We start from the raw sequence: 508,625 nt of genomic DNA on the forward strand, positions 1-508,625 counted from the left end.
GCAACAGCAGAAGACAATGGAGCAATGCCTTTAAATTTTAAAAGAAAATAATTCAACAGAAAATTTTCTACCCAGCTAAGCTATCAGTAAAGTGTCATAATAGAGCTGTAAGTTAGCTTTTGCTGGGAAAAACAAATCACCCCAAAATTTATTGGCTTAAAATTTGTCATAATTCTATGGATCAACAGGATGGTTCTTTTGCTGGCCTCATGAATCTTTGCAGCCAAGCATCAGTTCACCAGGGGTTAGATATCTAGGATTGCTTCATACACATCCTGCAGGCTAGCAGGTCTAGAGCAGAAGGAAGAGAGGCCCTCAGTTGAAACAGCTTTTCTCTGTTCCACACAGTCTCTCATCCTCCAGCAGACTAGTCCATCTTCTTCCCATAGTGATTCCAGGCTTCCAAAAACAGAAAGAGACAACACATCCAATGCACAGGCATTTCCCAATTCTGTTTACTTTATGTTTGATATTGTCCCATTGACCAAAGCCCAGACTCAGTAAGGCTTGGGATTACCCAATGGAATGAATACAGTGTGGGGAATTATTGCGGCTATTTGGTAAACAAATATCACAGATAGACTAAAAACATTTTTTATGGGCATGGTCCCCCAAATTTATGTCCCATGCAGCATTTTGCAGAAGTTGTTGGATAAAGTGCTCTACCTAAATAGGGAAATAAATTAAGAAAAAAGTAAAATCTGGAATCCAGAAATCAGGGATCTATCACAAAAAGAAACTCCCCCCCAAATATTCTTGGGTAGTCCCATGAGGACAGATCTGTGGCAGATCGCGAAAGCAATCAGTTCAAATTGAGGTAGATCAAAAAAGACTCTAAAAAAGACTTTTTCAAAAAGGTGCATTTGATGGCACACCTTATTATTTCAACATACGAAGAGGATTTACCAATTGGGGAAAATGGCTGGGGTTGAATTTGTGATGTGTAAATAGAAACATAAGCAAACCAAAAAATGAAAGTTTTACCAGTTTTAGGAAAAACAAAGCATTGTGCAAGAAGGGAAAAAACACTTTGTATTTGCCACTATTATAGGACAAGTCAACTCTGTTTTGCATTTATTTTGTACCAGTGTATTGAGGAAGGAAAATTTCAAATCATTGGCAATCCAACAAAAAAAAATTAATCACTGTTTTCATTCACACTCTGTCAGATCTTCCTTCCCTGATAGGAAATCCTTTAACACCTCAGGCAGGTCCCATAACTTTCTAGCTATTTCCAGTTGTTAAAACTCCTGTTAACATGTCTGGACTCATATTTGATTCAAAACACACCCTCTCCCTCATTGCAAGTCAGGCATTTGGCTTGAAGGACTTGGAGCAGGAAGGAAGACATTCTTTCACGGCTGCACCTCCTCCATCCGCAGATTCTAGACCCTTGGGGATGGGAACAGGGAAGGGAGATGGGGGGAGAGGTACTGGTGGTATCGCCTTCCTTCTCTCTCTGGCCCCCCTTGACTGGTCGGTAAGGCTAGGCACTTGGGGCAGGTGCCCAAAGCTGGCCCTTTTGTGGGGCTCACTAGTGTGTTAATGGTGGTGTCACAGGATCCTGCTCAGTCCATGGTTCAGGATCCTGCTCAGTCATGGTTCATCCTCCCAACTCCTGGCACGAGTGGTCCATCCAGCCGCCCCTTAGTAATAGGGCACCCTCATCCTGTGAGCAGCCCTCTTATGAGGAGTATTGGCAAAAAGACTCAAGGCCAACCACCCTCTGCAGAGAACGCTCAATCCCCTAGAGACTCACGGCCCCTCCCCGGTTAGGGCTCATGCAGGCTGTGGAATCGTTGTCTTTTCCGTGTCTCAGGCACCCAGAGGCAGATCAGCAAGTCGGATGCTTGGGGTAGGGGATGCCAGTCTCCCCCTACCTGGCAGTAGGCACATCAGAGCTGTACAAATGATTGTCTGAGGGGTCCCTTCATTCAATATTGGGGAAGGAAAAGCAATCCCTGTGCTCCCCCGGGAGGGCAGCAAGGCCTGCTTCCCATGAGCACTGCACTCCCCGAAAGGCTAGGGACCTAAATTCCAGACTTGTTATGTAAACAACCACCACCACCACCACCCCAGCTTGTCATCTTTGGCATGGTGGCAGGTCATGGCAGGAAGCTCTACTCTACTCTGCCCCTTATAACTGACCCCCCTCTGCCCCTGCTTAAGAAGTAGGGTCCTTGAGCCTCTTTCTTTCTTTCTCTTTATTTTCTTTTTTTTTTTTTTTTTTTTTTGGTCTTTTTGCCTTTTCTAGGGCCACTCCCGCGGCATATGGAGGTTCCCAGGCTAGGGGTCTAATCGGAGCTGTAGCCGCCAGCCTACACCAGAGCCACAGCAACGTGGGATCCAAGCCACATCTTCAGCCTACACCACAGCTCACAGCAATGCCAGATCCTTAACCCGCTGAGCAAGACCAGGGATCGAACTCACAACCTTATGGTTTCTAGTCGGATTCGTTAACCACTACACCACGATGGGAACTCCCAAGCCTCTTTATTTCTGTTCGGGGTTTTAGTCACAGTTCTGGGACAGCCTGCTATTATGTCTGTTCCTATACCTGTTGCTCTGACTACACTGTGGGCTCCTTAAAGACAGATGCTATAGCTTATTCCTCAGTGTATCACAGCCCCTAGCATAGGACCAGGGAAGCAACAGGACCTCAGTAAATGTAGATTGAATGAAATGGGAATGGAAGAATAAATTAACAGACAGATAAAGATAGGTAGGTGGGTAGTAGGTAGAGAGATGGATAGATAGACAGATGCTAGAAAGATGATAGATAGATAGATAGATAGATAGATAGATGATAAGTAGATAGAAAAAACCTCTTTCCAGCTTCCACTGATACTAACAAAGAATAAACCACTACTTGTCTTGTGTGTTCATCTCAGCCCGAGACTAGCAAGGGCACAACAATGAGAATTTCATTTTGGAGCCCTCTGGAATTGATGGTTTTAGGCTCTCTTTTTTTAAATTATAGTTGATTTACAAGGTTCTGTCAGTTTCTGCTGTACAGCAAAGTGACCCAGTGATACATATATATACACATTCTTTTTCTCACATTATCCTCCATCCTGTTCCATCGCTAGTGACTGGATAGAGTTCCCTGGGCTCTAGAGCAGGATCTCATTGCTTATCCACTCCAAAAGCAATAGTTGGCATCTACCAACCCCAAACAATGGTTTTAGGCTCAATTTTCATCCTCTTTTACTCCTTTTCTTTCCCCTTCTCTCAGGCTTTATTAATCTTGGAAACAAGGGTATTTTTGCTATATTAAGAAGGAGAAAAACAAAAATACTCTCATCTAAAATAACTGGATGAGAAAATTTTTAAATATCCCCGGTATTTTTAAGAATTAGGGCTTTTTCAGATACCACTTCACCACTACATGACTGTAATTAAAAAAAAAAAAAACCACAGGGAGTTCCCATCATGGCTCAGCAGTTAATGAACCTGACTAGCATTCATGAGGACATGGATTCAATCCCCGGCATTGCTGTAATCTGTGGTGTAGGTCGCAGACACAAGCTTGGATCCTGCATTGCTGTGGCTCTGGTGTAGGCCAGCGGCTACAGCTCCAATTGGACCCCTAGCCTGGGAACCTCCATATGCCGTGGGTGCAGGCCTAAAAAGACAAAAAGCCAAAAAAAAAATTAAAAACAGAGAATAACAAGTGTGGGTGATGAAATTGGATGCCCTCATATATTGGTAGTAAGAAAGTAAAATGGTGCAGCTGCTCTGGAAAAAAAAAAAAAAAAAGAATCAAGGCTTTTAAATTTTTCCACAATTCTACAATGGTAGAAAATAACCCTTAATAACTATCAGAATTCCACCTTGAAAATGCTTCCTAGAGGTCAAATCTGGAGAGGATAAAAACAAAAAGCCTGGTTTGCCCATTGCTAGGACTCTTCATTTACTTCTTCTTAAAGATCCACCATCCCAGGAACACAGTTCGTCAGCATTTCTGAGAATCTGAGCCACGAAGAAAGACCAGATATCAGAGTTCCCACCATGGCTCAGTGGAAATAAATCTGACTAGCATCCATGAGGATGGAGGTTCAGTCCTTGGTCTCACTCAGTGGGTTAAGGATCTGGAATTGTCCTAAGCTGTATTATTAGTTGCAGATTCGGCTCAGATCTGGCATCGCTATAGGCCAATGGCTGCAGATTCCACCCTAGCCTGGGAACCTCTATGTGCTGAGAGTGTGGCCCTAAAAAGAAAAAAAAGAAAAGGAAAGACCAGATATCAAGAATCACGAAGTGAACTTTCATTCAAATGATACATGTGCCCCAATGTTCTTTGCAGCACTATTCACAATAGCCAAGACATGGGAACAACCTAAACGTCCATCAACAGATGAATGGATTAAGAAGATGTGGTACATATGTACAATGGAATACTACTCAGCCATAAAAAGGAACAAAAAATAATGCCATCTGCAGCAACATGGTTGCAACTAGAGATTCTCATACTGAGTGACATAGTCAGAAAACGAAAGACAAACATCAAATGACATCACTTATATGTGGAATCTAAGATATGGCACAAATGAGGGAGTTCCCATTGTGGCACAGGGGAAATAAATCCAACTAGTGTATCCATGAGGATGCAGGTTTGATTCCTGGCACCTCTCAGTGGGTTAAGGATCTGGCATTGGCATGAGCTGTGGTGGAGGTCGAAGACGCAGTTTGAATCTGGTGTTGCTGTGGCTGTGGTGCTGGCTGTGTGCCAGCAGCTGCAGTTCCAACTGGATCCCTAGCCTGGGAACTTTCATATGCTACAGGCGTGGTGGTATAGATGGCAGATGCGGCTCGGATCCTGTGTTGCTGTGGCTGTGGCATAGGCCAGCAGCTGTACCTCCAATTTAACCCCTAGCCCGGGAACTTCCATATGCTGTGGGTGCGGCCCTAAAAATAAAACATACATACATACGTACATAAAATAAAACAAAACATGGCACAAATGAACCCATTTACAAAACAGAAGCAGACTCACAGACATGGAAAATAGACTTATGGTTGTCGAGGGGAGGGGGAGGAAGTAGGATGGACTGGGAGTTTGGGGTTAGTAGATACCAACTATTCCATTTAGAGTGGAAAAGCAATGAGATCCTACTGTACAGCACAGGGAACTATATCCAGTCTCTTGGGATAGGCCGTATGGAAGAGAGTATGAGAAAAAGAATGGATATGTGTGTATGACTGGGTCACTATGCTGTACAGCAGCAATTGGTACAACATTGTAAAGCAGCTGTACTCTAGTTTGTAAAAGAAAATAAAAGAATCCATGGAGTGCACGCATGACCATCCCACCAGCCTCCCATAAACGAGTAATTCCATTTGGTTTCCTCACCTGTGAAGAGAGGAAGTTGAAACTCATGAATCTTAAAATGCTGCCCCCCTTAAAATTCTATAATTTGGGAGTTCCCATTGTGGTGCAGGGGAAACAAATCCCACTAGGATCCATGAGGACGCCGGTTGGATCCCTGGCCTCACTCAGTGGGCTAAGGATCCAGCATTGCCATGAGCTGTGGTGTAGGTTGAAGGTGCAACTCGGATCTGGCGTGGCTGTGGCTGTGGCTGTGGTGTAGGCTGGCAGCAGCAGCTCCCATTAGACCCCTAGTCTGGGCACTTCCATATGCCATGGGTACTGCCCTAAAAAGAAGAAGAAAAAAAAACACATCCTTGCCCACATGGTCACTTCAACCTTGTGATGCCCAGAGCAGAGAAGCCACCTGCAGCAGGATGCACCCAGCCTCCTGACCCACAGAAACGGTGGCATCATAAATTTGACATGTAAAGTTTTACATTCACGGCAATTTTCTATGGCGACAAGAGCAAATTAGTACACCAAGTATACCTGTAACATCTTTGCCCTGAATTTTCTCCTTGTTTCTCAAGAGAAAAAAAGAGAGAGAGAGAGAGAGAGAAGAAAAAACTATGTTCTCCCATCTTCTAGAGAATAGAAACTCCCCAGGCCTCAGCTTTTCTGCTTTTAGTTAACTGTGTATTAATTACGTATAAACATCATCCATGCTGTTTCCCCCTTTTGAGTATTTCTTGTCCCAAGTTGTTGATGTTACTGTTCTGCAATCAGTCTTTAGGTTAGGAAACTTTAATTAAATTACGTTACAGCAAAAGGAAGGAGGTTTTAAGCTTTTCCAACCTCTTTGTCTCTGGGCTTCAATGTTGTGCCTTAATAAGAAGGAAGAGGAGGAGGAAAAAGTTCCTTTATCATTTTGGCAGCCTTCATGCTACTCTCATTAAGAAACTTGTAGCATCTGTATTAGAACTTCCTGAGGCCCAAGAATTACGCCTCCGTAAACCGATTACATGACATCGCTCCCTCTGCAGTGCAGGGATTCTTCCTTACAGAGCCAGGACAGTGGGCAGTCACTACACAAAGTATTCGACCTGTATGTTTCATACTATGGGTCACAACTCATTGATGGATTGTGAAATTGATTTCGTGGCTATGATTAGGGATTTTTTTAAAAAAATATGCGATAGAATGGAACAGAAAACATCAGGAAGGGTAACTATTGTTTCATGAAATTTTTGTGAAAGTTATTTGCCTCTTTCTGGAGATTTGGGTACACTATCTAGCAGGGCCAACACTGTATTTCCTGCTGCAGAGTATAGTTGAAAATTGAAAACACTTCTGAATCATCATTGCATTTAATCTTCACAACTGCATGTAAGTAGGTAGAGTTATGATCCTCTGTTCGAAGGTAAGAGACTGAACAGGGTTGAGCAACACGCTTGAGATCAAATGGATAATCAGTAACAGATGTGGGCGTTCCCACCGGGGCTCAGCGGGTTAAGAACCCCACATAGTGTCTGAGAGGATGCTGGTTGGATCCCTGGCCTCGCTCGGTGGGTTAAGGATCCAGCGTTCCCGTGGCTGTGGTGCAGGCCTGCAGTTGCAGCTCCTCTTTGACCCTTAGCCTGGGAAGCTCCACATGCTGCACGTGTGACTGTAAAGGGAAAAAAATCATAGATGTGGGATTCAAATGTAGATGTGTTGATTCAGGTCCACTCTCTACCATGCGCTGTCTCCCTCCCTCTCAGGATCAGGACACAAAACAAGAGGCCACGTTCAAAGCTACATTCACACCTTTCCATAAACAGCCTAATCCAAAGGGAATAGACATGGATTTCCTAGACGAAGCGTCTGCTTGCACAGATCAGCTCTGCTTTCTGCCCTGTGGAAACATGGGTGGTGTTTAGGATGAAGCCAGGTTGGTGATGGTTACTGCAATTGACATGCCAAAGCGACCGCAAAGGCAACGAATTCGCCACATTCATTCTAGGGGCAACGCTTCCCCGCTGTTGCGCTCCGCACTTCACAGGGAGGTAGGATCTGCGTCAGAGCCTCCTTGGGGTTTTCCATGAATCACGCACGCATTTCGAAAGAGCACGGGGTTCTCTGATACTCCTCTCTCTGTCCTGTCTCCCCAGGGTGCTTCTGGCCACTGACTTCATGAAGGCATCGGGGAGCGCATCAAACACAGAAAGCCATCTGGAGTTCCTGCTGCGGTGCAGTGGGATTGGCGGCATCTCTGCAGTGGCAGAACGCAGGTTCGATCCCTGGCCCTGCACTGTGGAAGGAATGGGAACTCCATGTGCCACTAGACAGCCCCCCAAAAAGGAAAAAAAACTACCCAAAGCCATCAAGCCACAATTGCATTTCTTCCTCCTATTTTCTATGATTGGCATTGGAAACACAGGTAGGAAAAATGTCTTAAAGGAATGTGATTTATCTTTTCTGATATTACCTTCTTCTCTTTCCTACACATTTGTGCAGAGAACGGGTGAACACTTTATAAAGACACTCCTGAGAATCACTTGAAACTATCCAGTCTCAGCTGGCGAATGAGACGGTTTTTCTACAGAAGTGAAAACCCGTTTCTTCCCGTGTTCCATGTGGCAGGTTGAACGGCTTGCTGGCCTTTTGTATGGTTTTGCAGATCTGACCCAAACATACAAAAATGACTGTAAGTTTCTGATTCACTTCATGCTCCAACATGAGTTCTGACACTTGGCAAAGATTTAAGAAAAAAACTGCAAATTTACTGTGGCAACCAGGGCTTGCGTGACCCCTCCACCAACACCCTGTGAAAACCCGCACAGGAATAAAATCAGACGACTCCAGGTGCAGCCTTTGGCCCTCAAATTCTGTGGCTCTTAAAGGGGTGTCATGTGTTCCTTTCAATTATATTACATTAAATAAGCCCCTGGCTTCTCAAGCCTTCCCATGCAGGCTTGCTGGGGAATAAGTGAACCCCTTGTGTGTAAACTGAGGAAGTCTTTATTCAAAGCCAGAGACCAGCGTAGACCCACTCAGGTCCAAAAAGGCCCGAGTGACTCCAGGGTCACCAGCCGGGATGCCAGATTTCATCGCGTCCCCGTCCCTCCAGAGCCTTAGAGCGGCAGTGAACGCTCGCCATAAAAAACATCCTCGAATCATGAAAAATCCTCACATGCTTCCACCCTGAGCCAAATGGATCCAGTCCTCATGCAGAAGGCCCCAACCGCGCCGGGTGGGGAGGGGGGCCTCTTTCTGGGGCTCAGAGCTGTCAGTCACAAGCCCCCCCCGGGAATGATCGGATGTGACCTTCAGGCTGTGTCTTGACTGAGGCAAACTGGGTTCTTTGGCCAAGGACAAATCACCACCTCTGATGTCCCCATTGATTGGGAAGCTCAACCAGATGAACAGCATCCCGTTGAGAGCAAAGATACCGCCTTGTCGGGATTCACACGGATAACAGACATCTCAGATACGGAAAACACACAGGTTTCCGATTAAAAAAAGAAAAAAAAACTGGGACGTTTCTGGTAGCCAGACAGCCCATAACCACCAGCCTCAGGAACAGCAACTGCTTCAAGTGTTGAGCCAGGGGATTCCTTGGGCCACGCGTTTTAGCGGAGCTGCCACCCCCGAGGTACTGACTGTTCTATGACCTCACCCTCCAGCTGCCTGGACCACGTCATTTGTTAAAAATACCCCAGGACGCTCCTAATTTCCGAACAAGCAGCGCCGTTGTAGCCAAGGTGGATGTGGCAGAAGAAGCCAGCCAATGAGGCCACACCGATTCCGGTCCAGCCACGCAACCAGCTAGGAGAGCCTTCTGCCCCTGGAAAGACTCTCTGAACCCGAGTCCTCAGGACATGGGCTACGCCTCAGAGGCTCTGTGGGACCATCCAGCCTCTTGGTAGCAACATGCTTCAAAAATGGAAACACAAAATGCAGATACATATAAAGAGCATCGTCCCTCTAATGCGCTGCCCTCTTCCCACCACCACCCTTCTCACGTGCTGATGAAAACCAGAAACAGACATTTTCTTCAAGACAGAACTGAAGCTCTGGTTTGACCCATCCCGTAACATCTGAACACTACCCTAATTCTTCCAGAAAGAAAGTGAGAGAGTTGACTCTGCCAGCGGACAATTTTACCCGCCCCTGACCTTGGCAACACTGAAAGGTCACTGCTTTCCCACTGATCCAGTCGGTGCTATTTGAATAATTACTCTAGATAATCACAGCAAATAAACTGTCTCTCTATAATAGTAGCTATTCCATTTCTGGCTTAAACGTTATTCACCATCTTCCAAATAAACATCATTTCCCAATGCCTGGAAAGTTCCCCATCGTCTTCCAAATTTACATCTTACTTTTCCATTATCTCAGGGCAGCAATAATAATAATAATAATAATAACAGTTATAACATCTTCCTTCTCCTAGAAGAATCCTGGCCACTTCTCGCACTTTGCTGGTTTGGAAGTCTCTAAGGAGCTTTTCTTTCTCTCTTTCTTTCTTTCTTTCTCCTCCTCCTCCTCAGTGGAAAATGTTACTTCTAGCTGCTGGATTTAATTTAATTTAATTTAATTATGGTATTTTCCACCCATGCCCACAGGCTCTTGGTAATAGTTGCATTTTTAATAAATCTAATCTATAATAATGACTTTGTTTTTTCATTTTCCACTGAGAGCTGGATCCTGAGTTGAATATGGAGCTCCAGACAGGGGCGTCTGTTTCACTTCGTGTGGTTGGGTTTCGGGGAATCACAAAGATCCTAGCTGGAAAACGGTTGTGCCTTCAGCCTCTCTCCACACACCTGCGTTTCACGCCCTCAGCAAACATCCCATAGGAGGCTAAATGACCAGTTGTTCCAGTCAAAATCGACCAGACAAACGGGTGGTGGAGACCTTCCTCGGCCGGACGGCCAAAGGAAAAGGAAGGTGTGCAGAGGGTGCCGGCCAAGACGGGGACACAAAGAGATTTTTGTGGACAGCCCCCTCTGGTGGTGGCCTTTGCCAAGGGCTCTGCCAAGGTCTGCCCGGAGCCACAAGTCCCTGGGGCCACAGAGAGTGAAAATTAAAGGCAGTCCCGTCGAAAGAGAAAATCCCATGAGCATTGATTTCTCCTCGACAAGGACCATCCTATAACCATCGTCACTGTCCACTGATGCCCAGCTGCACGACAGCCTGTGCACGTTCAGTTGATTCAACTGCCTGGTAAATTAAGAAAGCTCGTGTTTTTTCCCCTTGTCTTTCTCCTCTGTCCCAAGTCCTCGCTAGAAAGCTCAGCACTGGGATTCCCATCCTGGCTCCAACTATTATCCATGAGGACACAGGCTCAGATCCCTGGCCTCACTCAATGGGTTAAGGATCTGGCGTTGCCATGAGCTGTGGTGCAGGTTGCAGATGTGGCTCGGGTCTGGCGTTGCTGTGGCTGTGGTGTAGGCTGGCAGCTGTAGCTTTGATTCCACCTCTAGCCTGGGGACTTCCATATGCCGAGGGTATGGCCCTAAAAAAAAGAAAAAAGGAAGCTCAGCATCACAGAATGTGCTCAATGGTACCTCAGGCCCCACTTTCAGCCTGCGGCCTGCACGGTCTCACACGAGTCCCCGTGCTACTGTCCCCAGTCTATCGGTGAGGAATGGAGACCTGCAGAGGGGAGACAACCTACTCAAGTCCACCCTGCTAGCCCAGCGCCCAGACAGCCAGGGACAGAATCTAAGCCACTGACCACTAGGCTCTGCTTACCAGCGAAACCTCAGGGCAGCAAAATCTGCAGAAAAGCACCTCAAAAAGTGCCCTCCCACCTTACAAAGTGGGTGTCCCCTGGGGTCAAGGGTAACAGAAGGCCAAAGCTCTCCCAGCCAATCCCTGCCCAGAGGGAAACGTCGCCGTGGATTCCGAGCAGCTGTACAAAAACCAGGTGAGCAGGACAAGCCCGAGCTTCCCTATGGAGCCGGAGTCCCTGCTCTGGCCTTTCTCACTCAACCATCACAGGGGCAGCGCCTTCCAAAGGATGGCCCGGGGCAATGGCTCCACCATGCGCCTTGGCGACCTTCCTCGTTTCCACATAGGCCACGTAGGGAAGGCTTGAAGCTCAGCTCCTCTTCAAAGACCACGAGAGCCTGGGAGGCCTGGGGGAGCAGGCAACAGGCCCCAGCCCCCACCCCCCCTGTCCGCCCCGGGAGGCTATGCAGAGATGGTTCTGATGGCCTCCCAGGTTCTGAGGCCTGAAGCTTCTCGGCCTGCCTCCCTCAAGGCAGAAACGCCTAGGATAAATCCACTGAGCTGAGTCCTTGACAGTGGACCCATATCCTGTGTTGTCCTGGCCCAGCCCCCTTTTTCCCCAGGGGGGAAGCTTTCTAGTGTGTGGGAAGAGGGCCACAGGAAGCTCCCTTTGCTGTATAGATAAGGAATAAATGGTTTGAATCTAAAAATGACTTTTTTTTTTTTTTTTTTGCTTTTTGCTTTTTGCTTTTTAGGGCTGCACCCAAGGCACGTAAAAGCTCCCAGGCGAGGGGTCAAATCAGAGCTACAGCTGCCGGCCTACACCTCAGCCACAGCCACGCCAGATCCAAGCTGTGTCTGCAACCACAGGTCATGGCAATGCCAGATCCTTAACCCACTGAGCAGGGCCAGGGATTGAACACGCATCCTCATGGATACTAGTCAGGTTCGCTTCCACTGACCCACGACTTGTTCTGTCTTCATCAGCCTCATTAGTCAGGCTTACATTGCATCTTGTGTGTCTTAACAAACTGTCCCAGCCAGGCCATCACCTACTCAGACCACGTAAGGGACATCAGCCAAAGGGATGTTTAAATGAGAGCCCTGTCATTTCAGCTCAACTGATACTGCTGCCAAATGTACATGTATTTACATCTATTTCTCACACACAACACACACACACACACACACACACACACACACACACACACACACATGCTTCTGTTGAAAGCATCCCTGAGAAAAACAGAAAAGTCCCTCATCCAGGAGCATATTGGCCTCTACTTGCCTTGGGTTAGACAAGCTGATGGTAATTTGGGAAAATCAATGCAAATGCATTCAGTTTAACAAAATTAATATGTATTTTTCTATAAACAAACTCAGCAGAATTCTCAGCGGGCACATATTTCCACATCAGAATTTTAAATTAAGTATGAATCCTGACTTTCAGAATCTGGGTGACTCCAAATCCGAAGACCGTGTGTGAGAATGGATCCCATTGTCTCCTCTGGGCCATAACAATAAAAAGAAGGTAGGGAACTCCCTGTCCCCTGGCAGGGCTTGAGAATGGACTGTTCTGGTGAATAAAGACACAGATGGCCAACTTTCAAATCGCAGTGTTCAAAGAATATGTGGAAATGGGTTAACACTAAAAGTACCACGAACTTATTTTAAACCACGTTCGATGATTTCAGTCACTTACGAGACAGAGTAAGTGAGTGATTGTTAAGTGATCTAATTACTGTAGAATACTAAATATATATATATTACTAAATATATTAAAGTAGAGGAGACAATTTTGTGTCCAAAACCCAGACAATCTGTAGGAGAGGCAAGATTTTTTTGCGCGTGTGCGGTTTTTAGGGCCGCACCTGCAGCATATGGAGGTTCCCAGGCTAGGGGTCCAATCGGAGCTGTAGCTGCCGCCGACACCACAGCCACAGCTACACCAGATCTGAGTCGAGTCTGCAACCTACACCCCAGCTCACGGCAACGCCAGGTCCCCAATGCACTGAGAGAGGTCAGGGATGGAACCTGCGTCCTTATGGGTCGTAGTCGGGTTGGTCGACCACTGAGCCACAACGGGAACTCCCAAGATTTTCATGCCTCTCACTAGAGAACAAAGTAAGGGCCTCGGGGGCCTGAGAATTAACCTCTAGAAAAATCGATTCTGCGCTATCAGATCGGCAGCGGCAGTTGCAGCTCATTGAAGGAAAGGCTGACAAACAACCACATTTTCACGTTGTGATTTTTTCACATGTTTCTCTCTTTCTCTTGGCCAATCAGCCACTATAAATCCCAGGTACGACGAGCCTCGCAGACATCACAGCCAAAGGGAAGTTGAATTCCGCCCTTCGGCGAAGTCTGAGTGTGCCTGACACGCCCAGTCTCATTGGGATACTCGCACACACACACACGTTACTACAAAGCCATCTGTCTTTCCAGCTGGACTCCTGAACTCTCTTTTTATTAAGAATGATGTCATGCGCTACTCCTTAGCTCACTCTTAAAATTTTTTTTTTCACATTTCTTTCCCTCTAGAAGCATCTATCCATAAAAGCCAGTCTACAGACCCCAGTCATTTGAAGGTCATCCAGTAGTTTCCACAGACAGGAGGGAGACGAGCAGAGGGGTGGGCAGGGGCCGCTGGCCCAGGTGGTCCTAACCAGAACTCTCATTTACAAAGCCCTTCAGCAGGAAGGTGCTCTGGTAAACCCGGAACCAGCAGCTCATTTCATCCTCCCATCAAGCCCAAGGGCTAGATTTGGTTATATCCCTTCAGTGATTGGGAAGCTGGCGCTTGAGTGGTCGAGGAACTGACCCAGGACCAAAACATCTCACCGCAGGTCGGTCCATGTCCCTCGCCCTGGTTCCTGCCTCTGCAGCTGGTACCCAGAACCCAGTGAGAAAGCTCTGGAAGGCAGGTGGAGCCCAGGCTTTCCAGTCAGGTGGTCAACAGCTCTGAGCTCCTAACTCTCCTGGCAGGACGAGCCCCACCCCACCCCACCCCACCCCGCAGTGGGGAGAGACCAGGCTCAGAGAGACCTCAGCTGCTGCAGTGGCTCCCATGGTCTTTGCTTTTGCTGAACTGTCAACCCTTTAAGGACAGAGCACCTACTCCATCATCATCCCCCCAGGTCCTAGGATGCTGCTCTGTGCACGGGAGACGTTAAATAAACTTTGCCGAACTGAACGTCACGGTTCCTTCTGCTTATGCAACAAGTTTGCATGGAAAACAATTGGCTGTCACCAAAGCACAGCTTGATTTTTGTCCCCACTGGCCTCTTCAAGCCCAGCGGTGACCAGGTCCTTGCTCTGTCCTCACATGAAACCTTGATCAGACCCCAGGGCTTTCCTAAGCCCTCCTAGATGCTGTAAAATCATGAGTCAACCATCACCCAAGACCAGTCCAGACAGAGACTATACTGGAAATGCCCCACAGTGGGGATCTTGTCCCCCCGGTCCCCAGCCCCCAGCCCAGGACCCCTCTGTCTCTTGACGCTGGTGCTCCCCCAGAGACCCCGGCCATGGTGCAGCCTGCCTCTCCTCTTGGGAGAGTCAAGTTCAGAGCAAAGTACCTCAGGTTAAGAAAGCAGTCTGGGTAGCAGGAGGGAAAGTTAGGCCACCTTAAAGAGTTTCAGGGAGTTCCCCCTGTGGCGCAGCAGGTTAATGATCCCACTTGTCTCTGTTGGAGGTGCCGGTGAGACTCCTGGACCAGAACAGTGGGTTAAGGATCCGGCGTTGCTGCAGCTGTAGTGGAGGTCCCAGTTCCAGCTCAGATTCGATATTCCCTGACCCGGGAATATCCATATGCCACGGGGGTGGCCGAAAAAGAAAAAAAGAAAGAAAGAAAAAATAAAAGCTTCAAATTATGTAAACTGCCGTTCACAGAGAGTCAGTGAAAGGCCAGGAAGTGACACTGTGAGATCTGCATCTTCTCCTCCAGAGACAGAATAGTGGGAATGAAGTAAGGGAACCTGAAGAGAGTGAAGCTAGAGCCTCTGTGTTCAGGTGTAAGGGCTCGGTAAGCGACACTTTTCCAAACTGTCCAATCAAATGCCCATTTTGGGGGTGGGGGTCCCCGTTCATTTAGCTCTACGAATGCTAGAATCTGCAGAACAGATTCAACTGGTCAGGACTAAATTAAGACCGTCTCTGAATTGGTTAGACCAGCAATTTTGCCTTTGTTGAGATTATTCCCAAGTGTTGTATGTGAATCTCTTGAAGGCATCAATACACAGCCCAGAAAGAGAACCCTTTAATGAGTTTAGATCTTGGCAAATCCTTTCTTTGCTGTTCTCAATATGGTGAAAAAAGAATTTTTAATTACTTGCTTACTACAGTACCTAATATACCTTTATATTAGTATAAAGATTTGGTCCAGGAAGTTCACCCTGGCTTGCATTTATTTCATCACCTTCCATAGGAACTGATTTAGGGAATCATTTTATTCAGTGGTAGACATGACAAGACGTGCACAGGCCAGAAAATTCAAACCCCATCCATCAACAAGCAGTTGGTTTACAGGATGCAAATGTCTCAGCAGGCATCTCCCTGGAAATTATTTTCCCCTCTCCACTTTGAACTAGCCCTTTGGAGATTTACAACTTTAAAATCAGAAGTTTCCTTTTACCAAAGGTCAGCCCTGGAAAAAGCACTCCCTACCCTGCAGAGCAACCTCCCTTTCGGGATTCTCAAGCTGAAGTTGATTTCCTGAATTTACCAAATGCTTTTTCTCATTACTGTTTTATGTCCTTTAATTGAGAACATTCTCTCTTTCCAAAGGCGTAACTGTTCCCAACAAGATCCCACTGCTTCTCCACGAGACGCGCGCCAGGAAAATCACTGCTATATGTTTCAGTCCTCGCTGATTTCTGCCAGCTGAAGGAACTGCCCCAACATCATCCCCTCTCTCAATCAAGTTTTATTTATTTCCCAATGTATCACAGGAACTAACAGAGAATAACCTGCCGACTCCCTTGAAGCAAGAGGCGTGCAAGCCAAAGTTTTAAATTACCGTTCTTCTTTGTGTTATAAGGCATCTCCGCAATTACGCCTCTGTCCTCACCTACCCAATTAAAAAAACTGACTTCAAGCCAAGGGTTAGAGGTGGGGGTGGAGGAGTCGGGGAGGAAAGCGTTGTAAAAAACACCAAAAACCAAAGCAGTCAATCTGAAGACAGAAGAACATGTCTGCTGTTGGAATCATTGCAACAACTCTTATTATCTCTGAAGATCTGTGTAGAACACGCACCAGGCTTAGAAAAGGAAAGAAAAGCTCAGAGAATTAAAATGACCTACCCCCAGTCACGTAATTCGAAAATACCACATTATGCATCTAGAGTCTTCTCGTCTCGGGACGGCTGGCCCCGCACCCCAAGTCTCCCCAGTATGTCTGTCATATCAGAAGGAGTGAAACGTTCTCGTAAGATCTGATTGGAGCCATAGATACATGACAAGATACGGCCTTTAATAATTAGTGCTATTAAACTACTGTATATAAAATACATAAGTAACAGAGACCTACTGTACAGCACAGGGAAACGCACTCAATATTCTCTAGGAACCTACATGGGAGTAGAATCTGAAAAGGAGTGGATATTTGTGTATGTAGAGCAAATCACGTTGCTGTTCACCTGAAACTAATACAACTTTGTATGTCAACAACACTTCAATAAAATTAAAAAAAAATAATTAGTGCCATTAAATTATATAAACCCCAGATTTATAAAAAACCATCTCAGCCATTATACATGATACTTTACTACTTCCCAAATAAGTTCTTCCTGAACTGAAATGTAGTCCTTCTGTAGCACAATTTCTACATTCAAAAAAGCTCAAATAAACAAGCTAACTTTACAACTAAAACAGCTCAAGAGAGGAAAACAGACAAGACCTAAAGTTAGTAGAAGGAAAGAAATCATACAGATCAGAGCAGAAATCAGTGAAATAAAAACGAAGAAAACCATAGAAAAGATCAATGAAACGAAAAGCTTGTTCTTTGAAAAGATCAACAAAATTGATAAAGCCTTACCCAGACTTATCGAGAAAAAAAGAGAGAGGACGCAAGTCGATGTCTGTATTTAGATAATTTTACTAATATCCTATTATCAAACGTCGAAGTTCAAATTCCTTGGTGGTTACCAAAACCCTCATCTTGAAACAGGGACATTTGGCTCTGAACCCCTATGGGTTCTTCCAGTGCTCTAAGCTGGAGAAGGTCAGGGCCAGTCAGAGGACAGGTTTAAGCAACCTGCTTTATTACTGCTGACGCTTAAAGATAAGTCTCTTCTGTCTACTTTTGGTATATTTGAAATTTTACCATAATAAAAAGTTAGTCTTTTTTTTTTTTCCCTTTTAAGGCTGAACCTGTGGCATATGGAAATTATCAGGCTAGGGATCAAATCAGAGCTTCAGCTGCCAGCCAATGCCACAGCTACAGCAACACCAGATCCCAGCCGCATCTGCAACCTACACCACTGCTAGAAGCAACAATGAATTCTTAACCCACTGAGCGAGGCCAGAGATAGAACCCGAATCTTCATGGGCTCTATGCCGGGTTCTTAACCCACTGAGCCACAATGGAAACTCCATAAAAAGTACTACACACTAATAGCATATATTTTCCAAATTTAAGGATTCATGTAGCACCTTTCTAATTTGGGCCATTTCTTCAGTATTATTTTTAAAATATCATATACTCACACATAATATTTTTCTTTGTTTTAACTTTAAACTGATCATCTGTCTAACAGGACTTGTGTTAATAATAATACACATGAAATCACAGGCTTAATATGCTAGTGATAGCATCTTCTAATATACATTAAAATCAATATATAACTAATTATATATTTTATATCTAATTATATCTAATTATCTAATTAATATACATTAAAGTCAATATATAACTATCAAATATCAAATATATATCAAATTATATCAAATCAAAATATAAATATATATAAATATATCTATATATAAATGTATATCAAATTATAGCAAATCAAGATATAAATATATAATATATATGATTGCATATTTATATGACTATATAATAATTATATAATTAATATACATTAAAAGCAATATACAACTATCAAAATAAAAATATTTCTACATGTGCCATCTACAACAATCATTCATGCCAACAAACGTACATACAGATCCTACTTCGGGAAAAACCAACAGGAGAAAACCTATGGAGATTTGGCTTTATCAAGAAAAACAAATCATCCAGTTACACTGAAACAAAAGCAATGTTGAAGAAAAGAATAAATATAGCCTTTGTAAAGTTTGAATGAGGCCAAACTGAGAAAGACTTTGAATGCCAAGCTAAAGAGCTTGGGTATTCACTGGGGAAATTCCACTACTGAAGAAATGGAATTATCAGTCAAAGAAATGCAATGATCAGAGCTGAACTTCGGGAAAGCTAATCCAACTGCAACGCGTAATTATTCATTACATTTCTGGTCTTCCCCATCCCCTAAGCCTCTTCTTTCACAGTTTCCCCAACCGGGTAAATGATATTCTCCCTGTCATTCAGGCTAACTCGTGGCACATTTTTTTCCCCCAATCCATCCATCAACAAATCCTTGTGTTCAGTCATTTCTCACTATTTCCACAGCTATCCTTCGTCAAAGCCTTGTTGGTCTCTTTCTTGAATTACTTAAATCACTTTCTAAGGGCTTTCTGCTCCCATCTCATCCCCTCCACCATCTCTTCTCCACAAAGCAAAGAAGAATCGTTTTTTGCACTAAAGTCTTTAGCATGTATTTTGTAAGAACATCATGCTCTTACCTAACTACAGTGTCATTATCAAGACACAGTACTATTACCCTGTCCACAGTCTGTATTCACATTGTATCAACTGTCCCCTTAAAGTCCTTTAGTAGCTGTTTGTGCCTTTCCTGTGCCGGATTGACTCTTACATCACACGCTGCGTTCGGTTTTCATGCTGCTTCACTCCCTTTAACCTGAAACAATGCCCGTGCCTTGTGTATGTCTCACCACCAAGCCGTTTGTGAAAAACATAAGCCCCTTTGTTTGGAGAAGTCCTCTGAATTTGAGTTTGGCTGATATTTCCCCAGCATTTGCTTGCATCTTGGTGGCAGGAGAAGCACTGAAAGTGATGTGGTGCCAGGAAAATGCATCAATTCCAGGAGCCTGTGACAGTGGTTTGTCCAGTCTGGGTGACGTTAACGTTGATCCCTCACAGACGTCTGCCAGGTTTCTTCACCATTTCTTCACTCACTTTGTAGGCAAATACTTTGAAACTAGCTAACCACACTGTTCCTCGAGAAACTTTCAATCCCTAGTTTCAGGATCCACTGCTGATTCTGTCATTATTCCTCCTTCATTTATTAGTTGGCAATTAGAAGGTAAGGAAGAGCTTTCCAATGTTCCCAATTAATGTATTTATTCATTCATTTATTCACACGAGTACAAGTTCTTAAATCTTAACTGAATTTGTTGGCTTATGATCAAATTTAGATGCTCGAATTGGCCCATATTTGGCCAGAGGGAGTCTTTTCAAGCTAATTGTTATGTTTCCTAAAAAAAAAAAAGAAAAACCACACAGAAACACACACACACACTTCTGGAGTTCCCACTGTGGCTCAGTGTGTTATGAACCTGACTAGTATCTATGAGGATGCAGGTTCCATCCCTGGCCTCGCTCAGTGGGTTAAGGATCCAGGGTTGTGTGAATTGAGACGAAGGTCACAGATGCGGCTCAGATCTGTTGTTGCTGTGACTGTGGCGTAGCAGCAGCTGCAGCTCCGATTCAACCCCTAGACTGGGAACTTCCTCAGGTGTGGCTGTAAAAAGAAAAAGAAAAAGAAAAAAAAAAAGAAAAAGAAAGAAAGAAAGAATAAGCTATGGATATACACAATGACATGGATTAATCTCACAGACATAAAAAAAAAAAACAACCCTACATTACATAATTTAATTTCCCTGTAACTCAATCTCCTTTCCTTTAAAACAGAGAAGGTAATACCTGTACTACAGGGCTATTTTGAGGGTCAAATAAGAGAAAGTGAGAGTTCTTTCAAAACTTTTTAAGTGATACACAGACATACAGCTTTAGTCCTATTGGTGCTGCTCTAGCATTATCTTCTAAGTTCCTTTTGCATTCTAAAATCACGGCTCTGAAGACTCAAAATGAATTAATAACTACTATTTGTGATACTGCCATGACCCTTCCACAGACTTTTATCAATTCTTCCTTGAAATGGGATCTCAGAATAAATAAACCAAAATCAGCCTCAACAGCCACCTCTGCCTTAATGAAAAAATGGTCTGTGTGTCAGATCGGCTTGGAGTCCCTTGAAGCCATGTAAGTCCCAAACTGTCCACCAGGGGGCGAGATGTTTAAAAGTTACACCTCGTAGAAGGAAGAGCACATGAAATATAAACATTTGGGAAACTCCATAAGCCTCAGGTGCGGCCCTAAAAAGACAAAAAAAAAAAAAAAAAAAAAAAAAGAAAGAAAGATATACACCCAACTAAGTGCTAGAATTTGAGTGTGGGAATATTCTGAATGTGTTGTCTTTAAAGGTATTGAAACTTGTCGATTGTTTTTCATACTTGCAGAGCTTAAGGTCCCCAGTCAGTATTCCTGCTTTTAAATTTTAGGGAGTGATAGATAATGTTCCTATAGTGGTGGTTTCACAGGTGTGGGATTTGTCAAAACCCATCAAATCGTGCCCTTTAAATATGTGCCATTTATTTTTTGCCACTCAAATCTCTATACAGGAGTTTTTGAAGGACTCTGTGTTGTTCACAAGGTTATGAGACCTTCTCAGAGTCATATGGTTAGTAAATCTGTGAAAGACCTAGAAAAATCACTCGATATGTAGTAGATGTTCAATCAATGTTTGCTGTTCCTGTCACTGTGATTCGACAATGTTGGGTTTCAATCACAGATTTTTTTTTTTTTTTTAATGGCTGCACCTGCAGCATATGGAAGTTTCCAGGCCAGGAACTGAATCTGAGCCACAGCTGCCACCTGTGCTGCTGCTGTGGTGATGCCGTATCCCTAACCTACTGTCCTGGGCCAGGGATCAAACCTATTCCTTCACAGAGACCCAAGCCACTGCACTCAGGTTCTTAATCCACTGAGCCGCAGTGGGAACTCCTCTTTTAAATTTTTTAAGTTGAAGTATAGTTGATGTACATATATATGAATGACAGGGTCACTATGCTGCACAGCAGAAATTGGCACAACGTTGTAAATCAACCTTAATTTAAAAAAAAACAAGGCTTAGTTCAGATCACACAAAATTCATACTCAGACGGTTTTTAATTCTTATTTGGAGGTAATGTGTACTTTTTCTCTCTACTTTCAGAAGCAGACCAAAAAGGTTCATGCTAATAAATAATGCATGGTTAATTTTTCTAATTACATTCTTTCAGGATAGTGATGGAATTGGAAGAAATAATATTGAGGGGTGAGGAGGGTTGGAAGAAAGAAATGATGAGGAAAAAGTATGTAAGTTCAGTTTGAGACAAAATCATACCTTTTTTTAAATTTTTTTTATTTTTTTATTTTTTTGTCTTTTTAGGGCCGCACCCGAAGATATGGAAGTTCTCAGGCTAGGGATAGAGTCAGAGCTGTAGCTGCTGGCCTACACCACAGCCACAGCAACACTAGATCCTTAACCCACCGAGTGAGGCCAGGGATCGAACCTGCGTCCTCGTGGATACTAGTCAGATTTGTTTCTGCTGAGCCACAACGGGAACTCCCAAAATCATGTTTTTTAATAACTGTGAGAAGACATACCAATCACTGCATTACATTCCACATCCCTGAGATTCTAATTTTACAACTACGTAAGTGTTTGAAAGTTAGGTAGTTTGGGGCTTTGTGGAATCAAAGGGAATATATATTTGAGGGGCTTTTTTATATTTTGTTTTTTAATTGCAAAGCATTAGAAATAAAAATCTTCCTAAAATAATAATTACAATAAACGTAGAAATCTTCAGTAGACTTCTTAACAACAAATGCTATCCTAAAATATTTTTTAAAGTCCCCTGTATTCGGCTTTCTATGCAACAAGGATAAATAAATATTATGATTTACGAGGTACTTAAGAGAATATGATTTGACTCAGATCTTTGAGATCCTTTGTCAAGATATCGACTCTATCTTTTAAATCAGTGCAGAATTTAGTCCTTTAAACAACATTAACTTGGATTGCAGATGAGTCTTAAGCAATGTATATTTTTCCCTGTGGGGGCAATTTTTGTAGAAAAATAAATCCACATTTTCTATTTCCTATCCATTTTCAAATGCTAGAAACAAGTTTTAATCTATGCAAAAGTGTCCAAAATGCAGGACAGGTGCGCGTTCTTTCTGTAAGCGCAATAACAGACACATCCCAAGATAGATGGCAGGTGAGGGCTAGGAGTATGGAAGAGCCTGATAAATCCTTCTTCCCTCCAGAACAGTGATGATGGGGGAGGAAATCAAGGCACACAGCTCAAAGTACGTGATCTGGGGAGGGAGTCCCCATTCCCGCCTCTAATGTCCTCAAATATCAGCGCTGTGCTTTCTGCTCCGTGGCTGCTACTGTCCCCCGAAAATCAACAAGGCTACGCCCAACACTCATGTACGGGTCTCAAAAAAGAAAAATATAGCCCCATTTCTTTCTCTTTTGTCCGGGAAAGGGGGATGCATTTGTTCATTTGTTTGTTTGGAATTTTCACAGTTCAACCGAGAAATGAACCTGGACAGGTTACTGTAATTGAAGCTACCAAGCAGCCCGTATTTTCATTTTAGCATTCAGCAAAAGTCAATCAGAATTTTCTTCCCCTTGCTTCCAGGCAACCTCAGAAGCCACCCCTCTGACCACAGGAAGGCTTCCATCCTGCATCCTTTCCACTGGTCCTACATCCTACAGCCATGCATTCCTTTCCGCGGGTCCCCCACGGCCACAAGGAGGCTCCCAGGAAATGGAAAGCTCCCCTCCACTGACGTGGGCCTTTGGAGATGAGCCACAGAAAACAGTGGTCTCAGGAACAGAGGCTGGGTTTGCAGGCTGCGTTCCACCAGTTGCCAGCAACTCTGAATGCCTGGGCACTCAGGACACCCCTCTTCAGATCGGCTCAGCTGCACACAGTTTTGTTTTGTTTTTTAGGACACTGTTTGTTTACAGGTGGCTCTTTGAAAATACTTGAGGGTCATCAGACAAAAGAAAAAAGACAAGAATTATGTCCCATTTCTCTGTCCCTTCTCCCTCAGTATCCCAGGCTTAACTCTTCCTTCCCTGGGGAATGGCTTTGCAGGAGCATGTTAAGCTGAGTGAACGGACTGCCAGATTCTATTTCCTGGGTAATTCCAATTCAGCACCCTTTTTAATGATTTTTATTCTTTCCATTATGGTTGATTTACAGTGTTCTATCAGTTTCTACGGTAGAGCAAAGTGACCCAGTCATATATATATACTATTTTTCTAACATTATCCTCCATCATGTTCCATCATAAGTGACTAGATATAGTTCCCTGTTCTATACAGCAGGATCTCATGCTTATACATTCCAAATACAATAGTTTGCATCTATTAACCCCAAGCTCCCAATCCATCCCACTCCCTCCTCTACCCCTTGGCAACCACAGGTCTGTTCTCCACGTCCATGAGTTTCTTTTCATTTGTACCATCTATTAGAGTCCAGGTATAAGTGATTGTCACATGGTATTTGTGTTTCTCTTTCTGATTTACTTCAATTAGTATGAGGGTCTCTAATTCCATCCATATTGCTGCAAATGGCCTTATTTTGTCCTTTTTTAGGACTGTGTAGTATTTCATTGTGTGTATATACCACATCTTCTTCATCCATTCATTTGTCAATGGACAGTTAAGTTGCTTCCATGTCTTGGCTATTGTGAAGAGGGCTGCAAGGGACATATGGGTGCATATAGTTTTTCAATGAAAGTTTTATCTGGATATATGCCTAAGAGTGGGACTGCTGGGTCATTTGGTAGTTCTATACTTGCTTTTCTGAGATACCTCCATACTGTTCTCCATAGTGGTTGTACCAATTTACATTCCTATCAACAGTGCAGGAGGGTTCCCTTTTCTCCACACCCTCTCCAGCTTTTGTTATTTGTGGACTTATTAATGATGGCCATTCTGACTGGTGTGAGGTGGTATCTCATAGCAGTTTTGATTTGCATTTCTCTAACAATCAGGGATGTGGAGCACTTTTTCATGTGCTTGTTGGCCATCTGTGTTATCTTCTTTGGAGAAGTGTCTTTTCAGGTCTGTTGCCCATTTTTCAGCTGGGTTGTTGGTTTTTTTGCTATTGAGTTGTTTGTATATTTTAGAGATTAAGCCCTTGTCTGTTGCATCATTTGAAATTATTTTCTCTCATTCTATATGTTGTCTTTTTGGTTTTGGTTTTGGTTTTGGTTTTTATGGTTTCCTTTGCTGTGCAAAGGCTTGTCAGTTTGATTAGGTCCCATTGGTTTATTTTTGCTTTTATCTCTGTTGCTTTGGTGGACTGACCTGAGAAAACATATGTAAAGTTGGTATCAGAGAATGTTTTGCCTCTGTTCCCTTCTAGGAGTTTAATGGTGTCTTGTCTTACATTTAAGTCTTTAAGCCATTTTGAGTTTATTTTTGTGCATGGTGTGAGGTGCATGGGATTTTTGTGCATTTTGTTCCAGTGTCATTGATTTACATGTGGCTGTCCAGGTTTCCCAGCACCACTTGCTAAAAACCATCTTTTTCCCATTTTATATTCTTGCCTCCTTTGTCAAAGATTAATTGACCGTAGGTATCTGGGTTTATTTCTGGGTTCTTTATTCTGTTCCATTGGTCTGTCTGTCTGTTTTGGTACCAGTACCACACTGTCTTGATGACTGTGGCTTTGTCATATTGCCTGAAGTCTGGGAGTGTTATGCCTCCTGCTTGGTTTTTGTTCCTCAGGCAATTCTGGGCCTTTTTTGGTTCCATATACATTTTTGGATTGTTGGTTGTAGTTCTGTGGAAAATGTCATGCGTAACTTGATAGGGATTGTGTTGAATCTGTGGACTGCTCAATTCAACACCTTTTTAACGGGACTCTTATCGCGCTGGAATCTCACATTCGAGGTCACCGAGTCTGACTGTGATTATCCCCAGTATTTGCTTTGGCAAAGCCTTGGTTGTGAGGTTCACTTAGTAATGTATCATCAAAGGAGTTGTGTGTTTATTTATTTATTTAATCAAGCAAAGCTGGCTTCACGCTTCACAGTAAAGATCATAAGCCCTGTCATATCCACGAAGGCTGGACCCGGGGTTCGGATATCTCTGCGTCACCCCCACACACCCCACCACCACCTCCAGGACACAGCACAGTATTTTTCAGAGTCAGGTACTCAGTTAATGAGAGATTGAATCAATGCGTCTCTGTTTATAATGAAAAGGAACAATTCATATCATATCGTCATCGTAGTTGTTTAATAAGCAGATAAAAGTCCAGAGTAAATCTGTGTCCTACAGGTGGGCTGGTGCAGGTTACCTGGAACGCTGCCTTAAGAGGGTTTTTTGTTTGGTTTTGGCGTTTTGTGTGGTTTTTTGTTTTTTGGTTTTGGTTTTGGTTTTTGCTTTTTTTTTTTAGGGCTGTACCTGCAGCATATGGAAGTTCCCTGGCTAGGGGTCGAATCAGAGCTATAGCTGCCGGCGTCCACCACAGCCACAGCAACGCAGGATCCGAGCCGCATCTAGTATGTACACCACAGCTCATGGAAACGCTGGATCCTTAACCCACTGAGCGAGGTCAGGGATCAAACCTGCATCCTCATGGATACCAATCGGGCTCTTAACCCATTGAGCCACAGTGGGAACTCCCTATCATAATGCTTCTTATAAAAATGATAGGAAGTTGTTTTCTAATATGGCATTAAATTATTTTTTTCTCTGACTTATGTAGAAATAGAAAATAAGGAACTTGCAAGGCAGCCGTCACTGCTGTTAATCAAGCACCTTCGAATATGACACAGATTTATTACGCATAGCGAGATTTCTTCCACGATGAGTTGTAGCCAGTTCTTAAAGGAATTTGCTAGACTCTGATCCTTGAGACTTTTCTATTAGTCTATAGTTGATTTACTATATTGTATAAATATTACAGCAAAGTGATTCAGTTATACCATATGTTTTTTACAATTTTTTACAATTGTTTTTTACAATTATAGGATATTACAAAGTATTGAGTATAGCTCTCTGTGCTGTGTAGTAAAGCTTGTAGTTTACCTATTTTATATATAGTAGCGGGTATCTGTTAATTCCATACTCCTAATTTATCCCTAATTTATTCCATGCTCCTAATTAATCCCATACTCTTAATTTATCTCACAGGATAACTTAGGAGTATGGATTTTAACTCCTGATAAATGCAATGATGAAGATGTCCCAGTTATACCAAAATGAAATAAAAATCCTAAATCCGGTATAAACCGAGTTTCCTGATTTAAAGCAAAGACATAAGTGAATTTAAGCTCTTGGTTTTTATCAAGATCATTCTCTCTCTGGCCCTGTCTTCTTGCCCAGCTACAGTTAAAAGGTTTCTGGGTTTCTGATTTTGTTAAAACCAGGAAAGCTTGAGGTATGGAAGAAAAATAAAAGCCAACAAAACACAATTACATGGAAAAAGGGGGGGGGGTTCCCCGTCGTGGCTCAGTGGTTAACAAACCCAACTAGCATCCATGAGGACGTGGGTTCGCTCCCTGGCCTTGATCAGTGGGTTAAGGATCCCAAGTTGCCGTGAGCTGTGGTGTAGGTCAGGACACAGCCCGGATCCTGTGTGGCTGTAGGGTAGGCCAGCAGTTGTAGCTCCAATTCGACCCCTAGCCTGGGAACCTCCATGTGCTGCAGGTGCAGCCCTCAAAAGAGAAAAGATAAAATAATAAAACAAGTCAATAATTAAAAAGTATCGGTATGAATTCTAAGGGCTGCAGAACATGAGGCAGCGCTTCCTCCCTGTCCTAAACCCCGCAAGGCCTGACAGTGCCGCATTTCAGAAGGCCAGCTGCTGGAGGCTAAGGGCTGAAATCTGGTCACGTTCGGGGCATTGGCGGTGTTGGGCTCTGGAAGCAGCCGTGTTTGCTCCGTGGAGGTTAATATTAAACCCGACGCTCTCAGGAGATGCCTTCTCTAATCTGCTTACGTCCACTTTATCTCAGAGAAAAAGGCAGCAGTTTGAAATGTGAAGGATAATGACTGCTGGAAATGACCGCACAAGCTGAAAGACTATCCAGACAGAGATAACCTCACCACTCGGCAGGTTCTTTATTTTTTTATGAGACTAGTGCCATTGTTATATAACTTTATTATTTTATGGTCCTTTGAACCCCAAGACCTCCCCCTCCCTTCTTACATGAACCCATTAAACCCTGCCAACATCACTGAATCGGTGGCAAGCTTTCTTTCTGTTTTTTTTTCATTGTGCACTTGTGATCGATTGGGCGAAACTGCTTATTCACCGGTGGTCACTGAGTTCACTGGGGAAATGGACTGGGTGGCAACTAAGTCATGTAATATCTAGAAATCTAGGAATGGCAGGCACCAGGAAAAAAAAAAAAAAGCCACTCCCTGTTAACTGGGTCAGGACTAGAGCAAGGCAAGAAAGGCATTGAGCGGGTGTCTGGTGGGGTCGGGGGGGATGTGCAGAACTTAAAGAGGAATCCAAAACTTAGAAATCAAGAGAGACACTATTTTGATGCGATTTTTAAAATTACACCAGAAATTAATGCAAAAAAAAAAAAAATCCATGGTAAGCACACCGTCGATAAGGTACACACAGAATTGAAGCCTACACTTAACAATTCAGCCCCATCTCGCCCTAACCCTGGCGTTTCTGTACTGACTCAGTGACCCCAGAAATTCCACACTTCAGGAGCCCCCCTTTTTACAGCACTATCTACAATTAAAAAGCAAATCTCCCAGAGGGAGCCGCATATTAAATCTCAGCAAATATGTCCTACTGTTAATTAGTCTACTGCAATGCCTTCCAAAAAACAGACGGGGGAGGCTGGAAAGAAAACCAAACACAACCACTGTTGGGTCCTCAGCAGACGGTAAGTGGGACAGCAGTGAGTGAAAGGCAATTCTGCTGCTGATAGTCCAAGACTAAAGCCAACAGGAGCAGTTTTTGACTTGAGGTTTAGATCTCGTTTGTTGTGTATTCTAGATCCTGGACATCAGGGGGCGCTGCAAAGCCATAGACGAAGGCTCGGAGTTCATTTCTACTTGCAAAATTCGCCAGGATCTGCTGCAGCCCAGAGGAGAAAAGAAAAAATTTTTCTCAACAGACACATCCGGCATTGATAGATTGTGCAGCTACTGTGCGTTATCTAACTACAGGGGATTTGTAAAAACTCCTTCAATTCAAGAAGACCTGTAGAAACTTTCTTTGGGCCGCAGAGTAAATACTATGCAAAGCTAGAATAAAAATATTGGATAATAACAATAATAAAGCTATGAATTTTCTCCATCACAGCCATCATTTGCAAACAATGTAGTGTTAAGATTAGATTCAGTATGTTATGTAAATCTGAACTCCCTTAAAATTTTAAAAGTGCTTATTTTTAGTTAGATACTCAATAGACTTCCTTAACCAACAGTAGATAGTATCTCTGGCCGCCGATGCCAAAAATGTACAACAAATAAGAAATTCGTCAAAACAGCTTCAGCGAGATTCCCCCTCTACTTCTAGATACATATTCTCCCTCCAAACAAAGTGATTGTTTATTTTATTTATTTTTGACTAAGTCCAATAAAACAAGTCTATATTTTAAAATATCAAATAACCTCTTCATTGCATCTGTGGGGATTTTTCTCCTTTTCAAAGTGTCTAGAGATGAAAGAACAAGGGATTCACTTCTCAGCCTTTTCTCTTTTCATTTTGCCCAGTCCTACCCCCCACCACCACCCCAAACCAAACGCAAATGTACAAAGAATATATAAAATGTAGATATTTGAAAACCAAAGACTAATTTTAAAGCTGTGATGCTTAAATGGAAGGGGGGGGCATTTTCCTGGAAGAGCTTAAAATGGTTAAATCAGCGCTGGGAAGCTCATGGACTGTCTCTGCAGTGAGAGAAATGGGTAGAAGCAGTTAATCCCAAGAGGAATACAATCCACAGTGGTAATGAAGAAAGCAGAGAACTTAACCTGCACATTTATAATCTTATAAAACTAACCTTTAGACACAGTGTGGTGTGTGCATAAAATAAGGCTTCACATCAGAAAGTTGCAAAATATGAGCACAAGTTCAGAGGAAAAAGAGTCAGTTTCTTCCGTAGTGAGAGAAATTAACTTCCGTGTCTATGTTTTCTCTCTAGTTGGCTTAAGGAATTGGAGGCAAAATGTGTGCATAATATACAGTTTTCCCTGGGTTATAAGTTGTGTGAACCTCAGCTAATGAAAATGAAAATAAGGTACTTAACAAAATATTAACAAGTGTAATACTCTAAGAGGTAAACTGGTTTAAGCATAGGTTATCAAACTTTCAGAAAAATAATTTCTTAGAAAATAATTTCATGGGAGCAGGAGAGACATCATTAAATTTAAAATTTGAGAAAAACTTAAACAGTTTTTAATGTTGATTACTGAATCACCTCTTCTGCTTTCCTTATTCTAGAAACTTCACTGGTCTCATATTGCTGCATACTACACTTTATCCATATCAGAAAAATTACTAAACTCTAATGCTTTTATCCAAATGTTTTTCTCTTTGTTTTTACACTATGTGTTGATAAACATGAAGGAATTTCTGAACAAATTCGAGCTCTATGTAGATGCATAAAATATAGCCTATTCCTTTGAGCATCAACCTTAGAAATCCTGATTTGGCTTTGAATAAATTTCTTGACAAACCTGTAAAATGAGAAGCTGACCCTCAGTTCACACACAGGACTAACTTCCAGCCTGAGCTTTAGAGATCTACAATCCCTGTGTGGGTGATTTCATTACACGGTAGGCTCTTCGAAATTATCATCTGCATCAATCTTTCCCAGAATTTTTTCTCTACATTTTACTTACAAGGTTCTAGTGCCATTATTTAAAAAAAAAAAAAATCCATTCACTACATGCTGGAGTTTGAAAAATTAGCATTTGATATTAGAGAGTCTTTTTTTTCCTTTACAGTTTAAAAAAGATTAAGTCCTTGTGAGTGGATCAATTAATATACTAAGGCATCAGATTACAAACTTGTCATCATAACTGTTACAAACAAAACTGTAATCAGACCAGAAAGATTATTTATTTACGAAATTATCACATAACTCCAGATTCTTTTTCCAAAGAAAAGCAAAGGGAACAGTATTGAGGAGATATAAATGGGAATTGTACTTTAACCAGTGAGGTAAGCTGATGAGTCGTTCACAGTTCAAAATGTTGAGCTGTTTGATTATAATTAACTGTAAAATCATTTTTCTTCCACCAGGACTTTTTCAAAACAAAACCAAAGACAGCCCTGTTATTCAACTCAAAAACATTAAATGAGAAAAATGTCGAAAGTGCTCAAAAACTTTTTAGAGCTCCATCAAGTGTATAAATAAAAATTAAATATAAATACATTTCAGGAAAAAGATAAAACCTACACAGAGAATTACACTAAAAAGCAAATGGAAAGGTACTGATACCTTTATTTCATCAAGCCTATTATAACTGACCATTCCTGAATTAGAGGAGAATTACTTTTAAGGATTAAAAGTGTTTAGTTTTTAATCCATGCTAAACTATTCTAGATGACATCAGAGCTCTCATAGGCAATACTAAATTCTTAAGAAAATAATCAAAATATTTAGGAAGAAAATATTCAAATTCTTTGTTTCTAATCCATTTCATATATATATATGAAAAGCTATTGCACTCACAAATTTCATCTTCATGCTAGTTTGATGTAAGGTTACCATGGTGCAGGATATAAAAACTGATATTAAGATAATAAATATATGTGCACAAGTTATGTTATACTTTGTAACATTCTTATTATAACCAAGGGTGTGACCCACTCTACAGAGAAAAATCAATCAGTGACAAGCAAATTGAAAGTTTAGCAATCAAGCGAATGTGTCATTTTGAAAATATTTCAAATGTGAAACTAGTGTATCATATTTATCATTGTATATCAAAAATTGCCTTTTTATAATACTTGGCTTCCTGGCAACCTTGGATAAACTAAAGGTTTAAGAAATGAAATGAGATTATGGTCAGCCAAAGAAATTCAGAAGTAAAAAGCTCATTTGCCTAATGTAACACTCTTACAAGCCACTAATAGTATAATTATTTATTTTCCCTTTGCCACTGAATCAAAATGTTTGATTAGCGATTCACCCTGCCAATCAAAAGTAAATATCTAAATAGCATGACATTTATGTCAGTTCTTTTTTTTTTTTTTTTTTTTGTCTTTTTGCCATTTCTTGGGCTACTCCCTCAGGGCACATGGAGATTCCCGGGCTAGGGGTCTAATCAGAGCTGTAGCCACTGGCCTACACCAGAGCCACAGCAACTCGGGATCTGAGCCACATCTGCAACCTACACCACAGCTCACAGCAACACCAGATCCTTAACTCACTGAGCAAGGCCAGGGATCAAACCCGCAACCTCATGGTTCCTAGCCGGATTCATGAACCACTGAGCCACGACGGGAACTCCATATATCAGTTCTTTTATTTTGCAACAAATAAACAGATACAGTGAATTCATTTTTTCTAGTATAATAAAATGCATATCTTATTTATAATAGTTGCAATTTGGAGGTTTTTTTTAATGATATCTGCATCTTTACATTGCTGAGTGAATTAAATTATGTAACACAAACATTCGATTTGTCCAGGAACTAGTTAACGCTGGAAATTATCTATATTCTGAAGCAGTAGGAGACCTTCATACCCAGGATTTTGGTCTGTCACTTGAAGCCTTTCTGTAGTCTTTTTAGAATAAAACTAACAAATTTATTCCATCCACACCTGAAAATTCTTTTTAGCCATTGCTCTCTGCTTATCTTCGACAGAATTTCAAAAAGACATTAATCAAAAAATGCAGCCTCATCACTCATGCAGCAAAAAGTGAGGTGCATGAAATTTGTGTCCTTCGTATGCTTTTTTTTTGGGGGGGGAGATGTTGATTTCCTCTGTATCTAATATCAGTTTTTTATTTGACTTGTTACATGCATCTTTCTGTGTGTATTTATAGTATATAAAACTGCTAAAAGACACAGATAATAACCCCATATTTAAGTTGTAGAAAGCTGCAAGCAGTTTACTGGTACTATCATCTATGTTCTTTCTACCCCCTTGGGAATAAAGATGATTAGGAAGACTCAGCAATAAATGTTCTAACTTTTTTCCAAACAACAGTTTATGAGAGCAGAGTCTTCAGTTGATATTTGCAGATAAACAGTGTGTGGTATACTTGCTACCGACTTTTGAGAGGGAGGGGGAGAGGGGAGGGCTGGAGCCAGACTTCCTGGGTCCAGATCGTGGATTTAGCACTTCCTGGCTGGATGAATTTAGGCAAATTACTTCATTTTTCTACGCCCAGCTGTCCTCATCTGAGGAATGAATGGCAGGGGAATGAATGATAATGATAATGATTTGCTTCATTGAATCATGGAGGCACTGAGGGAATAAATGTGTTTCCATAGTGAACAGCTTAAGACAGGCTGTAACTGGCATTTTAAATGATTGCATGCTTTTCATGAATCTGCATTTAATCTCATCAGAGGGGTAGTTTTATTTTCCCAATTTTTCAAAGACTGAGCATAACTCTGCCTTTGTTATCATTTATCTTTCAGAACCTCGTGGCTGAAGGCAGCAACTGGGGGGTTCACCTTTTATTTCAGATCTTTCCCCTTTCCTTTGTAACTGGTTCACCTAGTTAATAAGTCTTTCTGTAAAAAATAACAAGTACGGAATCCCTTGTGCTTTTACATGTCTGTCAGCTGGACTGGAGATAAGATGACTAGCAATTTGTGATTTTAAAAAAATGCTTGATTCTAACATCCCATTAACAAATGTGGTTCTTGCTAAGGGGTGTGAATTTTTATGTTATCTTATTCATATGTTATAAAAAATTCCAGTTTAGGATTAGGGTTCTTCAAAGCATAAGATGTCTGTCAGTAAACTGTCAAAATGAAAAGTGTATTCCCCTGTCTAATAATATGCCAAAATTATGTTTATTTGAAAAGTCTCACATGGGAATGAAAGGTTCATTCATTTGTTCATTCAAAAAATATGTAGTGGTGATTTATTATTTGCTAGAATAAACTAGAATTCAAAGCAAGCCCTACGGGAGTGGTGAAAATTTATTATAGTATCTAGGAGCAATTTTGTGAACCCAGATTAAACCTCTTCTTTCTCTCCAAGGAGTTAACCTTCAAGTCTGCAAAAATAACCTTCAGTACAGCAAAAATTAATATAACATTGGAAATCAACAATACCCCAGTAAAATTTTAAAATTAAAAAAAACCCTTCGGTTTGTTTTCAACCCAATAAAGTTACCACAAGACTATAAAAGCAGCTATGGCTCCTGCACCAAAGAGTCTACCTTGCTAAAGAAGCCAAGAGTAGGAATATATACATAACAGGGTAAGAAAAATGTCCTGGTCAACTTCACACAGACTGCATCATCTAGCTGCTCAGGTTTGTTTTTGTTTTTTCCGAATAAAATATAGTTGATTTATAGTATTAAATTGGCTCCAGGTGTACAGCATAGTAATTCACTATTTTTATAAAATATACTTATTTAAAGTTATTACAAAATAACAGCTCTATGTCCCTGTGCTGTAAAAATCTCCTTGTTGCTTATTTATTTTACAGATAGCAGTTTGTACCTCTTAATCTCATACCCATACTGGTCTCTCCTCCCTTCTCTCTTCCCACTGGTAACCCTTAGTTTGTTCTCCGTAGCCGTGGGTCTGTTTGTGTTTTGTTATATACATTCATCTGTGTTATTTTTCTATTCCATGTGTAAGTGATAACAGAGTATTTGTATTTCTCTGTCTGACTTATTTCACTGAGCATAATACTCTCTAGGTCCATCCACATTGTTGCAAATGGCAGAAGTTCATTCTTTTTATGGCTGAGTAATATTCCATTGTGTGAGTGCATGTATATGTACCCATATGTTATACATATAATATCCATATATATTGTTCACAATATTCCAATGGTATATATACACACACACACATATATATCACATATTATATATAATATATCCTTATATTATATTCCAATGATATATATATATATATTTTATGTATATGTACCATTCTCTCTCTGTATATATGTATATGTCATTGGAATATTATATATACACACACATACCATATAGCTGGTCATGTTTTTAATATCTTCTGCCATCTCAGTGAAATAAACACATTTTTTTCAGTCTAATTCACACGGAAAAGGGATGAATATCTTGAAAATCTGTAGTTTCAATGCAAAATCACACCAAGTTTCTTTAAGAATCACAGTGCGTGTTCCCTGTCTTCCTGAACTAAAGCAAGGCCGCCTTGGGAAGCAGTTGAAAACCAGGATTCTGCTTCTACGTTGCTCAGTTGCCCGGGCAGCTGAAGCTTTCTCAGCCAAGACTCTGAAGAGTCCCTCAAAAGCACTCTTTTTAGCCAGGATGGGAACAGTTCTTTTGAGTCATACTATTAACTCCTCTGTACAAGCAGAGGTCTGGTTAGTGCTCAGGGAACGAAGAAAAGAAACAAAGTTCCTCTTTATTCCAGGGGAAAAAAAGAGAGAGAGAGAAATTTTAAAAAACTACACCAGTATGTTTTAGTGTTGCGTGATAGTCAGACTCTATCCTAAAGAAGCTTGGTGGAATTGTGATGCACAATGACAGATCTGCAAGACACCCATCCGGTTCCCATGCGTGTTTCCTTAGAGGAAAAAAAGTGCATCAACCACACTGATCTATAGTAAGAGAGGCTTTGCTAGAGTTGATACATGTAAAGTGCCTCTCGTATCATAAGCACTCAATTAATATAAATTATGACCTTTCACTCAAGTCCCACACAGTAAGCTGCAAGCACTCAAGCCTCAGTCCAGCAGGCGCGCCAGCCTACTGGGAGCGGAATCTCAACTTCCTCAGGAGAACAGGAACGGAATCCTAACCAGGCTTTTTGCATAAAGTCAGGGGCCAGCTTCGCACACACAAGACTGAAGGCTACATTTACCACTGGAAAGAAGCTGCTCTCTTGGAAAACAAAGACACACCTACCACCAGGTCCTGCTCACTGGCTCCTGGGGCTGGGATTCTAACTTCCCCCAACCTGCTTCTCAACTGACCTCACCTCCATCATCATTTTCTCCTTCCTGCTGCGTTATTGCCATCCACGTATTAAGTATAAGCATCGCTCCATATACATACACACACATGTATTTATGGCTGCAACTGCCGCATATGGACGTTCCTGGGCCAGGGATTGAATCCCACCTGCAGTAGCAACCTAGGCAACAGCTGCAGCCACCTCAGACCCTTTAACCCACTGCACCGGGGTGGGGATGGAATCCTCCCCCCTCCACAGCAACCCAAGCTGAAGCAGTGGGATTCTTAACCCACCGCACCACAGTAGGAACTCCACTTAATATTTTGTATAGGTTTTTTTTTCACCTTTATGAAGATACAGCTGACATGCAACATTGTGTAAGTTTAGGGTATACAACGGGTTAATCTGAACAACACATATTGCAAAACAATTACCGCCATAGCATTTCCAACACCTTCCACTCATCACATAGTTTTCTTTTTTGTGGTGAGAACATTTAAGATCTACTCTCTCGGCAACTTTCAAGTATATAGCAACTAAAATTACCACGCTGTAAAATCGATCACCAAAACCTGTGCATCGTATAACTGAAAGTCTGTACCCTCCCACAAACATCTCCCCATTTCCCCATCCCCACCTCAGGCAACCACTATTCTGTTCTTATTTCTTTGGCGATGTTTTATTAGGTTCCACATACAAGGGATGTCATACAGTATGTGCGTCTCCATCTGACTTATTTCACTTGGCACAATGCCTTCCGGGTCCATCTATGTTGTCTCGAGTGGCAGAATTTTCTTCTTTTTTGAGACTGAATAAAATTCCACTGTATATACATACATATATGTATGTATGATATACATCTCTCACCTTTTCTTTATTCCTGTACCAGTGGACACTTAGGTTGTTTCCATGTGTTGGCTATTATAAATAATACTGCAGTGAACATGGGTGTGCAGAAATCTCTTCGAGATAGTGATCTTGTTTCCTTTGGACATACACCAAGAAGTGGACTTGCTGGATCGCATGGTAATTCTATTGTTACTCTTTTGAGGAACCTCCATACCCTTCATCAGAGTCGCTGCACCAGTTTACGTTCCGGCCAACCGTGCACAGTGGTTCGCTTTTCTCCACATCCCCTCCAATCTCATTATCTCCTATCATTTTGGTGATAACCATTCTAACAGGTGTGATTTGGCATCTCCTTGTGGTTTCATTCCCCTGATGATAAGTGAAGTTAAGCCCCTTTCCTGTACCTGCTGGCCATCTGTATCGCTTCTTTGGAAAAGTGTCTATTCAGATCCCCTGTCCATTTTTTCATTAGATTTTGTTTGGGATGTTTTGCTGTTGAGTTGTATGAATTCTTTATATATTTTGGATATTAACCCCTTATCAGAGAGATGATTGAAAATATTTTCTTCCATTTCATACGTTGCCATTTCATTTTGTTGACTGTTTCTTTCCTTCTGTGAAAGCTTTTTAGATTCCTATATCCCCACTTCCATATATCTCACAAAAAGGAGTAATAGACTAGCACATAAGCCAGAAGAACATCTTCAGAATAAAGTACAGAAAGATAAAGAGACGGCAAATAGATAACAGGACAAGAGGTATATTGGATACAGGGAGAAGATTTAACATATGAATACTTGGAGAAGAAAAGGAGGAGAGGAAAGAAAGCAATCTTTGAGATATTAGCTGATGAAAAACTGCAAATGGCATGAACTCCAAATAGAAAAAATAAAAAGAAATTCACACGGGGTTTTATTACTATAAAAAGTAATTATAAGTTCATTATAAGCTGATGAACATTAAAGACAATGAGAATATTTCAAGAGGCATTTTTGAGGATAAAAGGAAAAGGGAAGGGGAAAAAGGAAAGATTGTCTTCAAAAAATGTAGGACAATAGCTGACATTTCAACAGAAACAACAAAAAGCAAGATGGCAACAGAATACTATAGTTACATTCGAAGAGAAAATGACTGCCAACCAAGAATTGTATCCCTGCTATAAAGACTTATGAGGCTACAGCACTTACAAGGGTGGTACTAATCCCAGAATAAACAAATGACCAACGTAAGAGGACAGAATCCTGGAACAGACCTATGTGCCCTTGGGCCCTTGACGTATCACCAGGGTGATACTACAGAGCAGCAGAGGATCTATTCAAGGAATGGTACAGCGTCAGTCCATGAGGCATATAGAAAAAAAATAAAACTTAGCCCCAACTCCACACTATATGTATATATAAATTCCAGGATAACCATATATCTCGGTGTGAACTGTGAAACAACATTTTTTGAAAATGCCATAGGAGAGTCTGTGCTCTTGAGGTAGAAAAAGCCACTTGAAGAGCACGCAGTAAACACCAACTGTATAAAAGGGGAAAAACTGATCAACTAAATGGCATTAAAATTGAGAGCCACTTGGGGAGTTCCCATCATGGCTCAGTGGTTAACGGATCCGACTAGGAACCATGAGGTTGTGGGTTTGATCCCCGGCCTCGAGCGATGGGTTAGGGATTCGGTGCTGCTGTGAGCTGTGGTATAGGTTGCAGATGCTGGCATTGCTGTGGCTGTGGCGTAGGCCTGTGGCCACAGCTCTGATTAGACCCCTAGCCTGGGACCCCCCCGCCCATGCCACAGGTGTGGCCCTAGGAAAAAAAAATAATGATAAAATAAAATTGAGAACTACTTGGAGTTCCCATTGTGGCTCAGCCAGTTAGGGACCCAGCCTCTGAGGATGCAGGTTCAATCCCTGGCCTCACTCAATGGGTTAAGGATCAGGTATTAGTGAAAACTGTGGTGTGGTTTGCAGATGTGGCTTGGATCCCGTATTGCCGTAGCTGTGGGGTGGGCCTCAGCTGTAACTCCCATTCAGCACGTAGCCCGGGAACTTCCACATGCTGCAGGTGAGGCCGTTAAAAAGAGAGCGACAGAGAGAAGTCCTATTGTTACCCAAAGACATGAACAATTAAGAGAGTGGAAAAGCGAGCACCAGACGGGAAGAGATACCCTCCCCGCATGCGATTAGAATGCCTGTAGTTGTCGATTGAAAACGGTCACATCTGTCTACTGCCCCCTGTGGCCCAGCCCTCACATCTGCACTCTGGCCAGCCAGGGGGGTGAATCTGCACATTTTTCTGGCTCCCCATTCCTACCTGACCCTGCTTTTTAACGTAAATGCAGCCTTCCCTCCTGGTCCTCCCCCTGCTTCTCCGCTTCAGAGCAGCTGTGCCAATGTTCACGCCTGTCCTTCAGCCTCGCCTCATGGTGCAGCTTCTGCTTGGAAATCCCTCCTCTTCCCAATGAGTTCTAGACCATCCCACAGGGACTCACTCGGCCTCCCGTGTCCCGGCTAACCATTCACCTGCCTCTCGACCTCCCTTCTCCTCCTCCTGGCCTCAGGATGCCCTTCCTCCGAGACAAAGGGACACTCTTGTTCCTGCTTCACATACAAGGAAAGCTGAGCTGAAGTCACTTGCTCAGTGTCACCACCACAAATCTGCTGAGGAGCTGTTAGAGGGACTCGGGTCTGACTGATAGCAGGTGTCAGCCAGGGAGGTAGAAAACAAGGAGCAAGAAAATAAAGAGCCCTCCTTGACAGGTTCTGCTCAGATTATGGAAGCAACATAAATGCACGTGCTTAAGTTCCCACGACATGAGAGCTCGGATTGCTGGAGCGCCTTGATGGGTCGGAGATCAAAAAGAAGAGGTCATTTGGAGGAGTTTTGCTTTTAACATGTTGAGTTTGAGGGGTTGATAAGACTTTAGCTGGGTGTGTTTAATAGACTATTAACCACAGCGTTCTCGAGCTTAGGAAAATAATGAAGTGTGCGGATACGATTTGGAGCCAATCGCGAAGCGGAAACCATGACCCCATCAAGTGAAAACAGGCACTAAAAGAAGGAAAGAAGGCAGAGTTTAGGAAAGCAGGAGAAAAAAGAGATGCCGGTGAAGGAAACAGAGGACAGGTAACCAGGAAGCCTGGAGCCGCAGCTCAGAAGCCAAGGAAAGAGTTTAACTCATCGGTGACCCAGAGGTAGGTCCCTGAATTTCTCTGTAACTCTTTCCCAGATGCAAAAGGTTAATAATAACTTCTGACACTGTAACGACTTGCCTTGTGTGCATGAGGCCACATGCCATTAAGTTACACTCTATCCAGACTGCTTTGCAAACTACAAAGTTCTATTTAGATTCACTCTTATCATCAATGGAGGTCCCACAAAGTTGTCTTAAAAAATTCTAGAGTGTTCCAGTCTCCTAAATGGGACTAGTTTCATTATGTTAACGTCCTAAAGTGAAAAACACTCAGTGATCAATTAATACCAACTTAGAATGTGCCATCACTTGACTTGAGCTGAGCTAAGGGCCACCTCTGCATTAGCGTTGGAGGGGTCACTTAACACATAGTTAAAAATAATAATAATAATAACAACCAACTTTACCATTGCCATTCTTACCCTGTATTCAACAACTGGCTAAAGTCACCCCATCCATGAAGTTTTCATCTGTTATTTTAGCACAAAACTCCCCCTTCTGCCTCTAAAATGAGAACAACATTTGTACCATTCATTTGACAAAACATCCCGCTCTGGAACCCGCAGACTCAATGGACTCCGATCAGTTGCCATTTGGACAAGCCAAAAATGAGACAAAAGTATTTTTGACAAATGAAGGAAGGAAGAAACCAAATGCCCATTTTGTTCGTGGAAAAATCAAAGTTTCAGGGACTTCCCCAAAGTCTTCCAAGGACGAGGTGTCAGAGGTGGGATCCAAGGCCCTCTGGAGGGGCTCCTGAGCTCTTTCCACACACCCCCTTGCCTCCTGAGTCTCCAGCCAAAGAATAAAGTATCTGACAAAGACAACTTTAACATTCTGTACATCGTGACATCTACAGAACGGGATTCATTAAACATATATTTACTGAGGAAAGAGTTGGGAATATTGAAACAGCGGGGGAAGAGCTTAGTTACCCAGGAACTTGGCTGAAGGGACGAAAGAGGATCATCCGATCAAAGACGACACCTAAGTTATTTTCACCTTTACTCTTTCTTTTGCTTCCTCAAAATTACATGTCAGTTTGAACTTTGCATCCTATTCAAAGAAGTTTCAAAATGTATTGAAACTGAAGCCTGATCATGAGATTACACAGTTAAGAGTTATGACTTATGCAGTTTTCTAACGATTTCGCAGCTAGTGGAGGACTGGATGTTAGAACTCTTACTGTGATGATTTGTTATGCTTAATAAATTAATTTAATAGAGCGATATAAGCACACCCAGGCAAAACTTGTCTTAGCTTATACCTGGCTTGCTAATTTCTTTTGAAAAGACTTTTCTAAGTTTACTACTGACTACCTATAATTTAGCCATGTTCTCTGACTCAGTTCATAAGTTTTTTTTTTTTTAAATCACAGATCCTTTGAGAACCTGATCCATGAGAGCTATGGATTATCCCTGCAGAAAGTTTACAGAGAACATACATGTCAAGCTACCCTGGGAAAACCCACCTGTGGACCCCCTAAGAAGCCCCAGGTGAAAGTGTCTGCTCTGCTCTAGTTTTTCCTTAGCCTCTGGAGCATATCTCTCTCTCTCTCTCTCACACACACACACACACACACACACACACACACACACACACACCCCTACCTAAGCTCCATCAAAAATTTATTTTGCAGCAGCAACATGGATGTGACTCAAGATTTTCATACTAAGTGAAGTCAGTCAGAAAGAGAAAGACAAACACCATATGACATCATTTACATGTAGAATCTAAAATATGGCACAAACGATCCTATCTATGAAACAGAAACAGATTCACAGACATAGAGAACAGACTTGTGGTTGCCAAGGGGGAGGGAGAGAGGGAAGGATGGCCTGGGAGTTGGGGTTGGGAGATGCTACATTTGGAATGGATGAGCAAGGAGCTCCTGCTGTACAGCGCAGGGAACTACATCCAGTCTCTTTGGATAGAACATGAGGGAAGATAATATAAGAAAGGGACTGTGTATATATGTATGTCTGGGTCGCTATGCTAGAGAGCAGAAATTGGCACAACACTGAAAATCAACTATACTTTAATTTAAAAAAAGAAAAGAAAAAATTCTTTTGTATCTCCTTGAATGTGGGCAGGTGCACAGGGGAGGTACTTAAAACTCATGCTATAATGGAAAAATATAATGAAATCGTGTGTTAATATTTTGAATTGCTCCTTGTTTTTCTTCCTATGATGTTCACCAGCTTTCCCTCAAGTTACTGAGATTGGATTTTGTGTTGACATAAATACGTAGCTAAACAAACAGTTCTTCAGGAGTCACTGAGGCTTAAATTGGCCAGCAGAATCTCACACTCTCCCAGCTCCTAAACCATTTTGGAATTAAGCTTTAGGGAGGAGATAGAGAAGGCTCATGAAATTGAGAAGGGAAAAATGACCTGGTGTCCGATCAGAAGACGTGGACCTGTATTCTAGGGCATTTCACTGTTTTCAGAACACTTTCACATATATTATCTTAGGCAATAATCCCCAACTGAGACCTAAAAAGCAGATATCTTTACCCCTACTTTATTGATAAGAAACACAGGTCCAGAAGGGCCTCATTCATTCCTCAAGGTCACGCAGCCGTCTTAAATGTAAAAGCAGAGAGCCGAATTAGAGCTTTGGAGCCAGAGTCTGCCTTTCCCTGCATTCCAGGAGAAATCAAGGAGAATGAAGTATTAAAGAAAAAGGCACATACATTCCTGAGGGAAGAGAGAGAGCTTGGAAAAAGCCCTTTCGACCAAAATGCATGAAGCGTCCCTTTCAGTTATTCTATCTGGGTGGACGGCTATTTTCAAAATGCTTAGCAAATCAATCTTTTTCCTTAAAATGCAACTCCCTTGTCTTAGTCATAGAAGTTTAATCATTTGTGAGGAATAAAATGGCCCTATCTTTACCAAATGCCAGTAAAATCACTTGGGTAAATAGTCTGGAGCCATTTGTATTATTCCTTACAGGATAATGGGTTCAAAGTTGTAAAATCTAGAAATATTTTACCACGAGAATGCTGCTATAGGCAGTTCCCACTGAGAACCTCAGCCGTCCCTGCCCACAATCGCACAGCGCCGGCCAAGAACTTCGCTTTCTGAAGACACATGTAGTGAACCAACTAAATCTGAAGCTACCTGACAAGGGCCTGGAATGGAGTCGCGAGGGGTCACCTCCATCTCCCACTCCCCTCTCTTCTGATGGAGACAGCAGCCCTCTTCCATCAGCCCAGCTCCACTGAAGAATGTACGCTCTTCAGAGTTCCCACTGTGGCTCAGTGGGTTGAGAACCCAACAGAGTCTCCGTAAGGATGTGGGTGCAATTCCTGGCCTTGCTCAGCGGGTTAAGGATCCAGCATTCCTGTGTTGATGCAGCTTGGATCCAGTGTTGGTGTGGCTGTGGCGTAGGCCTGCAGTTGCCCCTCTGATTCGACCCCTGGCCTGAGAACTTCCATACGCCGCTGGTGCAGCTCTAAAAAGAAAGAAGAATGTACTTCTTTCCCGGCTACGGCTACCCTGCACCCCGTGTCCTTGCCAGTGGGGAGTGTGGCCTCAGTGAAATTCACCAGGCTGCCCTGTGTTGGTCGCTGGCAGGGAGCCGGTGAGAGGGGCCTTTCCTTAGGGCACTTGGGCATCAAAGATGTCAAGCTGCCAATGAAGAGGGGTCAGCAAAGTGGAAGACACCTGTGTGTGCTTTTAACAGACACTTATGATGTATCGAGAGCTGTTACTTTGTCTAATCTTCTTAATATTCACTGATCTTAATGGGGTTTTTTTTTTTTTTTTGGTTTTTGGGTTTTTTTTTTTTTTTTTTTGTCTTTTTGCCTTTTCTAGGGCTGCTCCATGGCACATGGAGGTTCCCAGGCTAGGGGTCTAATCAGAGCTGTAGCCACTGGTCTACACCAGAGTCACAGCAACACGGGATCTGAGCCGCGTCTGCAACCTACATCACAGCTCACGGCAACGCCGGATCTTTAACCCACTGAGCAAGGCCAGAGCCGAACCCGCAACCTCATGGTTCCTAGTCGGATTCATTAACCACTGTGCCACAGAGGGAACTCCCTGATCTTGATGTTTTATGGGTGAAAAAAAGAAAACTGAGGTTCACAGAGAGGAAAGGAAATTAAGATGTGTTAAAAACTGGCTTTCTGCACAGTGGGTTAGGGATCTGGCTTTATCACTGCGGTGGCTTGGGTCACTGCTGTGCCACGGGTTCGATTCCTGGCCTGGCAACATCTATGTGCCGTGGGCACAGCCCCCTCCCCATTTTTTTTTAATTTATGAAAACTTATCGTATGATGTGTACTTTATATTCCCTCCAATGTTTTAATAGAAGTTAAGGGATGTGTCTAGAAACACACAATTGATCAATAACCAATCCAGCGCTTGAGGTTTGTCTGACGTCAAAGCCCTTGTGATTTCCGTCAAGGTGGTACTTTCCAAGCATCAGTCATTCAAAACCACCTGCATGACTTTTGCCAAAATCTTGGGCCATTTACTCTCTCTATTATTTTCCTAGAGACAGTATGGTTTAGTGGTTAGAACAGTTCTGAATTCAGCCTGCCTAAGTTCCAATCTTGATGCTAACTTTTACTAACTTTGTGACTTGGGGCACCTAGCATGACCTCTGCCTCTCTCCTCACATTTAAAACAGAAGTGAGGGCGTTCTCTTTGTGGCTCAGTGGTGAACGAACCCGACTAGGATCCATGAGGACGTGGGTTCGATCCTTGGCCTCGTTCTCTTTGTGGCTCAGTGGTGAACGAACCCGACTAGGATCCGTGAGGATGTGGGTTCGATCCCTGGCCTCGCTCAGTGGGTTAAGGATCCATCGTTGCCATGAGCTGTGGTGTAGGTTGCAGACTCGGCTTATATCCCACATTGCTGTGGCTGTGGTATAGGCCGGCAGCTGCTGCTCCAATTTGATCCCCTAGCCTGGGAACTTCCATATGCTGCAGGTGTAGCCCTAAAAAGATTTTAAAAAAGAAAAGGAAATCCATAAAGAGAATATAGAAGCTTTTAAAGCTTAAAGATGATCACAGAGAAAGTTTTTGGCTTCCTTCATCTAGAGGAATAAGATAAAGGAGAGAAAACCAAAAGCTAGAGCTGGAATATAATAGAGCAGATGCCAAAACCATCTAGCAAAGGAATGAAAAAACTTTTGCAAGGCTTTTTGTTCTCTTTTTAGGGCCACACCTGTAGCATATGGAGGTTCCCAGGCTAGGGGTGAATCTTAGCTGCAGCTGCCGGCCTACACCACGGCCGCAGCAACGCCGGATCTGAGCCGCATCTACCATCTATCTGGCAACGCCAAATCCTCAACCCACTGAGTGAGGCCAGCGATGGAACTCACATCCTCATGGCTATTAGTTGGCTTCTTAACTGCTGAAACACACGGGAACTCCCTGCAAGACTTTTATTTCCCTGGATCCAGCTGTGAGGAAGACATTCTGAAAGAACACAAGCGGAAGAACACAGAACTCAGGCCAATCTCCTGATGCTCCAGTCAGAAAGACCTCCTGTGTGAGGGAGCGACAAGGGGGAAAGAAGCCCGAGAGAATTCAGTGCAAGAACATAAGGGAGAAGGATGGAAACGGAGCTGGAGAATGGGGGGTGGGGGATGGGAACGGGAGGGGGGATGGGGGATGGGGCGCTAAAGGGAAATAAAGTTAGCCAAGAAAGAACGGAAACCTTCATCGTGGGCCACAGGTGTACAAGCAGAGGAGACATCAAAGCAAAGTAGCAAGAAGTACTTAAGATGCCCAAGAATAAGAAAAGAAGAGTTTCCTGGTGGCCTAGCAGGTTAAGGACCCAGCATTGTCACCTCTGGCTCTGGTTCCATTCCCTGGCCCAAGAACTTCCCCATGCCACAAAAAAAAAAAAAAAAAGACAAACTGAAGCATGAACCATGAGACCCTAGAATAGATGTGCTGAAGGGGCCCTGGAGATTCGCCCGACTCCCTCCTTTACAGAGGAGAAAAGAAGGCCGGATGCGGGGGGAGATTTGCCCAAGACTCAGAAGCCCAGCCCAGGAGTTCCTGTCCCCAAGGTCAGATCCAACATCCAAAATGCAACAGCAAGGAGTTCCCGTTGGGGCTCAGTGTGTTATGAACCTGACTAGTACCCATGTGGACGTGGGTCCGATCCCTGGCCCCAAACAGTGGTTGAGGATCCGGTGTTGCCGTGAGCTGTGGTGTAGGTCACAGGCGCGGCTCGGATCTGGGGTTGCTGTGGCTGTGGTGGAGGCCGGCAGATGCAGCTCCCATTCCATCCCTAGCCTGGGAACTTCCACATGCCGCAGGTGCGGCCCTAAAAAGAAAAAAGAAACATAAAATAAAAGAATTTGTAGTTAAGGACGGATTACTGTATCTGTAACATATTAAAGATGCTTATAAAGGAAAACATCCCAGAGAAAGAGGAAAGACCACAACGAGCCTGCAAGACACGACGTATTTCCAGAGGCCTGGGCGAGGTCACTGTGCAGTGGGGTTAAGCAGCACATTCAAAAAGGTTACAAAGGCCGGAGTTTCTGGGTTCCCAGCCCTGCCCAACGCAGGCCCTCTTTTCTGACACGGCGACTATGAATTGTCACCAACAACTGTTAGATAAGACGGTTGCCTCAGAGGTGCCCCCACACGCCAACGTCCACGGCCAGGGCTCTGCGGCTGTCACCCTCTCTGAGCTTCTGAGCTTCACCCCCTGTCCTCCGCACGTGTTTTTCCAGAAGCCACATCACCCTTCCCCCCGTCGCCTTTGCTCCTTCCTCGTTGTGACCTCTCAGGTCCAACATGCTGAAGAGAACACGGTCGCCGATTCCATGAAGAGAGGACGTTTCAGCGGAGCCGAGGAGGTCAGGTGTCATTTGCAGACTGATCTCGAGGAGACGGGCGCGGGTGTCCCGGCCGGGGCTGGGCTTGGGGGAAGGAACTGCCCGCCGTCCTCTAGGCCCACAAGGTGTAACTGCACATGCATGGAGGGTCCCCCCCTCTGCCAGCAGTGGATTCCAAGGCAGGGGACAGCGCAGGGCCGAGACGTGAAGAGACCTTGGTTCTCGTCCCGGCTCCGCTGCAGCTGAGCTGAGCAAATCCTTTCAACTCTCCGGGTTTTATTTGCTTCACAAGGAAAAGAGAGAACTGGGTTTTGTGACAATTAAATGAGCTCGTCTATACACGTTAAGTACCTGGAAGGTGGAGGTGCTGAGCCGGTGTTATTATTAATATTGAAGGGCAGTCCACGTTGTCAAGGAGCAACTGTTTCTTTGAAGAGGTGAGACACGAAATCAAAAATTAGTGAAAGGGGAGTTCCCACTGCGGCTCGGTAGGTTAAGAACCTAACTAGTATCCATGAGGATGCGGGTTCAATTCCTGGCCTTGCTCAGTGAGTTAAGCATCCGGTATTGCCTTGAGCTGTGAAGCAGGTCACAGACCCAGCTCAGGTCTGGCGTTGCCGTGGCTGGGGTGTAGGCTGGCAGCTGCAGCTCCAATTCAGCCTCTAGCCTGGGAACCTCCATATGCCACAGGTGCGGTCCCTAAAATTTTTAAAAATCAATCAATCAATAGCAAGTGGGTGGAAGAACCAAATGCATACGTAGGAAATGACTATTTTATTAAGCCTGCTCTCCTCTGAGGTATGGAATTATTTCAAACACTATACATGTCTGTACTATTTTGTTTAGTCCTGATTTAATTTTAAATTTAATTTAATAACTTTAAAATAGTTCTAAGAAAAGCAAAAAGCACACGAAAAGGGAGGTGGCACAGGCATAAAGAACCCTAAAATAACAGAAGTCACCACCTTGGCACACGCGCAGTGGGGATCAACCACCTGCTTCGAAAGTGAAGGCCTGGAACGGGTGCGGGCGTGGCGCCAGGTCAGGCCACTGTAAGAGGGAGATAGAGGCCAACATTGTTGGCTCCTGGAAACCACAACTGCTATCTCACCCAGAGCAACCTTTGCATGGAGCGCTGAAGTGACTTGTCAGCTGTTCCCCAGAACCTCCTTTGAATGCTGGTGTCCAAGCACAAAGAAAACCCCTGCTTGAGAGCCTGTGCGGTGAGAGGCGACCCATGCTTGACCGCTGACAGGCCTTCGTTCCATCGTGGACTGATGACTGACAGATAGCTGGGTATTCAGGTAACAGTCTGGCCACTCACAAGATGGGGTGGCCTCCTGTCGCCCACACACACCAGGCAGATGCTCTCTGGCCTTTCTTGTTTGTCACCATTGTGTTGGGAACAGCGGTAGCATGGTGGCAGTGACGTGAGAGAATTTCCCAGGAACAAGTACAAAGGAAGAGATAAGCTTAGGCCTTTGGCAAGTCTTTGCATCATTTTTTTTTTCCTTTTTTTTCTTTTTCTCTCTTTTTTTTCCTTTTTTGTCTTTTTAGGGCCGTACCCGCGGCATATGGAGGTTCCCAGGCTAGGGGTCGAATCGGAGCTGTAGCCACCGGCCTACACCCCAGCCACAGCCACTCGGGATCCGAGCTGTGTCTGCGACCTACACCACAGCTCACGGCAACACCGGATCCTTCACCCACGGAGTGAGGCCAGGGATCGAACCTGTATCTTCATGGTTCCTAGTCGGATTTTTTTTCCCACTCAGCCACGATGGGAACTCCCCCAAGTCTCTAATCTTGGTAATGAAAGGATTTTTTAAAATAGTGCCCAAGATACAAGGCAATAAAATGAGGCAGAAGGAGCGAGTGCCTTTGATTCATGTCTGAAAATGAGCCAGTCCTGGAGGCAGATATATACAGAGGGGCTCCCTTCAAAAAGAGCTGACATTTTAAAACCACTGACTCTCTGCCAGGAACAGGTGTGAGCTCATGGCGTTTCCACGACATCCCTAAGAGCAGGTATCAGTCACACTGCAGCGAGAAAGGATGGAGGAGCCTGACACGCCAAGAGGGGAAGTAACCCGCCCAGCTTCGCACAGCTTCTAAGTGACCTTCTACCCAGGATTTTTTTTCTTTTCAGGGCCACACTTGCAGTATATGGAGGTTCCTAGGATAGGGGTCAAATGGGAGCTGCACCTGCCAGCCTACACCACAGCCACAGCAATGCGGGATCCGAGCTGCATTACAGCCTACACTGCAACTCCCAGCAACACTGGATCCTTAACCCACCAAGTGAGGCCAGGGATCAAACCCGCATCCTCATGGATCCTAGTCGGGTTCATTACCACTGAGCCACAGCGGGAACTCCCATACACAGGAAGTGCTCATAAACCTGCTTCGTGAACATGTACAAATAGAGTAAGTACTGAAAACATGAAAAAGAGACAAGCAGGTCCCCTGACATCTGGAAAGTGACACAGCTCGGCCTTGGTGTGACTAGGATTGGCCTGGCACCCGCGGCTAAGCCAGTGTCCTGCTGAACGTTATCTCTCAGGACACCAGCACCAGACAAGAGGCCACTCTGCGTGCTTCTCTAAGCTCAGATAAAAGCAGGAGCTTTCTGGGAGTTCCCTGGTGGCCTAGTGGGTAAGGATCTGGTGTGGTCACTGCTGTGGCTTGTATCCCAGCTGTAGTGTGGGGGTTTTGTTTGGTTTTGTTTTTCAGGGCCACATATGGAAGTTCCCAGGCTAAGGGTTGAATCAGAGCTGCAGCCACCAGACTACACCACAGCCACAGCCACATCAAATCCAAGCCGCTTCTGGGACTACACCACAGCTCACGGTAACACTGGATCTTTAACCCACTGAGCAAGGCCAGGGATTGAACCTGCGTCCTCATGGATACTGGTCAGATTCATTACCACTGGGCCACAACGGCAACTCCTGCGGTGTGGGTTGGATCCCTGGCCTGGGAATTTCTGCATGCCACGAGCATGCCCCCCCCAAACAAAAACAAGAGCATTCTTCCAGCTGTAGAAACGCCAGACATCCCCCTGCCTGGCCAATGTGAGTGGCTTCTGTTCTTCCCCGAAGCTGAGGCCTCGCTTCGCCCCCACCCCCGTTATGCGGAGGATTCGTACAGACCCCCGCCCTGGCATCCCCCGACTCGCTGGCAGCGTCTAATCAGGGCATAGCCTGCTGCATTGAATCTTCCGCCAGGTCACCTAACACAGCAAATGCTCTGCTAAGATGCTGCCTGGTTCTTGGGATGGACCCTGCCCCCTTCGGCGTTGAGCATTAAACCCGTTTCTTCTATGATTTATCCACAGGTGTGTCTGGGGAGGCGGGTGGTCTGTGGCTGAAATGCAGTGACAGGCGTGGAACTGAAGCCCTCACCTCTGATGGCCGGAACCCGGACCCAGGAGCCTTCCGTACTATTCCTGTTGGAGACGCGCCCGAGCTTGGGGGGTGAGGTCCTGACTCTGGGCCCTGGTGTTCCGCTGAAGCCCCTCCGTGTTGGGTCAATTTTGCTTTCCTCCAAATGAGGCACCTTGGGATTTCTTGGTCATGTGATGAAGTCTGTATCATTCTTTGGTGAAATATTGGAACATGGCCTTTGCCCTCGAGGTGTTTAAAATCTGAGTTCCCGTTATGGCTCAGCAGATGAAGAACCCGACATGATGTCTATGAGGGTATAGGTTCCATCCCTGGGCTTGCTCAGTGGGTTAAGGATCCTGCGTTGCTGTGGCTGAGACGTAGCCCAGCAGCTGCAGCTCCCATTCGATCCCTAGCCTGGAAACTTCCATATGCTGCAGGAGCAGCCCTAAAAAGCAAAAAATAAAATAAAATAAAATCTAATAGGGCACTGACACTCGGGTTGGTCTACACTGTACGTTCTGACACTTCCACTCTGTGTAGTGAGTTCAAATAGGACTGTATCTTGCAATCTTACTTGCTAACGCTGGTAGTTTAAAGAAGGCCTAGCTTTCCTAAGAGCATCTGTAGACCTGGTCCCCGAGCTGGGCACTCCCCGGGGGCATCCCCTTTAACCTTCCCAACAGTCTCCTGAGACAGGAATTATGACTTTCTGCACCTGTACAGATGGTTAAAAGGAGGCTGTTTTTGTATTAACAGACCATGAGGTCCAGCTGCTGGTGGAACTGGGATCGGACAGCAGGCAGCCTCCAGAGTCAGAAGGCTTAAGCCCCAAGTTATACTTAGTTGCACATTTTTGTTTGTTTTGTTTTCTCTTTTTAGGGCCACACCCACTGCATACATATGGAGGTTCCCAGGCTAGGGGTCGAATCGGAGCTATAGCTGCTGGCCTACACCACAGCCACAGCAATGCCAGATCTGAGCGCCTTCTGCGACCTACACCACAGCTCATGGTAATGCCAGATCCTTAACCCACTCAGAGAGGCCAGGGATTGAACCTGTGTCCTCATTGATACCAGATGGGTTTTTAACCCACTGAGCCACAATGGGAACTCTGTATATGTTAATTTCTAGAATAAAATCTTTCTGGAAAGCCCTTTTCTGTAACCTGGGTTTGGTCAGGCCACGGGCCAAGTCACAGCTCCCCACTTAGAAAGTGCTCTGAAGTCCAAATTTTGACAATAGAAACCAAAAGCTATAAAGCAAAGCCTCAAGCCTCACTCCTTCTCAAAGTGTCACATTTGGGCTTTTTTCTGAACACCTTTGCACACCAGATCACAGCCGCACACTCACAGCCCAGCATGGGTCCCGGTTTTCTGAGACAGATAGGGGACCTGGTTATTATCGTCGCTGCTGCAAGCTCATATCAACAGCGGCCACTCAGAGAATTTTCTCTTCCCCTTCCCCCTCCCCTAAGAAAATGCAGGCAAAAAAACCACATGGCCCTGTGGTTATGAATCCCACCAAAATTATGCCTGCAAGTCCATGCCTAGAAGAAGCGATGTGATCAGCCCGTCTTTGGGCTCTCTATTGGGGCCACCTCCCGGACCACATGGTACAAGTGTGAGACAAAGAGAGGCTGCCCTCCTTTGCCCCGCAAAAGACCAACGAGATCGCAGCTCTATTTCCCCACCCAGAATTACATTCACAGCCCTGAATCAGGACACCAGGGCTGGAAGGGTGGCAGCCTGTCGTCCACATGGAATCACCTTTGGGGCAAAGGGACATACTCACAGAGAAAAGGATGGAATTGGGACAGAGAGAGAGAGAAACCAGAAAGGAAATCACTTGGTACCTCCAATTCCAAACGCAAAAAAATAAAATGTCTTTAGGATAAAAGGCATAGGCTACTGCACAATAGTCACTCCCCAAATCATGAGAAAACTCAGTTGACGCAGGGATCCACCCCTACGCAGGCTCATGTTCCAGCTTCCCTCGTTATCCTGGCACTCCTCTGTCTGCTGGAGGAGATAAAGCTTGCCGGGGGGCCCAGCGGATGGAGGGGGCTTTGGTGACAGGCTGAGGAGTTTGTCCTTCTCCGGCAGCAGAGGGAAGCAAGAGGGTTGATGGGAAGTTCAAGGTGCCAGGACACTGGTCAGGAGCCTTCTGTACCCGCATTGGTGTGAGGTGATAAAGCTAAACCCAAGAAACAGACAGGCATAGAAAAGGGGGGGCAGGAGTGCCCACTGGGGCTCAGCCGGTTTAGAACCCGACAGAGTGTCCCTGAGGTGCAGGTTTGATCCCTGGCTTCGCTCAGAGAGTTAAACGTCCGGTGTTGCTGCAAGCTTTAGTGCAAGTTGAAGATGTGGCTCAGATCCCGAGTTGCAGACCTCAGCTGCAGCTCCGATTCAACCCCTAGCCTGGGAACCACCATGTGCCACAGGTGCAACCATTAGAAACAAAGAAAGAAAGAAGAAGAAAAGGAGGGGCTGACATCAGGAGTTCTTTGAATGCACTGTTGGTGGGAACGTAAGTTGGTGCAACCACTATGGACAACAAACAGTACGGAGGTTCCCAAAAAACTAAAACTAGCATTGCCATATGATTCAACAATATCACTTCTGGGCATGGATCCAGACAAAACTGTAATTCAAAAAGATACATGCACCCCTATGTTCATTGCAGCACTATTCACAACAGCCAAGACATGGAAACAACCTAAATGTCCATCGACAGATGACTGGATAAAGATGTGATATATATACACAATGGAATACTACTCAGCCATAAAAAAGAATGAAATAATGCCATTTGCAGGAACATGGATGGACCTAGAGATTATCGTACTAAGTGAAGTAAATCAGAAAAAAGACAAATACCATATGATAACAGAGGTGGAATCTAAAATATGACACAAAAGTACCTATCTATGAAACAGAAACAAGACTCAGACACAGAGAACAGACTCATGGTTGCCAAGGGGGTGGGAGGGAGTAATGGATTGGTAGTTTGGGATTAGCAGAAGCAAACTATTACATATAAGATGGATAAACAACGAGGTCCTACTGTATAATACAAGGAACTTTATTCAATACCCTGTAATAAACCATAATAGAAAAGAATATAAGGAGTTTCCTTGTGGCACAGTAGGTTAAGGATCCAGCATTGTCACTGCATGGGTTTGGGTCACTGCTGTGGCACGGATTCAATACTTGGCTCAGGAACTTTCACATTCTGCAAGGGTGGACCCCAAAAAAAATACAAAAAAAAAAGAATATATATATATATATATATATATATATATATATATATACACACATATATATATATGTATGTATAACTGAATCACTTTGCTATATAGCAGAAATTAACACAACATTGTGAACCAACTATACTTCAAAAAATTTTTTAAAAAAGAGTCCTTTGAAGAGAACATGAATCGAGAGTGAAGACTAGTTAGACACCGGATGAGAATGAAGTTAGCATTAAATGTGGTGCCAAGTGTCCAGCTGGTTTGGCAGGAGGAGCAGGGAGGGAATGTGGCCAGAATGCTTCCACTGAAACCAACAGAAGATCACCACCACAGAATGCTGATTTTATTTTTTTGTCTTTTTATTTTTTTTCTTTTTAGGGCTGCAATTGCCACATATGGCGGTTCCCAGGTTAGGGGTCAAATCGGAGCTGCAGTTGCCAGTCTATGCCGGAGCCACAACAACACCAAATCTGAGCCGCATTTTATACCTACACCACAGTTCATGGCAACGTTGGATCCTTAACCCACTGAGCAAGGCCAGGGATTGAACCTGCGTCCTCATGGTTACCAGTCAGATTCGTTTCCAGAGCCACAGTGGGAACTCCATGGAACACTGGTTTCCTTATCAGGATCAACTCCCGGTGAATTTCGAGTGTCTGCAGCCTCCTGGAGGACACGCCCAGTGAGTCCTTAGCCACAGCTCAGGAGGTCAAGGTCGTGGGCAGGACCAGAGATGACCGGCAGGTCCTCCGAACAGTGAACGCAGAACAGCGTAGAGGCTGGTGGGAACGTGTCCCCCCAGCTGTTCCTGGCATTGCCCAGCCTGCCCCCTCCACCCCTTCTACCTGCCTCCTGCAGAAGCTCCGGGTCAGCCGCCCAGAGGATGAAATCTCCGCTCTCCAGCGGCGTTATCCTTTCCACCTCGGTCCACCCACGGACCTACTCCAAGGCCGGTTTCAAGGGGAGGTCTTGGGTGCCACTGCCCAGGTCCCTTCTCCCCTCTCCACTCCCACCCATGTCGACTGCACCGTGTTTAGCATCATCTAGCTTTCAGTGGTGTTTAACAAACAAAACGGGATTACAGAGATGAGAGGAGACAGGCTAAGAACAGGAAGCGTGTGAACCCCGGACGGAAAGCCTAAGAGAACAAAATCCATTGACATTTCACTCTTCTGTCACCTGTCTGATCTCCTAGGGTTCTGACAACAACCCCGCAAGGCAGGTAACACAGGCTTTCATCATTAACCACCTCTATAGATTAGAAAACTGAAGTGCAGTGAAGGTACAGGATTTGTCCAAAGCCTCCAGCCAGTAACCTACTCATTCACTCATTCACTCATTCATTCATTTATTCACGCATCTGCCAGATACTATGGCACTATTCCAAACACTGTGATAGAGGCCGAAGAACCCAGTGGAGATGGTACAAAGCCTTATTCTAGCTGGAGAGACAGGAAATGAACAAATGGGTCATATGATGTTACCAAGTGACAGTGCTGTGAAGAAACATCAGCCAGGGTGAGACACAGAGCGAGACAGGGTTCATTCCTTTTGTTTGTTTGTTTGTTTGTTTGCCTTTTTTTAAGGCTGCACCCGCATCATATGGAGGTTCCCAGGCTAGGAGTCAAATTGGAGCTGTAGCCGCCAGCCTGCACCAGAGCCACAGCAACTCGGGATCTGAGCCACATCTGCAACCTACACCACAGCTCATGGCAATGCTGGACCCTTAACCCACTGAGCGAGGTCAGGGATCGAACCTGCATCCTCATGGATACTACTCGGATTCATTTCCGCTGAGCCAAGATGGGAACTCTGAGACAGGGTTCTCTTTTAAACAGAGTAGTCAGAGATTCTGTAGCTTAAGCCCTAGAGTACTAAGGACTCTAAGCTCTGCTCCCTACCGCAGACTCTTAAGTGCTAAAGGAGACTGATGTCATGAAATGTTATATAACCCTCTCCTCTTACAGGTGCTAACCAGGGCTTTGAACATGCACACTGGAGCATCAGAACACATCCAGCACAAGCTCTCCATGCCCCGGCCATCCGGGCTATGGGAAGCTGTCTTTAAAGTCCCACCAAGACATGGAAACAGCCTAAATGTCCCCTGACCTATGAATGGGTAAAGAAGATGGGGCACATATATACAACAGAATACTACTCAGCCATAAAAAAGAATAAAATCATGCCATTTGCAGCAACATGGATGGACCTAGAGGTTATCATACTAAGTGAAGTCAGACAAAGACAATTATTATATGATATCATTTATATGTGGAATCTAAAAAAATCATACAAATGAACTTATTTACAAAACAGAAATGGATACACAGGGAGAAGAAACAAACTTAGGATTCCCAAAGGGGAAGGGGAGGGATAAATTAGGAGTATGGAATTAACAGATACTACCATATATAAAATTGATAAACACCAAGGATTTACTGCATTGCCCTGGGAACTATATTCAATCTCTTATAAAAACTTATACAGGAAAGCAATCTGAAAAAGAATAGATATATATGCACATGTAAAACTGAATCACTTTGCTGTATACAATGAAACGAATGTAACATTGTAAATTAAATGTAAATTAAATTGTAAATTAAATTAAAAATTATTGCAGGAGTTCCCATTGTGGCTCAGCAGGTCAAGAACCTGACTAGTGTCTGTGAAGGACGCATGTTCAATCCCTGGCAGTGCTCAGAGAGTTAAGGATCCAGGTTGCTGCAGCGTAGGTTGCAGATGCAGCTCGGATCCAGTGTTGCTGTGGCTGTGGTGTAGGCCTGCAATTGCAGCTCTGATTCAACCCCTAGCCCAGGAGCTTCCATATGCCACAGATGCAGCCCTAAAAAGAAAAAAAAAAAATGCATTTAAAAAGAAGATTAAGGAGTTCCCACTGTGGCTCAGCAGGTTAAGAACCTGACAAGTCTCTGCAAGGATGCAGGTTTAACCCCTGGCCTCGCTCAGTGGGTTAAGGATCTGGCGGTGCCATGGGCTGTGGTATAGGCCGGCAGCTGCAGCTCCAATTTGACCCCTAGCCTGGGAACTTCCATATGCCAGTAGGTTTGACCCTAAAAAGCAAAAAAAAAAAAAAAAAAAAAAGCCTTGTCTAACAGAATGGATGGACAAGGTCCTACTCTATGGCATAGGGAACTATATTCAGTATCTTCGAATAAATCGTAATGGAAAAGAAACAAAAACCCAAAAAGAGCCTGGCTTCTCTCCACTCCCTCCATCCCTAGAGCCTTCCTCCTACACAAACCCAGGGCCAAAGAGAGCCCTCTAGAAAACCTGGTCAGTCCAGATCATGGTAGGCAGGGGATAGCCAGGACAATCGGTGACATTTCTGCCAAGAGTGGAGACTGGCAGAGGGGTATGAGGAAGAGCAGCAAAATGGAGACAGAGAACGCGGCCCAAATTATTAAAATCCTGAGCGATTAAACTGACGAAAGCAGGCAACAAAGGCAAAACACGCTCAGCTACTTTGAGTGATCAGTTTAATTTTCACCAGCATATCTCGGATCTTCCGTTTAAAAACTTTTTATTGACAGCACCATTGAACATCTTTCACTTCACAGCCATATGCATCCATGCACACATCGACGGGGGGAACCCACATGCAATTAGGAATGAATTATTGGAACTTCGTATCTTAGCGTTTTAAGAATTCCCCCGAATGTGACAATTATACTTTGGCAAAATCGCCTGTGACGACAGAAGGAAGGCTTCAAGCAACAAAACTCCACGGTACTGTAACATCATTTCAGACCTCTGGGAAGGGGTCACGCTCCCTCGAAAATCATTGTCCTTTCCAGATTCTTGCCATTAGAATTCGGAGCAGGTTCAGTGTCTCTGGCTTGGCCTTGGACCAGGAGGAAACCACTGACCCAACTAGCAATATTCAAGAAAGTTCCATGTAAACAGAAAGTCCAGAATGAAACACCTGAAAAGAAAAGCTCTAGAAAAAAACAAACATATTTTCATGAGCCAAACCCCAAATTCATGAGGACATTTAGATTACAGGAGGACTAGGGTCTGATGTGAGTTCCATTTGAGCAGCTAGTTTCCTGAACCCCTAACTTCATTCCTGCTTTATTCTTGCGGCGAAACATGTGCAAATACACACAGAAGCATGAATAGGTGACAGTTTATCAAGGGAACAACAGGCGTATACAATAAGTAGCCTTGCTCAGTCCACACTAGAAACCCCAATTAGTCATCTTTCCTTATTTTTTTGAAACCAGTCTTTCTTTGCAGACTTTAATTGCAAGAGTGTGAAGATACATTAAACACGGGATAATTTAAGAGCAAGAACTGTATTTTGTCCTCTTGGAAAAAGAAATGAATATAATTTGGCAAAGGATTGGGTTAAACATAAACAAGACAGAATTTTTTTTAATATCTGAAGTTATTAGCACTAAGATGAGCTGCTTTTCAGAAACCAATAACAAGAAATACGATCAAGTTCCAAATCAGTAGAAAATTAAACTCCTTAACTCAAAGAATCGATTGTGCTGATGTAACCCTTTCTCATTTAGCAGTGGATTCATCAAACTGAGGCTATTTATGAGTTGAAGAGGGTCACAGAATAGTAAGAACAAATGCATTGTTTTTTTGGTTGCATTCGCTGTTACATGACTGATCTGCATAATCTGGTTTGTAAGGGCCTTATTTTTTCCCAATTACGTTTTTCTTTAAATGTCCAAGTTCCTATGTAAAGATGACAGTATTCTTTGTAAATAGTTTGACACCACCTTTAAACGTATTTTTTTAAAGAGCAAATTTGGTTGGTTATATTAAAAGGAGTATTGGGCCCTGGAAAGGCTTTCGTCAACAACACCCCGAGTACTCTCAGATTAAGTCAGTGGCTCAGAACTAGGAGCTATTCTGCTCCTCAGGGGACCTGTGACAATGTCACACCTTGGGGGGATGCTGCTGGGCATCTAGCAGGTCGAGGCCAAAGGGTGCTCCTAAAAACCTACAATGAGCAGGACAGCCCCACACCACAAGGAGTTATGCAGCCCAGTATGTAAATAACGCCTGAGACTGAAAGAGCATAACAAACGCTCTTGCTACCTCAAAAGGCAGCTGCCTTATTATAATCCAAAATCTACCCCAGTGGTTTTTTGATGTTCAAAGCACCCATCCTGACAGTACTTCGCAAGCTCCTGACTGACCCCGTCTAGGGTTTGGCCCGCTAGTGGTCAAAAAAGAAAAAAGAGAAGACAACTAATATGGAGACTCTTCCAAATTCTTCCTCAGTGTCTCCCGTTATTATTGATGGTTTATCAAAAACTTGAAAGGATGATTTTTTTTGGTCAGCAATGGAGACGGATAGCCCTGTGGATATTCGCAATGGCCAAATATCATGGGGGGGAAAGTACCTTCTATTTTCAAAAGCAGAGTTGGAAGTTGGAAAGTAAAAGCGGACACAGTATTTCCTATAGTTGGTGTTGAAAGAGAGCAGAAAGGACTCTTGGCACAGAAACAGGTGATAGTAAGGGCTGCCCTCTGTGTGCCCGATCCTGCCCCTCCACATGGAGGATCGCCCAGACTTTTAAAAAATTGTTTTCAGTTCTTAGAAAAAAGAGAGAGAATTTTCTAGAAGGAACCTAAGCACACAGGAATGCTAAACTGAGTACGTTTCCAATCTCAACAAAAAAGGCAGTGTTGTTTAAACTCGCTGTCCATCAGGCACCACTGCCACATCACAGGGCTGCTTCAAAGGGAAAAAGACAATCCTTGCCTTTCCTTGGGAGAACTGAAATGCAGAACAACTGAAGGGAGAGTAAAACCCAAGCGAAAATACCATACAGCAGGCATCATGGTGCCGGAGACGGCAGATGCCAGCACCTAACCCGAAACAAAAATATTGCACTTAATTAGCTTGTTTGGACATTATTAAACACACAGGGCCAAACTACCTTCAAAAGATATTCTTTCACATTGACTATACTTCATAATCTGGTATGTTCATAAATGTCCATCAAGATAACTTTGTGAGGTTAGATTTAATTATACTGGAATTAAGGGCCTTTTACTTGCCAGAAAAAATACTTTAGAGATTAATGAAAGCACCTTATTTGAACGCAAAGTAATATGCATTCCTTTAGCCAGTGGCACTAAAACTGTAAAATTGTATTTTTTTTCCCTTTTCATAAAAGCAGAGTGATTTGAAATCAAATTAGACCTTCAAATCTGGAAGAAAGAGATTTCTCCTTTGGCTCCAATCAATGCATCTCAACCAACAATTACATGAGAGAATTTGGTCCACGTATCACTGTGATGAGTTTCATAGAGAATCCTCTGTTTTGTGTGGGTACATGTCATACTTTTAATATCAAAAATAAAAACTAAAATGTCTTCTATTTACCCCTGTTTTTAGCTATTAAGTATATACACACGATATCATATACTATAAAATACTGAGTATATATGCTCAATAAACTCCTAGGGATAAAACATATTCAGGCATTTTCCTATTTACCTAATTCACAGCCAATTTAAACCCAGAGAATACATTTTCAAAGAATAAAAAAACTGCCCATCCTACTGATCACAGCTGCTTCCTTATTTCAGCCTTACAACGGAAAACCAAGACATGGTGTCTTAAATGGAGTTTGTGCTGAAAAGCGTGGGTGTTTTGCTGTTCCCGGGGCCACATTTCTGAGGAGTCCTGTACAAATGCTAAACAGGATTCCATGCTTAGCGCCTCAGAGATTGTCATTTTCAGACCATTTGCAATCTATCAAAGAATCTAGCTCTTTAGAAAGGCACTTCCCATTTGGAGACTGTTCTGGTTTAACTACGGCTGCCTAAACACGTTAAATACCGATGTTTCTCCAATACTAATACAGGTCAGTTATGGAACCAAATCAGATTCTAATACATTTATTTGAATTTGGCAATATGAGTCAGAGATATGAAAGTGTAAGCTCCTCAAAGCACATTCAAGGCAGCAATGTAATTAATTCTCATTTCTCCCTTGGATATCTACTTTTCCATCAAATTACCAGTTGGCAACGATAATCAATACTTAAAAGCTGTCTAAAAGCAAGTCAATCTAGCTGCTGCTTCTTCTTTTTTTTTTTTTTTTGGCAAGAACGCATCTTCAATGCCATATGTTTTTCTATCCCAGGAATACTCATTTACTCCTGGTAAATGCTGCATAGATGAATGTGATCATATAAAAGAAGACTCGGAAATTTAGGCAGGTAGGCAAATCATTAATAAGCAAGAAATGAAAACCATCCCAACTGGACCGACTCTCAAAGAGGACCGTGTCACACGTTAAGAAGTAGAAATGTTCCCATGCTTCCAAGGGGTTAAAACAAAAACAAACAAACAAAAAACCATCTTCTATATTTAAACATTTGAAACATCCTATCACTGTAGTTCAGTTCACAGCAGAAAGCGCTTTTCTCTCTAACCCCCCCAATGAAGACATGGTCAGCATGCATTTTGTTCCTGCCTTTCCCCACCCCCAACAAGCTCGACTTCCTCTAATGTTCAGAGAATGCGTTCCACTTTACCAGGTATGCACTTTACATTTATTCAAAAATGAGTCAAAGAAAAAAATTTTCTGCAGGACCACCTAACTTTCCTTTTTTGTGATCTTCTAGCAGAATGGAAAAGAAGTCTGCTAGAAAGAATTACAGTTCGAGCTATTCTATCATGGTTCGGAAGGGTTTTCCGAGTACTTGGTATGACCTCACCTGAGAGTCAGCTAGAAGGTCGAATCAATTTGAAAAACAAACTACTGTGAATCCTGTGCCCACAGCCATTGAGTCCCACGGCCTTCGACGTCCCTGATGGGGCGACCTAGTGCATGTACTTCAGAAAATAGGTGTTCAAACGGAAGGGCTGGAGAGCGCCGTGAAACACCCAGGATGGTGTGAAGGGTTCTCAGCCACACAGCAATCAACCACCACCCCCAAGAGCCAACCCCTTAGTGAACACGGAGCTTGCACACTCAGGGCTGATTGGTGCCCACAACCCACAAAGCTCGTGCCACAAGCCAGGCTAGTGGTTCCAAAGTGCCTTATCTCTACAGTCTTACTTGTGCAGGCACCAGATTAAAAATGCGTGCTGTTGACGCAATGCGAGTTCTCCTGAGTTTTGCTAAGAGCTTGTCCATAGCCACTTAGACAACCTCCCAAAGGTACTTCAACAGCCACGTCTGCTGTTTCTCGTCGACCGAGGCCATCCACGGGCACCATGTCCAGTGGGGGACCGCCGTTGTGCTCTGCGCAGCCGTTGACGTGGGCCAGTGGCAGTGCCCCTGGGGGACAGCACAGCTGCTTGGCACAGCCCTTGGAGATGCAGGGCGAGCTGCAGAGCACCTGCAGGTCCTTGTGCTCCAGGGCCTCCTTCAGGTCCACCTTCTCCAACTGGATGGTCACGCTGTGGATTCCCACGTTGTGGAAGATTTCTCGAATCTTTCTAGTGGCATCCTGATCGCCCCTGTCCTGCTGACACTTGATGTGCAGAGTGGCAATGATCTTCCCACTTATAAGTTCCCAGATGTGGACTTCGTGAACACTGCTGATTCCAGGCACCGCAGACAGTTTACTCACTAGAACAGGGAAGAGCAAGCGATACCCAAGGTGAGGGCTTCACCTGAAACACGGAGCCACCAGGGGACGGATATGGCCCCTTTAAGCATTCTCACCGGAATGATGCAGTTACTAAGAATAACAGGAAAAAGTAGCTGGACTTATATGGGCACACTGTCCCACAGCCCTCCCCCTGCTCTCTGAATTCCTCTATCAGGCATTGTTAGCCCCTAAAAGGCAATTCCAGCAGGTTCCCTTGCGGTGCAGATTAAGGACATCGCGTTGTCACTGCTGCGGCTCGGGTCACTTCCATGGTGTGTGTTCGATCCTTGGCCCAGGAACATCCATAGGTCAAAAAGCAGGGAAAAAAAAAAAATGCCCAGGGTTGTTGAGTTTACAAGGGATTGGAAGCTCTGGTGGACTGGATGGAAATAGAAGCTAGGGATGCCTTTTTTCAAGAGGATTTGGCAATATGGATCCAAAACCTTTACTAGCAATTCTAATAATTGAAAGGAAATAAATAACCAAATATTTATGTACAAGAATGGTTTGGACAATGCTTTTATATTAATGAAAAAAATAGAAACAATAAGGAAATCATTAAATCACTTATGTGAGAGAATATGATATAGCTGTGAAAAAAGTTGCATATTTAAGGATATGAGAAAAGGTAAATAAGGTATTTTGGGGGCAAAAAAGCAAATGGTGAGACTATATATACGGCATGATCTTTTTTCCTTTTTTTTTTTTTAACATCAATGTGTATACATGCAAAAAAAAACGTTTTGTTTTATGGAATACCTGATACAAAAACATGACGAGTGGTCATTGCTGGGTGGTAGGATTATGAGAGATTTCTGCATTCTTATTCAGGCTCTTCTCCATTTTCCATACTTTCTAAAATAAGTATGTATTTAGAAAGATGCTATTGAATGGTAATCATGAGCAACGTGTAGCCAGCTAGAGCTTGAATCCCCATTTAGTCATTTACCACGTGCATGACCGTGGGTAATTCGCTCAGTCCCTCTGTGCCTCAATTTCATCTATAAATTAGGAATGATCAATAGTGATCATGATTATTTTAATCCTATGAGTTAATATAAGGAAAGCACTTGGAACGATATTACCTTGCATGGAATAAGAGCCACAGCAGTTACTATTGTTATTACAATTTAATTTTTCTTTCTTTCTTTCTTTTTTGCTTTTTAGGGCCACACCTGCAGCATATGAAAGTTCCCAGGCTGGAGGCTGAATCAGCGCTGCAGCTGCCGGCCTACGCCACAGCCACAGCAACAACGGATCCAAGCCGCATCTGTGACTTCAGCTCACACATCTCAGCTCACAGCAACACAGGATGCTTAACCCACTGAGCCAGGCCAGGGATTGAACCTGTGTCCTCATGGATACTAGTCAGATTTGTTTCTGCTGAGCCACGACAGGAACTCCACAATTTAATTTTTTCAACATTTGCTTTTCACATTGCCTGTGAACAGGCAGCATAAGCCCATATATATCGCTGATTGTGGTGTATATGTTTATTTTGTTTTTTCCATAGGGAAACTAGTCCCTGGAAGGAAAACAATGCTGTATATCGGAGCCTCCTTCACCTCTGTCCTCCTCTGCCCAGAGCATGGGGCAGAGATGGGCTCTGCAGGACAGTCCCGCAGTAAATCCTGCCTCTGAGGAGAAAGCCTAGTGATGGCCGTGCAAGGCGTTCAGATCCATCAAATCTCATTTCAGCTACTGGTCATGAAATCACGTCTCCCAACTCTCAGCTGCAGAGGGGACCTGGGCTCTAGTTTGTATTTGCCAGCTCACGGGTGAAGCAATGATGGAGAGAAAAAGAGCCAATCTGCACAGAAACTGTCTTCTTTTAAACACCCCATCTCCATCCAGAAACACGAGGAATAAAGGTGCATGTTGGGTTTCTCGCCAGTATGCGGAGCGCCCCATTTAGACATTTTACAATGTCTCTAAAATTTGTATCCTCAGATACACATAAATTCGAGTTTGACCTGTTGGAGCAAAGCAAACAGATTCCCTCCTGAATGAGGTCATGAATCATCTGAATTTACACATGGTCCATGCAGGTCCCTGGAGGCCTAGCGTTCAGGATCTGGTGGTGTCACTGCTGTGGCTCGGGTTCGATCCCTATCCTGGGAACTTTCACATGCCATGGGCGTGGCCGAAAAACCCAAACATGGTCCACTTTACTGTGTTACTAAGACACACGGTGACTTACGTGCCCAGAAAAGTCAGTTAACTAGAAAGCAGGATCTAGAATACAAATGAGTAACTCGTGTTTTCAAAATAGGGGGAATAAAAATCAAGTTCGGGGCAGAGTGGCCTTATCTGAGCTAAAATAAATCTCTGACGTGAACAGGTAAACAGATGGCTCAGGAATAGGTGGTACCCTGGCACATCGGCAGTCGAGTCGGAGAACCATGGGCTATAAAGGACCTTCCATTCCTGGAGCTGTGAGTCATCTTACTAGGCAACAGAAAGCTGGATGAACATCTCCATTGCCTGGGGCTTAGTGTATCTCAGGACACACACACCCAGCACGGCTCTCAAACAATGCTGGCCCTTTGGCCTGAAGAACATTAAGTGGGCAAGAGTTCCAGGTCAGGGTCGCCTGACTTACTCAGCTCCTCCATGTTGACACCTTTAGGGACCATCTGCAGCAGAATGGCAGCGGTCTCCTTGATGAGCGGGAAGGCGGAGGACAAAATGATGATGACCATGACGACAGTCAGGCTGGGGTCGATGTAGCACTGCCAGTTACACGGGTCCTCCTGTTTCAGGGGAAGCACGTAGAATATGATGGCTGTGATCACCACAACCACTGACCCCAGTGCGTCTCCCATCACGTGCAAAAGCACCCCTGTCGGGAAGAAAGATAGGAAAATGGATAAATCCCAGATCTGGGTTTGGGAGCCACGTGGCACTGGGGGACTTGGGTTCCCAAGTGTTTTAACACCCATCGCTATCCGTTGTCTCTTTGGTTAGAACAGCAGGCTGGATTGGAACGCAAAAGCAATGGCCACTGCTTCTCAGAAAGCAAAACCTCCGTCCATCGTCCCAGGACCCGGAGAACCTGGAACAGCTTGGGAAGGTTCTGCGCTGAGTCTGAAGAGGGATTGTGCCCGTTCATGGTGCCACATCGCTGCCACCCACTGCCCATCAAAGGGCACCAAGCCGGAAAACAGACGCTGTGCAACTGGTTTTGTTTTTTTCTTCAAGACAGGTGTCTGCTTTAAATTGCTTCAGACATTTTTGAGAAGAAAGGGAACTAAGAGATAACCAAGAGTGGTTCTTTTTATGCTTTGTCTTCCCTCTACAAAGGAGGTGTAGATCCATTTTCCTGGATTTATGGGAGATGTATGGGAGATTTTGATCCATTTTCCTCCTCCCTAAATGCTTTTACCTATTCTCACTTAGTCTGTAGTCACTGAAGTTGCATTTGGTTTCAGAGGTCCTCCGGAACTGTGACTCCAGCAACATTCCCACTAAATAAAGAGCCCTTGGTCACAATAAAATGACATTGAAATTCTACAGATAAAAATCACAAAAACTGTGGATGCCTTTACCTATGGGACCCACATCGAAAGTTTCGATTATGATACAGAAAACATGTCATCCTAGCAAAGTAGATCTCCGAGTTCAGCTGTTTGTTAGACGGAGATGAAACTGGGATTTAGTGAATGAGGTGGAGATGCGTCAGAAGGATTATAAATGATGAGCACCAAGTATTTTTTCCCACAGGAAGCAACATCAGAATCTTGCTCGTCAGTGCATGGTTGGCAAAACAACAGCTTCCGCATCACCCAGAAGCTGGTGAGAAATGCAGAATCTTAAGCCCCACCTCCGACCTGTTGAATCTGATTCTGCATTTTAATAAGATCCCCAGGTGATTCAAATGCAAAAAAAAAAAAAGGTGCCAAAGCACCGCTCTAGAAGAAAGCCTATAGATTAAGATCTGTTTCTCCAAATATCCCAGATTCACCTGGTAGAATTCACATAGCCTCACTTAGAACAGGCTAATTTTTCCTCTTGGCAACAGTTTTAGGATTCTGAGTAGCATCATAGGCAAAATGGCATTTTGTAAACACTCTGAATATAACTCATGGCAACTTTTCCCCAAAAAAATACAAGAATAAAAAGAATCCCCATATTTCCTTCTGACTGAATGTTTATGGTACTAGGATCCTGATTCAATAAACACATTAAATAGCCCCCTTTTCAAATTCCATGCCCCCTGCTGCCCACCTCACCCCCAGAGGAGCTCCTTCTGCCTCAGTCCCACCTCGACCACAAACAGAAACTCAAAACAGTCCCAAGAGTTGGTCTCTATACCTTGTTCGTCCAGGAGGAACTGAAAACTCAAACTTTAAGCTTTTCCAGGGCAGCATACAAATATGAAGACCTGGAGTTCCCCCTGTGGTATAGTGGGTTAAGGATTCCCAGTTCTCTGTGTGATGAAGGTCACAGCTGCTGCTCGGATTTGATCCTGGTTCTGGGAACTTCCATGTGCCACAGGTGCAGCCAAAAAAAAAAAAAAAAAAAAAGAAGGCTAAATATTACCCATGTGTACTCAACACTCAACATCATTTTTACTGCCTGAGATTGTCTGTTTTGGGGTTTTTTTTTCCATGAACTCTTTTTCAGTAATCTCTGTCTTTTAGTTAATACTCCTAACTGTAATGCAAGCCAACACATAGGCGCTGGGCACGTGTGCATGGCATGTGCATACGCAGCATGTATTTACACAGTAAGTCCTCTTAAGGTCTTTCTGAGATGGTTACTCTCTTCATTTTACAAATGAGGAAACTGAGGCACAGAGTAACTAAGTAACTTATCCAAGATCACACAGCTAGAAAGCGTTTGAGTGGGGACAGAAGTCTGGCTAGCCTGACCAAAGAACCACTGTGCCTCCTAAGTCCTAAATTCTAGTTTCAGCTTCCACTTCTGAAAAATATCTCACTCTTAGCCCCTGTGAATTACACGAAAGGGTGTTCAAACTTACTGTTCACATAATCCACAGTAAGAATCATATTTTGCACCCCAGCCCATGCACAAACATACCCCGAAACACAGGTTTTGTGAAAAAACAAGACTTGACCTTACAGATGATTTATTACTGTTTTCTATTCTATTTCATTTAATTCTAGTTAATTTCTTTTTTTTTGTCTTTTTTAGGTACTAGAACCCAAGGCATATGCAGGTTCCCAGGCTAGGGGTCAAATCAGAACTGCAGCTGCTAGCCTACACCACAGCCACAGCAATGCCAGATCCGAGCCATGTCTGCAACCTACACCACCGCTCACAGCAAACACGGGATCCAAGGCACATCTGTGACCTGCACCACAGCTCACAGCAAACACAGGATCCTTAACCCACTAAGCGGGGCCAGGGATCGAACCTGCGTTCTCATGGATGCTAGTTGGATTGGTTTCCACTGAGCCACGACGGGAACTCCAATTCTAGTTAATTTTCTAAATGCTGATCCTACGCTACTAAATTGATTTTATGACCCAAACTACTGTGATCTTTAGTTTGAAAAACTGCTTATGGCATCGTTTCACTAAATTCCTGAGATTGGTTATTGCAGTGTGTTTTCTGGCCTCCTGTGCAAATATGCTCTTTATCTTCGGGGGACCACAGTCCACTGGCAGGATTGTGAGATAAGTGTGTCAGTAACTTCTAGAGGGAAGATCATTCCCTGGGAAGGAAAATCTCAGGAAAGGCTTCTCCAGATACAGCTTGGATCTGATGTTGCTGTGGCTGTGGTGTAGGCCAGTGTCTGTAGCTCCAATTCGACCCCTAGCCTGGGAACCTCCATATGCCGCAGGTGCGGCCCTAGAAAGACAAAAAAAAAAAAAAAAAAAAAAATGATACGAAAGAACTTATTTATAAAACAGAAACAAATACACAGATTTCAAAGTAAAACTTATGGTTATAAGAGGAAACCACGGGGGGGAGGGATAAATTAGGAGAATGGGATTAATATATACACACTATTATATATAAAATAGATAACTGGAGCTCCCTGGTGGCACAGCAGGGTAAGAAGCTGGTGTTGTCCCTGCAGCGGCTCAGGAAAATTGAACCAGTGCAGGTTCAATCCCTGGCCTGAGAACTTCTGTGTACCTTGGGCTTGGCCAAAATTTTTTAAAAAAATTAGGCATTCCCATTGTGGCTCAGCAGGTTACAAACCTGACTAGTATCCATGGGGATGCAGATGTGATCCCTGGCCCAGGACTTGAACCAGACCTGCCGGACTAAGCCCTGCTCACCCCTCGATAAGTTGCCTTAAATGGTGGGGGGCAGGGAGACAGTTGAGGGATCGAGGTGAGCCAGGGAAGGGGTGAAGAGAAGGACAGAAACATCCAGAAAGGAGTGTTCACTCCGGACCAGCGAGTCCTTCAAGTGTGAGGACAGGATGAGCCACACTGGGAACTCTGGAACGTGTTTGTTAGAAGGCATTTTTTTTTATTCCATTGGCATGAAAGAAACAGTAAAGGAAAATGAAGAAATGATTTTTGTTCACAAGAATTCCCGTAACGATTTATTCCCTGAAGGTCTGGGGCACAGTCCTGCTCTCTAAAGCCGTGGCTAAAATGTCCCAAAGGTAGCCATTCACCGGTCTGTGGGCACTGAGAAGCCAGCCATCCTGCATGGGCACCGGGGTATCCTGAGAGAAAGCGCCAGACATGTGAAGGAGGAGCCCAGGACACCAGTCCTGTCTCCACCGCTAGCCGGGTGAGCTGGGTAGTCCCCAGACCCGCTGGTCCCTTTTTCTCATCTAGAGGGAAGGGCTGGGAGTCCAGTTTCCCTGGGGCCTTTCCAGCTTTAAGACACTGTGCTCCTCCTCCGAGTCGTGGCTTCCAGATGAGGACCCGGGACCCAAGGTAAGGCCAGCCTTCCCCTTGGCCAGAAATATGGAAAGGCTCGCGCCGGTCACCGCTAGGGCCCTGCGCTTCCCTGTCCTGAAGCACCCTAGGCTGGAGCCCAGCAATTCTACTCACCACGAGACGATCAAGAGGACCCACCTCACAAAAAAAGCTGTTACAAGGGCAAAGCGACCCATTCGTGAACGGTGTCTGGCCCCGAGCATGCAGGCCATAAAGATGGTAGCTGGGTTTCCTCCCAGGTGCCTGAGCCCTTTTCACAACAACCCCATGAAGAGGGTACTATGAGTCTCCTCATTTTAAAGATGAGGGACACGGAGGCTTAGAGAGGTTCAATAACTCGCCCACAGTCACACTGTTCTCAAGTGGCAGAGCTGGGACCCAAACCCAGGCAGCTGGAACCCAAAGCCCAATCATTCCGACACTGAATTGTTTACCTCCATCAGAAGCTAGAGGTACATGGGTCCCTGTGGACCACAAGGCTCAGCTAGGTAGGCCAAGGCACCTTTCCACTGTGACGTCTTTCTACCGGGGGATTCCAGCAGCTGTGGGCTAAAAATTAGCAAGATCAGAGTTCCCGTCATGGCACAGCAGAAACAAATCTGACTGGTACCCATGAGGATGAGGGTTCGATCCCTGGCCTCGCTCAGGGGGTTAAGGATCCAGCGTTGCCATGAGCTGTGGTGTAGGTGGCAGACGTGGCCGGGATCCCACGTTACTGTGGCTGTGGTGTAGGCCGGCAGCTGCAGCCCAGATTCGACCCCCAGCCTGGGAACTTCCATATGCCGCAGGTGTGGCCCCAAAAAGCAAAAAATAAATAAATTTAAGAAAACGAAAATAAAAATTAGCAAGATCAACTTTCCAAACATGGTCCCAACATCTACTGGGGCCTACTCTTCACTCTTTGCTTCTTTCTATCTACCTGGTCTCTTTCTCTGTAATGGAAGAGAAGGAATAATCAATCATTTCACTTGTATGTGAATCTTAAAAAAAAAAAAAGCTCACGGAGACAGAGAACAGGTTGGTGGCTGACGAGGGGGCGGCCGGGGGCGGGGGGTCAGGTGAATGGAGCCAAAAGGTACAAGTTTCTAGTTATAGGAGAAATAATACATGGAAATGCAACATATGTCATGGTAACTATAATTGATAATACTGAATCATATATTGCAAAGTTGCCAAGAGAGTAGATCTTAAAAGTTCTCATTACATGCAAAAAAAAAGCTATGTATGACAGTGGATGCTAATAGACATTGTGGTGATGGGTTCACTATATATACAAAGATCAAATCATTATGTTGTACACCCGAAATTAACATGCTATACGCCAATTACTTCTCAATTTAAAAAGAACAAAAAATTAACAGAATGTGCTTTGAAAAGATAAAGTGCTATGATGGAAAACTCTATCTTAAAAACCTATTATATGTATATGGATGTATATGTAAGCTGAATCTAAAAAAAAAGGAAGGATAAATTAAAGAATTATGAGTTTTCATCAGAGAGTCTCTTCCCCAAAAGACTCACCACCACACCTTTTAGGAATTCCCATGTTGCAGTTAAAATTTTTTAAGCTAACTCATTTACAAATTTTTGGAGCTCGTGTGTTGCTGCTGTTTCCTGACTCTCCCTCCAAACCCATTCTGGGTACCACTTTGTCGAGGAGATGTGAGTCTCAGACATGAAGGCATCATTGGCTGTTCTTTGTACTATTTCCCTCTAAGTCACGAGACAGGCTTCCCCAAACACGCAGAGGTAATGATCTTTGCATAATCTCTGCTGACATTTTCCATCAGACTGGAGACTGACCCTCAGGATTCCTTCTGCAGCAAACTTGTGCTGGAAAGCAAACCTGTGCCCAAGGCGCTGGAAAGGGGACATGTGGTGCACCTGTTGGTGTCTGGTGAGTAAGGCACACCTGAACTCCCTGGGCTGAACTTCACCCTGGGCTTGTGACCCTGAGCACAGGGCAGGAGGAGCGCTAGTGATGTGCTTTCCACGTGGCACCCCAGAACCCCCACTGTGGGCCTGGAGGTGGAGTGTCAAGAGAGCCCTCAGCCCCACCCAGGAGCAGCTTTCAGGCTGAAGCCACAAGGGGACAATCAGGGTCATTCAGCAGGGTCCTCAGGACATAACCTGAGAGGGCAGCCCCTCTACTCTCTCCCAACCTTTATCAAAACGATATTCAATTCAAATCAGCTGCATTGTATGTTAGCAATATCCACAAGCAGACAAAGTCAAGCAGCAGCATGCCACGGATGCGTGAGGCCCTGGAGCAGGCAGCAAGAGCAGAGCCTAAGCAGAGCAAGGATAAATCATTAGCAGCTCTGTTTCCCTTAGAATCGATGCCCTGATTAGGCAAGAGACCAAGGTCATAGTCTCGGCATGTCACGGCCTACTTTCTAACACACCTGTGACAAGGCACACAGAAAGGAAGCACACAGCCCAGTCCACAAGTAACACTGCAAAGGATTTCAGCCCGGCCCCCAATCAATCCTACCTCTGATATTCAGGGCTTCGGACTTTTTCTCCTTTTTCATCATCTCTTCCGGTTCATTCTGGGTGTTCAGGGAATCACCTGCATTCAAAGAAGAAACCTTGTGTTGTGTATAAGTTCTACAAACAAAAAGAACCAAGGGACTCAAAAACAAGTTCCGTTATTTTCAATTCCAACTAGCTTATCAGACCCCCCCCCCCCGCCCGCCCTTCCAAATCACCCAGCCCAGAGCAGCACAGGTGGCCTTGGAAAAGCCTAGGGATTCACCTTTGAACTTCATTCACACTTCCATTCAAGTTAAAACAAAGAGGCGGTTCGAACCCACCCCCAAACCCAATAACCCCCGAGGGGATGGAAAGACAGGCGGAGGGGGAGGGAGAAAAACAAAGTTCAGGTAGCATCTAAAGAAGAGGCGAGGGTTGGGAGGGCTCTCTGTTGCCCAATAGCAATAACTGATTTCCCAGAAAATCAATACTCCTTTGCAGAGGGGGTGGGGGAGGGGAAAGAGGCAAAGGGGACCGAAGGATCCAGAAGGGGGGAAAATCGTGGGTAATATGTTCAGTTAACGGCAGAGACTTAAAGCCGGATTGCAGAGAAAATCGATTTAAAAAAAAAAAAAAAAAAGCAGACAAGCAAAAAAGAGGGCGTGGGGCGAGGAGGAATGGAGTGTATGCCGGAGGGAAAGGCCACGCGGACCGGAGGATGCAACCGAAAGGCACCTGCTACGTTTGAGAACACGGTCGCCCCCTTCTCGACCTTCCTGTCCAGCGAGGCCGCGCGGAGGGTCACGGCCGAGTCTCGGCCGGGGCCGGCGGGGCGGCGGCTGGCCAGCGGCCCTCGGCGCCCGGAGGATCCCCGAAAGCGCAGGGGATGCCGCCCCCGGCCGGCCGCTGCTGCTGCTGCTGCTGCTGCTGAAGCTGTGGGCGGCGGCGGCGGCGGCCGCAGCCGGCGAACCAGGCGGCGCAGTCCTGGAAGATGAGCAGCCCCAGCACGTTGACCGCCAGCCCCAGGGCGCCGACGATGAGCACCAGCTCCGGGTCATCGATGCGCTCGGGCCGGGCCAGGCGCAGCACGGCCTCCACGAAGATGGTGAAGCAGAGCGCGGTGAGGAAGACGGCGTTGCTGAGCGCGCCCACCACCTCGGCGCGGCCGTAGCCGTAGGTGGCGCCCAGGCCCCCGCGGGGGCGCCGCGCGATGTAGCCGGCGCTCAGGCCCACGCACAGCGAGATCAGGTCGGACAGCATGTTGAAAGAGTCCGACAGCAGCGCGATGGAGTTGCCCAGGTAGCCCGACACCAGCTCGGCCACGAAGAAGGCGACGGTGAGCACGAGCATGAAGAGCAGCCGGCACGTCTTGCCCGAGTAGCGGCCCATCTCCCTGCGCGACCGATGGCTCGGCGCCGCCGCGACAGGTGGGGCGCGGCGCCCGTGACTCCGCGGTGGCCTGGTCCCGCCTCTCGGCCGCCCTGCCTGCGGGCGCTGGGGCTTCTTATAAGGCGAAGGCGGAGGCGGAGGCAGAGTGGCCCGGGTACCCGCACGTCCAGAGTCTAAAGGAGGGGCCGCGCGGCCGTATCTCAGGGACCTCTCGCCGCCTCCCGGGCCCCTGCCCCTCCCTCGCGGCCCGGCCTTACTTGTCTGGCACGCGGCCACCGGCCAGCGTGTGTCTTCCCGAGGGCCGGGCCGGAGCGAGCAGAGAATGGAGCTGCCGAAAGAGGGGGCGTGCCTGGATGGCACCCGTCACCCCTAAGCATAGGAGGGGTTCACCCGTCCGCCCCGCTTCTCCGGTCCCTCTGATCACCCGGGCCGTGACTGTGGACTCTTAGTGATAAGGACCTTGACTGCCGCGGGGTGTGTTCGCCGTGGCGGACGTGAACGCCTTCGCGTACCTGCCCACACTGGGTTTTATGACAGAGTCCCTTTAACCCCGAGCACCAACCCTGCCCTTCCCAACGCTTCCTGGCCCACGCACGATCCGTGCAGTTTGGGCTGATTCCACCCTCAGCAGCCGCACTCCCCCCCCCCCCCCCCCCGCTATTTCATCCTTTCTTCTCGCTCACAGCCTTCATTGCTTCCGTCGCCCCTCCGGGGTACAGCATCACCTCTCTCCCCTTTTGGAAGCTTCGCTCACAAAGCCACCTTCCAGGGAGCCCTGGAGGAGCGCGCAGGTCCCACTTGTGTGAGCCTGACACTCCCGCCCAGCGGCCAGAAACGCACTTTCTCCGTGGTAGGCGCAAGCCAGGGGCGTTCTCCTCTGTGCACCTGACTCCTTCTCCATTGGAGAAAATACTCTGCTCACCCCGTGGGCCCCTGGTAGCATAACCGGATACTCAGAGTTCAGTGACTGACCTACATGCAGGCCTAGTCCAAATAGAGCCTTTCTGTTGACACTGAGCCCTGTTCCAAGTTACCAAGAAGAGGCCCGTCTCAGGGATTCCGGCAGAAACCAAGGACCCGTGTGGGCCCTTGAAGAGGGGTGCTCGCCCGTGGTCAGTTCGGGGACGGAGGTGAGGAGACCCTTGCAGGTTTCCTTACTGGCTTGTTTCAGATTTACACTCCTGTCTCATTCTGAAAAAGACCCAAGGGTGAAGGCTGATGACCTCGCTAATCGCTGCCCCATCCCCAACCGCTGAACTTTAACCATTCCTAAAAAAAAAAAAAAAAAATGCAAAAACACATCTGCTTTTGGCTTGGACATGAATAAAAATGCCTCACTCCAAAAAAGCCACAGAAGCCATTAGCACAATCTTCTAATTCAAGTCCCATAAAACCTGACCTTGTCTTTCAACAACCCCTGAGGGTCCTTAGCAAGCAGGCGAAAACCTCCTGGATCTGAGGGCTCCCCCTTATACCAGATGAGCCCCCCAATTCAGAGAGCCTGTTATGCACTCCATGCCCACCTCCAGGAAGGAAGGGGACTGTCCTACACTGAGAACCTGAGGAAATCCATCACTGAACGTCTCCTCTATGAATTCGTATTACAATGACCAAGAACTTAAAGCAAGGAGATACAGGCTGTTGAAAGTTTTGAAGCTGTGTGGGTTTGCAAGCCAGTCCTAATCGTCAGAGCCAGTTTTCACTACTGTGAAAAAGTAATAATATTTTAGTGCCCCCTCATAGGGTTGGGAGAGCTAAATGGCTTAGTAGGTGTAAAGTGATTATAACAGTGCTCTTATTATACAGATCATCACAGCAAGCACTCAATAAATGTCAGCTTTTTTTTTTTTCTTTTTTGGCTGCCCCATGGCATTTGGAGTTCCCAGGCCAGGGATCAGATCCGAGCCGCACCTGTGACCTAGGCCACAGCTGCGGCAACAATGCCTTCAACCCACTGTGCTGAGCCAGGGATCGAACCTGCAACCCAGCACTGCAGAAACGCTGCCAATACTGTCATGTGTCACAGCAGGAACTCCAGCTGTTTATTTATTTAGGAAAAAAAAAAAAAAGTTCCCCCTTTGGCTCTGTGGAAATGAACTCACCTAGTATCCATGGGAATGCAGGTTCAATCCCTGGCCTCACTCAGTGGGTTAAGGATCCAGCATTGCCATGAACCATGGCGTAGGTTGCAGATGTGGCTTGGATCCCACATGGCTGTGGCTGTGGTGTAGGCTGGCAGCTGCTGCTCCAATTTGATCCCCTAGCCTGGGAAGCTCCATATGCCGTGGGCGCAGCCCTAAAAAAAAAAGACAAAAAAAAAAGACAGGAAGAAAAAGAAGGTGTGGGGTGAGGAAGAAGAGACTAGGGGAGGGGAGTAAGACGGAAGTGGCCCAGAGGAGCACCTATTAGCCAGGCTAGTAGATGAGTGTTAATACAGAATGTTAGTATATAATCTACTAATACTGATTGGTACTAGTATTAATTATGAAGCACATGTGTAACAGAATTAGTATGGAGCCTCAGACAACACGCTCTAAGAGAAGAAGAGCGGTGCCATGCCAGAGCCCCAGACTATGAAACCTCTGGGACCTGGGACCTATGGATAGCAAGCCAAACAGTCCCAATAAGAGAGGGGCCTTTTGGAGATCATGCGACAGCACGAACACAATCCCTGCTGGCTGCCTTTCTTGGTTATTCACAACTACAAGAAAACCTGAGAGCAACAGAAAGAGATCCCCTGTGCCTGTTGCCCAGCCGTTCTCCTAACCCAGGCAGATAAGAACCACATCACAGCCCTGGAGAAGGCAGTGATGGATCTAGAAAGCCAGTGGCTGAGGAAGCCTGGGTGCGAGCTGTACTGCCCAGTTCCTGCCTTGAAGAAAGACTCAGGGTGTCAACCAAATATACCGAAGGATAACATTCTGACTAATATCTAACTATAATTATATATATAGTCGGGTGTGTGTGTGTATATATATGCACACATATAGGTTATACGTATATAATCTAAGTTAATTGTCCAAAACTTAAATGGCATCTATGGTTACTATAAATCATGAGGTTTCGTAGCTTCTGTTTATTGAGCTCTGACTCTCTTCCCAGCCCTGAGTCGAGTGCCTCATTGTCTCATTTCATCCGCACGACAGCCCCCTTAAGTACAGACAGAGTTCAGCGATATTGTGGGTTCGGTTCCAGACAACCTCAATAAAGCAAATGTAGCAATAAAGTGAGTCACATGAAGTTTTTGATTTCTCGGGGCACACAATGGTGATGCTGGCATTCCCATCGTGACTCAGTGGTCACGAACCCAACTAGTATCCATGAGGATGCGGGTTCAATCCCTGGCCTCGCTCAGTGGTTAAGGATCCAGCGTTGCCCTGAGCTGTGGTGTAGGTTGCAGATGTGGCTCGGATCTGGTGGTGTTGTGGCTGTGGTGTAGGCTGGCAGCTGTAATCCTTCTTTTATTCTAAACACATGAAAGGACTTAGAAGTTCACTCTTTCCTGGAACAGAATGGCATGTGCTACAATTTAGACAGTCAGATGATGACCCTCAAAATTCTTTTTACATTGTGTTTACATTGACCCAGAAACTAGCAACCCATTATTTTCTCTTTTTTTTAGAAATTGAAAAAGCAGCTATTTTTGTTTTCTTTTTTTAGCTCAACGTGACAAGAGATGGCCCTCCTTTCAGAGAAAAGAATGGACATCTTGTCCAAGGCCATATTCTATTTTTTTTAATTGACTTACAATGTTGGGATCATTTCTGCTGTACAGCAAAGTGATTCAGTTCTACATGGACACACGTCCATTCTCTTTCAGATTCTTTTCCCACATGGATGATCTCAGAATACTGGGTAGAGTTCCCTGTGCTAGACAGCACGTCCCTGTTGGGTAGACATTCCATTTACCACAGTGCATATATGTCCAAAGCCATACGCTTACTCAAAAGAAGAGGTACGGAGTTCTCATCATGGCTCAGTGATTAACGAATCTGACTAGGAACCATAAGGTTGAGGGTTCGATCCCTGGCCTCGCTCAGTGGGTTGAGGATCTGGTGTTGCCATGAGCTGTGGTGTAGGTTGCAGACTTGGCTTGGATCTGGCATTGCTGTGGTTCTGGGGTAGGCTGGCAGCTACAGCTCCAATTAGACCCCTAGCCTGGGAACTTCCATATGCTGCGAGTGCAGCCATTGAAAAAACAAAAGGACCAAAAAAAAGAGGTAGTCTTTTTCCCCACTGCACCTGTCTCCAGATTGTAAACATATCATCAGAGGATGGTGCTGTCTCATCATTAGCTCAGCTCCGAACATGCAGAGCACCAGACAACAGGATGACTTTCCAGAAGGAAACTGCTTCTCCAGGTAGCTGAGGACTCTTGCGTACAAATCAGTTTCACATCCATGAATTTTGTAAAATGTGTATACTTGTAACACTTTGTAACACAAAGATATTTTTGTGCCTCAATTTTTTTTTTTTTTTTTTTTTTTTGCTTTTTAGGGCTGTACCCATGGCATATGGAGGTTCCCAGGCTAGGGGTTCAATAGGAGCTGCAGCTGCCGGCCTACACCACAGCCACAGCAGCACCAGATCCAAGCAGCACAATGCCAGATCCTTAACCCACTGAGAGGGGCCAGGCAGCAAACCCACAACCTCATCATTCCTAGTCGGATTCATTTCCGCTGCGCCACAACAGGAACTCCTGCCTCAAAGATTTTTAGAATACACTAAATTTAAGAAATGCTTTAATTGCGATGATAACTATTCTTCTTTTTTTTTTTTTGCTTTTTTTAGGGCCACACATGCAGCATATGAAAGTTCCCAGGCTAGAGTTTGAATTGGAGCTGCAGCTGCCAGCCTATGCCACAGCCCCAGCACCACAGGATCCTTAACCCACTGAGCGAGGCCAGGGATCAAACCCACATCCTCATGGATACTAGTTGGGATCGTAACCCACTGAACCATAATGGGAACTCCTGAAATAACTATTCTTTTTTTAATAATAAAGTCACAAGATTTGGAAAAGATAAAAGCTCGGTAGTGTTCCACACCACTTCAGGTGGGCTATTGACAGAAATATGATCCACATAGGAGTGGCAGCCCAGGAGAAGGAGGCAGCTCTAATATGAATTCCGAGCTGTGCCCTCAGCCTGCCAGGTAGCATCTCCATAGTTTCACCAAAGGTCAAGTGTTCCTGCCTCAAAGCGGGCCATGTGCTAGCCTAGGGACTGGTGAGACCACAAATCCTACCACGAAACATCAAACAATACAATCTTTGTGCTGAGAAAAGACTGGCCTCTGGGTGTTTTTAATTTTGCACTCACTTTAAGAAAACGTGAATGGCAGGCAGTGCAGAAGTGAGTAAGTGGAGCTTTGGAGTCAGACAGACTTAGAACCAGAGCCTAGCTTTGTGACGCACACACTGGCCTTGGGGCAAGTTTCTTAGACCTTCTCTTTCTATAATAATAATTATATTATTATTAATTGAATAATAACGGTATCTACCTCATGGAGTTATCAGGAGACCTAAGTGAGAAACAGTATGTAAATTACTTAGTATAATGCAAACTACTGCATGTGGACTGGAAAAGCAATGAGAATCTGCTGTGCAGCACAGGGAACGATATCCAGTCTCTTATGATGGAACATGATGGAAGATAACGTGAGAAATAGAATATATATATATATATAAACTGGGTCACTTTGCTGTACAGCAGAAAATTGACAGAACTTTGTAAATCAACTATAATTTTTTTTTTAAGTACTTAGCATAGTGTCAGGTTTTACAAGAAGGCCTCAGTACATGTTAACAAAAAATAACCACCGCTTTGATTTTTTAAACCCAAGTTTAGGGAAGGAGAAATAGTTCCCATCACCAAAGGATGCACAGAGGGGTTACTTCTTAAAGAAAAACAGACACTTACGAATTGGTTTGCCACTCAATCTAAGGAGCAGTGAAACTTACACAGATGTTAAGATAAAACATTTTAAGCTCTTTGTTTATTATTTTTTTATTTTTATTTGTCTTTTTGCCTTTTCTAGGGCCACACCTGCAGCATAAGGGGGTTCCCAAGCTAGGGGTCTAACCGGAGCTGTAGCCGCCGGCCTACACCACAGCCACAGCAACGCTGGATCAGAGCCATGTCTGCGACCTACACCACAGCTCACGGCAACTCCAGATCCTTAACCCACTGAGCAAGGCCAGGGATCAAACCCGCAAACTTGTGGTTCCTAGTCGGATTCCTTAACCACTGAGCTAAGATGGGAACTCCCATTTTAAGCTTTTTAAATGGAAGGTCTGCATGTTTGTGTCCCTGCCCCATCCCCAGATGTTTCTGGCTGCTGAATGCGTGGGTGTAGAAGGATGACGGGGGTTCTTATATGGCACCGGGGTGACGGGTTTGGGCTGCTGGATACCTTTGGCCCTAATGATCCTGGGTTCTTCCGGCTCAGCCTGTGAGCTCTGGTCCACGTGCCTCCGACCACCTGCGGCTCACAAGGGCACACCCAGACATGCACTCATGGGGAAACCCTGTGTGTGAGGTGTGGAGAGTAAGTGAGAACAAGCTAGAGGGGATATGGCTAGAGGGGGGAGGAAGTCGGTGGGGGGGGTAGGGAGGGAGATGCCAGGTAGTGATAAAGGCTCTTTTAAAAACAAATCATCAGAGTTCCTATTGTGGCTCGGGGTAATGAGCCCAACTAGTATCCATGAGGATGTGGGTTTGATCCCTGGCAGGGCTGGGGGGTTAGACTCCTGCATTGCCATGAGCTGTGGTTTAGGTCACAGACCCACCTCGAATTTGGTGTTGCTGTGGCTGTGATGTATGCCGGCAGCTGTAGCTCCAATTCGACCCCTAGCCTGGGAATGTCCATATGCTGTGGGTGTGGTCATAAAAAGGAAAAAGTAAATAAAAATAAATCATCTGCGGCAGTGGCTTTCAAACTGTTTTGTTCTATAGAATAGCTATGGAAATACTTTAGGTGGGAAGGTTGTGGAAGTCCTCTCCAAAGAGGTGAAAACTGAGCCGGGACCAACGTGACAGAAGCCAGCCAGGAGAAGAGCCAGGAAGGGTGTTCCGGGCAGAGTCCACAAGTGCAAAGTCCCAGCAGAGAGAAGCTACTGAGATGCTCGGGGGGAATAAAACGTGGCAGGGTGGCTAGAAGTCAGTAAGGTGGGCGCGCAGTGGAGGGGGGGGGACGCGGAAATCAGAGCAGCAAAAGAAGATGTTCCGTGGAGTTGTGTCTTTCTCAAAAAAAGACATGAAAGCAAAGAAAGCCATGCCATGGAAAAACTTGTCTTAAGCCTGGCCTGCTTTTACTCTTTCGTACAGCTGCCTGGCCCCGGAGGCATTTGAGTTTCCAATGCATGGCTAAACTTTTTTTTTTTTTTTTGGCTTTTATCCTTTTAGGGCCGCACCAGTGACACATGGAGGGTCCCCGGCTAGGGGTCCAATCCCAGCTGCAGCCGCTGGCCTACACCACAGCCACAACAATGTCAGATCCACCCAAGCTGCGTCTGCGACCTATACCACAGCTCACGGCAACACTGGATCCCCAACCCACTGAGCGAGGCCAGGGATTGAACCCGCAACCTCATGGTTCCTAGGTGGATTCGTTTCCACTGCGCCATGACGGGAACTCCTAAACTTTTTTTAAAGTAGACTGTTTTTTTGTTTTTTGTTTTCTCTTTTCAGGGCCGCACCTGCGGCATATGGAACTTCTGGGCTAGGGGTGGAATTGGAGCTGCAGCTGTGGGCCTCCACCACAGCCACGGCAACACCAGATCCGAGATGCATCCGTGACCTGCACCGAAGCGTGCAGAGCCTTAATCCACTTTGCCAGGGATGGAACCCACGTCCTTATGAACGCTAGTCGGGTTCTTAACTCGCTGAGCCACAGTGAGAATAAAGTAAGTAGACTTTATTTTTCAAAACAGTTTCAGGTTCACAGCAAAACTGAGCACAAAGGACGGAATTCCCACATAACCTACTCCGACCCAAGTTCAGCCTCCCCCATCATCCACGGCCAGCACCAGAGTGGTTTGTACACTGGTTGTATTCGATGAAACTACACTGACACGTCATGGTCACCCATTCTCCACAGTTTACACTGGGGCTCACTCTGGGTCTCGTATGTTCTATGAATTTGGACACATGTTTAATGACATGTCTCCACCATTAAAGGACCTCACAGACTAGTTCCACGGCCCTAAGAATTTTCTGTGCATCCCCTGTTCAGCCCACCCTCCTCCCTGACCCCTGCCATCCGGTCATCATTTTTCCTGCCCCCATATGTTTGCCTTTTCCAGAATGTCATAGAGATGGGATCATGCCAATGACTACACTTTTTAAAACACGAGGTAATAAGCAAAGCTCTCAGAACAAACTAAGTTCTTTCCTGCAGTGGAAATTATGTGCAATAGTGCAGCAGCCTGGATGCAGCTAGAGATTCTCATACTAAGTGAAGTCAGTCAGAAAGAGAAAGATAAATACTGTGTGATATCAATTATACAATATCAATTATATTATAAATATATATAGTCTTTTTGTTGCCATTTATAAATGAACAAAACTTTAGTGGGTATTAAATTCTTAGGTTCATGTTTTGTTTTCTCTCTCAGGACTCTGTAAACATGGGTTCATGGTATCTTGCCTTGCATGTTACTATAAAGAAATGTCAATCCAGCCTGATATTTGCTCCTTGTAGATGAGTTTGTTTTCTGCCTGGATGCCTATGAGATTCTTTCTTTTGCTTGGTAGTCAGAACGTTTTCCAGAATGTAGGCATGTCAATTTTTTGTTTTTATTTGCAGATGTTTTTATCTTCCTTTAGTTCAGAATAAATTCTTCTATTTTATCTTTGAGTACTTTTTTCTGATGCACTTGTCTGCTTTCTACTTCAGGAACACCTGGTAGGTATGAGAAGGGCTACCTACCATCTTCGTCCTAAGTGCTTTAAATTGCTTGGTCTCCTTGTCATGCCTGCCTTCCACACCGTCCCCTGGTTTTCCATAGCGCTGCTTCTATGTCTCACTGCTTCCAATGCGGTTTTCATTTCTGTACTGTTTCATTATCCTCCACTTTCCCCCCCCGAGTTCTGGTAGTCCAAGTTCAGTGGTTTAGCTGAAAACGTCTTCTGTCACCCGGGTTGATCATTATTCATCCATGTACTTTTCATCTGCCTTTCTTGCTTGTCCCTTTTTAACTTGTTCTCTGCAGTATATCGGTGTGGTTTCCACACTGGATCTTTGCTACTTATTACTCGTCTTCGAGTGGGTGCTCAGCTCCAAGTCAGCTGATAGTGCAGAAGGGGGGAGGGGAGGGATCCCCGCGCGGATATCTGGGGACTTCAGATGGGACCTCTCAGAATTCTTTACCAAGTGTGCTTCTTCCCATCAAGATAAACAGGTCACCCGCAGGTGGTCTACAGGGTGGAGCCCCCCAGCTCACACTTTTTTCTTTGTGTTAAGGAGACCCTCTGTTCCCTGAGCTTCACAATCCCTCGAGGCCTCTGCAGAGTCCTAAGATTCCCACCCTCTCTCTGTCGCTTGCCTGCCTTTTCCTGGGGAGGTGGGGGGGTGCCTGCTCGGGTTAGTAAGCACGGGAGAAAGCCTGGAGCATGTTCAGATAACCTTTTCTGGCCTGTCTTTTTCCTTTTTTTTATTTTTTGCTTTGTAGAGCCACACCCGTGGCATATGGAGGTTCCCAGGCTAGGGGTCTAATCGGAGCTGTAGCCCGCGGCCTACATCACAGCCACAGCCACGCGGAATCTGAGCTGCGTCTGCGACCTCCACCACAGCTCACGGCAGGACCGGATCCTTAACCCACTGAGCGAGGCCAGGGATCGAACCTGCATCCTTATGGTTCCTAGTCAGATTCGTTTCTGCTGAGCCACTGCAGGAACTTCTGGCCTTTTGCAGATTTGCCTTCCCACAGAGACCTGCAATCCTGGTCTGTGTGGACGTGAGGGAAACGAGTTGGGACAGGATCTGGGACTGGGGTGGGGAGGAGTCTGGGACTCAGTGCGTGAGTGTAATTCTGGGCTGCACTATTCAAAAGCTCTTTGCTGCTACACATCTATGCCATGTGCTGTAATATGTCTATAATAAAGCTGACAGTATGTTCAATTATCATCTGTGTCTTATCTACCCCAAACCTAGGGGAAAATGAAAGGGGTATTATTTATTAGTCCCTAAAGCCCTTAACAAACTGGTGAGTTGGCAGGAACCTTGAGAAGGATAAAGGTGAGACTCTAGAGGCCAAAGGAACACGTGGAGATTGAGGCTTCTGGGGAGGCAGAGCCGGTGCTGTTAGGTGTTAAGGCTCTAGTAAGTGTGAACTAGGTGGGATTTTGACCTTGACAGCTCAAAGCAGCTTATTGCCTTCAGAAGAACAGCTGTCATTATAGCCACAGGAGTGTTTTAACAGGCCTTTGTGAGCAGGAGTTCTTAAGATTATTTTACTGTATGCATCGGTCTTGCTGTGCAAAGAAAGTGAGAGGCAAGGCAGTTTGCTCTCAGAAACAATAGGGAAACTGCCCCAGAGTTTCCAAGTCAAACAGCTGCTGTGGCTGTGGGGGTTTGCCTGTGCCCTTGGGCCAAGTCAGGAACAAAGTTAGGACACCAAGGAAGACACAGGAGGGTAAGGCACTCTGAGGGACCAAGAACACAATAGGTCAAGGCAGGCCTGGCTTAGATTCGGAGTTTATTTGCAAAATGCTTTTCCAAGTGAAAAGATCTGACTCAGAGAGGTGAGAGTTGACAAGATTTGTTTGGACAATGGTTGCTTTTGGCCAACCCATGAAACCCTGACTTCATTTCGTTCACTGAGATGAGAAAAAAAAAAAAAAAAAAAATCTCTGCTGGAAAAATAAGTATCTGACCCAGAAAACAAGGACAAAGTGAAAGGGGAAAAGTCCAGCAAAAACACCAGCCTTACATGGAGTGGGGGAGGAAAGGGAAAAACTTTAAGAACTTGATAAAACCAGGAACCCATGAACAGCTCAACTGAGAGGACAGTACACAAGTAAAACACTAGAAGCTCCTCTTGTACTTGAGAAGATTGAGCAGGATGACCTGCTCCCCTCCAGGGGGGCTGCCAGGATCAAAGGCTGTGGGAAGACCATCTCTGGGGGGCGGGGCTGTCAAGCAGGTGCAGGAGCAACAGGAGGAACAGTCACAACAGCTTCAGCTCAGAAACCTGCTGAGACTGACCCTCAGGCAGAAAGAACACAAGCTCAAGAGAGAAGCCTCCTCAGGAAGCAGGAGTCCCAGGCCTGAGCAGCTGGGGTTGGGGTGGGGGCAGGGGGCAGTGGCAGAAATCCCCGAGGCACAGGACTGGGAAAAGCCCACTCACAGGACAGTGTGTAGAGAGAGCCACAAAAAGGAGCTCAGGATGGCAATGCAACTCAGGAGGTTACTGGCATGTTCCCTCCCTTTGCTCTTTCTTTTTCTCTCTCTCACATGCATACACACACACACACACACACACACACACACACAGGGAAGGAAAGGTGCCACAAATAAAATCTGGAACCTAGGATATTCCTGCTGTAAATTTCTAAACTCTGCAAGTAGGCAGGAATAGTTTAAACATCGCTCCCTGGAAAGGATGCAATGTGTTTACCAGGTATGGCAATCTCAGCACCATAATTAACTTCCTGCTGTGAGGTCTGTGCCAGTGGAGCCAAGTGTGCCAAGGCCAAGACCGGCACACACTGACAGGCATCTGGAGAGGCAGAAACCAAGAAGACGCCACCTGTCAATCTCCTTTTCCTCCAACATCCTTGAGTCCCAGCTGTGGTCCTTGAAAGTGGTAGTGAGGGCCTGGCTGATATTCAGTGCTGACTTCTCATTACCTATATTAAGTACTCTAGCTCTGGGATAATGTTATGTGGTTTTTTTCCAAGCTTTTTGAACTCTTGAAAAAGTGTGGCAGAAAATTAAGGGAATACTCAGAGGCCAAAAATGAAGTGGAAGCCAAAATCCAGAAAGGTGAATTGAAGCCAGAATCCAACTTAAAGATATCTGCTCAATAAAGACAAAGGTTTTAGCCATGGGATCGGGTATGGCATAAGAGACAAAACTTAGATCCATGAAAGGTGAAATCAGAGATTCCCCTTACAAAGGTAAATCCGTTGGTAAAAGGTAGGACAACAACAACAACAACAAAACAAAGGAGAAAATAAACAAACAAAATCTCACTGCCTCAAAGGAGACAGCATGAAAACTTGCACGTTTCAGCCTTAGTGTTGGGTGGAGAGAAACACATTCCCTGTGGGAAGCTGGAACTCTACTGTGGCTTTCATGAATGCAGTCTAAAGTCTCAGTGCAATAATAATAAAAATAATAACCCTCAAGCAAAGAACTTTTTAAGGACTCACAAGTTGACAATGGTTTTGGGAACCTGATGAAACGAAATGCAAATCTTCTGTGGAAAAATGTAGAATTTAGAATCTATTCCTCAAAGAATTCCCTCAAAGAAAGTTCTATGGATCATAAGTTTGCAATAAAAAAAAATATGAAACACATAAAACATGAAGAAGCAATCCACTGTGTGAGAGGTAGTACAAATAATAAACAGCAGAATCAGACACTCAAAAGTTGCAGATGTTGAGAATAGCAGATACAGATTATAAACTAAATATATTTAATAATGAGACTCAAGAAAGGTATAGACAGGATAGGTAAAGGTCAAAGCACTGTAAGTGAAAAATACATTAGTTGAAATTAAAAACTCAATATAAGGCACCCCTACTCCTCCTAGTCAGTGTGTTATTGGTAAAGGTTTAATGGGGAGCCTGAATTCCCACCCCTGCCCAGCAGTAATGCAGCACCCCTCTTCCTCCGAGGTCAACAGACGCTAAGTGGGAAGCGTGTATGTCCATTCCTGTCTTACACCAGTACAACGTCAGAGGTGGTTTGCTCAAACAGAACATTTAAATAAGATCCATGGTCTCTTAAGACCCCAAAAGTTCAGGATTCAATTGAAATCTTTTATCAGACCAAAAGCCAGGAAAATCTCAACTTGAGTTAGCAAAGACAGCAATGCTGAGATGACACAGATATTAGTATTGTCGTACAAGGATTTTAAAATAGCCACCGCAAAAATCCTTTGACAAGCAATTACAAACACATTTGAAACAAATTAAAAAAATAGAAAGTCTCGGCAAAGAAAGAGAAGATATTAAGGAGAACCAAATGGAAGTTTTAAAACTGAAAAATACAACAGCCAATGGAAAAAACAGTAACTCAGTGAATAGGCTCAGTAGCAGAGAGGATAAGACAGAGGAGAGAACCAGTGAACTTGAAGACAGAATAAGAGAAAGTTCCCTATCTGAACAGCAGACAGAAAAGAGGAGCTTCCAGTGGGTGAACATGTCAGAATGCGAGGAGGGTGGTGCACCCAGAAAGGGGCACCCACATCCCCTAAATGTAAAGAGTCTAAATATACCAATTAAAAGGCATACAATTGGCAGAATGACTCAAAAAGGTACATCCATACCAAGGCCCAGTCAGCAAGAAAAATAAACCAACTAGTGATAGAACAATGGGGATGGATCTTAAGGGCACTATATTGAAAGAAAAAAGCCAATTTCAAAGGTCACATATATTTGATTCTATTTATAAAACACTTTTTTTTTTTTTTTTGTCTTTTCCAGGGCCTCTCCTGCGGCAAATGGAGGTTCCCAGGCTAGGGGTCGAATCAGAGCTGTAGCTGCCGGCCTACGTCACAGCTCAGAGCAACGCCGTATCTGAGCCTCGTCTGCAACCCACACCACAGCTCACAGCAACGCCGGGTCCTTAACCCACTGAGAGAGGCCAGGGATTGAACCCACAACCTTATGGTTCCTAGTCAGATTCGTTAACCACTGAGCCATGATGGGAACTCCTCAAACATTCTTGAAATTAGAAGATTATAAAGATGGAAAGAGATTAGTGGTTTCCAGGGCACAGAGACGGGAGTGAGGATATGAACTGATGGGTGTGATGCTAAAAGGGGGAGCAAAGGGGACATCTCTGTGGTGACGTGATCATTCTGCATCTGGATTTTGGTGGTGGCCACACATATCTACACACGTGGCAAAGGGCCACAGACCTGTGTACACACATCGTGTCAATCAGTTTCCGAATAAGTGCAGGCACATCTAAAGAACTACCCAGACTACCTAGAACGCAGCAGAGAACAGCAAAAAGTGGAAACTATGAAAAAGAGATGATAAGACATAGAGGTCAGAGTGAGAGGGTCTAATGCGATCTAATTCGTGTTGCAGAAGGAGAAATGGGGGAGAGGTAAAATTAGAAGTGATCATAGCTGCACAGGTGAAAACCTTCCAGAATTTAGAAAAGACATAACTGCTGTGATGTGGGAAACACAACAATTCTTGAGTGGGATAAATAAACAGAAATCCACAATCTGAAATACTGTAGCAAAACTGCAAAAAAAAAGAAAGCGGGGGGGGGGGGGAGAGAAAGAAAGAAAAAGAGAAGATCTTTAAAAGGTGGGACCTATGGCCGTCTGGAAGCTAAACTTATTCAACCTTGGATGTCCTGAAGGCGTGACATCTATTTCAGAAAACTACTGAAGGGACCATGAGTCTACCAGGCCTGAGATGAAAGACTGGGCTCAGAAAGAGGAAGATTTGGGGGTTTATAATTTTATTTTATGGCCTTTGGTCTGGCCTTTAATAGTCAGTGACTGTGAGTTCTCTGGATAGAAACTCATAAGGTCAAATACATGTAACTTTTTTTTTTTCTTTTCTTTTGACAGCTGCACCTGCGGCATATGGAAGTTCCCAGGCCAGGGGGCAAATCAGAGCTGCAGCTACAGGCCTACGCCACAGCCACAGCAACACCGGATCCCAGCTGCATCTGCGACCTACACCAGAGCTTGCAGTGAAGCCAGACCCTTAACCCACTGAGCGAGGTCAGGGATGGAACCCACACCCTCACAGAGACAATGTCAGGTCCTTAACCCGCTGATCTACCACAGGAACTCCCAAATATATTTAACTTTGAATTTTAATTTTTTCCTTATAATTTGATAATAGGATGAGATTCACATTATTTAAATTTGGGGCATTTTCATGTTACTGACATTGAATTACCAGACTCTTTTGAGGCTATTAATTCATGTCACCGTGTAATCTCTAATGAGCAATACTGAGCGGACTCAGAGTTAATTTAACTATTGTACTCACAGCGCTAATCCATCTTCGTCACTGGGGGATGGATATCAAAACTGCCAAACACTGGTGCCAAGGAGAATACCCAAAGGAAACAGTGGGTGTCGCAGGGGGTGTGGGCCTTGTGAGTAGCACTTCTATCCTGATAACTGTCTAATCGGCCCTTTGGGGGGAACCCCCCACCCCACCCGGGGAAGAGCTCATAAAGCTGAAGAACCAAGGGGGCCGGGAGGTTGTTCCTCTCGTGTTTCTGCGAGGGGACCGGCACACAGGCTCCTTCTGACCCCTTCATTCACCCTCCAGCCTCCCTGGGAGAAGTCCTTTCTGGGGTAGGAGGGTCTCTTCTCCTGGGCAGGTTTAGTGGAAGGAGCGGAAGAGGCCTGGCCCGGCCCCTCCTGGGCTTTCCTCATTAAACGACCTTTCCTGGGGTGTCCACTCTCTCTGTTCCTGGGCCCATCTCTGTGCCTCCCGGTGCTGAGCTCGGCGTCAGAGGAGAGGGGTATGTGTACTGCGGAGGTAGCTATTAGGAAGCCTATTGGGACAGCTTCCGATTCAGCTGTTGTCAAAAACACAGCTGCAATTTCTGTCGCCATCCGCCTTTGATCACTGAGTTCTCAGTCAGTTCTAGACGCAGGAGTGGCCTTTTTTCATTGGCCCCATAATGTCCTGACAATGGCACCCATCAGATCTGGTCAGCAGCTCTAGAGCCAGTGGCCAGCTCCCCTCTCTTCTGTCCTGCAAAATCTCAAGGCAGTTTCTTCGGGTTACCAATGCTACAGGGGGCCTGTCCGGACAGTTCCTCCTTCAACCTGACTTTGCTGCTGCTCCAACCTCTAGTTCCCATTGGCCTGAGTCAAGGAGTGTCATTTTTTTCTTTTTTCTTTTTTTTTTTAAATGATTTTCATTTTCTCCATCATAGTTGGTATACAGTATTCTGTCAATTTCTACTGTACGGCAAAGTGACGCAGTCACACCTACACACATACATTCTTTTCCTCACTTTATCCTCGACCATATTCCATCATAAGTGACTAAGGTTCCCTGTGCTATACAACACGATCTCATTGCTTATCCACCCCAAATGTGATAGTTTGCATCTATTAACCCCAGACCCCTAGTCCATCCCCCTGCCCCTTGGCAACCACATGTCTGTTCCGCATGTCCACGAGTTTGTCTTTTTTTTTTTTCCTACTGTCTATTGGGCTGATACATTTTTAGAATTTAACACAGCAGATATAGAGAAAGAGCCCAGATGTACTTCCTTGAAAATTACTTCCCTCAAAATTCTCTCAAGACACCTTCTCAGATACATACAATAAATACGAAAACATTCCTCTAAGAAAAAGTAGTCTCTGGGTATCATTGCCTCTTATAAAAAATAATGATAAAACTACTGTATTTCATAATCATCAGAGGCAGTTATACATAAAGTTTTATAAAAATCAATAACTATTGTCTCCATAAGCGAGCGAGAAAGTGGCAAAAATAACAAATATTTTCTTTCTTTCTTTCTTTTTTTTTTTTTTTTTTTTTTTAAGGGCTGCATCCTTGGCGTATGGAAGTTCCCAGGCTAGGAGTCAAAACAGAGCTACAGCTGCCTGCCTACACCACAGCCACAGCAACGTAGGATCTGAGCTGTGTTTGCGACCTACACCATAGCTCATGGCAACGCCAGATCCCTAACCCACTTGCGAGGCCAGGGATCAAATCTGCGACCTCATAGTTCCTAGTTCCTGCTGCACCACAATGGGAACTCCACAAATATATTCTTTATATCTTGTAAGCATCTGACCAAAAGAAAACAAAAATAACAAGCTTACTTTTAGCTACAGTTACCTTGAAAATTAAGCCTCTTAATAAGGAAAATGGGAGCCTCTCCCTAGATAGAACTGTAGGAAAATGTTTAAAAGGCAAATCCTTTTATGGCAGAAAAGAGGTGTAGAAATGCAAAATCTTGGCTCTAACATTAATTTGGGGTTAACTATAAAACATGCGGTGGCTGGGCTTCTCCGTTTGTAACTTGGAATGTCACCTGGATATGTTAGCTACATTTGCATTATTTTAGCAACATGTTAATAATATTACGACACTTTAAAACATACGATTTTTAACAGCTGAAAAATATACATAATGCTTTTCTACAATGTGCTTTCTTCAACACTGAAAGATGAAGAATGTAACATCTACAAGAGCCCTTTGAAAAATGATGCATCATGAAGGTTAAGGATCTGGCATTGTCACTGCAGTGGTTCAAGTCACTGCTGTGGCGCAAGTTCGGTTCCTGCCCTGGGAACTTCTGCTTGCCACGGGCATGACAAAGGAAGAAAGGAAGAAAGGGAGGAAGGGAGGGAGGGAGGGAGGAAGAAAAGCACAGAGATTCTTTAAAATAGGTGTAGTGAGGGAGTTCCTGTTGTGGCTCAGTGGTTAGCGAACCCAACTAGTATCCATGAGGATGTGGGTTCGATCCTTGGCTTCGCTCAATGGGTTAAGGATCCAGCATTGCTGTGAGCTGTGGTGTAGGTCACAGATGCGGCTCGGATCCTGCGTTGCTGTGGCTGTGGTGTAGGCTGGCAGCTGTAGCTCCAATTCGACGCTTGGCCTGAGAACTCCCATACACCTTGAGTGCGGCCCTAAAAAGCAAAAAAAAAAAAAAAAAAAAAAAAAAAAAAAAAAAAAAAGAAAAGAAAAAGGCACACTGATCTCTGAGATGAAGCTCCAGATGCTTAAGTGCCTTCTCCAGTATTAGACCCAGTGGCTGAGGGAAGACGTTCCAAACATGTATTCCCCAATTACACACAGGCCCATGCTCCTGATTCACCCCACGCAAGATACTGCTAAGCTGCCATCAGGAAGACATGCGTTTTGTGAGGTTTTGCAGGAATGGCAATACGTCTGAATTCTGTTATTACTACATGACCAACAGTAAACCATCCTGAGCGTTGGCCTGGGATGAGATTGGCTGCCGGTCCCAGGACGGGTCCCCAAGGGATTCTTACTAACGTTTCCTTTCCCCGTGTTCCTCCAGCTCTTGGACCGTCACAACCAACCAGCGCCACCAAGTGCCACGTTGAGCGGGGCGTACGCACCGTACCCTCCATCCCCACAACATCCTTATTAGGAGGTAATCACCCACTTTACAGACCCAGGTGAAGTAACTTTCTGCAGATCATTTAGCCACCAGAATTAGGATTCAATTTACGGTGAATTAACTCGCACTTTTCGACGTGCCATTTGCCGTTTATTGCCAAATTTTCACTGTTCAGGACTTTTTTTCCTTCCTTTGGTCAAGCCAAGAAGGGTTTCTAATTAAAGGCCTCGATTCAAACTTTGGATCCTTTGTCCTCTCCCATTAACTAGTGGCAGGACTGTGGTCCTGACTCCCAGTTTCTGTTTTCTTATCTGATTAAAAGAAGAAGAAGAAGAAGAAGAAGAAGAAGAAGAAGAAGAAACAAAGAAAGAAATAGCAAGTATCCTCTTTCCCTGATGTTTCAGAAAACATGTATGTGATGTGCCGCTCTGATTACTCCCAGGGCTCAACCACTCACAGATGTCCAGAACTACTTGGTTTTATTAAAATTCAACTCAGGTGTCGGTGGCCTCTGCGTAGTGGAAGAAAGTGGCTGAGGACAGGAGCTGGTTTCTTTTTCTTCAGCTGAATTTGATCTCACTGCAGTGAAACGGCACCTGCTTTTTCAGCCTTACTCCTTTCGGTAACTGGCCCAGACAGAACCTGGTCCCTGGGCAGCAGGGAGGTGGGTGCAGAGAGGGCTCAGGGACGCTGGCGGAGCTTGCAGAAAGAGGCACAAGGGAATCCAGCCAGTGTCTGCTCTGGGGCAGCTGCTGTGATGTGTGAGAGGTGCGTGTGTGCTCACACTGAACGCTCACATGGAAGGTAATTGTTCACAACGTTTAGAAAACCACGGTGAGCCTCGGATATGGACAACCGGCCAAGGAACAGCCTCTGGGCAGGAAGCATCACGCCTCCTAAAACGATGTAATAATTACTGCAGATGCCCCATCATTGCAATCCCGCCTCGGAGGAGAAAGAGAACGCGGGGAGCAGTACCCAGGAGGCCGCAGTTTCCGATCCCAGACTCGGCGCCGGCTGCTGGGAGAGAGGCCGCCACCTCCCCCCGCCTCTCCTAAAACCCCCAGCGCCCCGCCTACCTCGCTAGTCCCGGGATAAAACTTGCTCTTAAAGGAAGGGAAACTCGATGTGCTGTCAGTGTCTGCAGAACTGTCCGTGTCAGAGGCTCCCATCCGCTACCGCACACGAACCGCCGGTGACAGCGGCCAGTCGGCAGCCCGCTTTCCTGACTTCCTGATTCCTGGGCGGGCACTGCCCCTAGCAGGTTGGCTGGGGAAACGTAATGCTGCAAAGGTGCTGGGGATTTCCGATGGACATGTTCTAAAATTAGGTTTTGATGATGGCTGTACGACTCAGAATTAAATTCACTGAATTATTAAAAAAAAAAAAGAAACTAATAGGTACTTTGCTATAAGTGGCCGAAAGACCACAACAGGATCAATGAGGCCAAAGGAAAAAAGGATGTAATTTTTCTTTGGGCACGAGTTTTTATCATAACTAGTCCTTATCCACCGTTATTTTCTATTTGCCTCGTAGAAATAATATAATATATATATCAAAAAATTGAAAGGGACAAATGTAGAAGGAAATAATTTTTAAAACAGATGTGAAGCAGAATTTTACTAAGGAATATAAAGAGTATATAAGAGAAAAAATAAAAAGCAAATATATAATAAAAATTAATGTAAATAGATTCACAGGGGAAGGCACTTTGTTTTTAAACAATTAAATAATAAGCAGGTATTTCAGATCTAAATATGTCATTTATAAATTATGCAACCAGCAAGCCTATCCTAGCCAGAGCTGCACAAAATCACCTTTGGTTTAAAACAAAAGACAACGTACAGCAAAGTATCTGTTCAAATACAAGCCAAGGGCAAAGAGAGTTCTGTTCGTGAAACTTTAAAGAAAACTCACGCCTGGAAAATAATCACAAATAAAAGGCAAGCAGAAAAGACAATGCGAAAGTCAAGGAAAATCTAAGAAGTAAACAAGAAGGAAAAAATACAAACAAAGCAAATTCTGTCCCAAAGTCCAAAGGAAGCGGGGAGTGTCCCCTATTTTCTATGATCTGCATCAACAGGTTGTGTTCACCGCTCTCTCCTTCCCCCAAACACATTTATATCTCTGCCCCCAAACTCATTCACATATAGAGCCGTCCAAAGTTTGGACTTTAAACCTACTTTTTTTTTTTTTTTTCCTTTCATGCTTACAGTTTTTGCTTCTTTCCCTTTGCTTTTTACTTTAGCCAAAAACATCTGTTCCACCACTGCCTTTTCCTGTCAGGGATGGACTCCCACAGGCTAGAAATTGATCTAAGGCTTCCAGACTCCCTGTCTCAGCTAAATCTTCCAAACATTCTTTTCTCCCAGGTGATTTTTTTTTTTTTTAATTTCTGACTCCTTCTGTCTGATTCTTCAATGGATCTTACTCCACGAATCCCAGAGATGTTTACAGTCTTAACAGTATATGTCATCTATTAGTGGAGCTGTTTTTTGCTTTTCTAAGATCTCAAACAGAATATAACTGGTACTAATTCCAACACCAGAGAAATAATGCAAAACATGTAAACAATCCCCAGAACCAGAAGAGACAGAAGGCTTGCTAAGTAATAAATTCTCCTTGGCCACAGACCACATCAAAAAAAAAAAAAAAAAAAAAAAAAAAAGGCATTACTGACTCTGATCCCCAAACCAGGAGGTACCACTGTTCTTTACAGGTACTTCAAAATCCATCAAGCTAGAATTCTAGATAGACAGAAAATTTTTATCCTAAATTTGGGTTGAATCTTTTGAAACCAAGAATATTTTCTTTCCTCACATTTTATACCTACTGGTATAAATCAATACATATGAATTAATCACATTTCTTCTTGGACTAGGAGACAGTTGGTTTGATGTCAGTGTATGAGATTTATTTAACTCAAATATTTACTCTTTAAGCTTATTTAGGTGATGGGACGGATATCAAAATGTAGGTTTTAGTGAAAGGAATAAATACAGAACTCAGGACACAAATACTAAGAAGCTAAGTAGTTAGCTTGGAGGGTTACTTGGAAATTACTTGGAGAGTTTAAAACTCTAAATACTAAGAAGCTAAGTAGTTAGCTTGGAGGGTTACTTGGAAATTACTTGGAGGGTTTAAAACTCTAAAACTTCTGATGGAAGAATCCAGCAAAACAAAAATAATAATTTAAACTAGAACATGAATCTTAAAGCATTTTCTACACGTGCATAGAACTTTCATAAAGGAGAACACTAGAGAGCATTGAACACTTTATGAAACTAAAACCATGGTTGTCTACCAATTTTTGTGTTGGCCAAAGAGTCAAACGCTTTGCCTAAATCACTTTTGCTATATCATATGTCAACAGCAAAGACAAAATTAGAATTAAAAGCCCAAGGTAAATTTAATAATAGTGACACTTCCATTGTCAATACTAACCATTTGTTTGATCAGCTTCCTTATCATAAATTTATATTCAGCAATAAATATATTTTTTCTCATACCAAACGTGAATTTTAGGATTCAGAACCTCACGTAGTAATTTTTACATGGTGACTGATGTAAAAAAAGGCATATGATCTCCCATTAATTAATTATTGTCTCTTACAAAAGATGAGGCCCCGATTAATTAAATCAAATAAAGATACAGACTCTAGTGTCTTGTCTGTTCCCTTTTATACTTAATACCCACTGTAGCTGCTCTCATCATGTACATTCTACCAACAGGACAGTTTAGGGAGAGATCATATAAAGGACTGTCCCCAGCTGACCAAGTTCACAATGGCCGCAAAGATGAGAGAAAAGCAACCAAAAAATGCCAACTCACTATGGTGGCCCCAGGCTGAGTTATATGCCCTGACTAATGAGAGAAAACTCTTCCACATCAAATAAAGCCAAATCCCTAACGTTCTTAAAAATCCAGATGAGCAGTTAGAATTCAGTGACACTGGATGATCACACAGTTCAAAGGCTTGCATTGTGACTTCTTTTAAAAAACAGTACTCTTTACCAAGTGCCTAATACGCGCCTAAACACTTGGAATCCCACCCAGCAGCCCTTAGTGGCTCCGTGTTACAGGTGGGCAAACAGCCCGGTGACGGGAACGTGACCCCTGCCCTGTGGGAGAATCAGAATTTGGACCAGGTCTGTTCACACCAGAGGATTCCTTAGCAAGCACTGGAACTTGCTCTTCTGCGAGAAGCTTTTGACATGTATTTTAAAAATTTCTCTTGTAGTGATAAATGTATCTTCTGATTTATTGTCCTCTTCCAAAATTTAAATTGCTCTTTTGACAGATGATTTAATTTAATTCGATCTTTTGACAGATGATCCAGTGAGTCCGGTACCCACTGCTACGTCCTCCCTAATGATTCACATGTAAATAGCTTTCCTTTTCCTCAAACAGGGCAGATGCCTATCCCATGAGATCCTATTGTACAGTACAGGGAACTCTAGCCTATCTCTTGGGATAGAACATGATGGAAGACAGGATGAGGAAAAGAATGTATATACACACTCGACTTCATTGTACAACAGAAATGGCAAAATGTTGTAAATCAACTATACTTTCAAAAAAAGAAAAATAAATAAACATGAATCTTTCCTTTCAGGAAGAGAGCTACATTTACTCAATCATCTTCTTTACTTTCTTTCCTCTATTTTATGTCACCTTCTTTGAGTATGGCAGCCTGGCCGATTGTTTGTTCCTTTGCTTGGTGTGAGCTGATCACGAAGCCTAGGATTTTTGGAACATACCTTGTGTGGGACATCAAAATACTTTTTTTTTTTTTTTTTTGGCCATTTCTTGGGCCGCTCCCGCGGCATATGGAGGTTCCTAGGCTAGGGGTCCAATCGGAGCTGTCGCCACCAGCCTATGCCAGAGCCACGCAACGCAGGATCCAGAGCCAGGTCTGCGACCTACACCACAGCTCATGGCAACGCCGGATCGTTAACCCACTGAGCAAGGGCAGGGATCGAACCTGCAACCTCATGGTTCCTAGTTGGATTCGTTAACCACTACGCCACGACGGGAACTCCAAAATACTATTTTTCAATTCAAACATAGCCATGTCACATCTGGGTAGACAAAAGTGAGTCACTAACTTTAGGAGACTTGCATTCAAAGCCACATCCACTTTCTCTCAACTTGTTCCCTCTTTACTGCCTTCTCCCCCCCTCACCTGTCCACACAGTTGTTCATTCCTTGTGGCTAAAAAAAGACCCCCACGTGGCCGGCTGCCACCCGGCTCATAGGGAACTTTGGACTGAAAGTGACTCTTTGGAGGAAGACCTTTAGTAAAGTCCCTAGGGACAAATGCATCAGGCCTCTCTCGATAGCACCCCCAGGGGCCCCCCTAAGATTGCACCTGCCGGGCCTCTGACCAAACTCTAACAGCCAAGCAGCCCTTTACCTGTTCCAGCGGCTCCCTGGGGCCCGGGAGCCGCGCAGTAGCAGCAGTCCAAGAAGATGACATAGTTAAGAAGGTTGAAGAACAGCCCGATGACCCCGGCACTGAGAACCAGCAGCGGCTGCTCCGTCTTTTGGGGTGTAATATACCTTTTGACAGCTTCCACCAGGATGCTGAACATCAGGGCCACGGCAAAGACGGAGTTGCCGAATGCCCCCACGACGTCGGCCCGGAGAAGGCCGAACGTGCTCTTCCGGTGCTGCTGTATCATGCTGGCCCTGAGGCCGAAGAGACCGATGATCATGGACACGAGGTGGGAAAGGACGGCAAACGCGTCGGAGGCCAAGGAGAGGGAGTTGCCGATGTGGGCGATCACCAGCTCCATGGCGAACAGGAGCAGCGTCACCACGCACATGAGGATCAGTCGGAAGCTTCTCCCTGAGTATCGGCCCATCGCGCCCTGCGCGCCGCGGTCCCTCTCCCTTTCCTGGGAAGGCTGAGCTCCTAGGGGAGCAGCTACAGATGCAGTGATTACAGCTTCTGGGGAACTCTCCCCTTCAGCCTTGCACCACTTGTCATATTTGAAAATCACCGTTTACAGGCTGCTATAAAGCCATAAAACAGTTTAAAGGGCAATTAAGCAAGACACGTCATGTGAGCGGGGACTTGTGGAAATTGACCACACTGACGTCCAGATATGAACGTGAGGGGTTTCTCTCCTTCCTTGGTTGGTGTGTTTCATGACGGGGTCAAAGAAAAGCCTGTGTCTGAATCGCGCAGAAGCTCAGACGTGGCTGTTGGCCTTCCCAGAGTCCACACCCGGGGTCTGCAGTAACTGCTCTAGTATTTAACATAAACAATCTTGTTTTGACAACCTGGTATGTATGTAAGTGGTTTTGAATTCTGTTTACTGCATGGAACAGGGAACATTCTAGGGGTTACCCATCAGAGATCAGAGCTACAGTAGGTGGAAGCCAAAGCAGCAGCCAGGGAGATTGTTTTTTCTGCCTTGCCCACTGAGCTGGGATAAACAGGTACGCTATTTCCAAGCATGCCCCATAAATGAGAAAAACATCTCTCATGTTTAGGAAAATCTAATAACTTTAAACTAATGGAGGAGCTAATGATTTGATCCGTCATCTGTCACTTATAACCCTTAAAGCTTTACCAGTTTCTGAATATCTAAAAGAGTAGCCCAGCCCACACTTATAACCCTTAAAGCTTTACCAGTTTCTGAATATCTAAAAGAGTATCTTGTGAGTAGACCGCCTATTATCAATCCCTTAGAGGAATACAAATTGAAATTACTATACCAAATCTTTTCTGATTTTGAAGTCTATGATGGCTAATTTTTTTTACTTGCCTTTTTTTTATTACTCAAATGAATTTATCACATCTGTAGTTGTATAATGATCATAACAATCTGATTGCACAGGATTTCCATCCCACAGCCCAAGCACATCCCCCCACCCCCCAAACTGTCTCCTCCAGAGACCATAAGTTTTTCAATGTCTGTGAGTCAGCATCTGTTCTGCAAAGAAGTTCAGTCTGTCCTTTTTTCAGTTTCCCCATGTCAGTGAAAGCATTGGATGTTGGTGTCTCATTGTATGGCTGACTTCACTTAGCATGATAGTTTCTAGGTCCGTCCATGTTGCAAAAAATGCCAGTATTTTGTTCTTTTTAATGGCTGAGTAATATTCCATTGTGTATATGTACCACATCTTCTGGATCCACTCCTCTGTCGATGGACATTTGGGTTGTTTCCATTGTCTTGGCTATTGTAAATAGTGCTGCAATGAACATCGGAGTACACGCGTCTTTGCAAGTCGTGGTTTTCTCTGGGTAGATGCCCAGGAATGGGATTGCTGGATCAAATGGTAGTTCTACATTTAGTTTTCTGAGGAATCTCCATACTGCTTTCCACAGTGGTTGTGCCAATTTACAATCCCACCAACAGTATACTAGTGTTCCTTTTTTTCCACACCCTCTCCAGCACTTATTATTTGTAGACTTTTGGATGATGGCCATTCTGGCTGGTGTAAGGTGGTTTTGATTTGCATCTCTCTAATAATGAGTGATGTTGAACATCTTTTCATGTGTTTCTCGGCCACCTGTATGTCTTCTTTGGAGAACTGTCTGTTTAGATCTTCTGCCAATGGTTAATTTTTTAATTTATTTTATTGAAGCATAGTTGTTTCACAATGTGTTAATTTCTTCTGTACAGCAAAGTGATTAAGTTATGCATATAAATACACTCTTTTTTGTTTGGTTTGGTTGGTTTTTTGTTTTTGTTTTTGTGGCTTTTTAGGGCTGCACCTGTGGCATATGGAGATTCCCAGGCTAGGGGTCGAATTGGAGCTACAGCTGCCAGCCTATACCACAGCCCAGCAATGCCAGATCTGAGCCAGGTCTGCGACCTATACCACAGTTCACAGCAACGCCAGATCCTTAACCCACTGAGCAAGGCCAGGGATTGAACCCGCAACCTCATGGTTCCTAGTTGGATTTGTTTCCACTGCACCACAACGGGAACTCCCATCCACTCTTTTTCAGAATCTTTTCCGTTTCAGTTTATCACAGGATATTGAATACAGTCTTTCCCTGTGCTCTAGAGAAGGACCATGTTGTTTATCCATCCTGTATATAATAGTTTGCCTCTGCTAATCCCAGCCTCCCAATCCATCTGTCTCCCACTACCCCCCTTGGCAATCACAAGTCTGTTTTCCATTTCTATGAGTCTGTTTCTATTTCATAGATAAGTTCACTTGTGTCATATTTTAGATTCTACATATGTGACATCATACAGTATCTGTCTTTCTCTAACTTACTTCGCTTATGATAATCTCTAGGCCCATCCTTGTTGCTGTAAAGGACATTATTTCATTCTTTTTTATGACTGAGTAGTATTCCATTGTGTGTGTATGTATACAAATTCCACATTTTCTTTATCCATTGTGATGGTTAATTTTATGTGTCAATTTGACTGGGCTCCCAGGTACCCAGGCAGTTGGCCAAACATTATTCTGAGTATTTCTATGAAGGTTGTCTTTTTTTTTTTTTCTTTTTAAGGCCACACCTGCAGCATATGGAAGTTCCCCGGCTAGGGGTCAAATCAGAGCTGCAGCTTCCAGCCTACACCACAGCTTGTGGCAGCACTGGATCTTTAACCCACTGAGCGAGGCCAGGGATCAAACCTGCATCCTCATGGATACTAGTCAGGTTTGTAACCTGCTGAGCCACAAGAGGAATGCCCTGTGAGGGTTTTTTTGAGTGAGATTAACATTTGAGTGAGTAGACTGAGTAAAATGCCGTCTCTAAGGTGGGTGGGCCTCGTCCAATCAGTCGAAGGCCTGAACAAAACAAACTGGCTGACTGTCCTACAAGTAAGAGAGGATTCCTCCCACTGACTGCCTTCAAGTCAGGACACTGGCTTTTCCCTGCCTTTAGGTTCAAAGTGAAAGGCTGACTCTTTCTGGGTCTCAAGCCTGTGGGGCTTCAGCCGGAAAATATACCCACTGCTGGTTTTCCTGGGTCTCCTGCTTGCCATGCAGATCCAGAGACTTTCTCAGCCTTCATAAACATGTGAGCCAATTCCTTCGCATATCTATTTATATACACAGTCTACTGGTTCTATTTATCTGAAGGACTTGGACTAATACACTGACTTTAACGAAAACCTGACAACTTAAGACGTAGCTCTAATAACTCGCTTAGCATCTCATAAATAATCTCCAATTCACTTGCTAGTCTAACAGTGAGACTTTTAATACAACCAGATTGTAAAAGTTACTGCACTAAGACTCTCTCACCCATCCATTCATGCAATGAATACTGAATTCCTACATATCAGACACAGTGCTAGGCACTGGGGAGACAGCGACAACTAAAACAGAGAGAAACATGAAGCTTACCTTCCAGTGAGGGGAAGACACTCAATTGTAAAATATATGGACTGTCAGACGGTAGTAAGAGTGATGGAGACACACGGGGGCTGTCATTAAAAAAGTGGTCTGGGAAGACTCTACCGAGATGTTCCCCGAGGAAAGGAGGTAAGAAGCTGAGCCGTGAAGACATCTGAAGATCTTTCCAGGCAGAGGAAGCCATGAGCACAGGGAATTCAAGGAGCACTCAGAGTTCAGCACAGCCGAGGAGGAGGGACCGAGAGAAAGAGGATACGAAGGCAGAGAAGTGATGGAGCCGGGGGGCAGATCACCTGCGAGACGGGAAGGTATGGAGTCGAATGACAAGATCTAATTTATGTTCTTTAAGAACAGTTGGGTCCTGCATTGAGATTACAGGAGGGCAGAGGTACCCATTAGGAGGCTGCAGGTAATAATCTAAAGATGGGTGACACAGACCAGGTGGGGAGTGGGAGCATCCAGGCACAACTGGTCACCTGATCCACGGTTCTAGGACAAAGTGACGTGCAGGCCCCAGTTCAAAAATTATTACGCGTTTTTAAATGGCACAGCCACTGTGGAAAACAGCATGGTGGCTCCTCAAAACATTGAAAATCGAATTGCCACATGATCCAGTGGTGCCACTTCTGGGCATCTATTCAGAAGAACTGAAAGTAGGGGCTCAAAGAGCTCCTTGGGCACCATGTTCCCAGCAGCGCCGTCCCCAAGAGCCAAGAGGTGGAAGCCACCCAGGTGTCCATCGACAGACGAAAAGAAACGTGGTCGATTCATACAACGCAATGTCATTCCACCTTCAAAGGGAGGATGTGCTGACCCAGACGAACCTCGAGGACACCAGTGTGCCGGTGAAGTCCGTCCGTCACAGAAGGACATGGATGATTCCCCTTCCGTGGGCTGTTCAGTGGAGTCAAGGTCACGGCAAGGAAAGCAGAGTGATGGCTGCCAGGGGCTGAATGCGGGCAGGGCTGGGGCACGAGGGAGGTGTTGTTTAATGGGTATTGAGTCTCAAGTTCACAAGATGAAGATCAGGTGATGGGTGGCCCAACCCCATAAACATTCTCCACATGGAAGTACACACTTAAAAAGGACGAAGATGATATATTTTATCACAATTTTTTTTTTCCCCCTGGAAGTTCCTGTTGTAGCTGAGCAGTAAGGAGCCTGACTAGCATCCATGAGGATGCAGGTTTAATCCCTGGCCTTGCTCAGTGGGTTAAGGATCCGGCGTTGCCGTGAGATGTGGTCAAGGTCTCAGATCCCAAGTTGCTGTGGCTGTGGTGTAGGCCGGCAGCTATAGCTCCAATTCAATCCCTAGCCTGGGAATTTCCAATGCCACAGGTGCAGCCCTAAAAAGCAAAAAAAAAATTTTAATTTCCTTATTAAAAGTGTCAGCAACAGCAGAGCATGACACCAAACCTGGAGCCCTGAATATATACAGGATACATTTTGAAGTTCAAGTCAACAGCAGTGGCTGAGCCACTGGATGTGAGGTATGAACGAGAACAGTGAAGATGACACTGGACTAGGTTTTAGCCTAGAAGAATGACACTGCAGCCGAGACAAAGGTAAGATAAAGGTGACAGGTATGGAAACGGCGTGGGGAGCCAGGGATGGAAATGATATTATTAACTCTGGTGCATCTGTTGGTGAGTAGGGGGTCAAGTGGCGGCATCCGGAGTTCCGAGGAGATGGAGAGGCTAAGAATATATGAACCTGAGTGCTGACAATATGGCTTACATCTGAGTGCAGATGTAAGCCATAAGACTGCCTGAGATGCCAGGGAAATGAGAGAAAATTGAGAAAGAAGATATGGAGAGAGCAGAGGGAGGGACCAGAGGGATGAAAGGGCAAATAGGACAGTGGAGTCTTCTGAAGGCCAAGGAGGAAGTGTTTCAAAGAGGAGGACAGAATCAGCTGCGTCAAATGCTGAGACGGCAAGAAACATGAGAACTGGAAGTGGTGACTGCATTTTCCCTTTTGGAGGCCACTGGTGACCTTAGCGAGAGGGTGAACCCGAGGTGGCTTCAAGGAAATAGAGGAGAAACTGGAGATGGCAAGGCCATCCTTTCAATGAGTTTTACTGTCAAATGAACAGAATATGGAGCCAAGAAAAAGTGTTTTTAGGTTGGGGAAGATGACACGTTTGTAAGCTCATGGAGAGATTCAGTAGAGAAAGCAAATGTGATGACGCATGGGGACAGCTGCTCCACTGCCACCACTGAGAAAGGAAGCGGGGGTTGCCCTTTGCTAGAAGATGGTTCATCCGTCTCAATAGATATTTTTCCAAAAAAGACAGACAGATGGCTAGCAGGCCCATAGAAAATACTCAATATTGCTAATTATTAAAGAAATGCAGACCAATGAGGTATCACCTCACACCCTCAGAATGGCCACCATCAAAAAGTCTACAAAAAACAAATGCTGGAGAGGGTGTGGAGAAAAGGGAACCCGCCTACACTGTGGGTGGGAATGTGACTGGTGCAGCCATGGAAAACAGGATGGCTTGTCAAAAACCTAAAAAGAGAGTTGACATATGATCCAGCAGTCCTACTGCTGGGCATATATCCAGACAAAACTCCAATTCAAAAAGACAAATGCACCCTACGTTCATAACAGCACTATTCACGACAGCCAAGACACGGATCAGCTAGATGTCTCATGGCAGGTGCCTGGGTAAAGACACGTGGTACACTTCCGTGTGGCTCAGCAGGTTAAGAACCCGACTAGCATACATGAGAATGTGGGTTCCATCCCTGGCTTCGCTCAGTGGGTTAAGGACCCGGTGTTGCTGTGTCTGTGGTGTAGGCCGGCAGCCGCAGCTCTGATTGGACCCCTAGCTTGGGAACCTCCATATGCCGCAGGTGCAGCCCTAAAGAGACAAAAAACCAAAAAAGAAGATGTGGTACCTATAATACAATGGGATACCATTCAGCCATAAAAAAAAAAAAAGAATGAAATAATGTCAAATAATGTCACTTGCAGCAACATAGATGGATCTAGAGATTCTCATACCAAGTGAAGTAAGTCAGAAAAAGACAAATACCATATGACATCACTTAAATGTGGAATCTAAAATATAACACAAATGAGCTTATCTACAGAAAGAGACTCACAGACATAGAGAACAGACTTGTGGTCGCCCTGGGAGGGGGAGGGATGGACTGAGAGTTTGGGATTGGCAGATGCAAACTATTGTATGTAGAACGGATAAACAAAAGCCCTACCGTAGAGCACAGGGGACTTTATTCAATATTTTGTGATAAATCGTAATGGAAAAGAATACGAAAAAGAACATGTATAACTGAATCATTCTGCTGTACAGCAGAAATCAACAAAACGCTATAAATCAACTATATTTCAATAATATAAATTTTAGAAAAATAAGGCAGTTCACCTGGAATAGCAGAGAAGGTGGCTGTATGGACACATGAGTGGGACAGGGGTGATGGGAGGTTCTGGTGGATCTATTTGTACTGTAACTTCTTAGTAAAACAGAAATCAAGATGAGTTCCCATTGTGGCTCAGTGGTAACGAACCCGACTAGTATCCATGAGGATGAGGTTCGATCCCTGGTCTCACTTCGTGGGTTAAGGATCTGGCCTTGCCGTGAGCTATGGTGTAGGTTGCGGACATGGCTCAGATCCTGTGTGGCTGTGGCTGTGGTGTAGGCCAGTGGCAACAGCTCCACTTCGACCCCCAGCCTGGAAATTTCCATATGCCACAGATGTGGCCCTAAAAAAAGCCAAAAAAAAGAAAGAAGGAAATCAAGAGGATCAACCACAAGTCAGAAAGGGTCAGTACTGAACAACCCAGGAGAAAAAAAAGGTAAGAAATAGTTGTCTAGGTGAAAAAATGAAGGCAGGGAATGCAATCACACATTTAGCAGGTGTAAAGTAAAAATGATGTTCACAGGGTCACCAGCCTATTAAACCCCAAGCACCTCACTCATTCAACAGGTAATTCTTAATCACAAAACTTGGTTTTGCTGCCATATGTGAAACAGATTTTGAAATACCCCTATTACATGAAACCTAGGTCATCAAATCCCTTCCCTCACTTCAGTACCACTGATGTTCCAAGCTCTTAAATCTGCGAGTAAAGTTGAACAAAGCCACTGGTGGAACCTCACCCACTGAGCCACAGAGATGTGTTTCTATCTGTTGTTTGAGGACGGACGGTGTGGCAGTAGAGGGCTGATGTGGTTTTCCTGCGGCTAATGCTCAAGTGCAGGCTAGTCCTCAGGGTGCTTTCTGGCGGGGATCGCCCAGGACGTGTCCACAAGGGTCACCCCGCAATGGCCACCTCCCACCAACGCGCGCCCCGCACACTGCTCCAGCTCCTTGTCCTCTTGACTGCCTCACCCTGCATCTAAAATAGAACAACTTCAGTGCTCCCGTCGTGGCTCAGATTCCCCAGAGTATCTGACTAGCATCCGTGAAGACACAGGTTCAATCCCTGGTCGTATTCAGTGGGTTAAGGATCCTGCGTTGCTGTGGCTGTGGTGTAGGCCGGCAGCTAGAGCTCCAATTCGACCCCTAGCCTGGGAACCTCCATATGCTGTGGGTGCAGCCTTAAAAAAAATAAAGACAAAAAATAAAATAAATAAAATAGAACAACTTCAAGGAGATAAAGCCAAGAAGAGGAAAAAAATCAGGTTTGGTTTTACGTGCTACTGTCTGCTTCGGCACTTTTTACAGAGCAGGTGCTTGATTTATTAAAGAAATGGCTGGCATTTTCCAGACACAGGCAAAGGCCAAAGGGCCAAAGACCTGTCTGAAAATAACAGGATAGGTAGGGGTAGCTGCCCGCAAACTTCTGATGCTCCTGATTGATGCTGAACACCACAGACCCTGACAGATGACCAGTGTTTATAACTAGAATCAGATAGAAGTAGGGTGAGAAATCCAAGCTTTCCAGTCAAAATGTCTTCTCTTTGCCTGTTTTAGGGAGGGTCCCTCTGCTGCTGATCTCAAGACTCAGAGCTTCTCCACAAGCAGCCAAATAAGTTGCTATTGTCCAATTCCCGTAAAGGTTTCGTGGGATTTACTGGCATGATTAGAAACCATGTTGGTGGGGGTGGGGAGGGAAGGGCTGGGTTTGGGATGAGCAGAGGCGAACTACTGTGTGCAGGATGGATGAGCAACAAGCTGCCACCATGCGGTGATAAACCGTAACGGAAAAGGCTAGGAAGAGGTATTTATCTAGGGGTAACTGAGTCCCTCTGCTGCACAGCAGAAACGAACAACTGTCAATAAACCACAGTTCGAGGCAATTTTTTAAAAGAAACCACTTTAAACACACGGTCATGGAGAACTAGAAGCTGTCAACTGGTGATATGCACCGGGAATCCCGGTGAGCACAGCCACCAGGAGATACACCTTGATCTGCTTTTCTTCTCGAAAACCACAAATGCCAGGCACATAACCACGCCGGTGACCGTCAGTCATGAATGAATCTGGTAGAGGCCGTGGCCTGCAAGTAAACAAGAGTGACAGGCCAGCGTCTGGAGCCACGTTTACACGCCCCTTGAAAAGCACCACCACCGCGCTTAAAGTGTTTGCTCTTTTAACTGAACCTCAATTTAACGAAAAGCCCCCCTTTTTCACATGTAGATCTAGAGTTGAAGGAGTCTTTCCTTAACGTAACTACTTAGAGTTCCTTTATTTTATTTTTGTTTTGCCCCAAGGTCTTATTTTTTTAATATAATGATTTTTATTTTTTTCATTATAGCTGGTTTACAGTGTTCTGTCAATTTTCTACTGCACAGCAAGGTGACCCAGTCTCACACACACACACACACACATATATATATACATTTTTTCTCACATTATCATGCTCCATCATAAGTGACTAGATATAGTTCCCAGTGCTATACAGCAGGATCCCATTGCTGTAAAGTTCCTTTAAATTAGCGAGTCCCTTTAAAGCAGCAAAGGTCAAGTTTTTCTGTAATTAATTCTCATCTGAAAAATCAAAAAAATAGCCTGGGGATGTGTCTTTGCATCAAAGGTGATCACCTGCTCCCAAGTGGCCAGCGGCAACAGAACAAAATATGGAAGTCTCTGATCTACTTTTCAGGCTTTTGTCAGGGACTGACTGAAAAAACCAAAAAACCCAAAAACAATCCCTAGGCGCTAAGGTCATTCATTGTTAATTGGAGATAAACATTGGAGCAACTTCCAGCTGACCCTGCATCCTTGCCATAACTAACACGAGCAGGAGCTCCTGTGGTACAGCGGGTTAAGGATCCAGTGTTGTCGCCGTTGTGGTCCAGGTTCGATCCCTGGCCTGGGAACCTCCACATGCCCTGGCCATGCCCCACCACCCCCCAAAAAGTTAACACTAGCCACTGTTTAGTACGGGCCAGGTGTTCTAAGCACTTCACGGGGCAGAGTGACTGTGACGCAGATGTTAGACTTGTCTCCACTTTACCATGGAAGAAACAGGGAAGTTTACACAGCTGCTAAGGGTGGGGAAAAAAAAAAAAGATAAATCATCCTAGACTGCCATAGATCAATAGGAAATATTGATTCTTGGAGTTCCCATGGTGGCTCAGTGGAAACGAATCTGACCAGCATCCATGAGGATGCAGGTTCGATCCCTGGCCTTGATCGGCGGGTTATGGATTCAGCATTGCTGTGGCTGTGGTGTAGATGGCAGCTGCAGCTCTGATTCAGCCCCTAGCCTGGGAACTTCTATATGCCGCAGGTGCGGCCCTAAAAAGACAAAAAAAAAAAAGGAAAGAAATACTGCTTCTTGAGTATAAGCGTGACTCAAACATCTACCTCATTAAGGGAGGCATATGAATACACACACTCAAAACATCAATCCTGAAAGCATGTCATACGTAATCCACTTTCATTTAACAACTTCTCACCAAGGAGAGTTCTGCCGTGTTCTCATACACAGTAGGTACGTTCATGGCTTTGCGTAAGCTGTTCCTTCTGCCTGGAATACACTTCCAGGCAGTCCTTTTGGAAGCTTTTCCCTTTATTCGCACGTTTATCACTACCAAGGAAGACTGCACACTAAATTAGAGCAAGCCCTGAAATAAAGAGAAGCGTGAAGTAAAAGGCATCCAGGCGAAGGGCCAGAGGTGAGACATGGGACGCTGCCTGCAGGACACCCCAAGTGGTTAGGCTGCAAAGGACTCTACTGGGCTGGTTGAAAGGGAGACTGGACAGGTAGGCTAAACCACAACAGGCTGAAGGCTTTACACTGTATCCTGGTACTGACCGGGAACCACGAAAGGCTCGTAAGGGGAAGAAAAACATCATAAGAAATCACACATTAGGAAAAAACAAAACACCCTTGGAGATGTGGAGACGGGCCTGGAGATGGACCTGGAGCCAGTAATCAGCCTAAGAGGCAACTGGCCAGAGGGCATCTCAACCCGTGGATGGGGAGCAGAGACGTCAGAGGGAGCGCGGAACGCTCTGCAGGCCAAGTGAACACGGCTGCTGGCACCTTGGAGGGGCTGAGAGGGTGACTCTCGGGCTTCTGGTTTCGGGTGCTGGGTACATGTGCTCATCCTTCAGGCAGGAAGTACCGTAGGAGGAACAGGTCTGGGAGTGGAGAATGAAAGGAGATTTTTTTGACACGGGCTGACCTGAAACGTTGAAGGAACACTCCAGAAAACCCAGTACGCAGCTAGGAGTGGGGCCTGGAGGTCAGACCGAGATAAAAATGTTGGCGCCGTCATCCTATTAATGTCACCTGAAACCATGGGATCAGAGGGGGCTGATCAGGTGGCATGGGAGGAGGGCCACCACGGCAAGGGCACACCCATGTCTAAGACGCAGGCCAAGGAAGGACAGCTAGAAGGACACCTAACTGAGAGACAGGACGGCAAGTCTTGGGAGCAATTTTAGTAAAGAAGCGAAATGTCTTCTAGCAGCGGAGCTGCAGCAGAGGCAGATGGTAAGACAAGCCCCCAGGAAGTTGGCTTTGGGCAGAGGGGCAGCACCACCTCCCTCCTGAGCACAAACTAAGAAGCCAAAGTGAGATGAGCTGATCAGGCTTTCACGAATCAGGTCTGGTTTTCTGAAGACCCCGTAGGAACCACGAGGAAAAGAGGGAAAGAGAAGGGCAGAGGAAACCTTTTGTACCTTCGTTGTTCTCGTTTGTTTTTAGGGCAATGTTAGCCTCAGCAGGGGGAAGTAAGGAAAGAAAGGGCTCCTGCACCGAAGAAGGAGCAGCTGGTGGTGCCGGGTCTGAAGGAGGGAGGCAGTACTGAGGTCAAGAAGAGCCACCTTCGTCTCTCCAGCAACTTCCCCAGAGCACAAAACACAGCGACTTCCCAAACAAATGAATACACGAAACGGTATCAGTTCATGATATTTATTACTGGGGTTGTTTACAGAAAAGTCTTTTCTCCATTGTTAATTTAGACATAAGAAGAGGTGTCTGTCTTACGTGACCTCCTTTTAGAACTTTTATTTTAAAAAAATCATAAAACTGTCTACGTCTGGGAACTGACTAGGATCAATCCTTTAAAAAGCGAGGAGGGCTGGAGATGGGGTTTGCTTAACCCTTAGTAACTACGACCAAACAAGGTGTAGAACTTGGCGGGGTTCTTGCCGCAGACGCACTTGGCTGCAGGCTGCAGCTCGCAGAGCGGTTTGAAGGGGATGCAGAGGCTTTTGGCTCCCATGGACGGAGCGCCAGGTTCCAGATCTTGATCCCTGAAATTAAAACCATGTAAAGAGTCCATTCGTTTAGGCTGAAAATTCCTACTCTTTTTCACTGCGACACTTCACAGACTTTATCCGTTAGACGTAACAGTCTTACCTGGCAGTGGTCTTTTTGATCCAGTCTTCACAGTCGATTTCCCCACAGAATGGAATCTGAACAATCTAACATGAGAAAAAAATTCAGTATTTACAATTCCTTCTGTTCCGCAAAAGGAACATTTGAGTTCTCTGCTGAACCCGCAAGAAAAAGGATAGGCTTCCCGGCCTTTTTCAGGCCATGGTACCTTTGCAAACCTGCTAGGAACTGTGCTCAAAGGTGCTGGAGATAAGAAAGGATGTTTTCCCACCATCTCAAACCCGCACATCACAGAACAGCAGGACACAACAGAGACATCTTTGCAATACACTTAAATGTCCACAGCGCTAAAGAGAAGGAAGAACGGAGGGTGAATGTCAGAGCCCTCCCTTCAAACCTGATGACTGCCTCCCCCGCCACGTGGTTACCAGGAAGAGAGAGGCAGGGGACAAAGAGAACGCTGATTCGCCAATGGTTGTTAAAGCTCTTTCCTCGCCATAGAGAATAATGGGCAGAATCAAGAGACCTGGGATTTTAACCTAATTTATCCGAAATTTCAAACTCACTGCCTGTTTGAAAATCTCTAGCCCTGAGTTTTCTCTTATAAAATGTGGGTATTGGATGAGACGAGAATTAAGATTTCTCTTAGTTGTGAATCCTACATTTTTCATAGCATGTCTACTTCAAAATGAGGCTTATCTGCAATAACAATGACGCATTAGTCCTATAAAAAAATTCCTGTTAGGAGTAGAGAAATCAAAGACATACAACAGAAACGGTAGTTTAGGAGTTTGCTTGTGGTGTAGGTTAAGGATCCAGCATTGTCATTCCTGTGGCAAGGGTTCGACCTGTGACCAGGGAACTTCCACATGCCACAGCTGTGGCCCAAAAGAAGAAACGGTAGTTTAAAAGCCGCTAGAAGGTCATCCAGCTTCCTTGTCAACTTGTGATCAACTGGTTCCTGTCACACCTTCCAAGCTCAAGAGTCTCCTAGAAGCCCTTCCTCGCCCTTCGAATTTGGTTAAACATGTTTCAAAAGGTTTCTAAGTAAAGTGAAAGTAAACACAGATTAGGAAATTACAAAAAAACGAGGTTAGTTACCTACGTCTTTTAGATAATTAAGCAAAATGTGTTAGCCTGACTCCCAAAGCTGATGTTATTCTGGTGATGTGCTTAAGACAATAAAGAAGTAGAAAACTGCTAGGCACGGGCGGGGGGGGATGGATGATAGAACATGGAGGGGATGATAATAGTAAGTATTTGGATGATTTTTTAATATGTTTTAAAATATATATTAAAATTATATGCTAAATAGACAATTGTTTTTAATATAGGAATAATTTTATTATTTATTTATTTATTTATTTTTAGAGCCGCACCCACAGCATATGGAGGTTCCCAGGCTAGGGGTTGAATTGGAGCTACAGCTGCCAGCCTACACCAGAGCCACAGCAACTCGGGATCCAAGCCGCGTCTGTGACCTACACCACAGCTCACGGCAACACTGGATCCTTAACCCACTGAGCGAGGCCAGGGATTGAACTTGCATCCTCGTGGATACTAGCTGGATTTGTTTCCACTGCACCACAACAGGTACTCAATACAAATAATTTTAAATAAGTATACAGATAATATAAGGTCAATAATTATTAGATATATAAATTAATAATATACAATTTAAATATAGAAATTATGCAATGAAAAGTGAAGGAAAAACAAACCTAGGGATATAAGAGCTGAAGTAGCACAAAGTTACTTCCCTGTATTGAAAGTTGGTAAATCATTAGCATTTACACAAATAAAAAAGAGAAAACTGTACATTCATTAAAGTACTATTTAAAATTCATTCTGAAATACAGAATGGGGAAAAACTTTAATCACTGTCTTTAATTACGTGATCATACAAATATTAAGATAATTACAAAGAATGTTTTAAAATAATGAATTTAAATTTGGTTTCTTAGAAATTTTACTTTTGTTAACTCATAACACTTCAAGCTGTATTTTTTTTATAACTTTAACAGATTTTACAGTAAGTAGGCTTATCTTTTTCTCCAAGAAAAAAAATCACTAAGCCATGAGAAGGTATTTCTACTACAATAACTTTTAAAATTTAAAGTGGTGTATAGTATAAGAATGAACTCAACTAAAGCTGTTATTAAATGTATTTGGACTCATAATTTTGAAAAGAACATGTTTTAATTCTAACTTCAAAGTGAAGTTGACATAAGACCTGAAATTTCTTATTATGTATGCATGTAACTCATTAACATGAACGGAGAGTATGTATTTTTTTAGGTGACTTATTCAGCCATGGAAAGGTTTTTATCTCATATTATTTCTACATCTATGTTTTTAAAAGCTACAAAGCTACAATCTTTTGCAATATATAATATCTTGAACTTCACAGCAGAAAATGCTAATGAGAAGTATTAATACTCAAAAATCATGGTGATTGAGACATTAGTAATACATGCCGACAGTAAAATGTATATGTTACACGTAGATAACATTTATTTTTCATTCAATTAAGATCACCCCCTTGGAAAAGTGTACCAAAAGCAGGTCCTATAAATTAGACATATAAAGAAATTCTTTTCATTTTGACCAACAAAGAGGAGAAAACAAACTCTCATCTACACTCAAGCTCCAAAGGTCCCTTCCTCCTTTTCCTCTCCCAGTAAATCCAATTTTATTTACAAAAGCCTTGGAAGTTGCTTGCTGTTCAGTCAACACACGGAAGCTGAGCACCGTGAGGTGAGATGGAGGCGGGAACTGAGCACTGGACACAGAAACAACACTTGCTTTGGTCTCTATGCGATCTCTGGACACGGCCTGAAAACCCTACACTCTGCTTTGGGATCCCTGCGGAAATCTCTCCAAGAGCTTATTTAATATCAGAATGGAAAACGTGATCCACCGATACTCACTAAGATTCACTTCTTTGAAAGCAATGCACTGATAGTTTACATTATGGGTTTATTAACTCTTGCACAATGTTTTTAATAGACGGTACTGCAAAAGGGGACTATCTTATTTCTACAGTAAGGGAAGTTTTAAAATTCAATAAATAATGGAACAAAAAAAGTATAAAAAATAGAATGAAAGAAAAAATATACACAGCATCAGATAGCTATCCAGCCAGCCAGGAGAAGTAGAGATTAGAAGTCTGCAAAGTTCCCGCCCTGGCTCAGCAGTAACAAACACGCAAACCCGACTAGTATCCAAGAGGATTCGGGTTCGATCCCTGTCCTCTCTTGGTGGGTTATGGATCCAATGTTGCCATAAGCTGTGGTGTAGGTCACAGACGAGGCTCAGATCCCGAGTTGCTGTGGCTGTGGTTGTGGTGTTGGCCGGCGGCTACAGCTGATTCGACCCCTAGCCTAGGAACTTCCATGTGTGGCAGATAAGGCCCTAAACATTTTAGACCAAAAAAGAAAGTATCAAGTTGAGTGACAAGTTATGGAAGCCAGAAAGATAGGATATTACCAAGGCAACAGGCCAAGAATAACAGAAGGCTAAATACTGAAGAATTATGGATCTGAAGGCGATTTTGATGCTATTTTTTGCCTTTTTTGAAGGAGGGCACACTCATGACATGTGGGTTCCCAGGCCACAGTTCAAATCCGCACCGTAGTGACAAAGCTGGATCCTTAGGCTATACTATCTAGTCTGTACTCATTTTACAGGTTCGTAAACCGAAAGCCAGAGAGATTCATATCTTCCCAACTCACACAGTAAGAGACATGTTAAGAGGTTATAATCATAAGCAAGCAAAATTTTGTCTTTACCTTCAGCATGAATTTTTTTAAAAAGCGCATTAAGCTGAATCAGAAGAGAGGTCTAAATTCTAATAGCAGGTCTGCTTCCAAATGGTTTGGGGTAATTACTTAAGTCTCTGGTCCATGATTTTCCCGTTTATAACCTGAAGATGCAGACCAGCTGTACAAACACATGCACCAGAATACTAATGCCCATAAGTGATTCATCCCAGCAATTAATAATTTCCAAATCAAGACCCCTTCCTTGTGCAAACCAAGTTTGGGCTGCGAACTTCTGCATACACACAACATAAAAAGCTGATTAAATCTTCAAGCACCATTGGGAAAACCTGTGTAGTTTTAAGGAGCCAGAAGTACCCCCTCATTCTCAAAAACAGGCTTAGAAATGAGTAACGCTTTTCACTTGTTATTCACCAAGTTCAGTGTATTAAGATCCAGGTAAGCATACACGCTCCGAAACAGGACTTCCTTTTGTAGGATGCTGCACATTACATTTCTCAAATTAGAACAACGCTTACTTTAAGAACTTACAGCAAAGTGAGAGCACGAAATTCTCCAATAATGGGAATACAGTCATACAAAAGGAAACTTGTTTAGCCTGCATAAGGAGCATGAGCAAAAGGTTTTATGTAATCTGCTCACAGTGTTACCCCAACGATACGATGTTGTAATGCTGCCGGGAAGCCAGGAGAAAACAGAGTAGCAACGCGGAGTAACATATAATCCTTTTGTGTGACAGGCCTTGCAGAAGGGATTAACATCATGCATAAATTCCGTGAGTCTTAAAGTATCATTTACTGAAATATGTTTATATTTGAAACTTTTCAGAAGTCTCTTACCTTTCCAGAATCGAGCTCCTTCTGAAAGTCTTCCATTGTATTAGCCACAACCATATGAGCCTTAAGGTCTTCAGAAGCCCTATTATGGAGTAATTTAAAAATAATACATATTTTTCTTACTAATATGACCAAGTTTTTAAAAACAGCAAATTTAATGAAAGAGTAATAACCTGGAAGTGAGAAGAACTCAGTATGAACCTCAATTTTGTCTCTAGCAGTGACATTCAGTAAATCCTAGCTCACCACTGCATGAATGTGAACATTAAATGGAGAGTTTGCAGGCACACACAGGTGGTGATTACTTTTGTAATCACCATTAAATCTCTAGTGATCAACAATTTAATTCCTGGCTTTACCTCTTATTACCAATGAGAGTCTGGGTAATTATTTCAGCCTCTCTGGTCTCAGTTTCCCCTTCTACAAAACTGGAAAAATACTCAAGTCTAACTACCATATTGAATTGTTGTAATAATCAAACACAAAGGCATGAAAATGTTTGAAAAAGGAAAAACACACATACACATTACTCAAGCTCTTTTGCACACCATGCAAGTCTTTTTTTAAGAACCTCAAGTTTCCCAAATGGAAATAAATATTCTCTTCCACACTCAAACTCACACTTTACAAGAGAAGCACTCACAGGCCATGAGCAAGGAAGAGAAGGCCTGTTTTTCGTTTCTAACCTCAGGGCCAGGCCACGCGAACTCCGCCAGCGACTGCTAGCTAGCTACCGAATCCACTTCCCCTTCTTTCGCAGTGAGGTGGGCCCGTGTGACCAAGTGACAGTGAGGGGCTGGCTGAATGCACCTTTAAGCAACTTATATTAATTCACTGCATAAAAATGTCAACAAAAACCTTTAGCAGTGCTCTTCGAAGCAGGGGTGTACCCTGAATCACAAAGAGAGCATTTCAACACTACAGACAGAACAAGACCTATCTTAAAACCAGCGCATCAGAACCTGCGCGTGGGAAGCTCAGGTATGTTTCTGTTTCCAAAGCTCCCCGGTGACTCCGAGGAGAATCTCCGGAAAAGAACCCGCTGCACTGACAGCACTGCCCGCGTGGCAGCAACAAGGACAGGCAGCTTTCTCATCTTTCTCTCTGACAATACGACCTGTCCTGAACGCAGACGACCCTGAAATGAATTACAGCTTTGGGGGCCAAATAAATCCAGGAAGTAACCCCTCGAGATGGATTATCATTTGCATTTTAAGGTAAACAAGCCAAGAGAAGCAAAATCACTTGCTTACAATCACATCAATAAGCACCAAAGCCAAGGCTGAAACTGGTTCCCTCCTTAAATTACTGAGGCCTAATACGAATTAGGCCCAAGGTATTAGAAGATAAACAAGTGGAGATGCAGGAACTTACCCGCCCGTCTCAAACTGAGTCCCCACCCGGACGGCCACGGGCCTTCCTCTCCGCCTCAGGCGGGTAGGTAAAGAAAGGGAGGTGCCACACCTATGCCACCAACCTTCTGGTCTTCTGCCTTGAGGTCTGTGGTTCTGCACAGGTCAGGGCGGCTGGGCAGCCTCACTCCCAACCTCGCTCAGGAGGTTCTGGGCCTTGGAGCCAAATCCTAACCACCTGCGGAGCGCTTGGCCGGCTCGGCCCGGGAACCCGGCAGCTCCGCCCAAGGCCCCAGGTTTCGGCCCCAGGTGCGAGCGATCTCAAACACTCCCGGGGGCGGATGCTGTGCCTCCAACAGGTGATAACCATTGTGTCCCTTCCTCAAATTTCATGTATCATAAAAGCGTGGGCCTAAAGTTAACCCAAATTAGTCCACAGGACAGACAGTCCATTACCGCAAGCCTTGTAAGGAGCAGAAAGCACACAGAAAAACAATACCAGTCAAAACACACAAAGCGAAAGGCGAGTTAAGACCCACGGGAGTTGAGAGAGGACCTCGGGCTGGGGTAAAGGACTCGATGGTACAGATCACAAAGGCGGAGCGCATGCGAAGACGAGCCCCGCGCAAGTCTAAGGAACTGACCGTGTGAAGAGGTTGGCGTGGATGTCCTCCAGGAGAGCGTGCAGTTTCGTCTCAGCCTCGTTTTCAGCAAGCGTCAGCTTCTCTCCAGTATCTCGTCTGACAGCTACAAACTGACAGCTCTTCATGTCACGTGGCCCAACTTCAAGTCTAACTGGAACGCCCTAGAAAGCAAAAAAGGCAGTGAAAAGTGCTACCTGCACGTCTCCACTTATCCCATGGCTTTACCTGCTCTAAGTCCTCAAAATCCGCAAAACAAAGACAGAAGCAAACAATCTTAAAAAGGAGGTAACACTCCTGAGATATTCCAGAAACCTATTCCAATGAGAAGGCATAAACCTAAAGAAAAAAGGTGCTGCTCGAGTGCTTCTGAGCTAAGAACAAGCTTAGTGGGGAACAGGGTAGTTGTCTGGCTTCTGTCCCAAGAGCACAGGGACAGTCACACCGGTGCAGCACACGGAGATAACCACCAAAGGCTTCCTGAACCTAAGGCCACCCCAAGCCATCCAGGCCCTTCCCTGACCCGCGCGCGTGTGGCAGGGGGATGCTGTGCGGGGAAGGTCCGGCCCTGGTCACGGGACCTTGAGCATCAGAATCACCGAAGCCTAGGCTGCCGGGCTCCATGTACCACCCCCCGGCCCCTCCCCCAATTTCTGATCACAGCAGGTCCAGCGATGGGGCCTGAGGGTTTATAGTTCTAACAAGCTGGCAAGGGATGCTGAGACTGCTGGTCCTGGGACTGCCCTGAGAACCACTCCCAGTACCCTGTGGGTTTTCCCAAAGAACTGAGGGCCCATGTGCACGTTCAAGCTTGTGGTGTTTAGTCCTGGGACAGCACGTGAGGCGTCTGCTCTGTGAGGGGACTGAGGCTTAGAAAGACCTCTCTGAAACAGTAGGTTTTTAACAATTTTTTTTTTGGGGGGGGTGAATGATCCTTTGAAACAAATTTGGGGTTTTCAAATTTAAGTTAGGAACTGTGAAATGCAGTTTAGCTGACTGGGAGGGCCCAAATCAAGGCCAAAGGAAAATTTTTATATGTTACTCTAGAAAAAAATGATCTATCTCTAGAGAAGATCTGTTTATAATGACCAAATACTGTATAGTATTACATTATTTTACTGTTTTCCTTTGTTCATCCAATGTATGCATATGTAAGAAACTATTAAGTGCAATGAGACTTAGAAGATGACTAAGAGGAACTCCTGTTGTAGCTCAGCAGTTATGAACCCAACTAGTATCCACAAGGATGCGGGTTCGATCCCTGGCCTCCCTCAGTGGGTTACGGATCTGGCATTGCTGTGGCTGTGGTGTAGGCCGGCAAATGCAGGTCCGATTCAACCCCTAGCCTGGGAACTTTCATATGTCTCGGGGGTGGGCCTAAAAAGCACAAAAAAAAAAAAAAAAAAAAAAAAAAGGAAAAAAGAAACAGATCCTATCCTCACAAAGCTTCATGTCTTCAGGTTGTGCAGGGTAACCAAGACATGCCTACCAGCAGTAAAAATCAGCACAGGAAACCAAAGGGGGAGACTATCCCCAGCTGAAAGAGGCAAGAAAAGGCACCGGACAAAGCACAAGTTAATGAGCACATCCATCGAAACTGAAGAATACGCTACAAAATAACTGACCTATATCGACAAAAAGTCAATGTCACGAACTCCTCCTGACTCAGAGACGCTACAAAGACAGAGGCGTAAACCGCTAAGGACCGCATCCTGCGCTGGGGAAGGACGGAGCAGAGCACCGAAGCCGGGGTCGGAGGAGAAAGCCCCTGCTGTGAAAACGGCCTGGCATGGGCTGTCAGGGCCCGGGGGTGAGGAGGGCACCCACGCAGGGGAGGGGGTGCCGATGGCAATGAGAGAGAGAGGGGTACACAACATGGAAGAGCTTAAGACCAACTGGAGCTAGGTCCTTCACTGTCAGAGTTAAAATACAGCAAGGGGGGAAGTAAGACGGGGTCACGTGGGCTGACTGGAAGCAAGTGTGTGAACTCACGGTTATCGAATGACATAGATGGATACAGAAAGACAAATGTAAATGCACTGAGTATGCACGTGTGTGTGTGTGTGTGTGTGTGTGTGTGTATACACAAGTACATGCATCCCGCAGCTCCATGTATTGAGAAGGCCTGGAAGCAGTCAGAGTTCACAAGCAATGAGCTCACCTGTGCCAGACACCATCTTCTCCTAAAAAGAACCAGGGCTTCTTAAGAGAGGCAGCCAATTACAGCGCTGAGGCAGAGAAAGCACAGATAAACCCTACAAGATCTTGTGCCAGAGAGCAAGGAAGTGTTCAGAGAACACAAAAGTTAGCTGTAAGGGGTCCTACTGGTCAGATGGAAGACACTTTGAACATCAAAATAAATAAAGAGATTATAACCCACTGAATATCATCAGAAACCTTGCGTCCATAACAAATTTTAACTTGGAGTTCCAGTCGTGGCCCAGTTGTTAACGGATCCGACTAGAACCATGAGGTTGCGGGTTTGATCCCTGGCCTTGCTCAGGGGGTTAAGGATCCGGCGTTGCCATGAGCTGTGGTGTAGGTCGCAGAGGCAGCTTGGATCCCGAGTTGCTGTGGCTCTGGCGTAGGCCGGCGGCTACAGCTCCGATTGGACCCCAAGCCTGGGAACCTCCATGGGAGCGGCCCTAGAAATGGCCAAAAGACAAAAAAAAAAAAAAAAAAAAAAAAAAAAAAAATTTAAACTAACTAATCAATAAAAAGCCAATGAGAAATGCACTGTGTCAAGATCACAATAATTAAAGAAAAACTGAGGAACTATTCCAGAATAAAAGCAACTAAAGGGACAAGGTAACTATATGAACACACCCTTCTAAGCTAGATTCTTCTGCCATGAAGGCCATTAGACAATTCACAAAACCTGAATGGGTTCTGGAATTAGATGGTAATGATGTACCAAGGTAAATCCTGATTTTGTTGGCTATTTTGTGATTACAGGTTTGTGAGAACATGGGTGTAGATCGATGGGGCATCAAGGTAGCATCTTCTTTTTAAACGGTTCAGGCAAGAAAAATTTCTTTGTACCGTACTTGCTTTATTGTAAATTTGGGATCGTTTTCATCATTTAAAAAAATGTAGAACCTAAAAGGAAGAAAGAGCACAAGCAAAGACACAGAGGTGGGAAAAGAGACGGTCTGGGAAGGGAGAAAAGATGTGTGAAAGGAGCAAGGGACAACAAAAGCACAAAGACCGTGTGAGGCCACATCAGAGACAGGTGGGCTTTCCGCTGGCGGTTTTTCAAGTAACCAGTCAGGAATTTACTTACAAAGGACTTGGGGGTTTTGTTTGTTTTTAGAGAGCAACACGAAATTATCTCAATCATCCAACACCGTAAAAAGAAAAGGGTTAATTCACTCGTATCTTTTTCCCCTTTCTAGCCTCTAAAGAAGTGTTATGGGAGTCGCTGGGTTCTGGTCTGGCCACCAAACCACACACCTCATGTACTAATCCGGGTGAGGCTCACGATACAAACACACATCACACACACATATGCACTCTATGAAGTTAATCACCATCAAATAAATATGAATCTAGATTTCCCAAAAGGTTTTCTTTCCTCGGGTTTTTTTTTTTTTTTTCATTTAAAAACATTTTAATAAAGTCGAGTTGATTTACAATGTTGTGGTTTCCCCAGGAATTCTCGGCATGAAATGTACCATCGGTACTCTTCACTGCCTAATGAACTCTTTCTCAGTGCTCTTCAATGTTCAGCATCAAGTTGAGAACCTAGGCGCTTCGCTTTCTTTCCTAAGTACTGTAGACAAGGAAGCTGTAGCAGAGCCGGCAGCTCACACTAAGATAAACTTCCCCCAACACACACACAGTAGAGGTTCACCGGGAACTGGAAAGAAGGGTGACAGAGTCAAGTCAGGCCCAGGAGGAGAGGAAAGAGGAGAAGAGGAGGGACACAGAAGTAAGTATGGACAACTTTTTTTTTCCTTTTTCTTCTTTTCCTTTCAATCCAGCTCATTGCAAGGAGTCAAGTCTCTCTTTGGTACCTCAGGCAAATGCAAGTGGGTTTACACAAGCCATTACTGAAATCACACAACTGCTATTTCCACATAAGTAAAAAAAAAAAAAAATCACAATCAAAGAGAAATTACACAGAAAATATTCACCTTTAAAGCCTGTTTTAAAGGTGGGAGAATACGTAAAGGAAAAAGTATATTACACAGAGGAAAGCAGTAGCAATATAACTACTATTCTTCAGCGTAGAGATTTATCTTAGGGGCCATTTAAAACACATGAAGGGATAAAGATTAGTAACTGTGGAACCCCACATATATTAATACTGAATAATCTCAACATTGCTGAGCTTCCACATCTGAAAGCTTGCAGCTGTAATCTCATTACATGTTCTCATCCATTTCCTGTAACATGAGTTTATAAATTCCTGACTCCTAACAGCTAGTTCTAATGAGATTTCCCATTTCACCATAAGAAAAAAAAGCTAAATCCCAGAAGTTTGAAAGGCATAATTAAGAATATGGAACTTCTGGAGTTCCTGTTGTGGGGCAGCGGAAGCAAATCTAACTAGGAACCATGAGGTTTCGGGTTCGATCCCTGGCCTCGCTCAGTGGGTTAAGGATCCGACGTTGCCGTGAGCTGTGGTGTAGATGTGGCTCGGATCTGGCATTGTGGCTGTGGTGGAGGCCGGCGGCTTCAGTTCTAATGAAACCCCTAGCCTGGGAACCTCCATATGCTGGGTGCGGTCCTAAACTGCAAAAAAAAAAAAAAAAAAAGAGAGAATACGGAACATCTGTTAACAGCAATGTGCAATAAATACGTTATATCAAAAATATTAAGCCAGAATTTTGACTAGCCTTGATTACACAAAATAAAAATCAACCAGCCGGTGTGAAACAATGAGTTGTGAAAAAACCAAGTGGGACACCATGTCTGACGGGCTGTAACAGTGACACCTGAGCCCCACTATTCTGAGTTTCACTGTGGGGATGACTGACTTTATCAATTCTTGATATAAACATTTTAGTAACAAACAGAGAAGGCTTGCTAACCATAAACGGGGACTTCGAGACCATTTTAATCATAACATAACAAAAAGCCAAAACAGGGAGTGTGGAGGTAAAACATCCACGTCCAGAATTTACCTTGAGCTCCCAGTGATTGAACTTCCAGCCGGGAGAATAATTATCTCGCAAATCAACTCGAACGCGAATGTTAACACTGAGCAGCCGCCTTCGGTAATCATGGCACTTGGCGATCAGAGCGTCTCTGTCTTCCTCAGCAAGTGCATTTGTAATGCCACAAGGAATGACCACCACCTAGAGGCCAGCACAAGATCACAAATTTATACAAGGAAGCAGCCCAGAGAAGTAATGCAGTCACATCACCACGTAAGCATCCAGAAGTCCAAATACCAGTGACTACAAACCCTCACACAAATCAACCTGTGTGATTTCTAACCCACACTGAATACCTGGCAACTAGCGGCGTAGTGTTTGTCCATAATGAATGCATTTTTGTTCATTTATTATACACTGCTTCAAAAAATAATTTCTAAAAGCTTTATAAAATGGGTAAAAAAATTAAGAGTAAAAAACAGTCACACAAATAGTAGTTACATAATACTGAGGTCTAGACTCTATTCTATATTGTTTCTGTATCAGCAAAATCTACCTGAATGACATTCAGTAAGTTAAACTTTGAAATTTTCTTTACTCACAATGGCTTCTATTTTTATAAAAGCAATGATAATCAGAAGCATTTTCCTTACCTGGACACAGGCTACACGAGGCGGTAAGACTAAGCCCATGTTGTCCCCATGAACCATGGTCATAACACCAATAGTTCGAGTCGTCAGGCCCCAGGAGTTCTGATAAGCAAACTGCTTCTCTCCTGGTGTCTTTGGATCTTCAAAAACGATTTCAAACATTTTAGAAAAATTCTGCCCTAAATGATGTGATGTTGCTCCCTAAAATAGAGAAATACATGCTTCAATTGTAAAAACCTATTATGCCTTTGAAAATAACAAAGATCTTATACCTTAAAATGGCACCAGAGCCACTTTATCTTCCCTGATTTCCTACACGTGTTAAGTTTCTAAAGCATAACTGATACAACGTAGAGACAAAGTTTAGTCAAAAAATATTAGAGTAGTGTGCTGCTGTGAGAGGCCCCTTTCATAGGCGTTAACTTTAATTACAAAGGCTAAAGAAAAAAAATCCATGCTTTGGTAATTCAGGATATTTGGGGGATGTGACAGATTGGACTGAAAATGATAATATGGCCCAGGAAGCACATGAAATATTAGAATTTGTTTTCTTTTTTTTTAGGGCCGTACCTGTGGAAGAGGTCAAATCAGAGCTGCAGTTGTTGGCCTACACCACAGCCACAGCAACACCAGATCTAGCTGCATCTGTGACCTACACCACAGCTCAGGGCAGCGCTGGATCCTTAAACCACTGAGCGAGGCCAGAACCCATGTGCTCATGGATGCTAGGCGGGTTCTTAACCTGCTGATCCACCATGGGAACTCCAGATACTGATTTTTTTTTTTTTTTTTTTTACAAGAGTCCACTTCTCTGATGACAGAAGAAACTTGGCAGATCAGCCCACGGGCTATGCTTACAGTCACCCAGGAATCCCTAGGCAGTAGTCGGATACCTGGATAGCTCTTCCACTAGCAGATATAAATGCCTCTACTGTGGTCGTATAGTCTCCGCCTGCAAATTTCTCCTTTTCAGTCTTTCTTCCCTTTACAACAGGAATTGCCAGGAGTTCTTCATACACCTGCGCATATAAGTCAAGTATCTGCAAAACCTGTAACAAAATTTTAAATATAAGTGTTCCAATGTATGGCATATTTATTACAGACCTATAAAACTGTACTGTTTAAAACTAAGTGTGGTGAGGAAAGCACTTCAAACAACAAAAGTCTTTTGCTATGGAAAGGTTAAAGCAGCCAGTGTGACTTTATTAAGCCAAAAGCACTGTGCAAAGAAATTGAATAATTTTTTTAAATGTACATAAATTTAGAATATAAGAGAAAATAAATGCTTGTGCAAGATACACAGTAACCAGGGTAAAAATCTGAAGAGTAATTAATTTCACCCATGGGATTATAATTTCTTCCATACACTGAAGTCCACAACTATTTTCGTCTGAAATTTTAAAACAGTACGTTTTCTGACAAAATTTCAAAAGGCAGTTTCTTAAGTCCATGCACATTTGAATTAACTGGTTTTCTCTTTTAGCAGGTTATACATACATTTTTAAGGAACAAAATAATGTATACCAAGAAATTATCTTTTCATGTCATTTGAGATCAGATCAAATTTCAACCTAGAGTTTTTCTACTGGACGATAACTATGTAAATAGTTAGCACTGCGTCACTCACAGCTGGTGGGGCAAGACCACACAGCCGGGACAAAGAACGTGAGCATCATCAACAGGAAAGGTAACTTTCATACCTCCTCTGCTGCCTCTTCAAACGTAGCAAACGCACTGTGCCCTTCCTGCCAAAGGAACTCCCGAGTTCGTAGGAAAGGCTGAGGATGCTTGAACTCCCAGCGCTGCAGGAGGCAAGAACACAATTTGACCATTAGAGAGAGCATTTCGGTTTTTAGTAACAACTTTATGTGATAATCAGAAGTTATAGCTGTGATTCGAAATAGTTGGAAAATGCTTCCATACGTGCAATGCTTTGAATATAAACATAAGAAAAATGTACTTTTTAAATGCATAAGAATAACTGAAAGAAGAGGTGTTTACCTACCACCACATTGCACCACTGGTTGAGCCTGATGGGCAGGTCTCTGTGGGACTGCACCCACTTCGCGTATGCAGGGTACATTACTGAAAAGACGGGAGAAGACAGGCAGTTAGTCACTGAAGGCTTTGCTCCCCCCTCGGAGGCTGGTGAGAGTACAACTGGCACATACCTAACAATTAAAACACGTGTCTGTGCAGTAAGTCAATGTGTTACATTTCATAAAACTGTCCAAACTTGACTGTATGTTATGCTCCTCACAATGAAGATGACATTCAATCTGACAGCTTTTCAGCTGCTGTTTCTACAAACACTAAGTTCTCACGGCACGTACTATGTTCTATGTTCTTTGCAGCTGTTATCCTGTTCCATCCCCACATTCAACCCACAAGATAGATATCATAAGCTCAACACTGAAAACAAGGAAGCTGAGTTTTTTTCTTTGTTTTGTTTTTTTTTTTTGTCTTTTTTTTTTGCCATTTCTTGGGCCACTCCCACGGCCTACGGAGGTTCCCAGGCCAGGGGTCAAGTCGGAGCCACAGCCGCCAGCCTACGCCAGAGCCACAGCAACTCGGGATCTGAGCCACGTCTGCAACCTACACCACAGCTCACGGCAATGCCAGATCCTTCACCCACTGAGCAAGGCCAGGGATTGAACCTGCAACCTCATGGTTCCTAGTCAGATTCGTTAACCACTGCACCATGACGGGAACTCCAAGGAAGCTGAGTTTAGAGAGAACTTCAGTAACTTGCTGAATCCAACAGTTATCTATTCAAACTAGAATTTGGGTTAAATTTATCTGATGAAAGCTCTTACCATGAATTGCTAATTTAAAGTGAAGGTACCTGTCTTACCATAGACTACCTATAATGAGTAAAATATAAAACTCTGCCCAGCTATTATGTCAAAAAAGCTGGTGTCATAATTTTAATAATATGTCATTATCTACCATACAAGAGTATCACTAAAAGTATCAAAGAACAATCCTTAACCCAAAGACGGATAATCACTTTGAAAGATATTCGCAAGCCCAAAGGCTCAAAAGTCCCCAGAGGTACTCTGACTTCCTATGCCTAATTTTAGGAAAATCACTTAACCCTTCTGAGATCTTTTTTTAACCTAAAATGGAGATTACAGCAGCGGCCTCTACCTTGCTAACCACGCCACTAAGAACAGCACCACACGGGAAAGAAATCACTTAGTAACTTATAGAAACCTTATATGAATAAACCTTATAAAAACCTGTAATATTAAAAACCTGTAATATTAATCTGAAGCAAACGTGACATAAAACACTGGTGTTTGCAATTGTATAAGCAATTCCAAGAATAAAAACTTTTCTAAGATTAAAATTCTTTGGAAAGTTCTGAAAGACTATATTGCATAAAATGAACAATGATGCAAGTGGTTTAAAAAACAAAACTTGGTCCTCACGATGAAAAGCTCCACAATGAAGCCGTAAAGAGAACAAAATTCTACGGCACTTCGGTGTGCATGCATCTTTAAGCCTTAATGCCTTCGTGAAACCCTAAATCCTCAAGAAGGATTATAAGTGCCCCACGTCAAAGGGGAGACTGGCGGCTAGAGGCTGTGTCTGACGCTCAAGGAGCTCTTGGCTGTGCTCCAAGGCCCACCCTCACCTGTTTCACTGGTGGGACGGACGGCAATTGGTTCTGCCAACTCTGTTTTGCCAGATCGTGTCACCCAAGCAACCTAGTAAAATAAAATCATTTTTCACACTTTTTTAAACACTTGAGAGAAACAGCTTAGATGTAGGTAAAACGCTACTTCGAGTTTTGCTGTATCAATTAAGGCAACGTAAAAGGACTGCTGCTGTTCACCGTGAGAAAAGGCAGATGCTTACTGTTTTTATAAATGTTTAAGGAAAAGTAAAAGCCAGTTAATTAATTAATACAACAAGACGACTCAAAACTTGCCCTGATGAAAGAAATATAGTTTTTTTTTAAACTGGCTTTACGTTTCTCTAATTCGGTTGTTATAACTTGCTTTTAGATTATTATTTTAAAAGTGTGAACTGAAAACATCAGTTCCGAGTTCCCAAAGCAAACGGCAAAACTAAATAAAGCAGGCTACGTTACCTCAGGGGCGAAGTCGGCAATGTGTGTCTTCTCTGTCTCTAAGGCACCTTGAGACACAAACATGGGGAAATAGCAGTTTTCAACACCAAGTTTCTTGATCTCAGCATCAAAAAAGTCCTTGATGGATTCCCAAATGGAATACGCCCAGGGACGAAGGATATAGCAGCCACTTACATCATAGTACTCAATCATTTCTGACTTTGTGATGACCTATTTAAAAGAAAAATAGTTTCTGAAGCATGAACTGAACCACAATTATAGCGGAAGTGCCAAGAGTATGATGCCAAGCTTGAAAGGTGGAGGCTCCCCGCGCTGGTGAGTATACTCCTAAAGGACCTTTCTGCTCTGAGAGACAGCAGGGCTCTAAATTCCTAAGAAAACTTGAATTCCAATCTTGCTCCTACTGTTTTATTGTTTGGTGACTGGCCTAATCTCTTTACTTCACCACCACGACAACAAAATCAAATAACTACCTCACAGGGCTACTTCTTGATTCGGTATTTTAGAATTTTCGTTTTGGCTCGGCAGGTTAAGAACACGACATAGGATACATGAGGATGCAGGTTTGATCCCTGGCCTCCATCAGTGGGTTAAGAATCCAGTGGTAATGCAAGCTGTGGCGTAGGTCGCAGATGCAGCTTGGATCTGGAGTTGCCATGGCTGTGGCATAGGTCTCAGGTACAACTCCAGGTCAACCCCTAGCCCAGGAACTTTCATATGCTGTAGGTGTGGCCATAAAAAGAAAAAAAAAGATTTATGTGAACATGCTTTAAGAACTATGACATGTTTATGACTATACTATTAAAGGCATTATACACTATCACTTTCTGTCTGAACTTTAAAATCTAAATACAAAGTAGACTCTGAAAATTTAAAACACATACATCAACTGAATCTATACTCACTTGAGAATACCAATCTGCAAGATTTTCTTCTTTTTTTGCCTCCAGACCCAACCTGCAGATAAAAAAATAAAATAAAATATAAATATCTTCATCCAGCAATTGCTTTTAGGTTGAGTGGAAATAAACCTCTAAACTTCAAAACTGATTAGCTTTTCTTCAGTTTGAATTATTTCTATATTTGTATCTTTTCCATATTCATTACCATGATGTTTTAACCTAGAAAGCAGTTCAATCATCTCTTAAAAGGTGGTGTGGTACTGTCCCCCAAAAATTAGAACAGCAAAGCCTAACAAGAGTGATGATTTTAATGAAGACATTTCTTTCACCAAGTTCTTTATAAGATAACACATTTGCAGTAAAGACAGAGCCTGTTCACACAGCATTCTCTCGCTATAAAAGAAGACTCTTCCGTCAATCTCAATACAGGTAAAATCAGAGTGAGTAAGATTAGTATTTCACTGAAAGTAACATGTAAAAAGTAGTAAAAAGTAATAAAAACAATGGCCGCATGTACATATACCCATGCAAACATATAAATGCGTGCCTATATGTGTAAGTACCCTTACATGTTCTAGAAGGTTGTCTTTTAAGCGCAGTAAATAAAAAGTTGCAGAGACAGATGCACCCAAAATAGATTACGTCTGTAATACAAACTTCCAGACAATACTCCTTGTATTGAAGCACTGACAATTATTCAGGAAAATGTGGTCTTATGGTCCACACAGAAAAATTTACTCGTTTAGTTATGTTCTATAAAAAGTGTATCTTTGTAGAGTTTAAAAACAAGGCTTTATTGGTTTAAAATCTTAACGTATTTACACTGCACTCTCTGGGTCACTTTGACACATCTCCACGAAATGCTTACGTGAAACCTGGCCCTTGCAGGAGCAGTCAGGAGGTAAAAGGTGAAAAGTTGGATTCTCCTCCTACTATGCTATAAATCTGATCACCCAGTCAACGCGCAAGAAACCTAACTGCTGTATTCCCGTTTGAGGAGACACTGTGTGTACACTGTGAGAGACGAGAGGCAGAATTTGAAATTCACCGAAATAAATCCAACGCCAAAGTACCTCTGACGAGCAGCTGCTCACACCAGCTTAGCTGAGGTTCAGCTTAGAGCGAAGCTCACATCCAGGTGGCTCTACTTTGGGACGGGGGTCATATGGGAATCACACGGTGCACATGGGTTAGAAGATACTGAACCACCACCTATTCCATGGTGGTGTCTTTAAACCAGCTTTGGTTTATGTTTAACTAACCAATATTAAACTCCTATTGAGAATGAAGTTCTCATTTAGTCCCTTCATAAGATTTTCATTTGAAAAATCTGCTGAAGTGCAAAAAAAGCCCTACGTTTACAGCTAGGCTAACAACCGCGTGAAAAGGGAGGAAGAGATGGATCGAGAAGGAGCCCCTTCAGAGGCTGTCAGTCACTACAGGGGAGGAGGCCCTGGGGAGACGGGGAGCGGGCCCTGAGTGGGGCCTCACCTACATTTTATAGTCTGACATTCTCAAACCAACCAAGTGAATGGGTCACCTATTTAAATAAACAGAAAATGAACAGAAGCTATCTGCCGACATTACACCTTTACTGTTTTCTAACTTACGGGATAATTTGTTTAACAAACATAATTTGGGTTGAATTCACCCCAAACGGTGCTTCACTTCGAAGGAAGCGCCCGCATCTGGTACCTGGTCTGCTTCTTCGGCCCCGGTCCTTCCCCCGCGCCGCCTGGTGACAGCCCACTCTCTGGGGTTTTAGAAGCATCTTTCTTTTGGCCATCGTTTTGCTTCTGGGGCTTGTTCTGCTTTTCAGATTTGTTTTCTTTTTCTTTCTTTTTCTTATCTCTGTCCTCAGCCCCAGTGACAGAGACAGGCTTGTAATCGACTCCAGTCAGAGACTTGTACTGTGCCTTCAGCTGAAGGAGTTCCTGCACAGCGGTGTCTACATGGTCCTTTAGTTTAAGGAGAGAGAGAGGGAAGGGAGAAAACAGCATTTAGTTCAAATCACCGCCTAAGCGCCAAGGTCCAAAGCTTTGCAAGCAAATGTGAAAACACAACGAAAGGCAGGGGGGCATGGGGGAGGGGTGGAAAAGGCGGAACACACCACCTACTGAAAGCAAAAAGAAGAACAGGATAACAGGGACAGAAGTAGAAAAAGTACCATAAGGTACTGGTCAAACAACTGTCACTAGCCACGTGTAGCTATTGAAATGTAACTGAAATTGAAAATTCCATGCCTCAGTCACCAGAGCCACATTTCAAGTGGTCAGGAGCACTGTGGCTAGGAAGCACTTGGGCCTAACACATATTCTGGTACCATTTCAAGTTAAGAACCTTTAAATTACATTAAGTTGAACATTTCACAATTCTGAAGATGAGAGTAAATTAAGTTTCTGTATTACTGGTTCCACTTCAAAACCTCTAATGACTTACTGCTTTCCACTCACATGAATCTGTACCCCCAAGTCCTATTCCGAGAACGATAATCCGTTAGTGCAAACCACACCAGAGCTCACAGTGAAACTTGCCATGCGAGACTGACAGTTTCAGAAGAATGAGCCAAAGAGGGGCCACACGGAGCCAGGCACTGCTGGAGTCTGGGATCGTGCAGACAAGAGAGCAACAGACAGTTTAACAAACAAATCCTGGGTATTTAAGTGTTGTGTCAGAGAAAGGCAGTGTCACATGAGGGCGTCCAGACAACTCTAGGTGGGGGGAGGAAAGCCTCAAGAAAGGCTCCTGCAAAAGGCAGGACGAAAGAGCTGAGAACCGACACACATGAGCAGAAGCTGGCCAGACCTGACGGGGCAGAAAGTGTTCCAGGTCAAAGAAAAGAGCCTGGAAAGCAAAAAACGAAGCACACAGACGTGATACCACACTGACCTTAGAAGCTTTTTCAGCTTTAAGTTTTCGAACTACTTCTCCCTGAGAAGCTACTTTGTCAAAAAGCAGCTTGGCTTCTGGTGTTTCTGGACCACTAGGCTCACAGCTTCTGGTTGGACTTGAATCTGAACTCTGAGATGACGGGGGCTGACCAGGAATGTACTCTTGCCCGGTTTTTTCTTTATATTGAGCTTTCAGGGACAGTAAACATTCTACAGCTTCATTTACTTTAGCCTGAGATAAAAGAGAGAGAAAAAAAAGACAAATACCTAATGCTTTCTGAAATTTCTGAAAATTTCAATGATTATTAAAAATCATTAATTACCACCAAAGTATTCCTGTAAATAAGCACCATGGAGAAAGTCGAACACAAAGGAATGAAATCATCAGCTAGGAGAACAAAGCTAAAGAAAAGTTAAAAATGTAACCATGTCATAAATCTACATAGGAGTCATAAGAATAAAACATAAATGCACATACACACATAACACTGCATTTTCCACTTTGCATATGTAAACAAATAAATTATAGAACATCCAAGCCAATCATCAGTTTCCAACCCCTGGGTCTATAAACAGTGGACTCAGAATTTATAAAATCAGAATAAAGATCAACTCAGTGGCTTTGCCTATACAAGTCCTTATTTTCTTCAGCCTGTTAAAACAGACATTAAACACAGCATCGGAAAAAACCCACAGTTTGGGCTCAATTTAAAAAGTTACATCTCTTTTAAAAATTTACAATGGAATGAAACGATATACTGAGGTGTTAATTAGATATTCACTTTTATCTATCAGCCACTGATATTTCAACATAATTATGATGAAAAGAATGAAACTCTCAGCCCAACAGAGACACTTGTAACTCGAGCAGAGAAAAACAGCAACGCTGGACCCCTCACCTGAGTGGTGATACAGACTCCGCTACATTCTACACACTACATGATGTACCACTGGGAAGCCCAGGCAGCCGTCAAAACAGAGAAGTGCCTCCCCACTGCCCATCACATTTTCCACTACGTTTCTGCCTCAAATAGCTAAGAGCAACCCAGAGAGGCCAGGAAGAATCCTAAAACGGGGTCAAAGGCCGCAGGAGCACCGCTGTCCCTCAGAGAATCTGCCTCTATACAAGAGCAAATGGCATTTCCTCGTGCAGCTCCTTGAGACACACCGTGAGGCTGCCTGCGGGGTCTGCCACAGCCAGCATCATACAGAGGAAGGTGAGAGGGGCCATCACAAGAGAAGTGGGGAGCGTGTCTGAGCTGTACTCCTGACCTGTCTCTTGTTTATATCATCTTCAGAATGCAAAGCATTTTCACAGCAAACTCTACCTGTCCTAAGAAAAAGGACGTAGGGCATCAGACAAACAAGAATTAAGAAAAAAAGAAACTTTTATCAGCTAAAAGAAAGACAATGGGAAAGTTAAGGGACTTTCCTGCAACTATGTCTACAAAAAGAGGCTTTATATGAAAGAAGGTCCATTTTATACTATAAGCAGGTATTTACCAGAGTTTGAAGTCAAAGGGCACACATTTTACAAAGAAAAAACCTTGTGGTACCAGATTACGATCTGAAATATTTTAAAGAAGAAAATTAATATGGGCAAACCACTTCATTACTAAATAAAATATTCTAAAACATAGAGTGAAATTATAATCCCTCTATCCTTTCCACTTGGGAAATGGGACAGTCTAGATGACTAAATAATCTATTCAGGTCCTTCAAAATAGAGTGAAATCATCCTACTCCCTCTGCAGTCTTAGCTGATGATTTAGAAGGTTCCTAAAGATTCTTGAGAGAATCAGAATTATCAACATACGACATAATGACTATCATTTTACAGCCTACTTATCCTGTGCCACATACTACGCTAAGTGCTTTAGATGGACCAATATTTAATTCGCAAATCAGCCCTTATCCATTTTACCAAAGAAAGCAGTAAAGCTTAGAAAGATTAAGTACCTTACTCAAAGTTACACAGTAAGTGCTTAGTGCTAGAACTTCAATCTAGGGTACATTCCAGAGTCTTTGATCTTGAGCACTATTGTTTGCATGGCATTAAAGAAGATATAAGACAATTATCTAAATTTAGATGTTGGAGTTCCCTCTGGCTCAGCGGAAACAAATCTAATAACTATGAGGATGCAGGTTCAATCCCTGGCCTCACTCAGTGGGTTAAGGATCCAGCACTGCTGTGAGCTGTGGTATAGGTTGTAGATGCAGCTCGGATCCGATGTTGCTGTGGCTGTGGCGTAGGCCAGCAGCTACAGCTCTGATTCGACCCCTAGCCTGGGAACCTCCATATGCCCAACCATGTGGGTGTGGCCCAAAAAGACAAAAGAAAAAAAAAAAAAAATCTGAAAAGCAACCTTAAATATTAATGTAATTCAGCATTCCGAATCACTAAATCTTTGGTGTACTCTTGCATATGCATCTCACACTGTATCTGCTTGTCCTTCACTTTAACAAAGCAACCTACTGGGCAGGAAAAAAAACGGGAGGAGTTCCCATCGTGCCCCAGTGGTTAATGAATCTGACTAGGAATGATGAGGTTGTGGGTTCGATCCCTGGCCTCGCTCAGTGGGTTAAGGATCCGGTGTTGCCGTGAGCTGCGGTGTAGGTCGCAGGTGCAGCTTGGATCCCACGTTGCTGTGGCTGTGCTGTAGGCCTTCGGCTACAGCTCCAATTAGACCCCTAGCCTGGGAACCTCCATATGCCCAACCATGTGGGTGTGGCTCCAAAAAGACAAAAGAAAAAAAAAACAAAGGAAAGGGGAGAAGGGGACCTGCAGGTTTCTGTTCTCCGCCCACATCGCGCTCATACTCCACATTATGCTTCTATTCTACGCTCATGCTTAAATGTTCTTATACAGAATCACCAATCTCATCCTGAGGCAGAAAAAGGGCTGGAGGGGAACAAAGTGAAAAAGAAAAGTCTTGTTGAAACCTGTCACTATAAAACCTCCGCCAATCACTTTCCTTACTTTAGTGGTAACATGATATAGTCAAAAAACTACTTCTGGAGGAAATGGAACGACAAGAGGCTTAGAGGGATTAATAATACACCACAAGCACAGGCATGCTCAATAAATAACAACAAACTAGTAAAACCGCAATTCTCTGGTGCTTGAACACCACACCTCATCACCTCTCATCAGAAATAACGGGAATAAGTCAAAACTGGAATCTACGCTTGCAAACTTCAGGACGTTTCTTTTATATTCATTTCACTTCAGGAAGTAGTTTCCAAGTGGCTACTAAAACCAACAAATAAAAAAAGGAATACTATGGGATACAGCTGTTGTGAAGATTACAGACAAAAATAACCACAGTATACAGGGCACAGTGCCAGATGGCGTCTATACAACACAGACAACAAAGCGCACAAGCAATATTTTTAAGCACATATGCTACACTGCAGGCATTGAATAAACGGAGGCTAAACTACACTGAAGTCGGATTCATTTTGGCATCACATTTATCATTATCAAAAGCACCTAGTCAAAGTACCTGCCCAATTACCACAGAAACTTAAATTGTTTTATCCACAGGCTGACTTGTTGTCTTCAAAGGTTGCTATTTCACGGATGTAATCCCTTAACCAACGGGATGGGAGACGTGGTTGGCTGCCGCTCTAGGTGTCCTGGCTGCTGTCATTCCCGCCCCACACAGACACAGCTGCCCAAGAGTCAGCCCAGAACAACGTACTCTACTCAGAATGAAGGAATTTAAAGATGCTTCTCCTCAAATTACATCCCTAAAGGGGCCCCTAGTTAGCGTATGACACCACAGCGAGTACCAAGTGCTCCTAACTTCAGCGGAGGGTTCATGCCCCAAAGCCACACACGTCGCAGGCTTTAGCCCTCGAAGTGCCGATACTTTAGAGCATCACAGCTCAGCGGAACCTCAACATTAAAGAGGAGAAAAGATGCCTCACACTTCACAATGAAGAGACAGAAAAGTGCTAACTTCTTCTCAAGCAAAACCCAAGACCTACTCAAATCAATTTCTCTCGTCAGCAGAGATCAAATGGCAAGGAATGAAAGCATTTTAGGGGGAAAGGGCGTCCAGGCAGATGCCGGGCCACCTGTTAATGAGGTGCGGGACTTGCCACCTCAAGTTAATCGTTCTCTAGCCAAAGCCCAGGACGCTGATGTGATGACGGACGCCTGGGAATCACCTTGGAATGTTCTCCGGTCATGTACGTCAGGCCCAGAGGTTCGTCACCTGTCTGTGTTCATGCCACAGCCCCAATCCTACAATTTTTGTAGTTTATCCAGCAACAGCACTACTAATTTGACCACATTTGAGAACTATGCTACTTTTTGAGAACTACATATTTTGATGATTGAACATGACTTTTCTCCATCATAGATGCCATTCCTCTTGTCTCTTATTTACAGCAAACAATCTGGTTCTACACTCAGTGCTACCACCCACTTGGCTAAATGTTTTGCCTAAAGATTAAGACAAGGATGAAATTTATACTTCAGGCAAAATTTGGTACCACTTGAGGTTCTCCTATGGAAAATCTGAGATAAGTCACTGGTCAAAAACTTCCCAACAACCCATTCTTGCCCAAAGATACCTGGAATCCGCCTCTCTCTCCACCTTTGCTGGCACCATCTTCCACAGCGAGTCCCAGGCCAGCAGCATCAGTATCACCTGAACAACTTTTTCCAAACGAAGATTCTCTACAGACTCTGGACTTACTAAAGCAGACACTCAAGAGATGGGGCCCAGCAATTTGTGTTTTAGCAAGCACGCCAGTAATGCCGACATTCAATAAAGCTTGAGAAACTCAGATCTACACTAAAGAGTACCTTTCTCTGAAAGTTACTCATCTTAAAGGGCTTCTTCTATTCCAGGACTATTTTATTTTTTGTCTTTTGTCTTTTTAGGGTCGCCCCTGCGGCATATGGAGGTTCCCAGGCTAGGGGTCTAATCAGAGCCACAGCTGCCAGCCTACGCCACAGCCACAGCAACAAGGGATCTGAGCCGTTTCTGTGACCCTCACTGCAACCCACAGCAACACCAGATCCTTAATCCACTGAGCAAGGCCAGGGATCGAACCTGCAACCTCATGGTTCCTAGTCGGATTCGTTTCTGCTGTGCCACAACTGGACTTCCCAGTCTATTTTATTTTATTTTATTTTATTTTTTTTTTGTCTTTTGTTGTTGTTGTTGTTGCTATTTCTTGGGCCGCTCCCGCGGCATATGGAGGTTCCCAGGCTAGGGGTTGAATCGGAGCTGTAGCCACCGGCCTACGCCAGAGCCACAGCAACGCGGGATCCGAGCTGCGTCTGCAACCGACACCACAGCTCATGGCAACGCCGGATCGTTAACCCACTGAGCAAGGGCAGGGACCGAACCCGCAACCTCATGGTTCCTAGTCGGATTCGTTAACCACTGCGCCACGACGGGAACTCCCCCAGTCTATTTTAAATACCCTTTACAAGCTGTTTCCTCTCTCCCTGCCACTTACAACCAGACACCTGTGAGAGCTATTTACATCTTGACAGGAAGCTGCCTCTCACTGATGTTTCCAGAGCTCGGCACATAGCACACACAGTAAATGCTGACTGTCATGTCCAAATAGTCGAACAGACGGTCTACAGACATCACGTCTCATGAGAAGACGAGCCCAGCCTCAGCTGCTAGACCCACAGGCTCACTTGCAATGTGTCCCAACTCTTTCCAGGACACTGACCTTAGGGGCTTTTTCGGCTTTCAGTTTACGCACCACCTCCCCTTGTGCAGCAACCTCATCATACAGAGATTTACTTTCCAGGACACTCGATGATGATTCAGAAGAAACATTCTGCACTGCAGCAGCAGGAGGACTTCCAGGTTTATATTCCTGGCCGGTTTTCTCCTTATACTCAGCCTTCAAAGCCAAAAGTTGTTTTACAGCTGCATCTATATCCTCCTTTGCTGCTTTCTTGGCTTTTAATTCACGGACCACATCCCCCTGGGCAGCCACTCTGTTGTAAAGGACCAAGGCGTCCTCAGAGGCAGCACAAGTATTATTCAAAGAAGGCGGTGATCTTGTCTTAAGAGGAGTAGTTGTCTACAAAGGCAGAAAACCAAAAGGAAAATTATTAATTCATGCTATATGTCTCTTCACAAGATTATATCAAACTGATTGTTTTATGTTTCAAGTTAAAAACAAAATTTAAAAATTTTAATCTCCTTAAAAAGTTTAATGAGCGAGTTCCCTTGTGGCGCAGCAGGTCAAGGACCTGGCATTGTCACTACAGTGGCTCATGTCGCTATTGTGGCACGGGTTCTTCCACATGCTGTGGGTACAGCTTAAAAAAAAGTTTAAAGGAATAATCTCATTCTTAAAAATTTATCCTAACAAAAGATGACAGAAGTAAACAAAGGTAGAGGTATGTAGATATTTACTGGGGCATTTTTATCATAGTAAAAACTGAAAATAACCTAAATCTTCACCATTAGGAAGACTAGTTAAAGAAACTATAACACATTCATTACATCTGAGAATAAATCACTGCTCTACCACATACTAGCGGTGCGACCTTGAATTATTTACTTAAGCTAGTTCTGCTTTTTTTTTTTTTGTCTTTTTCTAGGGCCGCACCCATGGCATATGGAGGTTCCCAGGCTAGGGGTCTAATCAGAGCTGTAACTGCTGGCCTATAGCACAGCCACAGCAACAAGGAATCTGAGCCTCGTCTGCAGCCTACACCACAGCTCACAGCAACACCGGATCCTTAACCCACTGAGCGAGAGATCGAACCCACAACCTCATCATTCGTAGTTGGATTCGTTAACCACTGAGCCACGATGGCAACTCCTAGTTCCGCTTTTTAACTATAAAAGAGAAATGGCAATTGTACTGAATCCATCAGGTTGATGGGAAAACAAAAAGTAATAAATCTGTGTAGAGTTTTTAGTTACAAAGGCTGAAAGGTATTGTTACTGATTTTTTTTAAAGATTTAATATATCTAATATATCCAGATTGTCAATAAGGCAAAAGCCCTATGAAATACCATGGGACAATTTTAACCCATTATTGTGGAACAATTCCATTTGGGTAAAATTACATATTTACAGTCATACGGTTGTATGTAAGTATATGCAACAAACCTAGAGATATGTTCACTAAAATGACCCATGGATATGTAGTAACTGTACCATTTTATTCTCAAGGTCATGACTTCCTTTTGCCTACTAGCATGCCTTCCTCCTACTGAGACCTTTCCAACTTTAAAACCCTGGTCCGTAGTTCCCGTCATGACTCAGCAGTTAACGAATCTGACTAGCATCCATGAGGATGCAGGTTCGAGCCCTGGCCTTGCTCAGTGGGTTGAGGATCCAGCATTGCCATGAGCTGTGGTGTAGGCTGCAGATGTGGCTCGGATCCCGAGTTGCTGTGGTGTAGGCTGGCAGAGCTACAGCTCCAATTAGACCCCCAGCCTGGGAATCTCCATATGCCATGGATGCAGCCCTAAAAAGAAAAAGAAAAAAAAAACAAAAAAAAAAACCTGCTCACACCATTTTGTTCCCTGTGACTTTTAGCTCTTCTCTAAGATTTTTCTGTATACTTCTTCAACAGAAAACATTAATGCACTGGGAGAAAGCACACACAAGGTAGTATGATATTTTTTTTGTGATATACTGGTGTTCCCCTATTTACCAACTGTGAACGAGTCACTTCATGCTACCAAAGATGAGTGCAGTAGAACAGACCGCCTATCTTTCTGACACAGTGGCTCCCCGTATTGTATTCTTCCCTTACGATATAAGGATATGCACTTGTGTGTACATGTGATGTGTCTATGACCCAGCATCCTGAACAGTCTGAGCTTGACAGGAAAGTACAGAGGGAGCCAGAAAACAAGGTCACTGTCCTATCTCTGTCATAGCAACTTCTGTTATCTTGGGCAAGGATCTACTACAGCTCTAGTTGGGGAAAAACCTTTTCTAAAAGCATTCTTTTAACCTAGTCTTTCTTATTCTTCACACAATAAAACTGAATTTTAAAAATCTTGTTTTGCAGGGTGTTTTGAGCTCTTATAAGAATGAACAACAAAAATCCCAAGAGTAAGAGTTACTGTCTTCTTTAGTCTCAACAGTGAGGAAGACAATCCTATGCAAAGAAAAAGAGTCTAAACCCTAGGACAGAAGATCACTGACTAGAGACATATCCTAAGAGTCAGGTTTTACCTCATTTTTTGCTGTTTCTACTTTGGTCTTTTCCTTTGACCCAGATGTTGGCATTTCCTTTGTATGCCCATCAGGGATGTATATCAAAACGCATGGAGCTTCTATGCAACTATATGGACTAAAAAGAAAACAAAAGGACAAAAAAAGTTATTTGAACAAAATTATCTCAACAGCAATTAAAACCAAATCCCTAGATTAATTCAATGATACTGTTAATACTTTTCAAAGTATAAATAGTCCCTTCTCTCATTCAAATCAGAGGCTCTTCAGAATAGCTTAAAAACAATAAATACAGAAATAAAAACTGATGGCGCCAATTATAAACTTTCAATTTCTGAATTTTCATAGATATGAACATGCTAAGTCCAGCACAAAGGTACATCTACTACCCTATATTCCAGTAAAATGTATTTATTTTTAAAAAAAAAAAAGTCCATCTACACTGCCTACCACAGAGGTGGCATTAGTGGATGTTAATGCTCTCACTTTTGACTTAAAGGAAATGCATCTACACAGCACACCCAATGTGCTTATAAGCAGAATAATTTCTGTAAAACATTTACTTTATAAGAATTCTCAAATCTAAAGAGTAATTACGAAAATCCACTGCCCCAAGACTATTCATAAGCAAAGTATTTTTTTTTTTTTTGACTCTTGTGGTAAAAGCCACAAAGTAAAAATGAGAAGAGAAAGAATTTAGTAACAACAGAATCCTCTATCTCTTCCATTTTTTTAATATGGCCTATTGAGATATAATTCACATACTAAAAATATCCACCCTTTCAAAATACACAATTCATTGGTTACACAAAACTGTACAACCAAGACTGCTCTCTAATTATGAAACATTCACATCACCCTAAAAAGAAACTGCCTATCCTTATCTGTAACTTTCCCGACCCCTGCTCCTCTGGCTCACGGCAACCACTAATCTACTTTGTTTCTATGGATTTGTCCATTGTGGATATTTCATATAAGTGAAATCATACAGTATGTGGTAGGCTGGGACCAGCTTAACTTCACTTAGCCTAACATTTACAAAGGTCAGGCATATTATACCATGAATCAGCACTTCACTTTTTTTTTTGGCTGAAAAATATTCCTTGTATGGGACGCCATATGTCCTTTATCCATTCATCAGCTGATGAACATGTGGGCTGTTTGTACCTTTGTTTTTTTTAATGAACGATACTATTATGAGCATTTGTGTATAAATTTTCATGTAAACAGTTAATATTTTTCTTGGGTATATACATAGAAATGGAAATGGGTCAAACAATGACTCTGTATTTAACTTTGAGAAACTATCACTGCATCATTTTACAACCCTAGTGGCAGGTAGGAGGGCTCCGGTAACTCCACATGTTCAGCCCTTATTACCACCTCCTTTCTGATCACAGCCGTCCTAGTGGATATGGAGGGACAGTTCACTGTGGTCTTGTTAGCACTGCTCTAAAACTAATGATGCCGAGCATCTTTACATGTGTTTATGGACCATTTGTACATCTGCTCTGGAGAATGTCTTTGTCACCCCCCCTTTTTTTTTTTTGGTCTTTTCATCTTTTCTTGGGCCACACCCGAAGCATATGGAGGTTCCCAGGCTAGGGGTCTAATAGGAGCTGTAGCCACCGACCTACACCACAGCTCACGACAACACCGGATCCTTAACCCACTGAGCAAGGTCAGGGAACGAACCCACAACCTCATGGTTCCTAGTCGGATTCGTTAAGCACTGTGCCTCCTGCCTTTGTCCATTTTTAAATTGTCTTTTAATGACCAAACTGTAAGGGCTCTTTATCTTGTATGCAAATCTTTTATCAGACACACATGCAAATATTTTTCTTCCATTCTGCGGATTGTATATTTATTTCCTTGATGTTGTGCTTTGAAGCACAAAATTTTTTATTTTTGATAGAGTCCAATTTACATGTATCTTCATTGGCTGCTTATGCCTTGGGTGTTATATTTAAGAAAGCACTGCTAAGGTTACAAAGATTTAAACTTAGGTTTTCTTTTCAGAGTTCTGCAGTCTCTGATCCATATGTGCATTAATTCTCAGACACAGTATGAGGCAGGCTCCCTTCATTCTTGCATGTGGCTGCCGATCCCTGCACCACTTGTCAAAAAGCTAAACAATTCTCTCAGAATAAACTGAGAACATCCTCTCTTCTGGGCATCTCTCTAGTTGGTACCATTACTACCACCACTGGCATTTGGTGGTGCTGTTTTATACATTATATATTTGACGAAATATTTAATGAGGGCTTAGTAAGTACCCAGTACTGTGTTATATGCTATTTACATGTAAGCTCTTATCTACCTAAAGGCAATGTAATACTAAGATGAATAAGGAAAATCTATCTGCGCTTAATGAATTTCCAGTGGTGGAAACAAAACAAAAGATGGAAAGATAAGGCAGCGGCCATAACATGTGATAAACATTCTAAAGAGGAAAGTTTTGAGGCAATGGGGACATTCAGGCTGGGTGCCTGACCGATTAACGGAGTACCAGAAAGCTCTGGCGGAAAGAACATTTGAAAGGTTACCCAGATGAAGAAAAAGAAGTAGGGCCATTTCGGAAAAAAGCAAGACGTTCAAAGGCATCTGATGACTTCGGAAAGACTCAAGCAGTCCAGTATCTTCAAGAAAAGGGATTGGGGAGAGGCAAACTACCACAGAGATGGCTCAGGTGGGTCGAGAGGCTATTACATGAAAAATCTTGATGTCAAATTAAGAAGTTTAGATTTTACTCTGGTTTTTTTTTTTTTTTTTTTTTTTTGTCTTTTTGCCATTTCTTGGGCCGCTCGGGTGGCATATGGAGGTTCCCAGGCTAGGGGTGGAATTGGAGCTGTAGCTGCCGGCCTATGCCAGAGACACAGCAACGTAGGATCTGAGCCACATCTGTGACCTACACCACAGCTCAAGGCAACGCTGGATCCCCAACCCACTGAGGAAGGCCCAAAACCTCATGGTTCCTAGTCGGATTCATTAACCACTGAGCCACGACGGGAACTCCTAGATTTTACTCTGAAGCTAAAAATAATTATTAAACAGGGGGGAAAATGTGATAAAAACTGCTACTTTGAAGTTGTTATACTGGTGACCACATGAAAAATGGATTAGAAAAAGGCAAAACTGGAAGCAAGGGGCTATTATAGAAACTGTTTTGGCAATCAAGGGAGAAACACAGGGGTGTGAAATAAGGCAGAGCAGTAGATGCAGAAAGATGAACTAAGCTGGCAGTAGAAACACCAAGGTTTCCTGACTGGAACGAGGGATGAAGAAGGAGAACTTATCAAAGACGGCATGTAGGATCCTGGATTTTAAAGTCTGAGGGACTGGAAAGCTATCTATTCAGAGGTATATAAAAGGCATTAAATAGATTCACAAGTCTGGAGCTCAGGAGAGAGGTCTGATCCAAAGTTAAAGAGTTGCAATAAAAAGAGCAGAGACAAAAAAAGAAAACCAAAAGAAACACGAACAAAAATTCAGAGACTGAGCCTTCTCCTAGTAATTCTATTACTTGATGGTTTTTAAAAAAACAGTGAATATTTGTTATGGTTCTCTAAATGTACCTGCTGCACCATTCACATTCTAAAACAGAGCTAACTGCAGTCCACTATAAAGGAAAGGGAATAGCAGTCATTTTTACCCAAAAATTACACTAGAATTTTTTTTTTTAACTTGGACCACATGAAGATGATTTGGAAATAAAATTTGTTAATGTTACGCTGTTTCAAAGTTTTATCATTTATTACAATAAGGTCTGAAATATAAAATACAGAGGGACTCACTAAACTGAACAGAGGTCAGGTACAGTATTTTAGTGGAGGTTCAATTTTTTAAAATATAATTTACTCTAAGAACTTTAAGTATTTTAATTTAAATGTTCAGTTACACTGACATACCTAACAGGTTCATAAGGCTGATCACATATGAAGAAGCCTCTTCTCTGAAGCTGTATAATGTCTCCTTTTTTCAAATCCTTAAGGCAGGGATCTCCTAGCATTAGTTCTTCATGCTGTAAGGATGACATAAGACCAAAATATGCTTCCTTAAAAACCAGAGCACTAAAACAACTCTAGAATGCAGGCAGCTTTTCTAGCAGCTGAACAGGTATGTTAAAGACTTTACTAATTAAGCACAGGCAATAAAAGTGACATATTAAAATAGATAATGATAAGTTATTGCATTTCTAAAAGTTAACATGTATAAACTAATGGGCTTCAGAAACCTTTTAACTACCTCAATTGGTGTCCCTGCAGATACAAAGTTGCCCACCAGAAATACGAAGGACAATGCAAGCAACACTATGGACCCAGCTGAGGCAAGCTGGCACAGCTCTGAATCCCCAGGGCTCACACAAGGGCTCCAGAGCCAGGCCAACCCCAGCCCTGCCCCTCATTGCCTCTCCTCAAGCAAGTTACTAAACCTCACCATGCCTCAGTCTCCAGCATTTGTAAAATGGGAACATTACTCTTTTATATCTTTTTTTTTGTTCATTCTATGGCCGCATTTGCAGCACATGGAACTTCCTGAGCCAGGGGCCGATTCAGAGCTGCCACTATAGGCTTACACCACAGCCAGAGCAACACCAGATCCAAGCCTATCTGTGACTTATGCTGCCACTGGTGGCAACGCCAGACCCTTAACCCACTGAGCGAGGTCAGGGATCAAAGCCGCATCCTCAAGAAGACTATGTAGGGTCCTTAACCCACTGAGCCACAATGCAACTCCTCTTTTATATCATTTTTAACAAAATTCTAGAAATCTTTTCCCTTTTCGCTGAGGAAACAAATACTTAAAGTTCATTTTAAAAATTCGAACAAAAAGTTTATACAACCTGGAAAGATAAAATACAATTTCTTTTCGACGCTACCTTACTGTTCTTGTTGACGTACTGCTTAAAGTCCTCGTCTTTTCCGAGCACGGGCTTCGTGATCAGGTGCTCGTAAGTGACACAGATTGCGGGGACAGGAAGAGCACGTGCAGTCTCTGCAAGCCACGTGATCTTGGTGGTTTTCTTGTAGTCTTTGTTCTCCAAGTTCAATTTTGCATCAAGGGATGTAATTTTTCCATCTGCATTTCTAGAAATAAGATTGAAAGGTGTTTTCAGAAAACAAATGAGAACTGCCATTAGTGCATTATTTTGTTCTGTATCTATAATAAATGGAGAAGGGATCTTCCTTGGAAAAATTCCAAATCAAACTTTTATCTGAGCTTCTAATAGGTGCCGGACACATACTGGTTAAGAGATGCATAAAGCACAATCCTGCTTTCAAGAGAGGAAAAGCCCACTGGAGAACAGATCCAATGATGAAGAACGTGAACACGCTGATGAATTTTTAAGTCACCCGGAGTGAGCCTTAAAAATCTGTAATACTGCATTTTAAACATTTAACAACTACTTGAAATTGGATGTAAGGACTGGACAATTCAAACTTCAGAGTTCACTAAATCTTAGCACACTATGCCCCATTTATGTAATCTTGGCACACTATGATAACTATACTAACTAGAAAGCTCATGTTCACCACAAAACAATTCATTTTAAAGTAGATTTTAGGACAGAGATCATGACATACACAAATGCTGTCCAAAGGATCCCTCCAGCCAACAATTAATTATATACTAAGAATTCAATGATAAAAGGGGGCCCTAAAGCCTTAGAACTATTTTTTAAAATCCACACGTAGACCTTTTCAAAAATCATAAGCAAAAGATATCTTGACACCGTATTAATAAATTGAAATGTATATGGAAAAAAATTTAACATGTCTAGAATTTGTAGTGTCTATGACTGGGCAGATTTACCAGTCAGCAACATGAATGGGTTTGAATTAGGCAACTTTCAACTAATGAATAAACGCAAAAGACTTTTCTTTCATATTTATTTAGGAACAAACAAAAAGTTCTTACTTGTGTATTTTAGTGATGTTGATGTTGCCCCAGTTTATAAACGTAACCATCTCACCCTCTGACAGGGTCTCTGCATCGGCCCCTTCAATGAAAACCTTAGGGCTGTACCACACAGGCTTCAGGCCAACATCGGGATTCTGGGTGATTAAAAAAAGAGAGTATTGGTATGTAAATGCATACATTCATTCATTTTATTCCTTCACAAAGACAGAAGCCATCTGTATTCATCTGAACTCCCGCTCTGTGACCCTGGTTCAGCCGCCCGGCCTGTCGGCGAATGGGTTAGATGAGGAGGCCTGCCCTGAGATCATGAACAGCTAAGACAACCACTCCTCACTCTTAGAGCCAGCACAGTTACTGCCACATAGTCCTCTAACCAGAATCTGCTTTGCTCGCCTCAAAATCTCACTGTTTTGTGGCAGAAGCTTCTGTAGAAAATGAAGTCATTTCTCATCAGTGGCTGCAGAACATTAGGGGAGCAGATGTCACCTTAGCAGGACACGGCAGACCTCACAGTTCAGGGGACAAACGTCAAACATAGCAGGATATGCATGTATGGAAAGAGCAATGCGTCTGCCTTTTATGTGAAGAAGAAAAAGAGATCTTGGAAATAAAAAGAATGCTCTATTTGTTAAATTTCAAATTTTTGCTTGACAAAAATCAAAAGAAATGAAGTGTAAGAAGAGTTACCACTGCAGCTCAGTGGGTTAACAGACTAACACAGTGTCTATGAGGACGCAGGTTCGAACCCTGACCTTGCTCAGTGGGTTAAGGATCTGGCATTGCCAAGAGCTTGTGGCACAGATCACAGAGCAGCTCGGATCTGGTGTTGCAGTGGCTGTGGGGCAAGCTGGCAGCTGCAGCTCTGATTCGACCTCTAGCCTGGAAACTTCCATATGCCACAGGTGCGGCCCTAAAAAGCAAAATAAAAAAACAAAAAACACAAAAGAAAAAGAAAAAAAAAGTGTAAGAAGATCCTTTGAAATAAATGTTAGGAGTTCCTGTCGTGGCGCAGTGGTTAACAAATCTGACTACGAACCATGAGGTTGCGGGTTCAGTCCCTGCCCTTGCTCAGTGGGTTAACGATCCGGTGATGCCGTGAGCTGTGGTGTAGGTTGCAGACGCGGCTCGGATCCCGCGTTGCTGTGGCTCTGGCGTCGGCCGGTGGCTACAGCTCCGATTAGACCCCTAGCCTGGGAACCTCCATATGCCGCAGAAGCAGCCCAAAGAAATGGCAAAAAGACCAAAAAAAAAAAGAAATAAATGTTAAATAGCACATGTTCAATAACTATTCATTGGATGTAGTAAAGCACTTGAAAAAAATCAGTATGTCCCAACAACCATTATTATGCTGGGCCCAGAAGAGAATACGGACAGGCTAAATATAAAATACCTTCTGAGGGAAATGATAATGAAAATTCCACAGATCAAACTGAGTAATCCAGTCATCATTTAAAGTGCTTCCTAACCAGTTAGCTCTTAACTATTACTTATTCTTTATTAACTAAATTATCTGACCACAACTGTCACTTTAACAAATAAGTGCCCTTAATGGTTTAATTCTCGCGAAATTTTAAAACATTAACTAAGCTTCACATTAAAGCTAACTGTAGCAGGTGATACTGTCTACCACAAACTACCACCCACCTGGATCGACCAGTAAGATGGAAGATAAAGGCAAAGCCAAATCAATCTCACACACACACTCCCCAATTACTAAAGGTACGCTTAAAGTAAGTTCTTAAAACTAAAAAAAAAGCTACCGTCTTACACAAAAAGGCAATCATGTAAGGCTACCACGTACAGCTTCTGCAGCTCTTCATGACGCATATTATCTTATGTATGAGTCTCTGGACATCACACAGTTACGAAGACAACTACGAGGACATAAGCTTACTAGTACACGAGTTAGTCTATGGATGTCATCTTATTACAAAGACATCTACAGACAACTCACAAAGCTGGAATCCAAGAGTCTATTTTTGCTTTAAGACTATCCACCAAGCAGTCCAGGACCGTGTAAGACGACAACCACTGCTTTAACTAAGAGGAGTTCCCTGCTATGTGTATTTAAGATTTATATTCTGAATTTAGATAAATACCATTTCCACGTCACTAATTTTTTTTTTTTCTGGCTGTGGCATGCAGTGGCTTGATGTGGGACCTCAGTTCTCAGACCAAAAGAACTGAACCTGGGCTACGGTGGGAAAAGCAACAAATCCTAACCACTAGACGATCGGGGAACTCCCACTAATATTTTCTAAACTAGAGTAAACAGCAGAATGATTGACTCTGGACTCATGCTGTGACTCAGTACTACTGGTTGTAATGTTTTGGCTTAAAGGTAAAGCTAAAGTGAGTAACTCAATAAAGAGTGCACCTCAGTTTCCACACAGAAATAACAGCCTGGATTATAATACCTCATCTTTCAAAATGAGTCCAGAAAGAAATACATTCTTATTACACACTAACGTGCTGTATGCACAAAATAAAAATAGGCATTGACTGAGTGTAACAGTTCCATGTGGTTTGCCTTAGGAAGTAATAATACCAGAATAAATTTCTTCCCCAAGAAATCCACACAAACATTTACTTCAACGAGTATCAAATTTCTCAACAGCTTACACCACTCAACATCAAAAAAGAACAAAAAACAAACACTACGATTAAAAGACAGGCAGAGGAACTGAACAGACATTTTTCGGAAGGGGAAATGCAGATGGCCAGAAGGACATGAAGAGATGCTCAACATCGCTAGTCAGAGAAACGCACGTCAAAACCACAATGAGCTATCACCTCACATCTGTCAGAAGGGCTACTGTCAAAAGGTCTACAAATAACAAATGCTGGCGAGGACGTAGAGAAAAGGGAATGTAGACTGGTACAGCCACTGTGGAAAACAGGATGTAGGTTTTTCAAAAAACTAAAAACAGAACCACCATATGATCTAGCAATCCCACTTCTATGGTAGATATTCAAAAACAAACAAAAAAAACAAAACAAAAGAAAAATACTAATTTTGAGTTCCCGTTGTGGCTCAGTGGTAACAAACTCTTGGCTGGTATCCATGAGGATGCGGGTTTGATCCCTGGCCTTGCTCAGTGGGTTAAGGATCTGGTGTTGCCGTGAGCTATGGCGTAGGTCGAACTTGCAGCTCAGATCTGGTGTTGCTATGGCTGTGGTGTAGGCTGGCAGCTGTACCTCCGATTTGACCCCTAACTTGGGAGCTTCCATGTGCCATGGGTTGCAGCCTTAAAACGCAAAAACAAAAACCCAAACACATGAATTTGAACAAGATACATGCACCCGCCATGTTCTTGACAGCATTACATAATTGCCACGTTATGCAAACAGCCTACATGTCTACGGAGAGGAATGCATAAAGATACAGCGCGCGCGCGCGCGCGCGCACACACACACACACACACACACCAACAGGATACTACTCAGCCACAAAAAGAACAAAACTTTGCCATTTGCTGCAACACGGATGAACTTAGAGGGCATTATGCTATGTGAAATGTTACACAAAGAAAAACACTGTATGATATCCCTCATAAGTGGAATCCAAAAAATACAGCAAATGAGTGAAATTAACAAAAAAGAGGGAGTTCCCGTCATGGCACAGCAGAAACAAATTCAATTAGGAACCATGAGGTTGTGGGTCCAATTCCTGGCTTCACTCCGTGGGTTAAGGATTCAGCATTGCCATGAGCTGTGGTGTAGGTTGCAGACTCGGCTTGGATCCCGTGTTGATGTGGCTGTGGTGTAGGCCGGCAGCTGCAGCTCTGATTCGACCACTAGCCTGGGAATCTTCATATGCCCTGGGTGTGGCCCTAAAAACAAAAATAAAAACAAAAACGCAGACTAGTGGTTACGGGGCGGGGGCAGTGAGGAGAACAGGGGAGTGGGAGGTCCAAACTACTGGGTGTGAGACAGGGATGTGCTGTGTGGCACGGGGACCTGGAAATGGAAAGTCACCTTTAAAAAGGTATGCAATTCTTTTTAATTAAACAACTTTAAAATTAGAATTACATCCTGCCCAAGCAACACTGGCTAGAAAATGATCCCCACACCAAGCTACTGCGGCCAAGTACAGCCTCCCTTGCACTCTCCTGCTCCTGCTTTGACAGGGAGAACAATGAACAACATCGGCGGACTGAGGAGGACCTTTGGGTGCTTGGCCACTTCTTTCATCTCCTCCTGGGCCTCAGGGATGTTCACCGGGACCGCTTCTTTCTTCAGTAGCGCCACGTACCTCGGAGCCACCGGGTCAATCACCTGCAACAAAGGCGCCCTCATGTTAAAACATTCAGGCATTTTTGTACACTTCATCTATAAAATAAGTAAGAGCACAGGAATACTAACTGGCAATCTTTGTTACTGCATTTACTAATTTTTTGATTCACCTGCTAACGCTTCTCTAATATTTACTAATTGTTTGGTTTACGGGCTAATGCTTCGCTAATATTTAACTGTCAAGTAGGAAAAAGAAAACTAATCATAAATAAAGACTACATGAAGGATTTAGAGTTCCTTTCCATGAACAACTACTGACAAGAGAAAGAAAACCAACAGTTAAAACATAATACTAGCTTGGGCTTATCAGACACAACCTAGAATAGATTTACAAGGAGATCCTGCTGAATAGCATTGAGAACTATGTCTAGATACTCATGTCACAACAGAAGAAAGGGTGGGGGAAAAAACTGTAACTGCAATGTATACATCTAAGGATGACCTGACCCCCTTGCTGTACAGGGGGAAAATAATTTAAAAAAAACAAAACAAAAAACAGTGCTGTTGACCTAAATGCAACTTTAAAAAAAAAAAAAAAAAAGTATAATCCAGCATATAACACTGACCTGGAACTATAGTTCAATTCATACCTTGCAGCAATAAAAATTACTGTGCTTTGTGATAAAAAAAAAAAACAAAAAAAAAACATAATACTAGAAATATTTTGGAAATAATTTTTAACTCTAGTATTAGAAAGAAGAAGTATTCTGTGGGGTTATATACAAACTCTACAGGAGCTCCCACTTGTGGTGCAGTGGGATCGGCGAGGTCTCTGCAGTGCTGGGACGCAGGTTCAATCCCCAGCCCAGCAGAGTTGGGTTAAGGATCCGGCATTAGGCCTCAACTGCACCTTGGACCTGATCCCTGCCTGGGAACTCCATACGCTTCAGGGCCGCAAGAAAAGGGGGAAAAAAAAATCCTACAGGTAAATGTAAAACTCCATTTTGCATTGTTGGAGAAGATCGTTTTGAAGGAATGGATGTATGTTTTAGTATCATTTTCTATAATCAGTGTTCAGCAACACATCACCACAGAAAGCAAAACAGCATTAGGTCACTATAATAAGGCAATTCTATAGATAAAAGTATAAATAAGATATTTATACTGGTCTGCATGCTATATATATATACACAACACACAGATATATAGGGACCACTGTGTTCCCAATACCCAGAAGGGCCTGGCACACACAGGTAATCAATACGTATTTACAGACTGACTGAATGAATGGCAGTACCCATTATATTCTAACCTATTCCACCTCCGAAACAGCAGCAGCAACCCCTTCTGGATCTGATGTATTTTTCTCACTTTTACAATTTAAAGTATCCATGATGACCAATCACAACAGCAGTATTGAGATACTAAATAAAGCATTTGGAAGAAAAAATGGAGACAGAAGCAAGTAAAGACTCAAAGAGCGAGGTAATAAAAGTCATTTTCTTCCCACCAGAAGGGTGCAAGAAATAGCAGTATGGCTAATTAAACTTGGCGGTTGTTGTTTGTTTGGTACTGGGTTTTTTGTTGCCATTGTTGGGTTGGTATATTTTGTTGTTTGGTTTGAGAGCATTTTTCAGCTTCTGATGTAGAAATTCCGAATGAACTTGGAGAAGAAACATCTGAAAAGCCATCTAACTTCCCCTGGACTGTCACTCCTTACCTGCTTGTATCTCAGGCCAGTTCTAAAGCAGTACCAGCCTCTCTCTAAAGGTACTGTTTCATTCTTTCTCTCCTTTGAAAGTCAGTCTCACTGGCTAAGGGTTCCTTTTTTCAGCTTCTACTGGGTTAGAATCATCACAGATTTAGCTTTTTTTATTTTTGTCTTTTTGTCACGTTTAGGGCTACACTTGCGGCATATGGAGGTTCCCAGGCTATGGGTGGAACTGGAGCTGCAGCCGCCCGCATACGCCAGAGCCACAGCAATGTAGGATTCGAGCCATGCCTGCGACCTACACCACAGCTCATGGCAACGCCGGATCCTTAACCCACTGAGCGAGGCCAGGGACCAAACCCGAAACCTCATGGTTCCTAGTCGGATTCATTTCCGCTGTGCCACAATGGGAACTCCAGATTTAACTTTGACTTGTAATTTAGGAACTCATAACTCAGTTCAGGATTTAAGCCAGTAAGATATAATTTCTTCTTTTAAAGAAGCTAAAACTAGATGACCCAGCTGGAGAAACCAACTTCAGTTCACTGCAGCTCAGTTTCCTCGACTGACAAAGACCTAGTTACCATGGTCACCGCCAACACAGGCTGACACAGATTTTCAGGCCACTTAAGCCTAAAGGACTGTGATTCTAATGGTCTGAAATGAACTCTGGAAATCTATTTTCAACAAGCATTCGACAGGATGGTTAGAATCAGACAAGTTTGGGAAACCTCGGATTAAAAGATTTATGAAGTCTTTTGCAGTTCTCAAATTGTACAATTATGAAAGTCTCTGGACCAGTGGTTTTAAATGACTCCAAAGAGTCCAGGGACCCTTCCTCTGAAGGGGAGGATTCCCCTGAGGGCATTAAGAGGACAGATGACTCCAGAGGTGAAGGCCCCAGCAGTCCTGCCTGGTCAGCCCCACAGCCCTGGCCCTCAGGCCTCACACTTCAGCAGCTTAACTGAAAGGAACTCCTCTGGACAAACTGCCTAATCCAAGAGCCAGAACATAAAGTTATGGTCACAGAGAGCTCTCCAGTTAACTGGCCCGGCAGAGCATCCCACGGGGAGGCTCAGAGGACGGGCCCAACCTCTCTCAGGGCTTCCATCCCTCTCCTCTGCCCCCGTGTTAAACTGAGCAGAGTACCAACCATGGCTCACCAGACACCTGAGAAATGCCTCTGACGTCAAAGAAGAACCAAAATAAACAACCTGGAGGAACGAGATGTTATAAGAAAAAATACTATTGATAATACAACTACAATCATAAAAGAGGAATAAGAAGTTATTTTGAAAATGCAGAGCACACATAGAAAAAAGAAAGAAAGAAAAGAAAATTCAGAGCGCGAAAGAGAAATCGTGGAAATATCACCACATAAATGAAAGACTCCACAGCAGCTGAGAAGACCGGGCTGAGTACATCCACCAGAAAGGAGAGCCAAAAGATAAGACGGAAAATAAGAGAGAAAATAAAATGAGAGAAATAGTCCAGAAGGCCCAACATGTGCTCAAGAAAAGTTCCAGAAAGAAGACAGACACGGAGCAGAGGAAAAAAGAAACAGGAAAGAATTCAAGAAAATTCTGCAGAACGGAAGGAATGAGTTTCCCACTGGAAGCGCCATGTTCTTCCAGCGGATGCGGATGAAAACAGACCCACCCAAGGCACATGACCGGGAAATTTCGAAGTGAAGAAGCGGGACATATCCAAGGTCGCAGAAATCGTCCCCTCATGCTCCCTTTGTGAGGGGCCGCCCGAGGACACAGTACAGCTGAGCAAAAGGCCACAGAGAGCTGGAGGTCCAAGACGACCCATCCGAGAAGAGAGGCAGGGGGGGTCCCAGGATGAGGAGGCGACTGAGCTGGGAGACAGGTGCGCCTCCGAGGGAACAGGCCCCTCGTCTGGATGAGACCTGAGCTGCGCCCAGGGCCCTGGCAGGGACGTCCCTGCGGTGACACCAGAACCCTGGAGGCATGTCAACATTTCAGCAGGAGACGGAGACAACTTGTGGAGAGTTTGAGACAGAATGAAAACCAGGCAAATGAGGGAAACACAACACAGCAAAACAATCAGCCATAAGAAAGCCAACAAGTTACGAGAAAAAGACCTAAATCCTCACCTTCCAACTGTGGAAAGTAAACTGACGGTGCCTAAAACTGGTGAAAAACCAAAACCAAAAACCATTAAGTGCCAATACACATACCTTATTTAGAAATGTGGGCAATAAATATTAAAAAAAAATGACCTAAAAGAGGGAGAAAAAGGAAAGGAAGGCGTGGCTGTCCAGCTGTTCATTTAATCGACCCCAGAGAACTGTCAGCCTAGAGGAAATATTCTGATATACCTGAACTAAGTGTACACGTACACTGCATTAAAACAGAAAACTTTTAAAACTGGATTCTTAATGAAAGGCATACCAATGTTAACTCTGCCTGTACATTTTGCCTGTATTTATTAGTAACTGCAGCAACAGAGAGAACCAATTAATAATTCCCTTACGTATCCAAAAAAGGACTAAACACAAAAGACCAAATAAAATAAACTCAAGACACATGCAAGACAAGCAACTATTTTTTGAGGCAAGGCATCGGCACAATCAAGCAGCAATACAAAAAAAAAAAAAAAAAAGAAAAAGAAAAAAAGAATTTACATAACACAATCACAGAAACCATAATTTAAAACATGGCACTTTAATGTTTGCCTTATTATAGTGTCTAAACATCTGCTTCCAATAAGTAAGGAACAATCTCTATATGCAATATTCCTCATTTAATTTAAGAAACAGTTTTTTTAAGCTAGGTTCAGTAAGACACAGGAATTATAATTCATAAACCTTCAGGACAATTCAATGAAATACGTGTCTTTAAAGCTCTATGTCCTCTCAGTACACAAGGGAATTATAGCCAAATCTTCCCTCTGCCAGTAAGAAAACCAGAGGACATGTTTTCTAAAAACAGGAATAATGCATTTTCAGTGGGTATGAACAGTCTCTTACAGAAGTGTGATTGTGCTTCAAAGCTGTATAACATCTCAGGTCATAACACGTAATATGCTAAAAGCGACGCGCTTAGGAAGGCAAATAAAAGCTTTAGGTGATACCTTCTTACAGAGAGCTCGCAGCTTGAAAGCAGAAAAATGAAATGCAAATGTTCAAAAAAGTTTTAAGGAAAAAACTGTTACCGTTCCCCCTAACTCCAAGTCTGTTTATTTTCATCACTGTGACTTGTTTGGTACGGTTTACAGGTTTAATGCACTTTGTATGTTTAAAAAAAGTAAAACATTCCATTTTCCTGAAAATATACAAAGTTATAATATTCTGCACAAAATCTCCCCTACCAGGAACACACTAATGAAGTCTACATGTGTTCTATTGTTTAGGAGTTAGGCATGAGAAAAGAGGACCAGGAATCAAAACATGTACCTTTTTGTTAAATGCCCAAATTTTGTCCCATTCCATGTTCACAATTGAACGAGAGGAACCCTAGAAAAACAGTAACAAAATGGCTTAAATAAGAGCAAGACGTATTAACTAGACTATTTAAGAAAATAAGTTAGGCATACTAGAAAATAAATAAACCTGATCAATACCTGGCGGGTTTACTTCCGCTGGAACATAAAACTTAGTATGTACAAAGTAATCTGGTTACTCTGAGTTAGAGTCAACAGTCACTGGGTAAAAATTCCACAGTTGCCTTTGTCCAACCCTTGCACAGGAGGTGACGACATTCTCAATTTTCCACTATAATAAGTAGTGTTTTTTCAAAAACACTCTGCCCTTGCATCATAAGAACAAGCAAGGAATCCAAAGAACAGGAATAATAAAAACTAAAAGGCTATAAACAACACTTGAAAATCCAAACAGAGAAGCTGGGCAAGAAGCTGTTAAGTTACCTGAGCAGCAATAAACTGTTTGAGTCCTTCGACCGTCATCCCTCTTCTCAGCACGCCCCGCACTGTAGGGAACCGAGGGTCATCCCTGGGGAGTGAGCAGCGGGGGGGCTTTAGTACGTGGGGGCAGGGACGAAACACCTTACTGAATAACACTATGCTCAGTCTGTTAAACATCTGGACCAAGAGCTGGTTATAACAATTAGGCAGATCACAATACCACTGAGCTCAAGTTCATGGAGAGGAAAACTGCTCACTAGTCAAACATCACTCACTATGGATGCACGACTGGAAGCAGCAAAACATTCATAAAAAAGACACAAAGGTGACATCTTCAAATACAGAAAACCCATGCACTACAACATTCTTATTTGTTTTTCATGTAACTAACATTCAAGGTCCCCATTCTACATATGAGCATAAGACAGATAAGAGATGGTTATTCTATCATCCCATACAAATATGCTTTATAAACCCTTTGGGGTTGTAAAAAAAAAAAATACATAGATGTGTTGGCTATTAATATTCTGCAGAGATTGGAAAACTTCAGTAAGTTTGTAATAATAACCTTTGCATGGGGCCCAAAATACACTTGTATTTTGCCAAATTCAGCTCCACAGTAAAAGTCTAAAATTATGCATCATTTAACATATACTTAACATGTGTCGCGGGTATGTGATGCTAATATAAACTAATACACACATCCTTGTTGATTCAGGTTAAAAAAATATATTCTTCAGCTTATAAGCATGGTAGCCTGTGTGAAGAGGTTTCATTTACATGGATTCATGGCTTTAAGATCACTTTGATTTTCATATTCATCTTTCCCTTAGAAATCACATATAGGTTATTAATGTGCTACAGAGATAGTTAAGCTTTTTCTAGCCTCAAACACAGGATCCCATCTTTGTAGCACTACAACACAAGAGGAGGGTACCTGAACAACTGGGTGAAATAAAGACAAAGACCAGAAACCCTACAGGCCCCTCCCATTCACCTTCCCCCGCCCGCGAAGCAGTTTAAAAGCCCATCAGCCACCCTGTGCTTACTGCCCTCCACTCCAGCTGAGAGCAAACATACCAGCCATCTACGAGTCCTTCGTCGACAAACCACGTGAGCTTTCTTTTGGACAGCACTGTGTTGTTGAGATTGAGCCGACTATATTCCCAAATATATGGTTTCCTTATGCCTAAAGCTTCAATGATCCAGTAAAACTGTTCATCTCTGTCATGGTACTCTGTGGTTCTCAGGGCATGTGTAACACCTTCGATGCTGTCAACTATGGGGCAGGCAAAATCGTACGTTGGATAAACACTAGAAATAAAAGGGAATACTTTGAACATCAGTGAAGGATTTAACCCCTTTAATCTTATATGAGGCATTATAAGCAGCAATACGAATGTAAACATAATTCCTTACAAATTGAGAATTTCTAGAGTTCCCATTGTGGCTCAGCAGAAATGAATCTGACTAGCATCCATGAAGACGAAGGTTCAATCCCCATCCTTGCTCAGAGGGTCAAGGATCTACCGTTGCTGTGGCTATGGTGTAGGCCAGCAGCTACAGCTCTGATTCAACCCCTAGCCTGAGAATCTCCATGTGCCTTGGGTGCAGCCCTGAAAAAATACCAAAAAAAAAAACCCCGCAGAATTTCTTAAAAGCCAACAGGTATTATGAGTCATAATATTCAAAGTATATCAAAACATTTCAGACTTTGAGGACAGTGAATTAGTTACCCACTCAATATTCAAACAAAGAAGCAAATTACCAATTTAACAGACAACTGGATATTGGCACAGTCAATTCTATAATCATATTTCTGTAATGGCCAATGTTTGTCATGGTAGGAAGCAATAATAATTTTGAGAGAATTTAAGTTTTCAACATCTTAAATAATCCTACACTCAAGCAGATCTCTAAGTTTAATACTTTTGTAATTAAGCTCATTGAAGAACAGAGCATTTCCTTCTTTTGACAAGAGAAGAAAATTCTTATATTAAAAATTCTATTTAAGACGGTATAGTTTTAAAGACAAGTTCTGTTTAAAATAATGTACGCAACACACACAGTTTTCTTTTCCTTTTTTGCCCATGCTGGCAGTGTGCAGAAAGCTCCAGGCCAGGGATCAAATCTGTGCCATAGCAGTGACAATGCCAGATCCTTAACCCACTGAGCCACAAGGGAACTCTCGAATTTTAAAAATTATATTACTCCATTATGCCTTATAATTCGTAGGATACAACTTCACTAAGACGCTACTGTATTATTGCACTATGCTTTGCAATTATCTGTCACTGAAAATGTGTACCCAAATTCACTTTTCCAAATGTATTCCAAACATCTGTTTGGTCAACGAGGCGCAACTGCCCTGTTAAAAATGAAGGACATAAATATACACACAGAAAGTGTTTTGTCTACATACACACACCTGCACCCACAAGTGTAAAGTCACATTAGCTAACCAGGGCATCACTCACCAGTCTTCTCAGAAGTTGTAATTCAGCATTTGTACTAGGTTTCTTCAAAGTATAAAAAAATAAAGTCTATGGTTACTTTTTAGTTAATGACAGTGGGAGCAGAGAGGCCATTTTAAGAAAAAAAATTTGTTAAGCTGGGAGTTCCTGTTGTGGCGCAGTGGGAACAATCTGACTAGGAACCATGAGGTTGCAGGTTCAATCCCTGGTTGCAGTGGGTTAAGGATCTGGCGTTGCCATGAGCTACAGTGTAGGTTGTAGCCATGGCTCAGATCTGGCATTGCTGTGGCTGTGGCATAAGCTGGCAGCTGTAGCTCTGATTGGACCCCTAGCCTGGGAACTTCCATATGCTGTGGGTGCGCCCTAAAAAAGCAAAAAAAAAAAAAAAAATTGTCAAGCTGAAAACCTACACAGAAAACTAAACCAAAAACTAGAAAAAAATAATACTTTCTTGTACTGTTCACCTTTCTTTAAATTTTCCATTCTGTCATGTTTGCAAATCAATCTGTGTCTAGCAGAATCAGTTTGTAAGAGGAAGAGAAGACTTTTCACTTGAAGAAACCACAGGATACCTAATCGACACACTAGAAGCAACTTCAGGCAGACTCCAGGACTTTCATGGATGGAAATGATCTTGGAGGTAACATACTCTAACCCTAACTGATAGGTCAGCAGCATCCTAAGACGCTCTGTGCTTTAGCAGCCAGGTAACCCATGATGACCCCAGCTCGAGGGCCCCCGACTTCTGCATCCACTCTCTACTCTGTGTTCACAGTGAGCGTCAAAGCAGAAGCACTGCGAGCTAATGAAATCAAAGAAACACACTTACTTGTATTTATTTCCAGTTCTTGGGTGGGGTTGAATTTTGCAGCGATAAAGCGTTGGATCCCTCATGCACCCGTTATTACTGCTCATGTCAATTTTCGCTCGCAAACAACAGGACTGACCAAACTGGCTTCCCTTTTTCATTTCTTCCCACATTTGTAGATTCTTCTCAACAGCTATAAAATGACAGTTATGCTATAGTTTATCTAATGTATTACCAATCTAGTTGAATTCAAAATTATTTTGAGCCTTATAATTTGATGAAAAATGTTCACCTTCTGGTTTCGTATCATAAGCACATCCACTAGTTTAAAAGTACTCTAACAGTTCCAATATCTGATACCAAGAGTAAATGCATTACCTTTTTCAATGAAAAATTCCCACAAAACACCTAGGAAACGTACTCTATATCAACATGCTTTAAAAGTCAACACACCCCACTAGCACAGCACTGACGAAGGGTAAGGAGGATGTCTGAGGCCTCAGGTTTCTCTCATCCAGTGTCTCCCACTTTCCCATTACGGCACAACTGGCCAGGGTATGTGTGCTGAAGCAGAAGCATTCTGTCCCTTTGCCACCTCACACCCAGGGGACAGACCCATCAGGCCTGGCCCAGGCGTCAGCACTGCAGCCCACGCCCATCTAAAGAACACAGCTGACGCTGAGAGCCCGAGCCCCTGGGCTCCTCAAAAGCACCTTCGGTCATTCCAGTGGAAAGCAGGATACTCTTAGAGCCAAAATAATGAGGGATACACAGACAGTGATACAAGTTTATGGCAGGGAACAAACCCTCTGTCCCACTGATAAAGGTCAGGCAGGCACCGTCCCACGCGAGTGAGAACGATCTGTCAACAACGATGCTCGGTGGAAACTGCTGAAGACGTGATGGGCGCTCTATCTCTATCTGCCCTTAGGCCTCAATGTCCAGCTATGAATCATCTTTGAAAACGTACAGAAGCTTAAGAGAGTAAATAAAAAGAGAGGGACACTCACAACAATTTGAATTTACTGTACTTCCCCAATATGACGCTCAAGACAGCATAGCAGTATGGAAGTTCTAGCAACATAACTACACGATGACAAGAGCCAGATTCAGAAGCTCAGGAACAAGAAATAAACAAAAGAAGATAAGCTTTCTTCGTCAAGCGCTATCGCAGACCAGAGGAAACACCGAGCTTACACACACATTCACACCTAGCAGGTGCTGGCAGATGATGTGGGGTGCCTAATAGGATCCTCAGACAGGCTAATTAGAAAGGCTATGTATTTAAACTGCGAGGACTACAAAATGCTGCAGAAAGAATCGCTCCGAGGGAGTGAACGCAGAAGACCGCAGGTAACACGTGAGAGGCTGAGGGCACACACGCTTCCCATGCAGCTGTGTCACCAACAAAGAACAAAACAAAGATGACAGAGGAGGGACTTCTAAGAGATGAATTAACTCATGAAACATATTCCCAAATGTGTTTCAAACCAGCATCTTCCACAGGAAAAAAAAAAAAAATTATGTTCTACTACAGAAGCAGAACCCAAGAATATCAATTAAAACATGAAGCAGGAAATGTGCCTTACAGTTTGCTCTGTGTTTGGATTCTATCCTCTGCTCACGCTCTGCTTTCATCTGCTCGGCAGGCGTATCATCCACATAAGCTTTCCCTTCCTGAATTAGCTTCTCGGCATATTTCATTATAGTTTCAAAATGATCCGAGGTGTAAGTAAATTGATCGGGTTTGATATGCAACATTGCGACATCTTCCAAGATAACCTGCAATAAGAATCCAAAATAACCATCAGTTTATCTTGGGCAGTTTCTTGTGTATTTCCAATCCTTGATACTGCATTTGGGCAAACGTAATAATACACCATCAGTCTTACATAGCCTGAAAATGGTTGTGGAAATTGTATATTAGATCAGAAAAGGAAAAAAAAAAAAGAGAGAGAGAGATTCATTACACTAGCCTCCAGATTTTCAGCTGAGAAAGCTGACCTCAGAATGCTTTCCATTTACTCTGGAAAAGCTGATTATTGTTGGTCATGCTGACAATAATTGGCCCTCTCTTTGAATATATTGCAGCACTTCTAAATAATACAAGAGGCTAGGAAAACATCATACTTTCCAATACCTACTTCATATTTGTTTCATTCATAAAATGATACACGACAAAAAGGAAATCTGCTTCTAGTGACCAAGTCATTTAAGAAACTGATATTTACAAGAAAATGTAGCACTTAGAAAAATTCTACAACTGAGGAGAAGAAAAATAAATAAATTGAAGTTTGTGGTATGGTAGCTCAACAATTCTTGGCTTAGGCAAAGAATATATAGATGAGCAAAAGAAGCAGCTATGAGAACAAACTTAATTTATTTTCATACCATGAAGGTATCAAGCCATCCTCCAATTTTAATTAGCTTTACTGACAAGGGTCATCACTACACCTTTAATTACCTTCTCAAAATCTTCCTTTTCTTTCTCAGGATTTGTGTCATCAAATCTCATGATCAGTTTCCCTTTAAAGTTAACCTGGTAGTGCTGGTTCAGAAGAGCAGCTTTTGCATGCCCAATGTGTAAGTAACTAAAACAAAAACATTTTACAAAGACACTTATTAACAGGTTTTAACTAAATGCTTCAACGTAACCTTTTTGAGGAGATGAAAACTAAACAAAAATCCTTCTAGTTTGTATTCCAGTCATATTTTATTTGCTAACAAGAAGTACTGTGATAGAAAATCGGACCCTGAGGAAGAAAAAACTCTACAACGTTTACCAGATAATTACACGGAACAATTTCACACGTAAAAATCTCACAAAGGAACAAGTTATTTACAAACATTACAATCTTAAGGCGAATCTCCATTTTCCTTTTTTTACTGAGGAATGAAGGGTCATTTAGTTAAGAGGAAAACTGCTTTCCCAAGTGTTTACAGAGCTCTGTGGCTCCAGGGCTTTAACAAGACCAGCTACTACAGAGACCTGGGCACCAACCACCACACAGACACAGACACAGACGCCTCTGAGAACGCCACTGTCGCTGCGAGAATTCAATAAGAGCTCCTGAGAATTAGGAAGCCACAGGAAAGCCACTTTACTCCTCTAGGCTTCAGTGTTCCTAGAGGCCAAAATAAAAAGATTTTAACTAAATGATCTTGGAGGTCTCATCCAGTACCATCCTCCTATGAAACCACTATTCTGTGCTTTGGGCAGCTGACAGTTACATGGGATAAAATCAATTAGATGTACTTAAAAATATTATGTACCAACATTCTCCCCTGTCAGTGAACTGGGTAAAAAGCAACATCCTATACCCTACTGCTTCGTCAACTGTGGCAGCCACAGTCCTGGTGTCCCAGTCCCCTAGTCTCATGCACACCTCTGATCTCAGCTGCTTTCAAGAGGAGGAAAAGGTACAAGCCCTTGGATGTCTGTATGTCATTTTTTAAATCACTTCATTTTTTTTAGATATTCACACAGTAATCAGATCAATAATACACTTCTGTAGGATTTATATTCACAGGTTAATGCAGACAAGCACAATGCGATGTATTTAGGATTATTCAAAATTTCTGCATAAAATAAAGGATCATAAGTGGCAACCCAGATGAAATCCTAGAAGAGAAAAAGGACATTGGGGGAAAATTAATGAAATCCAAGAAAAATATGGAGCTTAGGTAATAACTGTATATCAACGTAATGTATGTAAGATGTTAACGTGATGGTAAACTGGGTGTAGATACACGGGAACTTTTAAAAAAACCTATTTCTGCAATATTCCTACAAATCTAAAAGAATTCTAAAATTAAAAGTTTGTTAAAAATAAAGGACTGTGAGTTCTGAAAATGAATGAATGCTTTATGCAGTTTCCACTCAAAGTATTACACCCAATAACATGTTATTTATTTATTTATTTATTTTTTTTGCTGTTTAGGGCCAAACCCACAGCATATGGAAGTTCCCAGGCTAGAGGTCAAATCGGAGCTGTAGCTGCCGGCCTACACCACAGCCACAGCGATGCAGGATCCGAGCTGCGTCTGCGACCTACACCACAGCTCATGGCAACACCAGATCCTAAATCCACTGAGCGAGGCCAGGGATCCCAACCTCACAGTTCCTAGCCGGATTCGTTTCCGATGCACCACAACAGGAGCTCCCAGTAACGTGTTAAGAAGAGAAAAAAGGAGACTAACAATCACTGGTTACCTACTAATTGACAGTTAATGTGCTTTACACACAGGAATTACTCTAAGAGGGGTGATGAAATCAAACTATTATACTTAAAAATATCATCTCTGAATCTGAAATAACATGTGCTATTCTAACAGTTCTAAACCACAAAAAAAGCTCACTAACTTAAAGCTAATGAAAAAAGCTCAAGAGACAATCTGTATCAGGACGGCTAAAGAAGAAACATTTCATGCTGCGTTAATTAGGACTGATGCTAAACTGGGCTTTTCCACACACAACAGACCTAAGCATATAATGTTTAGTCATATGGACTCGAGAGCCAGATAGCGTTGGTTTGGGTTTTGGCAAAACCCAAACGTTGTATAAATCAGTTTCCAAAACCATCTATAAAACTGGAGATAATACAGTGCCTTCCTCTTAGGGCTGTTAGGACTAAACATGTCACTCTGTGTAAAGTGCCTGGCAGCACCTGCACATAACAGAAGCTGTGTGTCAGCTAAGAATACAAGTAAAAGGCAAAAGTCAAGCCCTCTGAACTTGCATGAAAGACACAGGGGGGAAAAAAAAACATTAAAAACTAAGACTTCTTCTGGGGAGTTTCCTCATGGTCTGGTGGTTAGAATGTGTCATTTTCACTGTTGTAGCCCGGGTTCAATCCCTGGTCTGGGAACTGAGATCCCATACAAAGCTACACTGCAGCCGAAAATAAAATTTTAAACTTTAAAGTTTTAAAAATTAAGATTTCTTTTGCAGTATAAGGGGATATGACCAAAAATATGAATGTTTTAAAACCTGAACACTGGAGTTCCTGTTGTGGCTCAGTGGTAATGAACCCGACTAGTATCCATGAAGATGCGGGTTCAACTCCTGGCCTCGCCCAGTGGATTAAATACCCGGCACTGCCATGAGCTGTGGGGGAGGTCACAGACGTGGCTTGGATCCCTGGTTGCTGTGTCTGTGGTGTAGGCCAGCAGCTGCAGCTCCAACTGGACCCCTAGCCTGGGAACTTCCATATGCCACAGGAGCAGCCCTAGAAAAGGCAAAAAAAAGAAAAGAAAGAAAACCTGAACCCTGATTTACATTCCCAACTCCAAAACTGTATTCAGCCGAGAACATGGTCTCCGAAACGGACATAATTCATAATTAGCATGTTTTACATAGTAACTAATAAATACGAGGAGCTCATTGTTCCAAGAAGTGACAGTGACAGAAAACATACAAAAATTCAAAAGGAACGAATGTTCAAATGGCATAGTTACAAACAGACTTGGCTAAAAAAACTGGCTTTCATCAAACCCAATGGCACCAGCGTGACCTCTCACAGCAAGAGCGGAAGAGTCGGGGGAAGGGACTGGGATGTCTGAGGAAACGAAACCACGTAAAGCAGCTGCGATTCACGACTGGCCCCACTCAGCCCGCTATCAGTCAATCCTGTCGTGACTTAGTCTGCATACTTTCCGCTGCATCTTCTTCTAGCTACCCTTTACTTCACCACCTAAATCAGCAAACTTGGTAAAGCAGAGAGAAAATATGGAATTCTAAAACTGGTTTTGCTGTTAATGGTCCCCATGTAATAGTCTGTGAAGAACTACATTCAGAACAGCTAAAACAGGGAGTTCCCTGGTGGGCTAGGGTCTAGTGGTTTCGCCACCTCAGCCTGGGTTTGATCCCCGGTCTGGGGACTAAGATCCCACAAAGGGCTGCACCCCATGGCGCCCTCCCCGCAAAAAACCCCAGCTAAAATATAATTGTTTCCTTATCTGCCACTTCCTATTGTCCATATACTCCCTTTACCACAGATGGGTAAGAATTTTCCTATATAATACAACATCTAACACAAAATTTGGAATCATCTTATTAATAAAATATGGCACAATATTTTCCTAATGGCTAAGTTCCTGAGGCTAATTGCTCTAATAAGAGGTATTTTATTGTATTAACATCATTGGAGGGGCTCCATTACCAACTTTGTCCAGCATGATTCAGAGGCTGACATGTACGTAAAGGCAGAAGCCCCCTCAGCCAGGGGAGGCTGGGCAAGGGCCAGGGCGGACGCGGGCTGTGGCTCCGGCCAGAGGAGTCCTTTTCCCTAATGAGCTTGCCACATATTACTATTTCCTATCGGTGCCAGAGTGACAAGGTTTCTGAAACTTGCTTATAACGGAAAGAAGTGAATAGGAACAGGCTTTGCAGGACTCCCCTTCCTTTATTTCAGCCAAAAAAAAATATTTCAATTAAGTCTAACGTCTATGGCTAAGGATTGCTCAGTGTACAAATACAAATCCTTATTAAATGAAATCTCCCAAATCCCAAAATGTAAATAAAACTTAAGCTTTTTTATTACTAGATATTTTTCTATCTATAATTAAAATTCTACCTGGAATAAAATAAAAATGTTATCTCTGCTATTGCTTTAATAAGCTGAAACTATAAACTTTATAAATTATTAACAATTTTAAAAACTAGTAAGATGTTTAGGATTTCGACTCCCAAATTAAAATCTTACTTATTCTACATTTAACCTATTATTTTAAAAGTATTTTATAACTATCTTAAAGCTTTTCCACTACATAGATCCAGTTACGAGTTATATTTTCTTACCCACTAGCCTCTGGAGGAAATCTGACAGTAACCTTTCCCATCTCAGCACCTGGAAGCTCAACAAACTTTCCAACATCTTGCTTTTTCTCAGGTACCTGAAAAGCAGAACAACAATGATAACAACAATAGCAACACGGTTAAATGTTTAAGAATATATCCATTCAACGAATAGTTACTCAGTACCCACTATGCACCAAGCATGGTTTTGAGGGAAAACTGACTAGAATATTGTCCCCGCACTTGACGTTAACCAACAGCATTAAGGGTCATCAGGAAAAGCTTAACAGGAGGCAAGAACCAAGGTGGACCTTGGACAATAAGTGGAAATACATCAGATGGAGAATGTACAAGGGCAGACATTCTAAGAAAAGGCAAAAGAACACAGGTAAGACACAAAGGCAGAAAGAGTGGTGCAATGTTTGGAATGCATGCTGGGCAGGCAGGCGAGACACTGAAAGAGTCGATTAAGTCCAAACCATGAAGACCCTATAAGGCTGATTTTTACGTTTTCAGGCAGTGAAGAACTCTCAGGGGATGGAACTATACATCTGTATTTTCTAAAGTGTCATCAGATACCTGGGACAGTGCAAAGGCTGAACTTAGAGAGACCAAGGAAAGGACGTTGGGCGATGAGATGATGGTCTTAAAGCAACAGGGGTAACGGGGTCTCGACAGAAATCAGCAGTAGTGGAGAAAGAAAACAAATGTACAGATGACAGTAACAGTGGAACTTGCTGGCCAGGTAGAGGTGGAAAGCAGTGAAACATGAGTGAAGACGCTCAGCCAGGACAAGAGAGGACTGCGGTGTCCTTCAAACTTTATTGCATCGGGAACCTTTGAAATCATAACGTTACCACGGATGCCTCCTACGTAAAACAGACCAAAGCAGGGCAACTCCAGCTGGCGAAGAGGGCCTTTTCTGCTGTAGTCTATGTCACATCTTCCAGAGAACGACAGAAGGGCTCTACACAAGCCCAGGACTCAACAGTCACAATGGCTCAAAAACCAGAGAATTGAAGATTTGGGAGGAAAAAATGGTAAAGCTACAAAATGATTAGATTTTAGTTACTTTAGATTTCCTAAGAGGCACACACTGGATGATCATACTCTTCTGGAAATATAATTATGAAGATTAAGGCTTAATGTCGGTATGCAATTAAAGGCAAGCCAAGATGTAACAATGGTGGATTCTCCCAAGAAGATCCTTTTTAGTTCATTAAAAAAAAAAAAAACAATTGTCTTTTCCGATCTGGGATCTCGGGCAGACAAGATGCCAGCATTAAAAACAATTTTGAAGGCTTACCACTTTAGCCTTGGTGGTTGAAGCATTCCACTTGGTACCTACTGACTGGAAGGCCCGCTGGGCTTCAAGAAAGCCAAACCAGCGTTTAACATGAACTGGCGCTTTGTTCTGTTGCAACTGCTCCTGCCACGCAGCATTTCCTATTAGCAAACACAATTTTAAAACCATTCAATAAATCTGCAACCTCAAAAGCAAAATTCTAGTCATGGTAAATGTAAGTAAACGAGATGGCTCAAAGCTATGCCTCCAATAATGAAATTTTGAAAATCTGGATATACATGGAAATGATTTCTAATACGTTAATATCGTTTAAGAATTCATAAAAATTATGTTTTTCATTTCAATTCACTAGACTGAATCTTAAGTGCTGCCCTCACCACTGCCACACACCCACTACAAAGCCAATGTTACTTTTCATAATTAAGGAGAAGCTTTACGCAGGTCAACTAGAGAACAAAATAAAATCAAGAAGTAGCTCCTTTCTTCAGATGTAACATCAAAAACAGTTCTGACGAAAAGTCGCTGGACTCTTTCAACATCACAGGCACCTCCTTAAAGATATTATCTTCCTTTTGTGAACATTAGTTCAAAAATCAAAGTGATAAAATAAAAATGTCATAAACCTGCACATGAAAAGTTCTAATTAGAAAAGGCCTTTATTGTATGTTGGTTGTTATAACAATTTAATTTAATTTGGAGAAAAGGTTAAGCCACAAAAAAAAGTAGACCATTAGAAATAATTTAAAAAACTCACACAGCCCAGATTTAAATAATGATAAAACATTTTTGGCATATTTGCTTCGGGTTTTTGTTTGGTTTATTTTAAAAGAAAATAACAAAATTCAAGTCTCCTTTGTATTTATCATCAATCTCATAGTCTCACCTGCTGCAAACTCTCTGTAGAAGATGGAAAAAGGGACCTCCCAGAGGAACACCTTCAGCGCGCGCACGTGCACGCACGCGCACACACACACACACACGCTGAGCAATGAGACAACAGTAACTGGAGTACAGCAGCGGCTCAGACAGGAGAAGTGCTGCCACAAACGGGACGAGGAGCAAGGCCAGCTCACAGGGCAAGAGAGGATGATCTGTGGTCCTGAGAGAGGACCAACCTCCAGGGTCAGCAGAAGACAGGGAACCCTCATGACTGGGTAGCAATAAAAGAGCCAGGGAAGTCACCCTCTGTAAGAAAGTGCTCGGTGACTGCCACTGGGTAGATGGACAGATGCTCATACACACAGAAATACATGTACTCCTTATCCAGCAAAATATAAAAGTTAGAGTAGAAATTCTAAAAGAAGACTTACTGATACCTTTTAGGGTAGCCCAAACACACAAATCTGCTAAGCTCAAGGAATTCCCAACTAAGTATGTTCTCAGAGACAGGCAATGATTGAGCTCCTTGACTGCAGAGGTAAACAAATCACTTGAAGACAGTTTCGTAGCACTAAACTCCAACCAGTGATCAATCTGTGAAAAGAAACGCATCCCAGTGTTTAGATTAAGCAAACACACAAGCTCAGTTAGAACCATGCCCATCTCAATCACAGAATTTACCACTATGTGGATTCATTTGTGACTGCCTGCGATCTAAACTGGCACTTAAACACGTCTTGTTGGTTCTGTTTTGTTTTGTTTTTTCAGGGTGTGGAGATGCACTTCAGGGAAGAAAAAGGGAAATATAAGAACCAGAAGCAGGAAAGAATAACAAGTCTGACTAAACCCAACAGATGATATCAGCCAAATAGATTCATCCACTTGCAGAATATAAAAGTAAATACTTAGAAAATATCCTTTATGGAGGAGTTCCCGTCGTGGCGCAGTGGTTAACGAATCCGACTAGGAACCATGAGGTTGTGGGTTCGGTTCCTGCCCTTGCTCACTGGGTTAACAATCCGGCGTTGCTGTGAGCTGTGGTGTAGGTCGCAGACGCGGCTCGGATCCCGAGTTGCTGTGGCTCTGGCGTAGGCTGGTGGCTACAGCTCCGATTGGACCCCTAGCCTGGGAACCTCCATATGCCGTGGGAGCGGCCCAAGAAATGGCAACAACAACAACAACAAAAAAAAGACAAAAAGACAAAAAAAAAAAAAAAAAAGAAACTATCCTTTGTATTTTGAATTTTATAAGATTTAGGAAAGTTAGAGATGACTACAAATGGGGGGGAGCATCTAAAGGACCATACTGAAAGTTAACCTACTATTACTACAATTAATTAAATAAGATACACACTCAAGAAGGGAAATGAGAGTTCCTGTCGTGGTGCAGCGGAAACAAATCCGACTAGGAACCATGAGGTTGCAGGTTTGATCCCTGGCCTCACTCAGTGGGTTAAGGATCTGGCGTTGCTGTGAGCGCGGTATAGGTCACAGACACAGCTTGGATCTGGCGTTGCTGTGGCTGTGGTGTAGGCTGGCAGCTGTAGCTCAGATTAGACTCCTAGCCTGGGAACCTCCAAAAGCTGCGGGTGCAGTCCTTAAAAAAAAAAGCAAAAAAAAAAAAAAAAAAAAAAAGGAAAATGGATCCAAATGATGTGTGTGATCCTGGGCAAACTCTGTAACTCTCTGAGACCTGCTGCCTCATCTGTAAGGTAAGGAAGTTACAAAAGACGATCTATAGTCATATCCAGCTATGGAATTCCAGGAAGATAGCACTAACCGACCCAAGAGAATAGATGGTATGGGTTTGAAAGTTCAAACTTAGAAGCTATGACTTTTTTTTTCTGAAAATAAAAGCAGATGAGCATTTCTTAACTTGGTCTATGAAAAATACTCCATTAGTATCCTTAAATAAAACAGTCTATAAGGCGACAATAAAGTGATGACGTTTTCAAAACAGCAAAAGCCTAAATCAAAATAAAACCCAACACACCCGAGGAAATGTTCATTCCTTACCTCGGTATGTTCCAACAGGTTCGAGCCATAGAGCCCAGCGGTAGCTGCAATTCTAGCCAGGTAGCGAAGTATGGAATTTATGTCCGTGAACACCACATTTCTAGAATGTAATGATGAGATAAAGCATTACTGCGGCTCTGGAATATCAGTAAGCCCTAAGACTTATGAAAAATGTAAAAAGAGAAATTTTATAAGATACAAATATACACCACGTATTTTCCACTACAATAGAAATAAAACAGATCCAACTTGTTCTGTATTCTATCAAATTTCAATTTGTTTTGAGATGTCCGGCTAAATCCAATAATTCATGTCAGCGTAGATTACCTATATGATGTTTTACCTTCTAAATATTAGTTTCTACATGTCTATTCAGTAGTGAAGATGTAATTATGATATTGAGAATAAAGTAATTTAAAATAAATTAAGGGAATGAAGGATATATCATCATAAGGAAGTTTTATCAACTTCCAGGTAAACCCAGCAGATCAAACCGCATCAAAACTGCTATGTAAAACTTCTATTATAGAAAGACACATACCCATAAGGAAAAAGAGACCAAGGAGAAGAGACAATAGCAATAAAATTTCAGAAGTTAGAATGGAGTTAACAGGTCTGAGAAAATTGAATCTTAAGTGGACAGTGGACAAAGGTGAAAACTAACCACATTTAAATTTTAGAATCCTGAAAGGACTCAAGAATCAATGGAACCCATATCTTTGGAAGAGAATGACCTGGGGCTAAAATAGGGAGGGATGGTTGAAAGTTTATTTAAAAATCAGTCAGAAACAGACACCTCCAATCCCTATTCTGCACAGCTGGGCTACTCCTCTTACCAATCCTGGCGAAAAAAAAAAAAAAAAAAAAAACACACACACACACACAAACAAACAAACAAAACGGAGCCTTATTCTCTGAAGACTAAAACAGGGGGCCTCTTGACTGCAGGAAATCCGGCACAGCTGCAAGCTGGGTTACAGAGGTAACAGGGAGAATAAAGGCACAGACATACACTAGATGCCGAGATCCTCAGCCTCCAAGATATTCTGGCACCGGCTCTTCTTCACCTTCCAACAAGAGACTCAAAGTCTTCTCTGGATAATCTGATCCCCTCAAGAAGAAGAGAACCGAGGATACTAACATCAGAAGCTCCTTCAGTGGAAGAGCTCAGTCAGACACACCCCAGAGTTAGGCTCTGTAAGACAAGCCCAGCTTTACTCTCAGTCAGAATCTAAGAAAACCATCAGGGACTTCCCATCACCGCTCAGTGGTTAACAAACCGGACTAGTATCCATGAGGACATAGGTTCAATCCTTGGCTTTGCTCAGTGGGTTAAGGACCCGGGGTTGCTATGAGCTGTGGTATAGGTCACAGACGTGGCTCGGATCCCATGTTGCTGTGGCTCTGGTGTAGTCTGGCAGCTGTAGCTCTGATTGGACCCCTAGCCTGGGAAATTCCACATGCTGTGGGTGCTGCCCTAAAAAGACAAAAGAAAAGAAAAGAAAACAAACTCATCAAGAGTTTCCAAATATTGCAAGAAAGTCTTTAACTTGAAAGACAGCAATCAAAATAAACACACAGATAAAACTTGACACATGAAGGAAAACCTTGAAAGGAAGCGAATAAATTTCCTCTGAGCAAAGAAAAAGCGTATCTCAATCATAAAATAAGAACAGGGGCGTTCCCGTCGTGGCATATCGGAAACGAATCTGACTAGGAACCATGAGGTTTCGGGTTTGATCCCTGGCCTCGCTCAGAAGGTTAAAGATCTAGCATTGCCATGAGCTGTGGTGTAGGTTGCAGACGTGGCTCAGATCTGGCGTTGCTGTGGCTGTGGCATAGGCAGACAGCAACAGCTCTGATTAGACCCCTAGCCTGGGACCTCCATGTGCCACAGATGCGGCTCTGAAAAAGACAAAAAGACCAAAACAAATAAATAAATAAATAAGAACAGGATACTCTACTGTACCCAGAAAATAAGTAACGGAATTCTCATACTAAAAATATAACAGCAGAAATGAAAATTCAATAGAAAGATGGGATGACAGGTTCAAGAACTCCCTAGAAAGTGGAAAAAAAAATTTTTTAATGGAAAAAGGTGACATTTGAAGAAAGTAAGAGGACTGATTCCAACATCCACAAAAAGAACAGAAAATGGAGAGAAAGTCATTGAAGAAAAAATTTTCTAATTTCAAAAGAGAAGGATTTCCACAATAAAAGGAGCAACCAAGCACCCAGTGAAGGAATAAACAAAGACCCAGACTAGAGCATATCATGGTGAAACTTCCGGACACTGAATCCTAAGAGTCTCACAAACCTCCCGAAGTCACACAGAAAAGACAGGAATCAGAAAGCTTCCAGAAGAGAACAAAGCAAACAGCAATTATCCCACGGAAAAGTAAAAGCTGTACGTGAAAAGCAGTCAGTCGCAACACAGCTCAGCAGAGGACACAAGCCACAGGGCTGTCCCACTGACCGGTGACCTAATCAAATCATGGTGCAACTACAACGGGGGAGGAAGGGCCTGGGGAACAGGAGAAGCGCGTGATGTGACTGAGGGTTTTGCGTCCACTGCCCCTTCCCCAATGCAAGTCTTCTGTCAGTTCACCGTGGACCGTTTAAACCATTTCAGAATCTGCATCTTGCCTGAGAGTACCCTTGAAATCCTCTTTCAATTTGGTCCAAACTCCACAATCTGGCAAAGTATTCTTAAAACAGGGCGAAACCAGGTTAGGTCTATTCCTTAGTTATTTAGCCTATTTTTTAGTAAACAAGAGAATGCTTTCCATCCCAGTTCTTTTTAATTCTTTTCACTGGATTCCAAAAAAAGGCACCAAGTCCAAGGGCACTCCATCTTCCAAAGATCCTGGGTTGCAAATAATTCAATATAAGCCCATGACAGAAAAAGTTGAAAACACAGAGAAGTAAACCAAAAAAGCCCCCAAAACCCACAATTCCAAAATTCAGAAATAAATACTATGAAAAGCGTTCTCCACTTCTCATTTTTTTCTATGTAGATAAGTAATTTTACATTTGTGCCTTGCTTTTTTGGTAACATTAGATTAGGAGCATACCTGTCATTAAAAATTCTTCAAGGCATTCCCATTGTGGCACAGCAAAAATGAATCCGACTAGCATCAATGAGGATGCAGGTTCAATCCCTAGCCTCATTCAGTGGGTTGGGATAAGGCGTTGCCATGAGCTGTGGTGCAGGTCGCAGACATGGCTTGGATCTAGCATTGCTGTGGCTGTGGTGTAGGCCAGCAGCTGTAGCTCTGATTCGATCCCTAGCCTGGGAACTTTTACATGCTGCAGATGCAGCCCTGAAAAAAGCCAATAAATAAATGATTATTCATAAGCCTCTTTTTCATAGATGACTAATATTCTATGCCGTGGACTTACGAAATTTATTTCCCACTATTACTGGTTTTAAATACTTCCAATTTTCCACCAGAATAAATTACAATAGAATTTAAAACCCGTGTATATAAATCTTTCTGTCCATTCCTTGTTTCTTTTTTTATTTTTTCCCGCTGTACAGCATGGGGATCAAGTTACTCTTACACGTATACATTTTTTTCCCCACCCTTTGTTCTGTTGCAATATGAGTATCTAGACATAGTTCTCGATGCTACTCAGCAGGATCTCCTTGTAAATCTATTCTGAGTCGTATCTGATAACCCCAAGCTCCCGATCCCTCCCACTCCCTCCCAATCCCGTCGGGCAGCCACAAGTCTATTCTCCAAGTCCATAATTTTCTTTTCTGTGGAGATGTTCATTTGTGCTGGATATTAGATTCCAGTTATAAGTGATATCATATGGTATTTGTCTTTGTCTTTCTGGCTCATTCCACTCAGGATGAGAGTCTCTAGTTCCATCCATGTTGCTGCAAATGGCATCATGTCATTCTTTTTTATGGCTGAGTAGTATTCCATTGTGTATATATACCACATCTTCTGAATCCAATCCTCTGTTGATGGACATTTGGGTTGTTTCCATGTCCTGGCTATTGTGAAGAGTGCTGCAATATGGGTGCATGTGTCTCTTTTAAGTAGAGTTTTGTCTGGATATATGCCCAAGAGTGGGATTGTGGGGTCATATGGAAGTTCTATGTATAGATTCCTAAGGTACCTCCAAATTGTTCTCCATAGTGGCTGTACCAGTTTACATTCCCACCAACAGTGCAGGAGGGTTCCCTTTTCTCCACACCCCCTCCAGCACTTGTTATTTGTGGACATTCCTTGTTTCTTTTAGACAGATTATACCTTGCTGACAAACATTAACTCTCTGGATCCACTGCTTTTAGAACGAAGAAGAAAAGTTTATCTTTTTTTAGGGACAATGCACAAGCATACAACATTTGATCCTCAATTTTTTTTTAGGGCTACATCCATGGCATACGGAGGTTTCCAGGATAGGGGTCAAATCGGAGCTGCCAGCTTACACCACAGCCACAGAAATGCGGGATCCGAGCCACATCTACAACCAACACCACAGCTCACGGCAATGTCAGATCTTTAACCCACTGTTCGAGGCCAGGGATGGAACCCAAGTCCTCATGGATACTAGTTGGGTTCGTTAACCACTGAGCCACAATGGGAACTCCTTGATCCTAAATATTTTAAAGATGCTATTCAGTGTCATTCCTGCTGGGGCGCGAGGGCATCGGCATTGTCTCTGGGGTGCTGGGATGCAGATTCCACGCCCGGCCTGGCCCAGTGGGTTAAGGATCTGGCGTTGCTGCAGCTTTGGCAGGGGCGACAAGTGCAGCTCCAATCTTATCCCTGGTCCAGGAACTCCACATGCCACAGGGTGGCCAAAAAGAAAAAGAAGGAAAAATGCTGTTCGGCGCTGACGACAAAGACATAAAAGCACTTACTCAGATACACGAAGAGTATTCTCTCTCCCTTCTTCAACAGAAACGCTGACGGTGTCTTTCACATGTTCTACGGCCAATAAAGCTCCTAAAAAGAATGAGATGAAACGATTTCTCTCTCTTTAGAAACAATGTGGTATTTAAAACTTGAATCATAAAGCCACACGGATGAGTCAACAAACCAGTATTAAGTCCTGCAAGGAGCAAACACTTTCCCAAGAGTCTGTAGACATAAAGTCGAGCCTCTGGCCTTGGAGCAGTAACAAACCAGAAAGCACTCCCTGCCTTTGAATATGCTCAGCATCCAGGCAGGGACAGTGAAATTGGTCTTTCCCTCCCTCGAAAGACAGGAAGAAATCAGTACAGCACTCTGATGAAAAGCCGTCATGGACAGAATTAGAGTGATTACTCTGTGGCAGGCACTGTTCTTACATTCGCTCTTGTTTCTCATCTTTGTAGTAAGCTTAGGACGGAGGCGCCTCTATCTCTGGAAACACGCTTGAAGGGGTGAAATAACTAGCCCAAAGTCCTTGGCTAAATATATCCCCGTCAGGATTGAATAAGGAAATCCAGAACTGAAATTCGAAAATATAGTATAATCCGCCTCTCAACATGTCAAAAAGTTTATCAAATATCCAGCAATCCTTTGTTCTTACTTTGTCTAAGATGGACAACGAGCACCCAGATACCAGTTCTAAATACCATGCTCCACTAGAAACAGGGCTGCGGCAGGGACAAGACAAACGTGGATTTTGTCTTGTGCTAGAAAAAGCACAAAGTACTCACAGAACAGTAAGAGATGTGCCAAAGGACACCGCGGTCAGCTTGCAGGGGCTCCCACTGGCACACAGGGCCCGTGCGGCCACCGAAGTAAATAACCTAAGTTTTAGGGTACCCTACCAGGGAATCCCACACAGCAAATAAAAAGAGTGAACTATGGGACTTCCCGTCACGGCTCAGCTGGTTAAGAACCTGACAGAATCTCCAACATAGTGAGGAGGCAGGTTCTATCCCCAGCTTCGGTACGTGGGTTAAGGATCTCAAGATGCTGAAAGCCGTGGCCGGCAGCTGCAGCTCTCATTTGACCCTAGCCCAGGAACTTCCATGTGCCATATGCAGGTGTGGCTGTAAAAAGAGAAGAGGAAAAAAAGAATGACCTACTGTTACAGGCAACGAGACAGATGAATCTCAAGGAATTATCCGAGGTGCAAAAGAATACATTGATATGATTCAATGTATGTGAAGTTCTATAAAAAGCAAAACAAAGGTGACAGAAAGCAGATCAGAGGCTATCAGGGGCCAGACAGGATAAGAGGACTGACGGCAAAAGGGCATGAGGGCCTTTTCCGAATGAGGGAAATGTTCCATTGCATTACAGAAATGGTTACCTACCATATATATTTGCCAATCAATTTATACCTTAAACCTGGCGAACTTTCTTTTATGCCAGTTAAAACTCAATAAAACTAATTTTGAAAATAAAAAATTTATATTTTAAAAACAGAAAATGAAAAAGAGTACATATAACCTGTCCAGTATATCTTGCTATGAATTTTTTTTTTTTTTTTTTTTTGTCTTTTTTGCCATTTCTTGGGCCGCTCCCGGGGCATACGGAGGTTCCCAGGCCGGCCTACGCCAGAGCCACAGCAACGCGGGATCCGAGCCACGCCTGCAACCTACACCACAGCTCACGGCAATGCCAGATCCTCAACCCACTGCGTGAGGCCAGGGATCGAACCCGCCACCTCGTGGTTCCTAGTTGGATTCGTTAACCACTGAGCCATGAAGGGAACTCCCTGCTACGAATTTTTTTAAATGAGAAAAAGATCTTCTTACAGAAAAATGCCAACACATGCAGAAGGAAGAACAGAACTGAAGGTCACCATTCGGCATCATGTTAAAAACATCAGGAGTTCCCGTCGTGGCGCAGTGGTTAACGAATCCGACTAGGAACCATGAGGTGGGTTCGATCCCTGCCCTTGCTCAGTGGGTTAACGATCCGGCGTTGCCGTGAGCTATGGTGTAGGTTGCAGACGCGGCTCGGATCCCGCGTTGCTGTGGCTCTGGCGTAGGCTGGTGGCTACAGCTCCGATTCAACCCCTAGCCTGGGAACCTCCATATGCCGCGGGAGCGGCCCAAGAAATAGCAACAATAACAACAACAACAACAACAACAACAAAAAAGACAAAAAGACAAAAAAAAAAAAAAAATCAGTGGACACTGAAAGCCGTGGGTGAAGGTTTCAGGGGAGAACGTGGAGAGGAGTGTGCGTGGTCCCAGACATCTCCTCACAAAATGCCAAAGGGAAAAAAACTCTGTGGTGGAGAAAAAGCCATCAGACAGCATCTTAAATACTCAAGGTAAAATCATCAGTAATGGGAAAAATTCATGGTCCAATTAATGGGCTGTAATGAAGAACAATGAATCATTTCTGTGCTATTTCTGCCAAAGACATACAGCTTGATTCTAGCCACAAAGAACCATGAAACAGGGAGTTCCCATCGTGGTGCATTGGAAACGAATCTGACTAGGAACCGTGAGGTTTTGGATTCAATCCCTGGCCTGGATCAGTGAGTCAAGGATCCAGTGTGGCCGTTAGCGGTGGTGTAGGTCACAGACATGGCTTGGGTCCAGCATTGCTGTGGCTGTGGCGTAGGCCAGCAGCTGTAGCTCCAATTAGACCCCTAGCCTGGGAACCTCGACATGTTGCAGGTTCAGCTCTAAAAAGCAAAAAAAAAAAAAAAAAGAAATAATCTGATCGGGGTCATTTTTCAAGTAAGTGGACTATAATATCCAGAGAGGTTTTCCTATGAAAGCCAACGAAAGACGAAGAAAACCATTCCAGATTGAAAGGAATTGAGATACATAACCAGCAGGTGCCAAATATGATCCTAGACTTTGATCCTTGCACTATAGAGGTACCGTTGGGACAATCAAGGTAGGAATATAAACAGGACCTGTCCATTAGAGGGATGAATTATATTAATGTGTATTCCCGATTTTGACAGTCCTATGAGGGCATACAGAGTTATCTTACTTGAGAGAGATGTACTGGAGCATTCTGGGGAATTGAAACATTATTACCTGCAACATGCTCTCCAGTGCTATTGGAGAAAAAAAATGTTCTTTGTTCTATTCTTGTACCTATTTAGATATGAAATTATCTTAACTTTAAAAAAAGTGGTGAGGAGCTCCCGTCATGGTACAGTGGAAACTGAATCCGACTAGGAATCATGAGGTTTCGGGTTTGATTTTTGGCCTCGCTCAGTGGGTTAGGGATCCAGCATTGCCCTGAACTGCAGTGTAGCTAGCACACGAGGCTCGGATCCTGTGTTGCTATGGCTGTGGTGTGGGCTGGCAGCTGCAGCTCGGACTGGACCCCTAGCCTGGCAACCTCCATATGCTGTGGGTGCGGCCCTAAAAAGCAAAAAAAAAAAAAAAAAAAAAAAAAATGGTGAATACATATTAAACTGGGAGAGTCTAGCAATAAAATCTGTTTTTCTAAGCATTTCATCTAATTTCACTGACTATTTAAAGATAGAACATATTTGAATTAAACGATTTGGAACAATTAAATCAAAAACAAAAAAAAAAGAGGGAGAGAAGCAAATAGAAATATATACCCTCTAGTTGGTCTGTAGTTCATCATGACAACAACTTTCTTTATGACCCTTTTCCAGAATACTGCAAACATGGTTCTCAGCTTAATAACTCACTCAGAAAAAGACATCTATCATCTTTAGGGTTATTTTAAGCAACGTTCGTTAAAAACTACACCTATTTATTGTGTATCTACAACGTGTGAGGAACTTGAACCACAGTCTCATTTGACTCTGGCAACCAACCATATGTGGAAGACATTACGCCTTGTTTCTTAAACAAGGGAACTGTGGGAGATGCCAGACAAGGAACTTGCAAGGTTCTGCAACTTGTAAATGGCAAGCACAGTGAACTCCTGTCTCCAGGAACCAAATGTCTTTGCTCTTAAGCATAAGGTCACATTGTCCAGTGCTAATTGCAGAATCAAACCCATTTCTTCTAGACTTCATTGATTTGGGTGAGGTTAGCCCATAATTACTGGAACCAATATGCTAAAACATCATTTTTTTAAATATTTAAGATGGCTATTAAATTGTGGGTTTTGTTCCAAGAGATTCAAAACACCCTGTAATGAGAATGTAATGAATAATTTCAGTAGCCCTACAGGGCCAATTGTACCTAAGGTCTGGGCCTCTCAAACATTAGAAAAATAATTGCTTATCTACATTTAAAAATGCGTTAAAAATATGAGCTTAATAAACGATTTAAATTCTTTTGTGTAATTTCCCAAAGCAGTTTTTAAAAAAACTAGAAGAAATTCTAAGCTATCTATCCACAATAACTTTGGCCACGTTGAAAAAGCAAAACCACATCAAATTGAAGGTGCACTAGAAGATGACAAGTCCGCAAGTCCGCCCTTTTCCGACGTTTTGCTGTGCGATGTGTGTGGTCAAGCACCTCCATCTGCCCGCACTGCACTTGACTGTTCCAGCAATTACCCTGCCACCTCTAATTAGAAATAAGTGCAACCTCGGTTGAAATTTTAACCGTGTCTACGATCGTTTGCCTCGTCCCTTTTGAGCCCAATGAAACGTAAAGAAAAGTTGAGTCAAGTGGATCGAAAATCTTTTGCGAAAGTAGGTAAAGATGAATGGAGTTGGGAAAAATGCTAAAAGAGGCGGTGCGAAGGGGATTTTAGGTTTTACAATGTTGGTTCTACGTCCACGCTCGGTCTCCAGGGGAAATCAGTTCAAAAAGGGAGAGGGGACGACGCTGGGAGCCCTCCCTCTGGAAGAGAGGGTCCGAAGCTGAGCCTCGTGTCGCCCTGCCCCGGCCCACACCGCGCCCACATCCACGCCCGAGAAAACTCTTCAGGAGCACATCCACCTGCTAGGGACAGAGGGCGAGGGGCGCGGGGCCCACCCCAGGCCCATCCTGGGGGAGAGGGCAGGCCTGAGCTCCCTGGCCTGACCGCCACTGCGCCAACCGGGGCGCGGCGACCTTCCCGCCCCGCACCCCCCAAGGCTGATGCAACACACACGGGTCGGTGGCCCCGGCCCCTTACCCAGCGGAGGGTCTCCCGAATTGACGGTCAGACAGAGCGTCGCCATCTCTCCTGGTCGGCCGGTCCACCTGTCAGTGCACACACGCCGCCGTCCGAAACACCCCAGCCTCTCGCAAAGCGACAAGCTGCAACGTGTGCGCGCGCCTGACGCTGCCGCAGCCTCCGCCCCTCCCCCGCGCTGCGACCGCCGTCTGGGCGCACGGCGCAGTGCGTCATCGCCGCGCGCCGCCCCGCCCCCGCCCCTGGGCCCCCAGGGTCACAAAGGCCAACGTGGCGTTCGACGCCGCGGCGGCCGAAGACCCTGAAGTAGGCGACGTTTTGCGACACTTCGTAAAGCGAGGAGAGTGCGGTGTCAGGCGGAGTCTGCAGCGCGCTGGGCGTTCGCCGAAGCCCGCAGTGAAACAACGCGGATTGCGCACGGTGGTTGGGCGCGGTCTGCAGACGCTGAAAAAGCCCGGGAGCAAACAAGACCGAGTTACGCTGGGGATGCAGGACGTTTTTCTCATGCTTCCTCATGGTTTTCCAAAGAAGAATGTACTTTCAAGAGTGTTTTTCGTACTTGATAGTAACGGTTAAAGTAAATGAATGATTTATAAAAGCCTTTGCTAAAAACCTTGCCCCAATTTGTCTTCGCTCTAAAAGCGTGCCTTTCAGAGGGCGTCTGATTCTTAAACCTTGTGACGCGTGTGTGCTGGCGAGGGCTCTGCAAGCCTACGGTAAAGGCCGGTTACAAAACACACCTCAACCTCATCACTGCCTGAAGTGCCCGAAGACATCTCCGTTTTCACTGACGAGTGCCACTTAAATATGAGATTGAGTGCTTAGAGCCGCTGTGGAGGCGTTCTCTGCCTGCCCAACGCACCCCCAGCGATGGCTACATCTTACGCATGGCCAGCCTCCAGAGTAGGTAAGGCACCTGCACCAGACAGGATCTGTCCCCTTGCGCCTACCTTCCTGTTAGAATCTCTAGGAATGGGCTCCACAGCCAGCCTCATTTTATCAAGTTATCCAAGTGATGCTATGCACACCATAAGTGCCTTTCTACCAATACCTATGTTGAAATGGAGTTCTTTTCTGTACACTCTGCTAGCTCTCCAGATTCTTGTTTGCTGAAACCTTAATCTTAGATGTCTTTGGATTCCCCACAATGCCTGGCACATACTGGGGTTACTTCCTACTTTATCATAATTTGTATCAGGGAAAGGACACGAAGACATTGATTGCTGGGGGAGTTGGGGATGGGGATACAAAATATACTTTGAAAGATAAGAATTATGAAACAATGAAAACTTGCATCTTTTATCTTACAGAATTTAGGTGTTCTTGCAACTATGTATTTGTTCTTAGAGCAAAGAATATTGAATGCTTCTTTTTATTATTTGGCTTCTGAGCTAAAGAGCTGTCCTCATGGAAAGCACTGCCACAAGTGTCTGGAAAGAAAGAACAAAACTTGACACATTTTTGCCTATTAGTGACTCTCTAGCAAACTAAAATCGGTTTTATTCATCCATTTGCAGGCAAATGCAAAATATGGTCTTGTTCTTTGACCAGCTGGTTTGGGGGATATTAGGAAACCAGGGCTATGGGAGACTTGCAGCATAAAAGACAGAAAGTCGCTTGGGATCTTAACAAGTTTAAATTATAATATTTACTTGTATTGCCTCACCTTGTTCTGAGAAGGATTCAATCCTTCAATTCCTTACTTAGAAGCATATTATAAAACAAATCATTTTAATTGAGTAAGCAGACAATAAGAATATAAAGGAAAGGTAACACCAAGAGAGAAGCTAGAATAATAAACAGATGGCATGTAACCCTATTCATCTTCTTGGGATGAGCTTCAAAATTGGACTCAAAGCCAAGAGTAGGAGTTCCCATCGTGGTGCAGTAGAAATGAATCTGACTAGGAACCATGAGGTTGCAGGTTCGATCCCTGGCCTCACTCACTGGGTTAAGGATCCGGCATTGCCATGAGCTGTGGCGTAGGTCGAGGAGGTGGCTCGGATCTGGCATTGCTGTGGCTGTGGTATAGGCCAGCAGCGACAGCTCCAGTTCGACCCCTAGCCTGGGAAACTCCATATGCCACGGGTGCAGTCCTAAAAAACAAAAACAAAAAAATCCAAGAGCAAAACTATTTACTGTATGATAAGGAAAGCCAACTCTGCTAATGCAGAGACAGAAATTAAATTAATCATAGAGACAGTCTCAATGTGGTTTTCTGGGGATTTTTTTTTTTTTTTTTTTTTTTTTTTTTTTGCCACACCTGCAGCATGTTGAAGTTCCCAGTCAAGGGATCAAACCCCCACCACAGCAGTGACCCTAGCCACAGCAATGACAAAGCCAAGTCCTTAACTGCTAGGCCACCAGAGTGGTGTTACTATTATGTAACTGTTATTGGTCCCGTTATTTTAATATGGAATTTTAAAACTTTCAATAGAAAAGTAGAAATTCAAAGTAAGTTCTTCTGTTTAATAAACCACCACAATGTAGTGGCTTATAGCACTCTACTATAGCTGATGTTTTTGGGGGCGAGGAAGCCGGGCAGTCCTTGGCTGAGTAACCAAGAGAAGCTGCAATGACGCCAGACGGGTCATCTGATGCTACTTAACTGGACGTGGGGGTGTTGAAGTTGCTGAAGGACTTTGCTCACTGGGTGCCTGGGTGGGAAATCTGGTAGATTAGGCTTTGATGGACCCTGCTGTCCTCATTTCCTCAGGTCCTGTCCCTGTGACACCAGGAGCAGGGTAGGAAGTGGTAGGAACCTCCACTCTTGCTGGCTGCCCCAAGAGTGGAGGTTCCAAAATACCAACATGGCAATTGCAAGGCTTCTCCTGGTCTGTCTTTGGGAGTCACACAGCATCAGTTCTGTGGCACTGTGTTGGGGACCAATGAGTCACAGGACCCACTGAGGTGCAAATGAGGGGACCGTACAAAGGCAGGAGTACCACTGAGGACTTCGGTCCCCTGGAAAAGATATGTCCAAGTCCTAGACTCCAGTGCCTGTAAATGTGACTCTGAAAGTCTTAGACTCACAGACTTTGAAAAACTTAATGGTTACCAAAGGGGACAGGTGGGGGAGGGGAGGGAGAGACGGGCGTTTGGGACGGGCATATGCGCACGGAGGTATGTGGTGTGACTGGCCAGTGGGGACCTGCTGTCTAGCACAGGGAACTCTACCCAGTATGTTGTGATAGCCTGTGTGGGAAAAGGATCTGAAAGAGAATGGATGTGTGTACATGTATATCTGAACCACTTTGTTGTACAGCAGAAATTATTACAAGATTGTGAATCAACTACACTTTAATGAAACGTAAAAAAATGAAAAAAAAAAATGGAGTTCCCATTGTGACTCAGCGGTAATGAACCCAACTAGTATCCATAAGGACATGAGTTCTATCCCTGGCCTCTATTAGTGGGCTAAGGATCTGGCATCGCCCTGAGCTATGTTGTAGGTCTCAGACAGGCTCGGATATCGCATTCCTGAGGCTGTGGTGTAGGCCAGAAGCTGCAGCTCCAATTCTACCCCTGGCCTGGGAACCTCCATATGCCACAGGTGTGGCCCTAAAAAGCAAAAAGACAAAAAGAAAAAGAAAACGAAGAAAATAAAGTCTTTGCTTATGTAGTAAAGTTAAAAATCTTGAGATGGGAGTTCCTGTCGTGGCTCAGTGGAAACAAATCTGACTAGGAACCATGAGGTTGTTTCGGGTTCGATCCCTGGCCTCACTCAGTGGGTCAAGGATCTGGCGTTGCCTTGGGCTGTGGTGTAGGTCACAGATGCGGCTGGGATCTGGCGTGGCTATGACTGTGGCCAGCAGCTACAGCTCCAATTAGACCCCTAGATTGGGAACCTCCATAAGCTGCAGGCGTGACCCTAAAAAAGACAAGAAACAAACAATCTTGAGATGACATCTTCTTAGAAAGGAGAGGGAGATTTGACACACGGGGAAAGGAGTCATGAAGACAGAGACAGACATTGAAGTGATGCAGCTACAAGCTAAAAGATGCCAGCGATTATTGGAGACTCTGGGAAGTGAGGAGAGAGGTGTGGAATGTTCTCCCACGGAGCCTTCAAAAGGGACCTGCCCTGCCTCCACCTCGATTTTTGACTTCTCGCCTCTAGAACTCTAAGAGAATAAGCTTCCGATGTTTAAAGCCTCCCAGTTTGTGGCCATTGGTTACAGCAGCTCAAGGAAGCTAATACGAGGGACAGTCTTTCCACACTAGTTACTATAAAGTAGGCTTCAGTGTTTTACTGTATACAGATGTTTTTATCATGTACATCATAGTGTCGCTGATAACAGTTCTCTACTCTGGGCTGTGCCTTTTTCTTACAGAATATGCAGTACAGAGAAAACTAATTTATCAAAGGTGTCATGACATGTGCCTTATTTAGCAGGCACTCGAAGAGAACGTGGTGATGGTGGATGACTTATGTTTCTTCCTAACTGCTGTGGAAAGCACTATTGAAAAGTCTGTGTGCACTGTGAAAATATCTTTGGTGAATATATATTGTACTTAAGTGAAAAAGGAATAGTTTATTTAAAAACATTTCTCAGCAAAAATTCTGCAGTTCAGTCATTCATGGGAAGGAAAAGCTTGCAGTGAAGAAAATATGGATCAAAAGAGTAAATGCATAATAGGCTTTCAGTTTGAAAATACTAGCATCTGACTCAGCAAAGCAAACACCCAATTTGCATTTGGTCTGTTCCATCAGTTTGGAAAGTTGAAAGATGATGTTTTCTTGTTCCCTGTCAGTATCTCATCAGCGTTAGGTAGGCCTGCCTGAGGAAAACACTGCATTCAAAATTAAAGTTCTTTGGAGTTCCCATTGTGGCTCAGCAGAAACGAATCCGACCAGTCTCCATGAGGATGTGGGCCAGGAATCTGGCATTGTCGTGAGCTGTGGTGTATGTCACAGGTGTGGCTTGGATCCCAAGTTGCCTTGGGTGTGGTGTAGGCTGGCAGCTGCAGCTCCAATTTGACCTCTAGTCCGGGAACTTCCATATGCTGTGGGTATGGTTCTAAAAAGCAAAATTAAAGTCCTTTACTTTAATCAACACAAAAAAAGAGCTACAACAACAGATCATGCTGAAAAGTCAGGTACTGTGCATCCCCAATTTCAAAAGCTTCTGACTGAAGTAAATAAACTGATTGACATGAACTGAGCACTGCCAACAGACTCTATGGAGAAATGATCTATCACTTTCTTCAGGGATACTTGGATAATGTTAAGAAATTGTACCTAGTCAGTGTGGAATCTGCTGATTTTGTAAATGCTGCATAAGAAAGTAAAAGAATTGATTCCTGGGTGGAAAGCCAAAGGAATGGAAAAAAAAAAAAAAAAAAAAAAAAAAAGCAAGGACCCATTTCCCAAGGGCTCTCTCGGCAGCTCTGCCCTTCTGGCTCTGATGGACACAGTCTGCTTCAAAGGGCAGTGGGACCAGGACGTTGCTAAAGAAAATACCGAAGAGGGAGAATTTAAGCTGAACAAGGATGTGAGCAAATCCCTGCAGATGATGAAACAAAGGTAGTCCTTTACTATCACCTTCCTGAAGGCTGTGCAAGCCAGGATCAGCCAGGATCCTGGAAATACCATCCAAAGCAAGGATGATTTTGCTGATCTAGGCATGACTTTGCTGCTGCCAGAAAGAAGGAAACGATCTGCAGGAGCTTGAAGATAAACTTACCGATGAGCAATGAATAGCCTGGGCAAGCTCACAGAACATGAACAAGCGAGATGGGGATGTGGACATCACTTCACAAAGGAGGAGAGCTTGACCTCAAGGCCATGCTGGGAGCCGTAGGGGTGGTAGATGCCCTCAGCCAGTAGGACACTGACTTCTTAGGCATGACTAGGAGCTGCCATGTCATGGTGTCTAATATCCTGCACAAGCTCTCTGTGGAGGTGACTGAGGAGGGCCTGGAGACTGCAGCTGCCCCTGGCATGGAAACTGTTCCAACGTCATTACCAATTTATGACAATTTCTCTTGTGGTCACCTTCCCTGCTCTTCATCCAGAACAGTAAAATCAACAGCAGCATCTTCTTTGGCAGAGCTGAAGCTGCTTCCTCTTAGATGCTCTTAACCTGTGGCTACGTTTGGGAAGCCTGCACACAAAGTTGTTCCAGTAAATTGATCTCTAGAAATAATAGATTCTCTTTGATTCATTTTCCTTTCCAGTATCATAGTCATCATTAGGAATTTAATGGTTGAAATAGAATGTCTGTCAATCTCTCTCTACATTTATAAACCTACTTTTTTCCTACTAAAATTCCCTTTGGACAAAATGTTCAACTTTACGATAAAGTAAAGGGCTATTTCAATATCCTTATCTTCTAAATTTGAAACGTCATTCTGTTTGTGACCTGTTTTAAATGAACCAAACCAAATTACCCCTGCTGTCCAAACTTATTAACTTGGACACCTACATTTTTTTGAATTTAGGTGATATCTGGAACCCTTACATGCCTATTTTTTATTTTATAAAGTAAATTATCAGGAAAACAATGACTATACAAACAAAAAAGAAAATACTAGCATAATGTATACCTTGTATTATCATTGCATTGTTAACAGCCTGTATTTATCACTATTTTAGACTTACCAGTTTATACTGTACTTGCCTATTTTGTCTTTTGGATTATAAACTTCTTGCAGACTGTGCCTTTGTTTCACACCGTTTATCTGTGCACTTTCCCTTTGCCTGAAATAATTTTCTCCAAGGTTTTCTTGACTGATTTCTTATTCAGATCTCAGATCTGAATATGCCTTCACCTTCTTTTGAGGTCTTTAGCATTTTTTTTAAAAAAAGCTAATCTTGTATTTTCTTATCTGCAGCCTTTCAGACATCATTTTTGTAGATGAATGTCTTAAACAATCACAAAAAGCCCTGTAAAGATGCTCCCATGACCTGTTCTGCCTCGGACTCTCCACTGATGCTTTGTCTCAGCCGGTAAATTAGATAGAATGCTTTACTTGAATCAGGGTAGTCTGGGATCCTCTTTTGTTAGATACTTCTGTTTTTATATTTGTGCCTTTAAAATAGCTTAGCAAAAAGCTCTTTATGCTGCCACTTCCATTCCTGGTTCCATTTTGGCCCTTTTACTACATATCTGCTTTGTTTATGATCATATACTCACAGTTTCATTCAAATGTAAAGCAATAAAAGAACCTTTTATTTTTCCTGGTCACAGTATCGTAAATGGCCAAGGATAATGCCTCTTTTTCTCTAAATGTGTCAAAAACACTTTAATAAAATTGAATGAGGTACTAATGCTTGGGGGATAATAAGGAAAGTGTGAAGTGCTATATGATGCCATTCATTAAGAAGGAGGAACTTGTATTATTATGCTCAAAATTTTCTCTTAGGATGGATAAGAACTCCAAGGTGATGTCACATTCCTCCATGATATGGGCACTTCCACTTCAACAGACTATGCTTCAGGTGACCCATCTGGGAGTAACTATTCCAGATTTGGTTAAGCTTCCTTCTGCGTAGTAAACAATGTGTTTATACAGTAATGTGTAATGTAATTAATTACACCTTACACTATGTGTAATACATAATATTACACAGTAATACTATGATAAGTTACTTTGATATTTCAAAGTTGCCCTCTTCCAAATATATTCCAGCTAGTCAATGTGACTTTTAAAATTTCTTTGATGTTATTAGGTATCACACAGGGTCCAGCACAGTTTCCTGCACATCACAAATGTCATTTACTAATTTTGAGTGATTGAATCCTTCCTATGTGATATATAGAAGATTACTGTTTATTTGCTGAGAAATCCTCTTTGCAAGAGTCTTTACATATTGATTGTCTTCTACTACATACTGCACTAGGGATGCAGATAATCCTGGACTCATTTATTCACCTAATGAATAACCAAATAATCTGTTTTTGAACACCTTCAGTGATAAGGAACTTAATACTGCCCAAGACACCCCCTTCTGTTTCCAGCACCTGCAAGGTTCACCTAGGAGTTCCCTCTGTGGCACAACAAGATCAGCTGCATCTTGGGAGCTCTGGGACACAAGTCTGATCCCTGGCTGGCACAATGGGTTAAGGATCCGGGGTTGCTGCAGCTGCAGCCTAGGTACTAACTGAGGCTCGGATCTGATCCTTGGCCTGAGAACTCCATATTCGTTCAATTAAAAAAAAAAAGAGAGAGAGATGCATCTAAATCTGCTTCTCTCTACCTCTGTCCACTATCCTCTGAGGCTATAAGGGTTTAGAAGCCTCTCATATGTTGAAGGCTGTCATGATGTCTCCCATGGCTTTGTTGTCTAGGTTAGATGCCACCAGTCCTTTCAACAATCCTTCAAGTGATAGTTGCAATCTACCCCAGCTGTCCTCCTCCAAACGTGCTCCAGTTAGTCGATGTGCCTTTTACAATGGGATACTCAGAACTGAACAAAATGATCTGGGTATGACGGGGTCAGGGCGGAGTGCAGGCAGAAGCATTGCCTCTCTTATTTTGCCCATTACAATGCGATTAGCATAAACACCACATTAGCTTTTTAGAGCCACATTCAATTGTTGACTCAAAGTAAGACTGTAAACAACTAAAATCCCCAGAGTTCTCCATCCTGTATCTTAGACATGGCATGAATTAACTTACCCTTATCTTGACCCACGGATTTGACAGAGCTCGTATTCTCATTGTAAGTATTGCTGAATTTAAACTTTTGAGATCATTTTGGCGCCATCTCTGTCATACAGTACAACTACTCTTGTCAGAGCAATACGGAGGCTCTAAAAAGACTTGCAGTACAGAGCAGAACACTCTAAGTGCCCAGTGACTAGCCGAGTCCAGAAATGCTTGAAAAGTTCAGCAACGAGTGAAACTCTTCACTGGTGAGATCAGAGACTAGTGCCAGGCAGCAGTGATGACTCTTCCATTTGTTTAGAGTTTTCCAGTTTTATTACTCTTTCCAGTCCCAGATTATGAACTAAAATTCATCACCATCATGTGCCTTACATCCCAGAACACTGATTTTGAGAAGTATAGAATCATCAAGGATGTGGAGGTCCTCGGTAGACACGAGGCATGTGGAGCTGTGGTACTCAAACAGAAACCTGCTTTCAGGAAAGCAAGGGTCCTAAGTCGGTCTTTTTTTTTTTTTTTTTTTTTTTTTTTTCAGGCAAGAAATAAATTAGGATAGGATGCTTGTGAGAGATGCAAGCGGTCAGGCACGGAAGCTCTGCCTCAAGGATCTGGTGGGCCACCAAGAGTTCCAAGTCTTCATATCACTATCTGTGAAATGCTTTTATTAGTTCCAATAGTTGTTTTTTTGGGGGGGGGGTTGGTTTTGTTTGTTTGTAGCTATGCTGGGTTTCGTAGATGTTTTTCCTTTCTGTCCAATATTTGTAGCTCTTAAGCCTTATCACTTTCATAGTCTAGGTCTTCCAAAGTATCTCTGAACAGGAATCTTGACAGTGTTGAACATGAGCGTGTTTGTTTTCTTCCTGACTTTACTGGGAATGTCACTGCTTCACCATCAAGAATAGTTTGATTCTTCTTTCTAGATATTCATCATCCAGCCCAAGAATATTGCTCTATTCTTAGGTTAACAAGATTTTTTTTTTTAAAAAAAAGGAACAATAGGTATTTTCAATACCTACTGAGATTCAGAGACATATTAAAACTCTTATTATTATGTACAGGATATATAGAGATGAAAGACCAAGTCCTTGCCTTCAAGAGCTTAGCCTTATAGGTGAAAAAGTTGAATAAATAAAAATTACTATATGGGAGATACATGAAGGTACAGAAATGTGTGTTCATTCTACACACATTTTAGAGGTTTGGAGAGTAAAAATAATAAACGTGTTTGCAAAAAGGACAAAGGTAGCTGAGAAAATGCAAAATGATTATCCATAGTGAATGCGGGAGGAAGGAGAGGAGAGGAAAGGAAAGCCTCCGATAAGAGTTGATATGAGGAGTTCCCCGTGTGGCTCAGTGGGTTAATGAACCCAACTAGCATCCATGAGGATGCAGGTTCGATCCCTGGCCCCGCTCAGTGGGTTAAGGATCTAGCTTTGCCATGAGCTGTGGTGCAGGTCACAGATGAAGCTGTTTCCTTTAAAATTAAAAAAAAAAAAAAAAATGGTTTTTTTTTTTTTTTTTGAGTTCCTGTTATGGCTCAGAGGGTTAAGGACCCAATGTAGTTTCCTTGAGACTGCAGGTTCGATCCCTGACCTCACCTAGTGGGTTAGGCTCCAGCCCTGCTGCAAGGTGTGGCATAGGCCAAAGGGGTGGCTTGGATCCAGCATTGCCACGGCTGTGGCTTCAGTGTGACTCCTGGCCTCAAGTGTGGCTATAAAAAGGAAAATGTTTTTAATGACGTGGCCCCTGCCTGCCTCCCAAACTTCACCTTATATAACACTATTCCCTTTGGTCACCTTACTTCGGCCTTCTCTGGCTTTTTTTTTTTTCTTTCTTCCTCTTCTCAGAGACAATGTGCTTATTATTCCCACTAGTAATTCTAGGTCTTGACATGGGTGACCTCTTTCCATCCAGTTTTTGGATGAGACATCACCTTCTCAGAGAAGAAATCCCCACTTCATCTGCAGGGACACCCTCTTCCTGCCCGCCCTTCCAGCCCAACTGCTGCCAGCTCATCGTCCCGTCTGATCCTTCACAGCATCTGCCATGGTCTCATCTCCTTCTCTTGTTTATTGTCTGTTGCTCCACAGGAACAAGAGCTAACACAGGAGCAGACTTACGTCCACTGTTGAATGCTCAGTAGTACCCAGACAGTGCCTAACATACAGCAAGGGCTCAAAAGATAGCTGCTGAATAAATGAATGCTGGAATAAACGCAGGCATAGGTCACAGATGTGGCTCAGATCTGGTGTTCCCGTGGCTGTGACACAGCCCTACAGCTGCAGCTCTGATGCGACCTCTAGCCTGGGAACTTCCATATGCCATAGGTGTGGCCCTAAAAAGAAAAGAGGAAAAAAAAAAAAATCACTGGGATGGAGCCTGTGAATTCATATTTTCCTAGGTAATTCTTTTTTTTTTAGAATGGTTTTTTTGTTTTTGTTTTTGTTTTTTTTTTGTCTTTGCTATTTCTTGGGCCGTTCCCTCAGCACAAGGAGCTGTAGCCTCCAGCCTACGCCAGAGCCACAGCAACGCAGGATCCGAGCCGCATCTGTAACCTACACCACAGCTCACGGCAACGCCGGATCCTTAACCCACTGAGCAAGGGCAGGGATCGAACCCGCAACCTCATGGTTCCCAGTCGGATTCGTTAACCACTGCGCCATGATGGGAACTCCAGAATGGGTTTTTATTTTTTCCATTATAGCTGGTTTACAGTGTTCTGTCAATTCAACTGTACAGCAAGGTGACCCGGTTGGTTCTGACATACAGTGGGTTCAAACATGATTAATTTAAACTTCTTGCTTAATCCAATAACAGAGAGATTTATTTAAAAGCATGAGACAGGCACCTAAAAAACAAAAGCCTAAGCAGAATGTCAGAATAATTTGGTAGCACATATTATAGTCTCCCTTTGGAAGGAAGAAGAGCAATTACCTAACCCTACAGAGTTAAGTAGCATAATGATGCCATAAGAATAAAGTAATGCCCACAGTAGAGAGTATATCAGCTTCAAATACTTAAAAAAAAAAAAAAAAAAAAAAGCTGGTGAAAAACAGCCAGAATTAAATAATTTATTATAAAGAAACTTTTCTCCAAAATGTTTCATCAACATATATAATATTTTAATGTACTCAGAATGAGAGTAGGAAAATGTCTTACTTTACTGTGAAAAACGAGGAGGAGATTCAGGTGACAACTTGTGCTACAGAAATCTTGTTTACAAAACAGGAATGTAGATTGGGCAAGTGACCGGGCTAGCCAGTTGGAGCTAAACTTTCATTTCTCCAAATAAATGGAGAGAAAGAAATGTGACATATACTAACTTTATACATTTTCCCGATATCAAAATTGGTCTGGATGATTAATTAATTAAGACATTTTAAAATTCTCTTTCTACTCCTAAGTAACTGGATAGAACAGTCATCAACGGGGAGTGGAGCTCTGGTGTCATTCAGTTAGGTGTAAAATGCGCTCTCTCGAGATGCAAGTCCTTGATTTCCCTTCAAGGCACAAGTGCATTTTTGACAGACTGGGGAACTCGACTTGCATAGTAGTCGTAATTCCTCAGCGTGGCCAGGACTCCCGCCGAGTTCATGTGCTTCACTTCCTTGTTATACTGAAGGGCATTTCCATGGATGTCGGTTAACTTGCCTGCAGAAAAAACATCAGTACAACGTCAGTGGCTGATCGGATCATTATGTTTCCAGTTATTTCTAAGTGCTTCTTCCTTCCAAATGTAATACGGGCCAATGAATTCTGGATAAAATAAGAAAGACAATGAATGACCACAAAGGTTAAACATGAATGCACTTGGAACTGAAGACTGCAGAGAAACCTAACTGAAGGCCAAATCATTATTTTTTTTCTGATGAAAATAATTTCACTTAGCATCTTCAATTTATACTTCTCAGTACCGGTTAATTTCTCTTTTCCCGAAGTGAGATTTTTCCTATTTGTTATACTCCATCACCACTCTTCCTGGTTTCAGAAGTGTTTTCTTCATTCTGTCTTTTATTAGTAATACTTTATTCGGTCAGAGGTTGTTATGTTCACAAAACATAACTGTTACATTATGGTTTCATTTAACATTCTAATGACAATGGATCATGAGGTGATGAATTTAACTTCCTTGTCATGTAATTTGCTAGTGAGATAGTGATATAATAATGTACCAAGAGAAATGACAGAGGAAAAATCAAGTGTTTAAGAATCAGTGTGATCTGATGTCTATTTGAAATGGAAAAACCATCCTGCTAGGCATATATTTGTAACATTTTTGCAGTCAGATTAAAAAAATTCTAATTCTATGATCTTTAGCATCGTACTGAGATATTTACCAATATCGCCTTAAGAGAAATTACTGAGATGATATGATGAATATCTTGTTTTTAAGGAAAAAAAATCCTAAAGGCATTAGGTCACAAACTAATAATGGTTTAAATAAATTAACTGCATGCAGACCAAGGCCCCAAAGAAAAACTGTAACTAAACAAAAATGGATTAGCTGAAAAATCTACTTTCTCATCTATGGAATGCAGAGCGTGGACTAGATAAGCTCCAACTTTCCTTCCGTCTTCCACAGCCTAAGAGACCAGGTAAAGTAGTATTACTGAAATACCATATCCGAGCATAATCTAAAACTGTACATAAACTGTAATTCCCACAAGTGAAATGGACTGACCTCCCACAGCATGTAAAATAACTTCAGGAGCACAGGTATCCCACTTCTTACATCCAGGACTTGCAAATACGTAAGCAGAGGCTTTGCCTTCGATCAGCTGGATAATCTGGAAGGTTAAGATAATAATTACCCCTCGACCATGACGTGACTGGGGCACAAAGAGAGAAGCTGCTTGTTTTTATCAAGTACATTTCAATTTCTGTCAGACTCAACTTAGGTTAAAGCCTTCGAGCAGGTGCAAGGACACGAGCATCCCAACAAAAAGAGAGGATACGTGCTTAGTGCTGTAGTGATCCGAGGGGAAAGTGGTCAGGTCCACTCCAGGGAGGCTCTCTGCACGGTCTCCACTTCCAAGTTAGGAAAATAACGTTTGCTTTTTTTATGTTCTTTTCCTTTCTCACTCTAAAAAAGTAATTTATAATTTGTTGTAGAAAATTAAAGTTTTCTAATCTTGTAAAGATTTGACCATTATTACTTAAAGGATGCAGAAATATCAACCAGTGCAATGAGTCTAAGCTGTAGTGAGTCCTAGTTGATGCGGGATGTTGACTAGTCTAGCAAGCAGTTTCCTAAGTCTTTCTTTTGGAAGCATATCGATTGCTGTTTGGGCCACCAAACTATGAATTTTTAAAGGGTTGTCTTACTATCTCCTGTATATTCATACAAAACCAAGGTCACTGAGAGAAACTGCGTGACTTTTTTTTCTTTCTTCTTTTTAGCGCCACACCTGCAGCATATGGAAGTTCCCAGGCTAGGATTGAATTGAAGCCACAGCTGCTGGCCTACCACACCACAATCCACCAACCTAGGGTAGGGATCGAACCCACATCCCCATGGATACTATGTTGGGTTCTTAAGCAGCTGAGCCACACAGGGAGCTCCAAAACAGTATGACTTAACAGTAACTTGCTATCAGCTTTTCATTAGTCATTTGGCTTATTTTCTGGTTACAGTGTAAAATAATTAGTACTGTAAGACTCAGACTTAAATACTGAGATGAAGAGACCAGCCTGGGAGAATGAGGAAAGCCTCAGTGAACACAAGTAACCCGTTATTCTTCTGAGGCCTCTGTATGCAAGGACACTGTCCCGCCATGAAACCCTGCTGTAGGCTCTGAGTGACAGCTTTCTCTTTCCTTAAAGGAATAAGTGTCAAGTCTTCTTATGCACCAAGGACTATGCCAGGTATCCATTTTGAGGGAAGAGGGCCTGTAGCTTTCATTAGATCCTCAAGGAGGTCCTCCGGGAACGTTAAGAACTGCGCGGTCGCAGGAGAAACGGCAGGGGCTGTGCAGGGTGGGGACTGTTCTCACAGGCAGTGCTAAGAGGGAGGATGGGGTTTTGCAGGTAAAGAGGAGGAGCAGAGAAAAATCATATTTCAGGGACTACCAGGAATATTATTTTTACTTGGAAATGTTTTATTTTTTCCAAAATATTGTTATTTTGAAACTTCCATTTTTCATCCTCTTGTAAGCAAACACTTTCAGAAAACCTAGTAGTAGCTGATGATCGCTTTCAAAAGGTAGGTGAGGAGGAGAAACAAATTCCATTCAGTCCACTAAATATTATTACTCGCCTCTACTGTGCCAGGCACACGAGTGGGAAATGTGAGGGCTTGGGGGTGCTCAGGGGTCAGGCTATGGAAGAACCTGGATCTCATTCTCATAAGCGTGGCGTTTAAGGTGCTGTGAAGTGGACTCCCCTGAGGATTTGGGGCAGGGGAGTGCCATGTGGTGAGTTCTGCATTTTCTTTCTTTTCTTTTTTGTCTTTTTGCCTTTTCTAGGGCCATTCCCACAACATATGGAAGTTCCCAGACTAGGGGTCTATCGGAGCTATAGCCACCAGCCTACACCAGACCCACAGCAACGCAGGGTCCAAGCCGCGTCTGCAACCTACACCACAGCTCATGGCAACGCCAGATCCCTAACCCACTGAGCAAGGCCAGGAATCGAACCTGCCACCTCATGGCTCCCAGTCGGATTCGTTAACCACTGAGCCACGACGGGAACTCCTCTTTTTTATTATTTATTAACGTACAGTTGATTTACAGGATGGTGTCCATTTCTGCTAAGTTCTACATTTTCATCGCCCTGCGGCACTGTGAAGACATGGCACTGAACAGAAGGACCACTTTGGAAGCTCCTGTGATGTCTGGGTGAAGGATGATGATAGGTTTGAACCAGGGCACTGGCAGTGGAGATGGACGAGACCTTCAGGAAAAATTCAGAAGATCCACAGGTGGGACCTGATTGGCGGGATGTGCGGAAGGGGGTGCAGGTGGGCTTTCAGGTGGAGACAGGAAGGGACGCACATCCGGGCACAGGCAGAAAGAGGACGAGTTCAAGCCGGGCGTGCTGAATGAGAGATACGCGAACTGGGTCATCATGACCACACCCAAGGGGCGGTCAGATGAGAAGAGCTCCGGGCTGGGGTGGAGCTCGAAGTGTGAGGGTGGGGGCCTAGGTGAACAAATTGGGGGGGGGTGGGATCCAGGAGGGGCAGAAGCCCATCTTTAGAGTCTATAGAAGGAAGGCCCAGGAGGGAATCCAAGAGGTCTCTGAGAACATAGGGGCTTGCTGGAGGCACAGGGTCTTAGTCAAACGACTTACGTCATCACAGAACACTCTTTGATAAAAAGAGCCTTGAATCTTAACACTGAAAAAAAATTAAAGTGCTGCTGAAATGTGTTTTTAACGGCAAATAAAAATCTTTAATACCTTCTCCCAAACTGTTATTTCACTTTTTTTTTTGCTCTTTTTTGGGCTGCACCTGCAGCATATGGAGGTCCCCAGGCTAGGGATTGAGTCAGAGCTGCAGCTGCTGGCCTACCACAGCCACAGCAACTCAGGATCTGAGCCATGTCTGCAACCTACACCAGAGCTCACGGCAACACTGGATCCTCAACCCAGTGAGTGAGGCCAGGGATCGAACCCGCATCCTCATGGATACTAGTTGGGTTCATAATCCGCTGAGCCACACCGGGAACTCCCCCCATTCTGAAACTCCGTATTTCTGTCAGTGATTCGGCTGCGTTTCAGGGGGGACGGTGGACGGCCATTCGTACCTTATTTCCTGCTCCTCCCACTCGAAGCACATCATCAGGGTTCATAGCCGTCACACAGTCCATAACCAGCTGGTTGCTGTGGGACCGGGTGGTTGTGATAATGTGTTTCCCGGCAGGCACTTCTTTCAGCTGGAACCCAAAGGCACCTAAACCTAAAACTCCCCAGATGGTTCTCCCCAACACAGCATCTGGTCCTGCCTATGGAAACGGGTGAAACAACAGCAAAGCTTGTCATCATCACGTGGAGAAAAATGGTCACTGTAAATAGAACATTTAGTTATATGAGCAGTGTGATTGTTTTAAAAAATGAAAACCCAATGTTACAAAGTACAAAAACAGTATCACTGACAAATTTTCCTGAGAGAAACAACTGATTATTCTCTTTGTTGTTTAAAATAATTGGATCAATAATTCGGTTTCAAAGGTACTGAAAGAAAAGGGCCCGCTGAGGCACAACAGGATCAGTGGCATCCTGGGAGCACTGGGATATGGGTTCGAGCCCCAGCCCAGCGTGGTGGATCTGGCACGGCCTCAGCTATGGTTTAGGTCGCGAGTTTGGCTCTAATCTGATCCCAGGCCCAGGAACTCCATGTGCCCCGGGGCAGCCAAAAATGAAGAAAAAGAAAAAAGGTACCGAAAGGAACTTCTGATTCTTCCCTGGAGCCTCAGGAAGGACAGTATCACTCATTCCTGTTCCTCTGGGAATTATCCAACATCTCATTATTGCATTTGAAAAGAGCTGTTGGCCACAGTTCTGTAAGTCCCCAGGAAATGAAATACTGTGTATTGTTTGCTGCTTTTCATTGTCCAAAGAGCCGGAAGGATGGTGGTTACCATGGGAACAGGTAGTGGTGAAAATGCATTGTGCTGCTGTTGAGACGAAGCGACTGAAGAGGCCGATGCTGAAGAGCGGCCGTGGATAACAGGGTGAAGGATTTTATTGACCAATTTCAGTTGGAAAATGACAGGGATAACATGATCCCAGAATCTGTAGGTTTCCTATGCAGAGCTCAAAGAATTTTCAACCACGTTGTTATAACTCCACACCTCATACAGAAAAACGTAACCTGTGTTTCACGGAACATAAATGTGCTACACAAAATGACTAGCACGTCGCCTATGGAAACAGCATGACATCAGCATGGCAGGTGTGCGGACATGTATCTCACGACTAAATGCACCAAGCGCCACTCTAAGGCTGTGCGAGTGTCATCTCATTTAGTCCCCACAACAATCCCGAGGAATAAGGACGATCATCCTTCTTTTATGGATAAGAACACTGAAATTTGGAGCCATAAAGTGTCCTGATCAAGGGCTCTGGAAACACTGTGATCAGACTCTGGCTTGTCTGTGTTCAAAGCCAATGATTCTCATCACCAAACTCTACTACCTCGGTTCTCGTCAAAATGCTTTCCTACAGCTCATCTTATTTCACTGTCAGTTCCCTGGATGCTCTGACGTGAAATATGCTCATGTTGCAGAGCTGGTTCCCTGGGAAGTGGGCTCTGAGAGGGGAAGGAGGTTTACTAACCAGTGCCTTCAGGGTGCGCACCTGTGGAGGGGGGCGGCAGTGGGAACCTGCCAAGGAGACCCTGGGCTGTGATACAGATAAAACAGCTCCCCTGGGGGGAGCCCTGGAGCTAGAACGGCTGGTGGGCTGGTGCCAAACAGAGAACACTTCCACCAAGAGGAGAGGCAGGGCCCTCATCCCCTCCGATAACCAGCTACTGGCAGTGGGCTGCCTGGGGAAGCGCTGTGTCCCCGGTGAGGCTGCTCCTCACTGGTGAGGCTCTCCTGGAGGAGGCTGACGCTGAAGGCTGTGTGCTGACAGCCCTCCCTGCCCACGGGCAACAGAGGAAAGAAGAACAAGCACTGGGCGCTCAGTACAAGGCCCTGTGCTTCCCTGTTCCCTCTTAGCTGTCTTTCTGTCTTTTCTAGGGCTGCACGTGCAGCATATGGAGGTTCCCAGGCTAGGGGATGAAGCAGAGCTACAGCTGCCTGGTCTGCGCCACAGCAACACAGGATCCCAGCTACATCTGTGACCTACACCACAGCTCACGGCAGCGCTGGATCCTCAACCCACTGAGCAAGGCCAGGGATCAAACCGGCATCCTCACGGTTACTAGTCGGGTTTGTTCCCACTGAGCCCCAGTGAACTCCTTGTTTTTTTCTTTTGGCCATGCCTGGGCCAGGGATCAAACCCACACCAGAGAAGTGACCTGAGCCATAGTAGTGACCATGCAGGGTCCTTCACCTGCTGAGCCACCAGGGAACTCCCCCGTTCCCTCTCGAATCTACACTACAGGAGAGGCTGGGATTTGGCTGTACTTGCTCATTACGCTTCAGCTTAACTGCTGAGACTAATTTCATCTCTCAAGGAAACTATTTATTAATTCAATGCTCTAGTTGTTCTGAAAAAGGAAGGAAAGCAAACTAAATGGTGAACATGGGTATTTCCTGTGCAGATGAACATGTGGGCACAGAGAGTGGGGCTGTGGACTCTGGTGCCTGTGGCAGTGAAGGCATCTCAGCCTCCCGTGCTGTCTCTCTCTTTCAAAGTCTCTACACCGACTGCCTGCGGGCAGTAGAGGCGAGCACTCCCAGCTTACTGAGGCGTCAACAAGACTCGCAATGGTTCGGAAGCTGGTTCCGCTCACAGACTGGGTGGCTTCACCCTGCCCCGCTCTTCCCTTCCAGTGCCTCCAGCTTCAGCATCTGGCGGGAGCAGCAACCAAGTCTGAACTGTGAGGTCTTTTATCCGGCTCAACACAGCAATAGAGAGCAATGGCTACGAGTCTGGACCAGGGTTTGGGTCCCACATCTGCCACTGACCAGCTAAGGCAAGCTACCTCAGTTTCCTCTTCTTTAAAACAGGGATAAAGGTCTCCTTCAGGGACTGTGGACTAGAATGAGGTAAGGCCTGTGAGTCCCTGAGTCTCGCAGTACTCAGTGAGCTCCTAGTAAATTTTAGCTATTATGATCATGATGATCTCATTTATTTTATAGTCGCATTTGCAGCATGTGGAAGTTCCCAGGCTTGGGGTCAAGTCAGAACTGCAGCTGCTGGCCGACATCCCAGCCACAGCAATGCTGGATCTGAGCTCCATCTGTGACCTACATCACAGCCTGAGGCAGTGCCTGATCCTTAACCCACTGAGGGAGGCCAGGGATCAAATCCACGTCCTCGTGGACACCATGTCTGATCCTTTACCCACTGAGCTAAAACAGGAACTCCAATGGTGATGATTTTAAACTGAATATTCAGCCTTGAATACGACCAACATAGCTGAGCAATCTTTTTACTCGCTGCAACACATTTTAAGGCATAAGCAAGAGAAAAAAAAAAAAAAGGGAAGGGAGAAGAGAAAGCAGAGAAGGGACAGGTCACAGGGGAGAGAGGCAGAACTGGGAGAATGAATGGGGCCATGGGATGGACACTGCAGTGGCCCCAAGTTGCCCACCTCTTTTCTACCTCCTAGTGGAGCCAAAGCCTAACTGTTTTCCTCACCTTTGCTTCATTCTTGGGTTCCCTTAACTTCTGATTTTCATTGTTCTGTGGAAAACGAATACAGATTTTTCCTAATCTTAGAAGTGATGGAAGTTATTAACAACTCCTAAGCACTCAGAGCTATTTATGATGAAAGGTGCCATGCACGGTAATATTATCTCTGAATTAAATGCCTCTCCTTTAAGTAACAGTATTAGTTCACTTTAAAATTTACGTCATAACCACAAACTGCCTCTGAATATAATACAGTATCAACATTAGAGTCACAGAAAAGAATTAATGGAATCTTAAGCAGTTCAGTATGAGGCTTTTCCAATAATAAATGCATAACCATTTTTGCGAAATAATCATAAGCACATGATGATACTTAAAAAGTTATCTTCATACAAATGGCAGGGAAAAATCCTCAATTTATCTTAGAAGTAGAGATTAATCTTACCCTTAACTCAAAATTCAGAAGCAACAGTCCCCACTCTGGTTACTTTGTTTCTCCCAAGTTCTCTCAAGGTCACATTAACGCAAATACCTTAAGGATTTTATTTCAACAATTTCCTGTAACATTTAACATGATCAGGCACTATATTCCTACTCCGGAATTACATTAGCCTCTTGTTTCGAAGGAAGCCAGTTTGTTGGGAGTATAATAGAAAGTCAAAGCAGATGAGAGAGACAAAATAAGAGAAAAGCGTGCATGAGCGTATTTAATTAAGACTATAACTGAGGCACCGTTTCGTATCACCTGGAAAACAACATGGCGAGCATCTTTTCTTGGTTGAAAGGTTCATTTCTTCCGTGTGCTTCAAGCACCACCTGGAAATCAGGTGTCTCAACGACCAAGCTAATCAAGAACCATATCAGTAATTTCCAAAGTTTTGCTTCTGGTTTGAGTCATAAGGCATACATGAAAAAGTCTGTGTAATACATGGTATGTCTGTGTGTACACACGTGTACACACACACACACACACACACACACACACACACTCTGCTGGTATCAATACACACACACACACACCATACACTGCTGGTATCAATACACACACACACACACCACACACTCTGCTGGTACCAATACACACACACACACACACCACACTCTGCTGGTATCAATACACACACACACCCACACACCACACACTCTGCTGGTATCAATACACACACACCCACACACCACACACTCTGCTGGTATCAATACACACACACACACACACACACACCACACACTCTGCTGGTATCAATACACACACACACACACACCACACACTCTGCTGGTATCAATACACACACACCCACACACCACACACTCTGCTGGTATCAATACACACACACACCCACACACCACACACTCTGCTGGTATCAATACACACACACACACACACACACACCACACACTCTGCTGGTATCAATACACACACACACACACACCACACACTCTGCTGGTATCAATACACACACACCCACACACCACACACTCTGCTGGTATCAATACACACACACACACACACACCACACTGCTGGTATCAATACACACACACACACACCACACACTCTGCTGGTATCAATACACACACACACCCACACACCACACACTCTGCTGGTATCAATACACACACACACACACACACACACACACACCACACACTCTGCTGGTATCAATACACACACACACACACCACACACTGCTGGTATCAATACACACACACACACACACACACACACACACACACACACACACACACCACACACTCTGCTGGTATCAGTACACACACACCCACACACCACACACTCTGCTGGTATCAATACACACACACACACACACACACACACCACACACTCTGCTGGTATCAGTACACCCAGAGGTTCTGACTCGGTATGTCTGGGTTGTAACCCGGGACTCTATTCCTTAAAAAGCTCCTCCAGGTGATTCTATGTGGAACCAAGCTAGAAACCACTGGATGAGATTACATTAGGACTCATATAACACCATAATTACTTATCTACTAAAATATTTTGGCCTTATTTGTGGTAATACCTGGTAGTTGTAATATGGCTGGTTAATAACTCCTGCTATGGCTTTTCCTTCATAAGCAATTCCAATAAGAACCGTTACATTGTCAAGAAGACCTATAGGGAAGAAATAAGCATCAATTATATAACTTTCTCATGCTATGACTCATCATCAGCACATCAATTGCTCCAGGTTATTTTTGCAGTACAGGCAAGAAATTTGCAATGGTTCATCCATGATCAAGCCTACTTCTGACAAAATACACAAATTATAAGAGAGCTGGCTAGAGACAGAAGTAGGGACTATGGTTACTCGAATGTTTAAGTTGACCTGATACACATAATCTCATGAGTACAATCTGTAAACCAAGTAAATAAAGCAGCCCTAAACCCATGAAGCCATCATCATTAGATTCCTCTGTGCCCCCTCTACCACCACCTGCCTCACTCCGGCCTGATAGATCACTCTTGACTTCAGGATTACCCTCATTTTAAGCCTCTAAATTTTCTCACAGTGGGGTCAATGATCTAACAAGCAGCTCAATTAGAATTAACGGGCTTGGAGTTCCCGTTGTGGCGCAGTGGTTAACGAATCCGACTAGGAACCATGAGGTTGCGGGTTCAGTCCCTGCCCTTGCTCAGAGGGTTAACGATCCGGCGTTGCCATGAGCTGTGGTGTAGGTTGCAGACGTGGCTCAGATCCCGAGTTGCTGAGGCTGTGGTGTAGGGCTCCGATTCGACCCCTCGCCTGGGAACCTCCATATGCCGTGGGAGCGGCCCAAGAAATAGCTAAAAAAAAAAAAGAATTAACGGGCTCAACTTTTTTTCCCTTTTAGGGCTGCACCTGTGGCATATGGAAGTTCCCAGGCTAGGGGTTGAATTGGAGCTGCAGCTGCCGGCCTACATATGAGGCAGCTTGCAGCTGTGCCAGATCCTTTAACCCACTGGGGTGAGACCAGGGATGGAACCTGCATCCTCATGGGTACTGTATCAGGTTCTCAACACACTGAGCCACAGCGAAACTCCCCAGGGCTCAATGTTTTAATAAAGATTCTCAGACTCCTCCCAAACACAGTGAATCAAAATCTCTGGAGGTGGACATCTAAATAAGGTGCTTAGGTGTTCTTACTCTAAAGCTGCCTAGAGCTCTCCTTTTTCTCAGTGGATTAGAGAGACATTTTCAGGACACACGCACACATACTATGGGATTCATTTACTGGAGATAATGTCTCAACCAAAGACAGAGACAGTTTTCTTCTAGTAATTATGAGAAATTTTCTTTAAGCCAGGAAGCTGAGACCCAATATAAGAAAAACCTGCATAGATCTTCAAGTCAAAAACAAAAATCTGGAGTTCCCGTCGTGGTGCAGTGGTTAATGAATCCGACTAGGAACCATGAGGTTGCGGGTTCGGTCCCTGCCCTTGCTCAGTGGGTTAACGATCCGGCGTTGTCGTGAGCTGTGGTGTAGGTTGCAGACGCGGCTCAGATGCTGCGTTGCTGTGGTTCTGGCGTAGGCCGGTGGCTATGGCTCCAATTCGACCCCTAGCCTGGGAACCTCCATATGCCGTGGGGGCGGCCCAAGAAATAGCAAAAAAAAAAAAAAAAAAATCTAAGCTTCTGCTATGCTCCTAAAACCTACAACTCCAGTGCTGAGCCTGATCCTTCTCCCTTTCTTGTTGCCAGTTTTGTTTTCATTTGCTGCTTTCGGATTTTGCTCACCTCGGATGGTTTCAGAGAGGAGGAATACTGTGCTGGGTTTCTAAAGCCATCATGAGAGATGAGGCTGTGACGAGGACGGCAGTTCATAGGTGAGGGGGGTAACGGTGGGGGCGTGGATTGGTAGTGGTGGCAGAGTAAGGCAGTACTGCTACACTTTCGTCATTTTTCTACCCCAGTAAAGCAGGGGCTCGGTATAGTCCCTTTGGTTACACCGGTTTAATGTCAGTTATTCTTACCTAGGGGACATTACAACTGAGGGGCTGGTAGAGTGATGGGGACATTGGTATTTGAAGGAGATTGAATGTTTACAACTAAACTTCATATGCTGGTCCTGCTGCTGAAAATACAAATTCAAAAGAGATACCAACCTTCAGTATATTCTTTGGTACCATCCAGTGGATCAACCCAGACGACAAGCTAAAAAAGAGGAAATATCCAAAGTATATGAAATAAAAAAAAAATTAATTCAAACAGATTAACTAATACTGTATTTTTCATTTTGGAAATTCTACTATGGATGACTTAAGCCAAGGCCATCAGTTTTGTAGTAAAAAAAATAAAGTATTTTGTAATAAAGAATGCCAGTGCAACACTGTAAATCAAAGTGCTTAACTGGGGAGTTCCCACTGTGGTGTAGGGGCTGAAGACCTAACCGCAGGGGCTCAGGGTGCTGCAAAGGTGTGGGTTTGATCTCGGCCAGTGCAGTGGGTTAAGGATCCAGTGTTGCCACAGCTATGGCATAGTTTGCAGCTGTGGCTCAGATCTAATCCCTGGCCCATGAACATCCTGAGCTCTAGACAGTGATAGGAGGAAAACTTTAAAGTGGCATCCGAAATGCTTTGAACAATGTGTGGATGCTACTCATTTTTATATTTAAATACTGATGATTTAAGAAAAATAATGACAGTCTTATTATCGTAAGGACACAGTGTATATTCGGCAAAGAAACATGAATGGTTTATAAAACTGGCAGGAGAATAAAAAGAAATTTTCTCTTCTTAGGATTTTTAATATGATTTAGGATATGCAGCCATTAACCACTAGAATTAAAATGTTTAATGTGAATCTGTGAGGGCATATTTCTGATGCAAGATACCATGTCTTTTTTTTTTCTTATAATCTATATCACAGAACAAAGTACCTCATTCAGAGTAAGTGCTCAACAAATGTGTATTAAATAAATTAAAATCTGAAAAATTAAGGAACTATGACAGTTCTCTGAAGTCATAGATTTTAAGCAACTATACAAGCAAACACGGTAATTTTTACGGCCTTCCACAGACATAAGGTAGCAATCTTTTTCATCTCCTTCCAGCTCTAATTACCAACAAAATGTTTTACTACCAACCCCACTAAATAATAAATTAGATTTTCTCCCTCAAAAGTTTTTTTTTTTTTTTTGTCTTTTTAAGGCCACACCTTCGGTATATGCAAGTTTTAGGCGAGGGGGTCAAATCAGAGCAGCAGCTGCCAGCCTACACCACAGCTCACAGCAACACCGGATCCTTAACCTACTGAGCGAGGCCAGGGATCAAACCTGCATCCTCAAGGATACTAATCGGATGTGTAACCACTGAGCCACGACGGGAACACCTCAAAGTAGCTTTAATAAGAGGTTTAGAGTGGAGAGGAAATCAATAGGCTTAGAGACTGAACTTGAATATCAACAGGTGAGACATCCTACTTGGCTGCCGGCACTTCTATGTTGGCGCTGAGAGATAGCAAGTTCCTGGCTGCCTGTACTTTAAAACTACCAACTTTTCATCATTGTGGCAAATTTTAGTTCCTTCACTGTGAGAGAAAGTGAAGTTAACAGAGAGGTAGGCGGTGACCTGGACCACATACATCCTCCTCCTTGATGGCGCTGTACTGTGACGGGCAGGGCTGCTTCAGGATCTCCTCCCACTGGCCATCTTCAATCAGCTCCTGATCCACTTCTTCAGGAGGCAGATCCTAAAGCAGAGAACACCGGTGAGGACCGCAGCTGTTTCCCGTTTCCGGAAGACCCCTTGTCTCAGCACCAAGAAGAAATGCAGCATCGTGACTTTCACAGTCCTTCCTGTGCACCGTGCCTGCCTAGCGCTTTTAAAGCAAACGGAATACAACTGCGAAAACAGCCACACCTGGCTTATCAGTTGACGACCAACTTCATCATCCTGGACCAGGATGAAAAAGAAGACAATTTTTAGGTGTTATACACTTATTTAACCAAGTGGCTCTGACAGCTGTGTCTAACTCTCAGTTCCACTAGATGTCAATTCCTTCACCTTCACAGTATTCGTCTTTGAGTAAGTATGCAGACAAGCCTTAATTCAAAAAAAAAAAAAAGAACCCAAAACAGAAAAAATAAAACCCATTTTATTTCCAAGTTCTAGACTTCTGGCCATCTTACACTTTGTATGCTCAATGTCAATACAGTAACCACATCGTCTAGGGTCAAGATGAGGCATGTGGCCTTAGATCTGGACCAAAATGTTAAAATCAGACATTTCCTGGAAGTTCAAGGACCATGCCACCTTTGTGTTCAAACACTCGATATAATGCTCAAAATCATAAAAGTAGTATATAAGTCGTTAAAATAGCAATTACAAATCTTATGGTAAACAGGGATTTAAAAAACTATGCTATCCATGGCAAGTCTTACCTCTTCCCCTATAATTGTCAGTTTGGGGAACTTCCGTGCCAGGGAAGAACATATGCTCATCTGAACTAATCGGTCGGCCTTGGTCTGCAGGTCCGTCGCACAGGTCTGCAACAAAACGCACATGCCAGCAGAACGAACGTGCAGTCGGCTGTTTTCTGATGCCGAATGCGTGAGCGTCGGTACCATTTACATTTCACTGCCTACTTTAAGATTCATGGAGCTTAACATCATGAATGTGTTTCTTGGTTTAGTTTTTCTCATGGGATTTACAGCAGTTAAAGTTTGGAAAGGGGCTTTTATTTATTTTAAATGATTTTTATTTTTCCATTATAGCTGGTTGACAGTGTTCTGTCAATTTTCTACTGTACTGCAAAGTGACTCCATCGCACATACATATATACATTCTTTTTCTCACATATCCTCCATCAAAAGTGACTATAGTTCCCAGTGCTATACAGCAGGATCCCATTGCTTACCCTGGAAAGGGGCTTTTAAATTATTTGGAACATTTTCTCATCCAGTTAAAAAAAATTCTCTTTATGGGGAGCTCCCACTGGGGCTCAGCAGGTTAAGAACCCATAGAGAGTTGAGAAACCACATAGTTTCCAAGAGGATGCAAGTTCGATCCCTGCCCTTGCTCAGTAGGTTAAGGATCCAGAGTTGCTGTAGGCTGCTGTGTAGGTCGCAGATGTGGCTCAGACCTGGTGTTGCTTTGGCTATGATGTAGGCCTGCAGTGGCAGCTCCAATTCAACACCTAGCCTGGGAACCTCCATATGCAGATGTGGCCATAAAAAGAAAAAAAAAATCCTTTTATAAGATCTCTAGATTAATCTTTTGCTTAAACAGGTTGACAGCCAAGAACTTCATAACTTTTCAAGACAGTTAAAGCTAAAGTTTATATTTTCAGTTTTTTTTGGCCCCACCCATAGCATGTGGAAGTTCCTGGGACAGGGAATGAACCCATGCCACAGGAGCAACTTCAGCTGCCATAGTGACAATGCCAGATCCTGAACCTGCTGAGACACCAGGAAACTTTTTGAGTTATTTAAAAGGTATTCGTTATATGTATCCTTCCATAGATTCCACTCACTAAACCTAATTCTTTTTTTTTTTTGGCCACACTCACAGCTTGTGGAAGTCCCTGGGCCAGGGATTGAACCCTCACCACAGTTGCAACCTTTGCCACAACTGCAGCAATGCCGTACCCTTAACCCACTGCACCACCAGGGAACTTCCATTCATCCTGATGCTAATCACTCAAGAGGTCCTCAAAACGATTCATTACTTCTTACTTCAAAATTCTTATTTCTAAACTATAATAAATAGGACAATGAATGGCAGTAATTAACATTTAATACCTAACTCACTTACAGCACTGAACTCAATCCATATGTCACAAGTCATGCTTCCTTGCTAGCTTCTTTTCTGCCAGCTTGCTTTCAGAGAATTAGGGTATGTTGCAACTTATACCTGCCTGGTTCAGTGGTTTGAAACCATCTACTCACTTAATCTTAAACAGATTATTTTATCTTCTACAGAACTTGTGTAATACTTAGTAATGCGATAAGGAATGATTACAAAAACCAAAGTCTCTTCTGTCACACTCAAGTTTGTAGGTCATCTCAATGCAAAGAACAATTCTGTGAAAACACAGTGCCACTGAGGCAGAGATCATTGCTTTATTTCTTAAAGAAACTGTGCCTGGCACACAGCAGGTGCCCTAAAAATATCTGTGCAATGAAGCTACTTACAAGAATAGCTTACCTATCCATCAAGATGAGAGACCACAGCCCCAGAGGTAAAAGGACACAGAGACAGCCATTCAACCCTATGAGGAAAGCTGTCCTAACTCCATTTCCTGCTCCTTCTACTAACATAGAACCAGACCTCACCATTCTGGACACTTTGATTTGGAATCTGATCTTGTCTCGTCTCTTTTAAAATGAGGGTCAACAAGCAGATATAGAATATTACAAGTGCCGACCAGTAGAGAGGACAGGGAGAGTATTTTTTTTTTTCCCAACTTGAACGGTGTGAATCTATTACTCTTGAGCCATAGGCTACAAGTGGTCCATTTAGTATCATCAGAACATACAATCCATTTAAATGAAAGTGATACTAAGGAAAAATACAGAAAGACAGGATCCAAAATATTGGCAGTGGTGACATGAAAGATGATGTGGTACTTTTTTTTTTTTTTTTTGCTACTTTCTCCACTTTCTGTTTTTCATAATGGGAAAAAAAATGACACAAATGAAAAGATAAGGTTAGTAGCCTTCCGTAAGTAGCTGTTTTACATTGTTGGTTTATCACTGAGCATGTATATGGTCAGCTGAAACCTCTTTTTCAAACAAATTTGAATCAGACTTACTTATTACGTGAACATGAATACAGGACTTTATCATTATTCCTGTTGTAACGTCTTGTGGAATCTACTTGTCTCAGCGTTTGCAACTAGTCTGAATGCTTATTCTGGGATCCTATACATGAACTAGCCCTCTGAGCCAGTATCCTTCCTATGCCTTCTCTTTCACAACGTTTTTCAAAAGAGGCAGTCAATACATTTTTTAAACTGTATTTAAGTTAACAGCTAAGGAGAAAAAGACAGTCGGGGGCAAGAGTCCTATGATCTGTCCCTAATGACCCTTTCCCATGTTGAAAGTGAATTATGGAGTTCCCGTCATGGCTCAGTGGTTAACGAATCCGACTAGGAACCATGAGGTGGCAGGTTCGATCCCTGGCCTCACTCATCGGGTTAAGGATCCGGTGTTGCTGTGAGCTGTGGTGTAGGTCGCAGACATGGCTTGGATCCCGCGTTGCTGTGGCTCTGGCGTAGGCCAGTGGCTACAGCTCCATTAGACCCCTAGCCTGGGAACCTCCATATGCCGCGGGAGCAGCCCTAGAAAAGGCAGAAAGACAAGAAAGAAAGAAAGTGAATCATGCATAAAATCTGGGGGTAATGTCCTGTGTGACACTGTTCATCCAGTTCTGAGAACACCTAACAGTGGCTCAGGACAGGGGATGGGAATATAGGGTGACTGGATCCTCCTGCACAACACGTGTGGTAGATGACTTGAGGATAGGCGGCTTGGTGCCAGTGCTCTGGAGCGGGACTGCAGTCAGGAGGCCCAGTCACGTAAATAAAGGTTTTTTTTTTTTATTTTTTTTTATTTTTTAATTATAGTTGATTTGCAGTGTTCTGTCAATTTCTGCTGTACAGCAAAGTGACCCAGTTATACGTATATATACATTCTTTTTCTCCTGTCTTCCATCAGGTTCCATCACAGGTAATGGAGGTGGGACCTGGGCTGTACAGCAGGACCTCACTGCTTATCCCCTCCAAATGCAATAGTTTGCATCTACCAGCCCCAAACTCCCCGTCCACCCCAACTCCCCCTTGGCAACACAAGTCTGTTCTCTATGTCCATGAGTCTGTTTCTGTTGTATCGATAAGTTCATTTGTGCCATATTTTAGATTCCACATGTAAGTGCTATCATATAAATACAGGTTTTGAACGTGGGCAGTCTGGGGTCCTTTTCAAAGCAGAAATGGAACCCATATGAACTCAAGTCGCCATGAGGGAGCCACTGATTATTTTGACAATTAAAGTCTATCCAGATTTTTCCAGCCTGTTAGCTAAACGTCAGGGAACAAACGCAGAGGTGGTGAGAAAGGAGATGAGACTGTCAGTACCTTCTCCACGATACCCAGGTCTCCTTCGGCAATAACTCGCCTGACGATCATCCCGGCCTTCTGGGCCACAGCATACGCTGAGGCCACCAACCGCATCAACACAGTGTGACCGCAAGCCATGCTGGGCCCTAAGGGGAAATCGAGAGACACCGTTACTTCCAAAGCCTTCACTTGAATTCGATGCAATCCATATATATTGTGGCTGCTTCAATTAAGTGCACAGATTTTTATATATTTATTTTTTTGCTTTTTAGAGCCACACCTGCAGCATATGGACGTTCCCAGGCTAGGGGTCTCACTGGAGCTACAGCTGCTGGCCTACACCACAGCCACAGTAACGCGGGATCCTTAACCCAGTGAGCGAGGCCAGGGATCGAACCTGCATCCTCATGGGTACCAGTCGGGTTTGTTAACCACTGAGCCATGAAGGGAACTCCAAGTGTACAGATTTTTTTTTTTTTTTTTTTGTCTTTTTGCAATTTCTTGGGCCGCTCCCGCGGCATATGGAGGTTCCCAGGCTAGGGGTTGAATCGGAGCTGTAGCCACCGGCCTACGCCAGAGCCACAGCAACGCAGGATCCGAGCCGCGTCTGCAACCTACACCACAGCTCACGGCAACGCCGGATCGTTAACCCACTGAGCAAGGGCAGGGATCGAACCCGCAACCTCATGGTTCCTAGTCGGATTCGTTAACCACTGCGCCACGACGGGAACGCCAGATTTTTAAATATTTACTAAAAGAGACTTGGAAAAAGAATCCACTTCAGCATTAGCTCACCTAATAAATTCTAGAGTATTCCTTCTCTCTGCAGAGGGGGCATTTTGAGGCCCGGGGGAAACTGGCCGAAGCCTATGAGCATGTGTGAAAGTTTTGTGTGTAAGGTGCTTCAGGGGCTACAAACATAAAATATAATATCTGCCCTTTATGAGCTAATATTTTGATGGGCTGCAAACTGCAACCTAATGTCTGTAACATAAGACTGGCAAGTGCCAAGATATACGAAGAGCAGAAGGGATGTGTGTCTGTGGGAAGTAGTTTAAAAGGAGAGGGACTGCATGTGATTATATTTAGTTTCTGAAACTCAAGGAGTAGTCCTTTAGAGATTAAATAAAATTTAAACTGTTGGTGGAGTTCAGTCGTGGCTCAGTGGTTAACGAATCCGACTGGGAACTCTGAGTTTGTGGGTTCGATCCCTGGCCTCGCTCAGTGGGTTAAGGATCCAGTGTTGCCGTGAGCTGTGGTGTAGGTTGCAGACGCGGCTCGGATCCCACATTGCTGTGGCTGAGATGTAGGCCGGTGGCTACAGCTCTGATTGGACCCCTAGCCTGGGAACCTCCATATGCCGAGGGTACGGCCCTAAAAAAGACCAAAAAAAAAGGCTGATCATTTGGAAAAGTAATGAGTATCAAGTAGCCCCTACCCTATTAAAAAAATATGGCAAAAACAGTCTTTAGACAAATTCAGGAGTTCCTGTTGTGGCTCAGTGGGTTAAGAACCTAACATAGTGTCAGTGAGGATTCGGCTTCGATCCTTGGCCTTGCTCAGTGGGTTAAGGATCCCGCATTGCTGTGGCTGTGCTGTAGGCCAGCAGCTGCAGCTTGGATTCGACCCCTAGCGTGGGAACTTCCACATGCCACAGGTGTGGCCCTAAAAACAAAAGAAGAAAGAAGGAAGGAAGAGACAAATTCAAATCCTGTAATTTTACTGCCGTTTTGGTCTGGGGCTGAAGGACTTATTTCCCCAGCTGTTGAGAAGGCTGGCAGCCAACAGGTAGTCTTTGGGGGCCACCTTTCTTGGGGAATTTATCGGCTGAGAGAAGTCATTTCGCCAGAAACTGGTCCACAGGTGGCGTAAAGGCCACTCCTCACTCCATGCTGGCTTCCGAAGGCCAGTGCTGGGGTGGGCGCTGAGCCATCCTTCCCTCTGCCCCCTGCTCCTTTGTGTTTCCTTCACACTCCCCTCGAAGGATCCCAAGAACACTCCTAAGAAACCTCGTGTGCCTTGTCCTGTGTCTCAGAGGGCTTACAGAGAACCAGCCTGTGACAGCACCTCTCCCACTTCCACTCAGGTCGCCGGGATTTCCACACACTAAGGGAACACAGCACAGGAGACAACGGACAGCCGCAGCATCCATTCAGCAACAGTTATCGTCCCGGTACCACGTTCTGACTGCACACTGGATTTCAGGTGTCTTCAATCTCTTAACATCATTTTTTTCTACCATCCACATTCTGGAGCCAGGGATTATGAGCATAACGGAGACAATGAACAAATGAAATATTTGAAACCCGTCAGAAAGAAGCCAATTGAAACGGATGTCAAGGATTGAATCTCATACTGTGACCATTCACGGTCTGTCTGGAATTAAGATTAAAAATAAAATGGGTCTCTCTGTATTTGGATCCTGTTTATCTTATTACATCACAATCAGACTAGCTTCCTTTTCTTGGCACACTAGCTGCTACGTGTGGAAAAACCCTTTACAACGATTGCTAATTCAGGAACACCTCAAATAGAAAACACGAGAAATAATTCAGCAAACACTGCGCTGACCTACCTCTACTCCCTTATATCCGGAACCAGCCCCGCATCGGATTTATTCTGGACTGGAAAAAGTGGTCTTAGGCAGCTAGTCTACACCTACCCAGACGGCTGAGCACTGAGGATGTTTTAATGTGTGCTGTTAGGCGCATTTAGCCCCCATGTTTTATGCCATGCCTCCTGTGAAACACAGATCATTTGCCCTCACGGGATGGTTTTCTAACTTTTCACAGATCTCATTTACCTTTGAGCCAGTGAAGCAATCCTCCCAGCTCGCAAGGCTTCATATATGACTAAAGCACTTCCTCTTCTGTTTGCCAAGTCCGCGGTATTTTCTTGTCAAGAAAACTTTTAGGCTTTGTCTTTCGACTGCGTTCCTCATAAAATGCATACCACATTTATGAATCGCCATTTAATTGCCAGTTATATAAGAATGTAAAAAATCAGGTTTGATGTACAGCACAATGATTTATAAAGCGATCCCGCAAAACACTTAGCCTAGGAGAAAATATTTCTACCACTTTCTCTAGTTCTTCTTTGGTCCAAACTGAATTAGTAATAAATTATTAGGCTATCCTCTACCCTAATACTTTCCTTACATATGTTTTAAATAAATGAACACAGTTTTGGCTCTTTGTGTAAAGAAAATGCAGTCTACAATCATACTGCTAAAATGCAAAATCTGTAGAAGAGGTTCCTATCAGCCTTTGCAGCGTGACTCTGCTCCAGACCCCAAATGAGAATTACCCCTTCGTGGTAAAGGGAGTATAAAGCAAAGCCAAAAGTCTGACCTGCTTACAGCAGCTCCCGTCACAACTGCCTATTTCCTTCTCTGCCAGTTTCACACCTGCTGGGTCCTAAAACCACCTTTCGTGAACAGGTCTTTCTGAAAGCTTATTCAAAAACAGTATAGCGCTTAAAGGCACAAGCACTGGGCCCTACTTCCTGGCTCCTGCATGCCTTAGCTGTGTGACCTTGGGAAAGCCACTTAAATTCTCTGTGCCACATGGGTAAAATGGACCTAACAAGACTATTATAGAGTTGTGGTCATTATGAAATTAGTCTCTGGCACAAGGGAAGCATTAAATAATATTAGCTAACCATTATTTTGATGACTGTTCTCATCACTGGCTAACTGCAGGGACATTAGGCCAATCAACCTAACATCCTTTTTTTTTTTTTGGCTGCACCCAAGAATGCAGAAGATCCTGGGTTAGGAACTGACCCTGAGCCATAGCAGTGACCATGCTGGATCCTTAACCCACTGAGCCACTGAACTCTCTAACATCTCATCATTTAAGGAAGCTTTACAGCTGCAAACAAGGTTAGCTTAGGACAAAACCAACAGGAATCAAAATGATTCATTTATTCTCATACTTTGGGAGAAGTATCTTGAATTCAACATAAAGGCAGTGATCATAGGAGGATTAGGATCTTATATGAGTTTCCAATCAAAACACTAAGATTATTTATTTTTTGAAATCTAACTATAACAAATTCTGAAAAAAGAGCAATGAGCAGAGAACTCTTAACAATTATCAAAATATGATGTAAAGCTATAGTAATTAAAAGAGTTTAGTCCTGGGCAGAATTTGGGAAACAAACGAATGGAATTAAATACATTCCAGAGACAGATCAAACATACTAAATGTGATATTTTAAATAATGGAGAAAAGTTAATTGCACAAAAACTGGTGGGGATAATCCTTTTTTAAAAGCTGCAATCCTTTTGCATTCTTTTTTTTATAATGATTTTTATTTTTTCCATTATAGCTGGCTTTTTGCATTCTGTATATTAATGTATATTCCATATCAATACATGATTTTATTTAATTTTGTTTTTTTGTCTTCTTAGGGCCGTAGCCAGGGCACATGGAGGTTCCCAGGCTAGGGGTCTAATCGGAGCTGTAGCCACTGGCCTACGCCACAGCCATGCCAGATCTGATCCATGTCTGCGACCTATACCACAGCTCATGGCAACACCGGATCCTTAACCTACTGAGCAAGGCCAGGGATGAATCCTGTGTCCTCATGGATACTAATCAGTTTCGTTTCCGTTGAGCCATGATGGGAACTCCCCAATACACGATTTTAAAAGCCATACAGTATGGATAGAAAACATGGGTGAAAATGTTTTATAAATTTGGAAAAGGACTTTTAAACATAACTAAACCCAAGAATCCATTATAGGATATATTGATAAATATGACTGCACAAAAATTAAAACATCTACATAGCTAAAATAGCATAAACAAAGCAAACAGATGACTGACAAAATGAGAAAAAAATCCAGTATCACATACTAAACAAATGAGCTAATTTTTGTGACCTAAGGGGCTTACAAATATCAACATGCAAAAGATGAATAATCCAATGGAAAAATGAGCAAATGGCACCAATAGGCAATTCTTGGAAAATAAAAGCAAAGGCCATCAAATCATGAAATGCTCATTATTATTACTGAACTCATTAAATGCTCATTATTCCACTAATAATGCAAAAACGCAATTTAAATCAATGAGGAATGATTGTTCATTTCAAGACTGACTTAGGTAAGAAAGTTTGCCCAGTGTTGGCTAGAGTGTGAGGGAAGATCTTCCTGAGCATTATTAACAAGGATGTAAAAATGGGGAAACCTCCTTTAAAAAAATCTTATTAAAAGTCAAATGTACCTATCTTTTGACCTAGAAATTACATTTTCAGGGACACTAAATAAATTAAGCAAATCTACAGCCAGAAAAGGCAGTAGGAAGAATGCATGCAAATTTAACGAAATTTAATTTTAGGCATAAGACGGTCTCTAAATCAGGGTGCACTAAAAGAAGCCATTGTCCAGGTTTGCCTTATTTCAACAATATATAGCCATAAAAAGACCCCAGGGCAAGAAAATAACAATACAGATAAACGATCAAAAGCTGGATTCCGACACTCAAGAATCCAGCTCCGAAATTGGAATATCCGGAGAGGCGATCTGATTCACGTAATTTTTAAAAACATAAACCCCTTCAATCTCTTCACTTCTGTGCAAAGACGTGGAGTTAAGAGACCAATATACTACTCAGATCCGCCTAAGGCCCCGCGCTGACCCTCAGGGGAGAAAATTACTTACGGTGACAAGACTGGGATCAAGTCAGACGAAAGACACTTCAGGAATAACCAAAAAAAGTGTTATCAAGCCACAGGTCCCCACTGCGAGCAGTTCAGCGCTTACACTCCTTGGATAGGTCAGCAGTGCATGCTGACCGGCCAACCTCAGCTACTGAGCATGCGGGAAGTTCGGCGCAGGCGCAAAACAGCTACTTCGCCGTAATTGACGCCCAGGTCTGACTCCCGATCCGCGGTAACGTCCGCTTCTCCGTGTTTTCGCCAAGCTTTCCGTAGGGTCCAGTCACCTGAAATCTATACTGAAGGTGTAGCCACTCTGAAAGATTCTGTTCTGCTTGCAGGTGTCTTCCAGTGCACTTTGTGTTGGGTGGATTAGTGATACCGCCCTGCGGGGGAGGGTGGCTACCCAACCTCGAAACTCTGGGAGTCCGTGGACTAGCTTCAGGAGGTCGGGACACCCCCACCTCGGCTCCCCGTAGAAAAACTTTACGCTGATTTGTGCTGCTAGCGCTTACGTGTGTGTACCACGTCTTCTTTATCCATTCATCTGTTGATGGACACTTGGGTTGATTACATACCTTGGCAATTGTAAATAATGCTGTTAGGAAAACTGAAGTACATGTATCTTTTCAAATTAGTATTTTTGTGTTTTGGGGATATATCCCCAGGAGTGGAATTGCTGGATCACGTGGTGGTTCTATTTTTAGTTTTTTGAGAAACCTCCACACTTTTTTCCACTGTGGCTGCACCAATTTACATTCCCACTAACAGTGTGGGAAGGTCTAGGCCTTTTCTTAGAGCTTGGGCCCCCAGATTGGAATTTTGCTTTATCTTTGCTGATGATGAAGAGCCATAAGGCACCATCTGCATCATTTTGTAGGTTAAACACTTAGAAAAACTCTTAACAGCAGAATCTTTATCAATTTTTTACAATGTTCTCCCTACTACTTTACCCTTTGCGCAATTGAACATTAGTTCGTTTTTGCTTTGTAGAGACTTGCCTTAACTGGATTCTTTTGAACTTCAGCTTAGTTTTTCCTAAAAAAAGTTGTTTTGGGGGAGAGAACAGTTAGTGAGCAACTTTCATTGTGCTCTCATGTAACTCCCAAATTTCTGTAATTCGAAACAAACAATTTCTATTAAAAACAGCAGAAAGGGGCATCGACAAATGGCTACCCTTACATGGAATTTTAGTTTGAGAAGGTTGTATCTACAATCTTATTTGATTTCCATAATAACTCTGAGTTAAATCAGACCATTTATTCTATTATGTTAAAAATATATGCATAACAAAACTTTTCATCTTAACCATCCACTTGTGTTTCTAATTAACTTATAATTACATAACAAGTACAATTGGCATGAATAAGGTTAAGGATAAACAACTGACTGTAGACCCAACAAGCGGGAGGAGAACTATGCAGGGGCCCCAGAGAGTAGCCTTCCGCTCTGATTTCTCAGTGTACCCTCAGTGCGGGGTTCAGGGGGAAACAGCACTATTGCAGTCAGCAGCTTGTTATGTGGAGGCTGGCTGTATTCGCTGGAGCAGTGTTCCCAGGAGGTAGCCATCAGCCCCCGGTAGCAGTTGAGCACTTCGCAAGTAGTCCAAAAGGAGATGTGCTGTACTTAAAAACACGTACCAAATTTCGAAGATTCAGACAGATTTCATATTAACTACATGTTTAAGTGATGATATCTTGGTCCTATTGGGTTAAATAAAATGTATTCTTGAAAAAAGACAAGGTCACTGAAATAGGAGCCAAAAGGGCGGGCCACACCTAGCCCCGCCCCTCAGAGGCAGCCCCGCCCCGGGGAGGTTGCCGCTAAGACCCGGACGTGGCTCCGCCCATGCAGCGCTCCCCGCCCCTTCCCCGCCCCTTCCCCTTCCCGCGCGCGTGCGCACTCCTGCAAAACCGCGCGCAGGTGCTCCGCGCTCCCAGGTCCTCAGATCCCGGGCCGAGTTAAGGCCCTGGCGCTCGCCTGGCGGCTGGCGTTGGCCCACCATGCGTTGGGGGCTGCGCCCGAGTGGGCCGGGGGCAGCGGCCCTGGCCGCGGCCCGGAATTTGTGGGTGCAGCCCCGCCCGTCCTGTAGGCCGAGCTGGCGAGGGACGACGGGGAGGCTTTCGGTGCGGTCAGTCACCGGGGCCAGTAACCAGCTGCAGAACTCGAGGAATGGCAGCTATCGGGACACGGTGCTGCTGCCGCAGACCAGCTTCCCCATGAAACTGCTGGGCAGCCAGCAGCCCGACACGGAGCTGGAAATCCAGCAGGTACGGGCCCGACTGTGCGCGGCGCGGGTGTGTAGCCGGGCCTCGGCAGCCGGGCCCGGCGGGGGCGGAGAGGACACGGGCCTCCCCGGAGCCACGCCCGGGCCTGCCACACCTGGCGCGGGGCGGGGCGGGGCGGGACGGGACGGGGCCGGGCCGGGCCACAGGCTCCAGGGTCCTGGCTCCTTTGGGCCGGGGGTGTTGTGACCAGCTGAGGCGAAATTCTCCGCTTCGCGCAGGTGGTGTAGCTGAAAACAGGAGTGAGGAAACCTCTGGGCATGTCTCCTGGAGGCGGTAGGTTCCAGAGTGGATGCTAGGGGATACCCTAGCGATGCCCACGTAGCGTGGATAGGCTGTAAATCCCAGTTTTAGTTGAGGCAAAACCAGTCGAATTTGGACGCTTTTCCAAGATCTTTTTAAGAAGCAGATTATCATATACACATATAAAGAGACATTCACTCATGAGGGGAAATTGAAGCTCACTTTCACGGTATCAGTAGGCCCCTAGTTGGAATTATGGCTTGTTTGCTGGGTAGGTTGCGCTGCTTACTCCTCCGAATCCTCTTCCGAAACTGTGCTTCTGTCTCCTGTATTAGATTGAACTCTCTAAGGGCAGAGAGTCACTAGCTGGTTTCTGTAAATCCTAGTCTTTAAAAGCCCTGGTATTCTGAATGCGCGTTGGCTAATTAAATGCACTTATCTTAAATATTCTTATGACAGCTATCAGAGTTCCAGACTCACAAACCCGTTTTGGCCGTCTAGTTTTTTTTCTTTGTCGTTTTAGGGCCGCAGCCTTGGAATATGGAGTTTCCCAGGCTAGGGGTGGAATTGGAGCTGTAGCCACTTGTCTACACAATAGCCACAGCAACACGGGTTCCAAGCCTTGTCTTTGATCTACACCACAGCTCCTGGCAATGCCAGATCCTTAACCCACTGAGCAAGGCCAGGGGTGGAACCTGCGTGCTCATGGCTACTAGTCAGATTACGTTCAGCTGAGCCACGTTGGGACCACCAGCCATCTAATTTTTAAAGTGTTTTTTGGCAGGACCTTCTGTATTTCCGGGACTGACAATTTCACTTATTTTTGCCTATAATCTTCACACCAGTTTGGTGACTTGGATGTTATTAACATTTTTTTTCACATGAGGGCCCTGGCCCACAAGGGCAAAGTGACTTGGCCAAGGTCATACAACAGGTGGGGGGAGGGGAGTGGTACTGCTGTGAGTGTTATTCCTGATGGAGATAACAAGTGCTGAGACCAGAGGATAGTAAAATTAAGGGTGTGTGTGTGTATGCGGTACATGTTGGAGACTCTACAGGTCCTTCAGCATGGAGTGGAGGGTAAGTAGTGCCTGTGTGTCTGTCTGTCTATGGTGAGGGATCCACTCCTTCAGCATGAGTGGAAGGTGGGGAGTGCTGAGAGACGGCCCAGGAACTTAGCAGTACTTAACCTTTAGAGGATCCTATGTACTTTATAAAGAGTTTAGGCTTGAAACCAAAATCTGCAGAGAAACTATCAAAAAGTTTTAAGGAGTTCCCTGGTGGCCCGGTGGGTTAAGGATCCGGCATTGTCACTGCTGTGGCGCAGGTCACTGTTGTGGCATGGCTTTGAAACCTGGTTTGGGAGTTTCCACATGCTATAGGGGAAGCCGAAAAACAAAAAGAGAAAAAGTTTTGAGAGATGAGTCCTCAGATATGCATTTTAGAAAGCGTTTGTGTTCTAGAGTTGTGGGATAGGGATAGGAAATAAGAAAGTGCGGGTTGTTATTTATGGTAAGATTCAGGAGTATGTATTTAAATGATGTGCAGATGTTATTGTTCTTTTTAAACAGAAGTGTGGATTTTCAGAACTTTATTCATGGCAAAGAGAAAGAAAAGCGAAGACAGAATTTTGTCTTCACGATGGACCTCCTTATGCGAACGGTGACCCGCATGTTGGACATGCTTTAAATAAGGTAATTTAGGTTATGAGACTTAAAATAAAACCTCTATTTAAATATACTTTGCACGGAGTTCCTGATGTGGCTCAGCGAGTTAAGAACCTGACCAGTATTGATGAGGATGCAGGTTCAATCCCTGGCCTCAATCAGTGGGTTAAATATCTGGCTTCGCCGTGAGCTGTGGTATAGGTCACAGATAAGGTTCGGATCCCGTGTTGCTCTGGCTATGGTGTAGGCCTGCACCTTCAGCTCTGATTTGACCCTTAGCCTGGGAACTTCCATATATTGCAGGTGCCGCCCTAAAAATAGAATAAAATCTTCCTTGTGGTGAGTAAAAATATCCAGGAAATTTCCTCCATGGACAGCTTGATATCATTTGCCTCAGTCGGGTCTGGCTGCCCTAACAATATTTCTTCCTTTCCACTTTTAATAAATGTGGAAAGGAAGAAATGTTTTTCTGGACTACTGCACTGTTTAATTTTGGGAAGAAGGAATTGAGCTCGGAGCCAAATCTCTCCTTTGTCCATCCATGAGAATGCGAGTTCGATCCCTGACCTTGCTCAGTGGGTTAAGGATCCGGCGTTGCTGTGAGCTTCGGTGTAGGTCACAGACATGGCTTGGATTCCGAGTTGCTGTGGCTGTGGTGTAGGCTGGCAGCTGTAGCTGATTAGACCCCTAACCTGGGAACTTCCATGTGCCTTGGGTGTGGCCCTAAAAAGCAAAATAAATAAATCAATAAATAATGATAATTAAGAGAATGCACTAGAAAGAAAAAAATTTTTTAAATATAAATTGTAGGCCATTTGTGTGTGTGTGTGTGTGTGTGTGTGTGTGTGTGTGTGTGTGTGTGTGTGTGCGCGTGTGTGCGCGCGCGCGTGCGCTTTTTAGGGCCACATTCTCAGCATATGGAAGTTCCCAGGTTAGGAGTCAAATCAGCTACAGCTGTGACCTACACTGCAGCTCGAGGCAAAGCCAGATCTTTAACACTGAGCAAGGGCAGGAGTCTAAACAGATCATGGGTACTAGTCGGGGCCGTTTCTGCTAAGCCACAATGGGAACTCCTAGGCCACATGGTTTAGGTACGAATAATGAACATCATATTATCTTTACAGATTTTGAAAGATATAGCCAATCGATACCATATGATGAGAGGCTCCAAAATACATTTTGTGCCAGGCTGGGATTGCCATGGGTTACCCATCGAAATAAAAGTATTGTCCGAACTTGGTGGAAAAGCTCAAAATCTTTCAGCTATGGAAATTAGAGAGAAGGGTAAGTAATCTCTCTGCTTTAACACGATATTTGTAAATAGTGGTTCTTTGGAAAAGTCATGGCTTTTTTTATCGAAGAGACATCCTGTTGTTTTGGGGGTTTTGCCATTGTTTTCTTCGCTTATAATGAGATCTGTTGGCAACCACTTTGTGTCACATAAAATTCAGGTTTTGTTTGACTTTTGTGAGACCTTACGTTCTAGAAATGAAGAAAAGATTTGTGAGCATTTCCAAGTACATTTTTCAGTTCTTTATTTTTCACATTTTATGAATTATTATTTTGGTCGGTGGTTTTTTTTGTTTGTTTGTTTGTCTTTTTGCCTTTTCTTGAGCCACTCCCACGGCATATGGAGGTTCCCAGGCTAGGGGTCTAATCGGAGCTGTAGCCACCGGCCTACACCACAGCCACAGCAACTCCAGTTCCTTAACCCACTGAGCAAGGCCAGGGAACGAACCGGAAACCTCATGGTTCCTAGTCGGATTCGTTAACCACTGCGCCACGACGGGGACTCCAGGTCGGTGTTTTTATTTATTTTCTTGGCGAGGGCTTGTTGACCTATTTTAGGTACTAAACCAAGAGTAAATTTTTAATTAAAAATTTTTTTCAAAATCTCTTTTTTGATCCTTCCGTAGAATGGGTCAGGGAGGATTTCTCTGTTCTTTTATATTAAACGGTTATGTAATTGGATATGGTTGTGAAGATTTTTTTACTTCCTTGTGAAACATTATTATTGGTTGTATGGATTAATTTTTTATGTGTGTGTATAATGAAATAAGAGTTATTCTTTGACCTTAAGTTAAAAAAATATGAAGAGTGACTTTTCCAGTTTATTTTTTTCTAAATGGAAGGTCATTGTGTGAAGTCTGGAAAATAGAGGAGATGGTAACAAAATTTTAACTTTTGAAAAATTTTTAAATTCTTTTATTTTTTTATTTAAAGTTAGTTGATTTACAGTGTTGTGCCAATTTAACTTTTGAAATTTTAGTTACTTTTAGAATTTGTTATAAGTACCACTTTTTTTTTTGTCTTTTTAGGGCTGCAGCCACGGCATGTGGAAGTTCCCAGGCTAGGGGTAGAATTGGAGCTGCACCTGCTGGCCTGCATCACAGATCCAAGCCACTTTTGTGACCCACACTGAAGTTTGCTGCCATGCCAGATTCTTAACCCCCTGAGCAAGGCCAAGGATCAAACCCGAGTCCTCATGGATGTGAGTTGGGTTCGTTACTGCTGAGCCATGTCAGAACTCCTCTTCTGAACACTTTTTAACTTTGAAGATAATTTTCTTATTACAAAAATTTAAAGTCTAAATTTTGTAAAATACTTGCATTTAGAAAGGTACATGCTAAACAACATGTAAGAATTGGAATTGGGAGTTCCTGTTGTGGCGCAGCGGGTTACAAACCCTGCTGTGATCCCTGAGGATGGCGGTTCGATCCCTGCGTTAAGGATTCAGCGTTGCTGTGAACCATACACACAAAGAATTTTAATTAATTGGCTTTCAAAAGCTCTTTTATTTATTTTTAGCTAGATCATTTGCTAAAGCAGCGATTGAGAAACAGAAATCAGCCTTCATCCGTTGGGGAATAATGGCAGACTGGGATAATTGCTACTATACATTTGATGGAAAATATGAGGCTAGACAGTTGAGAATTTTCTACCAAATGTATGATAAGGTAATAAAGTTTTTTTTTTTTTCCCCGAGTATGTTCAGTTACATGTTAACAAAATACCAGCTTTCACATATCTTTGTCTTTTACAGGGCTTGATTTATCGATCTTACAAACCTGTATATTGGTCTCCCTCATCAAGGTATTTGTGTGGTTTTGGTAGTTAAAGGGGAGAATGTGGTGGGGCTTCCCAGTATTAATGTTTAGTATGTTTAAACCTTAGGACTGCGTTGGCTGAAGCAGAACTTGAATATAATCCAGAGCATGTCAGTCGTTCAGTGTACGTCAAATTCCCTCTCTTGAAACCGTCTCCTAAGTTGGCATCTCTTATAGGTAAGATTTACCTGTTGCTTGAGTTTGTTAAAGTTGGGAAATTGTAACATTTGATTTACTAGTATATTTGAACTTTTATTTTCACAGATGGTTCATCTCCTGTTAGTTTTTTAGTCTGGACCACTCAGCCTTGGACAATTCCAGCCAATCAGGCTGTTTGTTACATGCCAGAATCAAAGTAGGTATATTATTGTATCTTTTGTTTTATCCACAAATAGGATCAATTCCATCATTAGCATTATTTTGAACTTATCCTCATTATCTTCTTAAAATATAGTGAATTATAACTTAGTTATTATGTTCACATAGATTTCATAAGCTTTAGAGGATTCTACTTAAGATCTTGTTTCCAACTTTTTTGGAAAAGAACAGTGTAACGGATGGGAGTTCCCGTTGTGGCTCAATGGGTTACAAATCCAACTAGTATTCATGAGGATGTGGGTTCAATCCTTGGCCTCGCTCAGTGGGTTAAGGATCCAGCATTGCTGTGGCTGTGGTATAGGCCAGCAGCTGCGGCTCTGATTCGACCCCTGGCCTGAGAACTTCCATATACTGCAGGTGTAGCCTTTAAAGAACAACAACAACAGAAAAAGATGTAAAACATTTAAAGTATTATCTGTGATTTTATTTTTTTTCATTGTTAGTAATTCCTAAAATTTTATTTTAGGTATGCGGTTGTGAAGTGTTCCAAATCTGGAGACTTCTACATTCTAGCTGCAGATAAAGTAACATCTGTTGCTTCTACTTTGGGAACAACTTTTGAGGTTATTTCAACATTCTCAGGTAAAGATACGTAGATATTCTGATCAATAAAGTTATCAAAATATTGAGTTGATCTGAGTTCAGTAACTTGCTGAAGACTGCTCATTGTGAATTCAGTACCTTGCTGCATATTGCAGATATGGCCTCTGCCTTTCTAGAGTATATTTTTAATTGATTAAACTGAAGGAGAATATACATTAAATGTGATAAGCATATAGAAAACCTGAACATTGACAAAGGCACAATAGATTAAAAAATTTTTTGGCAAAGATCCAGTGTAAAATTGGACAAATGTCCTTTGTACAACATAGAATGTACAAATTTCCCTTTAAAATTCTATTCAAATTGAATTACTGAAAATTATTTTTATCTGATTTGATCAAAGAAGCAAGGAAATAAATACATATATTTTGGAGTATATGATTTTAATGGGGAAATTGAATAAACTGAAAGTAATTCTTGAGACAGTGCTTCTATCTAAAGAATCATTAGTAAGCTATAATTTGGGACTTCTGAATTAGAGGCTAATTTTGAAATATAACAAATTCTAGGAAAGTTGAAAATTACTTCTAATCCTTGGGGATAATACATCTTTGAGTTTCTTAAGAAAGAAAAAAAAAAATGACAGGAATAGAGATACTCAAAAATGCAAAGATTGCCTAGCCAAATAAGGCACCAGTTCAGACAGCCAATTAGAGGTTAGCCATCTTAACAAAAATAAAAAGGTTTTTAATGTCAAAGGCCTGAAAGAAGCTACAGAATGTTTAATGTTTAATATCCTTTGGTCCTTGTTCGTGCTTTAGGTAAGTTGCAGAAGCCAGTATGTTCTTTATATCCCTCTCTCACCTCCTTTTTTTTTCTTTATACCCCTCTCTCACCTTTTTTTTGGTCTTTTTGCCATTTCTTGGGCTGCTCCTGTGGCATATGGAGGTTCCCAGGCTAGGGGTCTAATGGAGCTGTAGCCACTGGCCTATGCCAGAGCCACAGCAATGCGAGATCTAAGGTGCACCTGCAACCTACACTACAGCTCATGGCAATGCCAGATCCTTAACCCAGTGAGCAAGGAAAGCCAGGGACCAAACCGGCAACCTTATGGTTCCTAGTCGTATTTGTTAACCACTGAGCCACGATGGGAACACCTCCTTTTTTTTCTTTATACCCCTCTCTCACCTCCTTTTTTTCTTTATACCCCTCTCTCACCTCTTTTTTCCTTGTACCCCTCTCTCTCCTCTTTTTTCCTTATACCCCTCTCTCACCTCTTTTTTCTTTATACCCCTCTCTCACCTCTTTTTTCTTTATACCCCTCTCTCACCTCTTTTTTCTTTATACCCCTCTCTCACCTCTTTTTTCTTTATACCCCTCTCTCACCTCTTTTTTCCTTATACCCCTCTCTCACCTCTTTTTTCCTTATACCCCTCTCTCACCTCTTTTTTCCTTGTACCCCTCTCACCTCTTTTTTTTTTTTTTTTTTTTTGTCTTTAAACCTCTCTCTCACCTTTTTTTTTTTTTTTGGCCATGTCTGTGGCATGCATCAGGGATCAAACCCAGGCCACAACAGTCACCCAAGCCGCAGCAGTGACCACACCAGATCCCTAAGTGCCAGGCCACCAGGAAGCCCCTCACCTCTTTATTTGATATGTAATTGATATGTAGCACTGTATTAGATTTAGGCACCCAGCATAATGATTCAATATTTGTACATAATGCAAAATGATCACCGTAGTAAGTCTGGTTAACGTCCTTCATCACACATAGTTGCAGTTTTTTTTTCTTATTATGAGGACTTTAAAGGTCTACTCTCTTTGCAACTTTCAAATAATACTGTACAGTATTATTAACCACATCCCACCTCTTTTTTAAGTGTAGAAGGTATATTAATAGACTCCACTGATATGTTTGTTGCTACAGAAGTTGAATGGCACTCTCAAAAGGATTTTGAAAGTATTAAGGTTAAATTTAAAGATCGTTTTTTCTAGATTGCACAACTGTTTCAAATTATTACTTTGTAGAGAATTGATTGGTTGACATTTTGAGCCACTGTGTTTCAGAGGAAGATGCATACTTCTCATTCCTGGCAAGATAATCTGATGACAGCTGGCTTACAGGTTATTCAATTAGTAGGACGGTTGAACAGCTAAAATGGAAAGTTGTGTGTGGGGTAGATTTTCTTTTCAGAAAAAGCTGTCACTAGTTTCTTACTAATCACTGGGAGATCTTTGTTGGGAGCTGAGGGAGGGAGGCCACTCCTCCACTTAGTGCTTGGAGCACTAAGTTTGGGGATGGAGGAAAGTTCACAGGTGGAGTTTACTTTGCTCCAGCCTTTGATTTCCAAACTAGAAATGCACATAAAGGACAGCGTGGAGTTGTGGGACTTAGGAATCTAAGTCAGCGAGGACTCGAGGGCACACTGAAGACAGCGAAGAGTTGGCTTGTCTAACACCGGTGCTGACCCTCGTCGTCTCTGACGACATTGTGAGGTACAGGGACGAGAATGCACCCTGAAATACGCGGTTTATCCTAGTCAGTCAGCTGTTCCCCACTGTGAAATGCCAGGTCAACCAAGTCAGACAGCAAGGAGGGCTTGTGGTTTTTTTTCAGAAAAGGGAATTTTCATTATTATCAGTTATAAGGAGATGTTAGTTTTTTCTCAAGCCTCTTACTCATTGTGCTGGGGGTTTTTTTAGGTTTTTTTTTTTAATTTTTGCTTTTTAGTGCCGCAGGTGTGGCATATAGAAGTTCCCAGGCTGGGGGTTGAATCAGAGCTACAGCTGCCTGCCTACACCACAGCCACTGCAACCCAGGATCTGAGCCACACCTGTGACCTATACCACAGCTTACAGCAACACTGGATCCTTAACCCCCTGAGCAAGGCCAGGAATCAAACCTACATCCTCATGGACACTGTTTGAGTTCTTAACCTGCTGAGCCACAATGGGAACTCCTATTGTGCTGTTTTAACCAAAATGAAGTCAGCAACAGGGCTGTCTATGAAATGTCAAAGTTAAAAGATTTGAGTTGTTGTTCTGGTGGTATGGGCATGTTACATAGTTTTTATTGCTGTATGGCTAGAAAAAAGGATCATAAAAGTGGAGAAATGGCTCTAAAAGGACAGATTTTTTTGGTGGTATTGTTAAACATTATGTAGCTTGGAGAGATGAAGAATGATTTGTGGGAAGGATCTGAGGAATAAGGGGGCCATCGACCTTTAATTATTAAAGAGTAGATAAGGTACCCAGACTTATTCAATATGTTGGTTAAGTGGGTCAGTAGAACCAGATGATTTCATTTTACTTTATTTGTTTTTTGTCTTTTTAGGGCCTTACCCACGGCAAATGGAAGTTCCCAGGCCAGGAGTCGAATCAGAGCTACAGCTGCCAGCTTACGCCACAGCCACACCAGTTCCAGGCCGTGTCTGTGACCTACACCACAGCTGACGGGAACTCTGGATTTTTAACCCACTGAGCGAGGCTAGGGATCGAACCTGCATCCTCATGGATACTAGTCAGGTTTATTTCTGCTGAGCCACGATGGGAACTCCCAGACTATCATTTTAAAGTTTGAAGACTATTATTTTTAGAACATGTGGGAAAAAGATCAGTGTGTAGAACTCAAGAGGAAGTAAAAGTGGGAAACATTAATAATGGAGTGGAAAAATTGACAGATGATGGTTACGGAATATTGTTAAAGGGAACTCGAGTTACGTGAAACATTAGAGTCAGGCTTGCCTTTGAAGTTGAGTTAAATCACTGATAGCCATGTGACCTCGGGCAAATTGCCTGTTTGCTTGTTTTCTGATTTGTAAATTGGGGATCAATGTTAGCTTTTTTGTAGGCATATGAAGACGAGGTAAGAGTTTATGTTGAGTCCAGTACTTGGGGGGTGCCCCGTGACTTGTCAGGTTTTATTTATCATCTCTGACCTTTTCAGGGTAACATTGTGAAAAGCAACAACAGTGAGTTCTTGCAGAGATAGTATTAGAACCTGCTGGTCATTGGCCTGTTGATCTGGAATGTTTTTGTCCTTTATTCTGAAAGGCACATAACTCTATAGAAATTAAGGAAATTTTCTTGGGATCATTTGATTATCTGTTTGTTTATAATTGCTAATATTTTAAAGCATTTACAATGTGGCAAGAATTGTGGTAAGTGTCCCAAATGTGTAACATGCATTAACTCTGCTTATCTTCACAGCTGCCCTGGGAGGTGGACTTGTAGTTATTCACACGTTACAGATTCCTGCAGGTCACAGGACAAGTGAAAGGGAAAGCCGGAATTTGAGTCCAGTCGTGTCCCAGATTTTCGCCTGACGTCTCCTGCTGTTCTTAAAGAGGTAGAAGAATTGCTGTGTAAGATAACTCTTAACCCTGGTTCTCTCTCCCCGCAGGTGTAGACTTGGAAAGTGGTACTTGTACTCATCCTTTAATTGCTGAGCGAGCATCTCCTCTCTTACCTGCCAATCATGTGACCATGACAAAAGGAACAGGATTGGTTCACACAGCCCCGGCTCATGGTATGGAAGATTACAGTGTGGCATCTCAGCACAGCTTGTCCACGGTACCACTCCTCTTTTTTCCTTCCTAATTATTGCTTTTGTAGAATCAAGGCAATAAATCCTAGCTAGCATTTTTACCTTTTGATAATAAATAGTAATGTTTGTCATAATGGTTAAATTAGGAAATACTTGTGTGCAGCACTCCAAAGGCTCATTAAGTCATGCTCGTTGAGAGCAATTTCCCAGAATAGCATAAAATCCTCCCAGAATTGGAATTGAAGAGTATGTACTCGATAGGGACTTTTTTTTTCAAGTATAAAGTCAGACAAGGTACTTTGACTCACTGCAAAATGGCAAGTGGATTTTACTAAATAGTTGAAAACAGCTAGGTTTTTTTTTTTAGTCTAAACAATTCTCTCTATATTTATTTTGCACATGTCAATTACTTGGCAAGTTTTTCCATTTAAAGTCAAGTCTCAGAGTCATCATTGAGTGTGTACGCTGCCATAGATCTATAAATTAATAGAGGTTTTTAGTATATTTTGTTACTTTTTGTTCAACTTAAGTGTATGCTGTAATAAGACATTGTGCCTTTGGTGATTTAAATGTGTAAATTCATAAATTCTGACTTAGAAGTACCTGCATTTTTAGTGCTGTGAAAGACTAGACTATAATGAGACGTTTTATGTAGAATATTGTTTTGCCAGATATGAGAGAAAATGCCTTTATACTTCATCTTTTTTTTTTTGTATTTTTAGAGCCACACCTGTAGCACATGGAGGTTCCCAGGTTAGGGGAGGAATCGGAGCTGCAGCCGCTGGCCTACACCACAGTCATGGCAGCATCAGATCCAAGCCACGTCTGTGACTGTATACACCACAGCTCATGGCAATGCCGGATCCGTAACCCACTGAGCGAGGCCAGAGATCGAACCCACATCGTCATGGACACTATGTTGGGTTCTTAACCCACTGAGCCACAACAGGAACTCGTCTACTTTATCTTAATTGTTCACAATGACTCTTTGTAGGATTGCTTAGTGAATGAAGACGGAGTTTTCACAGATGCTGCAGGTCCTGAACTTCAAAACAAGGCGGTTCTTGAAGAGGGAACAGAAGTGGGTGAGTACTTGGTATGCTGATATCATATATATGTATTTTCTGAAAAGCAGCCAGCAGTAACCTTTGCCTGCTGTTCTCCCATATTGTACTTCAACAGAAACAAATAGCTAGAATTATGTTTTACTTTTTGTTTTGCCATGTGCTTTAAAATGGAGCTTGGCACTTTTTCATCATTGCTTTGAAGTTACTTTGCTTGTTTAAGCACAGCAGAGCGGTAAGCAGGGAATGGCGTTGTCTTAGGACTACAGAGATAATTATCAGCAGTATTGCTTTTGGGAAAGGATGAAGTCAGTTTTGGGACTAGATGCTGAATGTGAATCAGACACTCACTTCTTTTGTAACCCTTGTAAATCACTAACCATATAGGATAATTTATATATTAACAGTCATAAGGGTCCTCCAGTCGTTAAAAACCCAACCTCTGGGTAGCAGGCCAGACCTTACCCTGGGATCACCTAGGCCCTGACCTGTCCACTGGCAGGTCAACACAAGCTTCAGGACACCCTCAACCCCATGCCCAACTGTACCAGGACACCCCCACCCCTGTCCCAGTGATCTCACACCAGCTCTGGATCCCTGGGCCCTACAGACAGACTCTAGGACCCAGGTCTACCTGCCAGTAGTCCAGCATTAACCACAGGATTTGGCTTCACCCACCAGGTAGGGGCGGGAGGCAGAGTCTTCTGGACCCTGACTCTGTCCACCAGTGAGTCTGCACCAGCCCCAGGGCCCCTTGAGGTTCTTCAGTCAGGCGCCTTGTAACTAAGCAGTGTAAACAGAGTCAGCACCCAGCCAAGTGAGGGGTTGCTATTTTGTGCTGCATCTGTGGCATATGGAAGTTCCCAGGTTAGGGGTCAAATTGGAGCTGCAGCTGCTGTCCTACACCACAGCAGCGAGGGATCCTTAACACACTGAGCAAGGCCAGGGATTGAACCTGCGTCCTCATGGATACTGGTCAGGTTCATAACCCACTGAGCCACAATGGGAACTCCTGTCTCCTCTTGTTATGAAGCCTCCAGTCTTAGGGGTCAGGGCTCACTCTCACCCAAGATGACTGCATCTTGACTGCAGGTTATACCTGCAAAGACTGTATTTCCAAAATAAGGTCACATTCACAGGTTCTAGGGGCTGGGACTTGAACATGTCTTTTGTGGGGACAAAAGTCAGCCTGCCACACCTAGTTTCTTCTGGATTACCTGGAGACTGTTTTAGAATTCATTGTGTAAATCATGTGGCTCTCAATTTGAAATGTAGAATTCTAGATGCATTCTGTCATCTGAAAAGAAGATGACATAATGGGAATGGCATAATTTGGAGTCTGATTAAGGTTCCGCAGTCTTTTTTTTTTTTTTTTTGTCCTAGAGATTCTCAGATTATGCCTTTTGCTGCCTGGTAGGTGGCTCCTCTTCCTGTCACCTGTTGGCCCAGATTTAGAACTTCCTGGGCGTTTTAGAGTTATTAGAATTTTCGTAGTACTTTTTTTTAATCATGTCTAATGTAAATTGTTATTGTTCTTTAAGTTATAAAGATGCTTCAGGCTGCAAATAATTTGTTGAAGGAGGAGGAATTGGTGCACAGCTATCCCTATGACTGGAGGACGAAGAAGCCGGTGGTTATTCGTGCCAGCAAGCAGTGGTTTGTCAACATCACGGATGTTAAGACTACAGCCAAGGTATCAAAGGCACCCATCCCCCTGGGAGGCTTGGGCTTATAGTCCCTCCGTATAAAAGGTTTGCCGGTGAGCTTGGGGCAGGGTTTGGCAAATAGAAGGGATTGATGCTATTATTGTTTGGTATCATAAAGTTGTAGAATTTTTTATTTTGTTTGATTTTTTTTGCTCTTTAGGGCCGCACTTGGGGCATATGGAAGTTTCCAGGCTAGGAGCTGAATCAGAGCTACAGCTGCTGGCCTATACCACAGCCACAACAAGTGGGATATGAGTCACACCTGCGACCTACACCGTAGCTCACGGCAACGCCAGATCCTTAACCCACTGAGTGAGGCCAGGGATCGAACCCACATCTTCATGGTTCCTAGTCGAATTCATTTCCACTGCGCCACGAAGGGAACTCGAAAATTTTAGAATTTTAAAACTGAAAAGACCTTTGGTTACCATCCCTCCATTACACACATAGGGAAAATCAGGCTTAAAGAGGTTGGGTGACTTGCTCTCATCTCTTGCCCAGTGTCCTGAAAATAGCATAGAACTGGCACCTGAGTTCAGCAAGCTGTCTGAGCTCTCAGACCCTCTGCCGCCTCATCTACATCAAGGTGATAGTCATGCTGACCTCATGGCATAAGCAGATGAAAGTTCTCACAACAGCGTCTGGCCCGTAATATGCATTTAGCAAAACTCTTTTAAAACCCTTTTCTTGGAGTTCCCGTCGTGGTGCAGTGGTTAACGAATCTGACTAGGAACCATGAGGTTGCGGGTTTGGTCCCTGCCCTTGCTCAGTGGGTTAACGATCCGGCGTTGCCGTGAGCTGTGGTATAAGTTGCAGACGCGGCTTGGGTCCCACGTTGCTGTGGCTCTGGCACAGGATGGTGGCTACAGCTCTGATTTGACCCCTAGCCTGGGAACCTCCATATGCCGCGGGAGCGGCCCAAGAAACAGCAAAAAGACAAAAAAAAAAAAAACCCTTTTCTTCCTTAAATTGAAATTGCAACTCATTTGAAAAAATACTGCTTTGAGTTAACAAATACTTCATAACCTGCATTTAAAATACTGATATATCTGAGCTCTTTCATTCAGTGTGTGTGTGTGTGTGTGTGTGTGTGTGTGTGTGTGTATCTCACAAACAGTTTGGTTCCGTTAAAGAGCTCAGCTCTATCTTTGTTAATCAGGCTGAGTTTACAGATACTTGGTTTGCACACAATATTGCTATTTTTAGTTGGCTCATTTGTTGGCCTGGCAGTTCAGGGCCCCTGCCAAAGCATTGCAAGCCTTTTTCATTTTCTGCATTCATGTCGAGTGGACAGCTGTGCTATGGACTGTTTCTTTTGTTTTTTTTTTTTTTTTTTACATTTCTATGAAGCCTATTTTTCTTACCTGTAAGTGTTACAGTTTGTAACTTTCAGCTTTGCACAGATTTTTTATTACAGAACATCTGAGTCTGATGGTTATGCAATGTGCTGGAGTCAAGTTTGTTTTTTTTAACTTCTTTATAGAAAATTTTCACTTGTTCCTTACAGAAATAGAATTATCTGCTGCCATGTTTCTATCACCCAACTTCAACTATCATCAACTTTTTGCCAATTTTGTTTTTTATCTACATCCCTACCCATTGTCTACACTTCCTACCCACTGGATTGTTTTAAAGCAAATTATTGGCATTATGTTTTCCATAAGTATTTCATATTAGGTATCTGACATTTAAAATTGAAATGTAATTTTTTCTTTCTTTTTTTTTTTTTTTTTTTTTTTTGGTTTTTTAGGGATGCACCCGCAGCATATGGAGGTTCCCAGGCTAGGGGTTGAATTGGAGCTACAGCTGCCAGCCTACACCACAGAAATGCCAGATCTGAGCTGTGTCTGCAACCTACACCACCACTTACAGCAACACCAAATCCTTAATTCACTGAGTGAGGCCAGGAATCGAACCTGCGGCCTCGTGGACACTAGTCAGGTTCGTTTCTACTGAGCCACAACAGGAACTCCTGAAATATAATTTTAATGCCATCATTACCACCTGAAGAAGGTAATAGTTATCCCTTAACAAAATCAAATGCGAAGTCAGTGTCTGCTTTTCCTGGCTATTTAATCAAAATAAACGCAGCTGTTGCCATTCTGCCAGTAGGCGGTGCTTCAGAGGACTTTGGGGGAGGGGATTTCTGGTGGTTCAGGTGAGGACACTTCAGACATGCTCTGAAAATGTAAAAATGCTTTAGTAATGGGTGGAGAGAAAATGAAAATGATTTTTTTTTTAACTTATGGATATTTTAGAATGTTTTTTCTGTACAATGCTTCTTTTGGTAACTGACAAATGCAATCAAATGTTAGTTGTTTACAACTTTTGAGGGGAGGGGTGGAAGGAGGAGAGTGTTCTTGAGACAGTAAATGGGGCATAACTTGTTTGGAGAAAGTGTTTTATGTTGTCAACCGTATCGTGTCAAGTTTGGTTATATGTAATCCGTGTTTGTCAGCCTAAGAGAGTAGCTTCTCTTAACTTGGTCTCATTTGCAGAAGAAGCATGTAAATGACTATAAACATCCAAATAAAGAATTGCATTAGGAGTGCCTGTCATGGCTCAGTGGAAACGAGTCTGACTAGCATCCCTGAGGACGCAGGTTCGATCTCTGGCCTTGCTCAGTGTGTTGAGGATCTGGCGTCGCTGTGGCGGTGGTGTAGGCTGGTCAGCTGTAGCTCCAATTCGACCCCTACCCTGGGAACCTCCCATATGCCGCAGGTGCAGCCCTAAAAAGAAAAAAAGACAAAACTGCATTAGGGTAATTAGGGACAGTTGTAGAAAATTCGTTCTGGTCTCTCTTACTGAACCTGGTTTGTGACTCAATTGCAGGATCTGTTGAAAAAAGTGAAGTTTATTCCTGAGTCAGCGCTGAATGCCATGGTCGACATGATGGACAGGCGGCCGTACTGGTGCATTTCAAGGCAGAGAGTCTGGGGTGTTCCGATCCCCGTGTTCCATCATAAGACCAAAGACGAATTCTTGATCAACAGGTAGAACTCTTTCTGAAACTTTTCAGCATTTTAAAGGGAGTTGTGTTTTCTTTAAAAATGCAACAATAGTGGACTATTGAACATGCCTGATATGTGCTCAATGAAATACTCCAAAATAACTATGGGGGGGTAAAATATAAATTTCAAAGAGGCTCTTTCATATGGTTGAAATTTTAACAAACTCTAGATTTTTTTCAATGCTGATGCTTGGAAGCAAAGACTCTGATTTTTTTCCATGAGAATTCATTATTCCTGACTGTGCGAGAGTAAGGCCTCAGGAGCCCAGAGATGAACCATGTTTAGTGGTGGAGCCCAGCATGTCATTTCTCTTTAAGAATTAGTGTCAGAAATGGTATTAGGTAATTGTGCAGATAATTTACCATTTAAGAAACTATAATATAGTTGAGTGCACATAATTAATTCTAGTGATGATTGCATTCAATTGTTTGTTCTCTTTTGTGTCCTTAATTTTTTTTTTTTTTTAATTTGGAAAGTAAACAAATCTGAGTAGAAAAGCTTATACAGTAAAAAGACTTTTTTTCCTAACTATACAGCACACCGTTTTTTTGAGGCAGTAGACACGACTGGCTTGGTCCCTGCTCTTAAGGAGTAACAGTCTAGCTAGTTTATCTTCTAGCAAATTCGGGAGGCCATCGGCATTGTTGTTACTAGCAGATGCAGAAAGGGGAATACGCCCTGGGTTTTCTGTTTGGGGGGGTAATTTTGTTTTAATTTGGCTAATGGATTTTTTACTAAGTTATCCTATAACACGAACAAAGAGTTTGACGACATGTTGGTACGTGTTTTCACATTTCATCAGTTGCGGATCCAGTGAGGGTTTTGGGGGCATGGAGACCAGCAAATGATGGAGAATTCAGGAGACGACACAGTTGAATGTCCCACTGTTGGGGGTTCATTGTCATTTTTGTAAAAAGCTTCTAATTTTCCTTGTCACCATTATTAGTATTTCCTTAGGTGGTACTGTTAGGGATATATATATATATATTTAAGGATTTTTAAAAACTATTGATTACCCTGTGGGTTTTTTTTTTTTTTAATTACTTTTAGCTACATAAAAGGTAGTTCTTGGTATCCTTGGTGTGAAGGTTCCTTTTCAGTTTGAAATATTCCTCATGGGTAATCTGACACCTGACGGCGGCCTGACACAGAGGGAAGAACCGAATCTGTTCCCTGGGCAGATACTGAAGAGCTTTTTTGCTTCACTTGTAGAGAATATGGCATTTGAATAGGGCCTTGAGCATTGGCTGGGAAATGGGGGGAAGTATTTGCAAGTGGTGGGATCAGGAGCTGAGGGCCCAGAGCAGGGAAAACATAGCACGTGCATCGGAACCAGCAGGGGGCTGCAGGGTGTTTGCGGGGATAGAAAGAGAGACTCTGAGAAGGTTGACTGGGGCAGACTGGACTCAGGCTCAGATAGCTGGCCGAGGAGTTTAAGCTCTTAGGTGGCAAGAGGAGGAAGAAGTTTTAGGAAAAGAATCTAGAGCTTAGAGACCAAGAAGTCACTGTGAGACTGTTGAAGTATTTTTACAGTGTGGATCTGAGAAAAGCCTCTTTGGCCTAAATATTGTTGCTTATGTTGTTTTGGAGCTTGACTGCAGAGAAACTAGTATCTTACTGCTCCTACTAAGAATTATAAGTTGAGATAAATGTACATAAGTATTGTTTAAAATTCCATACTGGAGGGAGTTCCCATTGTGGCTCAGCAGTAACGAACCCCAGTAGTATCCATGAGGACACAGGTTCCATCCCTGGCCTCGCTCAGTGGGTTAAGGATCTGGTCTTGCTGTGGCTGTGGTGTAGGCTGGCAGCTTCAACTCCGATTCCACCCCTAGCCTGGGAACTTCCATATGCCCTTGTGGCCCTAAAATACCAAAAAAAAAAAAAAAAAATCCATATGGAGAGTTTTCTTTTAAGGAAATGTTTATAAGCACTGCCGTTGCTCCTCATTCTTTTCTGTACTTAGAAATCAGGATTTTTAGGGAGTTTCCTAGAAGTGATTAAAGTGAACCAAATGTACGTATCAGTAAGTAGAGCAAGCTGGTTTATTTGACCATTATTTAATCACTACAATAAAATGGTACAAAGGTGGATTAGTCAGTGACCTATGTGAAATAAATGTAAGCTTTGTCAGAAAAACACAGACAGGTGTTCGTTAGGTATCATTTATGTTTTATTCTCAGTCAGTACATTTTCATGGAGTGTTAACAGCTTCTTTCCTTGCATCTACCATTGTGTTGCTTGCATGGTGTAGTTGATTTCTGATTTTGGAGTAGCAGAGATATACAGAATATTGGCCTACAGAAATGACAGACAGATTTAGCCACATTGTCTGTCAATTCATAGGTCATTTTCCTGTACACCATCTCTTAACAATGACTCGGATCCTCTTCCGTTTTTGGATCTTTTCTAAAGCGACTGAACAGTTGATTTCAGAAAATGGATGTTTATTCTTAATTATTTGTCAATTTTTGAAGACTGCATGAAAGGCTGACTTTTTGGTTTCTTCCTTAATCAAATGAGAATCAAGTGACCATGATTTTTTTTATTGTCCTTCTTGGATCTTGGTAGTGAGCTGGTCGCCGTCAAAGGTAACAGCATCTCCACTGGAAATTGGGGCACAGTCCACATGGAGTCGCTGTTACAGCTGATGGCGCCATTAAGCCCATCAGAGGGCTCCTTCCGCTCGTCTCGATGAAAGCCTATAGATTAACTCTTAAGTGTACTAGTTTTACAGAAGAAACTCTTGGTTTATTCATGTTCTAAGTAAGTTTAGAACCTGATAGATCTGAAACTCTGATGTTTAATTTTGTTTTGAAATAATGTTCTCCAGACTTGTGGTTGCCAAGGGGGAGGGAGAGGAAGGGGGATGGACTGGGAATCTGGGGTTAATAGATGCGAAGTATAGCCTTTGGAATGGATAAGCAATGGGATCCTGCTATATAGTACTGGGAACTGTCTGGTCACTTGTGATGGAGCATGATAATGAGAGAAAAAAGAATGTGTAACTGGGTCACCATGCTGTACAGTAGAAAATTGACAGAACACTGTAAATTAGCTATAATGGAAAGAATTAAAATCATTATAAAAAATAGAATTAAAAAAAAGAAATAATCTCATTCGTACTTTTTTTTTTTTTTTTTTTTTTTGTCTTTTTAGGGCCGCACCTGCAGCATATAGATGTTCCCAGGCTAGGGGTCTAATCAGAGCTACAGCTGCCAGCCTACACCACAGCCACAGCAACACAGGACCCGAGCCACATCTGCTAACTACTCCATAGCTCACGGCTACACCTGATCCTTAACCCACAGAGCAAAGCCAGGGATCAAACCTGTGTCCTCATGGTTGCTAGTTAGATTTGTTTCTGCTAAGCCACGGTGGGAACTCCAGTACTTTTTATTCATGCTTATATTTTCTCAAGAAATAATTCCACTTTTGACTTTAACACCATTGATCATTTTTCTGAATCTGTAATATAATGCTATTTTTATTTTGGGGGATATCTATTCCTAATTAATAAAGACAAATATTTTTTAGCGTAAAAAGATACAATTTAGAAACAATTGCCTCCTAAGAAGGAAAAGAAGTTGTTAAATTCTTTCATTTCAGATGATTTAATCAAGTTAACAGTATTAATGCAGTAGTTAACATGCATTTTGGAAACCTAGCCCCTGAGTTCTGGAAACTATGAGAAATTGACTAGAAACAGGCAATGAATTTTAAGTTTGAGTGTTAGCTTTAGCTACATCAAAGTTTTGCTCATGTTAATAGTAATGGTTTTTGGTAAATAAAAATCAATAATGTTAATTGAATAAAAATTTCTGCAAGGAGTTCCCGTCGTGGCGCAGTGGTTAACGAATCTGACTAGGAACCATGAGGTTGTGGGTTCGGTCCCTGCCCTTGCTCAGTGGGTTAACGATCCGGCGTTGCCGTTGCCGTGAGCTGTGGTGTAGGTTGCAGACGCGGCTCGGATCCTGTGTTGCTGTGGCTCTGGCGTAGGCCGGTGGCTACAGCTCCGATTCAACCCCTAGCCTGGGGACCTCCATATGCCTCGGGAGTGGCCCAAAGAAATAGCAAAAAGACAAAAAAAAAAAATTCTGCAAAACTTTTCCCTGTCATCTTTGAAACGTAAGTATAGGATTAAATTAAAAATAGATCCCCACTCAAATTTTATTGTATTCTAGAATTAAACATAGTGAATAAATATGAAACATTTAGCCTCTTACCTCATTCCAGTGTCTCCCAGAAGAAACGTACTGTAGTCCTTAATATTTTTGCTCTTATAAAGGCAAAGTGCAGGAAACTGAAATGACAGCAGCAGTTTCTCCATTACCTCGGAATCTTAATGCTGCTTAATTTCCAGCAACATCTAAATAAGCTTAGCGCAGTTGATATAGAAGTTTCGGAATGAGTGGTTGGTGTTATAGTGGCTCTGTCTACCTAGTGGGTTTTCACGGATTGAAACCTACGAAAGGGAATATAACGCGTGTGTTTAGATAAGGGTGTTGCGTAAAGTACAAAGTTTTATGAGGGCCTTATTGCTTTGTAAACTGCAGCATTGGGATGGGAGCATGGAGGTTATGCAGAGATAATGGTTTCACCCACTTTTATCAACAGTAATTCATACTGATCTTTAGGTTATAAGTTAACCTTATTTTTGTGTCAAGTATAGAGTATTACTAACAAAGGGGAGAATTCTTAATTTCAAAAGACACATTTTGCCTACTTTTGTTTTTTTCAAATATTTAGTATCAGTAAGAAATGCCTGTAGATTGTTTTAAAACTTTTTAAAACAATCTCAGGTTTTTGGGTCTTTTTGTTTTTTGGCCTTTTTGTCTTTTAGGGCTACACCCCTGGCATATGGAGGTTCCCAGCAGCTAATATTTCTCATTTCATGATAAAAAGTAAGGAGGCAAGTCTTGCTCTAAGCCTTACTGGGACTTGCTCTGTTAGGAAGTAGAGCTTTTTCTCCCCTCTTCAACATTTTCGCATTTCTTTTGGATACACTGGGAAAAACATGTTTTTTGGTCCAGATTCATCTGCATATGTTTGGATGGATCACAAATAAATGTCATTGTCTTAGTTGTGTGTAGTTTTATTTATGACAGCTTTTTGAAATTAGGCTTTTAAGAACTGCAGGTTTATTTTCGTTGATGTAGATAACCTAGTGCGGTTATGTCATTTTTAGTAAGTATTATTAGGTGAACTAAAAGAAAAAGCCAAACTTTTCTCCTCACTGAAGTAAGAGACTTTTATGAGTTAAAAGAGTATATTTGCAAATAAGGTTAATGTAATATAAGATTAAATTTCTTATTCTGAAACATTACAGTGTATATCTATGTGAATTACCAATCTTTTTATACGAAAATGCAGCGATTAAAACTTCAGTTTTAGGAGTTCCCGTCGTGGCGCAGTGGTTAACGAATCTGACTAGGAACCATGAGGTTGCGGGTTCGGTCCCTGCCCTTGCTCGGTGGGTTAACGATCCGGCATTGCCGTGAGCTGTGGTGTAGGTTGCAGACGCGGCTCGGATCCCACGTTGCTGTGGCTCTGGCGTAGGCTGGTGGCTACAGCTCCGATTCAACCCCTAGCCTGGGAACCTCCATATGCCGCGGGAGTGGCCCAAGAAATAGCAATAACAACGACAAAAGACAAAAAAAAAACAAAAAAACTTCAGTTTTAGTTAGATTAGAGGGGTTGACTAAACGTGGTAGAATTTTACAGTTGCCTTAATAACGTGCCACCTGCAAACTTGGAATCATTGCCGTTTGGTCTTTTTAGTTACAGACTCGGAGATACTTGGGTATGTAAAGTAATACTTAAGCTGTAGCTCTGAAACGTCATGGAATTTATCTGCTCTTCAAGGATATGAAAACTCAGTTTATTCCGCGTTCAGTTAGACGCTCTGAAATGGATGTGTAGAGGGTCTCTGCAGTGGCGAGGTTTCTGAAAGGATAAAACTTGTCGCACAGCCTTCCTTGTCCCAGCTTTCCTCCGGGTCCGTGGAACCGAAGCCAGGAACAACAGTGCGATGTATTGCTGTCTGCGTCTGATAAGTCGCAGGTGGACTCTGCTCTTTGCGCCTGGTGCTGGCTCTGACTGCGCCCGCTCCTCCTGAGACTGCGTCTCTGGTTCTCACTTTCCTTTGCAAACCCAGAGAGGAGTGTGAGCTCCCAGATACCGTGTTTGTAGCGAGAAAGGCTGGATGGAGAAGTAAAAACACAACTGAGCCATTATTAGGAGAGACAATTCCAAGGCCTGGCTTTTAATTGTGATACTCTGTGAGGCTCAAGACAACAGAACAGTTTATCTTGTCAGTTTAGCTGTTAAATGTGTTTTTCTGTGAATCCAGTTAGAGAGTGCTTTTAAAAGTATACAGATGGGGAGTTCCAGCTCCGATTCAACCCCTAGCCTGGGAACCTACATATGCCGCGGGAGCGGCCCAAGAAATGGCAAAAAGACAATAAATAATAAAAGCCCCAAAAAAGAAGTGTTCACATAAACGTGTGTATGTGTGTATAGATAATTTGTGGTATATTCATAATGCTTTTATTGTGATTACTAATCATATTAATACTGGCTCTCTACCTTATTTTCTAAATTAATATGAAATTTGAACCATTTTCCTTTATTTTTGTACTGTTTTTTATCTGTTTATCTCCAACACACGTCTAAGGACTTCAGTGTTTTACCATTTACCTAAAATGACCGTCTAATGATAACAGTGTAAAAATAGAAAAGCAAAATGACGCTGGCGTTTAGAATCTCCTTGAAAGAAGGTGGCGTGGTTAGTGCGGAATGTGTCTGTGTGTGGGCTCTGCTGCTTGCTTTCTCTCCCTCGAGAGGGATGGCATGAGGCCGCTTCAGGTTTTCTGCTGTAGTACGTTCGTATTAACTGATAAAGTGTTCTGGGCGAACTGTCTGAAACAGTAATAGGTAACTACACGGCGTCGTAGTATAGCCAGGGACTTAGTGCCCAGTTTTTATGGTCCTCCTGTCGCAAAAGTTTATCTTTGCTGTTAAAGTCCATCCGAAGTGTGTGGCTGCTTAAGAAACATGGACTGTGCCCATCGAAACAGTCTTACTCTTGCAATTTCCTCCAAGTAGATTCTGGCAGCCTTGCACCTTGTCAGTCTGTCCTTCTTGCGATGACCGGATGAAGGAGGCCCGATTTCAGTTTGTGGAGCACATATTGTCTAGAGCACACCGTGGCGTTTTGCTCCCCACTCAGTGTCTCATAGCACCTCATTCTGTCTGCATTACCGGCCACGGGTTCACCGATGTGCTTTATGCAGTCACGGTTAAGGAGCAGCTGACCCGGTTAAGAACTTAGAGCTCTCCCCGTGCACGCTCTTTCCACTTCTGTCGCCCTTCTAATGAGTATACGGTGGAAAGACGGGCGATCCGGGCGTCGTCTTCAGACGCGTGTTTTCTTCTCTGCACATTAATGTGGGTATGTGTTTTGGTAATGGGTTAACAAAACTACTGTCTGTATTGACCTGATTTCACAGGATAGATTTAAATGATAGCAAACACTTACATAATACCTGCTACTATGTGTCAGACACTGTTGTAAGCCTTTTTTTTTTTTTTTTTTTTTTTTTTTGGCTTTTTAGGGCTATACCCTCAGCACATTGGAGGTTCCCAGGCTAGGGGTCGAATGGGAGCTGCAGCTTCCGGCCGGCCTACACCACAGCCACAGCAACGCAGGGTCTGAGCTGTGTCTGCGACCTGCACCACGCCTCAAGGCAGTGTGGATCCTTAACCCACTGAGCAAGGCCAAGGACTGAACCCGCGTCCTCATGGATACTAGTTGGGCTCGTTTCTGCTGAGCCACAACGGGAACTCCTTGTTCTAGGCACTTATATATATGTTCGGTTAGAATCTTCTGATCCATAGTCAGATGCATTATCCATTGTGCCCTGGCCCGCTTTATAAGCCCTATTAAGTCCATAATAGCTCTCGTAATGATACGGTTGTTTTTTGCATTTTACAAACCAAAGTACAGAAACGTTGAGTGCTTTGTTCAGGGTCACAGAGTAGCGATAGAACCAGGAATTAAATGAAAGCTCTCTGGCTCCAGGATCCACATTCCTGACCAGAGTGTTGTGTGAGTGGAAGGCAACCAGAGGAAGCTGTGATGTCCATACAGCTGTGATGGTAAATTAAAGGTATGTTATTCCTGTGAGAGAGTTTACTAGAAACTTTTCCCTGAGTTTAATTGTCACATAATTTATAACTGGGTTCTTCCCAGAGATAGGATCCATTTCAGCATTCATTTGATCCATGTTTGTTGGCTTTCTGTTGTGTGAGACATGTGCTGAATTTTACTGGACCCTCTCATTTAGGTTGCAGTCATTCTGAGGGAGCATCACGAAAACGTAGGTTTCAGTAGGACGGGACTCTCAGTGCTTCGTTAACCGCTGTCTCTCCAGTGCCTATGACAGGGTCCAGGACGTTGGCGGCATTGAAGCAAGACTTGTTACGAAAATTGCCCTGTTCTCCTTAACAGAAGGGGCTGCCAAGACCTAGAGAAGTTTGAGTACCCGTGTGCGGTCATGAACACACAGGCGGCAGAGTTAGGATGTAAGCAGGGTGTCTGTTGCCCAGATCTGTGCCCTGGTACACGGCTCGGCCTCTTCTGCAGTGAAGGGACACAGGAAGTTTTGGGGAGGGGATTGGTGTGATAAAAGCAGTGTCAGGGATGCAGCTACCTCAGAGATGTGTCATCTAAAGTAAATTATGTGAGTCATGCGTCGATCTAGTCTTGAAGCAGTGAGGTTGGACTAATACAGTATCAGGACCAGAGAACACATTTGAGTCATATTTCAAAGGCAGAACTGACAGAGTGTGTTGGCTTAATTTGAGCAGAAATTGGAGGAGATAGATAAGTAGGTTTTGAATAAAGGTACTCGGATAGAAAATAGATTGATAAAAATAGGGAAATGAGTAACTGAAATAGGGATATAAAGAGTTTTTTTTTTTCTTTTAAAGGTTACATATGATCCATTTGACTTTATTTATATCGAATTTGAGGACAGCAGGTGCTAAGTAAGCAAGTAACTGAAGATAATACCACTAAAATTTGGCTGAAAAGATAGGAAAAAAAATCTTGCTATATATAGGGACAAATATGCTGCAGATAGGGAAAAAAATCAGTATTTCTTAGTTTTTTTTTTTTTTTTTTTTGTCTTTTCTAGGGCTATACCCTCAGCATATGGAGGTTCCCAGGCTAGGGGTTGAACTGGAGCTACAGCTGCTGCCCTACACCACAGCCACAGCAATGCAGGATCCAAGCCACGTCTGCGACCTACACTACACCTCAGGGCAACACCAGATTCTTAACCCACTGAGCGAGGCCAGGGATCGAACCTGCAACCTCATGGTTCTTAGTCCACTGAGCCACGACGGGAACTCCTAAAATGGAGTTTGATATTAATCCTAATAATAAACTGAGCAGTTTTGCCTTCTTCCCCTAAAATAGCCAGACTGTGGAGCATATCGCGAAACTCGTGGAAGAACATGGCAGTGATATCTGGTGGACTCTTCCCTCTGAGCAGCTTCTCCCCAAAGAAGTCCTGTCGCAGGTACATTTCTTTTTTTCTTTGCTTTTTAGGGCCGCCCCTGTAGCATATGGAGGGTCCCAGGCCAGGGGTTGAATCGGAGCTGCAGCTGCCGACCTACACCACAGCCACAGCCATACCAGATCTGAGTCTCATCTGCGACCCACACCACAGCTCACGGCAATGCCGGAGCTTTAACCCACTGAGTGAGGTCAGGGATCGAACCCGCGTTCTCATGGATACTGGTCAGGTTTGTAATTGCTGAACCACTATGGGGACACCTCAGGTAAGTATCTGTCCGTATTTAACAGTCTCTGTGCGTATTGCATAATTTAATGACAACACGCGACTCCCGGGAGTTAAAAAGTACTTACACTGTCATGTGTGTTTTTGTTGAGCGAGGAAAGCTTGGTTTTTAGTGTAGCAGTAGAGCATGAGGGGTTCCCTTAGCATGTTGAGAGCCAGCGTTGATTCTGATTTGCTTAGCTGAGCAGATGTCCCTGTGACTGTGAGGGAGCACTGCCAACATTGGTCCATCTGGACTTGGGGACGTGAGGTCGAGGTAGCTGATGGCATCAGACTTCGAAAAATCCCAACTGGAAGACAGTTTCAAGGAAATTCAGTTTGTATTTACATTAGTAAATGTGTAATTAAGTGGCCACAGTCACTCTTGTGTACAAATGAAGCAATTGTTCTTAATACTTAAAAATGTCTTAAATTTCATTTTAAATTTTGAACTTAGGAATTCCCATCATGGCTCAACAGGTTAACCCAACAGTCTCTCTGAGGATGCAGGTTTGATCCCTGGCCTTGCTCCGTGGGTTAAGGAGCCAGTGTTGCCACAAGCTGCAGTGTAGGTCACAGATGTGGCTCAGATCCAGTGTTGCTATGGCATAGGCCGGCAGCTGCAGCTCTGATTCGATCCCTGGCCTGGGAAATTCCAAATGCTTCAGGTGTAGCCCTAAAAAGAAAATAAGTAAATAAATGAAATGTGAATGTAATGGTTGTAAGAATTTCATTTTCTTAAGCTTTGATTATTAATTGTAAATATTGTCATTTTTGCGGAATTAAAATGTTTTTATATGATCTCATTAGGTTGGTGGTCCTGATGCTTTGGAATACGTGCCAGGTCGGGATATTTTGGACATCTGGTTTGATAGTGGAACTTCATGGTCTTATGTTCTTCCAGGTAATTTGAAGTAATAGACTAAATACCAGCCAAACAATTTGGGCAATATATAAATGCTGTCAGTAGAAATTCATAAGCAAGAACTTTGTGTGTGTGTTATTTGGAAGTATATCTCCTGCTATAACATAATTTTACATCTGGAAGAGTCCTTAGAAATCATTTACTCCAGTGATTTTTAAACTGTAGAAAAATGTTTTCCAAATGAAATTTTATGTGGAACCGTAATACATAAGGTAAATAAAAATGGCAATTTTCTTCATCCTCTCAGCTCATTCTCCTTGACTCACCTGGCAGCCAACCCCCAGGGACTCAGTTCTGTAAGGCAGAGTTTGGAAAGCTCTGAAATCGCGTGACCCCATAATTACTCAGAAGAAGCAATGAGGTTGAATTAGAGTCAGATTAGGTGCTGGTCGCCTCACAGCCTGGTGTCAGACGGGAGCTCAGGTACCTGCTCTTCCTTTCTCCTCCTGTTCACATCACAGCTCCCCTGCCTCCGCAGACAGCTAACTAGTTTATACTTGCTTTTTTAGTGGCTGAGAGGAAGGAGAGATTGGGCAGGAATCAGGAGGGAGCAGCTGTGGGCACACGTGAGAGGATGTGTTTGGGTGTGACACGGTTTCATCAAGGATGCTAAGTGAGAGGTTGGAAGAAAATGACCCACCGCTTCTCTGCACCGTGACGTTAAAGACAGGTGGCGGAGAAGCACCCGTGCATCAGGTGGTTCCTCCCATTGCTACCAAGTGCTGGCTTTTGCCCAACAGATCCTGCTTGCTTTCTGGAGCAAAGGAGTGTGGGCAAATAGCTTGCCTGCTGGGCTGGCCATTGCTAAAGGGATACTTCCAGTACGAGGCCTCGTTATTGGGATGGCCGTGATTCCTGCAAGGTGATGGCTTAGCAGGTGCATGTTTTCCTCCACCGGGGTCTGCCTTTCAGCTTAGGAAATTTGAAAAGCAAAATACATATAATTTATGTTTTAGCTGTATTATAGCTTAAATATACGTCATGATTCATAATGATCAAATATAAGTTAACATTTTAATGCAATTTTTATGTAGCAATTTTCAGAATTATGATTTCATAAGCTTCTCCCACTGTTCTGAAGAGAAAATACTGCTTGTTTAGGTACTTCGTCACCCTAAATTATATTGAAAACGTAGGCACATAACACTACATAAGGTAGGTATTAGGGTAGGTAGTGTCATAAACAGAAAGCAGGGTTACCTCTTCCTGCATTTGGGGCAGCAGGCTGAATTTCAAAAAAGAGGAAGCTGTGTGTTGAAATCGTGCTAGTATAGTATATTTGAAAGTTCAGGAGCTGCTTCAGCCCTGGTGAGAATTGGTGCTCCTGGCGTTGTTGCTTTTTAATGTCTGCAGTGCAGTCACGTTACTGAGTCCCTCAACTGTAGGTTATACTTGGAGCCATTGATTCTATTAAACTGCATGAAGGTTGTCATTGGAACCTGTCTATGCTACTGTCAGGGGTACTGACAGAGTTCAGTGATACCGCTTCTAGTTTGTGATGTTCTTAAGTATTTGACAGTGACAGAAACAGTTGAGTAAATAAAAGATGAAAATGCACCTGGTGAAAAATTAATTTTTCCTTCCATGTCATATTTAGGTAATTCAAAGAAAGAAAATTATTTGTCACCCAAATATGCACATGCATAGGAGGCTCCTGGAACATAAACTGTATGTTCACAGATGATGCACAACCCAAACTTAGACTGTAGTTCCTCCTTTGTCTCTCAGATCTTATATTCCTCTTCCTCAAAAAAAAGTAAAGAAATAACAAAAATCTTAGGAAATTGATCAGCAAGAGTTAGTTTAATTATATTGCATCCTATCTTCCTCTCATTTATTCTTTCATGATGAAATATTTCAAAAGATAAATAGGCAGAAAGAATGAGCTGGAAAGGTGTCAAGTTACGAGACTGATTCATGGTTCAAAAAACCATGAAACTAGGTGATTTTCCTTTGAAAATTAAAAAAAGAGCAGTTGCCTACATTCCTGGGAGGCTTATTGTGCTTTGCACTCTCAGACGGCTTGTGTTAAGTCTGATATGAAGTGATGCAGTGTCTGCATAGAGTAGATCATTGCAGAGGAAAATCAGCTTGATTCTGAGCTTAATTACCTGTCTTCACCAATATCCACAGATGTTCGACAAGGTGAACTTGATGATTGTATAGGATACATAGCTAGTTTTATGTTTTGCTGGCAGATTTTGTAGCCGTGAAAGAGATTTGGCTTCTGAATTTTGACACCAGGTCAAGTACCTGGTGCATTTCATTGTGAGTGAGTTTAAACTCTGTGGAAGTTAAGGAATTGAAACTTGAACTCTTTCTGAAAGGGAATGGCATTTTCAAGGGAATTATGTATAGGTGATAAGTCATATCTCTATTTCTAAAACAAACCATTTACCGAAGACATGAATTATTATAGTGATTTAAAGATAATTAATGCTCGGGTTTTTAAAAAGATAGCTCTGCATCTTGGCTCGGTTTAAGTTCATAGCAAAATTGAAAGTACAGACCCCCGTCGCCTTCCTCACTCTCTGCATCCTGTCAGAGTGGTCTGATTCGAGGACCCTCTGTTGGTACGTAGTTTACATTAGCGTTCACTCACGATGGGGTACATTCTGTGGGTTTTGACAAAACTATAATGGCGTGTATCACACACAGAAGAACAGTTTTATTGCCCTAAAACTCTTCTGCTCCACCCATTCCCCTCCTTCCTTGCGACCCAGGGCAACCACTGTTCTTTTCACTGCCTCCATAGTTTTGCCCTTTCCAGAGTGTCACAGAGTTGGGGCCAGTGTGTAGCTTTTTCAGGTTGGCTTCTTCTACTTAATAACACGCACTCAAGTTTCCTCTGTGTCTTTTCAGGCCTTGGTAGCTCACATCTTTTTAGTGCTGAACAATATGTCATGGTCTGGATGTACCACAGTTTATCCATTCACCTGCTGAAGTAGTCAGTGTTCTAAATACTTATTCTACATCATTTCTGATTTTTTTTTTTTTAACAGAGAAACGACTTGAATAGAGAAAAGAGAACATTTTTGGAAATAGAAACATAGGTTCACAAATAACTTTTTTTCCATTTTTTATTACTCAATTACATTTATAGTTGTGCAATGTCATCACAACCCAGTTTTATAGCATTTCCATCCCACAACCCCAGCGCATCCCCCCACCCCCCAAACTGTCTCCTTTGGAAACCATAAGTTTTTCAAAGTCTGTGAGTCAGTATCTGTTCTCCAAAGAAGTTCATTTTGTCCTTTTTTTAGATTCCATATGTAAGTGATTGCATTTGTCTGACTGACTTCACTTAGCATGATCATTTCTACGTCCATCCATGTTGCTAAAAATGTCGGTGTTTCATTCCTTTCAATGGCTGAGTGATATTCCATTGTGTATATGTACCACATCTTCTTGTTCCACTCCTCTGTCGATGGACATTTAGGTTGTTTCCATGTCTTGGCTATTGTGAATAGTGCTGCAATGAACATCGGAGTACATGTGTCTTTGCGAGTCATGGTTTTCTCTGGGTAGATACCCAGGAGTGGGATTGCTGGATCAAATGGTAGTTCTATTTTGAGTTTTCAGGAATCTCCATACTGCTTTCCACAGTGGTTGCACCAATTTACAATCCCACCAACAGTGTACTAGGGTTCCTTTTTCTCCACACCCTCTCCAGCATTTATTGTTTGTAGACCCTTTGATGATGGCCATTCTGGCCAGTGGTAAGGTGGTACCTCAGAGTGGTTTTGATTTGCATTTCTCTAATAATGAGTGATGTTGAACATCTTTTCATGTGTTTTTTGGCCATTCGTATGTCTTCTTTGGAGAATTGTCTGTTTAGATCTTCTGCCCATTTTTGGATGGGGTTGTTTGTTTGGTATTGAACAGTAGGAGGTGTTTATAAATTTTGGAGATTAATCCCTTGTCGGTCGATTCATTTGCAAAGATTTTCTCCCATTCTGTAGGTTGTCTTTTTGTTTTGTTTAGGGTTTCCTTTGCTGTGCAGAAAATTTTAAGTTTAATCAATTCCCACTTGTTTATTTTTGTTTTTACTGTCATGACTCTAAGAGGTGTGGACTGGAGAAAATGTTGTTGTCGTTTATGTCGGAGAGTGTTTGGCCTGTGTTTTCCTCTAAGAGTTTTAGAGTGTCTGGTCTTATACCTAGGTCTTTAATCCATTTGGAGTTTATTTTTGTGTATGGTGTTAGGAGTGTTCTCATTTCATTCTTTTCCATGTGGCTGTCCAGTTTTCCCAGCACCACTTATTGAACAGGCTGTCTTTTCTCCATTGTATATTCTTGCCTCCTTTGTCATAGATTAGTTGACTGTAGGTGCGTGGGTTTAATTCTGGGCTTTCTGTCCTGTTCCACTGATCTATATTTCTGTCTTTGTGCAAGTACCATATGGTTTTGATGACTCTAGCTTTATAGTATAGCCTGAAGTCAGGGTGCCTGATTGCTCCAGCTCCATTTTTCTTTTTCAGGATTCCTTTGGCTATTATGGGTCTTTTGTGCTTCCAAACAATCTTTAAAATATTTTGTTCGAGTTCTGTGAAAAATGCCCTTGGTAATTTGATAGGGATTGCATTGAATCTGTAGATTGCCCTGAGTAATATAGACATTCGATGATATTGATTCTTCCAATCCTAGAGCATAGTATGTCTTTCCATCTGTTTGTGTCATCTTTGATTTCTTTCATCAGTGTCTTATAGTTTTCGGAGTATAGATCTTTTGTCTCTTTAGGTAGGTTTATTCCTAAGTATTTTATTCTTTTGGATATGATGGTAAATGGGATCTTTTCCCTAATTTCTCTTTCTGATCTTTCATTGTTAGTATATAGGAGTGCAGTCAATTTCTGCATATTAATTTTGTATTCTGTGACTTTGCCAAACTCAATGATGAGCTCTAACAGTTTTCTGGTAGAGTCTTCAGGATTTTCTAGGTATAATAGCATGTCGTCTGTAAATAGTGATAGTTTTACTTCTTCCTTTCCAATTTGGATTCCTTTTATTTCTTTTTCTTCTCTGATTGCTGTGGCTAGGACTTCCAAAACACTATGTTGAATAGTAGTGGGAATTCTTTCAGCTTTTCACCGTTGAGAATGATGTTAGCTCTGGGATGCCATATAGGGCCTTTATTGTGTTGAGGTAGATTCCTTCTATGCCCTCTTTCTGAAGGGTTTTTATCAGAAATGGGTGTTGGATTTTGTCAAAGGCTTTTTCTGCATACAAATAATTTTTTAAACATTTTACCCTTTTAAGGAAATATACAATACTATTTTAAAAAGAGCTTAATTTCCAAACTTAGTTATTTTTTTTAGCATATTTTTAGTAATTATTTTTGGTTTAAATTTTATTATTTTTTTTAGGGCCACCCTTGCAACATATGGAAGTTCCCAGACTAGGGATCAAATCAGAGCTGTAGTTGCCGGCCTAGGCCACAGCCACAGCAGTGCAAGATCCAAGCCGCATCTACGCCCTACACCACAGCTCAGGGCAACGCTGAATCCTTAACCCACTGAGGCCAGGGATGGAACCTGCGTCCTCATGGATGCTAGTTGGATTCATTTCTGCTGCGCCACAGTGGGAACTCAAGTTACCATCTTTTTAGTCTCCTCTTTTTTTTTTTTTTTTTTTGTCTTTTGTCTTCTTAGGGCCACACCTGAGGCATATGGCGATTCCCAGGCTAGGGATCTAATTGGAGCTGTTGCTGCCAGCATACACCAAAGCCACAGCAATTCAGGATCCCAGCTGCATCTACGACCTACACCACAGCTCACAGCAATGCTGGATCCTTAACCCACTGAGCGAGGCCAGGGATTGAACCTGCAACCTCATGGTTCCTAGTTGGATTTGTTTCAGCTGCGCCACAACGGGAACTCCAGCTATCATCTTTTTAGTCTCCTCCTTTTGTCCTTGTCTTTTGTGACCTTATGTTCATGGTTTATTTTGTGGAAGATAGTACCTCAGCTTGGGTTTGTGTGATGTGTTCTTGTGACTGTGTTTAGACTGTGCATTTTTGGCAGGACTGTTCGAAAAGTGACACTGTGTCCTTTTCAGTGCGTCATGTCAGAAGTCACTTGTCTTACTGGTGCTGTTTACCTTTGATCACTGGGTTGAGGTGCAGCTGGCCCATTTTCTCCATGGCAGTTACTCCTCCCGCTCCCCGTAGTAACTGCTACAACAAGTACAGCGGACCCGTGAACAGCTTCGGGGCGGGCACTGACCCTCCGTGCTGTCACAGTTGGCCCTCCACTTCCCTGGTTCTGCATCTGTGGATTCAAACAACTGCAGATCACATGGTGCCCTCTGTGGTAGTGAAAAAATCTTTGTATAACTGGACCTGCGCAGTTCAAACCTGTGTCGTTCAAGGGCCAACCATATCTTGTAGGGAGATGCTTCAAGACCCGAAGTATCCTGTTTTCTCACCAAATGTTCACCTAGTGTTTAAGTGTTTGATGATTCTTTTTTTTTAATGATTTTTTTCTTTCTTTCTTTTTTTTTTTTGGTCTTTTTGTCTTTTCTAGGGCCGCATGCACGGCGTTTGGAGGTTCCCAGGCTAGGGGTCTAATCGGAGCTGTAGCCACCAGCTGATGCCACAACCACAGCAATGTGGGATCCGAGCCACATCTGCAACCTACACCATAGCTCACGGCAACACCGGATCCTTAACCCACTGATCGAGGCCAGGGATCGAACCCGCAACCTCATGGTTCCCAGTCGAATTCGTTAACCACTGAGCCACGGCAGGAACTCCCTTCTTTTTCCATTATAGCTAGTTTATTTTACAGTGTTCTGTCAATCTTCTGCTGTATAGCAAGGTGACCTGGTCACAAATTTATATATGTTCTTTTTCTCATATCCTCCGTCATAAGTGACTAGATACAGTTCCTGGTGCTACATATTTGATGATTCTTTTTTTTTTTTTTTTCTTTGTCTTTTTGCCATTTTTTGGGCCGCTCCCGTGGCATATGGAGGTTTCCAGGCTAGGGGTCAAATCGGAGCTATAGCCACCAGCCTACGCCAGAGCCACAGCAACGCAGGATCTGAGTGGCATCTGCAACCTACACCACAGCTCACAGCAACGCCGAATCCTTAACCCACTGAGCAAGGGCAGGGATCGAACCCACAACCTCATGGTTCCTAGTTGGATTCGTCAACCACTGTGCCACAACGGGAACTCCCATATTTGATGATTCTTAACTGAAATGATTGTTACTTATGATGTTTAGCAAGTGGTCCCTTATTTCAGATTTTTAAACTCTTGAATTAACTGTTGTTACTTGTTAAATGCTAAAGGGGCTCTCAAGCTTGTGTACGTATGTGTCCCCCAAACTTGAGAATAAATTATTTGTAGAGCAAATGATTTTCTTTTCCCATATTTTTTTGGAAAGGCTCAACTTTTATTTCTATTTATTGAAAAAAAAAATTGAGGGTGGGGCATGCTTGCGGCATGGAGAAGTTCCCGGGCCAGGGATTGAGCCACAGCAGTGACAACACTGAGTCTATAACCACTGGGCCACCAGGGAACTCCAGAGACTTAATTTTTGAAGAGCATTTTTAGGTTCTTTAAAATTAAAAGGCAGGTACAGAGATTCATCATAAACCCCCTGCCCCCACCCGTGTGTAGTCTCTCCTGGTTCGCAAGATCTCCCACCAGGGTGTGTATGTGGCAGGTGTTCAGCCTACACTGACACATCATAGTTTACAAGGGTTCACGCTTGGTGTCGCGTCTTTACGGGTGTGGACAAATGTATGATGATGTGTATCCATCATTATAGCGTCACCCAGGGTATTCACGGCCTGAAAAATCACCTGTGCTGCCTCTTCATTCCTCCCCCTTCCACCAGTCTGACATCTCAGACTCTGGCTCGTAGGGCTCTTTTATGGTTTGCTCATATTTTGACTGGGTTGTTGTCAAATTAGAAGTTAATAATTTGCTCTTTATAAGACATTTTTTTCTAACTTGTTTAATACCTTCGTTACGTGCATTCAACCCCTGGTCAGAATGTCTAGGTTTATTATTTATTTATTTGTATTCTTTCTTTCTGGTTGTTGTTGTTTTCCTTATTTTGTTTTGTTTTTTTAGGGCCGTCCCTGCGGCATATGGAGGTTCCCAGGCTAGGAGTCGAATCAAAGCTGCAGCTGCTGGCCCACACCCCAGTCACAGCAACGTAGGATCCAAGCCTCATCTGCAACCTATACCACAGCTCATGGCAATGCCGGATCCTTAACCCACCTGTGTCCTCATGGATCCTAGTTGGGTTCATTACCGTGGAGCCACGACAGGAACTTCCAGATTGTCCCGATGTAGGCTCCGTGCCTACTGCTTACTGTCTGCATAACCTTGGGCAGTTATAAGACCTCTCAGAGTCTCACTTTCTTCATCTGTAAAGTGGGGGTCATAGTAAGACCTGCCTTGTAGAGTTGCTGTGAGACTCAAGTGAATTAACACGTAAAGTTAGGAGATGCTCAGCGAATCATTGTTGAATTAATAAAAACAGTAGTTTATTTTCATAAAAGGTTTAACTGGAAACATTGATACTGATAATTATTATGAGTCAACCCCATAATTTAGATAATATTGTAGTTATCTGCGCTTTGGGAGATCATACTCCAAGGTTTATTTTCTTGATCTTGATTAATAAATTGGCAATGAGGGTACAGCCCAAGGGAACGCAGGCCAGCCCTTGGGGAGAACATGACACAAGAAATAAGTCACACGGTTACTTTGAATGTTTTAACGCTGATAAATTTCATTTCCACTTTCCTATTTTAATTAAGTTTCTCTTTTTTCGTATTTATTTTTGAGGTACTGACCAAAGAGCAGATTTGTACTTGGAAGGAAAAGACCAGCTTGGGGGTTGGTTTCAGTCTTCCTTGTTAACAAGCGTGGCAGCAAGGAGGAAATCTCCTTTTAAGTAAGTATCCACCTGAGCTGAACACTTCGAGGGTTTCTGCTGAGTCCTTGCCGGTGTGTGAAGCATTGTGCTGAGTACAGAGGGAGAGAGAGAGAGAGAGAGAGAGAGAGAGAGAGTGTGTGTGTGTGTGTGTGTGTGTGTGTGTGTGTGAGAGAAAGTGATGAAACAGTGCCCTCGATTAGCGTGCCATCTTCAGTCTCATGAGAGACGTAAGTTTGAAGTTAAAAAACAGAGACAAAAGGGAGTTCCCATCATGGCTCAGTGGTGATGAACCCACCTACATGAGGACATGGGTTCGATCCCTAGCTTCACTCAGTGGGTTAAGGGATCTGGCGTTGCTGTGGCTGTGGTGAAGGCTGGCAACTACAACTCGGATTCAACCTCTAGCCCGGGAACCTCCGTGTGCTGCGGGTTTGGCCCTAAAAAGCAGAAACAAACAAACCAATGGAACAGCAGGTATATTTCTCAGATTATGTTTTTGAAGATAATTTTGTGGTAGTAATTGTTTTTATTTTTGGCCATGCGCAGGACGTAGAAGTTCCTGGGCCAGGGATTGAATCTGAGCCACAGCAGTGACAATGCCAGATCCTTAACTGCTAGGCCACCAGGGACTCCATAATATTTACCCTTTTTTTTTTGGCTTACCAGTAGCACATGGACTTCCCAGGCCAGGGATTGGATCGGAGCCACAGGCCACAGTTGTGACCTACACAGCAGCTGCGGCAACACCTGGTCCTTTTTTTTTTTTTTTGGTCCTTTTCGGGCTGCACCCGAGGCATATGGAGGTTCCCAGGCTAGGGGTCAAATTGGAGCTGCAACCGCTGGCCCACACCACAGCCACAGCAACGCCAGATCCGAGCCAGGTCTGTGACCTACACCACAGCTCAAGGCAACGCCGGATCCTTAACCCACTGAGTGAGGCCAGGGATTGAACCCACAACCTCATGGTTCCTAGTAGGATTCGTTTCCGCTGTGCCACGACAGGAACTCCAGCACCAGGTCCTTTAACGCACTGTGCCAGGCCAGGGATCGAACCTGCATCCTGGCTCTGCAGGGACACCACCAGTTCTGTTGCACCATAGTGGGAACTCCAAAATTTTTTGACATACTTTTTCCTGCTTAGTTGTTTTTTTTTCCCTCTCTCTACCACCTCAACTGTGTCATGTGTAAGTGAAGTAGCAGCCAGGCTAGAGGTTGGATCGCAGCTGCAGCTGGGGCCTATGCCACAGCCACAGCAACATGGAATCCCAGCTGCATCTGTGACCTGTGCTGCAGCTTGTGGCAATGCTGGATCCTTAACCTATGGAGTGAGGCCAGAGGTAGAACCTGTATCCTCATAGAGACAGTGTTGGGTCCTTAATCCACTGAGCTACAAGAGGAACTTCCTGGATAGTTTTAATGATCAACATCAGTATATGATAGATGCTCAGGTAGTAATTGTTTAGTGAATATAAACATAAAAATTTTTCTTGGAGTTCCTGTCGTGGCTCAGTGGAAACAATCTGACTAGCATCCATGAGGACACAGGTTTGATCCCTGGCCTCGCTCAGTGGGTTAAGGATCTGGCTTTGCCATGAGCTGTGGTGTAGGTCGAAGATGCAGCTCGCATCCACCTTGCTGTGGCTGTGGCGTAGGCCGGCGGTTACAATTCTGATTCCACCCCTAGGCTAGGAGCCTCCATATGCCACGGGTGGGCCCTAAAAGACAAAAAAAAAAAAAAAAAAAAAAAAAAATGTTCTTGTATAAGTAGAGAGATTACTGTTTAACAATCAGGATGAGTAGGCAGTTAGGAATTCGAGTTTGGAGCTCCCACTGTGGTGCATCGGGATTGGTGGCATCTTGGGAGCCCTGGGATACAGGTTCAATCCCCAGCCCAGTACAGCGGATTAGGGATCTGGCATTGCAGCAGCTGCAGCTTAGGTTGCACCTGCAGCTCAGATCTGACCCCTGGCCCGGGAACTCCACATGCCATGGGGCAGCCAAAAATAAATATATAAAAGAATTAGACTTTGAAGGAAAGTTTTCATACATAAACTTTGATGAAAAAATTGTTTTTGTGTCATACTAAGATAACTCTTTTAAGCTGTAAGTCAGCTTCACAAAGACCATCACAATTGTGTTTCTTGGGCCAGTGATTGAACCTGTGCCAGAGCAGTGACCCCAGCCACTGAAAGGACAACACTGGGTCCTTACCCTCAGTGCCACAAGGGAACTCCTGTGTTGATAATTAAAATAGCTAATGTGTGTGTGTGTGTGTGTGTCTTCTTAGGACAGTGGTTGTTCATGGATTTACCCTTGGAGAAAAGGGAGAAAAGATGTCCAAGTCTCTTGGAAATGTCATTGACCCCGATGTTGTCATCAACGGAGGACAGGTAGGTGGCTCCCTGACAGATCATTTTATTTTTGTTTTAAGGCTCTTAAGTTGGCAGCCAGAACCCTTAATATAATTTCTTTGGTGTAAAAGAAACCTCAGAAAACTACATTTTATACTAATAGCAAATGTCTGACCATGTTTTAAATGCAGACTCTCACGTAATGTGATTTTTGTTTTTTTTTCCTAAATGGAAGGGTTGGGTTGTGGGCTTTCTGACCCATTTCAGGTCTGAGTATCCAGTTAGATCCTCAGCCCCACTCTGTCTTTTTTCATTGCCTGAACTTTAAAACTTTATACACTTTAGTTTTACAGTTAAACAGGATAGGAGGAAAGAAAAAAAAAACAAAAAAACGGGATTGCAACGTCTAAATGCATGTTTCGTTATTCTTGGAAATTGTACACTTTCAAACAAGTCATTAATGAACATCAAATCTGGGGTTTCTGATACTTTATTTCAGAGCTGCTTTCATTTTTTATTTCCCTCCTTGGGCTTCTTACCGCCCTCCTGGTGTCCAGTGATCAGTTCCCATTGTCAGAGCTGCTGGGGAGGGTTGAGCGGGCAAAGCAGCCCTCCCCGTGCCCGCACCCGCTGCCCCCTCGCACCAGGGCCCAGGGTGGGTCGGTGGCTGTTCACAGACACGCTGGCGAAGGCGGGCATCAGCGCCTGCACACCGAGCAGGACCGCAGCCGTGCTCTGCTTTCCTCCAGTGTTGTTTTGTAGACGCAGCCTGATCGCTGGGGTTGCTCGCCCTCGTTTCATTGCAGTGCGGGTGTGTTTTATGTTCGCCTTGTGCACAGACACTTCTGAACAGGAGTCTTACCTAAAGTATTTTTTGTTCACCACATTGTGATCAAAAACTATTTGTGTGTCTGTGTGGTTTTTCCTCCATAAAAAGGACCAAAGCAAAGAGCCTCCCTTTGGTGCTGACGTCCTTCGCTGGTGGGTCGCCGAGTCCAACGTCTTCACGGAAGTGACCATTAGTCCATCCGTGCTCAGGGCTGCCAGGGACGATGTGAGCAAGGTCAGAGTCACTTACTACACCTGAATGAATGTTTACCCAACTGCTGTTAAAAAAGTGAGGGGAGTTCCCATCACAGCACAGTGAAAACAAATCCGACTGGGAACCATGAGGTTACAGGTTTGATTCCTGGCCTCGCTCAGTGGGTTAAGGATCCGATGTTGCCGTGAGCTGTGGTGTATGTAGGTCACAGTCATGGCTCGGATCTGGCATTGCTGTGGCTGTGGTGTCGGCCGGTGTCCTAGCCTGGGAACCTCTGTGTACCGCAGGTGTGGCCCTCAAAAGACAAAAAAGACAGAAAGAAAAAAAAAAAAGCGAGGGGAGTTCCCGTCGTGACTCAGCAGAAACAAACCCAACTCGTATCCATGAGGACGCAGGTTCGATCCCTGGCCTCACTCAGTGGGATCCTGCATTGCCATGGCTGTGGTGTAGGCCGGCACCTGCAGCTCGGATTCGACCCCTAGCCTGGGAACCTCCATATGCCACGAGTGCATCCCTAAAAAACAAAAGACAAAAAGGCATATTTTGTTGGCACTGCACAACTGAATGAAAATGAACCCCCTATGTTGTGAGCTTTTAAAAATAATCCCAGTGCTAATGTACTTGTTTAAAAATATCAATAGTGGAGTTCCTGTCGTGGCGCAGTGGTTAACGAATCTGACTAGGAACCATGAGGTTGCGGGTTCGGTCCCTGCCCTTGCTCAGTGGGTTAACGATCCGGCGTTGTCGTGAGCTGTGGTGTCGGTTGCAGACGCAGCTCGGATCCTGCGTTGCTGTGGTTCTGGCGTAGGCCAGGGGCTATAGCTCCAATTCGACCCCTAGCCTGGGAACCTCCATATGCCACAGGAGCGGCCCAAAGAAATAGCAAAAAGACAAAAAAAAAAAAAAAAAAAAAAAGTAATGCTAGTAATTTTATACCCTATCTTTTTATATTTTATCATGATATGAAATTATGCTAGTTTTGTATACTTTGTATGTGTTTAATAACCATTCACATTTATTCCGTTTATTTTTACCTCTACAACATTCTTCCCTACACAACTGAACAAACTGTGCCACTGACAGGGAATCTGACCGAAGGTTATAAAGAAATATCTTGAAAATCAGTTTTTAATGTATAAAGTACAGTGGTTGCTTCTATAACTGAGCTTTTCAAATGAGTTTTTTTTTTTTTTGCACTTGTGTAGCCTTATTTAAGAACGATATTCAGATTAAGTATCCTATCAAGAATTTAACATGAATTGGATAAAAATTATAGAGAAATAAAATAACTTCTCGGTAATAATTGGACTCCTTTTTTTCATTGCATTTTTTTCCTCACTATTCGTAGCTTAGGAATACACTCCGCTTTCTTTTGGGGAATGTGGCTGGTTTCAACCCAGAAACAGATTCCGTTCCTGTGAATGATATGTACGTCATAGACCAGTACATGCTGCACTTACTGCAGGATTTAGCAAACAAGGTGAGTCTGCACTTAACCAGCTCTTGGAAACAGCACTGTCGTGCGTGAAATTCGGGTGCCTGCGAGTGGAGCAAACCTCGTTAGCAGCAGGAACTGAAGCGCTGAACTCGGTCGGTTCCGTGCATTCCTGGGTGACCAGGCAGGACGTCTCGTTTTCTTGGCTGGTTTCTCAAGATCCTAGAGGAGTTACCTGGTGGAAACAGCAGGCCCAGGCTTCCCCTCAGACCACATTTTTCTCTCAAAATCAGCTCCGTGTATTTCTCTAATAGGAATAAGTGGGAGTTGTACTTTATCTGCAGGTGTATAGACATCCACGTCTCAAAGTACAGAAATAACAAGTGCTGATTCCTGTGTATCTTGTAAAATATCTTCTCACGTAGAAACACAAATAATTTGTGTTCTCTCAAAAATTGGAATTTCTTCCACATAGCCTTCAAGTCAGAGTTGTTCATGCAGATTGTTGCCCAGTTTTACTTTTCCGGCGTCCAGGGGGAAACACGGGTGACTTACACGCTTCGTTTTGCTGTTTCAAAGCAGCTCGTAGCGTCATCATTGAACACCTGACCTTGTGTGGTCGTCTGGTCGTCTCCAGGGTAGAGTATTCAGGGTTTTCTGAGGACGGCAGGCGTTGACATCGGAAGTGCTATTTCTGAGATTCCGCAGAGGCCTCGTGTCTTGACTGTGTCGTATCTGTCTGCCTCTGACACACATCTGGAAAAGGACTAGATTTCGCTCGCGATGGACGTGCATTTTGTTTGTTATCCCAGCTTCCAGGTTTACTTTGGCTTTGTTCCCTAGGTCACCGACGCATACAAGCAGTATGATTTTGGGAAAGTGGTTCGGCTGTTACGAGCATTTTACACCAGAGAGCTCTCCACCTTTTACTTCAGCATAATCAAAGACAGGTAGGTCTGAGCCGGTGCTGAAGCACTCGCCGCAGTTCCTGCACGTCTCCTCTGCCTGGCAGACGTCGGGGAGCAGAGGCGAGCCCCGGGCGCTGCCCTGCGTCCGCATCGAGGAGTTGGGGTCCTGAGTCAGGGCCGATGAGGAAGGCTCGCCCTGCCTCTCAGGGGCTGTGTGCGTTGGGGCAGCTCATCGTCTAACCTCAGGTTCTCTGTCTATAAAATGGGGGTGCTAACACCTCGCTCTTCACGTGGCTCTGAAGACAGAATGTAACGAGGCGCTTGATGCCGCCTTTGGTTCCTTGAAGCGCGCGCTGCGGGCGTCGGCGCCGCCGTGCTTGTTGCAGGAGGGGGCCGCTCCTGGGGGTGGGGACAGACCGGTCCCGTCGTTAATATGGTTCTGTTGCTGGACATGCGTGATGCCCCTTGGGGGGGCTTGGTGCGAAGTCCTCATTTCCTGCCTCCGTGTGCAGGTGACACGCGTCTTTACTTAGTGGCTCAGCCAGTGTGAGGTGTCAGCACCTCGGGGACCTTCCACTGACCGCCCTGACAGGGCCCCGGGGACGGCGAGTCACATTTTAAATACCGTCACGTCACTTACCCTTTTTCCTTGAACGCCTCGTCGGGACTCGAGCGGCTGTCTGTGTGCAAAGCAGACGTGGACGTGGCATGGCTGTGCGGGGTGGTGGCGCACCTGGGGGCGTCAGGGGGCATCGAGGATGTTGGCAAAGACGTCGTGTGAGGGAACGTCCTGTCTTTCGATAGAGGCGGTGGAGCCTTCGGATCAGGCCCTAAGGCAAACCTCGGCCTGAGGCCGAGCCCACGTGGGCAGCCGCTCACGCGCTGTTCTCTGTTCTGGTCCAGGCTCTATTGTGAAAATGCAAAGGATCCCAAACGCCGCTCTTGTCAGACCGCGTTAGCTGAAATTTTGGATGTACTGGTTCGTTCTTTTGCTCCCATCCTTCCTCACCTGGCCGAAGAGGTGTTCCAGTACGTGCCTTACGCTAAAGGTAAGCAAGATGGGTTTGTTCCCTGAAGGCTGAGGGGGCAGCTTCTGATTTTACCCACTTCACATGGGAGGCTCTTATTCGGAGTTCCCATCGTGGCTCAGCAGAAACAAATCTGACTAGTGTCCTGGAGGACGCAGGTTCGATCCCTGGCCTCACTCAGTGGGTTATGGATCCAGCACCACTGTGAGGTTGAAAACTTGGCTCGGATCCAGTGTTGCTGTGGCTCTGGCGTAGGCTGGCAGCTACAGCTCCAACTGGAATCCTGGCCTGGGAACCTCCGTATGCTGCGGGTGTGGCCCTAAAAAGACAACAACAACAACAAGCCACTTTTGCATCTACAGTGAGTGCTTTGAGACAGGATGTGTCTTGATCATTTAGTAGTTCCTGCACCTACTTGTAGGGAGTAGCGTGCATTTCAGGATGATGGCCTTCTAGCCACATTAAAGTACTTTCTGAAATTATAAACAGCTTGACTATATTGAGAAGACACTTTTTCTGAAATACCTTCCTAAATGTCAGGAATACGTTTTAGGTTTGACTAAAACAAAGTATAGTGCCTGTTGGAGAATAGTTTTATAGTAGTTTTTTTTCCAATTGTATTGAGCTTACAGAAACTATAGAATTTTAGAATGAGGATGAAAATTCACTCATGATCCTACTTAAAACCTGGAGACAACTGCTGTATTGGGATATTGATTTGATATTCTTCTCGGCATCCTCTGAGGTCTTACTCTCTATCTGATCATTTGTTTACCTTTCCAGATGTTGATACGAACTTTGATAAATATTTAGGATGGCTCCATACTAATTACCAAAAATAACCACTCTTATTTCCCATTAATAGTAAATAGTGGTTTGAGTTTTATATACAGTTTAGAATATATGTAAATTCATTCATTTTTTTTCTTTTAAAGAACCCAAGAGTGTTTTTCGTACTGGCTGGATTAAAACAAGCCCTATCTGGAAGAAGCCTGGGCTGGAAGAAGCAATAGAGGGTGCGTGTGCGATGAGAGATTCCTTTCTCGGGAGCATCCCTGGCAAAAACGCAGCCGAGTACGAGGTTATCCTTGTGATCGAGCCGGGGCTGCTTTTTGAGATCATCGAGGTAAGCAGCAATCTGTACCGTCCGAAATGGCGTTAGCGTCGTACAGCATCATGCGCAATTTGGTTTTTAAAAAAATCTCCGTGTAAATAATCTATTTTTTAAATGTATAAATTAGGAATCCTGTCTTCTAATATTGATCATTGCTTCTTTGTTTCCTACTGCTCACTGCTCCCTTTTTCTCCTCTTATAAAACGTGTACTCTGTTGCTGCTTATTGCTTTCTTAGAGGTTGAGACAGGACGAGGTAACCAAGTTCTGTTTGAAATGCAAGGGCTGTTTAGACGGCAGGTGACATCTGGCGGGAGTGTCAGGTGACGTCACAATTCAGAGTTGTGTGTTAAGGGTCTGGTTTGCTGGGAATGTTGTCTATTTGGGTTAGATTCAAACCAAATCCCAAATAGAGTTCTTTTTTCCATGGGATCTGAAGAAAACTCATTTGCTGCAGCAAATGATCATGTGACTTCAAAGCATTCACCCCGTTTTTTATTTTCAAGAGGACCCTCAGAAGTTTCGTCTTGGGGTTTATTGGCCAGCTGGGCTTATAGCTTAACACATTGACTCCAGATTTTTCTCTAGTGTCAATGTTTGAGCAGAAAATCAGCAGCGAGTATGCTTTTATAGTTTTACTAGTATCATAGTTTACTAAAAAATGACCATCTTATTGGGTCGGTAAGTTCAGTGTAAGTTTTTAGTAATGTAATTGAAGTGAGATTTGAGGCTTGAAATAGCTGCGTGGTATAAGATTGTTGGTCAGGTAACAATTTTGATAAGATGTTCACTTTTTTTTTTTTTACTTTTTATTGTTTAATTTTATGGTGATTTTTATTTTTTTCCGTTATAGATGGTTTACAGTGTTCTGTCCATTTTCTGCTGCACAGCAAGGTGACCCAGTGACACGTACACATGTACATTCTTTCTTCTCACACTGTCGTGCTCCCTCATAAGTGATGTGGTTCCCAGTGCTGTACACGTTCACATTTTTAAACCTCCAAGTTGAGGGAGCTCCCGTCGTGCCTCAGTGGCTAATGAACCCGACTGGGAACCATGAAGTTTCGGGTTCGATCCCTGGCCTCTCTCAGTGGGTTAAGGTGCCATGAGGTGCTGTGTCGGTTGCAGACGTGGCTCGGATCTGGCATTGCTGAGGCTCTGGTGTTGCTGTAGCTCTGGCATAGGGCGGTGGCTACAGCTCTGATTGGACCCCTAGCTTGGGAACCCCCATATTCTGCGGGTGTGGCCATAAAAAGACAAAAAAAAAAAATTTAAAAATAAATCTACAAGTTGGGAGGCTCAAGGCTCCATTTTACAAGCCAGGAAACTGAGGACCATGGACGCTGAGACCAGGCCACGGCTACGCAGCCCAGTGTTGGGCTTTTCCGCTGCGTGTCAGGCTTCCTTGGACTTCATTAGTTGTGTCAATAAGCTAAAAAAAAAAATACTGCTTGCTTGGATCATTTATATTAGAAAAAATCTTTGGGATTTTCGAAAATGTGGATGTATTTTCCTTAGGAATTGTACTACCTAGCTGTCTAATGGAGTCCTGGATCTGGCAGGTGCTAATTGAATGAATTTGTTAAAACCAAACTAATACCACTGAATCTTCTGTTTTCTCATGAGCTTTTTTAAAAGGAATTTCACATTCGCTCACAGGCTCATTTTGAAGACCAAAATCACAAAGGAAAACGCGGAAGTGCCTGTCACCTCAATTCCGCGTGCCTCCCAAGAGCCGAGCCCGGCCTCGGGTATCATCAGGCTGCATTGTTCCGTCTCAGCTCCGCTCCCCCTGTAGGAAGCGTGATTCAGGGCAGAGGACAAGCCTTGAGGCTGACAGGCTGGGGCTGGAATCACGGCCGCCCCTCAGGTTGGGGAGCTCCCATGACAGCCTCTCTGAGCGGGTTTCCTCATTTGTGGAGTGGGGTAGAAAACCCGGTAGCTGTTTTGTGATGCTTAGAGATTCTGGGTGACATTTAGCATCTAGCAGAGTGAAAGACCTGGCAGAGAGCATATTTTCAATAAATACTTTTTTCCCCCTTTTCCCGTCTTTACCTGTAGCATATGGACGTTCCCGGGCCAGGGATCCAACCCACACAGGGACAGCATCAGGTCCTTAACCCACTGAGCCACAAGGGAACTCCTCTCAATAAATACTATTGATTAGTTTTAAGTCAAAACCTTTTATACAGGTAGCAGTTGAGGCATTTAATAATATCAGCTCGCGGGGGGCGGGGAGTGGGTCCAAAGGGTTCTTCACCAAACACAAGGACTTGCAGTGTCTATTTTTATAACCTGTTTACGGTAAAAATTTAATAGTAACTTTCACATGCTCACCCCAGATGCTACAGGCTGAGGAGACGTCCAGCACCTCTCAGCTGAATGAACTGATGATGGCGTCCCAGACAACCCTGCTCCCTCGGGAACCACGGACATTGACCCCAGATGTGATGGAACGCAGAGGGACGTTTCTCATCAACTTGGAAGGTAAGGAGGTGGGAGAAACGAATGGTGGTCATGGGTCCTCTCCGGCCTCCAGTGACCTGCTCGTACTCTAGAGGCAGACATCCGCCTGGATACACCTTTCTACAGACACGGGTGACGACGGCCGAGCTTCTGAGTCAGCTGTCCGAGTGTCCTACCTGGTGACCTGGGAACACAGGGCCACGGAGGGACGAGGGAGTCAGTCAGTCTGCTTCCTCCGTTGGGCTTCTGTGTCCCCGTCTTCGGATGCTGACTACTGCCCAGTCCTGCCACCGTCCCCGGGGGGATTCTCAACTTTTTATCGTGCACACCCCAAATTAAAGTACATGTAGCCAACCTTGATGAGGAGTCAAGGAGGACGTTCTGTTGAACTCATCCCCTCAGTCGTCTCTCATAGGCAAGCATTTTGAAGCTATTTGTTTGGTAGGAGATTTTTTTTTTTTTTTCCTGTCTCTTAAGGGCCGCACCCGCGGCATATGGAGGTTCCCAGGCTAGGGGTCGAATTGCAGCTATAGCCAGAGCCACGGCAACGCCAGATCCGAGCTGCGTCTGCAGCCTACACCACAGCTTTCGGCAACGCCGGATCCTTAACCCACTGAGCAAGGCCAGGGATCGAACCTGCATCCTCATAGATACTAGTTGGGTTCGTTACCACTGAGCCATCCATGACAGGAACTGCTGAGAGAGGCTTTTTGTCAACTTACTAATTCTCACTGATGGAGACAGAGTAATATTAACAGAATAACATATGGATGTTTGGGGACAAGTAATACTGTGTTTTCATAGCAGTTTTTAGGTATCAGCAGGAAGCCGGATGCTAACTTAGTCATCCACTAAAATTTGAGGCCTGGCAGCATTGACCATGTTGTAAAGATTCTGCCTCCTTTTGCTTTTCAAGATGTTAGGGTACATTCTTTGTGCTCTGACTAGAAAATAATGTACTTTCTTTACTGTGTATTCACAGTCCAAGCTCTATTAATTGTTGAGGAATGTTTATTTCCTTTTGTCCAAACCAAGAAGTTTTAAGTGGGGACACGGGCATTGTCCCTCTAGTTGGGTCTTTTAAAAATGCTTAATCAGGAGTTCCTGTGGTGGCGCAGTGGTTAACGAATCTGACTAGGAACCATGAGGTTGCGGGTTCGATCCCTGGCCTTGCTCAGTGGGTTAAGGATCCGGCGTTGCCGTGAGCTGTGGTGTAGGTCACAGACACGGCTTGGATCCTGCGTTGCTGTGGCTCTGGCGTAGGCCAGCGGCTATAGCTGCAATTCGACCCCTAGCCTGGGAACCTCCATATGCCGCGGGAGCGGCCCAAGCAATGGCAAAAAGGCAAAAAAAAAAAAAAATGCTTAATCAAGTGTGTAGCTGGAGAGGCGATGCAGTTTAGCAGAAGTCCACCCGCTGCAGAGCTCGGGGGCCTGCTTTCCTGCATAGACGCAGAACTGGGAGTGACCCTCAGCACAGCCAGCCTCTGCTGTCCCCCAAGTCGGGCTGTACCAGTCCAGGTTGTTGGCTGTTTCTGCACAACTATGCACAGGATGCTCGTTTTCCCAGGCAGGAGGGAGGAGGCTTGAAAAAAGGACGCCTGCAACCCAACTAAGAAATAAGAGTTACACACGTCCAGTGGCCTGTCAGAAACACCCGTCACGCGTTTTTCTGTTCCAGGTGGTGACATTCGTGAAGAGTCTGCGTATAAAGTCATTGTCATGCCAACGACCAAGGAGAAGTGCCCTCGGTGCTGGAAGCACACGGCTGCGTCGGCAGATGCGCTCTGTCCCCGCTGCGCAGACGTCGTAGGGGGACAGTAGTGCCTGAGTGTGGACAGCCTGCTGAGCAAGAGCCCTGCCCCGGCCACAGACGGAGGTCCGGATGGCTGTTCACAGTGCGGACAGGAATCCCAGGCTTAGGTAAAGAGTGGAAGAGCCAGCGGTAGAGGAAGAGCATCAGAGCTGGGATTTAAAGATTTTTTGTAAGTAGATAAATAATGTGTATATGTACCTATGGAAAAATACACATATGCAGATGGACTGATGGACTTACCCAGAACATAGACACTGAGGACGCCCACTTACAAACGTGGCTGAGCAGAAAACATTTTATATTTTATACATCTTCTCAACTTATTATTTAAATTCTATAATGTCTAAAAATAAAGGCACCTGTAAAATCACTGATTGATGCTGGTGCAAAAATTGTCAGTCTCAAGTAAAAACAGTGTGGTTTCGATGGGTAACGGCAGCGGCGTGTGTCCCCTCGGAGACGAATGAGCAAGTTCACTGTGTCTTAACTGTGAACATCAACCTTTTCAGACTCGCTGCTTGTTTTTTGGTTGCATGAGAAAGAAAAATATCACAAAATTTGTTATTCTCGTATAAGAAGGAAAAAAAAAACCTTAGTACTTGTACTTGTAAATGTTAAGGAAACAACATGAAAGCTGAAAATTTATTTCACTAATATACATAAGTTCACAACAATGAACAGACACCGAAAATAGCAGTATATACAGGATTTGACTACTTACAATACATTACAGGAGATAATAGGGCATTTTATACACAATTCAGTACAGGATTAAAATCTTGCTTGGGAGGCTGATTCTGTTCAGCAGAAGTTTAACAAATCCATCCTACTGGGTGAGAGGGGGCTTTGGCTGTTGCTCTTGGGTGCTTTAACCATATTTGTCTCCTATGAGTGAAAAGAGCCACACAGCTCCTGCTAAGTGAACTGACCTCATTCATGTACGCTTAGGGTTATTAACTCCGGGTTTTTTGTGATTTTTAAATGGTCATCAGTAAGTCTAATAGTGTTTACTCTGCCCTTAGATGAATCCATATAACACTTCTTTTTGCAAAAGTATGAAGCATTTAGAAGCTTGGTGCTGTTTCTCTTCACCTAGTGTCTTTTCTAGTTTTCCATCGAAGTGCAACCTGTAGTGTGGAAGGTGTGAGTATTTGAACCCTTTTGTTTTCCTTTGCAGACAACAACAGAATTTAACAAGGTACAAACAATCTATTTAATGTTAATGAGGGAAGGTGTGGGGGTAGAGGTTACCTAAAAAACTTACTCACTGGTTATCGGGTTCCCACCAATAACTTCGGTATACACAGGAACCACCCATTCCATGGAAAATCGAATTATCTGTGGCTCTTTATGGTAAGTATACAATTTGTTTTTCTTCCTCCATCAGACTTATTTTAAAAGCCCTTAATGAAATAGTAAAATATTTAACTGCTCTTTACAATTCGGAATTCAATTTTAAAATTCTTGGAATGATAAATTTTAGGATACCAAATCTAACTAGAGACTCAGTGATTTGCTATGGTTCTAGGAGCCATATTTCAGCTTATTTATAATCTAAACAATCCCCAAGTCTGATGATGTGTCAGAAAAAGTTCAGCTAGTTTTATTATATAAAAATACTTATTAGCTACCCCTCCCCCCAAAGTGATAATGGAATCAAAGTGAGGATTTAATCTTTAAAAACGCCAAGTTTCTTTCATCAGCCTCCAAGATTTATAACTACTCTCAGAGTATTTAAAAAAGTCACAGAAAGAACTAATCTTTAGAACATACACAACGAGATGGTACGAAGCTAGACACATTTACAGGAAATCGCAGAAATGTGTCTGGATGGGGCAGCGGGGATCCCAGCGGAGGCTGAGGCTGGACTAGCTCGAGGTCCTTTCTCGTGCTGCTCCGTACGGCGTGGCCTCAATCAGATGGACAGGTCCTCACCCCAAAGCCTCGGGACATCTCAAAAACTCATCCTTCAAGATTGTAAATGAAACAGTAATTACGAAGTTGTGGACACTTATTATTTGGATGTGATCTCTTAGTTAACAAGAACCTATACTGGGGACTCCTCAAACCTCAGACTCGTTCCTTAATGGTCCTGCTGGACGGAATGCCTCAGGCGTGTCCAGGTGCTGGAGTTGGCTTCTTAGGAGGAGTGGAGAGGCGACAAGTCGCTGTCCCTCACCCGACTCTGGCCACATTCCGAAGATGTGCGGAAACAGGAAACAGATTCTCGGTATTTGTACAGCTCGAGCACTTTTTACAGTTTTGGTTAATTTGGTTTTAATCAAATAAGTTTTCAGCACTTGGACTGCTCTAGGCACTAAAGGGCACAACGTCAGTTGGGTGGATCCTCCCAGGCCAGCTGTGAGGTAGTTTGCCAAAGCTGCAGCCTCATCACGAAGCATTTTCCGTACTGTTCCTAAGAAGAGGCCACCGTACCAAATCTCAGAAGCAGACAGCTCTCAATTCTTAGAGGAAAAATAAAGTTGGACTTAAGTTTTTAGCATCATTGCCCTTTTTTAAAACATAGGTTTTACAAGATAATACATTTTTACAATTACCTGGTGTGGATACAACTTTGAACCTTGGCAAAAAGCGGACCGTTACTTGCGTCTCAGAGTCTCGGTTTTGGCAAGTCTAACAGTTCAGGGCTCTGTTTAGTGTCCATTCCCGTGAATATGATGATCCTGAACCCCTGTTCCTCCACAAGCAGGGTCTTCCTCCTCTGATGCAACAGCCGTAACCTCTGGGAAGGAAAGCTGTCAGCGTCCAGGACTCCAGGAAGCAGCCGGCGGGATTCGCAGGAAAACAAAAGCATTTGCCCCACAGTTCCTAAAACGGGGATGTGCCTCTCATTTTACTGATGGGGACTATACATGAACACAGTTCATTACAGTAACACTTTGAATATGAAATATAGAATCTTAAAATAAGAGCATAATCTGTAAATTATAACCAGTTTTCAATAGCAAAGTTTAACAATAAAGCTACCTAAGTGATATCAGAAATAAACAGTAGAATATCTGCAATAGGAATTAAGAGTATAGTTGATATTTGTTTATATTTTATCATCAGTATTAATCAAAGGAGTGAAATTTATAGCCAGGACTGTACTTGTTTTTAAAAGTAATATGTATTTTTATTTATTTTACAAAAGGAAACAAAAACCATACTCCCTCCATAAAATTCCAGATCTTGTTATGCAAAATAACCATGCACTAATTGATATTCTAGTCACACAAGTTTAGCCTGTTTGCAGCAGCTCGGTGTCATAAAGGAGGAATCGCTATGGCTTCCACGGCTTCCGTGAGGTGTAAGGCTAAGCTATATTGCCCATGGTTTTCTGGTAGAAGCTCAATTACTTTATTCACTAGTTTAGCTGTTGTTGCAATTGGCACTTCTGTGTTTTGAAGATCCTGGGGGTTCTGCAAATGGGACACAAAAATAACCCATCAGTGACAGCCAACTGCATGACTGCGGCTCAGGAGCTCTCAGGAGAGGAATTTCGGAATAAGCGTGCTTTTCAGCAGAACAAACAAACTGACCTGAACAGCTGCTCTGGGAGGACGCACCCACCCAGGGAAGCCCGGGCGCCCTGAGGCTCCCTCCGTCACTCACCATCGCCTTCAGCCAGGTGCACAGGGTGGGCGGCAGCCTGGCCAGCAGCTCCAGGCCCTCCCGCGTCTGGGTGCGCAGCACCGCGTGTGCCAGCCGCTGCCCGATCAGCACCAGCAGCTGAGAGGCCAGGACCTCTTTGTCCTGGACCTGGAGGATGGCCTGAGGGAGGAACAGCAACAGACGTGCGTAAAAGCCAGCAGACTGGCTGGCGGACTTTGACTAAGCACAGTTTGGGTGACAATTCTGTGGAAATTTCTGCTGCACAGCAAAGGGATTCTGTTACACATATATTTTACTATCAGATTTATTTACTTTAGGAAAGGCACTGCCAAGGAAGAGAGCCTAGTTTGTTTTGCTTTTTTTTTTTTTTTTTTTTGCTGTGGCATGCAGCGGCCTGATGTGGGATCTCAGTTCCCAGACCCGGACTGAACCCAGCCACAGTGGTGAGAGTGCCATGTCCTAACCACCAGGGAACTCCCTCCAGTTCACTTTTTTTTGGCTGAACTCACAGCATGCAGAGTTCCCAGGCCAGGGATCAAACCTGTACCACAGCAGTGACAACGCCAGATCCTTAACCCAGTGAGCCACATGGGAACTCCCCCCAGTTCATTTCTGAGCTGTGGCCATGTATACAACCCAGGTGAAGCCCGATTCAAAGCCAGCATTTAGAACCCAAATTTCTGCTCATTACCTGATTGTTCTTATCACCTAGCTTTCAGTTCAGTATGACTACACAAGTCAGTGTCAAGCTTTTGGCAAAGGAAATGATATTAAATCATGTCTCGACTGCTTAAAACCCTCTAAGGCCGACTGAATACACTTCAAATACCCAGAGGCTGTGAGACCTCCTGTGACCTGGTCCTGACCTCGCCAAGCATTTCCCACCTCAAGCCCTTTGTACTTCTTGCTCTTTCTGCCTCTAGCCATGTTCCTGGTTTTCTGAGGGGCTGCCTGCTTCTTGGCCTAGGGGTTCCGTCCGGAGGCCACTTCCGATCACCCTGTGGCATTTGGGTACTCTCGCCCTCTCGTTCCATCCTTCCTGGCGTGCTTCTCTGCTCTCGCACTAGACCAGCAATTCTGGGGAAGGAGCCTTGTCTGTGCACTGCTTTGTCCCTTGGCACGCGGCAGGCCTGGTACACCCACTAGAGGAGTTACACTAACACTGCCCGCAAACAGGAATGCGACCAGTTGTTCACTTTCTGTTGTTAGATTTTTGGGCCTACAAGTTCTAACAAAAGGAAGAGCAAGAAGCTTTACTAGTAATTGTACTGATTTTTTTTAAATTTGCTTTTTAGGGCCATACCTGCAGCACACGGAAGTTCCCAGGCTAGGGATCGAATCCGAGCTGCAGCTGCTGGCCTGCACTAGAGCCACAGCAACACTGGATCCAAGCTGAGTCCGCGACCTAGATCACAGCCACAGCAACACCGGATCCTTCACCCACTGAGCGAAGCCAGGGATTGAAGCTGCATCCTCGTGGATACTGGTCAGATTTGTTTCCACTGCACCGTGACGGGAACCCCTGCACTGTCATGATTCTTGACTCCCAACTATGACTTTAAAACTTGAGCCCGACTGACACCCCGGGGGAGCGCTCACCTCCTCTCCCCGGTGGTCGGCGCCGTGGTTGTACAGCTCGCCCACGTAGTGCCTCCGCACAGCGTCTTCGCTGACCTGAAGGTGATGCGCCAGGTCCAGGGCCAGCACAGGCCAGTCTTGGTCCTTCTCAAAAGGCGGGCTCGGGGCCTCTTCAGAGGAGTCCCTGTCCTTTGCGACTCCATGTCGGGCCTGGACAGCTGCGCTGACGACTTTCAGTAGAAGCTTGAAGAAGGGAAACAAGCACAGCACAGGCGCCCTGTGAGTGGGCCTCCGCCCGCATCGGAGGCCCGGCACCTGCCGGCTCTTCCGTTACAGTGGTTCAGGCATCCCAAAAAGGACACAGGACTTAAAGAGGAGTGAGCTGGGAGGAGCACCCGGCGGGGTCACACCCAATAGCTGAAAACTTACCTGTTGTCGTATGGAAATAAAATTTGGGTCCATTTCCCCACTAGGTAATAACTGAATTGACGTTAGGTCTTTGAAAAATGCGTTTTTCCCCTGAAGAGAAAGAAGAGACCAAGACAACTGATGAGCTGGATGATTCCTGGGGTGGAGGGAGAAAGATACAAGAAATTATGTCACTGGAGTTCCTGTCCTGGTGCAGTGGGAACGAATCCGACCAGGAACCATGAGGTTGGGGGTTTGATGCCTGGCCTCGCTCAGAGGGTTAAGGATCCGGCGTTGCCGTGAGCTGCGGTGCAGGTCGCAGACGCAGCCTAGATCCCGTGTTGCTATGGCTGTGGCGTAGGCCGGCAGCTGTAGCTCCAATTCAACCCCTAGCCTGGCAACCTCCATATGCCTTGGGTGCGGCCCTGAAAAGACAAAAAAGACAAAATAATTTAATCAGACATAACTCATGATTTGATTTTTTTTGTCTGTGAACAGTAACAGCTCAGAGTACTACTCCTTACTGCTTACAGCCACTCCCTCGAGTGCAGGGCAGCCAGCCTCCTCCTGGGAGCTTCCTCAGGGACCCTGTCCCTGGTGCGTGGTGGGGGGAGGGAGATGCTTTGGGTAACGGCAGAGCCGGGGCGGGGAGGGGGACAGGGCCGGCCTGGAGACCCTCCTCAGGAGGGAGAGGGGGCCCCCGAGAGGGCAGGGCAGAGTGGAGGGGCGCCTGGAGCCAGGGTGAGCCAGGAGAACAGAGGACCTGCCGAGGACCAGGGGGACCCTGCCCCCTCCCCCCCGAACCCTAGACCATCCCAAAGGATGGCACGAAATGCGCCTGCTGGGCCCTCGGCTCCCAGAGGCCCTGGAGCCCCTGAGGGTTACCTTGCTGTCGAAAAGGGACAGTGGCTTCACGGCCTTGAGAGAGAAGCGCGTGATGGCGCACAGCACAGCGCACAGGACCGAGTGGTGCTCCACCAGCGGGTAGTGGACGGGCTTCTGGTCCAGGGCCAGCTCCACGATGGAGGTGGGCCCTTCCACGGCCAGCCAGGCGTCCTCTGTGTCCAGCACGGGCACTGGCATCTCATCCCTGCTGACGTCGGCCTGTGTGGAGGGGACCTAGGCTGGCACGAGCCTTCCCAAGCTTCTTGGCAGCAGTGAAGTACAAACCCTTCTTTCTCCCCACCCCAGATCATAATTGTAAAAGAACATAAAACAGGGTCTCATAAGAAACATCACTATTTTTTAGGCTTAAGTCAAAAACTTCGAGGAGGTGAAAAAAATCTTTTGCTAGTTCTTTCCTAAGTCCAATGACTTCCAAAATATTTGCTTAAGGAGAGTTCAGAATGAAAATACACCTCTTTTACCTCCATTAAAGTCTGAAGCAGATCCCAGCAGGAGCTCAGGAAAGATGCCATGGCCGTGTCACTCATCCCCACATCCTGTGCTCAGAGAGGGACACAGTTAGCCCCGGCAGCAAGACTGCCCATTTTCATCAGAAAAATAAACAGAACACAACGCACCTCCTTGACTGACGCTCTACACTGAGTAGACGGGCAAGAATTTTAAAATTAAGAAGGCCCAGGACATCTTTAAATCCCTTTTTTAGACAAACTAATTTGAAAATTGGGCTTTAAAAAAGACAGTTCTACCCTCAACGTTTAAAAACGGAGTGTCTTTCTGTAGTGGTGTCATCAGCGGCCCGGGGTGGCAGGCGGCACTCCTGCTCCCCAGCCAGCTCGTTAAGCATCTGCTCACCAAATAATCACGGCCCATGGCAAGGCTGGCACAGCAGAGTCTGGCCCGGAAGGCGTGAGCAAACATCAGGTCTGGTTTCAGAGCGTCTCTTAGGGATTGAACCGAACCCTCTGAATAAAACTAGGGTCCCCGAGCCGGCGAATGAAGCACCAGGCTGATGCTGTGGGAACAGGTCCTCTGTGACCCGACTCCGAGGGCCCAGCCAAGGGGCCGCTGCGCACACGCAGGCGTTTTCAACCAGCAACCCTCCTGTCCCTAAGTCCTTCATCCTCAGGTAGTTCAGAGTGTGTGTATGTGTGTGAGTGCGTGTGCCCACACTCGTATGAATGGTAGTCACGGGGCCGCTCTCCAGAGCACCGATGGAGATTTCTCAGGACTAAGGGTCTACAGTGGCTGGAACCCTGTGTCCCAACATTCCTTGAGATACTGGTAATAAGAGCATTTCAAAGTTCTGAGCAAAAGCTGGCACTGTTAATCACCGGCCTCAAATACAGGTCTGGGCCATCCACGGACCGGAACATGCTTTAAGACCGTCTACACCACAGTCACTATGTAAAGGGAGATCAAATTCACTCCTCCTGTGACTCTCAGTCTGATCCCTTCCAAACTTCCCATCTGAGGTACAGCAAAGGTCCCCGGCAGTGCCTGCCGCATGTGATCGTCCCGCCCGCGGTCCAAAGGGGAAGACGTTTTGTTGGACCCAGTGTGCACACTTCCACTCTGACAGCCCGGAAAGGCAAAGGAAACTCGGCCAGAGTTCGTGATCAGCTCCTTATCAACAGAGTACTTTTTTTCGTCTTTCTTATTTCCCGATACCTCAGCAAAATGTTAAGAGACAAAGTTCACCCCCAGGTGAGAAGGTGCAGCGCAAAGTGCAGGACCAGCAAGTAGTCTGGTCACGTGGAGCCCACTTACCCTTCGGCACAGCCTGTCCTTGGGTGACTTCCCAACCTAAGGCAAAAGGACACAGAACACTGTATTTGTTTAATAATTTAAGTCAAAAGGCATTGTCTGGTGCAGGAAGTAAAAAGTAACCAAACTATAAAGATATAAATGCAGCCGTAAATGAATGCAGGCCTAATCTCAGCCGAGATGCTGGCTCGGCTCATTTAAACACAAAGCAGTTAATTTTCCGGTAGAACTTAAAAATATATTACAAAACATATGTCACATTAACACTTATTTTCCAAAATACTTATTTTTGAAGTATTCAGTAAGAAAAACTCCAACTCTCTGGCTCCCACTTTGCATCACCAAATAACTGGGTTGCCTTAAAATCTAGATCCAAATGCAAGGCTACGAATAAAGGAGCAGCTAGGATAAAGATGCACGATAATTTTAAATGGCCAGAAAGAAGCAAAAATGACCTAAAGCAGACAGACGTTATATTCGCAGCCCAGGAAATCGGCTGATGTGCTCGCTTAGGAAGTCACTAGTAACAGCCGACTTGGTACATCACACGGCGGGGGGGGGGGGGGGGTCACAGATGGGAGGTAAGAGCTCCGCCCTTCGGGGACACTGCTTGATACGGCGAGTCCCAGGAAACAGCCACAGGGAAGGACGAAGGACCCTTCCTCCCGAGCTCTCGCTGGGATCGCTGCCTTCAAACCACCAGGCTCAGCCGCCCCCACGCCAACACGCTTTCCACCCTCTTGCCAGAACTGGCTGAACATGTCGTTCCTCTCATGAAAACCGCCCTGATGCATGAGATAAAAGAACGGCTATATTTACTGCACCCTCAGCTGAGTAGCTGGCACACACTGGAAACCCCAGACCCACCACCCGCACAGGAAATTCGCCTCGGTCGGCCCCCTGCTCCTCCCTCTTCTTCGACCATCGGAAGCTACGTGCAGCTCGGAATCGAACATGCTGCCTCCCATCTCCAGGGCTTCTTGCTGGAGTAGAGTCTTTTCTCACCTGCTTCTTACTGATTCATACGTACCCACCCTCCAAAATTCAGCCCTCCAGCCCTCCCTGTCTTGCCACTTCATCCTCTTCTGAGTCCCCCGAAGCAGCCTGCTGTCTGACTGGCGTCCTGCTGACGCGGTTCCTTGACGGCAGGAGCTGTGACTGTTACCTCTGCAACCACAGAACCCAGCAGAGTTCTTGGCACATAAGAGATGCTTATCATAAACTACTCATTGAATGAACTGATCAAAACCTCTGCTTCCTGTCCCAGGACTGCTGAAGCCCCACTCCCGGCTGGGAGTGGACGCAGACTGCTGCAGATGGGCTCACAGCAACCCGCACAGAAAAGGCTCTCTGCCTGCGTCGTCCTTCTCGCAGGAGGGTGGCGAGAGGTGACGCTGCAGAGAACAGCCTGCGGGCCGGACGGAGTGAGCGTCAAGAGGAAGCAGGGGAGCGGGTGAGGAGGACGCATGCTCAGCAAAGAGCAGATGTGACTCGAAAAACATGTCACCAGTGGGGTCAAGGCATTTTCTGGAGGAGCCGTGGCCTACAGTGGCTCTGAGCTGTAGTGCTGTTTGTGGTTTAGGACTGTCTGTCACTGGACACTTCAAAGAACATGTGGTTGGAGGTCCTGTTGTGGCTCAGCAGGTTAAGAACCCGACACAGTGTCCGTGAGGATGTGGGTTTGATCCCTGGCCTCCCTCAGTGGGTTAAGGATCCTGCGTTGCCGTGAACTGTGGTGTAGGTCATGGATGGGGCTTGGATCTGGTGTTGCTGTGGCCGTGGTGTAGGCTGGCAGCTACAGCTCCGATTGGACCCCTAGCCTGGGAACCTCCATATGCCGCAGGTGCGGCCCTAGAAAGCGTGCGTGCGCACGCGCGCGCACACACACACACAGACATGACCTTACCTTATCCACGAGGTACGTAGCGGCAGAGAACCGTTTGACTAAGAAGGTATTCCACATCATCAGGGCGATGCCTGCAGAGCAAGGACAAGCACAGGGCTTATGCAGCTGCCCTTCCACCACACCTAACACACTGCTGTCCTCCTTCAGCAAATAAAACTATCCGGGCTATTCCATTAGATGCTACTTCTTATATCTGATATACTATTAATAAAATTAATACAGATCCTTATCTTTAATAAGAATCAGGACCAGGCGGCGTGAGAAGATCTACCCACATGGCCCCAATCGGCACAAGAAAAGATCACGTCCCTAGTTCGGAAGGAAAGAGACATTAAAACCACACAGAGTTATCCCCACAGAACCAACAGCGAGGCTGCAATGTTTTACGTGATGATACCAAGTGCTGGCGAGGATGTGGAAACAGGGGGACGCTCTTAACACGGCGCTGGGATCATCAATTGGCAAAACCCCTTGAGGAACCGCATGGCAGTATCTCCCTGAGCTAAGGATGTCTACCGTGTGACCCAGCAATTTCACTGCAGAAACACGTACAAAACATGCACGAGAATGTCAAGAACAGCTCTGGGTTAACAGCCAAACGCTGCAAACAACCCCAACGGATTTTTCTCATTTGTAACCACCAAATAAAGCGATACATAAGAAAGTACTAAAAAAAACCCCAGGAGTTCCCGTTGTGGCTCAGCACGTTAAGAACCTGATGTGGTCTCCATGAGGATGCGGGTGTGACCCCCGGCCTCGCTCAGTGGGTTAAGGATCTGGCGTTGCTGTGGCTGCGGTGTAGGCCTGCAGCTGCAGCTCTGATTCCATCCCTGGCCCAGGAACTTCCATATGTTTTTTACAGGTGTGGCTGTAAAAAAAAAAAAAAAAGGGAAAAAACCCAAACAAGCTGGGCTTTATATGTCCATATGCAGTAAACTGTGGCACTAAACTTTCTGAAACAGCCGTCAACGAGGCAGCGTAAACATGGCATTTCACAGGCTGTGTGTATGACCCACACAGCTGCTTCTGTATCTGGGAGGGGGGTCCTGAGGAGAATGCACAGAAGCCAGGAAGCGAATGCAACGTGCCAGCTAGGGACAGTATCCAACTTGAAGAAATACTAGCCTGACAGCCAGGAGTCACTTGGTTTTATCATTAAGGACAGAATACTCTAGAGAGCACATTTTCCACATGAGTGGCTCTAAATCCTTTTTTCCCTCCTTGGGAGAACATAAGAAATAAAAGATGAATATACAAAATACATTTCAGGGAGTTCCCATTGTGGCACAGCGATAACAAACCTGACTAGTATCTATGAGGATGAGGGTTCGATCCCTGACCTCACTTAGTGGGTTAAGGATTCAGCGTTGCCATGAGCTGTGGTATAGGTTGCAGACAGGGCTCGGATCCTGAATTGCTGTGGCTGTGGCGTAGGCCGGCAGCTGCAGCTCTGATTTGACCGCTATCCTGGGAACCTCCATATGCTGAAGGCATGGCCCTAAAAAGATAAAAAAAAAAAAAAAAAAAATCCAAAAAATATAAAAGTAAATAAATTTCAAGTTCTCTCCATGTAAAACGCAACATCTTAAAATCGCTGCCATCTGACCTCAGACCACCTGCAGGAAGTGCTCCAGGGGAAGGAGGAAGTGACGGCTCTAGAATTTCTCACACAGACAGAAAGGCCCTCCCCTCATCTGGCCCCAAACCTAGTCCCACCACTCAGGATCTTACTCAATTCCTAGTTTAGTATCTGACTAGCCTAGTCCTGGGCTCCCTGATTAATTCTTAGGGGGAAACTCATCCATCTATTAAATGGAACCAGCAACCTGGTTACAATCTTCCTACAATGATGTGTGACATTTTCTCCAAGGAGACATCCGCAGGCGCCAGCCCATGGAGGGTATTCCTATTTAGTGAGAGCAGCACAGGGAGGGAGGGTAATTCGGAATTCGGGACTAGTAGATACCAAGTACCATCCACGAGACAGACAAAGGACAAGGTCCTCCCGTGCAGCACAGGGAACCAGACTCAAGGTCCTGGAACAAACCGCATGGAAACGACTACGAGAAAGACTGCGCACACAACCCATCGCTCTGCCGTGCAGCAGAAACCAACAAAACACTAAACCCACGGCACAGCAGTAAAATTTTTAAGATAATACTGATGCAGAGGATCACTCTGTAAAAAGATGAAACAAACTTAGGTTATCGATTTTTAAAAAAAGCACCTAGTCGTTTTTAGGGTACAGTATTACTGGGCTTTGGGGACCTAACTTCTTCCTCAGGAATTAGTCCTGAGTGCCCACTGTCTTTGCTCGTCCACGTGGAACTACAGAGGGAACCAGCAATTCGCGCCCAATCTTTCCCTTCCTTAGACCTGGGAACAGCCCTCCGCGCAGCAGGGGAAGTGATGGGGCGGGGGTGGGGGGGAGCTGCTCATCCAGCCCCCACCCCCTTTCCATTGAGCATTTTCCCAAGCAGTCAAAACAGCCAGTACTGGGAGTTCCCGCCATGGCTCAGCGGAAATGAACCTGACTCGTAACCACAAGGATGCAGGCTCAATCCCCGGCCTCGCTCAGTGGGGTATGGATCCTGCGTTGCTGTGGCTGTGGTGTAGGCCAGCAGCTCCAGCTCCATTCGACCCCTGGCCCGGAAAAGTCCACATGCTTCGGGTGGGTCCCTAAAAAGACAAAAACACAACAAAACCGAAAAGCCCCACAGTCAGGACTTTGCATAGAGCAAAACACAGCGGTGTGCTAGGCGGCAGGATCGTCAGATAAAAGCTTAAGAGAATCGGAATTTAGAGAGACTTGGCTCTCCTGAATCGGGCAGTTAGGTTTTTACCGTCTGCTCACTTACCATTCTGAACATGGGCATTGAGAATGTGCTTCAGGTGCTCTATCGACCTAACGAAAAAACGTGCTTCCTTACATAGAGGGAGCAAAAGGAGAGAAAAAAGAGGTATCATTTCATAGGCATTTCGAATAAGAACGGAGACTTCTTACATCAACTTCTCCGTGAAGCTACCCAGGAATGTTACAATAAGAGCATGGGATGATCAGGTAAGACGGGATTTTTCATAAGGTCGTGTTAATGGTCTCTCTTCAATGTACAGTATCTACATAACGACTGATTCCTAGACATCTGGATTCAGAACTTACTGTGGTTTGTCCATTACAGCAGTGTTCTCTCTAACCCCTGAATTTCACACAGATATGAAAACGATGGGTTTATGTTCGGCGTTCCCGTCATGGCTCGGTGATAACGAACCCAACTAGGATCCATGAGGATGCAGGTTTGATCCGTGGCCTCGCTCAGTGGGTTACGGACCCGACATCGCCGTGAGGTGTGGTGTAGGTCGCAGAGTTGGCATGGATCCCACGTTGCTACGGCTGTGGTGTAGGCTGGTGGCTACAGCTCCGATTTGACCCCTAGCCTGGGAATGTCCATATGTCCCAGGTGCAAGCCTAAAAAGACAAAAAAAATAAATAAAATAGGTTTACTTTCTTTGCAAATATCATTCATCCTTCAACAAATATTAATTGAGTAAGTACTATGCACCAGGCTGCCCGAGGCACCAGAATTACAGAAATGAACAAAACAGACCCAAATCCTGGCCCTCACTGAAGCTCTGTCCTAGCGAGGGAGCTGGACAACAGATTCAGGAAGTGAATGTGCTACAGGTTGTTGGCCTTGAGTGCCGAGCAGAAAATGTGAAAGAAGTGAAAGGAAGTAGGCTATCGGGGGGATGCTGGAAATTCACCTCTCTCTAAGCGGGGTGGTTTACACATTAAACCTCAGACACGGTATGTAAAACTGATGGCATGTTCTTCGGGTCTTGGCTAAATAAACGTGAGGCCTGTACAAAGACAACCATCACCACGTGAACACTGCAACCGTTCTGAGCCTCATCAAGCTGTGTGCGTAACATGGGGGAAGTGGGACAGGGGTTATTGGACGGGGCAAGGAGATGAGTATTTAACAGGGAAAAAACAAAAAAGAAAAAGGGCAGGGTTTCCTGCTGTGGCACAACAGGATCAGTGCCATCTCTGCAGGACGCAGGTCTGACCCCTGGCGCCATGAGGTTAAAGGATCCGGCACTGCCGCAGCTGTGGCTCGGATTCGATCCCTGGCCTGGGGAACTCCATGTGCTGCAGAGTGGCAAAAAAAGAAACACAACAAAACGACAAAAAGAAAAAAGAAAGAAAGGGAAAAAAAAAAGGCCACTTATCTTAAATGTAAACAATTCTAATAAGCGACAATGACAAGGCCAATCAAAACGTCAGGCCCCATGCGTGCATTTTCTCTGCTGCTAGAGCCCTTCGAGAGCTACTGCTGGAGCCCTCGTTCGCTTAAGGAGCAAACTGGGAACAATGGGCTCAGAAAAGTTCCCAAATGTCACACGGCCTGTAGCGATGGGGCTAGGACGCCGCGCCGTCTGTGTCTACCATGCAAATGCCTTCGGTGAGAAATGAAGGGTGTACAACAGAGCTTTTTTTCCTTAAATATCACTTTCTTAGACTTGACTCTGGAAATAATTTGTTCATATTTTAGGAATTGTCGTGTCTTTGTTCTAGTCCTAGCATCCCTTTCTCCAGTAGGAAAAGCATCCCTGTGAGGCGGGAGCCTAACTACGACCGCCACTCAGGAGCAGGGCAGTCACCTGAAGGGGATGGCTGGAGGGTCCCCTGCCCTAAAATCACTTTTTGGTCAAACTTTAATTGATCAAAGAACATTCGTTTGCTTCAAGCGCTTGCTTTTATAATGTCTTCCTTTAATACGTCAGGCATTACACAGTAATGACTTTTTTTTCTTTAGAGGAAGTAAAAATGTCATTACCATTAATACATGTGTGAATTCGTTCATCAGTGAGGTCCTTCTTCAAAAGGACAACCAGATAGAAGGACGATAAAGCAAAGAATTTGGATTCGAGAAGGTTAATTTACTGGAGCACCAGGGCGGCCTGCATCAAGGGCTGTACCAGCAAAAAGAAATACATGTCCTGTGTTTTTACATCTTATTTTAACCTGGTGTCATTTCCGAAGGATTGGCACCATCATTAAAAAGGAGGTGGAAAGAGGAAAAAAAAAAAGGTTGTGATTCAGTGACTGGTCCAGACCCAGACACCTGTCAGGACTGCGCCAGCCCAGGCCTCCTGCCCGCCCAAAGGAGCAGAAAATGATGCCCACGCAAGCGCCAGGCTGGCGTTGGGGTCTTTACTCTGGCTCTTATCAGGACGACAATATGAAGAATCTTCTGTTAAGTGGGTGCTACCTCACGCAGAAATTCCAAAGGACAGAAACAACCTACTCCTTACGACTCGACCCAGAGTAGGGCGACCCGCACTGGCTTAGACGCAGAGAAACCGAAGCCTGCCTCCTGGCCCGACTGCAGATTAGCCATGAACCTGGAATCTCAGGCATGGAAGCGGACCCCTCTGAGCCCGTTTTCTCTCCTCTAGAGCAGGGATAATGATGGCACCTACCTTTCATGGGTTTCCCGGGGGGATTATAAGAGAGAACGTGTGAAAAAGGCCTCGCCCAACTCCTAGGACCCAGATAGGCCAAAGGGGAAAAAGCCAGGGCTTCTAAGTGGTCTCAGGACACAGGCCCACCTAAGGAGGGCGTGAGCACAGAACAGAACCAACGGGAAAGAAGGGACGCAGGCCGTACCTCGGGATCCTTATTCCACTGCACGACGTACTCCCAGCAGCAGTGCGCGTGCAGCACGTCCAACTCCAGGCTGCAGGGGAACTGCGTGTAGGCCAAGTGCAGCAAGTCTGAAAGTCATGGGGGGAGGCACGTAGGACTCTTGTCTGAGGAAAGCTCTGTCCAGCCCCTGCCCTGCATTTCCTGCTGCCCTGGGTTCAGGTCTTACCTGGTATGGCTCCCAGGTCCGTCTCCACCTCCGTCATCTCGGATAAACCTCTGCTGCTACCTTCTTTGGGTTCGTCTGGGTTTTCTGCATCTCTTTCTTTATTAGCCCATTTTAAAACTTCAGGACTTAAGTCCTGTTTAAATATCCACTTGGCTACACTGTCTGCAATGCCACCTACAGTTTGGAGACACGAAGGAAAATGAAAGCTGGCATCATTTCCCAAAAAGAGTCCACACAAGCGCAGGATCTGAATTTCCACACCAGGAGTTCCCTGGTGGCTCAGCGGGTTAAGGACCCGACATGGTCAGTGCTGTGGCTTGGGTCACTGCTATGGAGTGCGTTCTATTGGGTTCTATCCCTGGCCCTGGAAACTTATGCTGTGGGCACAGCCAAAAAAATAAATAAGTAAATATATTTCCACAGGATGAGACCTACATGCCACCTTGTTTGAAGCCAGGCAGCGACCCCAAAGCCATGAAATTTGCTGCATCGGACCGTCCACCACGCACCGTGAGGGCAGGTGGGCAAGCGGCTCTCTAAGGGCACCTCTGCACTCGCATAAAATAGCAGATAGACATTAACGCGTACATGTCTACACGCCAATACTCTCCATGTCACAATCTGAAGAGGCACCACACCAGACACAGGGGAGGCACGGAGACGTTCTGACAACCCTTTCGTCTGTACATCAGTGAAACCAGGCTGACGAGCAGGAGTCTCGGGTCTGGGCGTCTTAGGGCAAAACACTCCTCTGAAGACCCAACTACCTTTTGCCTAAATGGAATTTCTAGTTAGTTAACAAGATGAAGCTCTACCACGGATCAGCCATCAATATAATTATAAATTAAAGAAGGCTTTCAGGATGAAGAGTCCTGTCCATGACCTGAAATAAATACCTCCCTCTATAATTTACTAAAACCTTTTCTCCCAGTCTTTCCTCCTAGTGTGCTTCAAACATAAACATTTCTACAAAAAGAAGGCCTCGCAGTAAAATCCTAAGTATCGCTGGAAATACATGAGAGCGGTGTCCTGGGGGGTCCAGGTTCTTGGGTTCGGCCTCTGACTTCTTTGACAATTTCCATCCAGAACCAAGCCCCTGATGCTGCTGCTCAGGGGAATATGAAAACGGCCTCCTCCCACTTCACCAGGGGGCAGCGTGGAGTAGAGTTTATACTTTTAAAATGTTCACGGGTCTTATAAGGAATGAAAAAACGAGTTCACTACATAAAAGCTACAAATGCCTGGGTCTTTATGAACCCAGAAATACAGCCATTCCAGTATCAAATGCCTGACGAAGCGGCTGCTAAGAGGAGAGTAGTCTACGTAAATGTCAACACTTGAGAGGCTTATGGTCCTGTGCGATCTAAAGACAGGAACCCGCAGGCTCCTGGAGCAGGAGGAAGTGATGAGCATCGGAAGAGAGGCTCCAAGCTCGCGGGAATCAGGAGGAGAAGGGGGTGTGCAGGGAGCGGGGCCTGAACGGGCTCTTGGAGGAGGAGGCAGCCTCTGAGCCGGGCTCCGAAGACGAGGAGGATTTAGGAGCCAGGAGAGGGAGCAGCTGGACCACTGAGCCCCAGAAACGCGGGTCCCAGAGGTCTCACCGAACTCCCACCCAGCAACAGGCGAGCGGGACGTGGACGTGAGTGGGTTCAAAGCTGAAGGTGCCTGGGGGGCAGCCTGAGAGCTTCCACTGAACCGCCCCGTCTCCACCTCAGTCCCTCAGACCCGTAAAAATTACGGACAGGCCCGAGGACCTTGAGCTTACAGGTGACACTTAGCAAGCATCATGGTTTTAGAAATTAAAATGGAAAATGTTGAAAGTATTGTTATTAATTCATTTTAAAGGTAAAAGAGTAAACCCCTTACATGTTAGCATTTTTGTGACAATAACTAAGTCAGCCAAAGCGAAACAAGGTATTTGGTGAGGGGAGGGGACCGCCCTTCGGCAAATCTCTTGAAAGGCCAGGCAGCTCAGCCTTCCCGCACCGTCATCTGGGCTCTCGGTTGACGCGCAGGAGGAAGAGCCGACCTGACACAGACGCGAAACTGGAAAAAGAGGATCTGCCCACATCGTGAGAACCGTGGCTAATTTTCTAAAGCAGCTGGTAGTTCCTGAGCGAGGAAGTGACAGGACCAGACTTGGAGAAGACGAGCTGAGGAGAAGTATGTCGTGGGTTATTTATTTATTTATTTATTTTTTCTTTTTAGGGCCACACTTGCCTCACGTGGAAGTTCCCAGGCTAGGGGTCTAATCGGAGCCGTAGCCACCCGTCTATACCACAGCCACAGCAACGCAGGATCGGAGCCGCGTCTGCGACCTACACGGCAGCTCATGGCAATGATGGATCCTTAACCCACTGATCGAGGTCAGGGATCAAACCCACGTCCTCATGGACACCATGTCAGGTTCTCAAGCTGCTGAGCCACAACAGGGACTTGGTTTTTATTTATTGTTAAAGTCTGAGTGTATTTCTTTGTCGTTATACTTTCAGTCGTTTCTGTAAAGAACAAGCCCCAGAAGCCCGTACAATCAAGGTACAGCCACGGGGACACCAACGCCCGGAAGCCCAGTTACCTCTTCCGCCCTCTAAGAGCTTCTTAACCGAGAGCCTTGGGAGCGGCTCAGCCTGCAGTGAAGACCCCCTGGCGGTTGAGGGGTTCACTCTGCTGTGCAGCAGCGTCTGGAGCAGGAGGCAGTCCTCCAGCTGCTTCAGCAGGAGCTTCCAGTACTCGGTGTCGAGAGAGAGGGCCTCCCAGGAATCGGTGAGCGCCTCCGAGTCGGGACCCAGACCCACCTGCGAAAACTAATGGAAATGCACCGCTGAGACTCGGCCCGGACGCTGGGCCAGCATTAACCCCAACGAGCTTCTAGCCTCACGGCCGATGGGGCGACAGGACAGGCCACACAGCGACATCCAGGCCCGTGTCCTCTGCCTGCACAGGAGAGGCATCAGGAGCAGGCCTGGACGTGCAGACTCAGGGCCACACAGTGGAGTCTAGACTGGACCGAGGGCCCTGCTGGGGGGCCCTGTGCTGCCAGCAGCATGCAAGGCACAGACCACAGGACCCTGCTGCAAGCACACAGCTTTCCCTGCCTGCATCAGGCATGATGGGCCATCAGAAAGCACTCATCAACACAAGCCAGCGCGTCTCAAACTCCTCCTGCTCCCTATCACACACACCTTAAGCCAGTCATATTAAATAATTCAGCCCAGTGGAGGTCCCGTCATGGCTCGGCGGAAACAAACCTGACTAGCCCCCATGAGGATGTAGGTTCGATCCCTGGCCTCGATCAATGGGTTAAGGATCTGGCGTTGTTGTGTAGCTCCGATTCGATCCCTAGCCCCAGAACTTCCATATGCTGTGGGTGCGGTCCTAAAAACACACACACACACAAAAAAAAAAAAAAAAAAAAAAAAAAAATTCAGACCCGTGACTACTGAGACCGACACTGTTGCATGAATCTGTTCAGAACTATGTGTTTTATCCAATGTAATGGAATATCCCCCTAGAAAAAATTATTTCTCTACCACAAGACAGAAGTGCTATTAGTCTTTTTTAAAATAAATTTTTGTCTTCAAGAGATGAGGAAAAGCCACGAAGCCAATGGTCAACAGGGAAATGGTGAGTCATTCAACGCTACCTGTCAAAACCACTTTGGCTTAGAAGGGGGTACAAATACAGTTGTATTCAGAGCTGGAAGAAACCTCAGAAACAACGCTGTCTAACCCAGATCCGTTTGGAGCAGGAAACTGAACCAGGATCCCCAGCTGTGGGCAGAGAGCAGCTCCCCGCTCTCCAACTCCATGCCTGGCCCCTTCCGCCACCACGTGGAGAACCAAGTTCAAGTGTGCGTGTCATCTGAATAAACAAAAACGGCGCCTCTCACCCCTCGAGAGACAGATGACCTGCTGGACACACATTTCAGCTCCGAGGTGCTGCACAACACGGAAGGCAACGCAGCCCAGGAGGAGCTGACTGGCAAGGGGCCCTTCCGGCCACCCCCTGCCCACTCACCTTCTTCTCGGTCAGGCTGTTGGATATCTGCACGGCCACGGCGTGCCCGACGTGCGCCGACAGCAGGGCAGCCCCGCTGTTCTCAGACTGGATGCAGGCTGCACGCATCTGCTGCCACCAGGGGGACACTGACTGGGAGTCCCAGGTCTCCTCGATGGCCACTGCAGGCAAGAGGGAAGGGAAAGAAGCTTGTAGCTTGGATCTTGGGTTGTCTGTCCAACCTCTGAGGTTAAGCATAACATGAAAACTAAATCCCCTGGACTCCCCCTGTGGCCTGCATCATAACGATTCAGCATTGTCTTTGCAGCGTGGCCACGGCGTCAATCCCTGGCCCAGGAACTTCCACATGCTACCGGTGTGGCCACATGTTAAAAAAAAAAAAAAAAAAAAAGTTCACCTTGTGGCTCAGGGGTAACGAATCCGCCTAGCATCCACAAGGATGCAGGTTCGATCCCTGGCCTCGCTCAGTGGGTTAAGGATCTGACGTTGCCATGAGCTGTGTTGTAGGTCACAGATGTGGCTTGGATCCTGCGTTTGCTGTGGATACGGTGGAGGCCGGAGGCTACAGCTCTGATTCGACCCCTAGCCTGGGAACCTCCATATGCTGCAGGTGCGACCCTAAAAAACAAAAAAAGAAAAACACTAAATACACACTGATGCATCTGTAGGTTTCTGAATCAATCTACCATTTATTTTCTTCAGAACGCTTCTAGTCCATTGATTTACGCTGCTGGTCACCTTGCTTTGAATCAGCTGTGCATCCCTGTATGGAATATTCTCACTGTCACTGAGAAGTATTCCTGAATGCTTTAATATAACAGAGCACTGTTCTCATTGTGCCAAAAATAGTAAGAAAACAATTGCCTCCACCAAAAGCCATTCGATTCACTCATTAAGAAAATGCACTCTTCCTCTCGTCTTTGAGGTTGATGCAAAGTACAATTTTACGTTTTCGGAAAGCACTCTCTGAATGCATTAAGAGCTTTCTATGAACACACAAAAGGATCTCCCTGGTGAAATGTTCTGTACACTCTCGTCTCCTTTTGTTAGCAAGTATCCTCCCTCCCCATTTTCGTGGAACTTCCACCCTGATCTTCGTTCCCGGAGCGGGAGCCCAGCGTCCTGAGGGGCCGCCCCACAGCGTGCTTACCTTTCATCTTGCTCAGAAGGTGCAGCATCGTGTAGAGACAGCGGACAGACTGCGGTCTGTTCAAAATATCTTTCTCCTTCGAAAGCCAAACGCTCAGGAGCAGAGACTGAAATCAGATTCAAATCCTTTTCAGTCTAAAAATACATTTACCGTAAATACAAGATCTTGCCCTTTTCTAGAGAGCACGCATGTGCGCATAAGGGACTCAGTCTCAGGTGCCGAAGTAAGTGCTTGCTGGTGCCAGGATGTGGGGCGAGGGCTGAACGGGGGGTCCTTCTACCTTAGAGATGCTCTGCTACCTGTCGGGATCTAAACCCCCCTCCCCCGTGTCCACCACTTCTTTGGGTTAAGGACGACCCTTCAGTCCAAGCCTCCAACAAGGAGCAAATCAAGCAAAAAGGACACGACCACGTGACTGCGGACATGGCTGGCTGGCAAGGAGCCACAGGGCCATCTGTCATGACCGGAAGGCCTGGAGCTGCGGCTCTAGCCCTGGCCTTGGCCGTGTGAAGACACTGGGGCTAGGCAGTGGCCACCGAATATGTACAACTATCAAACTCCCACTTGTTAAGTCACTAAACAAGTCATGAGACACAGATTTTAAACAAAAGCTCTTAAATCAACAGAAGTGATTTTTAAGAACAAGCATATCCACTTAAACATAAAACACTTAAGTAGATTTATAAAATTTGAACTCAGATAATTCTGGGCTAATGAGAAATTTAAAGGCATGGTGTCATGCCTGTAAGTACTGGTGTGTGTCAAAGGCCTTGATCACTTGTAATTCTGCAGTGCTTTTATGTTGGTTTTTTTTTAAACTCTAAAACAAAAGGTTGACTATCAGTTTAAATGCTTTAGTACAAACAATTTTCAAAAATCAAGAGTAGGAACTTGGGCATCTATCCAGACAAAACTTTCATTCAAAAAGATCCATGCACCGCTACGTTCATAGCAGCACTATCCACGATAGTCAAGACATGGAAACAACCTAAATGTCCATCGACAGATGATTGGATGAAGACGATCTGGTATATACACCCAATGGAATACTACTCAGCCACAAAAAGGACAAACTAATGCCATTTGCAGCAACGTGGATGGAACTAGAGATGCTCATACTAAGTGAAGTCAGTCAGAAAGAGAAAAAAACAAATACCATATGATAGCTCTTATTTGTGGAATCTAATATATGGCACAAATTAACCTATTTACAGAAAAGAAACAAACTCATGGACTTGGAGAACAGACTTGTGGTTGCTGACGGGGAGAGGGAGGGAGTGGGATGGACTGGGAGTTTGGGGTTAGTAGATGCAAACTACTGCATGTGGAGTGGATAAGCAATGAGGTCCGGCTGTACGGCACAGGGAACTCTATGCAATCCCTTGGGATAGACCACGATGGAAGACAGTATGAGAAAAAGAATGTATGTATAACTGGATCAGTATGTGGTACAGCAGAACCTGACCCAACACTGGAAATCAACTACACTCTAATAAAAAAAAAAATTAAGAATAGGAAGTTGAAGAAGTATGTGGAGGAAATTAACTCTGGAGAATGAATGACCCAAGGACCATCAGGACTCGACAGGCGTGTCACCCCACTCGATCCTAAGAGCCCCTTGTGACAGGGCTCATTGCTCAGCTTTTACAGAGGATGAAAAGGAGAAGTAACGTACCTAGCACCATACAGTCAGCGAGTTAAAACTAAAGTATGAACCTAGAGCTGCCTGATTTTAATACACATTTTCCTCTCAAAAAATTTACATAGGTGTATATGCGTATACAAGCACATCTCAATTTACATATGTACATAATTTTATGAATATGAAAATACACAAGCGCCTTTTCTTAAAGCGAAGTGCTCTATTTCCACCTTTTTTGGGTTTAACTCCGGGCCCTTTTTTTTAACCCTTTCCTGTCTCCCCCTCTATCAGCCTCCCTCTACTCCATCTTCATTTTTATATTTTATAACCAAGCATGTCCTTTCAAATCTGCCCTCGTATTCCCAGACAATGACAATGCCAACAGCAGTAAATGCCCATGGGTGTGTGGAGCTCACCACGTGCCAAGCCACTAAGGCCTTTGTGAGCACAGAGTGTTGCAGAGGGGGCACCGTGAGGGGAGCTGTCGCTGCGACAGAAGTGGACTGACGTCCGACCACGCCCACGCCACCTGCTCCACAGCCTCCTGTGTCGTCCTCGAGAGGCAGACTAAGCTTATGTACCATTTATCAAGGCCAGTGCCTCTCGCCCACACTTCCCCTTAACCTCGCCCAGCACCTGCTCTGGTTGCGAGGCAGGCCGAAAGAGGCTGCCTGCACAGCCACAGAGACCTTCCAGCGTCACCTGGAAGGTGCCCCATCTCGGTCTTTGCGCACACACGTGCCAGGAAGCAAAGCAAAAGGGAACGGCGGGGGCTGCTGGGACTCCTCTTCTGGGTTCACGGCTAAGTGGCCCTTAGATGCGCCCCGATGAACTCTGGACACAGAACACGGGACCTCGGCTTGGGTGAAGCCTACGCCCGCGCTGCAGCACCGGGTTTTCAAACGCGCTGTGGGGTCAGTGCTGCTCAAAGCTCGATTCGAGTCCCCAGCAGCAACAGAGTTTCAGAGTGCTCAAAGAGTCGGCCCACCCAAAGGGTTATTTTAAGCTGCCTTTAAAGACTTTAAATGTCATGCCTTTGCTCTCTCATCACAGGAGGCACTCTTCTACTTCCCCAGCCACCCGCTTCCCCAGCCGCCACCACCTTTAGCGAATTCTGAAACACACACACAGAAATCCTTGTTCTTCCCCTGACCTCTCCTTCCTGTCTCTCCGATCCACCCTGCCTTCTGCCTCTTGCCCAACCAGGTCATCTTTGCTTATAAGCCAAAGGGTGTCCTTGCATTTGATAAACACGAAAAGTTTCAAATCAGTTAAGCTTTATCTGTGTGTAGGTCCGAGTGAAACAGAGGAAGCCACAGGTGCCGTCGGAACACAATGACAGAGTTTTAGAATCCCTTAGAAATGACAGAAAGCTTTTCTCGTAAACTTAAGGAATAACTAAGGGTGGAAGGAGAAAAACAAGCACAAAGGAGAACAGAGAGGGTAATTCAAATACTCAGAGAACACACACAGACGTATCTAACAGGAAAAGGCAGTGCATGGAAGGCTCCCATCTCCAGACGAGAAAAGAGACGACAAGAGAGCCTTTCAAAACATCACAGCAAAGAATGTCAGATTATATTATTCATGCCTAATGTATACATCCATCTTATACATCCGCATATTATAAATGTGAATTCTGGTATTGTATAAATGTCACAGTCTGACATATTTTCAGATGACATTTGAATAAAAGACCTTGAATAACAGAAATCTGGAGCAGAAATTTAGTGACTTCCTCTAATCAGGCGGTATCAGAGACTTGTTAAAACGTCCACCTAAGAATGAAACAGAAACTCCCCTGGGTCCTTGGTGGGTGTTTCCGACGCCCAATGAGCTTTTGCCGTTGGCGAAGTGTCCTCTCCTGTAACACTCACACCCTCCTGCTCTAATCCTGCACTCAATGGAAACGCTGGCAGACAGAACGCAAGGAAACCATCTGGTAGCCTTGCTGCCTTTACGTAAAAGACATCTATTTTGTCAGTCTTTTGGATGAGCCCCGTTTTCTAATCTTTCCTAAAAACTAGGGTCTGTTTTGTTACAGAATCTGAAACTTGACACAACTCCAATGAAGATAATTAGTTTTAAACGTTGCGGAAAAACTATCAGCTGTCTCCTGTGAATTACACTATCTGTGCTTATCATACATCTAGAAATCGTTCCAAATTAAAAAAATGTATAGAACCTACATTAAGTCCAAGTTTTTCCATGAACATAATTCCAATAAAACTACTGTTTAAACTATTTCAGAAGAAAAAAACTTTTCAGAAAATAATTGATCAGAAAATAGGAAGAGCATTTCAAATAGTGTCTTTATAACACTAATAATAAATTTTGCTGAAAGTGTTATCACTTTTTATTCATGATTTTTATACTGTCTAACTCCTGAGAGTCTATTACTCTTTTAATACAACAGAAGTTAATCTATTCTCTTTAAAAAACCTATCTGAAATTTGGAGTTCCCATTGTGGTGCAATGGAAACTAATCTGACTGTATCCATGAGGACGCAGGTTCGATCCCTGGCCTCACTCAGTGGGTTAAGGACTTGGCGTTGCTGTGAGCTGTGATGTAGGTTGCAGATGCGGCTTGGATCCTGCATTGCTGTGGCTGTGGTGTAGGCTGGCAGCTACAGCTCCGACTTGACCCCTAGCCTGGGTAACTCCATATGCTGGAAGTGTGGCCCTAAAAAGCAAAAAAACCCCATAAAACCTGTCTGAAATTTAATACCTCAGAAAAACGTGCCTGGTCTCTGTTTCAGCACTGGTACTGCCTGGCTGGGAAGGAGCCAGACGTGGGCAGAGCGCGTCCTTACTGTTGGGACACAGACCCCAGCACTTTATCCTCCGGAAGCCGGACGGCTGAGCCTAGCCCAGGGGTGCGGGCTGCCACTTCCTCCGATCACTGGGACCACAGCAGCCCAGCAGGCTTTTCAAACACTGGGCTTATTGTACCTCCATCTTCTTCCTTCAATTCTTGGGCTCCGTGTGTTTTGTTTAGTTTTAAGAGTCGTTCCTCCTCCTCTTCCCATTCATGACGATGGATTATAGGCTTTAAGCGAAAATGCCTTCTTACCTACTTCTCCCTTCTACTCAGGATTCATGGCAGGATTTTAAAAAATTACTTAATTTTAAATTGCTTAAAAAAGCACACTAAAGATACTTGGAAAACCCAGACATGAAATATTTGTCTGGAAACAGCAAAGGAAAAAAGTTCAATCATTTGGAATGTGTCAAATAAAGACTCTTAAGAGATGGTTTCTTAAAAATAATTTTAGTTTTTTTTTTCCCCTTTGGTTGCACCTGTGGCATGCAGAAGTTCCTAGGCCAGAGACTGAACCCGTGCCACAGCAGCGAAATTTCTTTTAGGCCAGCCATGGGATACACTGGTTACAACTTACAGAGAATGAGAACAAAAGATAGTATGATTCAACTAACTGCAGTGATTACAAATTTCCTTGATCACTTTCAGAAAGTGTCCCTGTATGTTCTAAGATACGCCTTAGATGATGCTAAGACAACGGTAAGAAAAAGACGGCCCCCCTGGATGACACTGAGGGGGAAGCAGAGCATCCAGCCACCAGAACCCTTACCAAGAGCAGCTGGGGGCTCAGTCCCACCGACTCCAACGTGCGACACATGTCCTCTGCGGAGCTCTCTCCACGCAAACACTTCCAGAAAAAGAAGCTGCCTGCGGAAATGAAAACAACGCACATTAACCACTGACTGCTTATCATCTGCACGAACGATCTTCCTGAACTTCAGCCTCGCGCAGAGGAGCCGAACAATGTGAGAGACGAGAAGTCAGCGGTTCACAAAAGCAAAGGCAAAGCAAAGTCCACGGGTAACACTGTCCCCCAAGAACAGTCATTAACTCACGGAGACCTTATGACATAGCGCCTGCTGTCCAGAGGCTCTCTGGGTGACTGTAAACCATCCATTACATTCCTGGGTGAATCAACTTCAAACCAAGCTGAGTCTTGGAGCTGCTTGCTGTAGGTTCCTCCGAAGCTCTCTTCTGGAAGACGGAGGAGCCAAGGAGCAGTTTACCAGCCCACCTACCTAAAGCCACACACTCCTCTTCGCCCGTCTTCTTCACGCTGATCACATCCTTCTCAGAGTCTAAATATTCCAGGAAGGTTTTGACAGGCAACACACCATCCTTGTCATCAGAGAAGCGGACAGCAGCCCTGCTGTTCTCTTGTTTGTATTTCTCCAACAATGCCTGGAGCTTGAGGAGGTCTTTCTCATCAAGCCTGAGTAACACAGCCAAGTCCTTAAAAAGAGGGGGGAAAAGTTCTGAATAGACCACATCTCTTTCTACGACTCTGCCAGATGCGTCCACGCTGCCCTATGGGCACGAGATGACTTTTTAACGAATGTGACAGCTACGCTGTACTCTGCTTAAAACACTTCACTCTCAGTTCACGGGGACCAGGTCATTTAGATAAACTCATGTTAAAACACTAAATATTAGTAAAATTACCATTTTTAGAATGTTTTTGAGCTTATTCTGTCCTCTTCTAAAATGTTTCAAGTGTAATAACCACGTATTATTGCTTAATCAGAAAACACTTTTAAAGGTGTCAACTGCCAACTCTCGTGATTCCGAGAAAAATGAAAATGATTTGAAATTTAACAGTTATTTATTAAGCAGCATACACACTACAAAATAAAAGCAGTGGAGCCCAGTCCTCACTATATCTTCAGAGAACTCCTCCATGAGGCTCTGAGGGCTGCAGAGACACCATCTGCCAGTCCTTCAAAGTATTTTATATACCTTATAAATGTAGGTATTTTTGATATATTTACATATACCTTCTATCTTAGATACCTTATAAGATGAAAGGACATCTTCTGATACTACTATTATTCTTCTAAATTAGGGACAAGCACACACACACACACACACGCTTTAAAGACCATAAATTAGCTATAACAAGCAAAACTTTCTTCTCGACATGCTCCACGATTAAAGCTGCATTCAAAAACAAGAGTAGTTTGGAGTTCCCATCGTGGCTCAGCAGGAAAGAATCTGACTAGCATCCATGAGGATGCAGGTTCAATCCCTGGCCTCGTTCAGTGAGTTAAGGATCTGGCGTTGCTGTGAGCTGTGGTGTAGGTCGCAGACACGGCTCGGATCCCGAGTTGCTGTAGCTATGGTGTAGCCTGGCAGCTGTAGCTCCAAATCGACCTCTAGCCTGGGAACCTCCACATGCCACATGGGTGCAGCCCTAAAAAGACAAAAACAAAACAAAACAACAACAGAGCATAGTAAGTTCAACATTCTAGCAAAAATAATATAAACTTAGCAGCAAGGCATAGAAAGCCAGCAGGGGTTCTTGTAAAGAAAATACACCTTTGCACTTCAAGAAAATCTTAATATTCTACTTTTTTACTTCTAATTTAAAAAATAAAAAATAACCAAAAGATTATCTTGTATAATTAGTCATGGGATTACTCACATTGTCGGAGAATGGTGTGTCCGAATGAAAATCAAGGGAGTTTAACTGACTGACAGACTCATAAAGATGGAGTAATTTCAATTTATTGGCACAAAACTGTAGCAATCCTTCATCAACAGACTCGAGCTCTAAGAGGGAGAAGGAATAAAATACATTAAAGAGAAAGTTAATAAACTGATAAAAAGGCTTTTCATTAAATCTCTTAACATCACATAATTCCTTGAGGTGCTATTTTATTGAATATTGGGACGCTTAAGCTCTAACAGATTAAGAAGGCAAAAATCAATTTCTCCATCATGGCAAACCACCTAAATTTTTTTTTTTGAAGTAGGATGCTGGATCACGACCCTCATGGGATTACTCATGATTGGTAATCATGAGTAATTTATTTATTTAGTCTCTTTTTGTCTTTTAGGGCTGCACCCGAGGCATATGGAGGCTCCCAGGCTAGGGGTCCAATCAGAGCTGTAGCCACCGGCCTACACCACAGCCACAGCAATGCAGGATCTGAGCTGTGTCTTCAATTTACACCACAGCGCATGGCAACGCCAGATCCTTAACCTACTGATCGAGGCCAGCGATCGAACCCGCATCCTCATGGGTGCTAGTCAGGTTTGTTAACCACTGACCACGATGGGAACTCCAAAACATCCACATTTTGTAATGGAATAAGGTGCTCTAGGGCAAAAAAAGAAAGCAAAGAAGAAATATTTTAGTCTAGTCCTCGAATAAAACAAGTGATTTGCAAACAGGTTTGAAAATCCTCTCCCCGCCCCTTAAGGCATGTGTTGTCTATTATGCTCCTGAGACAAGACCAACACAAAGTTCCCTGGCTCCTCTTCCTATCATGCGGACAAGACATCAGAAGTCAACCAGAAACCACGGATGGTGACAGATGTACCCTCAAGAAAGGCTGGCCGGGAGACCCAAGCAGAATCCCACTTTGTATGCTCGCATCGGTCAGGGTGTCTCAAGGTTAATGCTGGAAAAATATTCACCCTCTTTATAATACATTCCTGTATGATAATATAAATATTTATTTCTAATACCCAACAAATATTTATTTTTTTTAAAAGGCAGACACTGAAAACCCCCAGGAACTCTGAGACAGCAGCGTGGAAGACTGTCCAGGTTCTTAGAGCCAGAATAAAACCCAGCATGCTCAATACCCCCTTTTTTGGGAGTCTCATTTATGGGCAGAACTTGAAACCAGTGATGATGTTACAGAATCCTAACAGTGGTGTTTGGTTTACTCCTGGTTCAGAGCAAGATAATTTTTATTTTAATTTTTAAATTTTTTTTCTTTCCTTTTTTTCAGCCGCACCTGTGGACTATGGAAGTTTCTGGGCCAGGGATCGAATCCGAGCCACAGATGTAGCAATGCCAGATCCTTAACCTGCTGTACCACCGTGGGAACTCCCAAGATAGCTTTTTTTTTGTCTTTTCAGGGACGCACCTGAGGGATATGGTTCCCAGGTTAGAGGTCTAATGGGAGCTGCAGCTGCCGGCCTACACCACAGCCACAGCAATGCCAGATCTGAGCCTCACCCGAGACCTAAGACACAGCTTGCGGCAAAACAGGATCCTTAACCCACTGAGCGAGGCCAAAGATCGAACCCATATCCTCATGGATACTCGTCGGGCTTGTTCACACTAAGTCACAACAGGGAACTCCAAGTAACTTTTAATTTAATTAATTTTGATATTTTTAAAGGCTTAGTGGATAGAGGCACTTTCTAAGTGTACTGCGCTTTAAAAGAAGTGTTCTAATAAGTTCTATGCACTAAGGAGTTCAGTATTTACTGAAAGTCAGCTTCGCATATGTGTGGGGAAAAAAAATCTCAAAATCAGGATGCTTCAAGTCTTGAGAAGCAGCATATTATGATCTGTGTCTTAAGCCATTTTAAGTCGGCCTAAATACAAATATCATTAAATGCAAAACTGACTTCATGTACTTTACACAACAAGCAAAAAAAAAAAAAAAAATCACAATTAGATGAAGTCAGTATACCACATACCATATTTCTGACTGATGTCAGGAATTCAAAACAAACTAAATTTTGCTAGTTCGGCTGGATAGAATATGGAGTTACAATCCCAGTTAGAGATATAATTCTTTTCCAGAAAAATAAATTCTGAACAATAAAACACAATCAGAAAACTCAGACCTGGTAATGTAACCACAGTCTGTGATTCTCAAAGTCCTAGCTCCGTTCGTGTGGGAAGTGGATGAGGAAATGCAGATTCTACACATGCAGAGAACATTAATCAAAGCAAAGATTTAGGAGTTCCCGTCGTGGCGCAGTGTTAACGAATCCGGCTAGGAACCATGAGATTGCAGGTTCGGTCCCTGCCCTTGCTCAGTGGGTTAACGATCCGGCGTTGCCGTGAGCTGCGGGAGCGGCCCAAAGAAATAGCAAAAAGACAAAAAAAACAAAAAAAAAGCAAAGATTTAAAAAAAAAAAACATTATCTTGGTCAAAACGACATTACGTAATGTTCCACCTACAGAAATCTCTCTCTTTCCATAAAGTTAAACAAAACACAATGGAGCAAGAGCACCTGGCTGCTTTTTGCTTCCCAGGGGCTATCTTGTGCTCCACCGCCCCCAGAGTGGCTTTCAGGCCTCTCCACATCTATCGTCACTTCCCATCTTCTCCACTGGTACCTTTCCTCCCAGGAGACAGATTCAGAGGAAGACCACTTACAGCGAGAAACAGAGTCAGCATCTTCAGAGAAAGCTCAGGGGAGACACACTGAATAGGGTTTAAAAAGGCCACAAGACTAAAGGCGTGAAACAAGTTCCCTTCCTTCTAATGTGTTACTTCACATTAAAGTAACGTGATGGCTTTATAAGCGGTTAACACTTTCCATAATCAGAGCTAGGAAATTTAAGGTGAGACCATAACCTCCAATCAGTACAAACCGTATTACCTTGATTTTTTAAAGAGTCCATTAAAGTCTGCGTGATATTTTTAAGGCAGGAAAATGGTAAACGTTCACTTGCCAAAATGCTCTCCAACGCCTAGAAGAAAGATATTGAGCCATTCGATCATTAGAGAGCAATGATGTTATTTTTTAAAATTTAACATTTATGCCTACACTTTCGCTAGCCCGAGCTGCAAAGGGGAGCTCCATGTTTTAAGATGTTTCAGTACATCGACCTCAAAATGAAAGCTGCATCCTAAGTAATACGTCATCAATGTCATGTCAGGCCAAATGTGGCACAGTGACCAAAAGTCCGGACTGCGAAGGGCGAGTGATGGTCAACAGAATGGCCGAGACAAGGCAGAAGCAGAGAGAAGGCGACTCACTAGTAAGCCTCTGAGTAAGTCTGACTCTACGGGCGCGGATGCAAAGCGGACACTGCCGGGTCAGGAATGAGAGCGGACCGCATCTTAATTAGTGCCTGATTTCCGCACGGGGGCAGGGCGGGCTGAGGCCACAGGCCAGGCCAGATGTGCATCCTCCCCACTTCCTGCCCCCCAGGAGATAGCGCAGAGGCTGCACCCCCAGTTCCAACCCTCTGTCCATGCCCCAAGCAGCAACCTTGGGAATCAGCAACAGTTTAGACACAGCACTCAGGTTGTATTTAGCCTTGCATAGGAGCACATTAAACTGGATTTTGACCAATGAGATTTTTTTTTTTGTCTTTTCTATGGCCACACCTGCGGCATTGAAGGTTCCCGGGCTAGGGGTCTAATCGGAGCGGGAGCCGATGGCCTACACCACAGCCACAGCATTGAGGGATCTGAGCTGCGTCTGCAACCTACAGCACACCTCACGGCAATGCCAGATCCTTAACCCACTGAGCAAGGCCAGGGATTGAACCTGCAAGCCCATGGTTCCTAGTTGGATTTGTTAACCAATGAGCCACGATGGGAACTCCCCAATGAGATTAAATAGTGTTAAAAAGCAGGCTAACAATGTGGCGGGAGACAAATGTCAGATTGTAACAACTCTGTTCCTGGAGGAGGAAAGGTGGCAGGGGCGGCTCAGAGGCCTCCGCACAGAGGGTGTAAAGAAAGTGAGCCAAAGAGGCAAGTGCCTGGAAAATGTGTCTGCTTCTCTTCTGTCTACGCTTACGGAAACTAGCAGCTGGCTCACTGTCCCTCATTCAGCATCTCCAAGTCTACACTGGCTTCTTTTCTCTCTCTCTTTTTTTTTTTTTTTTTTTTTTTTGTCTTTTAAGGCTGCACCCAGAGCATATGGAGGTTCCCAGGCTAGGGGTCAAATCGGAGCTGCAGCTGCCGGCCTACACCATAGCCACAGCAACACAGGATCTGAGCCTCGTCTGTGACCTATACCACAGCTCAGGGCAATGCCGGATCCTCAACCCACTGATCGAGGCCAGGGATCAAACCCGTGTCCTTCATGGATACTAGTTGGGTTCGCTAACCGTGGAGCCACTACAGGAACTCTTATTTTCTCTCTTAATTGTTGTAAAACAATACACAACTTTCACTATTAGGTTGTCTAGCATTTTTAATAAAGTTCATAGCTTCACACAAAATTCAGTAGTATAGTAAAAAAACAAAAAACAAAAAGTCTGCAGATTTTGAAAACAAATGTATGGTTACCACAAAGAAGCAGGGTGGCAGGAGGGGTAGGGCTGGACTGGGGGGTGGGAGCGGCAAAGGCACACTGCTGGACATGGAACGGGTGGGAAGCTATGACTAAGACACAAGAAATAATGCAAAAACAAGTAGAGCTGACCCTCTGTGGCCACAGTTCTGTACCTGCAATGCAATCAATCATGGACGGAAAATATTTGAAAAGAAAAAATTCCACAAAGTTCCAAAAAGCCAGACTTGAATTTGCGGCACACCTGCAGCTATGGGCATTGCACTTAGGGCCGGGTATCTGGTACCTTGCGTTCGGTATCCCGAGTCACCCAGAGATGATTTCCAGAGCACAGGAGCCTGTGCGCAGGTTACAGGCGAACACTAGGCCAGCTCAGGGGAGGGGCTGGGGCGTGTTTGGATCAAAGTACCCGCAGGACCCTGGAGGACACTCAGGGATGACTGTCCTCACGGGCGCTCTGGCTCTGGTTAAAAGCAGAGCTCAGAGGCATCCGGGAGGACGCCGGTGTCACACTGAGAATCTGTAGTTAGAAGCTGAGCAGCATCATGAGGGTTTGGCCACGAGGGATGAGAGCAAAAGCGATACACCCAGGAGCCTGGGAGAGGTGACCAGTCCATCAGGAGACGTGAGGCTGTGGGGCCTCTTGCACAGCACACGTGGGACCTTGAACTGGCCCAAGTGTTTTGAGAGGCAATTTATCATCAACCAGTACAGCCTAAGAAGCTGGCACTTGGCAATTCCACGCGTGGGTATAGACGGAGGAGGAACTCCTGCACGCCTGCACCTGGAGACATGTACACGGGTGATCCCACTATCCGTGTTTGTAACAGCCAACAACTGGAAAGCACCAAAACGTTCACTGCCAGGAGCAGGACCAAACCGGCGACAGTCAGAGAGGAATCCAGGCGGCAACACGGGCGGGCGACGCCCGGAAACACCACGGGCCGGGAATGAAGCGAGTCCCAGAGGAGGGCAGGGCGTGCTCCACTCATGCCACGTCCAAAAAGTGGAAAAGGCCTCAATATGCTTTCGAGGACCCACAGAGAAATGCTGCAGCCAGAAAGAAAAGCGCAAGAACCCGAAACACAAAGTGCTGAACCCGGGTTACCTCAGGGATGGAAGCAGCGGCGGGGACAGAGGGACCGGCAGGCTCTCCGGGCTCCTGGTGGCCTTCCGTTCCCCAAGGGCGGTGGTCATACACGTCTTTGTCTTATTATTAATCTATTATACGTCATACATGGTTTGTGTGTGTCCAAAACACACATACTTACATGTATGGTAATCTTACTTAATTAAACCAAGAGACAACAGGGAATTCCTGTCATGGTGCAGCAGAAATGAATCCGACTAGTATCCATGAGGTTGCGGGTTCGATCCCTGGCCCTCACTCAGTGGGTTAAAGACCCAGTGTTCCTGTGAGCGGCGGTGTAGGTCACAGGTGCGGCTCGGGTCTGGCGTGGCCGGGGCTGTGGTGCAGGCCGGTGGCTGGAGCCCTGATTCCATGCCTAGCCGGGGAACCTCCATATGCCGAGGGTGCGGCCCGAAAAAGACACACACAGAAAAAAAAGGAAAAAAAGAGCGAGCAAGAACAGAAGCTTCCGCATGGGAATATAAAAAAGGGTGGACATGAATAAAACACAACGAGGAGACTTCAGCCTGTCACGTGTGGAAGGCAACAGAAAAACAAAGACTGTTAAGAGGCCTGTGGATTAGCCACTCAACAGGAACGTTCGTTTCTTATACACACTTACTTGTTTTTTGGTCGCAGGGTACTTAATATCGAGAATTAATTCCTTTATTTCTGTTTCAATCAAATCTGGAAAGAAAAGTTACCAAAGTAAAAATTTTCACTTTTATTAAGGGAACCTTTACTCTGAAACAAAACAACAGTCTGTACTGGGACTCAGTCTAACGGGCTTCTGGGTTCTCTCGGAAATTACTGTTTTATTGCACAAATTTGAATACTCCCTCCACGGCCCATTGCATCCCCCAGAGCAATTCCAATAAAAACTACACGTAATTGCTTGTGCTGCACCTCATTCCAAAACAGAGTTGTAACGGCTCATACACACTCTGACGTGTTCTGATGGCTCCATTTAAAATACTCTATTCCATTCTATTTTTTCTTTTTTTTTTTTTTTTTTTTTGGCCATGCCCACAGCATGTGGAAGTTCCTGGGCCTGGGATCAAACCTGTGCCACAGCAGTGACAAGCTGAATCCCTAACCGCTAGGCCACCAGGGAACTCCTAGAATATTCTATTAATTTAAAAATGACGTAACAGTGCACTTCATTTTTAACAGAGGATGCCTACCAAGATTGGGAGCTTTTGCTTTCAGTGAGGCTCCTAGTTTCTTCATTAAGTGCATGTCCTTGGCGCGTTCACTCTTCTTATCACTAAAACAATAAATACAACAGACTCTTACAGGAGGTGAAACTGCTTTCCTTCTCGTTCTGACACGCTCCAAATTTCTTTTTCCTTTCTATTCTTCCTATTTAACTTTAAAGGTTTTAGTCTAATAAGAAGAAAAGAAAACAACAGCTACAAAACCAAGCAAAACAAAGAGTAAAAGCAAGGACAGGAAAGAGTTCGCAGAGAGCCACTGATGAGCCGGACACAGGAGAACTTACCTCAGGGCTAAATGGAAAGGAACGCTTACTGTCTTCACACTTCCAGACACTGGATCCACCAGACAGATCTGGTAAGTCTGGGGCTGCCAACTCTGACTGGTAACATTATTTAAGCCCATGATTTTATAGCCAGGATACAGAAGCCTGGGGAAATCAAACACCGACACGGTAAAAGCCTCAGAGCAAGGGGAAGGTCGAGGGGCTTTGCTCAGAGCTTGGGGCCCACCTTATTACCAAGCCGGGAGCACTGACAAGACTATACACACTAGTGGGCACCACAAAAGGAAGCAGAGCAGCCTCGACTGGCAAGGTCGTACCTTGTTGAGTAAAATGTGCCAGAAAACGGGATGGACACACCCAGGCCTGTGCCGAGGCGCAGGCAAAGCCTCCACTCACTCGGCATCACCTCCGGGGCGGGGGGAGGAGGAAGGACTCTGCTTTCCAGCCTCCACTGTGTCAGCAGGGCTGGGGCCGAACGGCAGCACGAAGCTGGCTCTAACTTCGGAATCAGACTCCTTCGTTATTAAATACTGAATCCTTAACTACATCCCAGGCACTTAAGGGAGAGGCCATAACACAGGACCGTTGAGTTCTCAAGCTCTCAAGCACTCGCAACCCAACAGGAGGAGCTTCCGTAAAAGCTTTCCTTGCACAAAGGCCTGCCTTTCTGCAGCCAGCAAAGGGCCGGGCCGCGGCTCACCTGCAGTGCTTGCCCACGTTGAAAGCGCCCACGCGAGGGCCCTGCTGGGTGCTCCACACTTCCAAGATGCCCCTCCGGGGGGCGTAGATCACAAGGAACTGAGCTACGCGGCTGGGGCCCTGAGGGCTGCCGAACGGGGAGAAGTCCGCCCTCTCCGGCACTCTCTCGTGGAGGTCCTCCACAATTTGGATCCAGCCCGTCTGCGCGTCGCGATACCCTGACGACAGAGGAAGGGGAACTCCGTGTTTCCGAGCCCAGGTTGAGCAGAGGCCTTCTGGAGCACACAGCGAAAGCTACAAAAGTGGGGGTGTGGGTGTGTGTTTCTTTTTGTTTTTTGGCCTTCTGTGGCATAGCGAGCTCTTGGGCCAGGGACCAGATGCAAGCTGCAGTCGTGACCTAGGCAGCAGCTGTGGAAATGCCAGCTCCTTACTTAACCCACTATGCAGGGCCTGGGATCGAACCTGCGTCCCAGCGCTCAAGACGCCACCAAGCACGTTGTGCCACAGTGGGAGCTCCAGTATATTATCTTTTTATAATGTAATATCTTAGACAGAAAAGAAGATAATAATAAACACTAAGTCAACCACCAAGTCTTATTAAAACTTAATAATTTGTTATATTTCTTTCTGATCATGTTTCTTCTTTAAAAAGAAAATCGGTTAGGACAGAGGCTTCGTGAGCACCCTTCCCTGAACCCATCCCCCCGATTAAAAAATTCTGGGGAGAGTCTCAGGTTCAGGTTTAAAATAAAAATCCAATGAAGGAGTTCCCATAGTGGCTCAGTGGTTAACGAATCCGACTGGGAACCATGGGGTTGCAGGTTCAATCCCTGGCCTTGCTCAATGGGTTAAGGATCCAGCATTGCCGTGAGCTGTGGTGTAGGTTGCAGACGCGGCTCGGATCCCGCGTTGCTGTGTCTCTGGCGTAGGCCGGCAGCTACAGCTCCGATTCAACCCCTAGCCTGGGAACCTCCATATGCCGAGGGAGAGGCCCAAGAAATGGCAAAAAGACAAAAAAAGAAAAAGAAAGAAAGAAAGAAAAAAAAATCCAATGAAAATAAAGACAAAGGTCACTCTGCTTTCCTGCTACTCGAGTCCCTTGGTGGTACGCAGTCCCCACACCTAAGAAAGAGGCAGCCAGCTCTGTCTCCCACCTGAGGGTGGCCCCTCTCACAGCAACAGACCCTCTCCTTCCAGCACGGGGAAAGACACAGGATGCGCCAGCTACAGAAGGAGAGGCAACAGTGGCAGCACTAAGATGGCCACGGTAGATCTGGACCCGTCGGTATATATTCTGGAAAAGTCTTCTGCGAACACACCCTTGCTGTCATTTCAGAAGAAAAGCACCAGGGAGAAATGATGGATCTGCAGCACTGACACCTATTTCTAAAGACACTTAAACACGTGGCAGGTAAACACTGTAGGGATTCTTTGGCAAGAAGGGAACGGTAGCCTCGGTCTGATCCAGAGTAATTTAATGTCCTCAAATCCATTATTCCCCACAACACTAAAAAGAGACCAGATTGCACCAGAATTGTGGCGCCTTCAAAGTGATCTAAGTTGGCAGTTCTTCCTCTCCCCTTTTCTCTTTCCTAGGATGCAGATGAGAAGGCTGGAGCTTCAGCAGCCATTTGAACCATGAGAAAACCTTGCATGAGGAAGCTACACAGAAGGAGACTGGGGTCCTGAGGATGTCGCCGTGGGGTCACATCAGTCCTACACTTGGCTCTACTGTTGGCGACTAAAGGCAACTCCTGACTGACATGGTTATGGGGAAACTTAAGTGAATGGACCCAAGCACATAGACACAGAAGTCAAGTTAGCAAAAATGGATTTTGAGAGGTTTTGCCATCTTAAATCTGAAAAGACTTGGCATTCCAGATTTGAGAAGCATGTGTGACTCAAGCCTGGCCTTATGAAATGGAAGGAATCTCAAGGGCAAGAAACTGAATTCAGGAATTGACAAAGAAGGTGAGACGTGAAAAGAAGTCCTTAAGGAAGAGGCTGAGTGTCTATGAGCTGGTCAAGCTTAAAGGATACAGCAGTTGGACTAGTGGATCAGTGATGCTGATCTGAGTTCACATTTAAAAAAAAGCAGAAATGAATCTGACTAGCACCCATGAGGACGCAGGTTCGATCCCTGGCTTCGCTCAGTGGGTTAAGGATCTGGCATTGTAGATCGCAGATGCAGCTTGGATCTGGCGTTGCTGTGGCTGTGGTGCAGGCCAGCAGCTGTAGCTCTGATTCAGCCCCTAGCCTGCAAACCTCCATATGCCGCAGCTGTGGCCCTAAAAAGCCAAAAAAAAAAAAAAAAAAAAAAAAAAAGCATAAATTTAAGGATTAAACAGTGTTATATCAACTAGAAGCCGAGGAAAGATAACACGTGTGTTCAACTATTGGGGTAAAAAGCAAATTAACTTTTTTTCTGTATTTTTGCAAGGAAGTACCTTTCCACATCCGTATTGCAATTCCTCTAGTTACATCCAACAAAATAACTCTGCCAAAATCATCTGTTACTGCTGCCAGCGTGTTACATGGAGACAGGCATATGCTTTCACCATGGCGTCTAGAATCTGGAAGTCCAAACCTGATATTTAAAAGAAATGAAAAACTCAAATCAAAGAAATATATAAAAAATGATGAAATGCATTAACAAAACAGGTTGAATCTACTTTTACATAAAGAAATATGAAACTTGTGTGGATTAAGAGTTAATTTATTAATTAACCACACCAGATATTTTGCAATACAAAATGCACATGGAAGTTTTTTCTATTATAAAATAAAAACACCTCAGTTTTATTTCAAAGATATTCTATATAGATGTTCGCAACCTTATATTTTCAGAGAATATCAGGTACAATTATCTTTCCTTGATGAAGTGAGATGTCACAGGAAACAATACCCTTATAGCCAACAGGCAGGCATCTGTCTATTTCAAGTTCATAATTCTAATCTGTTCTTCTTTTCACTAGATTTCATAGCCTGCTGATGCTAACGTGCCTGCCCGACACAAGAGCTTTCCTTCTTCTAAACAGTTACCTATAAACTGCTAAACTGCTGGAGGTCTGTCATCAACCTGATGAGAACTGTGAGTAAAATAAAAGTCAAGAGGCCCCGAGAAAGCACCAGAAGAGCTCATTTTGAAAAAAGTCCCTGAGACAAAGTACTCAAACTTGGCTACATCTACTGGATGCATAGGGCCAGTTGGCTTATATCTTGATTCCTGGGTGATCTCAGAAAATGCGCTAGGTTATAATACTTGTTTTGTTTTGTTTTATTTTGTCTTTTTGCTATTTCTTGGGCCGCTCCCGCGGCATATGGAGGTTCCCAGGCTAGGGGTTGAATCGGAGCTGCAGCCACCAGCCTACGCCAGAGCCACAGCAACGCAGGATCCGAGCCGCGTCTGCAACCTACACCACAGCTCACGGCAACGCCGGATCGTTAACCCACTGAGCAAGCGCAGGGACCGAACCCGTAACCAGTCGGATTCGTTAACCACTGCGCCACGACGGGAACTCCTATAATACTTTAAGATGGAAAAAACACAGCAAGATAATCTTCAACACATTTAACAGATAATTAGTTGAAGAACATCTAAAAAAAGGGGGGAGGTTTCTACTTCCCTCTGTGGTGACACTTGGTATCGGGTAATAAAAAATGATTTAGGAGTTCCTGCTGTGGTGCAGTGGAAATGAATCCAACTAGGAACCATGAGGTTGTAGGTTCGATCCCTGGCCTCTCTCAGTGGGTTAAGAACATGGCATTGCCATGAGCTGTGGTGTAGGTCGCAGATGAGGCTTGGATCTGATGTTGCTGTGGCTGTGGTGTAGGCCGGTAGCTATAGCTCCAATTCAACCCCTAGCCTGGGAACCTCCATATGCTGTGGGTGCAGCTATAAAAAGCAAAAAAATAAAAAATTTAAAAAAAATAATAAACATAGAATCAGGAGCTCCTTCTGTGGCACCACGGGACTGGTGGCATCTCTGCAGCACTGGGACACAGGTTCTATCCCTGGCCTGGCACAATGGATCAAGGAACTGGCAACTGCTACAGAGCACACTCCACAAACCCACATTGAGCCTGAACCACACGACAGGGAGACGGCTGCGCATCAAACAGCAAGTGCACTGTCCTCACGGAGGTCACCTGGAGGACAAAGCCAGTCCTCCGTTAATGACCTTTAGAAGGTCCACAGACTCAGGAAATCAAATCGGCTGAGCACACGAAAAAGAGGATCAATTCAGCAGTACCTCTCCAAAAATACTAAAACGCGAGAAGAGCACGACAGACTTGCCTCACAGCTAATGGGGTCGCCGGCTCAACCTTGGGCTTCTGCCTCGGCACAGCCTCTTCTTCGTGCTTGCTCTTCCAACCGAGCCAACCACTGAAAGGAAAGAAAATTTAGAACAAAACCAGGACTTCTGGCATTTTAAAGTGCAGACAATCAACTTGTAAGTTAAAAATCAAGCGAGACGCAAATTATTATTATTTTAACTGGGATGTCATTACCTGGCAGCATTAAATAAAGCTGAAGTGAGTTTACTTGCCACAGCTAACGCCACATGAGATAACAAGGGCTGGGTGCTTCCCTGAAAAACAGAGCATTTGAAAGAGGAAATGACAGAGGACAAGTATGTAAGATGCACGTTCCAGTGAAATTTACTTTCAAAAGGCAGCACGATAATCACAAGTTTTGACGCCACGGTATAAAAGTGAAATCGCCAGTGGTCTAGTTCACCGTTAGGCTTTCCCTCTTTAAACTGTAATTAAGGTTTTAAATTTAATTTTAAATCAATTCACTTAAATCCATTAATTTAAATGCATTAAACTAGGACATTACATGGCATTATTCTAGCAGGGCTACTGGTTTCTCACCTACTTACACATACAACTGGCTCTCTCCCCTCTTTGTTCACCACAGCTTTTTATTAAAGGAAAAAGATGGTTTGGATAATTCTGAGTAGGGTGCTTTTCAAGTGAAAAATAGGAGCTGCCAAAGCTAACACCTAACTCTCCCCAATTTTAGGAAGCACTTTTCACCACTGCATCAAGCGTAGGTGGCAGCTGGCTCTGTCTTTACAATTCCTCATCCGCTCAGAGCGCTGGCAGGCTGACATCACCAACAACCCTAAGCTGCAGATGACGGCACCAACAGTTCAAGACACCTCAGCTGAGAATTCAGGGCGTCGGAAACCAAGCAGGCCGTCGGTTTTACACCGACTTTAGCACCTTTTCGGTTCATCTGAGGAATGCAGAAGAGAGTGAGCTGAGACTACTTTTGGCTTCCACCGAAACTCAGAAATGGAAACAGCTTATTCTTTCTAGGGCCAAATTACCGCCTCCAGCTTTCAAGAGTGGCAGTCCTCAGGATCGGTGAGGGCGCTCTTACCTCTAAAGCATAGAAGAAGCCCGTGAACGGATTGGAGCCCACAGTGATGTACTGAGACATGGCGGGCGGGCTGTTCTTAATTGCGGCGTTATATCCGCCTATATTGGAGGCAGTCTTCATTTGATCGAAAGGGGAGAGAGTCATGATACCTAGCGATAAAACGGCAACACGTCATCTTAAAGCACCAAAATGACATCATCTTTTTAGATCATCAGATTTTTGTTTCAGCTCCATTCTAAGATGCTAACTGCTAAGTTTTACTTAACAGACGAAAAGTCATTTTTTTTTAATTTATTTTTTATTTTTTTGTCTTTTTGCCTTTTCTAGGGCTACTCCCGCGGCATATGGAGGTTCCCAGGCTAGGGGTCGAATCAGAGCTGTAGCCGCTGGCCTACACCACAGCCACAGCAATTCGGGACCTGAGCTGCTTCTGCGACCCACACCACAGCTCACAGCAACGCCGGATCCTCAACCCACTGAGCAAGGCCAGGGATCGAACCCGCAACCTCATGGTTCCTTGTCGGATTCGTTTTTTTTTTGTTTTTTTTTTTGTCTTTTTGCTATTTCTTTGGGCCGCTCCCTCGGCATATGGAGGTTCCCAGGCTAGGGGTCTAATCGGAGCTGTAGCCACTGGCCTACGCCAGAGCCACAGCAACGCGGGATCCGAGCCGCGTCTGCAACCTACACCACAGCTCACGGCAACGCCGGATCGTTAACCCACTGAGCAAGGGCAGGGACCGAACCCGCAACCTCATGGTTCCTAGTCGGATTCGTTAACCACTGCACCACGACGGGAACTCCCAGACGAAAGTCATTTTTAAAAGCTGTAAGATCAATATCATAAGATATTCATCAGACTAAAATGGCCACCTATAATTCCTCTAAGCTATAAAAGACTACGTAACAAAATTTAAAAAGGAATTTTTAAAAACAGATACATGGTACAAGAAATACAGAGCCCACCAGCATCTCCTGGAATCAGTGCACTTCTTAGAGGTAACAACTGAAAGAGTTTCTCCTGCGGCTTCCCACAAACGCTGTATGTACCTAAATGACAGCACAGCAAACAGACTGACGTGTCTTCCTGTTGTTTCACGTGTCCCCAGCACATGGAAGTTTCCAGGCCAGGGATCTAACCTAGGCCACAGCAGCAACCCGAGCTGCTTCAGCGACAAGGCTGGATCTTTATTAACCCACTGAGCCACAAGGGAACTCCTCTTAATCAGACCTTTATATAAAAATAAACATGAACATAAAATTAAGTTCACGGCACTTTTTTTTTTTTCTTTTTGTAGGCTGGGAGATAAATGAATAGAATACCATTTTCTATCCAATCACTTCTCCTAGCCTGTTTCAATGTTCCAAAGTTTAATTAACAGAACAGGGAAGTAACCCTGAACTGAACTCAACACTTTGGAGTTTTGCAACATTTTTACGTTAGCAAAAAAGTAAAGAGAAATAGAATGTCTACCAATAAGGTGCTTATTACAGATGATAGGCAGACCTCAGAGATACTGCAGGTTCAATTCCAGACCACCTTTGAAATAATGTGAATGCTGTCACAAAGTCAGTCACACGAATATCTTGGCTTCCTAGTGTAAATAAAAATTATGCTTACACTCTATCGGAGTCTGTTAACGGTGCAATAGGATGTCTAAAAAAAATGCACATAGCTTAATTAAAAAATACCTTACTGGAGTCCCCATTGTGGCTCAGCAGTAACAAACCTGACTAGTACCCATGAGGATGCAGATTCAATCCCTGGCCTCACTCAGAGGGTTGAACATCTGGTGTTGCCATGCACTGTGGTGTAGGCTGCAGACATGCTCAGATCCTGAGTTGCTATGTCTGTGGCACAGGCTGACAGCTGCAGCTCCCATTCGACCCCTAGCCTGGGAACTTCCATACACAACATGTGTGGATCCAGAAAGAAAAAAAATAAAAATACTACTACTAATAATAGTTATAAAGTAAAATAAAAATACCTTACTCCTAAAGATTGCTAACTTTCATTTCACCTTTCAGCAAGTCATAATCTTTTTGCTGGTGGAGAAACTGAAATATTTTTAAAAATTACCAGAATATGATACAGAGACACGACTAAGCAAAAGCTTTTGCAAAAATGGCACCAAGAGACTTTCCACAATTTGTACAGAATGCAGTATCTGGGAAGTGCAATAAAGCGAAATGCAGTTAAAATGAGGTCTGTGTTCCATACAAGAAATGCAGCAGTAGGAGTTCCCGTCACAGCTCAGTGGTTAACGAACCCGACTAGTATCCACGAGGATGCAGGTTCAAGCCCTGGCCCCACTCAGTGGGCGAAGGATCCAGCACTGCCGTGAGCTGTGGTGTAGGTTGAGGAGGTGGCTCGGATCCTGTGTTGCTGTGGCTGTGCTATAGGCCAGCAGCTGTAGCTCCAACTGGACCCTTAGCCTGAGAACTTCCACATGCCACGGGTGTGGGCTCCCAAACCCTCCCCAAAGGAAATGCGACAGTAAACAAAGAGACCTGTGAGTCCGGGACCTTCCGCTCGCCCTCAAGACTCACGCGCTTCCTGCTCTCCCGCTGGCCCCCAGGGGCCAGTGCGTCTATCACAGACCCAGACTTCCAGATGGGTTCAAAGGGAACCCCGCCAGGATGGAGGACAGAAAGGACAATGAAGGCAGGGCTTCTGTGTCCCTGTGACCACGGGCCAAAAGCCATCCTGCTCTTGAGGCGCTGCTTCTACTACTCATCTGCGGGGAGAGGAGCTGGCTCAGGAGTGGCCAAGAGCTGGGCTGCTGAGACTCTGCGGCTCATCCTGGGGGTTCTCGTGCCACATCCATGTAAACAGTTTCTCCGCAAACAAAACCACGTTCAACTGCCTATTTCAAGGAGGCCATCTGTCCTCTATTAGGACCTGACAAAATGTAGATTCAGCAAAACTGTTGTGAAAGCCTCTTCATAAGAGGTGGATTAGAAAAGGGCCACACAGCGCCGGCAAGACAGCATCCATTGGTGAAGACATGTCTCTGCACAACCATACACGTTACCACACGTGCACACACACAAGCACGCCTATGAGGATGCTCACCACAAGGCCACTGCCAGGTGTCTCTACGTGGTAGGAGGGAGGGATACTTTTTCCTTTTCTCTTTGTATGTTTATGGACTCTCTGAAAACTTTAACAAGCAGGTACTATACTATTAAACAGAAAAAAATACACATAATACTTTAAATGAGCAACCTCTTCTTCTCTGGCCCAGAAGCCCATCACTTCTTACCAAGATGATGACAGGGTCCCTGCTGCACCTAGTTTCCGGTCTTGAACTCACAGTGCAACCCCTAAAGCTTCACTGCAGTGATTTTCCAACAGGCTATGTGCTAACCCCATTCTCTGGCTCAGAAGTCTTCACGGACTCAGCGAGCTGGGAGACAGACAGACATCCCTGGGCGCACAGCTGACCAGCCCTTCAGAATCTCACTCCTACTTCAGACTGGCCGGCTGGCTCTCAGTGTTTCTCCAGCACACAAGGCACTGCCACCTCCGAGCCTGGGACCGGTTAGCTAGTGTCGCCTCCTCACTTGTTCTCTGGGTCAAGTACTACTCATTCTTTCGACCTCGGGCTGAGGTCAACCTTCTCCTTCCTGACTCCCTCGGTGCTGGGGCTCTGCTCCCACACCAGCTGTCCATTTGTCTCCCATATTCACTGCTATGCTGAGGAAGCACAACTGTTTTCAGGTTTCTCCCAACTAGGCTCGTGCTTCCTCAGCAGAGACCACATCTTTGCATCTCTGATTTCCTGATACCTCCCACAGTAAGACTTCCAGGACTGCCTGCAAGAAGAAATCTGCTTTTATCTCTACTCCGCTGGTCTAAAGGTTACCTTTTTAAAAGTGGTTAACTACCTGGTAATTACAAGAATTTATTCATCTGCGCAAAAATTAAGTCAAATAATAAGTGACTGAAAACTGTACAGGACTGCTGCTAGGGCATGATTATTGAAACTGCGACTGTTTTCTCAAAGACGTCAACTGATGATAATCTCTAAGTCTGAACCACCTTCCAAATGTCTCACTCAGGGCAAGGCATTTTCTTTTTCTATTAGAATAAATAAATCCACACTTCTAATAAATGAGATACGTCGATCAAAAAGTATAAGAAGTAAGGTATTCCCCTTGTGGCTCAGCAGATACGAATCCGACCAGTGTCCATGAGGATGCGGGTTCGATCCCTGGCCTCGCTCAGTGGGTTAAGGATCCGGCATTGCCATGAGCTGTGGTGTAGGTTGCAGATGTGGCTCAGATCCACCGTTTCTGTGGCTCTGGCAAAGGCCAGCAGCTGTAGCTCCGATTTGACTCCTAGCCTGGGAACTTCCATCTGCCATGCATTCGGCCTCAAGAAGCAAAAATAAATAAATAAATAAATAAAAAAGTATAAGAAGTAAATTCCAAAACAACTGGAACTGGTAATGCTTACCAATACTAGCATGATCAATAATTGTGTCAATATCTTGGAGGCCCCATTTCTTATAAGCTAACGGTGGTGGCTGTATGTTCTCATTTCCTGAGGCTGCAGCTGTGAAAAATAAAAATGAGACAATCCAAACTTAACCATAATGGAGAAAATGAAGTTTTATCCCCCCCAAAATCATCAAAAATGTACTTGATTTATTAGTCTAAAATTGCAACTAAAAATAATGAGGCCAGGTGATGTAACTACGCATAAAGTAAGACTTGACTCAATCAACTGACTACCGAGACAATGCACATAAAATGCAGCCATTAAAAGACTAAGCTGGCTATCACAAAAGATTTTGGAACCCTCAAAGAATTTAGACAAGACTATTAAAAATTCTAGACTATTAAAAATCAAGGTGAATTCGGAGTTCCCTGGTGGCCTCGTGCTTAAGGATTCGGTGCTATAACTGCTGTGGCTCAGGTGGCTGCTTGTGGTGCAAGTTTGATCCCCTGCCCAGGAACTTCCGCACGGCAAGGGTTTGGCAAACAAACAAACAAACACACCAAGGTGAATTCAAACTTCAATTGAAGCTAAGCAAGCAATCTTTCCCCCTGGAGAAAGACAGTGGATAAATCCTGGGAACAGCAACCAGTGCCTTAGCGAAAAACTAAAAACCTGGTGGTTCCTGGCAGAACACAGAGAACAAGGTCTCTAATGCAGGCGACCGAGGCCAGGCTCGAGAGAAAGACGTGCTAACAGCAACAGCACTGCCCGAAAAAATGATCAAAATGCTGCTCATCAACCTCGGCATTTGCACTCAGTGGGCAACTAATGAAAAGAAAGGCAGCAGCTATACCTCCTGCCACAGGTTCATATACAAGGTCCCATGTATCAGCACATCTTCAAGCTAATATTAGAATACAACTGGACTCTGGCTGTTTATTCTGGAAGCTGGAATAGCCAGAAAAATACAATCCTCTAAGTACTTCAGATGTGAAAGTAAGGCTAAGAAGAGAGTGCTTTCCTATAATGTGAAATAAGTCATAAGAATTTGCAGCCAAGGGATCAGAATTATTTTCAGAGCAACTTATAATAAGAGGGCTTATTTATTTACTTCCTAAGAGAGAATATGGCTTTGTACATGGCAAAAGAAACAGAAATTCAAAAATAGGAAAAGTGAAATGTCTGATGATACCAATTATAACATAATCATCTAGCGCTAGTTTATTTTATTGACAGAATGGTTACCTACAGAAAACGGCCAGTCTCTTTGGGCATATAGATTAATGGTGACTTTTTTTTTCCTTTGAGGACACTTCATACTATTTTCCATAATGGTTACACCAATTCACATTTTTCCTTCTTTTTTTTTTCTTTTTACAGTTTGCCTGTGACACATGGAAGTTCCTGGGCTAGGGGTCCAATCAGAGCTGCAGCTGAGACCTATGCCACAGCCACGGCAACACTGGATCCAAGCTGCATCTGCAACCTATGCCGCCTCTTGCAGCAACACGGGATCCTCAACCCACGGAGCCAAGCCAGGGAAAGAACGCACGTCCTCACTGAGACAACACTGGGTCCTTAACCCACTGAGCCACAACAGGAACGCCAATGGTGACTATTTTAAATGTCCCCAAGAAAACAAAGATGGAAGGCTAACTTTATACAACTTAAAAGACTATGAATCTAGGAATAAAAATTCAAATTCTGACTTGATAGAAAAGCATGCAGTATTAAAGAAGCAGAGAACCAAGACTTCAGAGCTGTACTGATCACATCGACTTGCTAAAAAGTGAAAATTTTCTCCTGCAAATGTCACATGCTGCACTCTTCCCCTTTCCTTTCTGTCTTACAGTTTAGTTCTGGATTTATGAACAATCCTCATGAAGTGGATAACGTGAGTTTAACTCTATTTTCAGAGAGCTGTCTACATCACTTAAGAGTTAAACTTTGTTCGCTTGTTTTAGGACCATTAAGGCTCCTTTACCCAAACCCAGAAGAAAATGGGGGTAGTCCCCACCAAACTGGGATTTTCACCGATTTTAAGGCTTTTTGTTTATATACGTATTTTATGGGCATGCCTGTAGCATAAATGCAAGGTCCCAGGCCAGGGGTTGAATCTGAGCCACGGCGGTGACCTACGCCTCAGCTGTGGCAACACTGGATCCTTTAACCCACTGCACTGGGCTGGGGATTGAACTTGGACCTCCGCAGTGACCTGAGCAGCTTCAGTTGGATTCTTAGCCCAATGAGCCACAGAGGCAACTCCATGGTCCCATATTTTAACATCTTTAAAACTGGAATCCGAGTTCCCATCATGGCGCAGAGGAAACGAACCTGACTAGGAACCACGAGGTTGCAGATTTGATCCCTGGCCTCGCTCAGTGGGTTAAGGATCCGGCATCGCCATGAGCTGTGGTGTAGGTCGAAACACAGCTCGGATGCGGTGTTGCTGTGGCTCTGGCATAAGTCAGCAGCTAGAGCTCCGATGAGACTCCTCGCCTGGGAACCTCCATATGCCTCGGGTGCGGCCCTAAAAAGACAAAAAGGCAAAATAAATAAATTAATTAAATAAATAAAAATAAAAATAAAATTGGAATCATTAAATCAATGGTGTGTCTCTCATTGGCAGCATTTTTGCCTCTTAATGGTACAGAAAATAGCCGTGCATCTTAAAATAACGACATCTTGAATGTGATGATATACAACGCCCTCTTCTAAAGACATAATAGCATCAGAGTGTAAAATACGGGTGGTGAAAATTGAGAATTCTTGATGACTTGTGCACTTATCACACTAAAGTCTAGACATGCAGTTGCTAATACAGGCAGTATGTTTGGGTCTCTAGCTTTCCTCTGTTCAGGGTGTTTCAGGTTAGTGAAAGCAGCTCACGTCCACTGCCAGGGTCCTGCCTCCTGTGGGGAAAATGCCCTCTGCACACTGTGTGCCACCTTCACCCTCACTGAGAACGGGAGCAGTGTGCACGCAGAGATCCCAGCACACTGGCCAAAACAGCCGCCCAACCATGCAGAAGCCGGGGTCCCTGGCTGGGTGCAATGACATTCTCCAGCCCAACGGTGACGCTCGCTCTTGACCGGCCAAGACATATTGCCGAGTCAGTGAACAAAGCCTGCTGCTCGACCAGCCACATGTAAAGGGTGCTGATGTTTAGTCCTCGTCTTTGTCTCAGACGCGGCTGTGGACCCAGCACTGCCCTCCCATTTCTACAGGAGCAGCGCTTTCCCTAAAATGCAGTTCACAAAGCGTTTGTAATTTAAGACATATTTCAGTCTCTAAGTAGATGAAATAGGACAAACATCGCCAGAAGTGTTCTCTTTCTTGCCAAGAATTACCTTTTGCTACCTGATTTCGACAGGCTCGAAGAGACTGAAAAAGGCTAAATCCGTCAATAGTCACAATGGCAGCTGGATATAAGATACTCAACTCTTCATTCTGTTAAAGGAATGAGAATAATAAATTTTCATCATGGCCAAACAAGCATATCTATTTTTCTACTACAGCTGAAGTAAAATAAAAATATACTATAAACTGTCAAATACCCAAACACGCAAAACACTATCAGGCAGAAGAAGAGTAAATACAGACAATTCTGAATGCCTCTGGCCAAGGACTTAAATTCTTCTCAAATATACGCTTTTGTACAGAGAGAGTAACCAAAAAAAAAAAAAAAAAGTACAAGTTTCATAAAATGAAAATATAGTTACTATATGGATACAAACAACACATAAAAGTAAAAAGAAGAAAAAAAGAAACTCGCCTGAAATCCCAGGCATATTCCACCGTAAACTGTCCAATGTAACTGTACATTTTGTATACGAGCCTGTACCACACATTCTTCACTGGTTTTATTATTAAACAATACGTTGACTGCATTCCTCCACTGCAGATATAAGTAAGCGAACCATTTTTACCGTCCCTGTGCTATACGGCGCCCTACTATCCTATCCCCTTTACTTGGAAGCACGCACTCATCATCTATGGCTTCAACCGTCGTCTCCAATGTAGTCTTTGTGCCTAGATGGTTGTTCTGCATCTCTAGAGGCATAATGGTATTTTCATTTTATTCCCTACCATCACCGCAAACTCAACATGCCCAAAAGCAAATTTAATAACCGTCGTTTGTTGCCGAGGCCCTGCCCTCCTCCACCTCTGTCCACGGCATGCCTCAGGGTGGAGATCTAGGAGCCGAATCGCTTTGATTTTGTCCTGGTCCTTTCTCCTTCCGGCCCTGGCTCCCAGCGCTGTACATCTACTCCAGCTATAACTTAAAAAAGCAGGCCACCGGATCCCCGGGGCCAGGCTCTCACAACTCCAACGCCTCCTGCCGAATGAGTCCTTCGAGATCCCTCTGACTGCGTCACTTCTTCCTAGTCAACCTTTAGTAGCTTTAAATCTCCTCAATCCATTCTGATTTGTACTGATTTATAAAAAACCTGGCCACTCTGCTTATTCAACCGTTTCCCATCGACCTATTTCTAACCACTTTCTAACACAGGTTCCTTTGCTGTCTCATACAGAGATATTTGAATCTTCTTTCATTTTTTTTCCTGATTACCTAAAAGACCTTCACTTTTCTCACTAACTAATTCAGCTCTATATCCATTTTCAAGGCGTAATTAAAATTTCACCTCCTTAATGAAATTTTCCTTTATTGTCTTAAGTCCTAATGGAGCTTCCTCTTCTTCAGATTTGCTGTTTATTCTTCCATATAAATTGCAAATTATAAGGTAGTGTTTCACAGTACTGATGAACTCATTCATAAGCATAACAGGCATTAAGCTAGTTTCTTTTACTCATTAAGTTTCTTCAATAGCTCCAGTCCATCTATCATACAATTTAAGTCCACACAGGCACACAGTATGTGTGTGTGTGTGTGTGTGTGTGTGTGTGTATATTTATTTACTTCAAATCCTTGGGAACAGGGTAGTACAGAGAAGGAAGGCATATTAAAGTTTTGACAATATACCAAACAAGATATATCAACAAGACCATATTAGTTTAAGTGGCTCCACAATTACTTTTTGACTGTGAGACAATCAAAATCTCACACAGCAGCTAGGAAGATGTGAAAACGGGAGAGTCTTTGGAGAGCCTTAGACTCTCAACAGCATAATTTTCTCCATCAAAATCTTCAGTGAATGTAAAATATTTTCCACTCTAAGTAAACACACAATAACCTCTTTTCTGAGAAACAAGTTAGTGCACTATAGCAGGGCTATTAATAACACAGCCAGAACTTTTTTCTTTTATTCTATATATAATTTTGAGGCCAAGTCTAAGTAAAAAAGATGTAAAGTTACATAATATCATTTTTTACCTTAAGTCACTATTAAACGCTAAAAATGAGAAAAAATTTTGGCTTCTGACTTCAGCGTTTTATTTCATTGTAGAGCAAAGCATACATTAGCTCATTAAATAAGTAAAAGCAAGACTGATAGCCTCTACTTAGCTAAAAACAGCCTACATTTCTTTTCTTTTCTGTCTTTTTAGGGCTGCACCCACAGCACATGGACCGTCCCAGGCTAGGGGTCAAATCAGAGCTGCAGCTGCCAACCTACACCACAGCCACAGCAACACCGGATCCTCGACCCACTGAGTGAGGCCAGGGATCAAGCCTGAGTCCTCAGGGACACTAGTCAGGTTCGTTTCCACTGCGCCGTCGAGCTTACATTTCTGGAATATGACAGCACAGCTAATGCTTCCACAAGGAGAAGATACCTTAATGTTTCCACCCAGTGAAAGAGGAAAGAAATAATGCAAAAAAAGCCACTGTGATTCTGGACACAATCTCTCAGCTACCTGCTCTGTCACACCGGGATGTCGTGGGATTTCATAGGTCCTGCACTTGAGCTGCAGCACTAGGTCTTCATTCAGGAGCTGTGCCAGCAAGAGCACGCCGTTCTAGAAGAGAGCAGAGAGACCCGCCCTGCTTGTTCTCTTACCAACACATGGCCAGGCGGAGAGCCTCGTTCCCCCAATAAGCCTTCCACAGACGCCAGGTAGGTGCTTTTCGGAAAATGCAGCTTCTCTTCTCAGCAGCTTCTCCCAGAACTTTCTACCACCACCTCCCCCACCCCCGTTCCAGCCTCCACCACATAAAGTATCAGGTAGACATTCCCAAGCGGCAGATATTGAGTCACAGGTGAGTATGCTGCGTCCCTAGGTGCTCCAGTCAGCTGGTGGCTTTTCTTTTTTCTTTTCTTTTTTTAGGGCCACACCTGCATCATATGGAGGTTCCCAGGCTAGGGGTTGAAAACGGAGCTACAGCTGCTGGCCTACACCACAGCCACAGCCACATGGGATCCAAACCGCATCTGCCACTTACACCATAGCTCACAGCAACGCCGGATCCTTAACCCACTGAACGAAGCCAAGGATCGAACCTGCATCCTCATGGACACTGGTCAGATTGGTTTCCGCTAAGCCATGACGGGAACTCTAGCAGGTGTTTTGAATGGCATCGCACTCAACTCACCTGCGTGTAGAAGCGCAGGTAACCTGAAGAAAAGCCCACCACAATGCAGGTCCAGTCTGGGCGTCCAGTGGAACTCCTGGTACAAACAAGAGTGAGGATCTTAATGGCTCATAAATCGGAGCCGAGGAAACAAATGACTCATTCATCCTTACCTCTTCTGGCTTGCAAGTGGGATGCAGAGTGCACTGGTTACATATTCCCTAAAAAAAACCAACAAAAGACACACAAAATCATATGCTTACCCAATGAGTTTCATTTTCTACAACTGGATGTTAAAGGGTAGTCTGGGGACCAGTTTTATCCACACGAAGTGGGAAAAAAAAAAAAAAAAAAAAACAGTAAACCTCCACCATAAATAAGGGTCATAAAATCCATTCATGTAAATAGGATTTTTCATTCTGTTTTGTCATGAAAAGCACAAAAGAAAGTCAACCTTTACTGTACAGAACTGATTAAATATCAAACAGAAAACATCCAATGGTCACTAGGCAGTGGCTTCGTACAGCCCCACCCCCCCCCAAACAACCCCCCGAATCAGCCCGGAACTTGGGCAGAGGGTGCGAGGAGCTGGCTGTCTCATTAGAGGCGAACTGCATTTCGGCTAGTATGTTAGTCGAGAGACTTACTGTGTTTCAACCGGCAGCTTCTTTTACATTTTGCAGAAATAACCTATTGCTAAGCACCTGCTAGGCTGGATGATCCCTATAAGACTTTTTTTTTTTTCTGACATGAAGACCTGGAATACGTGTCTCCAGTTCAGAAACAAGCCTCAAAATTAAAATTACTCTGCCTACTGAACTGACTTTTATTTAACCTGTCAGAGCTCAGGACAATCACCAGCTTATTCAACCAACTAGAAACACTCTTCCCCAAACATCAAACTACATGATCGCCAATAAGAAAAAAAAAAAAAAAAGTTTTTGTTTGCTTGTCATCTCTAAAATAATTGAACCATTAGGTTTGCTTTTGCATTTCTAACAGAAATCAAATGTCTTCAAAATGCTGAGACTAAATGACTCAAGGAGAAATACCGTTTCTTTTGGAAAGAGTAGAAAACATTTCATCTACAGAAGGCCAGGCCTGGCCTACGGTCTTCTATTTGAATCCAAAGCCTGAAGAATCTTACTCCAATCAGATAGCCTTCGGTCATAAAAATTAAATTGAAAATAGTTTTTAGCTGCAGGTTTCAGGGTAGCAGCTCCATCAGAGAACCATGCTAAAGAGCTAGGTTTTGTGCAATTATCTTTTTTGTTCATTTGTTTATTTCATTTTAGGGCTTCACCTGTAGCACATGGAAGTTCCCAGGCTGCGGGTGAGAACTGGCGCTACAGCTGCCGGCCTGCATCACAGCCACAACACGAACCACGTCTGTGACCTACACCAGAGCTTGTGGCAAAACCAGATCCTTAACCTACTGAGCGAAGCCAGGGGTCAAACCTGGGTCCTCAAGGATACTCTGTCAGGCTCGTAACCTGATGAGCTACAACGGGCACTTCGGGATTTGGTTGTAAATTTCCTTCTAGGTCACTAGGAAACTTGTATTTACCTACCTGCATTTTGGAAGTATTTTTGAGTTTAAGAATTAATGGAAGAGTTCTCATCATGGCTCAGTGGTTAACAAATCCAACTAGGAACCATGAGGTTGCAGGTTCGATCCCTGGCTTCGCTCAGTGGGTCAAGGATCTGGTGTTGCCGTGAGGTGCAGTGTAGGTTGCAGACTCGGCTTGGATCTTGAGTTGCTGTGACTGTGGTGTAGGCCGGCAGCTACAGCTCCAATTAGACCCCTAACCTGAGAACCTCCATATGCTGCGGGTGTGGCCCTAGAAAGGCCAAAAAAAAAAAAAAAAAAGAAAGAATAAATGGGGTGCTATCCCTTTTAAGGACAAGTCCAAGGCTGGCCAATCAGAGAAGACAAGGGTTGCCCTTGACTTTCTGGCTGAATAAAATGAGTAATGAAGTGCAGAGGAAAAGACAAAATGTAGACAGGATGTCATGGGATTCTCTCTAAACTCTCCTTTAAATATTTTCTAAACAGGAGGTTTTTTTTAAAAGAAATCACATGATTAATGAAATTAAAATTTACTGCCCGAATCATGCTCTACAACCATGAAAGCTACAAAGAATATACACTTACTGAACACTGCAAATGATGAAACTTCTTCACAGACTGACTTGCAAGTGAAACAATTTCACATACACATTTAAGTCACAGAGAAACAAAAAAAATTAACTGGTACCTACCCTTCTTCAACATTTAAACAACCGCTCCAACCAACAGCAAAGTGCATTTCTTCCTTCCCTTTATCACTATGTTTCCATTTTGCTGCAAAAAAGATCAGGGAACAAAAGGTTAGTACACTAAAGCAGTAACTCATAAATTTCACTCTTTTCCTCTAGAATAATGAGTATAGAATGTCATAGTTCTGTGTTAACAGACACGGGACTTTTTACAGGTAAATACAAGATAACCTTTAAAAATTTTTATAAGTTTTTTTCATAAAACTCTCTCTCCAGTCTTTCCTCTAATTCAATCCATAAAATAAAGTTATTGTTATGTATCATCCTGTATTTTTTATTTATAAAACTACTTTTTTCTTCAGTTGGCAGAAAAAAAGGTGCCTATTAGGTGTATGCTATGAAGGCGAATATGCTTATAAGACCATTGAATATATGGTTATTTTGATCAGTGAGGTTATTCCATGCATACCTAAACTTTAATCTTCATCTCCAACAAAAAGTATAAGCTGAAAACTTATGCCCCAAATATGAAACCACAGCACTGTGAGTTTTCCAATTGGAGTTGAAAGCCACTCCACTCGTGTTAGTACCAGGAAGGGTTCAGTGGCCTTTTTAGCTCTGAATGCCCCTTGCAAGAATTGGGCAATTCCCAGGACTGCCTCAAGGGCTGAAGAGAGATAGCTAACATATCTGTGGCCAAGAAAGAAAAACAGAGGAAAGAAACAGAAAGGACCGGAAAAACAAAGAGGAAAAAAGAGAGAAAAATAAAAGGGAAGAAAATTAAAAGCGTTGTATAACGTATCAAATAAACTATCAAATGCCACCATATAATGTATACGAGAGAAGTAACACTTTTTTCTTTCTACCCAATCCATTTTCTATTCTATGCATTGAAATAAATGAAAATAGCAGGGTACTTACGCACTAGAAATACAGCTTTTTGCCCCCGAGCTATAACCATGAGATCATTGGTTGGAGATAAGGACAAAACACAATCTTGAAGCCAGGAAGTTTTTTGTGTTTTGCAAGAATTTCCGTCTTCTTCCTGTGAGTAAAACTACCATTACTTCCATGGAAAAATATCAAGACTAGTTCAACTCAGCTGGTTCGCCTTGAGGAGCAAGGGAGACAAAAGAGGAAAACCTTCCTGATTTTTTTTATAGTCTCAACAACGCTCATCCAAACATGTCCAAAATGACCAAAACCCAGAACATTCACTACAAGCAAACTGCAGTTCTGACCAGTAAGGCAAAATTTTTAAATGAAACAAACAGCAAGACATTAAAAGAATATCCCATAGGGATTACTCCAGGAAAGATTCGGTATTGGGAAACTCAGTAAACAAACCTACTGGAGACAGAGAGTTAGATTACCCGCAGCTTGACAGCAAAGAAAACATTCTCTGATGATTACGGTTGTAGGAACTTCACAAGTAGGATAATTCTGACCTTTCTTTCTTTTTATGTGACCTGAAAGGTGTTTTCTTTTTTCAACTGGAAATGTATTCACCGTATAGATAAATGCCCATGGTTAAAAATTCAACAATCTAAAAAGGCTTCTTTGAAGAGTCTCTCTGATATTCCTGGACCACCCAGGGGTTCACTCCAGACACAGCAGCGTGATGGGGTTCCTGGGCGAATTTTCAGAGACACCGCATGTAGGCAAATACAAACTATCGCTTTCTCCTTTTCCTGGCACAAATGGTAGCACGCTACAACACATTCCTTCTCCACGTCTGTCTCCACATATCCCCTTCGACTCTATTCCAAGTGAAGTTTGTGTTTTTAATAGCTGCACAGCACTCCACTGCAGAGACACAAGATTTAGTTAAGCAGCCCCCTGGGGATGGGCCCCTTGTGTGGTGGACACTCTTTGGTGGCTACAAACTATGCTACAATGAATACCTGCACATGTGTCTGTTAACGTGGGATCAAGCCAGTAGGATAAACTCCCAGAAGTGAAACTGCTGGGTCAAAGGGCACATGTAATGAGTAAATCTGCTGGATATTCCCAAATCGTGCTCTGCAGGTATGTTAATTTATCATCTGACCCCTTGGGTTTCAAAAGTGCTTGCTTCCTTAGGGACTCTTCAGATGATGGCTTTACCTCTGATTTCTGTGCAACTAACAAGTAAAAAGTCATAGCTCAGTCTACTGCATCTTATGAGCGGGAACAGGCATTTTTTCACATGCTTAAAAGCCTTTTCTATGAACAGAGGGTTCCTTTCCTCGGAAGATCTCTTGCTGGGTTGCTGTTCTTTGTCTAATTGATTTCTATACACTCTTTACATACAAGGAAAATTGGCCTTCTGACCATAAGAGTTGCACATAGTTTTTCCCAGTTCATGTGGTAGCTTAATTGCCTTCATGCAGAATTTTTCTCTTGTATGTAGCTAAATGATCAATCTTACAGCTTCTAGGTTTTATGTCATGTAGGCTCCTACTTTTTACTCCACCCTGCATGATAGCTTTTGGATTAAATTCATCAATACAGAAGGGGAAGAGAGAGGGCAGAGATGTAGGCTGCTTTCATTAAAAAAACAAAACAAAAACACTTTTTTTTAAAGCTCTTAATAAGAATGTATTACTACCATAATGAAAGTTAAAAGATTTTAAAAGTAGAAAATCATCCTCATCAAAAATATTCCGGTAGTATTTCTAGGAAAGATAAATTATTTCTTGCTGTGAGACTACCAAAAAAAATGTTTAACACAGAAATAAATGTGGGTTATAGGACATCTGCAAGAAAACCTCTAGGTAGGTCTGAAACCCCTGAGAGAGTCATGTGATTCTTCTTCCCTCTCAATGGAACTTGAGGGATGAAAGAGATTTGGAACCACTTTCTTCTGCAAGCTGCACCCTCTCCCAAAAGACAGGAAGAAGAGTAATCCTGGCAAAATCCCTCGTTTTAGTAAAGTTCCATTTTTTTAGGAACTGTGCTATCCAATTGGCTGTATTTATTGATTTATTTATTTATTTATTATCTTGGCTGCGGCATCTGGAAGTTCCCAGGCCAGGGACTGAATCCACGCCACGGTAGTGACCCGAGCCCTTCAAGTGACAATGCTGGACCCTTAACCCGTTGAGCCATGAGAGAACTCCCAGTTTGCTCTTTTTAATGCACATTCTTCTACACATAAACTTGGGAGAAAATTATCCCCCTAAGATGAAAGTTATAAGGTAAAAGTTAGTTATAACTAAATCCTCCCTGGACCCACAACCACTGCCATGGATACCATGTCAGTGTGCCAGCCCTCCGCTCCCTGGTGGTGGTTGGGCTGTAAGCTGCGGGCGTCCCTGCCCTCAAGTAAGTAATTGAGACCAGTTACACCAACTCCGAGGTTCAGGACTTTCCATGTGATCAGGGCCTCATCTCCGGCAAGGAGGCTAGAAGCAGGGCACGTCAACGGGAGTACTACTCAGGTATGGTGTTTGATAGGAAATGAAGACATCCAAAATTCTTTGGTTGGCCTCTGACTCTTCCCCTAAAATTTCCATCTCACTGCAACAAAAAGAACTCTGAACAATGCTCCAGAAAAGGAAAAATACAGCTCCAATTTTGGCAAGTTCTCTAAGAAATAGTCTTAGAAAATAATCAAGGACCCATACCAAGGGGTTCTTTTATCACACTTTTTTTTTTTTTTTTTTTGTCTTTTTGCCACTTCCAGGGCCGCTCCCGCGGCATATGGAGGTTCCCAGGCTAGGGGTCAAATTGGAGCTGTAGCTGCCAGCCTACGCCACAGCAACAGCAATGCAGGATCTGAGCTGCATCTGCAACCTACACCACAGCTCACAGCAACGCTGGATCCTCAAGCCACTGAGCAAGGCCAGGGATAGAACCTACAACCTCATGGTTCCTAGTCAGATTTGTTAACCACTGGGCCACAACGGGGACTCCTATCACACTTTTCAAATTATGTCCATACAGTAAACTCCTGAAAAGTTTGCAGAAGTTACTTTTCAAGAAAGAACACTATTTCTGTGTTTCTCTCCTCTGTTTTCAAAATAATGCCACTAATAACATGAGATCAGTTTGTCTGTGTTTGCTGAAAAGACAAAGAGTTTAAGAAACTCGAAGACAGAAGACATCACGAAGTGGCCAAACCTCATCTCGCAACAAGGAAAGCAGAGCCTTGGGGGCAGTTGAGAGACATGCTCACTGCCACCCAGCTGGTGTCAGCACCCAAACGAGGGCCCTGCTCGTCTAAGTGGGTGCCTGTGACAGCTCTTGGGGAAACCTGTCTCCCCTGGGATCTGCCTCTGGCCTAGAGTCGCTGAAAAGCCTGTTCTCATAAGGAAACAACCTCTTACTCAGGTGCTTTACCACGCGCACAGGGCGGTGGGTGCACAAACCCACTTAGGGCCCGAGGACCTGCTTCGACTCAGGAGCCAGCTTATTCCTCAAGTGGTTCTTAAAGCTCGCCTTTAGAAATACTTTTCCCTCTTTTTTCTTTTTCTAAATTTCTTAAATTATTAAAGTACAGCTGATTTACAATGTTGGGCCAATTTCTGCTCTAGAGCAATTTCTGCTGTGCACTGCTACACACTCATTTATTATTTTTTTTATGCACTATCTTCCATCATGGTCTATCCCAGGAGATCGGCTGCAGTTCCCTGTGCTGTACAGGATTGTGGATCTGTTCCCCAACCCCTTTCAGCTGCACATGTGGCATTCGGACATTTTCAGAGATCAAATCCAAGCTGCGCCTGAGACCTAGGCCACAGCTGTGGCAACACTGGATCTTTAACCCACTGAGCTGGGCCAGGGAACCAACAGGCAACACCGCAGAGACAAGCCACATCGTTAACCCCCTGAGCCACAGCGGGAACCCCGTTGTCCATTCACTCTAAATGTAACAGTTGGCATCTACCAACCCCAAACTCCTAGTCCAACCCACTCCCATCCTCCCCCCAACCCCCAACCGCAACCCCCTGCCCTGGCAACTACAAGTCTGTTCTCCAAGTCCCAAGTGCATAGGTCTGTTTCTGTTTTGTAGACAGGTTCATCCGCACCAGAATTTAGATCCCACACATAAGTGGTATCACACGGTATTTGTCCTCTTTCTGACTTCGCTTAGTATGAGAGTCTCTCGTTGCATCTTCTCAGTCTTTCCATCTCAAGTTCCAGCTCCTACTGCAATCCCGCCCTCCTCCAACTTTGACCTTCTTTTGAACGTACTGCAGTGAAAGGTCTTACTACTCCCTGCTGTCTATTCTGTGATTGCATTTCTCCCACACGAGACCGGAAGCCTTCTAACTGGCAAAGCCTGTGCTTTCTCTGACGCTTCTACTCTAGGCGCAGCACAGTCCCGATCGCAACACCCAGGGAATAACAGTTCTCCAATTTCTCCTGGCTTGCAGTCACAAGTTTTGTGAATAATCTATTATTTTTTCTTGTATATGAAACTGCATGACTCTGAGCAACTGATTCAAAGCCAATACCCTAAGTACTGTATCCGTATGGAAGAGTATCTTTAGTAATGTGTTCCTTAAGTAACGTTACAGTTGAACACTCCAAGGTTCGGGCTGACAAGTCCAAGGCAGGTACAAGAAGGGGTCAGAGTATTACCCGCTACGTGGGTCTAGTACTCCGTGTCAAATTAGGATCACACTCTGTCTGCCACCATCCCAGCAAATGGACTATGAGCAATCTCAGAGCAAACAGGAATTCTGCCCCATAAAAACTAACCAAGAAGAAAGCAGGACAAACAGGTATCACTTCCGTGGAAACAAATTCAGACACTGCCCAGAGGGACGAGTTGCATCCCTCACCTGCTGAGCCCTGGCATAAATGGACATTTTTAGTAACATGGAACCAGAAAAAAGAACCTTCGCATGGATCGGCGTTCCAGCTCCATCCACTGATGATGGAGGGGAAAGAGGGTGAACCCCAAATCCTCTGCCGTTCTTCCCATTTTCTTTTCCAGGTCCTCTCTGGCCTCCACCTCTCCTTGTGACTGTGGGACTCAAAGCAGACTGCGTGGCTGAGCTGGATGTGTACGAGCAGAAGTTCCATAGGCCAAAAAGAGGTTAGAAAATACCCATAGGATTCTATGTCTCATACAAGCAGGTCTCAGAGGTATTGTGGTTCCAGACCATCGCAATAAAGCGAGTAACCTGGTAACGTGGGTCACGTGAACGTTGTGATGCCCCAGGGCATAGAAAAGTTACGTTCAGACCACCCTGGATTCTATTAAGGGTGTGGCAGCTTTGTGTCTAAAACAATCTACAGTGTCCTTAAAGAATCCTTTATTAAGAAAAAAATGCTCACCCTCATCTCAGCCTTCAGTGAGTCATCATCTTTTTGCTGGTGGAGTGTTTAAATGTTTCAAGAATTACCAAATGTGACAAAGAGCTGAGAAGTGAGCAAATGCTGCTGGAAAATGGGGCCAACTAGCTGGATGTGGGGTTTCCACAAACCTTCAATTTGTAAAAAATGCGACTCCTGCAAAGGCCATGAAATACGGCGTGTCTGTGGTATATTATGTTATGTTACGGTATCATAGTATCACTAGGATTTGCTGTGTGATAACACTCTAGCTCTGAAGCTAGCTTGTCGCAAATGCAATGGTGTGTGCTTTAATGTGTGCTCTTCTGATCCACAGCCACACTGGGGAACGGGTGGGAACCACAAGTTCCTGATCACATGTAATTCTTTTTTTTTTTTGTCTTTGTAGGGCCACACCCATGACATATGGAGGTTCCCAGGTTGGGGGTTAAATCAGAGCTACAGCTGTCAGCCTTCACCAAAGTCACATCAACAAGGGATCTGAGCCGTGTCTGCAACCTACACCCGCAGCTCTCAGCAATGTCGGATCCTTAATACGCTGAGCTAGGCCGGGGATCAAACCCGCAACCTCATGGATACACTAGTCAGGTTCATTACTGCTGAGCCACAATGGGAACTCCCTGATCACATGTAATTCTGATGACACAATATTCAATGTGTCAGGTTCAGTAAGACAAAAAGTTTCTAATGACACAAGTAAAATAAGCAACATCCTTAAAACTAAAAATGGAGGCAAAAATTTGTTATTTCTCCATAGGTTTAGCTATTTTGCCCCAAGCAGTGTAAATTTTATCAGAAAATCTTGAATTAAAAAACTGAAAACTGGAGCGTTCCTGTCGTGGCTCAAGGGAAACAAATCTAACATCCACGAGGACGCAGGTTCGATCCCTGGCCTCACTCAGTGGGTTAAGGATCCAGTGTTGCCGTGAGCCATGGTGTAGGTTGCAGACACGGCTCAGATCTGGTGCTGCTGTGGCCAGGGATCAAACCTGCATCCTGGTGCTCCAGAGAAGATACCCAAACCATTGCACCACAGCAGGAACTCCCTATAACGTCTGCTGCTGTGTGTTCAAGCAACTGGGTAGAAATCAGGCCACAGTCACTTGAAATCTCTCATTATCGAGAAATCCTTTGGTACCATGCTAAGCAGAGGACAGCATTCCCATCAAGAAGTGTCTGACCCAGAGTTCCTGTTGTGGCTTAGATGATTATGAACCTGACTAATACCCAGGATGTGTGTTCAATCCTGGGCCTTGCTCAGTGGGTTAAGGATCCAGTGTTGCCCACAAGCTGCTGTGTAGGTTGCAGACATGGCTTGGATCCCGTGTTGCTGTGCTGTGGCGTAGGCCGGCAGCTGCAGCTCCAATTCGACCCCTAGCCTGGGAACCTCCATATGCCGCAGGTGTGGCCCTAAAAAGAAAAAATAATTTTTTTTAATTTAAAAAATAAGGGGACAAATAAAAGAAGAAGTGTCTGCCTCAGATGTGGGTTTGGGTTTGCTCAGCTCACTCAACAGCAATGAGACAGGGATGACAAGGTGACGTGGATGACGTATAGAGCAACGCCTGCCAAACACGAAGTGCCAGAGCCTGTGTGCAATGCTTTACACATCTCACTTAATTCCCACGTCGCTCTGCAGAGAAGGTTCTATTACTACCCCGTTTGAGATGGAGAAACAGAGACTTAGCAAGGCAACCTCCCCCATCACACAGATGGAACAGACATCTCGGCGCAGGCCTGGGGATCAGAGCATCGTTCGGCTTCTGCGCCGCTTCCCCAAGACCTGGCTCTGGGAGGAAGGGACCCTAGAATCAAAAACACCGCAGCAGCTTTAATGCTGCTCTGCTGCTGTTCATTGAGAACCAAGGGGACGACAAGAAGCTCTACTCTGCTTTGGACTAAAAGACAAGCGCCCCTTGGCCATTAAAAAAGGGAGAAAAGAGAGCTGCAAAGGCCAAGAAGCGCCCGGCGTGACGTCTCTGCAGGCATTCGGTGGCCGGCAGGATGCAAGCTCATCACTGTTGGTACCACGAGGGCGTCTGCCTATCGATCAGACCTTTCTGAAGCCCTCCCAGGCAGTAACAGGGCCCACAGCCACGAACAATGCTCCCTTGAAGATCCTGATCCTAAAATAATACCATGGTTGGACAAGGTAGTTGATTTCCCCAGCGAGGTATAATGTTTAAAAAAACAAAAAACAGCTTCATGAGGGACCATCTTGGCTTCGTCCATCAAAACCAACCTGGCACCCAATTACTGGAGTTAACATTAAATGTATCCATCAGCTAGCGAGCACAGCTCCTGTTTCAGGTGGGGAGAGAGAATGTGTCATTTTATTCGAGAGTGGCCAAAAGGTCAAAAATTGTTCTTTGCTTTGAGACTGCTAACATTTTTTCTTATTCTGACGCCACACCAATGTAGATTATGAAAAGGAAAGCTTTCTCAACACTAGGGCTATAACAAATATATATTTTTAAAATTTCTTTCTTTTGATTTTTAGGCCCACAGATCTGTCAAATGATTACCTGAACTTTCACGATGCAGCAGATGGTAAAACTGCAGCTATTTAACCCGCCGTTCAATCATCCAGCCCGTGCCACAGGGGCCGACTGATTAGCCACTCTGCAAAACAGGAGCAAATGCTTCCTGGTGTATCAGCAACGGTGATGAAGTAGTCCAGAGTAATTTTTCAAAGCTTTCAATTATTTAATAAGTCCATCATTTGCAATTTCTATCACCACTGTCATTGTGCTAACTTTCATAGACGTGTACATATAACAGTGGTACCAGCAAAATTCCAGTATAAATAAGGGGCCATCAGCATCTTCACTGTAATTCTCAGTGAATTACAAATCATACAAATAAACCTATACTTTTTAAACTAAGAGATGTAAATACTTCAGCAATTTTAAACACAAAGCAAACTAACAATGTTCTGAAAGTTTTGTTTTTTTTTTCTTGCCTGCTGTTAGTACATGAAATTTGCAATATTTCTCACACTTTTTTTTTTTTTGGTAGCAGGACTTTTTATTCCCAAACAAAATTCTACACAATATTTTAATATATGAAATAGATAAAAGCAGAAATGAGGACACTAGCTAGCACCTCTGCAGAGCCCTAGAACTTTCTCTAACACAGCATGAAAACTAATGGTCTTGGCCAGTTTCCAGATAGAGACTAAAATTCTCAAATGAAAATTTTTTTTGTTGTTGTTTTTTTTGTTTTTGCTTTTTTAGGTCTGCACCCGCAGCATATGGAAGATCCCAGGCTATGGGTCAAATAGGAACTGCAGCTGCCGGTCTACACCACAGCAACATGGGATCCAAGCTGTGTCTGCAACCTACACCACAGCTCATGGCAGCACTGGATCCTTAACCCACTGAGAGAGGTCAGGGATCCAACCTGAGTTTTCATGGATACTAATCAGGTTGTTACCACTGAGCCACAATGGGAACATCCTCAAATGAAAAATCTTAAGGTCTTTCCAAAATTAAAACAAGGCAAGGCAAGAGCTCTAATATGATTACAAATACGATTAGAGATGACCCAAGGAAGAAACTTTTTATGAACACATGAAGTTCCCGTCGTGGCACAGTGGAAGCAAACTCAACTAGAACCATAGGTCGCAGGTTCAATCCCTGGCCTCGCTCAGCTGGTTAAGGATCCGGCATTGCCATGAGCTATGATGAAGTCGCAGACTTGGCTCAGATCTGATGTTGCTGAAGCTGTGGTGTCCGCCAGAAGTTGTAGCTCAGATTGGACCCCTAACCTGGGAACTTCCACAGGTGAGGGCCTAAAAAAGCCAAAAAGCCCCCAAACAAACAAAAAAAAAAACAACTTTACAAACACAATTCCACAACCTCTGACTTCAATCTCAATTTTTAAAATTATTTTTCTTCCACGCTTCAAGGAAATTAACGGTAATTTAGTAGCTCTTACAATTACATTCCAAGGATCACATCAAGGAGGATTAATTCTTTTATTTATTTTTGAATTGTATATATAGGATGACCCCATTTTCACAGCATCTTCTGGGTGATTCATCCAACCACTCAACCAAACACACGGCCCAACGTAATAGAGAGCAGAGGAAGGCGCGCTCACAGTCTCTGTCTGGAATACAACCTGGGGCAGGTTCTGGGAAGCACCACTCCAAACTTGCTACAGAACTTTGAAATAGGTGTACCTTTTACCTTACCGATTCCACTTTTAGGAATTTATTCTAAAGGGAAAATAAAAATGGCTAACATTGGAGTTCCCATTGCGGCTCAGTGATTAATGAACCCGACTAGTATCTATGAGGACACGGGTTCGATCCCTGGCCTTGTTCAGTGGGTTAAGGATCCAGCGTTGCCATGAGCTGTGGGTGTAGACCGCAGACATGGCTCGGATCTGGAGTTGCTGTGGCTGTGGTGTAGGCCAGTGGCTATAGCTCCAATCGGACCCCTAGCCTGGGAATCTTCATATGCTGCAGGCGTGGCCCTAAAAAAAAAAAAAAAAAGAAAGAAAGAAAAGAAAAGATAGAATGGCTAACATTTACTGAGCACTTACTAGGTTCCAGGTACTACTCTAAGCACATCTCATTTCATCCTCTTAATAACGAGGTACGATTTTAACGCCATCACTAATAACCCCATTGGTCCCCTTGTGGGAATGAGGTAACTGAACTGAGAGGAGTCTGGTAACCTGAGCAAGGCCTGACAGTCACTGAGTGGCAGAATTATGACAGAAATTCAGGCAGCTTGCCTCCCAGGCATGATACTATGCGCACGGAGATGTACAGATAATTACAGCATTGCTTGCGGTAGAGACAAGAACTGACTAAAGCAATGTCCCTCAACAGGGATGTGGTTAAATAAATCGCATTAAATGCATACAATGAAAGAGTATACCTTTAAAAGAACGAGATGCAGATACAGAAAAACCTCCAAATTACAGTGAACGGAAAGGCCAAAGGTAGAAGAGTACGGAAAAGTGAAGCCTGTAGGGACTTGCGGATAAAAGTGAGAATTAAACACGTGAATTTCACTTTCACTTCCCCCTGCACGCTCAACCCCACTGCAAACCGCAGTACAAGAGTCTGCTGCAAGTACGGGCAGAAAGAACGGGAGGAGAAAAGCCACTACATTTTGAGAGCTAGAAAGCAGATGGACAGGTAGTAGCTGATTTTACAGTGCCTAGCAAACGAATTCCCACTAAAGTGATGGCAGGAAAGCTGAGAGGCGATCCCAGGTGCACCGCAAAGCTGCAAAAAGGCTGTTAGGAATGGGTGCCTGTGCCTCTGGAAGTGAGGGTGAAGATGAGGCTAAAGCGGAGAGGCTTGGGAGTTCCTACTGCAGCACAGCAGCTTAAGGGGCCAGTGTTGCCACAGCTGGGGCTTAGGTCGCAGCTGCAGCTTGGATTCAACCCCTGGCCTGGGAACTTCCATGTGTCATGAGTGAGCAAAAAAAAAAAAAAAAAAAAGTCAGCAGGCTTGGTTGAAAGTGTGTTGAGGCAGCAGTTGGGTCCCCAAATCCCTTCCGTCCCACCCCACAACCAGCCACCATCCCTTCCTCCCTGGCAGAGGACCAGAGCCCCGTCACCAAGCCAGAACCAACTTGCAGAGCTGCCCTGCCGAAGGCCAGGAGTCCAGACTTGAGCCAGAATTAACAACTATAAACAGGAGCAAGGGAAAGTGGTGGCTGGTTATGTGGAGAGACTAAGAATGGGTTGTTCTTAAACATTTAGGCATAAATAATGCCATTGGGACTGAGCCTGGGAGCTCCCGCTGTGGCACAATGGGATCAGTGGCATCTTCGGAGCTCTGGGGTGCGGGTTTGATCCCTGGCCTGGCACAGTGGGTTAAGGATGCGGTGTTGCTCCAGCTGGGCTTGAGTCTCAACTACGGCTTGGATCTGATCCCTGGGCTGGGGGCTCCAGATGGTGCAGGGCGATCAAAAATGAAAAAGAAAAAAAAAAAAAAAGACTGAGCCTGGACTACTGGTGGGTCTGTGGCCAAAGACCCAAGAACAGCTTATGCTCACCTTGGTTTGCTGGCAAATGATCCTCAAACCTCACTTTTCACATGAGCAAATCACTCCACCGGAAACTCCTAAAACCAAACTAATGGCCCTAAAGATCAAAAGGGTTCCCTCCCCTTCGCTTTTTTGATTAAGTAAGTTCATTTTGTCTTGTCTTTTTTTTTCAGGGCTGCACCTGCGGCATATGGAGGTCCCCAGGCTAGGGGTCAAATGTGACTTGTAGCCGCCAGCCTACACCACAGCCACAACAACACCAGATGCTTAACGCACTGAGTGAGGCCAGGGATCAAACCTGCATCCTCATGGATACTAGCCAGATTCGTTTCCGCTGAGCCACAATGGGAACTCTCCCCCACCTCCCCCCCAAGATCAACCTCTGAGGCCCCCAAAAGAGGCCAAGAAATTACAGTGAACAAAAAGGGACAAAGGCAGAAGAAAGGCGGGGAGAGTTACACTAAAAGCCATGGGCCAGCCCATACTTCCGAAGTCCAGCACTACCGACGTGTCAGGCGTGCAATCCTGCGCTGTGCAGGGCTGGCTGTGCATTGCAGACGCTTTGTGGCCTCCCTCCACAGCCTTGACCCACTGGGATCACTTTCCCCCAAGTCGTGACACGCAAAATGTCTCCAGACACTGCCAAGGGTCCCCCAAGGGACGAATCGCCTGTGTCTGAGAAGCACCAGGCAGACCCAGCTTGTACTACCGTGGAGGAAGGTCACTGGCGAAACGAGCATTTCTAATAGTCAAAGGTCCCAAGTCCGGATAAGAGCCTCCCTCCGGCAGGAGGAGGACCTGGGCTGGATCCTTGGCGTACCCTGGGGCTTTCCTCCCTCTGGCCAAACCAGTGGCACCGCAGTCTCAGGACACGAAAGTAAGGCCACGTGTGTGCCGGCATCGGCCCAGATTCTAACTGCTCTCAGAGTCTAGTCGGTCATGCTGTACCCTATGGCTCAGCCCGTAAACAAACCTTCCTCGGGGGCCGCCCTCTAACCAGCACACACGTTCATTCTCTGTTAATCTGCTCCATCACAGCTGCTTCCGTAAACTTTGTGACTTACTTCCTGCAAAACAGATGGAACACATTCCTCAAGCGTCTTTGGAAGGGCAATTTTCTACACTGCCCACCTGCAGTGAGGACCTTAACCCAGGACCTTCTGTGCTTCCTGTTCTAGAAACCGCTGCCAAGCAAATCCTTGACTCTATCCTCCCACCCTCTGGTCCTTGATAAACCGATGATGAAAAGCTCATGAAATCTGCTTTGCCAGTTCTATCAAGCTTCTCACACTGCCTCGATGTCCATTACAGCAGGAAGCTGAGCAAAATACCACTTCTTTCCCAAAGCAAAAAAAGTATAATCCCACCAAGAAGCCCTTGCAACGCTGTAAAAAATACTCCTCACTGGCGTTCCCTTGTGGGGCAGTGGGTTAAGGACCTGCTGTAAGCCACAGGTGTGCTCCTGCCCCCAACACACTTACTATTTGTTACAAGATGACTAACTGGTACCTGCTGTACGACGTCTTTTCCCATTTCCCCCAGCCAGGTTACTACCTGTCACGAGGGCAGCTGAAGAGTCAGTAGAGAGGGGAGTTCCCACCATGGCTCAGTGGTTAACGAAGCCGACTAGGAACCATGAGGTTGCGGGTTCAATCCCTGGCCTTGCTCAGTGAGTTAAGGATCTGGTGTTGCCGTGAGCTGTGGTGTAGGTCGCAGACGTGGCTTGGATCCCACGTTGCTGTGGCCCTGGTGTAGGCCAGCAGCTACAGCTCCGATTCGACCCCTAGCCTGGGAACCTCCATATGCCGCGGGAGCGGCCCAAGAAATTGCAAAAAGACCAAAAAAAAAAAGGGTCAGTAGAGAAGAAGACCTTGATTCTGCCTTTGCTTTACTCTGAAAGCCCCTCTGCCTGCCTTTGGATCCTCTCATGCTGTTGACTCATGGGCAGGAAGAATGTTGTGCCTGACCTGGGCGTTGTTACATGGACTCAGCTGCACCCCCTCCAAAATCCATGTGATGAAGCCCTAACCCGCGATGTGACCCGATGTGGGGGTGGGGCGTGTAAGGAGGCCGTGAGGGTTAAAGGAGGCCACGGGGCACTGCCCTCATCATCCCAGAGCTTCCTGCCCTTTAAGCACAGCGGGAAGGCCAGGTGATGACAGCAGGGCGGCAGCCACCGCAGGCCAGGCGAGGAGTCCCCGGGGAAACCACTGTGACGGCCTCTGAGCTTGGGCTCCAGCGACCGGGACTGTGAGAAAAGACCTGCGTGTTGTTCCGGCCCCCAGGTGGGGGTGTTCCACAGCCACAGCAGCTGGCAGGGGACACAGAGGTCAACTCTCTCCAGGAGAAAGACACCTGTCCTTCTCTGCGACAGAAGCCACCCTGAAAGTGCCAGGGCCCAGCAGCGCCACACACGCACGTGTTCCTGGACGTGGCTGGTGGCTGCAGCCGACAACAGCAACTGGAACATGCTTTCTTTGCGAGGCCCTTGCTGCAGCTGACAACCCAGAACAGAGGCCAAAGAGGCCCTCTCGCCCTTAGAGACGCCTCGTCCACACCCTGGGACCATAGCTCTGACGACAGGCACCCTTGACCCTCTTCTGTCCTAAAAATCTGAGCCTCCTCTCAAAGCGCTGAGAGCCGAAAAGCCCCAGGCGGTCATTAGAGTTTTTGCTGGACTCAGAAGCCACCAGTCAGCCTGCAGGTCAGCGTCGGAGGCAGGAGCTGCTGCTCTTCACTCTTTATTTTTATTTTTTTTTGTCTTTTTTAGTGCGGCATATGGAGGTTCCCAGGCTAGGAGTCAAATCGGAGCTGTAGCCTCCAGTCTACACCACAGACACAGCAACACGGGATCCGAGCTGCATCTACAACCTACACCACAGCTCACAGCAACGCCGGAGCCTTAACCCACTGAGTGAGGACAGGGATCGAACCTGCATCCTCATGGTTCCTAGTCAGGTTCATTACCCACTGAGCCACGACGGGAACTGCAGCCCCCCAACAACCAGCACACATGGATCTCTAATGCCAGACTAGCCAGGAATGAAAGCTCATTCACCCCTGCTGGTCACAGTAGCCACCGCCCAATGGCAATCAGTGGAGACGCCTGTCTCTGTTCTGACAGTAACAGCACTGGACACAACCACAAACTGACTTCTCAACATCCCACTTCTTCCTGTCCTGCTCTGTCTGATGTCGACGAGACCTGCCAGGGAGACCTGCAGGGAAGGCCGAGTGTGCGTCTGCTGTCTGTCCGTAACTAGAGACGGGAAGTTCCCTCTCCATCCCGACCAGATGGCCTCACCTGTGACCTTGACTAGAGCGCGCACTTTTGGGTTTCGCGCATCTGCCAAGATTGGCCCTGACCCCGCTCCACCTCCGGAGCCGGCTACGCCTTCAGTTGCTCATAATCACTGACAGTGAAGATACCACCCAAGTCTCTTGGCGCAGCCAAGTGCAGTTTCTAACAGTCCTGCTATAAAATGTTTTTCACAGCAAAACTTCCTAACGATGCCACACCCAGAGAGTTGTGAGGGATGCTGCGGTGCACGGCAGAGGTCACAGCCTCTCCCCCTGGTCACAGTGCCATATTCGCTCTCACCCACCAAGTGGACCCCCCTGGCAAAGATGTCGTCTTGTTTTGAGGACAGGATCCAAATGCAAAGACGCTCTCAAACACAGCAGGATGCCTTTAATACGGGAATAACTTCTAAACATCACTGTCCCGGCCGCTCTGTCATCCAAGCGCTTTCTCCCTCACCATGTGCACGAGGCCATGACAGGGTAAAGGGTTTAAACAGTTAGGAAGGACTGGTAGACCCCAAAGGGCGGTCAACGAGGTCTAACAGGACTATTCCACTCGCTGCATCCGACAAGCCCAAGGTTTGAGCAAATCCATCATGACAAAAATCACAACAAGCTACTTTATTCTGAGGGCCACTGATTAATATTCAGGTTTTGTCCAAATGAAGAAATGCTGCAATTGTAACTTATGTGTTTTCAGAACAAGGAGGAACCCATTTTAGCTTCTAGCGGAAAGAGCCAGGCTAGGTCTTCCCTGGATTTAGCGTATTCTTGCCAATAAAGAGAAGCCGAAACACTTTAGGGTCAGATGGAAAGACGTCTGTCAACACCCACACATCCCGCCTCGGCTGTCGTGGTCCAGGTCACCCAGAATCGCAGGGAGAGTGAACAGCAACGTGAAAGGCCGCAGAAGACACCAACCCGTGACCTTTACCGACATGAGAGGCAACCTATTCCAGAGCAGCCAAGGTGAGCTTTCAAAGCCAGGAATCAGAGTGTGGTTTCTGATCACACGGACAGTAAGCTTCAACCTCACGAAGCCGTCAGCGGGCCTGCCTGCCTCTCCGACCCCAGCGTGCGCAGCAGTGATGTTCTCCTGAGCTGGGTTATACGCAAGGCGCCGTGAGCTTAGGGAAGGTACGCTGTTCAACGAGCCAAAAAGCAGGTCAATGACACACATCAGTAAACTACCCCCCTTAATATTATCTAGGAACCGTAGTGGGTATTTGGAAGGAAAACTAGCCTCACACACAAATCCCCAACTGCATCATTCACGAGTAAAAATCCATTCCAGAAAGAACCAACCAGTACCAGCGGGCTCTTTAAGCGGAGGGCCTCTGGACCCAGACCTCTAAGTACCCTAAGTTGGCCCCACCATTTTATATATTTAATCATCACTGTCCCTCCGGACCTCCTCTGAGATGGCAAATGCACGGGTCCACTTTAAGGGGCAATGTCTGTGAGGCTGATTTCAGAAGACCTCAAACTTACCTGGGAGTGTTTTGTATCACGCTAGTGACTTAACTCTATGATTCTAGAAAACTAAACATACCTGTAAGGAGCTGCCAGCTACGCTTTCCCTATCTGAGAAGCTCTTGGTGCACGTGCCCCCCCTCCCCCGCCCCGAGAGACTTGCCCACACAGAGGCAGAGGGTCTCCAGCCTCTTTAACACTCGCCCCCTGCCCCCTATTCTCGCCACAGCTGGCTGATGTCCTGTGAAGTGACCTGGTGTCATCCACATCCCCCTCCCAAACAGCCTACACCAGAGGGGGAAGCAAGAGACGCGGTACCATCCTCGCGATGAGCTCTGAGGGTGACCCCAGGGGGGCAACGAAGCTAAGACCATCACAAACAGAAGACGGAAGTAAAAGCCACGAAAGAGTCTGAATCAGAGTAAGCAGAAGCCAGTCTGAGTAAAGCGAGACAGGGTACAGCCGGGCCTCCGTGTCGACACAGGAGCAGAGCAGAGAGGAGGAGATAAGCCAGCTCCTTGAGCTGCCCCCAGGCCCCCTTGAGGTCCTCCCAGATGGCCAGTCCCCCGCCTCCCCAGCTTGCCTAGAGCGCTCCAGCCCATTACACGTCTGCCGCTCACCACGCGATGCTCTTTCATTTCTCCCCCGATCTACCCTTTCGTCTTCCCCAACTCAGTAAATGACACAGCATCCAGCCAGGAGCTCAAGCCAAACACCTGGGAGGTTTTTAAAAGGACTTTTTACTATGGATAATTTCAAAGACTGACAAAAATACAGAGAATGGTACTGGTTACTCAGCTTTAGGGAGTGTCAACATCTTCTAATGTTTGATCTGCTCCACACCACGCCCCAGACCAAAAAAGTTCATCCGAGATTCTCCCCCCCCCAGCCTTCACAACCAATTCACAGCAAGGTCTTCTCATTATCTGTCAAAGGTCTCCTGAATCCACGGATGTCTCAACACCTGCTTAACGCAAGCCACGTAATTGCTCCACCAAACCACAGGAACAGCCTCCCTGCTCGCTTCCACTTTGCTCCCTACTCTAATCTGCGCTGGACAGCAGCCGAGAAGAACTGTAACGGTGAGAAATCTGCTCAGTGCGGTTTTCCATTGCAGTTAGAGTAAGCTGCAATTCGCAAAGCCATTCATCTGGCCTGCTGGTTTCTCTAACCGCCTCTTGTAGCAGGTTCAGAGCTGCCAAACACACACTGGCCTTCTGTACGTTCCTTCAAACCCCAGCCCGTCCCGCCGCAGGGCCGGCCGCATGAGCTGTCCCCTGGCCTGCGACCCTCTTCACCAGACCTGCTCCTCGTTGACTCCTTGTTGTTTCTGGACCTCAGCTGAAAGGTCATATCCTCCAAAAAGCCTCCCCAGACACCCAATCTACACAAGTCCCACGATCACAGATACCACACCACCATTCGAATTCTCTGTGTACCTATGACACCATTTGATACTTTTCACCTATCTTTAAAAAAAATTTTTTTTTGGAGTTGCAGCTATGGCACAGTGGGTAAGGATCTGGCGTTGTCTCCGTAGAGGCTTGGGTCGGATCCCTGGCCCGGCGTGGTACAGGTCGCAGCTGCAGCTCGGTTTCAATTCCTCAGCCCAGGAATATCCATATGCTGCAGGTGCAGCCAAAAAAAAAATTTTTTTTTATCCCTCCCCATTAGAGTGTAAGCTGCTGAGCACAGGGATGGTAAGACCTAGCCGGTACACATGTTCACTCTTCTTTCTTAATAAAAAATCCCGCTTTTGTTCAGGTCTCAACTCCTCCCTGTGCAGCCATGGATCTCAGAAGAAGCTGACCCTTTATCCTCCAACTCCAGGAAATGATACGACTGACTGATAAAAAGTCTCATTATCACCTGCTAGTGGCGAGTGCAGAAATGAGTGTCTGGCTCAATTCAAGACAAGAAGATAAGAGGCACGGAAAAGAGTTGAGAAAAGCCCTGGCCTTTTTCTACCTTTGGTCAAGAATGAAGAAACATCTCGCCCCACCACACCTGCAAGAGGAGCAAGTTTAGGATGACATCAGCACTGTACATGCAAAGCAGACACAAGGAAAGAACTTGAGTCCTTGATGACATAGTGGAATTGCCTCATCAGCCTACCTGGGAGTGCATACTAACCCTGGCTCCTTTATGTGAGCTAATGGATGTCCCTGTTACTTAAGCCAGTTGAGGTTAGATCTTCTATTACTCACAGGTAAGCACGCACTACCACATATGGGGACTTGGTCTCCCTTGCCCATGCTATCTTCCCAGCACCTAGACCACGGTGGGCACTTAACACATAAATGCTGAGTGAATGAGTGCGGGAGTCTAAAAGAATAATTTACAAGGAAAAGAACCCTTCCTTAGTTAGCCCACTTAACTATGAAGTCATCAAATCCTTAAGAACAGGCATCTACTTAAGTACACTTAAGTCAGCACAGGTTTGTTCTTGACAAACATTTTAAAATGTTAACCCAACACTGAAATGTCACCACCATCACAAAAGGAAAACACCACTGGTTTTTTTTTTTTTTTTTGAAAGCATGCATGCGTTGACAAAGACTTACAGGTTCTTGGGGTTCTGTTTCTTCCCACGTTCCCCAACCATCGTCTTCCCAGTTTGATTTACCTATTGTGAAAAAGATGAAAAGTGCTTACATGAAACACAGAGCTTAAAATATTTTGAAAACACTTCCCCTAAACATAATAAAACCAACCTCTAATAGATAATATTGTATAAATATAATGCTCACATTAAGAAGGAAAACAATGGTAAACTATACCACATCACCATTTTGCCATGTATGATAATAATAATCAGAAAACACGTGATCTGAATTGTCAAATCTCTGTAATAGTAGAACTGTGCAGGTTATTTGGATCTTAAGATATTGGACATCTAATTTGCAGCAACATGGATGGAACGAGAGATTCTCACACTAAGTGAAGTCAGAAAGAGAAAGACAAATACCATATGATATCACTTATATCTGGAATCTATTATACAGCACAGATGAACCTTCCACAGAAAAGAAACTCATGGACGTGGAGAACGGACTTGTGGTTGCCGAGGGGGAGGGGGAGGGAGCGGGATGGACTGGGAGCTTGGGGTTCATAGATGAAAACTATTGCCTTTGGAATGGATAAGCAATGAGATCCTGCTGTAGAGCACTGGGAACTATGTCTAGTCACTTATGATGGAGCATGATACAGCGAGAAAAAGAATATATACATGTATATCAGAAGGAATAAAACTATCATTTTTAAAGGAACTACTCTGAGACAAACATTTGATACCTGACATGTAGTACCTCAAATTAAATTAAAAAAAAAACAAATAAAAGCTGCTCCAAAATGTGAAAAGAGCAGGCAGTTGCCTAATTTTAAGTTTAGGCCCCAGAACCAGATTACCTAGGTTCGCATCCTGGACCCAGCGCTTCCCGGCTCTGACCTGCAGCAAGTTACTCCATCTCTGTAAGCTTCAGCGCCCTCACCATAAGGTCATGGGAACGACATACCTACAGCGAGTGGGGTGGTTGGGAGCGTGAGATCAGAGAGCCCCTGAAAGCCCTCTGTGCCTGACACACAGTAAGCTCTCAATGCCAGCCACCAGGATTTAGCCAAACACGATAAAACATAAATAAAATACAACTTAAACCACTCAGCTTCAAAATTCTGAGGGAAGGAGTTCCGCTGTGGTGCAATAGGATTGGTGGCATCTCGGGAGCGTGGGGTCACAGGTTCAGTCCCCAGCCCAGCACAGTGGGTTACGGAGCCGGTGTTGCTGCAGTTGGAGCTTGTGACTGCAGCTCGAATCTGATCCCTGGCCCAGGGACTCCATATGGCGACCAAAAATGAAAACAAAACAACAACAAAACAAAAACTCTGGGGGAAGAATCAACTTAGAAGACGGGCTGTCGTCTAGGATGGATGCTGACCACGGGAGGAAGCAAACAGGACTTCCACTTATCCACAGTGTTTTAAAAGTCGCTAACATCAACTATGGATCAGGTGATTTTAAAAAGTCACAGTCTGGTCCTTGGAATCACTGCCCAATTAGCTTTGTGGTAATATTCCCATCTTCGGCACTTAAACACCAAATGACTACTTTCTAATGTGCCAGGCACGCTGCTAGGCATGTATTAAGTCCTAAAACAGTACTAATCATTTGATTAACACTGCACAGCTTATAGAAGGGGTTCCGTGTACACATCAATTAAACCATTTACCAAGGGTTCCGTTAAATACCATGTGCCACACACTGTAGTAGGAACGGAGAAAATGCAAACATCCAAACTCTGTCTCCTTAAAGAACCTGTGATCTAGTGGAGAGGGACAAACATGTTGCCGAGACCAGCTCAGCAGGTTGGGGCTGAAGAACGGGTGCTGTGAAACTTAAGGAAAAAAGTTAACATAAAACAAGACACAGAGACATTTATCTCAAGTAAAGGTGGGAACCAGGGGACTCAAGGTCTCGGGGACCAAGAGCTCCGCCTCAAGAAACCGCCCTGCTTTTACTGTGCGCTTGAGGATGACGTCAAGTGAGGAGGGGGCTGTAGGTGCAGGATAGAGGTTTTTCTAAGTTATTTTAGAAGCCGCAGAGCTGGCTGCTGATTAAGCTTTTATTCTGACCTTTAGGCATTTAACGATCATTAGCATTTGAGGAAGCCTGGCGTCAGCTGTCTCTGCGCAGCATCTAGAGCACCACCCTTGTGCTTCTGCAGAGGACCTGCCCAGGTCTGCACCTTGGTTCTCCTGGCTAATGCATATTCTGCTAACGACCCCTCATAAACCCCTTGGGGCCATGAGCTTCCTCTTTCTCTTATTCTTGAGGACATATCATGCTGTGCAAACGGCCTGCCAATCTGCACAGGTCCTGTGTGCCCACACCAACGCATTCTGTCCTCAGTCAGCTGACCCTACGAATAACTTATGCCTTTAGGTCTTTGTGCTTAAGCTGAAGTCATTCACCAGCACCGTGACTGTTTTTCAAGCAGGAAGATGGAGTTTTCAGCAAAGAGGCTAAGAAAATATTGTAGAAACATGTCTCGCGACACATGTAACTGATTACTATGGGAACTCTGACGAGGCAGTGAGAGCTGAAAAAAATGCAGTGAGTCATCATCTTAAACTAAGTCTTTTAAAAATTAGGTAGGAACTTTTTTATTCTTAGGGCTGCACCCACAACATATGGAAGCTCTTGGGCCAGGGGTCGAATAGGAGCTGCACTGCCAGGTGACACCACAGCCACATTCACGCCGGATCCAGGCCGCATCTGCAGCCTATGCCATAGCTCGCAGTGACGCCAGATCCTTAACCACTGAACAAGGCCGGGGATTGAAACTGTATCCTCATGGACTCTGTGTCGGGTTCTTAACCCGCTGAGCTGCAACGGGAACTCTGCTAGGAACTTTTCAAAGGCAGCGAGGTGAAAAGATGCCTTTCACAGACAGGGGTAATCACATAACAACAGCTACCATGCATTCAGTGTTTCTATAGGTGAAAGTGCTTTAGAGACATCAATCCACATCAGAAGGACAAGGATGGCGTATCATCCCCTTTTTACAGGGGGGGAAAAAAAGAAAAGATTACCTAGTTTACGTAACTTGACCAAGATCACAGAAGATTAAGGGGTGGAATGGGGGTTGAACTCAGGTCTGGGGGGGTTCCAAAGCCTGCGCTCGCAAGTATCTGGCTATGCTTTACTCCTACAGCTTATGAAGAAGGATAAGATCAGGAAACAGCGGGGTCAACCAATAAGACCCAAAACAAGTTATCTATTGTCTTAAAATGGAACTATTCCCTTGACATTAAGACTTGGACTTTTTTTCTGGAAACCTGGAAGACCACAGTTTGTTTTTGGCAATTCTAATTCTGTTAGGCAATCTGTTTATTCTGCTCATGTTTCCAGTGAACCAAAATCAGCTCTGTCTTATTGTGGGCTGATGGCACCTAGGCCCTCCCATTTACACAGGTTCAGAAAACGCACTGGCTCTCCTAAGAGAAAGCAAAGTACCTAGAGAAGCTTATCACTCTAAAGCCCACGTTTCCATGTTAAAACTGTCCTAAAAATAAAGCATTTATCAAATGACCACACTTTCTGAGAGACCATGCAGAATCTAAAGCACTTCATCAAGGTCAGCTAATCACTCCACAAACAATAGCATCTTTTATGTGTGGGGCCGCGCGACAAGTGCTGGAGAGACAAAAGCAAGTAAGCTTTGAAAGGGCTTAGTTGGTGCACATGACTGCTGCTGAACACTGAACAGAAGACAACTCTGAAAAAAGAGTTCTGTCTCATCCATGTTGGTATAAAAAGTACCTGACTCAGTTCACAAATGACGCATAGGCGCAAACAGAAGACAGCAGCAATTCGGATTTCCTGTCCCTGCAGAGACCCAGTTAGCACCTTATGGCACAATTCAAAATACTCCAGGCAGAGACAGACCTTCGGAAATATTTGCTCCTTACAAAACAGCTGTGTTCCTGACGTTTGCCCACGCCTCGATGCCTCTGACTGGGGGGTTCAACTAACAAGAGGGAAAGCGAATTTAGGCAGGCACCTCTCAGGATCACAGGAATACACTTCCCAGAGAGGTCAGTGTGCAGAGGTTAACGGACAGGGAAGCAGAACCGCTACTCAGACAGGTTAAAGGGGTCTTTGAAGGTTGGTCTCGAATCCTAAGTCTATTTATAAAACTGCAATGACATGCACTCCACGTTCTAGTCAACTTAAAAACGGGAAACATTAAAATAAAGGGGGGGAAAAAAAAGGGAAATATCTGCAAACTAGGCAGTGCCCTTGGTGGCTGTGACCACTCAGCGCCACTGATGCAAATTCTGCAGCCTCCTGACTTTTGTTGAAAATCATTTGATGCTGTTTTGCAGGCTGCTGTTTGACAGCTTTGGTCAGCTGTTAAAAAGGGCCAGAATCTCAGCACTTCCCTAAGATGAGTTCTTCTGCCCTCAAACTGTAAACAGGCCAAGCACATTCTTTAAGGAAAAAATTGTCTATATTGAAAAAACAGCTGCTGAGTGTCTGATGAACTTGGTGTTCGTGTACAGAATTGTATTCAGGCAGTCTTTCCTTCTATGAGAGATGGATGTCTTCAATCCGTATCAGTATCGGTGCATTTTATTTTCTCATTTTTTTGTCTTTTTGCCCTTTCTAGGGCCGATCCTGCAGCATATGGAGGTTCCCAGGCTAGGGGTCGAATCGGAGCTACAGCCACCGGCCTACACCACAGCCACAGCAACTTGGGATCCAAGCCACGTCTGCGACCTACACCACAGCTCACGGCAACGCCAGATCCTTAACCCACTGAGAGAGGCCAGGGATCGAACCCGCCACCTCATAGTTCCTAATCGGATTCGTCAACCACTGAGCCACGAAGGGAACTCCTATCGGTGCATTTTAATTGCTTGTTGATCACAGCTGTGTGGATAGCCAAAGGGTTTACATTTGAGAACTGAGAACCATTTAATGTCAATGTGCAGCATTCACTGTAAAACCTGAAGATAAATAAATTTGACATACTCATGAAGAAATGAGACTAATTTACTTTTTATTATCAAATTAGGATTCTCTCTCAGAATAAACAGATCAAAATCTCCCATACGCCAGGGTAATTTGAAAGTACCAACAACCTCTGATGTACCCTAAGAGGCAAGTCGGTTTAACAAAATGTACAGAGCGTATGGACACCAGGGCAGGCAACTTCTTTAGGGTGGTCAGGGTCCACTGTAAAAATTCCAAAGCTGCCGCCCAAATCATCCAATCACAGAGCCACTGGCCTTTAACCAGCTCGCCCAACGAGCCAAGTGGCATTCGTTTGGGTCAAAGGCTAGGCTATAAATTGTACAGTAATTTTAAGCATTTTCCCCCCATTTATTAAATACATAAGTAGCAAATATTCCATCTCCAGAAGCCATTCTCCAAATTTAGACACTGTCGTGAACTGTATCCTTTATTTTGCTCAAGTCCAGTTCAACAACACTGGAAAATTAAGCAAGTGGTATCCACATTCACTGCCTTTATAAAAGCAGAGTTACGCTCTCTTTTGCAGATTCTCCTGTCTAGGCAGCCTTAAAATCTCTGCAAGAAAGAGATTAAAACAATGAATTAGGGATGGCTAAAGTTTCAGGGTTGGCCCTACCCTGAAAATGTGAGGCAAATTGTCCCCAGATCACGCACTGGGCAACGCCAGCTTCAAGGATAAACGTCAATGCTCCCCCAATCTGATCCTCAATTTCCTTTTTCCTTCGTCTGCCCTCCCTCCTCCTTGTTCCTATTCTTTCGCTCAAATTAGACTCTTCACGCTCTGGTGGACAGTCTTCAGTAGCTGCAGCCAATAAAAATATAATGCAAGCCACCCATGCCATTTTAAACTGAGGAGCAGCCGTATTGAAAAAGTAGAAATGGGTGAAATTTAAATAACATATTTTATTTAATATGACATACCTAAAATATTCAATTCAATATGTAACCGTTAAATTGTTCATGAGCTATTTTACATTGTTTTGTTGATCCAAAGTCTTCGAGATCTGACGTGTACATCTCGGTTTGGACCAGCCCCATTTCAGGCGCTCCTGTGCACGTGCGGCCCGCGACTACGGCATCAAACAGCAAAGTCTGAACAACTAACTAGTATGTCTCCAGGGCCAGGCAACCTGGGCTGCATACCCAGCTTCAGCCCTGAAGAGTGCTATGACCTTGAGCGATTCAGCTCATCTCTTGCACCGCAGCGTCCTCTTTAGCAGAATGGAGTTAATAACTGAATGGACCTCGCACTGTTGTTGGTGACACCTGTAAAGCACTAGGGACAGTGCTTGGCACACACACCCTTCATGCTGTTCAAGGATCACCCTCCACACACAGCATCCTCAGTCCTCCTCCTTACCCTTGGCTTCCACCCACCCCATCTTTGTCAAGGAGAATGCGCACCACCCCCCCCATCTGCTCCAAATCCAACCGCACCTTGGGGACTCAAATTCCTTACGGAGTTTTCTTGTGTCCACCAGGGACCTTTCCCTCTTGTGAAACCAGAGCATTTGGTTATATTTTTCTTTCAGAACTTAATTAGAAACTGCCCTGGGTCACTCATTGCATTGTTACCTTGCTTATCACAAAGGCACACCTTGTCAACACCATGAACCACTAAGCCTTGGAGGGCACGGACCACGTATGCTGTGCGTGTGTCAACTCTTACACACACATATATAAGTACCTTCGAGAACACCATGAATACTTAATAAATATGTATATCCCTTTAGGATATAAGGTCTTTGAAAATGACTTTCTTACCCAAACTCTTCCCCATGTAGCCCTATAAGAGCAGCAAGATTTAGTTTAACATTATTAAATACAGTGAACAAATGAGTTACTGATTCTAAACCTTTTGCCTTTCCACAAATATTCAAAATTAAACTTTATGAACTTGATATACAGACTATACACCAGATCAAAACCATCTCTTTAGCATAAGCTTTCTATGTTAAATTTTAAATATATACATTTTATAATTCTCTATTCCATTCCATTTTAACTAGTAAAAAGAAATAATTAAAAAGCAATTCTTAGCTTTAGTTTTGCATAAGAATAGGAAAAACAGAGTATTATTGTTCTAATTCAAGTCTAAGTGGCAGAACTTGATTATGTAAAAAAAGATCCTCTAGAAATGTAGTTCAAAATATCTGGCCTGATGTGGATTCATGGATCTTTTTTTTTTTTTTTAAATTATTATTATTATTATTTTTTTTTTTTTGTCTTTTTGCTATTTCTTGGGCTGCTCCCTCGGCATATGGAGGTTCCCAGGCTAGGGGTCAAATCGGAGCTGTAGCCACTAGTCTACGCCAGAGTCACAGCAACGCGGGATCCGAGCCGTGTCTGCAACCTACACCACAGCTCACGGCAACGCCAGATCGTTAACCCACTAAGCAAGGGCAGGGACCGAACCCGCAACCTCATGGTTCCTAGTCGGATTCGTTAACCACTGCGTCACGACGGGAACTCCGGATTCATGGATCTTTATATTCCATACACACACAAAATGTATATTTCAACATTTCAAAACAACACATGTATCGTAACTTTAAAAATAATTACAAAGGACACTGAGTTCCCAAATAAACACATCATTTTGAAGGCAAAAAAAAAGAAAGAATAAGAATATCCATACCACTCTTGAATTGTGTCTGTGCACTATTATGCAAATATTCCTTTTCCCAATAGTGAATAAAGTAGGTTATACTAAAATCAGCTAAAGATAGCAAATTTATCACCTATAGGAGACAGCTAGGAACAGATCCTGAGAAGGCTTCCTTAGTCTTGTTACTTTAGTGCTATGACTCATCTGCCAGATGCTGCTCCTAAAGCAGTTATTTTACAACAATTTTACATCGGGACCGCAGGAACTATAGGCAAGGTAGTTCAAAGGCTTGTTTTGTTTTGTTTTCCAAAGGCTCATGTTTTAATTGGGATTTCCCACCTCATTTCCTGCACAACCTACTGGAAAAAAAAAATGGCATTTCCAAGTACGAGACATTTCTGTTTAGTTCTGAATTTTAATTTGGGGGGGAGCAGCAAACCTTTCCTGAGGGGTGAGCTTCCTTTAGTCTACTCTTTTCACATTTTTAGCCATTTTCCCTTAAAATTCACAAAAAAATCAAGGATGGCATTGAGGATTCAATTCACGTCATTCAAGAAGTTCGCCAGCTTAGATTATTTTGTTAGCTTACCTCATTTGCTGACATTACCCTTCCCTCTTATTTCGTACCTCCCCTTGCCTTATACTTGCTCTCCACAGAAACAAAGCCCATCTCCAACCAACCAATATGTACAGAAAGAAACAAAAAAGAGCAAGAGTAAGTTGCAAGTCATGGTAACAAAAAAACCAACTGCCTCCTCATTGATTAATACCTTGACTTTTCAATTCTTAACTTCTTTGAATTTAGAGAAGCATTCAAAGGCTTTCCTTAATGGTCTACACGGTGACTCTCCTGGGACCAGGATCCTTAAAACCATCACCCAGGAAGACTATTTTCAAGTGCCCAGAATGATTGGCCACATAAATATAAACCCTTGGTCTTATCCTTACCAAGTTAAATGTTTTTGCCTGAATGAATAAAACCACTGACTTTAAAATATAAAATGTAACCACAACTCCTGCTGGAGAGAATTTTTTTCCTGAGAGATTAGATCATACTAGTATAAAAAAAACTGTTCAGCTCCACACTTGATAAATGATACAGTCATTGAAACCTTCAAACTATAGAGAAAACACTGTAATCCTATCTTCAAAAAAAATTTAGGTGACCTTTTTAGGGATATTTCCAATGAATGAATTTCTCTACCAATAAAAGCTTAAATAAGAAATTCAACTTCGGCTTTCCATAGCTCTATTTACTTCAAAATATACATTATTTTGATTTGCTTCTAAACAGTCTGTCCTCATAAACCAAGTGTTGGTTTTGATTTAACAAGAACCTGAAGCTAGAAAGGGAACTGAATTCTAAAAGTGTGCAATTAATTTGACAGTATTTGCTTTTTCCAATATGAGCATGTCAAGATCAAAAACTGAATGAGAAACTGAAATCATTAAATGCTAGAAAAAAAGAAAACTTAATTTAATCTCCATGGTCTAACAAAAAATCTTATTAGCACTGAAGCAAATTCATTTCCATTCTTCTAAGACAAGAAAAAAATCAGAGACAATATACTTATTTCTATAAAGAACATAAACCTCTAGAATCTATGATCTGTAAATAAATCAGGCGGTGGAACAAATTTTAGTTGACTCTTCTTGGCCAAGACACAGAAAGCATCACACAGCAATACAAAGCAAAAAATGCCTAAAGAATAGAGAAGCTTCTTCTTAATTTCCTATGACTCAATTATTAATCTTTTTCTATTTCTAGGGAAATAGAAGATGGGAATATAAATTTCGTATTAGCATCTTCCTTTCAGCGCCTAAAGATATGCAGCAATCTAAATGAGGAGGAGGCTACTCCATCTTCAAAAAGCAAGAGTTCATTTCTAATTCCAAACACCATGATCGAATCAGACTAGAGCTATAAAGTCTCTTCCAGTTCTAGAATTCTAATGACTCCTGTTGTCAAATAAGTGGCCTCCCATATCACATAGAAAGAATGTTCTGATAGTCAGTGCACAAATGACAGAACTGAAAATATCTTTTAGCAGAAACAGAGTGCATCCTCCTCTCCTAAAACATTTATAAAAATAAACATGTTTCCTTTGCTCCCAAACCTGAGAAATCTTTAGACTCATCTTAACAAGTCTATAAACTTGAAGAACCTGAGTATATCCTATTCTTTCTACTCATTTAACTTGTCAAAGGGAATCATTAAGAGCAGTGCTATATTTGGTGTATTAGACAGAACTTATTATCTTTTATAATTGTTTCCTACAATTCATAACTGTGGTATTGACTTATTCTATCCAGAGCAGCAGAAAACAATGTAAGGAAAGTAAACGAGGGTGGAGTATGTAAATACTGCTCCCTACAGCTAATTTCTGCATAAAGCCAATTCAGTGTCTTCCTCAGTTAATATTCAATTACTGTCCCGTGAGAAAACTTTCCTTATAGTTAGGCTAAATGCTTGCAAGACCAGCTTCATCTTGTGATTGGTTGCTGCATTTTTTAAAAAAAATACAGATAAAGTCTGATAGTAATCTTAGCATCACACAAGAATCATTTTCTATTTATCAGAAGAGCAAAAACCAAAGAAACTGATAACAGAGGGGGATGACAAGTATGTGTGTAAATGGGCACTTCAGTGTTTCATGGACAGAAATGCATCCAGCCAATTTTTAGAGAAACAAGAATGGGCAACTGTGATCAACCATTAAAAAACATGCATTTCTATTATCCAGCAATTCCAATCCCAGAAATTTACATACAGGAATATTAGCATCATATGTAAAGCATGTATAAGGATGCCTACGGGAGCATTCTCTTACAGCAAAAATCTTGTAAATAATCTAAATGTTCACTGGTGGAGGAATGGTTAACTAAAACCTGGCAGAGTCTTCACTGGATACTGTGGACATCAGAGAAAACGCTATAGAGTTGTCCGTACAGACTTGAAAAGATGCTGACATTAAACAATTAAAGAAGGTCTGGGAGTTCCCGTTGTGGTGCAGCGGAAACAAATCTGACTAGGAACCATGAGGTTGCGGGTTCAATCCCTGGCCTTGCTCAGTGGGTTAAGGATCCGGTGTTGCCGTGGTGTAGGTCGAAGACGCGACTCGGATCTGTCGTTGCTGTGGTGTAGGCCAGTGACCACAGCTCCAATTCAACCCCTAGCCTGGGAACCTCCATATGCCATGGGTGCGGCCCTAAAAAAAAAAACAAAATAAAATCAAGAAGGTCCAGAACATACATTTTACAAAAACAAGGCCATAAGATAAAACTTTAAATAGATAAACAAAACACCCAAGCAGCATGTGTGTTTGCTGCCTAAGAAGAAAAGTCTGGAAGATTCTCATGAAGATAGCACTTTATAACAGAACTTTCTGTAATGATTTCAGCCTTCTGTATCTGTGCTGTTCAATTAGGTAGCCCGGAGGTAGGTACATGGGCCATTGAAATGTAACTAGTGTGAATGAGGAACTCAGTTTTTATTTTTACTTAATTTATACTTAAATTTAAATAGCCACATGTGGCTAGTGGCTACCATACTAGACAGGATAAAACTAAAGTTTTAACATCTAGCAGGTGGGATATGAGTAGCCAGAAGGTAGCCTTTATATCTGATCTTACGTAGTTTTTAAAAGGGGGGCAGCAATGTGTTAATGGGTGATTCTCTCACTCTCTCTCTCGCTCTCTCTCTCTAGAGCTGAGGTTCTCTCTTCTAAGGAATTTCTATGTGAGAATTAGGCTCACATGACAAAGGAAAGTGATCTGTGTTCAAGGGACAGTTTCTGGCCTTCTTTTCAAAGGAGGGATACGGCATGGCAGACACCTAAGAGTTTCAAGGATTCCTTCTCATGAGCAAAGTTCCTTTGGGGTCTCAAGAGTTCCCAGTGAGATCAGCAGAGCAGTCATTCAAAAATACTTGCTGTCTTATGGTCCCAGGATTGTCACTGTGTAGACCATTAAATAACATCTGAAGAACACCAATCTAAGGAAAAGACTGCCTCCCCTTCGGGGAGGTACTGCAAAGGCCACCTAACTGGTTATTCGATTTCCACTTCAACCCACCACTCCTATTCAGTCTCTTCTCCGCTGACCAAGAAATATCTCTAAAATACTAACCTGGTCATCCTATTTCTCAGCTCAAATTCCTTTCGTAGACGGCCACTAGTGTTTCAAGCAAGTTTCAAACTCCATCAGCGTCACTCCTGCCTCTGTCCTGTCCTCACTCCTGAAGGTCCTGCTGTGGCCTTGGATGAACGGCTCCTAAATGGTCACCAACCTCTAACTCTGAACTACCCAACGAACCCTTTCCACAGCCACCACATACATCGCCGTGCAGCTCAAATGTCGAAAAGCCATACTTTTGCTTAAAGCCATCAATGGCCACCCTCCGCCTCTAGCAAAGACTCCCAGTAAACTGCAAATGGGTTACGGGTGAGACAGACAAGGACCCTCTCAGCTCCCAGGACAGCCACATAGCGACTGGGGCTACTGCAGTCTCCCACAGGTCACTTCAGTGCCACCATGAGCAGCTTTCTTTTTTTTTTATGACCTTTAATCTTTATTACATACTAATTGATATTTATACTTACTATATTAAAAAAACACATTAAAATCATCTTGAGCATTTTAGGGGCACAGTTCCATGAAGTACATTCACACTGTTGTGAAACCCATCTCTAGAACCTTTCCATCTTGCAAATCTGAAACCAGCACTCGTGAAACAAGACCCCTGCTGTCCCTCTCCCGAGCTCCTAGTAACTACCATTCTGCTGCCTGTTTCCATGAATTGAACTACTTCAGATACTTCATGTCAATGCAAGCACGCATGTATCTTCTGGTGAGTGGGTAGTATTTCACATAGCGGGACGTCTTCATGGGCATTCACGTGTACCATGTGACAGGATCGCCTTCTTTTTAATGGCTGAATTAAAAATTCCACCATCTGTACGTATCGCATTTTGTTTATCCATTCATCTGTCCATGGACATTTATTTGGGTTGCATTCACCCCCTGGCTGTTGTGAATACTCCCTCAATGACTGTGGGTGTGCAAATATCTCTTCAAGACACTGTTTTCAATTCTTTTGGATATATACCCTGAAGAGGGATTGTTCAATCATTGAGTAGTTCTGTTTTTGTTTTTGTTTTTGGAGGAATCACCATACTGTTTTCCGCAACAGTTGTGCCATTTCAATACTACCAACAGCATAGAGAGTTCCAGTTTCCGCATATCTTTGCTGACACTGTGGTTTTTCATTTGCATTTCTCATGACTAGTGAAATTAAGTATCTTTTCATATGCTTAGTAACCCTTTCTGTAATATCTTATAAAAATGTCTATTCCAAGTCCTCTGCTCGATTTTAACTTGGAAGTTTTTTGCTGTTGTTGGCCTGTGGGAGCTCTTTATATACTGGAGGATACTAATCCTTTATCAGATGTATGATTTGCAAATATTCTCTCCCATTCCATAGGCTACCTTTTCACTCTGTTGACTGCATCTTTTGATTCACAAAAGTCTTAAAGTTTGTCAATTTTTTGCTTCTGTTGCTTGTATTTCTGGTGTTAAATCAAAAAACTCACCACCGAGTCCAATGTTATGAAATTTTACCCCTGTGTTTTCTTCTAAGAGTTTTATAGTTTTAGGTCTTATACTTAGATCTTTAACCCATTTTGAGTTAATTTTTGTATGTGGTGTAAGATAGAGGTCCAGCTTCATTCCCTTGTATTTGCATGTGCAGTTTTCCCTACACCATTTGCTGAAAAGACTGTCCTTTCCCCACTGAGTGGTCTTGACACTCTTGTCAAAGATCATCTGATCTTATTCACAATGGTTTATTTCTGGACTCTCTATTCCACTATTCTACTTGTTTGCCTTTATGCCAGTACCACACTTTTTTGATTACTGTAGCTTTGTAATATGTTTTCAAATTAGGAAGTATACATCCTCCAACTTTTTCATTTTTCAAAAGTGTTTTCACTATTCAGGGCCTATGTCTCAATTTTTTATGCATGCTACAACGGAAAAAAAAATAAAAGGCTGGGAATGACAGCCCTACAGGAGAATGGCTTCAAACTTTTTGATTATATACACCCGAAAAGTTTTTCGGTAATATGGATCCCATGTACAAAAAGGTAATTTCTGATATACTATAAACATAAGATAAAGTTATATCATCCTTTTAAATTTATTCAGTGGCTTCTAAATACTAACAGGAAAAAAATGCCCACAAATAGGATGATCTTCTCTAAGAAAAATTTTGAGTCCTTTTTTCTCCTTGAATTCTTATTTCCATTCCATTTCCTCCACAGAATGCTATTCTAATGTAATACAGATCTGTATCATCTGTCCAAAAATTTCTCTGCAAAAAGAGATAAGAACTGAGGAAAAAAGTTTTCCTGGGATCAAAGGCTCTAAATATTAAAAGTTTTCTTACCTGACTTCTTGCAATTACTAGAAGCAGAAAACAACATACAATATCATAAAACATAAATATCAAAAATTATTTGGAAATCCCTTGTTGAGGTGGATAGGAGAGTTTATGATGTCTTGCAGCGGGGGTGGGGGGCAGTTAAACACCTTGGAGCAACTTCCTGTAATAACTCTGAATGTGTGAGAGGTCAGCCTTTGTTTATAAAGAGGGAGAAGGTAGAGTAGCAAAGTAGGCACTTACATAGGCGTATCTGGAAACTGACATTGCCATTTCTTGGGCCGCTCCTGCGGCATATGGAGGTTCCCAGGCTAGGGTTCGAATCGGAGCTGCAGCTGTCAGCCGACCACAGAACCACAGCAACGCGGGATCCGAGCCGCGTCTGCGACCTACACCACAGCTCATGGCAGCGCCGGATCCTTAACCCACTGAGCGAGGCTAGGGATCGAACCCACAACCTCATGGTTCCTAGTCGGATTCGTTAACCACTGAGCCACGACGGGAACTCCTCTAACACCCCTTTTACATACAGACTTCCTTTACTGGCTGAAAGCTCCCTGACTAGAGGAATCTATGTTATTTACCTTTTAAGACTACTCTGTGCTTACACAGAGGAAGTGTTCAATAGACATGAGCGGAATAAAGGAATTAAAGACTGCTCAGGTGTCAATTTCCACACAGACAAAAATTTATCTAAGATCCTCTTCCAATTTTAAACAGCTAACAAAATCAAACTCTATAGATTTCCTGAAATTCCTATAAATGTTCTTTCAGATTACTTCTCTCTCCCCAGTATGATCACAAACAAGAGAAAGAATTTTCATTAGGTATTAAAAAGATAGGTATTTTATACCATTTATAAGAAATATCCCACCACGCAAAGTGAGTCCATGATTTTAGGTTATCCTAAAAAGCACACTTTTCCCAGTGGTTGGAGTAAAACATAACTTGAATTGGTGACACGAAGGCAACTCCCTGTGTGCTCTATCTCCTATCTTTCTGATAAAAGAGGCAAGAAGGAAAGCTCCTCTGTTTCTTCAGCATGTCAACAGAAAATTATTTTGCTGTTAGGGAAATTAAGAGATCCACAGTATTATAATACCTACAATACTTCCGAATACTCAGACTCTCCCTCTCTGTACATTTTTTTTTTTGCCTAAATTAATTATAAATATCAGCTCTAGTTTAGAAATCCATGCGCACTGGAAATTATGTCACTTTAGGTTAGGAGGGGACCCAAACTACTATTTAAAATTCCAAAGTATGAGACCAAATTTTATGTCTAAAATAGGTAACCCTTGATTGAGGAGCAGCAATTATTGATATTTATCACTAGTGTAAACGGTGGGAAACAGTAGGGTCCAAGATCTCTTTTAAAGCAAAACAAGATCATCTCACTTCATCATGGCAATAAAAACTAACAAAGTCACACTGTTATTCTCTGATAATTCAAATATAAAAGAGAGCAGTACAGAGTTTTCATCGCCCATGCATCACTGTGTCTGCGGCAGCGCTCCACATTAAAATGAAAACAATTATTAAACCAACCAAGTCTTCAAGATGATCACTTGCCTGGGACAAAGCATGACAAGTAACTGAGGTTTCTTTCTTATTTTTGTTTTTGTTCTGCATATCCTCTAGGGAGGAGCTGGGATAAGAAAACTATGTAAGCTAAATACAATGAAATATCATGATTTCTTCTTCCCGATGAAGCAATCATCTATAACACTGATCAACAAAGCGAAGGAAAATGCAAAGCCAAACACCATCATCATTTCGCTTTTACTCTGAACATTTTCACCCTCACAAAAGTTTAGGTGCAGGTTTTCTTAATGAAGCGCTCCGTACAAAACCTGCTGTTTTGTAAAAGACGGCCCAGAGATCACTGAAATCCACAGCTCAAGACATTCCAAGAATGCCATGTAAACTACCTGTAATAGGATAAGCGATTTTCCTAATTTTCATTTCGAAATGAAAGAACCATTTTAACTGTAAAATACAGATTTGGCAAGAAGAGGCTCACTGCTTAGGAGGCTCTTCTACTTGATCTGCTGGTAGCCACGGTCAACACCAACATTCACACACCTAAGAATTTTATTTAAAAGCGTAATAAATTAAATCCTATTTGCAAACCCATGAATCTAGATGTCTAGATTATATTCCCAACTGCCTGGTCCAAGGTCATAGTCTAAGGCGCCTCTTCCCTGTCTGACCTTGGACAAGTATTTCATCTGCATGTGTCTAAATTTCAGCATCTACTACTGTGTCATACAATAGGGTAGCCACTAGCCACATGTGACTATTTAAACTTAAATTACAGTTAAGTAAAATTAAAAATTCAGTTCTTCAGCATCAGTTCTTCAACTAGCACATTTCGACAGCTAGCTGTGTGCTGGACAGTGTAGGCTTGGTGATGAAAATAAACAAGATGAAATGACGGTGTGCCACAAATGAGATCGAGGGGGCGGGGTGACCATCTCAGACGGTTAAAAAAGGCCGAGATGCTGAGACATAAATGACCCAATGCAGCGAGCATGCAGAGCTGTGCACAGAACAGCCAAGGAGGCAAGAGCAAAGCCAAAGATCTCAGGCGCAAATGGCCTTGGCTGGTTTAGGAGCCAGAAAACGTGTTTTTGAAGCATGAGAAATAAGGGAAGAAGGGGATGAGGTGTAAGAAGAGAAGTGGCAAGAAGCAGGGCCTCAAGTGCCTCGTAAGCCCTGTGACAACTTCGGATTTAAAAAAAAACAAGTGCAATCGAAAGCCATAGAAGGTTATAGAGAATTGTTATGATTAAATTGACTTTAAAAGTTCACTCTGACTGCTTTTGGGAACTGATTATAAGAAACAAAGAACAGGAGTTCCCACTGTGGCTCAGCGGGTTAAGAACCCGGCACTGACTCTGTGAGGATACAGGTTTGATCCCTGGCCTTGCTCAGTGGGTTAAGGATCCGGCATTGCCGTGAGCTGTGGTGTAGATTGAAGACACAACTCAGATCCGATGTGGCTGTGGCTGTGGTGTAGGCCGGCGGCTGCAGCTTCAACTCAACCCCTAGCCTGGGAACTTCCATATGCTACAGGTGCGTCAAGGAAAGGAAAGGGAAAAGAAACGAAACGAAACCAAGAGTAGAAGCAGGATGATTTGTAATATGAGCAGGGTGCCACGGCCCAGGTGAGAGAGGACGGTGGCTGGACCAGGGGAGGGGCCGTGGGCTAGAGAAAATGTGTTCTTTTCTCTACACCTCCTGCCTACAGCCCTATGTCCACGATCCTTCACAACCTGCCTCCTTGAAATGGGCATTTTTTCAGTCCGCATATCCTGTAAATGCGCCCTCTGCCTCCACACCTTCCCTGACGCCAGGACAGCCCTCCCGTCCCAGTCGCCTCCACCTTCCCCAAACCAAGGAGCCTGTTTCCATCTTCTGCTGCATTTGCAAGTGCTGCCATTCCCCGCATCCAATTTGCTCTCACTCCTGGGGCATTACTCTCACCTGCTTTTCCTTTCTTTCTGTTGCTCTTCCTCAGTCCTCTTCCATCAACCACTCTTTGACGCTTCAACTTCGATGCTCCTCTAAGGCCACATGTTGGGTCCCAAATTCATTTCAAGGGTTGCATACATAACCCTTGAGGCTGACCGATACTATTTTGCTGGTAACTCCCAAATGAACACCTCTTTCCCCGGAATCATTATTAAGTTTTGGATCTTTTTAATTGGACTCACTGCATACATTCACAATTGCACAAACTGCAGACGTTTAAGATGCAAAACATCCAAAACCTACCTCCTTCATTCTCAACCCTTGCCCAAGCCAAAGGCATCCTCAAGTGCTCTCACTCACCAGCCCCAGATCTCTGGTAGGTCCTGCAGATTCTCCCTCCCAGCATCTCTCTAAGCTGGCTCCTGCTCTCAAGCTCCGCTGAAGCTATTTTAGTTTACGCCCGCCCACCTGACTTTTACATGGATTATTGGAATCACCTCCCAACCAATTTCCCTGTTTCTTATCTCTCCTCCACACAGCTGCCAAAGCACTTGACAGGGTGATTCAACTGTGCTGATTAAGCACAAATCTGACCTGCTCAACGTCTTTCGGAAGCATCCCACTCCTGCAAGGCTTCCCATGATCAAGCTCCTTGCTACCTTTACAGCTCATCTTCCCTCCCCTCTCTTTTCCTGGCATCCTCTTTCTCAGTCATTCCGCCTGCCTGAGCTCTCTAAATATCATGCCATTTCAGGCCTTCCTTCCTTTGCTCAGCAAACGCCGCTGCTTCTCCCTGTTCATCTAATTCCTACTTCAATGGCTTCTAGGGAGGCTTAAGTACCACCACTTAAAGTATCCCTAGTGCCATCTGTGCATCTCAATCACACTGTACTGTACAAGCTCACGCACTTGTCTCCGTCAACCATAAGGGCCGAGACAACAGAGTCTATCAACCTTATTTGATTTGCAGCACTGCTGACTGGCACACAGGAAATACTCCTAAACAGGTCTGATTTGATGCCTTCTAAATTTAAAAAAGGAAAGGAGCTTATGTAGTGGAACTTTTATCACCCTTCCAGTAGAGCACAAAGTAACAGCACTCTACTACAAAGCCAAATGTGCTTCGGACAAATGGCTTTTACTACAAAGCCACGTGAATGGAAATACAAAGAAATCAAACAGAAAACACACACCCTTTTCAACAGCAGAAATGTACGAAGTTCTTTAGAACCACGCAGCCGCTAATAAACCAGACTTGCGCTTTTATACTACGTGGGCAAGTCGCACTGTTTGATGATAATAACAGGTTGGAAAGCTTCTCATCTCAAGAAAGCAAATTATTAACGTCTCATGGCCACGCTACTGTAATTTCAGGCCCGATGTGGGTTCCCACCTCCTGACAGGTCCGTGTCCTTACGTAGGAGACGCCTACGCATCACCTTAGGAGTCCCTCACCTGTCAATCACTCGTTCTCTAAATCTGAACCGGAGGAAAGCTGACGGAAGAAGGCAGAGTGCGGGCGATGGTAAACACTTTGGGAAAGGGCGGCAGCGGAAGGCCACGGTCCCAGGCAAGGACGAGCGCGGAGGGTGAGGCAAAGCCAGGCCAGAGCGCTGACAGCTGGCGAGGAACCGGGAGGAAGACGCGACCTCGGAGCTGGGCGCCGGGGCTGGAGCCACGCGAGGCGGAGGAGACACGCGGGAGAGCGGGGGTGGGGAGAGCGCTCGGCCGGGACCAGAGGAGGCGAGACGCAGGGTCCGGCCAGAGGGCGGGGCGGTTCCGGCGCGAGGCCGACGGCGCCGACGCAGGCAGCGCGGACGCGGCCCCAGGGCGAGGAGGGCAGGGGATCCGCGAGGGGAGCTAGGAGCCGGGGGCCGGAGTCGCGCAGTTGGGGGGAGACTGGACCCCGCGATCAGGGCGTGCGGGGGCGGCGGGGGCACTTACTGGGGTCCCTCTTCAAGGCGCCGCTGGGGGTCTCCTCCCGCAGATGAGGGAAGAGGAAGTCCCGGGCGGCCTGGAGGTCCTGGAAGTAGCAGAACTGGACGATGGAGCAGGCCATGGCTCCGGGGACCCCCGATCGGGCATCCAGCTGGCCTCGCCACCCCTGCCCCCGCCACCCCGCGGCCACCGCCGCCGCCGCCGCCGCCTCCGCGGAGCCGGGAAAGCAGGAGCCGCGCGGGGGCGGGGACACCAGGCCGGAAGCCGTCAGCGCCCGCGGGGCCGCCGTCCGAGCGCTGCGCATGCGCGGGCGGCCCGCGTGACGTGACCGACGGCGGCGTCGACGTGGAGGATGGGGCTGGTTCTGGTCCCAGTCCTGCGGCTGCACCGGGGGATGAAACGTCTTCTTTCTTGTGGCTTTTAGCCAGAGATGATCTAATTGGACGCCGGCCCTCGAGTCATTTAACCAGTCTCCTGGACCTGCCACAATTGGCAGGATCCTGATGGTTGAGCGGATAGTCCCTGTTAAGCCTGCGGCAGGCCAGTTGAGGACGGTATCATGCAAGTATCTGAGTTTGAAAGATATTTCTTCTGGCCATCAGCCCCATCAAGGCTACTTTAAATGCCCTGCCTATAAATTCTCATCGTTCTACGTACGCCTAATATAATGCGTGTTGTGCTGAATTATATTTAGGTTTTCGGCATCCACTTGCTTTTACATTCATTCATTCATGCATTCAACACATTCATTACTCTCTTTTCAATGTCAGCCACGCAAGGCACTGAGTATAAAGCAGGGAACAAAAGAAATAAAATGTTTGTTCCCGTGGACCTCAAAATTCTAGTGGCTGACACAGTTAGTAACCAATGTAATTGAAGTTGTAATAGTGCTAGGAGGAAAAGAGAGTTAAAAAGTACTATGAAAGAACAGATCAGTAGAGTTCCCGTCGTGGCGCAGTGGTTAAGGAATCCGACTAGGAACCATGAGGTTTCAGGTTGGATCCCTGGCCTTGCTCAGTGGGTTAAGGATCCGGCGTCGCAAACGCGGTCATATCCCACGTTGCTGTGGCTCTGGCGTAGGCCAGCGGCTACAGCTCCGATTCAGCCCCTAGCCTGGGAACCTCCATATGCCGTGGGAGCGGCCCTAGAAAAGGCAAAAAGACAAAACCGAACAGTGGACTTTACCTTGTTTTTTCTTTTTCGTTCTGTTTCGCTGAAGCGGAGGTGGAGGGTTGTCAGGATCAGGAAGCAGACTTGATTGTAAACTGCTGAAGGCTGTGATGTCATTAAATTGCGCATTATATCCACCGTGTCTAGCGAGGAACCTGGAACACTGTGCTCAATAAATATTTGTTGGAGGAGTAAATGGAATGTGTATATAAAGTAAATACAATAACTCCATGCTTTTCCAAAGCACTTCCATGTTCATTAAAGTACTTTCCCACATATTCAATTAGATAGTCACAATGCCATCTTGGAAAAGTGTCTTTTCTCAGTTTTTTAGTGAAGGAATTTATCTGTGTGTCTGAGAAGACGCAAAGTCCATTTAAATAATTTTTTCTAGAGAAAAAGAATGTACATATATATGACTGGATCACTTTGCTGTACAGTAGAAAATTGACAGAAGACTGTAAACCAACTATAATGGAAAAATAAAAATCATTTAAAAAAAATAAAATAGGAGTTCCCATTGTGGCTCAGTGCTATCTAACCCGCCTAGCATCCTTGAGGACGTGGGTTCGATCCCTGGCCTGCTCAGTGGGTTAAGTAAGGATCTGGCACTGCCATGAGCTGTGGTGTAGGTTGCAGACACAGCTCAGACCCAGCACTTCTGTGGCTCTGGCGTAGGCCAGCGGCTACAGCTCCAATTGAACCCCTAGCCTGAGAACCTCCACAGATGCAGCCCTAAAAAAAAAAGGAAAAAGAAAAGAAAATATTCAAAAAAAATTTTTTTCTAAAAACCGAACACCAAAAAAGATAACGTATCTTCTTGATCTCATAAGGGGGTGACATGACACTTAGATCTGGATTGTGTGAGCCATCAATAATATGTCATTTGACGCCCAGCCCTCTATCTCAGAAAACTTATATAACTGTGCCTTGACTTCTAACAGGCAGAACAGTTCTCAGAGCTTTCTGAGACACTCTTCCCAAACTCGGCTCAAATAAAATTTTCCATGTCTTGCTTAGATTGCCTAAATTTTCTCCAACAAAAGGAATTATATTAATGTTAGCTTAAAGAATTGTAGACACTCACATACTTCCAAAAGGAAACCTAATGTAGTCGTCCGCTTCGTATGACAGAAAAATGCGATGGAAATAAATTGAAGGCAAATAGATGAAGGTCAGAGCCTTCATTTCTGTGTACACACTTAGTCCTATCGAATAATATAACCACCACAATTTAGTGCTCAGGTTCCTACTCTGTTAATTCCGGTTTCTAATGATTTTCACAGAATGGGATAGATCATTTCTATGTCATCAGGTGAACAAGGGACCAGTTCTTTACCTGTAAAATACATGGTGAACAGGGACCAGTTCTTTACCTGTAAAATACAAGGTTCCTTCAATATCAGAGACCTGTAATTCTACCATCAAAGCCTGCAGAAAAGGCAAGCTTCCAGTGCTCACTTTTTTCCATCTGAGAAAATGCCATGTTTCCTTGGGTCACCCAGTCCTGATGATTAAACCCTAAATTCTGGCACTAATAACCAAACTCGAATAAAATTAAACTAAATTCTTAGCTTTACAAGATGAGTAAAGAACACGTGACACTTTGGAGAGGATACAGTATCATTCCTTGAAAACCCTGCAAGTTCCTATTTAGGTAACTGGATTTGTGGAAGTGGCTGCCCTTGGCCGGTTCAGCTGGTCTTTGTTCAGCCCTGAAGCATTCGTGTATCTCTTGTGTCGTGACCATTGAATTTCAGGACTGCTCAGCTCCAATGGTAAAGTCCTTGACTTCCTTCCAAGGAGTATTGAACAGACTCATTCATGGAAGTTTGTGAAGGACTTTAAATACCCTTCACAGAAACTCTCTCATATTCATGAACTGAACTCTTCCCCCGGGAAGTTGTAAAGCTGCAGGGAGATGCTTCTGGCGTCCTGCTGCCATGGTTCCTATGGGGCATGGCGGGGGGGGGGGTTTATTACACATTGAACATCACTAACCACACGGCCATAAGCACACTGAGGAAAGAGTGCAGGCTTCCATGGTCACCCTAGACAGTGCCTGCCTGTCACCTGCGCACAGAGGCCAGGAAAAGCACTGTGTCCAGACCCTCGCAGTGCTAAGGTCCAGACGAATGTCCACTCTCTGCAGTGTCCGTTATCATGAGGCAGAGCCCTGGCAACTGTTGTTAAGACAGAGATGCTCACGGAGCATTAGAGGCAGGTCCAGAGGCTGGAGGTCTGGAGAGGCAGGATGGGCGGCCAAGTGTGAAGGGAAGAGCGCATGGAGTCAGGAGTCCTAGGGTCTGTCTCAGGGAGGCTGCTAAAAAGAGACATGAACTTGGCCAATCAGTGTCTCCTTCCTGGGCCTCAGTCTCTCAATTTACAAAATGAAGAGACTGGAGTCTGAAGTCCATCTCCGGGATGTGTAGGTTTTAATAAGAAACGGGGCAGGAAAAGGTCTGGGTCCTGGAGCTGCTTAAAAGGAGGGGCCTATGTGCCCGCCCCCACCCCACCCCCCAAGACACCTGGTGGGCAAGAGAGAAGGAGAGGGCACTGAACATCTGTAAGTGAGAGAGAGGAGAGCAGAAAGGGGGTGGAGGGGACCGAAGCCTCATATCACAGCTGTGCCAAGGGTCATCCTTGATTTTTTTTATTTTTTTGCTGCAGCATGCAGAAGTTCCCAGGCCAGGGATCGAACCTATGCCACAGCAGTGACAATGCCCGATTCTTAACCTGCTGAGCCACCAGGGAAACCAGGTCATCCTCAAATTGAACTCTGAATTCTGTGAGCAGAAGCAAAGGCTATCTATATACAACTAATTCTTTGTTTTTGTTTTGTCTTTTTAGGGCCACACCTGGAGCATATGGAAGTTACTCGTCTAGGGGTCAAATCGGAGCTACAGCTGCCGGCCTACACCACAGCCACAGCATTGCGGGATCGGAGCCATGTCTGCGACAACACCACAGCTCACAGCAACACCAGATCCTTAACCCACTGACCGACGCCAGAGATCGATCCCTTGTCCTGTGGATACTAGTTGAGTTCATTACCACTGAGCCACAACGGGAACCCCTACATACAACTAGTTTTTATTCAACAAACATCCACAGCGGATAACATCTTATTCCACTAAAGATGCTGTTGGGAGCACCCTAGGTGATAAGCTGAGCCCTCTAGAGACTTACTACCTAACCAGGGAGACGGAGGAGCACAAGCAGCTCCCACAAAAAGCAGTGCAATGAGGACTGTGGGGGCTTTGGGGCTCATCAAGGGCCGTGGAGGGAATAAGGGGGCGATTTGCTTTCATGGCCATGCTTGTCCTGCGGAAAGGGAGTAGTGGGGAGGAGATAGGAAAGCTGATAAACAGATTGGTTCCAGATGATAGACAGGACAGATGCTAGAATCTGAATTTTATTCTGAGCATGGTGTAGCCAATGGAAGGTTTTTTTTAGAAGAGTTAGGACATGGTGGGGTATCAGTATGTGGGATGACTGACAGCAGAGAGACACCTCAAGATATCACAGCAATATTCTAGATGAGAAACAATGGCAATGAAAAGGCAGAGCCACGGCGGGAACTCCTCAACCAACAATTTTCTTAATGGAAAATTAAAGGCAGGTCAGGAGGAGGGGAAACTGTTAGAAGGAGGTGTCTATTTTTCTTTCTTCCTTTCTTTTCTATTTTGTTGTTGTTGTTGTTGTTGTCTTTTCCAGAGCCACACCCACAGCATATGGAGGTTCCCAGGCTAGGGGTCAAATCAGAACTACAGCTGCCGGCCTACACCACAGCCACAGCAATGCCGGACCTGAGACACATCTTTGACCTACACCACAGCACACGGCAACACCAGATCCTTAACCCACTGAGAAAGACCAGGGATCGAACCCACCACCTCATGGTTCCTAGTGAGATTCGTTAACCACTGAGCCACAAGGGGAACTCCAGAAGGAGTTGTCTTTAAACCTGGGACCCTAGGTTCAAAAAGCCATTGCCTGGGGATTTGTGTACTAAAATAACTGAGGCTAAGGTCTTTCTCGCTTCCCCGCAGCTTTCTCACTCTGGACCACATCTTCCTTAAAGCTTCAGTGAAGCTGCATCCTCCGGGCCCCTTTCTTTCTCTTCGATCCCTTCCTTTCTGTGTAGCTTCTCAGCTTCTCACCATGATTCTCCCCTCTTCCAGTGCTTTCTTCAAAGTCGCTTCTCTCATTCCAGATGCCTTTCTTTCTGTGAGTGGTATTATTCTTCTGTTGATAGATTACTTAATAAGGGCAAAGACTAAAACTATCGTTTTTTCCCTTTTGTTCCCAGCAAGCCAGGTTCCATCGATTTCACTTCCAAAAATGGCTCCCAGGTCGATTCCCTCCTTGTCATCCTCATTGCCGTCTCCCTCATCCCGACTCCAGGGCCACTGCCTGAGCTCTTTCGATAGCCCCCCAGTCTTCTTGCTTCTGACGCTGGTGTCGCCCCCTGGACTCATCCTACACATTGCTGCCTGACTTGTCTTCCTGAAGCATAGATTGAATCCTGGGACTTTGAAAATCTTCCAATAACACTTTAATATATCCTTTCATTTGCTCTTTCATTTAAGAACTATTTTTTGGGTGCCCATTAGGTGCTAAGAATGGCTAGAGGCCCTATGGACATAAATATAAATAAGACCCGGTACCGGTGGAGTTGGTAGTTTACCAAGATACAAAGAGGTAAAACCATGACAAGGGCACAGAGTGGGGGCAAAAATACCACAGCCCTGGGGCTCAGTAAAGACTTGTTGGAGGTAATATTGGAGCTGAGCCTGGAAAGTAGAATAGATTTTCACCAGTTACTGACGGGAGAAGAAAGTCACTGGGCAGAAGAGACAAAAGCACAGAGGACTTGAGAGCAGCACTAACTCTGTGCGCAGAGAAACACAAGCACTGATTCTGGAATGCGAAGTGTGATGCCACGGTCAGGGTGAGGCTAGCGAGGTCTTCTGAGTGATTTGAAATTTAAACAAGTTTTAATTTCTTCAAAACGAAGGACTATTCAATATTCCTTTCCTTAAAGGCGAGAAAAGTCTCCTTCTGTTCATTTTCTTTATTAATAACGCTTTTCACATCTTGCTTACAGTCTAAAAGGCTGCGGGGGCGGGGGGGGAGGGAGGGCTTGCAGGTTGGGAATCATATGTGTTAATTTGGCCCACCTCCACAGGACATGCTTGACAGTTTCCACTGGAGGCTAGACTGGTGGTGAATGTGGGCTTTTTGTGTCTTGTCTTTTTCTCCTTCCTTCCTTCCTTCCTTCCTTCCTTCCTTCCTTTCTTTCTCGGCCATATCTGCGACAAATGGAAGTTCCCAGGCTAGGGGTCGAATCAGAGCTACAGCTGCCAGCCTACACCACAGCCACCGCAACACCAGATCTGAGCCACATCTAAGACCTACACTGCAGCTTGCAGCAACGCCAGACCCTTAACCCCGCTGATCAAGGCTAGGGATCGAACCTGAATCCTCAGAGACAATGTAGGATCCTTAACGTTCTAAGCCACAAGAGGAGCTCCTGTTTCCGTCTTCTTGATGGCGATGCAATTTCTTTCCAGGCGATGCAGCCAGTGATAAGAGTCCTGCCAGCAGCCACTGATTTGATTATATTGGACACTTGCATTGTCGAATCGTTTTCCAAACACAGACCGTCCCACTGCCCTGATGAGTTGAATCCTTCATTTATGGCCACTCTCTACTCTCTTCTTTCTTGCACTGAAAGGCACCTGAAAGGTTTGAACAATTTAGGGCCATTCAGACCTGTGCAGAGGTACGCTGGAACATTCTAAAGGAGTTCATTAACTGAGCATCTGCTGAGTGCCTCTTCTCTACCCAGCGCATCTTGAAAACCTTCAAAACTCAGTTCAAATATCACCTCCGTGGTGAAGGCCTTGTCTTCCTAGGCAAAACTGGCACTTTGGCTTTTTTGCCCATGTATCTGTTCTAAAGCACTGTACCTTGTACTGTGGTTTATCTGGTTGCAGTTCTGTCTCCTCCACTAGATGGTGCTGTCCTCAAGGGCAAAGACGGTGACCTGTTCACCTTTGTGACATTCATTCACTCAATGTATTTTTAAAGATACATGCTGAGTATCAAGAATTACAGTGTTTCCGTTGTGGCTCAGTGGAAATGAACCTGACTAGTATCCACGAGGATGCAAGTTCGATCCCTGTCCCCGCTCAGGGACACATGAGTAGTTGGCTAATAACTGTTGGTGGAAGGGAGAAAAGAAAAGAAGGAACGCTTCAATACGCCGGAGGGTGGAAATAAATGACTTGAAATGTAGAATCGTGCCTGCCTGCAGGGCCGTTGCACAGAAAAGACACATCTGTCAGAGCAGGTAAATCCCCCATGAGGAGGTCCCATCACGGTGCAGCGGAAACAAATCCGACTAGGAACCATGAGGTTGTGGGTTCGATCCTTGGCCTCGCTCAGTGGGACAAGGATCTGCCATTGCTGTGAGCCTGTGGTATAGGTCAAAGATGCGGCTCAGATCCCGCGTTGCTGTGGCTGTGGTGTAGGCTGGCAGCTATAGTTCTGATTTGACCCCTAGCCTGGGAACCTTCATGTGCCACAGGCGTGGCCCTAAAAAAGCAAAAAAAAAAAAAACGAAAACAAAAAAGCTCCCATATGATTCAATACTGCAGGAGGGTGGTCCAGGCAAAGTGGTTATAGGTCTAGAGCGATCGCTGTGCCTGGAGGTGTCAGGGAGGCTTGCATTGAGAAGACAGACCTTGACCTGCCTCTGGAGGATGAGTATGGTTTAAGTAGGAAGAAAAGAAAAAAAGGACATACTTTTTCTTTTTTAAGATGTGCAAAATCATCGTTGATTTACAATGTGCTGTAGATTCCTGCTGTCCGGCAACGTGACCCAGTCCTCTTTCTCATGTTATCTTCCATCACGTTGCATCACACGTGACTGGATACAGCTCCCTGTGCTCTGCAGCAGGACCTCATTCCTTATCCACTCCAAACGCCATCGCTGGCATCTACTCATCCCCAGTTCCCTGTCCATTCCCACTCCCTCCCCTCCCCCTTGGCAACCACAATTCTGTTCTCCCAGTCCATGAGTTTGCTTCTAAAGAAGGACAGTCTGAGTCTTAACCTCACTGAGGGGAGGAGGGTGTGGAGGGACAAGGTGAAGGAGGAAGCAAAACCCTTCTCAACCTATCTGTGTTCCTTTTCCTATCAACTTCTAAAATTTAATTCAAAGTTCTTTTGAGGACATCAAAGGGTTTGCTGAAAGGCCCCAGAGCGTGGGGCAGGGGACTCTGTCTAGGAAGGCCTATTCATAGGGTCAGAACTTAGGAGACGCAGATTCCTACACTTGGCTTCATCTGAATATACTTCTTAGTATGGGTATATGTTCCAGGGGGAAAAAAAAAGATGTGCAGAGATTCAAAATGTACTAAATATTAATGCGGTTCAGTTAAAAAGGAACATCATTTTTCAAACAGGATCATTTTCTGCTTTCCAAAAGCAACCAACATCCCACAAAACTGCAAGCAATTATTAACCAGGAAAATTCTAGAACAACAAAAGTGTAAGGGTGCTTCCTGAGAGGCTGCATGAGGGAATCCGACTTCTACTATCCTGGCTACGTCTTCCATTAGAGGCCCTGGCCTGTTTGCTCATCATTTTGTCAGCTGCTGCAGCTTATGTATCACAGCAGGGTAGCTCTGAATTTTTTTATTTTTCCAATTTTAGTGTGTGAAATTATTTTCTCTAAATTTAACGGTTCACGGTTTATGAAATTAAAATGTATTTTCCCCTCATTTTTTTTTCCTCTTAAGGTTTAAAAATTTTTGGCTTTCTTTTGCAGTCTTTGCCATTGTTTACAAAACTCTCAAATGTAGAATAATCTCTAAATTTCCTTTTTGAGCTTTTTCCCCCTTTGCTCTTAGAAAATCCTTAAAGTTTTGTTTTTTTTTCTTTCTTCCCTTTGCTCTTTTTAGGGCTGCACATGTGGCATATGGAGGTTCCCAGCCTAGGGGTTGAATTGGAGCTATAGCTGCTGGCCACAGCCACAGCCACAGCAACTGGGGATCCGAGCCGTGTCTGCAACCTACCCCACAGCTCATGGCAACACCGGATCCTTAACCCACTGAACAAGGCCAGGGATCGAACCTGTGTCCTCATGGATGCTAGTCACATTCCTTTCCACTGAGACACAATAGGAACTCCCAGAAAAATCCTTAAAGTTTTACGGCCATATTCATACTGTTTACTTATAGACTGTGACTTAAAACTGCTGGGTTCATAGATGTTCAGTGTACACTTGAAAACAATATCTGACCAAATTCATAATTCCCCCATACATCATCCTTTTAATCAGACTAGCCGTGCTCTCATATTCACTTTAAGATTGTTCTATCCATTGTCGACTTGAATTAACATTACAAATACGTTTTTACATGATATGGTCACGAGATACGATTTCTTTAGCATTAATTAACCTTTCCTGGCTGTAGTCTTGAACTGCTTAACTTTCAATCAATTTGGAAACCAGTTGCTTCCACTGGTGTCTGGAAACCTGCGACTGTGGGAATATTTCCACCATGGAAACCAGCAGACACTGCAAATGAGCATTTACCTTGTTACCCCTCCTAAACCAGCGGTTAAATACGTACCAGCCCACCGCTGACTGTGCTCAAAGTAATTTAAAAAAAACCAGATTTTACCTTGCTGTTTTCTTTTTCTTTTTTGCTTTTTAGCGCTGCACCCACAGCATATGGGGGTTCCCAGGCTAGGGGTCAAATCAGAGCTACAGCTGTTGGTCTACACCACAGCCACAGCAATGCAGGATCTGAGTGGTGTCTGTGACCACAGCTCATGGCAACGCCGAATCCTTAACCCACTGAGCGAGGCCAGGGATCAAACCCACAACCTCATGGTTCCTAGTCAGATTCATTTCTGCTGCGCCATGGCAGGAACTCCCTTACTGTATTTTCTTAATACAGCTTTTTAAAAACATCTCAAACAGGGCTTCTTGAGCACTTTACATTTATTTTTATATGAACCTGATCGTTTTCTTCACGCTTCTTAATTTCTACTCCTCTTGCCAAGCCTGATACAAACATATGAGATGGTATGTAGTCTGGCTAGAGTGAGAGATCACACTAAGGCCAGAGAGGCTTAAGGTTGAGTCCTAGCACTAACATTTTTAGTAGTAAAAGCAGCCAGCTCACTCTAATCTCTCTAGACTCAACTTCACCACCTGTAACATGGGTACATTAACATAAACTCGTTCATGTAAACCATTTAGCACAGATTCTACTTGGCATCTACTATATTCCACTGATTGATTGTGTTTTGTCTTTTTAGGGCAGCACCTGTGGCATAGGGAGGTTCCCAGGCTAGGGGTCGAATCAGAGCTGTAGCCGCTGGCCTACACCACAGCCACAGCAACACCAGAGCCAAGTCACTTAAGTTTCCATAACCTCTCACAGATTCTACTTGGCATCTACTATATTCCACTGAGTGGAAGATGTCATTACTTAAAACTTGCACCCTTATTTAATGTGCTGAAAAGAAAGAAGAAACCCTGTCAGTTAAACTGTAACAGAGCATTTTTTTCTTTTTTGGTAAAATGTATCTCTATTTTAGAGTTGTTAAAATGTGCAGTTCCCATGGCTCAGCAGAAACGAATCTGACTGGCATCCATGAGGACCCAGGTGTGATCCCTGGCCTCACTTCAGTGGGTTAAGGATCCAGCGTTGCCCTGAGCTGTGGTGTAGATCTGATCTCAGCTCAGATCCCATGTGGCTGTGCCTGTGGTACAGGCCAGCAGCTGGACCTCCAAAATCGACACCTACCCTGGGAACCTCCATATGCCACAGTATGGCCCTAAAAAGACAAAATAAATAAATAAATAAACAAATAAGTAAAATATGAGAAAACATATCTTAAAATCAACGATCTATGACAGTGGATTTTCAAGCATTTTCTGCAATTAAAACATTTGACAATGAGAAATTTTCTCCATAGGTTCTATCCATCATGGGAACTCTGGAATGAATGAAAACAAAAGAGATCCTGCTGGAATTATTTTATTAAAGTCTTACCTAAGTACTTCTATGGTTTTGGTTTGTCTCTTTTTTAAAAAATTTTTGGAACAACCAACATATTTTCTTTGTTAAAAAACAGAGATAAACTCACATACCTATGGACAATTCATCTTTGATGCAGGAAGCAAGACTCAGTGGGGAACAGATGATCTCTTCAGCAAGCGGTGCTGGGAAAGCTGGAGAGCCACACGCAAATCAACGAAACCAGAACACACCCTCATACCATACACAGAAATAAACTCGGAATGGCTTTACGACTTAAATGTAAGGCAAGACAACGCAAAACGCCTAGAAGAGAATGTAGGCAAAACATTCTCTGACAAAAATTGTAACAACGTCCTCTTATGTCAGTTTCCCTAGGCAATAAAAATAAAAGCCAAAAACTAAACAGAACGTAATCACACTTCTAAGATTTCACACAGCAAAGGAAACCAAAAACAAAATGAAAAGACAACTTTATGGACTGGGAGAAAACATTTGCAAATGATGTAACCGACAAGGGCTTAATTTCCAAAATATGGAAACAACTCCTACAATTCACTAACAAAAAAGCAAACAACTCAATTGAAAAAAAGCCAGAAGATGTAAGTAGACCTTTCTCCGAAGATGACACACAGAGGGCCAGCAGGCACATGAAAAGATGCTCAATACTGCTAATTATGGCAAATCCAAACTATCATGAGGTAGCACCTCACACTGGTCAGAATGGCCGTTATCAAAAAGTCTACAAAGAATAGATGCTGGAGAGGACGTGGAGAAAAGGGAACCATCATACACTGTTGGTGCGAATCTGAACTGGTTCAACAACTGTGGAGAACAGTGCAGAGATTCCTCAAAAAAACTAAAAATAGAGTTGCCATATGATCCAGCAATCCCACTCCTGGGCATATATCCAGACAAAACTGTAATGAACCAGAAAATACATATACCCGTATCTTCACTGTGGCACTATTCATACAAGTCGAAACATGGAAACAACTTAAATGTCCATGTCCATTGACAGATGAATGGATAAAGATGTATATTCCATTATATAATAATATTACTCAGCCATAAAAAAGAATGACATAATGCCGTCTGCAGTAACACAGATGGACCTAGAGATTAGCATACTAAATGAAATAATTTAAAAAGAGAAAGGCAAATACCACGTAATATCACTTATATGTGGCATCTAAAATACAACACAAATGAAATTATCTGCAAAACAGAAACAGACTCACAGGCATAGAGAGCAGATTTGTGGTCGCCAAGGGGGAGGTTATAGTTGGGGAGGCAGGGTTGGGAGTTTGGGATTAGCAGAGGCAAACTAACACATATACAATCAGGTCCTCCTGTGGAGCACGGGGAGCTATACTCAATATCCGGTGATAAACCATAATGGAAAAGAATATGAAAAAGAATGTGCATACATATGTATATACATATATATATATATAGACTGAGTCACTTTGCTGTACAGCAGAAATTAACACAACATTGTAAATCAACTATACTTCAAAAAAATTTAAAAAAAATGAGAAAGTAAAAAACCACAGGACCACACCTTTCCATGACATTGTCAAAAGTATTTTAAATGATTTGATTTATGACACACCTCTCTATCTATACCTTACTGTGACCTAATAAGCTAGTAAGCCTAGTAGCTACTCAGTTTATAAAAAAATCACAAATGGTATTTATTACTAATGATTTCTTTCTTCTTCTTTTTCTTTCTTTTCTTTTTTTCTTTCTTTTTGTTTTTTGTTTTGTTTTTTTTTTTTGCTTTTTTGCTGTTTAGGGTTGTACCTCCAGCATATGGAGGTTCCCAGGCTAGGAGTCAAATCAGAGCTACAGCTGTCGGCATACACCACAGTCACAACAACGCCGTATTCTTTTTTTTTTTTTTTTTTTTTTTGTTGTTGTTGTTGTTGTTGTTGCTATTTCTTGGGCCGCTCCCGTGGCATATGGAGGTTCCCAGGCTAGGGGTCGAATCGGAGCTGTAGCCACCGGCCTACGCCAGAGCCACAGCAACTCGGGATCCGAGCCGCGTCTGCAACCTACACCACAGCTCACGGCAACGCCAGATCCTTAACCCACTGAGCAAGGGCAGGGACCAAACCCGCAACCTCATGGTTCCTAGTCGGATTCGTTAACCACTGCGCCACGGCGGGAACTCCTGAAGTACATTTTTAAAAGACAGCTACATTTGCTCTTATCACCAAATGTTTGATGAAGGATGATTTACATAGAAATGGAGTAAAACCAAGAAATGTTTATGATGCGGTCTACGCTCCGTGTAATTCTACGAGTCTCACACACCAAATGCCCTCTACGTGTTGAGATAAGAACATGCTTTGCCAGCCTCCATTTAATCAGAAAATAGACTCCGACTGTCCATTTTAAAAATTACTGTCATTAATGATGATACAAATCAATACAGATTTTATGTGGGGAACCAAGCCACCTACGTTTTATTTATTTATTTTTTTAAATTAGTTCACAAAAGGTAATCTCATCTTACATCTTGTGGACAAATTTGGCCACATACCATTCATCCTTTGGAATCCATTCTCATTCTATTTCCATTCGTCTCTTCTGTTCCTCCCCTGCCCTTTCCCCATCAACACTTTATCTTCAAGCACTAACTTTATCTTCAAGCACGCAGGACCCTATAGGATATGCAGCCCTTCTAGCTGAATCACCTTCATGGAAAATCTTATCCTTTGGAGAACAACACTTTTTTTGGAAGCTGTGACATGAAGTTCCGTGAACCTTGCAAAATCCATTTTGAGATTTTTTTTTTCCTAAAGGAATCAAAATTCAAAATCGAAAGTGCTGATATGTTAAGTAATGAATAAAACAAGGGAATAAATAATTCACGAATGTATTAATAAATATTTCAGGGCCGAATGGAGACCTGGTTAATGTACGTTAATATCTTAGTAAGTGAAATTCCTTGAATGTTTAATATGTTATGACAAACTATTTAGTATTATTGACCATGCAAGGATGTATAGATAAAATATTTAACAAAAGTCAGTAACGAATATGAAAAGAACACTTTGAGGATGTTTTAATAATTGAGCTCATTAACAGAGTAAGACATTCAAAGGCAAAGATATATACTTTTCACACCCTAAATCTGATTTCATTGGACTTACTAGGACTCTTCTCAATGAAAATAGTTTGTCAGTGGAATTCACTGGTGGCATTGTCCCTGCTGTGGAGTGGGTTCGATCACAGGCCTGGGAACTTTTACGAGATGCAGGTGCAGCCCAAAAAAAAGGTTGTCGGGGTAAATTCTGAACACAAACATTAAGGAGCTCTTGCCATTTCCTTAAACTCAGCCCCTCTTTATGTTGCACCTGTGTCCCTGAAATGTGTCTTCAGATGGATTTCTTCTTTTTTTTTTTTTGTCTTTTGTCTATTTAGGGCTGTAGACACAGCATGTGCAGGTTCCCAGGCTAGGGTCGAATCAGACGTGCAGTCACCACAGCCACAGCAATGCTGGACCCTTAACCCACTGAGCAAGGCCAGGGATCAAACCCGCGTCCTCATGGATCCTGGTCAGGTTCCTCAACTGCTGAGCCCCAGCGGGAACTCCCAGATGGACTTCTTGAACTCAAATGTTATTTTTATTACTTCAGCGTTTGGGAGCCCACTTTTTTTTTTAATAATTTTTTTTATATTCCCACTGTACAGCAAGGGGGTCAGGTTATCCTTACATGTATACATTACAATTACATTTTTTCCCCCACCCTTTCTTCTGTTGCAACATGAGTATCTAGACAAAGTTCTCAATGCTATTCAGCAGGATCTCCTTGTAAATCTATTCTAAGTTGTGTCTGATAAGCCCAAGCTCCCAATCCCTCCCACTCCCTCCCCCTCCCAGGGAGCCCACTTTTTAAGGTTTGACATCATCACATAGGATGAAGAATTTTTAGCACTGGCAGCTACAAAACTGCCCCTGTGGCCACTGTCCTGCACATTAGTGATATTACATAGATGCTCACATTCAACGGGTAAATCTAATAATCTCACCAAAAGGTCTGTGCTCAGCAGGATATAATTTCAGGAAATGTTGTATGACAGGGTGTTTTGACCTTTGGGGCCCGAGAGTCCTTTGCTCAGAGGCTGTCTTATCCTGTACATTGCAGGATGTTCACAGTATCCCGGCCTTTGTACACTAGATGCCAGCAGCTGCCCTTGTCCCCCAAGTTGTCGCAAACAAATATATCTCTAACCATGACAAATGTTCCCTGGAGGATAAAATCAGCCCTTCTCAAAAACCACTGGTTTTACAGTAACATGTTTTCCAGAAGGCACTTATACTCAGGAGTCATAACATAAGAAAGCGTCAAAGATTTTAACAGAAAGTGGTTGGTAATCTATAGTATCATTCTTATAAAATCAACTGTATTGAAATACAACTTACAAACATTAAACTGTGTAGAGTTTGGAGTTCCCATTGTGGCTAGGGTTAAGAACCTGCTATAGTGTCTGTGAGAATGTGGGTTTGACCTCCGGCTTTGGTCAGTGGATTAAGGATCTGGTGTTGCCGTGAGCTGCTGCATAGGTCGAAGATGCAGGTCGGATCTGGCGTTGCTGTGGCTGTGGTGCAGGCCGGCAGCTGCAGCTCCGATTCAACCTCTAGCCTGGGAACTTCCATATCCCGCAGGTGCAGCCCTAAAAAGACAGGAAAAATTGTGTAGCGTTTCAGTGTGCAGTTTGATGAGGTTTAACAATTGTATACACCTCCCTCTGTAGCCTTGACCCCAATCAAGGTGTAGAACCTTTCCAATCACCTTATAAAGCTGCTTTCTGCTACTTAATGTCATTCTGCCTACACTAACCCAACCCCCGCCCCCGAAAATCACTGACTTCTCTCATTAGAGGGTAATTTTGGCTGCTCATATAAATTGAATGAGATGGTGTCTATTCTTTTGTGCCCACCTTCTTTCCCTCGCCCACATCTCTGTATGATTTGCCCATCCCGTGTTCATTTTTGCTTCTCAGCAGTATTCTTTTCTTGATTACGCCACGATTGCTCATTCATTCGCCTTGGACGGTCTTTGGGTCGTTTCTAGGTTAGGCCTATTACAAACAAATCCATGTGGAACGTTCATGCACCAGCCTTTTCATAGACATATATTTTTAGGTCTTTCAGGTAAATACCTAGAATTGGAATTGCTCTCTTGGATGAGAACTGTTTTAGCGTCTTTATAGATAAGTGACTAACATTTAAGCTCTTGTCAACAATGCATATGAGCTTCAGTTGTGCCACATTCTCACCAACTCTTGGTATTGTCAGTTATTTTAATTTTAGCTATTTTCATGGTTCTCTAGTGGTACCTCATTATGGTTTTAATTTGCTTTTTCCCAATAACTAGTGATTCTGGACATATTTTCATGTGGTGATTGGCTTGTTATGCAGCTTTTTTTGTCAAGTGTCTGCTTAAGGCTTTTGCCCATTTTCTAATTGGGTCATTTTCTTGTTGAGTTGTAAGAGTTCTTTATATATTCTGGATATAAGCCCTTTGTCATATGTGTATATTTATGGATATATCTGTATCCACACACACAAATATATAAATATATATGTATACACACACATACACACATATATATACACATATAAACATAGAGTGACTATGTCATGCTGGTCTTATAAAAAGACTTTTTGTGACAGAGCTACTATAAAGATTACATTTAGATTTTTTTTTAGGATTTGAAGTAAATCCTAATGAGGTTATTTTTGTAGCACAACCATCTAACCACACAAGTTTATTCTATTTTCATATAAGATGGCCTGCCTATAGGGAGGTTATATAATCCTACATTAGAATAACTGTATGTCAAAAGGACTCATTCCCCAGTATAAATACAAACAACTCTGTAATTGTAAATCATCAAAAATTTAAAAAGCAGCATGTACTTGATCCAATATTCTAGGTGTCTCTCCTGAAGAGGTGTGTATGTACTCGGCTCTGTGCAAAGTAACTCAGTAAATAACTGATACTAAGGCAGTGGGGAGGAACAATGTGGGTACATACAGTCTAATCCTTTGTAATATCTCTCCCACAAAATACAGGATTCCAATGATGCCTTTTGCTAGAGAAAAGGCTTTTAACAAAAAGGAATTAAATCATTCTGTCCTGCATCAGAATCATTGACATTTAGACATTTAGAGCTGGAAGGAAAGCTGGAGACCACTTAGTCTGGCAGTCTCCTTTGAAGGCTGAATAACCGCAGACAGATCCCTGGGACTACACGGAGGGCGGCTGCTATACTGTATACACTCCATACTGTGTTATGCACACGTGCAGACTGTGTGGCCCACGGAGCAATTCAACGGAATTCACACCCGCCAACACTCGCCGAATCCTCACCGTGTTTTAGACACTGACCTCTGGGGTGGTTACAGAAGACAGGATCCCATATCCTTTGTCAAAGCAGGTGCTGTAAGGTACAACCGATAGGGTTATCTGCGTCGGGTTCAAGATGCGGTCACCTCCAGTTACAGTACTTCCTAGTTCGTCTGCACCTTTTCAGGAAACTTTGCTGCTTTGATACAAAGACATAAGGGAGTTGATGGTGGCCTCCTTGGACGGTCCTCAAAAAATGTGGCGTTTGGACTCACTCAGACGGTGCTCAGCTTTGGGCATTTCTATCCCCCCCGTTTCACATTTCCACATTTCCAGTCATTACCGCCTTGTGCATTGAAAGGAGGATGCATAAAGATACATGTGAATTCATGTCATTCTTCCTTCGTCATTTACGTGGGTCACTGCCTTGCTTCTGAATGGCACGCAGTACTCACAGAGTCAAGTTCCGACTCCTTAGATGAGAGGCTATAGAAAAAGCTCCCGTGGGTGCCTGGCATAGAGTCGGGCACAGTAAACATCCGTTCCCAACGTTGGCCATAAAGAACCTTTCCCGGCTCCCATGTAGAGGACTCTCCCAGGGGTGCAGGCAAGCCCCCTTTTATCAAGGCTCTCGCTGCTCCCTGCTGCAGCACAGCCTCTGTGCTTGTTGATAAGAGCACCTCTCTGTTTTTGTTTTTGCGGGTTTTGTTACATTCGTAGAGCCTGAAGCTTTCTCTTTGTTTTTGTGCTCTCAGCTATGATTAAGAGAGCGTGTGTTATATTTTACCCAGCATTTGGGGGTTGCTCACAGATGAAAGTTAGTCAGATATTTTTAGTCCCTCTTATACCTGGAAACAGAACTCTCTCAAATTCTTTCTTTTTAAGAGTTTTAAATTGTTTTGATTCAAAGCTTTGAGGTTTTTTTTTCTATTATGATGAAAAAACTATAATGAAATAGCAAAGCACGAAAACGGGAATGAAAATGAATCCAGTAAATGTATTTTTAAAGGGCATAGTATCTTTGGCTGGCTTTTGTATTAACCAGTTTGCTTTCTAAGCGCTAAGAGAGGCATCAGGATGCATTTGAAGAAAGAAGATTTTTTTGCCTTCTGGGTTTGGGCCTCTGCTCTCCTTTCTTATTTTCTGTTTAACCCTGGATATGTTTTTGAAAGGTCTTGGTTTTTCCTTTTAAAACAGGAACAGTAATACTTGTTTAATTTTCTGTGAGGGTTATTTTGAGCTTCAAAGGAGGTCACGTCTGGTAGGTGACAGCTTTCTGTGGCCTTTAAAACATGATGCAAATTATGTGACTGCTATGCACTTTCAAGGAGTAATGGGAGCAGTGAATAATGCTTCCTATTATTCTGTACTGAATGTTTCTGAGACTTGGGGGTCTGCACCACTCAATTGCTTATATTTTAATTCTAGAACTTTTGGGTTTTTTTTTTTTTCAGTAAAAAAGAGAAAGCTGGCTTAAACTCTTCACAGAATACTAACTATAATTTCATTATGTTCAAAGTCATATTCCCTAGATCTTGGCTACAGGGAATAGGATAGAATTCCTAATGTTTCAGGAAATAGGAGTAGATACATGCAGGAATAAATCAGTTCCTAAAATTAAAGGGAAAAATGCTCCATCCTTTTCTTAGCAAGAGCAGGGACTTCTGGAGTTCCCATTGTGGCTCAGTGGGTTACAAACCTGACCAGCATCCGTGAAGATGAGGGTTCAATCCCTGGCCTCGCTCAGTGGGTTAAGGATCTGGCATTGCCCTGAGCTGTGGTGTAGGTCACAGATGAGACTCAAATCCTGCGTTGCTGTGGCTGTGGTGTAGGCTGGCAGCTGCAGCTCCAATTCAACCCCTAGCCTGGGAACCTCCATATGCCACAGGTGCAGTTGTAAAAAGAAAAAAAAAAAAAAAAACACAAACAAACCAAAGAGCAGGGATTTCTATGATTTGGTTTGTGTGCCATAATTTTTATTATTTGTCTCTCTGTCCTAAGTATTCTCATATTCTGGACAAAAAACATGCCAAGGTAGTTGAGAATCTTGGCCCCTGCTATGTCTACATGAGGAGTACAGCAGTAGTATTGTTAAAAAGATTTTTCAATGACGGTAAAATAAACATAAAATATACCATCTTAACTTAAAAATGTACAGTTCAGTGGTGGTATGTGCATTCGCACTGCTGTACAACAAATCTCAGTGTTTCATACTGCAAAACTGGGAACTCATGGTGTTTCATGTTTAGTGTCTGCCATGGGTGGGGGCAGAGGCTGCTGGGTGGTCTATTCTTTTCATTCTTAGAAACAAAACTGATTTTAAAAATGTATGCATATGTATTTTTTTAATTATATTATTTTATTTATTTTTTATTTTTTTGCTGTTTTAGGGTCACACATGTGGCATAGGGAGGTTCCCAGGCTACGGGTCAAATTGGAGCTACAGCTGCTGGCCTACACCACAGCCCCAGCAACACCAGATCTGAGCCTCGTCTGCAACCTACACCACAGCTCATGGCAATGCCAGATCCCCGACCCACTGAGTGAGCCAGGGATCACACCTGTGACCTCATGGTTCCCAGTCACATTTGTTTCCACTGCGCCATGATGGGAACTCCAAAAACAATTATATAATTTCAAAGGTTACTTTCCATTTACTGTTACAAAATAGTGGCGCTGTTCCCTGTGTTGTACAGTACCTCCTTGGGCCTATCTTACACCAGTGGTTTGTACCTCCCCTAAACCCCTTATTCTTAAGTGGGCGTGTGCCACTCAGGGTAAAAACCGTATTACCCAGTGTCCCTTGAGTCCAGGTTTGGCAAGTTCTGGCCAATGTGCAGTAGGAGTTGCCTGGTCTCTTCCAGAATCCCCCCTTAAAGGACAGCGGAGACTTCGTCCCTGCCCCCCTCCTGTTGGCTGGAATGGGGGTCGTGACAGCCAGAATGGAGCAGCCGTCACAAATCTGAGGGTGCCATGGCAATGGAGAGCCTGCAGGGAGAGCATCACCATAAAGGGAACAGAGGCTACCCCTCGCCCTGAGCCACCAGGATTTAAAACGAGAAAGAGGAGTTCCCGTCGTGGCGCAGTGGTTAACGAATCCGACTAGGAACCATGAGGTTGTGGGTTCGGTCCCTGCCCTTGCTCAGTGGGTTAAGGATCCAGCATTGCCGTGAGCTGTGGTGTAGGTTGCAGGCGTGGCTCGGATCCCGCGTTGCTGTGGCTCTGGCGTAGGCCGGAGGCTACAGCTCCGATTAGACCCCTAGCCTGGGAACCTCCATATGCCGCGGGAGCGGCCCAAGAAATAGCAACAACAACAAAAAAGACAAAAGACCAAAAAAAAAAAAAAAAAAAAAACGAGAAAGAGAGGTGCATGTCTCTCTTATTTGTGGTCTTGTAACTGAGGTCTCTGCCACTCTTGCTGAAGTGAATTCCCACCGATGCACCCTCTCCACAGTGCAAACCGCAACACAGGGGGCGGGGGGCAGAGGGCTTCAGGAGCCGCTCTACCCTGTGATAGGCAGCTTTCTTCCTGATTCCTGACCCTGAACTGGTTCTTTGGCCTTATTTGGGATCCTGTGACACACCTACCATTTTCACAAATTCCCATTTTCCTTAAAGCAGTTGAAGTAGTTTGGGACTATTTACAACAAAAAAAATCCATCCTGATATGAGATGATGATTCTTAAAAGTTTTTTTTTTTTCTTTCAGAAACTGAAGTTCGTTTTCCATCACAAATTTCCACCTAAAAGGTCAACCACACATTTTTAAGAAAACCCACTATGAAGGTCCACACAAAGAAGCCATTAGGGGAGTTCCCATCATGGCGCAGCAGAAACGAATCCGACTAGGATCCACGAGGATGCGGGTTCGATCCCTGGTCTCACTCAGTGGGTTAAGGATCTCCGTGAGCTGTGGTGTAGGCGCAGACACAGATCTCTTGCTGCTGTGGCTGTGGTGCAGGCCGGCAGCTGCAGCTCCCATTTGACCCCTAGCCTGGGAACCTCCATATGCTGTGGGTGCGGCCCTCAAAAGACAAAAAGACAAAATAAAAAATAAAAAAGCCATTAGGAAACCTCAATTTTGCAAAAGGAATAATCATCAGTCTTCCTTTAAATGATGAGACCTCTAGTATGTTTAAAATGATTTAATGCCCAACGTATTCTCCTTGATAAATATACCAACTCTATGAGATAAAGCTAATTGTGAAGGAAAGAGTGATTTTTTTCTCTTTTTAGGGCCGAACCTGTGCATATGGAAGTTCCCAGGCTTGGGGTCGAGCTGCAGCTGCTGGCCAATGCCACAGCCACAGCAACGCAGGATCTGAGCTGCATCGCAACCTATGCCACAGCTTGTGGCAACTCTGGATCCTTAACCCACTGAGCAAGGCCAGGGATTGAACCCTCATCCTCATGGAGACTATGTTGGGTTCTCATCTTGCTGAACCACAGTGGGAACTCTGGAAAGAGTGATTCAATAATGCCTGTTCTAAACTGGCAGGCACGTGGCTAAGCGGTCTTCAGACCAGGTATCTGCCAAGCTGAGGCTGAATTTTCTTCATCTCCAGACTAAGGGGAAAAGATACTCATCAAAAGGTCTCAGCCGTGGGACACGGACAGGAAGCCTGGGGTGACGAGGAGGGAGGATGGGGACCAGAAAGTAAGGGTGGAAGCGATTGTGCCCAGGATGAAAGATCTCTTTTGAGAAAAGTACTGTCGGCACCTCGGTCCAGTTAAATGCGGTCAACCCCTCAGTTCCCCGAAGGACACGATGCCCTTCCCATCGCCTCACTGTGGGATGGACCAGCGGGCTGAGCTGTTTGTTCGAACAGTCAACCTGTCTTCATGAAATGTTTATTAAGAGCCTACCAGCAGGTGCAAACTATTTTACACGAGGATGGATAAACCCCAGGGTCTTACTATACAGTGCAGAGAATTATGGTCAATATCCTATGATAAACCATAATGGAGAAGAACATGAAAAAAATGTATACATATGTACAACTGACTCCTTCTGGAGTTCCCGTTGTGGCTCAGTGCATTACGAACCCGACTGGTATCCATGAGGATGCGGGTTCGATCCCTGGCCTCGCTCAGTGGGTTAAGGATCCCAAGTTGCTGTGGCTGTGGTGTAGATCGGCGGCTGCCTAGCCTGGGAGTTTCCATATGCCATGGGTGCGGACCTAAAAAGCAAAAAAATAAAGATCCAAGTCCCTAAGGAACGGCGGTTATTAAGACAAACTTTGCCTTTTATGTCTCCTCATTTCTACTGAAACCGTAACTGCCCCTGATTTGCAACCACAGACCTCTGGAAATCCAGCTCTTATCGGCCCCACACCCTCGCCTTGGTCATCCATAGGCTGTTGTCTGTGAAGGCAAGACTATTGTATTTTATTCATCTTTGTATCCTCAGAGTATAACATGTGGTGACCATTTAAATAAGGTTTAAAGTTTTCAAGTTATTTCTTTTTTTTTCCTTCCTTTTTAGGGCCACACCTGTGGCACATGGAGGTTCCCAGGCTAGGGGTTGAATCAGAACTGCAGCTACCAGCCTACACCACAGCCACAGCAACCTGGGATCCAAGCCACATCTGCAACCTCACCACAGCTCACAGCAATGCTGGATCCTTAACCCACTGAGGAATCGAACCCACATCCTCATGGAGACTGCATTGGGTCCTTAACCCGCTAAGCCGCAATAGGAACTCCAAAATTTTTAAGTTATTTTTCACAGAAATTTGCATGCTGTTTGCTATGTACTCTCTACCCCTCCACCCCCGACCCCTGCTCTGCCCAACATACCTGGTACCAGCTCGAAAAGGGAAAACCTATCTTCTACCTCCTGTGGGGACAATACCCAGTACTTGGCCACTGCGTCTTTCTTCCCTTTGCTGCTCGCACAGCCCACACCACTTGTGGTCCCTGCATGTGTGGAAGGTTCCCTCCATACCAACAATTCTGTGACACCTGCTGGGCGTCCTACCATTGACCTCAACTCTGACTCTGTCTTCCTAGAGATCGTGACAGATCCCACAGGTTGGGGGCTCAGCCCCGCAGCACTGTCCCCTCCCCATCGTGGCCCCAGTACACACCTCAGGTGCAGCCATGAGCCTGGGTTTTCACCTGTGCTCCTGACCTGATCACAGGCTCCAATGGTCCCCTCCTTGGGAGCAGTTCCTTTGCTAGAGCAGCTCAAAGGATTCTGGGAAACTCCCTCATCTTCACCAGGTTATGGAAGGAGATGCTAAAGGGGGCAGAAGAGCAGCCAGATGAAGAGATGCACAGGGCGCGGTCCGGGAGGGGCGAGCTCAGGGGCTTCTGTGCCCGCGGGGCTGGGCTGTCACCCTCCTGCTGTGGATGTGTTTGCCCACCTGGAATCTCTTCAAACCCACACTCCTGGTCTCTAAGAAACTTCGTCACATAGGCACGACTGGTCATCAGCTCTCCCTTCAGCCCTTTTCCCTTAAGAGAGTGGAGGCCGGAGGGGCTGTGAGCTGGAGATGGACGCTTGGCATCTGCCTCTGCACAGACTGAATCCTGAGCCACAGCAGCTGCCGACCTCAGCACCCCCGAAAGGAGCTCAGGGAGGAGGCCGGGAGTGGGGAGCTCGGGGAAAACTGGAAGAACGGGTCTTCAGGTAGTTAGACATACTTAGGAGAAGATTTTATGTGCCCACTTCTTGCATCCCCTCATATCTAGAAAAACCCTAAAATCCTTCCTGGTGACGTCTGCTCCTCGTGACTAGTAGTGACCTTCATGAGACCAGCAACAAACTTTTGTGAAAGTGAGTGCCTGGCTGCGGGCACCTCCCCCGTCGCCTCTAACACATCCCCAGCCTCTTCGGAGCAGTATTTCCGAGCTACCCGAAATACTGCAGCCCAGGCTGTGGTCCAGCGCACACAGCAGCGGATGGCACGGTCATCAGCGCCTGTGGCCACCTCCAAGGGTGAGCCGTGAGCCCCGAGGGGCTGAGGAAAGATACAAAGAACACCTGCCATCTAGTAGCCCCTCCTGACAGCGACCTGGGAGGCAACTCAGCCTGTGAAAACAGGGGACAGTGGCCCTAGCTGAAGAGGATGTCCGTGAGCCCAGACCTCCTTCGAGCCGACTACCTGTCCTCGGCAGGAGTTTGCAAAACTCCTGTATATCCTAGCTCCCTGTCACCTCCTTGGGGCAGTTTCTCAGGGTTACCTGAGGTGCTGTCTGCTGGGCTTAGGTCCTCATCTTGCCCCCAAATAAAACTTAACTCTCAGCTTTCAGGTTGTGCTTTTTTGTTTGTTTGTTTCTTTTTCTTTTCTTTTCTTTTTTTTTTTTAGGTCAACAAGGCTAAAAGTTTCAAGCTTCTAATCATGGTTTGGTCTTTCTGGCCGCCCGCCGTCATCCAGCCTCCAGAAACCCACCTAGAGACACCCCGTGAGAACAAAAGACACTTCTCTCAGCAAATCACAAGGCTTTCAGGAACCCTTTGTCAGATATGGGGGTTATTATAAGTCATAATATCACGCTGTTAGCACTCTCGAAACTGAGTTTGGAAGAAAGTATGAGGTACATCAGAAAACTTAGAACTACCACATGATCCAGCAATCCCACTCCTGGGCATATATCTGGACAAAACATTCATTCAAAAAGATACATGCACCCCTATGTTCACAGCAGCACTATTCACAACAGCCAAAACGTGGAAACAATATAAATGTCCATCGACAGATGAATGGATTAAGAAGATGTGGTATGTATACACAATGGAATATTACTCAGCCATCAAAAAGCCAAACTAAAGCCATTTGCAACAACATGGATGGATCTAGAGACTCTCCTACTAAGTGCAAGAAGCCAGAAAGAAAAAGACAAATAGCATACGATATTACTTATTTGTGGACTCTAAACTATGGCACAGATGAACCTACCTACAAAACAGAAACAGAGCATGAGCGAGGAGAGCAGATTCGAGGTTCCCAGCGGGGATGGGGGAGGGAGGCGGAGGGACAGGCAGTTTCGGGGTTTTGGATGGGGACTGTTAACATTTGGATGGATGGGCAATGGGGCCCTGCTGTACAGCACAGCGAGCTCTGTGTGATTGGGCCACTTTGCTCTAAAAAAGAAACAGAAGAAATATTTTAAATCAACTATATTTCAATGAAAAAATTTTAAAAAGGGAAAAAACCCCAAACCCCCTGAGTTTAAGGATCACTTCCTCAGGGGGACCTTCTCTGACACCAAAGTCAAGGGCAGGTCCCCCTGCCCTGAGCTCAGAGAGGACCCTAGGTTGTCACTTTCTGGCACTTACTATCCTTATATTTATGTAATGCTTATGTCCGATACTAGAATGGAAGCTCCGGGAGGGCTGGAACCATGCATTCCCTTCTCCTCAGTGCTATAAATCACAATCAGTGCCCGGAACACAGTGGATACTCAAGAAACTTCTCTGGAATAAATGAATGTCTAAGACCAACCTCTCTCACCCGCTCATCCTCTACCGTCTGCGGAGCTGGTCACACTCTTCCACAAGCTTTTTTCTCTGCACAGTTTCTCGTTTCTACCGCCTGGGTTGACATTTGGTGACTTGGTGTTGCGACGTCAGGGTGGCTGCAACATTTCCGCGCAGGAGCCAGGTCTTTCTTGGCACTGCTCCAGGCCTTCCACTGACAAAGCAGTGGTGCCCTTCTGCCTTCAAGGACGTTGCCTTTTAACCTTGTTCCGCGGGAACGCGCTTGTCAGGCTCTGTGCAGATGTTCCTTTTCATTTTGAAACTGAAATGCACGTGCACGCTTTTCCTACTTCAACCACTAGAGGGCGCAGTGACACACACGCTCCGCGGCTGCACCCGCATCACACCTGTAGGACTGGAAGGAGCCTGGGGATCTCTGGGGCCAACTTCTCCCATTTTTATAAACAAATGGAGAGATGAAGGGACTTGCCTAAGGTCACAGAGTTGATGAGGGACAAAATCCCTCCTAGCACTCTTCCTCTCATCCTGGGAGGATTCTTCCAGGGGCCGCTGATAAGAATCAACTTTGACAAGGCTGATGCACTTGCCAGGAAATCCTGGGACCGCCAATGTCATCATCCAAGTTTATTGGTAATGGTCCATATCTATGCATGTGGGCTGGAGGGAGGAGTAGCATGAGGTAATGGCAGTTGTGCTGAACGCCAGCACTTACGAAAAACAAGATGCTGAGGCAGGAGCTGTGTAGCATTGTCTTTCTGTTCTACAAGCAAGCTTTCCTATTACCGCTTATGCTTTTTTCTTGTTTTTTTAGGGCCACACTCATGGCATATGAAAGTTCCCAGGCTAGGGGTCGAATCGGAGCTGCAGCTGCTGGCCTACACCACAGCCACAGAAACGCGGGATCCAAGCTGCATCTATGACCTACACCACAGCTCACAGTAATGCTGGATTCCTGACCCACTGTGCAAGGCCAGGGATCGACCTGCTTCGTCACAGACACGAGTCGGGTTGTTACCACTGAGCCACAACAGGGACTCCCTTACCACTTATTCTTGTCAGTGTCCTGCCCTCCCCCCTGCCCCAGAGGTTTGGGTCGGCGCCCAGCCCTGGCTCATCATCATTTCCTGTTCCTCAGACACAGTACCGATGCCGGGAGGGTGTGAAATCCAGCTGGGCCCACCAGCGTCCTTCCCTGAGTTTCTGAGTTTGGAGTTGGAGGAACAACTGTCTTGTCTCAGAGGTTATGGTGCCAGACAGATAGGAAGTTCCATGGCTGTGATCCTCTTTCCACCCGCGATGGAGTAGACGGATGAGATGAACGAGAGTTAACCACAGACCCAGAGGAAAAGCCAGATGAGGCTTGAACCCAGTTCCTGCCCCTCAGCCCCGGCTCCTTGGGTTCTCACGTCCTCTGAGTTACCCTGGTTAATTACACTTAGCTACCTGAGCTGAGGTCAGTTCTTTTTTCATTGTTGCTTAGTTAGTTCGATTTTGGTCACAACCAAGAACATTGACTAGTCCCAAGACAGCTCTATAGGGTAAAATCACCTTTCCTCTGACCCTAAGCTAAGGATCTAGCCAAGAATCCATCTTTCACTGCCGGACTCATGGGCGAGTGGTGATTAACTGCTGTTGCTGTCTTCACTCTTTCCTCGCCATCGTCAGGGCAGCTCAACCAAGAATGTGCTGCCGGCGAGACCAAGAGCACAGGTTACGTGTTGCAGTTAGTTCTGCTCTACCTACGACCCAGGCCTTACCCCTAAAAACGGCCAGGTGTTTTGGAATCCATGACCTTGACCATGATGTGAACCAGCAGGGCTCGGGGACCGTCTCTGCTGACTCTGGCAGGAGTGTGAGGTAATAGAAGTAACACAAGACTGAGCCTTGAGTGGTAGCGCTCTAGTCCCACCTTCACCCGTCTCTTCGTGGGACATCCCACGTGAGTCATTTATCTTCGTGGGGCTCAGTTTACCAGGTTACAAAGATAGGATTCTTGGAGTTCCTTTCATGCCTCAGTGATTAACAAACCCGACTAGCATCCATGAGGATGCCAGTTCGATCCCTGGCCTCACTCAGTGGGTTAAGGATCTGGCATTGCTGTGGTGTAGGTCGCAGACTCAGCTCAGGTACCACATTGCTGTGGCTGTGGCTGTGGTGTAGGCCGGCGGCCACAGCTCCAATTTGACCCCTAGCCTAGGAACCTCCATATGTCTCCGATGTGCCCCTAAAAGACAAAAAGACAAAAAGAAAAAAAAAAAAGATATGATCCTTGAGCAACATGATCCTAAGATATTGTCTGACTCTAAAATTGCATTATTCTCTGAGGACAACTGAGGTACCTACTTTACAAATGGCAAGCGAGTCAGTCTAACTGCTCTTATGCCCAAAAGATAATACATTCACCTTAGCTGTTTCTTCACCCTCCTTAGGGCACACGAGGTAAGGAATCGTTAAGCATCTTTCAAACAGAACCCTCTGCATCTGGCACCAAAGTACAGCCCTGCCCTCTTTAGCAAATGATTTGCTACCCTAAGGCTGAGTCCTCAATATGCCAGGGAAAGCAAATCCCTTCTTCTGGAATATTAATGATTGTGAAGCAGCAATGCTTTACCTCGAGCCTCAGAGCAAAGAGATTTCCTCATGTTCTCACCTCTGCCACCCAGGCTCCCTCTGCCACCTCCATCTCCATCCCTGCGCAGAGCTGAGAGTTGCTAGGAGACTGGGGCTGAAGCAGCAGACAGTGATCAAGGGGGCCTCCCTCACTGGGGGAGCCACGAGGGTGAACACAACTGTCAAGCATGTAAGGAAGCAAGCACTTCCTGGACTCCAGATCTAGTTTTAAAAAGCAGAGTTAATTGGAAGGCAAAAGATAGAACTGTCACTATTTTCAGAAGAGATGATGCTTATATAGAGAACACTAAAGTCTCCAGACAAAATTTATTAAAATAAGTGGGAGTTCCCATCGTGGCCCAGCAGTAATGAATCCAACTAGTATCCATGAGGATGCGGTTTCCACGCCTGGCTTTGCTCAGTGGGTTAAAAAATCTGGTGTTGCCATGAGCTGTGGTGTAGATTGTAGACTCAGCTTGGATCCTGCATTGCTGTGGCTGTGGTGTAGGCCTCAGCTACAGCTCCAATTAGATCCTTAGCCTGGGAACTTCCATATGCCACGGGTGCAGCCCTAAAAAGTGACAACCTCCCCCCAACAAATAAACAAACCTAATAAGTGAATTCAGCAAGGTAGCAGGATACCAGATTTATTTATATACAGAAATCTGTTACATGTCTTCATACTAATAACAAAGTATCAGAAAGAGAAACTAAAAAAACAATTCTATTTAAATTATGTCAAAAAAATAAATGAAACACCTAGGAATAAACTTAACCAAGGAGGTGAAAGATTATACTCTGAAAGCTATAAAGCCTTGATAAAGGAACCATGAAAGGATGCCAAGCCATGGGAAGATATTGTGTGCTGCTGGATTGGAAGAATAAATGTTGTTAAAATGGTCATACTACCCAAAGCAATCTGTAGATTTTTAAAAATTTTTTCATTACTCAAATGAATTTATCACATCTGTAGTTGTATAATGATCATAACAATCTGATTGCACAGGATTTCCATCCCACAGCCCAAGCACATCCCCCCACCCCCAAACTGTCTCCTCCAGAGAATATAAGTTTTTCAATGTCTGTGAGTCAGCATCTGTTCTACAAAGAAGTTCAGTCTGTCCTTTTTTCAGATTCCCCATGTCAGTGAAAGCATTGGATGTTGGTGTCTCATTATATGGCTGACTTCACTTAGCATGATAGTTTCTAGGTCCATCCATGTTGCAAAAAATGCTGGTATTTCATTCTTTTTAATGGCTGAGTAATATTCCATTGTGTATATATGTACCACATCTTCTTGTTCCACTCTTCTGTGGATGGACATTTAGGTTGTTTCCATTGTCTTGGCTATTGTAAATAGTGCTGCAATGAACATCGGAGTACATGTGTCTTTGCAAGTCATGGTTTTCTCTGGGTAGATGCCCAGGAGTTGGATTGCTGGATCAAATGGTAGTTCTACGTTTAGTTTTCTGAGGAATCTTCATACTGCTTTCCACAGTGGTTGCACCAATTTACAATCCCACCAACAGTGTACTAGGGTTCCTTTTTCTCCACACCCTCTCCAAGCAATCTATAGATTTAATGCAATCCTTATCAAAATACCCATGGCAGTTTTCACAGAACCGGGACAAATAATTTTCAAATTTATATGGAACCACAAAAAGCCCAGAATTGCCAAAGCAATCCTGAGGAGAAAAGAACAAAGACAGAGGCATAACCCCTCCAGAGTTCAGACATATGACAAAGTTATAATAATCAGAACAGCATGGTATTGGCACAAAAACAGACACCTCGTTGACTGGGATAGAGTAGGGAGCTCAGAAATAAGCCCAACCAATTACAGTCAATGAATCTATGACAAAGGAGGCAAGAATATTCAATGGGGAAAAAGTCTCTTCAACATGCTGGGAAAGCTGGACAGCTGCGTGTAAATCAATGGAATTAGACCCCTCTGTCACACCATGCACAAAAACAGACTCAAACCGGTTTAAAGACTGAAATATGAGACATGACACCATACAACTCCTAGAAGAGAATATGGGCAAAATATTCTCTGACAAAAATTGTGGTAATATTTCCTTAGATCCGTCTCCCAAGGCAAAACAAACAGGACCTAAACGTAAAAGCTTCTGCACAGCAAAGGAAATCATCAGCAAATTAAAAAGACAACCAAAGTAATGAGAGAAAATATTTGCAAATGATGCTGCTGCCAAGAGGTTAATATCCAAAATCACGAACAGCTCATACAACTCAATGTTGAGAACATGAACAACTCAATCAAAAAATGGGCAAAAGACCTAAATAGACCTTTTTCCAGAGAGGACATACAGATGGGCTACAGGCACATAAAAAGAGCCTCAACATTGCTCATTTTTAGAGAAATGAAAATCAAAACTATAATCACTTATCAGCTCAAATTGGGCAGAATGACTATCATCCAAAAGTCTACAAACAATAAATGCTGGTGAAGATGTGGCGAAAAGGAACCCCTTCTACACTGTAGAAAGCAAGTTGGTGCAGCCTCTATAGAAAATAGTATGGAGGTTACTTAAAAAAAATGAAAACAGGAGTTCCCTTCGTGGTGCAGCGGAAATGAATCCCACTAGGAACCATGAGACTGCGGGTTCCACCCCAGCCTTGCTCATTGGGTTAAGGATCCGGCGTTGCCGTGAGCTGTGGTGTAGGGTGCAGACGCAGCTCGGATCTGGCATTGCTGTTGCTGTGGCTGTGATGTAGGCTGGCAGCAACAGCTCCCATTGGACTCCTAGCCTGGGAACCTCCATGTGCCGCGGGTGCAGCCCTAAAAGGACAAGAGACAAAAAAATTAAAAAATAAAAAATAAAAATAGCGTGACCATATGATCCAGCAAACCCATTCCTGGGCATGTATCTGCAAAAGGCAAAAAATCTACTTTGAAAAGATGCATGCACTCCAGTATTCATAGCAGCGCTATTTACAATTGCCAAGACACGGAAACAACCCAGGAGCCCATCAACAAATGGTTGTTTTAAGAAGATGTGGTGTATATAGACAATGGACCATTAGCCACCAAATAGAATAAAACAAAGCCATTAGCAGCAACATGGATGCACCTAGAGAGTATTATGCTGGTGAGAGATGTCAGACTGAGAAAGACAAATACGAAAGACAAAGTGATAGATGACATCACTGATACACAGAATCGAAAGAACAATGCCGATGAATCTATATACCAAACAGAAACAGACTCACAGACACAGAAAACAAATTCATGGTCACCAAAGGGGAGGGGGACAAATGAGGATGATGGGATTGACAGGTACAAAATATTATATATATTAGAGTGCCCATTGTGGTTCAGCGGAAAGGAATCTGACTAGTATCCATGAGGATGTGGGTTTGATCCCTGGCCTTGCTCAGTGGGTTAGGGATCCGGCGTTACCATGAGCTGTGGTGTAGGTCACAGATATAGCTTGGATCTGGCGTTGCTCTGGCTGCGGTGTAGGCTGGCAGCTATAGCTCCGATTCAACCCCTAGCCTGGGAACTTCCATGTGATGCAGGTGTGGCTGTAAAAAGACAAAAAAAAAAAAAAAAAAAAAAAGGTATCAAAAGAGAAAAAACTAAAGCAGAGTTAAAATACAGAAGGGAGTGGGTTGAGGAAGGGAAGGAGGATGTTTTGGGGAGAGCTTGCAGGTAAACGGCAGGGATCAGACGAGACGCTGTGCAGTGTCAGGGCAGGTACACTACCTGAGGCGGCGGGCTTGGCCCAGGAACGAAGGCTCGCTGCTCAGAGGAGGCACATGGAGGCGAAGCCACTGCCATGGAAGCTGCTGCCTGCGGGGCTGCCAGGATCCGCGTGGCTGAGCCCGTCCTTCCTGGCCAGGGCTCGTCTCCAGGAATCACTCAAGCTGACCCAAAGCACGTGGGTTTGAGCGGCCCCACCCGGCAAGGGGCTGGCTCACTGGAGCTCAGCCCTACCACGAGGGCAGCGGTGGGCAGCTGGCTCCTGATGGGAGGAGCCCCGTGGGACCTGAGGTCAAGGCCACTTTAAGGCAAAGGGTGGACTGCTTGGGACCGACCCGGGTTCTCAGCCTTTTTAATCAATAGAGAGTGGTAACGGGCCAGACGAGGAGTTCAGGCAAGGCTTTACTGGGACTTGGGCTGCTGCAGAAAAAAGGAGCAAGAACGAGAAACAGCTGTGCTTGGCCTCTTCCTGATAGGGAGGGGGTAGAGCTGGGGCCTTAGAGGATGTGAGGGTGGGGGCTGGTCAGGGGGTGGGTGCCCCCTGCCCCGTGGCTCTGTGGGCAGTACGCTGCTTTTGGTCCTGACGCCTCAGAAGAGGCAGTCACGTTTTGACCTTTTTGGATCTTATTGCTCATAATTGGCCCCCAGTGCACATGCACACATTTTTATTTATTTATTTATTTATTATTTATTTATCTTTTTTAGGGCCACACTCACAGCATATGGAAGTTCCCAGGCTGGAGGTCCAATCAGAGCTGCAGCTGCCGGCCTACGCCGCAGCCACAGCAACACGGGATCTGAGCTGCATCTGTGACCTACAACATGGCTCAGGGCAATACTGGATCCTTGACTCAATGAGTGGGGCCAGGGATCGAACCCATGTCCTCATGGATGCGAGTTGGGTTTGTTACCACTGGGTCCCAATGGGAACTCCGATTTTGTTTTGTTTTGTTGATTTTTTGGGGGGGGAACCATTGGTTGGTTGGTTGATTGATTTTTACACAGTTATTTTTAGTCCTTTATAGTTTCTTCTGTTGCTCGAGGAGGTGTTTGTCCGAGGCAAGCCCTGCAGCGAAGGGTCTTGGGTCCCAGGTCCCACCACGGATGAGCTTGCCGGATACATCACCTGGCCCATGATAAGAGTTAATAAAACAGCTATTATTTCTACTGTTTTATTTATAACTGTCCTCCAGATGGGTATCAACTATACATTTCCTCCCTCCGCCCCCAGGTTTTGGATCTATAATTATTTTGAGGTGGCTTGAATTCCCTTAAAGGGATGCCTTGTCTTCTTCTTTCTTTCTTTCTTTCTTTCTTTTTTTTTGTCTTTTTGTCTTTATTTTAGGGCCGCACCCACGGCATATGGAGGTTCCCAGGCTAGGGGTCCAATCTGAGCTGTAGCTGCCGGCCTACGCCAGAGCCACAGCAACGCCAGATCCAAGCCTGTCTGTGACCTACACCACAGCTCACAGCAACGCTGGATCCTCAACCCACGGACCAAGGCCAGGGATCGAACCCGCAACCTCATGGTTCCTAGTCGGATTCGTGTCCGCTGTGCCACGATGGGAACGCCTGCCTTGTCTTCTTTTAATGGCACTCTAAAGGCTTCTTGTCCCCTTACTGTCCACATGTGACTTTTATACCTTTTACACCCCGAGTCAGTCATTTTGCACCCATCAGCAGTAACGATTCCCTCCAACACTTGCCCACAAACCCCAGCCTGACAGACCCAAACACCTGACTCAACAAAACACGTCCCGCACGCTACCACAGCTTCGCAGGAAGAAGTCCCCTCCCTTTCATTTCTGATCTTTGAATGTTTTATGAATGTTGACTGGGTTGGGTGGCCTGTCCCCAAAGTCCCTGCATTTTGGTGGCAGCAATATGACCTTCAGGTGAGTGTGCTGTTTACTCAACCTTGACTGCTGATTTTCCTGAAGCCAACTCTGCCCAAGGTCATGGCTTGTCAATCACGGCAGGGGCGGCGACAACAGTAAGGCAGTGACGGTAAGATAGAAGGAATCCCTGATGCCCGGGGTTGGGTCACGTGACCTCTGACATCATCTGGAGGTGGGAGCTTCTGAGAGGCTGCCACTGGCAACTTGGCACCTTAGCGCTTTCTGGAGACAGAAGGGAACACAAAGAAAAGCAAGACAAGAAGCATATGCCAGCTTCAAAAATCTGAGTAGTCAAATGACAAGGGAGAAGAAACGGAGTTTACACTTACTCCAGAGACAAACCCTTACCCCTCAGCATTCAGACTTACAATCAAAGGACCCTGGGAGGCTTATCTGGTTTAACCATCTGCCTCTAAGGAAGATGACTTATCTAGAACTTCAAAGCATGGAAAACTCTTCAGGAGAATGATGGTACAGAACCTGCTTTGGTAAGTGGCTCCTTTAGAGCAGTGGCTCTTGGTTGGACTAGCTTGACATCTGGGAGGAGGGGTGTCTAGGAGGAGGGGTGAAGCCAGAGGGTTTGGGCATGTCCCAACCACAGGTGTTTTTTTTCAGGTGTTCATAGACTTTTATTTATTTTTATTTTTTGCTTTTAGGGCTGCCCCGTGGCATATAGAAGTTCCCAGGCTCGGAGTCAGATGGGAGCTACAGCTGCTGAGCCATGTCTGCGACCTACACCCCAGCTCACAGCAACGCCGGATCCTTAACCCATGGAGCGAGGCCAGGGATTGAACCTGTATCTTCATGGATACTAGTGTGTTACCGCTGAGCCACAATGGGAATTCCTATTGTTTTTTTTAAATGCATTTTATTGGCGTACAGTTGACTTAGAAAGTTGTGTGCATTTCAGGTGCGCAGCAAAGTAAATCAGTTATTCGTGTATCTGTTCCTTTTCAGACTCTCCCATCGAGGTTACGACACAGGGTGGAGCGATGGCCCCGTGCTCTGCGGTAGGTCCTGGTTACCCGTCTATTTTATGTCCAGCGGTGTGTACGCGTCAGTCCCAACCCCCAACTTATCCCTCCCCTCCCACCACGTTTCCTCCTGAATAACCACAAGTTTGGTTTCAAGATCTTTGAGTCCCAGCGGCAGAGATCCTTGTGTATTCTGAGTGGGGGAGACCATCTTAGAGGGAGGAACGCAGGGCGCAGGTAAATGAAGCTTCTACAAACTCCCCGGATGGACCAAATAGAATATTTTGAAAACACAAAGCCTCACTTCTGTGAATCATCATGCTATTTTTTTTTGTTGTTGTTTTGTCTTTTTGTCCTTTTTTTAGGGCCATTCCCGCAGCATATGGAGGTTCCCAGGCGAGGGGTCGAATCGGAACTGTTGCTGCTGGCCTACGTCACAGCCACAGCAATGCCAGATCCTAGCCGAGTCTTCGACCTACACCACAGCTCATGGCAACACCAGATCCTTAACCCACTGAGTGAGGCCAGGAATCAAACCCACAACCTCATGGTTCCTAGTGGGATTCGTTTTTGCTGCACCACGACATACAGAAAAATTACAGTTTATTACAAGAAATACCCATGTATATCCTTACCCAGATTTGGCAATTAACATTTTCCTTATCTGTTTTATTTTTCTTTCTCTTTTTCACACACACACACACACACACACACACACACACACACGCACACACACCACACACACACACACACACACACCCTAAAGAGAAAAAGCAATATCTCTGCTATCTGTCCCTATCTATCTCTCATCTATCATGTACATCTAATTTTTTGAGCAATGGTGATAACATTATTCAAAATTTTCAACCCAAATTGTCACTGCTTCTTCCCCTTTGGGATCTTTTTGAGAATCTATTCTTTAGAATCAAAAAGTTTGTTCTTATGTTTGGTTCTCCCACACTTAAAGATCAACTATAAAAAGAAGGTAGCTGTCACTGCCCCAAACACTCCGCTTGCCTCTAGATTTTGTCAGAGAAGAAAGGAAAGCCCTGACCTGTGTAATGACTTCCCTGGTTCTGGCCAACCTGGACAATGGCCAGGATTCAAATACTTCCAGTTCCTACATTTTTTTTTTTTAGGGCCACACCTGTGGCATATGGAGGTTCCCAGGCTAGGGGTCAGATTGGAGCTGCACCTGCCAGCCTACGCACAGCCACAGCCACAGCCATGCCAGATCCGAACTGCATCTGAGACCTACACCACAGCTCACGGCAACACCGGGTCCTTCACTCACTGAGTGAGGCCAGGGATTGAACCCATAGCCTCATGGATGCTTGTTGGGTTCTTAATCCTCGGAGCCACAATGGGAACTCCCAGTGTCCACATTTTTGTACCAACCAGGTAAGCTGAAATCACTCTGTGACTCCAATTTCTGTTCTGTGTCCTATTCAGCAAAGGTCACACGAGGAACGTCACAGGATGGGTACCTGCCTACCCACTCGGCTCTGAATCCTTCAGTCTCTGTGCTGCCATCTGACTCCCTCTGTGTGTGGAGATTTACTCTAAGAAGATGGATTGTCAAAATATCTTGTTGCTGGGCCCCAGCTTAAGCTCCCAGCCAGTCTTCACACATCCACATATACCGTGTCCGCAAACACCAGCATCCTCCCAGTGTTTATGCGTGTGGACATCACCACTGAGGCTGACCACCGAGTCCACAGGGGCGTACAGAGCATCGGACTGGGTCACGGTTAAGTCCTGGGGACTCCTGATGTGATCCCGGCCCTCACTGGGCTGACATCTACCAGACAGATAGTGACCCCGTAACTGTATCTGTGCCACATGCTGTATTAGGGGAAGCAGGGGCTTTTAGGGGACCCTCCTGCAGATCGTGTTGAGCCTCATCTAGGGAAGGGAGGGGAAGTGGAAGGGATGCTTTGGTTGAGATTTTCAAAAAGTTGCGGCTGTGGCCCGGGAACTTCTACATGCGGTGGGTGTGGCCAAAAAGACACAAGAGGTGGAACTGTACACAGCCTTCGATTCAATGACATTAAATCATGGACATCAAAATTCAGTCGTTATCACCGTTACAGCAAGGCAGCAGGTATGAGCAGAGAAGAGGGACCGGGGGCCAGATGGCCGGAAACCACATATTTAGGGTGATAAATGCCCTGGAGGCAGACAGAGAAAGGTAGGAAAGGGCATGAATCTCCAGCATCTGAATGTAACCTATTGCTCCGTATGCCCTCATTATAATAAAATTATAATAAAATTAGCTATGCAGATAAGTCATGCACTGATACCATGATGCTTCCAATCATAGTGAAATAAGGGCAAAAAATTCCTCCTCCCTTCAGGAAGGTGGAACTGGCATGAAAATTAAAGCATACGACCCCCAACCCCCAGCTTGCCAGTGAACATCCCGCCCGTGCAATCAGATGCCCCTTACCACCAGCGTGCCAAAAAGCGCAGGGGGCAGCTGCTTGCCTCTCTGCCTGCCTCTCCTTAAGAGCTGTATTTCTTTATCTGGGAGAGCATTAGACCGAAGGGGTGTATTTCGGGAGTTCCCATCATGGCTCAGTGGTTAACGAACCTGACTGGTGTCCAAGAAGATGTGGGTTTCATCCCTGGCCCTGCTCCCACGGAGGATCTGGTGTTGTCACGAGCTGTGCTGTAGGTCACAGATGCAGCTCAGATCCCGCGTTGCTGTGAGCCGTGGTGTAGGCTGGCAGCTACAGCTCGGATTCAACCCCTAGCCTGGGAACCTCCATATGCTGCAAGTGCAGCCCTAAAAAGACAGAAAGACCAAAAAAAAAAAAAAAAAAAAAAAGAGGTGTAGTTCTCACTTAAATACATCCTCATATTTGTTTCTCAGTTTCTGCTTGAAGTCCTTCTGAGAGGAGACAAGAACCTAACCTTTGGAGACATTACTACCCATTTCCCTTCTCTGCTGAAGCATCCAGTTTGCTTAATGCAAAGGGAGCCCCAGCGAATTATCGCCACCACCTTCAAAGCAAGGGCGACGGAAAGTTCCAACTGTGCGTGGATCCAGATGAAGAATAGAGAATTGTTTGTATTTTATTTATTTATTTAGTCTTTTTAGGGCCACACCTGCAGCATATGGAGGTTCCCAGGCTAGGGGTTGAATCCGAGCTGCAGCTGCCGGCCTACACCACAGCCACAGCAACACCAGATCCGAGCCATGTCTGCGACCTACACCACAGCTCACGGCCGGATCCTCAACCCATGGAGCGAGGCCAGAGATGGAACCTGCCACCACATGGTTCCTTGTGGGATTCATTTCCGCTGCGCCATGACGGGAACTCCAGAATATAGAATTGTTTTTAGATAATTCTTTTGAAAGAATATTATCTTTCTCTGTAGACAACTAAGGAAAAGAGTATTTTGAAAGTTACTGCTTAACCAACTAGTCATAGCAGAAGGAGAGAAGGGGTTGGTTGAGAAATAAACTTCCAGGAGTTCCCATCATGGCGCAGTGGTTAACAAATCCGACTAGGAACCACGAGGTTGCAGGTTCGATCCCTGGCCTTGCTCAGTGGGTGAAGGATCCAGCACTGCTGTGAGCTGTGTAGGTCGCAGAGGTGGCTCGGATCCCACATTGCTGTGGCTGCAGCATAGGCCGGCGGCTACAGCTCCGATGAGACCCCTAGCCTGGGACCCTCCATATACCAAGGCAGCAGCTCTAGAAAAGGCAAAAAGACAAAAAGAAAGAAAGAAAGAAAGAAAGAAAGAAAGAAAGAAAGAAAGAAAGAAAGAAAGAAAGAAAGAAAGAAAGAAAGAAAGAAAGAAAGGCAGAAAGAAAGAAAGAAAGAAAGAAAGAAAGAAAGAAAGAAAGAAAGAAAGAAAGAAAGAAAGAAACTTCCATACGGACCCTTACATTCCCTGTAAGATCCCTGCGTCATGAGGGAAAAACACAAAGGAAATAGCAGCTACTCCAGTTCCAAGGCACCATTTCTTCAAAGACAATTCTGCTTCCCAGTATTAAATTATGAAAATGTTACCCTTTGCCTTATAAAGTTGGTTACGATTTCAAAGTTCCTCCCACCCACCCCTTCTCCTGCCTCAAAAAGCTTTTGAAAAATGAATGAACTGAGACAACTTATTCCTCTCTCCTGATCGCTAGGTGACTGTCATATATAATGCTTAACCCCAGACCCTGGGGACGTGAGTATTCCACCCCAAGCAGATGTGATGCAGCGACAAGAGTTTTTCAGGGAAATACTAAAGAATGGAATTGTTGGCAGCAAGAACAAAGATTCAACCTTGAGATTTCCAGCTGTGGGTGGATTCTACCCACAACAGATACCATTTAAAATTTAATGCCAAATCCTTTGAGTTCTTCAAAAGAAGATATTTAATGAACTGAGGATGCTGGTGACACTCTTAATTATTCATAGCATCCGTTTCTCGGTGAAATGATTTGTGCTTCAAAAGGAAAGAAAGAAAACACCAACAATTTGCTAGGCACTGCCCCTCTTTTAATTCTTCTAACTACCTTGACGTGAAGTATTATGGTTGGTGACCAAGAATCTGAGCTGGGGCTCAGAGAAGTAGGTCTCGGAGCCAAATTTATTTAGCTACGAAGTAAGGAAGTTAGGGTTAGAACTCAGATATACTTGACTCTAATTTTTTTGGTATTCCTCTACCCCGGGAATTTTGGCATCTTCATTCCTGTACAAATTCACCTGGTGAGAGAGTTCCCATTGTGGCTCAGTGGGTTAAGAACCCGACTAATATCCATGAGGACTACGGTTTGATCCCTGGCCCCACTCAGTGGGTTAAGGATCTGGCATTGCTGTGAGCTGCAGTGCAGGTTGCAGATGCGGCTTGGATCTGGCGTTGCTGTGGCTGTGCTGTAGGCAGGCAGCTGCAGCTCCAATTCACCCCTAGCCCGGGAACTTCCATGTGCTGTAGGTGTGGCCCTAAAAAGAAAACAAAACAAAACAAAAACAAAGGAAAGATCAAACCTATAAATAATACCAATACCCATTTGGGGGAGATGAATTGAACGGACCCAGATGCGTTTCTTTAGCCCACGTTTCTCAGCCTCCCATCGGGGAACTTAGAGTTCTGTGTCTGCCCCCAAGTAGAAGCAGCGTCTCCCCTGAGACCTGACTAAAGGGCATATGATTTCCCTCTTCAGATTTTCCATTGATTCAGCAGACAGTCCATTGCCCTAAAGCTGAGTTTTGTCTTTTTGCCAGTCTGCTTGCAGCAAGCTTCATTTAATTTCTATTGCTATTAATGCTGTAGCTTTAGGAAGGACAGCGAGGAGACAGAACGGGAATGTGCGGGGCAAGGAAGGCAGCCGATAATATTAAGTTACTTTTGAAAATCAGGACATTTTTAAACTGAGTGAAATTCACTTAACATCATTTTAACCACTTTACAGTGTAGTGGCATTTTGTGCGCTCACGATGCCGTACAACCATCACCATCCTCTAGTTCCAGAACGTTTTCATCATCCCCAGAGCCAACCCTGTACCCATTAAGCAGCAGTCAGCGCCCCCCTCCCCGCCCAGCCCCTGACAACCACTAATCTGCTGTCTGTCTCCATGGATTTGCCCATTCTGGATATTTCATATAAATGGAATTACACAATATGTGGTCTTCTGTGTCTTGCTTCTTTCACATAGCTTAATGTTTTCAAGGTTTAGCCATGTGGCAGCATGTATTATAAGTTACTTTTGAATTAAAAAAAAAAAAATTGAGAGCATGAGTCATAGCCCCACTTCACCTGGCTGGATATCTCCTTTCCATCCATTTTACTGTGGTCCATGAAAGAAAGACCTGCTATCGCAAACCTTTGATTTGGTGACTTATCCAATTCTAAGAAAATGGGGAAAGGGGATTCAAAGAGACAAAAGAAATCTCTACGTCCCAGGTGAATCGCTGTGCCTCCAGGGGTGCCGCATAAACTTTTTTTGGTGGGAGGAGGTTTAGTTGTATTTTGGTTTGCTGTTGTATATACTCAAAGAACATTGTGTGAGCAAAGTTTTGGCTCAGGAAGAACTGACGCAGCGTGCTGTCTCTTTGTTTTCTTTTCCAAAAGCCACAGGGAAGTAAGAGACAAAACCATGGCAATGCAGAAATAAAGGTTATAAACAGAAAGCGATGAGCTGCTCCGAGAGAGAAATGAGCAGGATCACAATGACGTCACCACTTGTGAAACAGGCTCCCAACTCTTGGTGAGTCTGACACGGGAACGAGACCGTCAAATCGTTGCTTCAACACTTTCTCCTGGAGGTGCCTCATCTCGGACGTGTCTGCGATAGGAAAACACAGCCCTTTGTTAGGTTCCTGTTTCTTTTTCTGTCACCACTTTCTCTCTAGGCTTCTTAGTGGATGGTAAGCTCTCTGAGGGAAGGAGCGATGTCTGACTTATATTTCTTTTTCATTTATTTAAATTTTTTTTTTTACAGTCGCACCCACAGCATGTGGAAGTTCCCAGGCTAGGGGTCGAATCAGAGCTGCAGCTGAGCCTACCCCACAGCCACAGCAATGCTGGAGCCAAGTCACATCTGTGACCCGGAGCGCAGCTTGCAGCAACGCCAGATCCTAAACCCACTGAGCGAGGCCAGGGATCGAACCTGCCTTCTCATGGATACTAGCTGGGTTCTTAACCTGCTGAGCCACAGTGGGGACTCCTGATTTGGGTTTCTTCAGTTGACCTCTGATGGTTCAAGGACCCTCATCAGTATAGCAACAGGACTTCAGACGTCTCTGTATGTTGTATTAGTAAGTGTGATTAATGTTAACTGCCATGGCAACACAGCCTCAGCATCTCAACGGCTTCACACAGGACGTGTTTATTCTTTGCTCACGTCACAGCTCAAAACAGGTCTGGCAGCTCTCCTCCAGGCAATGACTCAGGGAGTCAGGCTCCTTTATCTTTGGGCTTCGCTGTCCTCTGCAGTCCCCATGGAGTCCTCCGCTCATCATCTGAGCAGAGATGACCAGCCAGCAAGGGGAGAGCAGGCAGGGGGTCTCCTGGGACATCAGGGTCCAGGCCTGAGGGTGGCCTCCACCACTCCCAGTCCTGTTCCTCTGGCCGTCGCAAGGGGGCTGGGGGAGCAGGCTGCGTGATCAGGAGGTGGAAAGAGTGTTGCTGAGCACCCAGCCAGTCTCGGCCGTAACTGTTCCTTCCTGTCCAGCAAGCTCAGGAGGAGGCGGGTGGGGGAGGCTGCCTCCTGTGGCTTCCTGGTCAGTGGAACCACGGCCATGCCTCTGTTGTGCAGGATGCCAGGCCAGGGAGGCTCATTCTACCCCGGACCACATTCACTCTCCCGCTGCCCCCATTCGGCAGTTATAGATGCTTCTCTGACCCTTCAATTAATGCTGCTGCTCGGATGAGGCTGAACTCAGGATAAAGAAAGTCAGTTCCATGAGTTCCCATTGTGTCTCAGTGGGTCAAGAACCCGACATAGTGTCCGTAAAGATGTGGGTTCGATCCCTGGCCTCACTCAGTGGGTTAAAGGATACAGTGATACTGTGAGCTGTGCTGTAGGTTAAAGATGCAACTTGGACCCTGTGTGGCTGTGGCTGTGACTGTGGTGTAGGCCAGTAGCTGCAGCTCCCATTCAACCCCTAGCCTGGGAACATCCATATGCTCCAAGTGGAGCCATAAAAAAGATCAAGAAAGAAAGGAAGGAAGGAAGGAAGGAAGAAGGAAGGAAAGAAAGAAAGAAAGAAAGAAAGAAAGAAAGAAAGAAAGAAAGAAAGAAAGAAAGAAAGGAAGGAAGGAAGGAAGGAAGAAAGAAAGAAAGAAAGAAAGAAAGAAAGAAAGAAAGAAAGAAAGAAAGAAAGAAAAGAAAAGAAAGGAAGGAAGGAAGGAAGGAAGAAAGAAAGAAAGAAAGAAAGAAAGAAAAGAAAGGAAGGAAGGAAGAAAGAAAGAAAGAAAAGAAAGAAAGGAAAAAAGAAAGAAGGAAAAAAGAAAGAAAGTCTATTTCCTTTTTCCTGCTTCACACAGACCCTTCCCTTACTTGTCACTAAGTCAAGGCCAAACTGCAACAACAAAACTTTACTGGGATCTTGAATCTCACAGAAGGAAAAGTCAATGCAGAGAAATGGGAAGCCTATTAGAAACGACTGCTCTCAGAGGCCCTGGCAGCAGCCTGAACAGTCTCCATCCTGCCTCCCCGGGGTGGATGTCAACTTTCTTCTCCGCACGTTGGAGGAAAGACCTCAAACACTCACCCCTCGGATGATCCAGAGGCCTCGCTGCTCCCAAATCTCTCAAAGATCAAAGGTTTTCCACCTTCTGAGTCTTTTCTTTCTGGTTCTGGACCATCTCATTCCCATTTGACGAGTTCTGGAAATTTCCATTCCCTTTAGAAAAATATGCCAGCCCCAGCCCAACGAAGGAGGACTCCATTCTCAGAAACACAGCGTCTTTACTTATTTGCTATTGAAATAGGGTTGATGAACAGTAATAGTACATAAGTTACAAGAGTGCAATATAGTGATTCCCAATCCTTTAAGGTTATACTCATTTATAGGTTTTGTTTTGTTTTGTTTTTAGCTTTCTAAGGCTCCACCTGCAGCATGTGGAGGTTCCCAGGCTAGGGGTCAAGTTGGAGCTGTGGCTGCTGGCCTACACCACAGCCACAGCAAGGTGGGATCCGAGCCGCATCTGTGACCTACACCACAGCTCATGGCAATGCCAGATCCTTAACCCACTAAGCAGGGCCGGGGATCGAACTCACATCCTCATGGACAGTAGTTGGGTTCCCTTCCACTGAGCCACGATGGGAACACATATAATTATTAGAATACATTACCTGCAGTCCCTGTGCTGTACAACATCCCCTGGGAGCTTACTTTAAATCTCACAGTTTGTACTTCTGGCTCCCCTTCCCTATGTTGCCCCACTTTCAAATGACCGCCCCAAGGTGGGAAGGCTCTTTCTGTGGGCTTGGCACATATTAAATGCCCGAAAGAAAAAAAAAAAAATGGAGTTCCCATCGTGGCGCAGTGGTTAACGAATCCGACTAGGAACCATGAGGTTGCGGGTTCGATCCCTGCCCTTGCTCAGTGGGTTAACGATCCGGCGTTGCCGTGAACTGTGGTGTAGGTTGCAGACGCGGCTCAGATCCCGCGTCACTGTGGCTCTGACGTAGGCCGGTGGCTACAGCTCCGATTAGACCCCTAGCCTGGGAACCTCCAAATGCCGAGGGAGCGGCCCAAAGAAATAGCAAAAAGACAAAATAAATAAATAAATAAAATAAAATAAAATAAATGCCCGAAAGAGGTTTCTTTAAAGTCCAAATCAATAAATGAACAAACCGTGCTTCCTGGGGTGTACCAGCCTTACGGGAAAAACGGAGTCACGGTCATGATCAAACCACGTTTCTCTGGATGTGCCTTCTTCCCATCACGCACCCTTTAAATTCCAACCAGATATTCCTGTTATTGCCCTGGGGCATTACACACATTTTCTCACACTTTCGCTACCCTGAATATATCTGTGTGTGTCGGTGAGGGCCAAACACACCCGAAGCCCTGAGAATAAACCCAGTGACGAGAACGACGATGACCAAGGTGACGGCCGTGGTTCCTATGAATGTTCGAGAAGCTCAGCAAAGGGCACATCTTTTTTCTGGAGTTCTGAACCAATCGGGAAATGAAACCAAAGAGCCAGCATACAGAGTCAAAGTTACAACCTTTAAAAAATTCCCAATTAAGCTTATATGGGAGAAGGCACCTTCTCTCTGTGGACAAGAGGGCTTCAAAATACTAAACCTCAGAACGAAATAGACTTCCCCACCCAGTCACAGGGAATGGTTCTCCGCATGGCCTGTCCCTATAAAACCAGCCAGGGAGAGACAGAAGGTGACTCCTTGGGGAGGCGGGCCCGCGAGGAAAAGGACAGGGAAGGCTAACTGATGGACCGCCATCCTCCTGCTTATCCCATGGCTACCGCACTTTGCCTGCATTGGTGATCTTTCCTGTAGCCCAGGCTTCGAGGGACAGCTCAGCTGTCAACAGGCGTGGAAGATGCCAGCGGCCGATCCATGGAAGGCACGTCTCCTGGTGTGATGGCCTGGCAACACCTATGCCAGAGCTGCTGACGCCTAGTCCGGGTGATAATGTCTGAGCCGACTCCTGTGGCTTTGCCAAAGACACCAAAGTTGCTGAAGAAGTGTTGGCACCTGCAGGTCTGCAAGCTCAGCATCTCTCAGAGCTTACGGATAAAGAGCTCTTGTGGTTTCCACTTGCTCTTTGCCTGCTCCCTGTGCCTGAGAGTCAGGCTGGGTTAGGGAGGATCAGGCAGGAGGACGCTTGGAGGGAGGGAGAGGTCCGGCCGCCGCAGCACAATCGTGGGGATAAACCCAGAGGGTGTTCGTGTCACCTCAGAGAGATGCCACTGGAACCGAAAAAAGCATTGGCCATGCAGCCCTTCTCCTGGGTGTCTGTTGTGGGTCACCCCGCCTATATGGAATAATGCGTTGGAAATGCTTATAAAGCCTTGAATTATCTCATGAATAGCACAGTGATTTGCAAGGTGGTTTTACTTGGCTGTGAATGACATTAATATGTTACAAATAAGTGTCAAATGCAAATGCGTATACTGTGCTTGTTTTTATCACCCAGTATTGGTATTTCTCTTTTTTAAAATGTTTTAAATTACTTATTTATTTTAGGGCCACGCCCACAGCATATGGAAGTTTCCAAGCGAGGGGTCGAATTAGAGCTGCAGCTGCCAGCCTACACCACAGCCCCAGATCCATGCTGAATCCTTAACCTACTGAACTAAGGTCAGGGATGGAACCTACAACCTCAGGGGATGCTAATCTGATTCTTAACCTGCTGAGCCACAACAGGAACTCAGAAGTCTTGGTATTTCTTATCTTTTTTTTTTCAGGGCTGCACCCTCGGCATAGGGAGGTTCCCAGGCTAGGGGTTGAATCGGAGCTGCAGCTGCCGGTCTACACCACAGCCACAGCAACATGGGATCTGAGCCATGTCTGTGACCTCCACTACAGCTCATGGCAACGCCAGATCCTTAACCCACTGAGTGAGGTCAGGGATCGAACCTTCATCCTCACGGATGCTAGTCAGGTTCGTTAACCACTGAGCCACGACGGGAACTCTTTGGTATTTCTTAAGTTGTAATGTTTCAGGAGCCTAGGGCTCCTCGGGCTCCCAGAGAGTCCCCTCCTCACCCCTTTGTCAGTTTATCCCTGCCATTTCGAACCCCTGTCCTGTATCAAACTTGTCTGCCTTAAAAGTCTCTTTCCTGAAAAGAGGTCTTTTCCCAGAAGATCCCCCCTTTGCTCCCGCAGGTCGATCCCTGTCGAACCCTCCCTCTCCCACCCTCAGTCCTTGGAACGGGCCTGGACTTGCCTGAATCCCAGCGTGGACACAGCTTAGGCTCGTGCTGGGGACCCTGCCTGTGCAAAGGATGAATCAGGATTAACAGAATTAATCCAGGAGTTTAATGAAACAAATAGAAGCAACTTTCACAGGGTGGATTGAAAGAGGACCCTGGTTCTTGGATTTGTTTCCATTCTTCTTTCAACCTCGGCTCCCATTCAATAGTTAGGCCTCATTAAATCTGTATATTTCAATAGTCACACCTAGAAATCTTGCAAGCATGATCACAATTTAAGGAATGTTTAGAGCACACTTTTGTTGGGGATTTGAGTTAGCAAAACTTGTTTGAGAATTCTAAATCCTTCTGCATATTTTTTTTTTTTCACAGAAGTCTCACTTCTGTTTCTATTTAGGGCTCAAATGTATGAGTGATCTGGGTTTCTCTGATTCTATGAAGGTGTTTATTGAAATGACTGAGAGGCTGATGACGAGAGGAGGAAGTGGATAAAACTTCCATACTTGGTTTTAAAACATGTAAATAGGAGTTCCTGTCATGGCTCAGTGGTAAGGAACTCAACTAGGATCCATGAGGTTGCAGGTTCAATCCCTGGCCTCATTCAGTGGGTTAAGGATCTTGGGTTGCTGTGGCTGTGGTGTAGGCTGGCAGCTGCAGCTCCAATTTGACCCCTAGCCTGGGAACTTCCATATGCCATAGGTGTGGCTCTACAAAGACAGAAAGGAAAAAAAAAAAAAAAAAAAAAAGGCAACGTCACTGATCACAGTTTTGTTGTCATAGCTCAAGTAAGTGATAATTCCTGCCTGCTAACCTGTTGCAGACCAACTAACCTAACCAGCTCCTCTTCCATACACAGAGTCCTCATCAATTCCAAGTGAAGTCTGTGATCCAGGAGAATTTGGGTGTGGTTATTGCCGTTGCTGAATCACTGGCTATTTTAGCAGATGCCACCAGCAGCGTCCACCCACCTCGGGCACAGGCAGAAAGCTGGGAGTCCCGATGCTACCTTAGGTCTCTAGAGCATCCCTGCTGGAAGTGAGAAGCTGCCTTTCAATTATTCAGTGAGCCTCCCCAAAGTCACAACCGCAGGGAAAGCAGGAGAAAGTGTCACGGTCCATATGCAGCAGGATTGAAGGCAGTGTTAAAAAATAAGGAAGGAGGGGAGTTCCCATTGTGGCGCAGCAGAAACAAATCTGACTAGGAACCATGAGGTTGCGGGTTCCATCCCTGGCCTCCCTCAGTGGGTTAAGGATCTGGCGTTGCCGTGAGCTGTGGTGTAGGTCACAGACGTGGCTCAGATCTGGCATGGCTGTGGCTGTGGTATAGGCCGGCGGCTGTAACTCCGACTGGACCCCTAGCCTGGGAACCTCCATATGCTGCAGTTGCAGCCCTGGAAGAAAAAAAAAAAAATAAGGAAGGAGGGTCGCCTGTTGGAAGATGCCAACAGGGAGGGCCTGGGAAGTTGCAAAGCCCAAGGCTGCTCACCTCTCTCCAGGTGGGATGTTGGAGGAGACTTGGGAAGGAGGCTGTGATTCTCAGTCAGGGTCCTGCCACGCTCTGGGCATTTGTCCATGTGTGTTCATGTGTCAGTGTGCACTGGTCACAAAATTGTTTCCTTCTTGGGTTTTTTTTTTTTTTTCCCTTTGGTTTTTAGGGCCGCACCTGCAGTATACAGAGGTTCCCAGGTTAGGGTCGAATTGGAGCTGCAGCTGCCAGCCTACAAAACAGCCAGCCAGAGCCATGCGGGATCCGAGCCGCATCTGTAACTTACATCCCAGCTCATGGCAACGCCAGATCCTTAACCCACTGAGCGAGGCCAGGGATGGAACTTGTGTCCTCATGGATCCTCGTTGGGCTCCTTACCGGGAGCTACAACAGGAACTTCCGAATGACTGTTTCTGACTTGACTGTTTGTCCTTTGAGGGCAGACGCTTACTTACATCCTTTCAATGGTACATCCCCAGCAGGGCACTTAGCAGGCTCTCGATAACTTACATGCTGCTTGAAACATGCTCTGGTTGAGCTTTTTCTTTTATCTTTGTTCATGTACCAAAAAAAAAAAAAAAATCACAAAATAGATCCACCTCTTTCACGTTACAGCTTAGCCCATGTATTTTGCTGACTTCAAAAAAAAAAAAAAAAATACAACCTAGGATTTGAGAAGTATGTATTATTTGCTGGAAAAAACTGAGGGCTTAAGCCCGGAAGGCAGCCTTTCAGGTCACCCTGGGGGCTGCTCCCAAAAGGGAAGGGAGGAGCCAGATTGGACAGAGTTTTGCAACAGAAGTAAGGTAGTAGGAACATCAAAAGATGACCATTAACTAAAGAAAACCAGACATCTCAAGTTGAGGAATTGAGTGTGTTTTTCCTCGCACAGGAAGGTGCAAGATCTGGGCTCGTTGAAATCATCCCTTTGATGTGCCCTTCACTGTCTAGAGCCAGCATCCTGCTTTTCTCCATCCCAAACCCCCTCAGGGTGCACTGCTGGGGTGAGGGTCGTGGCTGCTGGCTTGGTGGAGGCAACCTCCTTTGTTTACTGAGTTTCCATCCGCAATGGACTCAATCTTCTCTCTAGGTTGAGTGACCTGATCAGGTGGCTAGTAGTTCCATTTCTTTCCTCTTATTATTTTTAAAAGTTGTATTGAAGTACAGTTCCTTTACAAGGCTGTGATCATTTCTGCTGTGCAACAAAGTGACCCAGTTGTACATGGACACACATCCATTCTTTCTCAGATTCTTTCCCCACATAGAAGATCACACAATACTGGGTAGAGTTCCCTGTGCTGTACAACAGGTCCCCATTGGCTCATCCTTCCGTAGACCTCAGTGTGACGTGGCTAGTAGTTTCAAGAGGATTAACGGGTTGGAGGATAAACCTGGAGCTGTTTTTAAGACAACAGGGATTAAAGCACTCCCAAGAGCTGCCGGCCACCACGTGAAGGGATCCGGGCTTTATGCAGCTGCTGCAGATGTTATAGCATCGTTCCTCCTGTAGCAGGATAGATTTTAAAATTAGCTGTGCTTTGGTTTATGTGATCAATCCTCCCTGGAGGAAGCAACGCTCTCTTCAGCTGTCTATAGCAATCCCGGTGTTGCTAGGGTGTTTCATTGGACAGAGTCCAAAGACCTCAGTGAAGTGCCAGTTAGGTCCTAGAGTAAGTTCATTTACACTCTTTGACGGCAGGCAGGAGATGGACCCAGTGGCATTGCACGTACCCCAGCACGTGGGATGCTCTGAAGAGGGAAGAGAGCAGGCAGGTGGAGGGTGTGGGAGCTCAAGAGGCCGGGGGCGGGGCAGGGGGGAAGGGGCGGAGTGCAGTCCGGGTCTAGAAAGCTAATGCAGAGGGCTGGATGGAATAGATGTTTGCTGTTTGCCTTCCTGATAGCCAGCCTTTCGGTTGCTGTCCGTAGCCCCGGTTTTCATTTTGGGGTCCACTCAGCTGCATTTCATTTCTCACAGCCTAGAATGGGCTCTGACTCTGGGGGTGGAAACCAGATTGAGGCCTGAGCAAACTGCTGTAACATACTCTCTTGGCACACGGTAGGAAGGAGACCTAGCCCGCTCCGGTCAGCGTGTCTGGATTTTTCTCGAGAATTCTGAGTCAAACACCACCCCTACCCTTCTCTACCAGAGATGGACCTTAAGGAACTTGTTCTCAGAGCAGGTAACAGCCATTTGGGGGTCCTGTGGGGAGAGCCCTCCTGAGAACGGAATCAATGCAAGGGAACTGGAGTCCCTTCCAAGAGGACACAGAAAAAAATAAAAAGGGGTCCTGGAGCTATCATTTGAACCCCTGCACTGAGACGTACTTGAACTTCTGAAATTTCAAGGTGCCTGAGCCAATGCATTTCTTTTCTGGTTTAGGCCACTTTGGGTTGAAGACAATTACTTGCAACTGCAAAAATCCCACGTCTGCACTCAGGTAGCTAAATGCTTTCATCAAGTCCAAAAGGTGAGCACAGGGTGAAGATTGAGAAGAAAAAAAGCCAACAGTAAGAGGACACGCGAAGGGTCTGTGACATGTGGCTGTGAAGAAGCAGCATCCTTGAGTGGGGATGTGCAAATGGTTGGGTTGGCAATTAAAACACTATTCTCTTATAATTCTTTTCTTTTTTTTGAAGTTCAATTTTTGGAGAAGTCCCAAATAGTCTTATTTAAAACATAGCTTTAGAGGTCTAAATATGGGCTATAAACCTTCCCAAGGCCTACTGACCTTCTGAGAAATATTTGAACCATAAAATCCAAAAATAAACTCAGTCCATTTTTTAAAGAGTTTTAGCCATCTGAAAATCAAAAAGGAGCATAGATTCCTCTAATTCAATTTGCTCCAAGTCTTAGTTACCAAGAGCAACAGATATTTTGAACACAGCTCTCTGACACGCTGCTTGCTTTCTTTACACTTTTCTTGGCAAATGGGTAGAAAATCTGTAGTACATCCCACAATGAGCATATCAGATTGTTTCAGATAGTCGCAGACGAAATAAATGACCCTTTAATGCCCAACTAATGCCCAGCATCTGTGGCTTCAATTGCATTAATTTTTTCCTACGCCTGCTGATCAGAACACAAGATGTCATCATGGCTAGAGGTTCAGTATAACCTACACAAAAATGTGACGCTAATCCTCAAATGAAGAGTTTGCAGTGGAGCTCCCATTGTAGCTCAGTGGGTTGAGGACCCAGTGTAGTCTCTGTGGGGATGCAGGTTTGATCCCTGGGCTTGCTCATTGGGTTAAGAATCTGGCATTGCTGCAAGCTGGGGTGTAGGTCACAGACGCAGCTCGGATCTGGTGTTGCTGTGGCTGTGGTGTAGACCAGCAGTTTCAGCTCTGATTCAACCCCTGGCCTAGGAACTTCCATATGCCACACCTGCAGCCCTAAAAAGTTAAAAAAAGAAAAGAAAAGAAAAGAAGTGGAGATGAAACTTGAGCCTGAATTTGGTGCCTGCCTATTTTTGATCCCTGGTGAAGTCCCAGGACAGCAGGCAGTTCCTGGCCTGTGGTGAGCACTTGACAGCTATCTGGCCGTGACCATAATCCTTGCTAGTCAATTTGATCACCTGTGCAAGGAGCCTGGAGTCCTGCGGCCACATCTGTGGGGCACCATCATGGCACCCACTGCATCGGCCTCAGCATGTCTTCATTGAATTTTCTCTAATTCCATGTGTGAAAACTTTGAGTGTGGGGATGGGGGGTGCTTAGTTACTGTAAAAGGCCTTACTGTCACTGGAAAAACTCTACAGCTTCGCACACAATGTGAAACAACACCTGAGTCACAGGAAGTCCCTCAGGAGTGTGTGTCAAATGAATAAACATACTTTGCATGATTCAGGCCTGAAAGATACATTGATAGCTTGAAAATGGTAACACTACTCTTAGCTTCTCTTTCCGCCATTGTTTCAACAAGAATTCAATCAGCATCTACAGATGCCAAACACTGTGATTTTTATGCAGGTGGCAAAGAGGCAGGAATGACCAGGCCAAGTCAGAGTGTAACTTGGGTACCATTTCTGTTGCTAGGTCAGGGTAAGGCTAGTTTAAGCCATCATGGGAGGGCAAATTACCTCGCCACTCATTTTCCAGAACCCATCTCTTGACACCCCGAACCCAGCAAGCCTGAGTCCCTTATTCTCTGACACACAGGATCCTGTGGGTTCATAAGCACTTAAACAACTGTCTATTTTTTTTTTTTTTGGTCTTTTTAAGGCCACACCCAAGACATATGGAAATTCTCAGGCTAGGGGTGGAATCGGGCCTTAGCCACGGGCCTACGCCACAACCATAGCAACGCAGGATCTGAGCCTCATCTGCCACCTACACCACAGCTCACAGCGATGCCGGATCCTTAACCCGCTGAGCGAGGCCAGGGATCAAACTCGAGTCCTCGTGGACATTCGTTGCGTTCATTACCGCTGAGCCACAACGGGAACTCCTGAAACAACTGTCCTTATTCTTCTGTGAACGGCTTGAAGGGGACAGTGAGGGCACAGGGATGATGAGTGCATGGCGGGGGGGAGCCTGCTGTGCCCTTCCTGGGGTCATATCAGCCCAGGATGAGTGGAGGGTTAAAGGTCATTCTCCGCATTTAACTTTTTCCAGGTCACAGGATTTGGAGGTAGGGCTCTTCTGTCAAAGGGACACCGTATCTCAGCGGATGCCCCTCGCGCACCTTGCAGTTATGATTTGCTATGTCATTGAGTGGGACGCACCTGTTCAGGAAGGACTTGGACAATCGCTCTTTAGCAACGGCTGTGCCCGTTATTCTGTTGTCTGGCAAACCCCCAGCTCCGAATGCTTCTCCCCTGGGCTTCTTGGTTAGTGATGCTTAGGGGTTCATGTTGGGGATTTTAAGCCAGAATCATGTCTTTCCGTTAGACATTGTGAAATGGGCCCCCAGAAGACGCGTGCTTGCACTGGTTGGTATGGTCCTATTTGATACAGCCCTTAAAATTGTATCCCAAGCACTTCACATAGGCCGCTTCAGAAAAAAAATGATCAATGTTCTCTTATCCCTCCTACTCTCTGACTGTAGGTTTATATTTGACCTCGTCTGTGTTGCTTCTGGAAGATCTGTAAGTCGTTCCCATCGTATGGTTTTCGTGGATAGTTTCGAAGTGCATTCCCTCGATAATCGGGCTGTTGTTCAGTAGCAGAATGGAAGTAGCAATAATACCTGATATTTATGAGTACTTGTTATGGGATCGAAGCACTTTATATGCGTTATTGTAATGTTAACGGCTGGAGCTCGTCCAGAGAGACTGAGATTGCACCAAATTCATCCAACTCCAAGTAGGTGGAATTGGGATTCAGGTCCAGATTAGTGTAATTTCACTGTTTTTTTGGCATTTCTTGTCTGTGGATGACATTTCCAGGCACTGGGGTGGGAGCCAGGACCGAAGGTAGCGCGTCACCCCCCCCCCATACTTCTGGCTCCAAGGCATCGCTGAGTCCTGTGGCTCCTTCATCCTCTTAGCTCGTGGACCACTCCTCTTCCGCCCTCCTCCCGTTCCAGACTCCCTTGTCTGTGTCACCTCTTGTCTGACCTGCTGAAGTGGACTCTCCACCTGTCCTTCGGTTCCCTCAAGTTGTTTGCCTACACTGCACCCCGAGCAGCTGTGCTGTCATCCTCAGGACTGTTTAACTTCATTGTCCTGGACTGCGGATGAAGCGTCTGGATTTTTAAAAGCTCCTCAGCTACTTCCAACGAGGAGCCCAGTGGCTGTGGACGGAAGGTTGGAAGTGTCGAGATCCGTGTGATGTGGGTGTGAGGTTGAGCGCACCTGTGCACACGTGTGCTTGCACACTGGTGCCTCTCCGCCTTTCAGGAGGGTTTGGATCGTGTTCAATGGGTCTTTCCTGGAATAGCACTTCTGGGAAAACACTGCGACACAGAATAGCACTTCAATGGCTTTTACTCAAAATTCAGTTTCTTAGGGGCTGTGGAAGTTGACCTCTTGGTTGCTTAGACTAAATCCATCCTGAGGTCCCTTTCAATCTTGAGAGTCTTTCTTTATTTTTCTTCCTTCCTTCCTTCCTTTTTTAATGTTGATGCTGAGTAAAGACAGTCTGGGATGAAGCTGCCTTTATTTTTCAGGTGGCCGAACTCTTTTCGGCTCTGGAATCCGGGCTCTGATTTGCCGTTAACAAGCCTTGACATCCTCCAGTCCTGGCAGAAACTCTCACTGTATTAAAATTCCAGTCGCACAGATGCCAGTGCTCTGTCTCCCCACCGGGATACGCTGCAGGACCAGACTCCACACCGGGTCCCCCTCTGACCCCATTTCCTCAAGCATTTTCAGCTGGGGCGCCGCCTGGCATCAGGGGTGATGCCCTAAGCGGGGGCGGGCGGGTTCTTTTGCTCAGTAATCCTTTCAGGTGGAGATCAGGCATCTGTTTGCGAAATGAGTTTTTATGAGGCCGTGGCAAAACTTTCCCGCACCCAGCCGGTTAATACAGGCGGATTTCCTGTGGACTTAACTGCACGGACGTCAGATTACTTTCCCCCGACGGGGGGCCCTGAAGCGCTGTGCATCCCTGGCGCCCTCACCCAGGACAGCCAGGGGCAAACACACACACACGTTGGTTCTCGGCGGGTTTTCTTTCAAAGCCCGGTAGTTCCTCGCGAAGTGTTCTCACCCACGCTGGCGTCTGCTAAAGCATCTGAGATAGAGATTTCCACGGAGCTTGACTTCCTGTCATTTTGGTTAGTAAGTCAGAAGCACATTGAACCTGCCTTTTAAAATCAGATACATTTTAAAGAGTTCGCATTGTGGCTGAGTGGTAGCAAGCCCGACCAGTGTCCAGTGTCCATGAGGACATAGGTTTGATCCCTGGCCTCGCTCGGTGGGTTAAGGATCTGACCTTGTGGTGTAGGTTGCAGATGTGGCTCAGATCCCGCATTGCTGTGACTGTGGTGTAGGCCAATGGCTACAGCTCCCATTCGACCCCTAGCCTGGGAACCTCCACATGCCACAGGTGAGCCTCCCTGAAAAGACAATAAATAAACAAATAATCAAACTCCTAGAAGAGAACACAGGCAAAACACTCTCTGACATCAACATCATGAATATTTTCTCAGGTCAGTCTCCCAAAGCAATAGAAATTAGAGCAAAAATAAACCCATGGGACCTCATCAAACTGAAAAGCTTTTGCACAGCAAAGGAAACCAAAAAGAAAACAAAAAGACAACTTACAGAATGGGAGAAAATAGTTTCAAATGATGCAACCGACAAGGGCTTAATCTCTAGAATATACAAGCAACTTATACAACTCAACAGCAAAAAAGCCAATCAATCAATGGAAAAATGGGCAAAAGACCTGAATAGACATTTCTCCAAGGAAGATATACAGATGGCCAACAAACACATGAAAAAATGCTCAACATCGCTGATTATAAGAGAAATGCAAATCAAAACTACCATGAGATACCACCTCACACCAGTCAGAATGGCCATCATTAATAAATCCACAAATAACAAGTGCTGGAGGGGCTGTGGAGAAAAGGGAACCCTCCTGCACTGCTGGTGGGAATGTAAACTGGTACAGCCACTATGGAGAACAGTTTGGAGATACCTTAGAAATCTATACATAGAACTTCCATATGACCCCGCAATCCCACTCTTGGGCATCTATCCGGACAAAGCTCTACTTAAAAGAGACACATGCACCCACATGTTCATTGCAGCCCTATTCACAATAGCCAGGACATGGAAACAATCCAAATGTCCATCGCCAGATGATTGGATTCGGAAGATGTGGTATATATACACAATGCAATACTACTCAGCCATAAAAAAGGATGACATAATGCCATTTGCAGCAACATGGATGGAACTAGAGACTCTCATACTGAGTGAAATGAGCCAGAAAGACAAAGACAAATACCATATGATATCACTTATAACTGGAATCTAATATCCAGCACAAATGAACATCTCCTCAGAAAAGAAAATCATGGACTTGGAGAAGAGACTTGTGGTTGCCTGATGGGAGGGGGAGGGAGTGGGAGGGATCGGGAGCTTGGGCTTATCAGACACAACCTAGAATAGATTTATAAGGAGATCCTGCTGAATAGCATTGAGAACTATGTCTAGATACTCATGTCGCAACAGAAGAAAGGGTGGGGGAAAAAACTGTAACTGCAATGTATACATCTAAGGATGACCTGACCCCCTTGCTGTACAGTGGGAAAATAATAAAAAAAAATAAATAAATAAAATAAAATAAACAAATAAAATAAAATCAGATATTATCTCCCCTCTTGAGCTTTTAATCCAATTTCTCCTTCCTTGAAAGAGTCACTGGCTTGTTGCTGTGTGTGTGTGTGTGTGTGTGTGTGTGCAGGGTGACAGGTGATTCTAGCCCACTCTGGAATAGGCCCCACTGATTGGGGCCACCTTGGGACGGGTCAGAACCAGGTCACTCTGATGTCCCTCCAGGCCAGGCGCACACGCTGCAGGTGTGGATAGGACAGGACAGCCTACACCTGACGCTGTCAGGTACCCAGGGACTCCCAGCTGCAGGGCAGTGGGAGCTTGTGAAGTGCCGTTCTTTGTTCTGTGACATTTTGCATCTCTTCAATCTCTTAATTAATTAATTGTCTTTTTAGGACCACACCCACGGCATACGGAAGTTCCCAGGCTAGGGGCTGAATCAGAGCCGTAGCCGCCTGCCTACACCACAGCCACAGCAATGCAGGATCCGAGCTGCATCTGTGACCTGAACCATAGCTCACGACAATGCCAGATCCTTAACCCACTGAGTAAGGCCGGGGATCAAACCCGCATCCTCATGGATAGTAGTCCTGTTCGTTATCGCTGAGCCACAATAGGAAGCTTGGTCTTTATTTTTAAACTCAGGGAATCAGGGATGACTTCTCTGAGGAGGTGATGTTTAAGCAGCGACCTGAACAGGACTAAGGATGGAAGCAAGTGAAGGGCTGGAGGAGGGGCTTCCAGGCAGAGGGGATGGCAAATGCAAAGGCCCGGCGGCAGGAACGAGCCTGGCGGATCAAAGGCGGCCAGAAGCGGGGCGTCGAGAGGGCTGTGAGGGGAACGGGTTATGGAGGTGAGGCCCCAGAAGTGCGGAGATCGCAGGAGGCCTCCAGGCCACAGTAAGGAATTCTGTCTCCCTTCCTCAGCAGCTGCGCATGCGGGAAGAAGAGGCTGTAAGAGCACCTGCGCCTCTTGTCCAGGGCGCGGTGGCCAGGGCTGTGCACTTGAGGAGAGCAGCTCATGCCTGGACAGGGCAAGCCATGGGGTCACTCGTGCTGGCTGGGCCGTGGACCAGCTGGATAAGGCATGAGGCTTGAGCTGCCCCGGATGTGTATGGAAGGCCCTAGAATTTGAACTTGTGTAACTACCCCTGTCCTTGGCCTAAAAAGAAAAGCCTAGGCCTCTTTTTTAGTTTGACCCAGGGATTCAGATTGATATTGGGTTCACTTTTTTTTTTTTTCGTTTTTTAAACCTTCATTGAAGTCTCCAGAAGTTCTGTGTGGCTCAGCCATAATGAGTCCAACCAGTATCCACAAAGACTCGTGTTTGATCCCTGGCCTTGCTCAGAGGGTTAAGGGTCCAGTGTGGCCGTGATGGCTCAGATCTGGTGTGGCTGTGGCTGTGGCATAGGCTGACAGCTGCAGCTCCGATTCCACCCCTCGCCTGGAAATTAGCATATGTCTCGGGTGCGGCCCTAAAAAGCAAAAAAAAAAAAAAAAGTCTCATTCAAGTCTAGTTGATTTACAATGTTTGATAATTTCTGCTGTACAGCAAAGTGCTTCAGTTCTACATGTACACACATCCTTTCTCTCTCAGATTCTTTTCCCACACAGATGATCACAGAATATTGTGTAGAGATTCCCGTGCTAGACAGCAGGTCCCCGAAGGCCAGTCATTCCATTTACCACAGTGGGTTCACTTTTTTTTCATAGCCAAGTATGCCACTGCATAGTACGCTCTTAAACGGATATATTTATTTATTTATTCTTTTTTTTCTTTATATGGCCACAGCTGCAGCATATGGACGTTCCCAGACTAGGGGTCAAATTGGAGCTGCCTCTGTGACCTACACCACAGCTCATGGCAACGCCGGATCCTTAACCCACTGAGCGAGGCCAGGGATCGAACCCACATCCTCACAGAGGCTTAACCTGCTGAGCCACAATGAGAACTCCTCCAGCTGAGGTACTTAAAATTCATGTCCCATCCTCTGTCCCTAGAAGGATTTAGATGATAGGAAAGTTTGAGGAGCTGAATTGTTTTTTAAGGCGAGCCCCTGATAGATCTTAGACAAAAGCCACTGTGTGAAGCTTAAAGAACTAGAGGCAGAAAAACGCTCCCAGAGATCAACTTGAGTGGATAATAGAGGACTCCTAGAAGGTCCCACACGTTCAGGAAGCCTTTCTGTGGTGGCAGAGTCAGCCTTGTAAAGTCTCGCAAGCCTGCAGGTACAACAGCACACTCTCGCTGGATCTATATAATCCCACTGGCTGGGTGTTCTCACAGGGCTGCCTCGATTTGGTTTAGAGACCTGTTGAGGTTACAAGCAACTCAGCTATCCTTGAAAATGTTTGTGGGAGTGCCTGTCATGGCTCAGCGGTAACAAACCCAACCAGTATCCACAAGGATGCTGGTTCCATCCCTGGCCCTGCTCAGTGGGGAGGGATCTGGAGTTGCTGTGGCTGCAGCTCCAGTTCAAACCCTAGCCTGGGAACTTCCATATGCCACAGGTGCAGCCCTAATAAAAAATGTTTATTTGTGGGACAAAGGTGATTAAAGCAGCAATGGAATCATAGAAGCACAGACTCATGGAACCCACACTCCCCTAGGAAGTAATTTCCTCTTCAACCCTTTCCTTCCAGAGACTTTGAAGGCTGTTTGCTTAAATCCGGACAGCATGTGCTAACTTTCTTTACAAAGCCACCTATTTCTTGGTCACTGGCTTTAGCCCAGCCTTCCCAGATGTGTGTCCCAGAGGACTTGCTTCGGGAGTTGGTAACAGATGAGTCACGAGAACGAAACTCATAAAAAAATAGAATTTGACTCTGTCAGGTTCCATTACGTTTGGGAATGTCCTCCTTGGAGAAATTTTAAGAACACTCACACATTAAGGGGTTTGAGGAATCCAGCCACGAAGAAACCTATTTACTTTGTCTAATCCAGAGATTCCTCAATGTACCTAATTCCTAAATTGACTAGAATGGTACATTCTAGTAACATCCAAAGGAAGAGTAATCTATGGAGACATAATCTGGGGAGAGCCTGTCTTAATGGTTAGAAATATCTTCAGTGGGAGTTCCCACTGTTGCTCAGTGGGCTATGAACCTGACTAGTATCCATGAGGATACGGGTTCGATCCCTGGCCTTGCTCAGTGGGTTAAGGATCTGGCATTGCCGTGAGCTGTGGTGTAGATTGAAGATGTGGCTCAGATCTGGCGTTGCTGTGGTTGTGGTGTAGACCGGCAGCTGCAGCTCTGATTCGACCCCGGGAACCTCCATACACTGCACCTGCGGCCCTAAAAAGCAAAAAAAGAAAAAAGTCTTTCTTTGTTAAAGAGAAATCAACCTCCCTATAACTGTCACCCACTCTTTTTAATTCCTCCCTCAGAGTTACCGTGAGCAAGTCCACGCCTTCCTCCAAAGGCCAGCCCTTTGGCTACAGAAGCTTCCATGTTCCTCAAAGGTCCTCTCTTGACTGGAAACCAAAACAAAAGCAAAACCCAGTTTTATTCACTTAAGCTGTGCTTTTTCCATAACCACTCCCCTGCCTCCGGAGCTTGACCTGGGCGTAGTTTTCCAGATAAAACAAAGGCAAAAATCGAGATTATTCCTCCTTGAGCTGGATGCCACACATCTAAAAATGGACTGGTGCAGGTGGCATTAACTTTTAGCAGAGGCCGCGCCACTTTCTTTTCAGGGTCAGGTAACAGCCTCCAGGCCTTTTCCCCTTGCTGGTGGCCAAACCTGTCCCTCGCCCCTTGTCGCCTCACTGGACGGGTGGAAGGACAAACTGCTCTCTTTTCCATCCTCTCTCAAGTGTCAGGAACAACCAGGGCCTGTTAACTGCCACTTGCTGGCTCTGTCCCTCTTTCTACACTAGAATAATCCCAGAGCCCCAGTGCAGAGACAGCTTCAGAGCTGAGTCCTCCGCTCTGCAGGGCAGGGCTGCTCAGACAAGCCTGCTGACCTCACACCCCGACCTCCAGGGACCAGGCCCCTGGCTCTTGCCTTCTTTGTGACCACATACCAAGCTACCAAGCCTCTGCCCGATTTCCTTCTGAGATTCTGTTCTTTTGGAAATGGAATCTCACCTTTACGCCCTTGGACACCTGGCTACTGACTCTGAAAAGCCAGCTGAGAGCCCCGGCTGCCTGCTGCTCCTCCTGGGCTTTGGTCACGGTCAGACTGCGGTAGGAGGTAGCGGGGCCCCTGCCCTGAGAACATCGTAGGCTGAGTAAATTGGCCCTGGCTTCTCTGTGACACGTCAAGGAGAAAGTTAACTGCAGGAGCTGAGCTCTGCTGGAGCAGGAAGATAAGATGAACACGTCAATCACTCCTGGGGTCCAGGAGACCTGCCGGATTACACATGCGCAGTAAGACCCCTAGGGGTCAGAAAGGGAGGGGTGCCAGGCCACAATAAGTCCTGATACCCTTTGCTCTGGAATCCATCTTTGCCAAAATATGCGCAGGCATGTCAGGGAGGGTCCTGTGTCCAGTCAGGTGTGAGAAACAAACCAAGGTAATTGGCCAAGACATGGAAACAACCTAAATGTCCATCGACAGATGATTGGATGAAGAAGATGTGGTATGCATACACAATGGAATACTAGTCAGCCATAAAAAATAATAAAATAAGGCCATTTGCCACAACATGGATGGAACTAGAGACTCTCACACCAAGTCAAGTAGGTCAGAAAAAGGAAGAAAAATACCATATGATATCACTTATATCTGGAATCTAATATAGGGCACAAATGAACCTTTCCTCAGAAAAGAAAATCATGGACTTGGAGAACAGACTTGTGGTTGCCAAGGGGGAGGGGGAGGGAGTTTGGGGTTCATAGATGCCAACTATTGCCTTTGGAATGGATAAGCAGTGAGATCCTGCTGTAGAGCACTGGGAGCTATGTCTGGTCACTTATGATGGATGGAGCATGATAATGTGGGAAAAAAGAAATGCATGCATGTATGTGTGACTGGGTCACCTTGCTGTGCAGCAGAAAATGGACAGAACACTATAAATCAGCTATAATGGAAAAAAATAAAAATCATTATAAAAAAAGAAATTTCAAAGGACATGATTCTCTTCAAATATGGAGCACGTTATGGATTTTCACATTAATAGCTACTAATGTTTTAAATGAAACTCATGCTAGAGGATGGACAATAAAAAATGGTAATTGGCCAAAGGAAAACAGTGACCCGGGAGAACTGTTCTTTGTAAGCGATTTAAAACACCTGTTTGGGGGAGTTCATTGTGGCTCAGAGGAAGTGAACCTGACTAGTATCCAAGAGGACACAGGATCGATCCCTGGCCTCACTCAGTGGGTTAAGGATCTGGCGTTGCCGTGAGCTGTGGTGTAGGTCGCAGACAAGGCTTGGATCTGGCGTTGCTGTGGCCGTGGTGTAGGCCGGCGGCTACAGCTCTGATTCGACCCCTAGCCTGGGAACCTCCGTATGCTACAGGTGCTGCCATAAAAGGCAAAACACAATCAATCAGTCACCTCTCTGGCTCGCTCCTCCTCGCCCAAGAGCTCACCCACACTCCTCCTTAGGGTGTGTATTTCTTCTTTGCTTCTGATTTAAACCAACTGCTTCTCTGTGTCATGTTATACTCTTGACTCTAACAATACACTTTAGACCTGTTTTCACAGTCTTTGCCTCCTGCGAACATTCTTGCTTTCGACAGAGGGCAAGAGTCAGGGTCATTCTGCTTCCTGCCTCTAGCTGGTCTAGTGGCTGGGACCCCTGGTTTTCATCCAGGCTGCCCAGGTTCCAGTCCTGAGCAGAGAAGTAAGATCTTGCTTCAAGCCATCACTCCCTGCTGCCTCTCTGAGACTGAGAGCTCTCCTGTGCCAGCCACGTGTTCATCTCAAGTTGGGCCTGTCTCTTGGAAGGAATTCTGCTCTGCCTTCTGTGGGCTTCGGTCAGGAATGGCAGATACACAGCGTTCGTGCTGCTTCCCCGGGCCCCTGGCACGTGGCAGGGGTTGGTAATCGGTCTCAGCATTCTTTCCAGCGCAGTCTGGAACTGTCTCTCTCCAACCCTGGACTCCAGGCTGTCTGGCCCCATCACGTGGAACAGTTTGCCTGGCAGATCAAAACCCACTTGCCATCCTGGACTCTGTCATCTGCCTCCAAAGAGTGGGCTTACTCTTAACGTATTAGTCCTGTGTTGAATGTAACTTGTTAAAAAGTTAGAATTTTCATAACCGCTAGCGTAGTTCGGGCTTTCTGCATCCTGATACTATCTCTTGGGGTCTCTGCCTCTCTTTTTTTTTTTTTTTTGTCCTTTTGCTATTTCTTGGGCCACTCCTGCGGCGTATGGAGGTTCCCAGGCTAGGGGTCGAATCAGAGCTGTAGCCACCGGCCTACACCAGAGCCACAGCAACGTGGGATCTGAGCCACATCTGCGACCTACACCACAGCTCACGGCAACTCCGGATCCCCAACCCACTGAGCAAGGCCAGGGGTCAAACCTGCAACCGCATGGTTCCTAGTCAGATTCGTTAACCACTGAGCCACCACGGGAACTCCTCTGCCCCTCTTTCATGTAGGAGATGCTTAAGAGTGCAGGCTCTGGAATCACACGGTCTAGGGTCAAATCCAGACTTGGAAAACCTCCTGGGTTGTTTGACCTTGGCCACTTTACAACCTTGGTTTTCTCATCTGCAAAATGGGAAGAATAGCACGGTCTCAGGACTGAGGATATGTTCATAAAGGGTTTTGCACACATTCTGGATAAATGTCAGCTAACAAAACCACACAGGTTCCTTACCCCAGCCCCCCGAAATCGTCATTTGGGAATGTTTGAGGTTATATTATTAGAATTATATTTAAACTATTCCGGAAACTTTTGCCTTCTGCTAAGCATGCTTCCCTTTAGAATTTCTGGTCACAGTATTTGACCTACCTCGTCTCTGAGGCTGACGGGTGCTTTCTGTGCCAGACGATTCCCAGATTTCTCTCTCTTGGTCCATGAACTCTGAGGTGGCCCGGCCACCAGGTCCTAAGCTATCCTCGGCCACGTCAGCCACCAGTTGGTGATGTTTGGGTCCAGAGAGCATTTCTTTTACCTCCCTCCGCTTTCTCCGTGAGGCCACCCTAAAAGGGAGAGTAAACTTTCCTCAGGCAGATCTGTGCAATGTATGTGTAACACAGACCAAATGTTAGGACCAGACCCAGCACTGCCGGAGCCCGAAGATCAAATAGGAGCAAGACTTGAGGCGCTTTCCCTGGAGCACAGGAGCCAAGTCGTGCACATGGAGCTGGTTTAGCTGCGCTAATGACAAGTGCTAGAAAACTGCATCAGCCAAGGTGGTCCCATCGCTCTCTCCTCACGCCGTTTGCAGAGGTCTTGGGCTTCCCATCAAAGGGTCAGATCTAGTGCCCTCGCTGAGGGCTCAGGACGGCGGTCGGTCGGGTTCCAGGATGGGAGAAAGCGTGAGTCGGCAGTTGTGAACGAGACCAGCAGACCCACAGGGCTGGGAGCACACGTGACCAAAACCTCCGATGCCACCGCCCTGACCCCACACCTCCACCGGGCTCCTGCAGGCTGGCATGCCTGTTTTCTCTTTTCCTCTCTCTCTCTCTTTCTTTCTTTCTCCATCCCTCCCTCCATCCTTCTCTCCTTTCTTTTCTTCCTCCATCAACATTTCCCCCAGAGTGGTCCATTTGTCACAAGTGATGAACCTACCCTGTCACATCCTCATCACCCAGAGTCCGTGGTTTAACCCTAGGGCACATTCTTGGTGTTCTGTCTCCTATGGGTTTGGACAAATGTATAATGACGTGTATCCACATTATAATATCAGCGTACTGTCATTGCCCTCAAAATCCTCTGTGCTCTGTTTATTCATGCCCCCTCCCTGCTAACCTGGAGACCCCTGATCTTTTTATGGGCTCTCTAGTTTTGTCTTTCTAGTTGTGTTGACTGAAAAATGAAAAGCACAACCCAAAAGGCAAGAGTTATGCCTTATTTGGTGGGCATGTTGAGGACTTCGAGATCAGACACAGCATCTCAGTTAACACTGAAAAAAAAGCCCGGAAGAAACAAGGGGGTAGCCAAGTATGTAGGAGGTTTTTTGGGCAACAAAAGACCAGGTAGTTGGAACATCCAAAGATCACTGTTGATGAGTTCCCACTGTGGCTCAGTGGGTTAAGAACCTGACTAGGATCCATGAGGATGTAGGTTTGATCCCTGGCCTTGCTCAGTGTGTTAAGATTCTGGTGTTGCTGTGAGCTGTGGTGCAGGTCACAGGTGGGGCTCAGATCCCGAAGTGCTGTGGCTGTGGTGCTTGGATTCGACCCTTAACCTAGGAAGTTCCACAGCCAATGGCTGTGGATGCAGCCACTAAAAAAAAAAAAAAAAAAAAAAAAAAAAAGGTTACTATTAATTAAAGGAAACCAGACATCTCAAGCAAAGGAATGCACCACTCTTTTTATGTGAGAAGATGCAAGTGTCTGGCTCAGTGAAATGATTCCTCTGATATGCACCTCTGCTATCTGGGTGCTTTCTTACCCTGCGTGCCTCAGGGATCTCTGTCGAAGTGTCTGCAATGTGGTGGCGTGATGGCTGCAACATCCTTTGTTTACTGATATGGCAGGCAATATTTTTCATTCACAGAATAATTCAGTGTGTTGCCTTTTCAGATGGGCTTCTATTGATACTTAGTAATATGCATTTAAGGCATTTCCACGTGACTTCATGGCTTGAGAGCTCATTCTTTTCAGTGCTGAATGATATTCCATAGTCTGAATATTCCACTTTTTATTTATTCATTCACCAGCTGAAGGGCTTCCTGGTTGCTTCTAAGTTTTGGCAGTTTATGAATAAACTGCTATAAACATCTGTGTGCAGGATTCTGCATGGATACAGGTTTTCCAACTCTTTCAAGGAGTGTCATTGCTGGATCATATGGTGAGAGCATGTTTAGTGTTGCAAGAAACTGCCAAATTGATTTTCAAAGTGGTTGTACCATTTTGTATTCCCACCAGCAATGAATGGGAGTTCCTGTGGCTCCACATCCTTGTCAGCATTTGGTGGTGTCAGTTTTCCAGATTTTGGCCCTTCTAATAGATATGTAGTAGTATCTCATTGTTGTTTTAATTTACACATTCCCAGTGAATACAGTATGGAGAATCTTTTCATCTGCTTTTTTGCAATCTGTGCATCTTCTTTGACAAGGTGGCTGGTAAGGTCCATGGCCCATTTTTAAAATTGTTTGTTTTCTTATCATTGAGAATAAGAGCTCTTATATAATTTGGATACTAGTCCTTTGTCAAATGTGTCTTTTGCAAATACTTTCTCCTAGTGTGGGCTTGTCTTCTCATTCTCTTCGAGAATTGTCTTTGGTGGGGCAGAAATTTTTAATTTTGGTGCATTCCAGCATACGACTTCTTTCTTCAGGCTGTCTTCCCCATCTCCAATTCTAAGAAAAGGTCAGGATTCGGAGCATGCAAGCTGATTTCCTAGAATCCTAGTTACTCTGGGACTCAGGGGGGAGGGACAGGGCTTTCCCAAATTGAGATCCAGAGAAGGCAGACTCCAAAGTATCAGAAACAGGGCTAAGAGAGGGCACTGCCTTTTGGAGGTGCAGCAGAATTTTACGTGTCAAGGCTGAAGACAGGTGAGCGTGGCTGTGATTAATTTGGCTCTTGATTGGCCTGATAAGGTTTAAACACTTCCTACCCAGGCCAAAACAGGGCTTCAGGGATGGAGACAAGCCTGAGCCAGGCAGGAATCCCAGGTCCCCTGCTCTGGGGACAGGAGAGCAGTCTGAACTCAGAGCCAGGCTGGATCTACAACTATGGCCCCTTGACCTCTACCGATTCTGCTGTGTCCTGTTCGGCTTCATTGACTCTGGGAGAGCAAAGGACATTTCTCAGTGGTGGCTAAAAGAATCCTGTCACTCCATCCCCCTCCACTCTCCAGGTTGCATGGCCATGATTAGCAGGCAGTGAGGACGAGGTGTTAAGGGACTCAGGTGTATTTGGAGAAGGTGTGCTGAAAACCTGGACCTTGAAAAACTGATAAAAGGCAGATGAGTTAGGTAGAAGGTGGCAATGCTGAGCCATGTCCCTAAGGACACTGCAGCTCAAAAATTTAGCTTCTGCTGAGACCGAGGTCTAAGGAGCCAGGCACAAACACCAGTCCTGAGCCCAGGGCAGGAGCCAGGTGCTGTCCTTTCACGTGCCCTTCTGGCTCTAGGTGGCCCTGGGTCCTTGGTTGAGGCCTATGGGTGGCCCTGCTTTTGCGAGAATGGCAGTAGAGGTACTAGCATAGCTAGGAGGGCTTTCTACAGTCAGTGTAACTGTGACTAGATTACATTAGGTGTCCCCTGGGCCATGGAGCATTTGGTTTGCCTAGGAGCAAATGTGTAATACGGGGTCAGCTGCCGGGGAGAGCCTCAGAAGGCTCTCTTCATGTTTGTGTTGCCGACACTTGGCCTCTGTCTGCCCCGTTGCTGAAGAGAATTGCAGAGACAGAGTTTTGCGTGAAGGACAAAAAGATAGCTTTATTGCTTTGCCAGGCAAAGGGCGCCACTGCAGACTAATGCCTTAAAGACTGTGCTCCCCTTGGGAGAGAGGAGGGGGTGGTTTTACAGTTTGGGGAGTGGAAAATAGGGCCAGAGATAAGCATCAGGGTAGAGGGGAGCTCGCATTGTCTTTCAAAGCCGGTGTTTGGTGGCCCCAGGACTGGTTTTGGTGGTCCTCCTTCTTCCCGGAATGAAGATGCTTCCTCAAGTAGTTAATAGCTTCCATTTGTTGGGGGGGCTAGTTCTGCAGAAGTGCTCAAAGATACTGCTGAGTATATTCCTAGAGGAGGAGCCAGAATCTTGCCCCAAGGCTGCGCTATTGTTTCTTAGTTTCTTTTCCTTTTTTTTTTTTGTCTTTCTTTAGGGCTGCATCCACAGCATATAGAGGTTCCCAATTGGAGTTCTAGCCCCCAGCCTGCACCACAGCCACAGCAATGCCGTATCTGAGCCACATCTGCAACCTACACCATAGCTCATGGCAACGCTGGATCCTTGACCCACTGAGCGAGGCCAGGGATCGGACCTGCATCCTCATGGATCCTAGTCAGATTCAGAACCTGCTGAGTCACAGCAGGAACTCCCAGATATCTATACTTTATAGACAGAAATATACTGGGCAGAAGCAAGAGAATTTGGAAAGAGCTACATGCTCCCTTTATACCAAAATTACCCCTGTTGGCTGAAAGATTTACATGTTAATTAAAAGGGAATAAAAGAAAATGCAGGTGATTAAGAAGTAAAGAAAATATTTCTAAGAATAACAAGAAAGATAGCAACCATAAAAGAAAACATTTAAATGGTTTGAATTTTACGAAAAGTAAGAATTTCTGCATTGTCTTGATTACCTCTGGGTAGTGATATTTAAGTGGTTATCTTTTATTTATCTTATTGCATCTCTATTTTTTTAAGTTTTCAGCAAACATATAAAAAGGAAGATTACTTTACATGTCCCATACAATAAATAATACTGAAAGTCAAACATCGAATTGAAGAAAAAAATCGCAACATAGAAAGTAAGGTATAAGGAGTTGTTAACACAGCAATACAAAAAATATTCAGTTCCCAATCGAAAACCTCGTCAAAGCTGAGGCCCTACAGATGAGCAATAAAGTTTCAAAATGCTTACTATACTCTCTATTGATATGTTGATATAAATGCAGAATGAAACAGTAATAAGACATTTTGGTGGTGCCTATCAAAATCCGAGATTAAACATAATTTTATTCATAGCTGGTGGCCTTCTAAATTGGTATAATCTTTTTGGAAAGCCATCTGATGACGTGTCAAATGACATCATTTTGTTTGTCTTCGGAACAGCAACTCTACTGCTAGCCGTTGCTCTTTAGGCAAGGATCCCAAGTGTGTACAAAGTGTAGATTTTATCCAAAGAAATTTTTCAGTAGAAACAAATTCAAATGTATCCCCAAATAAGAGATTGGTTAAGTAAATAATGGTCTACTCATAAGGTTAAAAAAAAACTTTTAAAGATACATATATTCTTTTTAGAAATGAATTTTCAGCACAATATCTCATATGAAAAGTAAACTATATATTTTGCTTAGTAAAAAAGCAGCACATGGAATGGCATATATAGCCAATTTTCTTTTTTTGGTCCAAAGAAAATTCATGTATAGAAAAAAAAGACAGGAGTTCCTGTCATGGCGCAGCAGAAACGAATCTGACTAGGAACCATGAGGTTGCAGGTTCAGTCCCTGGCCTCGATCAGCTGGTTAAGGATCCGGCATTGCCGTGAGCTGTGGTGCAGGTATCAGACATGGCTCAGATCTGGCATGGTTGTGGCTGTGGCTGGTGTAGGCTGGCAGCTGTAGCTCCGATTCGACCCCTAGCCTGGGAAACTCCACATGCTGCAGGTGCATAAAAAAGCAAAATAAATAAATAAATAAAATTTTTAAAAAAAGAAAAAAAGACAAATAAGATGTACACTTCAAGTACAAATTGTGGTCCCCTTTAAGTGGGGGAATTATTTGCCTTGTCTATGGTATATATATTTTCTTTCACGAGCATACCTTGTGTGGGAAAACATCTAAACTATTTTTTTTTAACCAAGCTGTCCTTCAGCAGGCGCAGATAAAATAAGCTCCATTCTTTGTGTGGCCGTCACCCTCCTCAAAGGGGTGACATTATTTCGCTGGCAGCCCTGACGACCTCTCCATCTCATGTTGCAGACTTGGCCACGGATGGGAACCAAAACCCGTTCAGGGAGAGAATTTCAAAATGAACCAGGGCAAACAGTTTCTTCTCTTCCAGGCACAGGAGGCCAAATGCCAACATCTTCTGGTGCAAAGGGAGAGAACAGCCAGGCAGACAAATGCTACAGGGATCCTTTTGTTTTGTTTTGTCCACGGATTCAGAGAGAAAAATCCGACCCAAGAAAGACACGCCCTTGGTTTGCCCATTGTGAGTTTCTTAGAGCCGTTGGGGGTGCTGGGGGTGCCATGTGGTTGATTTTCGCTGAATAGCGTGGAGATAGCCCATAACTAATTGGCTCTGTTGGAGGGGGAAATGCTAGCAAGACTTGTTTCTTTTTTTTTAAGTGCAGGAGGCACAGAGCCGTGACACTTTGGGTACGTAGTAGCATTGGTGTGCCAGCCTGTTCTCTCCTGGTCAGAGGAGCAAAGAGAATAGCAACTGAGATTAGCATCCAGTGACTAGCATTGCATTTGCATTTGAAAGTGCCCGCCACAAGCCGCTGAGGCAGCATTTGTGCAGGAGAGGGGACCTGAATAAATCTTCTGAGGCTGTGAGTCCTGTCCCAGGGCTCAAACCTCACACAGCCCTAGCCTCCAGGAGGGAGCCTTCTGGACTTAAAATGAACGTCTTCTCTCCAAAGAAATAGCCCCTATCTCATCTCAGGTTAAATAACCCACGTGGCCAGGGATTCCAAGAGGGACATCTTGAGTTCCTCAACCTCTCTCTCTCTTCACTTTGTCTTTTCCTGGTCCTTCCTGCTGCGTATCAGTCCACCTCATTACCAGATGGGGGATGTGGTCGGATGTGCCTTTGTTTCATCATGTGAGAATGTGTGGGGGAACAGCCCTTGAAGTTGAGCAGATGACATCTCTTCAGCCCTGGGAATCTGATTAAGTTTTTCCTTCCCCGAGGATGTGAGTGCAGAACCTTACTTGGTCAATTGTCCTGGTTCACAACCCTGTCCCCTAGGGGCGGCGGGAGGGGGAGTGGCAGGGACAAAGGAATGGAATTCCATTTCCTCCTCAGGGAAAGAGAAAAGCTTGACTTTGTGAGTTTTCCCAGGCTTCCTCTGGGACACTGAGGAAGACTGGGTTGTATAATCTCACAAAAATGCAAGATGCAACCTACACCACATCCATAAGCTCTAATAATATATAGAGTCAAGGGATTAGAGAAACCGAGAAACATATGCCTGATTTCCTGACCTGAGCACAATTAAAGACCTTGATTGCAAAACCTAAGTGCCTCCAGACTGAAGAACTACAGATGCAGGAAATGGAATTCACCAGGGAGGGATGCTAATGCCACGCGGGCTTCTTTCGCAATGGCTACCAGGGAGAACCCAAGGACACACACACAAACGTCTTTTCCATTGCGTGGTAAACTCCAGGTTTTCCATATGGGAAAACTTGCCTGTTGCTCCGATAGAGATCAGTATTTGAAGACAAAGAGAGCTTTTAAGATATTGCTATTTACTTACTAGAAGTCCTTTTCTGAGGTCTAAGGCTAATTTCTTGATACTCAGTTCTTTGCATTTGTTTGCGTTTAAAATGCATTGATTATTTGCTGTTGAACAGCAAGGCTGGGTTAAGAGTAAAGCTGCTGGGCTTGGGACCCTAGCCAGTTGCTCACAGGGCCTCAGTGATGACAGTGGTGGTGGCCAGGCTCAAGGAATGTGAAGGAGAGTGGATGCCTGGGCTGGCGGCCCCAGAGGGAAGGTTATGGAGGGGGCAGGTTTCTGCTAAATTAAACAGCTTTTTATTGGGCACCCATTGCGCTATAACTGTGTTAGAACCATGTACTGAGAACGCATAGATAAATATGACACAGTCCCTGTCTTTAAGAATGTCATTGTCTGATGGGAAAATACACATAAAAATAAATTAATGTAATATGATATGTGCTAAGTTGGTATGATGAATGCTATTTTTATACACTGACCTCGGGGGGGCGGGGAGGGCCTTTAAAAATCCTTCAGCAAAAATCATGATCTGAAAGAATTTATCTAGACTTATTACAAGGATTTTTTTCTTTTTACAGCTGCATCTGTGGCATGTGGAAGTTCCCTGGCTAGGGGTAGAATCAGAGCTACCGCTGTGACCTATACCATAGCCACAGCAATGCGGGATCCAAGCCGCATCTGCGAACTATGCTGTGGTTTGTGGCAACACCAGATCCTTAACCCACTGAACAAGGCCAGGGATCAAAACCACCATTCTGATGAGGTTGTGTCAGATTCTTAACCCACTGAGCCACAACGGGAACTCCAGGATTTCTTTAACTTCCAATTCAGCGATGACCAAGGTGGGTGTGGGTACCCTCGGAGGTGCAGTAAATCCTCATGCAGATGTAGAAATATGATAACGTATGGTTATGCTTTTTCTTGTATTCTTTAAATGTTTATTTTTTGCATATATTTTATAACACAACAGAATGATTCAGTAATAAATGTTTATCATTTGCAAAAATAATGTACTATATTGGGAGGTGCATGCTCAAAAATTTTTGACATGAAATTGTGAACAAAAGTTTGAAAACCATTGGGCTCATCTGCAAGGCCCTAAGTCATCTTCCCTCAGGCCTTTGGGCAGTTTGCTTGTGTCTCAGTGGCTCAAGCTCACCTGACTGTCTTCCATCACCTGCGTCCTCAGCAAAGAAAGGACCTTTCAATCACCTGCATCCTTCCTCCTTTGAAGGCTGCCTGTAATTATATGACTCCCATCCTCCTTTATGGCATAAAAGGATGAGGCGGCAGACTCCCAGGTAGGTGAAATAACTTGTCCATCACTAGAAGGCTAATACGACTAATCTGCTCTCTGGCAAAAATTAAGAAACAAAACAAGACAAAACAAAACAACCCTGATTATTGGCTGAGGTGTTCTACCAGCAAAAAGCTGGCCAAAGTCTTAAAGAGAAAAGCAGAAATCACAAAACCTGTTCCTACAAGAACTAGAAAAAACTATGTGACAAAGGAGACAAGGTAAATGAATCCGCATAACTAATGGCCACTTGTGGAATTTCTGTAGTTGCACAGGTCTGAGTTAAAAGCCCAACTTTGCCACTGAGTATCTGTGAGATCAAAGCACATACTTAACTCTTTTAAATAGATCAGATGCTGTTCCTGGGTTGCAAGGAATCGAAACCACCTCTGACCAACATAAGCATTCCCCAAAGGAATCTGTCAGAGGGAAGCAAGGTCATTCCCAGAGTCAAAGACAAGCTGAAACCCAGCCTTTGTGAAGATCTAGGGCGGTTCCATGGATCTTGGCAATGATATTAAATCGCTTTTATCTTTGGGGTGCTCAGCCCTGACAATGTGACTCTAACTGCTTTTGTGTCCTGGAATATGCATCTCCACTTGGACCTCAAATTCTCAGCCTAGAAATTCTAGTTTGCTGTCTTGGTCACTTGCCTATCTCTGTGGTTCTGTGACTGGACAGAGCTGGAATTTCTACATGGAAATCAAAAATATAAAAATGTGGAGTTCCCGTCGTGGCTCAGTGTAAACAAATCTGACTAGTATCCATGAGGATGCAGGTTTGATCCCTGGCCTCGCTCAGTAGGTTAAAGATCTGGTGTTGCCATGAGCTGCGGTGTAGGCTGCAGAATGGCTTGGATCTGGCGTTGTTGTGGTTGTGGCACAGCCTGGTAGTTATAGCTCCAGTTAGACCCCTTGCCCAGGAAACTCCATATGCCACAGGTGCAGCCCCAGAAAGACAAAAGACAAATATATACATATATTTGAATATATGTGTGTGTATGTGTATATATATATATATATATATATGTATATAAATGTGGGAATTCCCATTGTGGCTCAGGGGGTTAAGGACATGATATTGTCTCTGTGAGGATTCAGATTCGATCCCTGGCCTGGTTCAGTGACTTAAGTATCCAGCATTAGCATAAGCTGTGGCATAGGTTGAAGGTGTGATTCGTATCCAGTGTTGCCGTGGCGGTAGCATAGGCTGCAGCTGCAGCTTTGATTCAACCCCTGGCCCAGGAAATTCCATATGCCACAGGTACAGCCATAAAAAAGGAAAGAAAAAAATATATATATAAATGTGGTGGGGAGGATAAATAATGTAAAGCTTTAGAATTATTCAAATTTAAGTTGCTATCAACTTAAAAGAGATTATTGTGTACATGTGATGTTATATGTGAACCTCACAGTAACCACAAAGAAAAAGCTTATAGTAAATACACAAAAGAAAAAGAGAAAAGAATCTTAATATAACACTAAAGAAAGCCATCACGCCCCAAGGGAAGAGAAATAGAAGAACAGAGGGGAACTATAAAAACAGCCAAAAAAAATGAAAAAAATGGCAATATGTACATGCCTATAAATAATTATTTTAAATATAAATGGACTGAATTTGCCAATCAAAAGACATAGGTGGGCAGAATGGATTAAAAAAAAAAAAGCAAAACCCATATATATGCTGCCTATAAGAGATTCTATTCAGACGTAAAGACACACACACAAACTGAAAGTGGAGGGATGGAAAAAGATATTACTTGAGATAGAAATAAAAAGAAAGCTGGGATAGCAATACTTATATCAGACAAAACAGACTTAAAAATAAAGATCACAAGAAAAAAACAAAGAAGGACATCACAGGGTGATTAAGGAGTCAAACCAATAAGAGGACAGAACATTTGTAAATACTTGTGCATCTGACAGGGTACCTAAATGTATAAAGCAATTATTAACAGACATAAAGGGAGATGTTGATAGCAACACAATAACAGGAGGGGACTTTAATAGTAGGAGACTCCACATACATCAATGGATAGATCACCCAGACAGAAAATCAATAAGGAAGCACTGGCCTTAAATAACACATTACAGAAGAGGGACTTAATAGATGGAAACAGAATATTTTAATCTCAAAGCAGCAGAACACACTTTTTTTCCTCAAGTGGCTATGGAGCATTTTCCAGGATAGATTTCATGTTAGGCCACAAAACAAGACTCAAAAAATTTAAGAGATTGAAACCATATCAAACATCTTTTCCAACCACAATGGTATGAAAATAGAAAAATTAATGAGAACAAGAAAACTGAAAAAAACAAAACAAAACAAAAAAAACCCCAACCCCACAAACTTGTAGAGACTAAAAACATGGTACTAACACAACTAGGTCAATGAAAGAACCAAAGGGGAAATTAAAATGTACCTTGAGAAAAATGAAACTGGAAATACAACATTTCAAAATCTATGGGATGCAGCAAAAGCAGTTCTAAGAGGGAAGTTCGTAGCAATATGGGCCTACTTCAAAAAACAAGAAAAATCTCAATCAAATTTTACATCTACAAGAACTAGAAAAACAAAGCCCAAAGTTAGTAGATGGAAGGAAATGATGATTAATTTTAGAAAGTAATGTATACAAAGTCCAAATATCTACACACAGTTAAGTGTTCAATTGCTCTGAATTATATGAGACCATGTGGAAATTATTAAAAAGGTCAGGCTCCTTTTCTTATACAATACTGGTAGAAGGGATTTAAGTAGGCGGAGTTCCCATCGTGGCTCAGTGGTAACGAACACCATGAGGACATGGGTTCAATCCCTGTCCTTGCTCAGTTGTGGTGCAGGTTGCAGATGCAGCTCCAATTTGGCCCCTAGCCTGGAAACTTCCATATGCCATGAGTGCAGCCCTAAAACGACAAAAAAAAAAAAAAAAAAGAGTTAATCTCATCCAAGAAATTTCAGTTACTTTTATTCCTGCTTTGTGCATGGAGTCCCACTCCCCTTCATATTTCATTTTTTTTTTTTTTCTGTCTTTTTAGGGCTGCATGCCCGGCATATGGAGGTTCCCAGGCTAGGGGTTGAATCAGAGCTGCAGCTGCCAGCCTACACCACAGCCACAGCAATGCCAGATCTGAGCCATGTCTGTGACCGTATACACCACAGCTCACGGCAACACCGGATCCTTAACCCACTGATTGAGGCCAGAGATCAAACCTGCATCCTCATGGATACTAGTCAGATTGGTTTCCACTAAGCCAGGACAGGAACTCTGTATTTCATTATTCTTAAACTCTGTGATTCCAAGAGCAAATGTGCAAAAAATAAAAGAGTAAATCATCCTTTTAAGCCACTCCCCTCCCCATTTGCTCTTCCCATAATCTTAAAGTTTTTTTCTCAGTTTCCCTGAACTCTTCAAGGACATGTTGAGTTTGAGAAGGAGGGAGAACTTCTGCTTTTGAGAATAAGCTACTCACAGGACCTATCAAGACAGCACAAATCAGGCAGGCGACTTTGTAAAAAAAGCAGTCCAAACCCACAGACAGGATTTTAGATCATTAACAGAACATTTTAGTCATTGGGCTGAATTAAAAGCATATTTAAATATCACATCAATATAACCTCAGATTTGGCATTCATTTGTCTCAAGGTTAGTAAACAGGGTTCAGTCATATAATTATTATTGGCAATTGTCCCCACGGTTGGTCATGGTTTGTGATGGATGATGAGTGTATTTGGGAGGGAGGCCGTGTGGCCAAGTGGGGAGCTTGCAAACAAGCAGCAGAGCCAGGGCAGGTGGGCTGTGCCACTGGCCCCCCCTCTGCTCCGGCAGCGTTTTTATCGCCCTGGCATAGTCCTAATCTCTGCCCTGGGACAAGTTCTCCCAGAACAGAAATTATTGCGAGAAAAAGCCTTGAGATGGGAGCAGTGAAAAGGGCTGTTCAAGATCAAGGTGACCAGAAAAATATTCAGAGGAGGTCCCGGCCAGCCTGTGCAAAATAAACAGAGCTCTCGCATGCCGATGGTAAACGGGGCTTATATGCGAGTGATTCCTGCTGACAGCGCAAAAGGGGAGACGGGAGCAATGCGCTGAGTAATCCAAGCTCGTTTTTGTCTGGCTGAGCCTAGTGATTCAGAAAACGTCCGGGAGCAGAGCTTCAGCAAACCAGGTCTTTGATGTGTGGCTGGATGTAGCAACCTCCTCCTCCCGCCCCGGGGTCATTGCCTTGAGCACGCGTCCCTCCCCTCCCCTCCCCCGCCCTCCCCGGTTCCCCAGCTCACCAAGTCCTTCAAAACAGACAAACAATATTCCACAGAGACATCTGCGGCGATTCCAGGCAGCCCTTTCCCTCCTCCCTCTTATACCCTTAAAAATAAAACGCGTTGTCACTAGACATTCTGACATCTCGGATAGCTTATTGCCAGCGCGATGAAAATGACAATGAACTTGGGGTCTGGGAGTCTGAAAGTTAGGCAGATCCTTAGGGTTAGTTAGTAGTTGTTTTTCTTTTCTTTTTTTTTTTTTTTTTTAAGTGTCTCAGGCCAATCAATCCTTGAAAATGACAGCAAAGCAAGAGTTTAAAAAAAAAATGGTAAATTTAGTAGATGAGTAAACCACAGTTTTATACAATTTTGAAGCCAAGATGAATTTGCTCTATACATGCATCCACACACATACACATACATGCACGTTGTGTTCAGTGGACAAAATGCTTATAAAGGGCTCTTTAAATAGTAAGGCCCCTGAGTACATGTAAAAATGTGATTTGATTTGCAACATGTAACTTAAATATAACCTTTGAGGAATGCATTCTTTGCATAAATTGTGGCAAATGTACAAAGGCGACGTTTCAATGCTATCAAGATCCTTGGCTGAGTAGGCAGCTACATATATCTTTGGTTTACTAGAGGCTAAATATCCACATAGTTTCCAAAAGAAACTATGCTTCTGAAAGAAAAAAAAAAATTTTTCCCCCAAAACCTTCCCTTAGGCTATCATTCTGATTCTCAGAAATTGGCCCGAACCTTATCTTTGACATTTTTCCCCTTATTACTCTCCTCCATGATTCTTCTGTTTCTTACAAACTAAATGATTAGACATCTTTGAAGACTACAGAATTAAGAACTGAAATTTAGGATTCTCTGTGGTTCTCAGGCCCTGGGGTTGGACACACTGCAGAGATTGGGGTCTGGGGGCAAGGGTGGGGGAGGCCAGTCGGCAGTTCTCGGGGAGATTAGGTCCTTCCTTCACTCTCTGCCTCTCTTTCTCCCTCTCCCTCATGCATGCTACTGAGTCCAAGCTCACACTGCTCAACACCCAGCAGGTCAATAAATTGAGAGATGAGGTTTTGGGGGAAAGAAGAGTGACTTTATTAGGAAAGCCAACAGACCGAAAAGTTGGTGGACTAGTGTCCCAAAGAACCATCCTGCTGGGGCATGGATGCTAGTCTCTTTTCTAGAACAAAGATGGGGACAGGAGGAGGTCAAGTTAAAAAAAAAAAAAAAAAAGTGATAAATTGTTGCAAGTATTTCCTAGTTAAGGCCAGATTCCCCAGTGATGTGTTAATTTCTTCTTTCCTGCAGTCATTTACAGGTGAGCCTGGTCAGGGCAGAATATTACCTTGAGCTAAGCTAAGGAGTTTTTGGTTTTTTTGTTTTTGTTTTTTTTTTTTCAGGGCCCCACCTGGGGCATGTGGAAGTTCCCAGGCTAGGGGTCGAATCAGACCTACAGCTGCAGCCACAGCCCCAGCCCCAGCCCCGTGGAATCCCAGCTGCATCTTCGACCTACACCACAGCTCACAGCAATGTTGAATGCTTAACTTACGGAGCAAGACCAGAGACCAAACCTGTATCCTCATGGAGATTACGTCAGGTTCTTAACCTACTGAGCCACAATGGTAACTTCAAGAGTTGGAATTTTTAGTCTCAATCCCTGACCTTGGGGAGGAGAGGCTGAGGTTGAATCAGTCACCAGTGGCCAAGGATTTAATCAATCATGCCTATGTAATGACACCTCCATTGAACCCCCAAAGGATGGGATTTGGAGGGCTTGGTGGAGATTTGAGGAGCGTGCCCTCTCCCCACACCTGGCCCTCTGCATCTCTTCCACGAGCTAACCATTTCTCAGAGTTGAGCCACTCCAGCAAATTAATGGAAGCCAAGGAAGAGGTTGTAGGAACCTCCTAGCCTGTGGGTTGGAAGAAGCCAGATGACAGTCGAGACATGCAAATGGCATCTGAAGATGGGGGACTGAGCCCTTCACCTGTGGGATCTGACACTGTCTCCGGGTTGGTGGTGTCAGAATTGAGATGAGTTGTAGGACATCCTGATGGTGTCGGATAACTGTCTGGATACGTGGGGAATCCCCACCCCCACCACCACATACACACGGAGTCTTAAGGATGGAGGAAGAATTGGCCCGCTCCTCAGGTCAGGTCCTTGGTCCCTCTGAACCACAAGGGTCAAGTCCCCACTGCACAGACCCACTGGGAGAGGCTTACCTTGACGTTTCCCAGGCAACTGGAGGATGCCTTGCAGACTTCTCTTGGTCCCAACCTCTCTACTCACCTCCCGCTTCTAAGACCCCTTGCCTTTTCACCTCTGGTACCCACACCTGCCGGCAGAATCCCTTCCCTGTGAACATCATTAAGTTCCAAGCCCTCCATCAGGTCTTATAAATTCCACAGACTTCGTCACTGACTATCAAGGATGAAAGGGCAGGGACCACCCCTGCGTTGGCCTCTCCTGCAGGATTTAGCCCCATGAATAGGGAGATGGAAGCTCTAGATTGTCTATTCCAGACTGTGGCTAATTGCCCCGAATGTATTGAAGATTGACTTCCCTCTTTTTGGTCTGCAGGAGAAAGTTTTATTCTTCCTATTGACAGAACCTTGATCCTCTTTCTTGAAAAATACTTTCATCGGCTGGTGCAGAGGGAGGATCGATGGTTCCCTCTCTGCCCTGAGTTACTTCACAACCCACCTTATATGAACTTGACCTTGAAGAGCGGTGTGTCCAATTGCTTCTCCTCAGATCCTCAGAGATGGTGGTGGAGGAGAGAGTGGGCTGGAGGAATTTTTGTTTGTTTGTTTGCTTTGCTTTTTAGGGCTGCATGTGGAAGTTCCAGGCTACATACAGCTGCTGTCCTACGCCACAGCCACAGCAACGTGGGATCCAAGCCGAGTCTGTGACCTACACCACAGCTCGCCTCAACGCTGGATCCCCAATCCACTGAGTGAGACCAAGGACTGAACCCTCATCCTTGTGGATACTAGTCGGATTCGTTTCCCCTGCGCCACAACAGGAACTCCTGGAGGAATAATCTTAATTGACAACATCATGGTCATTATCATGATGCACTGAGTACTGGCCATGTAACAGATATGATAATAATAATAACGACAATAACAACAATGCTAATAGCTGATGCTTTAAAACAGTTTTTTAAATGGCTACACCTGTGGCATATGGACGTTCCTGGGCCAAGGAGCCACTGTGACCTGTGCTGCACCTGGAACAACAATGAATCCTTTGACTCACTGTGCTGGGCTGGGGATCGAACCCATGCCTCTGCAGCGACCCCGTCAGGTTCTTAACCCAGTGCGCCACAGCAGGAACTCCCATTAGCTGGCCCATTTAACTGCTTACTATGTACCAGCTAATGACATAGGGGCTTTTATTATCTTCTTATAACTTCATGATAACCCTATATTGTAAGTACTACTGTTACCTCCAGTGCACAGAGCAGGACACTGAAGAACCAGGATGAAGCAGTTATGTTCATGGTCACAGCCAGTAAGAAGAAGACCTGTGTTCAAATCCACGTCTGATGAACTCTAGCAGTTTATCCAGGATCCTCACTGTGGCTGGCATTTCCTAATAGGGTTGACTGAGTCTCCAAAGAGCATTTAGATCCTTGCTATTTAAAACACAGGGTGTCATTATGGGCTGTTGATTGGGTCTGAGCAAGCACAGCCATCCACAATAAAGAGAGTCGGCGCCTTCGCAGCTGAAATGTACCCTCACTGAAATGGGCTTTTTAAAAAGCCTCCCTTTCTGACTTGCTAAGTGAATTTAATGCTCCAAATGGCTGCCAAATGGGCAGCCCAGAGGATAAATTCCACTATTTATGCAAGAAATAGACACAGTGGCCATGCACTTCAACCATAACCTTGAAGGACCTTTTCTGTGGAACATAAGGTTAATGCATCCTTCGCATCTTATTCCGTCTGGGCCCCCAGGAGTCCTGCTGACGTAGGTGCTAGGCCAGTAGTTAGAACGGTGCCAGAGAGAAGCCTTTAGAGTGGTGATTCCCCAAACCTGTCTGTGTATCAAAATCACCTGGGGAGGGAAAAATGCACAGATTCCTAGGTAATCTCCAGACTTTCCGAATTAGAACCTGGCCAGGAATCGCTACGTATTTTCTAAATTCTGTCCCCGTTTGGGAACCACTGCATTGGAGAGGTCTCTTCTCCGTGGACCACTGCCCAATTCTCTTGTGGAGTCAACAACCCTCTGCTTATTTGTCCTCTGCCTTCACGCACATACTCTGAAGTTAGTGTCTTACTCATGTCAAAACGCTGGAGAAAATGTCAGGCTTTGTCAGCTGAAGTCAATATTTACTTGAGAAGCCTTTTGGCACATCTGTGCTACTAGCAAGTGTCTTTCCAAACTGCTCACGAAAAACCCAAACCTTAATCAGCAGGCTATATTTAAATACGGCCTCATCTTCTGTGTTGCGTTCACATGTTTGTTAACATATTTTCCTCATTATTTCTTCTCAGTGTATCCCATTGTTTGCTTATTTATTTCTTAAGAATGTTTCCAGAGGCTGCAAGGCAAACAAAATGAAGCACGGTTAGAAGGAGATTGAAAAGAAAAAAAAAAACAAACCTCAGCCCCTGTGATAGCGTCTAACGTAATAAGCTCTTTGGCAGTTGTTTCAAAAAGAAATATTATTACAGTCCAATAACCTTGTAGTGATTACTGTAGGATTGGCAATGTTGCAAATTTATGGAGATTATAGGCAAGAAGGCAGATATAAAATCAGTGACTCAAATTATTTTGCAGGTGTTGGGGAGGAAGGAAAGGGAGGATGGACAGAGGAAAATGTGCACACAATCTCCGTTTTGGATGCTCTTAGCATTTCTGCTTCCTTAGTGCCTGATGTTTTTATCCATTATGTGTAATCTACGTGTCAAAGAGTCCGCTAGTTATGGTTCTGTAGGCTTTTATACCAGCTAGAGTCAGAAATCTGGAAAAATATGGAGTTCCCGTCATGGTGCAGCAGAAACGCAACCTCATGATTCCTAGTTGGATTCGTTTCTGCTGCGGCACAATGGGAACTCCCAGAAAACACTAATTCTAAAAGATACATGCACACCAATGTTCACTGCGGCACTATTCGCAATAGCCAAGATATGGAAGTAACCTAATGTCCATCAACAGATGAATGGATAAAGAAAGTGTGGTACATACACACAATGGAATATTACTCAGCCATAAAAAAGAATGAATTAGTGCCATTTGCAGCACCATGGACAGACCTAGAGATGGTCATGCTAAGTGAAGTAAATGAGACAAAGATAAATATGATATCACTTACATGTGGAATCTTAAAAAAAATGATACAAATGAACTTATTTACAAAACAGAAAGGAATTCACAGACATAGAAAACAAACTTATGGTTACCAAAGGGGAGTGGGGGGAGGGATGAATTCGAGTTTGGGATTAACATGTACACACAAAAAGTAGGTAAACACCAAGGACCCTCTGTATAGCACAGGGAACTCTACTTAAAATCTTGTAATAACCTACAATTGGAAAAAATCTGAAAAAGAAGATGTGTGTGTGTGTGTATAACTGAATCACTTTGCTGCACGCTTGAAACTAACACGACATTGTGAATTAGCTATGCTTCCATTTTAAAAAAAATGAACCAAAGAAAGATTCAACAGACAGACGAGGAGGAAGTACGGTGACCACCGAGAGGTTGGAGTGATGCGACTCCTCTGTGCGCCATGCTTGCTGGCAGTCACCGGAAGCTGGAAGAGGCAAAGAGCAGATTCTCCCTACAGCTTTCAGAGGAAACATGTCCGTGCTAATACCTTGATTTCAGACTTCTGGCCTCCAGAACTGTCAGAGAACACATTTCTGGCAACACAGACTTCTGCGAGGGGCCAAGAAAGGAACCATTATGGATTGTGACACACGAGCACCAGTGAACGTGGTGGCCCCAGACTCTTGGGATGCAGGGCAGTGGTGTGCCCGCCCTTCCTCCACAGTCAAGTCCAGGCACACAGCGGGGCTCCAGACCCCTGGGCGTGAAGATCGTGCCCGGCTCTAAGTGGGGATGGCAAGCTCAGAATTCCAGCCACGTGCCCCCTTGCTCTTGACCAGGGTGAGGTCCATTTCCTGCTGTTCTGGTTCCTCTCATGGTGACTTTCTGTCGGGTGTCCTCGCCAGGGTGACCCTCTTTATTGAAAGAGTTTAGGGTCTGCTAGTGGCAAACTCGCCCAAATAGCCTGATTTCTGAGGCGGGAATTTGCCTTGGGTAGATTTTCTCTCCTTAGGAAGAGGTCCAATAGTCGTGGGCGTAACCATTTCAAGTTAGGTAGAAACATCTCACAGAGAATGTTTAATTTCAGCCAACACTGAAAATATACATCATCATCATAATAAAAAAATATGTGTTGATTATTTACTGTGAGTCTGATATTGGACTAAGTTTTGAGGTTTTTTTTTTTTTTTTGGCCATTCCCACAGCACGTGGAAGTTCCCAGGTCAGGGATCAAATCCACACCACAGCAGTGACAACACCAAGTCCTGAACCACTGGGCGACCAGGGAACTCCTGGACTAAGGTTTTTACGTGAATTATTTTATGTAATCTCACAACAATCTCATGAGGTAGATACTATACTCCCAGGTAAGGGATGCAAAGACTGGCCAGTGATTAGTTATCAAATCACTTCTCTTTTCTCCCTGAATATGCAGCTAGACTCTATATTCCAGGCTCTCTTGCAGTCAGGGATAGCCAGGAGAATAGGGGCCCAAGTGACATGAAGCATTGACCAGTTAAAACCTCTCACTCAATCCTCCAAGCCGTCTCTCCTCCCTTATCCGCTGAATAGATGCATAGGATCCAGCAGAGAACATCAGGGCACAAAGGAAAGGTTGGAGCCATTAGACAGAAGGAACCTGGGTTCCTGAATGAGTGTGTGGAGCAGAGCCACCCTGGTAACATAAGAAATAAACATTTATCTTGTTTTGTTATGTTGATGGCGTAATACTTATATTGGTGCCTCGAAGTGGGGATTCTGCCTAAACAAAACCCCCAAATCAATGACACTGGCTTAGCAGTTGAGTAATGGTAGCAAGGAAAGTAACATCAATGGCTGGAAAGATAACCACCCATGTCAACTGGTGATAAAACATTTGGTAAAACTGTCACCTCCTTTAATTTGGAAGGCAATTAACATATGTATGAAACTGTAGCTCCAGGAAAAATAGTTGGAAAATATCAAAGTGTTAGCAAAAGTATGCCTATTATTGGATACCTCTGACAAGGTATGACCAAAAAAAACCCCAACCAAACAAAAAAACACCCCTCAGGAATCAGACCAACTGGCTGGTTTACAAATTACAGTGGAAAAAACAGAAAGAGTCCAGGAATTGGGGGCACTGGATTTGGAGAAACTAACTGCTTCTAAATCCCCAAAGGTAACATTCTTAAAAAGTCATGAATGAGGGAGTTCCTGTCGTGGTGCAGTGGTTAACGAATCTGACTAGGAACCATGAGGTTGTGGGCTCGATCCCTGGCCTCGCTCAGTGGGTTAAGGATCCGGCGTTGCCATGAGCTGTGGTGTAGGTCGCAGACAGGGTTCAGATCCCGTGTTGCTGTGGCTCTGGCGTAGGCCGGGTGGCTACAGCTCCAATGAGACCCCTAGCCTGGGAATCTCCATATGCCACGGAAGCAGCTCTAGAAAAGGCAAAAAGACAAAAAAAAAAAAAAAAAAAAAAAAAAAAAGTCATGAATGACAAAGATCTTGACTCAGGCTTTTGACCAAAATCAGGGAGGGGAGTTCTTCCTTCACATTTTGTGTCCGAGGACGTTGAGGTGGTCACCACAAATGAGAAGTGGGGAGGGAGGCAGGAGCGATGGAGGTAAAGGAGGAAGGAAATAAATCAGAGTTGAGGGTTATCTCTAGGACAGAACTTTGGCCTTGGCTATTGGCACATGGAATGCACTGGTGGCAGGTACTTTCTAAGGTGTCAAACAGCTACTGGGCTTCCAAACTCATTTCGGTAGGCAGCGAACCTCTAAGACACATAGCCCCAGTGCTGTCCTCAGACACAGACAGAGAGATGATCAACTGCGAAGAAACACCGCGAGGGACAGAGTTAGGGACCACGGAGGAGGAGGGACAAAGGAGTTCTTCGGAAACAGCACGGTTCGGGTCTAATGAAAATGTATCTCCAACCTTAAGGAAGGGAGCCTTGTACCACCCACCTGGCTATGGGAAAACGTTGCCGAGTGTCTTTCTTCTACTCCTTTGGCAAGGGGTTTTCTGATGAGAATGCCCTTCTCTTACCCCATCATTGTATACTGGGTTTGTACTGGGGAAGGCCGAATATAAATTGTCTTTTTCATCTCAAGTCACAGATGTCAAGGCTAGAAGGGGCTGCACCTGGACTTGGTGGAGAGGACCGCGCACCCCTTGGAGATGCTAAACTTAAGCTGGGTGCAGAGACTGGAGGGGTTTTGGGATGCGGGCTGTCTCCTGTGGATTGCCTATGGAAAGGGGAAGTGTCAACAAACATTTGATGACCAGAAAGCAGGCCTATGGCAGAGACCAAGTAACTCAGCCAACCCTTCACATTTCCCCTGGGCCACGGTTACGTGACATTTCCGTCCTCTTCGTAGGGTGAGGGGCAACCCTACCCGCGTGCTGCATCCAGGAGACTCATTCCGTGCATGGTCTTTAAAAACTTTCGGCACCATTCCCCAAAGCCTCTCTGTTCTCTCATTGGCCAGCATGGCTTAGAGGACCCAGCAGAGAATTCTGAGCAGCCAGCGGAGCCTGATGGAACGGACTCTCTGAGTGAGGCGGAACCCCTTCCAACCTGCACGGGAGCACGACCACACAGGAGAAATAAACCTCTATTGTGCTGCGCCACTGAGCTGCTCGGGGTGCTTTTTATAGCAGTTTGCCTACCCTCAGAGATGGAAATAGACTGAGGGCGACGGAAGGAAAGAGACCAAGGGGTAGAGCAGAAGTACAGCTGAGGAACGAGCCCCAACATAGGGCCTTTGCAAGAACGTGATCAGGATCACTTGGGAACTTTCTCAAAACACAGACGCCTTAATTCTACTCTAAAAAGGCTGTTTTGGAGTTTTCAGGGGTGGGGGAGGGAAGTAGAGAAGCTTGAAATCTATTTTTGAAGGTTCCCCGAGTAACGCTGCCTAGCCAATGAGCAACAGCAAAAGCTAACAGTTATTCTCCAACATATAAGCTGAATTCCTGTGGCGAATGTCACGGAGTAGCATGGCCATCCCGTGTGTTGTTCAATCGGGGGCGCTCCTCAGAGGGGGAGCTGGGAATAACTGCAGTGGGAAAACAGGCATAAGGCGGGCCTTTCCCAGGCGTGCTGGCATAGAAGAGCCCTTACGTACGAGAGCTAAAGACAGGACAGCTGTGTTCTCTGCTAATAAAAATGCCATTTCCCATTAAGTGAATTTTCAGTTTTTCCAGAGAGTGTTATTTGCCATCTGGGTAGCACAAAGGTGACCTTCAACCTCGGGGCACAGCTGAATTCTGGGAGTTCCCATTCAGAACCCAGCATAGTGTCTGTGAGGATGTAAGTTGGATCCCTGGCCTCACTCAGTGGGTTAAGAATCCCGGGTTGCTGCAAGCTGTGGTGCAGGTTGCAGATGTGGCGTGGATCTGGTATTGCCTTTGCTGGGGCGTGGGCCTGCAGCCGAAGCTGCAGCAACTCTGATTCAACCCCTAGCCTGGGACCCTCCATAGGCCACAGTTTAAAAAAAAAAAAAAAAAAAAAAAAGCTGAATTCTGAAGGAAAATCCTGAAGGACAGCCCCAGACAATTGGAAGAAGAAAACTAAGGTGTCTTAAGGAGCTGGAGAAACAAGACTGGGGTATCTGCCACTGCTCACACCATCACAAGAACCACCACAGGCTTAAAGAGTAAATACAGCTGTAGAAAATAGGACAACCCTGACCAAAACCCTCCAGCTAAGAAGCTAGCAAAGGGCAGAACCAGGAATCGGCCTGGGGTGGGAGAGGAGAGTCTTGGTTAATTTTCCAAGAAAAGATGTTGCGCTCTCCTTTTGAAAGTGCTAGAACCTGGGAGCGCTTCTAAGGTGCAAATGATACTCAATTCAAGCATGAAAAGGAAGTACCAGGGTTTGACTCATATTCGCTCTTGGGACCACGCGAAAATCATTTTGGTGTCTCAAAAAATGTGTCATCTTTCAGCCACTTACTACCTGAGCAATCGGGTAGCCCCTTAATCTAAGCCTCAATGTTCATCAGTCAAAGGGGTAATTACACCTCTCTCCACCCACTTTATAAAGGGCAATTGGAGGTGCTCCCATCACGGCTCAGGGGAAATGAACAACTAGCATCCATGAGGATGCGGGCTCCATCCCTGGCCTCACTCTGTGGGTGAAGAATCTGGTGTTGTCGTGAGCTGTGGTGTAGGTTGCAGACACGGCTCAGATCCCGAGTCACTGTGGCTGTGGGGTGTAGGCTGGCAGTTGCAGCTCCAATTGGACCCCTAGCCTGGGAACTTCCAAATGCTGTGGGTATGGCCCTACAAAGAGAGGGGGGAAAAAAAAAGTGATTTTTAAGTTTGGGGCTGAGTTGTCAGGCAACAGTAGACAACGTGCAGAAACACAGCCCACCAATGACTGGAATAATCTTTTTGTGGTTAACAAATGAGGCGTCTCAATGCAGAGGTTTTGCTTCAGAGCTGGAAGCCCTCAAATCAAGCCAATCCAAACACAGACCATTGTGTGCCAGTGAAATCTAAAGGCCTGAAAAATACTTTCAGAAGTGACAAATACAAGCAAACGGTGAGTTTGATTACGGACTTTAATGAATTTACCATCACAGAGGTGTCTTTTTTCGTTTGACCTCAATGGTTTTTCAGTCTGGAGTTAAACTACGACCGCTAGAAAGCTACTACTTTCCAGGATGCTGCCCCCTGAAAAGATGGACCATTATCAAAAAAGAAGGACAATGACCCCTAGCGTGGGAACTTCCATGTGCCGTGAGAAAAGGACAGGCTGAGGGTCAGAAAACTGGGAGCTGAATGTAGTGGAAGGAATTTAGAGATTCCACACCTGGTAAATGGGAGATAGAGGCATGAGGAAGTGGTGGCAGTGCCACACTTTGTGGCATTACATGAGGTCAAGCCAGTCCAGTGACCCCAATTCACGATGCGCAGAGGCCCTGAGGGTAGGGCAGGCCCTGCTGGAAATTTGCAAGGTGTGAGGATGACCTTGGGCTTGACCCCACAGGGAAGCTGCTTCCTGAGTTTCTCTTTCCTTTTGCTGATGTGATCATCACTCTCCAAGCCTGATGACCTGGAGAAAGGTGAGTGGTGGAGACAAAGCCCAGATTTTAGAACCAGGTGACACCTCTGACACCCCTCAAGATGATTTTTTTTCTTTTTAGGGCCCCACCTGTTGCATATGGAGATTCCCAGGCTAGGGGTCAAATTGGAAATGCAGCTACCAGCCTACACCACAGCCACAGCAACGATGGATCTGAGCTGCATCTGTGACCTATACCACAACTCACAGCAATGCTGGATCCTTAACCCACTGAGCAAGGCCAGGGATGGAACCCAAAACCTCATGGTTCCTAATCGGATTCATTTCTGCTGCGCCACGACGGGAACTCCAGTTCTCCTGTTCTGAGCTCAAGCTGGTTAGAGACTCTTAGTCCTTTTGTTCCCAAGGACAGGCGTTTTCTCAGGCTGGTACCCAGCTCAGACTCAGAGTTGAAGCTAATCCGTACAGATAGGCCAATAGGTAGCCTCCCAACATGCTTAGTGGACCAGCAAAATGAGGCAAATTATTTTTTTAAAACTCGGATAATTCCTGTATTTTACTGAGTCTATGCATTAGTGCCACTTTTTCTTGCAGTTGTATATGGGAAGGGTGCAGGTGCAAGTTACAATCCTTTTCAGTGCATGAGACCTAAGAAGTTCTTGTCTCACCCTGACCCTAGAGCCTTAAGGTACGTTATTACCTTTTCCCTGGATCCCATGCCCAGATTTTCCTTAAATTAGTCTCTTTGCTTTGAGTAGGGGTGATTGACCCACCTTCACTGCTATTTTCCCAGATCCTGCTTTTCTTTTCTTTTTTAGGGCCACATCAGCGGCTGGGAATCAAATCAGAGCTGTAGATGCTGGCCTGCACCAGAGCCACAGCAATGCAGGATCCTTAACCCACTGAGCGAGGCCAGGGATTGAACCTGCGTCCTCATGGATACTAGTCAGATTCGTTTCCACTGAGCCACGATGGAAACTCCTGATCCTGCTGTGCTTGAGTCCCTCTATCTCTGCCTCATCTTTTGGTGTCCCCACCACGTCCCTCTCTAGAGATGCTCCAAGCACACCTGTGGACAATTCTTTGGAATGAATCTGTTGGTCCTGTGTTCTCTTTCCTTCTTGTGATAATCCATTACCTATACCCACAAAAAGGAATGCCTAAATATGTATCTGGCTAGTTCTTTTCTCCAGCTAAAATGAGATGGCTGTACTTCAATACTGCATCCCTAATTCCACAGCGTGAAGGGCTTTCCACCAAGAAATGCTCGGACGCCAGCTGAAGGGCCTACAGTTCATCTCAATTTTCAATATAGTGTTGGATTCCACAGTTTAAGGGCTTAGTCCTACAAGACTCCCCTCCAAACTTCTACTTTAGATGCTCATCCTAAGTCCAAGGGGTCACCTGTTCAGGCCCACAGGCCATAGATCAGAGGTTCTATAACCCCTTCTCTGGATTCCATTCATTTGCACAGAACGCAGAGAAACACTTGCTAAATCACCAGTTCATTATAAAAGGATGTGACTCAGGAACATCTAGATGGAGAGATGCAGAGGGCAAGCCCCGGAAAGAGGATGTGGAGCCTTCCTGCCTTCCCTTTGCAACTGTCCCCAAATTTCCACATGTTCACCAACCTGGAAGCTCTCTCCCTCTGTCCTTCTGAGGTTTTCTGGAGGCTTCCTTACATAGCGATTGTACGGAAAATTCCAACCTTCTAATCATTTGACTGGTTCTGCTGGCAATCAGCCCCTAACCTCGGGTACAGTCCCAGAGTCACCTTATCAACATAATGAAAGACTTTCTTTGCACTCTCCTCACTTAGGATATTCCAAGGGTTTTAGATCTGTGCCAAACGTAGGGACCAAGACCAAAGATGCATTCCTCATTCTTAATCATAATACTGCACCTACACACCCCTTTGTATAGATACTACTTCATCTCTCCCCTGCCCTGCCCCTTTCCTGCAGCTCCACCTACACAGCGGGTGCCTGAGGTGGGTGTGGGGGGAGGAAGAAGAGCGCGCCTGCAAGTGCCAAAGTCATCCATCCTCACCCGCAGAGCGGTGCTGTCCTACAAGCTGGCACGGTGACCCAGAAAGCTTAAGAAAAGGCATATTTTTGCCTGTACAGGGTGGTGAGAAAGTGTCATCCCTTCACACTTAAAACAGAATTAGAAGTAGGTCTATACTCAACAAACACCTAGGGAACAAGTGAATATGTGAGTTTGTGTGTATGACTGTGTGAAAAACAGACGGAAAGGATTTAAATATTTGTTTCTTATTGAAAGACCCGTTCTGGTGCTCGCTTCGCAGCACATACGCTAAAACTGGAACAACACAGAGAAGATGAGCTTGGTCCCTGCACAAGGATGACACCCAAATTCGTGCCGCGGTCCATGTTTTTGTAAATTGACTATAATAAAAAACTTAAAAAAGACTCGTTCTGTATTGCAAATATTGCACTGAAATGTGGAAGTATTTCCTGATTAAGTGAAAGTGGGTCACAGTAATTGTTCCTCACCACACTTGACCCCATCGCTTAAAAAAAAAAAATTACTGTCTTTTAAAAAATACTACTGTGTGAAGACATTCTTATTCTAAATGATTCAAATAATGTAAAATATAAAAAATAAATGGATAGAAGTGTGAATATCTTTATTCTTCTCGATCTGACACATCTACCTAGAGGGGAAAAGGTCAGAATTTTGGTGAACATTTTTCTGGTCTTTTAAAAATGCACACTTCACACGGTTCTGCCTGCTGTTTGTTTTACACGCGTGACCATAATACACGGACAGACCATTCTTCAACTTGCTTTTCCACCTAACAATAGGTCTTGCAGAGCTGCATGCAGCTCCACCTCCTTCTAACAGCTGCCAGGGTTTCATAGGATGGATACAATATATACTGTATCACCATGTCCCTATAAAACCAAGAGCGAACATCTCTGGGAACATATTTAAGTATATCTGAATTGCCGAATCCAAAGGTAAATGTGATTTTTAAAATTGGTCTTTTAGACCCCCCCCCCCATTTTATATTATGCATCAGTTCCTGGTCAAACATTTGATACTTTCAATTATTTTACTTTTTATTATTTTAATTTTTAGGGCCGCACCTGCAGCCTATGGAGGTTCCCAGGCTAGAGGTCCAATCAGAGCTACAGCTGCCAGTCTGCACTACAGCCACAATAATGCCAGATCTGAGCCACATCTGTGACCACTGAGCAAGGCCAGGGGTCAAACCCAAATCCTCATGGATCCTGGTTAGGTAGGTTACCACTGAGCCACAACGGGAACTCCTACTTTCAATTATTTTATTTTATTTTTTAGAGCCCAACAATGATCCAGTCGGGGAGTCACAGCCCCACCCATCAGTAAACAAGCTGCCTAAAGACCCCCGGGCACACAGCTGCCTCCAATCTCACCCCAAATTGGAGAAATATTCTACAATGCTTTCTTCAGACATCTATTTTAAGAGCAAATTTAAATTTATTTGGAGTTTATTCCAGTGAATGGTGTTAGATATGAAGTTTTTTTTTTCAAATCTATGAAGAGTTATTTCACCCAAAATCATTTGATAAGTTGTTCATTTTTCCAACTGATTTAAATGTCACTTTTATTATAAACGAAGTTTTTTTATATATACCTGGCTTTGTACTTGGACATTTGTTAAGAATTCCATGTTCTAACATTTAGCACATAATAGTGAACACTGAGAAATGAACCCCCCCCAAACACTTTCAAGGGAGTTTTAAGAAAAATGTGGTGAAAGCAGATACACAAAATTTCAAATTATAAAGACGAAACGACCACATTAAAAGAACCACTAACAATGACTGAAATCTGTGCAAGTAAATTTGAAAACCCAGATAAAAACGAGTAACTGTCTAGAAAATTTCCAAGTTTACCAAAAGTGACTCCAGGAGAGTTACAAAATATGAACAATCTGATTTTTGTAGAAGAAACAGAGAAAATTATCAGAGCTAAATCCTCATAAAAGCAACGGGACCAGATAGTGTTACAGGTGAATTTGATAAAACTGTTAAAGAATAGGTAATTCCAATGGCTTTTAACAGTTCTATAGCCTTGGGAAAAAAGGAGACATCCACATTCTATGAAACAAGTGTAACTAAAGAAAAATCCCATCTGTACATTTCGATGCAATAGTTGTAAATAAAACATTTGAGAACAGAATCTGGAAGAATATTAAATTAATAATATGGCCAAGTAGTGATTAAGTTTGGGAAGGCAAGAATGATTCAGGATTAGGAAATCTATTAATATAATTCATCAGATTAATTGTTAGGAAGAGAAATTACTGGACCTCTCCATAGGTGTGGAAAAAGCATGCAACAAATTTAACAACCATTCTTGATTTAAAAAACACAAAACACCTCAAAAGGACAAGACAGATCCATCCTTAAAATGACTCAATAAATCTATCTCAGCCCCAGATCTGAGATTATTTCCATTAAAGTCAGAAACAAGCAGAGATGTCCATTAGCATTATTCTCATTTCATACTGTTCGTAGGTACTGGCCAATTCAATTAGAGAAATGGAGGAAAAGTCAGAGTATGAAATTGGAAAGAAAGATGTATAACCATTTTCATTTCCACCTGCTGCCTATGGAGGTTCCCAGGCTAGGGGTCGAATCGGAGCTCCAGCTGCCGGTCTACACCACAGCTCACAGCAATGCCAGATCTGAGCCGAGTCTGTGACCTACGCCACAGCTCACGGCAACTCAGGATCCTTTACCCACTGAGTGAGGCCAGGGATCAGATCCTCATCTTCATAGATAGGCAGTTGGGTTTGCTACTGCTGAGCCCCAACGGGAACTCCTGGTTTGCGCTCTTGGCTGGGTTGAGATGCGGTGGTTCTCGAGTATTTTTTCAGCCCACCTCTGCTCTGACTGATCCTGGGCCTTCTCATTCTCCATCACACCTCCCTCTAAATCTATCCTGTGGCTTCTGTGATACAGGCACCAACCTCTTGCTACAAATATCCCCAGACAATTTCTCTGGCTCTCAGTCAGTTGTATTTAATGTAGAGGTTAAAGGCATAGACTTTGTAACTAGACTACCTTTATGTTCAAATCCTGGCCCCATTAATTGCAGCGGGGGTGGGGGTGGGGGTACCTTGGGCAAGACAGCAAACCCTTTGTACCTCAGCTTTCATAATTGAAGCGGGAACAGGGCCTGTGTCACTGGGCTGTTGAAAAGATGCAAGACGAATATTTCTGCAAAGTGCTAAGAATTGTTCTTGGTACGGAGTTAGCACCTGATAAATGTTAACTATTACTGTTTCTGAGGTTTGAGGAGGGCAATATATAACCCCTCATTTCTTCACCTGAGTCCTGAACTAATTAAGATATAGATGAGGAATAGAAGAGATGGAGATCAAAATACCACCTCTTGATGGATCACGTATTATTGCCAAGCATGCTTTCTGTCTCTGGGCTCGTGACTTCCTAATACAGAATCCCAGTAGAGGGACTTACCCAGTCATAGATGACAATGAGCTAGGGTAGGCTTGTCCCTATAAAATTTATATAAACGGAGCCAAACCAATGCTTCTGGGATCAGGGGATCTCTTCTTTTGCTGATCTGTTACAGCCATCACTGCCGATTAACCCCAGGCGACTCGGTGCTATCAGAGTAGGGGGGTCAGATGCTGTCAGTGTGTCACTCAGCCCATTAGCATGCTTGGCCATTGCCAGGCACACTCCTCACACTGATGGCACACTCGTGCTTCCACCTCAGCAGCCAGCACCTGCTGGCTTGGTGGCTGCTCCTGAGCAGCTATAACTGCCAGTTATCTATTTGCCTGCCAGTGAGATAGCAGGAAATGAATGGAAACTTAAAAGTACCCCCTACCCATCATCCCAGAGTACCCCTTAATCTATGACTGATGGTTGGGAAGTGAAAATGCCCCCGCTCCCTTGCCCCAACCTGTACTCTGTCTTCAAATTTCCCTGTTAAGACTGAACCAGGAGTTCCCGCTGTGGCTTAGCAGTAATGAACCCAACGGGTATCCATGAGGATTCAGGTTGGATCCCTGGCCTCGCTCAGTGGGTTAAGGATCTGGTGTTGCCATGAGCTGTGGTAGAGGCCACAGAGGAGGCTCGGATCTGGCGTTGCTGTGGCTCTGGTGTAGGCTGGCAGCTGCTGCTCCAACTGGCCCCCTAGCCTGGGAACCTCCATAGGGCGCAGGTGCAGCCCTAAAAAGAAAACAAACAAACAAACAAGGAAACCTGAGCCAAAGGTACCCTCCACGGGACTTCCCTTGAGACCCTACCTCCCGACTCCCCGAGTCACTTTCACTTTCCTACACATCCTCATCTGAGCAGCCCAACCCAAGACAGATACATATTCTGCAACGGCCTCATGCCCTTTGTATTTTTTTGTTTGCTTCCACCTGTTTCCCTGTGCTCAGTGGCTACAGGAAAGGGTTCCATGGGAATATGAACAGAGCACTGAAAAAGTAGAGTTTTATATTTTCCAACGTATAGATCTATGCACGATAGGAACTAGACTTTTTAAAATTTGATTCTTAAAAATTGATGTCAGGTAGTCCTGGACTATATGTTTGGAGAATGTGCATATTTATCACACCAGGGATGTTACCCCCCAGTTATTAGAATTTTAACATTATTTTGTGAATATAAAAATCCATCATACACATTGATAAAAGAAACTCAGAGAAAATTTAGGTTGACATGAATAGTGCATGAAATTATTATATGGGATTGAACAAGTCAGGACATGCTCTTGGAGGTATTTTAATGCTGAAGTTGCTTTTGAGAATTATTAACTAGTGAATAATTAAAATGTTGTCAGAATGGATTCAAGCCCAATTAGTTTGGTTGCAGATAAAAGGTCCTAAGAAATCTAGGACTGCCAACAAGGGCAATTAATACAGTTTTATTTGCATGCTAAAGAAAAATCAGCCAGGGTATGAAAATGTGCATTTTCTAGAATACAGTAATTTGGACTTTCATGCTCAAACTGGAAATGTGATACTAAAATAAATGAGTCCAATTATGGAAGTGCAGAAAAAACATGACATCTATATATACTGTATTACTGTTCAAATAAATCTTACCTCTCTTTTCTTGAGATTGCAGGACCTGAAGCCTGTTACAAAAGTTTATACAGACCTTCATTTCCTTCGCTGGGAATGGACTGATTTGTGAATTTCAAAAAACCAATTTGAGAAAATCATGGACTTGGAGAATAGACTGTGGTTGCCAAGGGGGAGGGGGAGGGAGTGGGATGGATGGGGAGCTCGGGGTTAACAGGTGCAGACTGTTGCCTTTGGAATGAATTAGCAATGAGATCCTGCTGTGTAGCTCCGGGAACTATGTCTCATCACTTATGATGGAACATGATAATGTGAGAAAAAAAGAATGTGTACATGTATGTGTAACTGGGTCACCTCCCTGTGCAGTAGAAAATTGGCAGAATCGGTGTTCCCGTCGTGGTGAAGCAGAAACAAATCCGACTAGGAACCATGAGGTTATGGGTTCAATCTCTGGCCTCGCTTAGTGGGTTAAGGATCCGGTGTTGCTGTGAGCTGTAGTGTAGGTCGCAGACGTGGCTTGGATCCCAGGTTGCTGTGGCTGTGGTGTAGGCCAGCAGCAACAGCTCTGATTAGACCCCTAGCCTGGGAACCTCCATATGCCACAGGTGCAGCCCTAAAAACAAAGACAAAAAAAAAAAAAAAAAAGAAAAAAAGAAAGAAAATTGACAGAACATTGTAAACCAGCTATAATGGAAAAAAATAAAAATCATTATATAATTCTTATCCCACCCCCCCAAAAAAAAAACCAATTTGACATTTTTACACCAAATTAACTGGTCATTTGGCCAAACCAGCTGGCTTGACATGTCCTCCTGTGACAAGCAGACACTTCCTGAGACAGTGCTGGTCAGCCCAGGCCTTATTTCAGTCACACGCAGCCCCTGGGCCTCCAGAGTCAGCTTCCCAATGTGTGTCTGTGCTGGTCCCTGGTCCCAGCTCTGCATCCTACGACGAAGACTCTGTATGGAGCTCTCCAGCACCGGTGAGGGGGCTTCATCTTCCTTCCTTCTCCTTTTTGTGTCCTTTTGCTCCAAGATCTGTTTTTCCGCTCCTCCTCTCTTTGGTGGTTTTCCCGGCCCTGGTTCTGCCCTTCTTCTCCCAGTTCCATCGGCTGCTGGTAGCAACGAGCTCCGCGCACGCCTTGGAATGGGATCATCCCACTCGAGACAATACACGGTTGTTTTTTAGGGTGAAAATTTGCTCTTGGGAAATATACTTGGCTAAACAAAAACACAGAAGCTTTTCCGACTGGTAATATTAGTAGCAGTAATCAGAGTCATTTTTATACCCAAATCCTTCTATTCAAAAAAAACTAGAGTCAAATAGTATTATCAGGAATCTGTAGATGTCCTTCGATTATTAAATTCATCCAGAGCCCATAAGGGATATTTAAGTTTCTTTAGACTTCAAGTAAACTGTGGGCAAACATAAAGCAGAATGAGGAAAAAAAGGAGAAAGAAGTTCAGGAAGTTTTACAGACAGTTTATTTTTTAATTAATTTATTTTTTTGGCTGTGGCATGCAGCAGCTTGATGTGGGATCTCATTTCCCAGACCAGGGATTGAACCTGGGCTGTGGCAGTGAAAGAGTCCAATCCTAACCACCAGACCACCAGGGAACTCCTACATACATTTTATTGTTATTATTTTTAAGGGCCACGCCCACGGCATATGGAAGTTCCCAGGCTAGGGGTTGAATCTGAGCTGCAGCCACTGGCCTACACCACAGCCACAGCAATGCCAGATAGGAGCCTTGTCTGTGACCTACACCCGAAGCGCGTGGCAATGCCAAATTCTTAACCCAGGAATCGAACCCACGTCCTTATGGATACTATTTGGGTTCATTACCACTGAGCCACAACAGGGAACCCACATAGGTTTTAAATCTAGGCTTTGTCTTAGTAAATTGGAGATGCTAGTTGAGGATATTCTGCGGACGGAGCAGGCGCCCAGTCTTTTGAGTTGAAATATTCTGATGCCTAAGAAAAGTATTTGTTCTGCTGAAATGAAGAGGTTAATTTTCAAAATATTTAATTTACACAATAGAAGGTACATAACCTTGCATTGTCTACTCCATTCTACCCCTGAACCTTTAGCCCACTTCACCAGTCTTCCAATAAGGTGCTAAGAAGCAAAACCTCTTGGAGGGACTCCTTCTTTGGTGATCTGAGGATGAAAAATTTCCTTCCCATTGCCCCGTGGAGACCGTGGGGCAGCCACATGTACCTCTTAGTTGCAGGCTGCAAGAAAGCAACTTGGTCAGCTCACTGGCCCCATAGATGCCCAGCTGGAAGGAGCAGCCCTTCCTTCTAGGCAAGTAAAGATTTTGGCCAACAACCGCACGTGCCAGGCGAAGGTGCTCAAGAGATTTCGTTTCCACCTTGTGGCCATGGAATATCAAGATCATCCTTTGGAACCCAGGCAGTGACGTGAAGAAAAAAAAAAAAAAAAATTGACAGCCATCCATTTCCTTCTTTGCCCTAAAGACACCCAGACCACTGCCCAAATCCCTGTTAGAAACACCTGCCAGCCTCGCCAGTTACAACTGGCCCTGCTTATAACTAGGAAGTCTCATTGGATCCATCTTTTGGTTTGTGCTCTATGCTGACAAATCACTCAGAAGATTGCCAGAGATAACACTCTCGCTTGAGGAATTCAGTATTTTGTATCATTGCTTTCCTCCCAAACAGAAATTCTGGGTCATTTCGATCTGGTGTAATGTTCTTAACTCAAATTCTGGCCTTAAACTTCCCCCATCTGTTAATAGAAAAGGGTTTTTACCAGGTGTTTTGTTTTGTTTTGTTGACTTTCTAGGGCCGCACCAGAGGCATAGGGAAGTTCCCAGTCTAGGGGTTGAATCAGAGCTGAAGCTGCTTTAACCCACTGAGCAAGGCCAGGGATCAAAACTGCGTCCTCATGGATTCTAGTCAGGTTTGGTACTGCTGCGCCACAGTGGGAACTCCCACTTCTTGTTTTCATTTTGGTCTTGAGTTTCTCTCATTAATATTTAGTTTTTTTGTTTTGTTTTTGTGTTTTTGTCTTTTTGCCTTTTCTAGGGCCACTCCCGCGGCATATGGAGATTCCTAGGCTAGGGGTCCAATCGGAGCTGTAGCTGCCCGCCTACATCACAGCCACAGCAACGCAGGATCCTTAACCCACTGAGCAAGGCCAGGGACCGAACCTGCAACCTCATGGTTCCTAGTTGGATTCGTTAATCACTGAGCCACGACGGGAACTCCAATATTTCGTTCTTTTGCCTCTTTTGAAGCATCATGACTTGTGGGTCTGCACTGTGATGGGATGTCAGCCACTCTTAGATCAAGTCTAGCCAGAGCAATCAAACTGGCCAAGGTGAATTCAATATTCAATCATTTAAGTGGATGACTGTGTCTTGGCCACCTAAACAGGGCTGTGTGGCGTTTGATTCAGATTTTGTGGTTGAGATGGACTGTGAAGCTTGGTCAGCTATGTCGTGATCTTTCAGGGATGGCAGGAGGTTGTTTCTACGTGGCTTTAACCATCATTGGAGAAAAGACATCCCAGATGCTATTAAAGCAAAGGGGCTTCTGCAGAACGTTAGGCCGTCAGTCCACGGAGACACACAATCCTAAATAATAATAGCATCTCTCATCATGGGGTACACACTCGAGTGCCAGCCATGAATCAACTCAGTGCTTTTCGTATATTAACTCAGTGAGCCCTTAAATGACCCTATGAGGTAGGTACTCTTTTTTTTTTTTTTTTTTTTTTTTTTTTTTTTTGGCTGTTCTGCAGCAAATGGAGTTCCTGGGCCAGAGATCAGATCCATGCTGCAGTTGTGACCTATGCTGAGACTTTGGCAACACTGGATCCTTAACCCACTGTGCTGGGTGGGGATCAAAATTGTGTCCTGGCGCTCCAGAGATGACGCTGATCCCAGAAGCAGCAGGAACTCCAGTGCGCACCACTTTTATCCCTACTTTACAGATGAGGAAAATGAGACACTTAAGCATTAAGTCATTTCTTCATAATTACACAGCTGGTAAGTGGCAGAGTCAGGACTTGACTCATGCTGGTACCACCTGTCCGTGAACACTCATCTCAGCATCTCAAAGTGAAGCGATCATCAAAACGTTCACCTGACACCCTGGAACCCCTGCATATGCTGGTAAAGGAAAGCCACATTGTCAGGTAATGGGGACACTTCATTTCCCCCACAAGTGTAGCTATGACTGCATAATCCCAGCACTAGGATGTCTGCCTTCTCTATGCTGAGCGGTGGAGAGACACTAGTGACCCACCTTCTAGGAATCCTGTCATTAGAAGCGTCCTAAATGGAATATAATCTAGAAAGACATGGTATCACTTATGCTGTACACCTGTAATTAGTATAATATTGTAAATCAGCTATACTTCAATTAGAAAAAAGAAGTGACCTTTCCTAATGGGGAAGTCACAACTTGCAGGGAGCAAGTCTGACTTTTTGTATCAGATCTTCACACAGATACCACTGATGCTGAAACCTACTGCCTGAAGCATAGAAGGTTAAAAGCATGTTCTGTATCATTACATTTCTCACGCTTCTGCTGGTAAATTGGCTGTTTCATTTTTCCACTCGGTGCTGCATGTTGCCATTATAGGAATTACCTTTGAATGGTTCTGAGCAATTCCTTCTCTGGAGAGCTGGTTTCCTTATCTTTGAGATGGGCATAGAAATGTAGATCTTTTGTTATTTGCAAAACAAACAAACAAAAAACCATCAATGGACAAACATCTAATCCTTTTAATAAGGTTTTAGGCATGCACAGCATTCCATAGCTGTGATTCAGAATTTCAAGAAATGCCTTCAGGAATAGAAATCTATTACTTTGCTTATGCGGAGTCTTATCTTAACTGTAGAATTTCCTGGCTTTGATTATTGTAATCAATTCAGCTCTATTTAAAGATACTGCATCCGTTATGCAGCATTTTTTATACCATCTATTCATATTTTCCATAGCAATACCCATTTTGGAATTTTAGGAAAAAAGAACTACGACATATTTTCTCTCTGTACCCCCTTCACTAGACTGTAAACCCCATGAGGCCAAGAGGTTTTAATTTGCTCATTACTTTATCACAAACATCTGGCACATGGTAGGTGCTCAAGAATTTCATATTGATTACATGAATCTATAAATGTACATACCCAGATTTTAGAGGGGATTAAACGATTTTAGCTATTAGCCTTTGGAGTCACAAGATTCTGGGTTCGAATTCCAGCTCAGTTTACCAACTGAGGAAGCCAGGAAATTCTTAGGCTGTCTGAAATAAATGCAGTGTCCTCGTTGGAAAACTGGGGATGCTGTCTAGTTCACCAAGCAGGTGCGAAGATTAGCAGGTCATGTGAGCAAAGGGCCTGGCCCGTGTCTAGTGCCAGCTGAGGCCCCAGCCCCTGGGAGGGTTCAGGAAGCGTGAGCTCCCGCCAACCTGGGATCTCAAAGCCCTTGTTAGTTATTTCCAGGTAACAGGCAGAGGAAGTGTATCTCACTGTCCATGAGGGAGAAAGAGGCACGATTACCTACGCGGTTATTGAGAAAACTGGCTGCTTAGCTACCTTTACACTTGCTTTCCGCACTCTCTAGGATGCCTAGCGATGCCGTGGAATTTAGTATCCGCTTTGGGAGTTTGAGAGAGGTGATGATATCAAGCCTCTTTAATAGTTCCTAGTGCCTTTGGAGTGACCTTCAGCGGTGAAGAGGGAAACATGGGTAATCAGCCCATGGCTTGAGCTTCCACCCACCTGAGAGGTGGTAGGACCACGGGGGACTGAAAGGCACTAGAGGAGAGCAGGTGAGGACATGTTCCATGCCTTTAAAATGTTATTTATAGTCCACTACGTCGGTTTCATCCGTTTCCATTGCAACCTTCTCTTGGCAGTCCTCAGGCTGGGAGACAACAGCTTCAAAGCCTCCTTTCTTAAGGAAAACTGAGCCTGACCTTTTGCTGACAGTGTACTTGGCAGTGGCTGGGCAGCAGGCTTTGGATAAACACGTCCACTTTGAGGCGTAGCTTGCACTGCCTCCCTGCTCCCCGCTGTAGAGGCTCCTGGGCACACAGGAGGCTGGAGAGGATTTGCTCATATGTTTGCAAGATAGTCTTATAACTTCCAGAGCAAAGTCCCACCCAAAGAGAAGCACATTTAATGCTGTGTATTAAACTCCTACTGGGATGGGGTGGGGGAGGGGGACTACGGCCAGACAGAACAGGAGCCTTTGGAGTGACGTTTCCAAGGAAAGCTGGCTTCGGCTGTCACCAGCATCATCCTTGGACTGGCAGCACGACCACAGAGAAAGAGCAAACTGATGAGTCTTGGCAGAACACTTTCCATTACTCAGTCTTTGCAAAATGTGGCTCTAGATGTGTGTTTGGTGGGAAACTCTTCTTTGCTAATCGCTTTGATGCCATTAACGCTCCACTGCTCTAATAACCACAGAACCATCTGTTTAAGAAGCCCCTGTTTTTATTTATTTATTTATTTATGGTCTTTTTTTGTCTCTTTAGGGCCGCACCCGTGGCATATGGAGGTTCCCAGGCTAGGGATCTAATCAGAGCTGTTGGTGCCAGCCTACGCCAGAGCCACAGCAATGCCAGATCCGAGCCGCGTCTGCGACCTACACCACAGCTCACCACCCCTGTTTTTAATTGTGATACGTCTCAAGCAAGACGCTTTAAGAGCATGTTTAATAAAGTGTTCCTGATGATGACCAGGACAGTGAGGGTGACTTGATTGTTCCATTCCATCACTCCTCAGGTGGAATTGTTCACAGCTGGTGGAGAAAGCCAGGACCAAAGCCCAGCGAGGGGAGAGGTCAGCTGGCCACATAGAGGCGGGGAGGTCTGTGCCGAGGATCCAGAAGAAAAGAGAAAGGCAGACAAGTGTGAGATGTGGACAGCTATTCCTATCAGCAGAGGGCCAGCTCACAGATGAGGCGAAGCAGTTGGAGGCCAAGCCATCAATTTCCAGACATTCATTCCCTTTGCTGCAGGATCTCAGCCAGCAGCTGGAGGGATGAGCAACAGGGACCGAAATGATATCAGGACCGCAGGCAACACAATGGCTTTGGGCAGGGCTCAGAGTGCGGGGCCAGGGAGATCAGGACTGTGGGCCCTGTAAGGCAGAGCCTGTATTTCTTGTCTGTATCTGCATCCAGATGCCAAGAACAGTGCCTAATAGGTACGTGGACCTGACAGACACTGGTTGAATGGACAAACGGAAAGGAAAGAAGCAAAAGCCAAGCCAAGACCTTCAGACTGAGCTAACAGCAGGCAGTGCAGACAGGCCAGGTTTAGGTAGGGGCTTCAGATAAACAAGAGCCCCTAGGGCCAAAGCAGCAGATGCAGTGGTCCAGTGGGTGGAGCGAGGTTGAAAGACTACATCCTGTCCATGACCTGACTGATAAGGCATCTGGTTAGAGGAGGCGCCCGTGACCCCGTCCCCAGTGGCTAACAGAGGTTGACATCTATGGAGAGGCTTGGAGGGGATCTTCCTGAAGCAGGTCCTATCCCTCATGCGACATCCTTTTGTGACCATGACGCTATTATTGAGGACACAGACCCTCAGACGACACACTTAGCGCAGGACGGATTTCGAGAATTTGAAGGCTGAGGGGCTTTGGAAGGCTATTCCGCCCAACCTCCTTATACAGACAAGGAAACTGGGACCAAAGGAGATTCGTGACTTGTTGGACAGAGTGCAAAGTAGTTTCTCTATTGACTTTTTTCATACGTATATGGTTTTTGTTTTGTTCTGTGCTCCTAATAGAGGATCAACTCCCCCTGGAAGCTATTTTTGTAATATCATTGTCTCAAGTACACATGGTGTAAAAAATTATGGGCAAGTAGTCTCAAATACAGCTGCTGACTGACAGAAGGAGTGAGCAATTTTTTAAAAAAAATACATGTTTCAAAAGGTAAGTCAATTGTTTTGAAATTCTGGTTCCCTGCTTAGTGAAAAATCTACCAAGAGCTCAACGTATCTGCTTTTCCTCTCATGAATGTCTGGTTTTCAGGGTTCAGAGGGTAACACCACCTCTGCTCCAAGGCCTGGTAAAAAAGGAGTGACGGAGAGGGTCCTGGGGGTATTACTTCTCAAACAGTGGATTCCAGCCCAGGCAGAAAGGGCCTCTCTTAATTTACAGGGGCCAAAAAACAGAAAAAGTTAGCTAGTTTTTTTTTTTTTTTTTTTTGCTGTAAATTTCTGTGCTTTTATTAATTCAATTTTGAAAATCACAGGCATAACTTAAAACATTAGAATGCGCATGCAGTATTCTTTCTAGCCATGCATTTATGACACATAAAAGAAAATTGATATTTTGTCAATGACAACGTCACCTGTGTTCTGTTTAATTATTTTATAATAACAGACTTTTTAAGTTATTCTTTTACATGTCATTAATAGTACATTAAAATACATGACAAATTATTAGGCCATTTGGAATCTGAGAAAAGGAAAACAAAAAGCCAAGCTCATAGATACAGAGACTAGATTGGTGCTTAAAGAGGGGAGGGGCCTGGGGACGGGTGAGACAGGTGAAGGGGGTCAAAAGCTACAAATTTCCATTTGTAAAATAAATAAGTCACGGGAATGTAGCGGACAGCATGGTGACTATAGTTAATACTCCTGTATTGCATATTCCAAAGTTATTAAGAGAAAAACTATTAGAAGTCTTCGTCGCAAGAAAAGGAAGACTGTTTCTGCACGTATGCACAGCGATGCATGGTGACTGGAGTTACTGTGGTGATCATTTCACAATGTGGGCAAACGTGGAGTCATTACATTGTACGCCAGAAACTACAGCAATTTGATGTCAATTATACCTGAAATTCAAAAATAGAGAAGGGTCAGTTCCAGTGCTGAAGGGAGGCAAAAGGAAAAAAAATCTCAAATTTTTCCTTACAATGGTTAGTTCTATCAAAGTGGAAACTCCATGTTTGGGAAAGGAAGTCTGGAGAGATCTTCCTGGCGCCCCAAGGGCGGAGACTCACGTGGAAGTAAAAAATGGCCCTGAGGAATAGTACTCAGCCAGAAGACATGAATATACCTAAGAATGAAATTAGTACTCAGCCAGAAGACATGAATATACTAAGAATGAAATAGCACTCAGCCAGAAGCCATGAATATACTAAGAAAGAAACAGTACTCAGCCAGAAGACATGAATACACCTAAGAAGGAAATAAGCACTCAGCCAGAAGCCATGAATATACTAAGAATGAAATAGTACTCAGCCAGAAGCCATGAATATACCTAAGAAAGAAATAGTACTCAGCCAGAAGACATGAATATACCTAAGAAAGAAATAGTACTCAGCCAGAAGCCATGAATATACTAAGAATGAAATAGTACTCAGCCAGAAGACATGAATATACTAAGAATGAAACAGTACTCAGCCAGAGACATGAATATACTAAGAATGAAACAGTACTCAGCCAGAAGACATGAATATACTAAGAATGAAACAGTACTCAGCCAGAAGACATGAATATACTAAGAATGAAACAGTACTCAGCCAGAAGACATGAATATACCTAAGAATGAAATAGTACTCAGCCAGAAGCCATGAATATACTAAGAATGAAATAGTACTCAGACAGAAGACATGAATATACTAAGAATGAAATAGTACTCAGCCAGAAGCCATGAATATACCTAAGAAAGAAATAGTACTCAGCCAGAAGCCATGAATATACCTAAGAAAGAAATAGTACTCAGCCAGAAGACATGAATATACTAAGAATGAAACAGTACTCAGCCAGAAGACATGAATATACTAAGAATGAAACAGTACTCAGCCATAAGACATGAATATACCTAAGAATGAAATAGTACTCAGCCAGAAGCCATGAATATACTAAGAATGAAATAGTACTCAGCCAGAAGACATGAATATACCTAAGAATGAAATAGTACTCAGCCAGAAGACATGAATATACTAAGAATGAAATAGTACTCAGCCAGAAGACATGAATATACTAAGAAAGAAATAGTACTCAGCCAGAAGCCATGAATATACCTAAGAAAGAAATAGTACTCAGCCAGAAGACATGAATATACTAAGAAAGAAATAGTACTCAGCCAGAAGCCATGAATATACCTAAGAAAGAAATAGTACTCAGCCAGAAGACATGAATATACTAAGAATGAAACAGTACTCAGCCAGAAGACATGAATATACTAAGAATGAAACAGTACTCAGCCAGAAGACATGAATATACTAAGAATGAAACAGTACTCAGACAGAAGCCATGAATATACTAAGAAAGAAATAGTACTCAGCCAGAAGCCATGAATATACCTAAGAATGAAATACTGCCACTTGCCACAACATGAATGGACCTAGAGATGATCATACCAAGTGAAGTGAGTCAGACAAACAGTGGCAAATACCATATCAGTCATATACAGAATCTAAAAGGTGGCACCAATGAACTTATCTGTGAAACAGACTTGTAGAGAATAGACCTGTGGTTGCCAGGGGGGTGTGGGGAGGGAGGGAAGTATGGGGAGGTTGGGATTAGCAGGTGCAAGCTACTATATATGGATGGATGAACAACAAGGTCCTACTATACAGCACAGGGAACTATAGTCAGTATCCTGTGATAAACCATAATGGAAAAGAATATGAAAAAGAACATATATATAGGAGTTCCCACTGTGCTGCAACAGATCAGCAGCATCTTGGGAGCATTGGGACTCAGGTTCAATCCTCAGCCAGGCACCGTGGGTTAGGGATCCGGCATTGCTGCAGCAGTTCAGATTTGATCCCTGGCCTGGGAACTCCATATGCCATAGGAGGCAAAAAAAAAAAAAAAAAAGGAATATATATAACTGAGTCCCTTTGCTATACAGCAGAAATGAACACAACATTGTAAATTAACTAGACTTGAATAAAATTAAAAAAAAAAAAAAAAAGGCCATGAGGCTCTGGGAAGCTGGAGAGACAGCCTAGACACGTTCCAGAAGTCAGGTCACTCACTGAAGAGATGCCAGGTTCCCAGGGCTGTCACGGCACCACAGAGCCCTGCGACATTGGGCTACAGACAGCCCCTGCCCTCCTACGAGGGCCTTCTTTCCGTAGAAGCAGTCAAGGCTCAGAAATAGTGTTGCCGTTTGCTGTGCAAAAACAAAAGGAGGACTCCGTGAGGGGTGCGGTGCCAGCGGGCCAGAGGACTCCGCCAGCAGATATTTCAGATGTGTGTGGGGGCGGGGCGGCTGGCACCGGAAATTTTTAACTTCCCGAGGATGGGTACTGAATCCGAGGACAGCGTTTCTACGGCGTCAGGTGACATGCCTGCTCAGGCCGAGGTGTCACCTGACAGGCATCAGGTGAGTCATACCTGGGACAGTGGCACCAGTGTGGCCTCCATCATGTCCCCCGCAGGGTCCAGTTTGAACTACGCCCGGATCCAGCGTTTCACACTCGTCCTGGATGACGCGTTCCTTCCAGCTACCTCTCCATTGTCCTACCTTCCTCTTAGTTGCAGCTTTCAGGCAACCACCGCTTGGCATCAGAAACGCATCGCCATGGGTTCCACTGGATGGGCGGTGATGTCACAGCGGATGAGGAAGCAGGCTCCCTTTTCACTCAGATGACACCCGGCTGCCCTTCTCCTTTCACACTCCCTAAAATACAGTTCGTGCTCAGAGCACTCACTACTCTTTCACAGGCTCCTGCTTTTCACTGGACGCCCAGCTGATCACAGGGCACAGGCTGAGCAGAAATAGAACCTGGGGTGGGCAGGATCAATGGTTGGCACACAGGGACAGGCTCCGTCCCTTTTCGCAGAGACAGCCTCGGGCGCGGGCAGGGAAGTGAAGACTGACAAATTCTAGCTCTTTCAGAAGTTTTGTTATGGCACCGATAGAAAACGTTTAAAATCAAGGTGAGTAAAAAGACATAAAAACCATCTATGGTTCCGCTGCACAGAGCTAAGCATTGCCAGCATTTTCACTCACATCCTAGACCGTTCCGTCCATACGGGTAGCAGGGGTGGGGGTCGCTGAATGGAGACCGAGGAAGCAAATATTTCCTGACCTTCAACTTGACAGATTGGTGTGTTTTCTTGCCCTTAGGCACAGGGGTTTTAGCATTTAGGATGAAGGAAGAGAGAAGGGATTATACATGCTGATTAGGGGAAAGAGAAGAAGTTGGCCTGGGTCCCACAGAGCGCTTTTGAGCCACTGTGGATAAAAAGGGTCAGATGTTCACCGATCTTGAGGTCCTAGCATTTAGCGGGGGATATGCACACGTGAGGTGCTCAGTAAAGATTTGAGATAAATGTGTGAATAAATGGATGGATAAGCAAACACCAAATAAACCCCAGACCCTAAACCTAAACACGTAAACTCAAAGCCTTGGTCCTGTCTTAAAACGACCCTCTTGGGGCAGATACTACCCATCAGCACAGAGCAGATTCTCCTTGCACCTGTCAACCCAAAAGGAGGTGAAGACATGGAAACTGGAGAGACAGGCTTTGGGGTGAGGCCACCTCGAGCTCAAATCTGGCTTCCGTCACTTAGTAGCCACATGACAGTCGATCCATATGAGCTTCCGATTTCCAATTCAAGCTCAGCTTTATAATCTTGCTCCTCTCCCATCCAGCTGTGCAGCCTGACTCCTTATTTATGTGACGCTTCCAAAACACGCCTGGCATGTTCTCTTTCTGTGAAATGAGGATATTACAACACCCTTCAGAGGGTTACTATGAGGATGAAAGGGTATATTTTATGTGAAGAATTTAGCACAATTAATAACTGAACTGTAGGAGTTGCTCAGTACATGCCAGGGGTTACTTCTATTATTTTTTTTAGGTTTTATTTCACTACTGTGTCATCCGACCACTGGATTAATTGTTCTTAATCTTTTTAGTGGCAAAGACCCTCATCAGTCTTCGCACATAGATACATATTTTACACATAATTTCAAAAGTGTCAAGAAACTCTCCAATCAGGTCCATGGAATCCACATTGCATTAGAAGCTGGAAAAGACAAGAGAGAGGTACCATTCTAACTGTATCTTGCTTTAAAAAATCTGAAACAGGAGTTCCTTTTGTGGCTCAGTGGTAACAAACCTGACTAGTATTCATGAGGACATGGGTTTGATCCCTGGCCTTGCTCACTGGGTTAAGGATCTGGCATTGCCATGAGCTGCGGTGTAGGTCGCAGATGCAGCTCAGATCCCTTGTTGTCATGGCTGTGGTGTAGGCCGGCAGCTGTAGCTCCAACTCGACCCCTAGCTGGGAACTTCCATATGCTGCAGGTGCAGCCCTAAAGAAAGAAAAAAAAGAAAGAAAGAAAGAAATGTGAAACACAGCTATAAATTGTCAATAACTGGGTGAAAGACTGGCGATACATCTGAATTTCTTAATACTTTTGGCAAAATGCCATCAGACTAAGGTAATTATTTGAAGAAAACCGTTGACAATTTTCAAAAACTCAGCCCAGGGACTTATCCTAACCTTCTAGTGGAACCTCTCTGCCCTTCAGAACACCGGCCAGTGGTTCTCCTAACAGTTTTCAAGATGGATAAATCAGTGGGAATTCATTAGCCATAGAGTCGCCTAAATTGGTACTATCGAGTGATGCAATATAGGGAAGTTTCAAAGTTAATTTAAATTCAGAAACCCAGAGTTCCCGTCGTGGCACAGTGGTTAACGAATCCGACTAGGAACCATGAGGTTGCGGGTTCGGTCCCTGCTCTTGTTCAGTGGGTTAAGGATCCGGTGTTGCCGTGAGCTGTGGTGTAGGTTGCAGATGCGGCTCGGATCCTGTGTTGCTGTGGCTCTGGCGTAGGCTGGCGGCTACAGCTCCGATTGGACCCCTAGCCTGGGAACCTCCATATGCCGCGGGAGCAGCCCAAGAAATGGCAAAAAAATAAAATAAAATAAATAAATAAATAAATTCAGAAACCCTAGATGTCTCCTCTGTCAGCTGGAAATTGTCCACCACCAGTGTCTGGAAACGGCACTGACAATGGGGCAGTCAAACCTCCTCAGGGTTTATATGTCTAATAGAACTGATCAGGCACCAGTTTGTTTTATGTCAATAGAGGATTTTTTTCTTTTTTAAGTAAATTAATCTTTTGCAATAAATGAAAGGCACTAGGAGTCCCTTCGATTTAAAGGACTCTGATGATGAAATGTATAAAAAGACCCAATACTTGAAATATTTTATAAGTTTGGATTTCATCATTTATTTGAATAACAGAACACAGCCATACAATGTTGAGGTAATTGGCGGTGTGTTTAATGTTTCTTTCTACTTTGGGAAAACACCTCATTTGAACTGACCCTCCTTTGGACTGGAATTAGTATTTTTTTTTTAATTAAAAAAATTTTTTTTGGTCTTTTAAGGGCCACACTTGCGGCATAAGGAAGTTCCCTGCCTAGGGGTTGAGTCAGAGCTGCAGCCGCTGGCCTACACCACAGCCACAGCAACACCAGACCTGAGCCCTGTCTGAAAGCCTACACCACAGCTTATGGCAACGGGGGATCTTGAACCCTCTGAGCAAGGCCAGGGATCGAACCCAAATCCTCATGGATATTAATCAGAGTAATTACCACTGAGCCATAATGGGAACTCCAGAAATGTCGGATCCTTTAACTCACTGTACCAGGCCAGAGATCAGCCCACACCTCTGCAATGATCCTAGCCAATGCTGTCAGATCCTTATCCACTGAGTGAGGCCAGGGATCAAACCTGCAACCTTGTGGATACTAGTCAGGTTCTTAACCTGCTGAGCCATACTGGGAACTCCCTGGAATTGGTTATTTTAGTGAAGTCAGAAATGGCTCATCTAGGATTGGCAGCCATGCTAGGTATTTTCTAGGTAACCATCACAGCTCTGAAGAGAACGTCAGAGTTGAGACAAATAAACAGCTGTTGCATGACCTGGAAGCAGCAGAGTAAAGGTTCAACTGTCAGCTCATTCTTGGCCATGAGGGGGAAGGCTGCTAAACCCTCCCCGATGTTCATCCTCTTCGTTCCTTCCCCAGGAACCACCCTGTCAAGTCTCAATGTCACATGGCTGACCAATAAAAACTGCATTTCTCAGTCTCCTCGTATTAATATATATATGGCCACGTGCCCTGGTTCTCAACAATGAGATGAGAGTAGGAGTGAACTGCATGACTTCTCTGCTGCATCACATCCTTATAATCAACTTGATTCCATCCTTATCCCCTTTTTCATTCCCAGGAATTAGAATGAAAATGAGATATAACCCAGTTTTGAGAGCTTCTGTGCCTGCTTGCTTGCATCTCTCATAAGCCTCCAATCCTAACAAATCTTTCTTGCCTATCACTTTGTCTCTCACTGAATTCCTTCTGCGCAGAGACATGAAGAACCTGAAACTCAGTGAGTCCAGACACTGGGAGATGGGGTTAAGATGGCAGAATAGAGGGGAGTTCCCGTCGTGGCGCAGTGGTTAACGAATCCGACTAGGAACCATGAGGTTGTGGGTTCAGTCCCTGCCCTTGCTCAGTGGGTTAACGATCTGGCGTTGCCGTGAGCTGTGGTGTAGGTTGCAGATGCGGCTCAGATCCCGCGTTGCTGTGGCTCTGGCTTAGGCCGGGGGCTACAGCTCCGATTGGACCCCTAGCCCGGGAACCTGCATATGCCGCAGGAGTGGCCCAAAGAAATAGCAAAAAAAAAAAAAAAAAAAAAAAAAAGGACTGGAGCTCAACTTCTCTCCTAAAAACAACAAAATTCACAACTAAAGGCTGAGCAATCTTCACCCAAATGGACTGGAAACCTTAAAAAAGATATTCTACTCCAGAAGACAAAGAGGAGGCCATATCAAGAGGTAGGAGGGGTGATTTCGCGATATAAACAACCCCATATCTCCCAGGTGGGATGCCCCACAGGCTGGAAAGTAACTGGTTCAGAGACTCACCTACAGGAGTGAGAGTTTTGAGCCCCACATCAAACTCTCACATGCGGGGATTTGGCACTGGGAGAAAGAGCCCCTGGAGCATCTGGCATTGAAGGCCAGTGGGGGCTTGTGCGCAGGAGCTCCACGGGACTGGGGGAAATGGAGACCCCATTCTTAAAAGGTGCACACAGACTTTGACTTTCACGTGCACTGAGTCCCAGGGCAAAGCAAAGTCTCCATAGGAATCTGGGTCAAAACTGACTGCAGTTCTTGGAGGACATCCTGGGAAAACAGGAGTGAATGTGGCTTGTTGTGAGGGAAGGACATTGGAAGCAAAGCTCTCAGGAATATTCAGCAGCTTGCCTTTCTCTGGAGGTGGCCATTTTGTGAAAATCTGGCCCCACCGTCAGTCAGTGCTGAGAAGCCCCAGGGCAAACAACAATCCAGGTGGGATCACAGCCCCACCCCTCAGTACACAGGCTACCTAAAGACCCCTCAGGCACACAGCTGCCTCTACTCTCATCCAGAGACTAAGCCCCACCCACCAGAGGGATTAGAATCAGCTCCACCTACCAGTGGGCAGGCATCAGCCCCTCCCATCAGGAAGCCTACAAGCAAACCCCCATACCAACTTCAGCCACAAGGGGGGCAGACACCAGAATTAAGAGAGGCTACAACTCTATTATCTGTAAAAAGGTCACCACAGCAAAAACCTATAAAAATGAAAAGACAGAGAACTATAACTCAGATGAGGGAGAAAGGAAAAACCCCAGAAAATCAGCTAAACCATGAGGAGATTCTTGGCCTCCAGGAAAAAGACTTTAGACTGCTGATACTGAAGATGATGCAAGACATTGGAAATAAACTGGAGGCAAAGATGGATAACTTACAGGAAACACTGAGCAAAGAGATACAAGATATAAAACTTAAACAAGAAGAGATGCAAAATACAATAACTGAAATAAAAAATTCACTAGAAGCAGCTAACAGCAGAATACAGGAGGCAGAAGAACGAATAAGTGAGGTGGAGTACAGATTAGTGGAAATTACGGATGCAGAACAGAAAAGAGAAAAAAGATTGAAAACAAATGAAGAGAGTCTCAGAGAACTCTGGGACAAATTTAAACACACCAACATCCGTATTATAGGGGTGCCAGAAGGAGAACAGAGAGAGAAGGGGACAGAAAAAATATTCCAAGAGATAATAGAAAAAAACTTCCCTAACATGGGAAAGGAACCACTCACTCAAATCCAGGAAGCACAATGAGTACCATATAAAATAAACCCAAGGAGGAATACACCAAGACACATACTAATCAAACTGACCAAAATTAAAGACAAAGAGAAAACAACATACAAGGGAACCCATATAAGGTTATCAGCAGATTTTTCAGCAGAAACTCTTCAGGCCAGAAGGGAGTAGCATGATATACTTAATGTGATGAAAGGAAAAAACCTCCAACCAAGATTACTTTACCCAACAAGGCTCTCATTCAGATTTGAAGGAGAAATCAAAACCTTCTCAGATAAGCAAAAGCTGAGAGAATTCAGCAACACTAAACCAGCCTTACGACAAATACTGAAGGAACTTCTCTAGGCAGAAAAGCAAAGACAGCAAGAGGAAACAAAAATTCCACAAATGACAAGGCTCACCAGTAAGGTATATATATATGCAGTAAAGATACGAAATCATCCATGCACAATTATACCACCAAAATCAGAAATTATGAGAAGAGGTGGGTACAAATGCAGGACACTGGAGATGAACTTGCAATTAGAGAACAACAACTTAAAAACAATCTCATAATCTCATCTACATATAAACTCATATCAAAACTTCAGAATAACTGCAAAACAAAAATCTACAATTGATACACAAACAAAGAAAAATCAACTCAAATACAACACTAAAGATAGTCATCAAACCAGAAGAGGAGAGAACAAGAGAAGAAGAAAAAAGAGCAACAAAAACAAATCCAAGAAGAAGATATAACAATTTTAAATATCTATGCACCCCACATATGTTCACCACAATATATAAGGCAACTGCTGACAACCTTTAAAGGACAAATCGACAATAACACAATAATAGTGGGGGACTTTAACACCCCACTTACAGCAATGGACAGATCAACCAGACAGAAAATCAATAAGGAAACACAGGCCCTGAATGATGCATTAAACCAGATGGACCTTAATACTTATAGGATATTCCCTCCAAAAGCAACAGAATACACATTCTACTCAAATGCACATGGAACATTCTCTAAAATTGATCACATCCTGGGCTACAAATCCAACCTCCATAACTTTAAGAAAATTGAAATCATATCAAGCATCTTTTCTGACCACAATGCTATGCAACTGGAAATCAACAACAAGGAAGAAACTGCAAAAAACACAAACACGTGGAGACTAAACAACATGCTACTAAACAACCAATGGATCACTGAAGAAATCAAAGAGGAAATTAAAAAATACCTAGAAGCAAATGACAACAAAGATACGACACTCCAAAACCTATGGGATGAAGCAAAAGCTGTTTTAAAAGGAAAATTTATAGCAATACAAGCCCACCTCAGGAAACAAGAAAAAGCTCAAATAAGCTAACTTTACATCTAAAGCAGCTTGAGAGAGAAGAACAGACAAGACCTAAAGTTAGTAGAAAGAAATAAATCATAAAGATCTTTGAAAAGATCAACAAAATTGATAAACCCTTAGCCAGACTTATCAAGAAAAAGAGGACTCAAATCCAAAAAATTAAAAATGAAAAAGGAGAAGTAACAACAGACATCACAGCAATACAAAAGATCATTAAGAGACTACTATACGCCAATAAAATGGAAAACCTAGAAGAAATGGACAAATTCTTAGAAAAGTACAATCTTCCAAGACTAAACCAAGATGAAATAGAAAAGATGAATGGACCCATCACAAGAACTAAAATTGAAACTGTGATTAAAAAACTTCCAACAAACAAAAGTCCAGGACCAGATGGCTTCACAGGCGAATTCTATCAAACATTTAGAGAAGAGCTAACACCTCTCCTTCTGAAACTATTTCAAAAAATTGCAGAGGAAGGGATACTCCCAAACTCATTCTATGAGGCCACCATCACCCTGGTACCAAAACCAGAAAAAGATACCACAAAAAAAGAAAACTATAGGTCAATTTTGCTGATGAATATCGATGCAAAAATTCTGAACAAAATACTAGCAAACTGCATCCGACAATACATGAAAAGGATTATACATCATAGTCAAGTGGGATTTATCCCAGGGATGCAAGGGTTCTTCAATATCTGCAAATCAATCAGTGTGATACACCACATTAACAAACTGAAGAATAAAAACCATATGATCCTCTCAATAGATGTGGAAAAATCCTTTGACAAAATCCAACACCCATTTCTGATAAATATCCTTAAGAAAGTGGGCATAGAGGGAACCTACCTCAACATAATAAAGGCCATATATGACAAATCCACAGCAAGCATCATTCTCAAAGGTGAAAAGCTGAAAGAATTCCCACTGAGAGCAGGAACAAGACAAGGAGGTCCACTCTCGCCACTACTCTTCAACATGGTTTTGGACGTCCTAGCCACAGCAATCAGCGAAGTAAAAGAAATAAAAGGAATCCAAATTGGAAAGGAAGAAGTAAAACTATCACTATTTGCAGGTGACATGATACTATACCTAGAGAATCCTAAAGACTCTACCAGAAAACTGTTAGAGCTCCTCCATGAATTGGGCAAAAGTCACAGGATACAAAATTAATATGCAGAAATTGACAGCATTTCTATACACTAACAATGAAAGAGGAGAAAGAGAAATTAGAGAAGCCATCCCGTTTACCATCACATCCAAAAGAATAATATACCTAGGAGTATACCTATCTAAAGAGACAAAAGACCTGTACTCTGAAAACTATAAGACACTGATGAAAGAAATCAAAGATGACACAAATAGATGGAAAGATATACCATGCTCATGGATTGGAAGAGTTAATATTATCAAAATAGCTATACTACCTAAGGCAATCTACAGATTCAATGGAATCCCTATCGAATTACCAAGGACATTTTTCACAGAACTCAAACAAAATATTTTAAAGTTTGTTTGGAAGCACAAAAGACCTAGAATAGCCAAAGACATCCTGAAAAAGAAAAATGGAGCTGGAGGAATTAGGCTCCCGCACTTCAGACTATACTACAAAGCAACAATCATCAAAACCACATGGTACTGGCCCAAAGACAGAAATATAGATCAGTGGAACAGGATAGAAAGCCCAGAATTAAACCCACGCACCTACAGCCAACTAATCTATGACAAAGGAGGCAAGAATATACAATGGAGAAAGGACAGCCTGTTCAATAAGTGGTGCTGAGGAAACTGGACAGCCACATGAAGAAGAATAAAATGAGAACACTCCCTAACACCATACACAAAAATCAACTCCAAATGGATTAAAGACCTAGATATAAGACCAGACACTATAAAACTCTTAGAGGAAAACATAGGCCAAACACTCTCTGACATAAACGACAGCAACATCTTCTCAGATCCACCTCTTAGAGTATTGACAATAAAAACAAAAATAAACAAATGGGACCTACTCAAACTTCAAAGTTTCTGCACAGCAAAGGAAACCCTAAACAACACGAAAAGACAACCCACAGAATGGGAGAACATCTTTGCACGTGAATCACTGACAAGGGATTCATCTCCGAAATTTATACACACCTTCTGCAGTTCCATACCAAAAAAAACAAACGACCCCATGAAAAAATGGGCAGAAGGTCTAAACAGACAGTTCTCCAAAGAAGACATATGGATGGCCAAAAAACACATGAAAAGATGTTCAACATCACTCATTATTAGAGAAATGCAAATCAAAACCACTCTGAGGTACCACCTTACACCAGCCAGAATGGCCATCATCCAAAAGTCTACAAACAATAAGGGCTGGAGAGGGTGTGGAGAAAAAGGAACCCTAGTACACTGTTGGTGGGATTTTAAATTGGTGCAACCACTGTGGAAAGCAGTATGGAGATTCCTCAGAAAACTAAACATAGAACTACCATTTGATCCAGCAATCCCACTCCTGGGCATCTATCCAGAGAAAACTATGACTCGCAAAGTTGCATGTACTCTGATGTTCACTGCAGCACTATTCACAATAGCCAAGACATGGAAACAACCTAAATGTCCATCGACAGAGGAGTGGATCCAGAAGATGTGGTACATATACACAGTGGAATATTACTCGGCCATTAAAAAGAAGGAAATTCCAGCATTTTAGCAACATGGATGGACCCAGAAACTATCACGCTAAGTGAAGTCAGCCATACAATGAGACACCAACATCAAATGCTTTCACTGACATGTGAAATCTGGAAAAAGGACAGACTAAACTTCTTTGCAGAACAGATGCTGACTCACAGACATTGAAAAACTTATGGTCTCCAGAGGAGACAGTTTGGGGGTGGGGGGATATGCTTGGGTTATGGGATGGAAATCTTGTGAAATTGAATCGTTATGATCATTATACAACTACAGATGTGCTAAATTCATTTGAGTAAGAAAAAGAAAAAGAAAGAAAGAAAGAAAGAAAGAAAGAAAGAAAGAAAGGAAGAAAGAAAGAAAGAAAACCAAGGGATAAATCTCACACATTTCCACGTTCAGACCAGACTTCTGTGAGCTCACAGTACCATTAACTAGGCCACAGCTTATTTTCACAATCGGCCATGGCTTGATTAGATTTCTAGACCTGGTTAGACCCGCCTGGTCCTAGGAGACATCTGGAAGCCCAGAGGACCATGGATCTTCCCATCTGGCTCCCTTCCTTGGGGCTGAGTCTCACGCAAGCAAAAGATGACCTTTCATTCACATTTCTTTGGCATCTTGGGCCAAGGCTGCCCCACTATGGCCACTACTCCTGTTCAGGCGGCGTCCTTGCTGCACTGCCCTGCGCTGGCTCTCTGCTGGGTTCCCACCTGCTGCTTACGGACATTGCCTCTCTCACCCATCGAAGCAAGGGCCTCTCGTGTTCCACCTCACACTTTCTCTGCCAACATTTCCCTCCAGCCCTCCCGCACCTTGCAGCTTTGGGCAGGTGCAAACCTGAGGCGCGTTGCCTCAGCTGCACTTGGGTATCTTGTGACTTCGACCTGGGCTCTCAGGCTTTTGCGTAGGACACCTGTGAAGACCTGCTGGACCCTCACACTGGGGTCCCCTCGCTGAGGGCCAGTTTATGCCCCACGGGGTGACCCTTGATGAAGGGGAGACGAGGCCAGTGGCTGAATTCTGAGACTCATTCCATATGCCTCTCGGAAGCTTCTGGAGGCAGGACTACACCCACTTGTCCACGGTGGCGCCCCCGCAGTGGCATCCCTCCTCCCCATTCGCCCACCCCTGTGTCCTCGGGCTGCTTCCAAAGTGACTGAACAGGCTCTGCTCTGGGGCAAACCCTGGCTAAGCCTCACCCCGAGGGCTTTCCCTCTGGGCCACCCCTCTCTGAGGCCGTCACCTACTGACATCCCTGTCTGTGCGCCCATCTTCTCCACGGTCCCCACTGCCACTGACCTGCACAGTGAAGAAAGAGGACCCGACCCCCACAGTTCTACGCGCCTCCCTCCCCCAGAAACCAACAGCCTCCTGGCTCCATCTCCCAGCTTTATAGGGACACCACCCCCAGTTTCTCCTATTTCCTCATTTTTCACCCCATTCTCCAATCTTTAAACCTCATGAGGCCCCTGGTCCCTTGACCCCTTTAAGTGCATTCTCTTCCAGCTCCATTTCCTCCCCTCTCTATCCTATTCTTTGTGTCTCAGTACTTCAGGGGCCCTTTGCCTTTCTGCTGCCGTAGATTTTGCCTTCTGGAATTTATCTTTATTTTTTCTTTTTTTTACGGCTGCACCACTTTTTTAAATGTTGTGGCTGTGGCATAGGCCGATGGCTATGGCTCTGATATGACCCCTAGCCTGGGAACCTCCAGGTGCCATGGGTGTGGCCCTAAAAAAAAAGACAGCTCCTTTCCTTAGCCCCCAGCCTCTCATGTCCCAAATGCTTTTATTTCAGAGTCTTTTTACCCAATTACTATACTGGTGTGGTAACTGGGCACACGGCCCCAGAAATCCTGGGCGAACAGTAATAACCAGGCAAGAGGGGAAAAGGGAGAAGGGCAGAGAAGGGCCCTCTCCTGACGGAACCGTCCCTCCATGGTGAGCCCTAGCCAGCTGCTCACCCCTAACCCAATGCCTCGGGGCGAGGGTGTAGTAGTGCCCTTTACACCTCTGCTCATGGTGGGAATCTGTAGTGATTTGTTGGGTTTTTTCCCCTAGACTGTGGGCACTCTGGAGAGAGAGTTCTTTTTTCTTTCCTTTCCTTTCCTTTCCCTCCCCTTCCTTTCCTTCCTTCCTTCCTTCCTTCCTTCTGTCATTTTAGGGCCACATCCACAGCATATGGAAGTTCCCAGACTAGGGGTTGAATTGGAGCTGTGGCCGCTGGCCTACACCACAGCCACAGCAACCCAGGATCCAAGCTGAGTCCGAGACCTACACCATAGCTCACAGCAATGCCAGATCCTCAACCCACTGAGCAAGGCCAGGGATCAAAGCTGTGTCCTCATGGATACTAGTTGGGTTCATTAACCACTGAGCCATGGCGAGAGCTCCCGAAGAGATATTTTCATGTGTGACCCCAAGATATGGGGATATAGCTGATTATTCAACCAATTAGTTGTGAACCAATTATTTTCATCTCCAAAATGCATAATATTCAGATTAAGGAAAATGAGGTCAAACTCAATGTACACACTGCATCTTGCTATTATTTTGAAGGTTGGTCAAGATATTCTCAGAAAAAATCTTAAGGTAAAATTAATTTATTTTGTGTCATGAAAATACATGTATTTTGTTAAACTCCCTCTCTTTTTTCTTTCTTTTTTTTTTTTTTTTCTTGTCTTTTTGCCATTTCCAGGGCTGCTCCCGTGGCACATGGAGGTTCCCAGGCTAGGGGTCTAATGAGAGCTGCAGCTGCCAGCCTACGCCAGAGCCACAGCAACATGGGATCCAAGCTGAGTCTGCAACCTACACCACAGCTCACAGCAATGCCGGATCCTTAACCTGCTGAGCAAGGCCAGGGATCAAACCCGCAACCTCATGGTTCCTAGTCAGATTCATTAACCACTGAGCCATGACGGGAACGCCCCCCTTTTTTTTCTTATGGCCACACCATGGCATATGGAAGTTCCAGGCCGGGGACTGAATGTGGATCTACACTGCAGCTGCAGCAATGCCACATCCTTTAACCCACCGTGCCAGGCCGGGGACTGAACCCACACCTCTGCAGTGCCCTGAGACAATGCAGTCCCATTCTTAACCCACTGTGCCATGGTGGGAATTCCTCTCCTTTTTATCTGATAGGCAGGTGATGAAGGTGAGAAACATAAGGTTAAACCATAGCTTGATCGCTCAACCCATCTTTAGAAAGTTGGTGTGAGAGGCTGAGCAGTGCCCTTAAGACGCACAGCTCTGCTTTGGAAAACCTGGCTCCTCCAGGGAGAAAGGGATGCGGTTGACGTGCAGGCATAGATCACAGCTTAGGTTTCAGCTGAGCCCAAGGAAAAGGAAGGAAACGGAATTTGCTGCGGGGGGCGGGGGGGGGAGGTTAGAAACCCAAGGACACAGGAGCCAAACAGGGAACCTTCCAGCCTCTTTTTGACTCTTCCTATTCTGCCGCAGTCATACCCCAGATCACAGCCAAGATGAGCTCCTTTCATAGAACGTCTTTGCAGAACTCACAGAACTTGAAAACTTTATGGTTTCCAAAGGAGACAGGCTGGGGGTGGGGGATGGGCTGGGGGTTTGGGATGGAAATGCTACAAAACTGGGTCGTGATGATCATTGTACAACCATGAATGTAATAAAAAGTCACTGAGTTAAAAAAAAAAAAAAGATGGGCTCCTTTCTTGTTGTCCCCAAGCTGCCCAACCTTTCTTTACCGCCTCACCTCTGCACCTGCTGTTACCTCTTTTCATCAGACCTCCCCCCGCAACCCCATCCCTATTCTGTTGTTGTGGATAAATGGTTGGGGGATTTCAGCATACTGTCCCATTTCACTCTGTCCTCCCCCCCCCCCCCACTTAGCATGTTTTAGTAATGTGACTTCCGTGCAACTGCTCATCTTTCCTGAGAGCAGGGACAATGTCCTCCTTGGTCCCTCTCATAGCCCCAGTACCTAGTTCCGTATCTGGCTCATAGTAAGGGTACAGCTAATGCTTAGTGAATGAATGGACTTTCAGTCTCTCCCTCTACAGGCAACTTATTCCTGCGAACAAACAACCTAACCCAGATATAGTCCAGCCCCTCCGTCTGCCTTGGACTTGGGGATGCCACTCTCGGTTGTACATCATGCTGTAAAATTTCCAAGTCATTAAGACCTCAAAACTCCTTTCAAGTCAGAATATATTGGTAGGCGATCAAGAGATGTTATGGGGACTTGGTTTATATTCATATCAGAAACAGGACTGATAAAACAATTGCCATCATAAATGATTAAAATGTGATCAATGTTTAATTTTCTTAAGCTTTATGCAGCAGTGAAAAACATTTGTATATAATCCTACATGGGCTCCTAAGGCGGGCGTTTGGTTTGCCATGTGGGGTATGGTTTGGCAGGTGCAGAAGGGCTAGAGGGCTGGAGGGCTGTGTCAGCAAGGGGCAGAGGGGAAAGCAGATGGAGAAACAGAGACAGAGTCTTGGGGATCGATGTCCCAGGGGACATCTTGAAGTGAGGTGATCTGTGACACAAAGTGACCATCTCCTTGGTCTCCACCATGAGGTCATCAGTATGGTCTACCTTGCACACTAATGCCCTGTTGAGTGGATTTCCAATGATGAAAATTGGGAGAGCTGTCTTAATAGCACAGGACAAACACAGAGGATGTGGTGAAAAGAGGCAACTTTCTGTGTGTCCACTGGTAGGCCACAGTGACACATCTAAAAGGAACACAAATCTCAGGAGTTCCCCTTGTGGCTCCGTGATAATGAATACAATTAGTATCCCTGAGGACATGGGTTCCATCCCTGGTCTCGCTCAGTGGGTCAAGGATCCGGCATTGCCGTGAGCTGTGGTGTAGGCTAGCGGCTACAGCTCTAGTTCAATCCTTAGCCTGGGAGCTGCCATATGCCAAGGGTATGCCCCCCCCAAAAAGACAAAAATAAATAAATAAATAAAAGGAATACAAGACTGCTAATGATTGCTGTTGAAGGTTATCTTGAAAGGACAGCGAAAGAGAATTAGACTGTAAAGCACAGAGAAAAACTAGGAAATGTTTGCTTATCCTTCTGGATACAAAAGCTACATAATTCACAGATGCTGCCACCAGTTCTTTTCATTCAAAAGTTCTGATGACCTCTTTCTGTCTTTAAATTTTTGCTTCATTCTCCTCTTTGTGATCTTTTTCTGTGAATTCACTGACCTCAGAGCTTCTCCCACCTTTTCAATCATATCACTACAACAAAAGTACGAGGAACTAAACATAAAACATTCTTTAGAAAGTATGATAAGAGGAAGGATATTTAAGGTTTAATATTTTTTATCCCTTTCATAAAATTGTCACAACAAAATTAGAAAAATGGAACATGTTAAAGGGAACATAATATATAATATAATTAATATATAATAATTAATAATATAATTAATATAAAATTAATATATAATTTAATATAAAATATGACAGTGAAAACAAACTTTTTCAGTGAAAATTGTATGTTGTGGGGTTTCTAGTGGTTGTTTATTCATAGATTTTCTTAATTGTAAGAATGATATTGTTGAATCAAAATTCTAATGTGTGGGGAGTTCTCGTTGTGGCTCAGTGGTTAACAAATCTGACTAGGAACCCTAAGGTTGGAGGTTCAATCCCTGGCATCGCTCAGTGGGTTAAGGATCCGGCCTTGCCGTGAGCTGTGGTGTAGGCCGCACATGCAGCTCGGATCTGGCGTTGCTGTGGCTGTGGTGCAGGCTGGTGGCTACAGCTCTGATTGGACCCCTAGCCTGGAAACCTCCATGTGCCGTGGGTGCAGCCCTAGAAAAGACAAAAGACAAAAAAAAAAACAAAAACAAAAAACAAAATCCAAATGTGAAGTGCAGCATTAAATGTGTATTTTCTTCTTATTGCAAAAATTCCATGCTGTGCATATGTGTTATAAGAAAGAAACTGAATGTTATGCAAAATCTTGGTATTCCTGGCTTAGATTATTCCAGAATAATTCATTGGTTTACTTTAGACAGCTTGCCTCCTTTTAGAAAGCAAGGATGTAACCTTCATTTTTATGTGTTCGAACTTTTGATTATTTGTGGTACAGTTGGAGAATCTCAGGACTCTGCTTTTTGTTTGAACACATCCTTCCTTTCACCACAGATCTGTGGAGAACGAGTTTGTATAATATAAATATTTAATACATAAGAAACATTAAATATTAATTTATGTTGAAATTGTAAAGCAAGATACATAACATAGAGCAGCACGGAGTAAACGACATGGATCAACCTGAACTCAATGGCCTTCAGCACTGCATCAACATAGAGGATGAAATTTTGCATTCCCTCCCCCCATTTTTGGCCGCCCCATGACCCATGGAGCTCCTAGGCCAAGGATCAGATCTGAGCTTCAGTCATAACCTAAAACAAAGCTGCAGCGTGTGACCCTTAACCCACTGTCTGGGCTGGGGCTGGAGCCTGCCAACCAGTGATCCCAAAATAGGGCGGATCCCTGTGCCTCATGGCGGGAACTCCACATGTTGCATTCTTATATCAAGTATTCATCTCTCAAGGAAATTCTTCTTGACTATGGCAGATAATATTTGGGGGTCTTTACATAAAAGTATATTTCACAACATAAAAGTTTATTTCACATTTCTCTAGGAACACCTGGATTAAAAACAGTCATGAGCGCTGGTCCAATTTCCTTTGTTTTCTGGGACATTCGTTAATGCCTGGAGACACAATGGTGTCTCAGGGAATCCAGTCTGGGGATGCTTCTAGGACAGGTTAGCACTAAGAGGGACCTTGTGGCCTTGCTTCCTGATTCTACTCTGCAGCGACCCCCCTCCCCTTGAGTGTGGGGGAAATTTGGGACTTTTTTTTTAAACTATAGTTGCTTTTCAATATTGTGTCAATTTCCGTCGCACAGCAAAGTGACCCAATCTGACTTACTTGTGACCGAGGGAGAACAGCAAAGGCGATGGGAGGTTCCGTCTGTGACTAGGTTGCTTAAGACAATGACTTCTGTCTTTCTAGCAGCCTCTCTCCCTTGCAGGCTTTAATGAAGAAAGCTGCCATGTTAAAGAGGCCCAAAGGGCAAGGGATGGGGAGAGTGGCGTCGTCCCAAGCTAACGAGGAACTGAACCCCATCAACAGCCACGTGAGCTTGCAAGCAGTTCCTTCCCCAGTAGAGCCTCCAGAGAAGCCACAGCCCCGGCAGGCATCTCAGTCAATCTCAGAGTGAGAGATTATGAAGCTCTGGCAGGTTTCTCAATCAATCTCAGAGTGAGAGAGTCTGAAGCTCTGACAGGCATCTCAGTCAATCTGAGTGTGAGCGATGCAGAAGCTCTGGCAGGCATCTCAGTCAATCTCAGTGTGAGAGATTCGGAGGCTGAGGACCCAGGCAAGCTGTGGCTGAGTTGTCAGCTCATGAGAATTCAACCGTGAGATACTTGGTGTGGGTTGTTTTAAGCCACTAAGGTTGTGGTTACTTGGTATGCAGTAATCTGTAACAAATACACTGCCCTGGCCTGAGATCTGTTAAAATTTACATATTAATGCAGAGAATTTTTCACTTTTTGTCAAGAATGAAGCCAGTGATTTCCAAGTAAAATCTGAATTACAGGGCAGATGTTTTCCTTTTCTCTTTTACTCTTTGAACAAGGGTTTTTTTTTTTTTTTTTTTGGATGACATAACTTGATAAATTGTGAATATTAAATGATCCTACTCTACATTGACCTTTTAAGTTAATTAATAAAATACCAATCATCAAAGATGACCATAAGAGAATGTCCAGCTCTTATTTGGACTTTTAAAGGGGTCAGATTTTTTTTGTACTTTCCTGCTGCCCCTTTTCTAAGCATGTCCCCTTCAAACAGCCTTGCTGCATTCTCATGCCTAGTTTCTACCTAGGCACATTCATATCCAGACAAAGGCAACAACAACTCATGTTTATCAAGAATATACAGGTGCCAGGCACTGTACTATGTGCCTTGCATTGACTAATTCATCTAATACTTGTAGCCAGCCCATGAGACAGATACCGCAACTATCTCTGTTTGACAGATGTGAAGGCTGAGAGATATGCAGTTCAGTAACTTCTAATCCTTATCTGTGTCCTGGTTGGCTCTGGCCCAGGTCACACCTTACTCCAGACAAAGGGAGTCTTCCTGGGAGAGGGACCATGTCTTATCTGGGATGGATATCTCAATTCCTAGGCATTCAAAGTACACTGAATTGGAACTATGCAGTGGGGTTCCCATTGTGGCTCAGCTGGTTAAGGATCTGATACTGTCTCTGTGAGGATGCAGGTTCAATCCCTGCTCAGTGGGTTAAGGATCCAGCATTGGTGGCAAGCTGAGGTGGAGGTCGCAGTTGTGGCTCCCATCTGGTGTTGCCATGGCTATAGCTTAGGCTATGAAAAGAAAAAAAAAAAAAGGAACTATGCAGTGAAATAGGTATTTTGAAAAATCTCTCTAGTTAAAGTGAATAATCATTCTAGGAGCTTCTGTTCCCATAGATGTGGGAAATAGACTGAGTCAGCAGTCCGAGACTGGCACCGTGCCTGGCAACCATGACCATGAGGGTTTCAACCAAACCATCCAGTATAGTTTGCAGGGAGAAAAGCAAGGGTACCCAATAGACTTTGCAAAAGATGCTGCTGTGTGAAAAGAGCCTGCTGATCTGTGGCGTGGTCATCATCACGTTAGCTGCTTCCAACATAGACTCAGGCCACCATGGGGGCCTCCGCCTGTTTGGGGGAGCAGGGCTCCACCAGGTGCAGTCTCCTCCCTCCCCTCCCTTTCCATTCAACGCAGGGTGGACGGTAGTGGCACACCCCCAGGGTATGGCGGGGGAGGGGGAGGAGGGGAAGGGGGAGAGGCGAACATTCTCATTCTTTTCCTTCATCAACTCAGGCTCTGGCACAGTCTCAATCCCCCTCATTCATGCTGCCTTTCAAGTAATGCTGGACAAATCATTCATTTCTGGTGTTCCACTGTCCTTGGGAACCCCTGCCTTGACATTAGAGTCAATATTAAGAAGTATAGGTCCAGGGAGTTCCCATCATGGTTCAGTGGGTTACAAACCCAACTAGTATCCGTGAGGATGCAGGTTCAATCCCTGACCCTCTCAGTGGGTTAAGGATCTGGCGTTGCCATGAACTGTGGTGTAGGTCGCAAACGCACCTCGGATCCCACATCGCTGTGGCTGTCGTGTAGGCCAGCGCCTGTTAGCTCTGATTCAACCCCCAGCCTGGGAATTTCCATGCGCCACAGGTGTGGCCCTAAAAAAAAAAAAAAAAAAAAAAAAAAAAAAGCAGAAACAAAACAAAATAACCCCAAACAAACAAGAACTGTAGGTCCAGAACATGATAGAAAATGATATGGGAAAAAGAATGTATAATAAATACAGGTATGTATAACTGGGTCGCTTTGCTGTATAGCAGAAATTGACAGAACATTATAAATCTGCTCTAAATAAAAAAGTGAAAAAAAAAGTTTAGGTCCATACTTGCTGTGAACTCCTGGATTCAGAATGACTGACCACTGAGGGAAGGCCGTCCTCACAAAAGCAAGGAACATCTTGCCCCTCAAGGCACATGCGCTGCGCCTTTATCTCGTATGATGTAACAGGAGCGCACAGGGCACATTGGCTCTGAGGCCCATCCATTAAGTTAGCGCATCACATAGCTTCACATACACACCTACCTAGGCGATCACCAAGTCAGCTCATGTATTGAAACCGTGGTCTTGTCGGGGTAGACCTGCCACAGGCTCTTCCCTTTGAACTCTTTGCAGGACTATCCATGGTGTCACAACATATCAGGTCTCTCCCGAAAAGCATAAGACCTTGCCTGCTGAACACCAAGAATGTAAATTAGAGGGTTTTTTATTTTAAGAAGAAAGCCTCCCTCCCTCTCCCTCTCTCCTCTCCTCGCTCTCGCTCTTGCTCTCACTCTCTCGCTCTCCTTGGAGTCCAGACATGAAGGAGAAAAGGGGGCTGCTTATCCGTCTAGTTCTTTATCCCAAGCGCCATCAGAATACTCAGATATGTGCGCGAAAAATCAGGTCATAATGATGATGATAAACATCTCCAGTAACGTGCCAAGAGAGTTTGCTCACATGGAGTCCCCGTTGTGGCACAGTGGTTAATGAATCCAACTAGAAACCATGAGGTTGTGGGTTCAATCCCTGCCCTTGCTCAGTGGGTTAAGGATCCAGCATTGCCGTGAGCTGTGGTGTAGATCGGATCCCGAGTTGCTGTGGCTCCGGCATGGGCCAGTGGCTACAGCTCCAATTCAACCCCTAGCCTGGGAACCTCCATATGCCGCGGGAGCGGCCCAAGAAATGGCAAAAAGACAAAAAAAAAAAAGAAGTTGCTTACAGCCCTGCAATGATAAAATGACATCCTGGATTTCTATAGCTCACTGCCTCGATATTAGCAGATTTCCTCTACCTTCCAAAGGGATGAAGAGCTAGTTGGGAAAACCCACATTTGTGGGGAACCTCGATAAAGCGACTTCCGCCTCTTGTTGATGCACACATTTGCATTTTAAGAGCAATTTCTCACCTTTATGATCTGGCTTCTGATTCTCTTGATTGTGGGATAGGAGATGGATGCCACAGCCTGGTGACCCCATATTTTGGAGACACTTGGGGTCTTTTGATGCCCTGAAAGTTAATTCTCCTCACAAAACTGCCCTGATATTGGCTATCTGCCACATAGAACACTCTCATCTTGCTGCACTAGGATCATAAAATTGGCTTAAATGCAATCATTTCAAGACTAGTTAATGGACATTTATTATTCAACAGTGCCTTTACGGTCATCTGCAGCCAGGAAGGAAAGGCTACCTTCTCCATCCGCTCCACTCTGCGAAGGAACATACACTCATCTCTGAAAATACCAGCTAATGACTTTGGCTTATTCGTTCACTTAGAAGCTTTCGTTCCTGATCAAACAGGGGTGCAGGTATTTGCCTACCTTAATCCGTAGCAAAGAGCCTTTTAAAGAGAAGTCCTTCACTCATTACAGTGCTGTTTCTGAAAAGCTCTAAGCTGCCGTTTAGAGGTGTTCCCAGACTCTCTCCCCCACGTGAATTCATCTTTCGAGCTGCCCTCCTCAAGGTCATTATCCAGCTCAGGCAGAGACTGCTGTTACAAAAACCAAAGCGCTTTCTCCTATTCGCTAGTGACCTCTAAGACGCTTTCACCAATTACCACTGTGATTCCAGTCTGTCGAAAGCCACTGCCGGTAAAATCTATAACCGTTGTTTCAGCATCTTCTCCCTGTGATCCTTCTTCCCGGGGGTAGCAGCTGGCCTCGGCTTTGAATCGACTGCCATTCGGCCCTCCCAGCTGTTTGGGAGTCCCAGGGAGCGTTTCTAACACCAGCCGTCAGATGGCTGCGCAGCCGAGGGCAGCCCGGTGTTCCCTCCCGTGGGTTGGGGCGGCGAGCAGATGCAGGGGAGAGGGGGGAAGGTGGCATCGAATGGAACGACATTTTAGGTTGGGGGGCTGGAAGGGCTTTTGGAGTTTACTCAGGCTATCTTCATCGCTGGGCTTCATCTTATCGCTGGGCTTCGTCTTATCCTGCGAAAATCCTTCTGCTGCCCGCAGCGGTGTGAGGTGCATACACAGACTTCACTGAAAACCCAGGCCATTAGAACCAGGAAGGACCTCAAAGGATCTTAACTCATCCCCGCCCCCCAGGAAGGAACAAGGACAGAAATGATGCAAAATCTGTTTGTGTGGCACAGTGCTGGGCACTACATGTGAGGCGTGACTCTGGCCTTTTGCGGCGCCCAGCCTGGGAGAGGAAAACAGACCCATCAGGCCCTCTCCTGACCAGGGCAATTAGTGCCACTATAGAAACCTGCCCTGGACACTGAGAGCACAGAGGAGGGCATTTAAATATGACCATGTAGCAGCTCATCCAACGTGTCTTACAGGAGGTGAGGCTGGATCTCATTTCCAAGGCTGCTAGGATCAGCTGGGGCTAGAAAACCGGAGTCCTGCATCCAGCAATGCCACGCCTATGGCAGTGGACTCAAATTTCTCAATAGAAAATATACGTGGGCGTTCCTGTTGTGGCTCAGCTGTTATAAACCTGACTAGTAACCATGAGGCTGCAGGTTCGATCCCTGGCCTCGCTCAGTGGGTTAAGGATCCTGCGTGGCTGTGGCTGTGGCTGTGGTGTAGGTCAGCAGCTGCAGCTCCAATTTGACCCCCAGCCTGGGAACTTCCACATGGCACAGGTGTGGCCCCAAAAAGAAAAAAGAAAGAAAGGGAAAAGAAAGAAAATATATGTGGCCAATAAAGCTTAGGCCAGAGCATGGCGAAGAGAAAGGCCCTCTTCCTTTCTTGACCCTTCTGCCCTTGGACCCTTTCAGGAGGTGAGGAGACTCAGAAAGGAAACGCTCACTGTGGTGCTTGTCAGCAGCAGTGAGCCCTGGGAATCTGGTGATATTTGCATGTATGTTTGAAGTGACAAGTGAGAACAATTGCTCTCTGGTCTTCCACCCGGAAACCCATAAGGGTTTGCAAATTAGGAGTTTCTCTGACTGCTCTGGGCTTTTGCATGGGCTGTTGCCGTTCAGACTTTGCACACAAGTGAGCTTGCTTTAGCCGGTAGCGCTCTGCAGCAAGTCAGGGTCCTTTTCTCAGACTTATAGGCTCTCTATTGCTATGGCTTATTTATTTCACTCATTATTCTCATGCACTAAGTGTCTTTTGTGTGCCATGCACCAGCCTAGAAACTACTGTACAAAGTTGACAGGGTCACAACCCCTAAAACACATGCAGTTCAGCAGCGGGGGGGGGGGGGGGAAGACCAATAAGAAAATTAACAATTATAGGACAGTGTAATAAATCCTCTGACAAAAGCATGCATCAGATGGACAGGGGTGAGGGCCTGCTGGGTGGGAGAGATCACAGAGGGCTTCCTGGAGAAGGCAATCCTTGAGCAGAGATTTTGAAGAAGAAAGGGAAACGAGCTGGCTAAATAAGTGCATAAGGTGTGGGGGTGGGTGGAAAGGTAGGTAGTTAGAGCAGTCTTCTGGGGAGTTCCCATTGTGTTCAGTGGGTTATAAACCTGACTAGTATCCAGGAGGATGCAGGTTTGATCCCTGGCCTCACTCAGTGGGTGAAGGATCTGGCGTTGCCATGAGCCTTGGTGTAGGTTGCAGACGTGGCTTGAATCCCAAGTTGCTGTGGCTATGGTGTAGGCCAGCAACTGTAGCTCTCATTAGACCCATCGCCTGGGAACTTCAATATGCCACAGGTGTAGCCCTAAAAAGAAAAAAAAAAAAAAAAAAAGTCTCCTGAACATGGCAATTTTGTTATGCCATTTCTTCAAATGTTTTAAATACAATTCTAACTACTTAGTACCTAAGGAATGATCCCAGGGGGAGTATATCTATCTTTCTCTCGGTTTGAAAGGTACATGCGAATGAAATTCAGCCTCCTTATGCAGTGAGCTTTTAGGGTAACCCTACAGGTGGAAGAGAGGAAAGAGACCTTTTATTCATGGCTCTCTCCAGCGCCCTGATTTCCTGTGCAACATCCTTGGGAAAGAACTTCCTAGGTATATCAGTGAGAGTAAAGTAAAAATATAGAAAGAGTTTGGTAGATTTGAACTTCCTCTTTATATTCGGAAGAACATTAAGCATTAGGAGTTAAGAACGGGAGCTCTGGAGCCAGACAGGCATCAGATTCAGACACTATGCTTTTCTACATGTTGATTCTGAGCAAACCACTGAAACTCTATTTTTATCAAGCTCCTCACCTTTAAAATAGAAAGAATAACATCCTGTGTATCTCATGGGATAAGCTGTGGAGTAGGTTTCCCACAGTACCTGGTACAAAGTAACTGCTCAAGAAGTTACACTTTATCCATCAAATATCCATGCTTTTTACATGAACCTGACTGCACACTGTCTCCTCCAAAGGCAGTTAAAACAATTACCACTCCTCTCCTTCCACTTGAATTCTCATTTACTCTCAACCAAGTCATTGTAAAGCCTCAGGGAAAGCATAAGAGTAAACTTCGTTAGGGAAAAGATGTGGCTGCTCGCAGGTTTTATGACTGGTTAGGACATGAGAAGTGAGCATCTCTGGGGAGATGTGCTGTGAAATTGGGCATGTTTAAGCTGTGAGGAACTTGCCGGGTGGAGGGACATGGGAGCTGTCTCTCCTGCCCTTTTTGTGTCCCAGTCTGTGTCCTTTCCAAGGACTAAATGACCAAGGACACCTAGGCCACGGATCCTCCAAGCCAACTGGGTAGGCTGGTGGGGACATGGCACTTGTCCGGCCCTCCCTGGGCGCTCCCCTAAAACTCGCTGCCATCCCAGCTGACCCCTCTCCTACCCGACTTTTCTTCTCTGCACTCTCGACATAGATTTGACGATGGGTATTTATTTCAACCAAACTGTCATCTGATCAGCGCTGTGCTTTGACCAGGAAGAAAAGCAAACATCTCAGGTGAAATGACTTAAATTGCAGCACAAACAAGTACATGATCAACTAATTCCTTCTGTGTCGGTTTAACAGGAAGGCCATGGCCATCGGGAAAGAGAATTAATGAGAATTATCATAGCCGGGGTGGGGGGGTGGGTTTAGGAAGGAGGTGGGGATATAAGTTTCATTAGGATTGGAGAGTGGGAACAGGATGGAAAATTTGAACAAGATTGGTGTTCCCGTTGTGGCACAGTGGAAACGAATCTGAGTAGTACCCATGAGGATGTGGGTTCGATCCCTGGCCTCGAACAGTGGGTTAAGTACCTGGCATTGCCATGAGCTGTGGTGTAGGTCACAGAGAGAGCTCAGATCTGGCGTTTCTGTGGCTGTGGTGTAGGCCAGAAGCCTGGGAACCTCCATATGCCTTGGGCACAGCCCTAAAATATAAGTTAAATTAAAATTTGAACAAGTTTAAAATGTAGACATATATATCCACACAAGAGAATATTATTCACTGTAAAAAAGAATGAAATAGTTCCATTTGCAGCAACACGGATGGACCTACATGTTATCATATTAAGTCAGACAGAAAAATATGAATACTATATGATATCACTAATACGTGGAATCTAAAAAAATTATATAGGAGTTCCCATTGTGGTGCAGCAAAAATGAATCCAGCTAGGAACCATGAGGTTGCAGGTTCGATCCCTGGCCTTGCTCAGTGGGTTTAAGGATCTGGCATTGCTGTGAGCTGTGGTGTAGGTCGCAGATGCGGCTCGGATCTGGCATACGCCGGCAGCAACAGCTCCGATTAGACCCCTAGCCTGGGAACCTCCATGTGCCATGGGTGCAGCCCTAAAAAGACAAAAGATAAAAATAAATAAATAAATAAAAATGATATAAATGAGCTTATTTATAAAACAGAAATATACTCAGACATAGAAAACAAACTTATGGTTCTCAAAGGGGAGAGTGGGGGGAGGGGAGGGGAAAATTGAGAATCTGAGATTAACATATACACGCTACTATGTGCAAAACACGTAAACAATGAGGACCTACTGTATAGCACAAGAAACTCTACTCGATAGCTTGTAATAACCTATAACAGAAAAGAATCTGGAAAAAATATATATACACACATATATGTATATATAACTGAAGCACTTTGCTGTACTCCTGAAACTAACACAGCACTGAAAATTAACTACTCTTCAATTAAAAAATGGTTTGAAAAATATAGACCTGGCACCTTGCCTTTAGCGTCTCATGAGGTATCATTGTAGATATAAAAACCAGGCATGATTGTTCTCGAAGCCTTATGTGCCTCCCTCTCTATATCTTTCAAGTACACCCTGCTCTTGTTGCAGCCAGCAGCTGCCTGGAGCAAGGAGCTTGACGCTTCGCTGCTATACTTTGAGAACATGTATTTCTGGAGAAAAAGGCAGGGGTACACATCTTATCAGTCTCCATCACCCATCAAGTCCAAAAAGAAGACTTACATCCAGGACTCTGTCATGTATCAAGGAGAAATGATTTGAAGATTGAGAGGGCCTTCTAATCTGTTTTCTGTGTGTATTGTGTGTGAGGTTATTTTCCACTTCATTGCATATGATTTCCTTTGCCTGGAGTATCTTGTTTTCTTTAATTCTCTCCTGTATCAGATGTTATTTTATTTAGACGTCTCCCCGACCTTCCCCAGCACCCTCGGCCCCCTAGGGCGGGGAGTCCCTCTGGACACACCCATGGAGATTATTCCCTGCTTTTCCCATCAGAATCCCTGCACTGCTGTCCTGGGATTGCCTGCATCTCACTAGGAGACAAACTCTGGGAGGGCAGAGCCACGTGTGTGTCATTTGCCATCCATTTCTCAGGACAGAGCAGAAAGCTCTTGCACACTCAACAGGTGCACAGTGCACACTCGTAGGTTGAATGAGGTCTTTTCAACAACAGATTCCTCTTTTTCTCTCCCCTCTGCTCATCAGCCTCTATGGCTGTTCAGCCTCTCGCCAGCTCACAGATAGCTTATGGCAAACGTCCATCCCCTCACCACCCCAAAATCCTCATCCTCCCCCATCATCACAGGCACCAATGACAGATGCTTCTGCCCATAGTCTTCCAGCCGCGTCCTTGAAAAGAGGTTGTAATTGTTCTCTATTGCCTATCTGATTAAGTTCAAAGTCCCTTCATCATTCCTAGATGTTACTGACATAAATATACAAACTAGGGTACCTTCTCTTCTCCAGTATAAACTCCTATCCCTGGCTGTGCTGATTTCCCTGCTGATGGTCCGTGCACGCTAAAACCAGGCTGGTCTTACCCTTTGTGGTTTCCCGCGTCTGTCTTCTCTTGGGTCCCTGTTCTCTTTCTAAGCCCTTTTTATCCTTCAAAGCTCAAGCCCAGGCCCACCTCCATGCAGCTGTTTTCAGCTGTTTTCAGCCATTCATGCACATATCAATCTTACTTTATAATCATCTCTGAAATTTATAGCCATTTATGCAGTATGAGTACACTCTGATTTGTTTCTAATTTCATAATTATCTCAATTCAATTTTAATTAAAAAAATTTGATTATAGTTGATTTACAATGTTCTGTCAATTTCTGCTGTACAGCAAAGTGACCTGGTTATACATTTATATACATTCTTTTTTTCACATTATCCTGCATCATGTTCCACCACAAGTGATTCGATAGAATATCCTGTGCTGCACAGCAGGATCTCATTGCTTATCCACTCCAAATGCAACAGCTTGCCTCTACAAACCCCAAACACCCAGTCCCTCCCACTCCCTCCCCCTCCAATTCGGTTTTACCATGCTTGAAGTCAAGAATTAGTGTACTAGAACCTGACCTAGTGAGTTAGATGGATTGACATACTATTCTTAAGCCGGTTGACTGACTGATATACTGGGGAAGTCGTCCTGGGTATTGACATAAAAAAGTCATGCAAGAATGATTTAAGGTACTTAAATTTAAGTACTTTCGAACTGCGTTACCATACCACCCAATGACATAAGTAGAAGTCCTATAACAGCTCAATTCCATCCCGGGCAAATATTTCTCTTTTTCCTGTCATTCAGCCCATTCTTTTGCTTCGTTCTGTTTGTTTGTTTTTTGCTTTTTTGGGCTGCACCTGCGGCATATGGAGGTTCCCAGGCTAGGGGCTGAGTTGGAGCTACAGCTGCCAGCCAACACCACAGCCACAGCAACACCAGAACTGAGCCACGTCTGCAACCTACACTACAGCTCATAGCAACGCCAGATCCTTAACCCACTGAGTGAGTCCAGGGATTGAACCTGCATCCTTATGGATACTAGTCAGACTCATTTCTGCTGCACCACAACAGGAACTCTCCCCTTTTTTAAAATTGAAATGCAGTTAATTTACAATGTTGTATTAGTTTCAAATGTAAAGTGATTCATATTCATATATACATATTCTTTTCCATTACAGGTTATTACAAGATATTGGATATTCCCTGTGCTATACAGTAGGTCCTAGGTATTAACCTATTTTATATATAATAGTGTGTATATGTTAATTCCAAACTCCTAATTTATCTCCCCTCAGGCAACTATTTCTTACTGGAAACACAGGAATTGCAAATTGTGACATTTGAAATAAGTCTCAAGCATTAAGGAGCATCTAATGTTGCCGTTATGGAGCAAGTGGTGCTTTACGTGGCAACCTCAACAAGCAGGCAGCAAGAGGAGGTGCAAAGGCTGGAGTACAGTCAGGGCATATTGCAAGCACCCCCCACCCTCTGTCTCTAAGGAAATGCATGATGGACTGACTTTATGCTGACAGGGCATTTGTAAAAGAGTGGCTCACCGTTCCCGCCCTCCTGCACTTGAATCCAGCAGGGCGATACATGAGCACACACCTAGCTGTACACAAACGGTGTGTGTGTCAGGTCTCACAGGTGTATGTAGGGATAAACTACAGAGCAATCCGAGGTCTGGGTGTGGGATGCTGAGACAAAATGGAAAGTCAGAAAGAGAAGCCATTCACAATTTGGTTTTGAGCCCATTGGAGACAAAGGTATTTAAGCAGAAATGTCCTTAGTTTCCTTGGAGGCGGATCAGAAACGAGTGACCTTGGTGGGAATGTCACTTGGGGAGTTGAGAGCATAGAAGGAACAACGGAAGCACGTACATGACTCACCCAGAGGTTATGAACGCGTTTTGCTGCATGTTACTTTTCCACCTCCAAACCCATGTTAATCATACTCAATTTCCACCTCACGTGAAGTTCTGAGAATGACCTTCGATCTTGACAGTGCTTTGTTTAACTTGCCCCGACTAGAGAAGGGAGTGGGCTTTCATCTTGCTGCTGAGAAGTTCTCGGGGAGATTTGATACAGGGGAGGGGGCTGGAGGTTGCTTTCCCCTCACACCCCAGGCACTGCAGCAGAAAGGAGGTGGAGCCTGGTCTAACCGTGATCCCGCCCCCGGAGGGCACGGATGGAGGTGGCTGGCCTGGACGCACCTGAAATGATCCAGCGGTCCTACAGGCGCTGCGGTTCTTGGAAGGAATCTAACTGTAGAAAAAAGTCTTGGACCTGGGACTTCCCATCAGCTCCAACTAGCATAGTAATAGTTAGCTTGAGTTCATAGCCTACATGCACTGAGGTGCTTGCACACGGTCAGAGCTCTAGCAACTCGGTTCTGCGGGGCATGTGCTTGGGAATGTGCATTTTAATTCACCCCCTGGGTGACTCGTGTGGGCTCAAGTCTAAGAACTCGATCTCTGCTTCAGTGGCTTTCAACCCCTTTTGGCCCTACTTTTCATCCAGACCCCACACTCATCTGACAAAAGTGTCATGAAGTAGTACAGACCCTGACTCCGTGGGAGGCGGTGATTATTTCATTCTACTCCAATTCATTCTAATGTCCATAGTGATTCATGGTACAGATCACAACTTGTAATTCGAAAACGACAGTGTCTAGATGAAGAGGAAATATTACATAAGGCTTGAGTGTAGCCCTGTAGAGAACCACTTAGGATTGCTTATGTTGGAGGTTTTACCTTTTTTGAAATGAAACTCTTCAGAATCTGATTAACGCGCAGACCCCGTTTTACAGAAAAATTCCCGTACACACATGCTTCCTCCCATCTTTTGAGGGAGTGTCTGGATCTCCCTGTTTCTCAGACTCCCGATAAACAAGCCTGAAGGGAATTGCAGCTCTAGCCCAAGCAAGAGTCAAGTGTGGGCAACCTCCTGTTGCGATGTCATAGGTAGGAGGGCTTGAGGGTCCAGAAACTCCTTTCCTTTCCATCTTACACTTATAAAGACTGACACCCATTGGCTGTTTTTCTTTCTTTTCTAGTTATCTGATATCATAGGAATGCAGTCATTAGAGAAAAATGTTACCAAAGGATAAGAATGGCTGATTAGAAGCTTTTTTTTTTTTTTTTTTTTTTTTTTGAGGACCTAGAGGCCATTCGTGGAGGTGGCAGAGGTCACTAAAACCAAGGGTGGGAAGGAGGAAGGACTTTTATGTTGCCTGACTCACGCGGGCCCCACTGGCTCTGGCTGCGGACTTGGGAAATGAAGGACCTCGCATTAGACTCTGACTAAGCTCAGCCACAGCCCATCTCAGGAATCCCCGAGAGAGGCCAAGAGGGATGTACAACTTCAGAGTTGTTCTGGCAAAGCCTAGAATGTCCCGCTTCCTTTCCAGGGAGATTATGCCTCTTCTCAGTGACTAAGGGACAACTCAGGTGCATCTCTGGGCTTGAAATGGAGAAGAAAGCTGAGAAGATGCTGCATTTCCCAGCTAGGACTGCAAACAGCTCTATGCATAGACATGCTTCAGTGTTAGGAAGAGTTACTGGGCAATCCCACTCCTGGGCATCTATCCAGACAAAACTTTCATTCGAAAAGATGCACACACCCCTATTTTCATAGCAGCCCTATTCACAATAGCCAAGACAAGGAAACAACCCAAATGTCCATTGACAGAAGAATGGATTAAGAAGATGTGGTACATACACACAATGGAATACCACTCAGCCATAAAAAAGAACAAAATAATGCCATTTGCAGCAACATGGATACAACTAGAGATTCTCATCCTAAGTCAGTAAGAAAGAGAAAGACAAACACCATATGATCTCACTTATATGTGGAATCTAAAATATGGCGCAAATGAACATATCTGCAGAGCAGAAACAACCTCATGGACGTAGAGAATGGACTTGTGGTTGCCAAGGTGGATGGGGAGGGTATGGGATGGACTGGGAATCTGGCGTTAGTACATGCAAACTATCGCATTTGGAGTGGATAAGCAATGAGGTCTCCTACTGTATATCACAGAAAACTATATCTAGTCAGTTGTGATGGAACATGATGGAGGATAATGTAAGAAAAAGAATATATATGTGTGTGTGTAACTGGGTCACTTTGTTGTACAATAGAAATTGACAGAACATTGTAAATCAACTGTAATTTTAAAAATTAAAAGAAAAAAAAAAAGAAGGGTTGCTGGAAGGGCTCAGGAGAGAATAGCGAAAGCAGAGTCTGAGGAGGGTGCCTTGAGGCACTGCTGCTCCAAGTGGTCGATCCCTGCACCTGGCAGTGTTCATCCTCTTTGTGTACAAGTTAGTTCATGGGCAGAGTGTTGAGAAACCAAGAGGGACTTTCTTTCTTTCTTTCTTTTTTTTTTTTTTTCTGCTTTTTAGGGCCACGCCTGTGGCATGCGGAAGTTCCCAGGTCAGGAGTGGAATTGAAACTGCAGCTGCTGGCCTACACCACAGCCACAGCAATGCAGGACCTGGGCCACATCTGTGACCTACACCATAGCTCATGGCATCGCCAGACCCTTAATTCACTGAGCGAGCCTAGGGATCGAGCCCTCGTCTTCATGGGTACTTGCTGGGTTTGTTATCTCTGAGCCACAACAGGGAACTCCCAAGAAATGGAGAGATTTTGACAGAGTACTTTTACATCTGTTCAATCTATTCATTAATGTAAGCTTCTATTTTGTATGTCCAAGTTTAAAACTTTTAGGATTTCTATGAATACAATGTCTTTTTACAAAAGTGTCCGTTTGGGGGAGTTTCCACTGTGGCTCAGCAGTAACAAGCCCAACTAGTAACTAGTATCCATGAGGATGTGGGTTCGATCCCTGACCTTACTCAGTGGGTTAAGGATCTGGCATTGTCATGAGCTGTGGTGTAGGTCGCAGACATGCCTCAGATCCCACGTTGCTGTGGCTGTGGTGTAGGCTGGCGGCTACAGCTCCGATTCGACCCCTAGCCTTGGAACTCCCATAGGCCATGTGTGCAGCCCTAAAAAGCAAAAAAAAAAAAAAAAAAAAAAGGGGTCAGTTTGGGACAGATTTGAAATTGGGGTGGGGGCAGGAACCCTGGCCCTTCGGCAGAGTGAGTGTGAGTGTTCTAGAGCCATAGATGCAGGCTTAGAAGCCCAGGAGAGCGATGCAAAGACCAGGGCTTTGAACGCCTCCCTCGGAACCCAGCCGCATCTCCATGAACGTGATTTTCAGAGGCCTTTTGGTAGCCGTCTGAGAGCGCCTCGGTGGATGAACAGGGCTCTATTCTGGGAGCATGACGTCACAGGGATCTTGTATTTTTACCATAAATAGGAGGGAGTGAGTGAGTGCTTTCCAGTTGATGTTTACAGACATATAATTATTTATATTTGTACTTCTCTAGGGCTTTGGATGTATTTTATAAGCACTTGTGAAGTGAAAACGGCTGGCCCCATTGCACAGGTAGAGAAACTGAGGCTCCGAGAATAAACATACGTGAGGCAGGCTGAAACCAGGAATGAGACTCTGAGTCCCAACAATTCCATCCATCTGTTGTGGCTTAATATCCAGACCCCACTTCCTCCCCAGAGGAGCCGGAGGGCAGGGGGCGGTCAGGATTGTGTTTGTGTATTGTTTATTGTTTAAAGCTCCCGCTATCACCAAGAAATGGTCTGGAAAAATATCAGGCAGCAAAGCAAAGCAAACATACTTCTTCAGCAATGCATCAGAGCATCTTACAAAATGAGTTTCCACATGTCGAACTGCAAAACAGTCTTTCAGTACAAATAGCTGTGGTCTTGTTTGGGGAAAGAATGTCCAAAATCACACAATCGCACATGACCACTGTAAGTTGAAATTGTATTCCACACTCAGGGAAAGAGAAAGTTGTGTGGTTTTTCTTCTCTTTTTTCTTTTTGAGTCTAATGACCCAAGGGATTGTGTGTTGTTAGAATTCAGAGCAGCCCAAAGACAAAGAGAATCTGAAAGTCCCCCTGGGAAAAAAAAATGGTTAAGGAATTAAAAGGAGCAAGCCATGGTTCCCAGCATTATTTTAAAGCCGTCTCAGTAGAAGCTCCTGGTTCTATTCAGGGAAAGAGGACTTTCGCATATTAGCACACATAGTTGAGTCCTTAAATATTTTTGCACGTGAATGATTTTTCTAGACTGCTGAAAACTTGGTTGCAGTCAAACCAATGTGCTTGTCATCCCCTGTCCACAGCGTGCTCGTTCCTGCTCCCTGATTTTGTCCAATACCTTCTCCTCCGAGAACGCCTGATTCACCCCCTCCACGAAGATTGGCCATTTTTGTCTTTGAAAATACAGCGCAACGCTGTATTTTATTTTTTTTCTTTTAGCTTTGCAGGGCTGCACTTGCGGCACATGGCAGTTCTCAGGTTAGGGGTTGAATCAGAGGTTCAGCTGCCGGCCTACACCACAGCCACAGCAACGCCAGATCGGAGCCACATCTGCAACCTACCCCACAGCTCATGGCAACGTCGGATGCTTAACCCACTGAGTGAGGCCAGGGGTCGAACTTGCATCCTCATGGATACTAGTTACTGGTTGGATTCATTACCACTGTGCGGCAATGGGAACTCCCAGAAAGACTTTTCTAATTAATCTTATGAACTCTGACCCACTTAATTGTTTCCTCGTGGCCCTAATAGATGCCTTTTATACTCTGTGTCTATGCGCTTCTTTATGGATGCTTTCGATTTTCTGTGTGTGTGTGTGTGTGTGTGTGTGTGTGTTTACACTCAGATCCTGGTGGTGATGGGGGTGGATGGACACGTGGTGAGTGGGGGGCCTGACCTGATTGGACTGTGAGCTCCTTGACAGTAGGGACAGTTCCCTCTGGGGACAACAGGGTAGGGTGGAGTTTGACCTATTCCATAACGGTGTGTGTCTCCAGGAAGCTCCCATAGGGCTGCTGTGGAGATTAAACAAAATGATAAATGGCAGCTGCAGGTCAGCTGTTGCATAACAGGAGCCTTCTCTTTTGTGAGATTCTGGTACAAGGCGCGCTGAGGGAGCTCTCCCTTCCTGCCGGCTGCTTGTTTTTGTTGCTGTTGCGGTTGCTTAATAAAAATGGCCCTCGTTTACTGTCCTGAGCCAGACAGATAGTCATTAAGACTGACACTAGCGTTTAGCACACGCCTCGGCTTTCACTAACTGCTTCTCCTCTTGGGCAGGTGTCTAAGAGGTTAGTGAAGCTTCCCCAACTGAGGTCATTGCTTCCTTTGCTGGAAGGAGCATAGCTAATAAATGTAGTAGCAAAAGCAATAATAATAGTAATGTAAAGCACTGTAGAATTGCTTTTCATTTTTAAAGTTTTATTGACATACAGTTGATTTACAATGTTGTGATAATCCAGCAAAGTGATTCAGCTATATCTGTCCCCACATCCATTCTTTTTAGATTAGCACTGTAGAATTTAAAGACTCTTTCATGGAATTAAAATGAAAGATTCAGAGTTTCTGTTGTGGCTCAGAGGAAACGAATCTGACTTAGTGTCCATGAGGACACAGGTTCGATCCCTGGCCTCTCTCCATGGGTTAAGGATCCGGCCTTGCCATGAGCTGTGGTGTAGGTCCCAGATGCAGCTTGGATCCTGTGTCGCTGTGGCTGTGGTGTAGGCCAGCAGCTAACAGCTGCGGTTTGACCCCTGGCCTGGGAACCTCCATATGCCGAAGGTGCGGCCCTAAAAAGACCAAAAAAAAAAAAAAATTCGTTCATTAAAAAGGAAGAAGAAACAAGAAATAACATAACTGAGAGGTAATTATGGTGCTTAGAACTATTTTATGCATCCTGTGTGTATCGATTCACTTAATCCTCAGAACATCCTTGCAAGAATGACTGGTTGTGTAAATTATGGGCCAAGTGCAGCTCCCCTCATTTAATATTATTCAGAGTTTCAGAGAGTTCCCTTGCAGCTCATCGGGATAAGGCTCTGGCGTTGTCACTGCTGTGGCTCAGGACATTGCTGTGGTGCAGGTTTGATCCCCGATGTGGGGTTTTTGCATGCCGGGGGCACGGACAAAAAAAAATTTATTCAGAATTTCAAGGGAGTGGAAGCAAAGCACGAAATCATGCATGAACCCTTATGAGCAGGCTGCATGGGTCATGTGCCCCCAAAGCCAGCCCTGCTTTGGGTATTGTTATTCCCATTTCTGGCAGTTTCTTTCTTTTTGTCCAGTGACAAAGAGGATAGACAGGATGGCTCTTAAATCTTCAGAGGTTGGCCCCCTCTGCTCACGCTTTTCTCAGCGCACCAGCTCCCAAATTTTCCAGACATCCACCCATGCTAACTGCTAAGTGAACCGAAGTGGATATCACATCCACGCCTTTTGCTGTGTGGTAGCCTGCCCATCCTTAAGTGGGCGCTGATTGAATACACTTAGAATCATTTCTAGCACGAGAGCTGCTTAAGCAATTTGACCTCCTCCCACTAAAAGTGCCTCTACCAATGCAATTAGTCCACAAACTCTCACCCCAACCATCACCCAGGCAGTTTCTCTCCATTTCTATACATAGGTGTCCTCTCTCTCTGCCTTTCCCGCCCAAATGCACACTCCCCAGGCTGGAGGTTATATCGTTTCATTACTGCTCCCCTAATTGGAGTTTCTTCTTGGTTTTAACTCCAATCTGATTTCATCCACATAAGCACAGCAAACAAGCTACATAATACAGTTTGGCCTGGATCCTGCCTCTAGGGTCAGACCTGATTTTATTTTACATTTAGAGCAGGGAAGTTGAGCCATTCCTATATAATCCTGACCCTGGCACTCACCTCCGCATCTCAGTTGCACTGATGTTCTCATATTCCGAGCGCTGAGGATGGTTTTAGGAAAAGGGAAGCGATTGAGGCAGATGGATGTAGGCGCCAGCGATCCTTAAGTCGATGCTCAGGTGCACATGGAAGAGCCCCAGAAATAAATGAAAAGAGGTCCGAGTTTGGGGCTGGAGGACCACGTTTCCAGATCAGTTCGTTGTGAAATATTTGCTACTGGGCCGTCCTGTCACCTTTAGAGACCTGCTTTCTTTTTGGGGAATATGCTAAGAATTTTTGTCTGCTTATCAGATTTAAATATAATGTAAGCAAGGGTTTAGAAAATACACATAAACACTGGCTTATTTTCTTTTATGTTTTGAGGTATAACTCTCATACAACATTATCAGTTTCAGGCATACAACATAGCGATTTGACATTTGCATCCACTGGGAAGGTCCCCACAGGAAGCCTAGTTAACATCCACCCCCACACACAGTTACGAGATTTTTAAAAGATCTACTCTTCAAGCAACTTTCATATATGCGATTAGAGTATTATTAAGAGTGTTATTAACTACAGTTACCACGCTCAGCATTATATCCCCATGACTTAGCTACGTATTCACTTATTTATTTTCTCTTTAGGGCCACAGCCGCAGCATATGAAAGGTCCCAGGTGAGGGATCAAATCAGAGTGGCAGCTTCTGGTCTACACCACAGCCACAGCAACTTGGGATCCACACTGAATCTGTGGCCTATGCCTCAGCTCATGGCAACGTCGGATCCTTAACCCGCTGATTGAGGCCAGGGATCGAACCCGAGTCCTCATGGATACCAGTCGGGCTCTGAACCTGCTGAGTCACAGTGGGAGTTCCACATGTTTGAACTGGAAGTAACTTTTGACCTCCTTCGCTCACTTTGCCCTCCCCCACCTCCCGTCTCACAACCACGAATCTGTTTTCTGTATCTACAAACTCATTTTTTTTTTTTTTAAATTCCACATATAAGTGAGACCATATGATATTTGTCTTTCTCTCTCTGACCTATTTCACATAGCATAATGCTCTCATGGTCCATTCGTGTCGTTGCAAATGGCATTTCTATTCTTTTTTTTTTTTTTTTTTTTTTTTTTTTTTGTCTTTTCTAGGCCTGCTCCAGCGGCATATGGAGGTTCCCAAGCTAGGGGTCTAATCAGCTGTAGCCGGGTCATTAACCCACTGAGCAAGGCCAGGGATTGAACCCACAACCTTATGGTTCCTAGTCAGATTCGTTAACCACTGCGCCACGAAGGGAACTCCTCTATTCTTTTTAATGACTGAACAACGTTCCTCTCTCTCTCTCTCTCTCTATATATATATATACACACACACATATATAACATCACCGTTTCTTTATCCACTCATCTGTTGGTGAACACATAGGTCATTGTCATGTCTTGGCTATTGAATTTCCTGCTGCAATGAACACCGGGGTGGGGGGGGCGCTATATCTTTTCCCCTTGGTGTTTTCATTTTCTTCAGCTATATATCCTGAAGTGGAATTGCTGCATCACATCGTACTTCTCCTTTTAATTTTTCTAGGAATCTCCATGCTGTTTTCCACGGTGGTTGCACCAATTTGCATTCCCAGCATCGATGCACCAGGGTTTCCTTTTTTCCACATCCTCGCCAACGCTTGTGATTGCTTATCTTTTGACAAGAGTCACCCTAATAGATGTGAGGGGATAGTTCATTGGGGTTTTGACTTGCATTTCCCTGATGATTGGTGGTGCTGACACACCTCTTTCACAGACCGCTTTGCCATCTACAAGTCCTGGCTCTTAATGAAGATGTGATTGATGCTCTTAGATGAAGCCTCTTCTTCACTTTTGCCTCTAATACCCTTTGGACACTTAGCAATTAACACTGCATTTTGTTTTTTTAACGTCTCATGTCATTCTATTAAGACTACACGTTCCTTACCTTCATAACCCATGTGACCACATGCAGGAGTGATTCTGAAACAATTATAGAACAATGAGAACCGTCACTTGTCAAGGTTTTATGCTTATTCCAAAGAGGCTGTCATCTTTCAGCGTTTAAAAATGCTTCTTACAGAGTTTCTGTTGTGGCTCAGTGATAACAAATCCGACTAGTATCGATGAGGATATGGATTCGATCCCTGGCCTTGCTCAGTGGGTTAAGGATCCGGCATTGCTGTCAACTGTGTGTAGGTAGCACATTTGGCTCGGATCCTGCATTGCTGTGACTGTGGTGTAGGCCAGCAGCAGCTACAGCTCCTGTTCCACTCCTAGCCTAGGAACCTCCATACACCTCCGGACAAAAAAAAAAAAAAGCTTCATTAAAACATGACCCTGCTGGAAGAATACAAGAAAATATTGTTGCAGCTATTACATTTCCAATGTTTGGTCAAATGTGATTCATTTTAATCATCCATCCTACACAACAGTGTTGATTCTGAATGACGCTTTCTTAAAATAAACCGTCAAAGGACAGGGACTTACCCCACTGAAAATACACAGTAGCCCATGCCACAGACTCCAGAGGCAGTTACAAAAGAGGAGTTTTAAGGTCTAACATCACATTACTGTGTACTTTTTAGGAGTGACCGCTTGGAAGGTTCAGCTCAACTTGGGCTATTTAAGTCTTGCTGTATTTATGTAAAAATTAACTGCACCACGTTAGCATCAAGACCTTGGGCATAGCTGTTCTTAATATAGCACTGAGCACATAGTAGGTGCTCAGTAGAGTGCAATTGACTTGTGGCTTCGTGTTAAGGTGGAATTAAGGTTGAATATGACATAAGCAGACAGTAAAAAGAATGGTTAAACTATTACAAAGGAAACACATTTTTTTTTCACATATAAGTAAACCTGGATTCTAGTCATGGTAATCCTCTAACCTGCTGGTTCCATGATTTTCATGCTTTTAAAAAGAGGCATTTCCAATGTTAGAAATTTGGGTGCCTGTTTTAGAACTAGCAGAAGAAGATATTGGCCAATAGCGAAGAACGTTCATCGGGGAGCCTTGGCACCTGAGCTGTGAGGCAATGAGAAACAAGGGCCCCAGGAGTGACTGGCAAGACGGTGGTCTGGAAAGAGTTCGGAAAAGAGTTTGGGCACCTAAACTGGGTCCTTCACTTCTGAGGGGCAATATACTAAGGCTGTCCGAAAGAAATCTAGGACCTGAAAACGTGTGTGCAAATTCAGAGAAATGATCAAATCTGATTCATTCTCCCAATCAACGTTAAATGAGTCAGCCCCACATCCTAGGCACCATTCTGGGCTCTGAAGATGCAGTTTTGGGAAGAATGCTTTCAGTGCCTCCCCGGTACTCACGAGTATAAGAGCTGCACAGGAAAAGCAGTAATACCATTAAAGTCAGTAAGAGGGAGCTTTTTTTTTTTTTTTTTTTTTTTGGTCTTTTTAGGGCCACACCCACAGCACAGGGAAGTTCCCAGGTTACCAGTCGAATCGGAGCTATAACTGCAGGTCAACAGCACAACCACAGCAACGCTGGATCCAAGCTGCATCTGGGACCCACATCGCAGCTCAGCGCAACGAACCCATGTCCTCATGGATACTAGTCCAGTTTGCTACCTAATGAACCACAGCAGGAACTCCAGGGGAGGGCTTAATTTTTATAGGAACTTTCTGAAACTGTCTCTTTATCTGGAAAATAAAAAAGTACTGCTAAAATGGTTCTAAATGTAGATTCCTATCTATTATAAGATTCTTGCTGAACTACAAAAAGATCGATAGTTTATCTGGGGCTAATAATATAGGAAAAAAAAAGACCAGTGATTGAAGATAAAGTAGTTCATAATGATGAAATGTGGTGAGTATGCTGGTGTTGAGATAATAAAGCTTGGATAATATTACAACATGTAGATCAAATACAAGCCACCCCGTCAGGAAGCATCATTATTATGATTCTAAAGCACCCAAGCTACTTGTGGAACCAGTCGAAGCTGTTTGTACAAAAGCTTACTGGAGAAAGGCCAAAATATTAAGAGAGAAAGCAATTACCTTTGGATTGAAGAAAAGGGCTAACTACTGCAATTCATTACTTAAAAAAATAAATTAGACCTGGGCGCTTCTGTCTGCTAAAAGAGCAAAATAGCCAATGCATAGCCTAAAAGATTATTTGTTTTATGGAAGCCTCTGCTTTTGAACTGTCTAGACGCTGGAAGTGCCTAACCAAATGCTAACATTGTGTGGGTGGGGATTTTTGTCTATTTTATCTACTGCTCTTTCTGGAGAGTTTAATATAGTGCCTGGCATTAGCAGGGCTCAATGATCTTAAAGAAATGAATGAATGAAAAGCAAAGTAACAAATGGTGTCAATATTTGCATAGGTAGGAAAGAAAATCATCAAAACACAAGTCGTGTACAGCTTTACATAGAAAAAAAATTGAAGGGATTGAATAAATTGAGTTTATGGAAAGACACTGCAAAGCTTGATTTTTTTTCTTTTACAGTCGCACCTGCAGCACATGGAAATTCCTGGGTTAGGGGCTGAACTGGAGTTGCAGCTGAGGCCTATGCCAGAGCTTGTGGCAATGCAGGATCCTTAACCCAGTGATGAAGGCAAGGAATCAAACCCACATCCCCACAGACACTATGTTGGGTTCTTTTTAAAATTTTTTTAAATTTGGGGCCACACCCACAGCATATGGAAGCTCCCAGGCTAGAGGTTGAATTGGAACTACAGCTGCCGGCCACACCACAGCCACAGCAACCTGGGGTCTGAGCCATGTCTTCGACCTACACCACAGCTCATGACAACGCCAGATCGTTAACCCACTGAGGGAGGCCAGGGATGGAACCCGAATCCTCATGGGTACTAGTCAGGCTTGTTTCCACTGAGCCACAATGGGAACTCCCCAAACTGATATTTTTATATTAAGACAATAAGTATAAGAATTTAAGGAACTACGCATCCAGTATATTGTCCTCAAAGTCAGACAATCAAATTACAGGGTTGTTTAAATGGGTGTTGCATTACATTATGTTCAATTTGTTCTTGCAAATGCCAAGTGAAAGATAACCAGACTCTTAGTTTGGGGTGGCTACCATAAGATTTTCAAAGGATTGCTTTGCTTCCTATGTGACATTACAAAACTACCCTTTGAAAGGTACAATGATATGGGTGTATCCACACTTAGGCGAGTCTGCACATAACCAATGTCCCTTTCTTGGAAGATGATGCAGATAATGCTGATTTTCAGCCGCCTCTGTTTGATGTTGCTAAAGACCAGCGCATAACTCACCACCATAGTTGCTTCCCGCGTCTGGTCCCTCGGTTGGCTGTTCCAGTTTGTGCCAAGGGCTGTCCTGATGCTCATCCTTCATAAAGGCTTGTTTAGGAAAAGCCCCCCCCCCATGGCTGATGACTCCTTCCTGGAGCTGGTCTGCCAGCTTTATTGCTCGCAGCACGCCCACATCACGTGATTCCACTTGTAATTTTTCAGCCTACATTTAAGTGCTTCCTCCTGACTAAGTCCTTGGTGTCAGTACACCTTGGCTGACACAGATAACTCATCCAAAGACTGTTTTATTGAAATATCTGTGATCGGCACCCCTGATGTGTGGCTAACCATGAAGGATCACAGGACAATCAGAAAGGGGTACAATAAGCAGCCCTGTGATAAGCTACTCCTCTGTAGGAAAGAGAAGAGCGTCTCCCCACTGCCCAGTTAATAACATGTATTAGGAGAAGTTCTGTATACTATGTGGACTCCTATATCCCTGGTTGTAAACCTTAATGATTCTCCTATAACATCTTTTTAATTCCCATACGATGCTTCTTAGAAATTCAAAAGAATGTGGAAGTGCAGGAAAATTTACAACATGGGACAAGTCCACAAAGATCATTTAGGAAACTGAGTATCTATTAATTGCTAGGCACTGTGGTGAGGCCCTGGGCAAAAAGAGTTAAATAAGGCATATTCCCTTTCTTGTCCCAGCTCACCGAGGTGTGGGGGACCAGCCACGCACACAGTTCGAAGACAGCCACCGCAGAAGACTGGGCCAGGTGAAGATGGTGCAAAGAAGGGATTAATTAGCTCTGCAGGTGTGGGGAGGTGGCGGGGTGTCAGGGAGGCCTTCTAAGAGAAGGTTTTTAAAGACCAACTTGGAGTCCATCAGGCAGAAAAGAGGGGAGAACATTCCAGAAAGAGAACAGAGGACACAAAGGTGCAGAGGTGTCAGACAATACGGCGCACGTAAGGATTTCCAAACAGTGAGACATTGCCGAGCCCAGAGTCCTCGAGGGGGATGGAAGGAGATTCAACGTCCCTTAGACACAGATTGGGTTCAGATGCATAGAGTGGCTCCAGCCTAAAGAAGGAGGCTTACATGGTTTCTCAGACAAGAAACGTCTTTTCTCCTGTGCTCCCATTCACGTCAGCGATTCACTATTTTAAGTGGTGACTGTTGACATGCAATCCAAATTAACCTTGTTAAAGATAGGAGAGCAGTCAGGACACGGTCGATTTTACGAAAGGAACAGTCTGTATACTGTTTCAATTACGTTGGGAAAAACTTGGGTGCATGAATCTATCTGTTCAACTATAAATATTCTGAAATCTAAACCCGGCTTTATCAAAGTTTGGTTTTTTGTTTGTTTTGTTTTGTTTTTTCTAACCACTGTTTCTCTTGAGCAGGGACAACTCTTTGCTACCTTCCAGCACTGCCCATCTTGTAGTTTCCTTGTGTGGCTAAATGAGAGATCAGAAATAGCTTTGTACAGCGCTGAAACAAAGTATGCCCACCACAAATAGCTATTGACTGACTAGCCACATCTATGGCACACTGGATACATTGAAAGTACATGTAAGAAATACACAGGTGTATGAGTTCATTAGGAACCTGGCTGAATCTGTCACATTTGATAAATTATTTGTTTATAAATGACTGCTATCTGTTAACATTTGTATGAATCCACTCTGTATTTTATTTAGCACTCTAAAAAGAATATTACAGTGGCATGTGGTAGACTGGTATTTAATAAATATTTGTTGAGTCAAAAAGCGACTTATTAATAGCTTCTAATCAAGGCCTTTGATTTTACAGCAACTAAACCTCTTTATTCTCAGTTTTCACCTTATGGAGAAGTGCCGTCCAATATGCTTTAAGTTACATACGTAATTTTCTATTTTTCGGTACCCATGTTTGGAAAAGGAAAAAGAAATAACTGAAATTGATTGTAATAATATATTTTATTTAACACATGTCAAAATATTAGCAATTTCTTAAAGGGATAACTTACACTTTCTTTCCCTGCTAAGTTTTAAAAATCGGCGTGCATTTTATACTTATAGCACATCACAATTCAAAAGGTAAATTTTCTAAATTTATCTAAATCTGGGTTTAGGAGTTCCTGTTGTGGAGCAGCAGCAGCAGTAACGAACCCAAATGGTATCCATGAGGACGCAGGTTCGATCCCTGGCCTCGCTCAGTGGGTTAAGGATCCAGCATTGCCCTGAGCTGTGGTATAAGTCCAGATGCCGCTCACATCCCTGAATTGCTGTGGCTGTTGTGTAGGCTGGCAGCTGCAGCTCCGATTCAACCCCTAGCCTGGGAACTTCCATACACCAGAGGTGTGGCCCTAAAAAGCAAAAAACAAAACAAACAAACAAAAAACCTGATAAATCTGGGTTTAGATTTCAGAATATTTACAGTGAAAAAAATAGATTCATGTACCCAAGTTTTTCCCAACGTAACTGGAAAATTTCCAATAAGTGAATCAAATGTCAGTTTTTAAACTATTTTAGATATCAACTGAAAAGTTCAGCTCCGCAGTTGAACTCTCGACCTATCAAGAACTCAATAGCCACAGTAGTTAGCACCTACTATACAGGACTGCGTAGTTCTAGAGAATTCTGCTCCGTAGAGCTGCTGGGAGGCAGTGCTCATTTAGCACATTTCAGTGTGGGTTTAGCACCTTGTAGATCTTTATTTTTCTTTTGTTTTCGAATTACTCCCAATCAGTCTTAAGGACTATAACTAAACAGTTTTCATTCCATCACAGTACAGCCTCACGCTATTTTAAGGGACAGAGAGCCCAGACGGGGGTATGCTCAGTAATTCCATTTTAAAAAAACACAATGACTTTTTCCTAACTCATGCAAAGTGAAATTTATATATCAACTCTAAAATTGTGGGTATGAATAGGATTCTTTGAGTGCCATTTTTAGGGATAGAGTTGTTTCTAGTCTATTTTATTAACCAGAATTATGGATACGAATTATCCACTCAATTACAATTCTCTCTGAAGGTAGCCCCGTTGCTATAAAACCATCTTTTTAGGTTGATTGAAAAAAATAAGCATCCCTTACTACTAGTATGAATTATTTAGTAAGTTTCAATATGGAAGCAGAGTGTAGCAAATATAGCTAAGGGGTTTGCCCATGACTGTCCTGTACACTTGAAAGTCTTGGAAGCCACTGGGCCAGAATCCTGGGCTCTCCTTTGAGTTCTGTCTCTAATTAGCCATCGCATCTCAGAGGTCTAATGACCTTACGAGGTGAACATGTTGATCCTGGGACTCGTACAAGATTGAACAGTAGCATATATTCCAGTTCTCTCTCTCTCTTTCTTTTTTTCCTGTACACTATTAACCTGGGTGCAGCTATAATCTTGAATACGCCCGTTGAGTGGGCCTTTGTAAAAAGGAAAGAAATATGCCTGTCTGGGTCACCTCAAGATAAAGACACAGGATAATATGTGACTGGGCATTGAAAAGCAAAACCCAAGCTACTAGTTGAAGGAATGATTCGTAGTCCAATGGGGTTGAACACCCTTTCACAGATGCTTGTTTCCTGTTAACAGGGAGACTGTTGTAATGCAAGGCACTTTGCAGTGGCTGCACCACTAATTGGCAGCAAGCACTGTAATTGATCAGAAAAGTACAAGTTTCTACCCTGGCAACTTCAGTATATCTTGGTGATTCAGGATCTTGGAATAGGGACTGTAAAAAGCTTGGCATTCCCAGTTGCACACTGTATCTTTTTTTTTTTTTTTCCCCAGGGTCACACCTGTGGCATATGGAAGTTCCGAAGCTAGGGGTCGAATCGGAGCTGTCACAGCCACAGTCACAGTAATGCCAGATCCAAGCTGTATCTGCAACCTACACTGCAGCTCATAGCAACGCCAGGATCCTTAACCCACCCACCCAGGCCAGGGATCAAACCTACATCCTCATGGATACTAGTCAGGTTCATAACCCACTGAGCCACAGTGGGAACTCCTGCACACCCTATCTTAATATGCAGTCTTACACTTCAGAAGCCTGAATTCTGTTTGAGGAAGGGTAATAAACACCCTAAGGGATCTTGCCAAATTTACTTGCTCTGTGAAATTGGGAAGTGTCTAGAAATAAAACGCTAAAGAAATACATAGATGATTTTTTGGAAGTGGGTATATATATTGGGTGAGAATTTTTTTTTTTCCTCAGAGGATATCTTTGCAACTGCTATTTTTAAGTCTTTTAGAACATGTTTTAAGGTCAAATGTTAACTTTTCAGAAACAACCTTTAATGAGTCAGGATAAAAACCATCTGGTGCAGGGATTCCTTCAAACGGATGAAGGACAGGAGAAAGGAGGAATTTCCCATCATCTTAAGATTCCCACTGGAGCCTTAAGGAAGTGACTCTAAAATTGGATTTATCCCCTTCTATCTATTGCTTTTATCTTCCTGCCCAGTCATGAAAGTGAAAAAGATAATATTGGAAAGACGAGGAATAGGGAGATGGTAAGGTTTTTGTCCTAGAGATTGAGTGTACCAAATGTAAGCTCTCAAATATGATCGCAAGAAGCAGCATTGCCTTAAGGGATTAACGGGTAACGCATATTTGCATAGCGACGTCCGCGGGATGTCAGATGTGGCAGGTGGGTGGCAGGGTGAGGAAGCCACCTGGAGGAGGTAGGACAGGGCCAAGAATCAGAGGCAGCTCTCTTCTCTCCCTCCACAAGCTCTCCTAAGTGACACTTCCTTGCGTCCCAGGAAGTGACGATCAGCCAGTGTAAGCGTCGTGACTCCCGGGGCTCAGCCACGCCGGGGGCTGCTGCGCAGGGCGCCTGGCGACCTCTTCCGCCGGCCGGGTTCCCAAGGAGGCCGCACCGTCCCGGGCACCTCGACGAGCTGTCTGGCCTGAGCCCTTTGCACAGGGTTCTTGCAGCCGCGCCTCCGAGGCTGCTGGCGGTTGTACGGGCTTTTGTGCCCTCTGCCCAACTATTAGGGTGACCGTGAACCCAAGGGCTCTCTGGAGAAGGGGACTGCGCGAGGGCTCAGGGGAGAGCAGGCAGCGAGAAAGCTGGGAAGCGGGGGGAGGAAGGAGGGCATGAACGTAGGAAGGGCAAGATCCCGAGGTGGGAGACAGGCAGTGGCGGGTCCAGGGTAGGATCCTACCCTTTCTTCTCCAGCGACACGGACAAAAAGGGACCCCTCAGTTGCATCAGCGCGCCCCCACCTCTACCCAGCAAAACCCAAACAGGAATCAAAATCAAAAGCACTAGAGGCTCCGAGGCGACCGTACTCCGCGGGCGGGGCGAGAAACAAAAATCAGCCCGGGGACGGGCGGGCGAGGGAGCGCGGGAGGAGGCGGCGGCGGAGGCGGCCCCGCATCCCTAATGAGGGAATGAATGGAGAGGCCCCCTCGGCTGGCGCCCGCCCACCCGGCGGCGGCCGCCAAGTGCCTCT

At 44.5% G+C, this 508,625-nt stretch overlaps 5 protein-coding genes, 2 long non-coding RNA genes and 3 other non-coding genes across 29 annotated transcripts; 2 read left to right on the forward strand and 8 right to left on the reverse strand.

Moving 5' to 3' along the window:
- Nucleotides 56,264–74,234, reverse strand: SLC30A10 (solute carrier family 30 member 10). Its single transcript, XM_003357627.4, is given in 5 exon segments — nt 56,264–61,358; nt 63,983–64,222; nt 70,747–70,824; nt 71,463–71,579; nt 71,582–74,234. Coding segments are annotated over 5 exon segments (1,470 nt in total). The 5' UTR covers nt 72,117–74,234; the 3' UTR covers nt 56,264–60,858.
- On the reverse strand, nt 108,042–177,157 carry EPRS (glutamyl-prolyl-tRNA synthetase). 2 transcript variants are annotated; one of them, XM_021064314.1, is made up of 33 exons: nt 176,947–177,134; nt 171,846–171,930; nt 166,967–167,066; nt 165,389–165,545; nt 164,073–164,212; nt 162,770–162,864; nt 158,435–158,561; nt 157,560–157,752; nt 155,992–156,163; nt 153,769–154,002; nt 152,692–152,776; nt 152,222–152,281; nt 151,900–151,920; nt 147,021–147,131; nt 142,851–142,987; nt 141,811–142,018; nt 140,840–140,952; nt 136,932–137,049; nt 134,448–134,807; nt 128,740–128,973; nt 127,546–127,808; nt 125,854–125,905; nt 124,949–125,158; nt 124,490–124,562; nt 122,855–122,934; nt 122,550–122,651; nt 121,743–121,898; nt 120,853–121,050; nt 120,227–120,400; nt 115,101–115,261; nt 113,108–113,186; nt 108,508–108,572; nt 108,042–108,401 (listed from the first exon to the last, which is right to left on the reverse strand). In XM_021064314.1, the coding sequence occupies exons 1-33, from the start codon at nt 176,990–176,992 to the stop codon at nt 108,251–108,253; spliced, it is 4,560 nt and encodes a 1,519-aa protein (XP_020919973.1). In that variant the 5' UTR covers nt 176,993–177,134; the 3' UTR covers nt 108,042–108,250. The 2 variants fall into 2 exon arrangements, with proteins under 2 accessions (XP_020919973.1, XP_020919974.1); XM_021064315.1 differs by lacking the exon at nt 151,900–151,920 and having other exon boundaries at nt 176,947–177,157.
- On the reverse strand, nt 188,617–212,856 carry BPNT1 (3'(2'), 5'-bisphosphate nucleotidase 1). 10 transcript variants are annotated; one of them, XM_021064316.1, is made up of 11 exons: nt 212,528–212,703; nt 208,927–209,108; nt 206,878–207,005; nt 203,183–203,287; nt 202,384–202,491; nt 200,907–200,955; nt 198,844–198,935; nt 196,813–196,857; nt 193,305–193,502; nt 190,241–190,346; nt 188,617–189,210 (listed from the first exon to the last, which is right to left on the reverse strand). In XM_021064316.1, the coding sequence occupies exons 2-11, from the start codon at nt 209,009–209,011 to the stop codon at nt 189,062–189,064; spliced, it is 1,065 nt and encodes a 354-aa protein (XP_020919975.1). In that variant the 5' UTR covers nt 209,012–209,108; nt 212,528–212,703; the 3' UTR covers nt 188,617–189,061. The 10 variants fall into 10 exon arrangements, with proteins under 10 accessions (XP_020919975.1, XP_020919977.1, XP_020919982.1 ...); XM_021064318.1 differs by lacking the exon at nt 196,813–196,857 and adding an exon at nt 209,663–209,787 and having other exon boundaries at nt 212,528–212,699; XM_021064323.1 differs by lacking the exon at nt 196,813–196,857 and adding an exon at nt 209,663–209,787 and having other exon boundaries at nt 208,904–209,108; nt 212,528–212,699.
- Nucleotides 192,360–209,273, forward strand: LOC102165479. The gene is made up of 5 exons (XR_001304261.2): nt 192,360–192,478; nt 196,002–196,217; nt 200,503–200,627; nt 201,951–202,826; nt 208,946–209,273. It is a non-coding gene; the product is annotated as an uncharacterized LOC102165479 (long non-coding RNA).
- Nucleotides 214,382–268,557, forward strand: IARS2 (isoleucyl-tRNA synthetase 2, mitochondrial). Its single transcript, XM_005656783.3, has 23 exons — nt 214,382–214,793; nt 216,623–216,745; nt 217,843–218,002; nt 219,527–219,675; nt 219,762–219,811; nt 219,893–220,002; nt 220,090–220,180; nt 220,670–220,785; nt 225,148–225,317; nt 226,286–226,376; nt 227,897–228,048; nt 230,894–231,054; nt 240,557–240,659; nt 241,731–241,824; nt 250,653–250,761; nt 253,031–253,133; nt 254,032–254,157; nt 255,485–255,616; nt 256,415–256,521; nt 257,383–257,528; nt 258,443–258,633; nt 260,963–261,107; nt 262,767–268,557. The coding sequence occupies exons 1-23, from the start codon at nt 214,527–214,529 to the stop codon at nt 262,907–262,909; spliced, it is 3,039 nt and encodes a 1,012-aa protein (XP_005656840.2). The 5' UTR covers nt 214,382–214,526; the 3' UTR covers nt 262,910–268,557.
- Nucleotides 233,347–233,442, reverse strand: MIR215 (microRNA 215). Its single transcript, NR_038518.1, has one exon. It is a non-coding gene; the product is annotated as a microRNA 215 (primary transcript).
- On the reverse strand, nt 233,651–233,728 carry MIR194B (microRNA 194b). Its single transcript, NR_038582.1, has one exon. It is a non-coding gene; the product is annotated as a microRNA 194b (primary transcript).
- RAB3GAP2 (RAB3 GTPase activating non-catalytic protein subunit 2) lies at nt 263,507–357,071 on the reverse strand. 10 transcript variants are annotated; one of them, XR_002336186.1, is made up of 36 exons: nt 356,788–357,071; nt 337,347–337,408; nt 318,626–318,749; nt 317,708–317,789; nt 315,619–315,666; nt 315,467–315,542; nt 314,791–314,892; nt 312,324–312,423; nt 308,989–309,087; nt 304,530–304,678; nt 303,650–303,729; nt 303,435–303,524; nt 301,585–301,724; nt 299,139–299,355; nt 298,439–298,582; nt 298,122–298,204; nt 297,560–297,624; nt 294,159–294,249; nt 291,226–291,353; nt 289,823–290,036; nt 289,354–289,451; nt 284,122–284,227; nt 282,972–283,132; nt 281,530–281,758; nt 278,955–279,128; nt 278,750–278,856; nt 275,937–276,003; nt 273,079–273,149; nt 271,176–271,211; nt 269,870–269,944; nt 269,388–269,606; nt 268,524–268,613; nt 268,116–268,337; nt 266,517–266,675; nt 265,460–266,323; nt 263,530–265,366 (listed from the first exon to the last, which is right to left on the reverse strand). XR_002336186.1 is itself a non-coding variant. In XM_003130506.5 (35 exons), exons 1-35 carry the CDS (start codon nt 356,900–356,902, stop codon nt 266,168–266,170), a joined length of 4,179 nt encoding a protein of 1,392 aa, XP_003130554.2. In that variant the 5' UTR covers nt 356,903–357,071; the 3' UTR covers nt 263,507–266,167. The 10 variants fall into 10 exon arrangements, 4 of the variants coding, with proteins under 4 accessions (XP_003130554.2, XP_020919983.1, XP_020919985.1 ...); XR_002336185.1 differs by having other exon boundaries at nt 263,507–265,366; nt 265,460–266,675; XR_002336188.1 differs by lacking the exon at nt 356,788–357,071 and adding an exon at nt 356,299–356,418 and having other exon boundaries at nt 263,507–265,366; nt 265,460–266,675.
- Nucleotides 305,812–305,891, reverse strand: MIR664 (microRNA 664). The gene has a single exon (NR_038547.1). It is a non-coding gene; the product is annotated as a microRNA 664 (primary transcript).
- LOC110255628 lies at nt 459,471–480,090 on the reverse strand. The gene is made up of 3 exons (XR_002336191.1): nt 479,370–480,090; nt 462,616–463,941; nt 459,471–460,097 (listed from the first exon to the last, which is right to left on the reverse strand). It is a non-coding gene; the product is annotated as an uncharacterized LOC110255628 (long non-coding RNA).

Source organism: Sus scrofa, chromosome 10 (assembly GCF_000003025.6).
Source record: "Sus scrofa isolate TJ Tabasco breed Duroc chromosome 10, Sscrofa11.1, whole genome shotgun sequence".
NCBI classification, from domain to species: Eukaryota; Metazoa; Chordata; class Mammalia; order Artiodactyla; family Suidae; genus Sus; species Sus scrofa.

Coding starts and splice junctions, on each gene's coding strand:
- RAB3GAP2 (XM_003130506.5), bottom strand. CDS start 356,902: ATGGCCTGCTCCATCGTCCAGTTCTGCTACTTCCAGGACCTCCAGGCC. Junction 297,625..298,121: donor AGCAAAAGCTCCCAATCTTG/GTAGGCATCCTC, acceptor TTTTCTTTCCAG/ATTTGATTGAAACAGAAATA. Junction 269,607..269,869: donor TGCTTCAGACTTTAATGGAG/GTAAAAGAGGTG, acceptor CCCTCCACACAG/GCCGACGTCAGCAGGGATGA.
- IARS2 (XM_005656783.3), top strand. CDS start 214,527: ATGCGTTGGGGGCTGCGCCCGAGTGGGCCGGGGGCAGCGGCCCTGGCC. Junction 255,617..256,414: donor TGCAGGATTTAGCAAACAAG/GTGAGTCTGCAC, acceptor TTTGTTCCCTAG/GTCACCGACGCATACAAGCA. Junction 261,108..262,766: donor GTTTCTCATCAACTTGGAAG/GTAAGGAGGTGG, acceptor TTTCTGTTCCAG/GTGGTGACATTCGTGAAGAG.
- EPRS (XM_021064314.1), bottom strand. CDS start 176,992: ATGGCGACGCTCTGTCTGACCGTCAATTCGGGAGACCCTCCGCTGG. Junction 121,051..121,742: donor CTAGTGGAAGAGCTATCCAG/GTATCCGACTAC, acceptor TCTCTATTTTAG/GGAGCAACATCACATCATTT. Junction 120,401..120,852: donor CTCGTGTAGCCTGTGTCCAG/GTAAGGAAAATG, acceptor GCTGGCCTCTAG/GTGGTGGTCATTCCTTGTGG.
- BPNT1 (XM_021064316.1), bottom strand. CDS start 209,011: ATGGATGCTGCGGCTGTCCGTTGTCTCCTGTGCTGTGTTCCCTTAGTG. Junction 203,288..206,877: donor ACCTGGGTATCGTGGAGAAG/GTACTGACAGTC, acceptor GTTTTGTTGCAG/ACCTGTGCGACGGACCTGCA. Junction 190,347..193,304: donor TGGGAGGAGCAGGAAATAAG/GTACGAATGGCC, acceptor TTAACCTTCCAG/ATTATCCAGCTGATCGAAGG.